This window comes from Falco punctatus, assembly GCF_963210335.1.
Source record: "Falco punctatus genome assembly, contig: scaffold_52, whole genome shotgun sequence".
In the NCBI taxonomy this organism is placed as follows: domain Eukaryota; kingdom Metazoa; phylum Chordata; class Aves; order Falconiformes; family Falconidae; genus Falco; species Falco punctatus.
In genome coordinates this window covers 352,136-853,000 of record NW_027660219.1, presented here as the reverse complement: position 1 = coordinate 853,000, position 500,865 = coordinate 352,136, and the positions used below count along the sequence as shown (strand labels likewise).

The window sequence follows — 500,865 nt, the reverse complement described above, 5'->3', positions numbered from 1 at the left end:
GAAGGTGCGGCTGAGTCACGCTGGATGCATGGCAGGGTGTTTGCTGTTTGCCTGCGAAGGCTGATATGTAATAACACAGACTTAAAGCAACAAGGAGCAGATGTGCATTCAGGGTAAGAAAGAGTTAAAACAGAAGTGCTGTAGCAGAGGCAGGCTTGTGTAACCTGCAGAGCAGGAAGAGCATCTCCTGCCCCGAACCCTTCTGCTGGTGGGGAGGAGGGGGTTGCTGTTGCTGACGATTGAGCAGAAGGACCTGACAATGTCACCCCGATTGCTGCAGCATTTGCAGCACAACAGGACCGGTAACGGCCCCTCTAGGGCAGGCAGCGGGTCTGAGGAGAGTAAAGGTGAATCTCTGATGGGGAAATTTAGATGTTTGAAAGTCAGTTGTGAATAGGACTGGATAAAGGTTCGAGTTGATTTTTACTAAGGTAATCGTGATGTAGAAAAGTTGGTGAATACAAAACCAACTTATTTGGTGTTAAACTTCAGTGAAAAGAATTTGTTACAGTTGTGGGAGCTGCTGGCCACCAGGAAAACATCCTGAAACCTTTAAAGTACAAACTAAGAAAACAAGTAAGAATGCCAAATTCACCAAAATCTTTAAGTGGAAAAGAAATCTTTAACCAGGCATATCTGGAAATAAATTCCAGGTAAGGAAAAAATGCTTTACCTGTTACAGTAGAAATGATAAGGGGAAGGTCTGCCTAGTTCAGGTAAAACAATATCCCTTGCTCAGCAAGGCTATGGGGAATATTGGCAGAAAAACTGAAATAAAATACACTCTGTAGCAGTTCTACTAATGTAAATCTGTGTGTTTTACCATGACGGTGACTTGTTATGGGATGTGCAGATGACACTCTGCAGCAGCAGAGGAGGTAGGAAAGGAGGAATTATCCTTAATACCAGATGGTAAAATCCAAACTGTAAGTACAGATCAGGAGCCAAACTATTCTAATGATTCTCGATTACCTGCTAGCCAAAGAAGGAAGTGTTTGTGGTAAATGAAATGTTTCCAATTGTTATTTGAAAATTGATGGCAATGGTGAGGGAGTTAAACAAATCACATCAGAGACAGGGAAGTTAGCCCATGTTCCGTCCGAACTCGGAAAGACTGGAATATTGACTTGTTTTCCTGGCTTCTCGGGAGCCCCTGGGTAAAACGAATCCTATTTTGTTATGTGGTTTAGCCACCTTATTGTTTTTGCCATGTGCTGTTCCATGTTTTATAAGATTAATTCAACACGTTGTAACTAACATGCAATTTGCTACTATGATTTCACCCAATGGCATTAAACAAATTCGAGTAGTACGCCGAAATGTACAGTCGACAATACAGATTATATAGTTAACACAATAACAATTTAACAGCAAACAGGAATCTGGGAATAATTAACTATTAACAATTCATACAACAATGTAGGCTGATGAAGGAACGCACAGACGGGGATGTGGTAACATCTTTTATACTTTTCCACCTCCGCCATAAGTTCTTGACGTGTGACAGCAGAAAAACGCACCCTCTGCCTAAACAACAAGGAAAAAAAAAAAAAGGGGGGGGTTTGATTCCCCTTTATAATGAACCATACAGGTTAGACGTTTAAAAAACACTCACCTTACGGGATGTTCAGAGGGGGAAATGCGCACTCCAGACCCTTCCTCCCTGGCAGGTGACGTGGCGGTCTGATGGTGAGAAAACATTGCATTGAAAGCAAGGACCTGTCATTTGGCCATAGTGCCATAAATGTTACCATTAACAAACTTACCGGAGTGGTAAGCTCGGGAAATGGGTCCAAGACTTCATCTGGACACTCAGCAGCCATCTTTTATCGTGTATGCCTTTGAACATGCGCATGCGCAATTTTAAACCCCACAGAATGTACTGGAACAATCTGGAAAGACCGCGCATGCGAAATCCCTATAGTCTAGCCATGGTAGTGACACATAGATAGATAGATAGATAGATAGATAAAAAAAAAATGTTTAAAGAAACTATAGTATTTATAGTTCATTTATTACTTAAGTGGAATGTATAGTTATAAGTGTTGTTTTTAGGTTTTGTTTTTGTAGGTTATTATTATATGTATTACCCAACCCTTTTGATTTATTTTGAAAACCGTGTGTTAGATGTAAAGTAAATTCAATGAATCATTTGACAACCAGTAAACAACAAATAACAATTTCTTAACAAACATGAACTAGAAGTTGAATAACAGAATAACAGTCCAGCAAAGTCTCATGTGAGGTGGAAAACAGGCTTCTTCACTCGTGAGTCCAGCACGGTCCTGAATAATGTCGGGGTGGTAACTCCATCTGTTCCCTCCACGATAGTCTGTCTCTGGTCCTTGGTATTTTTCTTCACGAGGTAACGAAAATGAACAGAAACAAATAACAAATCACATGGTAACTGCTGGAGGTCAACAGTTTTCTTTTGTTTATATAACAGTCTCTCGCACTCTGCTTTGGTATCCCACGGGTTCCACTTCTCGGGGCGGATTGCGAGGAAGAGATCGCACTCTTCTGTACCGGCGTGACCAAAAACACTCACAAAAGCACATACTGATGGTTACTGTAGTCACGATGGGACAAAGGCTGAACAGCAAAACCGTACAGAGTGTGTCGTCTCCTGCTCCCATCTTTTCCAAAATGATAAGGACTGTTTGTGGCGAGACAAACAAATTGGTCCGTGACCCTCCTGGTCAAGATTCAGGCTAATGCCCTGACCAAAACTGCACAATGAAAATGCATGCGCAGCCTAACCTTAAAGGGGCATGAAAATTTACCCCTTTAAATGCCCACCTCTTGGCTCTTGATTCTTAACCCCCACAAACAAACCTTATATATGCTAAGAAATGTTTTATTGTGTTTTGTTATGTCATCCTGTTATGATAATGTTTTGAAATTAGCTTATGACATGTTTGAGTTTTGAGTTGTTAGCTAACGTTTGTTAGGGATTTATAGTTCTTGTTAGTCATTTGTAGTTATTGCCTGTTATTGTTTATTGATAATGGTAAATGGGTTTAATGCTTAGATAAAGATTGTTAACCTCCTTTGTATAGTTGGCAGAATCTTTTCTCTCTCTCTATCTATGCCACCCACGGAGCAGCAATGTTGAGCCACGGGACGGTGTGAAGGACGTTATTGGGACATCGCTATCTGTCTCAACATTGCTGGCTGACAGCAAAACAACACAGAGACGGAGATACCCGAATCACCCAGAATAGGAGATCTCCGGGGAATACGCTGCTTAAAACACCCCACTTCCAGACATGTATGTTGGGTTGTTTGCCAATGTCTAAATTGTAATAGAGATTGGTCCTGTGTTTCATTTAAGAGACAACCTTACTGTATGAAATGTCACAATGATTCGATACGTACCAGGGGACCAGAGGATCAAGTGGAAATTTGTAAATTATTTTGTGGATGGGAACTGTTAGTACCTGAACTTTGGGAAGTACATGAAACAGACTGGTACAGAGTTTTAAGACAGCGTACTATAAGATTCGCCTGGAAATGGACAGAACAACCAAATAGGTGGAAATATATTTAAGAGATAACTAACTCTTTAGACCTTGGAAATTATTGACAGGATAACAGCAAAATTCCCCTGAAGACTACCTGCTGCTGCTGAGAAGATATTGATATCCCGTTGCTCTCTGCAAAAGAGTAGACGAGGAAGGCAGAGAGGTACTGAACAGTGGGGAAATGAAAGCTGGTATCCTATTAATGGTATTGATTACCATGACTTTAAAAAAAAAAGAAAATGAGCATTACCCTTCAATTGGACCTTAGGTTGATGGGAAGATTCAATAGAAGTTCGGTATAACGTGACAGCCGGATCCCCAAAATTCCAAGTTAAATTGGAAGATTTAGTCTTTTATGAACTAGACCCACCCAGTTGACGAGAAAGAACAATAAAACCTTTTTATCTCTGCCCCAGTTCGAATCCAGGGAAAAGCTACTGCAATTTCCCTAATCACTATTACTGTGCATATTGGGGATGTGAAACCATAGCTTCAAACTGGGACGTAGCCATTAAAAATAGATTCTTAACTATAACATGGGGACCCGGAGGATGCAATCCGCCAGCTCCTAGCTGGGATAGACACGTAGAGGACCCCCATCTTGGCAACTGTAAGCTTGTTATGTACTAGAAATCCTGCAGCCTAATGACCACGGGTGGCTATTAGGACGAACCTGGGGAATAAGATATTGGGAACCTGGAGCTGATAGAGGGGTCTTAGTATTTATTCAGAAACATGAACTAAAAACGCCACAAGCAGTGGGACCCAACAGAGTTATTAAAGAACAAAAAAGGTAACAAGAAAAAGCAAAAGGTAAAGAATTTTACAGCCACAGTCACCCTGGCTGACTACTTTAATTTCTACTTTGGTGGGACCCCTCATAATGTTGTTATTGGTTCTGACTTTCGGACCCTGTATCATTAATAAATTTGTAACTTTTGTGAAAAACAGGTTGGAAAAAGTGCAGCTAATGGTGATGAAGCAATCGGAACTAGAGATGAAAATCATACCAAATGAAAATCCTGAATTAGATGCAGCTTGTGAGGTATTGTCTAGGTTTGATCAGCAAATTACTTATAAATAAAAGAAGGGGGGAATTGTAATAAGTAACTAAAGGTCATTTGCCGATCGACCAAGGTAAGCAAGAGGAACAAACCCATTGTCGTTGTCTTAAGAACTTCCTATTTAACAAGAAGAGACATGTCCACAATGTGATCTTGCTACACCAAACATGGGAACGTCCTGTCTGGCAAGAAACCACCACAACAGAAGCAGCAGAGGGGCTACTGAAGGTGTCAGAAGCGACCTCGGGGAAGACAAAAAGAGCTGCTCAGCTTGCTTGAATTTGCGCGCCGTTGGTGGAGCAGGAGACTCCCCGGCCGCCCAGCGCTGTTTTGCTTACTTGTCGCTTGCTTTAATAAATCACATTTTCTGACTGGCCAGTCTCTGTCATTTCATTGGACAGCTAAACTATAACAATACCTCTGGCACGACAGATTTCCCTCCAACAACGAACACTAAAGGTAATGCTGGGGAGAGGCAAAACGGTTCACCGACTTACACCCAAGCTGGTATTTCTCCTGCAGATGCCTGCTCTGTTTCAATCATGATTTCATGCCATCATACCTCAAAAGCATTATTCTCCGGAAGCCAAATCACGACCAAACACACGCAAAAACTACGCTGGCCTTAACGCCGAGCGGCTCTGCCTGCCGGTAGGCAAGCTGTAGCGCTCAGGGCTGTGCCCCCCCGACCCCAGACAGCGCGGTGCCCCCCGAAAGCCGGGCTGCAGGCAGGAGCCGCCCCGGGGCCAGCAGCCACCGGCAGGCGGGCAGGAGCCTCCCTGCCTGCAGAGAGGGGCTGGGGCTCGCCCGCTCAGCGCCTCGGGGGGCAGCCAGGGCAGGGGGAGCTGAGCCCCACCGGCCTCTGAATACGGAGCCTGTGGCAGGGGCCTGCGAGCTGCTGGAAGAAAACGGGCTGCTGAAGGGGTAAGGCTCAAGGACACCGGGGTACAATCACTGTGGTGGGGGAGATCCCGACCTCCTACTCAAATGGCCCCCCGAAGAGAGTGAACCCCCCCGCCCAGGGAGCATGGGGAGGAAATTTAAAATGAACTCTACCTTTAAACTGCAGCGAGAAGGCAACTAACCGATAAGTAGCTCGTAGGTGTAGGCTTTGGGCAGAACTAACCAACTTCACTGTGTAAGTATGTATCGTGAGTAAAACTACGTGTGCAAGTTAGGAGGAGCGACCCCCCTTGCACCCGGCACCGCAATAACCACCCCGCTTTATAACTTACCCCGAGTTACCACACGTCAGACGGAATAAGCAGCCTTTTCACTAAGCAATTAGTTCTTCACCTCCCATTTCCCCAGCTGTTCCCTCACCTGAATACGCTCAAGCATCGACCTGCAGTAAAACTCTCCTGCAGAGCCTCTGTGCCTGCTCTGCAGCCTCAGGATTTCAGGCAGGGAGAGCAGTTCGCTGCCGCTCCTCTCCTGCCCCTCCAGATGCCTTTGCTCCTGCTGCTCACTGCCTGCTGCCCGGGGGGGATGGGGGCGGGGGCGGGGGGGTGGTGATGGCTCACTCCCACCCATTGCCCTGCAGGACAGAGACATCCACCGCATCACAGACAGGGTCGGCCCGGAGAGTCTCTGCCTCCTCTTTCATGAGGGCAAGGGTGTCACACAGTAAGTTTTCACTAGTCTTAACTTGTGAAAACAATATATGAGAAAGACACCAAACCGGAAGATAGCCTTCACATAAAATCACTTTAGGAAATGCTTATTCCGCCTACTCAGATACCAAGACGTGGAGACTGCAGCACTTGCTTGCTTGACTTTGAAATTGCTTCTGAGGTAAAGATGGTTTTCACGTGGTCCCCTTCTCCCCCCTCAAAAAAATCCCACATCTTATAGCCATGCTCGCTGTCAAGGAACCTTATGGGCATTTCACCCAATATGAACTTTCTGTCAAACCATGGATGCTCTTCAGGCCAGATTATAATGGCACTGACAAAGGATCTTCCTGAACCAACAAATCCTTAGCCGTCTTCTAGCTTCTAATGCAAGATCCTATAACATGCTGACGTACATACCATGGGAACATAATTTGCTTGACTGAAAGAATTCCAAAATAGTTTTCATCAAACTCAGATTATTGGGGCTTGAAAATTTGAAAATTAAAAGGTCAACTTTTTTGATTAGGCTTCTGTATGTGATATTTATGTCTCCCCCATTTCTGGGGGAAGAATTCCCCCCCCAAAATCCCTTTTGTTTATTACCTGTAGTTTTTTACCTCAGTGAGCTACCAGAGATCTTCATAAAACAAATTTTCTGAAACATATTATATCAGAGTCACTTCTGCTTATTAGAGGACAACAGTCCCCGTAACAAGGGCCTCTCTAATCTTCATCTGCCTCCAGTTACTACCTCTGTAGGCAAGAGCTCCGTGTGCTATATATAAGCAGGGAAACAGTAAGGTCACTACCGAAACCAGAATCCAGGTACTCCGGTTCTCTCAGTTATTAGAATTAAAGTAGAAGCTTTACTGGCTGGCAAAGAAAGCCTTTCAACTTTCGTGGCAGACACACACACAATATTGGACTACTGTCAATTTGTATTATTTTTTCCCAATGCTTTTAGTGAGTTTGTAAGCTTCCTATCAGGACTTTCAGCTTTAATACCATGTCACACAGAATTACAGCCTGACATACAAATGTTAATATAACAGCAAGTAACCCTGTAAGCATCTACAAATTCTGATCTACTAATGGCTGTCAACATGAGTCAGTACTAATAGCAAAGTTGGCACAAGAAATATTTTAAATTTTTTCCACAGGTTGCAAAAAATTCCTTTTTCCATCCCTTTTTGGTTTTACGGCTCTAGGTTCCCTCATGCTATTTAAACGTAATTTTGGAAAGTTTCTGTAGGGATTTCCTCTAGAGTTTCTGAGCCTCCTCATTCCCATGGATTAGTTACATCCAATTTTGCACTGTTATAAATCTATAGGATTTGTTGTACATTGAGATCTTATGCAGCTATCCATCTTTACAGCAATATTTGCAAACAGAAAGCAAGATTCTTCTCAACAGATACAGGTGATAGTTTTAGCAAATGACTCAAATATTTGTCAAGCTAAAGTATCAATCCTGCTGGGCGAGACCCAGACAAATCAAGAGTAATGAAGGTGCCAGGCAGAGTTTAGATGGTCTTGCCTATCAGTACATCAATGTCTGTAAGATTTCTGCAGGTCTAATGCAATTTTTTCAACAGCCTATTATCCCCCCATCCCAAAAAGACAATAGGAATTCCTTATCAGGTTGAAAAATGGGCCTGAGGCCTTCCTCAATGAAGAAAAAAACAGTTTTGAAAATGACCAAAGAGTGCTTCAATCACATTACATTCTTCAAAAACCAGGCTAGTAGATATGGTAGATATACCCCCTATATTTCAACAGAAGAAAAACTCTTATGAATATTTTTGACAAAAATGTGGAATCATTCTTGGAGATGGTTTTCTGTAAGTTTTAGATTTAAGAAAAAAATAATTATAAGGATTGTAAGCATTAGAACATCAGAACTTTCACATGCACAGTTCTTATAGGACAATGAATTTCTACTACACTTTACACAATCGTACTTTCTGTATGTATAGAAAAACTTATATTTTTTTTCTTTAAATACATTCTCTTGATGAAAAAATGCTAGGAACAGAGAATTATTTTTTCATGAGAAAACATGGCTAAGGCCATGACAGGGTCAAACTCTTCCCCTCGAGACCTGCCAGTGTGCCATGATTATTTCCTTGAAGAGCTACCATTTGGAGTCAAATTGTGGAGAAATATTCAATCTCTTTTCCTTGAATGTTCTTCCCTAATGAATACTGAGAAAGTTCTAGTTATCTGTGCAGGAACAGAACCAAACATCTTTAAACACTTTAAAAAATAATTAAACAATCATTTTTCTTGTTATTTTTTCAGTGGCAGATATGTTCTGAAAGCCTCAAAACAAGTTCCACTACTCCAACAAGTACTTCATTTTCTTAAAAGCATCTGAAGGAAAAAAATCATAAACCTTTTATCAAAATTGGCAGGGTTTTTTTTCAGTGCCAAAGATCCACAGCAGATATTTAGATATGTCAGAAGAAAAGAGATAAAGGTGTCTTGCTTCAGGCTGTAGGATAGCTTACATTTTCTTCTAATATATATTTTTGAAATAGATTTAAAGTCAAGCCTGCCTTCTAGAAGGACCTATTCAAGATTTATCATAGTTATTAAAGATACTGCAATTAGTAAAAACTATCTGATGACTTCTGAACAGTGAATGCTGTACCACTTATCTAAAGGGTGACGCACCTACGTTTAGTTAAAAGTCGGGAGATGTCCGAGGACCCTTATTGCCACATGACGGATGCACAGACTGCTAAGTCCTTGGGTTGGTTATCTTCAGAAGGGACATTTTGTCTTAGATTCCTGTTGCACACGCAACGTGGCGAAGACAAAGACTTTAAACATGGCCGTTGATGAATAGAGTCTGGGCAGAGACAACTCCTCAAGGACAATTGCGCAGGCACGAGATATGTAAATGAATTCCCAGAATTGTAATGAATATGTAAACGATTTCCTGGAAAACTAATGAATAGGTCTGAGTAGCTTGTATAAAGGGGGGACCGAAAAGTCCCCTCGGGGTGCATGACTTTGGCGGAGCGATCCCCCATGCACCCAGCGCTGCCGAATAAAGATAACCTCCGCTCGCCTGCGTATTGCTGACTGATTCTTCAATTCACCAGGACAATTTAAAGTTGCTCTGCAGCTTTAACTAAGAGGGCTGGGTTGTCCAACCCGGACAATGGTAACATTTGTCCTCGGTCCTTTAAAAATCCCTCTACACAGGAGGGGATATTTTGAGTATTGCAACCGTAGGGAAGCATGTAGGGGTCTCTCTGGGGCAACAGGGCATCCCCCAGGTGGGAAAGGGGGACACCGGTCTGGTTGTCCGATCAGCATCAGGGATGGGAGCAGCGCAAGCAAGAAATTAGGTCTTGCACCTGCAAAAGCGGCCCAAACCTTGTTTTCATCACGTGGCTGGTAAAAACAGATTATTTTGCCCCCCTAAAAGCTGCAGGCTCGGGAGTCATATGTTTGCGGGTGGGCAGGAGGGGGAATTCCCACTTACCAAGTTATCCCTCCTTGTTGCTGCAGGAGATGACCATGAAAGCCAAGGAAAACACAACTCTACAAACACAAAGAAATGCAGCAGGGGAATGAGAGAGGAGCCTGGACTTTTGCCTCCAACAAGCCCGTAAGATTTGAAACCACGTGGATGCTTTTCTCTAAGCTGGGTGCAGGGGGGTTGGTGGTGGTTTAATCCCTCCTCCTTGGCTGGGAAAACCCGGGAGCTGAGAGGAAACAAAAATCTTAATTTGGTTTTGAGAGTGCAAGGGTGGGGAATTATCTCTAAATCCTGCCCTCCCCAACGCGTGGGGATTTAACCCCTGCCTCTCCGCTGAAGGAGGGAGCAGAGCTGATTTCTGCAGCCTCCTTGCTCCATCACTCCCCAGCTGGTGGCAGTGGGTGGAAGTTCCCGAGGGAGGCCATGGGACCAAGCCTTGGTGCTGGGGGACACCAAGCAGCCTTGCGTTGGCTCTGGGAGCGTTGCAGCTCGGCTGCATATGGGAGGACACAGGAAGGGGCTGGATCAGCTGGATGCTGAAGGCAAAGGGGAGAAGGGGTTGCTCCAGGAATCCTGGATGCGTTCCGAGCACGGGCTGGGCAAGGGGGTGCTGGTGTGGGGCAGGCAGAGCCCCGCTGCATTGCCAGGTCCATCGAGGCACGCAACAGCCCCCTGCCCCGGGGCTCTGTCCGCACCAAATCCTGAGCCAGAGACTCCAGGTGATGGGCACAGGGAGGGAGGGAGAGACTGACACGGGGTGCCCTGCCTCCCAGCGCAGCGCCAGTCCCTTTACTGGGACCAGTGCAAGGAGCAGAGAGAGGGAGCACCAGTGCCTGCCCTTGCCCTATCCCCATGCATGGGGTTGTGCCACATAGGGGCATGGGGAGACCAGAGCTGCTCCCAGTTCCTGGCTCTTCCCTGGATCAGCACATCTGTCCCAAGAAGGTGGAAAAGGTCTGGAAAGGCTGAGCTCTGTCGGGCAAGAGCTAGCTGACCCCTTTTCCCAAGGGGAAAACCCTGCAGGAATGAAGGAGGCTACTTTTTCCCTTGCACAGATGCCCATAAAAAGAGCACTGGACAGGATTGCCCAGGATTTATCCCAGGGAAACAGCTCAGCACCTTCTTCTTCCCACGTAGGCTCCAGCAGAGCATCCCCATTGCTGCTGAGAGGGATGGAAAAGCATGGCCACGGCAGAGCAAGCACAGGTGAGGGAGAGTCTCTCCTTTGGGGTGGGCAAGTACATTCTGGCTGACCTTAAACATCAGTACCAGGTACCTTTTGCTCAGTCCAGTGGGGCTGTACAAGCTCCTCTGTGAGCGTAGCTGTGAGTTACCACCTTCCTGCAACTTTTGGATCAAGAAGTCCCCATATAGCGGCAGTGGATGGTCAGGATGCAGGAGAGGCGGTGAGGACCAGAGCCTGGCACCCATGGTGGGCATGCTACAGGACAGAGCCTTGGGTGCAGGATGCCCATCTCAGAAACACAAGGAAGGTGGAAAGTCACAGCAGGGCGTGGGGTTTTGTGTCTCCAAGAGACAGGAAAAGGCACAGAGGACAGGCTGGAGAGGTTGAGCCCAGCCTGACTGAGCTCCTTCAGCTCCATCATCCCTGCCAGGCATTTCTGAGCATTTAACAACCCTCAGTATTTTGCAGGGTCTTTGGTTTCCCTCCCCATAAGCTTAGCCAGCTGCTCGCCGAACCTTTACCATCTATGACGTCCCGTGCGTGTGTGTGTGCACGCCCATGGGGAGCCCAGGCACACAAGGAGAGATACCCATGGTGAGAGGACAGGCCCGTGTTGCCCAGTTCTGCAAGATCTGCTGGGGATGAAGGATGCAAAACACAGTCCATTTTCACCTTTCCTAACCTGATCCACAACAGCTTGCAACTCCAGGGTACCAATGAAGAATCCCAAAGTGGCGGGGAGACATCCAAGAGGCAAATAAGGAAAAGCGGTTAATTTGGCTAGGGAATACAAATAGAAAGTAAAACCGAGTTGGTGTTAAATTAACTCGGGGGTTTTACTAGCACCACGAGCATGTAAACATGCATCTTATTTTTTCATCTTTCTCCTAATTTTTCCTTTTAGAGGCGATGACAAAATTGCAGCCAGGGTGGCAGCATGTTGCAGTGTAAATCGGGCTGGTCTGGCTCTTCCCCCCAAATAAATCCTTGCGTTATCCTGAGTGGGCAACAGAGGCTGTGCAGCCGGGGATGGAGCGATGGAGTCAGAGGAGCAGCAAACAGCCAGAAGAGGGTTTTACTGCTGCAAAAAATAAAGTGGTAAATCTGGGGGGCATTCTAAAGGAGGCAGGAAAGGTCAAGTGGAAGGGTTAATTCTTGAGGATGACAAGGGTGAAGAAAACTTCCAACAGTGTCAGGATGGCCGAGTGGTCCAAGGCGCCAGACTCAAGGCTCTGCTGTCCCTGCCTGGGGGTATCTGGCCCCCGAATGGAGGCGTGGGTTCAAATCCCACTTCTGACCCACCTTTTCTCCTGAAAGCTGAGGTTTTAAATCATTTTTTAAAAAAATAATCCTTCCGTTATGCCCGCACCTGAGTCTGGCAAAACGCCGATTCTCCATTTCCTCTCCCCACCCCACCCCACCTCCCCCGCCCCCAAAGCCACGGTGCGGTACCAATCTCCACTGTTCACCCATCGCCAGCTGCACCCACACGTGGAAGAAAACCACACGGAGGGACAGGCGGTGGCAGCGGGGTGCACGCGGCCCCACAGGTGGTGGTCGGCACCAACACCCACCTGCCGCTTCCCTGGTGGTCTAGTGGTTAGGATTCACCACTCCTGCTGCCATGGCCCAGACTCAATTCCCGGGCCAGGCTGATCTTGCTTCTTTTTAAGAACCACTGCTTTAATTGTCATGGGTAACAAGTTGATGAGGGATGGGTTTAGCGGAACTCAGGTATCACTGTCCTGGGGTAACTTAGACCGGTGGGACTTCTTCCCCAGCTTGCAGCCATTCCCATCACCTGCTGGTAGTTAAAGTATGCATATTCAAGAATCTATAACCGCCTACTTGCAGCATGGGGGCGGTGAAAGCCTGTATTTCTCTAAGGTCAACAAACACTGACAGATTCTCAGTAACAAAACACTGAGCCACAGCCCAGACCCTCACCACCCTTTCCTTCAAGAGAACCCACCACCACCACCACAGGCTTCTGTATATTCGGACTTTATTGCAATGCTACGCTGACTCTTTCATCTGGCAGACTCCCCACTCCACCTGGCGCATTGCTCCGATCTTCCCAAAGTGGTGGTTGCACAGCTCTTGTCAGCAATGGGGAGCCTCGGGGCCTTCATTCCTCTCCCTTGAGCTTTAGAACTTGTTTGCCAGCCAGCCAGAGCTCAAGGGAGGGACGGTGTTGTCTCTAGCGCCTGTTTCTAGAGAGCACGGAGGTGCTGTCTAGGTCCCAGCACATGGCCTTGGCCTGCATGCGCTGCAAGGCAGCTTTGGCTTGCTTGAGGCTGCTGGCAAGGATGTCCCTTGGCCGCTTGCTCTTGGTCAGCCCCTGTCCGTAGGCCATGACAACAAGCCCTTTCTGGTGGAAAAGAAGCCACGTGGCCTTGGCGCTGGTGCGGCGGGCACGTTTCAGAGTGCTTTTCCTCTGCTTCTTTGCAGGCCGACGCTTCACCTGGCTCAAGGGCTTCCCCGCCTTGGACAGGGATCTCTTGTGCTGGAGGCCTCTTCCGCGCTGGGTCTTTCCTCCGTGCTGGGTCCTCCTTCCCCGCTGGGTCCTCCTCTTTCTTTGCGTCGCAGATGCCATAGCTCAGCCTTGCCACCGCGCTGGCCAGACGCCTCAGTGCTGCGGGACACCCCAGCGCCCCAATTGATACCCGCGGGCATGCAAATGAGGGGGGGGTCCGAGCCCTGCCATTGGCCAAGTGACCAGTGGTGACACCCCCCCAAGTCACAATGTAGAGAATCCTGGCCCGCGTCACTGGGGTCCCTCGTGCCCATGGCAACCAGGCAACCGCAAGGGCTGAGGACTGCCACGACCCCTCACTCCTCTGTGACACTCACCCTCCCAACGGAAATCTTCCACCCATCCTAAAAGAACAGCACTTATTTCTTGGAGTTTCACCCCAGTCTCAAAAGTTTTGGCTCACAGTTGCACGACCTTGCCAAGTACACGCCGACACGTGTCCTGGGAGTCTTCTGGGCAAGCAGGTAAAGCATGACAAGAAAACCCTTGGAGAGAGCATCCTTCCTCAACAGAACCTGCCTGCACGTCTTAGACCCGTGTCTGCCAGCTTGAAGACTCATTATAGCTAATTGCTTTGTCAACAAACCCACCCAGGTAACACCCCCGGTTTTTCCCTCCTGGTGCTTTACATACATAGCTCATGTCCACATCCACATGTCGACACTCACGCAACCTCGCACCTCCCATGCTTCTTTCGAGCTCCTCCGTGCACTGTCAACACCACAGTTGATGTCCCACACCAACATCTACCAGCTGTCCTTCTGGAGGACCAAACCCTGACTTTTTTCCTCTCCTCCCTTTGTAAAGAAAAAACAACATTAAAGCTAGAAGACAACTACTTAGAAGCAAAAAACGGTCCCTCCTTGCCCCGTCCCATGTGTGCTGATTCGATCTGGTTTTCATCCCTCCCACTGTCCTTCTCCGAGCCTCATGTCACAGCTGCTTTCAGGTGGAAGGAAACTCCATTTCCAGTAATCTTCAGGGAAGCAGCAGATCGGAGCAGGAACGTGGGAGGAACTTCTTTTGAATCCTCCAGTTTCCCTTCTACCTTCAGATATTTGATGACTAAATTCATAAACCCCCACAATATTGTTGAGATTTGCGTGGCGTAGAGCATGGTGTTGAGGTTGTCTCTGCACAGGTGACTGCAGCTGTTGCAATAGAAGAATTAAAGGCACTGGTACTGAAAGAAGATATAATAATAATAATAACAATAATAATACCACCAAAGCTGCACTGTGCTCTCAGCCTTTCTGTCTGGATGGCCGAGGAAGACATCCAGACATCTAAAGACCAAACTTTTATAGCACAAGGAAATGAGTTTGCTTCTGCTTTGGTGCACGTAGCTCTGGGCTGCAAGGCAAGAACCGAAAGCACTGCAGGAAAAAAAACCCAAACCAACAAACCCCAACTCTCTGTGAGCGTAGCTGTGAGTTACCACCTTCCTGCAACTCCTTTTGGATCAAGTCCCCATATAGCGGCAGTGGATGGTCAGGATGCAGGAGAGGCGGTGAGGACCAGAGCCTGGCACCCATGGTGGGCATGCTACAGGACAGAGCCTTGGGTGCAGGATGCCCATCTCAGAAACACAAGGAAGGTGGAAAGTCACAGCAGGGCGTGGGGTTTTGTGTCTCCAAGAGACAGGAAAAGGCACAGAGGACAGGCTGGAGAGGTTGAGCCCAGCCTGACTGAGCTCCTTCAGCTCCATCATCCCTGCCAGGCATTTCTGAGCATTTAACAACCCTCAGTATTTTGCAGGGTCTTTGGTTTCCCTCCCCATAAGCTTAGCCAGCTGCTCTCTGAACCTTTACCATCTATGATGTCCTGTGGCTTTCCACAGCTTAACTACACCCCGTGGGGAATGATACATTGATACCTCTGATCCTTGCTGGCATCTTTTGGGTCTCTCTGGCAGCTCTGTTGAATATCACCTTGGCTCCTTTCCCTGCTGCCTTCAGCAGACCCACAGTGGCAGGTGCTGAGGTGGGAATTACTTGTTGTTTTAATGTCCAGTGACCTTCAAGGAGGTGGCTTGGTAGTTCACTGGTCCTAGACGACGGGCCTAACAGAATTTGGGGCAACAGTTTGGGAAATGCACTTTCTCATGACTATATTAATATATTTCCCCTCCAGACCTTCAAGATGTTCCAGACTACAGACTGCAAAAAATATCTGAATAAACATGACTCCTTCTCCAGCAAGGTAAAGGGCTGGGGCCTGAGGGTAAATATGCTGCCCTCCTACTGATTTTTATTGCCGCACTCACTGCAAGTCTAGCTTTTTAGGGCAGCATGACCCTGCTGATGGGCGAGGAAGAGGGAAGCCTCGCCAAAAAGCTTCCTGCAGTCACCGCAGCGCGGGGCTTTCTTGCCGAGATGCGTGTGGCGGGGACGGGCCACGTCAGAGCTCTGGCAGAAGGTCTTGCCATAAGCCAGGCAGCAGTGGGGCTGCTCACCAGTGTGGCTGTGGTGGTGCTTGGCGAGTTGCGAGCCTTGGCTGAAAACTTCACCGTACTCAGTGCAGCGGTAGGGCTTCTCGACAGTGTGCACCCGCCGATGCCGGGCAAGGTGGAACCCCCAAACGAAGCCCTTGCCGCAGTTGCTGCACTTGTGGGAATTCTCGGTGGCATGGCCCTGGCCGTGTGCTGCCAGCTCAGTGGCACCAGCAAAGCGCTTGCCACAGTCACTGCACTTGTGTGGCCGGTCGCTGGCATGGGTACGGCAATGCTGGAGGAGGTGGGAGCTCTGGCTGTAGATCTCGCTGCTCTCTGGGTAGCTGAATGGCTGCTTGCCTGTGTGCACCTGCCGGTGCCGCTCCAAATGTGATGCCCACGGGAAGCTCTTGCCGCAGTCAGTGCAGCTAAACGGCCATTCCCTTGCCGGCCCCGCTATGTAGAGGTTTAGCACAGTCCAGTTTGGGGACCACCGCGGCTTTGGGCATCCTGGCAGCACTGTGTGACATGGCTTTATCCAGGCGCTTCGTCTTCCTCCTGTTCGAGCCAAGGGTCTTCTCCCTTTCTGGGCTACGGGATGAACACGTTTTGAGCTCCTCACAGCTCTCCTCTGCTGCTCCTTCCTCTGCTGCTTTTTCACTCACCAGCCCCTGTGCTGCTGGGGAAATGTGAAAAGGAGAAAAAGGGGTGAGCGTGGCCTTGACCGGAGCAGGGAGCGGCTTTTAAATGGATGCAGCAGGAACAGGATTCCCCTAAAAAACTTGGGTCTTTCGGAGAGGAGGAGGAAGAGAGATGCGATGGGAGACCTGATCCCAGTTTGAACTGGGAACGTGGAACCAAAAGTGGAGAGATCAAGAACATTTTTCTGCAGAAAAAAAACCTAAGGAGATGGCTGGGGTTTGCAGAAATCCCACTTGAAACCTGCCTGGATTCCTCCTCCTCTCTTCCCATCCTGCTTGCAAGCTCCAAGCTCTTTGCTTCCCTGTCAGAGACTTGGGGGGGGAGGGCGGCAGCGGGGAAGGACGAGCAGGGAAAAAAGGAGGGAGATGTTCACAGAAAGAGGATATTTTTTGTTTGCTTACCAAGAGACATCAGCGTTTCGTAGCTCTCGTGCATCATGTCCTGGTACAGGGCCTTCTGCCACGGGTCCAGCATCACCCATGGCTCTCCATAGTGGGGAGAAGTGCAGGCAGCCAGGAAAATGAGGGTTTCTCCCTCTGTTCCTCACTCAGGGCTCGTCAAAATCTCCTGTAGGGAAGAGAAATCCCTTTAAATGGAGGAATTCCCTTATGTGGTGCTTCTTGTGTGGGTTTTGATGCTTTTTCTGGGGGTGCCTCGAGAAACGTGGTGAGGAACATCCCCAAGAGCCAGCCCCTGCATGTTCCAGCCCCGATGCAGCTGAGGACCCGCTGCTGAGCGGGAAGACATCCCTGCTCAAGGTTTTTCCCTGCCAAGCCTGGAGCTGGCTCGGTAGGGCTTTCCCTGGGTGAAATGTCTGAAATACTCCTCCTTCCCAGGCTAAGACTGCCAGAGGGGGGGATGGCAAGCCCCCACCTTGCACCTGCTGCCCGTCGAGCTCCCACAGCGGGCACAATGGAGGCAGTGCCGGGCATGACTCTGCTCCAGAAGCCCCGGCCGCTATCCAGAGAGAGGAGGCGCCATGAAGCAGCCAAGAACCAGCTCCCTGACACGATGTTTACCCAGAGCCCTCTAGAGGTAACCCAGCCCCAGCTCCCCCCGACCCTCCGGCTCCCCAGCACCTGTGGGGCGCACGCAGGACCCCCTCATGGCTCTGCCCCATCATCCACATTGCCCCCACGCCCTTCCCTTTCACCCAGCATTTTTAGAGCCCCAGCCTCGCTAGAAACTCTGCCAGGGGATCACAACAGCAGAGGAGTGAGGGTGTAAGGGAATCGTAAAGAAACAGTCTTTCAAGTCTATCACAACAATTTTGTCACTTCTGAGGATCATCATAAAAGTTGGAAGACCAGGTTGCAAAACTCCCATCGCTAAAATCTGATCATTAACCTTCCATAAATCACGTCCCAGTTATGTGCATCAAGATCATTAACCACTACAAGACAAGCTAACGAGCTGGTCATCTGCCCATCACCCTCCAAAACAGCATCACGAACAACACCAGACCAACGCTGTAGCATTGGATCTTTTCTCCAGTTCAGCGTCGGAGGGGTACTTGGGCTAACCGGAGGAATTACAGGTACCGAAGTAGTAGGCAGGTTCATTTCAACTCGCTTTTCCAGGTTTCTTAGTTTACCAATTACCTCCTGTAAGGATTTCTCTGTACTCTTATCACAAGGCTTCTCCCCGCCTTCCTCCTCAGACCCGTCCGATGACGTTTCAGGACGAGGGGGGTACGTCACCGCACGGTGCTTCTGCCCCCCTGACGTGACCTACGCGCTGTCACCACCCGCCGTTTCGGCCTTGCTCCACCCACAGCTCCGATTGGTGCAGCAGGACGCGCTGCCCCGCCCTCCTGAAACGGCCTTGCTCCACCCACAGCTCCGATTGGTGCAGCAGGACGCGCTGCCCCGCCCTCCTGAAGAGGCCTTGCTCCACCCACAGCTCCGATTGGTGCAGCAGGACGCGCTGCCCCGCCCTCCTGAAACGGCCTTGCTCCACCCACAGCTCCGATTGGTGCAGCAGGACGCGCTGCCCCGCCCTCCTGAAACGGCCTTGCTCCACCCACAGCTCCGATTGGTGCAGCAGGACACGCTGCCCCGCCCTCCTGAAACGGCCTTGCTCCACCCACAGCCCCGATTGGTGCAGCAGGACGCGCTGCCCCGCCCTCCTGAAACGGCCTTGCTCCACCCACAGCTCCGATTGGTGCAGCAGGACGCGCTGCCCCGCCCTCCTGGGGAGGCCCGGCAGCCTTTTTCGGGTTCGGCTCAGTTACCGCAGGCTCCCGAGGAGGAACTCCCGGTCTGTCCGCTGTCTTATCTAAAAGCTCCGGCACTGTTGAACACGCAGGGGCGGACATACCCTTCATGGGACGAGTATGCCCAACTCCGAAAAGTGTAGCCGAGAGAGAAGGCTTAGGTGAATCACCCTTCTGCTCCACCGGCTTTTCTACCACATCTCCCACCAATGTTTCTATGGCTGCCGCCGCTACTTTTTTTTCCGCCTTCATAGTTTCCAGAGTGTTAACTGTCGACTGCCACGTAGCTCCTAACGATTTAGCTTCTTTTCCTTCTTTGCCTCCCTCGATCATAGTATCCCAGAGGCAATTTCCCACTTCTCTCCATTCCGCAATACTAAACAATAACGAGGGCTTGGGGATCTTATTTTTTTTTTTTCGTGCCCAGCGAACTAAGGTCTCCACTTCTGTGTCTTTAACGCCCTCCCCTCTCCTAAGGAGGATGCCAGTTAACAGTTTCATTGCCGCGTCTACTTCCATCGCGGTCTTCTCAGAGCTCCCCCCTCTCACAGAAAGGGTATCAGCCCCGGCGCTCGCGTCGCGGTCTTCCGTAGCGCCCCCCCTCACAGAGAGGAAATCAGTGCGGAGCCCCGCCGCGATTTACTCGTCGCAATCTTACCACCAGCGGGGGTGCGATCTGCAGCTCTACGCCGAACGCTGGACTCCGCTTTTCGCCTTCCAGGTTCCGCCGCTCCGACCTCCAGCTCCCTAATCGGACAGCGTCCCTTCGGGGCCGATGCACGGAGACTGCTGCATTTCAGCGAACAGCGTTTAAGCTAAAACGCATTTAAGCGAATAAATGGGGCCCTGTTCGGGCACCAGACGAAGAGGGTCCCCCGTGGAGAGTCGGCCAACTCACAACACCCACACCAATACGGCTACATGCCGCGCTCACTTCGTTAAACACACAGCTCATATATATAACTTAAACCGACCGCCCACCCGACTTTACACACAGGTGATTGGATAAGAGTCTCTGGCCACGTGGGGTCCGTGTCGCTGACTGGTGGGCACGCTGCAGGCGCCCGATCAGAGTGTGCCGATGCGAGGGTGCTGATTCCGCGGTTCCCGGGGCTTGCTCTGTACCTGGCTTCTGGTTCGTGCATAGCTTGCTTTGTTTCTCACCCTGCTTGTTCCCAGTGAACAGTGAATGCTGTACCACTTATCTAAAGGGTGACGCACCTACGTTTAGTTAAAAGTCGGGAGCTGTCCCAGGACCCTTATTGCCACATGACGGATGCACAGACTGCTAAGTCCCTGGGTTGGTTATCTTCAGAAGGGACATTTTGTCTTAGATTCCTGTTGCACACGCAATGTGACGAAGACAAAGACTTTAAACATGGCCACCGAGGAATAGACTCTGCAGGCACGAGATATGTAAATGAATTCCCAGAATTGTAATGAATATGTAAACCATTTCTTGGAAAACTAATGAATAGGTCTGAGTAGCTTGTATAAAGGGGGGACTGAGAAGTCCCCTCGGGGTGCATGACTTTGGCGGAGCGATCCCCCATGCACCCAGCGCTGCCGAATAAAGATAACCTCTGCTCACTCGAATTTTGGTGACTGATTCTTTAAATCAATTTGGTGACCCAGATGGGACCTCCTCTGCTCGGCTGCGGGACCCATTGAGAGCGGGGACTCCCTAGGGTACCCCCGGGGATTTTCCCGGAGGGGCTCCTCATCTCATCTGGATCACCGCAGGAGCAGACAAGGACTCCATCTTGCGGAGCAAAGGTACTATCTTTATTCAAGTATTATATTCTGGTATATTTTAAACAGTACTGTTTCGGATTCTGTTCTGGGACCGGTCTATCTGTAAAGCTGTCCGTAAGGCATAAGATCATTGTATACTTAGGCAGGATGGCGTATGCCGGGTAGCTAGCACCCCAGGTATACATCTGATTCTGTTTTGGTACCTGTTCTGATATTAGAAAATATCGGAACTCTGATTCTGTTGGGTTTGGTACCTGTTCTGATATTGAAGAACTCTGAATCTGTTTTGGTCAGAAGACTTAAAAAAAAAAAAAAGTTACTAATAATTGTTATACTCACTTATGCTGGAAATGTGAGAACATCTCTGTATTAAATATATTGTAAATGTTGGTATATGGTTATTGTCTTGAATATCCGAGGGGTGAATGTGAACCTCTTTATGTTTTAAAGTGTATACGGTGTAAAGAATTATTGTATGTATGGTGGGAAGAGAAATTGAATGCCCTAACTGTAAGGTTTGGACGCCTTGGGGTAAGAGAGAGAGCTGTAAGTGAAATTAGAGTGGTCTGTGGCTGGGATAGTGATTGTGGTAATATGGGGGGAAAACAAAGTGGTGGAATAGTAAGGAAGAGTCTGTTGGGATGTGTTCTGAGTCACTGGAAGGAAATAGGAGGGCAACCTGGAGGAAGTGTGAACAGTTAATGTTAATCTTGAGGCGAGAGGAAAAATGGGATGAAGTAATGTGTGCAGATATGTTTGTGTGACAGGAGTGTGGGATTAACACCACCTGATCTTTGATTATGGCTCTAGAAAAGGATAAGGGAAAAACTGAGACCTAAACTAGAAAGATGTTCTTGTTGAAAATTTTTTTCTTTTTTTGGGGGGGGGGCGGGAAATGAGAGAGAGAGAGAGCTCAGGTTGTGGTTCCTTCTGTGGAGCAAAGAGAACGAAACACGTTGTAAGATAAAAACTTGTACTAATGTATGTAAGATCTGAAGTCGGGGGGGGGGGGGTGATGGAGAATCAAAGACCCTGTGAAAGTGTTAAAGTATTGGGGTGAGTTTGTACAAAGCCCCGTAGCCCCTCGAAGGTGCGGCTGAGTCCTGCGGGACGCATGGCAGGGTGTTTGCTGTTTGCCTGCGAAGGCTGATATGTAATAACACAGACTTAAAGCAACAAGTAGCAGATTTGCATTCAGGGTAAGAAAGAGTTAAAACAGAAGTGCTGTAGCAGAGGCAGGCTTGTGTAACCTGCAGAGCAGGAAGAGCATCTCCTGCCCCGAACCCTTCTGCTGGTGGGGAGGAGGGGGTTGCTGTTGCTGACGATTGAGCAGAAGGACCTGACAATGTCACCCCGATTGCTGCAGCATTTGCAGCACAACAGGACCGGTAACGGCCCCTCTAGGGCAGGCAGCGGGTCTGAGGAGAGTAAAGGTGAATCTCTGATGGGGAAATCTAGATGTTGGAAAGTTGGTTGTGAATAGGACTGGATAAAGGTTCGAGTTGATTGTTATTAGGTAATCGTGATGTAGAAAAGTTGATAGAAGGAACAGGGAACACGTATAGAAGGTAAGAAGAGCTGGGCAGAAGTGAAAGAGTGAATCCCTCTCCTATGGGATCGGATCACTGTGCACATTGTAGGGCAAGTGGACACTGGAAGCGAGATTGCCCTGAGCTAAAGAACCAGCAAGGGGTTCTGGAGAACTAGGGACTAGGAAAACTGAGGTGGAATTTTTAGTGAATACAAACCCAACTTATTTGGTGTTAAACTTCAGTGAAAAGTATTTGTTACAGTTGTGGGGGAGCTGCTGGCCACCAGGAAAACATCCTGAAACCTTTAAAGTACAAACTAAGAAAACAGTAAGAATGCTAAATTCACCAAAATCTTTGTTGGGATGAGATTTATTAGAACATCTGGACTTTTAAAGAAGGAGAAATGAAACTAAAGGCTAAAAATAATCAATTAATTGAAATCTTGAGCTTATCTTTAATTCAACAGAAAAGTGGAAGAGAAGACCTCCCTGAAGTAAAAGAAATCTATAACCAGGTCTATCTGGAAATAAATTCCAGGTAAGGCAAAAAAAATTCTTTACCTGTTACAGTAAAAATGATAAGGGGAAGGCCTGTCTAGTTCAGGTAAAACAATATCCCTTGGTCAGCAAGGCTATGGGGGATATTGGCAGAAAAACTGAAATAAAATACACTCTGTAGTAGTTCTACTAATGTAAATCTGTGTGTTTTGCCATGACAGTGACTTGTTATGGGATGTGCAGATGAAACTCTGCATTGACAACGAAGTACAAGGAATAAGGTTGGTCAGGTGCCTCCTACCATAGTCGAGGGCAAGACTTGGTTGGCCTCTGTGTTTGCCACCAAGAAGGATCTTGAGCTCTGCTGTTGGCTGCAACCCAGTAGGCGTTGAGCGGTGGGGACATATGCCATGCCAGACCTTGATGTGAGGAATGGCCCACTCTGTTATAAGAGGGTCATCCAGGAAAGAAGAACATAAGATGGCCCATTAAGGCACTGATTTGGAGATTGGAAACCGCCTGGCTGACCACGAGGCCAGACGAGCAGCAGAGAAAGTAGGAAAAGAGGAATTATCCTTAACGCCAGACGATAAAATCCAAACTGTAAGTGCAGATCAGGAACCAAACTATTCTAAAGAAGACCTAAAGCTAATTCAGGACATGAATGGTAAAATAAAATTAAATAAGTGGGCTTATTTGGCAGATGGCCGTATAGTGGTACCATCCAATTTAATATGGACCACAGCCCTAACAGAATATAATAAGACTCATTGGGGAGCTGATACTTTATAAAAAAGGCTAAATCAAAAATTGATAGGGCAAAACTTATACAGTACAATAAAGCAGGTGACACAGCAATGCGAAGTGTGTTTACATAATAATCCCAATGTAACAAATAGAATAAAACTAGTGAACATTAGTAGACAAAATTATCCAGGATAACAGTGGCAAGTTGATTTTTCTGAACTCCCAAGAAAAAGGGGGTACCGGTATTTATTAGTTATGACTGATACATTTTCAGGTTGGCCAGAAGCTTTTCCTTGTCAAACAAAGCAAGAGAGGTAACGAAGGGATTGTTGAATGAGATTATTCCCCGTTTTGGGGTACTGGCAACAATCTCTTCTGACAGAGGCTCACAGTTTTGTGACAAAACAATACAACAAGTGAGTACAGTGTTAGGAATAGATTGGCAATTACACACTCCTTATAGGCCTCAAGCAAGTGGACGAGTGGAAAAAATGAACCGTTTAATTAAAAACAAATAGCAAAAATAAGGCAAGAAACAACTCTAACTTGGCTACAATCTCTCCCTTTAGCGTTATTAAGAATCCGAACTAAGCCAAGAACAAAGGAAAATTTAAGCCCTTTCGAAATATTATACAGGAGACCATACCAGTTACAATTTGCTGAACAAGATCTGAGACAGCTGGGAGAGGGATATTTGTGTGAATATGTGAAGGCCCTCCAGGGACAATTAAAGGTTATAAATAAACAAATATTGGGAGCAAGGGCCAGGGGGTTAGATCAACCAACCCACTCCTTTAAAACTGGTGACTATGTGTATATAAAGACTTTTTCAGGGAAACCTTTAGAAGAAAAGTGGGAATCAGGTGCTGCTGACAACCTTCGCCGCTGTCAAGATAAGAGAACAACCAGCCTGGATTCACTACTCTTGGATAGAGAAGGCTCCTGAGAAATCATGGGCTGTCACCTCAGCAGGACCCGTGAAACTACGATTTATTAGATCATAATTGTAATAGTAATAATTTTTTTAATTTTAATAACTTCTTGAAACACAATGGACTGTCAAAAGGACCAGGGGTATTTGTGTAGAGTTATTCTGATCTTAATTGTAATAACTGTAGAGATGTTAGAAACTGAAACATGGGTAAACAATACCCGTCTTCAACACTCCAAAGAATTGTTAATGCCACGGAAGCTAAGGAATGCTGGATATGTACCTCTCTTCCTAAGGGAGGCCTGATAACACCCCTGTATGGGGTGGCCTCCCAAAACTGGAATTATCTAGATGGCAAATGGCCTACATGGCCAGACTTTCGGAATAAAACAAACTATGGTGGGGGATATTACCTATTTGATAATAAAACTTATAAGTTGGGTGGCAGATTTGATTTACAAATATTAAACCTAACCACCACAGTAGTTATGAAAAGTGATAATAACTGTCATTAGAAAGCTAAAACAAGACAGGAGGAACATGTCCTGGAAACCCAGGACAAAATACTTGTTCCCAATCTGATGGATGGAATGATTAAACAGACATCCATAAGATATGGAACACGGTGCAGATCCTGCATGAAATTACTAAAGACAATTTCTCATGGAGTTTTGAAACTATATGGAACAAACTGACTTCGTGGTTACCTAACTTGGAATGGTTAAAGCATGCTTTTGTTATAATACTTATTGTAATAGTTTTAGGAATAATATGTATATTACTTCAATGTTTTGTTTGGTGCTGTCAAAGAATGATCATAAGGCATAATGATTTTTGTAGTTGCAAAAGAATTTGCAGAAGTTATTAGAAAAGGGGGGAATGAATAGTGAATGCTGTACCACTTATCTAAAGGGTGACGCACCTACGTTTAGTTAAAAGTCGGGAGCTGTCCCAGGACCCTTATTGCCACATGACGGATGCACAGACTGCTAAGTCCCTGGGTTGGTTATCTTCAGAAGGGACATTTTGTCTCAGATTCCTGTTGCACACGCAACGTGACGAAGACAAAGACTTTAAACATGGCCACCGAGGAATAGAGTCTGGGCAGAGACAACTCCTCAAGGACACTCTGCAGGCACGAGATATGTAAATGAATTCCCAGAATTGTAATGAATATGTAAACAATTTCTTGGAAAACTAATGAATAGGTCTGAGTAGCTTGTATAAAGGGGGGACCGAAAAGTCCCCTCGGGGTGCATGACTTTGGCGGAGCGATCCCCCATGCACCCAGCGCTGCCGAATAAAGATAACCTCCGCTCGCCTGCGTATTGCTGACTGATTCTTCAAATCGGTAGCAAGTCTGGTACTGCCTCTGTCTAAATAGAGGACACCATGGTCAACTCAATGTCTTTAATCAGCATTATGTAAAACAAATCAGGGAAAATATAAATTATTTACTAAATTTTTCCTTTTCCTGTGTTTTCTGTTTTTTTAATGATGAAAGCTAGATTTATATACACCATTTACTTTCCTTTATAAAGGTTGCTTCCAGTTTGTTAGGCTAAACCACAAGCAGCCAGAATATGAGAGAATGGGGACTTCCCGATGATGACAGCTAAAAATTTAGTTAACAGAAAATTAGTTAAGTGAACTGTCACTCAGTCTGTCTCTTAATTCGTTAAGCTAAGACAGAACATACTGATAAGCAGCTTTTTTTCCTCTTATTAACTCATAGGATAGTGGTACATTATTTAACTTTTCATTAGCCCAATACTGTACTTTTGTGATAGAGTCTACAGTATAACCCAAATTTTCCACTCTACATGTTTAAGGGGTTAAATTCTATGGTGGAAAGATTCTAGACAGCAACCTTAATCCTAGAAAAAAAAAATCTAAGCTTAAATTAAGCTCTGAAATTCACAGTTAAGGTACCTAAACAACATTTGAGCTTCGTAATAATGAGTATTAAGTCTACTATAGTAGCAGCTACTAAGAAGTTTCAAATGCTAGGCCAGGTACTTACCTGTCCAAAAAAGGTTGTTAGACAATTATTTTTAAAAATCTTTGTTTACATTGAATGCCATTAATTACCACCTTCTTCTGCAGATATACTTCATGAAACTAAAAAATGGATTAACCATTCCTGCTCAGCATTAGTCACTTGTCCAAAGGAAGATGAATACAAATTCCATGTTATAATCTTAATGAAGAAAAAAATTATATGGATTTATGGTCAACTGTCAATTCCCATCTTTATTAAAAGATATGAGAAGGAACAAACAGATAACATTTAAGATGTTATCAGTTGTAATCCCGTACACTCCATACAGCCCCTTGGGGTGGGGGATGGATGTGGGGGAACAAATGTTTTCCTCTAAGGTGCAATTTCAAAGAGGGAACAGCCCTTATTAACCATTAATCAGATGGCGTAAAACCAGCCTAGATAAAACAAACATTACTCACATCACCAGCCTAAAAATCAAGTTATAGAATCATAATATCTAAGGGGTATTAATTTTTATTAATGAGAATGTTCTGATAACAGGCCAGACTGACAGAAACCAACGCCTAGGCTGGCAGACACACGGTAATTCAGACATGCGCCCAGGCACCAAGCTACTCAAGGGGCTGTTCTTTTGTCTCAGTATTTTGACATGCTGTTGGAACTGAAAGTAGTCTTAAGTGGTGGTAATGGCCAATTTCTTAAGAATTTTTCTTTCATTATTACATCTCAGCATTTCCACCCTACCAGAATTAAAATGTACGATACGAGGCTGTTTCTGCAGGTACATACTTCTTCCATATCAAAAAAGTACTGCACAGATCATGTTTTTAAGGCATTACGATTATTGGAATGAAACTATCTTAAAGCCTTGTCCTCTCCCATATTTACTTTTCAATCCAGGCCTAACTCTTCTTTCCTTATCTCCAAGACACCATCGATATGCATTTCTATGCGTTTGGCATATTCCAAGCACAACACTCTCCAAGCTGCTTGTACCTCTCTACTGCACCGCCAGCAAGGGGATATATTATTACATGAGCTCCTATCCTCACCACTGCCAGGTGAAGCCGAACCACCCCATAATTCTGCCATAAACACCAACACCCCTGTTACTTTCCTGAAAATGCAAAATATTTATATCTTGTCACCCGTAACTTGCAAGGTACTTCTAAATGCTGCACTGCGTATTTACTTATATATTGTACCTATGAACATGTCTACCTTTACATGTAGCACTTCCAATTTATATTCACAAGGTTTTGTATTTCTTTCGTGTTAGGTCATTTCTCCCTGTAAATACCAAGAAAATGTTACATTCCAATACTACCTTCCTAAGTCTCCAATATTTCTCCCAAGATAATACCATGTACATCATTATTTCTTCACACACATTATTAATGAAATTACAAAATCAAAAGAAGGTGAAACTTTTCTGCTTCTTTAATTACCAATAACATATTTTTCATCACCATGTTGACTAGGCACAAAGAACGTGCCTCACCATGCTAAACACTATGCAACAAACAGGTAATCCCTGGAATAAAGCAATCAGTATACACCAAGATAACAAATGGATACAGACCAACACATACACACACACACACAAATCTTTGAAAAGTGTACTTTATATTTTTTTGTATATCAGCACATCACTAGTCTGAGATACCAAAATTCACACATACAGAAACAGAGACCCAAGAGCAACTATTATGTGAACTTGCAGCTTATCTGTTGCCACACTGCATTGGCCTACCTACATACACTCACTTTTTTTTGAAGAACAACTAAGGAAATCTGCCTCATATTTGTAAATGAAGAATTCAGCAATCAGACACCTTTGTTATGGCACTTGCCGACTATACAGGTGAAATAACTTCCCATCCACCTTCACACAAACTGTTTAACATTGACTTTCGTCTGATGTTAAAACCCAAAAGAAGCGAACAACCCTTACAGGCACTTACTGTGTTTACAGATGGATCAGGCAAATCACATAAATCTGTTCTCCTATGGTGGGATGATCAACGGAGACAATGGGACTCGGACATAGAGACAGTCTCCGGTTCACCTCAAATAGTAGAACTGAATGCAGTTGTTCGTGTTTTCCGAAAATGGAACGTACCACTCAACCTTGTTACTGATTCCACTTATATTGCAGTTGTTGTTACACAAGCCGAAGCTTCTGTGCTGCGGAATGTTTCACATTCACAACTCTTTACCCTGTTACAGGAACTTATTTCCCTTTTGGACTCTCGATCTGCGCCTTATTTTGTTATGCATATTAGGTCTCACACCTCACTACCTGGTTTTCTTGCAGAAGGCAATTGACGAGCTGATCTATTGACGTTACCAGTTCAAGTACTGCCAGACTGGATTGCACAAGCTAAACTAAGTCACTCTTTTTTCCATCAAAATGCTGGAGCTCTTAAACAACAGTTTGACCTTACTTCTCAACAAGCGTCAAATATTATTGCTGTCTGTCCTGATTGTCAAAAACATTCTTTCCCATCAATTGCTGCAGGAGTTAACCCTAGAGGATTACAAAGCCTACAGTTATGGCAAACAGACGTCACACATTATTCTGAATTTGGTAACCTTAAATATATCCACTCTTCCATTGATACATTTTCAGGTGCCTTGTTTGCCTCTTGTCACGCAGGAGAAAAGGCACGAGATGTTCGTAGACATTTAATGCGTGCTTTTGCTACTTTGGGTATTCCCTCAAAGATAAAGACAGATAATGGTCCAGCTTATGTTTCAACAACTATAAAAACCTTCTTTGCCCTATGGGGTATAACTCATATTACTGGCATTCCTCATTCCCCCACCGGTCAATCTCTCATTGAACGGTCTCATCAGTCTCTAAAACGTCTATTGCAACAACAAAAAGGGGGAATGGGAATGGCTATTCCGGAGGAACGGTTACAGAAAGCATTGTATGTTTTCAATTTTTTTAATTGTTCTTTAATAGATAACAACCCACCGACAGTTCGACATTTTACTGCAAATACCTCCTTCGAGGCACGGGTTAAAGCCCCAGTATTGGTCCGAGATCCAGAAACAGGTACAATTATGGGACCATATCCTCTTGTTACATGGGGAAAAGGTTATGCTTGTGTCTCCACAGAAAAAGGACCCAGATGGATCCCAGCAAAGAATGTACGACCTTTCCGTGAACCTTTACCGCAGACAACTGATAGCGACACTGACCCTACAGAATGAAATAAAAACTGCGTGAGGATTTCTGTTTTGCATTAATGTCAGATACCCAAATTCAGGATATAGAATTTAGATTTCACTTTTTACAGCGCTTAGAACGAACACTATCACCCTGGATTAAACCACTTAACAAAGGTAACACATTTGGACCAGACCAGATCCCCAACGCACTGACGGCACCGCTAGCAGATATTATCTTCCATTACATCGACTTTCAACGACACTGTCATGAGCCAGATTGGACAGCATCTCGATTTCTACAGTTATGTTGCTATGAACATGGACCATCTTGTCGACCTTGGATCAAGATTCATTGTGAACTCTGTGATCACGATCACTGGCAAGTTGTAAGACTAAGGCACAGATGGGGTCATTGGATGTGTTCTGAGTGTAATAATCAAATATTAAGGTTTAATCATATACAGTGGGCTGAACGTTTTATGGGAAAACCTCTTTTGGAAATAGAGGGAGTTATAGGGTTAGGTTCTGAGATTTTGCCAAACTTAGTTTTTGCAGATTTTTTATCATTGATTGAAAGCCTAGAAGTACGGGCTATTGCACGGTTGTTGTTTCAATATATTGTATTAGCAAGCAGAATTTATATTATTAACAAGAACATTACTGTAGGATTAGAGTGTGGACAATCAATTGCAGTGCCTCGGTCATGGACAGTACGACCAGAAGAATGGCTGGTTGTAAAAAGACGATGGAAAAAGAAAAGGAGAAACAAGCGTTGTCAGTAATATGGATAAAGATGTTCACATCTGGACCTTGGCCTATTGAAGGTAGCTCTTATCCCCCTTTTCTACCAAAGGTAAATGTTTGGGTCACGTTGGCGAACTTGACTGGACAGCATACTCTGTGTCTTGCTATGGCCACTCCGGATCAGCCTTTTTCCACATCTTGTGGGCTTACCATTAGATGAATGGCCTATACCTAGGGACCTTCAAAGTCTTTTTCCACCCAAAAATGTATCAAAAAATGTGACAGACAATTGGGATGTATGGACACCCCATCTCCCACTGGCCACTTTGGAACCACAAAAAATTGAACTCCTTGGTTCAGTAAAAATGGATTTTTGCATAAAATTTAACTACATGGGAAAGGATCAATCTAGGGCATGGGACGTTTCCCCTATTCATCCTGTTTTTAGAAATGCAAGTATCTGGTGTAATTACACTGCTAACGACTTGTCTAAATCTAGCAATGCTCCACTCTCACTACCTGCTGGAGTATTTTTTATTTGTGGGGATCGAGCATGGCCTGTCATTCCTTCTCATATAAAAGGAGGTCCGTGTAGCTTAGGGCGACTTTCCGTCCTGACTCCTAACACATCTATGATTTTACAACATTGCTACTCTCGAAGGACAAAGCGTGGCATTCATACATTTGCCTCTGATTGTGATGATAACATGCAATTTTGGTCCTTTGGCCAATGCTTTACTGCATCTCTTTTGTTGCCTGGAGCTGCTGCAGGAAAGGCTCTGGCAACATTAGATAAGCTTGGCTGTTGGCTTGCCAAACAAACTAATGCCACAAACAGTGCATCGTCTGGTCTTTTATTAGATGTTGATAGTGTTCGCCACGCGACATTACAAAATAGAGCTGCAATAGATTTTTTGCTTCTGGCACAAGGTCACGGTTGTGAAGAGTTTGAAGGGATGTGTTGCATGAACCTTTCAGATCATTCGGAATCAATTCATGCTAGCATCCAAAGATTGAAGGATGGAGTTTGTCATCTTCAACAAAGTGATACTGGGGATTGGTTAGATAAACTGTTTAGTGGTTGGGGCATTTCAGGATGGTTAAGAAGTTTAGTGAAGATGATTATATATGCTTTAGTTGCTTTTTTGTTTGTTTTATTACTTATACCTTGTCTTTTACAATGCTTATGAAAATTAATAACTCGTTCAATTTCAAGAGTTCTTTTTGTGCAACAGGAAGGGGGAGATGCAGGACAAGGCCTCAAGGACAAGAGTCCAAGTACTGATAGCCTGATGAATAGAGACTTGTTAGAACTTGTAGGGCACAAGCCCTGGGAACCAAGGAGCAAGCTAACTGCAGACTCTTGAGCCGTTGCAGTTGAGATGGCAACCAGATGGACAAAGAGGAAGAAGTAGCCAGATAAGGGAACGGATAGTGCTGATAAGGAACTTTGTTAATTAAGAAAGTCACGTAGGAAGAAACCCCCTAATCTTTGAATAGAAATTGTTGCTATGACAAGGTAAACTAATCAGTTCCTATTGTTTAAACGGTGTGCCTTAAATGTCAACCAATCAGTGTTTTTTACGCTTAAGATTTAAGCAATCAGTGTGTAATATGTAGAAGGTAGAAACGTATATAACTGTAAGAAAATCACTAATAAACCGACAACTTGCTTGCATCAAGCTGTGTCCCGTCTCTTCATTCGCCGCAGTTTGGATTTTTTTTTATTTTCTTTTTTCAGTTCAATAACTGAAGAATCGACGACTAATTCTACCTTCTGAGGACTAGACTAATCTATAACCTGGTATTATACAACTGGAAAAATGAAATGTGTGCGTCTGCCTTAAAGTGTCTTTCAGTTCATTTTATCGTATCATGGCAGCATATGAACTTAAACCAAAACAGTTAGTGCCTGACTTTTTTTCTTTTACAAAACGACATAGCACAATTCTTTAGCTATGATTCTAAACAGCGCTTCCTAGAATCACTGAAAAAAGGTACCACAGTTTAAAAAAAAATATTTGAAAGGCTATCTTGAAGTAAAGGGGTCTTCAAAGCTTTCACTGCATTAGCTTGAACCTTAAGAAACCGTTTCCTGAACTATCTTGACTAAAAAATTAGATCAGTTTTAATTTCTATTCTCCTGAAGAGGCAGAAAGAAGACTAATGCAGGTCTCAGCTGTTACCACCAGACAAACTTCACCTTTTTTTTCTTTCATCAGCTTTTGAGTGCTTGAATCCTCGACATAGTCTTCACTGATCCAACTTAATTCTCTCAAGAACAATGTCCTCCACTCTCACATCTTGCTAACTCCTCTCCTTGGAGAGACAGGAAAAGGAATATAGTGCACTGAGGTAGCCTTTCAAATTATTTCATAATAAAAAAAATAATATTGGTGTGAGGCACTAAAAAAAACACGTTTTCATTAAGTACCCTGCTTCATTTACAAGAACGTAGCTTCCTTTTGATACTGGCTTTTTGGCCATTTGCAACTGAACACTTGGAAAGAGAAATCTGGACAATTGCATTCCTAAACAATATTCTTTTTCATTTTGCTTTCAAAAGGTGTCTCCGGATTGGAGAAGTTAGAGTTCAAAGTTATAATGAACGCTCCTGATAGTTTGTAAAAATTTCATTATTATCCCAAATCACATCAGCCACACTTACATTTAGGAATCCCATTTGAAGACCGCCACGTAAACTTAAGCATGTTTTCCTGAGGCATTGCCTAACTACATAACAAACACCGCTATCATATGCAGTTCAGTGTAATACCGTGTTTCTTGTGGTTTTGGCATTTCAGCACTTGTTCATTAGGAAATTCAAACCCCACTGCCATTAGATGCTACAAGATAGAAGAATGCAGTTTAGTTACACTGTGAGTGACAGACAATTTTTGATGTCTTGATTCTCTGTTACTAATCTGTCAAATGAAGCATAATGTAGAACTCCACAGTACATCACGGTACTTCAGTGATTTCGTTTATCATAAAACCCCCATTCATTGCTTTAAAACACATTCTATACATAGCTTTTTAGAAAACCCGTGGTTTGAAACATGACATTATGAGAAAAGAAAAAGCTAATTAGACTTCATGTTAAAGTAAGCATCTTTAATGAAGCCAGTTTAAAAGTTTTCCCTTGTGTGGATGTTGTGATCTGGTTCTATCTCAGTCAGCTCGTAAGGTAGAAGAGAGAAATCATAATTTATGATGCCAAATTACAGAAAAAGGCATAGCTTGGTCCTAAGACAAAAGTCCCACATATGAATAGTAAAGGTCACAAGTTTAATTCTTTTAATGAAAAAAATTAAAATTACGATAAAAGGAATAAAGATCATGCTAGACTGACAAGAAACTTTCAACCTCCAGAGATTCTTGAATGTTTTAAAATTTTCACTTCCACATAACCAAACCATGTGACCTCTTTCCCTCTCATCTCAGGAGCTACACAACCATCATTAAACACACCCTAACTCATTGCAGGGGACACTACTTCCACCTGAAGGGACAGAGTGCTTTTATACAAGTGGTTCTGTTAAGGACACACAAATCAGCATTCTCAGAAACTCCAACTACCCTTGCAGTCTGCATCCTGTGAAAGTAGTACCTGGAGTGTCATGTACCTCCAACAGTGCTGTGCAGAAACAACACTCCAGGAAACCTCAGTGTTGTACCAGCTGCCTCGTGGCTTCCTGCTAGCAGATATCCAACAGATTCTTTCTAGCATCAGCAGGCATAGGATTCATGGGAAGAAAAGCAGAGAAAGGTGTATTTCCATAAACCTGTTTCTCCTGCATACTCTTTTTATGCATTCATAAAGAAGTCAGATCATGCACAGGAACGACCACAGAATTCGGAGAAGAGGGTGGAATACATGAAAATAAAGATGCTTTACTATGTCTAATATTGCTTTCCTTTTCATTGAAGGCTTATAAATACTGTCCCATCTACTCCAATAATACTCAGAACTAAAACACTACCTTTTAATATATTCAACATACATTTCATTATGCAGACATGATATATTCTAAATTAGTATTTCTGAGAAGCCAAAACAATTGTGACTGTGCATAGTTGGACTTCGTAGCTTGGCTCCATGAGAACTGAATGGCTAAGTGGTTTTGTTCCATCCGTATCAGGGAAAAGATTCATTACACCATCTCTGCTCCTACTGAGGTTTCAAGTACATACAGAAGCCATCCATGACAACAGCTAACTGCTTTCCAGAGCAACGAGAAATTTTATTTGCAATGAAACACCTCAATTCACAAGAGATAGCCAGATATTTAGGGATCATAGAGAATACTATGCTGGATCAGGCAAGGTCCCACATGTGATCAAGTGGATTACTGCAAAAGCTTCCCCAAATGCTCCAGCATATTTGGTCTGGGCCTGCACTTTGGCCTCCCTCCATGACTCTTCTTTACACATACATCATCTTTTCTCTAGGCAAGTACACTTGCATTTCATGCAGCTTTGCTGGACGTTTAGCTGTTTGACTACATTTTACATAGCGCTTTAAAGGATTTCTCCATCATAATATAAAAAGATGACATCTGGAATAAAATATATAAGTCTCAAGTGGAAGTACTGACTGTAACAGAAACCGTCTAAATATTAGCAAGTTTCCTATTTATTTTATTAGCTTTCCCCATATTTAACAAATAGAAAGTTGACTTCCTTGAGCAAGAGAAACAAATGATACCATCTTTTGTAATCAGGCAACCTTCTGATTTCTAGAGTTCTCTGTAAACACAAGAACATTAAATTATCTATGGATCAAATTAAACTAATGACATCCAAGAGGTCTCTGAAGTTTTTCTTGCCCAACAGACATGTATTTATTTACACTTCAACATTCAGTTTTAGAATTTCCTACACTATGACAAATTATCCTCATTGTTTAACTTCAAATATTACCCACTACAGAAGAAGAAATCCATTAACCAAACACTGAAACTTTATGAAGACTACTGACTTCATTGCATACTGTGTAGCTACAGAAATCCATTGGCTTGCAGACTTCCAAATGCAGCTCTGAAACTTGCACGACAACGTATATTTATTTCTTCTATACTATCGAAACAATTCCAAACATGCACACATAAAAATTACGTGCAGAAAGAAACCAGTGAACACACAAAAAATTCCCCAATTAATTCAATGGGCCAAAGGTTTCATTGTACTTCTTCAATAGACTTGTCCACTAATTAAGAAGCACAATAAAAAGACAGAAGACAAGGAAAGGGAATGGAGGGAGGAGAGGAGGAGGAGGAGAAGAAGGAAAAGAAAAAAGGAAAAAGAAAGAGAAAAAAAGGCACGAAACCCCTCAACAACAAGGTACACAGTGCATGGGGTGAAAGGCTGGATGAATGGCTCAAGGAGTTAGTAGTGCACGGGGCAATACCTGACTGGTGACCAGTCCCCAGCGGTGTTTCTCGGGGCTCAGTTCTGGGGCCAGTTCTCTTCAATATTTCTATCAGTGACGTGGATGCAGGATTTGCAGAGGGCTCTGGATAGACCGGGGCAATGGGCAATCATCAGTGGCATGACATATAACCAGACCAAATGCTGGATCCTGCACCTGGGAGGGAGCAAAGCCGGCCACAAGTACAGCTTGGGAGAGGAGTGGTGGGAGAGCAGCCCTGCAGGAAGGGCTCTGGGGGTGCTGGCTGACAGGAGGCTCAGCAGCAGTCAGCAGTGTGCCCTGGCAGCCACGGGGGCAAACCCCACCTGGGGTGCACCAAGCACAGCATCACCGGCCCGTCCAAAGGGTGATCATCCCGCTGCGTTTAGTGCTGGGGCGGCCTCACCTTGAGCACTGTGTGCAGGGCCTCCCCATTTAGGAAGGCTGTTAAGGTCCTTGATTGTGCCCAAAGTAGGGCTGGAAGGCATGTCCCATGTCCTTTGTGGAGTGGCTGAGGACTCTGCGTTTGTCTAGTTTGGAGAGAAGGCAGCTGTGGGGTGACCTCGGTGATCTCTACGGCTGCCTGAGGAAGGGACATGGAGAAGGAGGTGCTGAGCTGTTCCCCCCGGTGCCCAGTGCCAGGATGCCTGGGAATGTCTCAAAGCTACACTGAGAACACAAAGAGGGTGGTTAAACCCTTGAACAGGCTTCCTGGCCAAGTGGACATTACCCCATTCCTTTCAGTGATTAGGAGATATTTGGATAACGCCCATTAATATATACTACCATTATATAACACCATGCTTTGCTTTTACTCATCCCTGAAGTCATCAGGCAGTTCAGTGAGATGGCTGTTGTAGGTACCTTGCAACACAACTAGTGCACTCCCATGCCACTCCATTCCTTGTTCTCACCACGAGTTCAATCACAACGAGACTGTTAGTTCCCTAAAATGCCAGGGGTTTCTTGGCTCCGTAAACACTTTCAAGGACACAAATCAGAAAGGTGACAAGTAGAAACAGGACTTTTTTCTTTTGAAGCTGCTTTGAAGCACGTGTTCACAAGCATTAAGACAATGCACATGTGTAGCCAGGAGCAGGCTGGTGCATCCCTCGGTTCAGCTGGAAAAGCCATCCCTTGCAGCCTGGCACAGGAAAGGCACAGAGCCACAGAGAGGAGCAGCAGGGACACAGGCCAGGAGGGATGCCAAAGATGGAATCCAGTTTTAGAAGCTCTTCTAATACGCACCCAGTACTTCTTCTATGCTCTAATTGTGTATGATAGCATTTGATGTTATATAAATCCTTACTGGTACTGAACAAAGACTGGGTTATAAGTGGAAACACAGAACACATTTTCATGGATGTGAAATGAGTTCATTGTGATGGGAGCAATTAAAATGCATTTCAGATGAAACTAATGGCTGGATGCTTACAGTCTTATATTTTAAACTGCTTTCCCTCATGAATTTATTTTGGTATATTTTCTTATGGTGCTATAGATAAGGATTCATTTGGCTTGCATGTGCATCTTATCCCTATTTCCATAAGCATTCCATTAGTTAATAGATACTGTAATGCTTGTTACTCCTCTCCCTCCTCCCTGCTGTTTGTGGACTATTTCTAACGCATGGTTTGTCTCTGTTGCTATTATTTTGCTTAATTTAGCGTAGCACAGAGACTCTGCAAGTGGAAAATGATTTCTTCTTCCTTGGGCCTTAGCATATAGGATCCTGAATCATGTTAATAAACTAGAAGTATTGTGATTAGATTCTGCTGATGGATACAAGCTCCCCTCCTGCATATGTTTCAAAAAAGTAGTCATTGGATGTATCTTTGGCAGGTATTTAGAAGTTGAATTCACCTGGGGACAGAGCTGGAGATGATTTTCACAGAAAGCTCGTTGTTTGCACGGAGTACAGGGTTAGATTCTAGATTCTCCTCTAAATGTATAAGACTATTATTTCAGGAACAAATTGTACTTGTTAGTATGTATTTATATTATAATAAAAGAAATATATACTGTAATTGCAGGTGTTTGCCCTAGCTTCTAGATTTAAAAGACCAATTAAGCAGCACACAAAATAATAACTTACTGAAGATTTCTTTAAGGAATAGTCAGTTCCAGATATTTGCATTTTTAAGCTTCTTAGAAATGGTTGGGTGTATTTTGCAGATACCTTTCCACATTTTCACCTTTTATATGGAAAGATAAATTGGCTTAGAAACTCCTTCTAAGCCAGCTTTTTGGGCTGGAAAGTAGGTTTCTTGAGACATTCTGAGATGGGTTGTTTGTGGGGTTTTTTTTGTTTTTTCTTTTTTTTTTTTTTTTCTTTAAGTGAGAGAAAGAAACAACAAAGCATTTTAAGCTAGACAGTAACAAAAAATTGCACCGCAGTGTATGCGTAACACCTGTAATAGTTTGTACATATAGTACAGCAATGACTTGTGTGTTCATAGGGAAGAGGCCAATACATTTTCTTTCTAAGCTACGTATTCTTGGTTTCAGTCTATAGCTTCTAAGCTAAGGAACTAATTTTTCATACCTGTTTTTTTTTTTTTATTTTTTTTCCCCACCCCGGAGGATTGCCTTATTTGCTAAATATGACACCTTATTCAACTCACAGCACCGCTCCAAGTGCTCATATGGCTTCTTCCACCACAGAGCTTTCGATATAAATTTTCCATTATGGTGCCCACACAAGCAAATGAAAAAAATAAAAATAATCTACATTTTTGTATTCCTCAGGAAGCAGAATCCTGGTTGTATTGAAGCCAGTGGTAAAACCTCTATAGATTTCCTGGGGTCAGGATAGCATTTGTGGCCTTGACCACCGGTGCTTTTCTAGGTTGAAACATTTCTGTTACAACTTTCAGATGTTCAACCAACCACTTAGAATAGACTAGCCCTTTTGTATAAAATTGCATCAGAGAGAACAGAAAATTCAGAAAATAGTGCAGCAACTCAACTTTTTGCACCTTTTTGTCTCTTGGGGATCATGGCATTTTGCAAAATCATTCCTGCTCAGGGATAAATTGATCAATTAACATATTCAAACAAATCAGAATCAAAGCTGTTTATGGATCTATTCATAGCAAGTAATTAAGTAGCCATCTGAACTATAGCTTTTGCTGCTTTTAGTTATGCATTTCCTGATAAGGTAAAGTCATATACAATTGCACTAATATATGTTCTGCTGCTAATTATAGCTTAAATAACTTTTTTGTATACAGTGTAAACTGCATCAAAATGCAGTGCTTGAGGGAAGTCTGCACATTAATAAACCTGTTTTGTTGTGGGGTTTTTTTGGCTTTGGGCACAGTGGTTAAAGAATTCTCATTGCCATATCCTTTGAGAACCACACTTGAAGATTAGTCTGTACAGGCTAAGAATTCTCATTCTTCTATTATGAGTTTTAGACTTTGAGTCTTTATTCCTCCAGGTCCATGTCTTTTTTTTTTTTTTTCCTAATCATGGGCTTTCATCCAAGAAAAATAAGATGTACATCCCAGAGAACTGATTAAAATCATTTCCAACAATACATTGAGAGTGATTTTACAGGTCACAAAGCCATTGACTTTCCACTCAGTCTGAAGGAAGCCAGTAATAAGATATTCCCTGTAAATTAAATCATAAGGGACTTCTGAAAACATACCCAAAACCAAGAATCTTGTAAGACTATAGGGTAATTCAGGTTTGAAGGAACTGCAGTAGGCCATCTACTCCACTGTTCTGCTCAAAGCTGGATGAACAGTCCTTGTCTAGTAGTAAGTAAAGACTATCTGAAATTCAATTTTCCTTCCTTGCAGTTTTGGGTTTTTTTGGGGTTTTGGTTGTTTGGGTTTTTTTTTTTTATTATGATTATTTTGAACTTGCAGCCCAATATATTTAAATTATGTTTGGAGCTAGGGATCTGTTTACAAGCCGTAACAAAGGATGATTAGAAAAACAAAATTAGTCAAAATAGTTTGGAGACTTTCTTAAGAAAGTGCAAAACCAGACACCTCTGTGAAAATACACAATGTTATCACAATAAACAATAAAGATCAGATCCCAGCCCCTATATGATACCTTTTTTTCATAGTGAGTTCATCAGATAAACCTCCAAAACACAGCAGAATGCATATGAACTTGAGAATGCATATGTAATTACTAACGTATGTGTGGCTGTTTGAGGTATGAAAGTCCAAAATGCATCTTCTTCCAGGAGTATGTTTGAGTATGTTTTTTTAGTGTGCTTTTTATGTGTGTATGCTTGATGTTATTTATCAAATCAGACTGTTAAAATATTTCTCTGAATTGTCTCTGAAACAGAGTGCCTGAAATAGCTTCCCCTTTTCACCTTGTGAATAATTCTGCATGTTTCCCCTACTTCTCCACATTTTCTGCATAGTATAGCCCATTCTTTCCTTGAATCCCCTTCAATATTTTCATACTCTGCCTGCATACGTTTGCTAATGTTAAACTATGTCGCTTAGAGCAGCCAACATTGCCTAAGCGCGTACGAGGATGGAGTTCTACAAAAAGTTAGAGTATGCAGGAAGTATAACATATTTAGAATCAGGTTCACTACCATCATTGCTATTATAATCTGGGGGAGTGCCTTGTCCCCTTGAACTTTTGTGCCTATATGTGCTTGTGATATAAGCCGTATGTACCTGTAGATTTCTTTGTGGAAATATATATGTGTGTGTGTGTAATAGATATGTATATATTCCACATATATATATGTGGAAATCTATATAGGTATTTCTATAAAGGGGGTGGCCTCCAGGTAATGATCACTTCCTCCTGGAAGGGATTACTTCAACAAGATCCTTTTCCAATGTACCTCTTTAAATATTTTGTTATGTGAGAAGATGAAAAAGATTAATTTCCTGTTTTCTGTAAGGTAGACATATTTTACTGCAAAGGCATATGGACAGTAACTTCTGTTGTCAAGGAATGTGTGTTGCCAGCATAAATTATTCATGATCACTTCCTTAAATTGTTGGAATAAGGAGTGGGAAAAATATTTCACTTGATTGATAGGATTAGGAATAAAAAATCAAGAACCGTATTTTCTGGAAAAATGGATCTGCAGATTTAAAAAAGAAAAAGAAAGGATGCTTCCCGTATCTACTAGTGGAAATTTAACTTTGTATCTGGGCATTTGTTGGCCTGTACCACGATGAAGATGGAGCTGCTAACAAGGTGCAAAAGATTGAAATGCAGTTCAGCATTTCAGAAGCAGCAGCTAAAGATCTGGAATCAGTTACCAACGTAGCTGTTAAACTATAATGAGTTTCAGAAAGTGGCAGCTGATTAGTACACGCCGCTCTCTCTGTTACCCTAGAAAATACCCATTACGCTGGTTTCTGTTGGAAGTGTACCCCAACACTGCTTTGCAGAAATAGCCGGGATGTTTGGGTAGTCAGCATGGACTCTGTAAAGCAAACACAAACTCCACAACTCATCCTGGGGTTTCACCTGCAGCTTGTTAAGGTCCTGTGCATTGCCCCAACAGCAATGATGAGGCTTGGTTTAAACTACAGGTATGCAATTAGGTACACGTGACTTATAGGATAGATCTTACTAACTCATAGGTTCAAGATATATTTGATATCTATCAAGCTTTTTTTAAAATTACGTGGCTCACAAAGCACTTACATAGATGAACAAATAGCTCTAATGAATCTATTTTACCGAGTTTAAATTGTAGCCACAAAAATATTTCTATTTTGGAACATGCTATACTACTAAACAGAATCTTTTCTCCCACCACCTTAAGAACTACTAATCTGCTTTGTGCTAACATTAGTCTATCTCAAAAGTTCTTTTTACATTTATCTCTTTCCCTTTTTCTCATTGCTCTTTGATGCTTTATTGTGTCTCTACCTCTGATATTTGTAGCATATTCTGATTTCATATACACTTTTGTAACATCTTAGTAGTATTTACAGTGGTATTACTCTTGAATGACACAGAAGTAACAGATCAAAGCTTCTTTTCTTTTTAATCATCTGCCCCCTATGGCACAGATTGTGTTTTCATCATTCTTTGCAAAGCACTGTGTCAAGTAGCAAGAATGTTTGGAAGAGATACTGAACCAATTTCTTTATTTCTTTTCTGGAAAATCCGAAATTGCAAGCAGACCAAAAAAAAAAAAAAAAAAAAAAAAAAAACATCAGACATATAAGATAATTCATCTGTGATGACGCTCTGCGCCACTGTGCCAATTTTTCACCCACAGATCTAAAAATATCTTAACATAATCTCCAAACGTTAGGGAGTTGGAACTGATGAAAGTTTTGTTTTGTTTGGATTGGAGGTTTTGGGTTTGTTTATTTGAAGATTTCTGCACAAAGTCTGTTTGAATGTAGCGGTCCTCAGGAATTGAGAGGATTGCTGAACACAACTTGATGATCGATGCAGATCAACATTTACCATGCTAAGCAAAGAGCAAGCTTAATCTGACTGAACCAACATCAACTTGACTCTTGCTCTCATTAGTACTGCCTATTGATCTGTGGCCTGATGGCCAACTCTTGTTCACAATCATGTTCAAGTACAAAAAATCTGTAACATCAGCAAGGCTTTGGGAACACAGAAAAAAACCAAGGATAAGGAGTGGTACCTAAAAGTCTGCCAAATTAGGTCCCTCCTCTGGTAAATTTAAGGTTTTATCCGGAGAAATTCTTCCTGACATCCACTTAGCTCATTATTGAAGTGGAACAACTGAATATGCAGCATCCCAACATCAACGTCTGCTGTTCTTTGGACTCACGTGCAAATTTTGTATTGTACAGTAACACCTGGACAAAGACAGATAAAGCAGTTACTCATTATGTCAAATCACTTGGCATCCTCTGTGGTCTGACTGTTAGTGTTTTGTATTATATACGGATTCCAGTGAGCACAAGAAAAATAATAAGCATTTCCAGTGTTTATAGTATGACTATTGTCAAGATTCATTTTTATTCAAAGTAGTGCAACTATATGAACTAATGCTTAGAGAAAGAGAAAAGAGTTTGATTGTTTTTTGAATGTCATGCTAACTTTAGTAATCCTTTTATTGTATGCCTTTTCATCAGGCCTTCACTGTATATCTATAGTTTAAGACACAAAAAAATCCTGTCAATTCAGTCTATTAAAGGATATTTTCTCTCCCGAACTTTGTAATCCTTGCTTGGAGTTCTGACAGAGGAATGGTAATAGGAGAGCTCCGCTTTGGAAAAGACTGAAAAACAGCAATGCTTGCTTGCTGACAAAATCTTGAATAAATAAGTCGAGCACAATCAAAACAAATTGTAAAATAATTTCTCTCCTACTGCGGGATATTATTTGAGATTTCTCTCAAATTAATTGCAGTGCAACACTGCTGGCAGTAGCATGGAACTTACTGCAGTCCTATCTCCTGTGTTAAGAGAAATGCTAAGACAGTGAAAACTTACTGTGTGACACCCTTGCCCTCATGAAAGAGGAGGCAGAGACTCGCCGGGCCGACCCTGTCTGTGATGCGGTGGATGTCTCTGTCCTGCAGGGCAATGGGTGGGAGTGAGCCATCACCACCCCCCCGCCCCCGCCCCCATCCCCCCCGGGCAGCAGGCAGTGAGCAGCAGGAGCAAAGGCATCTGGAGGGGCAGGAGAGGAGCGGCAGCGAACTGCTCTCCCTGCCTGAAATCCTGAGGCTGCAGAGCAGGCACAGAGGCTCTGCAGGAGAGTTTTACTGCAGGTCGATGCTTGAGCGTATTCAGGTGAGGGAACAGCTGGGGAAATGGGAGGTGAAGAACTAATTGCTTAGTGAAAAGGCTGCTTATTCCGTCTGACGTGTGGTAACTCGGGGTAAGTTATAAAGCGGGGTGGTTATTGCGGTGCCGGGTGCAAGGGGGGTCGCTCCTCCTAACTTGCACACGTAGTTTTACTCACGATACATACTTACACAGTGAAGTTGGTTAGTTCTGCCCAAAGCCTACACCTACGAGCTACTTATCGGTTAGTTGCCTTCTCGCTGCAGTTTAAAGGTAGAGTTCATTTTAAATTTCCTCCCCATGCTCCCCGGGCGGGGGGGTTCACTCTCTTCGGGGGGCCATTTGAGTAGGAGGTCGGGATCTCCCCCACCACAGTGATTGTACCCCGGTGTCCTTGAGCCTTACCCCTTCAGCAGCCCGTTTTCTTCCAGCAGCTCGCAGGCCCCTGCCACAGGCTCCGTATTCACAGGCCAGTGGGGCTCAGCTCCCCCTGCCCTGGCTGCCCCCCGAGGCGCTGAGCGGGCGAGCCCCAGCCCCTCTCTGCAGGCAGGGAGGCTCCTGCCCGCCTGCCGGTGGCTGCTGACCCCGGGGCGGCTCCTGCCTGCAGCCCGGCTTTCGGGGGGCACCGCGCTGTCTGGGGTCGGGGGGGCACAGCCCTGAGCGCTACAGCTTGCCTACCGGCAGGCAGAGCCGCTCGGCGTTAAGGCCAGCGTAGTTTTTGCGTGTGTTTGGTCGTGATTTGGCTTCCGGAGAATAATGCTTTTGAGGTATGATGGCATGAAATCATGATTGAAACAGAGCAGGCATCTGCAGGAGAAATACCAGCTTGGGTGTAAGTCGGTGAACCGTTTTGCCTCTCCCCAGCATTACCTTTAGTGTTCGTTGTTGGAGGGAAATCTGTCGTGCCAGAGGTATTGTTATAGTTTAGCTGTCCAATGAAATGACAGAGACTGGCCAGTCAGAAAATGTGATTTATTAAAGCAAGCGACAAGTAAGCAAAACAGCGCTGGGCGGCCGGGGAGTCTCCTGCTCCACCAACGGCGCGCAAATTCAAGCAAGCTGAGCAGCTCTTTTTGTCTTCCCCGAGGTCGCTTCTGACACCCTCAGTAGCCCCTCTGCTGCTTCTGTTGTGGTGGTTTCTTGTCAGACAGGACGTTCCCATGTTTGGTGTAGCAAGATCACATTGTGGACATGTCTCTTCTTGTTAAACAGGAAGTTCTTAAGACCACCACAATGGGTTTGTTCCTCTTGCTTACCTTGGTCGATCGGCAAATGACCTTTAGTTACTTATTACAATTCCCCCCTTCTTTTATTTATAAGTAATTTGCTGATCAAACCTAGACAATACCTCACAAGCTGCATCTAATTCAGGATTTTCATTTGGTATGATTTTCATCTCTAGTTCCGATTGCTTCATCACCATTAGCTGCACTTTTTCCAACCTGTTTTTCACAAAAGTTACAAATTTATTAATGATACAGGGTCCGAAAGTCAGAACCAATAACAACATTATGAGGGGTCCCACCAAAGTAGAAATTAAAGTAGTCAGCCAGGGTGACTGTGGCTGTAAAATTCTTTACCTTTTGCTTTTTCTTGTTACCTTTTTTGTTCTTTAATAACTCTGTTGGGTCCCACTGCTTGTGGCGCTTTTAGTTCATGTTTCTGAATAAATACTAAGACCCCTCTATCAGCTCCAGGTTCCCAATATCTTATTCCCCAGGTTCGTCCTAATAGCCATCCGTGGTCATTAGGCTGCAGGATTTCTAGTATATAACATGCTTACAGTTGCCAAGATGGGGGTCCTCTACGTGTCTATCCCAGCTAGGAGCTGGCGGATTGCATCCTCTGGGTCCCCATGTTATAGTTAAGAATCTATTTTTAATGGCTACGTCCCAGTTTGAAGCTATGGTTTCACATCCCCAATATGCACAGTAATAGTGATTAGGGAAATTGCAGTAGCTTTTCCCTGGATTCGAACTGGGGCAGAGATAAAAAGGTTTTATTGTTCTTTCTCATCAACTGGGTGGGTCTAGTTCATAAAAGACTAAATCTTCCAATTTAACTTGGAATTTTGGGGATCTGGCTGTCACGTTATACCGAACTTCTATTGAATCTTCCCATCAACCTAAGGTCCAATTGAAGGGTAATGCTCATTTTCTTTTTTTTTTAAAGTCATGGTAATCAATACCATTAATAGGATACCAGCTTTCATTTCCCCACTGTTCAGTACATCTCTGCCTTCCTCGTCTACTCTTTTGCAGAGAGCAACGGGATATCAATATCTTCTCAGCAGCAGCAGGTAGTCTTCAGGGGAATTTTGCTGTTATCCTGTCAATAATTTCCAAGGTCTAAAGAGTTAGTTATCTCTTAAATATATTTCCACCTGTTTGGTTGTTGTGTCCATTTCCAGGCGAATCTTATAGTACGCTGTCTTAAAACTCTGTACCAGTCTGTTTCATGTACTTCCCAAAGTTCAGGTACTGACAGTTCCCATCCACAAAATAATTTACAAATTTCCACTTGATCCTCTGGTCCCCTGGTACGTATCGAATCATTGTGACATTTCATACAGTAAGGTTGTCTCTTAAATGAAACACAGGACCAATCTCTATTACAATTTAGACATCGGCAAACAACCCAACATACATGTCTGGAAGTGGGGTGTTTTAAGCAGGGTATTCCCCGGAGATCTCCTATTCTGGGTGATTCGGGTATCTCCGTCTCTGTGTTGTTTTGCGGTCAGCCAGCAATGGTGAGACAGATAGCGATGTCCCAATAACGTCCTTCACACCGTCCCGTGGCTCAACATTGCTGCTCCGTGGGTGGCATAGATAGAGAGAGAGAAAAGATTCTGCCAACTATACAAAGGAGGTTAACAATCTTTATCTAAGCATTAAACCCATTTACCATTATCAATAAACAATAACAGGCAATAACTACAAATGACTAACAAGAACTATAAATCCCTAACAAACGTTAGCTAACAACTCAAAACTCAAACATGTCATAAGCTAATTTCAAAACATTATCATAACAGGATGACATAACAAAACACAATAAAACATTTCTTAGCATATATAAGGTTTGTTTGTGGGGGTTAAGAATCAAGAGCCAAGAGGTGGGCATTTAAAGGGGTAAATTTTCATGCCCCTTTAAGGTTAGGCTGCGCATGCATTTTCATTGTGCAGTTTTGGTCAGGGCATTAGCCTGGATCTTGACCAGGAGGGTCACGGACCAATTTGTTTGTCTCGCCACAAACAATCCTTATCATTTTGGAAAAGATGGGAGCAGGAGACGACACACTCTGTACGGTTTTGCTGTTCAGCCTTTGTCCCATCGTGACTACAGTACCCATCAGTATGTGCTTTTGTGAGTGTTTTTGGTCACGCCGGTACAGAAGAGTGCGATCTCTTCCTCGCAATCCGCCCTGAGAAGTGGAACCCATGGGATACCAAAGCAGAGTGCGAGAGACTGTTATATAAACAAAAGAAAACTGTTGATCTCCAGCAGTTACCACGTGACTTGTTATTTGTTTCTGTTCATCTTCGTTACCTCATGAAGAAAAATACCAAGGACCAGACACAGACTATCGTGGAGGGAACAAATGGAGTTACCACCCCGACATTATTCAGGACTGTGCTGGACTCACGAGTGAAGAAGCCTGTTTTCCACCTCACATGAGACTTTGCTGGACTGTTACTCTGTTATTCAACTTCTAGTTCATGTTTGTTAAGAAATTGTTATTTGTTGTTTACTGGCTGTCAAATGATTCATTGAATTTACTTTACATCTAACACACGGTTTTCAAAATAAATCAAAAGGGTTGGGTAATACATATAATAATAACCTACAAAACCAAAACCTAAAACCAACACTTAAAAATATACATTCCACTTAAGTAATAAATGAACTATAAATACTATAGTTTCTATAAACATTCTTTTTTTGTTGTTTTTATATATATCTATGCGTCACTATCATGGCTAGACTATAGGGATTTCACATGTGCGGTCTTTCCAGATTGTTCCAGTACATTCTGTGGGGTTTAAAATTGCGCATGCGCATGTTCAAAGGCATACACGATAAAAGATGGCTGCTGAGTGTCCAGATGAAGTCCTGGACCCATTTCCCGAGCTTACCACTCCGGTAAGTTTGTTAATGGTAACATTTATGGCACTATGGCCAAATGACAGGTCCTTGCTTTCAATGCAATGTTTTCTCACCATCAGACCGCCACGTCACCTGCCAGGGAGGAAGGGTCTGGAGTGCGCATTTCCCCCTCGGAACATCCCGTAAGGTGAGTGTTTTTTAAACGTCTAACCTGTATGGTTCATTATAAAGGGGAATCAAACCCCTTTTTTTTTTCTCGTTGTTTAGGCACAGGGTGCGTTTTTCTACTGTCACACGTCAAGAACTTATGGTGGAGGTGGAAAAGTATAAAAGACGTTACCACATCCCCGTCTGTGCGTTCCTGATGGTTGTTTTCTTTGCTATTCTATGTGTATTCTTAATCGGCCTACATTGTTGTATGAATTGTTAATAGTTACTTATTCCCAGATTCCTGTTTGCTATTAAATTGTTATTGTGTTAACTATATAATCTGTATTGTTGACTGTACATTTTGGCGTACTACTCGAATTTGTTTAACGCCATTGGGTGAAATCATAGTAGCAAATTGCTTGTTAGTTATAACGCGTTGAATTAATCTTATAAAACATGGAACAGCACATGGCAAAAACAATAAGGTGGCTAATCCACATAACAAATAAAATAGGATTTGTTTTACCCAGGGGCTCCCAAGAAGCCAGGAAAACAAGTCAATATTCCAGTCTTTCCAAGTTCGGATGTGAACATGGGCTAACTTCCCTATCTCTGATGTGATTTGTTTAACTCCCTCACCATTGCCATCAATTTTCAAGTAACAATTGGAAACATTTCATTTACCACAAACACTTCCTTCTTCGGCTAGCAGGTAATCGAGAATCATTAGAATAGTTTGGCTCCTGATCTGTACTTACAGTTTGGATTTTACCATCTGGTATTAAGGATGATTCCTCCTTTCCTACCTCCTCTGCTGCTGCAGAGTGTCATCTGCACATCCCCTAACAAGTCACTGTGATGGTAAAACACACAGATTTACATTAGCAGAACTGCTACAGAGTGTATTTTATTTCAGTTTTTCTGCCAATATCCCCCATAGCCCTGCTGACCAAGGGATATTGTTTTACCTGAACTAGGCAGGCCTTCCCCTATCATTTTTACTGGAACAGGTAAAGCATTTTTTCCTTACCTGGAATTTATTTCCAGATATACCTGGTTAAAGATTTCTTTTACTTCAGGGAGGTCCTCTTTTCCACTTAAAGATTTTGGTGAATTTGGCATTCTTACTTGTTTTCTTAGTTTGTACTTTAAAGGTTTCAGGATGTTTTCCTGGTGGCCAGCAGCTCCCACAACTGTAACAAATTATTTTCACTGAAGTTTAACACCAAATAAGTTGGTTTTGTATTCACTAAAAATTCCACCTCATTTTTCCTAGTCCCTAGTTCACCAGAACCCCTTGCTGGTTCTTTAGCTCAGGGCAATCTCGCTTCCAGTGTCCACTTGCCCTACAATATGCTCATTCACGTCTGCCTGATATTCCTCCTCGGTCTCTGCTTCATCTCCTCTACCAGTTCAGCACGACCCAGCTCTTCTTCTCTTACCTTCTGTACACGTCCTCTGTTCCTTCTATCAACTTTTCTACATCACGATTACCTTGGTAAAAATCAACTCGAACCTTTATCCAGTCCTATTCACAACCAACTTTCCAACATCTAGATTTCCCCATCAGAGATTCACCTTTACTCTCCTCAGACCCGCTGCCTGCCCTAGAGGGGCCGTTACCGGTCCTGTTGTGCTGCAAATGCTGCAGCAATCGGGGTGACATTGTCAGGTCCTTCTGCTCAATCGTCAGCAACAGCAACCCCCTCCTCCTCACCATCGGAAGGGTTCGGGGCAGGAGATGCTCTTCCTGCTCTGCAGGTTACACAAGCCTGCCTCTGCTACAGCACTTCTGTTTTAACTCTTTCTTACCCTGAATGCAAATCTGCTCCTTGTTGCTTTAAGTCTGTGTTATTACATATCAGCCTTCGCAGGCAAACAGCAAACACCCTGCCATGCGTCCCGCAGGACTCAGCCGCACCTTCGAGGGGCTACGGGGCTTTGTACAAACTCACCCCAATACTTTAACACTTTCACAGGGTCTAGATAGCAGCCGGAGGGGAGTGAAGGAGGTGGTAAGGGCTGGGGGGGGGGGGGGGGGGGGGGAGGGCGGTGGAGGTGTATACGGAGGGGGAGAGGTAGGGATCTCATCCTCACTTCTATTCTTCTTCTTCTTTTCCCCCCTTTGTTTTCTTTTAACGGGAACAAAAGGGCCCTAGTTTCAGACCCTACCCATAAGGAAGCATACTCACTTTCCTCCAGGCAAACGGGTCTTTTGAATTCACATATATATTCAAAGCCTGGCATATCCAGTCTTCAGATGCCCCGAAGACCGGTCAGTAGAGGTGGTCGCCCCTAATTTGTTTCCCACCCCAAACTTCCATACAGTAGTGTATCAATCTTACTTTACTCTTACCCTGCCTAGAAGGGTACGCATCCCAAAATTTTATCATTAGTCCTAGCAGACTCTCCGGTGGTATCTGTGGGAGCCTAATCTGGACCCCAGAACCACCCATGGGATCACAGGGCTTTGCTTTTCCTCTGTCCCGTCTTCCGAGGCGCCTTCTTTCACTCACGCACTCGCTTCCCCTGGTTCGTGGCGCAGCCCCTCGCGGGGTCTGGAAACCGCACTACTGAGGGTCCGCACTCACTTCGCCCTCCCTGGGCGTCTCACACAAGCACGCTTCAGGATACCCAACCCCAACCGAACGGTTCACCGGCCTATACTCACGCGTCCTGCGTCTTCATTCGGGCTTCGTGCACAAAGATTACGGGGTAACCGGTTTTATTTGCTCACTGTCACATTTGAGGTTCGTCGGTAAAGGATTTGGCGTAGAAGCACCCCGACAAGGGCCGCTTATCCAGCGGGGCGCCTCCCCTGCCACGGACCTCAGGCCAGATTGCCCTTATCCGAGTCACGGCACCAAAATTGTTATAGTTTAGCTGTCCAATGAAATGCCAGAGACTGGCCAATTAGAAAATGTGATTTATTAAAGCAAGCGACAAGTAAGCAAAACAGCGCTGGGCGGCCGGGGAGTCTCCTGCTCCACCAACGGCGCGCAAATTCAAGCAAGCTGAGCAGCTCTTTTTGTCTTCCCCGAGGTCGCTTCTGACACCCTCAGTAGCCCCTCTGCTGCTTCTGTTGTGGTGGTTTCTTGTCAGACAGGACGTTCCCATGTTTGGTGTAGCAAGATCACATTGTGGACATGTCTCTTCTTGTTAAACAGGAAGTTCTTAAGACCACCACAACGGGTTCGTTCCTCTTGCTTACCTTGGTTGATCAGCAAATTACCTTTAGTTACTTATTACAGTACCAGCCCAGGAGAGAGGGGAGGCTGCTGCAGCCCCCGCCCCGGCTGCGGCCAAGGAAGTGTGTTCCAGTGGGCACACGCGTGCCGAGCGGGCATGCCCACCGCACACACGTGTGCATGCAGTTCGGGTCAGCGCTAGGTTATGCGGTGTGCATACCCGCACAGGCAGGCAGAGGCAGCCCCCAGCCCCCGGTGCCTGTAAGCACGCTGCAGGGGGCTGCGCTTTTCCAGCCCCGGGTGGGCAGCGGGGCCCGGGGGGCAGCGATCTCCCTCGGGCTCTCGGCAGAGGAGCTCGGCAGCAGCCCGGGCTGCGAGAGGGGGGCGGCTCGGGGGGCGGGGGGCCACCCGGGGCGGGGGGCCACCCCTCCCGGCCGGCGGGCGGTCCGGCAGGCGGTGCCGCGGGCTGGAGCGACCCCGCCCGCCCCTCCCTCGGGGACAGCCGGCGGCTGGAACCCGGTGGCCGCCCCCCGCCCCCCCGCGCCGCGGTGCGCTCGCTGCGGGGTGCGCCGGCGGGGCCGCTGTGCCCGGGCCGCAGACCCCGCACGGCAGCCGGGAAGGGCTCCGCCGTCCCCCCCCGCCCTGCCCGGGGGCGGCTGCGGGAGCGGCGCGGGCGAGCCGGGGGAGCTGCGGGTGACGGGCGCCCCCCGAGCGGTTGCGGAGGACGGGAACGGCCGCGGCAGAGGCCGCGAGTGCGGCGTGAAGGTGCCGGTCAGCCGGAGCCGCCTCCCGCGGGGGGCCGGGCTCGCTGCCGGGTCTCCGCGCGGTCGGGGCTGTCGCTGCCGAGGTTCGAGACGTTTCGCCGCCGCCCCTCGCCCCGGCACGCTCCTGCGACGGCGGCGCTGGCCGTGCCCGGCTCGGGGCAGGCGTTTGCCAGCCGGAGACCGGACCCCTTTTCCGGGAGAGGCCGGAGCGAGGCGGCGAGCACCGGGGAGCGCGCAGGGAAGGGAGCGGGCAGCCCTCCGCAGGGGGCGAGCCCGGGGGCTGCGCTGCGGCTCCGCACTCGCGGCTCCGCCTCAGCCGCAGGCAGCCCCCGCAGAGCCGCCCCCGGCCCCGCGCCGCGCCGCGCCGCGCCGCAGGCAGCCCCCGGCGCCCCGGGAGGCGCTGCGGACCGACGGCTTGCACATCGGTGGTCAGCAGAAGGCAGCTCTGCGCCTTAAGTGGCGACGTAGAGAAAAGATGTGTCTGCAGCGAAGCACAGGAGAGGGTCCGGAGGACAGAGCGTGTTGCAGGCGCTTGGCAGCACACGGCCTCGGGAGGGGGAACAGACGCCATGGGTCAAGCTGGGGCATAAGGTAAGGTCAAGGAGAACCAGTTGGTTAATGGGACCAAACAGAAATGACTTGAACTGTGCATGAACACTTGAGTGAAAGTTAAGACCGCTGTGCCTTTAAATGGGGACGAGGCTCGTAAGACCCAGTGAGGATTAAGTGTGACTAAAGGTCATCGTAAACGGTTTTTCCAGGTGTATAAAGTATTTTCCTGTCGCGACGAGCTGTGCTAGCTTTGTGGGTTTGCCCCCCAGCTCCCGTCCCCGCAGAGACGCGTGCCTGGTCCCTCGGCCGTGCGGGTGCTCGATCCGTTGCACGGCGGGCGATGGGATCCGGCCGTTCGACGGGAGCCTCGGGTCCCGAGGAGACGGTCGCTGCCAGCCCCGGCCGGGCTCGGCGCTCGGCGGGGCTGCGCGACGTCCCGGTGCGACATGTCCCTTCCCGGGGCTCGCCCCCCGTCTGGGTGCGAGGGGGGTGGCGGCGCGGCGGGTGGCGGGCCTGCCGGGGTGGGAGATGCGGCTCCAGGTGCTTTGCCCGCCGGCCCGGACGGTGCTTTCGCCTCTCGTTACGCGTTCGGGGGAGGCAGGAGGGTCGCCGTTACCGTCAGCGAGCCCGTGCTGCCGCCGCTGCCCGGCGTCGGGGCTGTGTGGCATCCCGGGGTGGCGGGGAGCGGAGCGATGTGCCTCGTCCTTGCAGGGTGCTGAGCTGCCCTTCCCCGGGGCCAGGGCTCGCTGCCGCTTCCAGCTGCACAGGATTTGGTCCCGCAGCCTCAGTGTGAGGGCTGGATTTTCGCGAAACGAGGAGGAGCTGCTGGCACCTTCTGTACTGACGGGCGGCTTGATTTCTTGCTGTGCTTTTCGTACATCTTTAATAGCCCGGTGGAGTACAAATTGTAAAGGGAACTTCATACGCAGAGTTTTAGAGTTTGAAGAGAGATTATTCACCCTCTAGCTGTCGTGAGGTTTCACCTCTCCTTCCTGGCAGGACTGATCTTCCAGTTAGAAGTGAAAGAAGGTCAAATGGTTAAAAAAAAAGGCTTCCTTCTGTCAGGGCGAATCTAAATCAATCACATCCCCGGGCACCAAAGTGTGTTGTGTAACAAATGGGAGTGCAAAGGTAAGCACGTAGCTTTGCGTGTGCGAGAGCAGTTGTGGGACTTCTCTGTAAGTTCTAACACCTTGCTCTTTGCGCTGTTCTTCTGCAAATTTGCCTGGATTTTAAGTATGGACAGAAGAGGGAGAGAACGAACATATGCATTTGATTTGCTTAATAGAAAATATCTTGGCAGAAACACATGCTTGTGCTGTGTATTCTGTTAGAGCTTGGCTTTTTAAAATATTCATATGTTCTGTCTAATGAAAAGCTGGTAGTATCTCCCATTCACCTAAGAATATGTTCAAACATAGCTTGAGATATGCTGCTAATCACGTTAAGAAAAATGTATAGCTTAATATCAAACTAGCTAAAGTGCAGTCACTGGGGAATATCTCGGTGCTTGTAAACTTTAATTTAAAGAGTGCTGTGAGGCTGGATTACCCGATAACCAGTACAATTGAAACAGCAGTATACCCCCTCTTTTTTGGAGGAAGACTGTAGGTCGTTTTGAACAGCATAGAATCATAGAATCATTTAGGTTGGAAAAGTCCTTTAAGATCATTGAGTCCAGCCATTAACCTGACACTGCCAAGTCCATCACTAAACTGTGTCCCTGAGCACCACATCTACACATCTTTGAAATGCCTCCAGGGATGGTGAGGCCACCCTGAAACTTCCCTGGGCAGCTGGTTCCAGTCCTTGACAACCCTTTCAGTGAAGAATTTTTTCCTAATGTCCAATCAAAACCTCCCCTGGGGCAACCTGAGGCCATTCCCTCTTGTCCTATCCCTTGTATCCTTGTTGGATCTGGTAGAAATGATCCCCAGATGGCAGTGTGTAAAGGATTAATTTAAATTCCAGATTCTGGTTGCCTGGCATTAGCAAAAATAAAGCTTTTGTGTTATTTCTCTTAACAGTTAAAAATTAGATGCAGGAAAAATAAAGAGAAACACTAAGTACTGAATTCCCCCCCCCCCCCATTTACATTTTGGTAAGAGGGAACTAATTTGCTCTCCTGTCTGCTGTGCATCCTGGTGCTGAGCTAATCTTTTCTATGCCCTAGATTGTTATTAGCCTTGCTTGCTTATTACTGAAAGATTTACTTTCTAGGACTCCTTTTAATTCCGTTTGCTGCTACACTGCCTTTTGTCTTAAATGTTATTTTTTTGTAGTGTCCTTTGAAAGATTCTTGGCCTTTTCTAACCCAGGACAAATTTATAGTAGCCTGGTCGAGTTTTCCTAATCATTAACGATCTTCTCAGCAGGATATGTTCTTTGTCTTCTTCCTAACGTGATTCAGGACACATTCTGTTTTAAAGTGCCTTACCCTTGAACCATTGTGCTCGGATTTAGTGTATTAACCCAAACTCTAGTAGATTTTTCTTGAGGCTTTTCTATGTCACTTTGCACAGCACTCATAAGATACCTGCTGTCAAAGTGCTTGCATTTTAGTAATAACACCTTGGCATTGTTAAAGTAAGTATGTTTAAATTTTCCTTTGGCCGACTCATCTGTTTTAATTCCTTAAGTATTCAGATTTGTTCTGAGACAGGTCGAGGAAAGGAGCACTTGTTCTTTACAGAGGATGAAGTAGCAGAAATAAATGTGTAAATAGGCATGACCATTAGGCCATTAGGGGTGTTTCTGTGGGTATGTCTGCTATGCCCAGAATGGTGTAAGAACAGTAATCCGCTTTGCAAATTTGGCTGTATGACCATATCACTATGTTTAGAGGTGCAGGCATCAATAGATGCAAGTGTTTTCACAGAATTAAGAAAACCATCTTGTCCATGCAGTCCAGCCATAAATGATGCACAGAACAAGAAATGATAGAAAAAAAAATATGTCTTTTCAGATGCATATGAGCAAATACGAGTATTCTGTGCTGTCCTGCACACGCATGTGTGTACATGTATTCGTCGCCAGTTGTTGCAGAATGGCTGTGTGATCACGGCCATGACTCCCTTAAAGATCTTTGTGAAACAAAGTTAGTGTAAGTTAGCTGAAGCAGGCCTTGCAGCTGTGCTGAGGCATGCTGATAAGGAAGCTGAGAAAAACACTGACCTTGTGCCTAATGTTGTAAATAACTTTGAGGAATTTGCGTAGACAAGAGAGAAAAAAATATATGTAGCTAGCTATCCGCAGAAACCGCAAGTAGGAGGACGTATGAAAATGTAACCCTTTAGAGCTTAGCCAATTAGCAGATGATTTGTAGGCATAAAATTAACTGGAACTGTATATAAGACATAATCGCGCCGTAATAAATTGAAGCTTGCTCTATCACTCACACTGAGTCGGCCGCTTGCTTCCCCTCGCTCGTCGCAGCCAGTGAGTCGTGGCTCCTAAGCCTGATTTAAAAACTGAATGAGTTCATTATAATCCCCTCCCCCCCCCCCCCAAAAAAAAAAAATATCTGAGGAATCAAACTAATCTGCTTTACTAAATATACATGTGAAAATGCTTACCAGGGATAAACCTGGGGACTCTACATATTTCTCTCTTTCCTCCAACAGAATGAAAACACCTTTGAGACAATAAAGGAGTTGGAAGAGGAGCCAGTGTGTCCCATTCAGTGTTCTCTGTGTATCTGCGTGCACCGCTTCCCCTGTTTGGTTCCTGATCTAGACGGGAAGGACAGGGAGGGTGTAAGGACACTGCAACTCTCAGGGAGAAGATCGGCTTTTGTGCTGGCTTCAGCCAGTTCTGAGCTCTTTGGGGCTTAAATCTCCCAGAATGGGTGTGATGTTGAGTTGTCTACTCCAGGGCAAATGGAGAGGAGGAGGGGCGCCTGGAGGGAGGACCACTGGCTCAGGGGACACCCTGAGCATCAGAAGTTGTTGGAACCACTGATGACTAGAGCTGTGACCAGGGGGGACCTCTCAGATTTCTCTGCATGTGGTACCCCAGTTGCTGGGACGTACATTAAGCAGAGGTTGTGCGGTGTGGTGGGAGGGTGACTTGGTTTGCAAAGGGGGAGCTCAGGCCAAACCCCTGCCAGGCAGGTAGAACTGCAGATCCTCCCTGTGCTTCGTGTTCACCTTGCCTATGACAACGTGCCACAGAAAAGCTGAGCACAGCCCTTTGCTGACGCCCAGCAGCTTGTGCTCCCTGCTGTGCCCCTCTGAAATGTTTTGGTTGATCGTCATTTCATGGAGAGCTCTATTGTCCCCGCAGCCAGGGCTACTGCAGCAGTAGCAAACCAGGGCTTCTAGTTACTCCCCGACGCCTGCATTCCTCCCCCTCTGCATCTCCCCAGCTCTCACAGAGGAGGGGTTGCCAGTGGTGCCTTCTTCAGGCAGGGCACATCTGCAGCTTCCATTGAATACCCTCCTTTCCTTTGAAAGCCCTGCCTCTTTCTGGCGGGTGGGGTTTGCTCATTTCCATGGGCGCTTTTGCAGGTGGTGGTGACATGGGAAGGAAAGGGACATACAGTGCTGGAGGTAAAGAGCCGCTGCGCGTCTGTTTACACCGTGTTTGTACAGCTGAGGTGGATACAAATCGGGGGTGGCTTTGCTGGAGAACTTTGCCAGGGATATAACTGACCGCCTGTTTGGGAGTCCCAGAGCAGCACGTTCGGTACCAGGAGATCGCTGCACTGCCTGCCCTTGCCGTTGCTCTTGCGCATGCGGCAGTAAATACCTCCTCTGCACAAAACTGAGTCCGGGTAGAGTCCACGGAGACAGTTTTGGTAAGAGTCCCAGGTGCTGCAGAAAAGCAGTCTGAGGTCTCAGCTGAGCTGTACTGCTTCAGAAGGGAGATTAGCCATAGATAGGTACGTGCTTTCTTTCTCAAAGAGGGGAAGGATGGTGTGGGATAGTCCTTTGCTCGGTGGTCCTGTGGGCATGTGTACTGGAGAGGAGCCATCACAGGCCACCTCTTCCTGAGCAAGCCACCACTGTGGGAGGCACTGAGATGCTCAGCAGAGGCAGTTTAGGAGCGACAGGGGTGGCTGGTGATCTGTCCCGCTGCTTGGAGGTAATCCCCTCCATACAACCCTGAGATGCAACGTACCCAGCTAGAAGGAATCCCAGAAGAGATGGACAAAAAGATGAACACGTGCAGGTATTGCTCCCCAGCAACATGCGAAAAAATTCATCAGCAGTACATACCCTGGCATGTATCCGTTCATATGGAAAGTGAATATTTATGGGTTTTAGTGTAAGTCAAAAGTTGTTGGACAGTCTGGTTTGCCTTGGAACGAAACCATACAACTAAATTTCGCGAAGCAACCCGTGTTTCAAATCCGTGGACAAGGTGAAATGCCATGTGCATGAGAGTGTTTCTCATCAGCGCGGATCTTTGCTGTCTCTAAAGCAGTGCAGGCTGGGGCTGTGGGTGCTACTGGAGATACGCAGCCCGCCTGCACTGCAGGAAGGTCATTCTGGTCTGACTGTCAGATGGAGCTGTATGTTGTACAATATTGTACGTGTTGTGCCAAGCTTTCTGCAGGTAAAGAAAGAAGCAGTCATGTGTTTGACAACAGCAATCATAGGTGATGCTGTGAAGAAATTCAGGGAAAATCTGCGGCGCATGGGATTTTGACTACAACCAAGCTGTAGTTCTGACTTGTCTTGGTCACTTTAATTAGTAACATGTCATTAATTTAAAAATAACCGGTGCAGTTAAAGAGCATGGGTGTTGGTCAGAAATGCCTGGTTTCTCATGTGTAAATTCAGCAAGTCAGACGCACTGATGCAAGTGCCTGGATGAATGGGTAAAACAGGGCTGGGCTAGCCAGGGTTGGCACGGGCAGAGTGTGCAACATGTAGTTGTTTAGGCAATAGCTCTAATTCAGAGTTATGATGGAGGTGCTGAATGTGCTTGGTTTTGAAAGCACGCAGTGTTCGTTAGCTTCAATGGAAACTGCAGGATCCTGCTGTCCAAATCAATGAAACTGTGAGATACAATCCACTGTTCAGGAAAGTCAGAATATGTTTTTAGGTAAAACCGCTGCTGAAGCGATAGCAGCGATGGAGCGTGTGTAAAAGAGCCTAGGGAGACCTGCAGCCTTCTGGAGCCAGGCAGAGTATTTCCTGTTCACTTTAGCTATTGGTCACGAAGGGAAGATGCTTCCTACAAACTGGGGTTTGTTCTAATGGAAATAGGTGACTTGTGAATAAAGAGGGCAGTGCAGAGTTGTCTTTTTTCCCCATTTTTGGAAAACAGAATGCATTATTGTTCCAGTTTAACAGTAGGTGGCACTTGGTTCCAGTGCAAGTAGTTATCTCTTCATTGCCATAAAAAGAAATCCATACAATTTTATCAGTTTTGATTCTGAATCAAAGACTGAAAATAGCTTCTAAACAGGGTCTTGACTAATAATTCATGTGCTGTGGTATCTGCATGGTGTGTCTTCGTTGCCTTTCACTAAAATTCCTCTTTCCTTTGAAACCAGTTGTGTTTGTGGGTTTGGGATCTTTTTTTCTTTCCTCCCCTTGTTCGCAGTTCCACTTGATTTTTTTCTGGTGGTGTTACAACGAACATTGTGCAGTCCTCCTAACGCTTTGTCCATCAGTAATGTTTTCACTTTTTTCTTGTTCATGTTTTAAGAGACACTATTGTTTTCTTTCTAAGGGCTGTATTCTTGTTATCTTTAATCATGAGTGAATTCAAAGTACTTTCAATGGCATAATACACTTTGTAGTGTAATTTTGTGAAAATGCTTCTCTATGAATTAAAAAAAAGATCATTTTATATTATTTCATGGGTAAACCCTGAATTAATCAATCTTGGATGTGGTGTTTCTGTCTTCTAGAAATACGTGAAGCTTAACTTTATTTTTATAGGTTAAGAAGGAAAAAAGCAAACAAAGATGTTCAAAAGTGCAGGCCGTGGCAAAACAGGAATGTGTGGATAAATTAAATAACATCACTAATCGGCAAATAAAACAAAAGATTACTGTAAGGAAGAATGACTGTTTGAAAATGGAGAATGAAAACACGATAGAAGAAAAAGACAAAAAGAGTTTTTCATCTGGGGAGAGCTCAAAATTGATTAAAATGCCAATGAAAGGGTAAGCTGAGGAAATGATCTCTAATTCTTGTTTGTAGTACTATGTAAGTGTCTTAGGTTTTCTAATACTGTGGTAGTTGAAGTAGTTTCCTTAGTGGTGAAAGCCATAGTGAGTAGTCCACTGCTTCTCAAAAAATGAAGAAAAATTCTTTTTAGACAAAATGAAGCGCACGATGGAGGTTCAAATTTATTGCCTGCTCTAAAAAAAGAAAAGGGGAAAACAAAAGAAAACGCCCACCTAAATTCCTGTGATTTCCATGTCAACACTGAGGTAAAATGCATCTTCAAAACCAGAACTGAAGACTGGAAAAAGCAGTTATTTTTGTAGGAAATGGCCACCTAGAAAAGAAAAGTAGGAACTTGGGGTTTGCTACTACTCCCTTTTCTAGGTGATTTTAGTGATCTCCGTGCAGTTGGTGTTTTCCTTTTCATTAAGTTAATGTGCCCTTCGTCAGGAGAGGGGAAAAGATGATATTACCAAACCAATCTCAAAAGTCTAAAGAAGGCACACGTATTTTTATGCAGACCTAAGCAGGAGCTTTTTCTGTCTGTCCTTCAAAGGAATCTCTGCTCTAGATGCTTTCTGTAACGTGGCTGTTGGATATAGTCCAGCTTAACCTGGATCCAGCTCAGATTCCACGTGTCCCCCTCACTCTAGGGGAAGGGTTTTAAATACTTGGGCATATTCCACGATCTTTACAGTCAAGTCTGTGATTTTATCATAGCTATTTTTTGTCTCGGTTGTTTCTGGACATCATCTTAAGTATGTCTGTTTCACAGAAATATTTTTTTATAAACCTACTCACTTGGTGGTTTTTTTTCTTTCTTTCTGTGTAATGCAGTAAAATTGCCCTGAATGCCAAAGGTGCAAAGGAAAGTAAAAGACAGCCTTCAAAGCAGAAGGCTCATCAGCAGATGAGCTCTTCCAGTGGCAATCATGGTCAAGTACCGGATGATAGCACTTCCAGTGAAACATCTGAGGATGAAGGAAGGTATGCATATAAGGAATGTTGAAAATAAAACTCACTTAATGATAAAAATTGGCCTGAGAGCTAGAGGCAAGTTTGGGTTTTTGTTGTGTGTTTAAGGTTTTTTGTAAACCTGATGCATATGAAGATTCTTGTTCTTTCGTGTGACCACCTGATGTTCTTTCTTGTTCTTTCTTGTTCTTTCCTGTGACTACCTGATGCGCTTTGTGTTGACAAACACTTCACTTTTGTTTAGAGTGCTTTTGAACATGCTGGCCAAGTCAACAATAAGGTCACGTGCACAAATTCTGATTAATTACATGAGTGTGTGCACAGGCATAGAAGTATTTCATGTGTTTAAAAAGGGCGAGGTATCTCAGTTTTTTCACTGCAGGTATCTCAGGATTTTTTGCCCTGCTCCCCGCTCCACCTTTTCTCTTGCAGCTGTGTACCCTCCTGACTTCTTGCCCACCCTGAACTTACTTGTGTGGGTTGTGGCAAAGTGAGAAAGAGAAGTTGTTGACACTGTTCAGCCCTAGCTAAAAATCTGGTGTGTTATCAATGCCGTTTTGGTCAGAAATCTAACACACAGCCCTGTGTGGGCTGCTGTGAAGAAAATAAACTGCATCCCAGCCAGACCCAGGACACCAGAGAATCCAAAATTACAGTTCTTTGACCTGTAGGAGAAGGATTCTCGGTACTGAAGGGAGCTAAACCCCTGGTATTAAACAGGGAATGCACGTAAGCGTATAGCTACATGTCTGTAGCTGTAAGATTTCTGTCACTTTGCGTGAAGTTTAGGGAACAGTTATTTCAACTATTTGCTTAATATCTTGCGGAAAAATTAGCCTTCCAGTAGACATTAATAGCACACAATAATTGTTTCAGTCTTGAACTATATCTAGCAAAGTTACTATACCAGATTTTAGTTTAATTCAGTTCTGCAATTAAGTTTTCAAAGCAACTGTAGGTATTATTCATAATGCAAAGTAAGCATTTCAGTACTGAAATATATTTCTTGTTTTCTAGACCTGCAGCAACAACCAGGAGTGAAAGGAACGAGGTACTGTAAAACTAGTTTCTTGATAAGCAGTCTCTATCAGCTTTTAATCACTTAGGTGGGAGCAGTGTTTATGTAGTGATCAACCAGATGTACAAATTGCTGCTGGTATGCAGCTTGATTGTATTTGAGACAAATCTGTGGGCTGTGAAGGAGAGAATGAATCATTCCTGCATTTGTAATGGTCTGTAATACTAGACAGTGGAATTACAGAAAGTACTGTATTTTTTGTAGGTCAGCATACCAGTGGAAGTAACTGATGACCCTGGTTTAAGTCACTCATCTGACCCACCTTCAGAGGATGTCCGGTTACAAGCTTCAACCTACAAGGAGACTATGCTGCTGTTGGAAGAGCTTAGTGTGGTTCATATGGGTATGTTTTCAAGTCTCTGTCTTCAGCTGTTACAAGTTCCCCTTAAAACATGATTTCTTTGTATGCACTCCAAAGTATTTTAATTTCATATTTTGAGATAGTATCTCTTTGTGACTAGAGATCCCCCTCAAAAGCTGTGAAACTGTCACCTAACCTGAGATGTTGCCTGCATTGCCAGCCGACGTGCCTTACGTTATCATTGGTTCTCTGTCTAGTCAGAGCTGGAGAAGCAGTTTCTTGCAAAGTACAGTTCAGCTCCTTCTAATGCGGTCATCAAAAGTCAGCAAGAGCTTTTTCTTCTTTATATCCCCCTGATGTGGTTTAAGCCCAGCCACACCTAAACACCTAAGCACCACACAGCCACTCACTTGTTCCACCCCAGTGGGGTGGGGGAGAGCATCGGAAAGGGAAAAATGAGAAAACTCATGGGTCGGCATGAAAACAGTTTAATAGCAAAAGCAAAAGCCACGCACGCAAGCAAAGCAAAGCAAGGAATTCATCCAGCACGTCCCATGGGCAGGCGGGTGTTCAGCCATCTCCAGGACAGCAGGGCTCCGTCACGCATAACAAATACTTGGGAAGACAAAGTGCCATCACTCTGGATGTCCCTCCCTTCCTTCGTCCTCCCCCAGCTTTATATGCTGAGCATGATGCCGCGTGGCATGGCACATCCCTTGGGTCAGCTGGGGTCAGCTGTCCCAGCTGTGTCCCGGCCCGGCTCCTTGCGTACCCCCAGCCTGCTGGCTGGTGGGGTGGGGTGAGGAGCAGAAAAGGCCTTGGCTCTGTGTGAGCGCTGCTGGGCCATAAGGAACACATCCCCGTGCTACCAACCCTGTTTGCGGCACAGCTGTAAAACATGGCCCCGTACCAGCGACTGTGAAGAAAATTAACACTATCCCAGCCACAGCCAGCACACCCCTCAACAGCTAATGACAAAGAGTACAGCAAAATAATGGCTTTGCTTAAAAATAATAAGTACATATATATAACAAATTTCAACTGTCATAAGATGCTTGCATATATGCACAAGGCATTATATAAACATAAGCATCACTTACTAGGGCTCTTAAACTATGCTAAAATTTTATTAGGCAAGTGTTAACGTTGGCCGAAGGCCAAACTCCCCGCCCAGTGCTGCCACTGCCCCTCCTTGACGAAACGGGGTGAAAAAGCTTGTGGGTCAGTGTGAAGGCAGGGCTGTCACTTCCCAGTGACTGTCACTGGCCAAACAGACTCCACCGATTAAAATACATTTGGATAGTGAGAAACAAAGACCCAAAACCTGAGAAGGACACGTCGGCACCCCCCCTGCTCAAGCTCTGCTGCGCTCCTTCCCTGCCACCTCCCCAGGCAGCACGGGGAGGCTGCGGTCTGCAGTCGGGACGTAGCAGTTTCTCTCTGCTGCTCCTTCCTCGTCCCTTGTCCCTGCTCCAGTGTGAGTCCTCCCCCAGGCTGCAGTCCTTTGGGGAAAATCTCCTCCAGCCTGGGCCCTCCATGGGTCGCAGGTCCTTCGGGAAGGATCCGCCTGCTCTGGCACGGGGTCCTGCGCAGCACTGCGCTGTGGGTATCTGCTCCAGCATGGTTCTCTCAGGGGCTGCAGGGGAATCTCTGCTCTGGCACCTGGAGCAGCACCTCTCCCTCCTCCTTCGCTGACCTGGGTGTTCGTTTGCGGGGCTGGTTTTCACATGCTTTTCCCCTTCCCTGCCCGTGTGGTGGTTTCGCCCTTTCCTACGTTTGTTTTTCCTGAGGAGCTGCCAGCACGGCTGAGAGGCTCAGCTGTGCCCTGCGGTGGGTCCATCGAAACCGTCCATGTCCAGCACGGGACGACCCCTGGCTCCTTCTCACAGGGACCTTCCCGCTACCGAGACCTGCCACCTGCACCTAATGCAGCAAAGCATTGAACAGCTTATACATTGGGCAGTATTTGTGCAGCTTTGTGTCTTTTCTGTCTCAAACCAGGTTCTGCTACTTTGTTGAAAATGCAAAACATACTTCTTGAATATGAACAGAGAATAGAACGTCAGAAAAATCAGTATAAAGCGCTCTCAAGAGAAGTAAGGAAATTGGAAGATGAAAGGGAGGAGTCACAGTTCAGAGCGGAGAAGACTCAAGATTTGAAATCCGTATTGGCTCACCAAGAAGCAGAATGGAAAAGTGATATCCAAAGCCTTAAGTATGTAAATTGTGGTCTGATAATGTATTATCTTGTCAGTGGTTTTGTTCCGAAAGACACTGATGGTGCAGGCAACAGGATGAGAAGTTTCCAGTCTTTGGGTTTGGGCTTTTTGAATCCCGTGGGCCAGTTATGCTATGAAGTAGATAATGGGAGAGGGGAAAAACGTCCGGATACCAGCTCCATGTACAGTCTTCTGGATGTTGTTCTAACTTTGTTTTCTAGCAAGAAAAGAGAACAAGAGAGTGTGTGTGGGGAAATTAGATTTATAAGAGAGATTTGAGAGATGGTTGGGTGGTGGTTTTTTTTTTTCATTTTGTCCTTGCGGCTTCTGTTGGCCTATAATACTAGGATTTCTGGTAACTCCACCCAGTGCAAGTCAAACCAGAGCTTAGAGCATTTGTTTGCTTACCTGTTTGTTTGTTGGAAAGGTCAAGTTTGGGATTGCCCCTTTCCCCACACTCCTGAGCTAGACCCGGAGGCGTGAGGTTTCTCGTCGCTGTTGACATCACGTCAGACAGGGGTGGCCAGCAGGCCGTAGGCAGTTCAGCAAGGACAACTGCAGAGCCCTGGCCTGGGAGGGGAGATCTCCTTGTGGTGATCCCCGGTGGGACGGCGTGGCTGGGGAGCGGCCCAGGCAGAGAGCGAGCTCAGCAGGAGCCACCGTGAGCTGGCAGCTGGGGCGGCCCGCAGCGGCCTGGGCTGTATGGAGGGCAGCAGTGCCAGGGCACTGGGGGCAGTGAGTGCCCACCCCTCCGCAGGGCTTGCTGAGCTGTGTCTCGAGCCCGGGGCCCGGTGTTTGCCCGCCCAGCCCAGGAGATCTTGCCCAGTCCGTGTGAGGTCGGCAGGGAGATGCCGGGCTGGCCCGGGGGCAGGAGCACCAGCCCTGTGAGGGGAGGCTGCGGGAGCTGGGCCTGGGGGAGTTGGGCCTCCCAGCGCGGGGGAGGGGGGTACGAGGAAGACGAGGCCGGTCCCAGCTTGGCCTGGGTTTGACTTCAGCAGGTGTTCAAAATCCTCAAACATCTGTCAAGTATAAAGAAGTAGTATTTTCATTCTAAGTGAATTCTCCAAGCAGCGTTAAATTTATACTTTCAAAAGTTACACTTTTTGCGAAATTACACTAGAAATTACATGTAAAGCTTTCTCCTTGCAATATACGCCATTCAAATACAAATGTTTCTGTCAGTCTTTCAAGTAATTTTAGTGGTGGTTGATTCTTGTTTTGCGGAATTTCTAAAGCAGGCTTTCAATTGGCAGTTCTTCCCTTAGGTTGACACTTGATTTTTTTTAATTTTTTTTTTTTGTCCACTATTGTGAGTATATGGGAAAAAATAGTCAAAATAATGATCAAACACAAAGCTGCTTTCTTGTTTGGGTACCGTGGGCACACCATGGACCGTTTTTTACCATGTCAGTGCTCATTGCTGATTGTTTCAGTTGGTAAAGAAGCTGACCTTCCATAAGGCTTTCCTTGTAAGTCAGCTTCAAAATGAAATTGCTGTAGTTTCTCCCAGAGGTAGATCCAACTGAGGTTTAAAACTGTTTTTAATCGTATTCAGCTTAAACCCCATGCATTTCTGAATCTGGTTTTGAACACTGACATCCTTCTTGAGTAAACAGAAGCTGCTTGTTCTGCCTGTGGGCAGCAGTTGTTTTAGACTTACAGAAGGCTGCTGAAAAATTGTCGGGTCTGCCATAGGTAAGTGGCGTGCTGATTCACCAGTATTACTTCTGGTCACTGAATCCGTAATATGTAGGCAATGCTCAGTATACTAAGAAAATGTATACTAACCATAGTAAAAGTTTACGATGCTTTGATCTGATGAGACAACAAACTCCTTTTTCAACAAAATGGCTGTAATATGAAGATGGGTTTTTTTAATTTTATTTTTCTAGTGTGCACACTGGTGTGTGTTTCCCTATACAAACTTACAAATAACGGATAAATCACTCAAAGTTTTTTTTCTCTATCTTGTACAACTGATACCATGCACAACGGAATGAAGTTAGAATTCTTTAAAAAGTTGAAAAGTACAGTAAAAATATGAACTCTGAAAACATTTAACATTTTTTATGGTTTGAGTTGTCTCTGCAAGTTCATCATGTTGGAATATCTACTTTTATATCAGTGCTTTTGTTTCTCAAATCCTCCGTTAAATCCCAGATGTTCTTTGAAACAACAAGAAGAAAAGAGGCTCAGAGTAGAAGTGCTGTGTGAGAAAATGAGAGAAGACCTCCGAAGGAAAGAAGATCAATATTGTAAAGAGATGGAGGAGAAACAGAAACTTGAGTTACACTCTAGGAATTTAGAAATGGAGTTAAGAACACTGAGAAAGCTCTTGAAACAGGTATATTAAATAATGAATTAAACTCTTTGTCTTATTTTCTGCTTCTTTTCAATTGTATTCCAGTATGCCTAGAGAAGGAGGCGCTTTGTTCACGGAAGAGGCGTTGGATAACAATTGTCAGGTTTTGAGAACAGTAGGGTACAGTTGGTTCACAATTGGGCTGGTTTTTTTTTTTTTTTGCTTTTCAGTTTATTATTCCTTTTTTCCTTTTTCAAAATTGAGGTTTCATTTGTATTTCAGGCAAAGCCTTACTTTTTTTTGAATTACTACAAAACATCCTGTATTTCGCCTTCTTAAATTTTCATAAGAAAATTTAAATTTATTTATTTATAGGTGGATTATCATAACGGTGGGGAATCAAAAATGTTTTCAAGTATGCAAGGGAGAATGGGAAGATGTATTGCTAGCTCTGTTTTTTCTTCAGATGCAAGCAGTTTTATTGTATTACTGTAGGTTGAAGAGGAACGTGATGAAACACAGAGACAGCTCTCTCAGGAAAAGAGGGCCAGAGCCCTTCAAGAAGGAATTTTGAACAACCACCTTGGGAGACAAATGGAACTAGAAGAAGAGACAAGAAGATCTATAGGAAAAAAATCAGAGGTAAGCAGATTTTTTTTCTAATAAATTAAATTTCACCATGTTTGTTTTAAAGTCATAATAAATCTTACATAACTTTTTCTGTTTCTTGATGGTTTATTTACTGTTTACCAGTGTAACTTATCTGGGTAAATACCTTTCTTGTTTTCTCTTATGTCTAAAAGTTCTGGAAAGCAGCATCACTCCTGTATGTACCTGAATTACTTGTGCAAGTAGGAAACTAATAGAAGACACTGTTTACACCGTTTCTTAACCTATCTGTTATTTTCCATTTCATAGACATTTTGTCATCACTTTTTAGGCTTTCTAGCAGTGAAACACCTAGCTACCTATGTCAAGGTTGACCAGGAAGAAAGTTGTTTGACAGTGTTTGTGTTTCCATTGCTTTTTTTTTTTTTTAGTTATTCCCTTATTGAACTTACTTACTTCAAGTATGCCTTTCTTTTCCACCTCCACATAACTAAAATTTTATGATCGAATATCAGCAATGAATTCAACTCTCTGTAAGAGTTAGAGTAACTGGAGGAGAAAAAGCAATCATAAGCACTGTATTAAAAAAGATCTTGGAAAGAATTTACTGAATTTCCTAAAGAATGTGCAGTGCCTGGAAGCCTTTTTGTTCTTGGCTGTGCTGCCCAATAAATGTAGGGTGAATGTGTTTAAGTGGAAAAAAGTTATACATACAATAAAGAGGAAATATACAGGACTATTGCATTCCGGGGGTGATTGAGTTTTATAGCTAACTTCCAGTAACACAAAAGGATAAGTGTTCAGAAGACATTTGAGAAGGAAAATACCCTTTCTAGCCTTGTTTTTACCAGATCTGTAGCACACCTAATTCAACCTTAAAGGCAGTATTATAAAGGCATGCACATACAAGAAAGCGCTGTCATTTTAAAAGCTTTGGTTGCTGGTTTAAGGGGGGAAAAAAACGTAACTGTATATTTGGGATGTTCATTTAGGTTTTAAGGATATGTTGCACTTCCGTTGTGTACGTACATTGTACATGTGCATGGGTTCACAGAGTAGCTTATTGCCTGAAACTTCATCTTTGAAGTCATGCTTTAGTACTAGAAATGTTAAAATGCAGTTTATTGCTGCAGGTTTTTTGTAGATTCATTTCCCAATTGGCTCTTTATTCATGTTCCCTGTCCTTCAGGAATCCAGCACTGACAGAGAACAGGATCTGTTGTACAAGAATCAGTTACTGCAAGATGAGATTGCTATGCTAAGGCTAGAACTCACTCAAGTAAGACTTAGGCACCAGGAGGAAGAAGGAAAATATTTAAAGGAAAATGAGACCTTGAAAGAAAAAAATGAAGCTCTCAAAAAGGAACGTAAACTGAACAAGGAAGCATTAAGACAAATGTTTTTTCAGTTCAACACGGAGCTGGACTTACTAAAGACAGAATCTGCAGTGCTGACTTCCAAACTTGAGCAGACAAACAAAAGCAAAGACAGACTAGAGACAGAAATTGAATCATTTCGTTCCTCCCTGAATGCTGCAGTTCAAGAACTTGAACTTCATTTGTCATCAGAAAGCAATGCTGAACTGCGGCGAATGAAGAGACGGGACGCAGCTTGATGCAAGCAAATGTCAATTTATTGTACAGAAGCACGAGGTTTTATACACTTTCAGAAGCTGCGCGTTTTAAACTAATTGGTTCTTGAAGCTAAGCCTTGCATACTAGGCAATCTCTGATTGGTGGTTAACTACCATCAATTAACAGCAAGGTGTTATCTTTCCTTGGCGCCATCCTTGGCGCCATCCGTCTCCCACCCCCCTGTGCTCTGCAAACATGCCTCATCATGTTAATTGTTGTCTAGACAAGCTCGAGCACATTCCCCTCAGCTAACTGATTGCCGCCCATGGTCCTAGTTCGCAGACTGCTCCTGCATCTCCCCCTTCCTGTTGCACAAAAAGAACCTTTGAAACCGAACGAGTAAAAACAAGGTACAAGTAATAGAACAAATAAAAAAGCAACTAAGACATATTATCAATGTCAAAATAACCCATTGTCTCTGTTCCGTGCAATTTTACAATTTCCCCTTTTTGTTTTTGAACAGCTAGTACCAGGTTTGCCATGTTCTGCAGGGCCCTTGCAAACATGACAGCAACCAAGGTAATAGCAAACAATACTGCCAATTGAGTGAATGGATGCCAAAAAGGCTGAAATTTTCTCAGATTTTGATAACATGTTGCTGCAATGGGGCGCCTAAAATCCACGCAGCACATACCATCCAAATCCTCACAGCCATGTCCTTGAACCAACAACAAAAAGCAGTGGCAATTTTGACTCACATTCTGAACTGCCTACCAAACAAGGTGATTTAACTCTTTAATGCTTTCCCTGCTGTTACTCCGGATAAGAGAAGAACCGCTGCAATACGTTCCCATCATAGCCTCCTACTACATTAGCATCTACAGAAAGACAATGATCGACATTCAAAGTGTAAACAATATCATCTTTTGGATTAACATTATACATAGGTGGAAGGGCACACCAAACAAGAACTGGTTCAGTCAAAAAGTTCGAAACATAGCATGCCTTCTCTGAACATACCTCTGGGGTCATTCCCTTCATTCCCTCTCTTTTTTATGCAAAGAGAAACACTTCCACCAAAACAGAGAAGCCCCTATTTACATCTCTGAGCCTGGACACAAACCCGCAGCTGTATGCTCCACCAGGCTCAGGGCAGGAATCATTCATGCAGTTACATAGCTATATATCTCTACAAGCATGCAGACACCTATTAAACACTAGATAACCATGTTTATCTTTCCTATTCTCCTTCACAATACCTAGCTGTTCTCTCATCTCTTGTTAGGTCAAATATTCTCCAGTTTCCTCTCCTATCTCTCTCTTCAGACATTCTCTATCCTCTTTTTTGCTTAATTGCGAGGAGGCAAAGGGGGTGTGTAGCTGGGTGACCATGACCTGATTTATGTTACAATCAACTAAACACTGAATACAGAAAAAAAAAGCATGGGAGACCTAAGGCAAACATCAATAAGGTGGTTAAAGGTAATTATAATAAATCCTGTAATACTTTTGAGTCATGGCCCAAAGTTTCCCAGCCGTGAGAAGAGACCAAAGGCATCCCGCCCCTGGCTCTGTTGCAGATCTTTGTTTTAAGGCTTTTGAGTTTTGTATACTTTTGTAAATTAATTCACAGTGGTCACTCAGATTCACGTAACACATCCTATCAAAGTCTTCACACTTGTGTCCCTGTGCTAATAATAAAAATCAATAGCACCTCGGTTCTGTAGCAACATATGATGGACAGGATCAACATCTGTTAATAAGCCAGAAAAAAAAGAACAGTATTTGTAGTATTACTTTGTTTAGCAAGCTAGCAGCCTAATTTACTAAGCAAGTTAAGAGCGTGTACTATTCTTACAGAAGAGATTAGAGAAGCAAAAATCTGTTATGCTGCATTCCAGAACTCGGCCTCAGAATTACAGTCTGCTGTGAGTTCCGCGTTACAATCATTTGACACATGTTGGGGTTGCGATTGTGAAAGTTGCCCATTTACAATTTTCATTGGCATTATCACAGCTAGTTGTTTTAAAAGCAACCCTTGAGCTTCCTGATGTTCGACTTGTTGCAAAATATTCTGAAGCCAAAAGTTAGTATTACAGTTAGTGACTCTCTAGGACCCCGCAACACTGTGGCAAGACTCCCGCATCCGGACTGCCTTAATAGCCGTCTCATTCATTTGCAAACAGTTGTCCCTGGGATGCCTTGCCTGAGTCACAGAATCGGCACAACTAATTGCTCCAGCCAACTGCTCATAGTTAACAGCAATTCCCCGATTAAGGTTTTCAATCAAGGCCACTACACATAGCTCACAAAAATCAAATAACCACATCATATACTGTATCAGTTAGTACCATACAAAGCAATAACTTCCAATCATGCAGTGTGAGTGTATAAGGTTCTGCCATCACTTCAAGAAGGAACATAGCAAATGTATTATGAATCCTCCCTTCCCGCACTGCTTTGCTTAACTCTTTAACAGCCTTGTATTGCACAGGCTGCCACTCTGCAGGTTGATTTGTCTGACAAAATACTAAACATGCCATAGCGACTCCCAAATCCCATCACTTAAGTGTTTCCCACTTGCATTCCTGCCACCAGTCCCTCAGACTCCCTTTCACCCTCCCCAAAAATACAATCAATGCATCAGGAGAGACAAGGGGGTGGGGGAAAGGTCTAGCTCCTTTTCCAGATCTATAGGACCTGGATCAAAAGGTTTATCAGTGTCAATGGAATCATTGTCCGAGTTGCCCTGTTCCCGTGCTTGGTCCTGTGTTGTAAGGGTCGCTGCAATCAGTGACAGAAGCTTTGGGGGCAGAGGAGGTGTGGACGGAATCGCCATCGCTGACTGTGTCTTGAGAAGAGTCGTGCTGTCGGTGGAATTTACAGCTTCCTCTGGTTTAGCACCGTTAGTAGAATTAGTCCACACTTGGCAAAGAGTAGTCAGAATTTGCCACCAAGATGCTAAATGCATTCCCGACACGGAGTTCCCCTCCGCGGCAGCATCATACAATTGGCTGCTGTATGTGCACACTTTCATTCTTTCAAAGTCTCTAAAGTTTCTTGGCTGCTCACCTGTCTCGATGAGTACAGGTGTTATCCTCGGGGTTTAGGTTGTCCGCCTGGTCCAGACAGCAAGACGATCGTTCAGCCAAGCCGTCTCCTCCGGAACGCAGCCCTCTTCCACGAGCTGTCTTTTTTCCGTCCGTATTCTTCCAAGGCTTCGGAACACCACCATAGGGGTCACCATTTGAGGAGACTGAGGCACGGACTCACGGATCTGACTAGAAGACCCTTCATGACTCCATATACGTCTCTTTCTGGGGACGAAGCCTGATTCCCCATTACGGATTTCCCACAGCTCACCTCTCAACTCCGGAGGGATTTCAGGCCGGCTCCTGCTTCCTTTCAGCAGATCAGTCAAAGTTCTGCGGGATTCGCTGCATGTCGCTCAGATAGGCGATTCGAGAGCCCTTCACGTCAGATCCTTAAACGCATCACGTCGGGGTCACCAATTTGCGGCGAATGAAGAGACGGGACGCAGCTTGATGCAAGCAAATGTCAATTTATTGTACAGAAGCACGAGGTTTTATAGACTTTCAGAAGCTGCGCGTTTTAAACAGATTGGTTCTTGAAGCTAAGCCTTGCATACTAGGCAATCCCCGATTGGTGGTTAACTACCATCAATTAACTGCAAGGTGTTACCTTTCCTTGGCGCCATCCTTGGCGCCATCCGTCTCCCACCCCCCTGTGCTCTGTAAACATGCCTCATCATGTTAATTGTTGTCTAGACAAGCTCGAGCTCATCCCCCTCAGCTAACTGATTGCCGCGCATGGTCCTAGTTTGCAGCCCGCTCCTGCACTGAACGAAGATTTCACAGAGAACGTGATGAATGCCTTTGCTTGCAAGTCGAGCTCCATCGTGACCTCTCTGACGTGCAAGAAACCAACAAGAGCTTGTCTCTGCAGCTGTGTAAAGCTAAAAGCAAAGCTAATAGGCTAGAAAATGAGCTTCACCAGTTGAAGCAAATGCTCAGAGAAAAAGCTTTGCTTTTAGAAATGGCAAAAAAGAATTAAGTCAAGGCCAGGGTCGGGCAAAGGAATGTGATCATGCTCGACAACTTGAGAAAGATCCAGTAAGCAAACTTGTAATAAAACAAGAGTCCTTGCAGGAGCGATTGGCCCAGCTCCAGGGTGAAAACCTTTTTACTCCATCAGCAATGGGAAGAGATGCAGAACAAGAGGATCATGAAAGAAAAAATGGTGGATTATGTGCAGCACTGTTTTAATGACATTTTCAGCAAACTTAGAGCTGATACAGAAAAGCAAGTTTATCTAATAGAAGAGCGAAACAAGGATTTAAATGCCAAGTGTACTGATTTAAGGGAACAAGTCTTTAAATATGAGACTGACGTAGTAGAAAGACAGGTAAAGTATATGCGTAGAAAGAACAATTTAAAGTTTGTCCATTCTTGAAATTAGTTTGTTCCTACAATATATCCGGTGTAAGTTATATGCATGGGACCAAAGAATACTGATTTGTTCTGGTTTGTTATGTTTCTCTCGGAATTGCGGAAAGTTTTGGCAACGGGGATATTAGTCCTCAGATCTAAGCAGAGAACAGAAAAAAGGTATCCAAGTCTAAGCTTTGATCAAGAAAGGTGATTCTTCTCTAGAACTTTTTTTCATCTATTTTCCTTAGTCCATGTTATGCCCTATAGAATAGTCTTAAGTATTTGATGGTTTTGATGTAAGTATTGCACTGATGACATGAATGAGAGTGGTATAAAAGGAGGAACCATCCAATACACGAGGGCTGAGAAATGAAGGTACAGAGAAGTGAAGTGGTTGGGGATAGATTTATATGAAGCTTCTATAGAGGGGAAAAAATAGGTTCTCTGTAAGCTGCTATCAAGATTGAAGAGTATTAGTAATGTCCAGCTGTTGATTTCTGTGTGTGTTTTGAGGGTTCTGAGGGGCCTGCCTGTTCCTCAAAGTTCATGTCAGACGGTGACCTTAAGCTTTCTCTTTTATGATGTGTAGCCACACTCCAGCAGTACTGTCAATCATTGTAAACTGTGACTTGCTTTGTATTCTTACTACCAAAATAATGGGTTCCTTTTGAAGATCATGTGAGAGAGTGTGTGTGTGTATATGTATATAGCTATACATATATATGAGCTGTGCAGATTTTTGTAAACCTAATCTATCAGTACTTCTAAAACGAGCTGAGTAAGAAGACTACAAGAGGATGTGATTCAGCATACCCTTAAAGTGTATCTCAAAGGAGCTTTCAGATATTTGTATTCATTTAATTGTATTTGTATAGTGAAGAAACAGAAGAAAGAACAATCTAACACAAAGTCCTGCCTTCAGTCACCAGAGTAATATTTGCAGTCAGACTGTGGCTCTTAGATCACAACAGATTTCTTTGGGTTTTGTTAGGAAAAAAATACCTGATGGCAGTGTGTTCCTGTGTATTGTTCAAGGAAGAACAATACTTGAGCCTTTTTTATGTGTTAGGAAACAGAAATCCTCATGAACAGCTGCTGATAGTCAAAGGTTCTCAGCTGAGAAAGATGACGAGAGGTCATCATCTGCGCAGATGCCTGCTGCTGGCAGGCAAAATTTCATACTTTTGGGTTCAATCTAGACAGGTCTAATTGTATAATAAAATAAGTTAAAGGCGTATTTCATGTTCTTAGAACTTTCTTCATGCTCATTTTACTGTTTCGTTAGGGCATGCTTGGACAACTGCAGCAGGAGCTTGCTGATGCACCTAAAAAGCAATCTATGCCAGAAGCTTCACTTGAAGTTACTACACGCTACCACAGTGACCTGGAGAGAGACAAGCTGCGCTTGCAAAAGGAGTTGGAAAGAAAGTTGAAAACTAAGGTACTTAATGTCTGTAACTATATGAATAAATCTGAGTGTAGCTGTTGAAAGTAGGAGCGAATGTTGTCCTTTTGCACCACCTTTTGCAGTGTTCTTACGAAAACTGAAGTATAGAGGGAACCAGAGGAGCTTTGCAGGAAAGCTGTAGGGTGATTTTGTGTGTGTGTGCATGTCATCTTATCCCCCAAAGTTGTAACCTCATCCTGTCGCTTCTAGAGTATTCCTTCTTCCCACCAGCTCCAGCTGCTGTTCTTGGTTATGGTTCCTAAGGTGTGTTTTACACTCCACATCAACCTTGGCCATAGGTCTTGGATGGGTGGAGGAGAGCTTAGGCCTGTTTCTGTGTAAGTTACTGCATTGTCCTGCGCTCTTGTCTTTTCCGGCCACCTTACTTTTTCTTCTGCCACTGTTGCTTTCACAGACGCAGAAGCAGAACATGCTGGCTCTGACATCCAAGGACTTGCACAGCACGTGGGAGGAGCACTTGAAGTCAAGATCCCACCTTGAAGAGCGCGTTGCTCAGCTGGACGAGGAGAAGGCTGAACTGTTGCAACAGGTGAGCCCAGAAAATTCTCCAGGCACCGGGCCAATACCCAGGAGAACCACATGCACCTTCTGGTCAGGTTCTTACATATCATTGCTTTCTGTTATCCTTGCCATTCAGGCTGCGAGTACCTTATCGTTTGGGGGTCACGGAGGAAGCAAATAAAAGCTAGATGGGTATCTTTGTGTAAGTTCTGGAGTGGCTCTGTTGGGAAGAGTTCCCAGTGTGGTTTGCTATCAGTTGAGCACATCGAGCAAGGCCACAGTTCCCAGTTCTTCCTTGGATTTTGTGTGGTCATCTTCTGACCCCTTGGTTTCTAGGCGGGTTTATGTTTCCAGTGCGTGTATGGAGGAGCTGCTGTATGTTTTCAGCGTAGCGGGAGCTTAAAAGCCTTGCAGAAAAACATACTGAAGGAATGCTGGGTAAATGAACGAGTGCTTGGGAAACAAGCAGCGCCTGCCAGTTGCCAAGGGGCAGCCTTCCCCTTTTCTCCTTTTCTGTAGAGGGAAAATGGAAGAACAAAGTCAAAACAGCTGCCAGCTCTCCTCTGGTGTGGCTGAGAAAACACCAAGAGGAGGAAAACCAGCATGTGGCTAAGTAAATGCCCACACAGAAGAGGTGGAGGTAATGGCCGAGGGGAATAAAATGTTGAAGAACTCCAAAAGATCAGGTTCCTCCACAAGCCCCTGCCTGCTGGTTGGTGGAAGATCCCATGAAAGCTTTGGATGGATCGATGTTCTCCCATGAAGTGCATACCTACGTAATCCCTACTATGAGCAGAGGCACTGCCAAAAGTGTTCTCCAGCATCTTTTCCACCTGTTATGTCTAGAAGAGGATGGCCTTTGCTTCAGGCGAGGGCATCTGTTTCTGTAGTTACATATTGGTCTGTTTGCTGTGAAACCTGAAGGGATGGATGGAATAGCCTCAGGAATTCCGTCCCATGGCATTCTGTGGAACGTGGCTAACGGATAGAGATGTCCAGCAGCTTCTCTGTGGAGAGCGCTAGATGCACAGACTGTACGTAGGTATTTTTCCTGTGCTCTGTGTGCGTGATACATCTTTCTTTTCTCTTTTGAAAGTGCGAGAGTGAAAGAAAGGAAGTGAAGAAGCTGGTAGAGTTGAAACGCCCAGTTGAACTACGTCTGGCCCAAGAAATGAAAAGAAACCTCGATCTGCAGAAAGACTGTAAGAGGTACGGCTTTTTAGCGTGGTGAAGAGGTATCCCTGCGTAGGAGTCATGTTTTATTAAACTTTAGTGTAAAAATAGGTGTACCTAACTGTGAGCAGATGCCAGCCTCGTGTTAGTTCTTGCAAGGTACTTCTGTACACCAGCCCCTGGTTTTCAATAGCTGCCAAAACAACTGCAGATGCAGGTTGCCCTGCAGTTCTCCTGGGAAAAAGGGAGTCTTTCATTCCTCTTTTCAGGTGAAATCTGGACTCTCCAAGTGTATGTGGCACAGGAATACTGTTTTTTCCTGGTAATTCCTGGTGTGTCAAGTACATTAAAGATGAAGCAAGCTGCGTCTGTGCTGTTTACATGAGAGTATGTGAAAAAGTCCAGTTCTGTTCCTTTGCTTCATTGTTTTCATGACTAGTTTGCTGTGCAGGTTGAAGAGGCTGCTGAGCAGAGCTACGAAGGAGCTAAGGGTGTATGAGGCGAGAGGGGGACTGTCCCAGCTGAATTTGCAGGGAGAAGCGAAGAACAGGTATTCTGAAATGGTCAATGAAATTGGCAGATTAAGAACAAAGGTGAGCTTTATTTTGTTTGGGTTATTGTGGTGGTTTTTCTTTTGTAACCTTTGTTCTTTCTTTATACTTCTTTTCATGTTGTTGATTTTGACTACTTTTTTCTTGGCTGTATTTCTGAAATTATTTGGCTGGTTTTTGATGTTCCTTCTATGGTCACAGTAGTAGGCGACTGTAATACTGATGTAGCTCTTAGGGGTAAAGATGGAAGTGTTACGTACACAGCAGTATCTGCGAGGGCGCATCAGGGGTAGGCTGTCCTGCAGAGGAAGGGCAAAGCAAGAGCCACAGCAAGGCTGGCAGGGTCTGTGACCACACAGGCCAGGGATCAGCCCCACAGGCCCTCACCAAGAAGAGCAGAAGAGTTCTGGGGACAGTTCTGGGGACAGTGAGCAGAGTCCTCCAAGAGTGCAGATCACCAGGCCGGTCCATAGGGATGGGCAGGTCTGCAGTCCTACTGGGACGTCACGTCCATGGGTGAGGGCCAGGGCTGAGAGCAGTGAAGGCCCAGCACAGGCCTGGCTGCAGCTTGAGGCCGTGGCAGCATCGTCGGGCTCCGACGGATGCATTCCCTCTCGGAAGAGAGGGGAGTAACGCCACCATCACTCGGAACAACTCTGTGCAGTTGGCCTTGCCCAAGGTCACCCCCTGAAGCCTGTCTCAGGCATGAGTTGAGCAGGAGGCAGGTGGGGGTTTGCTTTTCGGAATGGTGTCTTTGCTTCCCAGGGCACGATGCAGTGTGAGGTGATGCGGAAAAAACCCTGTAACTTGTTGCTTACTAGTAGCTGACTCAGTCCGTCTTTCCCTTGTCATGGAGACCCACAAATGCTTTTGAGGTTGCTCTGGCTGTTCGGTAGCGTGGAACCTTTTAGCTGCTTCTCCGCTCATTACTGAGATAGCTGTGTTTCAAAGTTATGCTCCTTTTTAGAAGATATTATTGTAGAACGAGTCAACTGCCTTGAGAGTGGCTCATTTGTAGTTCACAGGTTAGCAGCATATTTGTGTTCCTGTTGGAAGAGTTATTTTGAATGACAGGGAATGGAATTACGTTTGGGCAATTTTAAATAAGTGTAAAGTTTCTACGTATTTTAGAGACTTTCAAGTGTTGACTCTGGTGGTTTCCCCCTCTTTTTTAAAAATAAAAGATGGTGGGATATCATGTTTTATGGTTAATAGGTATAGACGATGGATGTTTCTGGAGGGGGAAAGAAGGGGATAGAGCTGTAGTTGACCATTGGGACCTATGGGAACTCTGATATTTCCTGGAAATCTTTTGAAAACAAACTGTAGCTTTGACCTAAAGAGACTGTCTTCTGCCACCAGTGCTGTAAAAGCGGTGTTCTGAACTACTACTTCCAGATCTGTTAGCGTAATGGAAGGAAAGGGTATCCGTTTCTTGTCTTGTCAGTTCTGTGACGAAGCTTTGACCGTGTGACAGCATGTGACAGTTCCTCTGAAGCATGATACATGGGTTTTTTTCTGATGAAACCAGAATGTGGCTGTGATGTAACTGGGTATGGGTGTGTTTGATTTCCTATGATCGTATGAACATCTCGCAGAAGAATAGCCCTAGTGCTTTTCAGCCTAGCCCTGCGGGTGTAATGCCGCTGGTTTGGTACCTCTTGGTCTGTGACCCACTGCAGAACTGAGGAAGGATGGGAACCTGAGGAATGCTGTCAGAAATGATGTGAAAGCTGTTCTTGTTTTAAAAGAAGAGCCTGGTTTCGCTTTTGTTTTAACACTGAATCAGCAGATGGTAAATAAATAGTCTTGATGGCCAACTCCTGTACCAATTTTCACAGATTTGACTAATTTTAGATCTCTGTGAGTTCCCTGTTTTTTTCCCCTTTCCTGTCTACAGGTTGATGAACTTTCCCAGCAGCTGGAGATAGTCTAAAAAAGGCATGCAGCTAGAAGCACAAAATCATGATTTGCGAGAGTTGTCCACCATGCGTGGGAGCCATGAAAAACTGGAAAAGAGCAAAAGCCAGCTGAAAGAAGAGGTGGCTAACCTCAAACACCATATGGAGACTAACACGGTGGATCGCAGCCAAATAGAACAATACAAAAGAGGTGGAAGAGTGAGCTGAACAAGAAATAAGACAAAAACTGCAAGAAGTCAATCTGATTTTGCAGGTAAGTTAATTTCTTATGTGTGTCTGTTACAGACTTCTGTTTTGGTTGTCATTTTTAGGGGTGGTGGTGGTGCCTGATTGCATGTGTTACGCTGTACTTCTGTTTTTCCTGAAGGGCAGTGGGAGAAGGGAATATGGTTGGGCAAGATGCTTTCATGTGCGTGCAGTGTGCCTGCAGGCCCTGAATCAAAAACTTGCCAAGGTAGATTTTCATTTTGCAGTTCTTGGAGGGGTATCACTGTCCACTGGTCTGTTCTCATTGTTTATCCTTGAATGGGTATTGCAACTTAGAGTTGTCACAGCCAGGCATACACATCTTCCTTAGTCATTGCACAAGGGGCAACGCTCAGAAAAGAAGTCACCAAAGCTGCAGGGTGGGGGCTGGGGGTGCCGCATCTCCATAATTTCTTTGAGGAATGCTATGCCCTGTCCTACAGAGATAGCGTTCTTCCATCAGTAGCTTTGATGAGTAATAGTGCTAAGATGGGGGTTCTTTCTGAATGAAAAGAATCATTTGGTGTGGTAGTTCCAGGGTTCTGCCCTGGTCGCTGATGGCAGTGAGGAGGCACAGTTGCCTCGCTGAATAGAGCTGGGCCCTTGAAATTGGGTGCACGCAATTGACTGGCGAGGAGAGTTCTCTTTTTCTTTGCGGTGGTTGAAAGTGTGTATCTACTTCAGATGCAGGCAGCCTCCCAGGACAGATTAGAACAAATCAGAGCCAGTCGTCATGCTTTGCTGACAAACCAGCTAGAACACAGAATTGGAGACCTCGAACGTGAATTGGACAGGATAAAAAATACCCAACGAGACAGTATTTTTCAAAAAGAATCCGCACAGGCAGAAGCGGAAAAGTACAAAGACCTGTACCTGGAGGAAGTTAAAAATGGAAGATGCCTAGGAAATAAACTAGAAGGGTAAGTCCATGCATTTTTGGGATGATAATAAGATACTACTTCTTCCTCAAGCAGTTTTCTTCGTTAAATACCTTTTCTACATCTGGTCAGCATTATGCGTAAGATAGCATATTTGTGATGAAAGTACCTTAAGGCTCCCCCCTGTTCATTGGAACTATCTTCATTTCTCTTCAGTGTTCCAGCAGTAACACCACCGATCATGGGCGTTAATAGGATATTTTTGAAGTGGAGTTTGTTTTAACCGGCAGCCTTTTTGCCAGTCTCTAATCTCCTCTTCTTACTCTAAGTATGGCAGAAAAGATAATGTCGTGTCCTTTACTGCTTGAATAAGGATAGGCCCTTCAGAGAGTGGCATTTGATGCTGCGAAGCAGCAACAAAAATCTTTTGGCTTCCATTTTAGCCGCATGTCATAGGTTTCAGCTTTCTTTGGGAAAGGAAGGGTAGCCCAGAGTTCTTATGCAGGTGATGTACCTTTCAGGAAGAGCTATGTAAACACACGGTGTGCACAGACTGCTTTGAGGCCTTAATGCTGAGAAGTCCAAAGTATTGGTTAACTCTTGCTGCTTCTTGCAGGTAGTGTGGCTACCTAGAACTAGGCTCTTCAAAAAACCTCAGATCAAATTATGGACGGTTTTTTTGGACTCTCTTAATCCCTTCCACTTTCAGAAGTCAAATAATAGTCAAAGACCTGGAGGGTAGCTTTGCGGAAGTGTTATTACCAAAGATAATTCTTTGTATGCTTCTGAATGTTTCAGAGCTAATGAGAGACTAGCAGAAGCCAACGCTAAGCTCCTTCGGGAGTGCCATAGAAGCAAACCTTTAATTGCAAGCAGCGCTGTCAGTGGTCCAGTTCTGTATTCAACTGAACTGGGACATATTAGCAACAATCTGGCACTGAATAGAAGTCTAAATCTAGGAGGAAGCTTCCTAACCCCACCCGTGAATACGTTACCATCAAGAAACAGAGTTGAAGCCTATGTGGCTAAGGTAAGCGTTTTTAAATACTGTTCTCAACTAGTGTTGAAGAGTATCTGTAAGCAAGGTTGTGCTTTTCAGTCTAAAGTTAGAATCCATTTCTAGTTCCAAACCATATGCTCTAATATGCTAAACCAATTTGCTCATCAAAACAGTACACAACTAGGTAGTAGAAACGAAGACTTTTGGTCATCAGGGTTATACAAATTTCCAGAAGTGCTCAAAGACCAAAAAATACTGAGTTCTAAATGATGAATTGCGTAACAGGTTTTTTTTTGCAAGTTCTCTTTTGCAAGAGAAACTGTGATGAAGAATACTGTGGCATAGGAAGCTCCCAAATAAGCTCTTCAGTAAAATTTAATGCGGATGCCCCATCCCTGGCAGTGCTCAAGGCCAGGCTGGGTGGGGCTTGGAGCAACCCGGTCTAGTGGAAGGTGTCCTTGCCCATGGCAGGGGGGGTGGAACTGGATGATCTTTAAGGTCCCTTCCAACCCAAGCCATTCTGTGGATGACCTTTTTTAAAACAGCTAACTTTATGATGAGTGCAAAATCCCATCAGACATCTTTCTTTGAGACACCTTTTCCTCCTTCACTGATGTTCATGCTAGCAGTTTCTTCACCGGAACTTGTTTTAGTACAATACCAACAAAGGGATGCTTCAAAAATAGGATGGTATTGATGTGTGGAAAGCAGACTCCACAATCAGTAAGATTGTAAAGTAGGTATGTTTATTCAGCGCTGCGCAGCACGGGGGGTAGTCCCGCCAAAACCGTGCGCGCCTGACATGAAAACTTGCTCTGTTTTTATAAGGCATCTCATTACATATTCATAATGTGTTGCAATACGCCTATACATATGCATTACCTATCCCCGCTTCGTATTAAAATTAGTTCTGCGAGCCATTTCCGTATTTTTTTCTCGACTGAGTTTGCGCAGTGTCCCCTGGTGGTGGTCGTCAGGGGTCCTGAGGATGAAGGCAGGTGAGTCTTGCTAGTTACCCCCACATCTGGCGCAGGCTCAGTAGCGTCCTGGTTTTTGTCCAAACCGCAGAACCAGCTTTGGCTTGTTCTTGCAAGGTTGTAATTGTTCTTTTGACTTATATGGTCATAAAGCTGGACTTACATGGTCATAAGGCTCTTTACTCCCGTATACCTTATCACAACACCCAAGCAAACCATGTAAGATCTGGCAAACAGCTAAGCAGACTATTATTACCCTAAACAGCTAAGCAGACTATCGTAATCGTTAAACTTTACCCTATCTCTCAACCCCCCTCTCTCTCAGTAGTGAATGTTAGTTATTTTTTTCATAGTATTTGTGTTTGTGTCACTTTTCTAATTATTCAGATTTTCTCTGGAAAGGAGGAGACCAGCATTTCAGACATAGAGCCCAGGGAAAAGAAAAGAACAAACCAAAATCCAAGGTCCATTCTCAACTGCCCCCTCAGGTTTTCTTTTTATGTTAGTGAAAAGTTGTAATCATTAATAATTTTGTAAAGTGTCTAGTTCCAGTGAAAGCTTGACTTGCATGTGCTTCTCATAACAAAATAATGGTTTACCTTTTTTGCATAGTTGAGAAGCATGTAACCTTCCAAAACCTTTCTTAAAAGTACTTCCTTGCCTGGCTTTGAGTCTTGTTTTCAGAGTTGTAAGTAAAAAAATGCAGTGTTTAATTTTGGTGTGAAATACCACTACTTTACATTTAGATACTGCAAAAAAAAAAAAAAAAAAAAAGTTAGGGCATGAACATTATTCTTATCAGGGAGACTGCTTTATGAAGTGCGGCAAACCAAAACGAATGCATATGAGCCAGTGGGTGGTGTATTTGTGTGGATGCCCAGTGCTATGCTTGCTTGATTTTATGTCTGAATCGCTACTGAAATAAATATGTTGTAGCATAAAATGTTGAATGAATGCCGAGGTAATGTTTTGAAAACAAGGGAATCCATTGTTTTGAAATAAAACTGGAATAACATATTTAAAAGTTCATTTCTACTCTGACTGCTATACAGACTCAATCAGCAAAGTGTGGCTGGTGACTTTAAGCATAGCATGCTTTTCTTTTCAGATGCAAAACAGGACTGCTAAAGCCTCTCTCATATTTAAAACTCCTCAAACCAAACTATCATTTTAATGACTTCATTTAATTATTTTGTTCAAAAAGTATGTTACACTATTCCGAAGAACTGTTGTCAGGAAAGCATATTGTATTCTCTTGCTGTCTTGCATACTCAAAGTTAATGTCATTCTTTTGTACTTTAGTTGTTTGACATTTCAGTTGTTTTAGTAACTTATTTACCAGTAAACTTTCTGTCTTTATTTTGAAGTTTACAAGGAGTGTGTTTTCTTTTGAGACTGCCAAAGCCAAATGCAGGAAACACAGACATTTCCATATATTTGAAAAGAATGTTCTGAGGTGCAGATTTCGTAAGCCACCCCTGCCTCTTCCCACCCCAAAAAAGTCCTGGAAAAAGTTTGTACTGACAAGTGTTCTGCGAAGAAAAAGGGTGCTTTCCATCCTAGGTGAATGTTGTTTCAGGGCTTGCCTTTGCTCACAAGAGACTGCAAAGCTACAGTCGTGGCAAGCAAGAACGCCTTTGGCTCACTGTGACCTGCAATGATGTTTTAAAGCGTGGGATGGTCAGGATAAGCGAAGTGGAAGGCTGTGACAATCCCTGCAGTGCTACTGTACATACCGCATACTGTATGTGCTTGCACACGTGTGTGTTGTTTTGCAGAACAGGGATAGGGAAACGGTAGGATTTTGTTGCCATCCCTGTTTGAAAGTAAAGCCCCCAACACAAAAGAAGCAAGCTGCCTTTAGACTGCATTTACAGCTCTTGGTGACTGCAGGTGTGTGTAAATATTAGAGAACAGCAGGGTCTTGCATTCCCAGAGCCACTTGAGCAGTGCCGTGAAGACAAGTGTCCTTACTGGTATTGCAGTCATACTCCCAAGCTCTCCTGCTGTTTCCAACCTGTGCGCACAGCCGTGAAAAAACCGGACTGACATTTACAGCACAGCAGGGAGACTCTTGAGTAGGGAATGTTAAAGACTCCGCTACCTATGTTTCAAAGTGGCCACTATACATGATAAATCTTCACAGGAGAACTAGTCGGCACTTCAGCTGATGGTGTCATGAGGCTATTGATAACGAAGCACAGAATGCTTCTTTTAGTGCTTGAACGCTTTGCAGACATTGTTTCTATTTTTTTTTCCTTAATCTAAAATATCTGGCGAGAGAATCAAATTCAGGATGGGTATAAGATATTTTTTAGATGGTGCTGCTTTGCTAATTTTTACAGGAATAAGTTAATACAAAATATTAACGTAATTCCCGATGTCTGTTACAGCTAGCATTAAGAAGGGTCAGTTGCTTTCCTGAGTAGTTTGACAGACTTTACTCACTGTTTTATCCTAGTGAGCTGCCAGATTTGGGATGCCATAATAAGAGTAATGCAATTAGGTTTTCTGCACGTTGTCTGGTTGACTTCTTAGTTAAGAGTTTCTTTCCCTTTGGGAATAAGACTAGACAGCCTGTCATTTGCTATTACTAATTCTGCTTAAGATTATCACTGGAGCTTTTTTTGTAATTAGCTATCTTAGTTGGCTCTTAAATTTTAATAGCCAATTGAAGCTACATTTTAGCCAAGTTCCATACCTAAATTGCATTCAGTCCATTAACAAAGTTGGTTAAAAGGCTCTTAAAAGAAAAGCCAATAGATGGTGGTTAGCACTTCCATGTTTGCAGCAGTAGCAGTACCAGCCTCCAATGAACATTCTCAAGAAATGGCACTTCCTTCTAGCAAAGGAAGAGAACAAAGAATGACCGAAATTTGTTTTGGGAACAAAGGCTGATTATGCAGAATACTTGTAGAAAAAAAGTAAAATTGAAGTGCGTCTTTTCTGGAAGAAGGTGGGGGAGATGCAGAAGGGAGAAATGAATGGTTGTGCTCAGACTTGACAGGTTCTGGAAAAGCCAAATAAATGAAGTTATGTTTTTCTCCATTTCAGCTGATCAAAATTATTAGCAAAACCATCTGAAGCACCTTGTGGTGGAATCGTCACCTTGCTGAGTTTAGTTTGTAAAACATCCTGCCAGACATTAAAAAAACTGTAAGCATGCCAGCACATAGGCTCAGAGCACCGCTTCTCTAGTTGATAGACCCTATAATTTTCTTTTATACTGAAGACCATGGCTGGATACCTCAGCCTCCCAAATAATTTAATGTAACATCAGTCTGAATTTTTATCCCTAATAACACTTGTTTAAATTAGATTTTTCTCCTTTTTTCTTTCTTTAAGGTGTAGACAGGAGATTAACAGCCTTTGGATCATCCCGTGACAAATAATGGCTTTCTCAGACTTTTCTGCTTTTTAAAAAATAAATAAATCTTTACTGCTGTGAAGACATCAAATATTAATACTGCTACAGTTTTAATACAGAGTCTACTAGTTGCTGATGAGTTGTTTCAAGGATGGTTTGCAATGCCCTGTATGTGTGACGATAGGTAAGTATCAGTGGCTTCATTGCAGGAGGTGTGAGGCAAACCCCAGATTATGTCTGAATAATCAGTGTGTGTGTGTATCTATCTATCTATCTATCTATCTATCTATCTATCTATCTATCTATCTATCTATCTATCTGCTTTTACCAGCATATATAGTGGGACATCTAAATTAGAGTTTCCAGAGTGCACCACTTCTATTGTTCAATAAGACTTAGAGCTGGAGCTCTTTGAACATGAGTTGGATCCTGTTGCTTGTAGCTGACCTGCAGAATCAAACCGACTGGAAATGCTCTGTGGCAGTAAGTGCCGGTTCCTTCATCTCTCTTGCTGTTCTGGGGGTGCTGGGCTCTCTGTGACGATGCAGTACTCAAAGGGGGAAGGAATCTTATCTGTCTGAAGGTTGATTTTCACGATGTCCTTTCTCACAGGTAGGGAGAAAGCAGATGTGGTGGGATCAACTTCTTTGGAAATTCCTAGAGTCCTAGTTGATCTCATGGATAGCTTTATGCAACCGCATGCTAACTCACATGCATTTCAGTTTTCTTCCCCCATATTTTCAAGACTGAGCAGCTGAAGATTTAGAAAGGTGATTCTATGAATTCTTGCTTCATTTTAGGCCTTCTTTATCTCTATAGATGATACCTCTATAGCAACAGTTTTGGGGTTTTGCGTGTTTTGTTGTTTGGGTTTTTTTTTCCTTTTCTCCTGAAGTGATGCATAAAAAAAAGGGAATATACTATTTCTGTGAACAGTTTTGCCTGGATGCAGAGTAAGCCGGACAGCTTAGAAAAATGCAGCAGCTCTAATTGGATGCTACAGACTAGTTTTTCTCTGCACTGATGGGCCATGTTTTTAAACATGAAGTCAACCAGCAGTATTGCACTTGTACTTCTTTCTAGTTGTCTGTGTTTCATTTTATCTCAATCCAAACCTGTCTTCTTTCAGACTAGAGCATATCCTGCTCATATAGGCTTTCATGCCAGATTTTAATGCCCTTGCATCTAGGTCTACTGCATACAAATAACTGAAGCATTTTCAAATGGACCTCAAGTTCCACAACTGCCTAAGCTGCTGACAAGTGAATCCTGACAGCTTTTTCTCCATCATTGTGAATGCTGCAACAAGCCAAAATTGAGGTTTTGCATTTTCTCAGGGATATCCCAAACAGTAAAAGAGTTGTGGAGGAACTGTTATTTGATGGGAGAAAGATTGCCTCCCGTATTTCTGCCCCTTGTGTTGGAAGGTCAGCTTTCCAACCCTGCAGACCTTAGCTGCTGTGATGGGTTTTCATAAGTATACTCAAAAGAAAAGTGACAAGAGCACAGTGAGACAGCTGTGAAGTGTAGTAGAAGTGAAAAGAAAATAGACGTTTATGAACTTTCCTGAACTAATTCCTTTTGCCAAACCACTCCAGACAGGAAGAAGCTGGCACAGTGGTAATCTGCATCTGCAGCTCCTGAGAGAAGGAAAATGCTGCTTTGGCAAATGGAGCAAGAAACCTAGAAAATTAAGGATTAATATGTCCATTTATAGAGAAGCAGTGAGAACACAGTAAGATGAAATACAACCAAGGAGGATGCATTTAGAAGACAAAAGAGCCCTGGAAGGGAAGGTACTTAGCTTTGTTCAGAATGCAAACTATAACATGCAGTTCTTGGAACTGGTGAGTTGCGCAGCTGAATGTTAAAAGAAATTAGTTCATACCACAAGAAATACACAATCTGTGCCTTGAAAACCTGAAGGTACTTTTCTTTTCTGCCAGGAGGGGAGTGGAACACTGGATCTACTTGAAAGTAAGTAACCCTCCAGCTAATTTTATCAATCTGCTGCTAAACTTCAACAAAAATAGTTTTATTAATAAACTGAATTCCTTTCTGAAAACAGATATATCTATACAAAATAAAAATGCCTTTATTCCTGCTTTCTCACTAATCTGTCATTATGGAATTGTTTCCTTTGGAATGGTGAAGGTGGATCTGCACTAGCACATGTGCAGTCCCTGACTCACTTCTAATAACGCTTGGTGATAGCCATAGTGACAGGTATAGAGCAAACGGCACCACATTCAGAAGACAATATGGTGCTGAAAATATCTGGACATGGTCTAACAACTAGTTCCTTTTGTCACCGCTGGAGCTGATGATCAGTAATTTGTAGGATTTGGGGGGGTTTAATCAGTGTTGTCAAACCTGGGATGAGGTGGAATTTAAAACTCTCTCTTATCCAGACCAAATGTTATCCAGACTTGATATACCACTTGAGAGACTGACAACATCTTTTGCCTCTGTTATCTTCATACATTAGCTGGTTCCATGTGCGGCAGTGAGTTACCTCACTGATTGCTTATTTCCTTTCCTCAGGTCAAAGCCCTCCTAAAAACAGCTTTGAAACTTGTCATCCATTTCTGGTGTAAGTGCAACACAAGGTTTTCTTTAAATCTGACCAGAATACTTTTTTCTCTGTGTGGAAACTAGTTTTGGGGGTGAATTCCATTGTTTATATGGAAAGCTTGAGTTTTCTGAGGTGGTAGTGCCCAAAATACCATTTGAAGCCGGTAAGAGCTGCAGTTATCCAGTATCACTGAAAATCAGGTTTATGTTCCTCTAAAAATATACCCCTTGCCTATTTTATTTTACTGCAAAGACAACTGCTGTTGCTGTGGCGTTGCCAGATGGAGCTGTACATAGACTTGGGGCAAGTGGGAATGTTGAGGGGGGCGTTTGGGAGGGCAGGGAGTCCCTGCTGGTAGCAGCACTTGCCCTGCCAGGGGACAGAGCAGGCTTTGGGAGGGGGTGCTGGGGAGTCCCTTGTATCGCTTCTCTGCAGGAGCAGCTGTGGCAGGGTTACCTGGATGATGACCTTAATGAGAGGAGGTTTCTTGTGGGGCCTGCATCCCCATGAGAGGCTGCACTTGAGATCTGACCTTTGTTTTCCTTTCACGCCGGGTGTTTCTGGGCCTTGAAATGCTGCTGTGGGCTCAGATGGACAGTTAAGGCAAGGAGGGATTAGCTCCCAGGGACAGGGATGTGTAGTAAGAGTTGGGCTCTCTCAAAACACAAACCAGCTTTGTGGGCCGAGACTAGCAGGACTAATGATGGGCATTTCTGGAGGGGTTTGCACCTTCAGAGCTCTTGGCAAATGTCAGCCAGTTTGCCTGCTGCCCTGCAACTGCTGCTCACTGGGAAGGAGAAATCCTGCTCTCCCAAGTGAATGCTCCTCCCCAGCTGCTTTTCAGCTGACTTTGCCAGCAAGGCTAGAACAAGGGCTGCCCTTCTGTGCAGGGACTGTGGGTAGCACAGAGATGCAGCCCAGCAAGCTTGACAGTGTGGAGGTGCTGGTCTGACCTCCCCAGGGCCCCCTCTCGAGTTCAGGGCAGGGAGGGACCAGTGCACCCACCGAGGCAGAAAAGCTTCTGAGCTGTGGAGAGGAGCAAAGCTGAGCCCAGGGACCGAAGCTGCTGTTACAGACTCCAGTGTCCTGCCTGAAGGGAAGGTTGCTGTCTGAGCTGCTGCCTGTGCTCGGGCAGGGAGGGCTTGCAAAGCAGCGAAGCAGGGAGCTGCGTTCTGTCAGCAGCTGGAGCCTTTCAGAGTCCGCCTGCAAAGCTGCCACTGCCCTTGCTGATGCAGAAGTGTTGCTCACGAGGTGGCTGCCTGACCAGTCTCGTTGCTGGGCTGGTTACCCAGACCTGCCCCTTGTGGAGATGCATCAGTTCTCCTTGCTGCCCAGCCGTTCCTTGTGAAGGCTCGGTGTAGCTAGCTTGGTTAATCCCAGATGTATCTTTCATGAGCTATCATTTGTAAAAGGAGTTCTCAGTGCTGGGGAGAGCAGCCAGGAAAGAAAAAGTTTCCAAAGAGGGCTGGAAATCTCTGTCTTCTAGTCCTAGGGAAATGAAACTGAAGCCATCTTCTGGTGTGCAGCCCAGCAAGTTCCTGTGAGCCTGTCTGGGAGAAATTAGCACCTAGTTAAAAAGGTGGGAGCGGCAGCCAGGGAGGAGGGTTACAAGAAGGCATCTGCCTTGAGGCTGTGCTAAAGGGAAACTGTAGGTACTTGTTTCTCAGCAGTTCAGCTGAGGGCTGCCTCTAGGAAGAAGGTCCTGGTGCCAGGGCATAATTGTCCTTGGCCTGTTCTTTTTTTTCTTTAGTGACAGAGGGTGCCGAGGGCTGAAGGTACCGGCTGGATGCTCAGTGCCCTTCCATTTCCCTCTGCAAGGGTTTTGGGTGGGTGAGAGAGGCAGGCAGCTGTGACCCGGCTGCAGATGTGCTGGGCACGTCAGCCCGCAGCAAATGTGGAGTCTGACACCTTGTGCCTCCTATGGGACAAGACCCTGCTTGTAAGCAGTTGCTGGAGAAAAGCTGGTGCATAATCAACTTCTACCTTAATTGTCCTGTGCAATGTCATCTGCATCTGGGTTCTATCCGCAGAGCTGAGATGCTGTTTTCGCTGCCTTTCAGGGCTGCTACAGGTGCGTGTTTTCAAGATCTGTTGGTCTAGCCAGCATGCTGTAAGGGTGCGGGTAACAAGGTTTGTCAGTAATGCTTCTTGTTCCTATCTTTGACCAGACTAACTTGGTATCATTTTCTACTAAGAAAGCTTATTCTGTGTGCTGCTCAAAATACTGGGCTGCTCAGGCATTAGAGAGAGGAGGGAGAAGCCTCTCCATAGTATTCGCAGCACTGTTGAATGGGAGCTGTTTGCTGGCCCTTGTGACTTTGTCTTTTCCCAAGGAAGTGTTGCTGGACTTGCCTGGTGGGTAGAAAAGCTGAGTCCCTGTGAGATCAAACAGCTTGCCTGGACCCTGGTAGAGCTGTAATTAGGTGAGTGCAAATTTGTCACCTTCAGTGTCATCCTTGGTCTGTCTTATGTGCTGCTTCTGGCATGGGGGGGGTGGGTGGGGCAGGGGGGGAATTATTTTTTTCTGTCTATAGGACAGAGGAAGGGGTGGTGGCTTGGTTAAGGCAGCTGGGAAGGTTTCTTCTTTGTGGCCTGGTTGCCCTGGGAGTCCACATGCTGCTTTGTAAGGGAAGGTTGCAAGGATGTCTTCCACCTTGAAAGGCAGGATGGTGGATACACACACCTTCTCTTCCGCTCCTGGTTATAGAACGTCACCTGGGTGTGCTGAAGCTTCCTAGAACACTTGAATACCTGAACTGCAGGCTGTGAGATTCCTGCAGGCTGTGCTGGGGCCCCCAGCTTGTGTGCTGGGACCTTGCTCCTGCGTTGGCTGGTGCCTGGAGGCAGAGACGTGCTGGAAAGGCTTTGGGCATCGTGGCTGTTTCAGCCAGCACCCACTCCTCGCTGCTTGCAGGAACTGGAGGGTTCCCAGGCACGGCACAGTCCTTGTGTGTTGTATTTCCCGATTGCAGGTTAATTCCTTCCTGACCGAAGGAGCCCTTATTTACCAAAATTTCATCTGCTCCTGCTGTTTATTGCCCCCTGAAATCCTCCTCCTCTCCTGCTGTCCTTGCTGTCCTTCCAAGAGCAGCCAGTTGTGTTCCTGCTGCGGTGAGGAGAGGGATGGAGTCAGGATGGGGTCAGCGGGGCTTCTTTTTGCATTTCCATCTGTTCTTTCTCTTCCCTTTTAATGAGATCAGGTGCCAGAGTGCACTGGGAAGACTTTCCAGTGTGAGAGGAAGGCACACAGGGCGTACTGGGGTCTTTGCTTTTGTCCTTGGCAGAGAGGCTGCTCGCATCCAGCCTGCACCATCTCGAGCTGCTCCTATAACGCACGTGGTGACGGGGAACACGCTCTGCAGTGAGCCTGACAGCTCCGGCTTGAGGGGGTCTGTCCTGCAACTCTGAGCCTCGATTGAAACTTGGAGCTGCTTGTGCTGATGGCTGCAGAGGTGCAAACCTGCCTGTTCCTGGACCCACTGGGGCGCCTGTCTCTTGATTGTGTTGTCCTTCTCTTTTTTTGTGATGTGGCTACTGCCTTGTCTTCTGAAATGCCAGCTGTTTCAGATGATAGCAGTGGCTTGACAGGTGCATTTTTTCAGGCCCCCGGTGCTCCCTACACAGACCTGTCAGCTTTTCTGATCGCCCCCTCTAATGAGTGGCTCCACTCCTTTGTGTTTTGGAGGGGCTTCCCCTCTGCTTTTGGGGCCATATGTTTATTACAGAGCTGGTCTCTGAGTAGGAAGGCTCTTCTCGAGGAGGATCTGCAGGGGCTGCTTTTGCTGCTGGCTCTTTGATTCATGAGAGCTCTTGGGACGTGTGAAGGGTGGGAAGAGGTTCAAAGGAAGAACCCGGGGAGCTCATTTCAGCAGTTCAGCTTCAACAGTCTCTATGTGGAAAATGAAAACCTGCCCTTGTGCTGCCACTGCCAAAATGTGGTGTGCTGGGAGTCAGCACGGAGACCTTGATCCCCTGAAAGCTGTAGAGTCTGACAGCGCCTCCGTGGCAGAGACCAGAGGCTCTTTTAAGGGATGCACTAGGTGCCCTGTTTAAAAATCAGAAAGCCCTGGCCCGGGTTCCAGCGCAGGGCAGCCTCTGCGTGGCTGCTCGTTAACAAAACTCTGTGTCTTTTTGGCAAAAGACTTTCTGCTACAAATGCAGTCAGATGTTTGTCTAAGCAAAAGGTAACCCAGCAGTCCCTTCCTGAGCAAACCGGCAATTGCTTTGGGATTTTGCTTGAGTTCAAAGTGTGCCTTTGTGGTTGTGTTGGGCCTGTGAAGGCAACTGCCCAGAGCAGGTGAGGCCACATCCAGCTTTGCTGTTATTTCCTTGGTGCCTGCTTCAGGTTAACTTCCTTGCACAGCAGCGGTGGCGCCTGCCGAGTGCCCCAGCACCTCTTAGCGCAGCCCTGTGTGCGGCAGGGAGCTGCGCCAGCTGGCCCGGCAGCAGCCAGGAGATGAGCTTGTCCCTTCAGCGCTTCACAAGTGACAAATAAAAGAAGCTACTCCTTTCACAGCACCGCTTCTGAGCACCCGATGGTGCTTTGTAGCCGCTGTGATGGCGCCAGGTGCTCCTGTGGGCTCGGGCTGAAACATGTGTCATGGGCTGGGATTGTCCCTTCCCTGTGTCCCACTGTGTTGTCTGGCTTTTCCCTCTCGCTTGCTTCAGATCACAGAAGCAGATGCTGGTGTTTGAAAGCGCCTTGCAGGAGAGGTTAGGATCGGCTGGGGCTGTGGATGACCAGCTTGCTGTGAAGCCGAGGAGAGCAGTCCTACTGCAAATGGAACTGCCAAGTGGTGCCAGGAGCTGCAGATGCCAACCCAGCTGTTGTGGACTGGGTTAAGGCTGTGTGGGTTTTTTCTTGGCCTGGAGAAGTTGGAGGAAGGACAGTATGTGGTGTTTAACGTGGTCTCTGGAGCCGACCATGGGAGGATCTTGCTGGGCCGTGGGTGCTTGGGTATTGCCATGGTTTTAAATGCACGTGATGCCAAGCAGTAGAGAGCTGCCATGTGCTTAGGCTCTGAAGGAGGTCGGGTATGTCGGGTGGAGGAGAGGAGGGGCTGGTGGTCCCCAGCCTGTGGTGCCCCGCAGTATGGGGCGGGATGGGAGATGCCCTGGCAGGACCCTGCTAGCTGAGGAGAAGAGCTGGGTGTGAGGGAGGAGGGACTTGCCCCTGCTCTGCATCTGTGACAGACCACTAAACCCTGCCTCTACAGCGTGGTGGTACTGCAGCATGGTTCTGTCCTCGGTGTCGTGGGGGCTTAGATGGCTCTTAGCTGCCAGAGGCAACAGGAGGCCAAGAGAGCTGGGGTTAAGGCAGCGTCAGCCCCAGGAACAACTACTTGACCGATCCTGTAACTGCATAGATATGGGTGTCCTTGACAGCTGTACCCTTTCTTGTCTAGGTTGAGATGTTGTGCCGATACCTTGCAGAGTCAGGTCTGAACCTCTATCTGGAATCTATCCGTCCTTCTGTGGCACTGTCTTCTGGCAGTCGCAGCCTTGGATACTGCCTTGTTGACTTCCACGTCAGAGATTCCCCTTGAACTGTGATTAACTTCTCGAGGCTTGTAGATTTTCTTCTGCATGTACACAAAGACAGCTGTCTGAATTAAAGGGTGTCATAGTATTAAGGAAAAAGAAAAGCTAGGAGGCATCACACTTGTTAGGGCCAAAGATTTTGTTTTGTTTTAAAAAGCAATGGGAGGAGAACAACTTACTCTTCAAGTAACTGCACAGTTAATGTCTCAAAACCGCAGGCATTTGAAATGCTGTCTTGATTCAGAGAAGAAGTAGAGAAGCAGTTCAGAGTTTGGAAGTGAGATGTAAACTCAACAAAGTGAGAAAACGAAATGGGTTCCCAGCATGGGTATAAAAAGGGGGACAGCAAACCCAGGGTTGTGCGTTCAGGTCTGTGCTACCAAAACCAAAATGAAATCGTTGTTCTCCCCTACAGTGTGGGACTGCATTGCTCAGAAGGTGGCAGGGGAAACACGGACAAAAGGAGCCACCTTGATTTTCCTTCTTTCTCATCAGGAAACAAATACGAAGCCTGTTCTGGCTCAAGAAGACTGAGCTGCCTATTTGGGACTTCATCAGGTGTCAGTGGGTAAGTGATCTGACTGCAGTTATTTGTTAGAGGATGTTTTGATAGCATCTAAAATGATTGAGTGTTGCAGTCAGTCCTTTCTTGAACCGAGCGCTGGAGTTCTTCCTCCATGGGTTAAAATGGGGGTAGTGAAGGCTCCTTCTGCACCCCCTCGTATAAGCTGCCTGTGGCAGCACTTCCCCCCTCTCCCTGGATCCTCACTGCAGCTCTTTGCCTTTGCTGCAGCTCTGTGTTCTCTGCAAGACACCAGGCGTGTCCAGTTATTCTGTGGGTTTGATGGCGTGGGTGCAGCAATGATGACGGGAAAGGTGCTTCTGATGTGCCTGTTTCAGACCCTGCGCAGGGGTTTTGGTTTTGGTGTTCAGAAGCTGGAGAGTGCCTGTGCTGTCAGGGTTGACCTCGGAGCCCGCAGCAGGGCTTCTGGGGGGTGCTGGCTGACGGTGCTCTGTGTCCTTCTAACGCTGCAGCAAAGGAGAGGTTAATAATGCAAGGTGCCTGCTCTTGCCCCTGGCTGTAGGCTCCTTTGTTTCTGCAGGAGGAGAAGAGCTATGTAAACAGTGTTTCCCCGGGGCTGGGGGGAAGGATTTTCAGCCTGGGTGGAGCAGCTCCCTGCATGAACGAAGTTCTCTGTGCCTCTAAAAGAGAGCAGGGCCACCAGCCTGGTTTGGTCAGACCCTGCTAGGAGGGAGCAGGGTGGCTCGCTTGTGTGCTGCGCTGTGCACGAGTGTGATCCCCTGTCTGCTTCCTTGGGACCAGCTGCAGCCTGTGCTGCTGGGCATGTGTCTGAGTCAGGAGCGCAGGCAGCCAGCTGGGAGCCAAGTGTGAATCGGGAGGGATGGCTCCCAGCTGAACTGAGTGGTGGCAGCTGGATGCTGTGAAGGAGAGCAGAGGTGAGCTGCTGGGGCAGGGGGGGTGTTGGCAGGGGAGGAGGGGCATGGTCCCTGAGGGAGCAGAGCTGGCTGCGTAGGACCCCAGGAACAGAACGGAGAGGGGGCAGTGATACAAACCCTGTACCCCCAAGTCCATGGTCGAGAGCATGGATGGTGCTGTGATTTTCAGCCTCTGGGCTCTTTCTGAAAGTGTGCGTCTCCCCCAGGGGAGGTGGCTAAGCCCTGTCCCGGGGAAGAAGCCTGGAAGAGACTTGGTTGTCCTTCCCCTTCCCTGTCTCAGCTCCGCCTGTGTGTCTGGGCGTCCAGCTCTGTGACAGGGGTGGTCTGCCTTACATTTCCATCTCCAGCATGGCGAAGCCCAGAACTGGGTCAGAAAGCGGTGGCTGCAGTCTGCTACATCCTGCAGGGCATCCTGAACCATGTGTGTAGGCTTGCCAAGTGTGGGCACCCATATCGACTGTAACTTCAGGTCTGTGGCTGCTTGAAAATGGCAGCTTGGCAGGGCTGTCGGCTGTCTGTAGCCATCAGGAGCCATGGCTCTGGTGAAAAAGCTGCAAGACAAGCTGGCTGTGGCCTCCCTCTTGTCGTCTGCCAGCAGGCTGGCTGACAGCACATACCAGCCGTGCCATCTCCCCAGCCTGCTCTCTGGGAATGCAGTGTATTCCTATCCCTCAAAGTCCCTGTGAGCTAGAAAAAAAGAACAGTCTGCACTGTTCACCTTCCCTGCCATCAGAAATGAAGCAGCTTTGGCAGAACGTGCGTGTTTTGCAAAATGCTGGAGCACCCCAAGGGCTTTGCGTGCAAAACGCGAGCGAATCAAATCAAGCTGCTTTTTGCAGAGAGCATGGGTCCCCTTCTGCTGGATCACCAGGGTCTCTGCAGCTCCCCTTGCACAGGGCTGCATCAGCTCTTCCCTGCTGCCTGCCAGGGTTTTTGTCTGGGTGTTTAAAGGCCCTGGCAGAGGGAGTTTGCCTCCCGTGGGGTGGGAGAGGGTTGTGCAAGGGGGACCCACGCTCCCCCTCCAGTGATAGGCACTGCAGGGAGGCTGAAGAGCCCGTCTGAGCTGGGGCCCTCTGGGTGCTGTGCTTCTCTAGCCTGGGTGGCTGAAAGTAGCTCCTGCAGACCATCTTGGCGTGCTCTTGCCGAGCGATGACCTCTTCAGTGCTGTAATTTGGGATTTCCACAGCGACAAGCTGTGCTGCTGTGTGTGCGCTGGTGTAGTTGCCCTCCAGTTGATGGGCGTGGGTATGTCCAGCCCAGGGTCTGGCAACAGCAGATAGAGATTTGCCTCCATTACATGTGAGAGTTGGGATGTGGGAAGAGGAGCGAAGGAGAAAAAGGCTTTGAAGTCAAGGTGTATGCATTAAAAAAACAAACAAACAAAAAGCCCCCCAAAACTGAGCATGTTTCTCTCTGTCCAGCATGCTTGAACTCCCCTGTCCCAGGCTTCTCTTGTACTGTGAACTCTGTTTTACTTCAGGTTGAACCTGTCTAAGATAAAAAATAAACTGGCTAAACTTTGTGCAGAAATCTCTAAGATCCCGATGGGTCTTAACCTATATGAGAAAACAGAGTGAAGTAACCCTATTGCAATGTCCATGTGGTAAAATGGGGGTGAGCAAGCTGACCTGTGATCAGAGGCTGACGAAGGCAGGCGCTGGCTGGGAAGAATGGTGGGTCCTGCCTTCCCTGCTTCCCTGCCCTGCGTTTGCCTCTGCCAAGTAATGACTGGCTCATCTCGGTGGCAGTGTAGGGAGCACAGGCTAAAAGTGAAGTGGCCCACGGGTAGCATGTAACTCTGAGATCAAAGTCCAGAGGGAGGAGGGTGAGCCCTGGCTGTGCTCGTGCTGAAGGCACCGGAGGGTGATGTGCTGCACATCGGGGTGCCTTTTTATTGCATGCCTTTGTGTTTTGTTGCTCAGTCCTTGGAAAAGACTGTGCTGAGGATCAGACGTGGCCCCGTGTCCCTTTCCTGTACCAGGCTGAGCCTTGCCCGAAGGGCTGCAGTTACCCAGGATTGCAATGCTCGTGTTCCCAGGTGCAGTGCGATAATGGCTGTGGGCCTTCTGAGGTCCAGTTATTTGGGCAGAAGCCTTTTTGAGAAGGAAGTATGGGGAAGATTAATATACAACACAAATTCTTTTTGGATGATTATTTCACACTCTGCGATCCCATGGCATATGCCCAAGGCTCAGGCTTTGAGGTGTCCTGCTTGGCTTCTTGATGAAATACCAGCGATGCTTCCTATGAAGTGGGAATAAGTCTCCAGCTGTCTGATTTGGAAGTGCTCTCGTTTGCCATCTTATGCAGCTTCATGTTTCCACTGTGGTCTCACCAGCCAAAGAAGCAGTCCTGTCCTCCTAGCTGGAGGAGCCTCTGCGTCCTTGAAAGGAACGTGAGGGATTCAAACAACACTCAGCAAGCACTGACCTCCCTCGAGCCCTGTGTCAGGCCCTGCACAAGGGCAGGGCAGAGGCGCCCAGGTGAAGTGCGTCTGTCTGAACGGACCACCGGTGTGCCTGGTGCCCGAGCTCCTCAGCGAGGGCGTAAGGGCACCTGTGGGCTCTGTCAAGAGTTGAGAGCTGTGTGTGATGCTGTGTTTAGCAGGGTTTGCTGGCTGCGGTGCTTCCCCGAGAAGGACGGGTCAGTTGTGCTGGTTTGTGCCCGGGTGTGAGCCTGCGCTGAGAGCCCTGCCGCAGGCAGGCTGCGAGGGGCGCGGTGGCAGCGCAGCGGGTGAGCTGCTTGAGCTGGGGTCCAAGTTATCCCAAAGTGAGCAGGCCAGAAGAGCAGCTGGTCCCTTCTGAGGGCAGTGCTGGCACCTCTGTGGGTTGTGTGGCTTGATTTTTAGGCTCTGTTGTCATAGTGGGTGTTTCCAGGTGGCATGTGGCTCTTTGAGTCTGGAGTGCTGGCTTGCTTTCTTAGCCCCGGGGGAAACCCTGTGGGTCCTGCCATGAATTTCTCTAAGGGCTGCCGTGTTTTGGGCTGAGACGGGCAGGGCTGTGGCTGTGCTGAAGCTGGGAGGGTGTGTTGGAGGCAGTGTGGCTGCATGCTTGCTGTGGGCGTTGCACGCGTTCCCTGAGCTGCTGTTGGTGCTTGGAGAGCAGGCTGTGCTAGCCAGGCACCTGCAGCGCCTGTGCCCAGCAAGTGCAGGGAAGCGCGGCTGGTTCCAGGTGCCCTGGGGCAGGGGTAAGTGGGAGCTCCCTGCTGAAGCCGTGAGCTTGTGTGGTAGCTGGGCACAGCTGGGCTCCTGTTTGTGGGTCCCCCTGGGCTGGCAGAGGCTGGGTGGGAGCCGGCTGGGTGCTGAGCATCCCTGCAGCCCTCTGCTGCGCCTCTCCGCGTCCCGGCCGTTGCCATGGTGGCATCGGCCACTGTCCTGGCCGTTGCCGCGGTGGCATCGGCCACTGTCCCTGCATTAGCCACTGTCCCCGTTGAAGTGGCAGCCGGGACAAGGGGCTGGCTGTCAGCACCGACGGGCAGTGCGCGGAGCGTGCGGAGTGCGCGGGTGTCCCTGCGGCCCCGCCGGGTGTCCCTGCGGCCCCGCCGGTGAGGTGGCGGGTGGCTTTCGGTGCCGGGGCCACCTGCGGGTGGGAGGGCTTGGGAGCGGGGCTGGGGGCAGCTCGGAGCGGGGGACGCAGAGGCAGGGCTGTGCCTGGGCCGGGGTGACACGGCTCCTGCCAAACGCCTCCCGGCAGGAGGTTGTGCCCATCTTCCGGCGGGGTCTGTGTCCCTGCAAGGAAGCTGCTTGTGGGGGGGAGGGTTTGGGGGATGTGGCTGCCTGTGTGTGTGTGTGGGGGGGCTCCTGAGGCACCTGGAGGATGCAGACATCCCTTGCCAGGCACCTGCAGTTGGAGCCCCTTCTCCTCCCCTCCCGAGCCGGACGGGGAGCGAGCTTTGCTCCCCGAAAGAAAACTCGGTTCTTCCTTGCTTCCCGTTCCCACGGGGTGTCGATGTGCCTGCATCCGGACTGGGTTAACCGTGGAGGGGATGGAAGCTGCCTGCTTAGCTGCTGCTGCTCTCGCCCTCCTCATCTTGCTTTCTCCCTGTGTTGCCCCGTCTGTAAATGAGGGGTGAGATGAGTCTTGCTCTGTCTACAAAATGCTGTGAAGGCTCGCGATGAAAAATCGGACAGATGGCCCAGGTAGAAGTGACTGCAAAGCTCACTGCTTTCCTTGCATTTTGAATCCATAGGTGACTTTCTGAGAAAAAGCAATTTGTGTATACATCTAGAGAAAATGCAGAGGCTAGAGTGCTCCAGGAGGGAGCAGATGATTCTTAACAGGCTGTCCAGCCTCACCCCTTCACTGAAGGATGAGCAGTAACTTGGTGGTGAAGCCAAAGCTTCCTCTGTAACACCTTGGGGTTGCAGCCAGTGCTGTAGTATTACAGCAGCAACCCAGGAAATGCAGAATATTTACTCTTCTGGCAGCCAGTAATGTGTGTGTGTGTGCTGGAGAAGCAGGCAGAAGGCTGGAGCCAGCCCAGGCCGGCTTGGGGGGTTGTGTTTCTGCTTTTGGTTGTTTCCCTGCCTCCACTCTGGTGTCTTCAAACTGGGTTAACGTTTATGCTCTGCCAGAGGTAGAAGCTCCTGTGTGACAACTGGGCATGAATATACGTAACTTTTCACTGAGGAAGTTTTGAAGACTGAGATTCTAACACTTTGGGTTGGATTAAGGCTCGCAGGAGCATTTTGGACAAGTCGGCTGATGCTCGAGCTCTGAGGGCCCTGGCAGGTGAAGGCAGCTGGTGGGTACGTGAACACCGTGCAGCCTGTGCTGTGCGCTGCGAGTCGATGGTGCAGAAACTAAGAGATGGTGCAGAAACAAGGGGAGTGAGTGGTGTTTAGGGCTGCTGGCAGTGTCGCTTGTTCCATCTTGGTGTGCACTTAAAGGGTGGATTAACAAATTCTTGCAGATCAGCAGAATGGAGGTTACTGGTCTTATGCTTTTTCACGCTGCCCAGGGAAGAGTCCCTGTTCCTGGAAGTATTGAAAAGGCACATAGACGTGGTGCTTAGGGACATGGTTTAGTGGTGGACTTGGCAATGTTAGGTTTATGGTTGGGCTCAATCCGAAGGGTCTTTTCCAACCTAAATGATTCTATGAAATGCGGTCGGGGTGCCAGAAAAAGAGTAAATAAAGAGGGAGTTGCAAATCTGCAAAGCTAGGGTAGCGGAGATCAAATGCTGGGTGAGGCAGCCTGGAAAGGGACAATAGTACTGTAAATACTTCAGGCAGGAACCAGAGTTACTGTAAATGATAGTACGTGAGGCTAGGGATCTCCAGCAGACCCTTGGAAGTGAGCTTGGTTGCTCTCACTGTCAGCTGGCAGCTGAAGTTTATTGAAAGAAATAACAGGAAGGTATAACATGAGGCTCCTATTAATTATCTCGGCTATGGCAGAGCTTTTGTAATAAATTGCAGGATGGCAGAATCAAAGTGATAAATTAGAGGTGGACTGGAATATAAAGGTGACAGGTGAGGCTTCCTGCATAGCAAGACTTGATTTAGAAAGCACTCAACCACTTAGCAGCGGGCTGGAGGGGCAAAAGAGTAGTCTTGGAAAATCTGCTTCTCCTTTCCTGGCTTCCTTGAGATGCTGTTGATATGGTAATTATAGGTAAGCAGGTGATTTCTAAGCAAGAAATGTGATGATGCTACTGAAGCCTGACCAGGGCAAGATGGTTTAACTGAACAAAATTGTTCAATAGCATCCTGATTCTCACTTTTAACGGATCTCCTTGTCTTGCTCTTCCAGCAAAGTGTAATAGAAAAGCAAATTAAGCAGTTGCTCCAGAGAGAGATGGTTTATCTTTGCGGAAGGAAGAAGAGGATTTATTGTGTATGCCAAAGCAAGACTGAGCCACCAGTCTGTGCTCCTACCAGAAAAGCTGGGCGTAGTGTGTTGTAGCGCAGTGTGCGGGTCCATCCCCAGCCTCTGCCTGGAGAGCAATCGGCTGGTGTCAGACCGGCTCAGAGGCTGGTGCTGCTGCTGCAGCACGAGTGACGTGGGGTCCTTCGGAACAGGAGCACTGACACATGGCATGGTGACAGCTGCAGGATCTGTATGGACAGAGCTGTGCCTTTCCGTCAAACTGCCCTTTTTCTCCTAGTGGGCATTAAGGATTTTGCTGTTTGTTCTTAATTTCCTGTCTTGTTTGAGCACAGTATCATCAGAGAGCGGTTCAGTTTCATTTATAGAGGGAAGCTGTTGGACATGCACACAAAGGGATTTGGATGCTTTAGGGCCGTATCAAAGTGTTCCTCAGCACAGCTTTTGCCAAGCTCACGGGTGCTGAAGGGCCACTCTGTGCCTGCATTGGTTGAGCTTTCTGACTTTTCAAGACATGAAGCCCTGCCTTGTGCCTGCAGATACTTTGGCTGTACGGCCCTAGCCCGTATCGTGAGCCAGGCAGTGTTCAGAGGTTAATACTGCTGCCCTAAGGAGAAGAGGTGCTTTTATTTATCCTTAATGTAGCTCATGGCCAAAACACTCACCTGGGAGCAGGATGATCCTGTGCAGACCCTTCTTTTCTGCCTAACCTGACTCAAGGAGTCTCTGTAGTAGCTGTGAGCCCACATCATGAAACAGATCCTTTTCTGTCACCTTGAAGATTGTCCTGATCTTTTTAATTTTTTTCTCCAGAGGCTCCTTATGTGCCGCACATGAGTCATTAGCTAAAAGACTTTGTAACCCAGGGAGCAGAGCCCCCCCAGCCAAGGGTTTTCCTTAGCTCTCAAGCATCCTAGCTGCTAGCCTGCAGATCAAGCTTTTTCTCACTTGCTTTCTGGAGGCAGCATTGCTAGGAGACGTGGAAGTGATCTTGTTACCGAAATCTCGGGATGAAGAACTTATCGACACCAATGTGATGTAGATAAGCAGACACTTTTTTATTAACGGCCGGGTGCGTGAGCGAGTCCTCTCACGATCAACGCACACCAGGTCCCAAACTCAGATTCGATATATAGAACTTATTCATACATATTCATTAAATATTCATGCATAATCATAACGTTTCCCGTAGATCATTAACATACTCTCCTCCTATATCCGATTCTGCGCAGTAAAGCTTAGAAAGGTCTAGAAATGGGTCTGGGGTACCATTTGGGTAGGTGGTATGTGAGTCGGTGGTCGCGATCTCCCCCTGCCGGAATTACCTTTTACTAAAGTTCACGGTTTCTTGGCAGGCACCTACAAGCTGTTCCAGTCGACTCTCCCCAGTTCCCATTCATCTCATATTCTGACGTTTCAATACACCTCTGCGTACAGAAGACTGGTTAAGTACAAAGGAACCTTTCAACCCTAGAGTTATTACCTAAGTTTTAACAATGGTTCCAGCCCCTTCTTCTAGCCTTGGTACAGGACGTACAGAAGAACTCATAACAACTTTTACTGTGCAGCTATAAGTTTCTTATAAGATTTTTTCTTATCCTTCTATATTTTAATTTTATGAAATGATTTTATAAAATCAATTAATCAATCAAATAAAATCAATCAATCTTAACTTATTAACAAATCGATAACATTTCCCCCCTTTGAAAGTGTTGAAAATCATTATTTCAATACTTTCACATTATTCATATATCTTTTGTTTCAACATATTTTGGTAATGGATCATGTCTTGGTGAAATAGTTGGTACTTCTCTCATAATCATACGATTCACTGCAATTCTATTGGTAAACTCTTTCTTGAAACATGCATATACTAGCATGCTCATCAAAAAGACAACTAGTAACAGAAACAAAGTCTTAATTATAGATTGTATCCAAGAGCTCAAATTCCATCCCAGTTTGTTAAAAATTTTCCCAAGCCAATCTTCTGACATATCCTTTTGAATTGTTTCAGTTTCTTTTTCAATTTTTCCCAATAGGTCTAGATCATGTTCCACATCGTGAGTGACATTTGGAATGTGGATACAACAGTGGTCCAATTTATCCTTGAGATACCCACACACTCCATGTTCTTTAAGTAGGAGCATATCTAGTGCCATTCTATTTGTAAAGTCATTCTGGAAGTTGCCTGTAATTGTATATTCAATTCCTTAAACCCTTTTTTGGTAACGTTTGCTAATTTTTCCACTTGACCAGTTAAATGATAGAGCCATACTCTGTTTCTATATGAAGCTGTAGGATTTAAAAGTGATTCCAGTGCCCAGCCAATTTTCAGTCCTGTAGATGGTTCATTCCAAATATCATCATTTATCCCAGATCTCTTTATTGGTTTCAATTCTAAATTCTCTAGAGATCCTTTAAATGGTGATTTCTTCCAAATTGGACACAATGTTGGCATGCCTAAAGTGATTTGTTTCACCTTACCATCTAATGGTAAGTGTGTTGTCCAGGTTCCATCACTTAATGCCCAAACTAAATGTCCTGGACTTCGAATAGTAGATTTTCTACAACTAAACAAAGTTCCTCTTCTGACTGTAAGAGTGCTGGTTAAATTGAGAGTATTCTTAAGACCTCGACAAAAACAACCATATTTCAAAGCAGCGGCCAACGGAGGAATTCTTTGGATTACTAAGTCTGCATTACTACAATCATACACTTTTTCACATTTCCACCATGGCACTATTTTATTTTCCTTCTCTCCCAATGTAGTTGACCTATCATCAACCCAGGGTAATACTGAAAAAACCTTTCCATCCCAGGTAAAACACCAAGAAGTTCTTGCCATATACTGAAAATGGGAAAATATGGACATAGACCATATAGAGTCCCACTGGTCTACTAATTGGGTGCTTTGGCCAGTTTTGTTACACTTCCATTCCATGACACTTTTGCTCACATTGATTTTAAATTGTTCATCATGAGAACACCATCCCACAGTCTTAAATCTCCCTATTTTGGTAAAAACATGATTTAACAATTTTTCACAATCCGCCAGACTACCTGGAGTTTTCCACTGTTTTCTAATGACTTTCACTTGCTCGTACCATTGAGTCACTGGCCTTTGTTCACAATAGTTGGTTTCATTTTTATGTTCCAGGTTAGTCAAATTCATAGTTAAAATTCCCCATGGAATAGATTCACCTACTGCCCTTGGTATTGGCAAACAAGCAGTGATCTGCGTGACATTTTGTAAATTGGCAAATTCTTTAATCAATCCTACCATCAAATTTTCCTCAGCCATTTGTTTGGGAATTTCAATCACTTGTTCTGTTTCTACTTGTCTTTTGTTCCTGTCCACCAAGCTGGCCCATGATCCTACCAACACTACCGACCAAAATAAAATCCAATATAAAAATTAGACATGTTTCAGTGTCAATTTTAAAGTCTCTGGGTCACGATTGACAATCTTCCATGGAGTAGGTGCTTTCTTCACTCGAGTATAATGTATCCAAGCATCTGATTCAGCTATCTTGATAGCCATAAAAGTGGTTAACAGTATCTGGAAAGGTCCTCTCCAGCGCTCCTGCAAAGGTTCGGAGGCCCAGGTCTTCACATAGACATAGTCTCCTGGTTGGAAATAATGCACGGAATTTTCCACGGGTAAAGGTCTATTCCAAATTACTACACTCCAAATCACAGCCAAAGTTTTCCTTAGAAAAAGCAAATAGTTATACACATCTTGTTTTCCTTTTACATGTATGTTTAGATTTGGTTCTGGAGACTCATATGGTTTTCCATATAATAATTCATAAGGACTGACTGAGGTTCCACTCTTTGGCTGTACCCTGATTCATAATAATGCCAATGAAAGTGCCTGAGGCCACTTTAGACTGGTTTCTTGACAAATCTTGCTTATTTGTCGTTTCAAAGTTTGATTCATCCTCTCCACTTTCCCACTAGATTGTGGTCTCCAAGACGCATGCAAATCCCAATTAATACCCAATACTTTGCTAACACTTTGGACTACTTCAGCCACAAAGTGTGGACCTCTGTCAGAGGAAATTCCAATAGGAACTCCAAATCTCGGAATTATTTCTTGTAATAACCACTTCACAACCTCTTTTTGCTTGTGTGGTGCGACAGGGAAGGGCTTCTGGCCATCCTGTAAAAGTATCAACCCTTACCAGGATGTACCGGTACCCATTTTGTCTAGGTAACTCTGAAAAATCTACTTGCCAATAATCTCCAGGTTCTGTACCAGACTTCAGTCTACCCATTTGAACCTTTTTCTTAATCACTGGATTATTTTTCAAACATACTTCACACTTTGCAGTTACCATTTTAGCTATTCCCAACATCTTAACTGATATTACTTGCTTTCGTAAAGATGTTACTAAGGCTTCTGCCCCCCAGTGACATTCTTGATGTCTCGTTTGAATTATCTCTCTCATCACAAGAGGTGGAATTACTACCTGTCCATTAGGAGTTATCCACCATCCAGCTACGTTTTTCTTAGCATTTAATAACCGACCCAATTTGTCATCTTCCTCTGAATATCTCGGTTTTTCCCTAGGAAGGGTTACTGTTTTAGAAGGAATTATTGCCATTTGCAATGCTTGTTTCTTTGCTCCCTTTTTTTTTTTTTTTTTTTTTTTTTGCGCTGTTCTATCAGCTAAATTATTCCCAGCTATTATTTTTGTATTCCCAATGTGATGTGCCTTACAGTGCATGATTGCTACTTGATCTGGCTTTTGAACTGCTTGCAATCATCGTAAAATTTCTGTTTGATGCTTAATGTTTGATCCTTGAGAGGACAATAACCCCCTCTCTTTCCACAAAGCTCCATGGACATGCACTACCCCAAAGGCATATTTTGAGTCAGTCCAGATATTTACTCTCTTGTCTTTGCTTATCTCTAAGGTTCGAATTAAAGCGATGAGTTCTGCCTTTTGGGCTGATGTGGTACTCGCCGATGCTCCTGCTTCTATAACTGTAGTCTCTGTTGTTACCGCATATCCGGCGTATCGGACTCCTTGTTCCATAAAGCTGCTTCCATCAGTACACAGTTCCCAGTCTGGTCTCTCCAACGGCACATCCTTCAGATCTTCACAACTAGAATAAACATACTTGATGGTAGCCAAGCAATCATGTTCCAGTCGTCCTTCTTCCTGTATGGAACTTAAAAACACTGCAGGATTTACCAGGTTAGTTGTCTTTAGAATCACATCATCCTGTTCAGTCAATACCACCTGGTATTTCATCATTCGGCTGGGGGTCAGCCAACGTCCCCCCTTCTGTTCTAGGACAGTTGTCACCATGTGTGGAACATAGACTGTTATTGTTCTTCCCAAAGTCAATTTCCGAGCTTCTTGTATGAGCATCACTGTTGCGGCCACTGCTCGAAGGCAGTTTGGCCACCCTTTACTCACTGTGTCCAGTTGTTTAGAGAAATATCTGACTGGTCGTTTCCAGCTTCCTATCCTCTGGGTTAACACGCCCAGTGCCAGGTGTTGTCTTTCATGTACAAACAGCTGGAAATCTTTGGTTAGATCCGGCAGTTCCAAGGCAGGTGCAGACATTAAGGCACATTTCAACTCTACAAAAGCCTTTTGCTGTTGTGGGCCCCAGACAAAGGGAGAGTTCTTTTGGGCCTCGTACAGAGGTTTAGCTATTAGCCCATAGTTCATGATCCAAAGGTGACACCACCCAGTCATTCCCCAAAATGCTCTGAGTTCATGAATATTTCTCGGCTCAGGTATACCACAAATAGCTTCTGTGCGATTTTTTCCTAATTGTCGTTGTCCTTTTGAAATCTCAAAGCCCAGATATATCACAGTCTGGCAGGCTATCTGGGCTTTCTTCCTGGATACCTTATACCCATTTAGTCCCAGGAAATTCAAGAGGTCAATAGTCACCTGTATACAAGTAAATCTTTCTTCTGTAGCAATCAATATGTCATCCACATATTGTAATAGTAAATGCCCAGGTCTTGGTTTGTCCTGTTTCCAGATTTCAAATTCCTTTGCTAAATGATTTCCAAAAATAGTTGGACTGTTTTTAAATCCTTGGGGTAATCTAGTCCATGTCAGCTGCATCTTTCGCCCGGTTTGAGGATTTTCCCATTCAAAAGCAAACAGTTTTCTGGTTTCCTTTTCCAAAAGTATACAAAAGAAAGCATCTTTTAAATCAAGCACTGTAAACCACTGATAATTCTCCCTCAATGCTGTTAATAGTGTATAAGGGTTTGCTACTACAGGATAAATATCCTTAACCATTTGATTTACTGCTCTCAAGTCTTGCACCAGCCTATATTCACCCGAAGGTTTTCTGACTGGTAAATTAGGAGTATTATACTCAGATTCACATTCTTCCAAAATTTTATACTCCAAAAATTTATCACTCCATTTCTTCAATTCCTGTCTCACTTCCGGTTTGATTGGATATTGTTTAATTCTCACTGTTCCTGCACCTTCCTTCAAATCTATTTTAACAGGTTCTGCTAGTTTCAATTTACCAGGAGTATTTGTTTCCCATACAGTAGGGATCACTGCCAAATCCACCTCCGGTGGAATTTCTTGTTCCTTTACCTTTTCTTGTATCATCAGGATTTCTCCCGTTTTTGACTCAGGTATTTTCAAGAAAAGTTCTCCTTCGTCAAAAACAATCTGTGCATTTAATTTGGATAGCAAATCTCTTCCTAAGAAGGGTATCGGACATTCTGGTACATACAAAAATTCATGTGTAATTGTCTTATTTCCAAATTTCAAATCCAGGGGTTGCAGGAATGGCCTGTTTTTGTTCCAATTTTTCCTTTACAGGTATTTAATAGAAAAATGTCGCTCCTGTATCCACTCCCAACCTCACAACTTAAACAACATTTTTTTCCACTTTCTTATTATCAGAAGTTATAGCCATTACCAAATTATCTCTAATAGTTAGCTTACATTCATCCTGCCAATCCTTTCTTTGTCTTAAGTCAAAAAACAAATCCACACCTGGCATTTTATTCCATTTCCCTTCTCTTTTACAATACAGCATTAACTGCAAAATAGTGTTATAATTCAGTGTCCCATTCGTGGGCCACTTTTCCTGATCATCCAATATATACAAAGGCCACCAATTATTACAATACTCAAATTATTACAATACTCAATCATCTGGCTCTTTTGCAGATCATCCTGTAAATTTCCCCAACGTGCCAATAAACATCCCAACAAAGAATTTTTCGGGATTTTGTCATTTACAGCAAGATTACCCATGCTTTTACTTTTAAACAACCGAGTTAACTTAGTTGCCATGGCGTAATTACTCACAATACAATACACAATTATTCAACTCTGTCACTCCGATCCGCGGATCCACACTCCACACTCGCTTTCGTGCTCAATTATACGTCTCACACTTACAGCCACACTCACACTTTCCCACAGTTACTTTAAACAAACATACAACACAATATTATACCTCTTAATTTTCTTCTTAATACACAAACTCACAAAACAACAAAAAACCCCAAAAACTTCTTCTAACTTCTTGTTAGAGGCACTACCTTAGAGAACACTATAGCATATAGTTTCTCTTGTCTACACTTTTGTCCAACCCTGCAATAGCTTTCGTTATGTCTTACAGGCAGACTCCTAGTCCTACCCTGCGCAGCTCTTTTACCGCGTCTGACAGGCAGACTTACTCAGTGGCACTCCAACCCACTGGTGGGACTCCATCCCACTCTTTCCCATACACTTATTATAGTGGGACTCCTGCCCACTTCCTCTAGTGCACTTACTTACTACAATTAAAAAAAGAAGTGTCTTACCCAAAAATCCAGGGAACGTCGTGAAGAGCCTTACGGATCGGGGATCGATGGGTATCCCCGAGAAATCCTCGGTGCCGGCTGGAACCGATCAGGTCCCCGACTCCTCCGGTCTCCTTCAGGGAGGTCCCATCTGGGTCGCCAAAACTGTTACCGAAATCTCGGAATGAAGAACTTATCGACACCAATGTGATGTAGATAAGCAGACACTTCTTTATTGACGGCCGGGTGCGTGAGCGAGTCCTCTCACGATCAACGCACACCAGGTCCCAAAATCAGATTCCATATAGAGAACTTATTCATACATATTCATTAAATATTCATGCATAATCCTAACATTTCCCGTAGATCATTAACATACTCTCCTCCTATATCCGATTCTGCGCAGTAAAGCTTAGAAAGGTCTAGAAATGGGTCTGGGGTACGATTTGGGTCGGTGGTATATGAGTCGGTGGTCGCGATCTCCCCCTGCCGGAATTACCTTTTACTAAAGTTCACGGTTTCTTGGCAGGCACCTACAAGCTGTTCCAGTCGACTCTCCCCAGTTCCCATTCATCTCATATTCTGACGTTTCAATACACCTCTGCGTACAGAAGACTGGTTAAATACAAAGGAACCTTTCAACCCTAGAGTTATTACCTAAGTTTTAACAATGGTTCCAGCCCCTTCTTCTAGCCTTGGTACAGGACGTACAGAAGATCTCATAACAACTTTTACTGTGCAGCTATAAGTTTCTTATAAGATTTTTTTTCTTACCCTTCTATATTTTAATTTTATGAAATGATTTTATAAAAAATTAATCAATCAAATAAAATCAATCAATCTTAACTTATTAACAAATCGATAAAAATCTTGTCTGGGCTGACGAGCAGGGCTGAGGAATGGATTTGGCCCTCTCCATCTCCCTGGGAGGGCGGAAAGGTTTGGGCTGGAAAACCAGAGGAGTTCAATGGCAGGGACGCAGCTGAGTGTGGGAGCAGGGTGGTTGGGTTTGAGAGCAGGCTGAGATGCCAGCATTGGATGCTGAGGTGCTTGCAGGCTTTGCACAGGTTCCATGTGGCTTCTGCCATGCAGCTCCATGAAGGCACTTTGCAGCTAGCGGTTTCCCTTGCTAAGCACCTGCGGCTGCTTTGTCAAGTCCTCTTGTTATCAATTTGTTAATAAGTTAAGATTGATTGACTTTATTTGATTGATTAATTGATTTTATAAAATCATTTTATAAAATTGAAAAATAGAAGGATAAGAAATATTTTTAATGAAACTTATAGCTGCACAGTAAAAGTTGTTATGAGATCTTCTGTACGTCCTGTACCAAGGCTAGAAGAAGGGGCTGGAACCATTGTTAAAACTTAGGTAATAACTCTAGGGTTGAAAGGTTCCTTTGTATTTAACCAGTCTTCTGTACGCAGAGGTGTATTGAAACGTCAGAATATGAGATGAATGGGAACTGGGGAGAGTCGACTGGAACAGCTTGTAGGTGCCTGCCAAGAAACCGTGAACTTTAGTAAAAGGTAATTCCGGCAGGGGGAGATCGCGACCACCGACTCACATACCACCTACCCAAATGGTACCCCAGACCCATTTCTAGACCTTTCTAAGCTTTACTGCGCAGAATCGGATATAGGAGGAGAGTATGTTAATGATCTACGGGAAATGTTATGATTATGCATGAATATTTAATGAATATGTATGAATAAGTTCTCTATATGGAATCTGATTTTGGGACCTGGTGTGCGTTGATCGTGAGAGGACTCGCTCACGCACCCGGCCGTCAATAAAGAAGTGTCTGCTTATCTACATCACATTGGTGTCGATAAGTTCTTCATTCCGGGATTTCGGTAACACTCTGAGTGTGAAGCCTGGCTCCAGCTGTGCTGCTTGCCTGCAGCAGGCAGGAGTCACTTCTGTGCCGAGCCGGGGAGGCTCTGGCATTGCTTCTGAGGTGGGGGAGCGGTGGGCAGGAGCACGTGGTGGCAGCCCTGTGAGTGCATCTGAGGCCAAGCATGAGAGCCCTGATGGGTCTCACCTTGACGTCTGTCTTGGAGTTCTGCCTTCTGAGGCAGGAAGCATCACCCAGCGTCCGGTTCCCTTTCTTTAGAGCGCGTCTGTCTTGGAGCCTGGAGCGCACCGGGGTGTCATATCTGAGCTCTGCAGGTCCTGCTCAGGTTTGTGTCTGGACAACATGTGGGACACGTGTTGCAGTGAGCTGCCACAAGCTAGCTGGCTGGAGAGCCAGCTTTTATCTTCCCTGACCGGACTGTAAAGCTCCAGATAATGTATGCTGGTTTTCCAGCGGAGGGTTCCTGGTTCCCTGCCGAGCAGATGTGCTGATTTGGTTTGCTTGTGGCCGTGAGTCTCATGGGAAGCGTTTGTTTATGCCGTATGCTGCGCTGAAAATGCGTGAAGCTCCCTGGCAGCCGAGATGGCCTTGTAAGTTGGATGTCCTCGGCTGGCGTGTGTGTAGATGTGTGCACGGTTAATTGGAACAAGCTCATTAGGTGGCTGCTCACCAGGTGCAACAACAGAGGACACCCCAAAGGCATTGTTGGAGCTGTGGCAACACGGTGATTTGCCTGTTCTCTTTTGCGTTGATGTGCTTGGGGTCCTCCCCAGGCAAGCAAAATAGGAATTAAGTTCTTGCTTTGTAAGTCAGCGTGGAGGTTTTTCTGTACTCCTTAAAGAAATGAGTAGCTTGTCTGCAGTGTCTGGATGAATTTACCTGAAGCTGGGATCTGTGAGTTTTTGCTTAATTTCGGGATGTCAAAAAGTGTTAGGGTAGTGCCGGGTCTTTCAAGTCCCATAAAATAAGAAGTGGGCAAATCCATCCGTCCCTTGGTCCAGTTAGCCAGGAAGGGAGGGGAAATGATTTCTAGTCCAAAGTAGTGCTTAGTAAGTGCTGTACAGACCTCTCTTTGATTTTTGTCGGTGCTTGAGACCCGCTTTCTGGGGGTGTTTTCTCCTCTTTCCCTTTCTTGCACCCGCACTTTTTGAGATGCAGATGGAGAGGTCGTCAGCAGGCTGGTGGTAGAAAAAGAACGGCCCATGGACCTGTTGACCCATGCAGCCTGCAGGATGAGGATGCTGGAGAAGAGCTGCCATGAGGATAGCCTATAAGTGGCCCTGCTTTCACATACGTTGCGTTTCTATTTGAGCTAATTGCTCATGCAGCTTGAATGGTTTCATGCTTTTCTTTCTGCTGTTACAGCTTCAAACGCCTGTAGGGAGCCTTGAGTTTGGGTGTTAATAAGTGAAAAAAGGGGCCCTCGTTCTCCATGGAGAAAGGTTCTTGGTCACTGTGGCAATTTCATGCCTGGAGGGAGTCCTATTTGCTGGATCATTTTTGCAACTTAACCAAATTAGCTTTGAGAAACCATAGTTGATAATCAGAGTACTGAGCTCTGTGCTCCATTAGTTAAAACCATCACCAACCTCCTTGCACAAAGGGTGGGCATTTGGTTTGCAAAGTAGGAGAGCCGTCTGATTTTCATGCTCGGGGCAGCAGCGATCCCCGGCTTTAAGGTTGTTCCTAATAATCTGAGCGCTTAGTAGGGTCAGGCGCAGAGTCGCATTGGGTCAGCTGCTTTTGCAAAATGAAGCAGTGAAGTGACATTTCCCTTTTGTTCCCACCGAAAAACTTTTGAAGAGTAATAAAGGACAGTTTGGGTATTAATCGAGATTTGGATAAAAATTCCAGTAAATAGTTCCAAAACAGGTGGAAGTTGGGGGGAGAAGGTGAGAAATGCCAGCAGGCTCTGATGTGTGCGTGTGGCTTGTGAAAGGCTGTTTTGGCTCAGGGAATGTTTGTTGTGGGGTTTTACTTCTATCAATCTTCACTCTTCTGCTTCAACATGGTCTAATGATGAGACAGGGTGGGGAGGCCGCCTGCTCTCCAGTTATGAAGGATGCTACAGCCTGGAGACACAGCTGTCTCCTTTGGGTCTGCCATGAAGGGGATTCTGGATTTTCAAAGTCCTGTTGTTGTTCCTTGCAGGTCAACTGAGGCATGGCCACTGGAAAGCCCTGCTCGTTCACAGGGTCCTCCAGGATGGCTGGTGGATTCCCGAGGCAAGTGGTAGTGCCTCGTAATCTGAAGCTAGCCAGAGGGACAGAGAAGCCTGCAACTGTAAGTACCTGCTGCGGCCAGGTAGGAGCTGTGTAAGGCTGGAAACTGCCCCCGCGTCCTTCCTCTACCTGCCCCTCCTGTTGTCTGGCCGCACTGTGAAGCTGGACACCACCTCCCCGTCTCTCTGCTGCCATGCTTCTGTCGGAGGTGGTGACCATGGTGCAGTAGGGGATGGACTGTGTGCTGCTTCAGGGCAAGCCCAGAGTCTGTCTGGATGTGCCACCGGAGCCAATTTAAATGGACGTACCGGGCATTGCACCGGAATAGCTGAAGCGTGAGCGTGTGCTTCGTTCTGTCCCCTTTGTGTGGGCAGCAATGTTTTGTCACGTCGGGATGCTTGCCAGCGCTGCTCTGACCATACCTGCCCTCCAGGCAGCTGGGCATGTGGTGGGCTGCTCGAACTCTGCCCAAAGGCTTTGAGAGGCATGGCTGGTCCCAGATGGAACAGGTTCCAGAACAGTTGTTCTGTCCTGTATCCCGTGTGGAGCACAGATCCAGCGCTGCAGACAGCAGCGGAGCCAGGGCAATTCCTCCTCCCCATCCTCAGACGTCCTTTGCTGACCAGAGCTCACCTGACTGAAGGCGACCTGGCGCTGAGGCTCTGTCGAGGAGATCTCTCTGCATACTTCTGTGGAGGGGTCTCGGAGGCCAGAACAGAGAAAACAAGTGCTAATTCAAAAGAGATAACTAAAACTTGGAGCCATTCCTCTCCACCTCGGTCTTGGCACAACACTGCTTCTCTGCTTTCCTCTGACTCACCCAGCAGTGACGTCTCCACGCGTGTGGTGGTTGTAAGCGTTGTGCAAGGATGGAGTTAGGGGGTTGCTGGTAACTCCTCCCGACCTTCTTCAAAGGTCACTGGCTCAATCCAGCAAATCTGAAGAGGAAACAAATGCCCGAAGAGCCAAATCCCCCAACATGTCACATCAAATCACAAAGGAGAAGCTAATGGGACAGAGCCACTTGGTTGGAGCATGTGTATTCCGCTCTCTATCATTACTTTACTGATGTTAAATATTTCAGCGGGTAATTATGGGGCTTCCAGGACTATCCTAGTGGCTGTGATCACAAATTATTCATCAGTGGCTCTTGAACAAGAAAAGCCTTTCTGAATGAAGGCAGTTCTGTAGCTCTTGCTGGTGTTTTGCATTTCAGCTGACTCCCTCTGCCTTCCTGAAGGAGACGTCTCTTACCACCAGGCAGAGGCTGGCCAGCACTCGGGAGATGCGGCGACCCCAGATTATCCAGATTCTAGACATGAGCGAAGCGTCCCATCATAAGGTAGCCTTTTCTTGCCCTTTTCCTTGCTGTTTGACGTGACATTTGAAGTGGGCCTATGCTTGTGACAGGCTTGCCTCCAGCTTATCTAAATACTTTGGTGACTAAGTCCTGTTGTCGTTTCAAACTGCTGCTGGTGGTGGTGGAGTTCCTTCTGCTGGGGGAAAGGTGAAACGTTTTCCCCCAGTGAGCTGTTGAAGTCCTGGCCTGCACTAAGCCCATATAAAGCACCTCTGCTGAAGTTGGTGGCTTTTGCTGGAGACGAGCTTCTGTGGCTAAAGCATGATACTGGAGGAAGGCTGGGGCGGGACACAAGGATGCAAGCTTGCAATTTCCCACCCTCCTGCTGAAATAGGCAGCCCTTGGTTTGGTGTAGTCTCTGTCAAACGCTTGGGGTCATCGGATGCCCTCAGTGGTGGCTGCGTTGGCCTTTGGGGGCTGAGGGCCTACGGTAACTACTCAAGGTGTAGCTCAAGCAATTGCATGAATGCTTTGGGTTGGAACGACGAGTGGGACCCTTACGGGGTGTTAGATTTTGCAGGCTGCCAGGTACACAGGGGAATGGCGCTGGGCAGAGGGGAGCGGGTGTGCTTTATCTGGATCAGTGTTTGTTTACACGTATGTTGAAAGCTGCTCTTCTTACACATCTGCTTAGTGTAACGCACGTTCCAAAGGGGTAGATGACTGAGGTAGGCTGTTGAGTGGAAAAGTGCCAGCAAGAGACCTGTAACAAATTGGTTGGGGATTGCCCTAGACAGCGTGTGAGGTTGGGAACGCCTCGGACGAGCACGCACAGAACTGGCCGGGTGCTGTGGCCGCTGGCTTCAGCACGACCCTGACTGCTGTGCAGAAGCAGGAGATGTGCCTGTGTCTTGTGAGTGCGAAGAGTTCAGCTGGAAGGGGGGAGACAAAGCAGGGAGGGATTTTCTCCAAGTAATGCCTCTGCGCTGTAAGCGTTTGCTGTTTCTGTGTGTCGTCAGGCACGCTTCTGTGGTGGTACTAACTGACATGGCAATAATGGACTGCAATGAAGCATCCGTTGAAAGCTCATGGGAAAAGGAGATGCCAAGTCCAGCCTTACTCAAGTTGAGCAGTAGTGCTGGGGAAGGAGCTGAACCTTATCACCTCATCTGTTGCTTTCTTAACGGCGGTGTTCCTTTTTGGCCTGTCTTCTCTTCCTCATGGTTTCTAGGCTGTGTATCAAAAAAGAGATTTGAGGATGGGTTGGACTTGGTCACTGTCTCAGGGTAAAGATAATCCCCAGACTGTTTCCCATGGAGTCTCCTGTAAATTCTTGCTTTCACTTGCTGCACGAGTGCTTACGGCTCTCGCAGTAAGTGCTCTGGAGCTGTGTGACTGTTAGCCCAGCGCTCTGCCGGAGGTAAGCGCTGCCTTGCCTTTTGGAGCAGGAAACCTGGAGAAACGGCCAGCAAAAGAGCTGCTCGCTTGAGCCTGCTCGGTGTGGCCCAGAAACTTTTGATCTGCTCAGAGCACAGGTGGGTGAGCTGCCGTTCCCCTGGCGTGAGCTGGGCAGGCGTACTCACCGGGAGACTGTACTTCACTGGGGACCGATGTAGTATTCTCTGATTGATGAATCTTTCTCCCAGCGGCTGAAACTCTGTTTTGCATCTGCAGTTCTCGGCACCTTCCCCGAAACAGCACTCGTTCCAGCCTTTCCCGTCAGAGGTGGTATTCCAGAGCTACGTCCCCTACGAGGTCTATGAAGTGCCACTGATTCTGAGGAACGAGGACAAGGTAGGTGCTGGGATGTGGAAGTTTAACCCTGTGCTGGAACTGGAGAGCAGTGTTGTCCGCGCGGTGCACAGCACAGCCAGTCACCTGCTGCAGCACAGCGCATCCGGAGTAAAAGGTCTCGTCACCTTTATTTTGCGAGATGGTGGAAATCTTGCCATGCTGAGGTTTCTTGCCCTGGTTTTGGCTGTGTGTTGGTAGTACCTCGCTGACAGGAGCTTTTCTAGTCAGCACCTTTCCCCGTGGAAGCCCTGCACGGCTGGGAATGTTGGGGGCTGTACAGTTCTTCCCTGCCCTCGTGCTTTCCCTCGAGTGTGCACCGCGTCCTGGTGGCTCCGTGGTTAATCTCAGTTTCCACAGGGCACCTCTGCCTCTGGGTGAGCTGCACAGAGAGCTGAACGGGCTGTCAGAGCTCGGGGTGGGGTCTTCTCCACTTTATGCTGGAGTAAGTTATAATTAGTGGTAACAGCGCTTCAGGAAAGGCGTTTTGAAACAGCAGTGGAAACAGACTGATGTAGCAGAAGCAGTGGGAGGCCTTTAGGTGCCGCTTCAGGCTCCTGCTAAGCTTAATTGGGTTCTGCTCAGGTTTTTCTGAGGCAACGTGATGCTCTGTTTTCCCTTTGGAGAGCCACAGCACGTTCAGAGTCAAGTGCCCTCGGAGGTCTCCACCTTTGCTTGAAAAACCTGATCATTTTGAGATTTCCCAAGAAAGTTGCAAATGGAAAAGTTGGAAAATGTCAGCAGTTTTGTTCCACTGTAAAGAGGGAAGTTGAGACCTTTTGAATTTCAGTTGGGGAAATATTTGCTGGAATGAGGCATGTGCCAAGAGCAAGCTGGTGGGAAAAGGCAGAGGGAGGAAAGGAGCTGAGCTCGGTGTTCTCTCCCTGCGCGCTTTCCTACACGCAAGGGTTTCTCTTGATCTGTAGCAGTAAGTGCACTGGCAGCAGAGAAAGGTCAGGAAGAGAGGTGTAATTAAGGGTACTCTTCTGTAATGAAGAATAAGAGGTATGCGTGAGGGGAGGGTGGGATGGGAAGATGGAAGTGTGCGCAAGAGCCGGTGAATTCCCCCCAGATTTCCAGATTTACCTGCTGGGGGGGACAAACAGGTGGACAACAAAAAAAAGCTGCCAAGGTGTATTGCGGGTGGAAGGACAGCGGGAGAAGTCCAAGAATCTCCTGAGAGAACAGGTTTTGACAGGGATGTGGGCGAAAAGGGAAGACCCTTTGGCTAGGAAGGATGCGTGTGTGGTCCCTCAGTTATTCCTGGAGAGTACTGCACCATTCCTGGTCTGGCATTTAACTTGGGAACGTGGATAAGATGTGGCATGGGTGCCTGCACCCAGGGAATGCCACTGGTGTGGTCTGCACTGGGTTTTGGGCACCCCTTGCTGTAGGTATCTTCTTCCCCAATTAAAATGTGCCTCAGTTTCTCTCTTCCTACTCTCTGCTTCGTTCCCACTGAGTCTTTTGGCTTCAGCTGCTCCATTATCCATGCAGCACTTCAAAATGGTTATCTTTGCCAAGTACCAGCCAACAGGCAAACAGTTGATTTGCTCTGTTCATGCTTCCTCGGGTGGAAAAGAACATCTGCATAACATTTCTGCCCTTCCCAGTAAGGAATAATAAACTTGTCCAGCTGCGCCTTGGGATTTACGTGCCCTGTAAAGGGGGAGGCAATGTGTGAATGTGGGTTTTTTTCCAAACCGAACTAGTTTTGAAGCCGGTAAGACCTCAACCATTGGAGAGCGTGGGTGTAAAAGTAAGATCAGCTCTAAGGAAAATCCTTGGTATGTTCTAAATACAGAAAGGTAGAGATGATAATCCTGAGAGAGTGTTCTATTCTAATTTTGTTGGCTTTTGGCGATGTCCTGGAGAAGAGCAGAGCAGTGTTGTGCTCTGTCTCAGAGTTTTCGCGCTGGTTTCCCAGATTCTTCTGAATCTTATACTGCACGGCAGCCTGAAGTTGTTTGCCCCCTAAAAATCCAGCTGACAGCAAAATATATTCCAAATAGAGGCTCTGTAATCGTGCAACTACAGAAGTGCTTCGCTATATACTTACTGCTCTTACCTGTGTTGTACAATTGCTTTTCTGTCTTCAGGCTGTTCCTCAGCACCCTCAGGTGTTCCGGGTGGCTTTTGCTGAAGGTCTTAGCCACACGTGCTCCTCTCCTAAGGGACTTGGTGACCAAACTGCTTGTGTGCACTGTGAAACTGGCTCCTGGAACCCGCTGCCCCAGGACCCTGCTGGGTTCCAAGGGCGTTTGGAGAGTTCAGGACTGCCTTGGCCACGGGTTACCAGGCTCGGGTGGGTGGTGCAGAACGAGCCTCCATTTTTTCCAAGCCTCCTGTGGGTTTGTTGTTTGTCAGTGAAGCTGCCCGTCAGTCCAAATCACCTGCTTTAGACTTTGAGATTTGGTGCTCAGGCGTCGCTCTCAATGTGCTTGAGAAATGCCTGTGTGCTGTCTGTGTGCTGGTGGTGTCCCAGAGGGCAGAACCGTGCAGCAGGGTGCCTGCAGGGACTGCTGGGGGTGGGCAGGGGTCCCCAGGGATCTGGCTTGCCTGCGCTGGCAGCTGCCTGGCTACGGTCACAGGCAGCAGGAGCCTCCAGAGAGCAGAGGTTGGCTTTTAAAACCGAGACTCCAGCGCCAGTCAGTGCCGGTCATGTATCTCGAGGCAGAAGATGCCTTTGGAGCCCATAGTTGATAGGCACAGCCTGGGGGGTCGCCTGGCTTTCCATCACTTTGTCAAGTTGCTGGCTCTCATCCTCTGCATCAGCCTTTCCTTGTAGCGTATTGTGCTTCTCCCTTGCTTCTTTACAGCTCCCTGTGAATTTTCCTAGCCATCCTCAGTTTGTGGGGTTGTCTCTTTGTCTTCCCATGGTCCTCCTTTTGCTCTTCAGGCCTGCTTTTATTCCCAGTGAGGCCACAGTATGTGTGGTCTCCTCCTCTTGCTGGTCTGCCCGCATGACTGTAGCACCGCAGCTAGACTGCCCCGCTCAAACCCAGCACGTTAAAGTGCATTTCTTCCTTCCCCCAGGATTAACACGTACTGTTTGGCCTTCAGATAACACAGTCCCCTTCTAGGGGCATGACTGCGTGGATGTGTACGGGCAGAAGCCGGCAGGTTCTTTGGGCTTGTTGAATACACGGGTGGCTTGATTCAGATATTATATCTCGGTGCTGCTGGTGTCTTCCCTGCTTGGCCCTTCCTTCATTGCCCTGCTGCCTCTGGCCGTGAGCTGTTTTGCCCAGGCAGAAGGGATTAATGTTGACTCTTGTGTATTATGTGCACGTACCTCCAGAGCTAAAAGTGCTTTGGAAAGGTGGTTAAGGAAGGCTGTCGGCAGGTCTCTTCTCCTGTTTCCACGAGCTGCAAAATCATACTTTCTTACCTTTTCTGCAGGTTCCTCAGCTGCTGAAGGTCACCTTGGAGAGGTCACCTTATTTCAAGTTGATCAGCCACCATGCCGTGTGCCGCAAAGTACCGCCTGGCATGCTTGTGACTTTCCACATCGTTTTCACCCCCAATGAGAACAAGGTGAGACTGGAGGTCCCAAGAGACAGGTGCCTTCAGCGGGAGGCGAAGCTGCGGGGCTGGGTTCAGAACGGGGCGTCTGCTGTGGGTTTTGCGGCACTGCTAATATCTGTCCGTTGCTGTATGGTTATGGGTTTGTTCTGATAATTATAAATAACAAAAGCCTATTTAAAATTGACCTGTTGTTTGGAGGACACGAAGTTGAGCCTGATCAGAGTGAGGACCACCACCTTTGAAAACTGGAGTCACTGGAATGTGTATCACGTTGGACACAGCAGTGAGACAGCGGAACGTTCTGTCTGAAGCCGGCACTTCCCTTGCGCACTGGTTATAACCCGTGCCGTGCTGCAAGGTTTGCTCTAGGCTGTGGTCAGGCAGCCTGGCTGGCAGCACCATGCGATGCCACCGCAGCAGGGACTGACGGGCTGTGCGTTCCCTCCCTGTGCTTTCCTGGGCATTTGCAGGGGAAGGTGCACGTGTGACAGTAGGAAAATGGCCAGGAGGAGTGTTGATGTTTAGCCATCCCACCTCTCTACTCAGTGTTAGGGGCTTAATTATGACGGAAAAGACTAGAGGAGTGAATAGATGCAGAGAGCTTTCCTCTTTCCCATCTGGCAACCAGTTCCCTTCCTCACCCTGGGCTGGAGCGAAGGTGATGCTTTTTCATAGCCTCTGTGTTCCAGCCTTGCCGCTGTGCTGCCCCTGAGGATACTTGCCTGCCTGTGCTCCAGCTGTGATTCTAGGGGAGAAGATGCGCTGTGCTCGTGGCGGGGAGCCAGCCTGGCAGAGCCGCACTGAGCTCTAGATGTCTTTAATCAGCAGGGGGTCGGTGTGCTGCAGATGACAGAGACATCTGGAGCACACCCAGGCATTGAAGGGGCAGGTAGAATCTGCAGGCAGACACTTACCCCGGAGCCTTTGGGCAGTCACGCTGGTGTGGCTGTGCCTGCGTGCATGTGGCTGTGGCTGCTGTGTCAGCTGGCACCTATTCCCTGCCCCGTGTGCCATGCTTTTGCTCGGAGGTTGGAGCATCGGTGCTGTGGCTCTGGCAAGCCTTGCACTGTGCCGTGATGTGAAGGGGTGACAGTGTCGTCTGGAGGCTTGTTAATGCAGAAGGGTTTAGCACATGGCATGGAAGGGAGGAAGCATCGCAGGGGAACACAGACAGGCTGATTCTTTGCACCAGCACTCTGCTGCCTCTTGGCAGGGTTCTTTGTGTGACTTTGTGGGTGATGCAAGGTGAGGGGGTCGCTCTGAGCCAGCTGGCGTTTCCGCACCAGGCCAGAGGCGCAGGATCCCTTTGGGCACAGCTGTTCTCTCATCTTGCGTTCGCTGCTTAGATTTAGTTTAATGCCCTGTCCTATCCTCAAACAGCGTGGCTGTAGCAAACTAGAGAGGAAATGCCCTGCGGTCCCTGGCTCCCTGAGCTTGTGAAATGATCTGTTGCTTTGGGGAGGGACTGAGAAATGGTTTTACGTCATTCGTATGGAAGGTAAAAATGATGTTGGCCTAGGGCAGTTCTCCATACTGCCCAAGTGACATAAGAGCTTAACCTCACTGAGGCATGCTTTGCAGAGGACGCTGTTTCCTTTAAAATGTGATTTATTAGTATGAATTAGCATTCATTTTGGGTGTGGAAGTAAATTGGTTCCCATGAAGGGCAAATTGCTGCTCTTCAACTAGAGAGAAGCAGCAGAGCAACAGATGAACATCACCCCAAATAGAAGTAGGGTGAGAGAACCCCCAGGAGCACTCATGTCCAGTACTTTGTCCCTTGTCTTGCCCTTGAACTGGTGAGTGTGTGGCATTAGGGAGCTGTGCCAGCAAGGTCCTCTGCACAGCTGCAGCGACACCACGGTGGTTTCTGCCAAACTGGGTTTTGTGCTCCTTGCAGGGCATTGGGAGAGGGATGCGTGCTGCTCAGTGAGGAGCACATGGGGATTGTACAGCAGAACACGAATTTTGTACAAACGGAATGTTTTGGCTCATACGTGATGGAGTGTGAATCAGCGAAGTGCCAGAGTGCTGTAGCTGAGCTAGAAATGCATCCACAGCGTGGTCAGGAGGCGCAGAGCACCTTGCAAAGCCCTTGGCCAAGAGGCAGGCTTTGGGAAATGGTTCTGTAAAGCCACCTGCGCTGGGCTTGCAGTTGCTTGCCTGCAGAGTATCTGTGTTAGTTGTGGAAGGCTCAGGAGTGCTGCCTTTGAACAACCCCTACATCCCTGATGCTGCACGATCCACAGGGACTGTGGGTAACCCAGTGAACTGGGATGCGGGTCTTCCTGATGGGGAGTTGGTTTGTATAATTCTCTTGCTTTGAATCTGTTCTTCCCTGGGGTAAGCCTGACTTCAATGAAGTCACTCCTGATTCAGAGGAGTAAAATTGTGGCTAAGCCCTAAGTAATCGGGCCATGTGAGTTGTTAGTGGCTGAAATGCCACGTAGCCCTTTCTTGGAAAATGAGCAGTTTCCTACTGTCTCGCAGTCATTTGGGAATGTGCCACGTGCTCGGACTGTCAGAAAAGAAATAAACAGCTGACGTGTCTGTTGGTTTATTGGCACTTGTGTTATAAATGAACTGCTAATTTTTCTGCTGGGCAGCGTTTCCACTTAGTTACTCTTGCTGCTTCTGATTTGCACGTTTCTGTTTTGTGGCTCCAGTTGTACAGCGTGGGTGTTCTTGTGCCAGCCCACATTCCTGCGTGTCCTTGCATTATGGTCTGACAGTCTCTGCTGAACTGGGAACCATTGTGGCACTGACTGGCAGATTAACAACAGAGAGAAACACTTCCATTTGTGTGTCCTTCAGGCTTATTAATAGTTTATTGTAAAGGAAGAAGGAAGGAAGAAGCATATAAAACCAGCACAGCTTATTCTGTTTTGCCCTCTTGCTCTTTTCACTGTAGCCATACATTATTTTCCGGCAATGCCAGCTCAGTCTGTGAGGTTTGTGAAATTCATTACTGGTGCTCGGTGGAGACTGAATTAATGCACATTGATTAATATGAAATACGACAGGACAGTGAGTTACTGCATCGGTGAAATGAAGTCCTTTACAATTCAGCGCAGCCCTGTTAGATGCTTTGTAGCGCCCAGAAGCTATTCCAAGTATACTTTCCAGATGGCTCGTGTGGGGAGGAAAGGGGCAGAAGACCAAGGCAAATGGCCCGGTGCCAAACGAACCTGGAGCTAAGCGACTCATTTCAGAGTGCTGCGAACCGGCAGCTGAGGGGGGCAGGCGCAGGGGCACCCCCTTCTCCTGCGACTGGATCTTCATCCTCCGGTCCCTCCTCTCTTGTCATGGCCCTTATTTTCCAGCCTTTGATATCAGGGTTTCAGCGGGAGCTTTCCCTGCTTGGCTTGCCGTGTGACCTCATGCTACAAGGATCTTTTCTGTGCAAGTCGTCTGCTGCAAGGAATTCAGTGCAGGATTTAGGATGGGTTATGCAGGAAATCTGACATCCGAGTGTGGTGTTGTGGGCAGCTAAGGTTGATATCGCTGTGGCAGTATTACCGTTAGCCCCTGAGTTTGCAGAGAGCCTGAAACAACATCAGAGATGAGCAGCTGCTTCAGTTCCGGCGGGTGCCAGTTCAGATGCCAGTGGTGATACCTGGAAGGCCAGAGCTTGTAACTTCCTGCTTGTCACAGGGGTGTGAGAGAAGGGGAACCATCGTACAACTGTCTGTCATCCTTGCAATGGAGAGGGGAGTTGTATGAAGGATGAAGTCATGTTTTCATGAAAATCTGTAGCCTGAAGCTGTGTCTAAACACAACAAACTTTAGAGCATAGATGGGTTGCAGCCCCTCTGTCATCCAGGCATGTCTATTTAGAAACCTGGTCTTAAACAGTCTGCTAAGGGTTTGCAGTTGCGAAGCAGAACGAGATTTTGAACTGGTCTCAACAGTTGCCCAGGCTGTAAGCAAGCGTGTAGCAGAGGTAGTGTCCCGGTAGCACGAGGCAGTGCTGCAGGGGAGACTGCAACCCGTTCCCCCCCCAGGGGGGCAATTCAGCTTTCAAAAGCTTAAGGGACCATGGGTCCACAGCGACACAAGCAGCCAGCTTCTGCCTAGCACCCCTCTGCCTTGGCTTTCCCCCTGTTTGGGCTGACGCTGCATTCAGCCTGGTGCAAGGTCCCACTTTGGTGGGGTGGTAGAGCGTGGCTGAAGGGTCAGCCCGCTCTGAAGTGCTGAGTCAAGCCTTGCACGGGATGCCATGTCCCACGGTGTCCCTGGAGAGGGGGCTTGGAGCATAATGTGCATCTGCAGGAATGGCGAGAGGCAGCTTTCTCTCCCAAGCTCGTGGTTGTCTCTGTGAAACCAAACCCTTGCTGCTTTAGCCTTGCCCTCAGGTCCCTGGAGAAAGAATTCCCTTTCCTTGTTCGTTGCTGTGCAGGTGGTCCCAGTGCCCCTCACCAGCAAGGGAGCTGGGAAGGCTGCCAGTGCTTGCTTTTGGGGGGTATTTATTTCTTGGGCTCTTAATTGCATTGCTGTTGATCCATTTGCTCCTTAGCAATGACAATGACTTGACAATTACTTCCTTTTACTTCCCTCAAATACCTCCAATTGTTGAAGTTCCTTTTTTTTTTTAATCTCCCTGCTGATCTGTACTTGCATCCTCCTCTGTCTACCTGGCATCTGGAAGAGAGAGGTAAGTAAATATGGCATGCCAAGACTGACTAAGGCAGGTAGCTTTCAATTGGACTTGCCTTTGTTACAGTAGTGTGGCCGAAATAACAACAACAGCAAAAGCAAATGGCACTCTCCATTTGCTAATGCAGTTTCTGAGCATCTGAACAGTCTGGGAGGTGAAGTACCCGGGAGATAATGGGTGCTTTAAAGTCATATGGGCTGCCCATAGCTTTTATTTTAGAGGGCTTGGGCTGCAAGATTGAGTACAAATTTGCTAATTCACAAAGACTTGCTGAAGATGAAACCCTTGCCTGCAATATGATGTTAAATCCTGCAGGTTGCTTGCTGCAGTTCCCTTGCTAGTATTTTACCTTCCAAATAGGAGAAGCAAAAGCCCTTGTGCAGTTTGTAGGGTGACTGTTTGAGATGTCTAGAAAAAGAGATCCTTCTTTATTCTTTGTGCCTTGGAGGGGGCAGCATCTGTTTTGGCAACCTTAGCAGTGGGCGAGGCGCTGGGTGGTGGGTGAGGCGCTGGGTGTCAGCTGTTGTGTTGGAGCACTGGGTACGTGTCTGTGCCTGGGCTGGCTGCCTTAGGGCCCTTCCAGGAGGGGATGGGAGCAGGAAATCCCAGCCGTGGAGGAATCCGGATCAGTTCTGCTGAAGGGAGTTTGCCGCTGTGTGCGGTTCCTAAATCAAAGCGCTTCCTGCTTCAACAATTACAAGAATATCAAATGAGTTAAAAGCACCGGGGCAAAAATCAGGGCAGCCAGTGAGTGATGAGAAGCAGAGCTTTGATCAGCTCATCGATAAGAGCCTGCTGGGGGCAATGGCTCCTGGCCCTGGGGCAACAGTTTCCTCACTGATTTCAATGGGGGCAAGGTGGTACTTGCAGCGCAGCCAGCGGTGCCTGCCATCCATCTGGGGTCTGATCTGCTCATCCCTACAGTAAAATGCTTTTGGTAATTTGATTTGCCTTCCTGCTGCTAAACGCCAGGCAGCCGGGGTGGGGGGGGATTGCCTGGCTCTGTTCTGCAGAAGGCAGTGGCTGGGACTGCACAGCCGGCTTTGCTCTGGCGGGGTGTCTGAGTGTCCCCCGTGTGCAGCTCCCGATGCCGCCTGCCTGGGGTGGGTGTGCTAACCAGGCACCCCGTCACTTACTCCTCTAGAACAGACCTTACAGAGGGGTGTGATTAAGGCATCAGCCAGAGCTGTCTCTGTGTCCCCTGGGGCTGGGGTGAGATGTAAAGGGAAACTGAGATTAGGCAGAGAAGAACTCTCTTGAATTGCAGTGCAGAGCTGGCGTAGGCTGCTGAGGGCAGGGGTGGAGTTGTTAGTGCTTTGAAGTACCTGTGAAACATCTGGAGGGACACTTTGGGTGCAGAGCTGAGCCGGTTCTGGTGTGGGGAGATGGGTCAGATGGCTTTTGAAGGGTGCGTGTCCCCAGCCTTGGCCCTGTAAGGCTGTGGGAGGGGGTGAGAAATACAGCTGTACCCTACACTCACCTGGCATCGCAGCAATTACCGTGTCCAGCTTGTGAAGTATTTCACCAAAGACTGACCGTTGCTCACGTATGTGGTGAAGTCCTTTTGAAAACGTACCTGAGCATCGCCTGCCGAGCTTCAACGAGGTCGCCGCGTTGCTGGCATTGGAGTTAGTGCTGTGGCACAGCTGGGTTCTCAGTGGTGCTTCCAATAGTCTGCGGTGGCGATCGAAGCAGGTTGCGTTAGTGCTGTGATCCCTTGCGTGAAGCGACTCTGTTTTGGTGCCTCGGAATCAAAGCATCAGGTAATTGTGGTGCTGCCAGCTTGCTGCGAAAGCGGGTGAATCAGTGGGCTTGTTTCTTCTTTGCAAGTTAACGACCCTGTGCAAGTCATGCTACTGGAATGAAAGGTCATGAAGGTAAAAGGTACTATTATTACGTTATTGAATGCTACTGCAACAGTCCTAGAAAACAGCAGTTTTCCTTCTGCCGTGGGAATGGTGCTAAAAGCATTGTGCTGAGATTGTTTCTTTCCCTGCAGGATTATTTCCACGAGCTCATCTGCATCACAGAAAGGGAGAAGTTTGTTGTGCCTATCCGAGCTATAGGTGCCCGAGCTATCCTGGACTTCCCCGACCAGGTGAACTTCTCAGCCTGTCCCGTCAAGTACAGCACCCAGAAAACGCTGCTGGTTCGCAACGTTGGTAACCGGGTGGCCCGCTACTGCATCAGCACTCAGAGGTAGGGAGCTCATCTCTTTTTGCGCAAAACACTGTGGTGTGATAATATAGTTGGGAAACAGCGACAAAAAGGAACCAGAGCATGTGAGCTGCCGTGCTGCTGCCGTGGCTGGAGATGGGCAGGGCACGTGGGGTTTGCTGTTGATTATAGTGTTTGAAGCATGGCGCAACCTCTGCTTAAACTCTGCAAGCTGCAGAGTGGAGTTTTATAGTGCAACGGTGTCTTCAGAGCACAGTTGTGCAAGGCTGATTCTGTTAGACTGAAAGAGCAATTGTAAGAAGGCAGCTGGACTGCCCTTGGGCTGTGGAAGATCCTGCGGGGCAGACGACAGCTCTAGGAGCTCAGTTCCTGCAGACCAAGGGCAGTGTTAAGAAATGGGCAAGCTCTGAGCTGGTGGAAGAGGCATTTAAGAATTTATCAGCAGCTTTATCAGCAGTTTGTCTAGAGTAGCGAGTGCAATCAGAGATGATAGATCAAAGCAATTGGTATTGAGACCCTGACAAAAACCCTGTGGGGTCCAGAACCTGGTTTTCCAGTAGGTTTGATCCGGTCCCTGGGATCCAATATTCTTCATTAGAATGAGCTCTTAAGCGGAGATGAGCTGGCAGTGGCTTCAAAGCTGCACTACAGCCCCAAAGAGGAATGCCTTACAGCGGGGGCACAGGCCAAAGATGCAGCAAATACCTGGTGCGTGGGTTGGGAGCCTCTTGTAGAGCTTTGTCTCTCTCAGATCTCCTGGAAAGTGCTCTAGCACTTTGTAGTAGCTACCGGCAAGCTCCTTGATCTTCAGTACCTTCTGAAATGGGTATGTGGCCCTGTTGGCCAAATATACACGTTCCTTGGGAGGCCACAAGCACGTGGTATTTGGGCAGTCTCCTGGTCAGGTGCCTGACATGTGCGGTGTTGTGGACAGCCTGTACTGTTCCTGTTGGTCTCAGAAGACAGTCACTGTTTTTCCAGTTTGCTGAACTGGAGAGGGTAGTGCCTTTTTGACACTGCACCTGCAAGGAAACCAGTTCAGCTGGCTGGTAGTTAGCTCCGAGTTGCTTGGTCCCAGAGGTCTTGGTGCAGGAGCTGAGGTCCAGAACGCAGCAAAGACGTGCCGTCTGCCTTAGTGCACTTGAGTTGCTTCAGTTTCTTCCCCAGGAAAACAGGGGTCAAGAGAAGGCTCTTTGCTCTTTCTCCTGGGAAGCGTGAGGGTCCAAGAGGCTCCTACCAAAGCCTGGCAAGGCTGTTGAAGCAGGCTTCCAGGATGCTATTCAAGCAGGCTGCTGCTTGTCACTGTGGAAATACGTAGGCAGGACCTTGTAAATCCCTGTGCAGCTTCCCTCTGGGATTTCCAGATCTAGTCGTCACCACCAAAACAGATACCCAGTCGTGTCTGGCATCTCTTGGCAACGTCCTTGCCAACTGTTCGTTGAGTGATCCAGCGTATGTTGAATCCTGCTTGATACGGATTTTATGCTGAACTTCAACAATTAAATTTTTCAGTCCTGATTTGCAACAGAGAGATGGGAAGCGTTACAAAAGTTTCATACGACACACAAAAAAGTAGAATTCTGAATAACTGGATTGTGTGTGTCTGCAGAGATCAAAAGCTGGTAAGATTTCCCATGTCAGCTGAAGGCATCAGTCATCTCTTCCATTTCATTACAAATTTTTGAAAGCCAGTTTGAAATTTCAAACTGATGATTTAAATCTTTGAGTATAAGCAGTGTTTTATTCTAATTAGGTCACCCCCACTTTCCTTCAGATTTCTTTTTAAATACTCTGAAGTTCCTGTGTTTCTGCTCTTTTTATTTTTTTTGCTTTAAGTGTTCAGCAAAATGTCATAATGAATTCTTCATTGGGAACTTTCTTAGAGGTTGAGTTCCTCCAGTGCCTGTCTGTCTACCATCTGTTTGCATATATGCACAGATGTATAGGAAATATGAGAAATTTGGGGGCTATGTGAAATGGAATCGGGCTGATGGAGAAGAGAAACTCAGAATAACTTTGGAAGGGACCTCTGGAGATCATCTGAGCAAACACGGCGCTCAAAGCAAGACCAGTGTCAGAGTTCGATCGGGTGTGCACACAACACGAGAAGTAAGATCGGGTAATACCAGCCTTGCTCTGTCCTCCTCCAGGCTGTGCAAAGCCCTTTATCCCAGCATCTCCCTGTATGTCCTGTGCCGCAGCCCCTAAGCTCCCTTTCCGTAGAAAGGCTTTTGTGCCCACCAGCCTGTACTGCCAGGGATTCTTCCACCCCAAATACAGGTGTTTGCATTTCCCATCCCTCGGCTGCATGCAGTTCTGCTGTGTCCCAGTGAATGGCAGCCCAGCCCTCCAGTATCTGGACTGTAGTGCCCCAAGCTTGTATCCCCCACTCAGAATCCAAGTGTTCCCCCCTCTTGACCAGGTCAGCACGTTCCCTTGCAGCCCGAGAGCAGAACTCCCACGTTCTTTCTCGCTGTGTGATGAGGCCATGGTGTGCCAGGAGCGGTTCTTCCAGCCAGTGCTGGGGACTGCACTGTGTGACAGTGGGTTCCCTGCTGCTTGTGCTGTGAGCAGTTGCCCAGGTACCTGCCCCGAGGTCCCAGGTGAGCTCAGTGGCTCCAGCAACCCCAGCAGGAAAGAAGTGGCCTCCCAGCCAGCGTGACAAGTAGGCTGGAGAGTCAGAGCAGTACTAGTGTAAATATAGAAAGTCTCTTCCTGTCGTTCTCATTGTTAAGGCTGGATAACGAGTTTCTTCTCCATGGCATTCAGGGAGATAAATGTCACTCCAGTACGTTTCAGTTGAAAATGGCGTCTGGAAGCAGATCTCAGCGCAGCACTGCCTTTTCCTGATGTTACAGACCTTGTGCTACGCTGTGCTTTGGGGTCAGAGAGGATCCGTCTGAGAAGATACATTAAGGAATGTCCCACCAGGCTCTGAAAGCTCAGGAAATGATGCTACAAGGTGCAGTGCTAGGAGCCCCCTGTAGGACCCATATACGACATCGAGGTGTGGGATTGGAGAGTTACCACAGGATGTACAAAGACAGGACAACAGATGCCAGAACAGATCCCTATGAAATTGCTTACTAGTCTGGAGTTGCTCCCTTTCTGCAGGGCAGTAACGGGCAAGATCTCAGCAGGTTCTGCTGGGAAGGTCTCCCTCGGGCTGGTGCGGCTAGATGAGTTTATACAAGCTGGGGATTGCAAGGCACCGCTGGGAGATCTGGACCTGTGACAGTTTAGATGTTGTACAACAAAGCAAACGTACAAATGGGCATAGTTAAAAAGGATGTCAGAAGAGAACCTGTTAATAAACCTCCAAACCTTATCTTTCCTGTCGTTTCAGGAGCAGTAGTGATTCACTAACAGGGTAGGTCTAACAGGACAAGAATTATCCTAAAGAACAGCTCACAATTAATGGCTAAAAGGCCAGAGTTTAGCCTGCCAGCTTCATCTCTTGGCAGTGGCTTTCATGTGGCTATTAGTGTGTCAGGGACGTTTCCTTAGCATCTCTTATCTGTAGGCTGCAGGGAACAGCTTAGTGACGTGCACTGAAGTTCAGAGTTGAGGTTAAGCATGGACCTTGCATCCCTCTGGGTCTTGGAGAACCAGGTCTACGTGAGGGATACCAAGCTGCGACAGCAGTAACAAAGTTGTCCCGTGGGTACAGCATGGGGTGGGAGGCAGGAGGTGCGGTGTCTGACTTGTGCTCTGTTTCTCAGTCCTGAGAATGAGTCCTGACCTCGGTGGGATCCTCTTCTTCTGATAATTTGAAGATGGGAAGATACCTTCTTTCTCGGGCACCCCCTGAAGTCATCCTCAGGAGTGTTATTCCCATCCCAGCTATCTGAGGGCAGGGGTATGCAGACAAGGGGACGGGATAGGAGGTGGTGCTGAATTGTGGCCCTTAAACAGCAGCTTTTCTGTTCTGGCCATGTTTGGGGCGGGAGGGGTGGGAGAAAAAAAAAAAAAGGTGGGGGGGAATTTTTCTGTGCCTTTCCCCCAGCAGGCAGTGATGCCAGCTGAGCACCAGCAGAGCCCTGCCCAGTATAACCAGGCACAACCCCCAGTGCAGGTGCAGGGCCATGGAGAGCAGTCCGGTTCTGAGGCTGGTGGCACCTTGGCTTTCCTCCTCCCTCTCAAAAGTCTCAGGTCCAGCACGTGAACATTGCAGGCCCAGTGCTTCCCCATTAGTCACTACCAAAGTTCTTGCTGTTGTCATGGGAGCAGGTCAGGCCCCTAATTGCAGCAATATCTCCTTAACGAGCAGGAACTCCAGCAATTTCATCAGCTGTCACTGCTTACATGAACGAAGCTCAGCTTGCACATGGCTCCAGTTTTTCACATTATTTTTGTGTGCTGCATTCCCTAATCACTGGGAAACTCTCTGGAAGGTGTTTTTGAGGTGACAAATTGACCACCAGCAAAGCACTAAAGCCAGTACCTTTTGCTTTCTAAGTGAGGCTGTACAGGAGCTGCAAAGCCCAGCTGCTGTTGTGCAGGAGCATGTTGCATCTGACTTTTCCCTGAGCGTTAAAGGACTGAATTATGTGTCTGTCAGCCAAGAGCTGTTTACCTGGCCACAAATCATAATTGCTCGTGTTAAATCCGAAGTACACCAACACCTTTTCATCATTATTTCCAACGCATTGCACAGAATTCCTCCAGCGGGCCAAGCAAACAGTTACCAAGCCTGGATCACAACCCAGAGCCCCAGACTGCATTGCTTGTGAATACACCGAAAACCTCCTGTTAAACTTGCCTCGATATGCTCCTGGTAATGGTGCTTCATTTAGCTAGAGATTTAATTGTTCAGGCTGTAAATGGGTACTCCTTTTGTGTCTTGTTTTCTTGTTTCTGTATCACTCTAATGTGTCTTTGCACTCCTACAGATTTTTCTTTGCTTAGAGCAGCTTTCACTGAAACACTGATAAAATGTGCCCTTTCTTAGGCAAAACCAGGATGCTTTCAAGGTAAAAAAAAAAAAAAAAAAAAAAGAGTTGAATTCTGCAACTTAAACTCCAGTTATTCTCTGGTCTTCAAGAAGAAATTCTCTTCTCCCTGTCTGATTTCCAGGCTGCAATCTCACTGGGACAGGCATTGCCTTGACATTTGTATCTCTTGAGGTGTATAGGTGGCAGGACAAGACGGATTCCTGAGGAAGTCCGTGTCAGGCTGTGCATGCAAATAACCCTCACCATCTCTGTGCCCTTCAAAAACCCTCCTCCGATCGTACCGCTAGCAGTCAGACTCTTGAGCCTTGCTGCAGAGAACTGGATGCAGGGTATGGGGGAGACGAGGTCGTTTTATAGCATAGGATGTTCTGAGGGCTGGAGCTCTTCAGGAGTCGAGTTGGTGGCTCAGTTTCTGATACTGTCTGTTCTCTTTTTCTTCTGCTAACTGTGGTTTGTTTGCTTCTTGCTTGCGCAGGTGAGCTGAAGTGAGCGAGACAGCCACATAGTGTCCAAATGTCCCACAGTAATCCTGATGTGCCTGTCTGTGTTGCAGCCCTTTCTCTGTTGATCGCTCTGCTGGGACTCTTGGGATTGGCGATGCCGTGCAAGTAACAGTGGACTTCCACCCACAGAAGACGGGTGATTATTCCGGGTCCCTGACAGTACACTACGACACAGGTAAGTGCTGGACACTGCATGGTGCCCACGCTTTGCGTCCTTCAAAGCAGAAGACTGTTAAACTTGCTTTGCAGGCTCCTTCTAAACTCTTTTCTTTCTAAACCCTTTTCTTTCAAAACCTCTGCATGTTTTGGTGCTTCAAGTGAGCAGGTAAGGGGCAAAGGCTGAGTGTGCCCTTGTTCTGTGTGGCTGCGTGCTGGTCTCTCCCTGGGGGATGCTGGTGTCAGCCAGGAGCGTAAGTGTAAGTGTGTCTGTGTCCCCGGTTCCTCTCCAGGAGAGCAGCAGTAGGGGATGCTCAGCAAAGCGTGTAGAAGCAGGCAGTGTATGTGCTTTCTGCCTCGTGGGCCCTGGAGTTAGTATTTTTCTGTGCTGGAGGCTTTATTCCCATCTTTGTTTAATCACTTCTGATGGTTTTACCTTCCAAGCCTTTGTCCAGTTGCTTTGCGGGTTTGTAGCTATGAGCTTCTGTAGGCTCCCATGGCAGTACGTTCCAAAGGAAGGAATATTCCTTGGGAAAGTGCTGGTACTAAACTTCTGTAATTTCTGACTAATACTATTTCAGGCCCTTGGGTTCCTGTTTTACGACAAATGGTGACAAATTTTTCCTCCTTTGGATTTTCCCAGGCCGTTTGTGCTTTTACACTATCTCTTGTGTGATTTCTAGGTTGAGGAATCCTGTTCAGTCTTCATATAGAAGCTGCTCTGTACTTTGGAGAAGGGCAGAAAGAACAATTAAATTTCAAAGGCTTCAGCTTGGCTTTTTAAGATCAGAACTATACCCATTATTTCAAGACCCACGTGGCCATGGGTTTAGAAGTGAGACCATGATAGTTTTCGTGGAGTTTATTTTGCCGTAGTTAGTTGTCCCGTAGAGCATTAGGTCATGTTTCCATGAACCGGAGTTGTGCATGCTCGAAGCACTGTGCATGTCTCCCATTTCTTGGGTCCTGCTTCCTCTGCTTGCCAACGTATGCCGAGGATTCAGCGGAGGGGGAAGGCAAGGCTTATAAAGCACGCCTGCCTCTGTAACGCTTCTGAACCTCGGTTATTTTTGTACGCTGAGTTGTCTGTTATAGAAAGCAGGCTGTCCAGTCATGGGGACGTTGCTGTTTCTCTCGCAACACAACTCATGTCTGGCCACGAATCCCTCCCACTCCTCCTGGGCTCCCTTAAGAGCAGAGAAGTTGAGGTTATACAGGCACGAAGGCTGAACTCTCCATGTGTGGAGATGAAGGAATGGCTGCAGAGATCTGTTTGAAGGGTGATTCATTCCCCAACCTCCCTCCAAGAGAGGGGCTCTCTTTCTTCTGGCACGACTGTGATTCGCCGCATTGTGTCTGGCTTAGGGTTTAAGGAGTCCACCCAGAAGGCAGCCAGCTCTCCCCCGTGCTGTTGCGTGGCAGCCTTGGAAAGGCAGGTCCATCGCCTGGCTGCCTTGCTGTAACCCGTGCAGCGAGGGGAAGGCTCTGCCTCGGCAGGGGGATGCTCTCCAGGGATGGCCGGGTCGCTGCCCTTCTCAGCTGGGGCTGCCTCTGAGGCTTTAAACACGCTCCACAGAAGTGCCATTTCAATTGAGAATGTCTCGTGTTTGGAGTTTGCTTCTCACCTGGGAGACCCTCACCTGCAACAGGCAGAGTAGGCTCGGTGCTCAAGTTTGAGCTTAGTTGACTCCCGGGAGTTGCTTGGTTGGGAAGAATGAAGGTTTGGAAGCTCTGGCAGTGAGGGCGCTTTGGTGGGGGTCTCTTCTGGAGGGTGAAGGGCTGGCAGGTGCTCCAGCAAGACTCCAGGCGTTAATCGGCTGCTGTGCACAGCCAGGGGCTCTCTCCTCTTCGGTCTGAGGTGGAAAGCGAAGGTGTGCTCGCTCGGGTTGTGGGACAGCTTGGGAACACTCGGTGTAGACTTGCACGCTCGGGCATAGGCACCGACAGGCTCCAGGCAGAAGAAATGGACTTGCAGGGCTGTGATGGGCAGGTGGGTGTGGGCCGTGCCCCACCGGTCTCGTTCCGACCTATCTTCACAGACCCACAGCAAGTGAGGGCCCTGCTGCTCCAACACGGTGAAGTTCTCATCTGCGTCCCATCCTGCCGTGGGCTGTCACTTTGCCTGTTTCGTTTTATCTCCCTCTTCTGCCTGCATGCCCCAGGCAACTTCACTTGTTGGCAACAAGGGATCAGGAGAGACACAACCCTGGTGGCGTGCTTGCAGGAGACTCTGGGCGAGCCGTGACCGAGGTGGGGCCTCCTCAGAGTCACCTGAACGACTCAGATGCAGAATTCCCTGTGACCCGCATGGGATGGTGACCCAAAGGCCACCTGGGCACACTGAAAACGTCTCCCTGTAGATAGTGTCACCTTGGGGATAAATCTTTACAAGCCCACCCAGAAATAAGGTGCTTAAGGTGGTGCCCAGGACATCCTCATGCTGTACACATGCAGCTCTCGGGATGCAATAAATATATTGATCTGTGGAACTGCTCACACAGCTAAAAGCTGTGACACTTCTGTTCCCTGTGGCTTCCTCCGTTCCTTGTACTCCCATCAGCAAGGGCGATGAGCAATGTCTGCCTTTTGCTTTGTTCTAGGTGAAGATATGCACACAAGCCTTCATGGAGCCGCTGAAGATGTCAACATTAGGCTGGACAGAAACTCCTTGGCAGTTGGGAAGACCTACATCACGCTGTCAAATCACAGATGTGTGGTCATCCACAACCGGAGTAAAATCATAGCCCACTTCCAGTGGAAGGCTTTTCTTACTCAAGAGGAGGAGGATCAGGAGAAGCTGAGGTTCGTTGGAAAGATTCCTTTCAGTAAGACACACTGCCCAGGGGTGAAACTACCATACGGCCTGAGAGGGATGTTGGTGCTTTTTTGGATGGTGTAGGAGAAATAAAGCATCCACCGCATCCGGGTCTGTGTCCCTGGGCTTCAGGGTAATGGAGCTCGGTGCTTCCCATTCTGGTTCCATCCATGTTCCAGCTGATGTTTTGGGGAGGAAAGGCTGATTGCAATGACTGCATTTCCTCGGAGAGCAAATTCCCATCTGTGGGAGCCCTAAATCAGTGAGGCCTGGTCCCTGGGCTGGCAGGGGGTCTGTGAGGCTGAGGAAAGTGTCGGCACTCCTTACCTGGGACGGCGTTGAGCAGTAGCACCTAACAGCTGCAGGCAGCGTACCTGCTGTGATATTCACTGCAGTTTCTTCCCCTCCAGCTCTGGTAGGACAGCAACCTCCTTCAGCCTGCTTTTGCAGTAGTGCGCAGGGCAGGGTGCTTTGCTGGCCCCGAACGTTGAGGCCATCCGGCTGTAGGATGCTGAATTGCCTCGCGCTGTCCCGGCTTCCAGCACAACGAGGTATCCCTGCCCCTTCTCCGGGGCTGGGGAGAGTTTGGAGATGGAGGGTTCTGCGGGGAAGTCAGGGACAGGACTTGGAAGTGCCTTTGGGTGTCAGCACCTGTGTCTTCACGGTGCTGAGAGGTGGGGCAGGCTCTCCAAAGGGTGTCTCTGAAGCTTTGAAATTCCGTTTGGGGCAGCAAGGAAACGCTTCTGGCCCAGGGGGAGGCACTGGAAACGACACTTCAAAGCTGGGGTGATTTAGGGAGTCCTTGTGTGACTTTTCAGAGTTGGACGGCTGTAGGTGTATAGGAGTTAGTCTGAACCCAGAGCTGATCAGGAAACTGCCTTCAACTGGAGCACTTTTTAAGGGCTTCTGAGCAAATAAAGTTCAATGTAATTAGGTCAGAAATGCCTTGAAGGCCAAACCTAGTTTCCCACTGTTCTCTGTTTTTAATTGCACAGTGTGTGACTTTGGTGCAAGCGCAGTGTGCTAAAGGAAAAAATCTCATGACCTTCTCTTAGTACTTCCCTGTGCCATTCTTTTCGCATCTCTCCCCAGCTGCCCATCTCAGACAGGACCCGGAGTGATCCTGTCTCCCCTCAGAAGCAACCAGCTTTCGCCAGAGTTAACGTGTTTCCCCAATTTTTTTGCAGTGACGCTTGATCTCATGCCAGCCTGTGTTCTTTACTGTGACCAGGGCGCTTTGTTTTTCCTTACTTGCAGTCTTAGGGGTGGTCATGGCTCTGAGGCCACTGTGCTGCTGTCGGAGCAGCTTTTGAGATCTTTTGAGAGCAGAGAGGACTTTGACAATGGGAGGAGGCAGTGCAGCAGCCTGTGCTTTGCTGTCACCCAGAAAGACCTGGCTCGTCACAAGGTCTACCCAGAGGCTTGCTCTGTCTCCCTCCTGCAGGACTTTCTGGGATGTAGTGGTGGAATTCTTGTCCGTTGCTGAAGGCTGAGTTGAGGGTTGCTCATGTCGGTGGCTGGAAGCCCTCCTCATGCACAGCGCTGTAGGTCAGCCATGGAGAAACATTTCCCACGACACTCCACTGGGAGCGAGCCAAAGAAAGTATTTTTGGCACCGGTGACAGCATCTGCCCGAGGCTCTGTCTGTGTGCCGCTAGGAACGTCCGTGACTGTGTTTCCTTGCTGATTGTATTGGAATTCAGCTGGGTGGTGACTGCTGTCCTGTTTATAGCGTGTTGCCTCGATTTTCTGTGTACGGAGCCTTCCCCTCACCCCCCTCGAGTAGTCACCTGCTGGTTCTTGGTGGCCAGGGGACTGGAGCGTGAAGGGGGCACAGCAACGTGCCAGCTGGGAAGCAAGTGCTCTGCAGCAGTGCTCCCTCCTCACCTCTCGGTTGTGAGCTTTCAACGCTGCAGTGATCGCTGCTACAACTACCAAGTAAGGCAGAGGTGACCTGTGTCAAAGCTCTGTGGAGAAGGCCCAAAAGAGGAAAAAGGTGAAGTGGTTCAAGGCTGGATGTAGGGGTTTGGATTCAGAGGTGCTGGTGCTGACTTCTTTATTGGCTAATGCTGATGCCAAAACGGCACAGAGTAACAGCTCGGAGACTAATTTTGTCTTTAAGCAGCAAAGGTATTTATTTCGTGCAACACTGGGGAGCTACCGATTCGCACCGGACAAACCAGCTCCGAAGTTTTCAGTGAAAAGTCGGGTAATTTATACAGTTTTTGTGAGAGGTTACAACATCTTTACATACATATTCATTTGATTTCGACATCTAATCATTCTATTCATAATAGGTGGGATCTAGGTGGAGTAAACCTTTCAGCTTTCTTTGTTCAATGATCTTCTGACTCATGGTTTTCCTTTAACATCCTCAGTGGAACCTTTCCTAATTATTCAGAGTACAGGCCTTTACCTTTTCTAATCATTCAGAGCACATTCCTCTACTTGAACGTGGTCAGTGGGAGGGAATAGGCCCTGCCATCTCTCTCTTACCTCAACACAAAGAGAGCATCACCCAGAGCACAGTACCAAACACATCCTGACTAATCTTTTTAAGACCTTGCTCTGTTTCAATGCCAGGCAAGGCTCTCAGGGCCTCTGGCTTCATGCACCTAAACCCGTTAATTTCACTCAAGTGATGCGATGCCCGAATGCATTAGTTTGCTTTGCAAGTGCTCTGGGATCCTCTGCTGGATGGCAGTGTAGGCAACGGAGCAGCCAGTTCGCTTATCCCTGCCGGTGCAAAAGGGAAGATAAACAAGCGATGCTGGTAACCTGCAGCTGAAGCCCGGCTGCTTCTCCGCTTCCCAGTGAAGCACTGCAGTGGGTGCTCCTTCATCTCCATCCGTCTCCCCCGAGCACCTCTATGGGCGGCAAAGCCATCTGAGGGTGTTGGTGGGGTTGTGCATTAGTCGTGGCAGTAGCTTTGAGCCAGGAGGCTCTCCTGAGGGCTGCTAGCTTTCAAACCCCTCTTCTTAGCTTGTGAGTGTGGCGTAAAAGTGCCTGCCGTGCCAGTGCAGGAGTGATAACCTGATCTGCTTGGGACCCCGTGGCCTGGGGTCAGCCCCTCGCTGAGCTGCTGCTGCTGTTCCTCCCCCAGTGCGTTGCTGCTCCTGCGCTTACATGACAGTCTCTGCAAATATGTTGTTTATTAAATGATCTGCTTGGTTTGTCTCTCCCCACGGCTGCAGGCGCTGTCGCAGGCTGCAGAAGCAGGAGGAGAATGAGAGGAATTCTTTTCTCAAGCAGCGCGCGGTGGACCCCACGCTCCAAGAGCGCCTTGCCCTTCTCTCCCGTGCCTTCCAGAACCAGAGGGCAAAGGTGCAGGAAGACTCTATGCTTTTCTCTGATGATATTTTTGCCATTGAGCCAGTGGTAAGTGATAGCTGAGAACCTCCCTTCCTCCTCCTCCTCTTCCTCCTCTTCCTTCTCCCTGAATGAGGTCGCTTGGCAGATCCCCGCATCAGTGTCTTGATGTGCCTAGAGGGAGACGTGAGGTTTCTAGTGAGGCTGGGAGAGATTGTTGCAAAAAGCATTTCTAAACTGCGAGCTCCGGGCAGGCGTTGAGAGCCTGCCTAAAGCTGAGCTCTGCTGCAAGGGCTGTAAATTAAGGGCACTTCCTAAGTGTCCTGACAGTGTTCCGAGGTATCGATGGTTATATATAAGGGCACTCCTTACACGTAGTGTGTGGGGATTAACCATGAGTATTAGTTCACATACTGAAGAATGAAAAGGTCCTCTATGGAAAGGAGGGCAAGTTCAGCCCAAGTTTAATTGCGGCAAGACCAATCCCTTCATATAATCTGGACTTAGACCGTGCCTGAATCTCCCTCCCAGTGTCGTCTGTGAGCCTGCACGCAAGGCTGGCGGGTTTAAACGGACTTTTTTGAGTTCTATTGCACGCTTAGAGAAAAGTTTTTGCTTTTGTATTTATGCAAACAAAACCTCATGTCCTTCAATTAACTAGAGCCCTGATTCTCAATATTTGCATGGTCTGAGATGATGAATGCCTGCTGCCTGAGCAGTGTAAAATCCCTTCTCATCTTGGAGCAAACCCTAGAATAATCTTAGCCTCTTCTTTCTTGTAAAATAGGGGAAACTATTGTTTTGTTATTTATTTTTAAGGAAGGGGATCATGTTCTCTTCTTGGTTGCTCCTATAGCCCGTACAAGGCTGAGAGCCCCCCATGTCAGCACAGCTGCAGTTTCACACCGCCGCAGCTGAGAGCAGTGTGATGTGACCAAGAGCCTGTGTCGGAGCAGCAGGGCTGTAGCAGGGAGTGGGAGCTGATCAGCTGAACATGAAGAGCATCCTGCAGTGTGTCAGCCGGTTTTGGAGCGTGTCCCAGGGCTCCTGCTCCAGTACAGCCGACTATACCTCCATAACGAGCTTAACCTGCTCTTGGGCTCCTGAAGTGCATTAGGGTGAGGTCCAGCAGCCTGGCTGCCCACTGAGTCCTGGTGCTCCGTGTAGCGCTGTACGGAGCCAGAGTGTAGCCTGGCCTCAAGTCTTGAGTGGAAACCTTTCCTAAATGGCTGTGTTGATGTTATAGTTTGCTCTAGGACTGAGCGTAAGTGGGCTACTGCAGGAGCCTCTCCCCTTCTGTCCTGTCCAGCATTATCAATCTTCTGATTCCCATTAATTCCATGATCTGTGGAACAATGAGTTTCACATTCAGAGTTTCGCTGGTGTCTGTCTTCCCCCCCGGCATATGGGTGTCTTCACATCAAATGTTAGTATTTTTTCCTCTTTATCAAGTGTAAAATCTAAGAATGCACTGCCGCCGACTTCCACAACCTTCTCCCCGGTGACAGCCCCGTAACTTTTAGCTTGGGCAGGCCCCTTCTGGCAGCGCCGTGTAAATCTGCTGGAGGGGCCCCGCCAGAGCCTGGACATTGCTGCCTCAGACCTTCTGGCCAAAAGCGGCTGCTGCTCTTCCCACCTATCACCCTGGGAGCACCCTATAGAAAGAATCAAACCCTTGGAAGAAGTGGCTGGAGGTTCCCAGAGGTTAGGAGGCCGCTGGAGGGACGATAGCCTTGGAAAGGCTCTCTGGGCAGGGTGGCTTTGCAGGGTTTGTGCAGCAGCTTTGCTGTGTAAGCGGGCCGGTAGCTGCCAGGTGTTGCTCTCTGTGGAAGCTGCAGCGGGTTATTTCAGCCTGTATGGGGTTAACTTGTGGATGAAAATAGTAACAAAAAAGGAGGCAGTGATTTTGGAATTAGCATGTGACCATGAACATTCTGAGCAGCCATCCAAGCCTGTGGGAGACAAGCTGTTGTGTAAGTCTGGCTTTCTGAGCGTGTCTCCGATTTGATTTATCGGAGATGTCGGCTGTATTTCTGTCACAGGTGTGCTGGCCTTGGAGTTCATCGAATCCCAAAGTCAGCTAAACTCACTCAGCTGGAAAAGCGCGCTGTTGTTAGCAGATACATATTCACCAGGCCAACGGTTCTTTTTAATTTTCTTCCTTTCCTGCTTAGCTTCGTTTTTGCTTATGAATTGTGTTACGCTTGCTTCCGTTAACGGGAGATGTATTGCCTCTGTCAGCCTCTGAGTAATAACCAAACTGCCCCGAAGCGTCCACAAGGCCAATATATCTGATGGCGGCACATAAAATAGACCAGTGAGTACCACTGACTTGTGATCCAGCAGAAACGAGCAGCAAAAGAGTACTTTGTTAGATAGTTGACCTGAAAGACTGATACTGCTGCCTTAGGCTGCCAGAAGCTTGTTTTCTGGCCCCAGTGGAAGGAGAGATTTGGTTTGAAGGCTCAGGATGTGCTCTCCTTCCCCGCTTGGTGCCCCTCTAAGATGAAGACCTCAAGCATCGTCACTACTCTCAGCATTTCATTAACGTCCTTCCTCAGCACAGCAGCAGCGATGGTTTGTGTGGCGGGTGGTGCTGGTAAGCCTGGCAAGGCACAGTTTGTCACGCAGGAGCCGAGCGAGGGCTGTCAGCAGCTCTCTGGGCAGAGGACCCCAGCAGCTGGAGGATCTAAGGGCACCACCGGGCAGCTCAGCCCACGCAGCGCCCTTTAAGGAGGAGCGCAGAACGCCGGTGAGCCGGGGTGTGTGTTCAGCTACAGCTGTCAGGCTGGAAGCAAATGCAAGCAGCTGCCTAATGCACACCCCACCCCCCGCCCCCCCAGGGACTGCCTGCCCAGGGTGAGACCACTGAATTCAGTCTGTTAAACATACAGCGAGCAGCTGGGTGAGGAGCGCTGGTGAGTTATTAGACTCTAATTAGCCAAGCCAGGGAAATCCGTCATCTGAGTGTTTCTTCTCAGTGGCTCGGCTTAGGCAAGCTCCAGGTGTCGTAGCAGAGCTTATGTTGTTTGGAGCAGCACCCCAAAGGCTTTTATTCCTATAAATTCAAGATTACTCTCTGGACGCTTTTGAGTCCGTGCAGCATCCCAGCAGGACCCGAGGGATCTGCTGTCTCGTACGCTGACTGTGGGTTGCAGGCTGGTGTCCCCAGTTTGCTTCCTCAAGCGAGTGTGTTATCGTATAGTAATGCTTCATCTTCCTCCAGTTGCTCGCTGGGTAGAAACACAAAGTCCATTTGATCTGGCAAAGTGTTTTCTCTAGGTTTTGAGAAAAATCCAGGTGACTTTATTGTTTCTTCTGTGTTCTTACGCTTGGTTTGTTGGAGTTGGAAACAGTTCTTTCTACCTGTTCTTCCCTCTGAGCAGGCTGTGCATTAGGGAATCATTGTAGGTGCAGCCCAGTAACTCAGCATGTCATAGCTCTTTAATTTTTGTGGGGGCTGGCCTCTGAGCTCTATGTGCTAAGTTGATGGGAAGTATTATAGTTGTTTAATATTTATGCTGCGGCAGTGCTGGAGGCTCCAGTCAGTTCAAGATTCTTCTGGACAAAGTACGGAGAATACCCAGCAGCAAGCAGAATCAAGCTTTGTGCATAGAAAAATAACTGTTCTTTTTGTGGTCTTCCTTATTTTTTTCATTGCTTTAAAATATTATTACGGTTGTCAGAGACGCATATATTTATGCCAACAAATGGATGAGGAAGCATTTGTAGTGCTGGGGACGGAGGGGAATGTCAGTGGTGCCTTTGTTGAAACCGGTCGCAAGAAGCAAGAGCCTTTAGAAGCCAGGGATGTCTCTGAAAACACATGACGAGGCTCCCTGGGACTGAGCACCAGTGCCAGGACTCTGAGAGAGGGGGAGAGAATGAAGACCCTGAGGAAGCAGCGGTTGCGCACACACTGGTACCATGGGCCGGACTTAAATCCCGGAGCAAGAGCCTGGCAAGGAAAAGAGCTTGCTGGTTGCAGTAGGTGTGGAGCTGTAAGCAAATGCCATCTCTTCTTGTTTGAGCCTGTGTTCAGGGAAACAGGGATGTACGCACCTTGCAGAGAGAACCGGGCTGCATGTGACTCTCAGCTCCCTTCTCAGGTCATCCATCAGCTGGAGGAGCCTGCAAGCTGGCTCAGTGCTGGCGGCACAGGGCAGGAGGAACCTGGTCTTCACTGCTCCCCAGGCAGGAGGGCTTGTTCTACTTGGTGCCGAGTGCCCTGACTCACCAGAATCCATTAAAGAGTTACATGCACGTACAGGTTGAGGGTATAAGAGGCAGCACGTTTGTAACGAAGAGTGGAAAAATCCCTTTGACTTGCTGACTCTCTTCTGATCTGGGTAAAACATTCCCATGGCCATAGGGAGACAGGGATGCAAGGGAAGGGTTGGAGGAAAAAGGTGCCTTGTGCTTAGATCAGCTGGTACTTCTGAAGAAATGCTTGATTTGCTGAAGCCAGCCAGTTGGGTTCCTTTATTAGAACCCTAATTAAGGAAAAAAAAAAGCCTTTACCAGGTGCTAGTAAAGGTAAGGGACTGACATTTTTTGCAGCTGCTTCCAAAGTCTTACAAACCTGGATAAGTGCTGTTTGCTTCTTGCTCTTCATTGATGCTCTAAATAAAGGCTTACAGGGCTGTGGTTGCAAACAAGAAATGTAGCGTTTGAGGATAAATGGTTTGTTGTCTGCTTCTGTTTTAGGAGGGAGATGTCTGGCCAAATTCTTCAATTGAAGTTAAGGTGATCTTCAAACCCCGAGAAGCCCGAGTCTATCAACAAACAGTCTACTGCGACATCTCAGGTACGGCTCCTTTCTCCTCCTCCTGCCACCCACCGCAAAGGCAGGGCACAAATACTCTTCCAGCCCACTTGGTCCCCGTGGACTTGCTAGGAAGGGCAGCGCCAGCACCTTCCTGCTGTCCCTGTGGCTTCCAGCTGGTCTGTGCAGAGCCAGGGCTTGGGATGCCTGGCTCTGACCACTGGTGGCTCTAGAGCAGCCAAAGCAGCGAGGGGATAAGCTTTCCTACCAGGCATTTGCTCTGCTGCAAGGTGTTTGTAAAGGCCAGAGAGCTGCGCCGCAGAAGAGCTTTGGTGGAGGAGCACTAAGCCCCTGTAGACCTGCAAGATGAGCCTTGGATCCATGGATGCACTGCCAGGCTCCTGAGGCGGTAGGAGCTGAGTGAATTGTGCTCCCTGCCCCTGGGTCACCTCCCGCTCTCCAGGCGCTGCCAGACCGTAGGTGGCTGAGCCCCGCTGAGCGCAGGGTGTCTGTGAAAGTACCAGGCGTGTGCCGCTCTCCCTGCGTGGGACCGGTCACCTCGTGGCTCGAAGTCCGTGCTGCATCTGCGTAGTGTTGTACAGGGCTCGCTGCCCTCAGCAGGGTGAGCTCCCTGCCCAGGAAGCACGGGGCGAGCAGTCTGCTAGACAAGCTTTATGCTCCTCCTGGCTGACAGAAGTGCTGTCACGTCTTTTGCTGGCAGCGGTTATCACTGACCCACCCAGTTACGCTGCCTTTGCCCTTACAGAGGTGATGGCCTTGCTGTGCTGGCACGGGGCAGGGAATGCTTGCAGCAAGCTCCGTGGTTCAGGTTACCTTGTCCTTCCTCTCCGTCCGTGTGGTGCTGCTTGAGGTGGTTTTCAAGAGCGGGAGGTCCCTGTCAGGTTTCCATCCAGAGAAATGATTTTCCCCATCTAAGAGGAAGGAGGTGCGAGGCCCGTGGTCCCCAGCAGCCAGGCTCCCATTCTGGAGGGTGCTGAGATCACTAACCCAGCTGCTTTGATCCCTTCCTTACTGCTCCAAGCTGGCGGATGCAAAGGCCAGGAAACAGCTTTTTATTGATACGGTAACTGGGCAGGGTTCCGCAGGCTGCTGGGGTGCGGCTGTCAGCCGGCTGCTGGGCCGTGCTTGGGCTCTTCCTTCTCAGCTCCTGTGCGGTCGTCTCTGATGGCAGCGATACAGACAGCAGGTTTTTATCTTTGGTTCTGTTTTGTGAGCTTTGTGCCTTCACTGAATGGCTTTCAAAGGTTGTCTAAGTGCATGGGAAGGAATTCCGAAATCGTCTTTTATGCGCAGCATATCTTCTTCAGGGTGCAAAGTGATTGCTAAGTTATAAAGCAGCCCAAGGACTCGGTTAGAAATGAGAAACCAGCCCCAAAGTATATCTCCTGAGGGAAGAGAGGGGTCCTGTATCTTCTCGCGGAGCATCTAGTGCTGGTGCCACCCAGCCCGGAGTCAGGGACTGGCTCCGAGGCTGCCTGGAAAATCCAGGCGAACAGAAGGAATTCCGTACTGACATGGTGATCTCTCCCCAGGCCGTGAGACCAGGCTGCCCCTGCGCATCGAAGGGAGCGGCATAGGGCCCCAGCTGCGCTTCAGCTTTGACCAGCTGGACATCGGGAAGGTTTCTGTTGGATCAGCCCAGAGCTATGAGGTGAGCAGTGGGGTTTTCCGGGGTTGGGGTGGATCCTGATGGCTCCTGGGGCAGCGGTGAGCTTTGTGGGCCTGTGGGATTTCTGGCAACGCCGGCAGTTGTGAGCACGGAATATTTGACGTGAGTGAAATGTGGGAGGTTTTGTGGAACCTGGATAGTTTTGATGGGGTCTGAAGGGTGTGTCTGTTGTTCCCAAAGCCCCAGTCGCTGCTTTTTGGCAACCTCCCTTTGAGACCAGCTGGGAGGCTTCGTGCGGAAAAACCAGCCCTTGACACATGAAAGCAACACCGGGTCAAAAAGGTCGGGATCCAGAGGCTTTTGTTTCAGCCCTAGAGTCACTGCACCTTTGTACCCTGGCGGTTAAAAAGCAGCTGGAACAAACGTGTTGTGTTCCAACTCGAGTCCGTTGCAAACACCTTTCAGTGAAGTGCATCCTGCTGGTTCCTGGCGCCGGAGGGAAGCCGGCCAGGCTCCCCGCGCAGAGCTGCCCGCGCAGGCACCGGGAGCGCTGTCCCTGCTGAGCAGCCTCCTGCCACCCTTCAGACCTGGTGCCCCTCTGGCTCTATGAACAGAGCAGAGCAGTTCTGGAAATGAAGCAGAGGAGCTTTCCCTCCCCCCACCCATGGTGGCAAGTTTTCTGTCAAAAAAAAAAAAAAAAAACCCACAAAAAAACCCCCACCCAAACCCCCCCCAAAAAAACCCAAAAAACAAACCCCCCAAACCCCAAAAATCTAACCCCCCCAAAAAAATACAGCAACTGAAAGAGGTAGAAAATGAGGCAATACGTCGTGCCAGACACTTTCAAAAGCTTGACTGTGGCAGGGAAGGACATGTTAAGGGGTTTTCTTTCCAAAATATTGTGCGCTCTATGCTAATGCTGATACTTTATGGAGGAGTCTATTTATATAAATTATTTTTTTTTCATTACTTGAGAAAATGTAAATAAGTAGATGATACTGTAGGTGCTGTATGGAGCAGCCAGACTGGAGGTAAACCTCAGCATAGGATCCCTAAGTGCAATTTGTAACTAAGGTGTAAAACACATGAGCAGTTTTCCAGTTACCAGTGCAGAGTTGGAATAGGTGAATGTTTTCAACAGCAGCTGCAAAACTGGAAAATAAGGGCTGTATGTCTGCTTCTGTCTCAGTTTTTCTGACAGGTTTTGTGGGGACAGAAATTAGGGAAAAAACCTCCAGATCAGGTAGTTGGGAGCGCAGAAATGGCAGGATGTCACCTGCAGCCATCGGAAACTGTAGAGCTTTGCTTTTGGGTAGGTCTGGTGACCAGCAGCGTGCTGGTACTCACAGGCAGGTGTGGGCGCTCCTTGCTGAACGTGAAGAGAGCTGAATCTCACCAAGCGCCGCAGGATTGCGTCGCTTGTTGGAACAGCAAATAATGGTAAATTAGCAGATGATGGCTGCGAATATTTGTGAAAGAGAAATTCTTTAGACTAGGTGGAGCTGCCATGCACCTCACTCTCGCCCTTTCTTGATGTGTCTGGTTGAGCAAAGACAGAGAGACTCTCAGATGAAAGAAAAGAATAAAATGAGCCTCACTGACGTACCCTAGCAGAGCCGGGGAGTGCTGCTGAAGCTGGTTATAGGGCTGTCCCGAGGTATTTTCCACATCAGATGAGCTTGTTGGCGGCAATGGGAGCTGAATGTGTTTTGCCCTTGGCGGGACTGGGCTCGTCTGGAGCAGAAGCAGTGAGGTGGCGATGCGCTAGTAATGCTGCGACCGCCCTTTGCTGCTCTTTGGGGCAGGTCTGCATCGCCTTGGTGATGCTGAGCACGTCCTCTGCACTGCAAGGCCCAGTGGACTGCTCTGTGTCAGTGGAATAAGCCCAGGGTGACTCCGTTTCTGTGAAGTTATCGCTGTTCTGCATGCAAAAGCCCAAAGGAAGAACCTGTCCCGTTGCGTGTTCTTTAGCTTCAGCCAAGCAGCAACACACAGTATCTTCTGCCTTTTATAGATGTCTAATTAGAGAAGAAATCAGCCTTCTGTAAGGAAGGAAGATTCCTCATGTATTTCCATTTTGATTTCTTGCTGCTGCAGGCGATCCTGTTTAACAAAGGAGTCATCGATGCCCCCTTCAGCTTGGTTCCTCCAGCAACGGCTCTGGGCTCCTGCTTCTCCTTCCACCCCCAGGAGGGCATCATTTCACCAGATGGCCTCCAAATCCTCCGGATCTCCTTCAGTTCCACCGTCCTGGGGCCATTCACAGAAGAATTCCGGTTCAGTGTGGGTGGATCCCCTGAGCCTGTGACCTTGACTGTCAGGTGAGGAGGGTTCTAGGAGCCTGGTGGGCACATCTGTAGCCATCTCTGGGTAATCATCTCCCACCTACCTCATTTGGTGATGGAGCAGAGCAAAAAGTGTTGTCTAATGTCTTAGTCGAGCACGAGGGTGACGGGTTGGTTTGAAACCCACTGTGGTGCTGAGACCAGCTTTTATCTGTCCCGGTGGTAGCAAAAGCTGAATGCTTTGCAGTTCTTTTTAACCAAGCCAGTTCCTCCTCTGCCTTTGTCCTTACAGGGGCTGTGTCATTGGACCGACTCTCCATTTCAATGTACCTTCCCTCCACTTCGGTGATGTCTCCTTTGGTGAGTGTGCCCTGGGCTTGGACCGCAGGTCGGGAGGTCTGTGCCTTACTGAAATGAAGCACTTGAAGAGCGTCTGTCGCTTGTGTTCCTCCACAGCAGCCTTCAGGGTGTTAAAAGCAGGGCTGGTGCTTGCTCAGGTGGTGTTTTGCTGTTGTGAGAGCAAACAGGGCCAAAGGAATAGCAAGCCAGTATTTTTCTGGTGCCCTCAGAGCCTGCTCAGCCCCAGCCTGCCAATCCTTGGCAGCAGAATGATGGTGAAAGCCCTTGTCCCAGAAGGGCCCGGGGGTTGGGGCTGAAGGAGAAGGGCGTTTGAGCCACACGCTAGCCTGTGGCTGCTCGGGGCGAATGCTTACCCCACTTGACCTTTAGTGTGAGATGTTGATTTGTGCCGTGAGGGCTCCTCGTTATCACCTGCCCAGTAATAAGCCCAGGCAGTAGCTCTGCGTTGGGCACTGATGTCCCCAGAGATGTGGGCTCCTTCTCCTTCCCCAGCTGAAGCGCTGACGGAGCGGGTGGCTGAGCCCCAGTGTCTCCATTGAAATGCAGATTCTGATTCTCCATCTCGAGTCTCACAAAAGGCTTTTTACTGAGACGATCTAAAGCTTAAATGTGAAATCAATTGTGGATTGATTGAAGGGCCGTTATCATTCTGTGCCCTGGATGCCTCTGTGTTTTCATGATGTTTGTGGGCTTTTTAAGTAAGCTCATTACCTTCCCCGAGCCACTTCCCCCTCTCCCTGCGTCACCACTCTGCCACTGCTGTGTTTCCTTTTGAATAAATAAACCCACAAGAAACGCACCGGGCAGGAATACGGTTGTGTAATAGGAGGTTCATCCTACTTAATCTGATTTCGTTAACAAGGCCTTTTCAGCTGAAGGCAGCTATTGTATTTTTGCTTCTTGGAACTGTGCTGCTGACTGTTGTCTGCATCTGGCGACTTCGGTCCCATTTGGGGCTGTGCAGTCTGTGCGTGTCCTTTCTGTGCCCCCCCTGCCCCCCGGCCAGAGTAATTGCTGGCGGTGGGCAATGCTCACTGCTGATGGGCACGGGAGAAACCTCTGCTGTGCCTGCAGGTGGTTTTCCTCCCTGTCTGTATGCAAATAGCGCTTGGTAAGCAGGGCATGGGAGGTGTCTCCTTCTGGCAGAGCTGGTGTCCGCTCCAGAGCAAGCTGCGGGCTGGTGTCCTGCCTCTGCAGCACATCCCCTGCCACCCAGTGTGGTTGTATCACTGGTTTTCCATTAGGGAAAGCAAGTGTCAGAGCTAAAGTGATGTCAGGCGTTGCGGGCAGTAATCAAAGGCAGCGAGGATGTGATGTCCCCGTGTGTTAGGTAAGGCGAGACACATTCCTGCTCGTTTCTAAGGAAGCGTCAGGTTTGCCTGCAGTGGGGTGGGCTGAGTTGTCCTGTGCTCAGTCGTGCTGTGCTCAGTCTGGCTGCCCCGAAACAGGAGCTGCCTTAAGGATCCTGCCTAGGGAAGCTGCATCAGAGTGCTGTGCATCATGTTGTAGTGCCCAATTTCGTCCTTCCTTGTTATTGAAGAGAAGCTACAGTAAGGAAAATCTGCTACTTTCATATATTGAAAACCGGGGGAATGTTCATGGAGTTAATGGGGAATTTTACAGGCTGAATTTTCAGGATAAATGGTCTGTCTGGATGCACGCTCGTCAGTGAGAAAGAGTTGGGGCTGGTTTGGGGGCAGGTGAGAGGGTTCCTCACAGTTAAAGAGAGACTTGTGCTCTTCAGCACCAGCACCGCTGCCCATTGCCCAAGGAAGCAAGCTCGGCCGTCGAGAGAAAAGGCAACTTCAGCCACAACTCGCTCCTCCCTGAGCTTCTCAGTTACCTGCCGTGCACATTGACAAGAGCTCAACTCCAAGCAGGGTTTTATCCTAACAGGAGAGTTGCAGCAGGAATCACAGCGTAACTGGGGACTTAACTGATATTTGTCTCACCTTCCCAGGCTTTCCTCACACCCTGTCGTGTCGCCTCACTAACACCTCCTTGGTGCCTGTGACTTTCAACCTTCGCATTCCTGGCGATGGCTCGGGACAGCGCAGCGTCACCAGTTTTGCTCAGATTTCAGACAACGCTTGCCTGTCCTGGAGGAAGGGAGCCCAACATCACGTCAAGCCAATGGAATTTACCATAATGCCTTGCAAAGGCATCATCCGCTCCCAAGGAGCCCTGGATATCCAGGTATGGGATGAGCCCGGCCATACGTGCTTCAACAGGTGGAGCTGCAGCGTCAGTGACGCGCGCGAGGGCTGCAGCGCTGCTGGCTTTGGGCATAACCAAGTAAGAGATGAGCTTTTGTTAGCTGAGGGACTCTGGGATGGAGCAGCGTTTTGTTTCCAGAGTCGTAAGCCAAGGATCACGTATCGTGTGGTCAAGCACAGAAGCCGTGCGTGTGTTTCTGAGCTGCTTAGAGCGATTTGTTTGATTTGAAGGGGGCCGAGGAAGGGTGAGGACGGAAGGTGGCTGTTGAAAAGAGAGATGCCATTGCATAAAGCAGTTTGCTTTTCTTCCCGGTCTTATTTTTCCTCTCCTGTTGAGCAGGATGAGTTGCATTCACTGCAGCGGGGGCTGAGAAAGCTCCAGCAGCCATGAACAAACTGCACAGCTTTTGCTGGGCCACGTTTTGCCCTCAGCTTCCCACTGTAAAGCTGAACTCATTCTGGGAAAGTCAACAGATCTCCCCTGGGTTCCCGCTATTGTAGTTGGGATGAAAAATTGGTCCCTTAATACAGTGGTGAGTAGACCATGAGTTGTGCTTTGATTTAGCTTACACGTGCCCTGGTGTGCAAGGTGTATTTCACAGGTGGGGTTTGTCAGCAGAGTTTTGTTCCTGGGAAAGGCAGTGGTCCACACGTGGAGCAGCAGCAGAACCAAGGCAAAACGCTCCCTTTCCTTAGCGTGGAAGGAGAAGTGCAGGACACCACGCGTGCGTGGCTGATGGCTTCTGGGAGTGCTGAAGTATTTGACACTGCTCTTCTCCTCTACCAGGTCACCCTGTGTTCCAACACGGTGAGGCAATACGAGCTGGCGCTGGTGCTGGACGTGGATGGTGTTGGCCAGGAGGTGTTGGCGCTGCCTCTCACAGCCAGGTACCGGTGCTTTCCTTGCAGCTGGCCACCTTTCCCCGCGTAGCCAGGCCCAGCACGCTGCCTGGCGTGTGGTGTGCTGGCTGCCGCCCCAAAGGAGAAATGGTGCTTCATGAGCTGGTTCTGCCCAGCTCGCTGTGAGCACAGCCGTGCTTTGCCAGCGGCCGTGTTGAGAAGCACCTGTGCTCAGTGCTCAGGGCCGTGCCTTTCTTGTTCTGTTTTGAAGGCAACAGTGCTTATATTCCTTGTTGGCCTGTCGTCTGGGACTTGAGGAGTAACGAATCTGCAAAGGGCTGCCCCTGCTTCTCCCTGCAAGCGGTGGGCTTGTGCTGGGTTGGCCCAAAATGCAGCATTTGTTTGGAAGGCAGCGAGCAGCCTGCTGAAAGCTGGGGTCTGGCTCAGTTAATGAAGGCGTGTGCAAATGGGAAAGGGGCTTATGGCAGGACTGGTGGGGGGAAACTAAAGGGGAAACTCGTCCTTGGTGTGGCAGGTGAGCTCAGCTTTCTCTGGTTCTCTTGAGCATGAACATTCCCAGACTTAACCCAAAAACTGCTCTTGCTGCAGCCACGCTCAATGGCGTTGCGCCGCAGCGGGTGCCAGTTTAATGACAAGAGGGACGCAGTTCGCTGGTGCTGTTCCCTCTCCCAGGCAGTCAGCCAGGCGGTGCCTGGGCTGCAATTTTGTAAAACGAGTGGGAATGGGAAGAGTCAGTGTGTGGGCTGGTGGGTGGAGGACCCAGGCAGCTGCAGGAGCTGGGAGAAGCTGGTCACCCAGTGCGAGAGGCAGGCGGTGCTGGTGCCCTCCATCACGGGGGCAAGCGGCTGAGGTTTCAGGCAGGGCGAGAGTGGTACGGGAGAGGAGGGAGTTGCTTTTACTGAGATGCTGGAGTCTTGTTTTCCTTGAGCTTTGGGGAGCGCTGATCCTCAGCAGGAAGGCTCCCGCAGAGCTCGTGCCTTGCTGGGACTGTGGGAGGGTCCTTGCCGGCCTCCCGGGGCAAAGGAGGGGCAAAGCTTGATGAGAGAGCACTGGGGCAGGGCACTGGGCAGCCTCTGCCACGGGAGTCTCGGGGTCTGCCCCTCCTTTACAAGAGGCTGTTGAGAAAAAAGAAGTTAGAGGTGAGTGATTGCTGTAGAGGTAGGAAATGTCTATCTGGCAGAGACAAATGCTTTGTGTCTATTTCACGCTGTTTGGGGAGTGAACAACTTCTACAGTCTCTCAGTGTCTCTAATTCCCTTTTCTTTCTAATTCTAATTAGAGATTCTAATCTCTTCACCCAGGTGTGTGGTTCCTCCGCTGCACGTGCTCAGCCCTGTTCTGAGGTTCGGACGGTGCTTTCTGAAATTCCCTTACGAGCGGACACTGACCCTTGTGAACAACAGCGATCTTCCAGGCTGCTATGCAGTCCTTCCTCAGGTTTGGCATTGCGTTCGCCTCCTGCCCTCCAACGTCGTTATCGAGGGGTTTATTAGGAAAAAAAGGGGGTTTGGAGAAGACCTTGCTGTTTAGTGTTCAAACCTCAAGTTTTGCAGAGAACGGGAGGCTACCTGAATATGAACTTCAGGAACGGTTTGAACTCTTTAGGAAGCAGTTTTGGTTCTAGTCTTTGGGGTGCTTTCATGCAGAAGAACTTTGAAGGTTGTGAAAAGCGGCTGCAAGGAGGCCACCAGCACCGGAGTGGGTGTTTGTGGGTGCAGCAGCTTTTGGACCCTGTGAGGATGCTACTTAGCCCCATATAAATCTTGCACCTTGTGTTGCGCTTTTCTGCTTTCTCCTAGGGATTTTTAAAAATGTGGGTGAATTGCTGCTGTGGTAGATGTTAAGGAGCTTGAAGTTTCCTCAGACTCTGAGGTTCTGTCACATTCTGACAATTGTTGTCTTTGATTCTGTCCCTTACAGGAGCACAAGGAGGATGCTGCTGTGTGGTACTCCAGCCCTGTGCCGTGTGGGATTATCCAGCCTCACAGCTCGGTGGAGATCCCGTTTACGCTGGAAGCCCAGGCGATAGGAAGGCAGGACACTATTGCTAGTGTCTCAGTGTTTGGGAATGAAAGTTTCCCGCTGGTGAGTGCTAGGCGAGATGCGTGCCTTTGTGTGACTCATCTTGGTGGGGCATAAAGTGTACAGGGGTTCTGCCAGGGAAAGGGAGAAGGTCATAATATGTGGCTGGTGTGGACAAGGAAAGAAGGGGTTCGTGGCATAAGTAACAGCTAATACCTAGAGAAGGGTGGTGTCCTCTTAGGTGTCTGAGATGTGTTTAATTATGGGCGTGTGAGGCGGGATAACAAGCCCAGCCTGAAACCCAGAACAATTCCTGGGTCTCTCGCTCTCCTGCATTATTAGATGAGCAGCAACTGCTGCTTCATTAGAACTTTTGTTCAGGAGCACACGGGGACATTGCTGCATGCCGCTAAAGCAAGGGCGGTGTAGGAGGCCGTGCTGAAATGATGAATTCTGTAAAGCTGGATTTAAGCTTTCATGAAAGTCAGGTCCATCCCGCCTGAGAAATATCCATCGTATCTCTTTGCCAAAAGCCCCAGCCAAAGATGCATGAGACTCCACGCTGCTTGCATCTGGAGCACAGACTGTTTTTGTTGGTTTTTTTTCCCTACCAAACTTGGAAAGGGGTGAGGTGAAGCATTCCTGGACTAAAGCCTCCTACAAGACATTGGCATTCAGGCATGTACAGCAGCAACAAAGTGTAGGCAAGAGAATGTTGTATGTGGTGTCCTGGCTTCCACTGGCTGAAACAGAGAACAAATTTAGTTAATAATTTAATTTAAAAACCTTTTGAATTTAAAAGGAGATTAACTTTTGAAGCAGCTGTTTTAAAATGTCTTGTCCTCTCTCTGAGCATGGAAGGGGATATCAGAGGGTTCCTGAGAACCTGAAGCTTTCTGTAATGGAAAGGAAGGCTGGCATTTTGAAAGCAAATGCAGGGATATAAACTTTTTATAAAATGAATTGAAACGATGATGCCAAATCCCCTGGATGCTACTGATCATCTCACCCCAGGCTGCTGGGGATGTGCATGTAAACCAGTCAACAGCAAGGCCAGGCAATGCAGGCTTTGCAGGGAAGTCTCACGTTTGACAAAACAGTTGCTCGCAGATAGAAGGCATGCTTCCCTGGAAGAGGAGGGTTTCTCCCCACTGGAATAGCCAGTTGTTTAACTGTCACCTGGTTTTTGAGCTGCAGGACCCTTGAAAAGCTTTTACCCTTGGGCTAACAATTTATAAATTGGAAGTTGACCTTACCGTAATCTTTTCTATTTGGACATGAACGTGTCGATGTTTTGCCCAAAGGGCGAGCATTTCAGCTGGAGAATCATAGCTGTCCCTAAAGAAAGGACTAGATGTGCTGCATTTTCTATAGGTCTGTCTTCTGGTTGCAGTGCAGTTCCAGCAGTTCCCTGGTAGCTGACACACCCAAAGCTTTCTGGGCTGGCAGAAGAGCTGGCTGTCTTGTTACATGTCCTGCGCTGGTGGCAGATCCTACCCGTACGGCTGCAAGTCTGACCTTGGGAATGGCTGCGTGTTCCAATAGAACTTCAAAGCTCGTTCTTGCCTTAGGCTGGGGTGCCCAGTGTCGATGCCTGGTCTTTACCACCGTTTCAGGCGGAACGTGGTACAGATCTTTCATCCAGGTTGTGCAGAGTCCCTCCACAGCTCTGTTGTCAGGTATTTTGTTTGCAGGTGACCACGTGCCAGCTCCAGTCTGGTGTGTATCATCTGCATGAAGGAGCTGGTAAATCCCAGCCCTGGCGTTACTGGTGGCAAGGCAGCCTCGTGTGCCGCGGGCAGGGGGTTTGGCAGCTGGCCGCTGTCAGAATAAGCGGGCACTCGAGCACAGCTGTCCGCCAGGGTCAGATGCTCTTCGTTCCTAAGTGATCAAATGTGACATGACCTACCTGTTGACAAAGCCAGCGGTGCTGGGGGGGGCGTGGGGGGGTGGCTGGTGGCTGTGTCTGTAGCTGTGGCAATACTGCCGATGGCAGAGCTGCCATCTCTTCTTGCTGCCTTCCTTTCCCTGTGCCATGTTGCCTGTAACGCTGTTGCATGGCATTTTTCTTGTCCCTTTTAAGAACCCTGTAGACAAAGGGGTTGGGGTTTTTGAAGTCCTCTCCTTGGTGGTGAGGGTGCGTGGTGTTAGTACACAGTCTGACAGAAGCCAGCTCACCTGGGCATCCTCCAGATGTTGTTCTGCTCATCCCCAAAGGGCTCTGCCCTACCTTTGCTGCTGCTGTCCCGCTGTCACCAGGAAGCTGAGCTGGCTGGCGAGGCGCAGCTCTTCCCTGCAGCTCCTCCTTCCTGGGAGCTTTGGGCAGCATCACCCAGACATGCATCGTCGTGCATGGCTTCAGTTCCTTATTTTTGAGGCCCCAGCCTTGGTAGGTGATTTTTTTTGGTGCTTAGTTGCACGCAGCAGTGCCCTGTCAAGGGATGAGCATTTCTGGATGCTGCTGCTGCTTCTGGCTGAGTTGGGCTGGTGATTCTGACAGCTGTCAATACCACTTCCTTGAGCCAGACATCATTAAAGGTTGTACACGGTGGAGGCTGGTTTCTTTTTCGGTTAAATCGTACTCTGTGCCCTCCAGTGAATCATACAGCGTCTGGTCAGCATTGGGAGTTTTATGCATTCAGATCCTGTTGAAGTGTTGAGGTGTTTGGAACCAGTGAAATCCACAGCAAGACTGGACAAATTCTCATTGTTTTTAATGATGTGGGAAGGTGGTTTAGCAAAGGGATCTGTGTTCCTCCTCCAGTAGTCTGTGCCAGTTCTGCAAGGAGAAAGCTTTTTGGGTCTGACTGTCAAGAGAAAAAACACCGCTTGAATGATGTAATGAATAATTAATGCCTGTTATTCATGTCATACCGGCAATACACCTAGGCACACATCAGAGGCCATAACTTGCACGATCTCTGCTCTGAAGAGCCTGCTTCGCTTCTGGCTTGTGCTGGTTTTCAGAGGTGCATTTTTGGGAATGTCAGAGAAGTAACTGTCCAAGTGTCGCTGTGCAGCAGCAGCGATCAGGGAGGTTTGGGGCAAGGCTGAGCGGCAGAAGGAGCGGGAGCAGGCACAAGGCAGAGAAAGGAGAGCTAACTGTGGAGGAGGTCTGGAAAGGAAAGCGTGGGACCCAGGGTTTCTCTGTCCCCTGAGAACGGGAGCTTGTGGCTTTCAGATGGGATCGCTCCCGAGCCTGCACTTGCCCCGGGCCTTCTGTTTCAGCCTTGCAACGCTGAAAACTTCCAACAGCCGTACTTATCGCCTCGTTGAGGAGGACCCTTAGAGCTGTCTCGTATTTTTTAACTTCCCCTGCTTTTTTTTTTCTTTCCTACCTGCTTCCTGGAGCAGAATGTCTCTTTAGTGAGCGTTGGAGAAGGACCAGTTGTCTACGTGCATCCGAGGGAGATAAATTTTGGCAGTATTGAAGTTCTGCAAGATGCGTCCAAAAGTCTCCACCTCTCCAATCAGGCTGTCATCCCTGCATCCTTCTGTGTAGAGATGGTAAGTATCTGTGGGGCTGTTTCCCAATGAAAATTGACTGGTCTGTAGCAGCCTGTGGCTTGATTTTTACATGCAATGTTTCCATATTGCTGTCTCGGAGAGAAAGCAAGATATTCCGTCCCAACGCAGCGAGAGGAGCCTGGCTCTGGGGGCAGTTTTAGCTGGGGCACCCCCTCAGTAAAGTAGACAGCTTGCATAGACGTTTGTGCAGAAATGAGTCTGGATCATCTTTACAGGTTTTCCCTTTGTTTTCTGGAGGGTATTTAACGGAGAGTCGTGTCTTTGGAGCTCAGAGATCAAGAGGCCCCTGTGGCCCTTTGCTCCTGGAAGGGCATGGATTTCCCGACGCTTTCCCCATTAGGTCTGCGTTTGCTTTGTGTCAGACTGCTGTTTGTGACAGAGTCTGGGGTGTGAAGTTTGTCCTCGGCCTGCTTGTGGTGAGGTGAGTTTCACACCTGCTGGGGGCCCAACCAGCTGTGGCGTTGCACAAACACAGAACGGTAAGGGTTGTGTAGCTACAGAGTCTGTGGGCTCCGTCGCGTTGCAGAGCATCTCCGGGGGCCAGCCGCAGGGAAAGGCCGTTGAACTGATGGATGCTGCAGCTGACAAGCTGCGTGGCAGGTGGCAGGAGGAGGTTGGGTCGCTGCCCTGGCAGGGGGGGCAGGGCTGGTGCAGCCAGGGAGGGCTCCTGTGCAGAGGCTGGGTGGGATGTGCCGCTCACTGGAGGTGGGATCTGTGAGGGGCTTAAAAACAGGGTTGGGGGGAGGTTTGTTCTGCTCCACGCTGGGTGTGTTGGGTTTGTGGAGCTGGTTCACCCAGGCCTGGCTCTGTGGGCTTGGCTGGGTCTGCGGGTAAAGCATCAGGCAGCGTGCGAGAGGCCAGGCTCAGCCCCCTGGGCCAAGGAGGAGGGGGGCGAATTTCCTCCTTGCGGCTTTTCCAGCTGTTTGGGGGACAAAGGTAACCTCCAAGTGGGGGAGGGATTCCCAGGGCAGCTTTCTTTGAATCCACCATGAAAACCCGCTTGCCATCTGTGGCGAGAGCAAGCCACCAGGGATGGCTGGTACTGGTGTTGAAATGATGGGTTTGCATGCCTGTCGCAGGCAGTGACCCGCAGAGCTGTTCGGGTCCTGCTGCCCCGGTGCAATGCCTTCCCTCCTCCCCGGGCAGCTCGCGGTGTCGCCGGGGGGCTTGCAGGGTACATCTGCCCCTCCGTTGCCTCAGGGCCCTAACCCATGGGACTGGGCAATAAAGCCTGTCGTGCTTCACCGCCATCCCTGCCAATCCTGGGGCTGATCGATCACTAGGGCAGTAATACACGGCGGCTCAGGGACGGTTTCTTTCCCTGCAATAAAGACGGGCTCTGCTTGAGCAGTGGCTTGGACCAGATGATCTCCAGAGGTCTCGCCAGCCCCAGCCGCCCTGTGACTGTGTGTGTGTGATGCTCCCCCCTGCTGACTCCACGGGGCTGAGTTCCCCCATGGTGAGCATCTCTGCTTTTCAGGGCAGCTGCTGCTCTCATGGAGACGTGCCAGGAGGCAGGTCCTGGGGACCTGCTCCGTCAGCCGCTTCACCAAGGGCTCTTCAGCCAGACTCCGGGCACGGTGCTGCTGAGGCTGCCTGATGGGAGCAGCGCGGGCGTGGGCGAGATGTGCCCGAGCTGCGCCCTGGCCCTCAGCAGCTGCCTGCTCTGCTGCTCTTTTGCTGCCCCAGTTGAAGTTTTGCCCTTGGCTGCCTTACGCTGCCTGGCAGCTTCTTGACGGGAAGCAGAGGGGACTGAATAATTGTGGAGATAAAGCCCGAGATGCAGTCGGGTGTCAGGGTGATGCACACGTGTCCATCTGAGAGCGGAGCAGGCTGGGCTGTGCCTTAGCCCAGCCGATGGGTGACACAGGCATCCTTCATTCCCCCGTGTCCCTGAACCCAAGCCTTGTGTCCTGTAAAGCGCCAAAGCCGCTGCTCTGATTCCTGCTTGGAGGTTGCTGCAGGGTGGTGAGCCGTCATTTCCCTGTCTCCCATTTGTTGGCCAATCTGCAAACGGTGGCTGTGAGGCTCAGAGGTCATGGTCTCCACTCGAAGGAGCGAGTTATTGACTGAAATTTTCACAGGAGCGTTGCATCGGGAATGTTATGCAGACTGACGGGCAGCTTGACAAACTGAATGAGGTTAACTGAAGAGGCAGCCACAGGGCAAACAAAAGGCTGGTGTCTTGTTTGAAACAGAAAAGGAAAATGCTGTAATGCAGATGGCCGTGCTGCCACCTCAATGGTACTCTTAACCGTCGAGTGAAAATTGCTCTTCCTGTTAAGGCAAGCTTGCTGCTCGCTTTGGGGGAGACAAGATCATTACCTGAGCAAGCCAGGATGATTTGTGGTGAACTTCACTTTGGGATAGTGACTTCAGGAATTACTTGCAGTTCCCCTCAGGCACCAGCTTCCCTGTACCCCTCTCCTCTCTGCTGGGTGAGTTGTGTCTGTTCTGTTCTCAGTTGCAGGGAGCAGCAGGGAGCATCTCTGCCACCAGAAGAAAATAAATAAAAACCCGCCAAATCTGTGTGTTGAGATGGGGCTTTTTGGGTGGGAAGAGGGGTGTAGGGACTGCATACCTGCGTCCTCGGTTGGCTTATCCCTGCTTGCCAGGGTGTCTGCAGATCTGCGACCCTTGGGACCAGTGTGTCGTCCTGTGCTCACCCAGCGAATCCTGTGTCTGTCGGGTGTGCTTTTCCCTGTCAGATTGCTTTCCCAGCTGCCAGGCAGCCCAGCCTGCTAGGGAATCCTCTGGATCCAGCGAGTGGGGGGATTTGTGTCTGTCTTGGGTAAAAATGACTGGAGCAATGGGTCAACATGAAGGAGCTGTTGCAGCTTAGCTGGGGGTTGAGGTAACCTGCTGACAAAAGCGGCTGTTTCTCCTCCTTGCTCCGCTGTCATTTTCTTTTCCTGCCTTCTGAAGTGTCTGATTTTTGCCGTATTGACAAGTGCCAAAGGCTTGTTATGGCCTGATGGAAGTGTTTGCTCTCCCTGCAGAAAGGAAAAAGCATCGTTCTTAGATCATTTCCTACTTGTTCTTTGTCATGCTGTCTTCTCAGGTATCTTTTGTGTGATTGCTAAGGTTGTCATCTCTTGGCATCACAGAAGGCAGCTGCGTATCACGTCTCTGTGATCAGGAAAGAAAAGACAGGCCTAGGGTGTAATTTTTCTTAATCAGTGGCAGCTTTCTTCTGCCTGCGTAACCCCCGTGCTGGGTCTGTTATGTGCTACCGCAGGGTGGCAAATGGTTTCCCAGTGCCTTGTAACAAGGAGGAGAGAGAAAACCTTCCTTGGGGTTTCCTCGTCTCATGACAGTCGTAATGCGGGGTCCTGTCTCCTTCAGCCTGAGCCCTGAGCTCCCTGATCCAGAGCCCTGTGCTCCAGGTGAAGCTCCCTGCTGCCTGGTTTCCAGCAGCGGTCGTACAGCCAGCTGGGTTGTCTTCAGGAGGGTGCCTGGTGGCTCAGTGCAGATCCCCTTCTGCGTTCCCAGGGATGAGCTGCTGCCACATTCAACTTAGACCAAGATTTGGTTGGTTGGTTTTGTTTTTTTTAAAAAAAGCTGTACCTGGTTATCTTGTCACTGGTATTCGCTGTGGATAACTCCATGGATTTTTCAGGCAGCGTATAAAGGCTGTTGGTCAGGTGCGGTGTAAGCAAGGGCAGAACACACAGTTCCCATACTCTCTGCTCCCCTGTAGTGCAGGATTTGTTTCATTTACTAATTTCATTGCTTATTCCCTCAAGCTTTTGATGACATTGCTTTTATTAATGCAATGGCCATATGGAAAGACCACAAAACACGGAGATAAACTTCCAAACGGTGCCGATGCTGCTTTAGTGACTCTGTTTCTGGGTCTGGCTGACGGGCGATTCTGTTGCTCTCTGAGTAAATCGTGCAGGTTGCGGGCAGTGAAGGCTTTGAAGAGCACATCAGCATTGTCTGCAGTTCTCCCCTGCTACTCTCGCTGAAGTCGGAGCAGACTTCAATCAGCAAGAGGGTGGTTTTCAAATCTACTGTAAATCACTCCCCCCGCCCCCAAAGCAGCTGAATAATTAGCCAGCCTGTCAGTGTTTGCTCATAGTGAGACAGAGGCAGACAGTGCTGCGCCCTTCTCATGATATCTGCAGTGCTGTTTAGAAATTAGGGTTAAATTAACTTTCCAGGGTACGGGCAGCACTAGCCCTGCATATGTGGCCTCTTCCAAGGTGAGCAGAAGTTTTGAAGATGGATAGGCTTAACTCTTTCCTGAGCTGTCCCACCAGAGCCTCATGGTGCTCCAAAAGCTCACCTTTAGAATGAAACCCTTGGTTTGGGTTTAAAGGCTGTGTTTTGCTTATACAGCAGTACCAGTTTGTGCATTTCCACCCAGTTTGGTTTTGCCGGAGCCCTTTGTTGTAGCTGACAGGGCCTGGAAACACACAGCATCAGTCGTGAACATGGCTCGTGGCCAGGAGCGTCCAATCTCATGCTGGTGAGGGGTTGTACCAAAAGCCAAGGAAGGTAGAAGGCTGTGTCCCTCCCAGTGTCACTCAGGCTTAGGTCCAGGGCACGTGGGCCTTAAAAGGGGGAGCAAAGGTTTGGAGGAGACCTTGGAAAAGGTGCCTGAAACCTGGCCTTAGGGAAGAGTTTGGATTTTATGGCATCCGGTATCTTCTATGGGTTCATGGTCTTTCAAAATTGCTGTGTTTCAGTAATGGAAGAAATTGTTACTCTGCTCATCTAGGAAAAGGGAACTTGTCACGTTGTGCTGCACCCGCTGGCCAACAGGGTTCAAGAAGGGTAGAAGTCTTCAAAGCAGTTACGCTGCTACAGGCCAGAGTGACTCAGCTGAGCTCTCTTCCCGAGGGAAAAGCAGGAGGATTTTGGTTGTTCAATCCTGTGCTTGGCAGCAGCTGGCCAAGCCGTGTCCGTGTCCTGGCTGGAGAGCCCCAATGTGCAGAGTGGTGGCACTGGTCTCCCCAGCCCAGCGGGGAGGGCAGATGGGACCTGGAGGGCTGAGCAATGGCCAGGGGACACAAATGGAGACAAGCTTCGTTGGCTCACTCAGCAGCTGCTGTTAGCTGAAGCAAGTGTGACAAATTGGGCTCCGTTGTTGGTGGCAGTGAGTGCCACACTTTAATTCTTTTTTTTTTCTTCTTTTTTTTTTTTTTTTTACTGGCTTTAGAGGCTCTGCCTCGATTTCACAAAACATCTCCTTGCTGGTGCTCTGGGGCAGAGGCTCAACCAAAGCGGTCCCCCTGATTTTGCTGAGGAGATGCTGGTGCCGAGGTGCCAGGAGGAGGCTGGTGGCTGGTGGGAGCATCCGGCCAGCCTTGTGCTCTGATCCCCACCCTGTGGGCCTTAGGGTGCTTCTGGGCTCTTTCTGCCACTGGCCGTTTGTGCGGGTGAGGAGTCACTCTGCTATGAAGAGCACAGGCTCCCGCCCCTTAGGACAGCTAAAGCCCCTGGGACAAGGCTCCGTGCGCAGCTGATGTGGCGGGGGGTTATTTCCCTTTCGTGCGTGACCCCCACCGGGGTCGGTGGATCCGCCTGACAAGGTGTGAGCACTCTCTCGCCAGAGCTATGGCTTGGTAAAGTACAGCCGCATTTTTCATGTTGAGTTCTGCTGCTTCTTTCACTCGTGCAAGGCCGGAATGACCAGATGACTTCACTTAACGGGCTCAAAGTAACTTGCAGAGGGCAGCGTGGTGGCTCCTCAGCCATCCCTTGGGGCAGCCATCCAGCCGTCCATCTCTGATGCGCGCTGATGCCCGCTAGAAGCAAACGTTGGCAGCTCTTATTCCCAATGAAATCTGTCCCAGGAGAAGCTAACGATCTCAGTGCTGAGCTTCTCAAAGCGGTTGATGCCAGCCCTTGCCTGGCGCTCTGACTCTGGCGTCCAGTGGTACAAGCTCCTGCAGGGACAGAAATAGCCGCTGTCTTTGTCTGCCCAGCACGTGCAGCTATTGCATCGTGTTCTGGAGCATTCAAGCCTAAGCGAGGAGCAGGGATCTTGTCAGAAGTTAGATTTTGGCCTTCAGAGCAGGGGGATGGATGCTTTTAGCGTGTTCCCAAGGGATTTCTTGTCTCTGGGACACAGCCTGGACCGGTGTAGGCAGAAGCTGACCTAAAAACCTGAGCGGAGCTGGTCCGGCAGAGCCTTTTGGTCCTGGCAGGTCTCCTGTTCAGTGGTGCACTGTGCTGCCCCTGGGACCCACACCAGATGCTAACGGAAAGGATGAGGACGCGATGCAAATCGTGCTCCTCCGGAGTGGGCTGTTGGCCTGGCAGGGCACGGTGGGTCTGCGCTGGGTCACCCCGGGACACTGCGAGTCTGGCTCCATCGAGACAGCCTGTCATTATTCCTCAGTAATAGTTCCTTGGGTACAATTTCCTGCCCGGCTTGTTGCCAAGCTGTGATAAATGAGCTTTGTCAGATAGCAGACTTGCAGATTCACCTCTGGAGCAGCGCTATCGGGTCTCCTTTTCAAGCAAGCTACCCTGTGTCAGCGTGAATCGGAGGAGAAGTTGTACATTAACGTCAGTGAAAACCTGACGCCCACTGGCTCGGTGTGAATGAGCTGGCTGGGTAGCCCTTGGCTGGCGGCAGCGCAGCCGATGCCTCCGAGGCCAGCGACCAGCTGCAGGGACCACAGGGGAGGGTTGGTGGGAATCCTCCGTGGTCAGTGAGGCCCCAGTGTTTACCCCGTGGCAGCCACCTGCCTCCATCCCAGTCTCATCTTGCTTTTTTAGAAATTTTTTTCAAGACTCTTTTTTTGAAGCCCTAGAGGACAAATGAAATGGAGCTGAGTGTATAAATGTTGCTGGTGCCCGGAATCGTTTTGATGCCTTTGGCACACTCTGTTACGGGATGCAGGCATGCAGCCCTGACCTGCTCTACATGGAGGGCACAGCCAGCCTAAGGAGTTAGCGTAGCTGGAGCACCTACGCTTGCTGCTGGGACCCTGAATGCTCAGCAAGTTATCGCTTCCCTGGCCTCCAGCTAGCCTTCACCTTGTCAGCAGAGGTCATTTTGGGGTGTTATTTTAAATGTTTCTGTGACTTCAAAGTGCTGCTTGGTTTTCTGCTGCTCTTCTCCCTTGGGCTGGCTGGTGTCCTGTTAGAGCTCAGAGCTGCCAGCCTGACGGACGGAAGCTCGAGCTAACTTCACCTGGATCGAGCACTTGCTTTTATCATGTCAGGCCTCTGAGCACACCGTTGTTTTCTATTTAAAGGGAAAAAAAAAAGAAAAAGAAAAGGAAAGTAACCCTCTTCTCGACAGTACTGTAGAGTTTTGGATGAGTGGTGCCTGCCATCCCAAACACAGCGCTGAACTGTGATGCATGTAGCACCGATGCTGTGACGGACACTTGAAAGCCACGTGTCTGCATCCCAGTGCATTTCCTGCTGGCCCGGGAGCACTGCGTGCATTTCTCTTCTGCGAGCTTGCTCCTTGTGAATGTGGCTTTAGGTGGGCTGGAGGGGTCCAGCACCTCTGTTGCCCCATCCGTAGAGGGAGGCCCGTGAGGAACCAGAGGAAAAGAGTGCTTGGGAAGCCCAGGCCGTGCCCACAGGGCACATGTCTTGTGGTTTTCTTTCTGCTTCTTGTTTCGCTGCCCTGCTATAAACACTTAGAGCTGACTTTGCCAAAGCAGAGGGCCTTGGGGCACCTCACTGCAGGTGATGATCCGTGGGAACAGAGGGCTGCAGCCCTTGAGGGGCTGTTGAGAAGCCTGACTCTTGGGAAAGAAGACTTTGGGGTTTTATCAACCGCTTTTGCAAAGTTATTCTTTGGGGTCTCAGCAGTATCCCCCAGCCGTGTGGCTGCTGCGGGGGGACTGGAGCAGTCCTGGCTTCCTCTGGCCTGGAGCCTTTACGGCAGAGCCGGCCGCCGTTGTCGGGAAGCCAGGAGATATCAAGTGGCTTCCCTGGGTGTGCCCTCCAAGAGGGAGGCTGGAGGGACAATAGCATTCTCCTGAGGGTGAGCATCCCTTGGGTCAGACAGAGCTGGGTTAACAAAGTGAGTCTGTTAAGGGAGGGTAAAATAGAGGTTGTATGAGCTCCTGCACGGGTGCTGTTTCCAGGCACTGTAGCTCCGAGTTGGGGAAAGGAAGCCTTCATGGTTTTTACCCTCATGTCTTTAATCCTTTTTCTGCATCCCGCAGGAGACCAGGGTCCATGGTTTCCATCCTGAGTTACTGTTTGGCTCATCTTACAGGCTGGCAAACGCTCGCGCTGGAGGATTGAACCCAGTAAAGGAGTGATCCCCCCCGAGAGCGAGGTGTCTGTGGCCATCATAGCAAACTTGGACGACACCGAGAGATTTGAGGATGAGGTGAAGGTGTCCATAGAGAACAGCCACACCTACGTCATCCCTGTCCAGGCTGTTGGCACAGGCACAACGATTGTCACCGACAAACCCATTGCTCCAGAGCTCAACTTGGGCCTCCACTTCAGGTAGGGATCTCTCGGCTCCCGCTTCCCACATGGGCTCGGCAAGGAGTTTTGCTGTAGTCCTTCAGGCTAGTTGTTCTTCAGTGCTCAAGGTCCTGGCTCTGCTTCACCGAAGCCACAGGAACTCCTTTAGGAGTGTTCTATGGCCGTTTGAAAGTTGTTAGATACCCTCAGAAACGACCAAAATGGAAACCAGTTGCTAGATTGTCCCCGATTTGTTTTTAGTTGGAATATATTTATTTCTGTACTTTATCAAAGAATGAGCTGGAGGAAAACAGCAGGTCCCAGAAGCCTCCTGCTGGAAAATGCTACATTACAAGTATAAACATATTTCTGTTTGCAATAACGTTGCTTACCTTTCCACTCGCTATGGACTATTCTCTCGCAAGAGTGGAAAACCTTGGTGGTAGCTTGTTAGCAACTCCTCGACTGAATTAATGGTGCTGGTTTATTTCCCTTCTGCCTGGGAGTCCTGGAGGAGCTGCAGAGTTTCTTTGCCCTGTATCATCCATCAGTCTGCTCGTCTTCCCCGGTTCCCCTGCTGGGCCGCTCTTTATTAGAGGCGCTCGCTCTTCCCTCGTTTCCCCTGCCCGCGTTCCTTGCGGTCTGCCAGCACTGCGGCGGCGGCAGCCCGAGGCAGAAGCGAGCAAGGGTGCCTGCAGGAGCAGCTCTGAGCGGGAGAAGAGGAGAAGTTGGCTGAGGTTGGGTGGGATAAATTGCATGTGCTACCTGAAAGAGCTTAGCTCGGAAGGGGGCATTCACGGATCCTAGTGCGTGTGTCTGAAACTGGCTACATTCTTACAAATGGGAGAAAAAATAAGCCTTTTCAAAGCGCTGTTGCTGTCGGAGTCCTCTTGGGACGAGAATAATACTCTTCTCCAAGTGCCTGTTCCTTTTGCTGGCTGCAAAGAGGCTCCACAGTGCTCCGATACCTAAATTTTGGGCTAGAAAGAGGAGGTTGATGCTGCCTTAAGCGTTTAGGCTAGACTAGTGGGGTGGGGTGGGGTGTTGGGGTGTGTTAAATATGCACCCACAAGCCCCCCAGGTAAGCAGGGACATTACAGGGAGATTGGCACTTGGCCAGCGTGCCCTGTGCTCTGTGCAGCCACAGATGGGCTGCACAGTGGAGGGGAGAGCGTGGGTGGGAATGGTGTCATTGTCCTCTGCCCCCCTTCGTGTCTTTGCCCGCAAGCTAGTTGGGAGCCGCCGTTGGCAGTGGGTGCAGAGCTGCCACCAGGTGAGCTGGGGGGACCCAGGTGACATCCCAGATGAGGTGGGCTTTCCCAGAGCCACAAATCAGGCACCTACCCAGAGCTTCCCCCAGCCTTCATCTGCCGCTGTCCACAACAGAAAACCGGTTCATACTAAGCCTTGTACACATCATTTGTAAAGTGTGTTTCAAAGACTCGTTTGTTCTAATCTGTCACTTCTGTGTTGGTGTTTAGCTGCTTGTGGCAGACGTGCATTTTGCAAGACACGTGTTCCGTACCTTTCAAAAACCCAATAATTGTTGTAGGAACAATTCTGTTCCTGGTGGCGCTCAGATTTATAGAGGGTAGAATAATTATTCCACGCTGGCCTGCAGTTAGTGTTTCTTTACATAATGGAACCAATTTCCATTGAATATTCGTTTCGGTTTATATCTAGCTGTAGTGATCAATCTCTTGTTGTCACTCCATTCCCTCAGCTGGTAGACCGGGTCTTGTTGCTGTGTTTGTCTTGGGGGAAGCTTATGCTGATCCTGCGTTCTCACAGTGCATTTACCTTCCTAAGACACAAAACCAGCTGCCCTGTTCAGCTGATGCGTTGGGGGCAGGGAGAGCTGGATGCTCCCTAAGAGATGGGGGAGTGAGGAGGGGGGGTAAGATGGGCCCCGGCGGTGGGATAACTGGTGCCCAGATCTCCAGATGAGTCTCTGCACCCTGCCAGCTCCCCAGTAGCATCTTCAGAGGAAGCCACCTGAGGCAGCAGCTCCCCAGGAGCAGGTGAAATGGCAGCAGAGCTGCTCGTCCACCCACCTGCAGCCAGGTCAGACCAGCTTCGTGCCTGGTGCAGGGAGACCTGCAGGACGCACCTTGGGAAAACCCTCTGAGTGCTGAGCACCAAAGGGTGATGCTCTGCTCACGAGTACCTGAGGTGACGGATCTTTGCGAAGCTTTTCCTTGCTGTACACAAACTGACCAGCTGCTGGCTGCTGAACTTAGGGCCAGCCGGGGTCTGGCTTTGGCTGAAGCTTCGAGCTAGGTCAGCCTTTTCAGAGGTGGTTTTATTGCTGAGCGTGCGGTCAGATAACGCCATTGGGGTGCTGAAGCTGGGTGACCGCTGGGAAATAGCAGCCCCCATAACGTTTTCCATCTCTTCTTCTAGCTTTGATCGCTGCTGTTACCATTTCAAGGTGACAAACAGAGGACGACGCACCCACCAGCTGTGTTGGTCAACAGAAGGCTTCCCCATGTTCAGCCATCGTGACCGTCTCCATGCCATCAGTAACACCAAGGGCACAGATTCCCTCCAGAGCCCCAAACCTGCCTGCCCTGTGTTTAAGCTTCAACCACTGAGGACAGAGCTGATGCCGGGCAAGACTGTGGAGATGGTGCTGGAAGGCTCCTCCAGCACTCCCCAGGTGAGTTGCCCCACGAGGGCTGCGCCCTCCCCACCAGGTCACCTCCGCTGGGGCTTCTTCCGACCCCTTGACATTTGCCTTGGGAAAAGGAGCAAGCGCTTTCCAGAAACTGTTTTAATGCCACAAGTTACCATGGCAGCACCGGCTGCTTTCCTTGCTGGCCACCATCAGTGTTTCCATAGTCACCATAAACCCAGCTCGCTGGTACCAAAATGCTGGCTGAAGGGAATGTTGCTGCTTCAGAAGCAGAGGGCAGGTTACAGGGTGTCATGTGCTGAGGCAGAAAGGAAGGGCGGAGAAAATAAGTTACACTTAGGCTAGGAGCAGAGGCTGTAAATAAATGAAAACATGTGAGGTCATAGATGTGGTGAAAAGAGTGAGTTAAAAAAACCCAAGCACTAAACCTGTGAAGAGAGGGAGAGTCCGAGAGCAGCATCATTTTTCCTCTGCAGACAAACATGGGCAGAGGCTTGTCTAGCGCTGAGTCCTGGAGGAGAAAAACAGTGCGTGCCAGCCCTGATGGTCAGAGTGACGTTCATCCACGTGGGAAAGTGTTCCCAGGGACCGTTATAATTGACAGCTTGACTTGTTGTCGGTATTTCCATACCAGCTCACCCCAGACTCTCAGCCAGCCTTGGTGTCCCAAGGGCAGCCGGGTCTGGCAGCACCCTTGGGTGGCAGCTCAGCAGGGTCACGGGGTGTTCTCCCCCCCGGGCCCTTCTTTCCAGGCCAGGGGAAATCCCACTCTGCAGAGGAGCTGCCAGCTAACCCTGGTGTACGTTCCTTGGCTCTGGGACCGCTGGGCCCAGGTGTTTAAGCAAATGTGGAATGAATCTTCAGGAAGCTCCTGCTGTTCCTAATGATCTGAAAGGTGCTTGCAAGGGTTGCCTCAGTGGCAGCTTGCAGAAGGCTTGATCGCTCACCTAGCTGAGTGCCCTCATAAACAGGATGCAGCATAACAAGAGGAGGGGGCTATTGAGGAGGGCAGTGGCTGTAAATTGCGGCAGGAATAGGGTCCGTGGTTGGGTGGCTAGCAACTGCAGCGTGTTTTGTGGATGCCCTGCCAGCACCTGCTTGGGTGACGCGTGACTCTTGCATGCAGGTGGTGAAGGAGCGGCTGCTGTGTCACGCCGTGGTGGGGAGCAAGGCGGGGAAGGCACAGATAATGCAGGTGGACATCACGTGTGAGTTCGTTGATCCCGTTCTGCAAGTGTCTACCAGAGAAATCGCATTCCGGGTGGAGAAGGTAAGTCTCAGGATTGCATCCTGGCATTGAAGAGCGTGGCTGATGGCCGAAAGCCTGCAGGGTGTGCGTGCCTGTTAAACACGGGGGGGATGGGGACGGTTAAACCGCTTCCCCAAGTCCACGGGGCTTCAGCTATCGATTCGAGCCAGAGCAAGCTTTGGCCGTTACCACGAGATGGTTCTACCGCCGAGATGGTGATTTTGCTGCCCTGGGGTCGGGGACAGTCACAGCTCTGCCCTTCTCGAGGTGGAGGCAGGATGGAGCTGCTGCGCCAAGGGCACAGGTGAGGCAGTGGGACCCGCGAGCGCAGCGTGGCCGTTGCACAGCCACCTTGTGCGCTGGGGCTGCCGGGGGGAGAGCCGATCGCTGCAGCTGAGCGATGCTAAACCCCTCCTCGCCCTTCCTGAGGTGCTTTGTGAAGTAAGTGAGGATGTTCTTAGCGATGAGATGGTTTTCTGACTTCAGCGAAGTAACGCTGAGATTGCAGCTGCTGCGCTGAGGGGGGATCGTAGCCACTTGCAGAGAGACACGCATTTGTGTAGTCAAGATGAAGGGAGGTTTTTGAGGCTCCTCCAAGGCATGGGGATGTCTGAACACCGATCCTGCAGGGAAGCTGAGAAGAATGGAGCTTCCTGCCAATTCCTCAGGCTGGTGAAGGAAAACTGTCATCTTTTGTCTCTCTGCCTTCCCTGCTCTTGGCATGGATGCTGGCTCTTTGCGTTTCCCTCAGCCTCACCTCCTTCAAAGGACCTGCAGTCATCCCTCAGCTGCAGTGATGACAACACCGATGCAAAACAGGAGCCCTTTAGTCTCTGGGTCCTGACTCCTCCATCATCTTTGCCTCTCCCACGCGGTGTCTGAAACAGAGAAGATGGTTCATTATTTAGTTTCTGTATTTTCAGGCCTCTCCTCTGGTTCCCAGGCTTCCAGAGAAGCACAAAATCCTGTGAGCGGGTGGTTCACACTTAATGAGAAGCTTTTCAGCTGTTCCTGATGTCTGCCTGTGTTCTGCTTGATGCCCTGTGCTCTAGTTTATCGAGTGCTATGACGCTGCAGCTGTTGGATATCGATACAGCCAGAACTAGTTTCCCAACCGCTGCCTAGTTGATGTGAACCCTGCAGGAAGGCCAGAGCGATGCATAAACAGAAAGAAATAGCTTAGGCTGAGCTTAACTGTGAGGCTACAGACACTTTGTCACTGGAGCAGGGACAGCAGGACACACGTTGCAACCAGACCGTTGAGGTTTCTAGCTGGCTGTTTGTGCGTGTAAATGTTCCAAGCTAACCTTAGGCTACTGCAGGCTCTCTGCTCCAGGCCAAATCCTGCTTGCTTTTCTCTTCTGACTAGCATCCCTGCTTTTGTGAGGCTCCTGGAGCCACTAAGGCTGTAGGAAATGACTGGGGGTGAAAATCGTCTTGTGCCATTCTGCCCAAGAGAGGGTAAACTGGAGACAAGCGCTCTGGGTTCGCTTTCTGCTTTTGACCTTGGTCAAGCAGCTGCCTCCTCTCAAGGTGCTGTTCCCTCGTCTGTATGTGAGACTGTTTCCCTGCCCCCTGGGGGATGCTGTGGTTTCTAAACGTGAAAAGCACCTGACGTTCTGAAAGAAAAACCTTGTAGAAGGGTAGAAACTAATACAGACAGTGACTAAGAGATGTGTGCAATTTTGGGGTTGAAAACTCTGAAATGCGTCGGAAGGGAAGGGAGGTGCGTGGCCACTTCAGGTTGTTTTCTTCTTGTCTCCTCTTTCTGTAGCTACCCAGTGACGTCCTCAGCCTACAGCATAAGCCTCTTTCTTTAAAAAACATGTCCTCCCTGCCGCTGAGTGTCGTCCTGGCCTTAGATCAACCCTTCAGAGTCTGTGATGCGGCCCAGCAGCCCCTCCCTGCAGATGTCCAGGTGAGCAGGACCTTCCCGTGGTGGGCTTTGAGGAGGAGGGATGTGGCGGTGCGTTCCTGTTGGGAAGTCCTCTGGCAGTGTCTTCTGCAGAGTCAGCAGTAGCCTGGCCCCAACTCAATCAGATCTGAAGTGAGCTGCTGGAAGAAACAAAAATACCCGAGTTGGGAAGATACTTCGTGGCTCAAAGCCATGAGGAGAAGGGAGCAGGCACCTAGGGCTGGGCAAGCCATGGAGTAAAGGTATCTCCTGGGACTTGCAGCAGCCGTCCTCAGCCAACCTCAAGAGCAGCTTGCTCTCTGTGAGGGCAGCTCTGCCTTCGGGAAGGCTGAGGATGCTCCTCCCGCTGTCGCCTGGCACCTGCCCTGTCGGTGGTGGAAGGTGCTGGACGTGGGCTGTGCTGGACACGTGCTGGTGGAGGTGCGGGCACCGTTCCTGTGCCGTGCCGGTGACTGGCCCCTGCGAGGCTGAGGCTGCCGTGCCGGTGCACTTGTGCTGTGAGGATAAAGGAGTTTCTCTGGAGTCAGGGCAGCAGCCCTGGCTTGCCGGAGTGCTGGTTCGGCTGTGTGTTTAGCACAGAGCCTCTGTGGGTCCAGAATTCAGTAGGACAATATTTATTTCCCCCTGGTATCGATGCAAAGCACAGAAACGTGAGCCTGCAATAGTCTGAGGAGAGCGTGGTGCTTGCAGTCAGGCACTCGCTGTAAAGAACGTGCAGGGTGGGCTGAGAAGCCCACGCTGAGGTCATGCTTTAAGACATTGACATGTTCCATGCTATCCAGCCTTGGACTTCATTACGCTGGTGTTTGATCTTTTTAATCTCCTTGCAGCCAATGAAGCTGGAGGTAGGGGAGGAACGTCATTTCTCCATCGGATTTAACCCTGCTCACGAGGAGCATCTGAATAGCTGGGTGGCAGAGAAGGCTCTGAAGATACAGCTGCTCGAGCATCCTCGCGAGGAGCAGGTCACTGTTCGGGGAGAAGTCTTCTTCCCCAATCTCCAGTTCCAGACTATGGCCGTGGACTTTGGGTGCATCTTGAATGACACTGAGGTGGAGCGTTACATTGAGATGACCAACTGCAGCCCGCTTCTCGTCCGGTACCACTGGTCGTTCCTGACGGGCGGCCATGCGAGCCAGCTGAGGTATGTGCACCGTTGCCCTCTCCTTGAAGCTCCTCTTCCTAGTGTCCTGTCTGTACCTGGCGAAGACCCAGGCCGTTTGCCTGGGATCTGGCAAGCAGCTGTCAGCTCTCCCTGGTGGGAATAACACCTGCCAGCCGTGGTCAGGCTAGATGCTCAGGGAAAAGGTGATCTCCGCCAGCTGGACGCTGGGGGGGAGACCCTGTTCTCCAGCCGAGCTGGGGCTGTATGACACTACTAACGCTTTTTGCTTAGCCCATACCCTGGAGTCCTGCTGTGCCTCTGGAGCTACAAAGCCACGCTTAGGCAGGTGGACGGTAACATCACCGGTTTTCCATCCCTGCCGACCCTGTACGTTGTCATTTCATCCTAAGAACCTACATAGGCGCTGCCACCAGAAGGACCTGCTGCTGCCCCGGTCCCTTGCTGCTGCTTTGCTGTAGCTCCCGTACTGGTTCCCCGGGAAGGAAAGCTGCTGTGGAGAGCTGTGCTCGCAGACCCTGGTGGCCTGAGGCAAACACCACCCTGGAGAAGGGAGTTTTTGTCTGTTAGCTGTTTTGTGAATGCGATGTGCAGTTGATTCAGCATTTTTCGCCAAAACGGCAGGTTCTGCTGGGGCTGTAGGTCCAGCTGCAGGTGTCGGTGGGAGCGCTTGTCTGAGCATCCTTGGGAGGCAGGGCATCCAGCCCTGGTCAGTGGTTTCCAAGCCCAAGAGCACTCTTGCAGTGGTGCTGCAGCACATCTATAAACACATTTCTAGCAGTTCCTCCCGCTGTGGCCTCTCTGCGTAGTACAGAAGCCTAGTCTGGGCGGTTTTAATGACAGTAGCAACTGGTTTTTCCATAATGCCCTGGGAAACCGAGCAAAGTTAACCACTGCGCGTTGAAGTGCTGCTATTGCAAATAACAGAGATCATAAATAAACAGTTTTGTTTAGGGAGTTGGAATTTGGCTTAGAGGAGACTGGGCACTGGCATTAGCCATGGCGGTGAGGAGGGCTTGGGGGAGAAGCTGTGGACACTGGGGTAGCCCGTTCACAGCGGGGTCTTACCAGGTAACGGCCAGTCTGGTGTGGCCCTTCATGCGCGGCGCCTTCAAGAACAGACCCTAAAATGCAGGGGAAAGTCTGCAAAAGCAGGTGCAAGGAGGTGGACAGGGAAAGAGTAACAGGGCTGTAAGCTTTGCTCGGAAGCCCCTGTCATCTCCTGGTAAATTAGATTAGGGTTTAATTACAAGCTAAGGGAAAAATCTAACGTTGATGATAGAACAATGCATATATTTTATGATAACAGAGAAACACACACATTGGAGCAAAGCCTGTGTGGAATGAATTTCCTCTGGGGTCACTTATTGGCCAGTTGCCTGTTTGTATCGACTCTTTTTTTTTTTTTTTTTTTTTTTTTAGGGTTTTGGAAATGTGACTGCTGAATCAGTTTTCAGCTTTTAATTCCCCCATCTCCACTTAAGTTGGCTTTGCTGGACCTGAGCCTGCAGGTTCTTCTGGCAGACGCTGAGTCACCCAGCTCTGAGTTGGTAGCAGCTGAGGGTCCTGAGCATCTGGCAGGATAGCAGCCCCTGCTCCAGAGGGTTTGGCATAGCCCCTTTGCTGGCTCGTTAGTGCTGTGGACGTTAGGACAGCTCCCTTTTCTGCTCTGCATGTTAATTAAGCAGTAATGTGCTCGCTCTGGGTCCCTCGGCAGACACCATGTGATTCTCCATGTCAGGGCTGGAAATGAAGATGGTCTCCAGGCTATTAACACCTCAGATTGCTCATTAAGAGCCCAGCAGAAGGGCAGCATGTCAGATATTATTTCTGGTCTACATTAAGCACTGTTGCTATTCTAAATTATCAGATCAAACTAACTCGGTCTGACATCGAGGGAATCAAACATCAGGTCTCGTGAAGGCGAGATCGATAGAATTGAAGCGTCCACACTTCTAACCTTGCTGGAGCTGATTGCCAGAGACTCCCAGCATCAATCAGACACACACATTTATTTTGGCCAGGAGAGAAAAATGTTGTTTCTCTGCCTGGACAAGACTATTTGTGCTTAAAGTGGGTTTGTTTTTTTTGTTTCTTCTAATTGGTCAACCCATTTTTTCCTCCTTACTCTTTAGTCACTGCTGCTACTTTGAGCAATCGTATCAGCAACACAGTCCAGCCATTGCTGTGCGGTTAGTCATTTCCAGGGCGCGCACAGTGACAGTTGGAGGTGTCGGATCTCACTGCAATGATGTTGCTTCTCTGTCTCCGCGCTGCCTGGTCTGAATGTCAACAGGTGGTTCAGTAAATGCACAAATCGTAGCTCAGCAGAGGAATTTATCCTAGCAAAGAAATAGGCATCAGGGCATTGGGACAAAATGCAGTTTCGAGTTTGCTCTTGGCGAGGGCAGACCATCACCACCACCTTCCCCAGCTGCTGGCCAGGTGGCCCAGCTCAAGCCACGTGTTCCCACAGGGTGCACTGGGCAGGTTTTGAGTTTACTTCTGTATCACATTGTTTTGTTTTCAGTTTCAAACACCCTTGAGCTGTCTTGCTTGTTCCAAAGTCCCTTTTCAATCTAAGTCTGTTGGCCTGCAGGACAAATCAAAGTGCATCGTCGGGGTCCATAAGCCTGTTTAGATGCCTCAGGGGTGCATGGTCTCTGGTGCTTTGCCCTGTGACAGAGCTGGGGCTTTGTTGGGGGGCTTGTTTTCCCCCGGTACTTCGGCTGTGCCTAAGGGATGCACCAGCGTGTGGTTCCTGGGGGCCTGGGCAAGGATGCTGGGCGTGTGGGTGCCACGCACCAGGGCAGCAGCCTCAGCGCTGTTAAAACTCCTGCATTTAATGCAAAGGGGTGGTGGCTCCTGGCACGTGTCCTTGGTGCTGGCAGGACCTGCAGGGACCTCGGGCCTTCCGATCACCGTTCTGGGGTGTCTGTCCTGCTGGTGGTGGCTCTCGCACAGCCTGAGCTGGCAAGGTCACGTCATCCTGCCTGAATCTTCACGTGCGGTTTGCAGAAGCGGTGTGATTTCTGGCTCCTCTATTTTGGGAGGTGGGTGTGGGGAGTGGTGTGAAGCTGTGTCCTTAGGAGGCTCAGAAACCAAGAGACAGGCTGAGATGATTTTTTTTCCTAATGTCTCAGCGGTTTGGATGGTGGGTGGCACAAGGCTGTCCTGGCCCTAGCAGGAAGGACTCTTCTCTCCCTGCTGTCAGTGTGCCTGTGCTGCCATTGAATCCCCCCTGTTAATACCTGGATCCATTTTGTCTCATCTGACGGGTGGTCAGGTTGGGTGAGATGGACGCAGGGGGGTTAACACCTTGCTGTCAGCCCCTCCAGCCCCAGGCTGACCTGCTTATGTCAGGAGGCTCCTCATCTCCACTCCAGCGTGCTGGTGGAGGCACTTCCGCAGCCCTTTGGCCCCTCTGCTTTGGGGCTGGTGCCTTCTGCAGGTGGAGGAGCCGCTCTCTGCTCCTTGCCTTCATCCCTGCGTTCACAGCCTTGCTCTGAAAGTGCTGGAGGCTGCCCAGAAGGTCCCGATTCTGAGAAAGGGTTACCTCAAGCCTGGGCTGATGCCGAACATCTCATCATCTTGCCCTTCTTTCCCAGGACCAACCCCCTTTCCTTCAGTGCCAGGAAGATGTCGTGTCCTTGGGGTCAGCTTTCTGTTGACATCTCGGGTTCCTCACTCCCTTCCTTTTCATGTGATGCTCATTGTTGTTCTTTTTGACTTTCCCCCACTGGAAAGAGTCCCTGGCTGTGCTGCTTCACGCTTCTCTGCAGCAGGACTTGCTAATCACATCATCTCCCAGCACTGGGTCCCGGAGGGCTTCTACTTTAGAGGGAAAAATACTGTTGTTGTCTAGGCACCACGGTCTGGTGAAGTTGCCTCAAACCATTCTGTAGAACTAGAGGTACCTTAATAAATGATTATGGCTTTTCCATCTTGGGGGTTTCCCTCTCCTCGGGAGCTGTTACTAAGCCGCATTATTTATCACGAGCCACTCTAAGAGCTGCGGTTTCATTTCCTCACCATGTGCATCGTAGCGAGCGGTTCTGGGACAGCTGCCGCGATGACAGCCGGACCCAGGCACCCAACGGGTGCGTGGGCTGGTGCGTGGCTGGAGGGTGTTGAGGTGCTCCTCTTGGTGGCCCGACACTGTGGGCATCTCCCCTGCCGCCAGGGAAAGGTAGCGTGCAGCTGCAGGCTGCCCAAAAGCACCACTGTCCCAGCTGAGCTGGATTTATCTCATCCTTACGGAGCTGCCCAAGTCAGCGGCCGCTGGAGGTGTTGGGCAGTTTGGTCGCCCGTCAGGGCCCCCCAACATGCACCCGGGTGCCTGGGCTGAGAGGAGCAGAGGTTGCGTGGGTGGGACCGTAGGTGGGCGATGCGCTGCAGGGCTGAGCGAGCGCCTTCATCCCCTCCAGCCCTGGTTTGTTCTTCCCCACGGATGGTGCCGAGCTGTTGCTCGGGGTCCCGGTGGCGTCCCAGCAGCAGGCGGAGGGAGGGCTGTCAGGGGCTCACCTGGGCGAAGCCGTGTTCTTGCATGTCGCTGTAGGGAGGGCAAGTCAGGCGGGATCTCTTCCAGGTTGTGAAGAGCAGAGCCTGTAATCCAGAAACGAAAACCAGCCTTAGATACTAAAGACAAATCTTTGTTTGGAGCCCGTGGTTCAAGGCACTGAATTCCCAGCTGTAAAAAATGTGCCGTGTTTGACTGCGGGGGGAACGTTTACGAATAGGAACAGCGGCAGGTAGGCATGGCCCGAGCGCGTCCCTCCACGTGGCGTTGGAAATCCAAGCAGAGCTACTGTGAGCACCTGCTGCAATTTCATACAGGGACCATAGTTGGAGTCATTTGGGAATTCTGAAAACGTTAACCCATACGCTTTTTACTGGCTGCTGTTGCTCAAAGGATAAACTCGGCTCTGTTTGCAAAACGAGCGGTTGAACTGCTTTGCTGAACCATTTGTCAAATTTGTCCTCCAACAGTTTGTGTTTAGAAAATGCTGGGGAGGTAATGATGGCATCAGGACGTGCCACACCGGTTAGAAGCTCGTTTCAGCAGAGCTGCAGCCTTTTTGGCGCGAGGTGCGGTTCGAGCTGCTGTTTTGCAGCCAGGGAGTACCTGCGGCACGGCAGGGAGCTGAATCTCAGTGTCGCGATTGGAATAGATTGATTAAAAATGACCAGCGTTTCCTTCCCCAAAGCACTAATTGCGGCTGCTTTGGTGCTCATCGGGGATCAATGGGCTGTTTAATTGTGAGTCTCTGCCTGGAGCCGCTTGACGTGTCTTCCCGTGTTCCTTGCGTGTGCGAAGGTGTCCCGTGCTGGGCTCGTGCCGGCTCCGTCGGGGTTCAGGCACAGCAGGCGGCGGGCTCCGTCCCTGCTCCTGCCATCGCCACTGCTGGTCCTGACCCGCAGCTGTGCGTAACCGCCCAGGGGAAAATTCAGGGTGAATACCTAGAAGAGCTGAAAACCTCCTTGCGGCACTGGGTCTGTGCTGGCTCATCACCATCCAGATCTGCCCCTTTGTGTCTCAGTCCCACCTTTTTGTGCAGTTTGTCCTTTTGTCTCCCTGCAAGGTGTTCACCTCTGATATCTGCAGTTCCTTATTGCAAGCAGTTGCCACTGCTGGACCGGCGTTGTCCCTGGGCAGCCCCCAGCATTGACCTGCTGCATCCTGGTTCTGGAGCTGCCAGGTCGGATCCATTCCTGGGCTGGCGGCACCAGTGCCCACCCAGGGGCCACGTCCTGCCAAGGAACTGCTTCTCCAGGTCTTCCTCCCTCCTGCTGCAGCTTCATGATTGAAGTTACGGTTTCTTCCAGGTTCAGCCCTCCAGCACCTAAACCTTTCATCAAACCCCAGCCACCAAAGGAGGAAGGAGCCTGCTCGGAGCACTCGGCATCTGCAGAGAGCAGTGTCACTGATGGATGCGTAGAGGAGCCAGCTGAAGCCCTGGGAGCAGTGGGGGATCCTGCCCAAGAGCCAGCAGATGCAGAGGACTCCCTGGAAGCAAAGGTAGATTTTCTTGTACACTCACTGTTTTGCATTGCCTCCCCCAGCTTGCCACCAAAAAGCCGTGCTGGTGCCAGCGTCCCTTTTTTGCTGCCCTGCTGCCATGTGCCTTGAGAGTGGGCTGGGCAGCAGGGCCAGCAGCTGGACACGGGGCTTATGGGGAGGGACAAGTAGGGTAGTGTTGTTTGGAGAAGCCCATTCAGGTCCTCCTGACCTATGGTGAGGTTGGGGTTTTTTGGTTGGGTTTTTTTTGCACTGTGAAAGGAGGGGTTTTACCTGCACCGTGATGTGGAGGCTTCCAGTTCCCTTCCTCTGTCAAGCCCTGCCCAGTACTGGTCTCCATGTGCCATCTTCTCAGCCCCAGCTAGAGCCACCCGTTGTCACGTCTCTGCCTTCGCCCGAGCCCTGGTATTGCAGCGATGGCCACAGAGCTGCCTTTTTATAAATGGAGACTTGACAAAGTTGCTGTCTTTTCCTCTTAGTATGGAAAACAGCCTTTGGTCTGCTGACCTTCCTGGTGAGCCTCGGTGCTTTGGAGCTTGGCCTCGGTGCTAGTGGGAGCTGATGGCGCCTTTTGCATCACGTGGGACAGAGGCTGCTCCTGGGGCAATAAAAAAGGATATAGGAGAGCACAGGAGGTTCTGAAAGTGCCGGAGTTGGTGTTAAGTTCAAGGAGGGGGGTCGCACCTGCTGACATCTAAATATCAGTGGTTTTAATGTTGTAGCTCTGCACGTGTTTTCTGAATCAGGAAAAAGGATACCCGGTAGGCATAAAGAATAGCGCGGCTGAATGTTTTCAGATAGAAGCATGAAATCATTTTTGTGCCCTGCTTTGTTGCCATGTATGCACAGATAAAGCAGGGAAATTCAAGGGGATATGGCTAGGTAGGATCCAAAATTGCTTCAAAGGATACATCTGGGTTGCAGCGTTGTCTTCTGCTTGTGTCACTGTATCAAGGCAATGCCCATGTAGCCTTCCTGGGGAGGTGGGAGACCATAAGCCTGGGAAAGATGTGGGTTAGCGTCTTTGGGAATATGCCCTTGGCAAAGCTTTGCAGGCTGGAAGATGTGGAGACAACAGAAAGAGCACTGAGATGTGAGAAGGCTCAGCCCTCCCCAGTGCTTTATCTCCTTGGAGAGATGTAGCCTCTGGTTAGGTCTGAGGATGTGCTGTACATACCCTGCCCATGTCAGAGCCCCAGCGCAAAGCCCTCCTTCATGTTACCGAAGCAGCAGGTATTCTTAAACTTCAAGAGCAATCACAAAGCCCTTGCTTATAAATAGGGGTCAGAAGCCCAGGGACGAGGTTCCGTTTAAAGGATGGCACCTCTGAGGTTAAACACCAGCCCTCAGCTGCTGCAAGACAGAAAAACATCTCAGCTGCCTTTTTCAGGATGGTGTTATTCGAGAGAAATGGCGATCCTCAGCCCTCCAGCACTGATGAGTGCACAAGGGGAAAGCTAAGCACCACCTGAAATGGGACAGCTGTGCCAAGGACTTCTGAAGTCCTTATTTCCCATTTTTGACACTTCTCGCTTGCAGCTGCATTCCTATTATTGTCATGGAGAACCTGAGCTGTCCAGGGGTGGGGTGTTTGGTGCGTTTCTTGGGCAGGAGTGAGCAAAGCTGGGGTGGCATGAGGGTGCAACGTGCCCTCGAGGTCCCTGCCAGGACAGGGTGCTGGGAGCACCCCGCTTCCTCGTGCAAGCCGGTGGGTCCGAGCCCGCCTGCCGGTGTGACACGGGCTCCACCTGCACCTCGTGTCTCATCCGCACGGGTCTTGGACCCACACTCGGCTAATGGCACAGGCGTCCCCGTACTTGGTGTGTGCCTGTGTCCCATCTTAGCTGCTCTTGGCTCGATGAGGCGGTGGAGCCTGCAGCACAGTGATCCCCCTCAGCCCAGCCAGCTGCCTCCTGTAGCCCATGGTGCTTGTTTTCCAGCTGCTGCCGTCCGCTGCTGTGGAGCTGGAAAGTCGGAGGCCAGTGAGGACCCAGGAAAGGATGCGGTTTGTGGAGGTGGAGCCCCTCCCCTCGGGACCGGAGGAGGTAAGTGGGCATCTGTCTCACTTCCCCGCTGGGCTCCCAGCGTGGCAAGCAGTTACGTAGCCCCCGCTGCCACTGGTGGCCCTCGGTGCTGCTCACGGAGTGGCCTCGCATCCCTCCCAGCACGTTGCGCAGCGCCGCTGAAGCAACCGGCCATGTAGGGCTGACCGAGGGTCCTGCCTGTGCAGCGCCTGTGGAGGGTGTTATTCGTCTTGTTACTCATCAGGTGCTCGGTAGGAAATTTTTGCAGTAGCTTTTGCGAGAGCAGTGTGCGGGTCGGAGAGAGAGTGAAAAGTGTCAGGAGTTAGACGAGCTGGGCTGGAGTCCACCCCCAGCTCCAAGGGCTCTCATCTCCAAGTCTTGTGTTTTTCTGAAGGCAGTAAAAAGTGTTTTTAAAGGCAAGTTCTTCAGCTGAGAGAATGTCTTGCTGCCAGGAGACATCCCAAATTAATTTAGTGTATTAATACATTAATTAGTATGGGAGAAGATTTTTCCCAGGGTCTCTCCCACCGGTAAGTGGAATGGATGCAGAATGAGATTAGGGTGATCTCGCCTGTGATGAAGAGGCCCCTCCAGCCACATCTGTACTTTGCTCCAAGCCACGGCTGCTCTTCTGCATCAATTTCCACGCTCGACATCTCCATCTCTCCTCCCCTGCCTCCAGGTTTTTGATGTCCTGCCACTGTACGGCGTGCTGCCGCCGGGCAAGAGCCAGCGCGTCACCTTCACCTTCGTTGGCCGCACAAACATTGCTGCCCGTGTCACGGCGCTGTGCAGTGTGGAGGGAGGCCCGACCTACGAGATTGCGCTGAGTGGGGAGGCTTCGCTCATCAACTACTTCCTTGACGTGACGGAGATCGACTGCGGGCTGCAGGTACCGCACGCTTCTCTTGGCAGAGGTCCTTGTCTTGGAACTGTCGCCGGCGCGTTGCTGCCCACCTAGGTCTAGGGCGCTCTTCCCTTCCCAGCTACTCTGTTGGCTCTGTCGCTTGGAAGTACTGCCTTTGGGTGATACGTTCTGCATCAGAGTTGTTTTTTAATGGCCATCTCTACCCCCCAATAGTTGGGATTTCCTCCTCTTCAAGGTCACGAGCGCTGCCTCCCGGGACAGGCAAGGACCCTGTGGTGATCTCCAAAGGGACATGTCCCCAGGACCCTCATCCGCCCATCCGTTCCTAAAGCCTGAGGTCCAAGGAGATGCTTTCTTTTAATGCTCTTGATTAATCAACAAAATAAACTGGGGAGGAAGTTAACTTGGGCTTCCAGTCACTGCAGCTGGAGAGAATGTCCCAGAACAATTGGCACTTCTTTTCAGTTAAAATCCCCACAGACCCTTCCAGCTGTTGGCCCTGTTTGGCTGTTGCCCTGTCTGTCTCTACTTTTGCTTCTGTTTTGCTTGCAAATACTTGTATGCAGGTGCCTCTTATTCTGAAATGCCTCGATGCCTCCTCTTTTGTTTCAGCTGGCTGTTAGGTGACACCTTAAAGAGCAGAGGGCTTGTATCCCCTGGTTTATTTATTACTGCACCTCTACGTGCTGCCGTCAATAGTGTTCCTGCGTAGGGCTAAGGGGTACCCTGTGGCTGGGGGTCGCCCAGGTTAACCCAGGACACCGCAGTGCCTGTACCTCCCCTGCGCTCCCTGCTTCTGCGCTGTGTTCATGTGCTTTCAAGCCAGGGAAAAGGGAAGGAGACTCCCAGCAGCAGACCTGCGTCTGTAACTTCCCGCTCCTCTGTCTTCTCTCCAGCTGTTTAACAAAGTCAAGGAAGCGGAGGTCACCCTGCAGAACAGAGGGAAGGTGGGATTCACCTACGTGGTGCTCGGCTCCAGCGCAGCCGCTGCGGACAGCCCTCCGCTCGGCGTGCCCCTGGCCGTGCCCAGCACGGTGAGTAGCACAAGTGATTCACCCTGGCCAGGCTGCCCAGGAGAGGGTTATAGGGAAAAAAGGTGGTGGGGCAGGTGGAAAAAAAGAAAAGGAAGACAGAGCCACAAAACCGGCACGGAGAGCCAGGGCTGTAAGCAACTGCTGCTGGGTGGCAGAGAAGGTCGAGCAAGCGCGGTCCTACTAGAGCCCCTTCATGGCCTTTGCTGGTGGGTGGCTCTGGCATCCTGCAGCAGCCGCCGGCGGGAGGCACGAGGGCTTCGGTAGCTCTTTGGACCCCGAGTGCTGAGCTCTGTGGTTGTGCCGACACTGGAGCCAGACGGTGCAGGCTCTTGTGAGGGTCATCTTCCCCAGGTTGTGTGGTCAAGCAGGACGTACTCCCTGTCCCTGCCTGTAAGAAACCCCACCTGCCCCCTGCCAGCACTAAGCAGGGCTGAAATACTGTCTTGCCTGGGCATGAAGCTGCTTTGCCAGAAATTTTAGCAGCCCTTGTATTGGTCCCTCCTCCAGCTTTGCTGCTTTGCAGCAGTTTTGTGGGGCAGCGAGGGGGTCAGGGAGGATCGGGGCTGGAACAGCCAGGAGAGGAGTTTGCAGCATCCCGGCGCCCCAGCTTCTTAGTCCCGCGTGGCTGTCTTTGAGCTGAAGCAGCGTTCCTATCTTTGTCCCTTTTGCAAGGGGAAGAGGAAGCCAAATGGCTTTCACATTGTTTTCATGCCCGTCTCCTACAAGGGATGACACACTGATGCCCTCTTCCCGCGGGCTTCCGAAGACGCAGCTCTGCTTGGACCCGTGCAGCCAGCTGCTGCAGCAGCAGCGTGGGTGCTGGCAGCTTGGCAGGGCTCACCTTTGCTGCAGCTGCGCTGTGCGCTGGAGTACGGGCTCAGGGGACCAAGTGGCAGGAGCTGTCCCGCTCAGCGGCTTCCCCTGCAGCGTGCAGGGGAGCGGGGAGCCGAGGGTCCAGCCCAGCGTGCAGACGGCGAGCCAAAGGCGTCTGCGTCTGTGCCCGGTCACCCAGAGCCATGCTGCTGTCTGCTTCCATGTGCTCTCAGTGTGGCTGGTGTGAGCCCAGCCTGAGGCTTGGAGAGCCTTTCTGGAAGCCCAGGGAGGAGATGTCCTTCCCAGCAACACCTTCTTCCCTAGAATTTGTCCTGGTCTGCTCCTGCATTTCCAGAGATGTATGTTTGCAGGTCGCTGTGAGTCTGGATGGGCTCACGCACCCCTGGTGTAACCACGCAGGCAGGAGATGTTTGGTTGGGATGATGAATGAGTCAGGCCCTTCAGCAGCAGCCTGGCAACCGCTGACGTGCAGTGTGAGGAGCTGCTGGCCCTGCTGAGGGCATGGGCCTTAGCTCGTCTTCCGCAGCGGCTGGTAAAAGAGCTTTTCTTTATTCAGTCTGGCTCTTGCTAGCAGAGGGTAAGCACTGTGAGCAGCAGAGCTGCGCTCCCGCTGAGCAAAGGGCGGTCTGTGCTGTGGGAATGCAGCCTTACGAGCCCTCTGAAGGACATACTGCACCCTGGTGTAGGAGGCTCGAGCTTTTAGGATACGAGAAAGCTAGAAGGCCGTGTTGTCTGACGTTTTCTTCCATAGGAGAAGCTGTTTTCTCTTCTCAGTGTGCCTATCGCCTGAGCCGTCCCCCCACCAAACGCTCTTTGGTGCATTCCCTCTCTTGTCTCCCATGCCCTGCAGGGTTACATTGGACCTGGCAAGGAGCAAGTGCTCAAAGTCTGTTACCTGCCAGGAGTGCCTGGAGTCTTCTGCAGGGCTTTGCAGATTCAAGTGGGTCACCTGGAACCAGCAAGCATCACCCTGAGAGGAGAAGGGACCCTTCCCAGGATCTGCTTGGACCTGCCCAGGAACATCAGCGGTGAGCACTGCCTCTCTGCTCCACGGGAAGGTCCCCTGGCTTTTTCCCCATGCCATATGCCCACAGGGCAGCTCACCCCCACCCCCACCGAGCCTGGAGGTTTCAGGGCTGTCAGAGCAACACTCAACCCTCGGGTTGCTTCCTGGGTCTCTAGCAGGTGAGCCCATGTGGGCTTTGCCCCAGGAACCACCCTGCAGAGCTTGCCAGCATATCTGTCGGAGGCCTGGGAAGGTGGCGGCTGGGCAGAAAAGCTTGGGGAAGCTGTAACGCGGGCTGGCAGGGATGTTGGCAGGGTTGGATTTGCCATCGCGTTGCAGGGGATGGGATGCTCCTCTGTAGGGGGGAAGGTGGGTGGTAGTGAACGTCAGGATTCAGAGAGGAGCAGCAGCATCTACTTCCCATAGATTGCTCAAGGAGTTTGTTTCTGGGAGAGGCCAGCATCAGGGGAGTGGGGCTTCCCAGCTTAAGTGGGATTGGCACGGCGTCCACGCTTCTATTTGTGGATCGCTTCTTCCTCCAGGAAATGCAAAATACGAGAAGGTCCTCAAAGAGGCCAAAGAGAAGATGGCAAAGGACAGCCAGAGAGCTGAAGCAGTTACTCTGGGGGAGGCTGCAGCCGCGGAGCCACCCAGGGACGACGCGGACACCGCGGTGAGAAGCCCCATTTGGCATGTGCCACCCTGCCCCTGTGTCACTCGAGCCCTGGGCACCCCGCAGCAGGCTTCCTGGGGCCCTGCTGGCACTTGGGACCTCCCTGCCCGCACCTGGCCACGAGCATGTGTCAGCTCAGCGCTGCCCCAGGGGCTGCCCAGCTCTGGCTGTTGTCCCTCCAGCAGATGCACCAGCTCCCCGACTGCCTCAGGGAGAGCTCCTGAAGGCCGTGCTCAAGTGACTGAGTTCCCGGCACTTTGAAGGAGCTGCGGGTCGTGTCTGAGGGGTTTGTTGCTCACGACCCAGCTTACCAGCAGCAGCCTGACTGCGCCCTGGGGCTGTGCTGTCAGCGGTCATCTCCAAGAGGCATCAGCTTTCTCGTGGCTCCCTTTCCAAGAGAGCTGCTGTCCAAGCTGCTCTGGCACTGGTTGGGGGCAGGCAAATACTCGGAGCTCTGGAAGGTTCCTGGCCTGCCTGTCTGTTTGTCTGGCCAGATCAGCTTTTATGACAGTGACTGGGCAGGCGAAGGTGCTGGAGTCTGTTTCCCTTGAGATCAGGTCTTGACTAAGGGAGCAGGAGGTGTCACAGACGCTGAGCAGCGAGGCAGAGGGACTCCATCGCCCCTCTCAACAAGATCAGGGTGGGATCCTCTCTCAGAGACAAGCCTGTGCCTTGGGCAGGACCTTTGCTAACCAGCCGCTCTCTTTCCTTGCCTCAGTGGGACACGCAGCTGCAGCTGCAGGTGGAGCAGTTGCTGATAGAGGAACATGCCCTGGAGCAGCAGAAAGCTCTCAGCTCCGGCCCCCCAGAGGAAGCGGCCTTTGACCAGCGTGCTCGTCGGAGGCTTCTCAAGTTAGTAGAGACTCCAGGTGCCCCGAGGGTGACACCCAGCAGTGCACCCCTGCTCCCGAGAGCTCCTGGTGTCTGCAGAGCTGGCAGTAGCTGGGCACTGCAGAAAGGGTCTGACCCTGGTAGCTTTGACGTGCTCCCTGTGAGCAGCCGAGTGTCCTCACTTCATAGTGCCACCCTGGGGTGCTCAGCTCCCCACAGATGCTGGGTTCTGCTCTTAGTGCTGAGGGGGTCCAGTGCAGACCATCCAGCCCCTCCAGACAGCACAGACACCGTCCCTGCTGACCAGCTCTGAAAGAGGCAACTCAAAGCTGGCATCTTTGTTCCAACTAACAGGCCACGCTAAGCAAAGCCAGCAGGGAATCGCACGGGCTGAGAAACCCTAAAGCAGGGGGTGTAGATGCTGGTGGGACCGTAGGGCTTGCCTGGGTGACTTGGTCCTTCCCTCTGCTCCTTCCTGATGAGGCAGGGGCACGGTAGGCTCCAGTTCAGGAAGAAAATGCTCTGCAAAACAGACCACTTATGCGCTTTCCCGAGTGGATTGCTCTGGAGAAGGAGCTGCCCTTGAACGCTGTCGGTGCCGATTCCTGCCTTTCCCGGGGCTGCTCTGGGGACAGACCTGGCTGCAGAGCGGGGAAGATTGCCTGTGCAGGCAAATCTCATTGCAAGGTCCTGAAGCGATTTCAGGCTTGGGCTGTACACCAGGTTAGCAGTTCCACTGAGGCCGGTGGAGGTCTGGTGGACTTAGCCACAGTGGCTCTTTGTAGCCGAGGAGCTGTGACCAGTTAAACACAATTTTGTGTTGAGGTCCCAATGGTAGCTGATAAAACCTAGGACCTGCACCCTCCATGACTTAACTGAAGTGTTACTACCAGGTGGTCAGGCCTTGGCTTTCACAGGCTTGAGCTGGGTTTTTACAGCAGCAAATACCCACTTTATTTGTGTCTTCTGTCCACCTGGAGATGTAGCCGGGCTGTGGTTTAAGGAATGTCTCTCTTCCTTTCAGAGTTCAGCTGCCTGAGTACATCCTGGACTTTGGCTGTGTCATTCCTGGTACCGTCCGCACGCAGCTTGTGAAGATCACCAACCCCGGGCGGTTGCCTGTGTCCTTCCTCGCTGATAGACGTGCCTTGTGTGGCACAGGTAACCAGTGCTGGAGGGACTTCCCGTGGGCTTGACAGATGAGCTTAAGTCACTGGGTGTGTGGGGGCGTGTTGCGTGCCTGTTTGTACAGCTTTTTTCTTCCTGACTGCCCCCTGCTCGGTGCTTTAGAGCCTGAATTCTCCTGGCCAGCAGTGCCCAGAGACCTGGTCTGCCTGGGACTGCCCTGACACCTCATTTCAGGGACTAGGTGGGCTGATCACCTTGGTCACCTCTCATCATCTTCTGCTCTTGGCTACCATGAGTGACAGCCGAGGTTTTGTGCTCTCTGTGGGCTCGTGTTGCAAACGGACGGGACCCTTTGTGGTTTGGAAGTGCTTTGTTTAGACTTCATGATGTCATAGCCCTTCAGTTGAGCCTTTATTGAGAAAAGAGCCTGTGAGATCCTCTGGTGTATCAAAACAGGCTTCCACGACAGGCCCTGAGGCAAGGCTGTGTCCCATCAAACGGTGACTTGCTGTGTCTGAGGGGTGGTCAGGTGTCTTCTCTAAGTTGTTGTCCAGGGAACACCGCAGCATGGGGGAATCTTCGTTGGAAATTCTCCTTCGGGGAGGTCTGTGCATCCTTCCCTGAGATGCCCAAGGAAGGAATTGCTGAAGCTCAGCCTGATGGGTTTCATTTTTACCATGTGGACCTTGGATTCTGGCTGCGAAAACGCTTTCTCCTTGGGCGGTGACAAGGGAGAAAGAGCAGCAGGCTTCTCCGGGGATACAAGGGGGTCTTTCGCAGAGCTGCCAGCCAGGACGCCCGCGTGGCCTTAACGTGCTTGTGACACACAAGCGACATGAGATGTATCTCAGCTGCTTTATTTTCATCTGTTCAAGGTTTCAGTGTGGATCTGGACCATGTGAAGTGCCTGCCCTGCTGCAAGACTAAGACCTTCAGAGTGCGCTTTGACCCACAAAGCGCCAACCTGCCACTGGGAGAGGTGGACGTGCTCCTGCCCATCAAGGTACCACCTTTTGGGGCAGGCAGCAGGCTGGACACAGCAGCAGATGTCACCTGGTCTCTCAGCTGGATGTTCTGTCCTTCACTAGGTAGCAGGTGGCCCCACGTTCCATGTCCGCCTCCGTGCCGACGTGACTGTGCCGTCCCTCTGCCTCTCCAGGGACAGGCTGGAGTTCTCCGCTGTCCAGTGTGGGCAGTGTCGGGAAGAAACTGTCCAGCTCCACAATCAGCTCCAGGTCCCCTGTCAATGGTTCGTCACCGTGCACGAGCCTGTTAAGGTAAAGCACAGACAAGGTGTGACACGTAACTTCTTGGTTGGGTTTTCTTTGCCTCTCTTGCCCTTTCTGCCCCCGTGGCTGCCTGGGCGCTTGGGCTACAGCTCGGCTGAGGAAGCTTCTGAGGGTACGGGGCAAGGCTGCTTCGCCTGGACCTGTTCGTTAGCTGATGCTTCACTTCTCTGCCATCTTCACCCATTCCTCCTCCTCTGAGGACAGCGCCTCCCCATCTGCCTGCCCTGCCTACACATCTTTGCTCCCGTTTATGGTGCCACCAGGTTATGGTGGCCACGTCTGGTTTGGACGTGGGTGCTCTTCGCACCGTGGCAGTATCTCAGAGCACGGCAGGAACCAAGAGTCTGTCCCCACAAAGGCCACCTCACACGCCTGGTTTCTGTGCCCAGGTGGACAAATGCTTGTCAGCGAGCATGCGTCGGAAGCTGCTGCAGGAGTTGGAAGCCAAGCCCCGTGTCTTTGAGGCACTGCCCTCGGCCGGAACCCTCGCTCCCGGACAGCGATGCAACATGCGAGTCAGGTTTTCACCCGTGGAAGAGGTGAGATTGGCAGGTGTCACCCCGCGGAGGTCTGGCAGGGCAGTGTGGAAATGAGAGCCCAGCGCAGGGGATGAGGTCTGGCCTCCGCATGGAGCTTTCTGCCAGCCCCGTACCCGCTGTGCCCCAGTTTCCCCTGTAGCGCGCACTTCTGAGAAGCGCTTTGGAATCCCCACGGGGAGTTGCACAGGGAGCATCCAGGCTCGGCGGTGTGGCTCCCTCTCGGCACATGGAGGAGATCCACCTGTCTCCCCTCACCTTCCACCTCGTGTGGGCATATCTGCAGGCTGCAACGCCCCGGCGCAGAGCAGCTGGCATGCTCGCGGGGGACAACCCTGGAAGGGCCAACCTGGGCTAATCCTGCTGCCGGTACCAGCAGACAAAACAGCCGCCAGACACCTTCCTGGGCACGGCGGGACTGTCACCTGTAGCGGTACACTGCCAGCAGTCCCTGTGGCTCTGGCCCAACCTGCCTGCGTGTTCCCACGCGGTCTGGGAGTCAGCTTAAGCGATGGAGCATTCCCAAAGGCAGTTTGCATGTGGCCACAGTGACTTGGAAGCTGGCAGTGTGTGACAGCATGGACACAAGTGCTTCCATGCCTGGGAACAGTCCCAGGGACGGTATAATTGCTAGTAGGGATGCCACCAGCTTGTGTTGGGCTTTGGCCAGAGCCAAACGCTGAGCAGAGAAGATGACCCTTATTTCTAGCCAGCGAGAGCTCATCTGCCTCTTGCGTGGCTGGTGTTTGCCTGATGCAGCAGTGCCACAGCTGTGTCTGGGCAGCGTAACCCCGAGGACCTTTCTCATGAGCGCTGCGCTCCCTCGTGACTGGGTGAAAACATGTGACAGACTGTTTCAGATCTGACACCAAACAGCCAGTTACACCTCACCCAGGATCCATCCCAGTTACCTGGAGCCAGCATGCAGGTGCTGCAGCCTCTGCTATAATTAAATACCTGTTTTCCATTCACCTTAGAGGTACCGATGACACCGCTGACCTTGGGGCAAGGGTTGAATTCCAGGCCCTTGTCACCTGGGACTTAGCGCAGGACCTTTCTGTGCTTCTCTCTTTTCAGAAGTCCTACAGAAGGAGGCTGAAGATTAACATTTGCCAGAGCAGCCAGCACCTCCAGCTGCAGGTCTCGGGACAAGGTCTGGAGCCGCAGCTGGAGTTCAGCCCCCCAGTGCTTGAGCTGGGACCGGTGCTGCCATACAGCCATGGGGTGGAGGGGACAGTGGTGGTGAAGAACCCGTGCGAGTTTCCCATCGAGTTTTACTCGCTGGAGTTTGACCAGCAGTACCTTGAGGAGGAGCAGGTGAGCGGGAAGGTCTGGTCCCCGTGTGCGTGCTGCCGTAGCTTCACAGTGCTGTGGTGGCATTCCCGGGCTTGCGCCAGGGAGATGGAGGCAGTCCCCAGGGCACAGCCTGGTGGCACTTGAGGGGCAGCCAGCCCTGCTGCCAGGCCGAGGGGGGTGCTTGGGTAGTCCGTGCTGGGAGGAAGGCATGAGGGAGAAGACTGGTTGGCTGGGCAGTGTGTTCGTGTGGTCAAGAAACCCCTCCTGTATGTGGTTTCTCGTCCCTCCGCGCACAGGTCCTGCGCATGCTGAAAGACTACGACAGCCGCAACACCTTGTTGCTGCCTCTGCGTGGCCCGGGTGAGAAGCTGCCCCCAGAGGTGCTGGAGTACTCTCAGGACCAGAAGGGGCTGCAGGATGATCAAGCAAAGCCCAAGACTGGGGACCCAGCGGACCAGGACAAGGGTGAGGGTTTGGCATGGTCTGTCCTGAGTGTGGACACAGCAGGGAGTCCAGGCTGCGTACCCCGAGTTCTCCATGACCTCATTCTCCACGGAAAGCCCGTGCTTTTAGCAGCCGCCTGTTCCCCAGCTTGGTGGAGGAATTGCTAGGTGAAAACCTGTGGCTTGTAAGACGCATCCTCTCGCAGCTCTGAGTGCAGCTAAAGCAAGCTCATATCTTACTGCCACACACTGGGGAAATCATCAGGGTGTCCCCTTGTGTCCCTCAGCCACAAAGAGCAAGCTCAGATGAGTTCTTCAGCCTGTAGGACCAAGTCTAATATAACGAGCTGGTTTAGATTTGTTCCTTCGCGGCAACACAAGCACAAGCTCAGAATACCCCTGGACAGGCTCCTCGGTGCCTTGGGAGTCTCCCTCCTTAGGAGAGTTTTGCTTTTGCTTGTGGCCCTGCAAAGTGGGAATGGCCAAGAGCAGGTTGCCATTCCTTCCCCACGTCCTTCCTCCTCGGCCAGCTCTGAAGGTGCCTGGCACCTGTCAGATGGGGGCAGAAAGCACTCCGCTGGGGTTGTTGGCAGCACCTCACCCCGTAGCTCGGTCGTTCCCCCCTCCCTTTTCGATGAAAGCCAGTCCAACAGGGTGAATTCAGAATCTGAATGTGGGGAAGAGGAGGAGGAAGGTGTTAAGGAAAGACGCGGGACGGGTGGTAACCCGAAGCTCTTCACCTATTTTGTCCGTTGTGGCAAAAGGGCCCCAGCGGTGGACTTCAGTGCCACCTCCATTGCTTCACTGCAGCCTGGTGCCATCTCCCTCGGGACTGTTCCCAATGCCCAGTTGCACCTGTCACCCCCCTTAGGCACCAGGACCCGGGACCAAACTCCCATGAGGACCGTGGGGAGGGTTCATGGAAGATGTGGCCCAGGCCTCCTGGGTGTTGCCAGATGCTCTTTCCTCCTCCTGCCACCCCACTTACTGTGCTCTGAACAGGCCCCTTCGCCAGCAGCTGGATCTGCGCGAGCCTCGAGGACGGGCACGATGAGATCTGGGCTGTGACATTGCTTGCAGCAGTCTCCTCTCCCAGGGTCTGAGGGGATGGGGAGGGCGATCAGGGTCCCAGGGAGGCAGGAGGCTGACTTTTCTACCTGGTTCTACACAGCAGAGCACCAGCAGAGCACCAGCAGCAGCAAGGAGGCTGCAGGAGAGCTGGCCGACAGCCCTGTCCGTAGGGCCATCGCCCGCCACCTGGGCATCGATATCTCTGCCGAACGGCGCACAGGCGGAAGCCGCAGAGGGATCGTCATCATCGTCCATGGGGCACCTCGGACAGGTGCGTGAGCTGTTGGCTGCAAGGAGAGCGGGAAGCAGGAGAGACTTATCCTGGTGGGCCGTGGTGCTTGGTCGGCCAGTTGAAGCGAAGCGAGGCAAGCCACAGCTCTGCTGGTCCGTGAAACGGTCCCAGGCCTCTGCCTAGCTGGTGCCAGTGGTGTGGCTCATCTTGTGTCCCTATAGCTAGGCTCTTGTCCCCCCAGATGGGGTGGCCATGTCCCTCTTGCTGCATGGGACCACATTGCCTGGTGCCCGTGTTTCCTCATGGGAGCAGCCCCTAGCCCATGCTGACCCCCAGACTGCGCCCAGCTGGCACCCACCAGCACAGGGTAGCGAACGGTGGTGGTGGGCCAGGGCTCGAAACAATGTCCTGGCCCAGGGCTGAGGTCACACCACAAGGGACAAAGTCCTGGGCTGAACCGGAGGTGGAGGCGATCCACCTGGCTCTGGAGTTCAGCGCTTCTGACCGTGCTGAAGCTGCCTCCCTCGTGGTGTCCCCTAAAGGGACATGTGCTTTCTGAACGTCCTTGAAACCTGCAAAGCCTCTGGGGGGGCTTTCCAGAGCCTGTCGCTGAGAATGCTTCACCTGCAAATGTCACCAAGCCGCCTTCCTCTCTCTCTCAAGGAAAGACAGCGGCAGCGGTCGCCCTGTCCAAATATTACGGCGCTGCCTGCTTGTCCATCGACGCCGTGGTGACAGAAGCCATCTCTGACGGGAGCAGCGCGGCAGGGCTCCGTGCCCGGGAGCTGTGCATCAGGGCTGCCGCTGAGCAGAGCCACAAGGAGACAGAGGATGAGGGTAAGGAGGAACACTGGGCGCAGAGCGGCGCTTTGGAAACCCACCATGGCCACCTGCTTCTGCTTGCTCCAGAGGAGTTTGGCAGCCCTTGGGTCTCTTGGGGAGCACGGGTGCAAGCGTGTAGAAATGCAGAGCCATTTCATAACACAGCTCGGGTGAATAAGAAGCTCTGTTTTGAGGGGTCAGACAAAGGCATTTTTACTGCCTCTGGGCTTCTTGACACACGTTCCTTTTTCTGGGAGTGGTGAAGTACACCCATACCTTTCTCAGAGCTTTATAAACACATTTTCTCCGAGCTGAATCCAGCTTGCTCCCTGTGGCCATCAGGCAGAACTGCTGCCCGCTTGAACAAGGAATAACCCTCCGAAGTGGCTCATTAAGCTCTAGGTGACTGACTGTGAGTGTGGCTTCACAGACATGAGAGGAAGGGAAGAATAACCTCTTGGAGGAGTTTTGGATGAGACGCACTGCAGATGAGCTCTTTTTCTCTGGAAATGTATTTTTTTTTCCCCCTATACTGACACTGTCAGGTTGCGGAGCTGGCACGTGCTGTGCTGTGCTCCATGTGAGACTGGAGACTTTGGGGAAACTTTCTTGGGCAGTTGTTGCCCTGAGCTCTGCAGGGTGAGGCCAGACGCTGGCCTTGGCAGGGGACGTTTTACATTGCTCAGCTTTGAACCTGGGTGGTTGGGAGCTGGTGGAAGGGAAAAGGCTCTGGGTGCCAGGTGGGGTTGTCCCAGGCAGAGGGTTTAGCTTCCATGGAGATGGGTGATGCTGCTGGGGCAGGGCTGCCCGTTACAGTCTCCACGGGAGAAGGCAGGATGGGTGCAAGGTAGGAAAATGATGGTGCTGGGGGACGAATCTTTGGCTTGATCCATAGGGGAGCTGCTGTGCGAAGTGTCACCTGTGTGCATGTTTATTAAGGAGGGACACGGGGCTGTGCACGACAAACTCTCTGGCCTTTCCGTCCTCTCTCAGCTTTATCGTGCTAGTAAGGGAAGCAGGGCAGGAGCTGCTTCTGGAGAGCAGCGCTGCTAGTGCCCAGCAGGCTGGGGGACAAGTGCTGTGTCCCTGCCAGGGGTGGAAGGTGCCTGCTTGCTCCCCGCAGCACCCATCGCCAGCCCCGCTGAGCTGTCTGTCCCCTCTGCAGGTCACAATGCAGATGTGTCTCTCAGCGTGCAGTGCCGCGCCAAGGCCGGGCACAGCTCAGCGCTGCGCCAGTCCAGCTCTGAGGAGGACGGCAGCCTGCAGTCCCCGAGTTCCCAAAGGCCGGTGAGCACTGCAGCAAGCAAGAGGAAGCCGCATGGCCGTGCATCCCAATCCCGGGAACAGCATCGAAGGGATTCGACAAGCTGCCAGGTGAAGCGTGATCTGCGCTGGGTAATGCCTGGGTCCTTTCTGTTGCATCTGAGAAGCGAAGGGGCTGCTTAGAGTGGGGGCTGGTGTGTGGGTGTGTGGTGCAGAGCGCCAGCTGGGCATGCTTGGGGTGGGAACAAACCCCTGTGCTCTGGCAGAAATCTCGACTGGGCCTCAACAGTTTGTTGGCAAAGTGCAGTCCTGGCTAATGTGGCCGCAGGCAGTGGGCAAAGCTGCGGGATGCTGTGCCGGGGGCTTGCAAGCCACGGGATGTGTCCTCCAGGGTTGTCCCCTGGAGCTGCTGGCCTGCAGGGTTGGTTCGAGCCTCCCGCTAGTGGGAAACCCTGGCTGCAAGCCCAGCAGTTGGAACTGTTCAGGGGTTACCCAAGTGGTTTGGTTTACTTGTGGCGTTCAACATTGCAGGGCTCCTCCATTTCTCATCTCCACCCTCCCCTTCCCTGCGTCCCTGCGCAGCGATGGCTGAGCATCGGTGGCAGCACAGAGGGAGGGCTGGGCTGTCTGAGCTGCGTGCTGCCCGAGGACTTGCTGGTGGCCATCCTCTCCGAAAGGCTCCAGGTACGTGGGGTGGGGTGGGGTGGGGGCAGATGCTGCGTTCCTGCTCCGCAGAGACAGGCAGCGAGGCAGTTTGGAGAGGAGGTCTGTATCTGCTCTCGGAGGAGCCCCGAGCTGCACGCAGGGATCCTTGGGGGAAGCTGCAGATGCCCCAAGGTGGCAGAACGTGGGGAAAGATCAGAGCTTGTCTGGGCCGATGCGCTGGACACAACGATGGCTGGTGTCCTTTGACATCTGCTGACAGTGGACATTTACTGACTGGCTGAGAGCCCCGTGTGTGCCACAGCTGGCTAGAAAAGCTGTTCCTTTTCAACTTTATTCGCAGCTGAGTGACTGCTACCAGGGCGTGGTGTTTGATGGCCTGGAAACCCTCTTTGCGCACAACATGGCATCTGCTCTCCTCTGCCTGCTCAAAGCTGTTGGAAATCGGCCTCACATCTATGTCGTGAACCTGTTCCAGGATTATGTGTCCTTTAAAGCCAGGGAGACAGCTGCAAAAGAGCAGGAAGGTGAGACTTTTCATCTCCGCACCTCTCAAATCTTCCCTGTCAAGCACTCAGCCTTATCTGTGTGTATCTGGGTTACCAGCAGAGCTTGTAAGAAGTGGTCTTATTAATCCTTCCACCTTCTGCCTGGGTGTAGCCAGCGCTCAGCTCACAGTTGCTTAAAATGCAGCAGAGCAGAGCTGAGGCTGTGAAGACTTCCCTTGGTCTCTACCGTGAAAGCCTGGGCACAAGTGCCAGCTGTTGTGGCTCAGGACCGAAGCAGCAGCAGCAGCTGCCCGCCACGCTGGTGCGCAGGAGCCAGGCAAGGCGCGGGAACTCGCCGTGAACTGTTGATAGTTCAGGGGCTGATCTGAATTTTGGAGCAGGGCTGTGAGCTCTCCAGCACCTCCTGGCAGGATGATCGGCTGGCTCGGGACACAGCTGTGAATCCTGGCAGCTCACCCCCAACAGCAAGCTCTGCTAATGGTTTCTCCTCTGGCCTTGGCTGAAGGACGGGAGCAGGAAGAAGCTGCCCGCAGGGAGAGAGAACGTCTCTGGGAGATGGACGAGGATGAGTATGATGCCCTCACTGCGGAGCAGAAAATTCAGCTTCATAACCAGATACGCCAAGTCCAGCGCGAGAGGAGGCAGAGGTCTGTGCACCTGTAACTCCCCAGGAGGGTGCCCCTGCAGGGTTTTCCTGCTCCGGAGACCTCGGTTGAGCTCAGAGGGGTCACGGAGCGAAGGCCCGAAAGGGTCTGCTCCAAGTGGGCAGTTCCACCCCCAGGTTCCCAGCAGAGGAAGGCCCTTCCTCCCGGGAGAGAACATCTTCTCTCCAGCTGAGCGGGGAGCCCGCGGGTTTAGACGGTGGCTGCCGGCACCTGGGCTCTGGGCTTGCCTGGCCGCTGCTCCTTAGAAGTGTCTCTAAGTTAATTACGTTGATTCTCATCTTCACCCCCTTCTTCCCCACACCAGAGGGGTTGTGGTGTGGCTTGGTGTGAGGCACAGCCGTGCTGGCTTGGTTTAGATCCCAGTCCTGCCGTAGGGGAAGTCCTTGCTGATCTCCCAGGTTTTTCCTTCCTGAGCGACACCGGCCATAGAAGCCGGTGGCTCTTGGGCTCACCCTCAGCTGCAGCAGCAGGTCAGCCTGGGAGAAGCTCTGATCCAGCAAAGCAGCCCAGGAGGGGAGGCCGCAGGGGTTGAGGAGGATGCGCAGGCTAAGTCCGAAACTGGGAGGGGGACCCGCTTAAAGCGAGCGTGTGTTTCCGCACTTCGTTCAGCCCAGGCTGCCCTTATGAAGCAAGGCTGAGGTTTGGCTGGCCCTGGAGGTCCCCTCCCACCTCTCCTCACTTGGGATATTCCCAGCCTCCCCAGGCTGAGGGAGGTCCACAGAGATGGCCTAACGGTTCTGCCTGGCCTCAGGGTCAGGGAATGAAGTGCAGGACCAGCTGGGATGGCGGCAAGCCCAGACTTCTGGTGGTGACTCTCGGGCGTGTTTTCTGTTTGGCTTGCTGAAGGGAGATGGAGCAGCTAGCTCGAGAGCTTCAGGAAAAGCGTCAGCAGGAGCTGGAACGCTTGAAGGAGGAAGAGCTGAAGAATTCTGAGCAGGGGAAGAGAAAGACTGGAAAAGACCAAGAGAATGCTTTGAGGAGGGAAAGCCGGCCTGATGTCAGGCAGGTGCGTGGTTGTTTACAGAGATGACTGAAAGCCCTGGGGACCTTCCTACGGAGCTGTGCCGTGCCTCAGGGAGCCCCACGCAGTGCTGGGGACGAGCACCTGGCAGGAGCAACATGTGGGGCTGCGCTGGGAAACAACCACCGGGGTCTGATCGTGCTGCTGCTGCACCGGGGTGTCTTCCCATGGGTTTGCTGCTAGAGCTGCTCTACTAAGATCATGCTGCCTTTGAGTCCTGGCTTCATGTAACTCCACATATTGACTACTGAAGCCCTAGGTAGTTTTAGTCCAGCGTTTCTTCCCACTCTGCCTGTGACTTACACCTGTGAGCCATGATCTGTCTGGGATGTGGGGTCTTTTCCTACATGTCTGGCAGGAGATGCCCCCAGGCCTTAGGTATTCATTAGCAGGCAGACTTTGCAAAGAAGCAGGCAGACTTTGCAAAGAATCAGCCAGCCACAGGGATGCTCAGCGCACCAGAAATGAACCCAGAGGACTGCACGGGAGTAAGGAGGTGTCTTAAGTTCTCTGCTTGGTTTGGGAACCTGTTCTGTTCCTCAGCTGGTTTGCAGGACCCCTCATCAGTCTGACACTGAAGAGTTTGGTTTGTTGAGCTAAACTGGGTACCAGCTATGTTCTGAACTGGGATTTGTAGGGTGCCTAGCACAGGTCTCGAGCGAGGTTTGGGGTGCTATTGTAAAGATCATTGCTGCCCTACAGCACCTGAGTCAGTGCTTTGAAATGCTCCCTGCTTTTTTTGCTCTTCCTGCCCAGGGCATGAACAGTCCCACCAGCAACACCAACACATCCAACAGCCAGAGGTCGGAGGTCACCAAGGGGGTGGTCAAGACACGATCTGTAAGGAAGCGCCTGGGCTCTGTTGCACGCTGCACAAAGGAAGATGAGCAAAAGCAGAGCAAGGTCACCCTGATGGATGCCCACCTGGCAGCGGCTGCACACCCCACAGACCTGGAAGAGGGGGAAACAAAAAATGAGGCCCAGAGTGACAGCGAGAACTTGGCCCTGAGGTTTAATATCTACGAGACGTCGCAGAGGGATGTTGCGCGTATTTTGGCATCCTGGGACAGGGTTCAGGGTATCCTGCTGTTCCCCCTGAACCACGAGGACGCACGGCACCCAGCAGAAGAGCAGCCCCAGCACGCATCCAGCCCCAGGAGCTGGAGGGACAGAGAGAAGGAGCATCAGGAGAGGCTGGAGAAAGAGCATCTGGCAAAACTGAAGGCTCTTGAGGATGCCAGAATACCTCAGCTGGAAGGGGAAGGTGCAAAAGGGTCAGCCAGAGGCCAGGGTGTCGGGGTGCCCTGCTTGGACATCCAGGTGCTGGGCTCAGAAGATATGACTAGGAAGATCCTGGAGAGCAGCGAGCTGCCAGCGGCAGAGCAGGTAGAGCCCTGTGAGGCTCGGAGGCTGAGCCTGCCGTGCTCCTGGGCCCCGGTCCAGGCCACCGATGATGTTCCACAATGGCTCCGCAGCAGCCCCATGGCTGGGGAGGTTCTCACCATCCCTCAGGTGGGTGGGAAGCAGGAGTGCTCTCTGTACAAGCATCCCGTCTGTTGAGAGAATTTCCCAGCCTGGAAATCATTGCAAATGGTCCCAGGGCAGGGCAGCTCAGGTTTCCTTCAGCTGAGTCACTCCAGGGAGAGGTTTCTCTCGAGGTCCCACTTGTAGGTCCTGGCACTGCTCTGGACCCACTCCACTGGGCATGAAGAAGCGCTGTGCCCCATATAAATAAAGCCCCACCACATTGCCGAAAGCTCCGTGCCTTTAAGGAGTGAGTGTGAGGATGAAGGTGACAGGGGTACAAACAGGGTTTTCTCTTACGCTTTAGGTCCTGGATAGCCTTGGACTGGGTCCCTCCGGGCTTCCCATTCCCCCTACTGCTTTCTACTCCGTGATCCACTACCCGGCAGAGCGGATGGCCCCTGCAGCAGGAGAAGCCCTCAAGCACTTTGTCTTTGTTGTGCCAGAAGGCGCCACTGCAGAAGAAGACAAGAATGCTGCCGTAAGTCTCGTGGATGCCCCCGTTGTGCCCGAAGTGAAGGTGCCAGGGCAGGGGGGTGGGTGGGGAAGGATCACTGTGATGTCTGTAAGATGAGAATAACGGTTTAAAAAAACCCCTCAAGCCCTCGCCTTGCCTTGAGGTCCTGGGCAAGGAGAGTGTTGTAGGCAAAACTAAACCTGATGAGGAAGACCAAGTCCCTGGGCAGATGTGGTTGTTTATTTAGTGCTTCCCCTAATTGTTAACAAACCCACAGCTTGCTTTCCCGGAGGGGGATGTCTCGGGGCAGGTCTCACCTCTCTGTTTTCTCCCTCCCCTTGTGGCTCAGACCGCAGAGGAGCAGGTCGCCCCTGTGAGGAGCCAGTCGAGCGAGGAGAAAGCTGCGGGCAGCTGGGAGGCTGCGAGAGAGAAGCAGAGCTCCAGTCAGGGCAGGAGATGTCTCCAGGGGCTGGACAGGGAAGGACCCGTATCTTCTCCTGGGGCGCACCAAAGCGGCGAGGACACGGTCCCATCCCCGCCGAGACATGTCAGGTGAGCTGAGGGCTGAGGAGATCCTTCTGCTTCGCGGCCACCCTGTCAAGTGAGGTCTGTCATCCCCAGCTCCTCAGGGCCCCTCTGTTGGTGCCTCCGTGGGATGGCGAGTCCACAACCCTCCTCCTCGTCTTGTTTGCTCATTAGCCGTGTCTGAAGCCCTCTCTTTAACTGCCAGGCTGAGCAGCTGCCGGTGGATAGTGCCTGCCCGCGGCGAGGTGGAACTGAAGGTCCACTTCAGCTCCACGGTGCTGGGCCAGTTTGAGCAGACGCTGCGTTTCGAGATCCTGGGGACAAAGCGACTGTACCAGCTGCCCTGCAGGGGCACCTGCCTGTACCCCACCATCAGCCAAGACCCACGGTAAGGCTTGCCCCTGGCAGCCTCCCACGCTGCTCCCCCCTGGGCTCAGAGCCAGGGCTGCCCCTTGTACCCCGGTGACCTTCTGGCTCGGGCAGAGCATGCTGCCTGAGCCGCCCAGCATCTTGTCCCATGCCTGGAGCTGGGCGTACTGGTACCGCGGCCACCAGTAAGGGTTACGGCTTTCTGACCAGGTTTTCTACTTGGAGCATCTCACAGCTCTTCATTCCCTGTTTTCTCTGCCCAGGCTGGTGTTTCCCCACCGAAGGAAGAGCAAGGGAGACGATGACATTGTCTTCAAGCAGTATGTCATGGAGACGGGTGTCTTCCACTTTGGACCGCTGCTGTGTGGGAAGTCAAGAGACTGGTACGTGCTCCCCGCCCTGAGCGAGCATCCTGATGTGCTGCCTGCACAGCATGGGACGTTGGGATGGCACCTCCAGGGCCTCGTGCTGTCACGGACACGTCTGGGGACGAGCCGTCCCAGAGGCACAATTCAGGGCAGGCCCAGGTGGAGACCTGCCTGGGAGATGCAGGGGGCTGAAGGGCCACAGATGTGTGAACTTGAGCAGATGATGGGCAAGTGAGTCCTGGAGGAGCAGGGGAGAGACGGAGCTGATCTTCCTCCCTGGTGGGTGCCTTGGTGGCCAGAGCCATGTGCTGCTTCCAGCCTGAAGGTCACTTGGAGCAGCTTGTGTCCCCCCGCCACATCTCAGCTTCGCCACCTACGAAATGAACTTTATGGTGTTTTTTAAAAGTGCTTTGAGCTCTACAGGTGGACTGAACAAGCAATTACTCTGCTGATGGTTTTGTAAAACATTCATCCGTTTGTAATATTAGTAAGGCCTTATGATTCGACCTGCCGATATGGGGGCGTGGGGGATCTGCAGAGGAATGAAAATGGAAATTCTGTTTCCCCGTCCTCAATGCTGGACAAAGTCTGCCTGAAAAAGTTGCCATTGTAGCTGCTGGCGCATTTCTATTTTTAACATAGCTTTTTTTTTCAATAGTAGAAATTAAGTTGTCCTCTTCATGGGAGCTCTGGAGAGCTAGTGGTATTTTGACAACCCAAGCAAATGAAATCAAAACAGTTCAAAAACCAAAAGAGGATCTTTAGTCAGGCTGCTGCATGGCCTTGGGTTTCTGTTTGTGCTTTTTAACCCTTTAACTCCCAAATCTGCTCCATACCCGAGGGAAGGGACGTTTTTTTTAAATTCAGCATTCCTCTTGGGAATGAATCCTCTCTATTTCCTTCCCTCAGGCTTTGAGCTAACCTGTGAAATACAAGGCAATCTCGTGACTGTTTTGGAAGACAAAAGCTAAACTATTTTTAAAAGCTCTTTCCAAGAGCATTTCTTTCTACCCTGCAGGGAAGGAAACCCAACAAAGAAAGGGGGAGAACCCACGTGCCTGCAGTACCTCTGTTTTTCCAGGCATCTTTGAATTTCTAATTTGTAAAATGCTCTTTAAGTGGCCTGTGCATCATCACGTGTCTGGGCTGGAGGCACCAAGTACAGGGGTGGACATCAAAGTAACGCAAGGATGGACACACATAGCATCCAGTGTGCCCCTGAAAATGATCCTTTTTCTTGGCCTGCTTGTTGGAACATGGTCTTGCAGTGCAGCCTCCCGCTGCCAGGACATGGCGCTTTCCTTGGTGTGGGATGAAGGCGACGGTCTCCTCTGCAGCCTTCTCCCCTTTTGCGGACAGGTACAAGGCACTGGACTGTCCCAGCAACTGTGAGACGATAACCATCCTCAACGTCACCCCCTTGGAAGTAGAGGCGCATTTCTCCTTTGAGCGCGATCTCAAGGTGGACACGTTCCTTGTAGAACCTCCCAGCATGAGGCTGAAACCGAACGAGAAGCAGGTAGGGGACAGCAGGTAGGGCAGGCACTGGTGTAAGTGCCCAGGAGCCATTCCTCCTGCTCACTGAGTGCTCTTCTGTATTTCTTGTTTCGGGGACGGGGCTAGAAGCTGAGCATTTGGGCGTACCCCACTTCAGCTGGTCTGGTGGAAGACAAGCTCGTCTGCCGCATTAAGGAGAACCCAGAGCCGGTGGTCTTCCCCCTGTGCTGCCAGGGGGTGAAGGTGGAGCTGAGGGTCAGCCCCAAGCGCGTGCATTTCAACAGGCTGCTTCTGCACAGGTCAGTCATCCCACGGCCCCTCTGCTGGGGACGGGTGCTGTCGGTGAGCTCCCCTTCAGCCTCTCTGGCTGGCTGCATGGCCCTTCAGGCTGGATGTTGGGCTGGCGTCCCTCTTTCTGCCAGCAGTTCCCGGTCTCTTGCTCACCGTTGCTTGCTGGCTTGGTTCTCTCAGGACAGCCGCAAGCTCTGTAGCCCCCCAGCAACGTGGTGCAATGGGCATCTTGATTCATTTGTATCTCGTCTGCTGGTTCGGAGAGCAGTGCAGTTGCTCCTCCTTATGTCCCTTCTGTTGGATACACCGTTAGCACCCAGCCCTTCCCCAGGACCTCACCTCTGAGACTTGTGACACAGAGAAAACACTTAACTAATGTTATGGATACTATAAATACTGGATGTGTATAGATAAAGATATATATATAAACTAATGCATAGGGCTGCTCCAAGATGCATTCAGTTGCAAGGCCTATCCTGACCATCGAGCAGCTGGTGCAGGGTGTCTTTCTGCCTCTGCAGGGAGGACAGCAAGACCCTGGTCCTGCGAAACAGCACCCTGCTGCCTGTGGCCTGGCGGCTCTGTGGGCTGGAAAACCTGGGCGAGGACTTCTCCGTGTCACAACGTGAGGGCATCGTTGGTCCGCGCACGGAGTTTGACGTGCATCTGTATTTCAAGCCCACAAAGGCTCTCAACATTGAGAAGAAGATCCGACTGGAGGTGAGGGGGACTGTGCCCTCCCTGGCAGGGCAACGAGATCTTTGGGGTGGAGGCTGTGCTTGAAGGGTTCCCTGCAAAGAGGGGGACAAAGGATGAGCCTTCCCGAGGTTCCTTTCTACCCGCATCGCCGGGGGGGCAGGCCCTTAGCGGCAAGGAACTTGCTCTTATAGCTGAGCTTCAGGGGGCATGTGTGCTGCCGGGCCAGGAAGAGCTGCACCTGAGGGACACAAGGCTGCTGTGACCCCAACTTCTGCTGCCTCAGCCTGGGTTCACCAGAGCACATGGTGCATCCCTGAGCATCTGCGTCAGCCCAGACAACCAGGCGCTGTGTCCTGAGCCCGCGTTACAGCCACCTTGCCGCTGTGTGTGGTTGAATGCTGTTGTTTGGTTGTCCAGACCTCGGCGTGCTCCCTGCGCCCATGCTGGAGCCTGTCCGGGGCTCTTAACGGAGAGCAACAAGCTGTCACCCTGGGCTTTTGTTCCCTGTGTTTGGGGGCTGCACTTCAGTGAGGATGCTGGGTGATTGAAGGGGAGAGGGTTGACGGTCAATGCCACCTGCTCTGGGACACCTCACAATTCTTGAGATTGTTTTTCCATCGCTGTGTCTCCCCGGGTGCTTCCGCGGCAGCACTGCCTGCTGAAGGAGTGCCGAGCTGGGCTGGTAGGGCTTCTTACTGCAGCAGCATCTCGCTGGGTCAGCCCGTGAGATGAGCAGGTTGGGAGAGTTTGGGAATCTACAAGTGCTTGTCAAGCAGGGGAGGCCATGGTGGAAGCAGCCAGCAGAGACAAGGACTCGTATGTTGTCTACCAAAAGAATTTAAGAGAACGGTCTAAGCACTGTTCGTTTCTCGCTGCCTCAGGTTTCAGATGCAGAAAACATCCTGGGGATTGTCCAGACCGAAAATATCCTCATTTCTGCAGAGGGCTATGATGTTGCTCCAATCATCAACATTCCTAAAGGTCAGTGGATGCCCCAAAACAAAGCAGTCTGGGTGCGTTGCCTTGCCTTGGCAGGTGAGCAACCAAAGCGCTTGGGATGGGGTAGCATGCAAGCGTGGCCCGGTCACATAAAGCGCGTATCCTGCAAGTTGAGTGGAGTGAAGGGCTGCCAGGGCACAGCCAGCCTCGAGTCTCTCGCCCCTGAGCTTTGCAGTGTGCAGGTTGGTCTGGGGGCTTAGAAACCACAGCGATGTGAGCGAGCAATTGGCAGCTCCTGAGGGCTCAGCAGGGCACATAAAGTTGTTGGATCAGTGCTTGGAAGCAAGAAGACAGAAACCCAGCTCCTCACCTGCTAAACCCTGCAGATATTCTCCGAGTAAGAAGAGCAAGGGCAGCAAAGTAGCTAAAGAAAATTTCCAAGAACGGAAACTTCCTGAGAAGGGTTTTGGGCTGCCTGAGAACTCCAAGTGTCATAGAACAGTTTGGGTTGGAAAGGACCTCAAAGATTGTCTTGTCCCAACCCCCCTGCCATGGGCAGGAACACCTTCCACTAGTCCAGGTTGCCCCAAGCCCCGTCCAACCTGGCCTTGAGTGGGGCAGCCACAGCTGCTCCGGGCAGCCTCTGCCAGTGCCTCGCCACCCTCACAGTGAAGAATTTCTTCCCAACAGCTCATGTAAATCTCCCCTCCTCCAGTTCAAAGCCATTGCCCCCTGTCCTGTCACTACAGCCCCCCAGGAAACACCTGTCCCCACCTTTCTTATAAGCCCCATTTCAGTATTGAGAGGCCAATTGAAATGGGCCTGGAAGTGTTGAAATATCTGTCTTGTCACTTGGTGTGGTCTGTAGCAGCTCACTAATACTCCCCGTTTCTTGCCTGGCTCTGAGGGTTTTCTGCAGGTGCAGGTGGCACCGTGGATTTTGGAGTCCTGAAAGTCCTGGATGATGCGAAGCAAGTGCTGACTCTGAGGAACAAGGGGAAGTACGAGATTGCGTACAGGTGGGTCCAGCTGCCTGCTCTGTGAACGCGTGGTGCCACCATCTGCCCAGGCCTGCCTTCTCCTCCTGCCCATGGCTAGAACCGCTTCCCGTGCTGGCTGCCTCGTGGTCTGGTTAAATAAAAAGCCCGGGCTCCCTAATCTCAAAGACTTTAAGGGAGAATGCAGCCCCACACCAGAAGTCCTTCACAGCTGAGCAGGAACCAGAAGGAGAGGCCCTGAAATTGAAGCCACTCACTGCTGAGATCCATTGCCTTCCTCTGAGGGGCAGCTCCTTTCTCTTTATGACTCTTTAAAGGAGGGGATGAGAAAATTGGCTGTCGAGGTTAGTTTGCAACACTCATGATGGTCTGCACTCTCTCAAGATCTGAGATTCCCCAAGCAGAGCTGGACTCTTTCCCTTTTAATTTTTTTATGGTCTTATGTCAAGTCCTGGCTGTGCTGGTGGCACTTGTACTTTTAACTGCAGAGGTCTTTGTTCCTTCCCTTTCTCCCCAGTTTCCAGCTGAAAGCTGCAGGCACCACCATACCAGACCTGGCAAGCCACTTCACTATCCAGCCGCAGAAGGGCCTGCTGGCTGCCTCCGGGCGCCCTGTGCAGGTCCAGGTGTTCTTCCACCCCAAGACGGAAGTGAATATCGAGGACAAACCCGTCCTGCACTACCAGGTGAGCTGCCCCAGCCAGGCAGTGGTGGCACAGCACGTCTTGGGAGCGTGAGCAGGACAGGTGCCTTCTGGAAGGAGGGCTTTAGCTGGGTAATTCTCGTAGGTGACAGCAATGTCTCAGAAAACATTTGTGATGCTTCCTAAGCAGAGCTGAAAGTCTGGCTCCGGAGGAGGCGTTGAAACAGGGAGGATGAGCTGATGGGGACCTGGGATGGGATCAGGGAACAGAGTCAGAGGCTGGCCTTTTTGCTGGTTTTACCAAGCCCTCCTCTGGCTGCAGGTGATGGAGCCCAGCATCTGCGGAGGAGGCGAGACCGTCGCCGTCATCCCAGTGAGGGTGTCGGCGAAAGCTGTGTTCAGCAAGTACAGCATTCACCCCGCCTCGCTCATCAACTTCGGTGCCATGGTGAAGGGCAGCAGGAAAACCTGCACCTTCATGCTGGAGAACAAAGGCAGCCTTGACTTTAAATTCCTCATCTACCGAGCAGACCAGGACGCATCCCGATTGCAAGAGAAAAGGTGAGAGAAGACCTGCATCACCTGTCCTGCCTGAGGAGGCACGACAGCGTGGCTGGTGTGTGACAGGCAGCCCAGACACCTGGGTTATTGTCCAGTTCACGTCACCTGCTTGTGAACAGGGAGTGGAGAAGTGCCTCAGTGTCCCCGTGTGTCGGGCAAAGCTGGTGATACAGCTGAGCTGTCTGTAAGCTGCAGGAGGTGCCGCCGGGGCTGCGAGGGGCAGGGAGGCTTTCGTCTGTGGGGAGGGGAAGGTCAGCTTTGGCTTCAGAGGAAGGCAGGGTGGGGGCTCAGCATGATGGGTGTTTCTGCTTTCTGCTCTTAGTGGATGTCAAATGAAATCTGCCCACTCTGGCAAGAGTGAGAACTTACACCAAAGGACTTCCTCAGCCAAGAAAAGCAAGCGCTCGCTGCAGAAGGTTGCCAGCCCCTCCATGCAGGTGGGTGGCTCCCGCTCCCCAAGACACACTGCTGCGGGTGCTGGGGGAGGACGCTGATGGGGGCTCATCACCGTGGGGTGGGACATGGTCTGCACGATGGAGGTCCGTCATCTCCCAGCCACAAGCAGAAGCAGGAGCTGCTCAGTTGCACTGACAGTCCCGTGCTCTGGCTCAGACTTGGAGTTGTGGGGTCAAGAGAGAGGAGCAGGTCCCGTGTTTTGGTGGCTGCTAGCCAAAATAGGACTGTGAATACCACAGATGTGGGCACGTTCCTGTTTGAAGTCCCACTCCATAGATACCAGATGACCTTGTGTTTTCGTCTTCCCAGTCCCCTCCCTTCCCTCCCATCACTTCTCACAGTTATTTCTGCTCTCCTGTTTTACCCCTGAGGCTGGAGGATCCCAGCTAGCACCTTCACCTTTTACACCCAAACTCCGTCCTCTGTGCCAGCCAGGATAGGCCTGCAGCTCCTCCTGGCTTGTCCCTCTCGTCCTGGGGCTGCCTCTGGGCCGTGGAGTCATCCCTCCCTGCCCTGGGACTGGGGGCTCGGCCTGGCTGGAGGTTGAGGAGCGGCGTACTCCTTGCTGGGGATGCTCAAGGCTGGGCTGCTGGACGTCAGCCTCTCCTGGGACTCTTTCTGCAGGCTCGCCTCACTCTAGGCATGTTCACGGTGTACCCTGGCTTTGGTTCCATCCCTCCTGGGGGCCAGCAGATGATCACGGTGGATTGCTCTGCAGAATCACTGGGGACGTGCGAGGAGCACCTGCGCATCGATATCAGCGACAGAGACCCCCAGGACAATCCCCTCGGCATCCCCTATACCCTGCTGGCTGAGTCCTGCCTCCCAGGTACGCCCCGTCCACAGGTTCCCACAGCCAGACCTGCTGCTGGTCAGCACCTGAACTTATTGCTTGGTTAGAGAGGCGCCCTGACCTTGAAGCTAAACCCTAAAATCCTCAGAGGTTCCAGTTCTTTTCAAGTCAGCCAGCGGGGAGAGGCTGGGAGGGATGCATGGAAGGATAAAAGGAAAGCAATACTCCTTGACTGGGACTGAGCTCCATCCTCGCAGCCGACTCCCCGCCCAAGGCTGGGTTTTGCAGTGACCTGGGCAGAAAGGGTTTATCAAGCCTTCCGAGAGGCCAGCAGGGTCCCGAAAAATTCATCAGGAATTCAGCATTCAGCCCTCCCTCTGCTCTGCTCCGCAGCATTTGTGGTTGATGACATCGAGTCCATCTTTGAGGAGCATCGAATCTGCAGCAACGTCAACCTCTGCCAGACCCCGCAGACGGTGCGAGACAAGGGTGTGTATGTCAGAGATGAGAACAAGTTTATCTTCACCGACGTTCGGGTTGGGCACCGGGCCACAGCTCGCTTCAAGATCCACAATGTCAACAAAGTCCCCTGCAATGTGGTCCTTTCCATCAAACCCATCGCCGGTGAGGTAAGAACAAGAGGCCAAGGTGACCGTTGCTCTTTACAGGCTGCGCTGCCTTGTTCTCCAGACTCGTTGCTTCCTCTTGCCCGCCCTAGTCCAGCTCCGTGCAGGTCAGGCTACAGGGGGGAGCAGCAGTGCCAGGGTGGCAGTTCTGAATTTGGCACGTCTCGAGCAAGGCTTTGGCTCACCGCTCTGGCTGGGTCTTTGGTGGGAGACCCAAACCCTTCTGCACATCTCTTGGAAGCCCGCTCAGAGGGGGCCTTTACTGGCCTGACGTGCCTGGGCTCAAAGCAGACCATTCCCTCAGGCTCCCTGGCCTTTTCCTTCTCTTTAAAGGCCAGTTTGAGGTTAGTTGCGGGGTTTCCGTGCAGTGCCCCCCTCCCTTGTGTGCTGGGGTGGCTGCCCAGTGCTCAAAGCCAGCTTTTGCGCTCCTGGGCTCCCTGTGCAAGGTCAGCACCGCTTTGGAGTCACCCCTGCGATGGAAGGAGCCTGCCCAGGGCAAGCAGGAAGGGAGACACGCTGTCTGGGGCTGTTCCCGGTGACGCATATAAGAATAAGACTGCGTACGAAACACTGAAGGATGTTTCCTCCTAACACGGCTCTGTGGGTTCCCCCAAGTTTCACAGCCCCATCAGTGACATTTTCAAGGTGGATCCCGTTCGGATGTGCGTGCCCAGCTGCTCCCACGCCTTTGCTACGGTGACCTTCACTCCACAGATGATGCAGAGCTACCAGTGCACTTTTGAGGCTTCCCTCGATGTCCTGGCGAGGTAACTCCCCCTGTGAAATCTGGGCGGGGGGACCTGCCTGATGGCTGCCCCTCCTCTGGGAGGACCCCGACCTCTTGTTAACCCTGATGCTCTCGGTAGCCTTAGGCAGAGTGCTTAGCATTAGAGAATAGAGGAGGCGGTAACTACTAGACAGAGTAGAAAGAGAAGGGGTTATAGCTTAGCCTCTGCGAGTGACTGTGAAGACAGTGCAGCATTTGGTAGCCAGCTGGGAGTTAGTGAATCAGCAAGAAATGGAGATGTGCAACAGTTGAGCTGGGGCTTTCCAAGGACAAAGGTTTAGATGAAGCCGTTTCTGTGCCAGCCAGCCAGCGTGCATTATTTCCTCCTTGTTTCTGTTAAAATGAGATGATTGTATGTGATTACCTGGGGTATGTTAAGCTATTCTCTGTCAAAGGAGCAACTGGAGCCCTTCTAAAAGAGGAGCCCAATTCCCCTGTCCTGGGACGTGTGTACCAGGGCTCTGACCGGCTCTTCCCCAGCCGTTTAGTGGCTGAGTCAGGACAAGTCAGCTTTCTGCTCTAGTACGCAATTCCTTTTTTAGCGTCCTTGGAAATAATCATTACTGATGGTGCCATTTATTTTTCCCTTCTTGCTTTTATACTATTTCCATGCTGCGCTCGTGCTTTTTGCATGTGTCTCATATCATCGCAGCCAGTGAATTTGCCATGTCTCACCTGTCGCCTCATTATTTACCTGCTGTGCTGCATGATTCGATTCAGTGACATGTTCTTTAACTGCTACTCTGGAAGGCTCTGGCTCTTCAGAGCTCTTGTGAATGGCCCTGATTGGATTGGGAGGAGGGGGGTGGAGGAGACCTGTGTCGTGGGGTACAGGAGCACCAGCCAGGGAAAATGCAGTGGGTGGCCCCTCTTTGTTGCTTGCCAGGTGGGAAATTGGTTAGTGCCGGCCGTCACGATCTCTCCTCTGCCTTTCCTGCAGCCCTGCAGCAATTAAAGCGCAAAGCCTGACCTTCCGTGTCAGTGGAGATGGGACTCTGCCTCGGGTGACAGTCCTGCGCCCGGTACTTCACAGTAAGAGAGGGAACCCTCTGCTGGTCTTTAAGAAGCTGTTGCTGGGTGATTCACAAAAACTCCCTCTGGTCCTTCATAATGGTGGCACCCTACCTGTCCAGGTGAGGACCTGCTCAGGGAACGCTCTGGTCTGGGAACAAGTGCTTGTCTCGTGGAGAAAAGGTCCCAGGAAGCATGGCAGACCTGGAAACAGCTCTCAGAAATTCTTTTTAAGCAAATGACTGACTTGTAATTTCCAGGAAGAGAGTTCCTCTTGGAAATGCGATTTTTCTGACTAGCCTATCCTTTTCAGTTAAATACAACGCAAGAAAGTTGGTGGGGTGTTTTCCCCCCATCTCTCTTCTCACGCTTTGATTCTCGGGTGGGCACGTGTGATGTCCTAGTTGCATTAGATTGTATTTGATCCCATTTTACTACACTTTAATGAAAAATTCTGTTCATTACTTTTGTATCCCAGCGCCTCTGAACGCTTCTTTTTTCTGTCTAGTTTTACTTGAACTTTGTAAGTTTAGCTAAGAGCTGTGTTTGAAGCGGGGAAGCATGCTGGATGCCCCATGCTGGACCAGCACCAGTACGGTGCCAACCCACGTGTCACCCTGTACCCACAGCAGTGTGGTTGTGCTCTGTGTTCCTTTTTCTCAGTTGACGATAGACCTGTTGGATGAAGCGGGAGTTTTCTTCTTGAAAGCCAGGCCCACCACACAATGCGTCTACCAAGCTGGGGGCGTGAAGGAGGACTCTCCTGCAGGAGGTAAATCCAGTAAGCGTGAAGCGCGGTCATCCACACAGGGGAGAAATGTGTGCCCTGCTCTTGGCTTGGCCAAGCAGCCGCCAAATGTTAGATGTTGTTTCTTCGCTGGGGCTCTCCGTACCCCCAGCTTTTCATGTGGACTCTGCGCACGGCTTCCTCCTAGAAAGTGGTTGGAAGTTTTTTCTGTTCCTCTGGACATGGTGGGTTGAGTTGCGGGGGGCTGTCACCACTTCAGCGGACCATCTGAGGTCTTTGCTGCGTGTGGGAGTAGCAGCCTGAATGGAGGCAGCCCCTGAGCCCACAGCCAGCCAACAGAAGCCAAACCCATTCTTTGGCTCAGCTTTACGTGTGGCAGGAGCTGACTGACTGCAGTTTGAGTGAGCGCTGGGTGTTAACCTGTGTTTAAGGCACTTCAGCAGTGATACGCGTGGTGCTGTCGTAGCCTTGTGAACATAGGAGGAGGGTCTGGCACCATTGGTGGGAGAATCTGTGCTTAGAGGTAGCTGGGTTTCAACCCCTTACGCCCCACAGAAATATTTCAGCGGTACAGCTGTATCACTTGTCGCTGATTTCATTGCTGTGCAGAGAGGAAGCCTCACACCCCTCTCCTGGTCCTGCTCCGTGGGGAATTAGCAGAGTTTGACGTGCTTTTCAAACCCACCCTGGCCCAGCGTGTGGAAGGCAGGATCCACTTGTCGGTGGTGAACAACCCGTATGAGGAGACCGACATTCAGCTGGTGGGCGAAGGCTACGAGGATGACTTCACGCTAGATAACATCCACGGACTGGTGGCAGACAGTGAGGAGGAGAAGAATGCTGAGGGCAATCTAGAGGAAGACGTAATTGAGGGTAAGAGAGGAAAGGCTGCCCAGGTGGATCAAGGAACAGGAAAACAGACGTTTCTGCTCACCCTGTGCCGTGCACCTGCGGTCCAGCTTTAGCAGCCAGATCCTGCTGCCTTCTGTAGCCTGCAGAGGCTTAAGAGGCAGCTTGAGAGCAGAAGAGAAGATCGTCTGTCAAGGGAGAAGCTTGCAGGCTAGCAGGGAAGGGTCAGAGATACCCGCGTTCAGCTGAGTATCTCCAAAAGGAGGGCTGCCAGCCCATGGTATGCTATGGAGATGAAGCCCGTGTCTAATGATTTGTGCCCTCGATATACGCAGCCTGTGCTGTCACCCCCTGGCCTGGCGGTCTGGGAGCGTGCTGGCTCTGTGCAGAGGGGCAGTGCATGCTGTGCTGCGTGGCTCTGCACAGCCACAGCCACGGGTTTAGGGATGTGGCAGGGCGCTTCCATGGAAGCGGTAGGATGGGGAACTGCGTCTCCCCAGGGAGGAAGGCTTGGAGCAAGGAAGAGTTGGCCACGCCTGTCTCTGTGGATGTGAGGAGGGTGGATGGACCTCAGGCACACTGAGACCTCCTGCTCTCATTCCTAGCAGCTGCCAGAGTGAATCACATCCCGTTCGGGGACTGTCACATCGGGAAACCCTACAGCGTGACCTTCACCATCACCAACCGCAGCAGGACGGAGGCGATGCGGTTTGAGTGGCTGGCAGACACCCCATTTCACTTCTCCCCCAAGGTGAGTTTGGATGGCTCTGCCTTTTCCCATTGCTCCAGCCCTGCCCGGCGGGTTCCCAGGAGCTGGCAGGGAGTCACCACGTACCGGTGAGAGCCTGTTTCAGTGCCACAAAGGAGCTGCAATCCCTGGCTTAGCTGGCACGGGGCTGTCAACCCCACAGAAAAGGCTCAGTGTTACGGGAGGTGGCATCTTTTGTATTTTCCTCTGTCAAACCCCAGATGAATACACGGTAAGAGGCAGATTCCTGGCACAGCTGCTCACCACATCGATCGATCTCTTTGCTGTCAGTCCTGCCCTTGCTAGTGATTCCAGTTAGGTCTTGGCTCTCTGGTTCTCCCTAGGTGGGACACCTCCATGCTGGCTGTGCTAAGGCCATCACAGTGACCTTGAAATCAGATGTCGCGGTCACCTTCAAAATGCACCCTGTGAAGTGCAAGGTGGCTAGGATCACCTTCCCGCTGCCGCCGGAGCAGATTAAAGACTGGGATGACTGCCTGCGCACCATCAAGTGGGTGGATACCACCATGAGGGGCCCAGGAGCCACGTGGCCTGTGAAGAAGAAGGTAAGAAACGCAAACAGGAAAAGCTAACGGAGCTGCTACAAAAAACCCCTGGCAGGCCACCATCTCTGCTGGCTGAGCAGCTCCTGCGTCCTCCTGACATTTAATCCACCCGTGAGGTTCACCCGCAGTGCGTTTTGGGGGAGAGGCAGATGCAGTGACCTGTGACACCAACACAAAATGGGGCGGTCTTTTGACAAGACACGTTTAGCCACATGCAAACTACCGGTCTCTGCCAAAAGCTGAAGTGTTGCAACCTGTGTTGAACGGGAGGGCACATTTTACGATTTTATCACGTTTTGTGGTGTTAAAATTTCTTCGTCGAATTCAGTGCCTTTTCACCAACAAGGAGTTTAAGGCGCTGCACTCTGACTCTTGTTTTGGAGTGGAGAGCCACACTAGTGCTCTTGTGTGTGCGCTGGCCAGCCCACCGGCACATGGTGGGTGAGCTGTCAGCTCTGCCTACACCGATAGCAGAGATTTTGGTGGTGGTGCCCATGTTGTGTGGGATATCTCATTGTGGAGCAGCCCAGGTGCTGCGTGGCAGTCGTGCAGCAGTCTGGAGAAGCATCGCTCCAGAAAGTGCCACACACACGTACCTGGCACGTGTTCCTCCCTAGTTTCTGAGCCTTTTTAAGAGCTGTAAACCCCTTCTTCTTCCCCATCAGCAGCAGCAGTCGGAGGCTTTCCTAGTGAGTTCGTCCCCATTCCAAAACGCCCGTCCCCAGCCCTCACCAGCGTGGCTGTTGCCCCACACATGGTGTCTGGAAAGCACCTCCCGCTAAGACAAGAGGGAAAAGGTGCTTTCTGGTTTTGTTCAGTCTTGGGGTTCTCCATCCACAGAACTCCCACAGGGGAACTTAATCCTAATTTAGAGGCCTGCTGAATCTGTAGCGGGCCATGAAAAAGGTCTGACACTCTACAGGGTTGAAACACAGGGACAGGTACCTATGACCCAGTCATTGTCCCCATGGGTGTATTCTCAGTCATGGTGGTGATTATGGTGTTCAGTCGGTAGAAACAAACACTGTAATGGAAGGGTTAAATTTTGTCACCTTCCCGGGGAAATAAATGGGAATGGTCCTTTCTAGCCCCTGTACGAGGCTGATCTTGGAGGCCAAAAGCCTCCTCTTGCTCAGCCGGGCTTTCTAGGCTCTGCTCAGTGATTCTTCCCTTTCCTGTTTGGAGGTGATTGAGACAGACCCAGAACCAGCTCACACTGTCCTGGAGGAGAGCAGCCGTGAGGTGGAGCTTTGCCTCAGTGCTGTTGTCGACTACGCTGAGCTCAAGCTGGATACGGACACAATTCAGTGCAAGGAGACCTTGCCCTTCCAGACGAGGACATTCCCGTGAGAGCCAGAGGCCAGGCAGGGACCCGTGCGTGGGAGCTGCCTTTGCCCAGGGCTGACCTGGTGCCTGCTTCGCCGTAGCTGTGCCGTGCTCTCTGGTGGCCTCTGCTTCTCCTTCTACTCGTGGTCTGGTGAAAATAAAGGCAATAAAGTGCCAATAAAGGCAAAAAATAAAACACTGACATGTTTATTGTTTGGCCACTTAATAAACCTCTTCTAATTTCTAACTGGGTGATTAGGCCTGGCGGGGGGTGGGGGCAGGGGTGTGTGTGCTGCTGCCTGCTGGTTCTGAGGTTTCAGCTTCCACACATCCTGGGCTCCTGGAGATGCCTCACATGTGGACTCGAGTCCCTTCTAGGGCTTTGTGTTCAGTCTCACCTGCTGTTCTTCTCTTTAAACAAATCATGTATTGTTTCATCCTGTCCAAGTCCTGGCAGGGTGCTGGGGCCTGCGTATCTGCACGTAAAGCCAAGCAGGAGATGGTGGCCACCGTCCTGCCAAGGCGTGCCAGGAAAGGTTCAATTCTGCCATGCCTTTCTGCTGACAACAACCATGGATTTGCTTCCACTGCGTGTTGCCTGTCCTCATCTGCTCGAGGACAGGTTTGCAGTCAAAATAATGTCAAACTGAGATGTAAAGACCAGAATAAGACCCTTGGATTAAGTCTCCTGGGCACCATGCCTGCCCTTTCCTCTTTAACCTCCAAACTTTGAAACACTTTGTCTCCGGGTAGCCCAGGGCAGTGGTCTAGACGTGGCAGAGTTGCCTGGGGACAAAGATACTCCTGAGCATCAAGGAAGGGGTACCAGAAGCTCACCATACAGTGTTACTTTTCTACCTGCTTTGTATTTATTGGTCATTGTCTTTTCACTCCTCCTTCTTGCTTTTCAGTTCCATGCTGTCCAACACGGGGAATGTGGCCCTGGAATACAACCGGATGGCGGCTGTGGAGGACGAAAGGGCATTGAGCCACACTGGGGAGCTGCTTCCACCCAGTCTGGATGGTAAGGTGCTGCAGCGAATGAAGAGACGGGACACAGCTTGATGCAAGCAAGTTGTCCATTTATTAGTGATTTTCTTACAATTACATATGTTTCTACCTTCTACATATTACACACTGATTGGTCAAATCTTAAGCGTAAAAAACACTGATTGGTTGATATTTAAGGCACACCGTTAGAACAATAGGAACTTATTAGTTTATCTTGACATAGCAATAATTTCTATTCCAAGGTTAGGGAGTTTCTTTCTACGCGGCTTTCTTGATTACATATCGGCGCCATCCGTTCCCTTATCTGGCTACTTGTTTCTCTGTCCGCCTGGCTGCCTCCTCAGCTGTAGCGGCTCAGGGGTCTGCAGTTGGCTTGTTCCTTGGTTCCCAGGGCTTGTGCCCTGCAAGTTCTAACAAGTCTCTATTCATCAGGCTATCAGTACTTGGACTCCTGTCCTTGAGGCCTTGTCCTACATCTCCCCCTTCCTGTTGCACAAAAAGAACCCCTGAAATCAAATGAGTTATTAATTTTTGTAAGCATTGTAAAAGACAAGGTATAAGTAATAAAACAAACAAAAAAGCAACTAAAGCATATATAATCATCTTCACTAAACTTCTTAACCATCCTGAAATGCCCCAACCACTGAACAGTTTATCTAACCAATCCCAAGTATCACTTTGTTGAAGATGAGAAACTCCATCCCTCAATCTTTGGATGCTAGCATGAATTGATTCCGAATGATCTGAAAGGTTCATGCAACACATCCCTTCAAACTCTTCACAACCATGACCTTGTGCCAGAAGCAAAAAATCTATTGCAGCTCTATTTTGTAATGTCGCGTGGCGAACACTATCAACATCTAATAAAAGACCAGACAGGGCACTGCTTGTGGCATTAGTTTGTTTGGCAAGCCAACAGCCAAGCTTATCTAATGCTGCCAGAGCCTTTCCTGCAGCAGCTCCAGGCAACAGAAGAGATGCAATAAAGCGTTGGCCAAAGGACCAAAATTGCATGTTATCATCACAATCGGAGGCAAATGCATGAACGCCACGCTTTGTCCTTCGAGAGTAGCAATGTTGTAAAATCATAGATGTGTTAGGAGTCAGGACGGAAAGTCGCCCTAAGCTACACGGACCTCCTTTTATATGAGAAGGAATGACAGGCCATGCTCTATCACCACAAATAAAAAATACTCCAGCAGGTAGTGAGAGCGGAGCATTGCTAGATTTAGACAAGTCGTTAGCAGTGTAATTACACCAGATACTTGCATTTCTAAAAACAGGATGAGTAGGGGAAACGTCCCATGCCCTAGATTGATTCTTTCCCATGTAGTTAAATTTTATGCAAAAATCCATTTTTACAGAACCAAGGAGTTCAATTTCTTGTGGTTCCAAAGTGGCCAGTGGGAGATGGGGTATCCATACATCCCAATTGTCTGTCACATTTTTTGATACGTTTTTGGGTGGAAAAAGACTTTGAAGGTCCCTAGGTATAGGCCATTCATCTAATGGTAAGCCCACAAGACATGTGGAAAAAGGCTGATCCGGAGTGGCCATAGCAAGACACAGAGTATGCTGTCCAGTCAAGTTCGCCAACGTGACCCAAACATTTACCTTTGGTAGAAAAGGGGGATAAGAGCCACCTTCAATAGGCCAAGGTCCAGGTATGAACATCATTATCCATATTACTGACAACACTTGTTTCTCTTTTTCCATTGTCGTTTTACAACCAGCCATTCTTCTGGTCGTACTGTCCATGACCGAGGCACTGCAATTGATTGTCCACACTCTAATCCTACAGTAATGTTCTTGTTAATAATATAAATTCTGCTTGCTAATACAATATATTGAAACAACAACCGTGCAATAGCCCGTACTTCTAGGCTTTCAATCAATGATAAAAAATTTGCAAAAACTAAGTCTGGCAAAATCTCAGAACCTAACCCTATAACTCCCTCTAATTCCAAAAGAGGTTTTCCCATAAAACGTTCAGCCCACTGTATATGATTAAACCTTAATATTTGATTATTACACTCAGAACACATCCAATGACCCCATCTGTCCCTTAGTCTTACAACTCACCAGCGATCGTGATCACAGAGTTCACGATGAACCTTGATCCACGGTCGACAAGATGGTCCATGTTCATAGCAACATAACTGTAGAAATCGAGACGCTGTCCAATCTGGTTCATGACAGTGTCGTTGAAAGTCGATGTAATGGAAGATAATATCTGCTAGCGGTGCCGTCAGTGCGTTGGGGATCTGGTCTGGTCCAAACGTATTACCTTTGTTAAGTGGTTTAATCCAGGGCGATATTGTCCGTTCCAAGCGCTGTAAAAAGTGAAATCTAGATGCTATATCCTGAATTTGGTTACCTGACATTAATGCAAAACAGAAATCCTCACACAGTTTTTATTTCATTCTGTAGGGTCGGTGTCGGTATCAGTTGTCTGCGGTAAAGGTTCACGGAAAGGTCTTACATTCTTTGCTGGGATCCATCTGGGTCCTTTTTCTGTGGAGACACAAGCATAACCTTTTCCCCATGTAACAAGAGGATATGGTCCCATAATTTTACCTGTTTCTGGATCTCGAACCAATACTGGGGCTTTAACCCGTGCCTTGAAGAAGGTATTTGCAGTAAAATGTCGAACTGTCGGTGGGTTGTTATCTATTAAAGAACAATTTAAAAAATTGAAAACATACAATGCTTTCTGTAACCGTTCCTCCGGAATAGCCATTCCCATTCCCCCTTTTTGTTGTTGTAATAGATGTTTTAGCGACTGATGAGACCGTTCAATGAGAGATTGACCGGTGGGGGAATGAGGAATGCCAGTAATATGAGTTATACCCCATAGGGCAAAAAAGGTTTTTATAGTTGTTGAAACATAAGCTGGACCATTATCTGTCTTTATCTTTGAGGGAATACCCAAAGTAGCAAAAGCACGCATTAAATGTCTACGAACATCTCGTGCCTTTTCCCCTGCGTGACAAGAGGCAAACAAGGCACCTGAAAATGTATCAATGGAAGAGTGGATATATTTAAGGTTACCAAATTCAGAATAATGTGTGACGTCTGTTTGCCATAATTGTAGGCTTTGTCATCCTCTAGGGTTAACTCCTGCAGCAATTGATGGGAAAGAATGTTTTTGACAATCAGGACAGACAGCAATAATATTTGGCGCTTGTTGAGAAGGAAGGTCAAGCTGTCGTTTAAGAGCTCCAGCATTTTGATGGAAAAAAGAGTGACTTAGTTTAGCTTGTGCAATGTGGTCTGGCAATACTTGAACTGGTAACGTCAATAGATCAGCTCGTCAATTGCCTTCTGCAGGAAAACCAGGTAGTGAGGTGTGAGACCTAATATGCATAACAAAATAAGGCGCAGATCGAGAGTCCAAAAGGAAAATAAGTTCCTGTAACAGGGTAAAAAGTTGTGAATGTGAAACATTCCGCAGCACAGAAGCTTCGGCTCGTTTAACAACAACTGCAACATAAGTGGAATCAGTAACAAGGTTGAGTGGTACGTTCCATTTTCGGAAAACACGAACAACTGCATTCAGTTGTACTATTTGAGGTGAACCGGAGACTGTCTCTATGTCCGAGTCCCATTGTCTCTGTTGATCATCCCACCATAGGAGAACAGATTGATGTGATTTGCCTGATCCATCTGTAAAGACAGTAAGTGCCTGTAAGGGTTGTTTGCTTCTTTTGGGTTTTAACATCAGACGAAAGTCAATGTTAAACAGTTTGTGTGAAGGTGGATGAGAAGTTATTTGACCTGTATAGTCGGCAAGTGCCATAACAAAGGTGTCTGATTGCTGATAAAGCCATTGTAAGTATACTGTTGTTATTGGCAGACAAATAGAGACAAAATCCTTCCCTGATAAGGTTAACAGGCGTGATCTAGCTTGAACAATCAGAGAGGCAAACACTTCGTGTTGTGTCAAAATAGTTTTTGTAGACTGGTTAGGTAAAAAGATCCATTCAATAATCGACAGGGGGTCTGAGTTCTGAAGGTCCCATTGAAATATCAGGGCATGAGGCTGTCGAGCAGGGTTTAAAATAATCAAGTAAAAAGGTAGTTCAGGGGCCCATCGGTGGGCCTGTCGAGAAGCGATAGCTGAGGCAACCTTTTGTAAAGATGTATCTGCTTCAGAGTTAAGACTACGTGGCGAACAAAGATTAGTGTCCCCTTTTAGTAGGTCAAACAGAGGACCCAAGTCTGTATTAGAAATTCCCAATAGTGGTCAAACCCAATTTATTGTTCCCAGTAATTTTTGTGCATCATGCTGGTTTCTTACATTGGTATCGATCTGCAATGGTTGAGGAACAATAGTGTGTGCTCTTATTCGCCAGCCCAGATATTTCCAAGGGGGAAACTTCTGGACCTTTTCTGGTGCTATACAGAGACCTGCCGAATTCACGGCATCTGTGACAAGGGCTACAGCTTTCTCCATGACTTCGTGATGTTGTGCTGCCACTAAAAGGTCATCCATATAATGATACAATAACACAGTAGGCATAGCATTTCGGACAGGACTGAGTATTTTTGCAACGTACCATTGACACATTGTAGGGCTATTTTTCATACCTTGTGGCAGTCCAACCCACTGATATCCCTGCAACGGAGCTTGCATGGTGATGCTTGGAATTGACAAGGTAAATTTCGGGGCATCATCTGGATGTAACGGGATACTGAAAAAACAATCTTTAAGATCTATGACAGTTAGATGCCAATGTCAGGGGATCATAGTTGGGGACGGGAGCCCGGGTTGGAGGGCTCCCATATCTTCCATAGCATCATTAATTTTTCTAAGATCATGGAGCAAGCGCCACTTGCCAGTTTGTTTTTCAATAACAAAAACAGGTGAATTCCATGGGCTAGTAGAAGGTACAATGTGTCCTTGGGACAGTTGTTCTGAGACTAAGTTTTGAAGTGCGCGAAGTTTTTCCAAAGGAAGGGGCCATTGATCCACCCAAATAGGAACATCAGTTTTCCAGGTTATTTTTAGGGTATTGCGCACTTCAGTGGCCCCATCTAAAAATGTGTACGGATGGACATTCCCGATTGTGACAATACATCACATCCCCACAAAACCATAGGGACAGGCAGCACAAAAGGTTTAACAGAAGCCACACGTCCCTCTGGTCTTTGAATTCGAATTAGTTCCAAACTCTGACGACTGTTACCAGTCCCCCCTATCCCAGCCAGTGTCTGAGAGACATTAGTCAGTGGCCATTGCGGAGGCCATTTGGCTTGAGAAATTACTGTGGCATCAGCTCCAGTGTCAATGATCCCATTTAGTGCTATTTGTTGGTCATTGTAAATAAGGGTACACTGATACATAGGCCGCTGTGGAGAAATGGATTGTACCCACAAAATGTGAGGTAACCCTGTAGATGCAAAACCTCCTCTCCTCTGCGGAGGATGATCAGTGATAAGAGAGTTTACCCTTGCTGGAATCAGAATCAATTGCACTATTTGACTACCCTGAGGTATCGTACAAGGTGGAAATGGAGTCCGTGCCATGATTTTGATTTCGTCCACACTGTCAGAGTCAATAACACCTGGTAAAACAAAGAGACCAGACAATGTTGTGGAAGATCTACCAATTAACAGAGCTTGTGTATCGGGGGGTAATGGTCCTTTGACATTTGTTGATAATAAATGAACCAAGGAATCGAGCAGTGTTACTGTGTGTGAGGTTGCCAGGTCCAATCCAGCGCTGCCTGAGGTTGCTGGACAGAGACTTGAGGTGTCGGTGCTTCTCTCCGAGGATGTTGAAATGTCAGCTGTGGCACTTGTGTCTGCGTGCGTCGCTGCCCCGCGCTCCGTGGTTGGTTTCCCTGTATCGGTTGTCCCTGGAAGTCGTACTTAGGTCAACATCGATTAGCATAATCACGCCCTTTCTGACATTTCGGACAAAATCCAGGACCAGGAGGTTGTTGTTTATTCCCCGCAGCCCGAGCAAGACAATTTCTCTTTAGATGACCAGGCTTACCACAACCATAGCAATTCCCCACACCACACATCGCTGCAAAAGCAGCAGCCATAGCTTCAAACTTGTGGTCAACCGTACCGATTCGGTTACATGCTTCCACCATTTCCACCAGAGTGGGGTTCGGGTTGGGAAGAGACTTCAGTAGCCTTTTACAATCAACATTAGCATTTTCAACACCTAGTTTTGTTATCAATATATCCCGAGCTTCCGCATTATCTACTTGACGTTCCAAAGCCTGTTTTAGTCTACCAATAAACTGCATATAAGGTTCTCGAGACTCCTGAGTGATGTTAGTAAAAGCTTTTTGTGGCTTTTGTACGTCAGGGACCTGGAAAAAAGCCTTTTTCGCCTCTTCTCTAATTGCCTCGAGAGCCGCACGGGGGCAGTGTTGAGCCTGCGCTACCGGATCAGCACGTGCACCGGTGCCCGTAAGATGCTCTATTGCCAGCGCAGCTGATGCAGCATCATTATGGTTAACGTACGTGAGCAGGAGTGCTTGCAGTCCCCATCTCCAGTGCGACTCCCATAACGTGTACTGAGTCGGGGTTAGCAGCAATCGTGCTAAAGATTTCAAATCATGAGGAGTCATGACATAAGCATCAAACACAGAAGATAACAGACTTATAAAACAGGGAGAAGAAATACCACGTTCCATAACCGTGCGGCGCAGTTCTTTAACAACCAAAAAAGAAAGCGCCTCCCATCGTGCTCCCCCTGCCCGACCCTGAGAATACAAGACCGGAGCAACTATAGTTTTAGCCATTTCTAGATCCCCCTCCTCTAAGGCTTCTTTCTTTATTTTTGCCCACACATCACGTAGATCAGGAGGGTATAAATCAGGTTCTTGTTCAGGCTCTACCAGTCCTGGGTCAAAGGGATCTTCTTCTGGCAGATACTCCACTGCATTGACACCCAGGGGTTTAGAGCACTGTGATTTAGAGGCTGATAAGGACAGGGCTATAGGAGCTTGCGACTCCTCCTCCTCCTCTCCTTCCTCTGCCTTTTCTTTTTGTGCTTTCAGAGTCTCAAAAATAACTCTCCACGAAGAGAGCAGACGGTGGGACTCAGTATTGCCTTTTGTCGCAGAATCCCACAATTTCACCCCTGTGTCGTCCCAAAGTTCCCGCGTGAAAATTGTAGTTGCGGTCACTGCAGGCATATTTACTTGCACCCACTTAAGCATTGCTTTAAGGTCATGCTCAGAAATACTTTTCTCATGTTTGTTAGGGAGACCTTTCATAAGCTCATAAACGTCTCTTTCTGGGGACGAAACCTGATTCCCCATTACGGATTTCCCACAGCTCACCTCTCAACTCCGGAGGGATTTCAGGCCGGCTCCTGCTTCCTTTCAGCAGATCATTCAAAGTTCTGTGGGATTTGCTGCATGTCGCTCAGTCAGGCGATTCGAGAGTCCCTCCACATCAGATCCTTCACCAAATCACGTAGGGGTCACCAATTTGCAGCGAATGAAGAGACGGGACACAGCTTGATGCAAGCAAGTTGTCGGTTTATTAGTGATTTTCTTACACTTGTATGCGTTTCTACTTTCTACATATTACACACTGATTGGTTAAATCTTAAGCGTAAAAAACACTGATTGGTTGATATTTAAGGCACACCGTTAGAACAATAGGAACTTATTAGTTTATCTTGACATAGCAATAATTTCTATTCCAAAGTTAAGGAGTTTCTTTCTAGGCGGCTTTCTTGATTAACAAAGTTACATATCGGTGCCATCCGTTCCCTTATCTGGCTACTTGTTTCTCTGTCCGCCTGGCTGCCTCCTCAGCTGTAGCGGCTCAGGGGTCTGCAGTTAGCTTGTTCCTTGGCTCCCAGGGCTTGTGCCCTACAAGTTCTAACAAGTCTCTGTTCATCAGGCTATCAGTACTTGGACTCCTGTCCTTGAGGCCTTGTCCTACAGTGAAGTCTTAGGGTTAAGTTTTAGGGTTAAGTCCTAGGGTTAAGTCTTTGGGTTAAAGTTTTAAGATTAAATCTCAGGGTTAAGTCTTAAGTTAAAGTCTTAAGTTTAAGACTTAGTGTTAAAGTCTTACGGTTTAATCTCAGGTTTAAGTCTCAAGGTTAATCTCAGGGTTAAGACTTAAGGTTGAATCTTTAGGTTGAGTCAGGGTTAGGTCTTAAAGGTTAAGTCCGTAGTTTAAGTCTTGGGGATTGTGGATAACTGGCTAGCTGAAAAAGTTCACATAGACATAGTCCAGCTGGCTGGACAAAAATGCACATCGCTCTCAGCTTATCTGAAGTAAAGCAAAAGTTACACAATAACAGGAAGACTGCAGTGGGAAAAGAATGTTGCAGGTGGGAACAGATAACTACAGAAGAGAAACTAGGGGCGGGCTTGGTAATATGTATGAGCTAATTATAAGAAGGCATAAAAGGTGACTGTAAGGGACAATAAATGAAGTCTGCTGATCACTCATATTGAGTGACTGTGTCTTCCCTCCGTCGCAACAAATGGCGCCCGAACAGGGACCCTAGAGAGGTCTGAACCTGCGAGCCACGGTTCGATGGAGATTCGGGTACCAGTCCTGAAAGCAGCGCAGGAGGCGGAAGGGCACAGTCCCCACGCCCGGGAGCACCTACAGAGGGTCCCGCCGGCCACGCGTCGCCGAAGTCTCGCAAAGGCTGCAACAGCGCTGACGAAGGTGTGGAGAGACAAGCGACGTACGATTCGCTCATTTGCTTTTTAGAAAAGCGGAGCGTGCAGGACATAGATTGTAAAAAGGAATTACCCGGGTTATTAGCGTATGGGATAGCATCCGGGACCCCCGCGGCAGCGGCGAGCGGCGGCGCGCAGCCCGGCAGGCCCCTTCCCGGCCGCGGTTTCTCTCCAAGGCGGCACCCCCCCCCCCCACACCCCCCTCCGATCGTCGCCATGGCGATGCAAGCGGCCAAGCGAGCTAACATCTGGCTGCCCCCAGAGGTCAATCGGATCCTCTATATTTGGAACCTGCCGTATAAAATCACAGCGGAGGAAATGTATGATATATTTGGGAAATACGGACCTATTCGACAAATCAGAGTTGAAAACACTCCTGAAACAAGAGGAACAGCTTAAGCTTCTCAAGGAAAAATACAGAATTGATTACAAACCCACAAAAAAAAAAAAAAAAAAAAAAAAGTGCTTCAGATGTCCTCTACAAGAAATGGGTTTCTGCCTTGAACTAGCAAACATCTCTGTGTTTAAAATGAAGCCTTTTTGCCTTGATGGAGATAATTTATTCTGTATTCTGTATTTATGCTGTATTCTGAATGTGGAAACTGGTTAGGACTAGGAGGCTGGCTTAAAGGCATTTTGCAAACGGGATTATTATTTTTGATCATTATTGTAATAATAGTTTTTTGATCAAAACCAGCCAAAATTATTTGTAAACATTAGGCATATCTGAAGAGAATGCCTTTATTTGAATCAGCAGTTAAGGTGTAGTTTGGTCTCATGCTGTGGTTTTATCTGCTCCTGGTGAATTTTTGAAGTGATGAAATCAGAGATACAAGGTATACTAAGAGTTATGAGGTAATAAGATAATAATCTAAGTAAGGGTGCTGTCTTTTATATCTACAAGTGCAATATGCATTTATGTAGCAAAGAGAAACTTTAACAATAATGTTGCTTGAGCGAGATGTGCATGTGACAACTTGGGAAAAGGGATATCACAACTGGAGTGCAACAGTGTTTCTATGTCTGGCAGAGTGAAATCTTTCAAGACCTCAGTTTAGACAGTCTAAAATAAATTGTTAGTATTCAGAAAACCCATCTTAAGCCTCTTTTGCTTCCATAGTGTTATGGAAGTCAACTGCTATTGTAGAGAATTAATGATTTTTCAATACATATTAACAAATACTACTATTTTAACTTGAGGCAGTTGAGTGAGAAATACTCACGTGTAGCATTTGAGGGAATGTCAGCATAAATCGCACTTACAGTAAGACTGCATTTTTAATTACTGTACTCGTTAAGATTTGATGATGCCATAAGGCTAAGGCCTTTTATCACGGATTGGTTCTGAACTAAAAGGTGTGTGCACACGTAGATATGCACATTTGTGTTATTTTCCTTAATTGGCTACAAAATAATATAATTAGGTTGGGGACTAGATCTTGGGAATTTGTCTATTATACTTCTGTTTGTTAAGGAACGTGCATAACACACAGCACCCATGTAGGCTTGGCTTGTGGCATAGTTGTCAAATTTAGCATAGACATTCAGACAGATAAGCAAGGTACTCTTCTTGTGTGTATCACCTACAAGCCATTATGGCTTAGTGTGTAAATCTGTATGTAACTGTTGAAAAATCCACTTATGAATGTATATAGCTTAGAACTAATTTTTTCCCTTTGTTAATTCTTTGATATCAATGAGGTATTCTTCAGAAAATGTATGGACTGGTTGGTTGCATAAGGGCAGTTGTTATTTGGACAGAAAATTGTTAATGGTCAGGGATTTTCCACTAAAATATTTGCAAATATTCCTAGTCAAACATCAGTTTGGTTTCTTTTTGGGTTTTGAGCTTGCATTAGTCCATGTTCAGAACTTTAAAATTACCTTTGAATTTTTTAAACTTTTTATATCACTGGAACAGAAAGAGCATCTAAATTAAAGCTTCAAGCTAACTTTATTTTTCAAGTATTTCTGGAATTATCCTTCTGAACTGAGATTTTATAAGTTGGCTGTGTATTTTCCTGTGTTAAAACACTGTTATTGAAAATGGTCAACCAAGCCCATGTCGCCCAAAATAAAAACGGGGGAATTGTGGATAACTGGCTAGCTGAAAAAGGTCTCATAGACATAGTCCAGCTGGCTGGACAAAAATGCACATCGCGCTCAGCTTATCTGAAGTAAAGCAAAAGTTACACAATAACAGGAAGATTGCGGTGGGAAAAGTATGTTGCAGGTGGGAACAGATAACTACAGAAGAGAAACTAGGGGCGGGCTTGGTATTTAGGCAACTAACCAATAATGAGCTTAACTTTTGTAATATGTATGAGCTAATTATAAGAAGGCATAAAAGGTGACTGTAAGGGACAATAAATGAAGTCTGCTGATCACTCATATTGAGTGACTGTGTCTTCCCTCCGTCGCAACAGGGGATAATTCTTAGGGTTAAGTCTCAGGGTTAAGTTTCAAGGCTAAGTTTCAATGTTAAGTCTCAGGGTTATGTCTTAGGGTTAAGTCTTAAGGTTAAATCTTAAGGTTAAGTCTTAAGGTGAAGTCTTATGGTTAAGTCTTAGGGTTAAGTCTTAGGGTTAAGTTTTAGGGTTAAGACTTAAGATTAAGTCTTAGAGTTATGTCTTAGGGTTAAGTCTTAAGGATAAGACTTATAGTTACATCTTTAAGTTTACGTCTTAGGTTTATGTCTTAGGGTTAAGTCTTAGGGTTTTGTCTTAAGGTTAAGTATTACTATTAAGTCTTAGGGTTAAAGACTTAAGATTTAATCTCAGGGTTAGGTCTTATGGTTAAGTCATAATTTTAAGTCATAAGTTTAAGTCTTAATTTTAAGTCTTGGGGATAAGTCTCAAGGTTAATCTCAGGGTTAAGATTTAGGGTTAAGTCTTAAGGTTAAGTCTTAGGGTTCAGTCTTAGGGTTAAGTCTCAGGGTTATGTCTTAGGGTTAAGTCTTATGTTTAAGTCTTAGGGTTAAGTCTTAAATTTAAGACCTAGGGTTAATTCTTAGGGTTAAAATCTTTAAGATTAAGTCTCAGGGTTAAGTCTTAGGGGTAAGTTTTAAGGTGAAGTCTTAACATTAAGTATCAGTGTTGTGTCTTTGGGTTAAGTCTTAAGGTTAACTTTTAGGGTTAAGTCTTAGGGTGAAGTCTAAAATTTAAGTCCTAGGGTTAAGTCGTACAAGGTTAAATCTCAGGGTTAAGTCTTAAGGTTAAGTCTTAAATTTTAGTGTTAAAGTTTTAAGGTTAAGTTTCAGGGTTAAGTCCTAGGGTTACTTCTTAAGGCTAAGTCTCAGGGTTAAGTGTTAGTGTTAAGTCCTAGGCTTAAGTCTTAATGTTGAGTCTTAAGGTTGAGTCTTAGGGTTGATTTTTAAGGTTAAATCTTTTGGTTAAGTCTTAAGGTTAAGTCTTAATGTTAAGTCTTAGGGTTAGGTCTCAGGGTTAAGTTTTAAGGTTAAGTCTTAGGGTTAAGTCTTAATGTTATGTCTTAAATTTAAGACCTAGGGTCAATTCTTAGTGTTAAAATCTTTAAGTCTCAGGGTTAAGTCTTAAGTTTAAGTCTCAGGGGTAAGTCTTAAGTTAAGATAGGATGAAGTCTTAGGGTTAAGCCTTAGAGTAAAGACTTAAGATAAAGTCTTAAGTTTAAGTGTAAGGCTTAAGGCTTAGAGTTCAGTCTTAGGGTTAAGTTTTAAGGGTAAGAATTAAGGTTAATCTTAAGAGTTAAGTCTTACAGTTAAGTCTTAAGGTTATGTCTTAATGTTAAGTCTTAGGGTTAAGTCTCAGGTTCAGTTTTTAAGGTTGAGTCACAAGGTTAAGTCTTAAGCTCAAGTCTTAATTATAAGTGTTAGTGTTAAGTCTTAAGGTTAAGTCTAAGGGTTAAGTCTCTAAGATTAAGTATTAGGTTTAAGTCTCAGGGTTATGTCTTAGGGTTAACTGTTAAGGTTAAGACCTAAATTTAAGTCTTAGGGTTAAGTCTTAAGGATAAGTCTTAAATTTAAGTCTTAGGGTTAAATCTTAAGGTTAAGTCGTACGGTTAAGTGTTAAGGTTAAGTCTTAAATTTAAGTGTTCTGGTTATGTCTTAAGGTTAAGTCTTAGTGTTAAGTCTTAAGGTTAACTCATAAATTTAAGTTTTAGGGTTAAGTCTTTGTGTTCAGTCTTAAGGTTAAATCTTAAGTCCTAGGCTTTGAGTCTTAGGGTTAAGTCTTAAGTTTAAGTCTTTGGGATACGTCTTAGGGTTAAGTGTCAGCGTTAAGATTTATGTTTAATTCTTAAGTTTAAGTCTTAAGGTTAATTTTTAAGTTTAATCTTATGGATTGAGTCTTAGGTTTAAGTCTTAGAGTTGTCTTGGGGATATGTTTTAGAATTAAGTCTCAGGGTTAAGTTTAAGCTTAAGCCTCAGGGTTAAGTCGTACGGATTGAGTCTTAGGTTTAAGTATTAAGTATAAGTCTTAAGTTTAAGTCTTAGGCTTAAGTCGTAGGATTAAGATTCAAGGCTAAGTCTTACGTTTAGGTCTTAGGGTTAAGTCTTAGCGTTAAGTCTTATGGTTAAGTCTCAATGTTAAGTCTTAGGGTTCAGTCTTCTGGTTAGGTCATTATTTTAGGTCTTAGGGTTAGGTCTTAATGTTGAGTCTTAGGGTCAAGTTTTAGGGTTAAGTCTTAAGGTTATATGTAGGGTTAAGTTTTAGGGCTAAGTCTTACAATTTAGTCTTAGGGTTAAGTCTTAAGGTTAAGTTTTATGGTTAAGTCTTTAGGTTAAGTCGTAGGGTTCAGTCTTACGGTTAAGTCATTAGGCTAGGTATTAGGGTTAGGTCTTAGGGATAGATTCAAAGGGTTAAGTCTTAAGGTTGAGTCTTAGGGTTAAGACTTAGAGTTCAGTCTCTAGGGTTAGGTCTTTAGGTTAGCTCTTAGGGTTAGGTATTAGGATTAAGTCTTAGGGTTAAGTCTTAGCTTAAGTCTTAAGTTTAGGTGTTAGGGTTAAGTCTTAAGATTTAGTCTTAGGGTTAAGTCTTTGGGATAAGTTTATAGAGTTCAGTCTTAGAGTTAAGTCTTAGGCTTAAGTCTTAGAGTTAGGCCTTATGGTTAGGTATTAGGATTATGTCTTCTGGCTGTTTTAAGATTAAATCTTAAGGTTAAGTCCTAGCATTAAGTCTTAAGGATAAATCTTAGAGTTAATTCTTATGGTGAGCTCTTAGGGTTAGTTCTTAGGTTTAAGTCTTAGGGATAGGCCTAATGGTTAAGTTTTAGGTTAATTCTTAAGGTTAATTCTTATGGTTAAGTCTTAGAACTGAGTCAGGATAAAGTCTTAGGGTTAAGTCTTAGATTTAAGGCTTAAGGTTAAGTCTGAGGGCTAAGTCTTAGGGTTAGTTCTTAGGGTTAAGTCTATAGGGTTAAGTCTTAGGGTTACGTCTTAAGGTTGAGTCTTTAGGGTTCAGTCTTATGGTTAATTCTTAAGGCTATGTATTAAGGTTATGTCTTCAGGTTAAGTCTTTAGGTTCGGTCTTAGGGTTAAGTCTTAGGTTTAAGTGTTAAGGTTTAGTGTTAAGGTTAAGTCTTAGGGTTAAGTCTTAGAGTTCAGTCTCTAGGGTTAGGTCTTTAGGTTAGGTGTTAGGGTTAGGTATTAGGATTATGTCTTAGGGTTAAGTCTTAGCTTAAGTCTTAAATTTAGGTCTCAGGGTTAGGTCTTAAGGTTGAGTTTTAATATTGAGTCTTAAGGTCGAGTCTTAGGGCTAAGTATTATTACCAAGAACAGAGGTATATTACTGTAGGGTCTTGCAACTGGGTCTTCTGCAAGATCGATCGATCGATCGATCGATATATAGTCAGACAGACATAAAAATTATGCAATAGCTGCCCTAAATGTTTCAGAGATTTATTTCCATCAGTTTAGGTCATTGAACTTCCTACAGTAGTTATCTATTTCCTCATGCTGCCAAGAACTCCATCGTGTTTGCCATCACTAGTACCAATTGCTCTTTTCCTTGTTTCTTTGGGTAACTTTGGAGTCTTTGCTGTGGAAAACAGGCTAGTGTGATGAAATTTAGCACATAGGAATACTTCATGGTTTGCTGACTCTTCAGCAGGGGTTTCCTTCCTCCACTCCCTGCCCAGATCCACCCCTGTTCTCTTCATTCCTCTGTCCCTCTCCTGTCCCTCTCCTGTCACCACACCACCCCATCTCACCCCCCTCTGCTGCTCAAAATATTAAGGGAACTAGATCTGTATTGAAAAAATTGGGGTTTCTCTTTCCTCTCCTGAGGATTTACCACCCAGAGCAGGCTCAGGTTCTGATCCTGCAAACTGCTCCCCAGTGCTTGGATGCTTGCTCTGGGAAACAAGGACAGCTGCTCAAATTCTTTTGCAGGCACAATCTTTGTTTAAATTCTAGTTGAAATGAAATGAAAAGCTGTCATCAGTCCCACCTGTGGCACAGAGAGACACCTGTGTTTCACGCACATGTCTGCACAGAAACACACGCAGAGGGAAAAAAGCCCGGTACTGCTTTGTGCAAGGAAGTACGTAAACTCTCCCTATCAGCATTGCTGCTTTGAGCAATTGAATCGTTCTACAGTTATCTGACAAGCCGACACGCTGCCCATCAAATCAGAACCAGAATGTATGCCATTTGCAAGATGGGGCAGCAATAAGCTTTCAACCACTTTCCAGCAAGATCAATTCAAGCAAGGCTGTGTATTCATGGATTTTCTCCTCTGCAAAGCCATGAAGAAAACATGAAACGCACTCCCCAAAGGCAAAGGAGCAAACTGAGGGAGAGCAGCTCATTGGCGCCTTTCAGAGCTTCAACAGTCTGGAGAAAAGGGAAAAACACCCATACAAAGATAAAGAGCAGCCAAGATGCACTTTTATAAAATGTATATTGGGACCTGTTCCACATCTCAGAATGACTTTCAATATTGCTTTGCATGGCTTTTAGACCAAGGCCTAAAGTGGAGTGATAGCTTCTGCTTGCCGGGGCATGGTAAGATCACTCAAATGAGCGACAAGGTAACAAGTAAACACCAAAGGCAATAGTGGAGCTTACCGTTTCCCTCCACTGGCGACCAGCTGTGCAGTAAACCAGCTTAACCAGCCTCCCTAAGAATGGCTCTAAAGTCGCTGAAAAGGAAAAAAAGAAGGTAAGTCCTTAGCCTGGAATGTAAAGGCACCATCTTGGCTCCCAGGCAGGTGGCACTGATGGCCCAGCAGGGTCATGTCCCCACGTTCCAGGAAAGATAAAAGAAACACAGGACGTCTTTGTCGGGTGGGTTTGATGCATCCTTTCCATTTGGTGAAAGCCTGAGGAAGGATGTATTCCACGGTAGGACCAGTGGCACTTTAGACCTGAGGTTAAAAAAGTGCTGCACTTCAGTGACGCTCCCCAAGCTGCTTTCACCACCAAAGAGAAAAAGATTTGCTCTCTCCAGTATGGTGGGAATGATACCATAAAGTCGGTCAGGGAGAAAAACCCTCTAAGACTTGCTTGCAAGTTTCAGAAGGCCGGCATTCTTTATGGCAGTGCTGGGAGCACAGGGGAATGTTTCCTCTGAGCGTGCTCACCCAGTTCCTCGAGGGTACGCACTACGGACAGCAGAGCACTTGCACACTCATAGCGCATTACACACGCATTTTCAGTCAGGCACGGGATGGGTTACAAGTTGCTTGCTTTAATGCAAACGAGCACACACCCTCAGACAGCACTGCTGAGGTTTTTTACTATCTCCCCGTGCTCCCCAGGCGGGGCCTTGCCCTCTCTCGGGGGGCTATCTGAGTCAGAGGTCACGATCTCCCCCACAACAATTACCTTTGTCCGAATTCCAACCAACATTCTGCGGATCGCAGCGCTCTATCAGCTTGTCTCCTCCTGCGACCATAACGTCCTCACCCGGAGGCTCTTTCTGCATCACCGAAGAGAACGCAGATCTTTTCCCCACCCATTCTTTCTTCCCCATCCTTCCCAAGGCTGACTCCCTGGATGAGAGGTCCCTTAATTCGTCACTTCTAACAGCTTTAGAGAGTCAGCTTGGCCTAACCTTTGTGCGCAGGTGTGTTTAACGTAGAGCTACACACCAAATCAGAGCGTGGCAACTGGGGAGCTCAGACATCTTGTCCCTTTGCCGAGCCAGCAGCTTCCCCTTAGCAGAATCCCTGGACATAAATGTATATACGGTGGAATCTATACGGTGGCATCAAACGTCCCGTCAGACACCACATCCGTCCCTAAAATCCTTCCCCCCAAACAACCCTGAAAGACTTCCCTTGACACCCTCCTCCACCCCAGGCTGTTCCTGAAATCATCCCCCACCTCCACCTCCCTGCCCTGGCCCTAAAACTTCTCCCCCAGACCCTGGTCCGGCCCTAAAGTCCCTCCCCCACCCTCGGTCCGTCCCTAAAGTCCTTCCCCCAACCCCAACACCTCCCCTCCCGTCCTTCCCTAAAGGCCTTCATCAACCTCGCCCATCCGTCCCTAAAACCCTTCCCCCAGACTCCCCACTCTGTTCTCTAAATAACACACACAGCCTCAACACCTCCCCCCCCGTGTATCAATACGCACCCCCCCACATACCCCCACCTCCCCCACTCCCCCACCCCACCTCCCCCCACCCCCCACCCCCCATACACCCACTCCCACAAACACACATCCTTGCCCCACCCCCCACCCCCACACACCCCGCTCCACCCCTAAACACCTTCATCCATTCCCACCCGTCCGTCCCTAAACCCCTTCCCCCCGCCCCCTCCCCTGCCCCCGTCCCTCTGTCCCTGGCATGGCCCAACTGCCCAGCACCACCAGACCACTCTGGCCCAAACACCATAAGGCAATGGTTCCCACCTGACAACAGCAAGTCAAGGAACATTTTTTTTTTTCCTAAATAGAGAGATTTTTACTTCGTACGCTGCCGACTACAGCAAATTATGTTTTGCTGACCGGCTGGATACCCAGCAAAGCTGAACTCCACATCAAATATAATAAAATCTACCAATTATATCAAATAATGGAATATATCAAATGCAGTTTCTTATATTGCAATAAAAGCAAATAGCATGCAATATGATAAAAGGAACCAGTGGCAGTTACTGTGAGCGATATGATAAAAGAGCAATAGGAGTGAAGCACCAAATTGTCACTGCAAAGCCTTAACGAGACTAAGGAAAGGAGACATCACCAATTCCAACCCCAGCATCACACAGGACCACCCTTTGTCTGGCAGCACCCTTGCAGCCGGCACCAGCAGTCTCTCGGGAACTGGGAAATTCCCCTGGAGAAGGTGCCAGAAAGGAATCCTCTTGCTGCTTCTCAACCTGCCCTGGCAGACATATGACGCACATCATAAAAGTTCTGCTCCCTGCTTTCTGTGGTGAAAAATTGACCAAAACCTTTTGCACTCATGCAGAGCCCAAAAAATACATTTTGGGAAAGGGCAGCATGGCTCCCCTGGAGAAGGTTCCAGGAAGGAATTCTCTTGCTGCTTCTCACCCTGCCCTGGTAGCCCTGTCAGGCACTGAGCAAAAGTTCTTCTCCCTGCTTTGTGTGGTGAGAAAATTGACCTCTTTTCATTGGCAATCATGTACAGCCCAAAGAAACTCACCTTGACAAAGTGCAGCAGTGCTCCCCTGGAGAAGGTGATAGGGAGGAATTCTCTGGCTGTTTCTCACCCTGACCTGGAAGCCATGTGATGAGGCACAGAGCAAAAGTTCTGCTCCCTGCTTCCTGTGGTGAGAAAATTGACCAAAAACTTGTGCACTCATGCAGAACCAGAGCTCACCTTGTGAAAGTGCAGCACTGTTCCCCTGGAGAAGGTGACAGGAAGGAATCCTCTTGCTGGTTCTCACTCTGTCCTTACAGCCATGTGAGGCACAGCACAAAAGTGCAGCTCCCTGCTCTCTAAAGTCAGCAAAATTGACCGTTCACAGTTGCGCTCATGTAGAGACAAGACTTTCTTACTCAAAAGCAAACCCCAAAAAGCCACGTAGCCTTGGGAAACCCCTTGTCCTTCCGTGTGGCTGGTGACTTCCCATGGCTCTTCCGCAAGGCAGGAGAAACAACCATGAATTTGGAAGCCCACGTAAATTCAAGTACACTTAGTCCTCTGACAGTCACTGCTTATGGGCCAGCGGTCCTCTCACCCCTCCACAGATCTGCCTCTTAGTCCTCTAGCAGTCATCCTCCATGGAGGGACCACAAGTCCTCCATACCTACCTACCAACTCACCAGAAATGAGTCAGACCACACCAGAAGTGACACTGCCTGACCTGCAGGAGATATATTAGACCAGTAACGATGGTTTCAAGACAGAAAAAACACCACCATCCACCAGCACAGCAGAAAAACAACCAGAAGAAACTTCGTACACAAACCAATGGCCCCCATCCAAACCCTGCAAAGGCCAAAAAGCTGAGAAAAGGCACTCTCCACAAAAAAAAACCCACACACAGAGAACACAAGATCACACGACCATTACCCCAGGAACCCAGGTCAGCAAACCCACATTCTGTCCATAACAATAACATGCTTTAACACTTTACTCGCTTAACCAGTGGCATACCATAACCTTGTAATCCTGAGAGACATCCCTGCGCTGCTCCACACGTCACCAAAAGCTGGGGCTGAGGAAGGCTGCTTTGGGGCCTGTCGAGGGAACCAGCTCCCCTGGGCTGCTCTGCAGCCACCGGCTGCTGTTGCTGTCGCGCGGGTCTCAGTGCTGCTCTGCAGTCGGCCGTCACCTCCCCGGGGACACTCCCCAGCGCAGCACACGTCTGCACTGGCTCTCCCTGGGGACAAAGATCACAAGCGAGGGATGGGCTTGGCTTTGGCCCCAGCCCCAGGCTGCCACCAGAGAGACCTGCCACCCCCGCCCCAGCTGTGCGATGTGGGCACCACGTACAGCTGCAGATGTGGGTCAGGGCAGCTGTGGGCAGGGGGCAAGCCCCGTGGCGGTGCCCCCGGCGCTGGCAGCAGGCAGAGCTGGGGAGAGCGAGGGGCAGCCCAGGGCAGCCGGCAGCCGGCGGCGGGGCCCGTCAGGGTGCAGCACCCTCAGCAATGCCCGGCTCCGTGCGCCTCGGCCCCAGGGCTGCAGCGCAGGGCTGGCCCCAGCTGGGGCTGGGCTGGGAACAGGCAGGCAGGGCCCCTGGCAGCCCCGGCACGCACCTGCTCCCTGCATGGGGCAGCCTGGTCCTTTGCAACCGACCCCGTGGCATCCAGAGAAGAGCCCTGCCCTGGGCCTGAGCCATCGCTGCAGGGATGAGGCCTTCCTCGGTGTCCGTCCCTCAAACCCCTCCCTCCGGCCCCCACGGTCCGTCCCTAAAACACTTCCCCTCTGGCCCCCAGCCCCTGCAAGCGGGGAATCCGCCTCCCCAGCTGTGAGCCCGGGCGGCGCAAGCCCCCCCAGGGCTCACCCTGCCACCCATGTGGTTCCTGGAAGAAACACCATCCCACCATGCCCGCAGGCAAACCGCTATCCCTATGGACACAATGGGGGCAGCCGGCACGGGGGTTGGGGGTGAGGGGGTGGGGGTGGGGGTGGGGGGGTGTCACTCTCGGGGCTATCCTAGTGAGCAACACTCAGAGAGGCCAAAAACTGGAGTGCAGGGTTGATGCCGGCATTAGAGCCGGCTGCAAGCGAAAGGCACTCAATGGGCATGGGCGCTGCTGGGAGGGAAAGCGCCACGTCAGGACGGTCGGGAATCTCGGCTGGCTGGGAGGGAGCTCCATCGAGCGCTCAGAGTCGAGGCTTGAGATCCTTGCAGCCACGGAGGTTTTTGCACGGAGAGCTGCGCTAAGCAGGGCCCGTTTATCACTTTGGCTGCAACACGAGGGTGCTGCACCCCTGCATGGTGCTTCCCCTGAGCCGACAGAGAACTTTCTCTCCTGGGCTTTGTTCCCTCTGGGACAGCGGCTGTGAGCGAGGCAGGGCTGTCAGATATGCGCAGCTGGGGTCGAGGGGCTCAGAACGGATAAACCCCCCGGCCTGCGCCCGGCCCTGCCCCTCTCTTACAGCCGCCATGGCAGTTCCCCTGCAGCTGAATAGAACCATCAACGCTCTGTCTTCAGTGGGGTTTCTTGTACATAGAAAAAAGGGACAGCACAAAGCGTGAAGCAAAGCCAAGAAGGTGGCACCTGCTTTTAAAAAAGAATACATTCAGTACATCACAAAAAAATGCGGTGGAACTCACTCTTCCAATTGGGTTAGGCAGGAGGAAAATGGATTTGGAAAGCAAATAAGAATCGCTCACTTCAAGCTATAAGGTGGCTACTAAACACAGACTCTCCCGTGCATGTCCTGCTCATTAGTTCCACGCTTTGGAAGTGCCTGCGGTTTCCCTGAAGCACCCTCTCTGGGTTACTCTTCCAAAGGGGTTCCGGGGACATCTGCATAGGGAAGCTGCCTGAAGCAATCACCGTTTGTTATCCTGTCAGGTTTCAGCCAGGGCAGATAGCCTGTGCATGCAGGGACTACAAACTTTTTCTGTAACTACAGACTTTTTCTATTAACACACTGATCTTGCAGAGAAGTCATGCACTGTGCAATTAAAAACAGAGAACAGTGGGAAACTAGGTTTGGCCTTCAAGGCATTTCTGACCTAATTACATTGAACTTTATTTGCTCAGAAGCCCTTAAAAAGTGCTCCAGTTGAAGGCAGCTTCCTGATCAGCTCTGGGTTCAGACTAACTCCTATACACCTACAGCCGTCCAACTCTGAAAAGTCACACAAGGACTCCCTAAATCACCCCAGCTTTGAAGTGTCGTTTCCAGTGCCTCCCCCTGGGCCAGAAGCGTTTCCTTGCTGCCCCAAACGGAATTTCAAAGCTTCAGAGACACCCTTTGGAGAGCCTGCCCCACCTCTCAGCACCGTGAGGGATACCTCGTTGTGCTGGAAGCCGGGACAGCGCGAGGCAATTCAGCATCCTACAGCCGGATGGCCTCAACGTTCGGGGCCAGCAAAGCACCCTGCCCTGCGCACTACTGCAAAAGCAGGCTGAAGGAGGTTGCTGTCCAACCAGAGCTGGAGGGGAAGAAACTGCAGTGAATATCACAGCAGGTACGCTGCCTGCAGCTGTTAGGTGCTACTGCTCAACGCCGTCCCAGGTAAGGAGTGCCGACACTTTCCTCAGCCTCACAGACCCCCTGCCAGCCCAGGGACCAGGCCTCACTGATTTAGGGCTCCCACAGACGGGAATTTGCTCTCCGAGGAAATGCAGTCATTGCAATCAACCTTTCCTCCCCAAAACATCAGCTGGAACATGGATGGAACCAGAATGGGAAGCACCGAGCTCCATTACCCTGAAGCCCAGGGACACAGACCCGGATGCGGTGGATGCTTTATTTCTCCTACACCATCCAAAAAAGCACCAACATCCCTCTGAGGCCGTATGGTAGTTTCACCCCTGGGCAGTGTGTCTTACTGAAAGGAATCTTTCCAACGAACCTCAGCTTCTCCTGATCCTCCTCCTCTTGAGTAAGAAAAGCCTTCCACTGGAAGTGGGCTATGATTTTACTCCGGTTGTGGATGACCACACATCTGTGATTTGACAGCGTGATGTAGGTCTTCCCAACTGCCAAGGAGTTTCTGTCCAGCCTAATGTTGACATCTTCAGCGGCTCCATGAAGGCTTGTGTGCGTATCTTCACCTAGAACAAAGCAAAAGGCAGACATTGCTCATCGCCCTTGCTGATGGGAGTACAAGGAACGGAGGAAGCCACAGGGAACAGAAGTGTCACAGCTTTTAGCTGTGTGAGCAGTTCCACAGATCAATATATTTATTGCATCCCGAGAGCTGCATGTGTACAGCATGAGGATGTCCTGGGCACCACCTTAAGCACCTTATTTCTGGGTGGGCTTGTAAAGATTTATCCCCAAGGCGACACTATCTACAGGGAGATGTTTTCAGTGTGCCCAGGTGGCCTTTGGGTCACCATCCCACGTGGGTCACAGGGAATTCTGCATCTGAGTCGTTCAGGTGACTCTGAGGAGGCCCCACCTCGGTCACAGCTCGCCCAGAGTCTCCTGCAAGCACGCCACCAGGGTTGTGTCTCTCCTGATCCCTTGTTGCCAACAAGTGAAGGTGCCTGGGGCACGTAGGCAGAAGAGGGAGATAAAAAGAAACAGGCAAAGTGACAGCCCACGGCAGGATGGGACGCAGATGAGAACTTCACCGTGTTGGAGCAGCAGGGCCCTCACTTGCTGTGTGTCTGTGCAGACAGGTCGGAACGAGACCGGTGGGGCACGGCCCACACCCACCTGCCCATTCCAGCCCTGCAAGCCCATTTCTTCTGCCTGGAGCCTGTCGGTGCCTATGCCCGAGCGTGCAAGTCTACACCGAGCATTCCCAAGCTGTCCCACAACCCGAGCGAGCACACCTTCGCTTTCCACCTCAGACCGAAGAGGAGAGAGCCCCTGGCTGCGCACAGCAGCCGATTAACGCCTGGAGTCTTGCTGGAGCACCTGCCAGCCCTTCACCCTCCAGAAGAGACCCCCACCAAAGCGCCCTCACTGCCAGAGCTTCCAAACCTTCATTCTTCCCAACCAAGCAACTCCCGGGAGTCAACTAAGCTCAAACTTGAGCACCGAGCCTACTCTGCCTGTTGCAGGTGAGGGTCTCCCAGGTGAGAAGCAAACCCCAAACACGAGACATTCTCAATTGAAATGGCACTTCTGTGGAGCGTGTTTAAAGCCTCAGAGCCAGCCCCAGCTGAGAAGGGCAGCGACCCGGCCATCCCTGGAGAGCATCCCCCTGCCGAGGCAGAGCCTTCTCCTCGCTGCACGGGTTACAGCAAGGCAGCCAGGGGATGGACCTCCCTTTCCAAGGCTGCCACGCAACAGCACGGGGGAGAGCTGGCTGCCTTCTGGGTGGACTCCTTAAACCCTAAGCCAGACACAATGCGGCGAATCACAGTCGTGCCAGAAGAAAGAGAGCCCCTCTCTTGGAGGGAGGTTGGGGAATGAATCACCCTTCAAACAGATCTCTGCAGCCATTCCTTCATCTCCACACATGGAGAGTTCAGCCTTCGTGCCTGTATAACCTCAACTTCTCTGCTCTTAAGGGAGCCCAGGAGGAGTGGGAGGGATTCGTGGCCAGACATGAGTTGTGTTGCGAGAGAAACAGCAACGTCCCCATGACTGGACAGCCTGCTTTCTATAACAGACAACTCAGCGTACAAAAATAACCGAGGTTCAGAAGCGTTACAGAGGCAGGCGTGCTTTATAAGCCTTGCCTTCCCCCTCCGCTGAATCCTCGGCATACGTTGGCAAGCAGAGGAAGCAGGACCCAAGAAATGGGAGACGTGCACAGTGCTTCGAGCATGCACAACTCAGGTTCATGGAAACATGACCTAATGCTCTACGAGACAACTAACTACTGCAAAATAAACTCCACGAAAACTATCATGATCTCCCTGTCTAGGCCCATGGACAGGTGGGTCTTGAAACAATGGGTATAGTTCTGATCTTAAAAACCAAGCTGAAGCCTTTGAAATGTAATCATTCTTTCTGCCCTTCTCCGAAGTACAGAGCAGCTTCTATACAAAGACTGAACAGGATTCCTCAACCTAGAAATGATATAGGAGACAGGTAGGTTTGTAAAAGTATGAATGGCCTGGGAGAAAGTGAACGAGGAAAAAATTGTCAGCATTTGTCATAAAACAGGAACCTGAGGGCCTGAAATAGTATTAGTCAAAATTAGAGAAAAGTAGTACTAGTACTTTTCCAAGGAATATTCCTTCCTTTGGAACATGCTGCCATAGCTGCCTGCAGACGCTCACCGCTATAAATCCACAAAGCAACTGGACAAAGGCTTGGAAGGTAAAACCATCAGAAGTGATTAAACAAAGACGTGAATAAAGCCTCCAGCACAGAAAAATGCTACCTCCAAGGCCCACGAGGGAGAAAGCACATGCACTGCCTGCTTCTACACGCTTTGCTGAGCATCCCCTACTGCTGCTCTCCTGGAGAGCACTTACACTCCTGGCTGCAGGCACCGAGGATGCTTCCGAAGGCTGGAGGGCTTTGCCGGAGCACCTTCTACCACAGAGAGAAGGATCTGGCATCGTGCTGACTGTGTAAACCCACAAACCTCCCGGTACAGACGAGAGCGTGCGGATGCCAGCGAGTCAGGAGGGAGCAGCAGGTCTTTCTGCCAGGCAGATAAACTGACACAGAGCAGAGCTGTCAGGGTTGGCCCAGGGCAGCTGCAGGCTTCATGTCCTGGGTGCCAAATTAGATGTGACATTTATTTAAGACTCTTGGTTGTTTAATATATAAGTCTGGAGGAAAAAAAAAACAAACCACAACAAAACAATCTCTGTACTGTAACAGCAATGTAGCCCTAGGTATTTCACTTGACGGGGTAATGTCCATGGGTCTGTGGTTTGGGATGCTTTGCTGCCATGAAAGCATGTTTACTGAAGCCAGACGTACCTGCCCTATCGTTACTTACACAACACGATCTTATTACAGGCTGTCAGTTCTCTCATTCTTACATTCTTACATGAGCAGGACACAGCTCACTGCAACCTGAACAAAGTGACACCTGAACTTGAAATTAAAAGAGAGGCTTCTTATACAGCAGTAGAGCAGATGCTTTCGGCTGTGCACTCCTGAACGATGCTTTTTGAGACAGCAGGAACACCACCGTGTTTTATTCCAGCATCCATCTGCATGGCTATGGACACCGGTATCTTAGCACATCATGGTAACTTTTAACTATCTGAAAGTAAGAAATCCAGCACTGGGCCATCCTCTGTGGGGCCTGTTGTGCAGGAGGAGAGGGAATTTACAGAAGAGCTAAAATATCTTTCCCTTGATCAAAGCAAACCCTTGAACACGATTTCAAAACAAATTTCAGGTTTTATGAAGAATGTGTTCCTAGCATTCAACAGCCAGTACCTTCCTCCATCGATTACTGCTCTAAATATTAGGAATCTGGTAGCCAGATGGATACGGCTGAAGAGAAACAAAACAGCACTCTGCTGCCTTTCGTCCTCACCATAATATTCTTCTTCTATCCCTGTAACTCTCTCCTTGCTGAATTTGGATTTTAAACCTTTTTAGGAGTGCATGACAATCAGGTTCAGAATATTTGGGTAACAGGGAAAGCAAGTTTAAGTTAATTTGCCCAGTTTGTCAGAAAACTATGCCTGGCTCTCACCTCTTCTAAAAGAGGCAGGTCCTGCTGCTTTTTCACTGAAAATACAAGCAAGCAACGAAAGCCAAGCTCTTCACTCAGAAGAGTGTCATTGTACCTCCACATCGACCCTCTGAGCAGCTCTTTTGCTCCTGCTACTATCACGATACCCAACTGCCTCACCACCACCAGCATATTCTGGTTTTTCAAACAGCATGCAAAGGTCTACTGGTACCACTTCACCACTGGAGACGGGAGTCATTTCACCAGGCTAGCAATCTCTGGAAAGCGAGAGGAGTCCCCTGCAGCTGGATCCAGCCCTCCCCACCATATGCTTTTTGCTGCACCTCCCATAGAGCTGCCTCGATCAGAGTCAGGAGCGCTGCTCTGAGCTGTTTTGGTGTCAGGAAGCTAATGGCATCACCTTCAAAGTGTGCTGGATCTCTGACAAAGGCCACCTGTCAGTCCCCACGTTTGTATTTCCAGCACTAGAGCAAAACACAGGGCAGTGACAATCATTTTTAAGTGTTCCTCTGAGGCAGTGTTCATGAGCTACCTTCAGACATCATTAAAACCATCGTGCTGGTTACTCCAGCCCTAGGAGCAGGTTGTTTATAAACCTCACCATTAAATAACTGCTGCCAACACAGGGGTTTCTGCAGGACCATTGCCCAGGCTACAACAAAGCTCAGGGCACCCTAATCATCACTGCTGCCACAGCTGATGCTGTCAACAGCTAAAGTCCCCAGCAAAGCCCCCTCTGAGCCCATGCAGCCCATTGCAAGGAAAGGATCTGCTACCCCAGGGCATGCAAGCCACCGTGAGACAACAGATGGGCAGGAAAAGGGAGATGGAGAGCAATGACCAGCCACAGCGTCTACGGGACAGGTCGCAGGCTCTTCAGACGGCTCTCCTGCACTTAGGAGTCACTTTGCTTTCCACCAGGCTCCTTGTTGTGCATCCTCCTGTAATGGATCACCCAAAGTATTACCCATTACCTCCTCCGCACCGTGCTTAGGAAGGGCTGTTGGCTTTGTTACAGGATGAAATACTCCAGCGCAGGAATATCTGGGAGCCAGCACAGAGGCTTTGTGCTGCCCAGCATGAAGGAGACTCGCAGAATGGATTGAAAGGACAATGAAACTGTTGGATAACGCAAGACAGCGCTGCCGCGTATCCAGGATGCCGTGGGCTATTTTTAATCATTATTGGTACTACAGCCATGGTACGCTGGGGTCCCTGATCAACTGAAACATTGCTTTTGGCCCACGGGGAAAAACAGAGCAGGAATCTTCATTCTGATTGCCTGGCAAAGGCATGTTTAATACGCCACTTCATAAATCAATCACCCTTCAAGCTACTCCTCTGCTTCTCAGCAAACGCTGATTGATCCACGAGGAAAGGAGACTAATGAATGGTCAGTTCTGCCCTGAAATGCATCCAGGGTTCATGGCACCTAAGAACGTACTAGTGATTTCCATTGATGATAGAAGAGACAAGCTGCAGTCCAGGATGCCCTGCAAAGAGATGAGAACTACATTCTTCCAGAAATCCTTCACAGGCTAAGAACGGGATAGGCGGCGTCACCTGGAAGTCTGCTTCTGGGGATGAAGAAAACAGCCAAAAGGGGACTTTTAACCTCCAAATAGCCCTCTTAGCACCCACCCCCCAGCCGTGCTCCTGCAGTCAACTCCACAGGTTGCTTTAGCAGCATTTTTGTCAGAAGGGGTGTTACGTAGCTTTGAAGATATAAAGCCATGGGAAAAAAAAAAAAAAAAAAAAATCAAGCAAATGAAGCACAAACCTAATTTCTCTTCTTCTACCCTCAAAGCGACAGACCATCGGCTTTGAAACACAAGGCCCTAGAGAGGGGCGAAGGCCATACTCTGTTTGCAAGAAATGTAACAACCTTATCTAAAACAGTATATATAAAGAAAAATCATTGTTACAAGCAGTTGTGGAAAAGGGGAACAAAGACAGGAAACTGTTGTTAACTGTTAGCTGATCTGACGTTAAGGAACACTTTGGAGACCAATTATACTCGCCCATCATTCTAATTGATTTGAACTATAAAAGCCTATATAACCAATTATTTGTATAAAGTATTAGTTACCAATCCTCAGTCCATTGCAGTGCTGCTGTGATTAAGATGCAAAGTCAACATATAATTGCACGAACTCCTATTTACACCTTTTTTTGCCTACAGTATATGCCACCCTGCACTTGCTTTGAAGCAGACATACAAGAACATAAAAGTCCGACAGAAACTAGCCAATCCTGCTGGGAATTCTCACAAGTGAAGGAAGAAAAGCACAACATGCACTCACAACCCGAGACAAGCAGAAAGGAAAATCCCTTTGCAAAGTTCTTAAATGCCTGGCAGTCCAAGGGAAAGCTAGAGCAGCCTCTTGTAATAACCACGGTGTCAGAGCCTGGCTTACACCTTTGGATAACACAGGAAACAAGATCTTTAAAAACTCACCAAACAAAACAAGTTTGTCTGCGTCTGCTAGCACTAAACACAAACGGAAATAATAACATCAGTTCATGCACTACAGTGAAGCTTTAGAGCCAAGAGAGGATGCTGCTTAGGGAAGCAGAAGGTTTCCTCACCTCTCAGCACTGGTAAGAAGCCACTACAAGCCTGCCTGGTGTTGAAGGATCAGAGAATTGCATGGCGATGAAGAGCTACAGACCTGACCAGCAGTGGCACACAGCGGTGGCCACCAGAAGCTATGGGGCTGTTGCCGTGAATATAGCTCGATAGCAACCGAACACACTGCGACATCAGAGCCCCTGTAAACGCTCACACCAGACCAAGGTTAAAACCAGAAATGGTTTTGGCATTCCCACCCTGGTATCCTGCACAACACAGGCACAGCTCAGGTCAAGATGCAGCGAGGCAGAGGGTTTGCTCAGGCAAGTCCTGAGCCTACTCCACTCCGGCTGGAGTCGGTACAAACCGCGAGGGCTCAGCAACCTGAGTGATCTCAGGAACGTGAAACACAACAGAGCGAGGGCTGAACCTCAGTTAAACCCTGCTGCCTATCCACATCCATCAGTGGGTTTGCAGAGAAAAAAGACAAAGGAAAAGGCTTGATCTAAAGGCTAAGTCAATAGGATTTACATTTTGTTTTCAAACAAGTTCCCAGAAGCTACTGATGGCAGTGCCAGCCTGGCAAGATGACAGGACCTTTGGTAGAAAGGGGGTTCTTAAAGGAAAGAGAAGAGAGGCATGCAGAGATGGTTGTCTTCTCCAAAGTCTGCACAAAACCACAGACTAATATCACAGCGAGGTAATGTTTTACTCTTGTGAGTAGCTGAGATGCCCAGAGGTGATGGCACATCCGTGCTGCCGTTACTTGTTCAGCCTCAAACATCAATAAACACGTAGGGCTGGGATTTAATGAGCTTCCTGCGTGTGTACAGTGGCCACTAACACACCGCCAAGCCCTTGCAGAGGTGGCCTCATTTACCAAAGTAAGCCGATTCAGCTAAGTCCAGCATCAATTTCAGCTGAAGAAAGGGATTCAGCATCCCAACACATCGACATTTCCGGCTGGGAACCCCATGCTGATCTGTGCAGGAGCTGAGCAGTCGGTAACTCCCCTGACAATTCCCCTCGGCCCATTTGCAACGCGATGCAGCCCCTACTGCAGTTTCCCACCGCGGCCGAGATGCACAGGCTGTGCTTGCCCTCCTGCCAGCCGAGCACACCTGGTTCTGTAGTTACCGTCATCTTCACCAAACCCAAATGGCTCTAACACACCACATCAAACTCTCTGTCATGCCACAGGTGACTGAAGAGCTCCACATCAGCTCCCTAATTAATCGTGTTTCATATGCCTTGATTTTTCCTGTGATCTCATGCCTCATTTCCCCCCATTTGTGATGAAACCTCGGTGTTTTCTCAAGCTGGCGGTTATCACTCACAGCTCCAGAGGCTGCCGCAGCACAGAGAAGCTGCCTGTGGTTGGACCAAGAAGGGCTGAGGCACCTCAGGGCAGTGGCTCAGGCCGTCCTGTGTAGGGCAGAAGACCCAGATCCTCTTCTGACATCCCCTGCCACCCTGAGCACTGCTGCCACACTAAATACAGTGATCCCCAGCCAGTTCTTCCAGATCTACTGTTGGGAGAGGGGTCTGCCGGAGTCAAGAAATTACTCAATACGAGTTATGCATCTTGCTCATCTTTATTGGCTTCTAATACTTCTTATACAGCCTCAATACACAAGCATGTTCCCAAAGCAAACATATAATTGGTTATTAGCCCCTAAGCACGCGCTGCTCTCACACCACTAATTATCATGATTAGAACAAGCATTCTATCCATGCAGCTACTTGCGTTAGCCATGTTTTAGCCTTGCGGTTTGCTACTCCCTTTATTCCCATCCCGCTCCCTATCTCCCTTGGCCTTGCGCCTGTCTTCCCTGACAGCTGCAGCTTGTTACAGCCACGGCCTGTTAGTACAACAAAGTTACTTGGTCTCAGGATTCAGGAATAGATCAAGGCCACTTTCTTGTTAACTTCAGCACAACAACTTCAGCACAATTCTAATTCCAGGCCTGGATTGTGCAGATCTTTAGGGATTCTATGGCCACGCTTCTGCAGCCATTCTGCCCTAAGGAGATCTTGTCTATCGTGCAAGTGTTGGTGCTGGCTTAGAGGAAGGGGAAGATCTGAGGCCAGCTCGTCACGCTTACTGACCAACCCAAACCACACATCCCAGTAGCTCTCCAGTGCTCAGTACCAAACCCCCCTGCAGCAGCGCCCCGTGTGCGGGCAGCCTAAGCAGCAGCTGCTGGCCAGCCTTCGGGACTGGGGGGCTGGCGGGACCCTGCCAGGGAGGAGACGGCTCCGGCAGGGCTTGCTTCTCCACGCTGCAGGCTGGAATCACCACCCCTGACGTGTTCGACAAACACACAGATGTGGTGCTTTGGGACACAGTTTAGCGGTGGGCTTGGCAATCCGGGTTAAGTTGGACTTGGTCATCTTCAAGGTCTTTTCCAGCCTCAATCATTCTATGATTCTACGAGGCTGATGGCATTTGCCCCACGCCTAGCAAGCAGCAATGGGGAGGAAACGATGCTGGGGACCCCCTGCTGTCAGGGCCAGGCAGCAAAGCTCAGGGGCAGGGGAACAAGGCAGCCAGAGCCCTCCCTGACCCAGGGCAAGGCAAGCTCTGCTCCACATCATCTCCAGCTCCCAGCGTGCTGCACTGAAGAAGCCTATTTAGCTGCTCTCTCCTGCCATACAGGAATAACCTGAATCTGGCACAGAGCAAGTCTTGCCGCCCAGGGCTCAGGAGGGGAGACATGACTTCACCCACTTCCTATGGGGACAGGAACTGAGCCAGCGCAGGAAAACTCACTCTGATTAACAACCACGGAGCCAGAATCAGACCCTGCTCACACCTTCTACCTGCCCTTGAAGCAAGTAATTAAGGAGCCGAGGCTGAACTCCCCCAACTGTGCCCTGGGCGTGCAGAACCACAAAGGATGCTCTGAGCCTGGGTCTGCCATCCACAGCAAACAAGCCAAGATTTGCTTTAGCACAGCTCCTGCTCAGCAGCTGTCAGCCCTCCTGCAAGCTGTGTGGGAAGTTGAGGGAAAACAGGGTATTCATCTGCCAAACACCTAGATGTTTCCTCAGCAGGCTTTTAGCACAAGGCTGGAGGCTTCCAGCAGGACTAAAACCACCGAGAACTACTCCTGAGCCACACACGTTACCTCTCTTCTGGGGAAACCGCTTTTTGGGGCTCTGAACCAAGGGGAGACAGAAGAGTAATGGAATAGACAGTCCTGCTTGAGGGCTGCCTCCTCTTGGGTATGCTGTCTTCTAAAATACTCCTATGGGTATGGGTTCTGATCTCCCTCCTCAAAGAGGGTGAGATCCTGCCCCCAGGCTTTTGCTTCTGCATTAGACTCACAGAGCTACTGAAAGAGAGCCATCTGCATCATTACTTTTATTACTGACAGCAATAAAAGCATCTCAGTATATAGCGCCTCTCAGCCATGCACAAGCTCAGTGGTGCTTTGCTAATTACTGAAGTTTTCTGTGCTGACAAAGAGATGCCAAGGGATGCAGCAACCAATGGGGCAAAACTGCACAGAGGAATTTCAGTGCCGCACCACAGATCCCCTGGGCTAGAAGCGTGTTGTAGCGCCTTGCCACAAGGGCCAGTGGGCACTGCAGGCACCCACATACAGGCACAGGATCTGGTCCTACACCTTGAAGACCACCCATCATACTATACTAGGTACTCTTTGGAGACAGGAGTCTAATGTGAGTCAGCATTTAGGGAGCTCTGAGTAGAGAAGCAATTCTCCTTTCACAACTCCAAGCATCTCTCCGGCACCTCCTGTCTCTGGCAGCCTTCTGCACCTGCATGGAGCACCTGCCGTAGACGTTATTGTTTCTGGATGGCACTGGACTGGTGGATTTGCTTTGCACCTCTGGCACACCTCTGGAAACCCGTCATGCATCTCCTCAGCCACGTGTCCCTGAGCAAAGCTCACCTTCCCACACCAAGCTGGTGCTACGCTGCCAGGTTGCAATAAATGTTGTTACTGCAGCAAACTGGGTTTGGTGTACAATCAGCAGCACTCAGGGCAAGCAGCTTGGGCATCATCTCACTTGAGCAGGACTTGACAGCTGAAAGAATATTGAAACTTTATGAATACTGACTTGGTTGAGACCAGGACTTACCTCCATAAACTTATTTTCCCACATCCACACGGTCCACACAGGGTGGGCTGAACGTCATCTGGGAAAGGCCAAGTGACCAACAGGACTTTCAGTGGAATTGAAACCTTTTCCAAACCTGTACGAGTGCTTCACACGCAGGTTTCAGAAACCCTTTCAAGTACCATAATCTGATGTTAAGGTGCTGGGCAGGGATATGCTGGAGCCCAGAACATCCCAAGTCACCCTCATTTCAGTACGAGCTGGGATTTTTCACACCCAGACACATGTACACAGGTGAAAAGAAGGAGTTTAGGCATGTAAAGCACTGAAGGACAAGTTTTCATTGTAAATCATTACGCTCGTAGCAGCAAACATTTTCTCCACACTCATCCATAAATTTGTAGCAACAGAACCGCCACCACACACACAGTCTATCCAGGGGACAGTACCTGTGCTCCTAAGCAGCCCAAAGGACACACAATTTAAAGCAACCAAATCATACGCTAAGGGAAAAATTGTGACTTGTTCACATGGAAGAGCTCCATGCTTGCTTAAGCAATGCTAGGGACAGATCTGACCCAGCTTCGGCAGAAATTTAAGCAATGTTCACCTGATTCTGCGTAAGTCACCCTAAGAAGGGTGTGATCCATTGAGAACTACTGCTGCCTGCGAGCAAGTCAGTACTGATACACAGCCAAGCGAGGGAAACGCTTCCCAACACCTTAAACTGCTGTTTTGCTCTTAGCACTTCTGTTTCTTAATAAACACTCTGTTGGTGGCTCCGAAAGAGCAACCCGGCTGCTTTCTGTACGCGCGTCACAGGGAGCCTGCCGTGGTGCCGGACACATTAGCCAGGGCTCGCCGCGCGAGGTCAGGGAACGCTGTCTGGTGCTCTGCACTACTCCTGCAATAAGCTCTGCACCACACCTCGAAAGACTGATTGATTAAACGTTTCTGCTTCACTTTAGCAATTAATCTCAGCAGCCTTTCACTTACCTGTGTGCTTCAAAGCTAGAGAGATAATCCCTTCATTATCCCCTTGCTCTCCTTCGCAATTCGTAGTTTATTTCAAAATAACTGCCACATTGTACTGGCAGGCAGGAATGAAATCCTGGGTTCTTCTCCCAGGGAGCTGCACATGTTCCTGGGAAATCACCCATCTCAGAGCCAGCAGAGAGTTTATCTCCGTGGCCTACCCACACAAATCACTTTTGCAAAGATTGACTACGGAGGAACCAGCTGTTTCAGTAAGAACAAGACTCTCAGGTTTTTCAAAGCAAGCCACAAAGATCCTGGCCCTAATTATTTACTCACTCTGTTCCGTCACAAAGTATAAACCCCACGGCCCTAGTCTCCACTGTCACTGCTCATCTGCCCCAGAGAAATTCTATCCCTCTCAATTTCATCCTATAGATTCTGTATAGGCATACAAATAAGGCACTTTTTTGTGCTTCCCTAGCTGATATTTCATTTATTCTTCCTAGAAACTGTTACCCAAAACAATAAGCTCCTCTGAGTGAGCATAAACCATTCTCCGTGAATATGTCAATAACTGGAAAACATTAGACAAAGCTGAAATAAGTCGTAAGGCTACATAAGCGTTTGGAAGATACAGGAGCATTTGTAACTTCCACAAACCCAAGACAACTAAAATGCTCTTTGCCGGGCTAAAGCAGCACACAGTATCACCTCGGTTAGGACACCACGCTTCCAAGGACCAACGCTGAGGAACAGGGACAAACCAAACCTCCCTCTCAGGCGAGAGGAAACACACGCCAAGTGCCTTCATGCAACTGAGGAAGCGTCTCGTTTGGCACCACAACGTACCCCTGCTGAGCGAAGGCCGACAGAAGCATTTTAACATGACGCCTTTTCCTAAAGATATTCCCCACTTACTCTTGAGTGAAGCTTAAAGCTGATGGTGTTTCTGTGGCCTGATCTTGGCTTCTCCTAGCCTAATATAAATTTTACACCTATCTCAGGAGGCAGCGAGCTCTTCCTCCCATATCCCAAGAGCCCTCAAGTCCTGGCTGCATTAGTCATGATGTCGTGAGCTGTGGGATGCAGGTGGGTAGAGGGCAAAAAGAAAGAACAAGGGTCTGCGGCAAAACAATGTAGAAGCAGTGCAGGGGACAGATGTGTAAGAGACAGTGGCATTGGAGCGAGTCTGACAGAGGCACGCATTCCCACGTTGTGCTTCAAACATAGCACCGCCAAGGAATGAAGCTTCACACGTGCATATGCACACTGTAACGGAGAATCAAGGTTCCTCCCGCCTCCGACTCAGCAACTCCCAGCAAAACCGGATTCCAAAAAACCTCATTCCTGCTTGAGGGGATGCACTTTAAAAGCCCCCCTAAACACCAACTATTTGTCACTTTTCTTTGAGGCAAAGCCAGGACAGGGGAGATACACCTGGAGAGGGAGTTAAGGTGACCAGGACAACAGGGAATGATGGTAGATGACAGTCATGGGGGGGCTGGGTGGAGAGCACCCAGCCAACACAAGCATCCCCCAGGGAGAGGCCGGCACACAGCCACACAGAACAAGGGCACACTCAGCCTTTGTCCCTTACCTGCTCACTTGAAGCACCAAAACATGCAGAGGTTCTGAAATACAAGGTTTTAGAAGTAGTCTGCAAAGCAAGCTTCACATTTTTCTGCTTTGAAAGGTCTCTGTTTTGAAGGACGCAGAGACTGGGCACCATGCAGTGCCCAGACCTTACCTGTGTCATAGTGTACTGTCAGGGACCCGGAATAATCACCCGTCTTCTGTGGGTGGAAGTCCACTGTTACTTGCATGGCATCGCCAATCCCAAGAGTCCCAGCAGAGCGATCAACAGAGAAAGGGCTGCAACACGGAGAGGCACATCAGGATTACTGTGGGACATTTGGGGACTACGCTCCTTCTGCCGTCTAGCTCACTCCAGCTCACCTGTATTAGCAAGGGGCCAAGAAACCACAGTCAGCAGCAGAAAAAGAGAACATACAGGGCCAGGAACTGAGCCACCGACCCAACTCCTGAAGAGCTCCAGCCTAAGCTATAAAGATCCTAAGCTATAAAATGACCTCATCTCCCCCATACCCTGCATCCAGTTCTCTGCAGCAAGGCTCAAGAGTCTGACTGCTAGCGGTACGATCGGAGGAGGGTTTTTGAAGGGCACAGAGATGGCAAGAGTTATTTGCATGCACAACTTGACACTGAGTTCCTCAGGAATCCGTCTTTTCCTGCCACCTATACACCTCAAGAGATACAAATGTCAAGGCAATGCCTGTCCCAGTGAGATTGCAGCCTGGAAATCAGACAGGGAGAAGAGAATTTCTTCTTGAAGACCAGAGAATAACTGGAGTTTAAGTTGCAGAATTCAACTCTTTTTTTTTTTTTTTTTTTTTTTTTTACCTTGAAAGCATCCTGGTTTTGCCTAAGAAAGGGCACATTTTATCAGTGTTTCAATGAAAGCTGCCCTAAGCCAAGAAAAATCTGTAGGAGTGCAAAGGCACATTAGAGTGATACAGAAACAAGAAAACAAGACACAAAAGGAGTATCCCATTTACAGCCTGAACAATTAAATCTCTAGCTAAATGAAGCACCATTACCAGGAGCATTTCAAGGCACCTTTAACAGGAGGTTTTCGGTGTATTCACAAGCAATGCAATCTGGGGCTCTGGGTTGTGATCCAGGCTTGGTAACTGTTTGCTTGGCCCGCTGGAGAAATTCTGTGCAATGCGTTGGAAATAATGATGAAAAGGTTTTGGTGTACTTTGGATTTAACAAGAGCAATCATGATTTGTGGCCAGGTAAACAGCTCTTGGCTGACAGACACATAATTCAGTCCTTTAATGCTCAGGGAAAAGTCAGATGCAACATGTTTCTGCACAACAGCAGCTGGGCTTTGTGGCTCTTGTACAGCCTCACTTAGAAAGCAAAAGTTATTTGGTTTAGCGCTTTGCTGGTGGTCAATTAACCTTAAAAATATGTTCTGCAGAGTTTCCCAGTGATTGGGGAATGCAGCCCACAAAAATAATGTGAAAAACTGGAGCCATGTGCAAGCTGAGCTTCGTTCATGTAAGCAGTGACAGCTGATGAAATTGCTGGAGTTCCTGCTCGTTAAGGAGATATTGCTGCAATTAGGGGCCTGACCTGCTCCCATTACAACTAGCAAGAACATCACCAGTGACTAATGGGGAAGCACTGGGCCTGCAATGTTCACGTGCTGGACCTGAGACTTTTGAGAGGGAGGAGGAAAGCCAAGGTGCCACCAGCCTCAGAACCGGACTGCTCTACATGGCCCTGCACCTGCACTGGGGGTTGTGCCTGGTTATACTGGGCAGGGCTCTGCTGGTGCTTGGCTGGCATCACTGCCTGCTGGGGGAAAGGCACAGAAAAATTCCCCCCCACCTCTTTTATTTTGTTGTTTTTACCAGAAACATTGCCGGAACAGAAAAGTTGCTGGTTAAGGGCCACACTTCAGCACTACCTCCCACCCCATCCCCTTCCTACTCCATCCCCTTGTCTGCATACCCCTGCCCTCAGATAGCTGGGATGGGAATGACACTCCCGAGGATGACTTCAGGGGATGCCCGAGAAAGTAGATACCTTCACATCTTCAAATTACCAGAGAAGAGGATCCCACCGAGGTCAGGACTCATTCTCAGGACTGAGAAACAGAGCGCAAGTCAGACGCTGCACCTCCTGCCTCCCACCCCACGCTGTACCCACAGGACAACTTGGTTCCTGCTGTAGCAGGAGCTTGTTATCCCTCACGTAGACCTGGTTCTCCAAGACCCAGAGGGATGCAAGGTCCATGCTTAACCTGAACTCTGAACTTCAGTGCACGTCACTAAGCTGTTCCCTGCAGCCTACAGATAAGAGATGCTAAGGAAACGTCCCTGGCACACTAATAGCCACATGAAAGCCACTGCCAAGAGATGAAGCTGGCAGGCTAAACTCTGGCCTTTTAGCCATTAATTGTGAGCTGCTCTTTAGGATAATTCTTGTCCTGTTAGATCTACCCTGTTAGTGAATCACTACTGCTCCTGAAACGACAGGAAAGATAAGGTTTGGAGGTTTATTAATAGCTCTTCTTCTGACATCCTTTTTAACTATGCCCATTTGTATGTTTGCTTTGTTGTACAACATCTAAACTGTCACAGGTCCAGATCTCCCAGCGGTGCCTTGCAATCCCCGGCTTGTATAAACTCATCTAGCTGCAGCAATCTGAGGGAGACCTTCCCAGCACAACCTGCTGAGATCTTGCCTGTAATTGCCCTTCAGAAAGGGAACAACACCAGGTTAGTAAGCAATTTCGTTGTGATCTATCTTGGTGTTTACATCTTGCTTGCTTTCACCAGGCATCAGCTCCCCATCTTGACAAAGCCGGGCAAAAGTTAAATCCCATGAGGATACCACAGGCAAAATACTCCTGACAAGTCAGAAACACAACTGACAAGTGAACAAAGCTGACAATTCTGTGGCTCAGGATTTCCCGACTACCGCGCTGCCTTTTCTCCTGCAACCATACGTTTAGTCAGTGCAGTGTGCAAGGAGGCTGCAACATACTTCGTCCCATGGTATGTTTCTCTTCTACAACCACAACCCCTTTAGTCCACTGGTGCCTTAATTTGCATTATAAATCATCTGAGTTTGTGAGAATTGATTTCATTAAAAGCTGCCTCCAACCCCAAGACTGACAGTAAAATTACTGGTTTGAATTGCCTCATCTGTCAACTAAGACCTATTGCAGGAAAAAAACCCAAAGATCATTTAATCTTGGCATACAGAATGTTTTGGTAATGGTATAAAAGCCAAAGTTGAGCACTGTAACCATTCCAGTAAACACAGTCTGTTAGGTCAAAGCATCCAAGACTCCATCTCCATACTGAAAAAATCCTGCACAGAGCCAGCATCTGACAAGCTCTCTCTTTCCCTCTTTCCCTGCACATAGGCTCTGTTGTCACATCCCTGTACATCCCATGGTAACTCTCCAATCCCACGCCTCCATGTAGTATAATGGGCACTGCAGGGAGGGATGCAAGGCGGCTCCTAGCACTGTGCCATGTAGGATCATTTCCTGAGCTTCCAGAGCTTAATGGGACATTCCTAAATGGACCTTCTCAGACAGATCCTCTCTAACCCCGTAGCACAGCATAGCACAATGTAACATCAGGAAAAGGCAGTGCTGCACTGAGATCTGCTTCCAGGCAAGCTTGGGGGAGTACAGTCGAGATACCGGACTGCTGGGCTGCTATTCAGGGGACACAGCAGAACTGCATGCAGCCGAGGGATGGGAAATGCAAACACCTGTATTTGGGGTGGAAGAATCCCTGGCAGTACAGGCTGGTGGGCACGAAAACCTTTCTACGGAAAGGGAGCTTAGGGGCTGCAGCACAGGACGTACAGGGAGATGCTGGGATAAATGGCTTTGCACAGCCTTGAGAAGGAAAGACGAAGGTTGGTATCACTTGGTCTTACTTTTCGTGTTGTGTGCACACCTGATCAAACTTTGACACTTGCTTTGAGCAGTGTGTTTGCTCAGATGATCTCCAGAGGTCTCTTCCAAAGTTATTCTATGATTTTATCTTCTCCATCAGCCCAATTCCATTTCACATGTTCCCCAAATTTCCAATATTTCCTATACACCTGTGCATATATATAGGCAGATGGTAGACAGACAGGCATTAGAGGAACTCAACCTTTAAGAAAGTTCCCAATGAGGAATTCATTATGACATTTTGCTGAACACTTAAAGCCAAAAAAAAAAAAAAAAAAAAAAACCAAACCAAAAAAAACTGAGCAAAAAGACAGGAACCTCAGAGTATTTAAAAAGAAATCTGAAGGAAAGTGGGGGTGACCTAATTAGAATAAAAAAGTAAAACGCTGCTTATATTCAAAGATCATCAGTTTGAAATTTCAAACTGGCTTTCAAAAGTTCATAACGAAATGGAAGAGATGACCGATGCCTTTGGCTGACATGCGAAATCTTACCAGCTTTTGATCTCTGCGCACATGCAATCCAGTTATTCAGAATTGTACTTACTTGTGTAGTTTGAAATAAAGCTTTCGTAACGCTTCCCATCCCTTTGTTGCAAATCAGGACTGAAACATTCAATTGCTGAAGTTCAGCATAAAAATCGTATCAAGCAGGATTCAACATACGCTGGATCACTCAATAGAAGAGTTGGCAAGGACGTTGCCAAGAGATGCTACACACGACTGGGTACTTGTTTTGGTGGTGACGACTAGATCTGGAAATCTCAGAGGGAAGCTGTACAGGGATTTACAAGGTCCTGCCTACGTATTTCCACAGTGACAAGCAGCAGCCTGCTTGAATAGCATCCTGGAAGCCTGCTTCAACAGCCTTGCCAGGCTTTGGTAGGAGCCTCTTGGACCCTCACGCTTCCCAGGAGAAAGAGCAAAGAGCCTTCTCTTGACCCCTGTTTTCCTGGGGAAGAAACTGAAGCAACTCAGGTGCACTAAGGCAGATGGCACGTCTTTGCTGCATTCTGGATGTCAGCTCCTGCACCAAGACCTCTGGGACCAAGCAACTCGGAGCTAACTACCAGCCAGCTGAACTGGTTTCCTTGCAGGTGCAGTGTCAAAAATGCATTACCTTCTCCAGTCCAGCAAACTGGAAAAACAGTGACTGTCTTCTGAGACCAACAGGAACAGTACAGGCTGTCCACAACACCGCACATGTCAGGCACCTGACCAGGAGACTGCCCAAATACCACGTGCTTGTGGCCTCCCAAGGAACGTGTATATTTGGCCAACAGGGCCACATACCCATTTCAGAAGGCACTGAAGATCAAGGAGCTTGCCAGTAGCTACTACAAAGTGCTAGAGCACTTTCCAGGAGATCTGAGAGAGACAAAGCTCTACAAGAGGCTCCCAACCCACGCACCAGGTATTTGCTGCATCTTTGGCCTGTGCCCCCGCTGTAAGGCATTCCTCTTTGGGGCTGTAGTGCAGCTTTGAAGCCACTGCCAGCTCATCTCCGCTTAAGAGCTCATTCTAATGAAGAATATTGGATCCCAGGGACCAGATCAAACCTACTGGAAAACCAGGTTCTGGACCCCACAGGGTTTTTGTCAGGGTCTCAATACCAATTGCTTTGATCTATCATCTCTGATTGCACTTGCTACTCTAGACAAACTGCTGATAAATTCTTAAATGTCTCTTCCACCAGCTCAGAGCTTGCCCATTTCTTAACACTGCCCTTGGTCTGCAGGAACTGAGCTCCTAGAGCTGTCGTCTGCCCTGCAGGATCTTCCACAGCCCAAGGGCAGTCCAGCTGCTTTCTTACAATTGCTCTTTCAGTCTAACAGAATCAGCCTTGCACGACTGTGCACTGAAGACACCGTTGCACTATAAAACTCCACTCTGCAGCTTGCAGAGTTTAAGCAGAGGTTGCGCCATGCTTCAAACACTATAATCAACAGCAAACCCCACGTGCCCTGCCCATCTCCAGCCACGGCAGCAGCACAGCAGCTCACATGCTCTGGTTCCTTTTTGTCGCTGTTTCCCAACTATATTATCACACCACAGTGTTTTGCGCAAAAAGAGATGAGCTCCCTACCTCTGCGTGCTGATGCAGTAGCGGGCCACCCGGTTACCAACGTTGCGAACCAGCAGTGTTTTCTGGGTGCTGTACTTGACGGGACAGGCTGAGAAGTTCACCTGGTCGGGGAAGTCCAGGATAGCTCGGGCACCTATAGCTCGGATAGGCACAACAAACTTCTCCCTTTCTGTGATGCAGATGAGCTTGTGGAAATAATCCTGCAGGGAAAGAAACAATCTCAGCACAATGCATTTAGCACCATTCCCATGGCAGAAGAAAAACTGCTGTTTTCTAGGACTGTAGCAGTATCATTCAGTAACGCAACAGTAGCTTTTACCTTCATGACCTTTCATTCCAGTAGCATGACTTGCACAGGGTCGTTAACTTGCAAAGAAACAAGCTCACTGATTCACCCGCTTTCGCAGCAAGCTGACAGCACCACAATTATCTGATGCTTTGATTCTGAGACACCAGAACAGTCTCTTCGTGCAAGGGATCACAGCACTAATGGAACCTGCTTCAATCGCCACCGCAGACTATTGGAAGCACCACTGAGAACCCAGCTGTGCCACAGCACTAACTCCAATGCCAGCAATGCGGCGACCTCGTTGAAGCTCGGCAGGGGATGCTCAGGTACGTTTTCAAAAGGACTTCACCACATACGTGAGCAACGGTCAGTCGCTGGGGAAATGCTTCACAAGCTGGTGACGTACGGAATTAGACAATTGCGGCAGTGTCAGGGCAGTGTAGGGTACGGGTGTATTTCCTGCCCCTTCTCACAGCGTTATAGGGCCAAGGCTGGGGACACGCACCCTTCAAAAGCCACCTGGTCCATCTCCCCACACCAGAGCTGGCTCAGCTCCAGACCCAAACTGTTTTTGCAAGAGGTTTCACAAGTACTTAAAAGCACTAACAGTTCCACCCCTGCCCTCAGCAGCCTACGCCAGCTCTGCGCTAGAGTTAAAGGGTGTTAGTTCTTCCTGTGTCTGAACTCCGTTTCCCTTTACATCTCACCCCAGCCCCAGGGGACACAGAGACAGCTCTGGCTGATGCCTTAATCACACCCCTCTGTAAGGTCTGTTCTAGAGGAGTAAGTGACGGGGTGCCTGGTTAGCACACCCACCCCAGGCAGGCGGCATCGGGAGCTGCACACGGGGGACACTCAGACACCCCACCAGAGCAAAGCCGGCTGTGCAGTCCCAGCCACTGCCTTCTGCAGAACAGAGCCAGGCAATCCCCCCCCCATCCCGGCTGTCTGGCGTTTAGCAGCAGGAAGGCAAATCAAATTACCAAAATCATGTTACTGTAGAGATGAGCAGAGCAGTCTCCAGATGTATGGCGTGGCGTCGCTGCGCTGGAACTATCACCTTGCCCCCACTGAAATCAGTGGTAAAACTGCTGCCATAGGGCCAGGAGCCATTACCCCCAGCAGCGCTCTTGTTGATGAGCTGATAAAAGCTCTGCTTCTCATCACTCACTGGCTGCCCTGATGTTTTCCTCAGTGCTTTTAATTAATTTGATATTTTTATCATTGTTGAAGCAGCAAGCACTTTGATTTAGGAATTGCATACAGCAGCAAACTCCCTTCAGCAGAACTGATCCAGACTCCCCCACAGCTGGGATTTCTGCTCCCATCCCCACCCCCTCCTGGAAGGGCCCTAAGGCAGCCAGCCCAGGCACAGACACGTACCTATTGCTCTAACACAGGCGCTGACAGCCAGCGCCTCACCCACCACCCAGCACCTCGCCTACCACCTGCTCAGCTGGGGTTTAAGGTTGTCAACACAGATGCTGCCCCATCCAAGACAAAAAGAATAATCTCTTTTTCTAGACATCTCAAATATTAACCCTAGAATCTGCAGAAGGGCTTTTGCTTTTCCTATTTGGAAGGTAAAATACTAGGAAGGGAACTGCAGCAAGCAACCTGCATGATTTAATAGCGCATTTCAGGAAAGCGTTTCACCTTCAGCAAGCCATTCTGAATTGGCAATTTTGTACTCAATCTTGCAGCTAAGCCCTCTAAAATAAAAGCTATGGGCAGCCCATATGAATTTAAAGCACCTGTTATCTGGGTACTTCACGTCCTGCACTGTTTCGATCCTCAGAAACTCATTAGCAAATGAAGAATGTTATTTGCTTTTGTTGTTGTTGTTCTTTTGGCCACACTACTGTAACAAAGGCATTGCAAAGCCAATTGAAAGCTACCTGCCTTATTAAGTCTTGGCATGCCATATTTACTTAGCTCCCTCTTTCAGGTGCCGGGTAGGCAGGGGAGGATGCAAGTTCAGATCAGCAGGAGGATAAAGAAAAAAGGAACTTCAACAACTGGAGCTACTTGAAGGAAGTAAAAGGAAGTAATTGTCAAGTCGTTGTCATTGCTAAGGAGCAAATGGATCAACAGCAATGCAATTAAGAGCCCAAGAAATAAATCCCCCCCAAAAGCAAGCACTGGCAGCCTTCCCAGCTCCCTTGCTGGTGAGGGGCACTGGGACCACCTGCACAGCAATGCACAAGGGATTTCTCCATGGACCTGAGGGCAAGGCTAAAGCAGCAAGGATTTGGTTTCACAGAGACAACCACGAGCTTGGGAGAGAAAGCTGCCTCTCGCCATTCACGCAGATGCACATTATGCTCCAAGCCCCCTCTCCAGGGACACCGTGGGACATGGCATCCCGTGCAAGGCTTGACTCAGCACTTCAGAGCGGGCTGACCCTTCAGCCACGCTCTACCACCCCACCAAAGTGGGACCTTGCACCAGGCTGAATGCAGCATCAGCCCAAACAGGGGGAAAGCCAAGGCAGACGGGTGCTAGGCAGAAGCTGGCTGCTTGTGTCGCTGTGGACCCATGGTCCCTTAAGCTTTTGAAAGCTGAATTGCCCTCCCTTGGGGGTAAGAGGTTGCAAAGTCTCTACTGCAGCACTGCCTCGTGTTACCAGGGCGCTAACTCTGCTACGCACTTGCTTGTAGCCTAGGGGCACAGTTGAGACCAGTGCAAAATCTCGTTCTGCTTTGCAACTGCAAACCCTTAGCAGACTGTTTAAGACCAGGTTTCTAAATAAACGTGCCCGGATGACAGAGGGGTTGCATCCCATCTATGCTTTAAAGTTTGTTGTGTTTAGACACAGCTTCAGGCTATAGGTTTTCATGCAAATACGACTTCATCCTTCATACAACTCCCCTCTCAATTTCAAGGAAGATACAGACAGTTGTACAATGGTTCCCCTTCTCGTGCTCCCCTGTGACAAGCAGTAAATTACAAGCTCTGGCCTTCCCGGTATCACCACTGGCACCTGAACTGGCACCCACTGAGACTGAAGCAGCTGCTCGTCTTTGGTGCTGTTTCAGGCTCTTTGTAAACTCAGGCTAACAGTAATTACTGTCACACCAATATCAACCCTAACTGCCCAGAACCCCAAACTCAGATGTCAGTTTCCCTGCATAACCTATCCCAAACGCTTCACTGAACTCCTTGCAGCAGCCAACTTGCACAGAAAAGATCCTTGTAGCATGAGGTAACACGGCAAGCCAAGCAGGGAAAGCTCCCGCTGAAACCCTGATATCAGAAAGGCTGGAAAATAAGGGCCATCACAAGAGAGGAGAGACCGGAGGATGAAGATCTGTTCGCAGCAGAGGGGGTGCCCCTGCGCCTGCCCCCCTCACCTGCCGGTTCGCAGGAGTCTTTGAAATGAGTCACTTGGCTTCACGTTCATGTGGCGCCGCGCCATTTGCCTTGGTCTTCTGCCCCTTTCCTCCTCACAAGAGTCATCTTAAAAGTATTTGTGGAATAGCTTCTGTGCACAACAAAACATCTAACAGGGCTGGGCTGAATTTTAAAGGACTTCATTTCAGTAATGCAATAACTCGCTGTCCTGTCGTATTCCATAGTAATCAATGTGCATTAATTCAGTCTCCACCGAGCATTAGCAATGAATTTCACAAACCTCACAGAATGAACTTGCATTGCCTGAAAACAGTGCGCTGCTACAGTGGAAAGAGCAAGAGGACAACACAGAATAAGCTCTGCTATGTTTTTATGTGCTTCTTACTTCCTTCTTCCTTTACAATAAACTATTAATAAGCCTGTAGGACGCACAAATGGAAGTATTTCTGTCTGTTGTTTATCTGCCGGTCAGTGCCACAATGGTTTCCAATTCAGCAGAGGCTGTCAGACCATAACGCAAGAACACACGGGAACAGGGGCTGGCACGAGAACACCCACGCTGTACAACTGGAGCCACAAAACAGAAACGTGCAAATCAGAAGCAGCAAGAGTAACAAGTTGGAAATGTTGCCCAGCAGAAAAATTAGCAGTTCATTTATAACACAAGTGCCAATAAACCAAGAGGCACACCAGCTATTTCTTTACTGACAGTCCAACCACGTGGCACGTTCCCAAATGACTGCGAGACAGTAGGAAACTGCTCATTTTCCAAGAAAGGGCTACGTGGCATTTCAGCCACTAACAACTCACATGGCCCTATTACTTAGGGCTTAGCCACAATTTTACTCCTTTCAATCAGGAGTGACTTCGCTGAAGTCAGACTTACCCCAGGGAAGAACAGATTCAAAGCAAGAGAATTATACAAACCAACTCCCAATCAGGAAGACCCGCATCCCAGTTCACTGGGTTACCCACAGTCCCTGTGGATCGTGCAACATCAGGGATGTAGGGGTTGTTCAAAGGCAGCACTCCTGAGCCTTCCACAACTAACACAGATACTCTGCAGGCAAGCAACTGCAAGCCCAGCGCAGGTGGCTTTACAGAACCATTTCCAAAAGCCTGCCTCTTGGCCAAGGGCTTTGCAAGGTGCTCTGCACATCCTGACCATGCTACTGATGCATTTCTAGCTGAGCGACAGCACTGCGGGACTTTGCTGACTCACACTCCATCAAGTATGAGACAAAATTCTAATTTGTACAACATTCTGGTTCTGCTGTATAATCCCCATGTGCTCCTCACCAAGCAGCCCACATCCCTCTGCCAGTGCCCTGCAAGGAGCACAAAACCCAGTTCGGCAGAAACCGCCGTGGTGTCTCTGAAGCTGTGCAGAGGACCTTGCTGGCACAGCTCCCTAATGCCACACACTCACCAGTTCAAGGGCAAGACAAGGGACAAAGTACTGGACATGAGTGCTCCTGGGGGTTCTCTCACCCTACTTCTATTTGGGGTGATGTTCATCTGTTGCTCTGCTGCTTCTCTCTAGTTGAAGAGCAGCAATTTGCCCTTCATGGGAACCAATTTACTTCCACACCCAAAATGAATGCTAATTCATACTAATAAATCGCATTTTAAAGGAAACAGAGTCCTCTGCAAAGCCTACCTCGGTGAGATTAAGGTCTTGTGTCACTTGGGCAGTATGGAGAACTGCCCTAGGCCAACATCATTTTTACCTTCCATACGAATGACGTAAAACCATTTCTCAGTCCCTCCCCAAAGCAACAGATCATTTCACAAGCTCAGGGAGCCAGGGACCGCAGGGCATTTCCTCTCTAGTTTGCTACAGCCACGCTGTTTGAGGATAGGACAGGGCATTAAACTAAATCTAAGCAGCGAACGCAAGATGAGAGAACAGCTGTGCCCAAAGGGATCCTGCGCCTCTGGCCTGGTGCGGAAACGCCAGCTGGCTCAGAGCGACCCCCTCACCTTGCATCACCCACAAAGTCACACAAAGAACCCTGCCAAGAGGCAGCAGAGTGCTGGTGCAAAGAATCAGCCTGTCTGTCTGTGTTCCCCTGTAGGACAAGGCCTCAAGGACAAGAGTCCAAGTACTGATAGCCTGATGAATAGAGACTTGTTAGAACTTGCAGGGCACAAGCCCTGGGAACCAAGGAACAAGCTAACTGCAGACCCCTGAGCCGTTACAGCTGAGGAGGCAGCCAGGCGGACAGAGAAACAAGTAGCCAGATAAGGGAACGGATGGCGCCGATATGTAACTTTGTTAATCAAGAAAGCCGCCTAGAAAGAAACCCCCTAATTTTGGAATAGAAACTGTTGCTATGTCAAGGTAAACTAATAAGTTCCTATTGTTTTAACGGTGTGCCTTAAATGTCAACCAATCAGTGTTTTTTACGCTTAAGATTTAACCAATCAGTGTGTAATATGTAGAAGGTAGAAACATATATAATTGTAAGAAAATCACTAATAAACCGACAACTTGCTTGCATCAAGCTGCATCCCGTCTCTTCATTCACCGCAAATTGGTGACCCCGACATGATCCGGTGAAGGATCTGACGTGGACGGACTCTCGAATCGCCTAACTGAGCGACATGCAACGGATCCCACAGAACTTTGAATGATCCACTGAAAGGAAGCAGGAGCCGGCCTGAAATCCCTCCGGAGTTGAGAGGTGAGCTGTGGGAAATCCGTAATGGGGAATCAGGTTTCATCCCCGGAAAGAGACGTATATGAGCTTATGAAAGGTCTCCCTAACAAACATGAGAAAAGTATTTCTGGGCATGACCTTAAAGCAATGCTTAAGTGGGTGCAAGTAAATATGCCTGCAGTGACCGCAACTACAATTTTCACGCGGGAACTTTGGGACGACACAGGGGTGAAATTGTGGGATTCTGCGACAAAAGGCAATACTGAGTCCCACCGTCTGCTCTCTTCGTGGAGAGTTATTTTTGAGACTCTGAAAGCACAAAAAGAAAAGGCAGAGGAAGGAGAGGAGGAGGAGGAGTCGCAAGCTCCTATAGCCCTGTCCTTATCAGCCTCTAAATCACAGTGCTCTAAACCCCTGGGTGTCAATGCAGTGGAGTATCTGCCAGAAGAAGATCCCTTTGACCCAGGACTGGTAGAGCCTGAACAAGAACCTGATTTATACCCTCCTGATCTACGTGATGTGTGGGCAAAAATAAAGAAACAAGCCTTAAAGGAGGGGGATCTAGAAATGGCTAAAACTATAGTTGCTCCGGTCTTGTATTCTCAGGGTCGGGCAGGGGGAGCACGATGGGAGGCTCTTTCTTTTTCGGTTGTTAAAGAACTGCGCCGCACGGTTACGGAACGTGGTATTTCTTCTCCCTGTTTTATAAGTCTGTTATCTTCTGTGTTTGATGCTTATGTCATGACTCCTCATGATTTGAAATCTTTAGCACTATTGCTGCTAACCCCGACTCAGTACACGTTATGGGAGTCGCACTGGAGAGGGGGACTGCAAGCACTCCTGCTCACGTACGTTAACCATAATGATGCTGCATCAGCTGCGCTGGCAATAGAGCATCTTACGGGCACCGGTGCACGTGCTGATCCGGTAGCGCAGGCTCAACACTGCCCCCGTGCGGCTCTCGAGGCAATTAGAGAAGAGGCGAAAAAGGCTTTTTTCCAGGTCCCTGACGTACAAACGCCACAAAAAGCCTTTACTAACATCACTCAGGAGTCTCGAGAACCTTATATGCAGTTTATTGGTAGACTAAAACAGACTTTGGAACGTCAAGTAGATAATGCGGAAGCTCGGGATATATTGTTAACAAAACTAGCTGTTGAAAATGCTAATGTTGATTGTAAAAGGCTACTGAAGTCTCTTCCCAACCTGAACCCCGCTCTGGTGGAAATGGTGGAAGCATGTAACCGAATCGGTACGGTTGACCACAAGTTTGAAGCTATGGCTGCTGCTTTTGCGTGGTGTGGGGAATTGCTATGGTTGTGGTAAGCCTGGTCATCTAAAGAGAAATTGTCTTGCTCGGGCTGCGGGGAATAAACAACAACCTCCTGGTCCTGGAGTTTGTCCGAAATGTCAGAAAGGGTGTGATTATGCTAATCGATGTTGACCTAAGTATGACTTCCAGGGACAACCGATACAGGGAAACCGACCGCGGAGCGCGGGGCAGCGATGCGCACAGACACAAGTGCCACAGCTGACATTTCAACAAGCTCGGAGAGAAGCACCGACACCTCAAGTCTCTGTCCAGCAACCTCAGGCAGCGCTGGATTGGACCTGGCAACCTCACACACAGTAACACTGCATGATTCCTCGGTTCATTTATTATCAACAAATGTCAAAGGACCATTACCCCCCGATACACAAGCTCTGTTAATTGGTAGGTCTTCCACAACATTGTCTGGTCTCTTTGTTTTACCGGGTGTTGTTGACTCTGACAGTGTGGACGAAATCAAAATCATGGCATGGACTCCATTTCCACCTTGTACGATACCTCAAGGTAGTAGAATAGCGCAATTGATTTTGATCCCGGCAGGGGTAAGCTCTCTTACCACTGATCACCCTCTGCAGAGGAGAGGAGGTTTTGGTTCTACAGGGTTGCCTCACATTTTGTGGGCACAATCTATTTTTCCACAGCGACCTATGTATCAGTGTACCCTTATTTACAATGACCAACAAATAGCACTAAATGGGATCACTGACACTGGAGCTGATGTAACAGTAATTTCTCAAGCCAAATGGCCTCCACAATGGCCACTGACTAATGTCTCTCAGACACTGGCTGGGATAGGGGGCACCGGTAACAGTCGTCAGAGTTTGGAACTAATTCGAATTCAAGGACCAGAGGGACATGTGGCTTCTGTTAAACCTTTTGTGCTGCCTGTCCCTATGGTTTTGTGGGGAAGTGATGTATTGTCACAATGGGGAATGTCCATCCGTACACATTTTTAGATGGGGCCATTGAAGTGCGCGACACCCTGAAAATAACTTGGAAGACTGATGTTCCTATTTGGGTGGATCAATGGCCCCTTCCTTTGGAAAAACTTCACGCACTTCAAAACTTAGTCTCAGAACAACTGTCCCAAGGACACATTGTACCTTCTACTAGCCCATGGAATTCACCTGTTTTCGTTATTAAAAAACAAACTGGCAAGTGGTTCTTGCTCCATGATCTTAGAAAAATTAATGATGCTATGGAAGATATGGGAGCCCTCCAACCCGGGCTCCCGTCCCCGACTATGATCCCTTGACATTGGCATCTAACTGTCATAGATCTTAAAGATTGTTTTTTCAGTATCCCGTTACATCCAGATGATGCCCCGAAATTTGCCTTTTCATTTCCAAGCATCACCATGCAAGCTCCATTGCAGAGATATCAGTGGGTTGGACTGCCACAAGGTATGAAAAATAGCCCTACAATGTGTCAATGGTACGTTGCAAAAATACTCAGTCCTGTCCGAAATGCTATGCCTACTGTGTTATTGTATCATTATATGGATGACCTTTTAGTGGCAGCACAACATCACGAAGTCATGGAGAAAGCTGTAGCCCTTGTCACAGATGCCGTGAATTCGGCAGGTCTCTCTATAGCACCAGAAAAGGTCCAGAAGTTTCCCCCTTGGAAATATCTGGGTTGGCGAATAAGGAAAAGGTGACAAAAGGAACTAGTTGTTAGGCCATGTCCAGATATTTTCAGCACCATATTGTCTTCTGAATGTGGTGCCGTTTGCTCTATACCTGTCACTATGGCTATCACCAAGTGTTATTAGAAGCGAGTCAGGGACTGCACATGTGCTAGTGCAGATCCACCTTCACCGTTCCAAAGGAAACAACTCCATAACGACAGATTAGTGAGAAAGCAGGAATAAAGGCATTTTTATTTTGTATAGATATATCTGTTTTCAGAAAGGAATTCAGTTTATTAATAAAACTATTTTTGTTGAAGTTTAGCAGCAGATAGATAAAATTAGCTGGAGGGTTACTTACTTTCAAGTAGATCCAGTGTTCCACTCCTCTCCTGGCAGAAAAGAAAAGTACCTTCAGGTTTTCAAGGCACAGATTGTGTATTTCGTGTGGTATGAACTAATTTCTTTTAACATTCAGCTGTGCAACTCACCAGTTCCAAGAACTGCGTGTTATAGTTTGCATTCTGAACAAAGCTAAGTACCTTCCCTTCCAGGGCTCTTTTGTCTTCTAAATGCATCCTCCTTGGTTGTATTTCATCTTACTGTGTTCTCACTGCTTCTCTATAAATGGACATATTAATCCTTAATTTTCTAGGTTTCTTGCTCCATTTGCCAAAGAAGCATTTTCCTTCTCTCAGGAGCTGCAGATGCAGATTACCACTGTGCCAGCTTCTTCCTGTCTGGAGTGGTTTGGCAAAAGGAATTAGTTCAGGAAAGTTCATAAACGCCTATTTTTTTTTCACTTCTACTACACTTCACAGCTGTCTCACTGTGCTCTTGTCACTTTTCTTTCGAGTATACTTATGAAAACCCATCACAGCAGCTGAGGTCTGCAGGGTTGGAAAGCTGACCTTCCAACACAAGGGGCAGAAATACGGGAGGCAATCTTTCTCCCATCAAATAACAGTTCCTCCACAACTCTTTCACTGTTTGGGATATCCCTGAGAAAATGCAAAACCTCAATTTTGGCTTGTTGCAGCATTCACAACGATGGAGAAAAAGCTGTCAGGATTCACTTGTCAGCAGCTTAGGAGCTGTGGAACTTGAGGTCCATTTGAAAATGCTTCAGTTATTTGTATGCAGTAGACCTAGATGCAAGGGCATTAAAATCTGGCATGAAAGCCTATATGAGCAGGATATGCTCTAGTCTGAAAGAAGACAGGTTTGGATTGAGATAAAATGAAACACAGACAACTAGAAAGAAGTACAAGTGCAATACTGCTGGTTGACTTCATGTTTAAAAACATGGCCCATCAGTGCAGAGAAAAACTAGTCTGTAGCATCCAATTAGAGCTGCTGCATTTTTCTAAGCTGTCCGGCTTATTCTGCATCCAGGCAAAACTGTTCACAGAAATAGTATATTCCCTTTTTTATGTATCACTTCAGGAGAAAAGGAAAAAAAAAAACCAAACAACAAAACACGCAAAACCCCAAAACTGTTGCTATAGAGGTATCATCTATAGAGATAAAGAAGGCCTAAAATGAAGCAAGAATTCATAGAATCACCTTTCTAAATCTTCAGCTGCTCAGTCTTGAAAATATGGGGGAAGAAAGCTGAAATGCATGTGAGTTAGCATGCGGTTGCATAAAGCTATCCATGAGATCAACTAGGACTCTAGGAATTTCCAAAGAAGTTGATCCCACCACATCTGCTTTCTCCCTACCTGTGAGAAAGGACATTGTGAAAATCAACCTTCAGACAGATAAGATTCCTTCCCCCTTTGAGTACTGCATCGCCACAGAGAGCCCAGCACCCCCAGAACAGCAAGAGAGATGAAGGAACCGGCACTTACTGCCACAGAGCATTTCCAGTCGGTTTGATTCTGCAGGTCAGCTACAAGCAACAGGATCCAACTCATGTTCAAAGAGCTCCAGCTCTAAGTCTTATTGAACAATGGAAGTGGTGCACTCTGGAAACTCTAATTTAGATGTCCCACTATATATGCTGGTAAAAGCATATAGATAGATAGATAGATAGATAGATAGATAGATAGATAGATAGATAGATACACACACACACTGATTATTCAGACATAATCTGGGGTTTGCCTCACACCTCCTGCAATGAAGCCACTGATACTTACCTATCGTCACACATACAGGGCATTGCAAACCATCCTTGAAACAACTCATCAGCAACTAGTAGACTCTGTATTAAAACTGTAGCAGTATTAATATTTGATGTCTTCACAGCAGTAAAGATTTATTTATTTTTTAAAAAGCAGAAAAGTCTGAGAAAGCCATTATTTGTCACGGGATGATCCAAAGGCTGTTAATCTCCTGTCTACACCTTAAAGAAAGAAAAAAGGAGAAAAATCTAATTTAAACAAGTGTTATTAGGGATAAAAATTCAGACTGATGTTACATTAAATTATTTGGGAGGCTGAGGTATCCAGCCATGGTCTTCAGTATAAAAGAAAATTATAGGGTCTATCAACTAGAGAAGCGGTGCTCTGAGCCTATGTGCTGGCATGCTTACAGTTTTTTTAATGTCTGGCAGGATGTTTTACAAACTAAACTCAGCAAGGTGACGATTCCACCACAAGGTGCTTCAGATGGTTTTGCTAATAATTTCGATCAGCTGAAATGGAGAAAAACGTAACTTCATTTATTTGGCTTTTCCAGAACCTGTCAAGTCTGAGCAGAACCATTAATTTCTCCCTTCTGCATCTCTCCCACCTTCTTCCAGAAAAGACGCACTTCAATTTTATTTTTTTTCTACAAGTATTCTGCATAATCAGCCTTTGTTCCCAAAACAAATTTCGGTCATTCTTTGTTCTTTTCCTTTGCTAGAAGGAAGTGCCATTTCTTGAGAATGTTCATTGGAGGCTGGTACTGCTACTGCTGCAAACATGGTTTGCTAACCACCATCTATTGGCTTTTCTTTTAAGAGCCTTTTAACCAACTTTGTTAATGGACTGAATGCAATTTAGGTATGGAACTTGGCTAAAATGTAGCTTCAATTGGCTATTAAAATTTAAGAGCCAACTAAGACAGCTAATTACAAAAAAAGCTCCAGTGATAATCTTAAGCAGAATTAGTAATAGCAAATGACAGGCTGTCTAGTCTTATTCCCAAAGGGAAAGAAACTCTTAACTAAGAAGTCAACCAGACAACGTGCAGAAAACCTAATTGCATTACTCTTATTATGGCATCCCAAATCTGGCAGCTCACTAGGATAAAACAGTGAGTAAAGTCTGTCAAACTACTCAGGAAAGCAACTGACCCTTCTTAATGCTAGCTGTAACAGACATCGGGAATTACGTTAATATTTTGTATTAACTTATTCCTGTAAAAATTAGCAAAGCAGCACCATCTAAAAAATATCTTATACCCATCCTGAATTTGATTCAAAACATATGTTTTCAAAACATAACCTTGGCGTTCATTCAACATTTTATGCTATAACATATTTATTTCAGTAGCGATTCAGCCATAAAATCAAGCAAGCATAGCACTGGGCATCCACACAAATACACCACCCACTGGCTCATATGCATTCGTTTTGGTTTGCCGAACTTCATAAAGCAGTCTCCCTGATAAGAATAATGTTCATGCCCTAACAATTTTTGGTTGGTTTTTTTTTTTTTTTTTTTTTTTTTTCAGTATCTAAATGTAAAGTAGTGGTATTTCACACCAAAATTAAACACTGCATTTTTTTACTTACAACTCTGAAAACAAGACTCAAAGCCAGGCAAGGAAGTACTTTTAAGAAAGGTTTTGGAAGGTTACATGCTTCTCAACTATGAAAAAAAGGTAAACCATTATTTTGTTATGAGAAGCACATGCAAGTCAAGCTTTCACTGGAACTAGACACTTTACAAAATTATTAATGATTACAACTTTTCACTAACATAAAAAGAAAACCTGAGGGGGCAGTTGAGAATGGACCTTGGATTTTGGTTTGTTCTTTTCTTTGCCCTGGGCTCTATGTCTGAAATGCTGGTCTCCTCCTTTCCAGAGAAAATCTGAATAATTAGAAAAGTGACACAAACACAAATACTATGAAAAAAATAACTAACATTCACTACCTGTTCTCCAAATAATTGTTTAAACTTATTTTGTAACAAACTGGAATGCAAGGACGTGATTTTTGTCTTACGTTCTCTTTTTTCAATTCAAACACTCGAAAAATATTTAAAAGGTGTCTCTACCATTTCAGACTTCCTCTTGGTGTACATCTAAGTGTCCCTCAATAGGACTTACTCAAAATTAGAAGAAATCAGATGCAACACCACTGTTCTTTGTAAAGTACCCACAACAAAAGTAAATAAAGCTTTATTTCTACATTATAAAGCAGAAAAAAACACTTTAGTTTGCCTTTAAGATATGGATTTGTGTGTATAAAGAAAACACATCCTCACTTCAAAGTTGGCAAAACTTTGCATTCGTATTGAAGTATTCGTAAATTATGCAAATATTTTAATAAAAAATCTAATTAATAAACATCTATTTTAATAAAACATCTATTCTTCAAAACAGGTACAAACAACATTAATGTTTTCAGGATTCATCACTTTAAAAGGAAAGAAATAGATTCCAGTGCTACGGTAACCAAAAAAAAAGACAACCCAGAGGTAAGCCAAAGAGCAGCTTAATTTGTTGTTCCATCTATAATTTACTTCTGGACTCCCCTTCTGGATGCTGTGCCTTTCTTGGCTTTGGTGAGGTCATCTTCCGCCTTCTGGTAGCTACTGCATCAGCAATTCAAACAACAACAACTAAAAAAGACAAGCCTTTCTAAAAAATAACAGAAACAGATCAGAAGAAAATACGTATAGTCTTAAAGAGGACAGATCGACTCAAATCATGCATTTAGTTTTGACGGGGGGGGCAGGTGGACACATGATAGGGACTCAGAAGAATTTACCACAACTTCTGGGCACAACATTTTTTCCTGAAAAACATGTTGTACAATTCAGCTTCTCAAAGGGTAGCATTGCATACCTTGGAGCCAACTCAATAGCTCAGGTCCACTAAAGGATGAAGAATCAGATCCTCTTCAAAACCTGAACCCCTCCTTCCTCCCCATGCACCAACTTCTAGTTCCGCATTAAGCCATTTTTGGTGCTCTTTAGCCCTTGTGCTAAGCTGATCCAGCTCCACAATCTGGCAAAGAACTGTTCTTTTGTCTAATAGTTTAGCGAGCTGCAGCATCTTAGAGCATTCGGAATGAAGCTTATACAAGGGGAGGTGGAAGGCACACCGGCAGAAAAGAGGAAGATTTTTGTTTGGCACTGTTGAGCTGTTAAATCAGCTCAGCTATCAGTGCAACTTCACCCACACATTTCAAGCTACTATTTATTAACAATTTAATATATATATATAACTATTATAACAATTTATTAACAAGTGTAACAAACAGTGCCATCTAAGTAAGATTCCTAACAAACTCGGCAGGCAGGTTGTTCAAAAAGACCATACTCAAATGCAGCAATAAAAAACTCCCTGCACTTTGATTCTTTCCTGCCCACTAACAGGGAAAAGGGGGAAAAACCCAACAAAACACCACAGCTCATTTCTGTAAATCACATTCAACTGTAGTACTTTGAGAAAAAAAATATTACTTACCATAAAAATTGCTGCCATTTTCACAAATGCAGTAACAGTAATATGTTTTTCATCTCTTAGCCACAGTATTATTTGGTTTACATTTTTTTTTATCCTGACTTCCCCCTTGAAGTCAGTATGCCTAACTATTTAAGTTCTTGCTTGTAAAGCTATATGTAACTCTACAGTTCCTGTTAACCTTTTAATCTGGATTACTGACAAAGAAAAAAAGATAAAATTGAGTTTCACGGAAGTCTGTAAGAAAGAAGCTGCTTGCGTAAGACAACAGCCTTTGAGCCCCCTCCCCACAAACGTTTCGTGTGGGAGAAACGCCAGCTCTATTCCTGAAAACAGGAGAAGTCTTGTGTGGGCAGCACCGAATGAGGACACAAAGCTATTACAAGGAAAGGAGAGAGTTTGTATAAAGCAGCTTAAACTGAATTAGGTTGAAACAGCAATTTAAATGCGGAAGAACTCTATAGGCAAAACCAAACCAGATGGTGTCACTGCACAGCTTGCTTTGAGACTGGAACAAAGTTCAGCAGAGGCATAGAGTCTCACAGGCTCTAGAGGAATTACTAGGCAAGTTGACCATGATATCTGTGTAAACATTATTGTAAAGCAACTTTAGAAAAGAAGCCCAGCAGTACCATGTATAGTTTTGGGCTCTATCCTTCAAGAAAGTTCTGAGAAAAATGGAGGTAGGGGAAATACCAGGAGTGGTGATCATGGTTTCTAGCTTTAGGAAAAGATAGATAAATTGAATTTAACCATTTATCTGAAGAAAGGAAAAAATTGGAGAGAGATGTGATGTGCAAATGTGTACCACACGTGCAAAAGGTTGCTGCATAAAGCGAGAGCAATTTTCATGTCCACAGTGGATAGGACAACTAATAAGCTTAAGGGAAATTTGTATTAGCTACTAAAGATATCAAAAGAAGATACTCAGCCTTATGAAATCCTTTTTAGTAGTAAGGACAGTAAAGTATTACAAGTGGTGTTGACCGGGGCTGTTTTAAAACCTTAATCATAGAGGTTTTAACAGAAAATATTGGCACCCGTGTAGAGAGATAAGCCTGTCCTTAGGCTGGTGTATAGAGCAGGTGACCTCTTGTCGTCCCTTCTCCTCCTGTTCTCCAAATCTACATACACTGTTCTAGAAACACACATAAGTGTTATAAGTAAAAGAAATAAAACTGTACCTGAATCAAAAAATGAGAGTTTTTATGAAATGACAGAAGTTCCTTTGGTAAAAATAAGCAGACACAGGAGTCCCCAAGTTTCCCACTCAGCTGCCTGTTTTGGTGGAAATGAAGACAGTGAGAGATTCTGAGCAAGAAAACGCAGCTAATGAGCAGATGAAATCAGGTATGATTTAGGTGATAATGGTGACTTCTAGGTTACATCATAGGCTAGCATATTTGAAAACATACATTTTTAGTCATACAGATTTTTAGACTCTAGGCAAACATCAGCAAGTGAAAAATCTCTATTGCAGGCGTGCTGGAGGTTAGCAGCTGCATCACTTGCATAGGCTGAATTTACACCTGACAGAGACTGAGTACATGCCAGTCTCTGTGTAATGGCTGAAGAGTTCCAGGAATTCTAGTTAATACAAGCTCTTGAACTGATCATCATTAAAAAGCACACCTAATACCTTTCACCCTCAAAAGAAGCATATGCATCCAAGTGCATTGATCACACACCACCAGGTTTCCTTTCTTTAAAAAAAATAACCTAATGTGTGTTTACACATGTGTATAATCTCACACATACACTCTGCTGTATGTTTATCTCTTTAAGAAATAAAGGTCAACAGATTGGGAGTGTTGGACCAGGCGCTGAAGAATTCTCAAGTGGTTTCTGGAAGAGATGTTCTCTAGACTCCACATAGATGGAGATAGATCATCATTTCTGTATAGATACCCAGTGTGCTACAGCAGGACACCTACGACAGAACCGATGTTTCTTTAATGCTGGTAACTTCATGCCACGTACACTGAACTGCCACAGTTAAGCTGAGAAGCGATGAAGTAGGAATGAGAGGATCGCTATGACCTAACACAACTCTCCCCAGTCAACTAGATATGATCTTACATATGTCACTAGATCAGATAAATTAATCCAAGAATATGTTTTGTTCATAGTGTAAGTAACTAGTTGTGGACTTGTAACCTCCAGAGGAGACAAATTTAGGACACTGTTCTTCAAAATTCCTCCATTGACCACAGCGTCACTTTTTACTTGCAAAATGTGTTTCAGTCATATTTCAGTTGTCTCTGATGGTACCAAATAACCAAGTCATGTTGCTGGATGGCTCCATAAGAGACTCTTTTCCTTCAACAGCCCCTTAAAAGGGTTCTACAATCATCAAACTGAAAAGGGAAAGCAAGAGAATAGAACCCATACAACTGCTATTTACATACGGAAGGAGTAAGGAAATGAGTAGCATTGGAAGCTGAAAGACTACACTCAGCGTCCAGCTGCAGACATCAAATGGGAACAGAAGCCAGGCTGTGCAGCATTTGAGGAGAGTTAAGCATCACACTAGTCTACCATTCCCAAACCAGTTTGGGCAGTTTGAATACGGTACCAAGGAAGAGCTACTTTTCTTTTAAGATAAAATAAGGCAGAGTATGTAGTCCTCTGACAAACCCTTTCCCAACTTGGCCAGGGAACACTGCACAGCTGATAAACCTTGTCGTGTAACACTTCTTAACCAAGAAATCTTCAGTACTTTGAAGGCTGTTGAAGGAACTGCAAGGGCAACAAACAGTAGTTGTGCTTATTTGGCATTCTCTCAGCAGTTCTTTTCCTCTACAAAAACCCCCAGAAGTATGATTCAGAAAAAAAGAACAGAGAGACCAGAAGAATGCAAATATGGATGGGAACTCCAGGAAATATGATTGCGGGGTGGGGATGAGAGAGGGAAAAGTAAGTTTGAAGAGTTATGGGATGGGATTTGGCTTTCGGTGCTCTGTTCCTTCAAGCCCTCTGTTTCCTGCAACAAATGAAGCTGACATGTTTCAGTATTATCATATGGAAAAACATCAGGACACAAGAACATACTGTTTGATGACTTTATGCCTGTGTATTTCCTAAAGATAACATCGAATCTATGAGTGCTGTTTTAAAAATTTTAATATAGAATTGTTCCAGATAAAACTGACTTACTTCCATTTGTAAAAATTGCTTTACTGAAGACATTCCAAAACACAATTGTACATACACATATAAATCAGCAGTCCCACACAGCATGCGTTTAAAATATCCCTCTTCACCTCCACAAAGCAATCTGAAGGAGGAACAAAATTTTAATTCAAATATATTGCTTGCAATCTTGAAAAAGGTTAGTACCCTGTAAAAATCTGAGTCACTGCAGTACAATTTTTCTTTCTTTACTGTAGAAAAATTTCACTTGCAAATTTTATATCCGAGTCTGAATTGCAACACTTGTTCAACATACTGCAACACATCTTCAGGTTACATACAAACAACAAAAAAGCAGACATCACATTCATGCTTAAATGATTTAGTTCTACATGTAAAGTCATTATACAAAACCTTAATCCATGAAAAAATTTCCTCAGAAGGTTTTTTGTTTTGTTTCTTTTGTTTTAACACTTTTTTATTAGCAGCAAACACAAGACAATCCTGTGAAGTGTAACAAGGAACTTAAATGTATTTACATTTTAAATGTGTTTAAATGCTAGAAGCATTCTGAAGACATTGTATAGAAAGAAACTTAAAATACAAAGGAAGACTAAGTACAAAACTGTTCTAAGCAGAGACAGGAGTAAACAGGAACACTCTCATACTTTACACCTTGGACATTAATGTTGCCCCTTTATTATGAGTGGCACACGTTCAAGGTGCTTTTCAGCGAATGTGCCACTTGCAAATTGTCATGGAAAACCATTATTCAGGAAGAACCACAAAGATACATTTGTTCTGTACCTAATTTACTTTAACCTTCCTACCCACAATACTTCAGGAGCTTTATACTTTAAAAGCACTTTCTACCACCCCTCTTCTACTTTAAATAGCTTTTGAAGATCCTCAAACAATTTTGGGGCGGGCCATAAAAAGACAGATCACTTCATATCACGTTTGAATATACTTAATGAAAAATACAGAAGCAAGTTTGTCGATATTTCTGAGAACTAAGCACAGTATTTCTCTGCTTTAAAACCTAAATCTTGCTGTTAATTTCTAGATACAACATAGCAGCACATGCTTTTAATTTTAACTTCTAAAACCAGATCAGGTAACTCTCATACTAGAACATTTAACCTGCAGCGTTCCTGAGGCAGGGAAGGGCAGGCTAAGAATGGCACAGAAAGGGACAGAACTTTAGGTGACTAGTCAGAGAAACAGATACGCTGTTGTAAAACTGCTATCCACTTACTCCTGGAGCCTGTTACTGATAATAGTCAGTATCAACTCCTTCACAAGAAGGAAAAGATGAATAACAGACAATTAGAACTACTGTACAGCTACAGGTTTTGTTGGAAATGTCTGTATTAGGGTATAAAATTAAGAGGTAAAAAAAATCTACCTATAACGTGAGCATTGGTGTGGAGTAGAAAGACAAGTAACAAGCGGCGCCATAAACAAGCTCAGAAAACCCGTATGATTTGCCTTCTCCTAAAGCTTGATGATAAGGCCAATAATTCTTTAAATATAAAAATGAGCCTAAGTGTAGATTTAATCCAACCTTAAGGAATAAATCTTGCTTGAATAAAGAAGCCATGCAATGTAAATAAACAAAGCTAAGTGCCTGTTAGTTGAGTAATACTAATAAACCTCCCTTTTGGAATGCCTTCTAACCAACCCATCAGTATAACCGTTTTGACATTGGAGCTTTTTACATAGTTTTTATTTAGACTGCAAGAGTAACCACAGACCCCAGTTAAGGCCTTACCATGCTACATGCTATTCAGCAATGCAGACATGCACAATTCCTACCCTGAGAAGCACTGACTATTAAAAAAAAGTCGTTTAAAGAAATACGGTACTTTCGTTGTCATGATTACTTTAGTATTTCTCTATACTGCAAAATTGCTTTAAAAAAATGCACAACAGAAAATAAAACAGGCTGGTATTAAAAAAATCCTATTCTAAAAAAATTCTGTATTTCTATAACCCAATCTCCATCAACCCCGAGACTGAAAAAAAAAAAAAAAAAAAGACTAGGCTTTGGACCTAGGATTATTTAAAAATTCCCATTAAACTCTTCCAGCATTTATGCCATTTTCACCAAAGCTCCCTACACTAGCTTCCTATTCCATGCAAACTGATTAAAAATAAGCATATGAGTCTCATTAATATTACACAGTACAACCCTGCAGAAGTGTTGCTGGGTATGTACAGTGTATATCAAAATCTGGTATTCTGCTTTAACAGTATCATCACTTATAAGCCTGTATTATTTTTACTATTATACATGAAGGCAGCTGATACAGAAAATAGAGCTGTGACAGCATGAAAAAAACTTCATTTAAATAAGAATAATTTCTTCTGATAGCATTTTTCCTGGTGGACAAACAGTGACTAATATAATACTTCAACATCATCCATATTACCTTAAAAAGATACCTCTTAAAATTCCACCTTCAGGAAAGAATATGGGTTCCAGTTATCACGGGGGGGGGGGGGGGGAAGAGGAAACTGATAACATGCTAATTTAAACAAAAACCAGTATCAGAATTCCACAAAATGTTGTGCATCTTAGTTTGGAAGCACAATAGAGCTTGTTTCTTGAGAGCTTTCTAGAATTCTGTGTCTAGAGAGTCTAACACTCTTGCTCGACAGCTCCAGAAACACTGATGGCCAACAGGACTGAAGAAGGTGGCCTTCAGGGGACGCATCTGTGCGGCCACCATTAGGCTGAGAGCAACCGGGGGAGCAGAAGGAAGAAGCAAGAATTCCCAGCTGCCTGTCCTTTCTTTTCTCAGTGCCATTCTTCCTCGCTCCTCCACCAAGCCTGGGGGCTCCCCCGCCTCAGCAGTAGCAGGTTTCATCGCTGGCAGAGTCCCTGGAGCCACTGAGCACCCTGGTGTACTCCAAGTGCTGCACAGCTGAGTAGGGTCTGTTTGGGGCAATTGACCTTTTGACTGGGTTAGACAAACTGCACGGTCAGATGCGGTTCGTACTGAGCAGCTGAGCAGCAAGAGGCTGCGTGGCCGGCTCTTCTCGCCAGCGCTGGCAAGTCCAATAACTAAATAACTACCCTTCAAGTTCTGCAATTAATAGGTATCCAGAACTTATCCGTTTCACTGGACAGTAAATTTCAGGCTATTTTTTTAGTCACAGAACTAATTACATAACAGAGGAACAAGTCGATGGTAACAGAAACTAGCCAGATTTGGAAACGGAGTTTTAAATATTTCTATAATAGTCATTTTCAAATTATCAAAAGCATCAGAATCATAAGAGTATGAAACAGTTGCATTTCCCTTCAACAAAGATTTATGGATCATGTAATAAGTGGTAAAGTTTTTAATTCCAAATCTGGAGAGAACCAAATGAGTAAGTGCATGTATCACTTTTCACCTGAAATAATTTGATATACTTCCCCCACCTTGGTATTCATTCAATTGGATAGTATAAAAAGGTGAAATTAGAACCATTTCACCTGTAATTCTATTGAACTGGCAAGAGGAGGTTTAAATTTAAGGTTATGTCCCCCACTCCCTTTAAGCACTGGATGCTGAAAATAGATATATAACCTCCCAAATACCTTTGCTTAGTCTGAAAAAACCTTAGCATTTACAAAAAGCTGACACCACCACTTGGATTGCAATTCCTCAAGTTCTTCTTCATCTCTATCCATGACAATTTCAATCTACCATCCCAGGAAAAGAGAAGTCTAATATATAATACATAATATAAAATGAAAGTACATTCTGCTCATGTGTATCAAATCACAACCCGAATATAGTCAGCCATATCTAGTAATTTGTTATAAAGTCTTAAATAAAATCAAAAATGCTAAAACTATGAAAAAGCATCGGCCTCTTCTCAAATAATTCATTTTTCCTTGAAAGAAAGCATAATCTAATTAACACTTTTTCAGTCACTGGTAGACTAGAAAATTCATAATAAATGGAAGTCAACAATACAAAAGGCATTCAAGTAAAAGAAATAATCACTGATTATAATGATCAGAATTCTATAATGTGAACAGCTGAAAATGACCAGAGCAGTGTCACCTCCTGGAACATTAGCTTAATTACTTGTACTTTGTACTATACTGTTTGAATAAATACATTAGCGTAAATCCATAACTCACCGATATTATTACTGTCTTTGAAATGCTACATCTTCCTGTATAATGCCATACTCCTTCATCAAACCTTTTTTAAACAAGTGGGTTTGTTTTGGGGTAGACTCCAGTGCTACTGCTTTACTATTTTTAGACTACTTGATCATGGACAACACCTGGTCTTGTACTTAATAGTCTGAATCAAAAACCTAACGCTAACCCCGGGTGGAGGGGGTGGGGGGTGCAGGGTGCAGTTCCTGCTAACACAGGTTTAATTACCTTAAAAGGTCCCCTTAAAATTAGAGGCTGTTGGTGTATGGTTCGCTCCGCTTCTCTGAGAGCAACACTCACTACAAACAACCCTTTTTCCCAATTAGAGTACCGTTTCTCAGCATCCCTAAAGCTCCTGGAGTAAAATCTGATCGGGCGGGCAGGACCTTCTGGTCCTTTTTGCCAAAGATGAACGGACAATCCTGAGTGTGCAAACCCCCACTCAATCTGGACAGGTCAGTGGGGTGAACAGGACCCAAAGCCCGGTGGGTGTTTGCTTCAGACACCAAAAGCTGTAACGCTTCATCGTGGGCCGGAGCCCATTCCCAAGCTGCTCCTTTTCGCAGCAGGTCATATAAGAGTCGTGCAATTATTGCAAAGTCTGGGATGTGTCTTCTCCAGAAGAACAATAAGCGTGAGGCATGCTGCAGCTCCTTTTTATTTTCTGGAATTTTTACCTGCTCTAGTGTTGAGAGGGTGTCCTGAGGAATACAGGCTGAACCTCCTCTCCACCATATCCCTCAAAATTTCACTTCATTTGCAGCAGTTTGTGTCTTTCCCTCTGGTACCTGGAGTCCCAGAGACTCTAAGTGCTGTATAATCTTTCCTTGTGTCACCTGTACTGGAATAATTTCATCCCCTCCTATCAAAACATCATCGATGTATTGATAAACTCTAACTCCCAGGTCTGGGAGAATTTGGGCTCATTCTCGTGCCGAAGCATGACGTGCTAAGGTGGGAGAATGTTTATATCCCTGAGGGAGGCGAGTGAAGCTGTACTGCTGTCCCTCCCATGTGAAAGCAAAACGATCACGGTCCTCCTCTTGCTGGGGACCCATGACAAACATCTCTTTCGCATCAGCTGTGGCCATCACCGCATGAGCCTGCTCCTGAACGAGTGAGATGCGCTCAGCTCCGTTAGGCACCGCTGCTGCCAAGGGAACAGTGTCTGCATTAAGTCGACGATCATCTACAGCCAGTCTCCACCTCCCATTTGATTTACCAACTGGCCACACTGGGGAATTGTATGGGGAGCGGGTGAATGTTAAAATGCCCTGGTGTTTAAGATCCTCAGTCACAGGAGCTATCCCCTCCGGGCCCCTAATGGCAAGGGACAGGCTGTCACATCAGTCATCCTGGAAGGGGGGAGCGTAGGTGCTGCTTGCAACAGGCGCACTTCTGCCCAGGACGTTTCAGCTAATTCTCTGATCTGAGGAGTGCCAAAGGACCATGCATTCCCCTGGGTATCATACCACTGCCTGCCCTTCAGCACATCTATGCCCAAAAGATTTGTTGGGAAAGGGCCTTTTGCAGCCTGGGTGTTACCTGGGTCTGCCTCCCCAGGCATCCATAATGTTACCAAGGCCACAGGGACCGACTGAGTTTTCCCTAAAGCATTTAGGACAATTGGGGTTTTAGGCAAAGTCAGAATTCCACATTGCTCTGCCTCACTCTGCGTCAGTGCAGTGATTTGTGCTCCTGTGTCAGTACTGTTTTTTTCTGTGTTCCAACGGCCACTGTAATCATTAAATCTCCTCTCAAATTTAAGGTGAGTTGCCTAATAAACATTCACCCTCCCTTCCCCCCCCACCTTTGGGGGATGGAGGATAGTTTCTTTACTTCATCAGCTTTTTCCCCGATGCCTATTGATGGTGGGGCACTAGGGGGTGGCTTGAAACTAACTTTGTGCCCTGACCATGTCTGTACAGATTTCTCCAGTCTCTGGGTCGGGAGCCCATCCATTAGATCCCAGTGAATACCTCTCTGGAGCCCCAGCTGCCACCATTCCTGCCGACTTAGGGGTCTCCCTCCCCCAGGATCAGTACATCGGACCGATTTAGAATTCTGACTTCCCTGAGCCTGTGCTAAGCGTCCCTCAGCTTTTCCCGCAGTTCTGCGGCTCTCGTTTCAGGTCTTTGCCAGGACCTACCAACGGGACCGTATTTTGTCCCAGAGTTAATTAGCTGTTGAGTGCAGGAGCGGTCTGGAAACTAGGACCATGCATGGCAATCAGTTAGCTGAGGGGAATGTGCTCGAGCTTGTCTAGACAACAATTAACATGATGAGGCATGTTTGCAGAGCACAGGGGAGTGGGAGACGGATTCGAATTCGTGTAAGAGCTAATGGCAAAGACTGGGGCCAAGTTAGATTTGTTTCTTGGCCTAGCTTGACGATCTGTTGTTTGATTAGATGATTCATCTTTTCCACCTGGCCCCTCGATTGTGGTCGGTATGGGGTATGTAATTGCCAATCTATTCCTAGATGGTGGCTGATCTGTTGCATTATTCTGGACACAAAATGTGGTCCTCTATCCGAGGACATTACCGCTGGGACTCCAAACCTAGGTATTATCTCTTGGAGTAGTATTTTGGTCACTTCCCGGGCTTTAGCAGTTCTGCACGGGAAGGCTTCTGGCCAACCTGAAAAGGTATCTGTTAGTACCAATAAATATCGATACCCCCCTTTTTTAGGAAGTTCCGAGAAATCAATCTGCCAATGTTGCCCTGGAACATTTCCTTTCCCAATTTTTCCCAACTTTGGCCCCTTGGTAATCTTAGGATTAGTCTGGAGACAAAGATCACATTGTTGGGTTACTTGTCTAATAGTAGTATACGAGTTTCGTGCTATTATGTTTTTAGTGAGAGCTTCTGCCCCCCAGTGCCTTTTTCTATGTTCTTCCCGAACTACTGACCATACCACGTAGGAAGGAATCACTATTCTCCCATGTGAGATTACAGCCCACCCTTCCTCATTATATGATCCCTCTAGGTCAGAAATCAGTTTGCGATCTTCTTTAGTATAGTCTGGTTTACCTTCTAGAGATATTTGTCCATCGGGTATTAGCGCACCCTCTACCTTGATTGCTTTTCTGGCTGCCTGTTTTGCTTCCCTGTCCGCCAGTTCATTTCCTCTTTCTAATTCTGTGCTCACTTTCTGGTGTGCCTTGATGTGCATAATTGCCACCCTTTCAGGAAGCTGGACCGCATTTAGGAGTTTCAAAATTTCTTCCGCATGTTTGATGATTTTTCCTTGGGAGTTTAACAGTCCCCTTTCTTTCCATATTGCTCCATGAGCATGTACCACTCCAAAGGCATATTTAGAATCAGTCCAAATATTTATAGGTTTTCCCTGAGCTCTCTCCAGAGCTCGAGTAAGGGTTATGATTTCAGCCTTCTGTGCCAAAGTGTCCGCTGGTAGCGGTCCCGATTCTATCACTTCTTCAGAGGTTGTAACAGCATATCCGGAATGTCGCTTTCCATTCAGCATATAGCTGCTCCCATCCGTGAACTAATGTTCAGCTCCATTAATAGGAACATCCTTGAGATCTGTCCTACTAGAATAAGTGGCTTCGATTGTTTCTAGACAGTCATGATCGACTGATTCGCCAACATTCCCATTAAGAAACGAGGCCGGATTGTCGATGTTTGTAGTCACGATCTCAACATCATCTTGTTCCACCATTATGGCCTGGTATTTTAGGAATCTCTGTGGGGAGAGCCAATGCCCCCCTTTTGTTTCAAGGACTGCAGACCCTGTGTGGGATACTAAGACAGTCATTTTCTGGCCCAAGGTAAACTTCCGGGCCTCCTGGATGTTTAGGACGACAGCTGCTACTGCTCTCAGGCAACCAGGCCACCCTTTTGCAGTGGCATCCAGCTGTTTAGATAAGTATGCCACTGCCCGTCTGTATGGTCCCAAATCTTGTGCCAGTATTCCTAATGCCATTCCCTGTTTCTCACGGGAAAATAGGAAAAATGGCTTACTCACATCAGGAAGTTCTAGTGCTGGTGCCGACATCAAGGCTTTCTTCAGTTCATGGAAAGCTCTGTCTGATTCAGCATCCCACTGAAGATCCTTCTGATTAGCTGCTATCAGGGAATATAATGGTTTAACAAGCAAGCCATAATTACATATCCAAAGCCTGCACCATCCTGTCATTCCCAGAAATGTCTGCAGTTCCTTTACAGTTCGTGGTCGGGGGGCTTGGCATATGGCTTCTTTTCGGGCCTTCCCTAGGACCCGTTGTCCGGCACTGATCTCGTACCTTAGGTATGTGACTTGTTGTAACACCACCTGTGCCTTCTTCTTAGAAACCCGATATCCTTGTAGTCCCAGAAAGTTCAGCAGGCTCACAGTCCAAATAATACAAGATTCTTCGGTTCTGGTTGCAATAAGAAGATCGTCTACATATTGTAACACTTTCCCTTCTCCTGACGGTGGTTCCCATAACTCCAAATCCTTTGCTAATTGGTTTCCAAAAATTGTGGGGCTATTTTAAACCCCTGTGGCAACACCGTCCATGTGAGCTGGGTCTTTTGACCGCTTCTGGGATTTTCCCATTCAAAAGCAAAAATTCTTTGGCTGGCTTCGTGGAGAGGGAGGCAAAAGAAGGCATCTTTTAAGTCTAAAACTGTGAACCAAGCTAGGTCAGGTGTCAGGGTGGTTAGTAAGGTATAGGGGTTAGCTACTACAGGATACAGATCCTCTGTTATTTTGTTAATGGCCCTTAAATCTTGAACTATCCTATAAGACCCATCAGGTTTTTTAACTGGGAGGATAGGTGTGTTAAATTCTGACTCACATTCTTTTAGTAGTTTTAATTCTATGAATCGCTCTATATTTGGACGAATTCCTTCCCTATCTTCCCTTTTCAGTGGGTATTGTTTAATTCTTATCGCACTCTGTCCTTCCTTTAATTTTACTATAACAGGTGATGCATTCTTGGCACGTCCCGGCATGTCAATTGCCCATACTCCGGGATATACCTGATCAATAATTCTGGTATCAATTTCCCTTTTTATAGGAGTACTGGCCAAAGATAGGCTCATAACCTGTATGTATTGGTGATCATTTACTTCCAGAGTAACTTCCCCTTTTTTTAAATTTGATTGTTGCCTCCAATTGTTCTAATAAGTCCCTGCCAAGAAGGGCCTTTGGGGAATTTGGCATTCTTGTTTGTTTTCTTAGTTTGTACTTTAAAGGTTTCAGGATGTTTTCCTGGTGGCCAGCAGCTCCCACAACTGTAACAAATAATTATTTTTTTTTTACTGAAGTTCAACAAATAAGTTGGTTTCGTATTCACTAAAATTCCACCTCATACCCATTCCCTGCCCTAAAGGGCAGTTAGGGGTCCTGTTGTACTGCAAATGCTGCAGCAATCGGGGTGACATTGTCAGGTCCTTCTGCTCAATCGTCAGCAACAGCAACCCCCTCCTCCCCACCAGCAGAAGGGTTCGGGGCAGGAGATGCTCTTCCTGCTCTGCAGGTTACACAAGCCTGCCTCTGCAGCAGCATTTCTGTTTTAACCCTTTCTTACCCTGAATGCAAATCTGCTCCTTGTTGCTTTAAGTCTGTGTTATTACATATCAGCCTTCGCAGGCAAATAGCAAACACCCTGCCATGCGTCCCGCAGGACTCAGCCGCACCTTCGAGGGGGTACGGGGGTTTGTACAAACTCACCCCAATACTTTAACACTTTCACAAGGTCTTTGATTCTCCACCACCCCCCACCCCCCTCAGGTTTTACATACATTAGTACAAATTTTTATCTTACAACGTGTTTCATTCTGGTTGCTCCACAGAAGGAACCGCAACCTGAGCTTTTAAACACAAAAATTTCAACAAGAACATCTTTCTAGTTTAGGTCTCAGTTGTTGGTTTTTTGGTTTTTTGTTTTTTTTTTTTTTTATCCTTTTCTAGAGCCATAATCAAAGATCAGGTGATGTTAATCCCGCACTCTTTCTAGTGTTAGTACCATAGGATCCCGAGGGGGTACTAATCCACAGTCCTTTTGCCACTCAGGTTTGTCCTGGAGGACAAAGAACATGTCTGCATATGATACTTTGTCCCATTTTCCCTCTCTCCTCAGAAACAATATTAATTGCAGGAGAGTGTTATAATCTAACGTTCCTCCCTCCTGAGGCCATTTCGCATCACTCCAATTTATACAAAAGCCACCACTGATTACAATATTTAATCAATTTCCTTCTATTTTCGGTACCACCATGTCCTACGATATCACTCCAATGTTTTAATATACAACCCAAGGGCGATTTTTCACAGGGCTTACTCTTTCCATTTCCCATTTTACAATTTTAATTACTTTGTTTTTCTCCGGCTGCCTTAGCCACCCAAGGTCGGAAACGCGGATAGAGCTCCTTACTCGTATTGCACTCAAACGCGTGTCTCAAGCACTCTTGTACTCACACTCAGTCAAAATAATTAAGCTATACACGGAAAATCAAAATGCGCATCTCAATCACACCATTCACACTCTCTGGGCAGCCCGCAGTCACACAAGCAGTATGTTATACGGTACCGTGCACTTATGTACAACTTTTAGGAACACTGACAGTTCACAAAGTATGCATTTCAATGAACAATTGCCAAAAAACAAACCACAAACAAAAAACCACATTTTTCCTGGTCTTAAGCAGAGTGTTAAGTTTTCCGCTATTTGCCACGAATTACCAGAATATTTTCAACATACATTTCATAACTCCAAGTTTTGAACATGTAACAAGACAACACATAGAACAAACAAGACACAGAGCGCTATTTCAGTTGTTATATTCTAGGAATTCCCCAATTCTTAAGACAACCCAATGGAAGTTTTTAGCTTCCCCCTTTTTCTTTTTTTTTTTTTTTTTTTTTTTTCCTACGCAAAAGTTTCCCTTTTACTTTTGCTATGAGGTCCCTCTTGTTCCTGTGAGATTCCGCCTTATTCCGTCCCGCCCCCCGCTTTCCATCACGAGGCCTCCGGGCTTTTAGGAATGGCAGTAACCTCGGGTTTGCTCGATCTGCCCTCAAGATCGCTAGCGGCCACCCCTTGGTCAGCAAACCCCCTCCCAAGGTACCTTTCCTCCTGGGGACTGCGCTGCGCGCCGGACGTCTCCGTGCGTCTCACCAGCCGCCCCGTTTCTAAACATACCATTTTATCCGCGGATCCAGGGGTTCTCTTCTGCTCCCGGGTGAACAGCTGAGAAGAGGAGGCTCCTCCGAGGAAATCTCCCGGGGCGCGCCTAGGAGTGTCCGCTCCGCAGCTGGCCCCTCAGCCGAGCAGAAATCCTCCTGCCTGGCTCGCCAAACTGACGTGCGGAATTTGACTCTATAACTCGAAAGTTATAAAGTAGGTATGTTTATTGCGCGCAGATGCACGGGGGATCGCTCCTCCACAAGCGTGCATACCCGAAGTGACAAACCATCCCACATTTATACAATGAAACAAATGAATATTCAATTAACGCCTATACATATTCGTTACCTAAACCCCGCTTCGTATGTTAATTAGCTTATCAGTCCATTTCCTGGAATGTGGTGGTCTTGCAGGTTTGTAGGTGATTCATGTTCTTGTGACCATCCAATCTTCTCCAGCAAGGAGACTTAGCACTCCCTCCCTCTAGATAGCATTTGAATGTCATCTTCTCTCATTCTCTTTTAAATAGCCCCTTTTGTTAGAGAAAGAAGGGCAGGCGTCTCCCCGTCTCCCCTTTGTTAGAGGAAGAAGGGCAGGCGTCTCCCCGTCTCCCCTTTGTTAGAGGAAGAGGGGCAGGCGTCTCCTCAAAAACTGTAGTTGTCTCCTCAGAGCTGTGTGCCTATGTGACCAGACACGCACCCATGACCAGTCACCATACCCACATTCCTGGGCAGACATATACAATCACAGTCGGTGTTAAGCGTCCCCATTTCACACTATTTCTCCATATCAATAGAGTCTAATTCCGCACATCACAAGGACATGGCTGTGAGGATTTTGATGGTATGCGCTGCATGGATTTTAGGCGCCCCATTGCAGCAACATGTTATCAAAATCTGAGAAGATGTCAGCCTTTTGGGCATCCATTCACTCAACTGGCAGTATTGTTTGTTTGCTGTTACCTTGGTTGCTGTCATGTTTGCAAGGGCCCTGCAGAACATGCCAAACCTGGTACCAGCTGTTCAAAAACAAAAAGGGGAAATTGTCAAATTGTATGGAACAGAGACAGTGGGTTATTTTGACACTGATAATATGTCTCAGTTAGTTTTTTATTTGTTCTATTACTTATACATTGTTTTTACTCGTTCGGTTTCAAAGGTTCTTTTTGTGCAACAGGAAGGGGGAGATGCAGGAGCGGGCTGGAAACTAGGACCATGCGTGGCAATCCGTTTGCTGAGGGGAATGTGCTCGAGCTTGTCTGGACAAGGATTAACATGATGAGATGTTTACAGAGCACAGGGGAGGGGGGGCGGATGGCGCCAAGGAAAGGTAACACCTTGCTGTTAATTGATGGCAGCTAACCACCAATCAGGGATTGCCTAGTATGCAAGGCTTAGCTTCAAGAACCAATCTGTTTAAAACGCGCAGCTTCTGAAAGTGTCTAAAACCTCGTGCTTCTGTACAATAAATTGACATTTGCTTGCATCAAGCTGCGTCCCGTCTCTTCATTCGCCGCAGTTGAGCAATTTCCCCTCACATAACTCTGCCTGATATGGGGGTATTTTGTATTTTCCCCTGTAGCTGGATCCCAGCGGGTTTTAAAGAATCAGGAAGTCCTGGAATTAGAGGAGTCATCCCTTCTGGGTCCACAGGCACCATCATGGGGGAGCCCTGGCGAGATTCAAGCCTCCTGTCATACATCATCTGCAGACAAGCTGCCTTTTGTACACTTCCTACCAGCTGATCCACCGCACCTGTTACGGCTAGGGGGTCTCCCCTTCCAGAGGGTTCACTCCCCCGGCCCAATACGCTGCCCTCTGCGTTAATGACCATGGGGCCTGATGGTTGCCAGCAGTTAAAAACACACCTGGGCCCCAGGATCCTTCTGCTTCCTTCTCTGACAACAAAATCCCATCCCCTCCTGACAAGGACACTTTCCAAACATATTCTGTTTCAGATTCTTTTGGAGTCTTTGCAAAATCCTTCCTTAATTTTACTAACTCAGTTGCTGTAAACGGAGCCTCTTTAATAACCATTTGGGCACAATTTGGGCACAAGTGTCATTGTCTGTCTCATACAAACACTCAGTCTTAACCAGGGGATACATGTGAGGAGGGTTTTCTGCTGCCTCTTTTTCCCCCTGGGCGTGTATTTGTCTAATCCCTTTCTCTGTTAACTTCAACTCCACCTCCCCAAACGAGTCACTTTGTTTCCACAATTCTTCTCTTAATGTGTCTTTTAACAAAGCATTCTGGTTTCTCTCCTGCTCTAATAGCTGTTTGGACTTTTCTAACTGCTCTGGCAGTGTTTTAACTGCCATTTTCAAGGAATCTACCATGGCATCATCTTGACACAATGTTTGGCTCCTATCTTCTATGGCTGCTGCAGGAGCGGTCTGCAAACTAGGACCATGCGCGGCAATCAGTTAGCTGAGGGGAATGTGCTCGAGCTTGTAGGTCACGAACCCTGGGAGAACGAGGAGTGTGAATAGACACAACAATTAACATGATGAGGCATGTTTGCAGAGCACAGGGGAGTGGGAGACGGATGGCGCCAAGGAAAGGTAACACCTTGCTGTTGATTGCTGGTAGTTAACCACCAATCAGGGATTGCCTGGTATGCAGTGCTTAGCTTCAAGAACCAATTAGTTTGAAATGCGCAGCTTTTGAAAGTGTTTATAAACTCGTGTTTCTGTACAATAAACTGACATTTGCTTGCATCAAGCTGCGTCCCGTCTCTTCATTCGCCGCAGGCTGCTGCAAACTTGCCCCTAAAACTGGACAAATTACGGATTTTTCCCTTGCCAGGCCTAACTTTAGCTTCCTTCTGCAATATCGTGATCCTATCCACTATACTCTGCGGTTGGAACCACTGATTTTTTGCCCATTCTCGCCCTCAGGCAGCTGGGCGAGCATGATAGCTTCCCAAAAGTCATCCAGTTTATAGAAATCTTCGCCCCATACTTCAGTGGGGGAAACATCATGAACATCTGTAGAAGTGTGGGCACACGCTTCACCAAAGAGGGGTTATTTCATCCTGAGAGGGCCTCACTGTAAATTCTCTTACCACTTCCCACCCCTGCCGCCGCCCTTCACTCTCAGGAGGTCACACTTGTAAACTTCTGTAGAGACTCATCTCTTGTTCAATTGGATCGCTTTGTCCTTCGGCTGTTTTCCTCACGGGCAAACAGAACCGCGGATCCAGACTCCGCACTCACTTCGCACCAAGGCACATCTCAGGCGCACACACACAGACACGCACACACACAGACACATACACATGCAGACACACACACACACAGATACACACAGACACACAGACACAGACACACATGCGTGCGCACGCACACAGAGACACACACACAGAGATACACAGACACAGACACACACGGATACACACACACAGACACACACACACACAGATACACACAGACACACAGAGACACAGACACACACACGTGTGCGCACGCGCGCACACACACACACACACACACACACACACAGAGTCAAGAGCCAAGGAACTTTATTTGCCTAACAATAAATCTGCAAATGCAAAGGGAGAGAGCGCGAGAGCTAAAGTGAGAGAAAGGAAGGAAAGAAATAAGGGAAGAAAAAGAAAGAGTTCAAGGCAATAGCCACCACCCCGGAGTGCAGCGTCCCAACGGTCTGATTCGTTCCCCAGTCCGGTGGGGGAACGTTCCGTCCCATGTTACTTGGTTCTGGTTTTTTTATGGAGTTGCTACAAGCTGTTCTGCTACACCACACCTTCCACCCGGCAATGGTGTACGTGCCCAACACTCCTCAGGGGCCTCTGGGCACCCTGACCCCCTGACCCCAAGTCTGGGCACGTGCACAGGGGTTTGGTTGGGTTGTGCAGGATCAGCCTCCCCCGTTGCTCCATGGCGTCCGTCGGTTTACTCCTTTAACAATGTATAGACCGATCTCTGCGGTGGCAGCGGTGTTACCCTCCTGCCTTAAATCCCTTCTGTGCCGGTGGTGTTATCTTCCTGCCTTAACAATGTACAGATCGTTCCCCGTGGGGATGGCATGAGTCTCCTGCCATAGCAATGCTGAGACAACACATCTGCTGTGGTGATGGCGGGTCTCAGCAGCACAGTCTCTTACACCCAGTCAGAAGGGGTATCTTGAAATTTAATCTACGGCCCAATATGCTTTTAAAAATTATGACATTAAATTATAGTCTTGTGAATTTACAGTAACTTTTAATCTATAGTGGATAGCTAGATCCCTGTATGTATGTGGTGGAAAGAAAGCACTCAGGAAAAGTAGCTGATGCATTATTGAATTATAACCACCCTGAAACTATTTTCATTGAATCAAACCTGTAGTGCAGTCCAGCTAAAAAATAGGTCATCCCTGAAAGTCAATATTTTTTATGTCATTAATTTACTTTGATTCATTTCAATAAAGCAGGAAAAATAAATGGGATTGAAACCAGAATGTGGACATAGAGTGATGGCCTTGTATTAGTGATACTAAAACAGAAAGCTAGAGGATGTCAGTCCCCGGAGGAGGAAGAGCCTAGGGTGGAAGCTCAGCAGGTGTGAAGGCTGCGGATGTATCTTGACTCCAGGTGAACCCACACTGCAGCCAGCGTAGCAAAAGTGTTGAAAGTGGTGAAAAGGTAAAACAGAGAGGAAATGAAGTAGAGCTGAATTTGGGGGAGGAAAAGTTATTTCTGATGCTGAGGAGGTACGAAAGAGGACTGGAATGGAAAAAGAGCACCACAGATTACCGTTGTGTGCTGAGCGGGGGAATGCCAGTCAGTGGGTGTCAGCTGGCTGGGGCAAAGGATCTCTGCTGATTCCCACTGGTTGTAGAGACGTAGCAAAGCAAATGTCTCCTGGGAGATGAGGAGTAGTATTGTCTACAAAAAGCCTGTGCTTTACTCTTTCTGACGGAAAAGTACCCTCAACAAAAAAAAAAGTAACTCCCTTTTCAGACTTGAAGGCATTTACAGTGGTTCTGCCCACTGTGGCTGGATGGCTGAGCTGGTTCCTTGCGGCACGTGAAGAGCCCTGCTGAGATAGGAAAAGGGTCATCATAGTCCATAGTGCTCTTGGAAACTGTCTTTTCTGTGACGAGCGAGGGGAAGCAAGCGGCCGACTCAGTGTGAGTGATAAAGCAAGCTTCAATTTATTACGGCGCGATTATGTCTTATATACAGTTCCAGTTAATTTTATGCCTACAAATCATCTGCTAATTGGCTAAGCTCTAAAGGGTTACATTTTCATACGTCCTCCTATTTGCGGTTACAGCGGATAGCTAGCTACATATATTTTTTTCTCTCTTGTCTACGCGAATTCCTCAAAGTTATTTACAACATTAGGCACAAGGTCAGTGTTCTTCTCAGCTTCCTTATCAGCATGCCTCAGCACAGCTGCAAGGCCTGCTTCAGCTAACTTACGCTAACTTTGTTTCACAAAGATCTTTAAGGGAGTCATGGCCGTGATCACACAGCCATTCTGCAACACTTTTCCTGCAAAAAGCCTAGATTAAAGATTCAATAAATAACAGGCGATGTTCCCTAAAATCCAGTGAGTCCTTGCAGAGTCATAAACCAATTTTCCCAAAATGAGTAGGGCAGAGAAAGGTGATGCTAAGGACAAGAAGAAGTAATGCTGAATTGGAGGTAATTGTCATATTCCATTAAGTTTCCTGCATTGCCCTAGGCTGATCACTTCTTCCTTTTGTTTGTTTAATAGAGATCATGGAGTGAAAGGACAAGTCTTGATGAGTACTGGAAAAGGATGCCTCCAGTGAAATGACTGACTTGTCTTATAAAAAGATGAGTTACATTCATTTGTTGTGCATGAAGCAATGCAGGAGCCATCTTCTGTGGTCCAAGGGCAATGTCCCTAGTTGCAGTCCATGTGAAGTGCCTCCATGTCCACGTATTTGCAACCAAAGTTCTTCAAATACTGCATGGCCTATTCATTGAAAGAACATGGATTCTGTTTTGAGGACTTACTCCAACAGTGGAGAATTTCTGTATGACTCAGCCTTTGCTATCAACTATAGCCTGTCATCCTTAGTTCCTGGAGCATTTATTCTTCAATCCGTTTTATAAGTAAAGCAGCTGAGAGACACATTAAACACACTGTGCTAGAGCTGAAGGTACAGTACAGGTGGTTCGTATGATTTCTCATGGCCACTGCTGTACTACTTTCATAGCAAATGTGGTAACATAATTCCACCTCTCAGTCTCTCCTGCAGGAATCTGCGCTCTGCTAAGAATTTTATTCTGCAGATTCACACAGAAATGATCCTAAATGCCAGGGTTGAGTTCTCTGTGCATTGTTAAGAAAGAATTTAATTAATTCCACAGTTAATATGACAAATACCAAGCCATGAGCTGTTGTTCCTTTAGGAATTAAATGACAACAACGATGAAGGCACTTCTGAAGAAGGTAGAAGCCTTGATTGAAGAGACTTGGAAACTACGAATGTGAGTCACGCCAGTGAAACGTCAGGATGGTTTGTGCTTGCCAGTTATATTTGGTCTGTGGTGCATTTTGGCACCTGTGCATGCAACTCCACTAATTTTTACTAATTGTGTCCTTATTTCTGCTTTCTAGCTGGGGAAACAGCAGTTCCTTGATTAGAATCACAAAAGTAAATCTGTGGATTGTTCTTATTTTAAGTGGAAGAGAGTTCTTCAGTCACGGTAAAGATCCAGTAAAGCTGTGTCACGTAAATCAGTCTTTGCTTCCCTGTTGCTTAAATAATAAGACATACTTCATATATCGGGTGTGCACAGACAAACCGCAAAACCTAGATGTGCCAGAAGGTGCTATCTGTGTGGGCCAAGCCTTGAGGGAGGGAGGGAAGACTTGTACCAGGCTTAGGTTAAAAACATATGACAGAAGAGAGCAAAGAGCCGGGCATTTGTCCTGGAAGTCCTGTTCTAACAGCCTCTTCCAGTGTGCTATATTCTGTCTTGGGGACCTTTTCTGGGGCCTTTTTTTTTATAGTAGTGTTTAGTTATGGCAGAAATGCTGACATTTCTTCCAGTAGCAATGTTGTCCCTGAAGAAAATAAAAGCTTCACTGACAAAGGTGGAAATCAAAGCTGAAAACACAATAGCATTCAGACTTTTGCCAAGAATTACTTGCTAGCACTAAGGGCCTGACCTCACCCAGGCGGTAATACCTTCCTTCCTGGAGCCTTGCAGAACGTTCCAGAAACTCTGGAACTTGAGTGGAACAACGTGCTGCTGCCGTTCAGCTTTACATCAGGCACGGTGCTGCTGAACGCCGAGAAATTTCACTCAGTGCTGAACTCCTTGTCTGCTACTTGCACTTTTTGATAAAAGGTGTTCATTACTCAAGGGAGCACAAGGGCATGTGCATACGCTGGTTTTGTCCACCAAAACAGATTTACTGGCTGTCCCACCATCATCTTTTTGTTTTGTACTTCAGTTTTATCTTTAGTGCCAATTTTCTCAGCAGTGATTACAGTGCTCTGCATAGAAACAAGCGGAGATTATACAGGCGGAGAAATGAAAGAAGCTGGATTTGAAGTAGTGAAATCCACAAAAAGCAGAAGCAAGCAGAACACAAACCTGTTGAATGTGGACAAAGTCAGGTTTTAGAGCAGTGCCCATTATAGGGAAGTTTTCTCTAACACAGATACAATTCTTGTGCATGTCATTCATATTACAAGAAATACTAAGTAATTGTGAGAAAACATTCCCTACCAAGAAATATTTGAGGGCACTAGAATTTCATATGGAAGCTTTCTATCATAAAATGTTATTTTAAAATGTTGGTTCTTGCTTTGGATTTTTGCGCTTAAGTCTTTCGGAACTCTCACTTGTATAATTTCAGACTTCAGCTCTGCTTATGATGCAGATGGAAAACTACCTGTGTGCAGATGAATGCTGTGACGTTTCTGTGAAGTGGCCAGAGTTGCAGGTGGCATATGGCAAGAATCTGCAGTATTTGCACTGACGGAACATGCAGGTGACGTAGTGCCCTCAGATACAGGGGACAGATTGTCAAAATTGCATTTAAAGCAACGTGCATGCAGAAGACCAGGAAAAAACATGCAACAGTGAAAACCTATTTACAACCATTTCAAACCCATTCACAGCATTTCCAATGAATATAACCGGTTCTTGCCAAGTGCCACTTAAATACCACTTCATCTATACCATTTCATGCACACAGACCAGGTTTGGGGGGGTTCTGTTCTGCAGCAAGTTGCAGTGCCGAGCAGAAGCCAGGGCAGGAAGCGATTATGGCTAAAGAGCCGATGCTGATTGGAAGTGTGTGATGCTGCAGAGGAAATGTAACACCGTAGAACCTCAGCTAGTCTGGACATAGATTTCAAAACCAGGGCACATTAAGATGTAAACAGTCAATAGGACCGGGGCCCACCTTTCTCCTAACAATCAGGTCATTAGCAGTAGGAGTGTGCAGAATGATTTCCATGATTAAACTGCAAGTGCAAAATGCATGGAAGTGCGTGCTCATCAACGCTGAGCGGAAACAGCCTTGCTTTTTGCCATGTTTCTTCTCCTGCTTGTTCTAATTCATCCTGGATACAAGAGTCAGGCGTAAGGGCAGCTTATGTCTAGCAAGTGCAAAGAGGCCTTTGAAAAGGCTTAAGATTCTTCTGTGTAACTATACTGGGGAAGCATTGTGAAGAATTGTGCTTCTGATTTTCAAGGTTGCTTCCCCGAAAAGTCATCAGCTCATATTCAATTAAAATTGCCAGGATCTGAGTGGAAAGTGTCTCTGATGAGAAATGGAAGAGAATTCAAATATTTGGTAGAGTTAGCTATTGTTATAATGTAAGTGATGATTGTTATATGGGTGAAGGGGACAGCTTCCTTTTTATCTAGAGGTTAACATCTGGCGTAGTTTATAGTATCCATTCAGTAATTTTGAGTGTTATCTAACTTCTGATTCCACCATTTTTTAGAAGTCTGGTCAGTGTAGAAAGCAGTAAGAAAGACAAACTTTAACCTGGGACCCCTTTTTTTTTTTTTTTTTTTTTTTTTGGTAAGATGTGTATGATGCTCTACAATCACATTGTGTATGTCAGCAGTTTTGCTTTTCTGCAAAGTGCACGTGCCAGCAGAATTACTCATAGCTGAAAGGGAATTGCCAGGCTACCCTACTGCTAATGCCATGCTTCAACACACAGATGTACCCAGGGCAATGCCCTTCATCACCCTGGGCCTTTGAGCAGCTGAGCGTTATTTATGAAAGCACTGAAGTTTCCCTGCACTCTTCCATGTACCATCTGAGCCATAGTAACTTATTAAAGTGAAAAACTTCTAGAATGACAAAGGTTCTACTACAGCACCAAGAAAGGCTTAATCAGTGAAGACAATCTAGACATAAGGACGTTTAGGTAAATTGCAAAAGCCAGTGATCCATCGTTTTACCCCTGCACTTCTGGTGCATACTTTTCTCTTGTTTGCTCCTGTCTGTATGCCCGTAACATCGACACATCTTGTCTTCCATGTGCAAAATGAAAGCTGGTCTTTCTCACAGTGGCTCGGGCCCCTCATAGGACAGATGGCAAAATACAGGTGCAGGATTTTGTTGCAGGGATGAAGCTGGAATGCAATACAGCCAGTCATTTATAAGGCGAAGATTAAATTCAGCCCATGTTCAAAGTAATTTCTTCCTTGCCCCAAAATAGATGAGTCAAAAAATCCCCAAAGTATGTCCTTTTCTTGATGGGAGAAAGCTCAGCGCCATTGTGGATGCCAAGAAACAAGCCAGGTTTTAAATCCCAGCTTCTCTGAGATATTGATGTATTTCTGGGAAGCAGCCCTGCAACTCCTGAAAATTAGAGGGCAGCACAAAACAGAGTTTATGAACAGTAAATACAAAGACACATTGTTGATGAGATTGCTCTGAAGAATTATGTGGAAAAGGGAGCTGGAATGGGCCTGTGTGATTTAGGATTCCTTGGTAAATAATTTCTACTGTGGCTACCTAGTTGCTGTGAAAGGACTGTTAGCTTTGTACAGGGTTATTTTTGCCTTGATGCTCCAGAAATAGGTAAGCATGATGCTGTTTCATGAAGAGCCATTAAAGAGGAGCATTTGAGCTGGGTAATAACTGTCTATTCATTCCTGCAACAGGGAACGCAGGTTTATGCACAGGATTTTGATAATACAGCCGGAGGTTAAAAGGGAACTTTCTCTAAGGCTATGGCCAATTGGCACTTCACCAGCAAGAAGGTGACTGGCAGTAGTATTCGTGTAGATGCCACGGGTGTTTATAGATGTGAAGGAAGCTTGCTTGTTTGTTTGTTTGTAAAGGTGCCTGGAACTCCATTCTACAAGAAGGTATTGCCGTAGACATCTGGGGGTGGGCCTGTGAGGTGGGAGCAGAACTTGTACTCAGTTTCTACAAATAGAACAGAATTTGCAAGGAAGATAAAAAGTGAATATTGTCCTTGTTGTTTGTGATACACAGCTGTGCTCAAAAGGCCCAACTAGTGTGTGGTCCAGATTATCCTGAATAAAACATGGACTGTGCTGCTTGTCTTCCTAACAGTCACTGTCCTTGTTGTGCTTATAGCAGTGATTAATAGTAATAACTGATCATTAATAATTCATCATAGTTAATAGGTAGTACAATGATCAGCTATCACAGTAACCTCAGTTAAAGTAGCGCTTATGCTTAGGGAGAGGCGGTACTATCAATGAAAAGCAATTTGCAAATTCAAGGTTGACTGTGTCAAGAAAGACAATTATAAAATCAACTTCATTTGCAGGTGCAAAGAGCCAACACCATCTGCTACTGGCAATATGTAACCAGCGGGCGAGAGGAGGGATAAATCAAACCGATGGTACAGTAAAAGCTGAACAACTGGTTGCCCACCCCTTGTCCTAGGGGCCTTCTCTAGGTACCCTGATACCTCCCAGCACCTGCACCTTGTGCTGCCATGCTGCTGGCTGTCACGTAGAGGAGCTCTGTTTGATGGTGGTTTCCATAGTCTTCTCAAACTAGCTGTGCTAGGAAAAGGCATGCAAAGACGTTATAATTATAAGCAGATCAAGAAGTTGTCTTTCACACTGCTATTTCTTTAAGCATTCTGTGATGTTAACCTGCTTTAGAAGTGAAAAGAAATCAGTTAGCCAACAGCAATGTTAAGTTAACAGACACTGGTATGAGGAGAGATTGGGACAGCCAAAGGTTGTCTTGCCAATTTCTTGGGGGTTTATGGGTAAATAACGGGTACAAGTGACACAGTGTGAGAAATCTGACCCACATGCATGCTGGAAGGTGTTGAGGCACTGAGGAGTTAAGTCTTGGGTTACGTGAGAAAAGCCGTTCTGCTTGCCTTCACAAAAGAGACAGGGAGACCGTGGTGCAGGTGGGGTGGGACACGGAATAATACCCTGCTCCAGCTGACCCAGGCCCATCAGAGGAGCTGCCAGCTCTTCACAGGCCCATCTGCACCAGCTCAGGGGAGCAGAGAGGCCCAAGGGTGGGCGGGAACCCAAACTAAGGACTCAGAGGAAGGGGCTTGCCAAATCCAGTAGGCTGCTAGAGAGATCCACGCTGTGTGTGCCTGTATCTAGCTAGGTATCTCCGTCTGCAGACACATCTGCATGCACGTATCTTTGTATACAGAGCTATACGTGTTTCTGCACTGTCACATCCTCAACAGCCTGCTGGATTTAGCAGTAGAATGCCTGACACTGTGGTCTGGAGCTGAAGGTGTGATGGATAGGAAAGAAACCAAAGCTCACGTTAGAGAAAAAGCTCCACTAATAGGCATAGTTGAAGAGATGTGGTTTGGTAGTGGGAAACATCTCTTGGCATGCTGGTTGTTCAAAGTCTCATACATTTCTGCCTTGCTTAAGAAAGGCATCCTTTGTCTGAACTCCTTGCTCTGGAGTGCAAGGAACACTGGCAGTGGGGTGGAGGAAGAAGCTGAAATTCCCTTGGTCACATGCAATTTGCCTGCACTGTTTGCGTTGTACAGACAAAATGAAAAAAAACCCAAAACAACCAACCCTCAGCATGCCCTCGCTGTGTGCGAATAGCGCGTGGTCAGGTACTACGACGCTAGGTAACTGGTCCAGACGCTTAGACAGAAATTATGCAAGATAGACACCTGCACAGAAGATCAGTTTCCTGTTTTATGGAACAGGATACAGCTCTGCTTCAGCATAGTGAGCTCGGGTATTGCCAGATGTGTTAGCAGCACGTCCTGGTTTCAGCTGGGATGGCGTTAATTACCTTCTTAGGGGCTAGCGCAGTGCTGTCTTTTGGCTTTGGTGTGAGGCACTGCAGTTCCTCAGGCCTCGCTAGCAAAAAGGCTGGAGGGGCGCAAGGGCTGGGGAGGGGAGACTGCCAGGTCCGCTGACCCGAACCAACCGCAGAGGTGTTCCATGCCATGGGACGGCACGCCTGCTCTCTGTGTACCTGGGGGCTGGCTGGGCAGGGGGCTTGTTGCCTGGGGACTGGCTGGGCATCAGCCGGTGGGCGGCCAGCAGCTGCGTTGTGCACCACGTGCTCCTTTCTTCCTTTCCCTCTCCCTTTTCATTATAACTATTATTGTCACTGTTGTTGCTATTCTTCCATTTTTATTCTGTTTCAATTATTAAATTGTTCTTACCTCAGCCTTTGAGTTTTGCGTTCCTTTCCAGCTCTCCCCATCCCTCTGGCTGAGGGGGGAGCGAGCGAGCGGCTGCGTGGCACTGGGTTACCAGCCGGGGTTAAACCACGACACCGCACCACTTGCAGGGTAGCGGGGGCTGTTTCCAACAAGCAGCAAGGAGCAGCCACCCACATTTGAGAGCAGGTTTCTCACTGGCAACCAGAAAACAGACACGTCATCGCTGCAGTGAATGACTGGACCGGGCTTTCCCTCGCTGCTGTGCTCGATGTTAACGCTGCTTTGCCCAGCAGCCAGTAACCTCCGCTTCTCGCTGGGAGCCAGCAGTAAAGCAGCATTTACCACTGGCTTTTCTAGGCACACAGAACGTGCAGCTGCTTTGTTTTTAGTCACAAGTGCTTTATCTCTATACCCAGGGAAGTGTGGTAGTTTACTCTGAGGTAAAGGCAGGATGAAAACAGGACACAGGCGGTCAGCATGCTTATAGGGTACCAGAGTTATGTTCCCTCTGCAGAGCATCAGTGGAGCGGAGTGGCAGCGATCAGCAATGAATTATAAGCAAAAGCCTGGATGTTTCAGAGGTCAGGACTCACTGGGAAGACATACTAGTGCTGCAGCAGCACTACTCAACCACTACTCTGCCAATGAGTAACTGAAAAACTAATGTTTTGTAGCAACAATTCAACATGGTATTTGGAAGACAGCAAAACCTGGGAAACTCCTGACACATTTGCTCATGAGGAAAAAGCAACTGGCATAATAAGATTTTCTGAAACAGAGTTGTTTATTCCATACAACTGATTGCAAAGATCTGCAACCTGCTTGTAGCTACTGACCCCAAAGGGTTTCTAATGTACCTGAGCAAAGAAATCAAGAAACACGCTTGCTTTCTTCTTTGGAAAGAGATCAGGAAGTTCCTGAACCTGAACTTGACTGTTCGGGCACAAGCCAGAGAAAGCCTTGCTAAAGTCAAGGTAAGCAACACGCACTGCTCTTCCTCTGTCCACTCAGTTACTCACACATCGCTAGAAAGGTACCAGGTCAGTGCGGCATGATTTCACCCTTTGCAAACCCATGCTGACTCCTCCCTACCAACTTCTTGTCCCCAGCATCTTTGGAAACAGCTCCCAGAGTACGTGCTCCGCCACCTTCCCAGGCAGCACGGTGAGGCTGCAGTTCCCAGCTCCTCGGTCTTGCCCTTCTTGAAGATGGGACAGACATTCCCTGTCTTCCAGGCCTCAGAGCCTCCCCTAAGTGCCATGCCCTCTCCTGCTTCATCAGGAGTGTCCCCACAGTGACACTGGGGATGGACTTTCGGGTGCAGGAATTGCCTGGACTTCTCTGTACCCCCTCACGCCTCATCATAACTGCTATCAATGCCGGTTATGGCAGATGCCAACACCGAATTTCTGTTCTGCTGCTCCACCAGCCAAGAGCTCTCCCCTCTCACTAAGAGCTGGCGGCAGAGAGCGGTGAGGAAACTTGAGCACAGGTCACGTCTGAGTTTATCACAGTGACTGACAACACAACGTGAATGTCAAGATGTTCTGTCCCTGTTTCCTCTGTGGAGAGACACTAGAAAGTGGCAAAAGCTGAACTTCTTTTTGACCACTCCGGTGCAGGCTGGAGAAATTTCGTTACACCTTTTTCCTTTGCAGGGGATCAAAACCTGTGGGATTTCCCAGCGTTTCACGGCCACCAGAAGCTCACCTGCTACCTTCTGCCCAAACCACAAGGAGGATTGCTCTAAAATACAGGGAAAGTCTGGGAACTGATCATGAGTACCGTAACACCAGCCTGTGGTCTTAACACAATTGTGGAAAAGGACATACACACATGCTGGCCTTTTGCCTGGCCTCCAGGACAGGCTGAAGGTGCAGCGGTGAACAGAGCTGAAAGGAGCAGAGCGCTCTGGAGAGCTGTACGGTTAGGGAAAGGGGTAGAAAGCGATGTCAAGAAGGGAAACGATAAAACAAAGACATATATTAGATGACAAAGTTTATTAAATTTCAAGCTGAAACAGAATATCTGGAATTAAATACAGTATTTTAACTTCACAAATATGTATTCATATAAAAAGGAACAGCGTCACAGCAACATTCATTGCTTTCCTCACTGCCTGTTAACTCAAGTCCTTGAATTAGTGGGTAAAACCCCCAGATTTTTCCAGTCTTAATTGATCTCGGGACAACCATTCTTCCTTTCCCAGAACTGGGACTTTGTTCTGTCATCTTCTGATCACTACTGACTTCTGTGGACAGGAAATGACAATGTAGATCTTCAGTAACAGGTAACTCCCTGAAATAAGTAAAACTGCTTCTTTTATTGACACAAATGTCCCAGAACACTGGCTACCATCTGGGCTACAGCCACCACATCATCAGCAGCTAGCAGCAACAAAAAGATTGGCTGTCCTATCATACAAGGTTTGGAAAGTACTGAGGAGACTGGAAGTTAATATTTTAATATTCATTTTTCCCGCACATGAAGTGTTTCAGGTACAGCACAGCTGCTGATGTAGTAACTGGGAATGTCTACAGCTGCAGCGACCTTTAATACAAACCCCAAGATGAATACCGTGAGGGGCCATGGGCACAAACTGAAACACAGAGGGTTGGGGCTGAACATCAGGAAATGCTTCTTTCCGATCAGGGTGACTGGGCACTGGCACAGGCTGCCCATGGAGGCTCCATCCTGGGAGATACTCAAAAGCCAGCATGGTCCTGGGCAACCAGCTCTGGGTGGTCTTCCCTGAGCAGGGGAGCTAGAACGGATGACCTCCAGAGGTCCCTTCCAACCTCACCCATTCTGTGGTTCTGTGATCCAAAACAAACATACCAAACCCACCACATAACTCTCTTGGCACTGCTACACACTCACAGTAATGTTAAACCTAAGGCGCATAAGGTGACAGCAACATAAAGTGCCCTGTCCTCCAGCATGACCACTGGTAAAGATTTCACTTTATCGGCAGAAACAGTCACGGCATCTGGACTGAAGCAGCAGACTCAAGTCACATCAAACGATGTCCTAAGCATTAAAGTAACACTGGAAACATTAAAAACACATAGGGTGAAAGGATTAAGCAGAACAAAGGGAATGCTTTTGTTAAAACACAGAACATCAGTGGAGAAAAAATAATGCATCTACCTTAATAAGAAACATTCTGACAATTCTGTCACGCTCAAGAATCAAGGTGAGTCATTCTGCTAGTCAGAAAAAAACAGGTGTGCTTCTTATGGTGAGTGCAAAATAAAACACCTATGCATCAATAAACCAACAGGCAAGTGCAATGTGCTTGACATCCATTTAATAGAATTCACATTCGGACTGCAATAAACACATTTTCACATCTGAACTGTGGGATGAGAAACTATAGACGCGCTATGTAAACAAAATCCTTTCCAGAGCTTTTTTCCCAGCATTTTGTTCAAATCAGGTAATTTTTGGTTAAAACATCGCGGTACTCCTGTACTGCCCTGCAAAGGGGATCCTGGTCCAACGTGGATACTTTTTGAAGATCTATCAGAAAATACCATGGGAGAAGCTCCAGCAGATCCAGCTTCAAGTTCAGCAGTGGCTAGGGAGAAGAGAAACAAGATTCCGGTGTTGCTTTTACACTAGACAGGGCCAAATCAGTCACTATGAAAACATCATGGATAACTGGAGAGACTATAATCCAGAAAGAGATTTAAAAACTTCCAAGGGATCGTAACAATCAAAGGGCTACGCACAAAGGAAGAAACAATCTTTTTCCACATTTGCTTACCAGTCAACAGTATTTCTAAAGCCAGTGAAAGAAATTCTATAGGCTACACAGCGAACATCTTCAGGGAATCCACAAATGACTCCGGCTTACACCAGTGCTAAACTGAGCCCCCCTGCAGATCTCTTGAACCTCCAGTATCTGTTTTCCTTGAATGTTCAAAGCAGTGATTTATTGGAACTCTACTCCTAAAAACCAGCTTCTGCCTTCTCTGTGACAAACTTAAAAAGAATCCGCCGGTGAAAACGCAAACACCTTTGCAATGCAGTCAGGCCAGGACAAGTCTCCTAGCCTGGCACTTTCTTTGAGGGGCGTCTTTGTAACTCACCCTGGCAAAACCCTCTTTCCTCCACAAAAACACATACTCAATGACAGCAAGCCCACCTTTACTATTCTTCTCCAGCCACATTTTTCAGACAAGGTCCTGAAACCAAACACACTCTATGACACCTAGCAGATGCACAGTCAGGTTCAAAATGCACACGGATGAAATGCAACGGCTTTGTGTCCATTCAGACACACGGAACGAGCTGTGAAGCTACAGCTGAACACTCTCTGTATTACCAAAAGCATGCAGGAACAGAAGGAAATTCTCGCAGGGGCCACCTGCTTTGAAATAGCACCAGTCACTGCAAAGCAAAGCAGTGACTCTGGAGGAACGACTACCCTGAAACAGGTGGAATTCTGCTTTCGACACCTGGCCTCATATTATAGAGCATGTTTCATGCTATGTGTTAAAAGCATTCAACTCATCTTATGTTTGCCTAAGTGCTACTAAATCATTTTTTCCTAAAGAAAGGGTATCTTTCATCACTGATTATATTTTTCTTGCTTATTCAAAAAAGACTGCAACATAAGCTACAAATACAAGCAATGAATAAGAAATAGCAAAAAACCAAGGTCCAACAGCAGAGAATGTGCACGGTATGATTTAGTGCGGAATGCAACTGATGCACATGGAAGAAGCAGTGACGGCTGAAGTCTATAAACATCTTCTCTCAGGGCTTCTTTTATGTTTGATGTTTGTGCTCAAGGATTCACTCTAGAAAAACGTGACTTCAGCTTAAGCCAAGTGCACCCGTGTAGAGGAAGTGGGTTAGTTTTCTCTGCACTTGTCTTTTTCAGGCAACTGCATAACATTCTACACAATCTTTTGGTAAGCTGGAAGTTTTCACATTCAAGTCTAAACTGGAAAGCTAGCAGAAAAACCTCCCTGTGCTTAGCACAGGAACTTCACAGCTTTCAAGCCATTATGTTCAAGAGTTAGGAACACTCCTCTTTTTCCTTAAAAATGCCCCTAACATAGTGACACATTACCTTGTTTAAGTTCTTTAGCGATTTTTTCATCTAGTTCCTGCCATACCTAGAATTATACAGAAAATACAGTTAATATTTTAAGTTACGTTTTTCTAATATTAAACTTCTAAAACATTCTTAAAATCCACACATAATGAGAGAAAACCTAAAAATATAATTCCAAGTAGACACATCTTGGTTTGGGGTTTGATTTCTACTGAAGAGAAACTTTTGGTCCGTCGGGCTGCAGCTGCCTCATTGCTCAGCAACGTTAACAAAACAATTTGTAACTCACCAGCTGGATTATTACTGGGCATTTAACAAAATACACAGGAAGAAAGCAAGAAAGCCTAGCGCAGTTATTGCAGTGAAGGTATGGCTGAAGTTTATCATCAAACACACGAACAGAATGTCAGCTACATGCCGAGATAGGTACAAATGCCACCCACAGGGACAAATCAGCCAGTTGAGGCTGGCTTCTGCAACTTCACAGAGAGAAGAGCTGCACCAGCAGCTGCTGCAGGATTGACATACACCATTTGTATAGAAAAAAGCGTGTGCCAATATTCTTCTTTTCTCCACCTTAAGATGGGAAATTGAAAGAGCTCCTACAGATGATGCCAAAACTTCTTTATTGTTATTGCAAATACCACGACACGCATTTATAAAAACATAAAATCACACACAATTTTTTCTTGCAAACTGTGTACTAAGAAAAGATAACCACAGCTACAGCTTCTACGCAGCGAGTGCTGTGGGGTTTATTATGTAGCTGGAATCAGCCTGGATCACTACAAAGGAGCACTTACGCCTCTTCTCCCCTAGAATGTGGGTATTGTTACCAATTAAGTTATTCTCACTTATGATTCTGCCTTCAGAAGCCTTCACAAGAAGGAATCACATCTCTTAATTTAAGAGTCACAGTCCAAGCGCTATATGCTGCTGTTTACATTTGATGATACCTGCTACTCCTACATTTTTTCCATCAAATTTGTGACACACAGAAGTGAATTTCCAAACAGATATCATACAGCTTCCAGGGCTACGATGGCCATGAAGATGCTGCAGGGCTTGGACCTCGTGAGCTATATGGAGAGGCTGAGAGCTGCAACTGTTTCTTTACTGGAGAACAGGAAAACTCAGAGGGACCTTATCTATGTGTATAAATACCTGGTGGGGGGAGTACAGAAGATGGAGCCAGACTCTTCTCAGCCGTGCCACGCAAAAGAACAAGAGGAATAGGCACAAATCCAGATAGAGGAAATTTTAACACAAGGATTTTTACAATTATTATTTTTAAAAAAATTGTAAGCATGGACAGACACTGGAACAAGTTGCCAGAAAAGGTTGTGGAGTGTCCATCCTTGGAGATGTATAACACTTGGCTGACAGAACAGTGACAAAACCTGCTGTGGCTGACCCTGCTTTGAGCAGGGGTGACGTTGGACTAGATCATCTCTAGAGGCCCCTTCCCCTCACTCATTCTGCGACTCTCTTGATTTTAGTACTGAATTCCTGGGGGAAGGAGCATTTATTTTATGAAATGAGCAGACCCACCTAGCAGCATAACAACAACAAGAAGAACGGAAACACTGCACAGGGTACTCAACAGGACACAGAGAGCAAGAGCCTCAGGAAGGAAACCACTCTGCTTACCCTCACAAAAGGAGCAGTAACAGGCAGTAACTGCAAGGGTCAAAGGAGCAGGGCTGTAAACCAGCGAAGCGGAGGGAAGGGCTCTCTCTCCAGGAACACAGGGAAAGCTGGGACCAAAATCACCAGATCCTGCAGGAGAAGCACCACTCCATGATACTTCATTGAAATACTCTGTGCCAACAGAGCTGCATGAACAATGGAAAAGGACCCCCCAAATCTCTAATTGTTTTCCAGCAGGTACAAGCAGAAGCAAAATTCCGGGGAGAAAGGACCCCCTAACTCCTGAGACGAGACACAGGTAACAGAAAGAAGCAGGAAAACTAATGCCTAGACCAAAATACGGCCCAAACCCAGGACCAATCCCAAGCAAAGTCGTAGTAGTTAGTGGTGTTAGAAGAAACCACTTTCCCTGGTTTCCTGAGTCTTCACAATGACTAGAAGGTCCACAGGACCCTCCGCAACATGTACAAATCAATCAAGAGAAGAAAAAGGTCTTGTTTTCCTCTTATTCATTCCATCAATGTCTTTGTGATTCTCATCCATGTCTGAGGGAAGAGAAATAGGTGGAAATAAAGCCAACACACTGATTTCTGAAAAGGGAATGAATGAAGAGCCAGGCAAAATACACCTTCGAGGACCTTAACTTGCCTCCACTTTTCTCCTTCCCCCCAAACCCCTGGGAAAGGCATCACAGCTGAGTGTCCCAAACCTCCTGAGCAGGTACTTCTCACCTCACTGCACATCTCTTCAGGCGGTAACACACCAGGTGTTCATTTGCAGCAGGCACCTTCTCAACAGTTCTTTTTCAGAAAGTGGTGTTGACTTACTACTTATCCACACAGGCTGCTTTAGCACAGAGTAAGCTGGATCCTGTAAGACTCCGTGAAATGATGCTCCGAGTCTGGAGTACCGTACTGTTCTGAAGTTGAGTTCCTAGACACAACTGCTGCGACCACCAAGAACTTTTTGTATATCAGAAGTGGCAAGGAGGGTAAACCAGCCTACTCCTAGAGCTCAAAGTTCCATTATAACAGATTAAATCCATAGACTATCATCTCACAGATGGTTAACTACCACAGAAGCCATTGCATTACATCTCACAGATGGTTAACTACCACAGAAGCCATTGCATTACAAATACATAAAGCAGAGAAGTCCCCTGCAGCAGTCATTCTTTCACTTGGACAAACTAAAGTTCAAAATATGTGCAGTGTTAGGAAAATGTGAATACATCAGTAAGTTTTAATCAAAACCTAACAGCATAAACAACATTTCCAGTATAAAATACCATCCCAACATTAAACAATGCTGGCTGCAAACCTTGCCATGTATCTGGCTGCAGAGAAGAGAGACGGACAGATTTTTGATGAAGGAGCTGAAGAAGAAAGAAAAACGGCCTGAAGTTCACAGGTCTTCAGTGAGAAACAAGAACGTTGGCCTACATGTAAATGAAGCAAGTAAAAAAGCTAACAACAAAGACTGCTACAAGAGTGCAGAAAGCCAAATCAGAAATGGAACAGAAATTGGAAGATGAAGTAGGAAGCAGACATTTCCCTTCCCACATTAAACTGGTTTCATTTATCCACTGATTCACCCTGGTTGCAGAGTTCACTGTTCTTGTCTGTCAAGACACCCATGTTCATTTTCACCAGCCTTTGGCACAGCTCTGAGGATTTAAGCTTGACATTTGTTAAACCTAACAACAGGACTCCAGTCCCAAAACCTCCTTGCAGCACTTGCAGGAGACATTCCTTGCCTTAGTCTATGGACTAAGGGAGCAGGTCTGAAATACTGAATTGCTAGTTGCTACAGTCACTGTCTAATTACATGCACAGAATTTGTCAAGTACTTGTAATTTATTCCACATTACTGAAGCTCTAATACAAATAAAAACCACCAAAAAACCCCAAAGACATTGCATGTGATTGGGATTCTACTGGTTAATAAGCTTGTGCCAATATGAACTTTTTTTGTATTTTTAAAGATCCTTTTGCACTTCAAGGTTATTCATTTCTGTAGCGTATATATTTGATAAAGGGGAAGGGGCTATACTGTAATGGAACACATTTCTTTATGCTTTTTTAAGAATAACACGCTCATTTTTTTGCTGAACTTGTGATATGACCATCTTCAACATGTACGGCTCTATGTGTAATCACTGATAGTCATGCCTCATGTTTAGGAAAACGGTGCAATCTTTCAAGCCTTTAAACACCAAATTCCTTAGTTAAGTCTAAAGGAGAAACTGTGTCCACTTGCTACTGGAGCACTTCTTCCTCTTGTCAGCATCATTTACCAGGTTTTCTTCCAACAGCTGCAGGACCAATGATTACCATCATTTTGAATAATAGCAGTGTGAACTATTTTCACCTCTTTGCCCCTGAAGCTATTTCAAAGCTTCTGCACAAACAAAATTTACACAAACATCTTCCTCTTCAGAATGGCTGGCATGTTCCCTACTTCCAATAGCCTTTCTCACCTTGAGGAAGCTACTACAAGGAACACCAAATCTGCAGAGAGCTTTGACTAAAAAAAGAAGCCTCAAAGGACTGCCTGAGGCACACTGCAATTTCAGCTTCTTAACTCCCCATCATTTAGAGCTTCAGTGGCAGAAGCATTTGTCATCTCCAGCCAAGGCAGCACTGCGCATCCTGAATTTAAAGGCAAGGCAAATTCTGTAGAAAGGAACCAGGTTAGTGGGAAAACAAAACTGAGGCATAACTGAAGTAAACAGTGAAGTGAAGAAAAGGCTTAGAGTCAGAGAAATTCTTCTGTTTTGAAACAGTCTGGTGAACAGACAGAATACCAGGCAGCACAACCAGCAAAGCATTTCAAAATAGACTAAAACTATAATCTCTGATTTCTTCCCTCATGCTCCAACTTGCCTCCTGAATGGCACGGGACTCCTGCGGAAATGACAGCACAGACTGTGCATCTGGTGATTTTGCACTTGGAAACTGATTGAGATTTGCCACCCGTTATTGTATGCAGAGGGATACATGCAGTTTTTCCCTTTTGTTACTTCCTGACTTCAAAGTCTTACGTTCCAATTCAGTCCTCTTTTCTCAGATGCATGTTATGCACATGACATACTGCACCCGACTGAGAACAATTAAACCCGCAGTTCTAAGTGAAATACTCACCTAGTCCTCCAGCAACTACTGCACCTCTGAGAACTCAGTTCCTTTCTTCTGAAGGACTCCAGAGAAGATCAGGTTTTAAGACTTCCCTGAATACACTGAACGTCAGGTGACTTGAGGCTACAAGCAGTGCCACTACAACTAGTCTCAGTTGTTCCCTAACTGGTGATTACAGGAAGAAATATCATAAAGAGATGTGCAGCTGGATTTAGTAACAGGGAGGTTATTCTTTTTTTCCTGTTTCTTCTTCAAAAAAAGAAACCACAACTGTTAAACCCTTTTCTTTTAAACTAGGACAGCTTTTTTCCTAGAAGTGGGATGGTTTCCTCCTTTGCCTTTTTCTTCTTGTAACATCTCGCTCCCATCTCTCTCTCTTTTCCCCCTGCCCTCACGTGCTCCCTGCTCCCTGTCCCTCTTGTTCCCTTGTCCTGGCTTTCTCCTTACTTCAGTTTTGCAGTGGATCCCTGAATTTCGCCTCCTTTCTGCTGCTTGCGTGCAGAATAATCCCTGCAGGTGGTACAGTACTAATTGCCTCCCACGTTCTTTAGGTAGTGTTTTGTCCGCCCCTCTGACACAAAAAACACATTCACAATGATACAGAAAAGTTCATCTCTTAACTGCCGCTGCTACGCATTACCTACACACTGCTTTGTCTATTTTTGTTTTGTTGTTTGGTTTGGTTTTTTTCTTTTTCTTAAACCAGGTGCAGTATGTAGACACGTTATTTTAAATGGATTCTTTCCAGTGTAGGTGGGACCACTGAACCAGGGTAAGACTTAAAAGTGAGCGAATGCTTCTCACATTCATTCAACAACAGAATATGCGAGGGACAGACACTGACTGAACAGGCAAGCTTGCCCATGCCTCAGTCCTATGCTAGGTGGGAAACGGATAACAACGACTGACATCTGTTTCCAACTCTCATGATATCACGTTTACCATTCTGTAAGGGATGTGCTATCATGCTGACTGCTAATTACAGGGCATATTTTGACCAGAGGTACGCAGAGGTTGCAGCTTTTTACCAAATTAGAAAGCTCTGTAGACTTCCTGAGGAGCAGTTACATATAACACCACATAGCAGGACCCACAAAATCAAATGCCTCCTAGGCATAGCATACGTCCCGCACTCAAGTGAGAAGTTACATGTCCTGTTCATACCATCCTTTTGTTGAAGCATCCCTTTGTTGGTATTGTACTAAAACAAGTTCTGGTGAAGAAACTGCTAGCATGAACATCAGTGAAGGAGGAAAAGGTGTCTCAAACAAAGATGTCTGATGGGATTTTGCACTCATCATAAAGTTAGGTGTTTTAAAAAAGGTCATCCACAGAATGGCTTGGGTTGGAAGGGACCTTAAAGATCATCCAGTTCCAAGCCCCCTGCCATGGGCAGGGACACCTTCCACTAGACCGGGTTGCTCCAAGCCCCACCCAGCCTGGCCTTGAGCACTGCCAGGGATGGGGCATCCGCATTAAATTTTACTGAAGAGCTTATTTGGGAGCTTCCTATGCCACAGTATTCTTCATCACAGTTTCTCTTGCAAAAGAGAACTTGCAAAAAAAACCAAAACTGTTACGCAGTTCATCATTTAGAACTCAGTATTTTTTGGTCTTTGAGCACTTCTGGAGATTTGTATAACCCTGATGACCAGAAGTCTTCGTTTCTACCACCTAGCTGTGTACTGTTTTGATGAGCAATTTGGTTTAGCATATTAGAGCATATGGTTTGGAACTAGAAATGGATTCTAACTTTAGACTGAAAAGCACAACCTTGCTTACAGATACTCTTCAACACTAGTTGAGAACAGTATTTAAAAACGCTTACCTTAGCCACATAGGCTTCAACTCTGTTTCTTGATGGTAACGTATTCACGGTTGGGGTTAGGAAGCTTCCTCCTAGATTTAGACTTCTATTCAGTGCCAGATCGTTGCTAGTATGTCCCAGTTCAGTTGAATACAGAACTGGACCACTGACAGCGCTGCTTGCAATTAAAGGTTTGCTTCTATGGCACTCCTGAAGGAGCTTAGCGTTGGCTTCTGCTCGTCTCTCATTAGCTCTGAAACATTCAGAAGCATACAAAGAATTATCTTTGGTAATAACACCTCCGCAAAGTTACCCTCCAGGTCTTTGACTATTATTTGACTTCTGAAAGTGGAAGGGATTAAGAGAGTCCAAAAAAACCGTCCATAATTTGATCTGAGGTTTTTTGAAGAGCCTATTTCTAGGTAGCCACACTACCTGCAAGAAGCAGCAAGAGTTAACCAATACTTTGGACTTCTCAGCATTAAGGCCTCAAAGCAGTCTGTGCACACCGTGTGTTTACATAGCTCTTCCTGAAAGGTACATCACCTGCATAAGAACTCTGGGCTACCCTTCCTTTCCCAAAGAAAGCTGAAACCTATGACATGCGGCTAAAATGGAAGCCAAAAGATTTTTGTTGTTCTTCTTCACAGCACCAAATGCCGTTCTCTGAAGGGCCTATCCTTATTCAAGCAGTAAAGGACATGACATTATCTTTTCTGCCATACTTAGAGTAAGAAGAGGAGATTAGAGACTGGCAAAAAGGCTGCCTGTTAAAACAAACTCAACTTCAAAAATATCCTATTAACACCCATGATCGGTGGTGTTACTGCTGGAACACTGAAGAGAAATGAAGATAGTTCCAATGAACAGGGGGGAGCCTTAAGGTACTTTCATCACAAATATGCTATCTTACGCATAATGCTGACCAGATGTAGAAAAGGTATTTAACGAAGAAAACTGCTTGAGGAAGAAGTAGTATCTTATTATCACCCCAAAAATGCATGGACTTACCCTTCCAGTTTATTTCCTAGGCATCTTCCATTTTTAACTTCCTCCAGGTACAGGTCTTTGTACTTTTCCGCTTCTGCCTGTGCGGATTCTTTTTGAAAAATACTGTCTCGTTGGGTATTTTTTATCCTGTCCAATTCACGTTCGAGGTCTCCAATTCTGTGTTCTAGCTGGTTTGTCAGCAAAGCATGACGACTGGCTCTGATTTGTTCTAATCTGTCCTGGGAGGCTGCCTGCATCTGAAGTAGACACACACTTTCAACCACCGCAAAGAAAAAGAGAACTCTCCTCGCCAGTCAATTGCGTGCACCCAATTTCAAGGGCCCAGCTCTATTCAGCGAGGCAACTGTGCCTCCTCACTGCCATCAGCGACCAGGGCAGAACCCTGGAACTACCACACCAAATGATTCTTTTCATTCAGAAAGAACTCCCATCTTAGCACTATTACTCATCAAAGCTACTGATGGAAGAACACTATCTCTGTAGGACAGGGCATAGCATTCCTCAAAGAAATTATGGAGATGCGGCACCCCCAGCCCCCACCCTGCAGCTTTGGTGACTTCTTTTCTGAGCGTTGCCCCTTGTGCAATGACTAAGGAAGATGTGTATGCCTGGCTGTGACAACTCTAAGTTGCAATACCCATTCAAGGATAAACAATGAGAACAGACCAGTGGACAGTGATACCCCTCCAAGAACTGCAAAATGAAAATCTACCTTGGCAAGTTTTTGATTCAGGGCCTGCAGGCACACTGCACGCACATGAAAGCATCTTGCCCAACCATATTCCCTTCTCCCACTGCCCTTCAGGAAAAACAGAAGTACAGCGTAACACATGGAATCAGGCACCACCCCCCGCCCCTATAAAATGACAACCAAAACAGAAGTCTATAACAGACACACATAAGAAATTAACTTACCTGCAAAATCAGATTGACTTCTTGCAGTTTTTGTCTTATTTCTTGTTCAGCTCACTCTTCCACCTCTCTTTTGTATTGTTCTATTTGGCTGCGATCCACCATGTTAGTCTCCATATGGTGTTTGAGGTTAGCCACCTCTTCTTTCAGCTGGCTTTTGCTCTTTTCCAGTTTTTCATGGCTCCCACATGGTGGACAACTCTCGCAAATCATGATTTTGTGCTTCTAGCTGCATGCCTTTTTTAGACTATCTCCAGCTGCTGGGAAAGTTCATCGACCTGTAGACAGGAAAGGGGAAAAAACAGGGAACTCAGAGGGATCTAAAAAGTCAAATCTGTGAAAATTGGTAAAGGAGGTAAAGTCTTGGCCATCAAGACTATTTATCATCTGCTGATTCACTTTTGTTTTAACACTGAAACCAGGCTCTTCTTTTAAAACAAGAACAGCTTTCACATCATTTCTGACAGCATTCCTCAGGTTCCCATCCTTCCTCAGTTCTGCAGTGGGTCACAGACCAAGAGGTACCAAACCAGCGGCATTACACCCGCAGGGCTAGGCTGAAAAGCACTAGGGCTATTCTTCTGCGAGATGTTCATACGATCATAGGAAATCAAACACACCCATACCCAGTTACATCGCAGCCACATTCTGGTTTCATCAGAAAAAAACCCATGTATCATGCTTCAGAGGAACTGTCACATGCTGTCACACGGTCAAAGCTTCGTCACAGAACTGACAAGGCAAGAAACAGATACCCTTTCCTTCCATTACGCTAATAGATCTGGAAGTAGTAGTTCAGAACACCACTTTTGCAGCAGTGGTGGCAGAAGACAGTCTCTTTAGGTCAAAGCTACGGTTTGTTTTCAAAAGATTTCCAGGAAATAATCAGAGTTCCCATAGGTCCCAATGGTCAACTACAGCTTCTATCCCTTTCTTTCCCCCTCCAGAAACATCCATCGTCTATACCTATTAACCATAAAACATGATATCCCATCATCTTTTATTTTTTAAAAAGAGGGGGAAACCACCAGAGTCAACACTTGAAAGTCTCTAAAATACGTAGAAACTTTACACTTATTTAAAATTGCCCAAACGTAATTCCATTCCCTGTCATTCAAAATAACTCTTCCAACAGGAAAAAAAATATGCTGCTAACCTGTGAACTACAAATGAGCCACTCTCAAGGCAGTTGACTCATTCTACAATAATATCTTCTAAAAAGGAGCATAACTTTGAAACACAGCTATCTCAGTAATGAGCGGAGAAGCAGCTAAAAGGTTCCACGCTACCGAACAGCCAGAGCAACCTCAAAAGCATTTGTGGGTCTCCATGACAAGGGAAAGACGGACCGAGTCAGCTACTAGTAAGCAACAAGTTACAGGGTTTTTTCCGCATCACCTCACACTGCATTGTGCCCTGCGAAGCAAAGACACCATTCCGAAAAGCAAACCCCCACCTGCCTCCTGCTCAACTCGTGCCCGAGACAGGCTTCAGGGGGTGACCTTGGGCAAGGCCAACTGCACAGAGTTGTTCCGAGTGATGGCTGCGTTACTCCCCTCTCTTCCGAGAGGGAATGCATCCATCGGAGCCCGACGATGCTGCCACGGCCTCAAGCTGCAGCCAGGCCTGTGCTGGGCCTTCACTGCTCTCAGCCCTGGCCCTCACCCATGGACGTGACGTCCCAGTAGGACTGCAGACCTGCCCATCCCTATGGACCGGCCTGGTGATCTGCACTCTTGGAGGACTCTGCTTACTGTCCCCAGAACTGTCCCCAGAACTCTTCTGCTCTTCTTGGTGAGGGCCTGTGGGGCTGATCCCTGGCCTGTGTGGTCACAGACCCTGCCAGCCTTGCTGTGGCTCTTGCTTTGCCCTTCCTCTGCAGGACAGCCTACCCCTGATGCGCCCTCGCAGATACTGCTGTGTACGTAACACTTCCATCTTTACCCCTAAGAGCTACATCAGTATTACAGTCGCCTACTACTGTGACCATAGAAGGAACATCAAAAACCAGCCAAATAATTTCAGAAATACAGCCAAGAAAAAAGTAGTCAAAATCAACAACATGAAAAGAAGTATAAAGAAAGAACAAAGGTTACAAAAGAAAAACCACCACAATAACCCAAACAAAATAAAGCTCACCTTTGTTCTTAATCTGCCAATTTCATTGACCATTTCAGAATACCTGTTCTTCGCTTCTCCCTGCAAATTCAGCTGGGACAGTCCCCCTCTCGCCTCATACACCCTTAGCTCCTTCGTAGCTCTGCTCAGCAGCCTCTTCAACCTGCACAGCAAACTAGTCATGAAAACAATGAAGCAAAGGAACAGAACTGGACTTTTTCACATACTCTCATGTAAACAGCACAGACGCAGCTTGCTTCATCTTTAATGTACTTGACACACCAGGAATTACCAGGAAAAAACAGTATTCCTGTGCCACATACACTTGGAGAGTCCAGATTTCACCTGAAAAGAGGAATGAAAGACTCCCTTTTTCCCAGGAGAACTGCAGGGCAACCTGCATCTGCAGTTGTTTTGGCAGCTATTGAAAACCAGGGGCTGGTGTACAGAAGTACCTTGCAAGAACTAACACGAGGCTGGCATCTGCTCACAGTTAGGTACACCTATTTTTACACTAAAGTTTAATAAAACATGACTCCTACGCAGGGATACCTCTTCACCACGCTAAAAAGCCGTACCTCTTACAGTCTTTCTGCAGATCGAGGTTTCTTTTCATTTCTTGGGCCAGACGTAGTTCAACTGGGCGTTTCAACTCTACCAGCTTCTTCACTTCCTTTCTTTCACTCTCGCACTTTCAAAAGAGAAAAGAAAGATGTATCACGCACACAGAGCACAGGAAAAATACCTACGTACAGTCTGTGCATCTAGCGCTCTCCACAGAGAAGCTGCTGGACGTCTCTATCCGTTAGCCACGTTCCACAGAATGCCATGGGACGGAATTCCTGAGGCTATTCCATCCATCCCTTCAGGTTTCACAGCAAACAGACCAATATGTAACTACAGAAACAGATGCCCTCGCCTGAAGCAAAGGCCATCCTCTTCTAGACATAACAGGTGGAAAAGATGCTGGAGAACACTTTTGGCAGTGCCTCTGCTCATAGTAGGGATTACGTAGGTATGCACTTCATGGGAGAACATCGATCCATCCAAAGCTTTCATGGGATCTTCCACCAACCAGCAGGCAGGGGCTTGTGGAGGAACCTGATCTTTTGGAGTTCTTCAACATTTTATTCCCCTCGGCCATTACCTCCACCTCTTCTGTGTGGGCATTTACTTAGCCACATGCTGGTTTTCCTCCTCTTGGTGTTTTCTCAGCCACACCAGAGGAGAGCTGGCAGCTGTTTTGACTTTGTTCTTCCATTTTCCCTCTACAGAAAAGGAGAAAAGGGGAAGGCCGCCCCTTGGCAACTGGCAGGCGCTGCTTGTTTCCCAAGCACTCGTTCATTTACCCAGCATTCCTTCAGTATGTTTTTCTGCAAGGCTTTTAAGCTCCCGCTACGCTGAAAACATACAGCAGCTCCTCCATACACGCACTGGAAACATCAAGCATTTTAAACCTGCCTAGAAACCAAGGGGTCAGAAGATGACCACACAAAATCCAAGGAAGAACTGGGAACTGTGGCCTTGCTCAATGTGCTCAACTGATAGCAAACCACACTGGGAACTCTTCCCAACAGAGCCACTCCAGAACTTACACAAAGATACCCATCTAGCTTTTATTTGCTTCCTCCGTGACCCCCAAATGATAAGGTACTCGCAGCCTGAATGGCAGGGATAACAGAAAGCAATGATATGTAAGAACCTGACCAGAAGGTGCATGTGGTTCTCCTGGTGGTTCTCCTGGGTATTGGCTCAGTGCCTGGAGAATTTTCTGGGCTCACCTGTTGCAACAGTTCAGCCTTCTCCTCGTCCAGCTGAGCAACGCGCTCTTCAAGGTGGGATCTTGACTTCAAGTGCTCCTCCCACGTGCTGTGCAAGTCCTTGGATGTCAGAGCCAGCATGTTCTGCTTCTGTGTCTGTGAAGGCAACAGTGGCAGAAGAAAAAGTAAGGTGGCCGGAAAAGACAAGAGCGCAGGAGAATGCAGTAACTTACACAGAAACAGGCCTAAGCTCTCCTCCACCCATCCAAGACCTATGGCCAAGGTTGATGTGGAGTGTAAAACACACCTTAGGAACCATAACCAAGAACAGCAGCTGGAGCTGGTAGGAAGAAGGTAGAAGCGACAGGATGAGGTTACAACTTTGGGGCATAAGATGACATGCACACACACACACAAAATCACCCTACAGCTTTCCTGCAAAGCTCCTCTGGTTCCCTCTATACTTCAGTATTTGTAAGAACACTGCAAAAGGTTGTGCAAAAGGACAACATTCGCTCCTACTTTCAACAGCTACACTCAGATTTATTCATATAGTTACGGACATTAAGTACCTTAGTTTTCAACTTTCTTTCCAACTCCTTTTGCAAGCGCAGCTTGTCTCTCTCCAGGTCACTGTGGTAGCGTGTAGTAACTTCAAGTGAAGCTGCTGGCATAGATTGCTTTTTAGGTGCATCAGCAAGCTCCTGCTGCAGTTGTCCAAACATGCCCTAACAAAACAGTTAAATTAGCATGAAGAAAGTTCTAAGAACATGAAATACGCCTTTAACTTATTTTATTATACAATTAGACCTGTCTAGATTGAACCCAAAAGTATGAAATTTTGCCTGCCAGCAGCAGGCATCTGCATGGATGATGACCTCTCGTCATCTTTCTCAGCTGAGAACCTTTGACTATCAGCAGCTGTTCACGAGGATTTCTGTTTCCTAACACATAAAATAGGCTCAGGTATTGTTCTTCCTTGAACAATACACAGGAACACACTGCCATCAGGTATTTTTTTCCTAACAAAACCCAAAGAAATCTGTTGTGATCTAAGAGCCACAGTTTGACTGCAAATATTACTCTGGTGACTGAAGGCAGGACTTTGTGTTAGATTGTTCTTTCTTCTGTTTCTTCACTATACAAATACAATTAAATGAATACAAATATCTGAAAGCTCCTTTGAGATACACTTTAAGGGTATGTTGAATCACATCCTCTTGTAGTCTTCTTACTCAGCTCGTTTTAGAAGTACTGATAGATTAGGTTTACAAAAATCTGCATAGCTCATATATATATATATATATAGCTATATACATATACACACACACACTCTCTCACATGATCTTCAAAAGGAACCCATTATTTTGGTAGTAAGAATACAAAGCAAGTCACAGTTTACAATGATTGACAGTACTGCTGGAGTGTGGCTACACATCATAAAAGAGAGAGCTTAAGGTCACCGTCTGACATGAACTTTGAGGAACAGGCAGGCCCCTCAGAACCCTCAAAACACAGACAGAAATCAACAGCTGGACATTACTAATACTCTTCAATCTTGATAGCAGCTTACAGAGAACCTATTTTTTCCCCTCTATAGAAGCTTCATATAAATCTATCCCCAACCACTTCACTTCTCTGTACCTTCATTTCTCAGCCCTCGTGTATTGGATGGTTCCTCCTTTTCTACCACTCTCATTCATGTCATCAGTGCAATACTTACATCAAAACCATCAAATACTTAAGACTATTCTATAGGGCATAACATGGACTAAGGAAAAGAGATGAAAAAAAGTTCTAGAGAAGAATCACCTTTCTTGATCAAAGCTTAGACTTGGATACCTTTTTTCTGTTCTCTGCTTAGATCTGAGGACTAATATCCCCGTTGCCAAAACTTTCCGCAATTCCGAGAGAAACATTACAAACCAGAACAAATTAGTATTCTTTGGTCCCATGCATATAACTTACACCGGATACATTAGGAACAAACTAATTTCAAGAATGGACAAACTTTAAATTGTTCTTTCTACGCATATACTTTACCTGTCTTTCTACTACGTCAGTCTCATATTTAAAGACTTGTTCCCTTAAATCAGTGCACTTGGCATTTAAATCCTTGTTTCGCTCTTCTATTAGATAAACTTGCTTTTCCCTATCAGCTCTAAGTTTGCTGAAAATGTCATTAAAACAGTGCTGCACATAATCCACCATTTTTTCTTTCATGATCCTCTTGTTCTGCATCTCTTCCCATTGCTGATGGAGTAAAAAGGTTTTTCACTCTGGAGCTGGGCCAATCGCTCCTGCAAGGACTCCTGTTTTATTACAAGTTTGCTTACTGGATCTTTCTCAAGTTGTCGAGCATGATCACATTCCTTTGCCCGACACTGGCCTTGACTTAATTCTTTTTTGCCATTTCTAAAAGCAAAGCTTTTTCTCTGAGCATTTGCTTCAACTGGTGAAGCTCATTTTCTAGCCTATTAGCTTTGCTTTTAGCTTTACACAGCTGCAGAGACAAGCTCTTGTTGGTTTCTTGCACGTCAGAGAGGTCACGATGGAGCTCGACTTGCAAGCAAAGGCATTCATCACGTTCTCTGTGAAATCTTCGTTCAGCATTGCTTTTTGATGACAAATGAAGTTCAAGTTCTTGAACTGCAGCGTTCAGGGAGGAACGAAATGATTCAATTTCTGTCTCTAGTCTGTCTTTGCTTTTGTTTGTCTGCTCAAGTTTGGAAGTCAGCGCTGCAGATTCTGTCTTTAGTAAGTCCAGCTCCGTGTTGAACTGAAAAAACATTTGTCTTAACGCTTCCTTGTTCAGTTTAAGTTCCTTTTTGAGAGCTTCATTTTTTTCTTTCAAGGTCTCATTTTCCTTTAAATATTTTCCTTCTTCCTCCTGGTGCCTAAGTCTTACTTGAGTGACTTCTAGCCTTAGCATAGCAATCTCATCTTGTGGTAACTGATTCTTGTACAACAGATCCTGTTCTCTGTCAGTGCTGGATTCCTGAAGGACAGGGAACATGAATAAAGAGCCAATTGGGAAATGAATCTACAAAAAACCTGCAGCAATAAACTGCATTTTAACATTTCTAGTACTAAAGCATGACTTCAAAGATGAAGTTTCAGGCAATAAGCTACTCTGTGAACCCATGCACATGTACAACGTACGTACACAACGGAAGTGCAACATATCCTTAAAACCTAAATGAACATCCCAAATATACAGTTACGTTTTTTTCCCCCCTTAAACCAGCAACCAAAGCTTTTAAAATGACAGCGCTTTCTTGTATGTGCATGCCTTTATAATACTGCCTTTAAGGTTGAATTAGTTGTGCTACAGATCTGGTAAAAACAAGGCTAGAAAGGGTATTTTCCTTCTCAAATGTCTTCTGAACACTTATCCTTTTGTGTTACTGGAAGTTAGCTATAAAACTCAATCACCCCCGGAATGCAATAGTCCTGTATATTGCCTCTTTATTGTATGTATAACTTTTTTCCACTTAAACACATTCACTCTACATTTATTGGGCAGCACAGCCAAGAACAAAAAGGCTTCCAGGCACTGCACATTCTTTAGGAAATTCAGTAAACTCTTTTCAAGATCTTCCAGGCACTGCACATTCTTTAGGAAATTCTGTAAACTCTTTTCAAGATCTTTTTTAATACAGTGCTTATGATTGCTTTTTCTCCTCCAGTTACTCTAACTCTTACAGAGAGTTGAATTCATTGCTGATATTCGATCATAAAATTTTAGTTATGTGGAGGTGGAAAAGAAAGGCATACTTGAAGTAAGTTCAATAAGGGAATAACTAATTTAAAAAAAAAAAAAAAAAGCAATGGAAACACAAACACTGTCAAACAACTTTCTTCCTGGTCAACCTTGCCATAGGTAGCTAGGTGTTTCACTGCTAGAAAGCCTAAAAAGTGATGACAAAATGTCTATGAAATGGAAAATAACAGATAGGTTAAGAAACGGTGTAAACAGTGTCTTCTATTAGTTTCCTACTTGCACAAGTAATTCAGGTACATACAGGAGTGATGCTGCTTTCCAGAACTTTTAGACATAAGAGAAAACAAGAAAGGTATTTACCCAGATAAGTTACACTGGTAAACAGTAAATAAACCATCAAGAAACAGAAAAAGTTATGTAAGATTTATTATGACTTTAAAACAAACATGGTGAAATTTAATTTATTATTAGAAAAAAAAATCTGCTTACCTCTGATTTTTTTCCTATAGATCTTCTTGTCTCTTCTTCTAGTTCCATTTGTCTCCCAAGGTGGTTGTTCAAAATTCCTTCTTGAAGGGCTCTGGCCCTCTTTTCCTGAGAGAGCTGTCTCTGTGTTTCATCACGTTCCTCTTCAACCTACAGTAATACAATAAAACTGCTTGCATCTGAAGAAAAAACAGAGCTAGCAATACATCTTCCCATTCTCCCTTGCATACTTGAAAACATTTTTGATTCCCCACCGTTATGATAATCCACCTATAAATAAATAAATTTAAATTTTCTTATGAAAATTTAAGAAGGCGAAATACAGGATGTTTTGTAGTAATTCAAAAAAAGGTAAGGCTTTGCCTGAAATACAAATGAAACCTTAATTTTGAAAAAGGAAAAAAGGAATAATAAACTGCAAAGCAAAAAAAAAAAAAAAAAACAGCCCAATTGTGAACCAACTGTACCCTACTGTTCTCAAAACCTGACAATTGTTATCCAACGCCTCTTCCGTGAACAAAGCGCCTCCTTCTCTAGGCATACTGGAATACAATTGAAAAGAAGCAGAAAATAAGACAAAGAGTTTAATTCATTATTTAATATACCTGTTTCAAGAGCTTTCTCAGTGTTCTTAACTCCATTTCTAAATTCCTAGAGTGTAACTCAAGTTTCTGTTTCTCCTCCATCTCTTTACAATATTGATCTTCTTTCCTTCGGAGGTCTTCTCTCATTTTCTCACACAGCACTTCTACTCTGAGCCTCTTTTCTTCTTGTTGTTTCAAAGAACATCTGGGATTTAACGGAGGATTTGAGAAACAAAAGCACTGATATAAAAGTAGATATTCCAACATGATGAACTTGCAGAGACAACTCAAACCATAAAAAATGTTAAATGTTTTCAGAGTTCATATTTTTACTGTACTTTTCAACTTTTTAAAGAATTCTAACTTCATTCCGTACTTTTCAACTTTTTAAAGAATTCTAACTTCATTCCGTTGTGCATGGTATCAGTTGTACAAGATAGAGAAAAAAAACTTTGAGTGATTTATCCGTTATTTGTAAGTTTGTATAGGGAAACACACACCAGTGTGCACACTAGAAAAATAAAATTAAAAAAACCCATCTTCATATTACAGCCATTTTGTTGAAAAAGGAGTTTGTTGTCTCATCAGATCAAAGCATCGTAAACTTACTATGGTTAGTATACATTTTCTTAGTATACTGAGCATTGCCTACATATTACGGATTCAGTGACCAGAAGTAATACTGGTGAATCAGCACGCCACTTACCTATGGCAGACCCGACAATTTTTCAGCAGCCTTCTGTAAGTCTAAAACAACTGCTGCCCACAGGCAGAACAAGCAGCTTCTGTTTACTCAAGAAGGATGTCAGTGTTCAAAACCAGATTCAGAAATGCATGGGGTTTAAGCTGAATACGATTAAAAACAGTTTTAAACCTCAGCTGGATCTACCTCTGGGAGAAACTACAGCAATTTCATTTTGAAGCTGACTTACAAGGAAAGCCTTATGGAAGGTCAGCTTCTTTACCAACTGAAACAATCAGCAATGAGCACTGACATGGTAAAAAACGGTCCATGGTGTGCCCACGGTACCCAAACAAGAAAGCAGCTTTGTGTTTGATCATTATTTTGACTACTTTTTCCCATATATTCACAACAGTGAACAAGAAAAAAAAAAAAATCAAGTGTCAATGTAAGGAAAGAACTGCCAATTGAAAGCCTGCTTTAGAAATTCTGCAAGACAAGAATCAACCACCACTAAAATTACTTGAAAGACTGACAGAAACATTTGTATTTGAATGGCGTATATTGCAAGGAGAAAGCTTTACATGTAGTTTCTAGTGTAATTTCGCAAAAAGTGTAACTTTTGAAAGTATAAATTTAACGCTGCTTGGAGAATTCACTTAGAATGAAAATACTACTTCTTTATACTTGACAGATGTTTGAGGATTTTGAACACCTGCTGAAGTCAAACCCAGGCCAAGCTGGGACCGGCCTCTCTTCCTCGCACCCCCCTCCCCCGCGCTGGGAGGCCCAACTCCCCCAGGCCCAGCTCCCGCAGCCTCCCCTCACAGGGCTGGTGCTCCTGCCCCCGGGCCAGCCCGGCATCTCCCTGCCGACCTCACACGGACTGGGCAAGATCTCCTGGGCTGGGCGGCCAAACACCGGGCCCCGGGCTCGAGACACAGCTCAGCAAGCCCTGCGGAGGGGTGGGCACTCACTGCCCCCAGTGCCCTGGCACTGCTGCCCTCCATACAGCCCAGGCCGCTGCGGGCCGCCCCAGCTGCCAGCTCACGGTGGCTCCTGCTGAGCTCGCTCTCTGCCTGGGCCGCTCCCCAGCCACGCCGTCCCACCGGGGATCACCACAAGGAGATCTCCCCTCCCAGGCCAGGGCTCTGCAGTTGTCCTTGCTGAACTGCCTACGGCCTGCTGGCCACCCCTGTCTGACGTGATGTCAGCAGCGATGAGAAACCTCACGCCTCCGGGTCTAGCTCAGGAGTGTGGGGAAAGGGGCAATCCCAAACTTGACCTTTCCAACAAACAAACAGGTAAGCAAACAAATGCTCTAAGCTCTGGTCTGACTTGCACTGGGTGGAGTTAACAGAAACCCTAGTATTATAGGCCCACTGAAGCTGCAAGGACAAAATGAAAAAAAAAAACCACCACCCAACCATCTCTCAAATCTCTCTTATAAATCTGATTTCCCCATACACACTCTCTTGTTCTCTTTTCTTGCTAGAAAACAAAGTTAGAACAACATCCAGAAGACTGTACATGGAGCTGGTATCCGGACGTTTTTCCCCTCTCCTTCATAGCATAACTGGCCCACGGGATTCAAAAAACCCAAACCCAAAAGACTGGAAACTTCTCATCCTGTTGCCTGCACCATCAGTGTCTTTCGGAACAAAACCACTGACAAGATAATACATTATCAGACCACAATTTACATACTTAAGGCTTTGGATATCCCTTTTCCATTCTGCTTCTTGGTGAGCCAATACGGATTTCAAATCTTGAGTCTTCTCCGCTCTGAACCGTGACTCCCTCTTTTCATCTCCCAATTCCCTTACTTCGAGTGAGAGAGCTGTATACCGATTTGTCCCACGTTCTAGTCTCTGTTCATATTCAAGAAGTATGTTTTGCATTTTCAACAAAGTAGCAGAACCTGGTTTGAGACAGAAAAGACACAAAGCTGCACAAATACTGCCCAATGTACAAGCTGTTCAATGCTTTGCTGCATTAGGTGAAGGTGGCAGGTCTCGGTAGCGGGAAGGTCCCTGTGAGAAGGAGCCAGGGGTCGTCCCGTGCTGGACATGGACGGTTTCGATGGACCCAGCGCAGGGCACAGCTGAGCCTCTCAGCCGTGCTGGCAGCTCCTCAGGAAAAACAAACGTAGGAAAGGGCAAAACCACCACACGGGCAGAGAAGGGGAAAAGCATGTGAAAACCAGCCCCGCAAATGAACACCCAGGTCAGCGAAGGAGGAGGGAGAGGTGCTGCTCCAGGTGCCAGAGCAGAGATTCCCCTGCAGCCCCTGAGAGAACCATGCTGGAGCAGATACCCACAGCGCAGTGCTGCGCAGGACCCCGTGCCAGAGCAGGCGGATCCTTCCCGAAGGACCTGCGACCCATGGAGGGCCCAGGCTGGAGGAGATTCTCCCCAAAGGACTGCAGCCTGGGGGAGGACTCACACTGGAGCAGGGAAAAGGGACGAGGAAGGAGCAGCAGAGAGAAACTGCTACGTCCCGACTGCAGACCGCAGCCTCCCCGTGCTGCCTGGGGAGGTGGCAGGGAAGGAGCGCAGCAGAGCTTGAGCGGGGGGGGTGCCGACGTGTCCTTCTCAGGTTTTGGGTCTTTGTTTCTCACTATCCAAATGTATTTTAATCGGTGGAGTCTGTTTGGCCAGTGACAGTCACTGGGAAGTGACAGCCCTGCCTTCACACTGACCCACAAGCTTTTTCACCCCGTTTCGTCAAGGAGGGGCAGTGGCAGCACTGGGCGGGGAGTTTGGCCTTCGGCCAAGGTTAACACTTGCCTGATGAAATTTTAGCATAGTTTAAGAGCCCTAGTAAGTGATGCTTATGTTTATATAATGCCTTGTGCATATATGCAAGCATCTCATGACAGTTGAAATTTGTTATATATATGTACTTACTATTTTTAAGCAAAGCCATTATTTTGCTGTACTCTTTGTCATTAGCTGTTGAGGGGTGTGCTGGTTGTGGCTGGGATAGTGTTAATTTTCTTCACAGTCGCTGGTACGGGGCCATGTTTTACAGTTGTGCCGCAAACAGGGTTGGTAGCACGGGGATGTGTTCCTTATGGCCCAGCAGCGCTCACACAGAGCCAAGGCCTTTTCTGCTCCTCACCCCACCCCACCAGCGAGCAGGCTGGGGGTACGCAAAGAGCCGGGCTGGGACACAGCTGGGACAGCTGACCCCAGCTGACCCAAGGGACGAGCCATGCCACGCGGCATCATGCTCAGCATATAAAGCTGGGGGAGGACGAAGGAAGGGAGGGACATCCAGAGTGATGGCACTTTGTCTTCCCAAGTATTTGTTATGCGTGACGGAGCCCTGCTGTCCTGGAGATGGCTGAACACCCGCCTGCCCATGGGACGTGCTGGATGAATTCCTTGCTTTGCTTTGCTTGCGTGCGTGGCTTTTGCTATTAAACTGTTTTCATGCCGACCCGTGAGTTTTCTCACTTTTCCCTTTCCGATGCTCTCCCCCACCCCACTGGGGTGGAACAAGTGAGTGGCTGGAGTGGCTGTGTGGTGCTTAGGTGTTTAGGTGTGGCTGGGCTTAAACCACATCAGGGGGATATAAAGAAGAAAAAGCTCTTGCTGACTTTTGATGACCGCATTAGAAGGAGCTGAACTGTACTTTGCAAGAAACTGCTTCTCCAGCTCTGACTAGACAGAGAACCAATGATAACGTAAGGCACGTCGGCTGGCAATGCAGGCAACATCTCAGGTCAGGTGACAGTTTCACAGCTTTTGAGGGGGATCTCTAGTCACAAAGAGATACTATATCAAAATATGAAATTAACATACTTAGGAGTGCATACAAAGAAATCATGTTTTAAGGGGAACTTGTAACAGCTGAAGACAGAGACTTGAAAACATACCCATATGAACCACACTAAGCTCTTCCAACAGCAGCATAGTCTCCTTGTAGGTTGAAGCTTGTAACCGGACATCCTCTGAAGGTGGGTCAGATGAGTGACTTAAACCAGGGTCATCAGTTACTTCCACTGGTATGCTGACCTACAAAAAATACAGTACTTTCTGTAATTCCACTGTCTAGTATTACAGACCATTACAAATGCAGGAATGATTCATTCTCTCCTTCACAGCCCACAGATTTGTCTCAAATACAATAAAGCTGCATACCAGCAGCAATTTGTACATCTGGTTGATCACTACATAAACACTGCTCCCACCTAAGTGATTAAAAGCTGATAGAGACTGTTTATCAAGAAACTAGTTTTACAGTACCTCGTTCCTTTCACTCCTGGTTGTTGCTGCAGGTCTAGAAAACAAGAAATATATTTCAGTACTGAAATGCTTACTTTGCATTATGAATAATACCTACAGTTGCTTTGAAAACTTAATTGCAGAACTGAATTAAACTAAAATCTGGTATAGTAACTTTGCTAGATATAGTTCAAGACTGAAACAATTATTGTGTGCTATTAATGTCTACTGGAAGGCTAATTTTTCCGCAAGATATTAAGCAAATAGTTGAAATAACTGTTCCCTAAACTTCACGCAAAGTGACAGAAATCTTACAGCTACAGACATGTAGCTATACGCTTACGTGCATTCCCTGTTTAATACCAGGGGTTTAGCTCCCTTCAGTACCGAGAATCCTTCTCCTACAGGTCAAAGAACTGTAATTTTGGATTCTCTGGTGTCCTGGGTCTGACTGGGACGCAGTTTATTTTCTTCACAGCAGCCCACACAGGGCTGTGTGTTAGATTTCTGACCAAAACGGCATTGATAACACACCAGATTTTTAGCTAGGGCTGAACAGTGTCAACAACTTCTCTTTCTCACTTTGCCACAACCCACACAAGTAAGTTCAGGGTGGGCAAGAAGTCAGGAGGGTACACAGCTGCAAGAGAAAAGGTGGAGCGGGGAGCAGGGCAAAAAATCCTGAGATACCTGCAGTGAAAAAACTGAGATACCTCGCCCTTTTTAAACACATGAAATACTTCTATGCCTGTGCACACACAGTCATGTAATTAATCAGAATTTGTGCACGTGACCTTATTGTTGACTTGGCCAGCATGTTCAAAAGCACTCTAAACAGAAGTGAAGTGTTTGTCAACACAAAGCGCATCAGGTAGTCACAGGAAAGAACAAGAAAGAACAAGAAAGAACATCAGGTGGTCACACGAAAGAACAAGAATCTTCATATGCATCAGGTTTACAAAAAACCTTAAACACACAACAAAACCCCAAACTTGCCTCTAGCTCTCAGGCCAATTTTTATCATTAAGTGAGTTTTATTTTCAACATACCTTATATGCATACCTTCCTTCATCCTCAGATGTTTCACTGGAAGTGCTATCATCCGGTACTTGACCATGATTGCCACTGGAAGAGCTCATCTGCTGATGAGCCTTCTGCTTTGAAGGCTGTCTTTTACTTTCCTTTGCACCTTTGGCATTCAGGGCAATTTTACTGCATTACACAGAAAGAAAGAAAAAAAAAAAAACCACCAAGTGAGTAGGTTTATAAAAAAATATTTCTGTGAAACAGACATACTTAAGATGATGTCCAGAAACAACCGAGACAAAAAATAGCTATGATAAAATCACAGACTTGACTGTAAAGATCGTGGAATATGCCCAAGTATTTAAAACCCTTCCCCTAGAGTGAGGGGGACACGTGGAATCTGAGCTAGATCCAGGTTAAGCTGGACTATATCCAACAGCCACGTTACAGAAAGCATCTAGAGCAGAGATTCCTTTGAAGGACAGACAGAAAAAGCTCCTGCTTAGGTCTGCATAAAAATACGTGTGCCTTCTTTAGACTTTTGAGATTGGTTTGGTAATATCATCTTTTCCCCTCTCCCGACAAAGGGCATATTAACTTAATGAAAAGGAAAACACCAACTGCACGGAGATCACTAAAATCACCTAGAAAAGGGAGTAGTAGCAAACCCCAAGTTCCTACTTTTCTTTTCTAGGTGGCCATTTCCTACAAAAATAACTGCTTTTTCCAGTCTTCAGTTCTGGTTTTGAAGATGCATTTTACCTCAGTGTTGACATGGAAATCACAGGAATTTAGGTGGGCGTTTTCTTTTGTTTTCCCCTTTTCTTTTTTTAGAGCAGGCAATAAATTTGAACCTCCATCGTGCGCTTCATTTTGTCTAAAAAGAATTTTTCTTCATTTTTTGAGAAGCAGTGGACTACTCACTATGGCTTTCACCACTGAGGAAACTACTTCAACTACCACAGTATCAGAAAACCTAAAACACTTACATAGTACTACAAATAAGAGCTAGAGATTATTTCCTTAGCTTACCCTTTCATTGGCATTTTAATCAATTTTGAGCTCTCCCCAGATGAAAAACTCTTTTTGTCTTTTTCTTCTATCGTGTTTTCATTCACCATTTTCAAACAGTCATTCTTCCTTACAGTAATCTTTTGTTTCATTTGCCGATTAGTGATGTTATTTAATTTATCCACACATTCCTGTTTTGCCACGGCCTGCACTTTTGAACATCTTTGTTTGCTTTTTTCCTTCTTAACCTATAAAAATAAAGTTAAGCTTCACGTATTTCTAGAAGACAGAAACACCACATCCAAGATTGATTAATTCAGGGTTTACCCATGAAATAATATAAAATGATCTTTTTTTTAATTCATAGAGAAGCATTTTCACAAAACTACACTACAAAGTGTATTATGCCATTGAAAGTACTTTGAATTCACTCATGATGCAAGACATAACAAAAATACAGCCCTTAGAAAGAAAACAATAGTGTCTCTTAAAACATGAACAAGAAAAAAGTGAAAACAGTACTGATGGACAAAGCGTTAGGAGGACTGCACAATGTTCGTTGTAACACCACCAGAAAAAAATCAAGCAGTTCGCGAACAAGGGGAGGAAAGAAAAAAAGATCCCAAACCCACAAACACAACTGGTTTCACAGGAAAGAGGAATTTTAGTGAAAGGCAATGAAGAAACACCATGCAGATATCACAGCACATGAATTATTAGTCAGGACCCTGTTCAGAAGCTATTTTCATTCTTTGATTCAGAATCAGAACCGATAGAGTTCTATGGATTTCTTTTTATGGCAATGAAGAGATAACTACTTGCACTGGAACCAAGTGCCACCTACTGTTAAACTGGAACAATAATGCATTCTGTTTTCCAAAAATGGGGAAAAAAGACAACTCTGCACTGCCCTCTTTATTCACAAGTCACCTATTTCCATTAGAACAAACCCCAATTTGTAGGAAGCATCTTCCCTTCGTGACCAATAGCTAAAGTGAACAGGAAATACTCTGCCTGGCTCCAGAAGGCTGCAGGTCTCCCTAGGCTCTTTTACACACGCTCCATCGCTGCTATCGCTTCAGCAGCGGTTTTACCTACCAACAAGAGACTTCCTTAAAAACATATTCTGACTTTCCTGAACAGTGGATTGTATCTCACAGTTTCATTGATTTGGACAGCAGGATCCTGCAGTTTCCATTGAAGCTAACGAACACTGCGTGCTTTCAAAACCAAGCACATTCAGCACCTCCATCATAACTCTGAATTAGAGCTATTGCCTAAACAACTACATGTTGCACACGCTGCCCGTGCCAACCCTGGCTAGCCCAGCCCTGTTTTACCCATTCATCCAGGCACTTGCATCAGTGCATCTGACTTGGTGAATTTACACATGAGAAACCAGGCATTTCTGACCAACACCCATGCTCTTTAACTGCACCGGTTATTTTTAAATTAATGACACATTACTAATTAAAGTGACCAAGACAAGTCAGAACTACAGCTTGGTTGTAGTCAAAATCCCATGCGCCGCAGATTTTCCCTGAATTTCTTCACAGCATCACCTATGATTGCTGTTGTCAAACACATGACTGCTTCTTTCTTTACCTGCAGAAAGCTTGGCACAACACGTACAATATTGTACAACATACAGCTCCATCTGACAGTCAGACCAGAATGACCTTCCTGCAGTGCAGGCGGGCTGTGTATCTCCAGTAGCACCCACAGCCCCAGCCTGCACTGCTTTAGAGACAGCAAAGATCCGCGCTGATGAGAAACGCTCTCATGCACATGGCATTTCACCTTGTCCACGGATTTGAAACACGGGTTGCTTCGCGAAATTTAGTTGTATGGTTTCGTTCCAAGGCAAACCAGACTGTCCAACAACTTTTGACTTACACTAAAAACCATAAATATTCACCTTCCATATGAACGGATACATGCCAGGATATGTACTGCTGATGAATTTTTTCGCATGTTGCTGGGGAGCAATACCTGCACGTGTTCATCTTTTTGTCCACCTCTACTGGGATTCCTTCTAGCTGGGTACGTTGCATCTCAGGGTTGTATGGAGCGGATTACCTCCAAGCAGCAGGACAGACCACCCCTGTCGCTCCTAAACTGCCTCTGCTGAGCATCTCAGTGCCTCCCACAGTGGTGGCTTGCTCAGGAAGAGGTGGCCTGTGATGGCTCCTCTCCAGTGCACACGCCCACAGGACCACCGAGCAAAGGACTATCCCACACCATCCTTCCCCTCTTTGAGAAAGAAAGCACGTACCTATCTATGGCTAATCTCCCTTCTGAAGCAGTACAGCTCAGCTGAGACCTCAGACTGCTTTTCTGCAGCACCTGGGACTCTTACCAAAACTGTCTCCGTGGACTCTACCCGGACTCAGTTTTGTGCAGAGGAGGTATTTACTGCCGCATGCGCAAGAGCAATGGCAAGGGCAGGCAGTGCAGCGATCTCCTGGTACCGAACGTGCTGCTCTGGGACTCCCAAACAGGCGGTCAGTTATAGTTCTCCAGCAAAGCCACCCCCGATTTGTATCCACCTCAGCTGTACAAACACGGTGTAAACAGACGCGCAGCGGCTCTTTACCTCCAGCACTGTATGTCCCTTTCCTTCCCATGTCACCACCACCTGCAAAAGCGCCCATGGAAACGAGCAAACCCCACCCGCCAGAAAGAGGCAGGGCTTTCAAAGGAAAGGAGGGTATTCAATGGAAGCTGCAGATTGCCCTGCCTGAAGAAGGCACCACTGGCAACCCCTCCTCTGTGAGAGCTGGGGAGATGCAGAGGGGGAGGAATGCAGGCGTCGGGGAGTAACTAGAAGCCCTGGTTTGCTACTGCTGCAGTAGCCCTGGCTGCGGGGACAATAGAGCTCTCCATGAAATGACGATCAACCAAAACATTTCAGAGGGGCACAGCAGGGAGCACAAGCTGCTGGGCGTCAGCAAAGGGCTGTGCTCAGCTTTTCTGTGGCACGTTGTCATAGGCAAGGTGAACACGAAGCACAGGGAGGATCTGCAGTTCTACCTGCCTGGCAGGGGTTTGGCCTGAGCTCCCCCTTTGCAAACCAAGTCACCCTCCCACCACACCGCACAACCTCTGCTTAATGTATGTCCCAGCAACTGGGGTACCACATGCAGAGAAATCTGAGAGGTCCCCCCTGGTCACAGCTCTAGTCATCAGTGGTTCCAACAACTTCTGATGCTCAGGGTGTCCCCTGAGCCAGTGGTCCTCCCTCCAGGCGCCCCTCCTCCTCTCCATTTGCCCTGGAGTAGACAACTCAACATCACACCCATTCTGGGAGATTTAAGCCCCAAAGAGCTCAGAACTGCCTGAAGCCAGCACAAAAGCCAATCTTCTGGAGAGAGAGTTGCAGTGTCCTTACACCCTCCCTGTCCTTCCCGTCTAGATCAGAAACCAAACAGGGGAAGCGGTGCACGCAGATACACAGAGAACACTGAATGGGACACACTGGCTCCTCTTCCAACTCCTTTATTGTCTCAAAGGTGATTTCATTCTGTTGGAGGAAAAAGAGAGAAATATGTAGAGTCCCCAGGTTTATCCCTGGTAAGCATTTTCATACGTTTATTTAGTAAAGCAGATTAGATTGATTCCTCAGATTTTTTTTTTATTTTTTTTTTGGGGGGGGGAGGGGATTATAATGAACTCATTCAGTTTTTAAATCAGGCTTAGGAGCCACGACTCACTGGCTACGAATACATGTACACACATGCGTGTGCAGGACAGCACAGAATACTCTATTTACTCATATGCATCTGAAAATACATTTTTTTTCTATCATTTGTTGTTCTGTGCATCATTTATGGCTGGACTGCATGGACAAGATGGTTTTCTTAATTCTGTGAAAACACTTGCATCTATTGATGCCTGCACCTCTAAACATAGTGATATGGTCATACAGCCAAATTTGCAAAGCGGATTACTGTTCTTACACCATTCTGGGCATAGCAGACATACCCATAGAAACACCCCTAATGGCCTAATGGTCATGCCTATTTACACATTTATTTCTGCTACTTCATCCTCTGTAAAGAACAAGTGCTCCTTTCCTCGACCTGTCAGAGAGAAGGGGGTTAAGAGATAGAGTAAAGTTTAACGATTATTATGATAGTCTGCTTAGCTGTTTAGGGTAATGATAGTCTGCTTGGCCGTTTAGGGTAAAGTTTTAACGATTATAATAGTCTGCTTAGCTGTTTGCCAGATCTTACATGGTTTGTTTGGGTGTTGTGATAAGGTATACGGGAGTAAAGAGCCTTATGACCTTATAAGTCCAGCTTTATGACCATATAAGTCAAAAGAACAATTACAACCTTGCAAGAACAAGCTAAAGCCAGTTCTGCGGTTTGGACAAAAACCAGGACGCTACTGAGCCTGCGCCAGATGTGGGGGTAACTAGCAAGACTCGCCTGCCTTCATCCTCAGGACCCCTGACGACCACCACCAGGGGACACTGCGCAAACTCAGTCGAGAAAAAAATACGGAAATGGCTCGCAGAACTAATTTTAATACGAAGCGGGGATAGGTAATGCATATGTATAGGCGCATTACAACACATTATGAATATGTAATGAGATGCCTTATAAAAACAGAGCAAGTTTTCATGTCAGGCGCACACGGTTTTGGCGGGACTACCCCCCCCCCCCCCCTCCCCGTGCTGCCCAGCGCTGAATAAACATACCTACTTTACAATCTTACTGATTGTGGAGTCTGCTTTCCGCATGTCAGTTCTGGCGAGCCAGCCAGGAGGATCTCCACTCGGCTGCGGGACCGACTGCGGAGCGGACGCTCCTAGGCGCGCCCCGAGCATTTTACTCGGAGGAGTCTCCGCTGCCGGCCGATCACCGCGGGAGTGGACAACAGCCTCTTGAAGCTGCAGATTTAACGGTATGTTTAACGAAGGGACTTGAGCGTACGCACATTCGGGGCTGCTGATAAATTGCGCAGAGACGTCTGGCGTGCAGCATAGTGCCCGTGGGTTGGGTACCTATAGGGTTTGGGACTGCAATTGGGAAACTCGCTGGCCGGTAGAGCGGCCGGTAGCGATCTCGGGGATAGATCGACTGAGTTCGAGGTAACCAGGAGAAGCAGGAGAGGGGTAAGCGGACCTCTGGTAATTCACAAAATATTTACAGCTGCTAAAAGGTTGTTAACTGGAGCGATGCTATGTTAGATTTCTTTTGGTATTGATTTTGGTTATGGCAATAAAGGCATTTGGAATAGACTACCAATTTGAATTTGTCGAACCATAGTGTTTGTGTGAAGTGATGTGTGTGTGATTTTCTCTGAGTGCATGGACGTCCGTGAGAGTGGAATTGAGTGAGAATAAGTGAGACTGTGGCTGACAGGCGTGAAAAGAGAATTTAAAAGTCAGTTTAAATTCCTTAAGAGTATATTGAAAATGGGTAACACCCAAGGAGGGATACTAAAAAAGAGTCCTCTGGGTTGTATACTCGCCCATTGGAAGGATATTGTTGGGAAGGGAAGCACAGAAAGTAAAAAGACCCTCATTAAATATTGTAATCAGTGGTGGCCATTGTATAAGTTAGAGGGCGAAGTTAAGTGGCCATTTAATGGAACATTGGATTATAATACTTTGTTACATGCAGGAGCGGTCTGGAAACTAGGACCATGCGTGGCAATCGGTTAGCTGAGGGGAATGTGCTCGAGCTTGTCTAGACAACAATTAACATGATGAGGCACGTTTGCAGAGCACAGGGGGGTGGGAGATGGATGGCGCCAAGGAAAGATAACACCTTGCTGTTAATTGATGGCAGCTAACCACCAATCAGGGATTGCCTAGTCTGCAAGGCTTAGCTTCAAGAACCAATCTGTTTAAAACGCGCAGCTTCTGAAAGTGTATAAAACCTCGTGCTTCTGTACAATAAATTGACATTTGCTTGCATCAAGCTGCATCCCGTCTCTTCATTCGCCGCAAATTGGTGACCCCGACGTGATGCGTTTAAGGATCTGACGTGAAGGGCTCTCGAATCGCCTATCTGAGCGACATGCAGCAAATCCCACAGAACTTTGAATGATCCGCTGAAAGGAAGCGGGAGCCGGCCTGAAATCCCTCCGGAGTTGAGAGGTGAGCTGTGGGAAATCCGTAACGGGGAATCAGGCTTCGTCCCCAGAAAGAGACGTATATGGACTCATGAAGGGTCTTCTAGTCAGATCCGGGAGTCCGTGCCTCAGTCTCCTCAAATGGTGACCCCTATGGTGGTGTTCCGAAGCCTTGGAAGAATACGGACGGAAAAAAGACAGCTCGTGGAAGAGGGCTGCGTTCCGGAGGAGACGGCTTGGCTGAACGATCGTCTGGCTGGCTGGACCAGGCGGACAACCTAAACCCCGAGGATAACACCTGTACTCATCGAGACAGGTGAGCAGCCAAGAAACTTTAGAGACTTTGAAAGAATGAAAGTGTGTACATACAGCAGCCAATTGTATGATGCTGCCGCGGAGGGGAGCTCCGTGTCGGGAATGCATTTAGCATCTTGGTGGCAAATTCTGACTACTCTTTGCCAAGTGTGGACTAATTCTACTAACGGTGCTAAACCAGAGGAAGCTGTAAATTCCACCGACAGCACGACTCTTCTCAAGACACCGTCAGTGATGGCGATTCCGTCCACACCTCCTCTGCCCCCAAAGCTTCTGTCACTGATTGCAGCGACCCTCACAACACAGGAGCAAGCACGGGAACAGGACAACTTGGACAATGATTCCATTGACACTGATAAACCTTTTGATCCAGGTCCTATAGATCTGGAAAAGGAGCTAGACCTTTCCCCCACCCCCTTGTCTCTCCTGATGCATTGATTGTATTTTTGGGGAGGGTGAAAGGGAGTCTGAGGGATTGGTGACAGGAATGCAAGCGGGAAACACTTCAGTGATGGGTTTTGGGAGTCGCTATGGCATGTTCAGTATTTTGTCAGACAAATCAACCTGCAGAGTGGCAGCCTGTGCAATACGAGGCTGTTAAAGAGTTAAGCAAAGCAGTGCGGGAAGGGAGGATTCATAATACATTTGCTATGTCCCTTCTTGAAGTGATGGCAGAGCCTTATACGCTCACACTGCATGATTGGAAGTCATTGCTTTGTATGGTACTAACTGATACAGTATATGATGTGGTTATTTGATTTTTGTGAGCTACGTGTAGTGGCCTTGACTGAAAACCTTAATCGGGGAATTGCTGTTAACTATGAGCAGTTGGCTGGAGAAATTAATTGTGCCGATTCTGTGACTCAGGCAAGGTATCCCAGGGACAACTGTTTGCAAATGAAGGAATGGCTATTAAGGCAGTCCGGATGCGGGAGTCTTGCCACAGTCTTGCAGGGTCCTAGAGAGTCACTAACTTTAATACTAACTTGATTGATTGGCTTCAGAATATTTTGCAACAAGTCGAACATCAGGAAGCTCAAGGGTTGCTTTTAAAACAACTAGCTGTGATAATGCCAATGAAAATTGTAAATGGGCAACTTTCACAATCGCAACCCCAACATGTGTCAAATGATTGTAACGCAGAACTCACAGCAGACTGCAATTCTCAGGCTGAGTTCTGGAATGCAGCATAACAGATTTTTGCTTCTCTAATCTCTTCTGTAAGAATAGTACACGCTTTTAACTTGCTTAGCAAATTAGGCTGCTAGCTTGCTAAACAAAGTAATACTACAAATACTATTTTTTTTCTGGCTTATTAACAGATGTTGATTCTGTCCATCATATGTTGCTTCAGAACCGAGTTGCTATTGATTTTTATTATTAGCACAGGGACACAAGTGTGAAGACTTTGATAGGATGTATTACGTGAATCTGAGTGACCACTGTGAATTAATTTACAAAAGTATACAAAACTCAAAAGCCTTAAAACAAAGATCTGCAACAGAGCCAGGGGTGGGATGCCTTTGGTCTCTTCTCACGGCTGGGAAACTTTGGGCCATGACTCAAAAGTATTACAGGATTTATTATAATTATCTTTAACCACCTTATTGATGTTTGCCTTATGTCTCCCATGCCTTTTTTTTCCTGTATTCAGTGTTTAGTTGATTGTAACATAAAGCAGGTCATGGTCACCCAGCTACACACCCCCTTTGCCTCCTCGCAATTAAGCAAAAAAGAGGATAGAGAATGTCTGAAGAGAGAGATAGGAGAGGAAGCTGGAGAATATGTGACCTAACAAGAGATGAGAGAACAGCTAGGTATTATGAAGGAGAAGAGGAAAGATAAACATGATTATCTAGTGTTTAATAGGTGTCTGCATGCTTGTAGAGATATATAGCTATGTAACTACATGAATGATTTCTGCCCTGAGCCTGGTGGATCATACAGCTGCGGTCTGTGTCCGGGCTCAGAGATGTAAATAGGGGCTTCTCTGTTACGGTAAAAGTGTTTCTCTTTGCATAAAAAAAGAGGGAACGAAGGGAATGACCCCAGAGGTATGTTCAGAGAAGGCACACTATGTTTCGAATTTTTTGACTGAACCAGTTCTTGTTTGGTGTGCCCTTCCACCTATGTATAATGTTAATCCAAAAGAAGATGATACTGTTTACACTTTGAATGTCGATCATTGTCTTTCTGTAGATGCTAATGTAGTAGGAGGCTATGATGGGAACGTGTCGCAGCGGTTCTTCTCTTATCCAGAGTAACAGCAGGGAAAGCATTAAAGAGTTAAATCACCTTGTTTGGTAGGCAGTTAAGAATGTGAGTCAAAATTGCCACTGCTTTTTGTTGTTGGTTCAAGGACATGGCTGTGAGGATTTGGATGGTATGTGCTGCGTGGATTTTAGGTGCCCCACTGCATTAACATGTTATGAAAATCTTTGAAAATGTCAGCCTTTTTGGCATCCATTCACTCAATTGGCAGTATTGTTTGTTTGCTATTACCTTGGTTGCTGTCATGTTTGCAAGGGCCCTGCAGAACATGGCAAACCTGGTCCTAGCTGTTCAAAAACAAAAAGGGGAAATTGTAAAATTGTACGGAACAGAGACAGCAGGTTATTTTGACATTGATAATATGTCTTAGTTGCTTTTTTATTTGTTCTATTACTTATACCTTGTTTTTACTCATTCGGTTTCAAAGGTTCTTTTTATGCAACAGGAAGGGGGAGATGCAGGAGCGGTCTCGAAACCAGGACCACGCGTGGCAATCAGTTAGCTGAGGGGAATGTGCTCGAGCTTGTCTAGACAACAATTAACATGATGAGGCATGTTTGCAGAGCACAGGGGAGTGGGAGATGGATGGCGCCAAGGAAAGATAACACCTTGCTGTTAATTGCTGGCAGCTAACCACCAATCAGGGATTGCCTAGTATGCAAGGCTTAGCTTCAAAACCAATTAGTTTAAAAGCGCAGCTTCTGAAAGTCTATAAAACCTCGTGCTTCTGTACAATAAATTGACATTTGCTTGCATCAAGCTGCGTCCCGTCTCTTCATTCGCCGCAGTTACAGCTTATGCTGTTCTTGAGAAGAGAAGGGAAATGGGATGAAGTGTCATATGCAGATATGTTTTTCACGCTGCGAAACCATCCGGAGTGGCAAAGGGACTGTGGGATAACACCCCCACAGGACCCTATGGTACTCGCATTGGAGCGAGAAAATAAAGGGGGTAGAAGTAAACTAAAAAGATGCTGTTCTTCCTGCAGCATTGGGCAGAGGTGTACAAAGGCAGACAAAGTTCACCAAGCCCCAGAACAAGACTTAAATGACTTGTTTAAACCTCCCCCCCGGGCACGGGACCAGGATGCGGACTCGGAAGGAGCTTCAAATCCTCCTGATAGCCCTGTATCTTCCCACACTCGGCAGAAGTCTGCCCTGACTATTTTACAAGCACCCCTCCGAGAGGCGGTGGGGCCAGATGGTGGAACAATGCTAATTAAAGTGCCTTTCTCCACTGCTGATTTGGGAGAGTGGAGAAAGATTGCAAAGGATTATAGAAGTGACCTGATAAGTGTAGCCAGGCATTTCCAATTTATCGTAAAACAACACAATCCCGATTGGAATGATATACAATTAGTATTGGAATATTTGACTGAAACTGAAAAACAGCTAGTTTTGAAAACAGCAGGAAATTTGGCCGAAGACCATTATAAAATTACAGGAGGGGATGTTAAGGAACATTTCCCCCTCCAAGACCCAAAGTGGGATGCTAATAGATCGGCACATATGCAAAGATTACAGGAATATCAGGAATGGATTTCGAAGGGAATGGAGAGAGCAATTCCCAAAACTATAAACTGGTCAGCTTTATATGCAGTTAAGCAAACTCCTTCTGAGTCCCCGTCTGAGTTCCTGGATCGGCTGAGGGATGTGATGCGCCGTAACACGCCGCTGGACCCTGGGTCTGAGGTAGGGATCCAGCAATTAGTTTCTTTATTCCTGGGTCAATCTGCAGGGGACATAAGGCGAAAACTTCAAAAGCTGCGTTCTACAGAAGGTAGAAATTTGGAAATATTGTTGGATGAAGCATGGAGGGTGTTTAGTAATAGAGAAGAAGAATATCGGCGGGGACAAAGGAAATTGATAGCTGCCATTCAAGAAAAAGGGGAACGGAGAGGTGGTAGGCGAGATTCGTCTTGATTAGAAAAGGATCAGTGCGCTATATGCAGGGGCTTTGGTCATTGGAAAAGGGAATGTCCTAGAAACAGGGAAGGGGGTCGGAAAACCTCGGCAAACGTGAAGATAGCCAATGTAATAGAAGACTGACGGGAACCTGGGGAATCTACTCTAGCGGATCCACTGGTTATAATTAAGCTAGGGGAAAAGCAGCAACAAGTGGAGTTTTTGATAGATACAGGAGCAACATATTCGGTTTTGAATCAAGCCTTAATGCCTTTAGGAGATGATTACGTTGTAGTACAGGGAGCAACTGGTCAAAGTGAAAAGGCGTATTTTTGCGAACCTTTAAAGTATAAATTGGGAAAACAATGGGGTATCCACAAGTTCTTATACATGCCCAACTCCCCAAAGGCACTTTTGGGGAGAGATTTGTTGGAACAATTAGGAGCAAAGATCACGTTTGAAAAAGGGGAAATTACTCTGGAGGTAAAGGATCGACAATATACACAGGCATTAAGTCTAGTCCTAACTAGTCTCCCCTCGGAAGGGAAAATTGATGAGGAAATTCTGAACCAAGTGTATCCAGGAGTCTGGGCTACTGATGTGCCTGGAAGAGCGAAAAATGCTCCACCTGTTGAAGTTAAGATAAAGGAAGGTCAACGACCGGTAAGGATTAAACAATATCCTCTAAAGAAAGAGGACAGGGAGGGAATCCGGCCGGTGATAGAAAAATTTTTGCAGCTAGGACTATTAAAGGAATGTGAGTCTGAATTCAATACCCCTATATTACCTATTCGGAAGTCCGATGGGTCATATAGGGTGGTTCAAGACTTGCGCGCAGTGAACAGGATTACTGAGGATCTCTACCCAGTCGTGGCAAACCCGTATACCCTACTGACTGTATTGGCACCTGAATTAATCTGGTTTACTGTTCTAGATTTAAGGGATGCTTTCTTTTGCCTCCCTCTCCACGAAGCCAGTCAAAAGTTGTTTGCATTCGAGTGGGAAAATCCTAAAAGTGGTCGAAAGACCCAGCTCACTTGGACGGTGTTGCCGCAAGGATTTAAGAATAGTCCTACCATCTTCGGCAATCAGCTTGCGAGAGACCTGGAATCCTGGGAAGCCCCGTCCGAGAAAGGAAAATCGTTACAGTATGTGGATGACATTCTGATCGCTACCAACACAGAGGAAGATTGTATGGTGTGGACGGTGAGTCTGTTGAATTTCTTAGGGCTTCAAGGATACAGGGTGTCCAAGAAGAAGGCCCAGGTAATGCAGCGTAAAGTGAATTATTTGGGCTATGAGATCAGTGCGGGACAGAGAACTTTGGGGCAGGCCCGCAAAGAGGTGATATGCCAAACTAAAAAACCCCAGACGGTAAAGGAATTGCGAACCTTTCTGGGAATGACAGGGTGGTGTCGATTGTGGATCTACAATTATGGACTGCTTGTTAAACCATTATATGCGCTGACAGCGACTGAGCAGAAACACCTCGAATGGAATAAAGAGGCTGAACAAGCTTTTGAACAACTAAAGAAGGCTCTGATGTCAGCCCCGGCTTTAGGACTCCCGGATGTGGGTAAGCCGTTCCTCCTTTTTTCTCACGAGAAACAGGGCATTGCCCTAGGAATATTGGCACAGGAGCTAGGTCCGTATCGTTGGGCAGTTGGCTACCTCTCTAAACAGTTAGACGCGACTGCAAAGGGCTGGCCTGGATGCCTAAGGGCAGTTGCGGCTGTGATACTAAATATACAGGAAGCCCGAAAATTCACCCTGGGCCAGAAAATGACTGTTTTTGTGTCCCATGCAGTGTCGGCAGTATTGGAAGCAAAGGGTGGACACTGGCTATCTCCACAAAGATTCCTGCGATATCAAGCTGTAATAGTGGAACAGGATGATGTGGAAATCGTGGTTACTAACATTGTCAACCCAGCTTCTTTTCTCAGCGGAAACACAGGAGAACCAGTGCATCATGACTGCTTGGAAACTATTGAAGCGACATACGCAAGTCGCCCAGACTTAAAGGATAGCCCCATAGAAAACGGAGAAAACTGGTTCACAGACGGGAGCAGCTATGTCCTGAATGGCAATCGACACGCAGGATACGCCATCACCACCAGTCAAGAGGTAATAGAGTCAGGACCTTTGCCCATGAACACCTCCGCACAAAAGGCAGAAATAATTGCCCTAACTCGAGCCCTGGAGTTGGCTCAGAGCAAAACTGTAAACATTTACACAGACACAAAATATGCCTTTGGAGTTGTACACGCACATGGAGCAATTTGAAAAGAAAGACGTTTATTGAACTCCCAAGGAAAGAATATCAAACATGCAGAAGAAATTCTGAAGTTACTAGAAGCTGTCCAACTCCCTGAGAAAGTGGCAATTATGCATATTAAGGCACACCAGAAAGTGAGCTCAGATTTGGAAAAAGGGAATGAACTGGCGGACAGAGAGGCAAAACAAGTAGCCAAAACAAAAATAAAAGTAGCAGGGGCTTTAATCCCCGATAGGCATATTTCCCTACAAGATAAACCAAAATACACTAGGGAAGATCAGAAACTTATTTCAGACTTAGAAGGATCATATAATAAAGAGGGATGGGCTTATACCCCACAGGGAAAGTTAATTGTCCCCTCATATTTACTGTGGCACTTAATACGGGAAGAACATAGGAAGAGACATTGGGGAATGGAGGCTCTGTATAAACATCTGATAAAAGATATTGTAGCTAGAAACTTATATACCACAGTGAGACAGGTGACTCAACAGTGTGACCTTTGCCTCCAGACTAATCCAAAGAATACTCCCAAATTAGAAATGGGCCAGATTGGAAAGGGTAATGGGCCTGGACAACAATGGCAGGTTGATTTCACAGAACTTCCAAGAAAAGGGGGGTACCGATATTTGCTGGTATTAACTGATACCTTTTCAGGTTGGCCAGAAGCGTTCCCAACCAGAACTGCCAAGGCTCGGGAGGTAACTAAAATACTAATACAAGAAATAATACCGTGTTTTGGGGTTCCAGCAACCATATCCTCTGACAGAGGACCACACTTTGTTTCAAAAATAGTGCAACAAACCAGCCACCATTTAGTTATAGATTGGCAACTTCACACCCCATATCACCCTCAGTCGAGTGGCCAAGTGGAGAAAATGAACCACTTAATCAAACAGCAAATTGTAAAGTTGGGACAAGAAGCAAACTTGCCATGGCCTCAGTCTCTCCCTTTAGCCCTTTTGCGTATACGGACAAGACCGAGGGCGAGGGAAGGACTGAGCCCTTTTGAAATTCTGTATGGACGCCCCTATGGAATACAAAAGGGGACATCAATGCAAATTGGGGATGAAATTATGACTTCCTATATGGTGGCATTGAGCAAGCAGCTCAATACAACTGGAAAACATGTAACTGGGACCCGAGGAAGGGGTCTGGATGGGCCTGTACATGATATCCAACCTGGAGATTATGTATATGTAAAGTCTCTTGCAGAAAAAACCTTGAAACCACAGTGGGAAGGACCATACCAAGTACTCCTCACCTCCTTCACAGCAGTCAAAATTAAAGAACAGAATGCCTGGATTCATCATACCCGTGTGAAGAAGTCACCACAAAAGCTTTGGACATCAGAAATTCAAGGGCCGTTAAAGCTCAAGCTAAAAAGATAGGATGTGGGTTAAATTTAATATGATTCTGATAATTTCACAGGTGATAGACACAGCGGCCTGGCGAGAGAACTGGTATGTTCAGGCGATTCAAAACATCACCAAAATTTTAAATAAGACAGATTGTTGGATCTGTACCCAAATGCCAAGACATTCTGGTTATGAGATACCGTTAATAGGCATCCCACTGCCAGTTCCCCTGACGAACCGCCAAGACGGCTCCTTTTGGGGAAATACAATCTGGAGCACAGACCCTCAGGTTAAGTGGGGACGAGAATTAAAAATCACTGTCGAAGAGACCAGCACACTGGGGGATAACTGCCTGGTAAGTTCGGGAAAAGGACTGTTCGTGGGAGAACACCCAAATTGTAACCGAAGTCATACATTAAATATGACAGGTAGAGATTTGGGATTTTTGAAATTGAACTATACCGGTCTCCCGACCCCACGAGGGACAGGGTGGTATTGGTTGTGCGGCACAATGGCTCGTAAAGTCTTGCCCATAGGATGGCGAGGAGCATGCACTCTGGGAGGTCTGGTCCCCAATATTACTATCATTGACGGGTCAACACGACCCCCCATAAGGAAAAAACAGAACATCGTAAATAACCCCCTCATAAACAGACCAACGAGTTTCCACAGTTTTGCGCAATGGTTCATTCCGTTTTTAGGGGTTAGTGAGTTGGAAAAGGCAATAATAAACATCTCAGCTATAATAGAAACAGTGGAAAATAGGACAGTTGATGCTCTCCTGGCACTTCAGAAGGAAGTTACTGACTTATCAAAAATAGTGTCACAGAATCGTATGGCTTTAGATTTGCTATTAGCCTTCCAAGGGGGGGTATGCACTGTGATCAATGTAGATTGTTGCATGTATGCAGATCAAAGCGGGCGAATTACAGAGGACCTCCAAGAAATTAGGAAACAAGTAAATATTCTACATAAAGTGACACAAGATAACACTTCTTGGGGCTTTTCTGAATTATGGGAGAAATTGACATCCTGGTTGCCCAATCTAACATGGTTAAAACAATTATTTGTAATGATCATTGTGATTGTCTTTCTACTTTTAATTATTGGTATAGCTATCCGTTGTGGATTTTGGTGGCTTAAGGGAACTGGAAATTCCTATAGTGAATGGAAGAGAAATCAACTGCGACAAAAATTAGAATCTAATCAATACTTCGAGTCTGAGTAAAAGAATTTACTAATTTCTTTGAAAAGGGGGGACTGAGAGAGAAGGGGTTAAGAGACAGAGTAAAGTTTAACGATTATTATGATAGTCTGCTTAGCTGTTTAGGGTAATGATAGTCTGCTTGGCCGTTTAGGGTAAAGTTTTAATGATTATAATAGTCTGCTTAGCTGTTTGCCAGATCTTACATGGTTTGTTTGGGTGCTGTGATAAGGTATACGGGAGTAAAGAGCCTTATGACCATATAAGTCCAGCTTTATGACCATATAAGTCAAAAGAACAATTACAACCTCGCAAGAACAAGCCAAAGCCGGTTCTGCGGTTTGGACAAAAACCAGGACGCTACTGAGCCTGCGCCAGATGTGGGGGTAACTAGCAAGACTCGCCTGCCTTCATCCTCAGGACCCCTGACGACCACCACCAGGGGACACTGCGCAAACTCAGTCGAGAAAAAAATATGGAAATAGCTCGCAGAACTAATTTTAATACGAAGCGGGGATAGGTAATGCATATGTATAGGTGCATTACAACACATTATGAATATGTAATGAGATGCCTTATAAAAACACAGCAAGTTTTCGTGTCAGGCGCACACGGTTTTGGCAGGACTAACCCACCCACCCCCACCCCACCCCCCCGTGCTGCCCAGCGCTGAATAAACATACCTACTTTACAATCTTACAGATTGTGGAGTCTGCTTTCCGCGCGTCAGTCTCAGAACAAATCTGAATACTTAAGGAATTAAAACAGATGAGTCGGCCAAAGGAAAATTTAAACATACTTACTTTAACAATGCCAAGGTGTTATTACTAAAGTGCAAGCACTTTGACAGCGGGTATCTTATGAGTGCTGTGCAAAGTGACACAGAAGAGCCTCAAGAAAAATCTACTAGAGTTTGGGTCAATACACTAAATCCCAGCACAATGGTTCAAGGGTAAGGGCACTTTAAAACAGAATGTGTCCTGAATCACGTTAGGAAGAAGACAAAGAACATATCCTGCTGGGAAGATCATTCATGATTAGGAAAACTCGATCAGGCTACTATAAATTTGTCCTGGGTTAGAAAAGGCCAAGAATCTTTCAAAGGACACTACAAAAAAATAACATTTAAGACAAAAGGCAGTGTAGGAGCAAATGGAATTAAAAGGAGTCCTAGAAAGTAAATCTTTCAGTAATAAGCAAGCAAGGCTAATAACAATCTAGGGCATAGAAAAGATTAGCTCAGCACCAGGATGCACAGCAGACAGGAGAGCAAATTAGTTCCCTCTTACCAAAATGTAAAGGGGGGGGGGGGGGGGGGGAGGAATTCAGTACTTAGTGTTTCTCTTTATTTTTCCTGCATCTAATTTTTAACTGTTAAGAGAAATAACACAAAAGCTTTATTTTTGCTAATGCCAGGCAACCAGAATCTGGAATTTAAATTAATCCTTTACACACTGCCATCTGGGGATCATTTCTACCAGATCCAACAAGGATACAAGGGATAGGACAAGAGGAAATGGCCTCAGGTTGCCCCAGGGGAGGTTTAGATTGGACATTAGGAAAAAATTCTTCACTGAAAGGGTTGTCAAGGACTGGAACCAGCTGCCCAGGGAAGTTTCAGGGTGGCCTCACCATCCCTGGAGGCATTTCAAAGATGTGTAGATGTGGTGCTCAAGGACACAGTTTAGTGATGGACTTGGCAGTGTCAGGTTAATGGCTGGACTCAATGATCTTAAAGGACTTTTCCAACCTAAATGATTCTATGCTGTTCAAAACGACCTACAGTCTTCCTTCAAAAAAGAGGGGGTATACTGCTGTTTCAATTGTACTGGTTATCGGGTAATCCAGCCTCACAGCACTCTTTAAATTAAAGTTTACAAGCACCGAGATATTCCCCAGTGACTGCACTTTAGCTAGTTTGATATTAAGCTATACATTTTTCTTAACGTGATTAGAGCATATCTCAAGCTATGTTTGAACATATTCTTAGGTGAACGGGAGATACTACCAGCTTTTCATTAGACAGAACATATGAATATTTTAAAAAGCCAAGCTCTAACAGAATACACAGCACAAGCATGTGTTTCTGCCAAGATATTTTCTATTAAGCAAATCAAATGCATATGTTCGTTCTCTCCCTCTTCTGTCCATACTTAAAATCCAGGCAAATTTGCAGAACAGCGCAAAGAGCAAGGTGTTAGAACTTACAGAGAAGTCCCACAACCGCTCTCGCACACACAAAGCTACGTGCTTACCTTTGCACTCCCATTTGTTACACAACACACTTTGGTGCCTGGGAATTTGATTGATTTAGATTCGCCCTGACAGAAGGAAACCTTTTTTTTTAACCGTTTGACCTTGTTTCACTTCTAACTGGAAGATCAGTCCGGCCAGGAAGGAGAGGTGAAACCTCACGACAGCTAGAGGGTGAATAATCGCTCTTCAAACTCTCAAACTCTGCGTATGAAGTTTCCTTTACGATTTGTACTCCACCGGGCTATTAAAGATGTACGAAAAGCACAGCAAGAAATCAAGCCACCCGTCAGTACAGAAGGTGCCAGCAGCTCCTCCTCGTTTCGCGAAAATCCAGCCCTCACACTGAGGCTGCGGGACCAAATCCTGTGCAGCTGGAAGCGGCAGCGAGCCCTGGCCCCGGGGAAGGGCAGCTCAGCACCCTGCAAGGACGAGGCGCATCGCTCCGCTCCCCACCACCCCGGGATGCCACACAGCCCCGACACCGGGCAGCGGCGGCAGCACGGGCTCGCTGACGGTAACGGCGACCCTCCTGCCTCCCCCGAACGCGTAACGAGAGGCGAAAGCACCGTCCGGGCCGGCGGGCAAAGCACCTGGAGCCGCATCTCCCACCCCGGCAGGCCCGCCACCCGCCGCGCCGCCACCCCCCTCGCACCCAGACGGGGGGCGAGCCCCGGGAAGGGACATGTCGCACCGGGACGTCGCGCAGCCCCGCCGAGCGCCGAGGCCGGCCGGGGCTGGCAGCGACCGTCTCCTCGGGACCTGATGCTGCCGTCGAACGGCCGGATCCCATCGCCCGCCGTGCAACCGATCGAGCACCCGCACGGCCGAGGGACCAGGCACGCGTCTCTGCGGGGATGGGAGCTGGGGGGCAAACCCACAAAGCTAGCACAGCTCGTCGCGACAGGAAAATACTTTATACACCTGGAAAAACCGTTTACGATGACCTTTAGTCCCACTTAATCCTCACTGGGTCTTACGAGCCTCGTCCCCATTTAAAGGCACAGCGGTCTTAACTTTCACTCAAGTGTTCATGCACAGTTCAAGTCATTTCTGTTTGGTCCCATTAACCAACTGGTTCTCCTTGACCTTACCTTATGCCCCAGCTTGACCCATGGCGTCTGTTCCCCCTCCCGAGGCCGTGTGCTGCCAAGCGCCTGCAACACGCTCTGTCCTCCGGACCCTCTCCTGTGCTTCGCTGCAGACACATCTTTTCTCTACGTCGCCACTTAAGGCGCAGAGCTGCCTTCTGCTGACCACCGATGTGCAAGCCGTCGGTCCGCAGCGCCTCCCGGGGCGCCGGGGGCTGCCTGCGGCGCGGCGCGGCGCGGCGCGGGGCCGGGGGCGGCTCTGCGGGGGCTGCCTGCGGCTGAGGCGGAGCCGCGAGTGCGGAGCCGCAGCGCAGCCCCCGGGCTCGCCCCCTGCGGAGGGCTGCCCGCTCCCTTCCCTGCGCGCTCCCCGGCGCTCGCCGCCTCGCTCCGGCCTCTCCCGGAAAAGGGGTCCGGTCTCCGGCTGGCAAACGCCTGCCCCGAGCCGGGCACGGCCAGCGCCGCCGTCGCAGGAGCGTGCCGGGGCGAGGGGCGGCGGCGAAACGTCTCGAACCTCGGCAGCGACAGCCCCGACCGCACGGAGACCCGGCAGCGAGCCCGGGCCCCCCGCGGGAGGCGGCTCCGGCTGACCGGCACCTTCACGCCGCACTCGCGGCCTCTGCCGCGGCCGTTCCCGTCCTCCGCAACCGCTCGGGGGGCGCCCGTCACCCGCAGCTCCCCCGGCTCGCCCGCGCCGCTCCCGCAGCCGCCCCCGGGCAGGGCGGGGGGGGACGGCGGAGCCCTTCCCGGCTGCCGTGCGGGGTCTGCGGCCCGGGCACAGCGGCCCCGCCGGCGCACCCCGCAGCGAGCACACCGCGGCGCGGGGGGGCGGGGGGCGGCCACCGGGTTCCAGCCGCCGGCTGTCCCCGAGGGAGGGGCGGGCGGGGTCGCTCCAGCCCGCGGCACCGCCTGCCGGACCGCCCGCCGGCCGGGAGGGGTGTCCCCCCGCCCCGGGTGGCCCCCCGCCCCCCGAGCCGCCCCCCTCTCGCAGCCCGGGCTGCTGCCGAGCTCCTCTGCCGAGAGCCCGAGGGAGATCGCCGCCCCCCGGGCCCCGGTGCCCACCCGGGGCTGGAAAAGCGCAGCCCCCTGCAGCGTGCTTACAGGCACCGGGGGCTGGGGGCTGCCTCTGCCTGCCTGTGCGGGTATGCACACCGCATAACCTAGCGCTGACCCGAACTGCATGCACACGTGTGTGCGGTGGGCATGCCCGCTCGGCACGCGTGTGCCCACTGGAACACACTTCCTTGGCCGCAGCCGGGGTGGGGGCTGCAGCAGCCTCCCCTCTCTCCTGGGCTGGTACTGTAATAAGTAACTAAAGGTAATTTGCTGATCAACCAAGGTAAGCAAGAGGAACGAACCCGTTGTGGTGGTCTTAAGAACTTCCTGTTTAACAAGAAGAGACATGTCCACAATGTGATCTTGCTACACCAAACATGGGAACGTCCTGTCTGGCAAGAAACCACCACAACAGAAGCAGCAGAGGGGCTACTGAGGGTGTCAGAAGCGACCTCGGGGAAGAGAAAAAGAGCTGCTCAGCTTGCTTGAATTTGCGCGCCGTTGGTGGAGCAGGAGACTCCCCGGCCGCCCAGCGCTGTTTTGCTTACTTGTCGCTTGCTTTAATAAATCACATTTTCTAATTGGCCAGTCTCTGGCATTCCATTGGACAGCTAAACTATAACAATTTTGGTGCCGTGACTCGGATAAGGGCAATCTGGCCTGAGGTCCGTGGCAGGGGAGGCGCCCCGCTGGATAAGCGGCCCTTGTCGGGGTGCTTCTACGCCAAATCCTTTACCGACGAACCTCAAATGTGACAGTGAGCAAATAAAAGCGGTTACCCCGTAATCTTTGTGCACGAAGCCCGAATGAAGACGCAGGACGCGTGAGTATAGGCCGGTGAACCGTTCGGTTGGGGTTGGGTATCCTGAAGCGGGCTTGTGTGAGACGCCCAGGGAGGGCGAAGTGAGTGCGGACCCTCAGTAGTGCGGTTTCCAGACCCCGCGAGGGGCTGCGCCACGAACCAGGGGAAGCGAGTGCGTGAGTGAAAGAAGGCGCCTCGGAAGACGGGACAGAGGAAAAGCAAAGCCCTGTGATCCCATGGGTGGTTCTGGGGTCCAGATTAGGCTCCCACAGATACCACCGGAGAGTCCGCTAGGACTAACGATAAAATTTTGGGATGCGTACCCTTCTAGGCAGGGTAAGAGTAAAGTAAGATTGATACACTACTGTATGGAAGTTTGGGGTGGGAAACAAATTAGGGGCGACCACCTCTACTGACCGGTCTTCGGGGCATCTGAAGACTGGATATGCCAGGCTTTGAATATATATGTGAATTCAAAAGACCCGTTTGCCTGGAGGAAAGTGAGTATGCTTCCTTATGGGTAGGGTCTGAAACTAGGGCCCTCGTGTTCCCGTTAAAAGAAAACAAGGGGGGAAAAAGAAGAAGAATAGAAGTGAGGATGAGATCCCTGCCTCTCCCCCTCCGTATACACCTCCACCGCCCTCCTCCCCCCCAGCTCTTACCACCTCCCTCACTCCCCTCCCGCTGCTATCTAGACCCTGTGAAAGTGTTAAAGTATTGGGGTGAGTTTGTACAAAGCCCCGTATCCCCTCGAAGGTGCGGCTGAGTCACGCTGGACGCATGGCAGGGTGTTTGCTGTTTGCCTGCGAAGGCTGATATGTAATAACACAGACTTAAAGCAACAAGGAGCAGATGTGCATTCAGGGTAAGAAAGAGTTAAAACAGAAGTGCTGCTGCAGAGGCAGGCTTGTGTAACCTGCAGAGCAGGAAGAGCATCTCCTGCCCCGAACCCTTCTGCTGGTGGGGAGGAGGGGGTTGCTGTTGCTGACGATTGAGCAGAAGGACCTGACAATGTCACCCCGATTGCTGCAGCATTTGCAGCACAACAGGACCGGTAACGGCCCCTCTAGGGCAGGCAGCGGGTCTGAGGAGAGTAAAGGTGAATCTCTGATGGGGAAATTTAGATGTTTGAAAGTCAGTTGTGAATAGGACTGGATAAAGGTTCGAGTTGATTTTTACTAAGGTAATCGTGATGTAGAAAAGTTGGTGAATACAAAACCAACTTATTTGGTGTTAAACTTCAGTGAAAAGAATTTGTTACAGTTGTGAGAGCTGCTGGCCACCAGGAAAATATCCTGAAACCTTTAAAGTACAAACTAAGAAAACAAATAAGAATGCCAAATTCACCAAAATCTTTGTTGGGAAGAGATTTATTAGAACATCTAGACGTTTAAAGAAGGGGAAATGAAACCAAAAGTTAAAAATGATCAATTAACTAAGATGTTGAGCTTATCTTTAATTCAACAGAAAAGTGGAAGAGAGGACCTCCCTGAAGTAAAAGAAATCTTTAACCAGGTATATCTGAAAGTAAATTCCAAGTAAAGGGAAAAATGCTTTCCCTGTTACAGTAAAAATGATAAACAGGAGGCCTGCCTAGTTCAGGTAAAACAATATCCCTTGGTCAGCAAGGCTGTGGGGAATATTGCATAAAAACTAAAATAAAATACACTCTGTAGTAGTTCTACTAATGTAAATCTGTGTTTTACCATGACTGTGACTTGTTATGGGATGCGCAGATGAAACTCTGCATTGACAACGAAGTACAAGGAATAAGGTTGGTCAAGTGCCTCCTACCACAATCAAGGGCAAGACTGGGTTGGCCTCTGTGTTTGCCACCAAGAAGGATCTTGAGCTCTGCTGCTGGCTGCAACCCAGTAGGCGTTGAGCGGTGGGGACATATGCCATGCCAGACCTTGATGTGAGGAATGGCCCCCTCTGTTATAAGAGGGTCGTCCAGGAAGGAAGAACATAAGATGGCCCATTAAGGCACTGATTTGGAAATTGGAAACCGCCTGGCCGACCATGAAGCCATACAAGTAGCAGAAGAGGTAGGAAAGAAGGAATTATCCTTAATACCAGATGGTAAAATCCAAACTGTAAGTACAGATCAGGAGCCAAATTATTCTAAAGAAAACTTAAAGGTCATTCAGGACATGAATGATAAAATAAATAAGTGGACTTATTTGAGGGATGGTCGTATAGTGGTACCATCCAATTTAATATGGACCACAGCCGTAATAGAACATAATAGGATGCATTGGGGAGCTGATAATTTATATAAAAGTCTAAATCAGAAATTGATAGGGCAGAACTTGTATACTGTAATAAAACAGGTGACTCAGCGATGTGAAATGTGTTTGAAAATTAGCCAGGGCAACAATGGCAAGTTGATTTTTCCAGACTCCCAAGAATTGAGGGGGTACCAATATTTATTAAATGAATGGACACCCCAACGTATCATACAGTATTATAAACCTGCAACTTGGAATCCTAATGAACTTATTAACGGTGCTTGAGAACCTATCTACAACCTGAATCATATCATTCGACTACAGGCTGTCTTGGAAATTATTACTAATCAAACAGCTAAAGCTTTTGACGTGAAATGCAACTTATCAACACAGGATGGTTCTCGATTACCTGCTAGCCGAAGAAAGAGGTGTTTGTGATAAAGTAAATGTTTCCAATTGTTGTTTGAAAATTGATGACAATGGTGAGGTAGTTAAACAAATCACATCAGAGATAGGGAAGTTAGCCCATGTTCCCGTCGGAGTTTTCCTGGCTTCTCGGGAGCCCCTGGGTAAAACGAATCCTATTTTATTTGTTATGTGGATTAGCCACCTTATTGTTTTTGCCATGTGCTGTTCCATGTTTTATAAGATTAATTCAACACGTTATAACTAACATGCAATTTGCTATTATGGTTTCACCCGATGGCGTTAAACAAATGCGAGTAGTATGACAAAATGTACACACAAAATAACATTTTAATAGCCAACAAGAATTTGGAAACAATTGACTCTTAACAATTCAGATAACAATGTAAGCTGAGTAAAAAAAAAAAATAGAATAGCAACAAAAACAAGCGCCAGGAACGCAAAGACGAGGATATGGAAACGCCTTTTATACTTTTTCACCTCCGCCATAAGTTCTTGACGTGAGACAACAGAAAAACGCACCCTCTGCCTAAACAGCAACAGGAAAAAAAAAAAAAAAATATATATAAAATTTTGATCTTCTTTCTAATGAACCATATAGGTTAAACGTTTTGAGAACACTCACCTTACAGAATGTTCAGAGGGCGAAATGTCCACTCTAGACCCTTCTTCTCTGGCAGGTGACGTGGTGGTCTGGTGGTAAGAAAACCTTACATTGAAAACAGGGACCTGTCATTTGGCCATAGTGCCATAAATGTTACCATTAACAGACTTACCGGAGTGGTAAGCTCGGGAAATGGGTTTGGGACTTCATCTGGGCACGCAGTAGCCATTGTTGATCACGCGAATGGTCCGTGTATACCTTTGAACATGCGCATGCGCGATTTTAAAGCCCCACAGAATGTGTTGGAAAAATCTGGAAAGACCGCGCATGCGAAATCCCTATAGTTTTTAAGTTTTGGTTTTGTATGTTATTATTATATGTATTACCCAACTATGCCTATTGTAATTGTGACGTATTACCTTGTGAGTGTTATGATAAATGTTGGGATTGTGGAAAAAGGTTTACTTGCAGTGCCGAGAATGAAAGTAGCGTCTAATAAACAATAGGATAAAAAGAAAAAGGGGGGATTGTGAGAAACTATGGACTAGGGTATTGTTTATTAAGATTTATGTTAAGCTCAATGTAAAGTTTAGGCAACAAAATATATGAAAACGCTTATGCAAACAGCTACCAGACACTGCTTGTGAAAGATAAGATAACCGCCAGATGTCCAGGAACCGACAGAAACAAGACAGACAACCCCACATAAGGATATATGAGTGAAGGGTCAATACCTCCACTACTTCATGAACACGGGTAAAGATGTATAAAAAGGGACTGTTTGAACTGCTCAGGGCGGCAGTTGGTGGAGCGCAGACTCCCCTGCCGTCCAGCGCTGTTTTGCTCATATTCTACTTGCTATAATTAATAAAATTTTAATTGGATTATGATCCGTTGTGGTCTGAATTTATAACAACGGGGGGGCTGCCGGCGTCTCCTGCGCCCAGCCTGCTGTGCTCCACAGGGGGCTGGGCGCTGGGTGCCCCATGGCGGGGCTGGGGGCTGTAATCCCCCGGTGCCTGGCCTGGGGCTGGCTCCTTGTGCTCCCGCTGGTGCCCGGGGGTCTCGAAAGGAGGGCTGGCGTTGCTCCTTGTTGGCGCCAATTAACAACAATTAAACACCAGGCCAGGGCGTTAAAGCCCCGCTTTGTGCCAGGGCACGTGCTGGGGGTGGCCGGGGGCACCGCAGCCGCTCTCAGCCCCTCGTGCGGGGGGTGCAGCGCTGGGGGCACCCCCAGCTCCGGGGGCCCGGCGGGGACTACACATCCCATCGTCCCGCGGGGGGGAGGGGCCGGGCCGGGCCGGGCCGTGCCGGGCCGTGCCGGGCCGTGCCGGGTGAGCCGCGGCCTTCCGGGGGCGGGTGTCCGGCGTGCTACCGGTGCGGGCTGGGGGGCTGCGGGCTCGGGGGGCTGGGGGTGAGGGGGCTGCGGGTTCGGGGGGCTGCGGGCTCGGCCCTGGGGGGCTGCGGGCTCGGGGTCTGGCGGGCGCTGGCGCGGGGCGCCGGGGTCAGGGGGCAGCGGGCGCCATGGCAACGGGATGCGCAGAGGCGGAGCCGGGGGGCGGTTGAGCGGTAAGTGGGGGGCTCCGCGCCTCCGGGCCGCGCACCCCTCGCCTCCAGCAGCGCTTTGCTTGTCCCAGGTCCCCGCGGGTGCCCCGGACCCAAGGGGGGGTGGGTGGGGGGGTTTCCCTCCCTCTGCCCCTGGCTGCTCCGCAGGCTCTGGGCTAAGCGGGACCCCCCGGGCTGTGCTGGGGTCGGGGGCGGCCGGAACCTTCACCCTCCCTGGTTCCCTGGGGGGGGTGTGATGTCCCCCCCGGGCTGCAGGAGCACGAAGCCGGTTTGGGGAGCGGGGGGGGGGTGTTTTTCAGACTCAAATGGAGCCTTGTTGAGAGGGGCTCGGGGGGTGGGCGCGGCGCGGAGCCAGCCTGGCAGGCTGCAGCCCCCCGAGCCGGAGAGGGACATCTCTGTGGGAGAGGTGCCTCCGGCCGTGGTGGCACATCGGGGAACCCTCCTCTCCCTTCAGGCAGTAGGTTGGTGTGGATGTGACCAGTGGTGCCGGGTCCCCCTGCAACGTGGAAGAAGAATCCGTAAACGGACGCTGATGGTGAGCGTGGCCCTGCGGTGCGGGGCTGAGGCGGGGCTGGGAAATCCGGATCTGATGCTCTGGCAGCTCTGCCTGGAGGCAGAAGTGGTCCCAAGGGCTGGAGGGTCCTGCCCAGCTGGCAGTCGGGAGGGGCTGTGCTCACCCGTGTCTCTGAAGTTGGAAATACCTTTGTAGTTCTGCATTTCACGTGTCATTTCCCAAACAGCACGGGCAGGAGGAGGGCCTCGCTGCTGTTTATGGGATGCTCTGGAGAAACCTGCCTCTGGCTTTAGTGTGTTTTGAGAAAGTCCAGGACAGACTTGCTTCATTTTCTAATGAGGGAATTTTTCTTTCTCCCCAGGCTACAAAACCCAAGAAAAGTTTAAGAGGTACGTACATATGCTGCAGGCTTTCCTTTTGCTGTCCGTAGGTGCTTCGATCTGCTGGGAATGCCTGGGGCAGGGGGGGGACGACACACTCTCAGGTGGCAGTCCTGGCTACTGAAATGTTTCATGATCCTTGTCTGAAAGCTGCAGATGGTTGAGTGCATCATCATGTCGTTCCTGAACCAGAAATTTTCACCTGCCTCTCACATCAAGCGGATTTGTTTATTGAGGTCCCACATTCCTTTCTTGTGGGCTTTCCCAAATTCAGGGGAGAATATAAGCATTTGTTTCAGTTCTTCCCATCACCTTATCCCTGTTTGGAGGGATACTGTTTGGAGGCCTCTTGCAGCCCCTGATACTGAAGCAGTGCTTTTGGGGTTGCCCAGGGACTCGAGATCCTGCGGGGTGAGAGCTCACAGGTTAAGTGCTGCTTGTGGCCAGTGACTAACTGAATACAAAGCAGCTGGTTCATTTGATAAAGATACCCCATTTCTGGCTAAGTGAAGCTAAATTTTTTATCCACAAAATACTGATCAGGTCCTGGCAGTTCTCTCTAGACTGACAAGGAAGGCCTGACGCTGATGATGCTTAAGACCAAAACTTTATTCTAGCAGATTTCCAAAGAGCAAGCCATACTGAAACTGGGAGCTTTCCTATGCCTGCTTGGTGAGCTCACCTGCCTCAACAGCTTAATTTGTCTCATTTCAGGCTCCATCGATGATGTGCTTGGTGACCTCCTGGGCTATGATGGTAAAACGAACCTTCTTCTCAGCTGAAAGGGCAGCGTCCTTCTATTCTTACTCCCCTCCTGGGAGCAGGAGGTGCTGGTGCAACAGCCATTGATCTGCAAGGGGGCTCCAGCTGTGAGGAGGGGATGGAGCAGGGAGCAGGGCTTCTCGGAGTCAGAGGCCATTGAATAGGCTGGACATCAGCTTTTGGGGAGGCAAAGTGAAGTTCACCTCTGATTAAAAGCCTCTGTGGCCCCGGGGTAGACAGCAGATCCCCCTTTGGAGTGCCTAGGTCAGGAATATGCCCGTGTCCATCATCCCCATCTCTCCCTGTCTTGTTTCCAGATGAAACCTCTGTTAAATCTGCCAAAGCTTCCCAGCCGGCTGTGGGCAGCAGTAGGAGAGCCCAGGACACTGGCTTGCAGGCCAGAAAGAAGTGAGTGCCTTTCAGACACAGCCTCTCCTGTGAGAGATCTCACTTGAAGATCTCTTTGTCCTCCCCAAATCCTTCTGATCTGCCCCATCCTTGGCTTTTCCACCTCCCTCCCTGCCCCAACAGTGATTGCCTGGGAAGGCGAGTTATCTTCTGCGATGCCTTTGGGAACTGGGAGCCCAGAGCCCGAAGCTTTCCAGCAAGAGTTGGGTGTCCCCCAGCCTTGTACATCTTCTGTAAATCTGCTTTGTAACAGTTGCTTAAATAGAGCAGTCCCAGCACTGCCGTCCTTTATCCCAGTGCTATTTTAGCCTCATTTTCTGCGTTGTACGATGCGGCTGGTGTGGCAGCCCTGTGTGGTCTCCTCTGCCTCCCGCTGCCTGGCCTGGCTTGGCTGTCCCTGGACACACTGGCCGAGCTCACGTGTGGTGCTGCTAACCCCCGGGCTTGTGTCATAGGTCCATTTTAGAAGATGATTTCTTCGACAGACTCCCTGCGAAGGACATAAATTCTGCAGAGGTGAGTCCAAGGTTCAGGAAAGAGCCTGGGAGTCCCGAGGGCTGGGGCTGAGCCGGGCCAAGGTTGCGGCGGTATCACCCCGGCCAGGTCAGCAGTGGCGTGCCAGCGATGAGCTGTGATGTCTGGCTGAAGAGGTAACCCCTCTCCAGCATCCCAGTGGGGTGGGGAAGACAGGACAGGGCGGGGGTGGTGGTGGAAGAAGGGCTTCCTGGTGCCTTGGGTGAGATGGAGCAAAGCTGGGGGGCACGTGCTGCTGCAGCCCAGCCTTCCTGCGTGCACTTTGGGTAAAGTGTTGTAGGAAGGACCTTCACCCAGAGCAACGGCCTTGGGTTTTCCTGATGCTTCTCCTAGAGGCAGCAGGATCTCGGCAAAGGAATTGGGGCACAGGGGGTTTCCAGAGAGGAGGACACCAGGAGGAGTTGGGCATGTATTCTTCTATCTCATAAAACGGATATCAAGGGATATGGGGTAAGGGGTGAGGAGTTTCCAAAAATCTCTTCCCCTCTGATGTCTCCCCTCCCTGGCATGCAGGGATCCAGTGTCTCCGACACAGACCCACAAGCTGTGCTGCAGACCCTGAAGGCAAGTCCTTAAATCCCCTCCATCTCCATCCATCCCCTCCATCTCCATCCATCCCCTCCATCTCCATCCATCCCCTCCATCTCCGCCCCAGCGCGCTGCCATGGCCTCCAGCACCAGCCTCCGAAGGGAGAAGCAGCTCTCACCCTGCTCCCCATCCTTGTCCTCTTGCTTTCCAGGATATGGACGACATGGAAGCTGATCTCCTGGGAATCCCGAAACCCAGTTCTGGGCCAGGGAAGGCAACTGTGAAAGGTCCTGGGAAATGTGACTTCTTGGGAGGAGGAGTAAAAAACACAGGGAAGCTGGTAGCTCCTGAGGAAGGTAAAAAGGAGATTCTGCTATTCTTTTCACACCCTGATTGTAAACGAGCAGGGATATTTTCCTATCCTTATCTGGGATACGGAGCAAAAAGTGGATTTGTTCCCTAAAATGCTTTTCCTGGTTGCTTTTTGCAGGAGTGTTATTCTGGCCATGTGTTATCCCTTAGGAGATCCCTGGACGTCACTCACACCAGCAGCCGCTGCCACCTCCCACCAAACACCACTCGGCTGTTCCCTGGGGCGGTGCAAAGTGTTTCTGGTGGGGAGCCCCCTGCTCTGGGGGCAAGGAGAGCCAGAGGAGCTGCATTTCAGATCTGCCAGCCCCTAAAGTGCCCTGATCTTCCCCTGGCCCTTTTCTCCTCTGCTTGCAAGGAGACCCCTCCGGAGAGATGTGCACCTGGCAGGGCTGTGGGGGGGTCTGTCCATCACAGCGGGTGCTTTTAGGGGGCTGCCACCCAAAAAGCGACCCTTAGCTAGGGTGGGACTGGGGCATTTCTGCAGTACCTTGTCTCTGAGAGCCGTGGCCTCTCTTTCTAGGAGAGAAAGTGCCTGCGATGGAAAAGAAGGCGCTCTCATCCCCTGCCGCTCCCCGACACAACAAGAAATTTAACTTTGAAGGTGGGATCTCACTTCACGCGGCTGCGGGGGGGCGCTGGGGGCTCTGCCCGTGCTCTTTGCCTCCTCGGTTAGCTGGAGGCTTGACTGGTTAATAAGATACGGAGTCCTTCACCCCTATGATGCTAGTGCAAATGTAATCCTTCAGAGGTGACCAAAGGGAAAAAAACCTCTGCATTCGAGGCCCTCCCCAGGACAGGACTGGGGGGTGATTCCTGGGGGCATTTGCATTTTTATATGTGCTTTGGTTTTTAATGATTGTAACACTTGGGAGCCCCTGTGTCAGGGGGGGTTCTGTCCAGCTTCTGAACAGGGGAGTGGTTTCCTGGCACAGCTGAAATCTGGTTCTCAAAGCCTGTGCTTTAACAAAGATCAGGATCTGTTAAAATCTGTTAAAAAAAAAACAAAACCAAAAACCCTAATGGGCTTTAGGTGATTTAGGTGGCCTTTCTCCCCTTTTTCTTTGCCTAAGCTGTGTTCAGGCATTAAAGCACCCAAATTTTTGAGTTATTTTCTTCCGGGAGGATGAAAACGTGGAAAAACTGAACGGAAATCTAAGTCTTTGAGTGTTTGAAGTTCAGGGAGACTCAAGGGTATCCCAGGTCCCTGCAGGACCCGCGCTCATGGCTTTGGGCAGATACACTCTGCTGTCCCCACGTGCACGTTGTGGGGAACAGTGGCTGGCGTAGTGCAGAGCTCTTCTTCTAAATAACGTTGCGTTTGTTTGTTTGTTTTGTTATTCTCTTTTCCTGTACCTGCTGGGTAATTCCCAGATTTAGATGATCCTTTGGCAGGACTTTTGTCTGATGAGGAGCAGGATGCTCCCAAGAAACCAGCTCCAACAGGCGCTAAAAGCAGCTCTGAGGAAAAACCAGAACAGAGCAAAGAGAAAGGTAAGTGGGGTTGCTCAGTGCATCCTCTTTGTATTACATAAATCAGCAGCATGGATTAGTCTGTGTGAGATCCAAAATGATTACATTGAAAGCCACCTAGTCCTACCTCTTATTAGCCAGTAACGTAATTTATAGAGCAGCTTGGTAACGGGGTTAATTGTGCCACAGCTCACCAAGTGCTTGATACTTGCAGTGCGCCGCAGATTATGGAGCTGAGCTTTCCTTTCCAGGAATGGAGGCTCTGATCTTACCTTTGACCTCATCCAGCCCGTTCTGCACGCATTGCCAAATGAGAACAAATTTTCTGGGTCAGGATTTGCGTGTCTGAGAGCAGCACCAGTCCGTGCCACACCACAACTGGGGCACCTCTGGGTGGGATCCAGCTGTGGCTGTGTTACAGGCACTTGTCCCTCTTGTTCCTGCAGCAGGGATGCTAATGGGTCTGAGGGTCCCCTAAAATCACCTTTCACCCTGATAAATCTACTCTGGATGCAAGTAGCAGCTGGTGGGTTAGGGCAAGGTCTAAGGTGTGTTGGTAGAGAGGGACTTTAGGCAAAAGGGGACAGGAATTATCTGACTGGAAACTTTCAAAGCTAAAGAAGCTCCTGGCGTTATCCAGAGCTGGAAACCCCAGTGTCAGTGGCACCCAGCAGTGTCCCAGCAGTGGATGCATGGCTGCAGACCAGGCAGTAGTGCATTGCCGCTGTGTTACTTGCTGTGAGATCTGTTCGCTGATCTTAAAAATTACTTTTTAAATGGTCCTGAGAGATAAGAGCAGGCAGGGATGCTTTGATCTCCTGTTTAAAAAAAAAAAAAGCCCTGATCAAACCTTTACCATGTGTGATCCCATCCACAGAGCCACCTCCACCCCAGACGCCCCTGCACACCGTGGCCCCGGTCCAGAGGAGGGCTGAGCTCACTTTTGAAGATACTGATGACGACCTGATGCATGCGCTGGGACTTGGCAGTGGCTCAAAAGGAGCTGAGAAGCAGGGAAAGAAGGCAGAAAAGTAAGGGCAATGAAGAGGCAGTGAGAGTAAAGCAGGGGATGGCTTGTGCGTTGGGATGGTGCCAGCATGCTGTGGGCGGGGGGATGCTGGAGCTTCTGCCTGTGGGTCCCAGAAAGGGGCAAGAGCAGCCTCGTTTCACAGAGAAGAGCCAGAGCACCCTGGCAAGGCTGTGTGACAAGAAACAGCCCTGCCTCCCAGGGAAACCTATCTGCCACTGTGTCACCAACAGAGAGGTGCTCCGGCCAGCCCGCTCCAAGCTGGATGAGTTGCTGGGACAAAATTCCGTGGCCAAAATCCTGGAACAGCCAGGCACAGGAGAGCGCAGAGAGTTCAAACTGGATAAGAAGTACCAAAAGCAGCCAGGTGAGCGTGGCCAGGGATGCTGGGAAGGTCTGCAGAGGTGATGGCGTTGGCTTGGGAGGGCGAGATTGATTTCTAATGTCCTTGAAGGGGAAATACCCTTTCTGTAGTGGTCAGCAGGGTGGCTAATGGGCTCCCAGTCAGCTCTGGGGCAAAGGTGACTGATGCAAAAGTGTTGTACCCTGCCTTCGAGGCAGCCTGGGGGCATTTGCACAGCAGCTGTAACTCAGTTGCCTTTGGACATGGACTGATTCTCAGCAAAGCAACTTTTCCCAGCCACGTGGAGGAGACACGTTGCTTGCAGGTTTCCAGGGAAGATGTTTCCAGCTGTGTCTTCCCAGAGGCAGCAATCGCAGTGGGAATTGCAGGGGAGGAGGAGGAGGGCTGGTGTCTTTGCAAACAGCCGCTCCTCTAGGCGCTGACTCAAGGCTGCTTGTCTGAACAGAGAAGGAAGACGGCTGGGACAAGGAGGATTTTGTCTTTGGAGCGTACCAGCCGACGGTGGCCTCCATGCCCAAGGGCCAGCCGGCGAGGAGGCAGCCTGTGAGGTATTGTGCTCTGCGTGTGGAGCTCCAGCCAGCAGCCACGCTGCCCCCGCGGCAGAGCGGGCAGGGTCCCCGGGCAGGGTCCCCGGGCAGGGTCCCCGGGCAGGGTCCCCGGGGTCCTCTCACAGGCACGTATGTGACTGCTTCTCCTTGCAGCAGGTTTCCAGCCGAGAACAGCAGCGAACCAAAACCAGAACCCCGCTCCAAATCTCCTCCTTCAGCCAGGCACAGCCCTGTGCGGAGCAGCCGGACTCGAGGTGACTGGCTGGGCTTGAAAGATGAGGATTTTATGGATGCGAAGCCAACATCTGCAGCAAAAGCCAATCCTGCAGTGAGCTACCCCAGCCCTGGCACAGCCCAGCAGCCCGGCCCCACCAGCCAGCTCCCGGCTGCAGAGGCAGCGCTGGCTAAACCTGACCCGCTGGAGGAAGACAACTGGCTGAGCGCTGCCTTGTCTCGCAAGAAAGCCCAAGCACAGGCGAAGGCTCAGGAGCAAAGTGCCAAGCCCTTGGAGTCCCCAGAAGGAGGGCTGGATCCCCACGCTCCTGTGAGGTAAAAGCACAGCTGGTGGCCACAGGGCTCCCATCATGCAGCTGCTCCAACAGGACGTCTCAGAAATCCTCTGCTCGGATTTAAGAAATCCATTTTAAGTGCTCGCTTGCCTCGGGTTGGGTTAATAACGCAGAGGTTTCTCCCACTGGTGCAGCCTGCAGGGCCATCGCACCTCTGGGCTCTCCTTCTAGTCATGGCTGAGATTGCATGTGCTGCCCCAGGTCCTGTGGGATTGTCCTGGATCAGCATACCCCCACGAGCTCCACGCATGCTCCTCATTCCTGCCTTCTTTCCCCTTCGTTCCTCCTAGTTCCAGGAAAACCACCTCCTCCAGCTGAGTTGGCACAGACAGGTTCAGGCTTGTGCCATTGGGATGGGACTCAGAAGTGAATTGCAGAGAAGCAGCCGCGTGTGTCGTGGGCAGGGGCATGTTGCCCAGGGGAAGGGGGTGGATGCAGCAAGGAGGAACTGGTGTTCCTCCAGAGATGGAGGTTCTGAGGTGTCTTTGCTCCCTCTGAAGCCAACAGGTTGAATCCTGCCGCAGCTGAGTGGGATAGGTTTTCACCTGCAAGGCAGGAACTGGTGTTGAGGGAAAGGATCTTGTCTTTCCTTGCCTCCTGGGCTCTCCCCCATGGGATGTTTTTTGCTTGCAGCCAGCCAGCCAGCCCCACAGGAGCACCGCAGCAGGCAGCTGTCCCGCAGGACCAGGCAGCGAGTGCAGATGGCTCCAGGTGAGGCCTCCTTCACCTTTCAGACACCTCCACAAGGGAGAATTCCTGTGGGAAGCAGCTGCATGTGTAGGTGGGGGAGCGGGGAGGGCTGGTAGCCAGCCGTGACCACTTTGGTCTGGGACCTGTGTAACCGGGAAGGAAGGCAGCGCTGAAGGATCGTCGGGCCCTTGCCTGTTCGATCGCAGTGCGACAGCCAAGCTTTAAACTTGCAAAAATGCCAAGCGGGATAATGTCTGCGTGCCTCTCCCTGCGCTGTGACACTGCTGTGCGTCACTTGTGTCTCTGTGCCCACGCAGGCAGCCGGTCCCCTGGCTCAGCACCACGAAACAAGCCTCGGTTCAACCATCGGATCCTGCGAAGGGGCATCCCTCCAGAAATGCCGGTGCCTTGGGTGCGTTTCCTGTGGTTGTACGGTTCGGGCAGCAGAGATTTGTACAGTTTGGTATGCGGAGAAGGGTCTCCCTGCCCTGAAAAAAAACCAAAACCAACCCCCCAAAAAAAGGCAGGAACCACAGCACTTCCCTTGGCCACATGAATGCTGCCCAGGCTTTGACCAGCCATTGTCAGAGCAGGTTGCTGAGCTGCAGGATCCCACCATCCCCATGTCAGCTGGTGTGCTGGGGCACACTGAGCTCCGCAGTGCTGCCTTTGGGGTTTCGGAAGGCTGTGAGGGACTCGCTTTGCCAGAGCAATGGGTGTGCATAAGTTCACGCTGCCCCATCTGTCTTCCCTTTGCTGCCCCCACACTTGTCCCACCAGTGCTATGTGCTGGAAAGACCCCCTTCTGCTCTGGGCTGTGGCTGTGCGCCGGTTCAGAGGCCGCTGAAAGTGGCTTAGGGGACCCAGTCTCTTCCCTAGGTGATGGAGATGGAGGAGGAGCTGTGCTTTGTCCCTTGATTTACTCTGCAGAGCAGAGTCCCACCGTTGTGTGTGGAGTGGGGATGCAGACACGGACAAGCCTGTCTGACCCTCTGCCCTCATTGCCAGCTCCCAGAGCGGAGCGCGACCCTCATCGCTGTGCCCAGGAGACCCAGGCCCTCATCCTGCTGGGAGGGGATGGTTCCCATTGCTATATTCAAATCATGGACTTGTCCAATTTTCAGCCTCTACAGGCTCATTCCCAGGAAAGCAGGAGGCACCAGGACCTGCCCCGCTCACTCAGGTAGGTGTGCTGGGTCCGTGCCCCGAGCGGTGCAGGATCAGGGCAGCGATCGCGAGCCCTCCGCTGCCGACTCACCGCCATCCCGCTCTGTCCGTGCTCCCTCGGCCTGAGGAAGGATGTGCCCCACTTTGCATCTCTGGGAAGCCGTGTCCATGGAGGCAAAGAGTTTGGAGCTCCCCGAGGTGCCACAAGTTGCGTTTATCAGGCCAAAGCATGGGTGCTATGGATGCTTTGTAAATCATGTGTGTTTATAGCCCTGCATGGCCTGAGCAGCATTTACACAGTTCCCCAGGCATATATACATATTATATTAACTAGACAACAGAGGCTCCAGGTGATAAAGGACTTTTTCTTCAGTTGATTTTCCCCAGTATAGTGTTGAAGATGCTCTGAGATTATTTCTAGACAACTGAAGGAGAATTGAAGCCTTTCACAGAGAAGGCAGCTCTTGCTTGGTCTTTGAAGCCTCTCCTTCTCATCCAGCTGGGCTCCTCGCCCTGCCCTGGTGGTGGGACACATGTTGTCTCCCAGAGGGCTTGTGGTCTCAGCCTTGATTCTGCCCCCAGAGAAGGAAGAGCGCAGCATGCTTGTGTCTGGGGTGGGGGCTGCCGAGTGTCACCTGGGGAGAAGGGACCCACGCCAGCACGGGGATTGGGCTGGGGAGGGGGTGGGGGTGGTACTGCAGTAGGCTGGAGATGGATCGCCGTTTCCAGGCTAGGAGGAGATGTTCTCCCCAGGGCTTTACCTCCCTGAGAGCATCCCTGTGTCTCCGCAGGTTCCTGCACCCAGGGCACATGTCCAGGCTGCCCCGCAGCTGCAGGTAAGGCAGGTGCCTTCTTTTGGAGGCTGATGGCCGCACCACAAAGCCACTGATCCTGAAGGGCCTCGATCTTCTCTCTCCATCCTTGTAGGCAGAGTTCTCAGCCCCGGGCTTGCAGCATGAGACGAGGCAGGGGGCTCCCGCAGCCCAGCTCCATGAGGATGCATCAGGCTGCCAGGCAGCGCTGCTGAGCGCCCAGGCCCGTGTGGCAGAGCTGGAGAGCCAGGTGAGCCCCATTGCCTGCTGAATGGGGGACCACGGGTGACCCAGAGGGAGGAGAAGGAGCCATATCCTGTCCCAATAGCATCAGGGTGACAGGGGAGAGAGGTGAAACCTCCCTGTCCAGAGATGCCTATGGCCACCAAGTGCTGCTGTGGGAGTTCTGTCCCCAGGGCAGCACAAGGACTTTCTCTCCGGGTGCCTGGCAGGTCCGAATGCTGGAGCTGGAGTGGACACAGCACAAACTGTTGCTGGAAAATCTCCAGCAGTGGCACCAGGAGGAACTGAATCTCCTTGAGAGCACCCACAGGTACCAGCCTCTCACCTGTGCTTCCCTCCTCGCCTACAGCTCTGTCTCTCCTGGGGTGGGAGTGCTGGGATGCTTCCCAAATCCGCCCCTGGGGCAGGTGGGCGCAGAGCCATGTCGATGTAGACGTGGTGGGGGCAGAGAGCAGCCCCACAGGTGAGCCAACATGGGAGTCCACTCTCACCACCACTGTCCCCTGGGTGACAAGGAGGAGGGGCTGGTCCCATTGCCAGCGCACCCCCAACCAGGCAGCACAGTGGGCAGTAGCAGGAGGGTTCAAGGCTCAGGTCTGCGTGTTTCGCCATGCACACAGCAACACTGATCTGCTCGCAAACCCCTGTGTGCGCTCTGCGGGGGCGGGGGGAGTGCTGGGTATTGCTGTGGAAGCAACACTTCTTCCTGGCTGTGACCTCTCGGGGCAGGAACCAGGTGAAGGTGGTGGAGGACACCTACGGGCAGCGGGAGGAGAGGCTGCGGCTGGAGAAGGAGCAGCTGATGGCTCAGCTCCTGCTGCAGAGCCAGGATGCGGAGCGGGCACGGGCAGAGCTGCTGGCGCAGCACCAGCAGCGCCTGGCCACGCTGGAGCAGCAGAACAAGCTGGAGATGGAGCGTCTGCAAGAGCTGCAGAGGTGAGAGTGGCACGAGTGGCACACACGTGTGGCTGGTACCCACAGTCTCAGCGAAGGAACCAGGGAGTGGTTTGGGGACATGGTGAAAGGAGAAACCAGACTCCAGAAGCACTGGGTTGTGGGCAGCTTGGTGCCTTTTGGAACGGGGATTTGCTTTGTAGGTGGACACAGGGAGATCTGACTGGAGACGTGGTTTCAGAGTGAATGCATTGTATTTTGAAAGATGCTGAACCCAATGTTTTATCTTCCCCCAAATCTCTTTTATTCAGGTCAGTGAGTTCAGTGAGTCACTGATGTCCACATAGTTTGGGTCAATGACAAATCAGTTTTTGGTAGAGGAGCTCATAACCCCAAAATTGGGCCCATCCCAAATGTGGATGCCTGTCGGTGGAATGCCCCAGGACAGACCCCCATGCCAGCTCAGCTCCTGGCACCTGATTCTCAGCCCCACAACCAAGCCTCTCCCACAATGCCTATCATGGGGAGCACTGGTTTGTGCCAGCCTGTGGCAGGCTCCTTCCCCGTGTCCCGCAGGGTGTCTGTCCAGGAGATGCGCAAAGACCACGAAGAGCAGCTCCAGCGGCTGAAGCGGCTGAAAGACCAGGAGATCGATGCAGTGACCAGCGCCACATCGTACACCAGGTACTGACAGTTGTGTTCCCACATTGGTCCCTGGCCACAGCATTCCCTGTCCTACACGAACCAGGCTTGGACCATGGCAACAGGGGCCATCCCCTCTCCCACCCACTGCCTGCGGGGATGCTGAGCTGTGTAATACCCGTCAGTGCCCCCCGGAAGCAGGAGCTGCATCTTCCTACTGCTCTGCTGTGACCCAGAGAGGTTCAGGGCAGGGCTGCCCGGCCTTTGGGCCACCAAATATCCCCCTCTCCATTGCGGTGAGATGAAGTGTGTCCCACAGGGGTGACCCTCCCCTCACTTCTCTCTGCAGGTCTCTGAATGGCATCATCGAGCGGATGGAGAAGTTCTCCAGCAACTTGCATGACCTCTCGCGAAAGGTGGAGGCCACACACCACACCACCTCCCAGGAGCTGGCCATGGGGGTACGGCAGCGGGACGAGCAGCTCAAGGGTATGTCTGCTGTTCCTCTGTGCCGGAACGGCTGCGGGGTCTCCACCGGAGCTGGGGGTACCCAGAAAACAAGGAGAAGTTGCTCTGAGTCAGCCAGAGGCTGGGAGCTGAGGCTGGCAAAGCCTTGCCTGCCTTGGTCACTGGACATCTCGGGGTCTTCCCTTTACAAAGCAGTGTCCTGGGGATGTGCCAGGGGTGATGAGCACAAACACACACAGTTTTTCTGTGAACATGGTGTGGATAGAAGGGAAGAACTTCCCGCCTCATGCTGCTCGTGCCTCTCCCCAAGTGCTCCAGGACAGGCTATCGCAGCAGCAGAGGGACATGGAGGAGGAGCGGAGCCGACTCCAGGAGGTGATCGCTAAAATGGAGGCCAGGCTGAGTGAGCAGACTCGGCTGCTGGAGCAGGTGAGCCCACACTGTGTCCTCTGCCCGGGTCGGCCCTCCTGTCTGGGTATGGGGTATGTGTCTCACCAACTGGAGGTTCCTGGCCTGGAGGTTGTGAATAGCATCTGTCACCTCTGTGTCTGAACGCAGGAGCGATGGAGGGCAACGGCAGAGCAATCCAAAGTGGAATTACTGCAGCACTCACTGGAGGAGCAGCGGCGAGTCATGACCCAGCAGCTGTCCATGGAGCGAGCAGAGCTGGAGAGGGCGAAGGTGAGGTGGGGCAGACATCTCCAGGGCTGCACTGCATTGTGTGGTGGAGGCAAGAGCTGGGTGCTGGGCTGCAGCATCCTTCTGCAGCTCTCTGCCTCCTCAGCCTCACACAGGGGGAATCGCAGTCAGGCCAGCCCTCTGGCTCACGGATGCAGGAGGCCGCGGTGTGTGCGCATGGCACGTGCTGGTTCTTGAGGAACACGGGACCAGAGCTCACGGTGACAGGGTTCACACCAGGCACCGTGGGCTTGAACCAGCCCCTAGGTGTTGCACGGCAGAGATGGGTTAAAGGAGAAAAATCCTGTGGCGAATGGGACTTAGTGCTTCTTCTCTCCCTCTCTGGCAACGCTCCCCAGAGTGCTCTGCTGGAAGAGCAGAAGTCCGTGATGCAGAAGTGCTCGCAGGAGCAACGGAAGCTGGCAGCCGAGTGGGCTGAATTTCACACCCAGCAGCAGCTGAGGAAGGAGCAGATGGAGCGCAACATGGACCGAGCCCTGAAGATGGACTCACAGAGAGAGGGCACCATCATGAGCCTGGCCAAGGTACCACAGTAGAGCCCCTCTCCATGGCCTCCAGCACCACCTGGCAGCTCACGGATGGGTCCTGCCCACCGGGGAGATGTTCAGCCCTGCCTTCAGGTGTTTAAAACAAGTTTTAAGAGACATCACTGCGGTGGTGAGAATCGGGCTGTTCCAGGAGCAGCCTCCACCAGCCTGTTTTAGATGTTGACTGAAGCATCAGTCACCTCTGTCTCTCCCCTTTGCCTGTGAGGAGTTTGGGCAGCCAGACCAGGCACAGCCGCCTCCATTGTAAGTCTGGTGAGAGGAAACCCCCATGGTGGGTTAAACAGAACCTCCCCATGCCATGGGGACATGTTTGGAGCCAGTTCTCCCCCCTGGAGCTGTCCAGAGGAGATGTGTGGCACAGACTGTGGCAGGGCTGCATTTCTGAGGGCTACCAGGGTGGAAAATAACCATTCAGGCTGGGTGTTTCCACTGCTGACAAACTGCCAAGCCTTGAGCATGTTTTAGAGTGTGTAGCGTGGGTGAGGGGCTCCGTCCTTTCTGGGGAAGGAGTGTGTGTGTGTGTGTGTGCCTGTACAATCCCAGCTCTGCCAACCCTGGTGCCCAAGGGTGGGTGGATGAGAGCATTGGTTGGGTACCTGGTGGTGTTGCTCTGCACCCCAAACTGGCAAACACAAGAAGGAAAACAGGGGCAGATCTCTCCCATCACTTGGGGGGACATGAGATAGTGTCCAGGATAGGGCAGGTAGTGCATTGATTTTCCCCATGCCCATCCTAGGAGCAGGCAGAGCTGAAGATCTGGAGCCATGAGCTGAAAACCAGGGAGGAGCAGCTGGTGAGGGACAGGGAGCTGCTGGACAAGTCCTGGCAGGAGCTGAGGCTGGAGAAGGAGAAGGTGGGCAGGGCCACACTGCGCATCCAGCAGCAGGAGGAGCAGATTAAAAGCACGACCAAGGTAAGTGAAGCATCTGCGCTGCAATTCACAGCTGGGGTTTCACATCCCTCCTTGAGTGCTGAATCGCAGCGCTGTCCTGGGAGGGGAACAGGGGGTGCACAAAGGAGCCCTGCCCCAGGGCAGCGAGGGTCCCTGTCCCCAGCCTCCTCAGCTGCTCTGCCTTGCAGCTCTCATCCCAGAAGTACAAGGAAGGGGAGCAAGCCCTGCAAGAGGCGTGCAGGATAGAGTCCGAGCACCAGAGGAGGCTGCAGGTCATGGAGCAGCAGCTGGAGCAGCTGAAGCAGCAGGAACAGCGTCTTCACGAGGCAAAGACTCCCTTGCCTTTCCTTCTTGGCCTGGGGCCGCTGTGCCAAGGGCCTGAACCTTTGCCAACAGTTTCTCTCTCTTTCTCCCGGGGATGGGGCAGGAGCGGCTGAGCATGGCTCGCCAGAGGAGACAGCTCGAACAGATACGTGAGGAACTGCCCACCAACTCTGCGATGCTGCTGAACACAAACCAGGGCCTCAGTGCCCCTAGGAGAGGCCTCTCCAGCACACCGTGTAAGGCTTCCTGCACGCTGCTGGGGGAGGGGGGGACGGGACATGCTGGGGGCCAGTTGCACTTGTATTCCACTTCTCAGGAGGCTTGGGATGTTCCTGGGGGCTCATCACACACTCAGATGTGAGTTGGCCTCCTCACATCCTCTGAAGGAGCTCAGCAGAGACCTCTGAGCCAGGGCAGTGCCAGGAGGGGGCAGAGGGGGCAGGAAGGGAGAGGCAGGTGGATTAAAGGCCGTTTGCAGTGGGAGGTTGGGGAGGACCCTGCTGCAGGGACATGCAGGCAGCAAAAAAAGGGACACTTGTCCGTCTGCTGTTCCTCTAACGGCAGCGGTACCACACGGTTGGGCTCTTGTTCCAGGTTTTCCACTTCCCACCAGCGCGCTCCCTTGGCATAGCCCAGGCGGTAGCAGGGACACTGGGGCTGGCCCCACCGAGCTCTACGCCACATTGTTGCTGCTGAAGCACAGGGCCCAGCAGGTGAGGTGGTGGGAAACCAGGGCTGGAAAGGGCTTCAGACCAGCTGGGTGGGAGCAGGGCTGGGTGAAGCCTGGGTTGAGCCTGACGGCCACAGGGTGGGTGTGAGATCGTTGCTGGGCTGGGTGGGCTCGCAGAAGCCGTGGGCACCTAGAAGAGTGATACCAGCAGCAAGGGTTGGTGCGTCCTCACGGCTTGTTTCAGGCTGGTTGATAACATCCTTGGCTTGATGGCGTTGCCCCATCCCTGGGTGGCAGAAGCCAGCTCTGCTGGGCTCTGGCTTCATGATGTCCCCATCCTCAGCCCCCTCCTTCCCTGCTGGGTCCTTCCCCAGGCAGGGATGCTCTTTGAGCCTTCCTCTGTGGGCCTCACTCGGTGTGAGGTTATGGGCTCTGTGGGGAGCCCATACACCCCGGGGGCTACCACAGATGGGTACCTGCCCGCTGCTCGCCGCACGGAGGAGGGTTTGGGATACTCCCATCACTCGTGAGCAGCACCCTGGCCTGTGACCCCATTTCTGTGGCACTCTGATATCCGTGCCATCTATCCCTCTCTTAGGACCATGATTTCTTAGAGAAGGAGCAGTTCTTCCTGGACACCCTGAAGAAAGCAACCTACAACACTTCATCTCTGTCAGGCTGAGGAGGTGGCATCCCCACGCACCCCAAGGGATGGCTGTGCCTGTCCCCGCAGGAGGCTGCTGTGGAGGAAAACAAACAATAAATAATCCCAGTTCTCTGCTGAGGAAGTGTCCTCTTTAAAAGCAACCTCGGAGTGTTCAGAGCGTGAAATCCATCCCTGGGCTGGGAAGTCTGGCCTCCATCCCTCAGGGCCAGTGTCCCTGGCCACCTGGCAGGCACTGCTAGGAGGCAGTGGCCACCGTGGGTGTGAGAAACTATGGACTAGGGTATTGTTTATTAAGATTTATGTTAAGCTCAATGTAAAGTTTAGGCAACAAAATATATGAAAACGCTTATGCAAACAGCTACCAGACACTGCTTGTGAAAGATAAGATAACCGCCAGATGTTCAGGAACCGACAGAAACAAGACAGACAACCCCACATAAGGATATATGGGTGAAGGGTCAATACCTCCACTACTTCATGAACACGGGTAAAGATGTATAAAAAGGGACTGTTTGAACTGCTCAGGGCGGCAGTTGGTGGAGCGCAGACTCCCCTGCTGTCCAGCGCTGTCTTTGCTCATATTCTACTTGCTATAATTAATAAAATTTTAATTGGATTATGATCCGTTGTGGTCTCAATTTATAACAATTTCTGGTGCTGTGACTCGGATAAGGAACAGTGGGCTTTGGTCCTCCGGGGAGGCGCCCCGCGACATTTCGCGGCCCCGCGACCAACAGCTTACTCCAACCTTACCGACGAACCTAAATTCTAGAATAATGAGCAAAGGAGAAACCGGTAAAATCCCATAAAAATTCTGTGCACGGGAGTCCGGACGAAGACGCAGGACGCGTAAGTATATTGCGAAGTTGTTCGCAAGGTTTGCCGTTCGGGCGGGATTGGGTTTCCTGGAATATAACGAGTGAGAGGTTCGATATACTGAACCAAGCGAGTGTGGACTCTTAAGTACTGCGTCTCCCATCTCCCGCGAGGGACTGGGCCAGGAACAAGGGGAGCGAGTGAGTGTATGTTTGTGGATATTCCAGAAGATGGGGGCGAAGGGCAGCAAGCCTTCGACTCCCATGGGAAGGGTACCCACTGTACCTAAGAATACCCCTCTGGCATATATCTTGGACAATTGGAGATATTTCCCTGGAACCCTAGGGAAAGATAAGCAGAAAGTGATAGAATATTGTACTAAGATATGGGGAGGGAAGAAGATTTCTAAAAATGTCTTTTGGCCAGTCTATGGGTCAGAAGAAGATTGGGTAAGACAGCAATTAAACCTCTGGGTTAATAATAAAAAAAACCCCTTAACCCGGAGGAGAGTCAATATGCGGAGGTGTGGCTAAAAAACCGGGAGCTAGACTTTACCCGCTGAATGAAATAAAAAAACTAAACAAAAGAAAAAGAAGGGAGAGTTAGACGAAACCCTTCTAACCCCCCCTCCTTACATTCCTCCTCCTGCTCCTGCAGAGGTCCCCAGAGCGCCCACTCCCCCACCAGAGTCGGAACAAGGGTCTCCCCCTCTTCCTAAACGCGTAACTAGAAGTCAAAAAGGGGCAGCTCAAATATACCCCCTAAGAGAAAAGCCCATGGGGGGACCTCAACCTGTGATCGGATATATTTCTGTGCCTCTAAATTCGGCTGACCTACGAGATTTTAAAAGGACCGAGATGGGACACTTAATTGAGGACCCACTCGGAGTGGCAGAAAGATTAGATCAATTTCTGGGACCAAATCTTTATACTTGGGATAAGATGCAATCTATCCTTTGTCAATTATTTACTACCGAGGAAACCCAGGGACCTCAAGCAGATATTAAATGGCCACTCCAAAGACCTAACTGGGATAATCAGGATCCGGCGCATAGAACTCATATGCAGGACCTGAGAACTATAGTAATTCAGGGGATTAGAGAAGCAGTACCCCGTGGCCAGAATATCAATAAAGCATTTAATGAAATGCAAAAGAAAGATGAGAGCCCCACTGAGTGGCTGGAACGACTGAGGAAAGCCCTTCAGCTGTACTCTGGGGTAAATCCAGACAACCCTTTAGGGCAAGCGCTCCTCAAAACTCAGTTTGTGGCAAAATCATGGGAAAAACTTTAGCGGAACACTTCAGCAGGAGAGGACAGATAAGGGTAAAAGAAATAATTAAGCAAGAAAAGCAGATGGCCAGCAAGGGCATAAATTACCTTAGACTGATAAGAACACTGCAAATGAGCAAAAGGTGAAAAGTACACCATGAGGAAGACCTACAGCCTTCCTCCCATAGACCACTGCCCACATTCTAAAGACCCCGGCCCACAATTTTTGGAAGAATCTGCGCAAGCGTGAAAGACTGATAAGCTAATTAGCATACGAAGCGAGGGTAGGCGGGTTCAGGTAATGAATATGTATAGGCGTTAATGGAATATTCATTGTTTCAAGCTTATTTGCTGCAGTGTTGCTTATTTTGGTTACCGGATTTATGGAATGTGGAATTTGACTTTGATAATTGTTACTGTGATTTTGGCTATATTTTTGATAATAATAGTGAGCTCTTGGTGTTGCTGTAGAAAGATACCTGTGTGTTGCATTTTGTAAGTAGTAATTCTGTAAGTGATAAGTGTGTTCTGTGAGTGTAAGCTGGGAAAAATGGGAGGAAAGCAGAGTGGTGGGATTTTAAAGAAAAATCCGCTAGGGTGTGTTTTGAGTCATTGGAAGGATATTGGAGGATCCGCTGGTGGAAATGTGAATAGGAAAACATTGATAAAATATTGTAATCAATGGTGGCCGCTTTATAAGCTGGAATGTGGAGAAAAGTGGCCTTTTAATTAATAATTACAAGGTTATTAATAATTGTTATACTCATTTATGCTGGAAATGTGAGAACATTTCTGTATTCAGTATATTACAAATGTTGGTATGTGGTTATTGTCTTGAACATCCGAGGGGTGAATGTGAACCTCTGTATGTTTTAAAGTGTATATGGTGTAAAGAATTATTATATGTATGGTGGCGACAAGAAATTGAATGCCCTGACTGTAAGGTTTGGACGCCTTGGGATAAGAGAGAGAGCTGTAAGTGAAATTAGAGTCTCTGTGGCTGGGATAGCGATTGAGATAATAGTAAGAAAGGTCACTGGAAGGAAATGGGGGGGGCAGCTGGGGGAAGCGTGAATAAGAGAACTTTGGCTAAGTACTGCAATCAGTGGTGGCCCCTGTATAAGTTAGGGGACAGAGAAAATGGCCCTTAAACGGCACACTGAATTATAATGTTTTGCTAAAATTAATGTTATTTTTAAGGCGAGAGGAAAAATGGGATGAAGTAATGTATGCTGGTATGTTTTTCACTCTGAGGAATCACCCAGAGTGGCAAAAGAGTGTGGTATTAACCTAGCTCCACAAGATCCCTTAATATTAGCAATGGAAAAGGATCAGAGGGGAGGTTGTGGTTCCTTCTATGGAGCAACCAGAATGAAACACGTTGTAAGATAAAAAACTTGTGCTAATGTATGTAAGATCTGAAGCCGGGGGGGTGGAGAGTCAAAAAACCCTGTGAAAGTGTTAAAGTATTGGGGTGAGTTTGTACAAAGCCCCGTATCCCCTCGAAGGTGCGGCTGAGTCACGCTGGATGCATGGCAGGGTGTTTGCTGTTTGCCTGCGAAGGCTGATATGTAATAACACAGACTTAAAGCAACAAGGAGCAGATGTGCATTCAGGGTAAGAAAGAGTTAAAACAGAAGTGCTGTAGCAGAGGCAGGCTTGTGTAACCTGCAGAGCAGGAAGAGCATCTCCTGCCCCGAACCCTTCTGCTGGTGGGGAGGAGGGGGTTGCTGTTGCTGACGATTGAGCAGAAGGACCTGACAATGTCACCCCGATTGCTGCAGCATTTGCAGCACAACAGGACCGGTAACGGCCCCTCTAGGGCAGGCAGCGGGTCTGAGGAGAGTAAAGGTGAATCTCTGATGGGGAAATTTAGATGTTTGAAAGTCAGTTGTGAATAGGACTGGATAAAGGTTCGAGTTGATTTTTACTAAGGTAATCGTGATGTAGAAAAGTTGGTGAATACAAAACCAACTTATTTGGTGTTAAACTTCAGTGAAAAGAATTTGTTACAGTTGTGGGAGCTGCTGGCCACCAGGAAAACATCCTGAAACCTTTAAAGTACAAACTAAGAAAACAAATAAGAATGCCAAATTCACCAAAATCTTTAAGTGGAAAAGAAATCTTTAACCAGGCATATCTGGAAATAAATTCCAGGTAAGGAAAAAATGCTTTACCTGTTACAGTAGAAATGATAAGGGGAAGGTCTGCCTAGTTCAGGTAAAACAATATCCCTTGCTCAGCAAGGCTATGGGGAATATTGGCAGAAAAACTGAAATAAAATACACTCTGTAGCAGTTCTACTAATGTAAATCTGTGTGTTTTACCATGACGGTGACTTGTTATGGGATGTGCAGATGACACTCTGCAGCAGCAGAGGAGGTAGGAAAGGAGGAATTATCCTTAATACCAGATGGTAAAATCCAAACTGTAAGTACAGATCAGGAGCCAAACTATTCTAATGATTCTCGATTACCTGCTAGCCGAAGAAGGAAGTGTTTGTGGTAAATTAAATGTTTCCAATTGTTATTTGAAAATTGATGGCAATGGTGAGGGAGTTAAACAAATCACATCAGAGACAGGGAAGTTAGCCCATGTTCCGTCCGAACTCGGAAAGACTGGAATATTGACTTGTTTTCCTGGCTTCTCGGGAGCCCCTGGGTAAAACGAATCCTATTTTGTTATGTGGTTTAGCCACCTTATTGTTTTTGCCATGTGCTGTTCCATGTTTTATAAGATTAATTCAACACGTTGTAACTAACATGCAATTTGCTATTATGATTTCACCCAATGGCATTAAACAAATTCGAGTAGTACGCCGAAATGTACAGTCGACAATACAGATTATATAGTTAACACAATAACAATTTAACAGCAAACAGGAATCTGGGAATAATTAACTATTAACAATTCATACAACAATGTAGGCTGATGAAGAATACAAGTAGAATAGCAGAGAAAACAACCATCAGGAACGCACAGACGGGGATGTGGTAACATCTTTTATACTTTTCCACCTCCGCCATAAGTTCTTGACGTGTGACAGCAGAAAAACGCACCCTCTGCCTAAACAACAAGGAAAAAAAAAAGGGGGGGGGTTTGATTCCCCTTTATAATGAACCATACAGGTTAGACGTTTAAAAAACACTCACCTTACGGGATGTTCAGAGGGGGAAATGCGCACTCCAGACCCTTCCTCCCTGGCAGGTGACGTGGCGGTCTGATGGTGAGAAAACATTGCATTGAAAGCAAGGACCTGTCATTTGGCCATAGTGCCATAAATGTTACCATTAACAAACTTACCGGAGTGGTAAGCTCGGGAAATGGGTCCAGGACTTCATCTGGACACTCAGCAGCCATCTTTTATCGTGTATGCCTTTGAACATGCGCATGCGCAATTTTAAACCCCACAGAATGTACTGGAACAATCTGGAAAGACCGCGCATGCGAAATCCCTGTAGTCTAGCCATGGTAGTGACGCATATATGTATATATATATATATATATATATATAAAAAATGCTTAAAGAAACTATAGTATTTATAGTTCATTTATTACTTAAGTGGAATGTATAGTTATAAGTGTTGTTTTTAGGTTTTGTTTTTGTAGGTTATTATTATATGTATTACCCAACCCTTTTGATTTATTTTGAAAACCGTGTGTTAGATGTAAAGTAAATTCAATGAATCATTTGACAACCAGCAAACAACAAATAACAATTTCTTAACAAACATGAACTAGAAGTTGAATAACAGAATAACAGTCCAGCAAAGTCTCATGTGAGGTGGAAAACAGGCTTCTTCACTCGTGAGTCCAGCACGGTCCTGAATAATGTCGGGGTGGTAACTCCATCTGTTCCCTCCACGATAGTCTGTGTCTGGTCCTTGGTATTTTTCTTCACGAGGTAACGAAAATGAACAGAAACAAATAACAAGTCACATGGTAACTGCTGGAGGTCAACAGTTTTCTTTTGTTTATATAACAGTCTCTCGCACTCTGCTTTGGTATCCCACGGGTTCCACTTCTCGGGGCGGATTGCGAGGAAGAGATCGCACTCTTCTGTACCGGCGTGACCAAAAACACTCACAAAAGCACATACTGATGGGTACTGTAGTCACGATGGGACAAAGGCTGAACAGCAAAACCGTACAGACTGTGTCATCTCCTGCTCCCATCTTTTCCAAAATGATAAGGATTGTTTGTGGCAAGACAAACGAATTGGTCCGTGACCCTCCTGGTCAAGATTCAGGCTAACGCCCTGACCAAAACTGCACAATGAAAATGCACGCGCAGCCTAACCTTAAAGGGGCATGAAAATTTACCCCTTTAAATGCCCACCTCTTGGCTCTTGATTCTTAACCCCCACAAACAAACCTTATATATGCTAAGAAATGTTTTATTGTGCTTTGTTATGTCATCCTGTTATGATAATGTTTTGAAATTAGCTTATGACATGTTTGAGTTTTGAGTTGTTAGCTAACGTTTGTTAGGGATTTATAGTTCTTGTTAGTCATTTGTAGTTATTGCCTGTTATTGTTTATTGATAATGGTAAATGGGTTTAATGCTTAGATAAAGATTGTTAACCTCCTTTGTATAGTTGGCAGAATCTTTTCTCTCTCTCTATCTATGCCACCCACGGAGCAGCAATGTTGAGCCACGGGACGGTGTGAAGGACGTTATTGGGACATCGCTATCTGTCTCACCATTGCTGGCTGACCGCAAAACAACACAGAGACAGAGATACCCAAATCACCCAGAATAGGAGATGTCCGGGGAATACCCTGCTTAAAACACCCCACTTCCAGACATTTATGTTGGGTTGTTTGCCGATGTCTAAATTGTAATAGAGATTGGTCCTGTGTTTCATTTAAGAGACAACCTTACTGTATGAAATGTCACAATGATTCGATACGTACCAGGGGACCAGAGGATCAAGTGGAAATTCGTAAATTATTTTGTGGATGGGAACTGTCAGTACCTGAACTTTGGGAAGTACATGAAACAGACTGGTACAGAGTTTTAAGAAGTGTACTATAAGATTCGCCTGGAAACGGACACAACAACCAAACAGGTGGAAATATATTTAAGAGATAACTAACTCTTTAGACCTTGGAAATTATTGACAGGATAACAGCAAAATTCCCCTCAAGACTACCTGCTGCTGCCGAGAAGATATTGATGTCCTGTTGCTCTCTGCAAAAGAGTAGACGAGGAAGGCAGAGATGTACTGAACAGTGGGGAAATGAAAGCTAGTATCCTATTAATGGTATTGATTACCATGACTTTAAAAAAAAACAAAAAAAATGAGCATTACTCTTCAATTGGACCTTAGGTTGATGGGAAGATTCAATAGAAGTTCGGTACAACGTGACAGCCGGATCCCCAAAATTCCAAGTTAAATTGGAAGATTTAGTCTTTTATGAACTAGACCCACCCGGTCGATGAGAAAGAACAATAAAACCTTTTTATCTCTGCCCCAGTTCGAATCCAGGGAAAAGCTATTGCAATTTCCCTAATCACTATTACTGTGCATACTGGGGATGTGAAACCATAGCTTCAAACTGGGACGTAGCCATTAAAAATAGATTCTTAACTATAACATGGGGACCCGGAGGATGCAATCCGCCAGCTCCTAGCTGGGATAGACACGTAGAGGACCCCCATCTTGGCAACTGTAAGCGTGTTATATACTAGAAATCCTGCAGCCTAATGACCACGGATGGCTATTAGGACGAACCTGGGGAATAAGATATTGGGAACCTGGAGCTGCTAGAGGGGTCTCTTCTATCTAGTTCCCCCAGTCTCTCCCCAAAAGGCAAGTAGTCCTGCTCCTGGCAAAGTTTGATGGCCCTCCACTGAACTCGCTCACGGATGAAAGACCACTCTCTCTTGCACTGGGGCCTCAAAATTATACCCAGGGAGCTGGACACAACCCAGGGACTGCCAGGTAGCAGCGTACAATCCCCTTCCTCAGTCCCCTGGCTATGCTGCTCTTCATACAGCCCAGGACACCGTTAACCTTCTCAGCCGGCAGGGCACCCTGCTGGCTCATTCTCAGCTCACTTTCTGCCAAGACCCTCTGGCTATTCCCAGCAAAGCAGCTCTCCAGCCAGGCAGCTCCAGCACGTGCTGTAGCAAACGGTTGTTCCTCCTACTCTCCTTCCATGAAGGTACGCTTACCAGACTTCTTCTGTCACTTCACCAATGTTCACTCAGGTGACAAACAGAAAAATGCAGGCAGCTTCCTACCATGCAATTTGATATGCGCCATCACTCCCATCATGTAACATGGACACCACAATTTTGCTTAGAAGATAAGACTTAGATGTGGATGCAGGAGAGCTGTGACACCTCCCCTGTGCACAGCACAGGCTGAATGACCAGCTTTTCTGGTCAACTGTATCTGCCTGAAAACTGGATATTTACTGCAGGTCGATACTTGAGCGTATTCAGGCGAGGGAACAGCTGGGGAAATGGTAGGTGAAGAACTAATTGCTTAGTGAAAAGGCTGCTTATTCCGTCTGACGTGCGGAATTAAACTCTGTAACTCGGGGTAAGTTATAAAGCGGGGTGTTTATTGCGGTGCCGGGTGCAAGGGGGGTCGCTCCTCCTAACTTGCACACGTAGTTTTACTCACGATACTTATTTACACAGTGAAGTTGGTTAGTTCTGCCCAAAGCCTACACCTACGAGCTACTTATCGGTTAGTTGCCTTCTCGCTGCAGTTTAAAGGTAGAGTTCATTTTAAATTTCCTCCCCATGCTCCCCGGGTGGGGGGGTTCACTCTCTTCGGGGGGCCATTTGAGTAGGAGGTCGGGATCTCCCCCACCACAGTGATTGTACCCCGGTGTCCTTGAGCCTTACCCCTTCAGCAGCCCGTTTTCTTCCAGCAGCTCGCAGGCCCCTGCCAGAGGCTCCGTATTCAGAGGCCGGTGGGGCTCAGCTCCCCCTGCCCTGGCTGCCCCCCGAGGCGCTGAGCGGGCGAGCCCCAGCCCCTCTCTGCAGGCAGGGAGGCTCCTGCCCGCCTGCCGGTGGCTGCTGGCCCCGGGGCGGCTCCTGCCTGCAGCCCGGCTTTCGGGGGGCACCGCGCTGTCTGGGGTCGGGGGGGCACAGCCCTGAGCGCTACAGCTTGCCTACCGGCAGGCAGAGCCGCTCGGCGTTAAGGCCAGCGTAGTTTTTGCGTGTGTTTGGTCGTGATTTGGCTTCCGGAGAATAATGCTTTTGAGGTATGATGGCATGAAATCATGATTGAAACAGAGCAGGCATCTGCAGGAGAAATACCAGCTTGGGTGTAAGTCGGTGAACTGTATTGCCTCTCCCCAGCATTACCGTTGTTCGTTGTTGGAGGGAAATCGGTCGTGCCAGAGGTATTGTTAGAGTTTACCTGTCCAATGAAATGCCAGAGACTGGCCAATTAGAAAATGTGATTTATTAAAGCAAGCGACAAGTAAGCAAAACAGCGCTGGGCGGCCGGGGAGTCTCCTGCTCCACCAACGGCGCGCAAATTCAAGCAAGCTGAGCAAATTCAAGCAAGCTCTTTGACTCACTCTTTGTTGCGGATGTCTTCAGTGAGCTGAAGGCTCTCCCTGTCATGGGCACTGTTGTTATGCTCCAAGGACACCGTGATTGTGGTGTTGATTGGTTCCGGCCCAAGCTCAACTATAAAGTGCCAACTCGAGGGAGGAAACTAGCTGTTAACTTGTCCTGCGATGGAGACATCAACAGAAGTGCCTCGGCTCCTCAGCATGTGACCTCTACTTGGGAGGACTATGTCTGGTTTCAAGCACCAGCGGCGCTCAAAGGCTTTCACGAATGACCCACACTCTGTAGAACTTCAATGGAATATCGAATAACCTTTGGTGCCGCTTTAAGCGATAACTTTATCAAATACAACTGTGTATTCTTGTCTGTCTGGATCCTTTATTCAGGGCGTCTACTACCTTCCTGTAGTTGAACCGTGTCCATCTGTTTTCATCTCCTGAATGGCTGTTGAAAGCAATTACCCTTTAAGGCACAGCTGCACAAAGATACAGTGATTCTTTGGGGACCTGAGTTATGGTACAGGAGACTAATTGGCGCGTTGGGAGTAAAACTTTCCTGCTGTGTACTTGCTGAACTGGCAAATACTGGATAAACCTTTTCCCTCCTGAGTTTTAATGCGGCCATTACTAAATTAGCTGATTGCTTGGGACTCTCTCTGGGTAATGTACATGACTATTAATACACTTGGCCTTTACTAAAAAGGCTATAGCCATTCTTACCCGTAAAAGGAGACCTTTGTAGTCTGATCAGGCTTGAGTGAGTACTCGAGTGTTTGCCTATCTATTTGATAAAATTAGACTTCTCTATAACTCAATTTCAGTTACTTAATAATCCAAACAAAGAGTGGGACTTCTGAGTAATTGGGAGGTCTTGTACTGGTGACAAAAAGAGATTGATTGGCCCTGTGGAAGTGGGGAAGCACGTCTTCCTATTTTTTTACTAACCTTTAGCCCAACAGCCTTGACGGTCAGTTAGATATACAGTTAGAACTAAAAGCAAGCGGTTTCTGCTCTAACCCTCTTCAGAGGAAGTAGGACTGCGGCGAATGAAGAGACGGGACGCAGCTTGATGCAAGCAAATGTCAATTTATTGTACAGAAGCACGAGGTTTTATACACTTTCAGAAGCTGCGCGTTTGAAACAGATTGGTTCTTGAAGCTAAGCCTTGCATACTAGGCAATCCCCGATTGGTGGTTAACTACCATCAATTAACAAGGTGTTATCTTTCCTTGGCGCCATCCGTCTCCCACTCCCCTGTGCTCTGCAAACATGCCTCATCATGTTAATCCTTGTCCAGACAAACTCGAGCACATTCCCCTCAGCAAACGGATTGCCACGCATGGTCCTAGTTTCCAGCCCGCTCCTGCATCTCCCCCTTCCTGTTGCACAAAAAGAACCTTTTAAACCGAACGAGTAAAAACAAGGTATAAGTAATAGAACAAATAAAAAACCAACTGAGACATATTATCAGTGTCAAAATAACCCGCTGTCTCTGTTCCGTACAATTTGACAATTGCCCCTTTTTGTTTTTGAACAGCTAGGACCAGGTTTGCCATGTTCTGCAGGGCCCTTGCAAACATGACAGCAACCAAGGTAATAGCAAACAAACAATACTGCCAGTTGAGTGAATGGATGCCAAAAAAGACTGAAATTTTCTCAGATTTTGATACCATGTTGCTGCAATGGGGCGCCTAAAATCCCCGCAGCACATACCATCCAAATCCTCACAGCCATGTCCTTGAACCAACAACAAAAAGCAGTGGCAATTTTGACTCACATGCTTAACTGCCTACCAAACAAGGTGATTTAACTCTTTAATGCTTTCCCTGCTGTTACTCCGGATAAGAGAAGAACCGCTGCGACACGTTCCCATCACAGCCTCCTACTACATTAGCATCTACAGAAAGACAATGATCGACATTCAAAGTGTAAACAGTATCATCTCCTTTTGGATTAACATTATACATAGGTGGAAGGGCACACCAAAAAAGAACTGGTTCAGTCAAAAAGTTCGAAACATAGTGTGCCTTCTCTGAACATACCTCTGGGGTCATTCCCTTCAGTTCCCTCTTTTTTTATGCAAAGAGAAACACTTTTACCATAACAGAGAAGCCCCTATTTACATCTCTGAGCCCGGACACAAACCGCAGCTGTATGCGCCACCAGGCTCAGGGCAGGAATCATTCATGCCGTTACACAGCTATATATCTCTACAAGCATGCAGACACCTATTAAACACTAGATAACCATGTTTATCTTTCCTATTCTCCTTCACAATACCTAGCTGTTTCTCCCATTAGTTTCCAGCCCGCTCCTGCATAGGACTCCTGTCCCAATATGCTAGCTTGTTCTCACTTAAGACAACAACAATAAAAGTTAGTTTCTTGCTTGCTTTTACTTCTAAGTCTTAGACTCTTCAATGTTTATGAAATGTGAAGAGGCGGTGAGGCGAGTGTGATCAAGTTCAGCACTATCTTTACTTGTCAAACTCCTGTTCAAAGTCAGAAGGTATTACTTGGGAGCAGAACTTGAGCCCTTTCTTCTGGCCTGGTGTCTAGTGCAGAATGGGAGAAGGAGGGAGGGTGAGAAACACTTGAGAGCTTTGAACAGTGTGTCAAAACTAGGTGTCTGCTGGACTTAACCTTCAGTCAGCTACTTAGAAGTGTCTGTAATGTAGTGAGCTTAACAGCTCCAAACAGCTCTATCCCATTTGAAGAGAAACTCGAGCCTACTGGTAGCAAGGTTGCTTGCAGCTTCTTGCTAGCAAAAATTGCACGATGGTGTGATAAGAATCGTTTGAAATGAGGGTAAAGGTTGAAGTAACCTGCTACACTTGGTGCATATTTTAACTTTACCATTTGGAATGGAATGATAAAGAACGAAGAGGAAATTAAGTTGGTATTTTTGAGCTTGGAGCACACTAGGAACGCTGTCTCTGCCTTGTTATCCATTGAACATCTGTTTACATAGTGTAGTAGCTGCTAAAGCTAGCCGTAGGGGGAAAACCTGTTAGAATGAAGAAAGCTGCCTTGTGTGCAGCTGCCCACTTGAATATGTAATTCCTGGTCTCTTGAATGAAACATAACTTGAACGTAGGAGTGTTTGTGCTCAGGAGATCAAAACCCTTTACACTTCCACCAAAGCTGCTTGTGATGCATATTTCAGACGCTAGCACTCAAGTGTTTAAAGAAGCTTTTAAACAGAAGCCTTCGTTCTAAGGATCAAGGGGCTGGTTTCTTTCTACTCTCTTCCCCAGATGAGTGCAGTGTTACTGCAGTAAACCGTTCATGTATTCTGTTACACTTGAACTATGAGTGCAGCAATGATACGGTGCCGGGAGTGAAAGAAGACAAGTTGCTTACTTTGGGGTTTTTTCTTTTATTCTTTAGAAAAGCTTTAGAGCTTCATTAACAATTTTAGTACTGTAATGATTATCAAAATGAAATGTTGTTTTCTCTATGTGATTACATTGGATTTATTTGATCCCTCAAAGTAAAGGTTCTGCTGGTGGCAGAACAACTTGCTTCTGTTCTATATATGTATCTAAAGTGCATGTTCACAGCTGTTCCACCTTTCTGACAAAGTGCATGATGTCTTGTGCCAGAAGCTTTGGTTCCTCAAAGGCAGCAAAATGCCCTCCACGTGGCATGTAAGAGTAAGTGATGATGTTCTTGAAGACCTCCTTTGCCCAGACCCGTGGTGTATGTACTAGCTCCTGAGGAAAAAGCTGCAGTCCCTGTGGGAACATACACTGCAAACCTAGAGGACATTAACTAAGTGCCTTTTTGAAAAAAGTCCTGGGGAAATTCTATAAAAACCTCCTGACTCTAGTAATTGCCACAGTCAGCTGGCAGAGCTTCACCGCAGCGACACATTTTGTGGTTTGTACTCTGCTGAAAAGCTTTGCTTGTATTTGAGTCTCCTTGAGTATGAGAATATTATACCCAAAACCGTAAAGTAGAGCCAACTTCGCACACGGTTCAATCTTGAAACGTTTCCTATTTTTAAACTTACCTTGTTTTACAGTTTTGCGATAAATGGCAAGACGCATCACCTCTTTGTGACAGTCAGAAATGAGCCTGCTCAAGTTTACTTTAGAATTTATAGTACCAGCGTAACGAATGAGTTGAGGAAAGGTAAGCTGGCTCGGTCTACAAAGGAAAAGACTCTTCTATTTGTTTGTGTGATCAATCACATGGAATTCCGTTCTGCAGCATTTTCTGGTCAGCCTCTCTTATAGTCATCTTAAAGTCAGTGGCTGTTAGAAGGTGCTTGGTTTGTTAGAAGGTACTGCTCTCCAGATTGCTTCCCCAAGTTTGTGCTTAACACTTGTAGTCGTTAGTTTTATCCACCACTAAGCCGTATGCTTCCTAATTCAGTTTAAACGTCTCTCTTGGAAATGCTCCTGATTTTCTGTTTTGTTTTAACTGAACTGAGCCAGAGATCACATTTGTTTGGTGACTAAGTATATAGACCTGTAGTTTGAACACAAGACTGAATATAGTTTGATATGTCCGCTGCATTGTCTTGGCTACAAGCTACTTTGTGTGAATTACAGGTTCAAAAGAAAAATGACTCAACTATTTTTATCAAAAGAAAATAAGAACTTAGATTATTTTTTTTAACAACTTAAGTTTGCTGTTTTAAAGTAATCTAAATGTTTATACAGGCAAACGTGGTTCAATCTCATTTGCAAATCTTTCTTACACCTACCACTTCATTACCTGGCATCACCTGTTAGACCAGGGTCCTTGGAGATGTTCTCCTTGTAGAATCGCATTGAGGACACAATGGAGGATGTCACCCAATAAATCATCACATTGGCCAAAAGCTCATCAAGAGTGTATTTGCTATTGATAGAAAAAGATGAAGATGTTTCATTGGAAGCTGTTTCTCAATACACTATATTGGGCTCATGCCCTGAAGAACAGTTGTTCTTGTTCTCCACTTGTTTTCAAGCAGCAAATTAATTGGCACCCATGTGCCCAGAGCAAAACTGCCCGGTGCTGAAGCAGTAGTTTGCAGGCAGTCTGCTGTGAGTTTACACTACTACTTGTCATGTGTAACCTTTCATGCTCAAAATTCAGCTTTGGCCAGTCTTTTACCTATCTCCTCATTAGTTACCATTGCTCATTCTTTTAATGAGTCCTCTCATGGAAGAGCACCTGTTTTCTTACCTTTCCAAGCCTCCATCATCTTTATGCAGAAATGATTTATCTCTCCAGGTAGAGAATTTTTCCAATATATATGCAGCAAGCCCCACAGGGGAGTCATTCAGTCCACAACCTAATTCAAGAGAAGAAGAGAACCATTGCAGTTGCCTGGCATTGCAAATACTTCAGTGGGAGTTAAACTGGACTTACATCAATTCTTCAGAGTTTTCTATGAGAATTCAGTAAAGAGTGCGTTTTACTAGCCCTGGAGTACTTTATTCTTGAAAAGTTCACCCCGATGGAATTTTGGCTATAACTGACAGCACTATAAAGTTGAGCAATTCCTATACAAAAGAAAATAGGAGTTAAGAAAATCCTCTGGGCTTCTTGGTAATGTGTGGCAGAAAGAGCAAATTCAGATGTAAAGGGATTACACTCTGAAAAGAAATTTCAGATAAACTGTTTGGGAGCACTGTCCTGCTTAGGATGGCTAACTGGGACCCTGAGTGCTGTTCACTTTCTATGTAATTTAAACAACAGTGGAGTGGTGTGTATCTGCTATCTGCTCCTGCCTTTGGGGAATGCTAACAAACATTATAAACACAGCATATTATATCTGTGTTTTAACCTGTAAAACGGGTGGGGATCACTTCAGCAGTGGTAGAGCTTGCCTTGGGAAAATTCCTGTACCACACTCTAGGCTGTAGTTTTACAGTATCCTTAGAATTGCCTACTCTCAAGTGTATTTTAGTGTGACTTTAGCACTGAATGACTGCGTAGAAGATGATGCACAATGTGATTTCAATTTAATAGTGGACATAGTTAATGCAAAGTAAGTTTGTGCATTGGCACAACAGTTTCCCTGTGCTGTCAGGCCTAAAGTGATTTGCTACACATCAAAGTCATGTAAATGCTTTGACCAGCAAAGGTAGGGCAGGCTAAAATGTGCCAGCTAACATGTGACCCGTCTGGAGGTGAGCATTTTCTGAGCTGAAAGCTGTCTCCGAATCACTGTATTCAACTTTCATGGACTGGATGCTCAGAAATACCAGTCTTGTTTGCAGCTTACTAATGATTCAACCTGTACACATCTTAGGTACCACAGCTTCTGGTGAGTGAAAATACTGTAGCGTTGCTTTAAACCTGCCTAATGAGAACTAAACTGATAATATAGATATTTTTTGAGACTAAGCAGGGAATATGCATTTTTTCCCCCTATTTATTTTCTACCTTTCACAATTTTAGTGTGCTACAAAATCCCTGCTCTTCTTTTTTTCCAGGTTAAAGAGTCCTAGACTATGTACAGTGCTTGTAGGGAAGCTGCTTGGTCACTTTAGGGTTCTTTTTCTCCCCTTCTTGTATTCTTTTGATTATAAAATATATTAATGAAACAGGGGTGGAACAGATTCTAAATATCATGGATTTAGTGTTTTGTCTTACTCTCTTTTTGCTTTCTTTAAGAGTTTGTAAGATTCTCTTAAAGTCTGAGCTGGCTGACGTTTCAAAGCACTGTCCTTGACTCTTGGATTCTCTCACATAGCAGCAACCAAACTAGAGCCCATTGTGATTTTCTTCCTCTGCTTAAATTGCTTTGGACTTTGTTGACATCAGTTTTTATTGGCCAGTTTAATCAACCAGTCACTTAACTGCAGAGAGTTACAAAACCATTTATCTTTAGATTAAACCAAACCCTGGATAGGTGTCAGATTTTCACTTAACCATTAACTTTTATCTGTAGAGAAATTAAGATCATATTGAAAGGTACGGGTGCCAGCACAGATTTTTGTGATACTCTCTCTCCCCTGGAACTTGCTTACTTATTTATATTCATGAATTCTCATGTTAACTAGTTATTAACCCATGAACTTAATCTTTTTCTTAAGGCAGTTTAATGTCTTTAAGAACACTGGGAGAAGGAACCTCAACAAAACTTTTCTTGGAAAATAAATATGTTCCATTACTAGGTCCACAGCTTCTTGATCCTGCCAGAGCTCTGATATTTGAAGCATGATTTCCCTGTGATATTATCACCTGTAAATGAATTCTCCTTTTAAAAACATTTCTGCTAGTTTTCTGATCAGACACTAGACATACTGGTCTTTGTTTTTCTGGGGGCTGTCTTCATTGTTTGGCTTTTGAAAAGAAAACCCGTAAAACCCCAACCTGGTATCTGGTTTGTCTCCTTTTATTTCTCTGATATTGCAATCAGTTCAAGCAACAGACTAGGCATTAGCTGACGTTTCACTTTGAGTTTCCTCTTTTCCAGTTAAATGCCAGGATGGGGTGCTATTCCTTCTATAGTCTCCGTACCTGATGCCAGTCTGAGACAGCTCTGCTGTCTTTCCTGATGAGGGTTTATTTCAATAAAGGAATACCCCATAATCTTTGATAATATTATACAAATAAATCATGTAACTTTTCTGAGATGGCCATACCTTTCTTCAGACTCCTTATCTACTGGTCCCACTACATCATGCTTCTGGATTCAGGTATTATGGCTGTGTCTACCTTTCTGCAAGTTTCACATTGCACTTGCTTATGGTATTTTTCTTGTTTTCACCCACATTTATTTCTAGAAGCTTCAATGTCAGGGTCCTGTGCTTTACTTTAAGAGGCTTTTTGCAAAGGGTTTCTTTGCCATAGAGAAGTGGTATGCCATTTAACAGACCTTGAAAAGTGATATTTGTAGTCTCCGTCTTTTTTTAAGCGGTTCCTTTTCACTTCCTTTTACACAGCTCTTGTCCCCATGTCTTGCGTTCAGTCACCAGAATTCATTGCTTCTCAAACACGGTTGGCTTTTGTTCAACTATGTGTTTATACGCCTTAAGCAGTCAGTATACAAAGTTCATAGTGATATAGAGAAGGTTCATTACCTGCAGTGTCTGGTTTGGTGGCTTGGATGTGTAAGTATCCAGACTCTCGCAATAGTTCATGTATATTCTTCTGGATGAAAGGATACATACGTCGAACATCTTCCCTAGTAAAGCCTATGAGCCATGGTATATAAGCCCCAAGCATCACGGAAATCATCCTTCTCAAACCTTCTCTGCCAGCAAAGATAAGATTCACAGATCTGAAATCAAGTTAATGAATAGAAGGTTAAATCAAGCAATTTTCTGTTTCCAAATTTTCTAGAAAATAAGTCTGACGGGAGCTGTAATAGAAGCATTTCACTAAGCCAAATACATAAGCCCTTCACATTTATCGTGATTTCCAAAAAAATTTGGGAGAGTTAAAAATGGTACAGCTGGTGCCATCTCCATCCAGGAAAGTCCTATGCTTCGTGGTACTGATCAGCTGCTGAAAGGTAATATAAGTCTCACAGGTAAAATAAGTCTCACAGGTAAAAAAAGTCTCAGAGGTAAAAAAAGATTCGGGTAAAAAGTCTAGCAGGTAGAAAAGTCTCACAGGTATAAAAAGTCTCATGGGTAAAAAATTCCCGCAGGTAAAAAGTCTCAGGGGTAAAATAAGTCTCACAGGTAAAATAAGTCTCAGGGGTAAAAAGAGTCTCAGGGGTGAAAAAAGTCTCCTTCCTTTTCTCCCTGCCAATTTTAAATTTATCTCCTTCCTGATTTAGAATGATGATCCTTGAGGTCTCAAATCAAAATGCAGCAGAGCTTACTTCCATGCCTAGTGAAAGAGAAGCCAAACAGCACTCCATTTTTCTCTGTACAACTCTTCCCTAGATAAGGGAGGCCAACAGCATCCTGGCTTGTGTCAGAAATTGCGTGGCCAGCAGGACAAGGGCAGTGATGCTGTACCCAGCACTGGTGTGGCTGCACCTCGAATACTGTGTTCGGTTTTGGGCCTCTCACTACAAGGAAGGTGTGTCCAAAGAAGAGCAACGGAGCTGGTGAAGGGTCTAGAGAACAAGTCCTATGAGAAACAGCTGAGGCAACTGGGCTTGTTTAGTCTGGAGGAAAGGGGGCTTGGGGGAGACCTTCTTGCTCTCTAAAACTACAGGAAAGGAGGTTGTAACAAGGTGGGTGTTGGTCACTTTTTCCCAGGTAACAAGTGATAGGATGAGAGGAAATGGCCTCAAGTCGTGCCAGGGGAGGTTCAGATGGGATATCAGGAAAAATTTCTTCACTAAAAGGTTTGTCAAGCATTGGAACAGGCTGCCCAGGGAAGTGGTAGAGGTATTTAAAAGGTGTGCAGATGTGGCACTTAGGGACCTGGTTTAGCAGTGGACTTGGCAGTGTTAGGTTTATGGTTGGACTCAATGATCTTCAAGGTCTTTTCCAACCTAAATGCTTCTATGATTCTATGAAATTTAGAAAGCGTGAGAATGCAAATACCACTGTCAATGCAAAGCACGTGAATATGACTGAATGCACAGGGGTGGGGATACCCCTGGAGAAAACAAAGCAGAAGGCGATGAGAGGCAGGGCAAACAGAAGGCAGGACCCGGACCGTGGAGCCAGAAGGTAGGGTAAGAACTGGAGAAACCTTCTCTGCACTGATTCCCTTTGCTACTCACTGTGGCAGCATCTGGGCCATGTTTGTGGTAATAAGAGATCCCCAGTCTTCTCCCTGTAGGTAGTATTCTTTGGAGCCCAATCTATTCATCAGCTTATGAAATTTCCGAGCAGTTGCTTTGCTGACCTTTCTGTGCTCTAGGATATGGGTACTGCTGCGCTGCGTGCTAGGAGTGTTAATCCTGGAACGTAATGTGAAGGACAGCCCTTTTGGGCTTGGACACACTGTGGAGTTTTGGTAGGTGAGTGTGGTGGAGGCTTGCAGGCTTGGCTTAGCTAACCCAGGTGCCCAGCAGACGTGAGGAATTTCTTATACAGAAGGGAACTTCATACAGTCAGTACAGATATAACTTTCAACTCTGCTCAGTTATCCCATTTTTGTTGTTTTACAATCTTAGGATTGCATTGCATATCTCCTGCAACCATTGCTCCAAGCCATGTAAAATTATCATCTTGCAAAGAAAGCAAGAATCATTTTTTTAAAAAAAGGATGCAGCTGACCAAAGGTACTTGAGAGAGGGACTAGTCTTAAGATTTGTAGGACAATATAGATATAAATGTCTTATGGAAAAGAATATGCTGGGTGATTTGTCATTAATGTAGTGAAGAAGCATTGGTGGCAGAAACAAAGGCCTTATCTTCAACAAAGGGCTGCATATAAATTAGTATGTGTAGAGGGTCTATACTCAATGATTTATTTAGTTTAACAAAAAATCTCTAAAAAAGCAGTTAACAGCAAGTATTTGGCTGAGGCAGAAAGAAATGCTAGAGAACGATCTCCATCCTTCTCAATAACAACGATTGCTGCTGAGGATCCTGTAACAGCAGCTATTACGACAGGCCAGATCCCAAGCTGCTTTTCTCCATCCTTACCCTGGAAAACTCCTGTTCTTGCTTTCGGTGGGCATGAGTGCTCAGTGGCTGCGAGGGGTAGCTGTGTTGCAGAGTGGGGCGGGTTGTCTCTGTCCCACCGCTCTGCTGGAGCTCTGCACAGCCACCTTCCTGAAACTAGCTCTTACAACGAAGGGCTTCGGAGGGAAAGGGCGAAGCCCAAATCTAAGCATGGGTTTTGCAGTGCCATCAGCTGAGCATTAGGCGCTCACGGAGCTCCCACAGTCGGTATGGCAGGCAGCTGAAGGGCTGCTGGAGTGTGTGAGCTCCCCTTTGCAGGCCTGAAGAAACATGCAAGAAGAGATCTGTTTTTGAGACGTTGGTCTCATGATGTATTCAGTTCACTGGAAATTTTGGAGAGTTTTCTGCAATGATCCTGTGCGTTATTACCTCCCTTTTGGGGAACTGTGTTAGCTGTTTGGAAGTATTTGTGGCCTTCTTCCCAAATTATTTATTTCTCTATGGTTTTTCCTACTGTCCATTATTAGTTGTTATGCCTACATTGTATAACAACAACAACAACAGTAATATGAGGAGACTCATCAGGTCCAGAGGCATTAAGAGAATGAAGACTGAATCAGCTGAACTTCTGACATAAGGATATGATTTTCATTTTTCATTAAAAACATCTAGTCTGGAAAACGAGGGACGTTTGAGTATAATGTAATAACAGCACTGCAGATATCTCACCTAAAGAAAGCAGCACTATGGACCTTGAGCATTATATCAGGACCCACAAATACAATTGGGAAAATAATTAGGTATTGTATTTTAAGATATTGGTCTGAATATGGTAAACAAGATTCTATCAACAAATCTGTAAGTGTAATTTTTTTTTCTCCTCCAGCTTTTCAGCAGTCTTGGAAAGACTTCTCTAAGCAAAATCCCAGATACGTAACTGACTGGCCCTTCCCAAAGGTACAAGGATAAAGCCCTTTGCAAGTGGCTGTTAAGAAAACTGGGCAGCAACAGCTGCAGGATTAATCCTTGCCTAAGATTAATAAGCAGTTCCACAAGCAGTGTAACTAATGAAGCCTTGTTTCCTACATGTATTTGCAAAATACAGCTACTATTTGCAAATACAAAGAATTTGTATTTTGCAAGTACAAACACAAAAACTTTCTAACAATTGAATTGTTCTAAGATTTTGTTTCCTTTAGGTATGTTTATAAAATCACCCCTGCACTTCCAAAGAAATCACTTTTCATGAAATGTGTAGAAACACCTTTCAGAACTAATTTTGAAATGTCTGCTTGCCGAAGTTGGTGAAATCAGCAAACAGATCAAAAAGTTACTGAGAGGACACATCTATAGACATACCCAGTGATTGCACCAGCACTGGTTCTGCAGGAAGCAAGGAACAAAAATGAAGTTGTGAAAGAAAACATAGGAGAAAGCACCTATTTTTTAGCAGTGTTGCAGTGAGAGGAGTTGCAAGGCTCACAGAAGGAACATCCCCCATGATCAGTGCTGAGACATATGGTAGCCAAGAATGATCGAGTCCAGCTCATTTGGTTTTAATGGTGAAATCTTCAGTGCCATTGACGAGACCACCGCTTGCTTTTGCACCGCATCCAGAGGATGAAGTGTTTAGTGAGGCAGCCAAATCTATGTAAGATAGAGAACAACTGGGAAAAACTTCAAAAGCCCCTAGTAAAGGCTGCTGCTCTGAAATCTAATTCATGTTTTGGCATTTGCCTTCAGTGGGAGCAGGAATGAACCAAAAGTTGGGTAAGTGGCACAAAGTGATTGCAGATGGAACTCTCTGTATGCCAATATAAGTTAAGGGAAGCTGGAAAAAATATTTCACTGACCTAATATTTAAATGAAATATTCTGAGTTAGAGCTGATTTCAGGGAAAAACTCCAGGCACCTCTGTGGACAGCACAGTGCTGAGAGAGAAAACTCAGTGCAGAGCAAAGCAAAGCCAAAATAAGATGTCGTGTATTAAATAGGTCAGGAATGTATATATCACCGTAACAATTCCAAAATAAATCAGCTATGCATCCCCACTTTGAAATCAGTGTTAAGTAGGGTCACTTCCATAACAAAAGGGCAGAGAGGAATAGAAAAGGCAGAAAAAAACCTGGCACCATAATCACTGGGACAGTGGAGGCTGTAACAGGAGAAAGGAATGAGTGAGCAGGACAGTTTAGCTTTATGAAGAGTTGAGTCAGGGGAGAGACTAACATAATGAATAACTAATTTGACCTTTAATAAAGTCTCTTGTCACCTGCTGAACGCCCTTCATGACTTGACATGGATTATAATCTGGGAGTTACACAACACCTGATGTAATAAGGAAAGGAAATGTAATTTTATGATGCATAGAATTCTAAGATAAAAAGAATTGCTGAAAAATGTCACCAAGGCAAGTAGCTGTAATCATAAAATTAGTATTAATAAAGTTGGTGATGGTGAAAATCCGTCAGTTCTTGTGCCTCTTGTTTTAGGATTTCCATTCAGGTTTGTGTGGCTCACTGAAGCTGAGATTATTCCTGCTGCTCTTTAAGCACAGCAGCATCCACATGGTGAAATACACTTTAAACACGGAGAGTTAGAGCTCAGGATGGAGAGCCAGAAAAAGCCAGTGTAATCCTGGTTTCTGGCACAAAGGCATCACTTAAAAGAGTGCAGAGTTATCCATTCCACAGCTCTCATGCGGTTGCAAATCTCTGTCCTGAAGACACTGGATGGTTTCTTTAAAGCTGCATCTTCTCTCTGGAGTAACCACCTGAGGGCAACATCACAGACGCAACAGGACACACAGGGTTCCTGTGCCTGGAATATTGCGCTCACTTTGAGTGACCCCATTACCAGAAAAATTGTGATGACTGGGAAACAGCTCAAAGAACAGCAACAAAGATGATTAGGAGGCTGGAGCTACTATGCAGAAAAAAACGTTACAAAAGCAAAATCTAGTTTGCCAAAGGGATGACTGACTAGGAGCAGGATCCTGGCCTTCAAATGTTTGAGGAGTGAAGAGAAATTATGTAGCGTAATAAAGGGAGATAGAACTACCAGTAACTGGTGGAAATGAGGCAAGGAAAATGTGCCTGCTCTTCCTCTTACATTTTTCCTACCTGTGAGATACTGGGTTGTGAATTGGAAGTATTCATATTCTGACTCTCTAATGAAAGATCAGGGTGAGGACAGTGCGGGCCAGGAGCACAGACCCTTGCTCATGGAGATCAGCTCACAGTCTACGTGACAGTCAGGAGATGACTAGTGAGTAAAGCAGACCACTGTTGGGTGGGCAGGAAGATAGGGATACCACGAAGTAAGAAATGATTTACAAAAGAGAAGTCATTCCTTCAAGAAAGTCCCAAGAAATCCAAGCTGTTCTCCCCCATCCACAACTTTCAAAATACATATGGCCCCAAGAAGGATCTTTCTTCTTTGCCAGCCTGCGACGTATTTGTGGGGGTGCTCTAGAGCAATACTGATTTCAGGACAGGGATACTTCACCTTCTCATGCCTTTCCAAGGAGGCAGGTGTTGGGGCCCTTGATCAGGCATGACAGTGGTTGGAGGCAGCCAGTGGGACACATCACCATACGCTCTGATTCTGGACAATTATTTTTCTGGTGGAGAGGGTAGTGGAGGCATCCTGCCCTGTGCAAACACTGAGCTGGTGCTTAGAAGACGGAGTGGAAGGGAGCGCTGAATTTATAGTATCGATGTGAAATGCCACCTACGTGTGCAGAGAGGTCTAGAGAGGAGACAGAGAAGTCCTGCCTGCCCTGCAGTCCAGGTTTGGCTTCTTCACTGCATGGGTTTGTGTACCATGGCACAGCACTGGCAGAGCCTCATGGCAGTGGCTGATGAGGTGTCCAGGTGAACCAGGAGCAAGCTGTGGGCTGGAAGGGCTTTGCTGGAGGGACCCAAGGGGACTGGGAACTGGGCACTGTGCAGCGTGCACACAGCTGAGCACCTCCAATGGTCCACAGGATGGCCATGATGGAAGTCGTCCAGCCTGGTCCCTCCTCGGGGCAAGCAGCCCTCCCCAGCTGCCTGACCAGGTGGGAGGGAGGCACAAGGAGTCACAGCAAGGGGCTGAGAGGGATAAGGCAGGGTGAGCTGGATGCACTGGGCAAGCTAGCAGAGCTGTGACACTGCAAGCCCTGGTGCTGCCTGAGCCTCTTCAAAGAGCGGCTTTAGCAACCTGAGAACATACATAGTCGGCAGGATCATGCTGTGCCAGGGCTGAAGGCAGAGCTAAGCTGCAGAGCTAAAGCTGTGGCACTTGGGCATAGGTTAGTATCCGTTCTTTGCTCGGGAAGGGAAAAGCTTAACGCGGTGTTCAGGGGGAGGGGAGGCTCTGGGTGTTGCTGTAAGCACAACGCGAGGAAATGGTGCTAAGACAGAGGCATGACCCATCATTTGGTAGGAGGTGCCAGCCTGCCCAGGTTAGCAGTGCTCAGTAAAGCAAGTGTGACAAACCAGGGCAGTACAGGGGTGGCACCTCCTGTCTGCTCGTCCAAGCCCAGCCCGTACTTCTGCCATATCCTTCTCCCTTGTGGCACCAAGTGGGTGTTTTTGTGCAGGTTTTGCAGTTACTAACTCTTACCGCACCAGCTTTCCTGCTCTGTTCCCCTCTCAGTATCCCTTGCTGGTGAGGTCTGAGGGACACTGGTATAGCTGAGAGACATCTTTTCCCCTACTTTTCCCTCTGCCAGCTGTCAATCACCCACCTGGCACTCAAATTCAAACCTCCCCATATCAGGCTCTCCTTTTCTTCCCTTTCTGTCCCTCCATCTACCTCCTTTAGCCAGTGATGGGACCACACCACCCCCTGGAACGTGCCAGCATGAAAATGAGCTTTTTGTGCAGAGCTCCCTGCGTGGGTTTGGGTTTCATTTGCTTAAAAAGCACAGAGCCAAAAACTTCAGGGTGATCTGGGGCCACTGGAGAGCCCTGGAAAAGGAGCAGTTCTGGACCTGTCCAGCATGTGGAGTGCCCTGTTATACATCAGGACTTTGCAGAAGGATCCACAAGATGTTTCTTATTTAAAATGCAATTGGAGAAGGGAATGCTACACCAGCAGACTCATCTAGCTCCAAGTCATTGGGATGCCAGCTGCAGTGTGGTCTAACAAGCTTGCTCAAGCCCCTGACTAGACTTGACTGGCCTTCCTGAAGTCTGTCTTGCTGTTACTTCATCCTTGTTAAGAGTTTAAATACAGTTGCTACGCTGCAGTTAAACACTGATGCTGTGGTAGGCATGCCCTAAGTGTGATGGAGCCTGAAAATTTGGGAAGCAAACCAAGCTCAAGTAACTACTCCAAACGGAAAGCAATAAAAGACAGCAACTCCTCCTTCCCTTCACAGATCCCCTACTTAAGAAAGAAAATCCTAATTCTTCTAACAGTCCCATTATAGGACTGAACTGCACCAATGATGACAGGCCTTTAAAAAAAAAAAAAAAAAAAAAAGATTGGCAAATCTATTGTCTCCTCTTAGAAGGCTTATTTGTAAATATGGCTAGCCAGATCCTTTTCCTACAGTCTGCAGCAATATTTTTCCCTGAGATCGAGGAGTTAACACTCAAATACATCAGCCTATCTCAGACCCTGGAGGCAGAATAATGCACCATCTCTGCTAGAGCATTATCCCTACCATCCACTGTTTTCAGGTTCCTGTTAAAGATTAATGATCAAAGAGCAAACAGCTTTTGCTTTGACTAATTCTGATTCAAGCCTGGATCTCTGTTTAAGCAAAAGCAAACCAAGCGAGTGTTCATTTGTTTTGAGAACCACTGGTTCCCAGGAAAGAGGACAAATTTCTCTTTCTGTCTTCTGGGTAGTTGGTGCGGGCAGCTCTGTGCCTCAAAGGCTTTCCTGCCTCCGTGGCACAGCAGCTGGGAGCCGGCGGAGCACATAAACCCGTAAGACAGGTCCCTATCCTGCAAAGTGAGAAGATGTTAGGAAAAAAAAAAAAGTGATTTTCCAATAGAGGGCACTAACTCATGGCTTTTGTGGCAACATAAAGCCCTATCTGTTCTTTACCAGCACCCTCTGCAGGCTCCCAAACGGGGTATGTCTGAGTTGGGGATGAGAAGGGGAAAGGAGACCAGTACTGAAGTGCTTATGGCGCCGTGTTGGTTTCTAGTATCTTCTACTCATAGGTTCCTGTTGCAAAGCAACATACAAAGGGTATCTGGCAATGCATTCAAGTACCTGACCTGTGCAGTGACATGAAGAGGGAGATACAAACTATTTTGTTATGGAAGGCATGGCAGAGGCTTCCCTAGCTGGAGGGGAAGTCACTGCTAGGAGACTCTTGTTTTTTCCTGGCAGTTCCTTCCTGGCTTTGTAGGGTCCTTGCCCATAGGCTGTTTTCCTGGGAGAAGCAGTCAGTGAGGTTCGTTTGATTTCATCACATCCTGTTTTCAGGGCTTCTGGAAAATAAAGCTGTTGTGAGGCTGAAAGAAAAAAAAGGATCGCGTCCTTGAACAATGACCTGTGGAACAGCAATAGCTTCCACACCTGTATGTGCTCCCCAGCCATAACAACCCCCCCCGCTGCACAGACCCTGAGGGAGGAGGTGTGAGAAAGTCCAGAATCCTCCCTCTAGCACAGAGATGGGGACAGGAAAAGGTGTCCAAATATCCACTGGTGCATCACCAACAGGTCACGGCCATTGCTGGCTCCTGCCTCTTGGACGCATGAGCAGGTGCCGTGGTTTAACCTCTGCTGGCAGCTCAGCCCCACACAGCTGCTCGCTCACTCTCCCGGCATCAGGATGGGAGAGAGAACTGGAAGAGTAAAAGTGAGAAAACTCGTGGCCTGATATAAAGACAGCTTAACAGGTGAAGCAAAAGCCACACACGCAGGCAAAGCAAGCCAAGGAATTCATTCACCAGTTCCCACCGCAGGCAGGTGTTCGGCCATCCCCAGGAAAGCTGGGCTCCATCACCCGTAACGGCTACTTGGGAAGATAAATGCCATAACTCCAAACATCCCCCCTTCCTTCTTCTTCCCCCAGCTTTACATGCTGAGCATGATGTCACACGGTAGGGAGTATCCCTTTGGCCAGTTGGGGTCAACCGTCCTGCCTGCGTCCCCCCCCAGCTTCTTGTGCACTCCCAGCCTGCTCGCTGGTGGAGCAGTGTGAGGAGCGGAACAGCCCCCGACGCTGTGTACGCCCTGCTCAGCAGTAACGAACACACCTCTGTATTGTCAACACCGTTTCAGCACAAATACAAAACATAGCCCATGCTAGCTACTATGAAGAAAATTAACCCTATCCCGGCCAGAATCAGCACAGGAGGGCAGCAGCACAGCTTTCCAGGTGTTTTTTCACTCTTTTACTTTAGCTGCAGAGTGCTGTTGTCCCACACTACCCCTTTTTGACTTCAAGAGGAGGAGAATGCGTCCACCAAAGCAAAGACACTTGCCAGTGTGAAATTATGTTGGTCTAAGAAATCTGAAAGAGCAGATTTCCTCTTAGGCTTGGAGGCCTCATGCTTCATTCATCCTCCCTTGCTCTGAGTTTTGGGAATATAGATCCAGCCAGTTTGTCTTACAGCTGGACATGGAAAAGGGTCATTTCACAATCCTTTGGAGCTGCTCTGGGGTTGCTAGCCTCCATTATCTGTCCCATTGTGTATTCCTGACATCCCTTTTCCATCTGAACTGCTCTTCCATGCGCAATATTGCCATCATTACTGCTTCTGAGTGCGGCACGCTGTCGTGCAGAAGCTGGTGCCTCACTGCTTCAGCTAAGTTCAGTTCTGTGTACGTTCCTCTGGCTGGTGATTTCCTGGATGACAGGCATTTGCATGGATCCTGGCCCTCATGTTTTGAAAGGCCCAGAGGTGGAAGACAGTTAATACTATCCTCCTATGCTTCCTGACCTGCAGGAGTTGCAGGACACCATCAACCACCAAGGCAGAAGGAAGTTATCTAGAGTTTCATGCATTCTTTGCAGAGAAAAGCACCTCCCCTCCTGAAGTCTGTCTAAATCCTTTGTATCACAAGCCTTCACACTCCAGGCTGCTGCCCTGGATGCTGCTTTGTGAGTTCCTTCAGCGGGGGGTTAAATGGAGAAAGATGCCACAGAGTATCTGTGACTGCTTTTCTCAGCGGGAGAATGTCTTTGGCTCCCTTCCCAGGGTCACAGTGAACTTCTGGAGGCAGTAGTGGAAGCAAGACCTTTGTGGAAGACTGTTAGTATATTATTCCCCTCTTTCCATTTCTCCTAACACAACTGAGTATGTTCAGTTCAATGCATAAGCCTGAGGTTAAAAGTGTCAGTAGCTCCAGGCGAGCAGACCCTGCAGGCGCAGACACTAACTGCATAATGGGGTGTGAGTGAAAGGAAGCCCTGGAGGTTGTCCTGACACAAACCCCTTGTAATCAAAACAGCTGGAAGCCGTGACATGAAGGGGAGCTGACTTACACAGTTCAGCCTCTTCCTCATGGGGTCTGGTAAGCCCTGGGACTCCTGCTGGATCTGGTGGGGCAGGAGGAGCTGGGCCATCAGGAACACACTTGAGTCTGTAGCCTGCGCTGTCTCCTGACGCATCCCAGCCTCCGAGAGCTCTTCACTCCCAGCAGCACTGCGTGCCGGAGGAACCACTGTCCAGGAGAGTGGCTGGGGATGTGCCAGAGCATGCAATTCATTTCATTACACACAAAAGTGCTACAGCAAAACGTAAAGGAACAAGAGATTAAAGGGGAACCCATGTTGGCTGATCTTGCCCACCCTACTGCTGGGAGGCAGCCCTGGGCAGCTGCTGTCTGACTCAGGCTCTGCTAGCTCAGGGTAGCAAGGCTGGGATCTTTGCAGTCTTGCATTGCTCTTCAGAGGACAGTACCAAGTATGGCACTGCGGGTACCCTTTTCTGCTGTGGCAGCTTGTTTCATGGGGTGCCCTTTCTGTAAAAATTCATTTAAATGAATCCTTGTCATCATAAGGCATGAGCATTTAACTGTGGAATGCTGGGCCCCGCTGAGGTGAACCATCCAATCCATAATGAGAAAGGAGATCTGAACCACTGGATCATTAGTCCCAAACCAGGTTAAACCTCCCGTGGTGCAAAGCTTGCCCATCAGAAAAGCCAGAATGGGTTACTGACACTGCCTGATTCTATACACAGTTCAGCTGCCAAAACTCATTTTTTTCACTTAGTGCATAAGCCACATTATTCCCCATTTTTGTATCTTTTTCCTGCCTTCCTTTCATTGTCCGTAGCCTTCCTTTCAATACTCTCTCTATCCCTGCCTCCCTTACTCTGCACTCTGCTGTATCAAGCCACCACTTACTCATATAATGGCTGGACTCCCTCTCCTCATATTCTCCTTGCCCAGCCTCTCTTTTTTTCTGAATCTGCACAGAAATGCTGCCACTCACACTGACATCTCTAATAGATGTTTAAAGGTACGTCAGCCAACTTCTGAGGAACTTGTGCTCCTGTGTCACTTAGTACAAAAAGGCCCAGTCTTCAGTCATTTAAATTTCTTTCTCTAGAGGGATGAAAAAAACCACTAACCAAGAAGAAACAGCCCAAATTGAACAGTTTATTATCTTTTTAAATATTCTCCCTCAATATTTCTAAGCCCTTTTCACTGTTTAGTGATCCCTTACTTCTGCCAGTACCCACCACTGGGAGCTATTGTCCGCCTAATGCAGAGCAGAACATGCCAGCAAGCTCCAGCCAAATTCAAACAATTAATTGTAATGTGCCCACCACTACAGTATCTGCAAATAGCTGTGAAATCCCAGAGAATTAAGCTTGAAGACTTAATGGGTGAAACTGGCCTCTTGATTTTTGTTTGCATGTAATGGCTCACTCATACATGTTTGGTAACTGAGGAACTGTAGCTGTAACCGTGCAGTGGAGCTCATTGCCTTCCAGCATTATTTTTTTTTTCCTTAAATTGCCTTGCAGCTTTTCCTGCAAGTGTGTCCTGTGTCCTGCCTTCCCCATCTCCTATATAGTCAGAAACAGGAGAGGGGGTCAACCTTGCCGGTGCACCTCTTGGACTGTCTGTCCCCTCTCCTTGCTGCACGCTCCAGGCTTCTGCGCTCACAGGGCTATGCTGAAAGCCCAGCGACACGGCTACAGCTCTGAGAGTGCACCGTGCCTTCCCTGCAGGGCCACCTTAATAGCTCACTGCGTACCCCTGCTCACAGATGGGACTTCCCCAGCACCCAACACCACCAACAGCACCTTTCTGTGTCTCCCCTGATACAACATCATATGCTACCTGATCCTTGCAAAAAAGAACATCTTTCTCAGCAGGTGTCCTGAGCCCCCCAGGAAGTGTTTGCTCTTCTCTGTTTGCAGATCTCTTCTCATTTGTCAGGCCAGCCTGGTCACTCATCACCTCCTGATGTTAATGCTGGGAGATAGGGCCACTGAGTGCAAGAGTGGCAAAGCTGTCATGCTCCAGCTGGGCAAAAGTGGAGCCTCACTCAGTAAATATTGACACGTCTGCAAGCAAACAGAAGGCAGCTTTCAGCAAGCAGCTCTCTGGCTCCCTGAGCTGATGCTGGACCAGAGACACTTGGTGCTCTGTGGTTATGAGCTGCTGTTTACAGAGGGCAGGATACAGGAATGGATCTCCAGCAGCTGTGATGACAGTGGCAAATTGATGGGCTCACAGGAGCCACCAGCTGCATGCCCGCTGCCCACCTGCAACACAAGAAGTGGCTGCAACCACTTCAGCCCGTGGAAAAACAAGCTGTCTTTTTCATTCCCCAGCAGCTTCCAGATGGGATTTCTTCAAGAGGATATTCAGGACAATCTCCATTGAAAATAGATAGGATAGCACAAACCAGATTTTTGTTCCAAGTCTTTAGTTCTCTGGTTTTCCTGTTCCAAAACAATGTCCTTAGCATTTAGGTGGTTATTGCACCTCCTGTAAGTTGTTAGATTTAGGCAAGTCACAAATGCAAGTGAGTATAAACATAGAGATAATCTGATTGAGTCCTTCTTATGGGTCCATGGAATTGAGTAGCCAGTCATTAGCAGCATCAGTTCTTACAGAAATCCCAAAGTTTAGTTCTTATACCTTATTAAAACTAACTTGCATCCTAAAATGGGAGATCTATGCCCCTTTCAGACTATTGCCTGTTAGCTAAGTGACCACATTCCCTACACAGGTGGAGCAGAGTTCTTATGCAAAGAGATGGGATTGCAAGCGAGGGCTCATGACGGATTGGGTTCACTTCCTGGCTCACCCTTCCTATGACTTTGGGCAGGTTATTTGATCTCTTAATGCTCTAGTTCCTATCCATGAAAACGAGGTGATAATGCTTTCCAGCTCTTTCTTTCATCTACTTAGACTGAAAGGGACTTTGCTTTTTCTGTGCTTCAGTGTTTTCTGTTTGTATTATTCCTAGAACAGTTAGATTCTGATCCGCTGCAGAAGTTCCCCGGTACTGCAGTAAATGCAAGTAATTATCTGTTCTCATTTAGAGCCTGTGGGCACCATCAACAGCCAATAAACAAGAGGATGACTCAGGTCCTTAACTGACACTGTGTGGGTCTTAGATAGAGAACTAAGGAGTGGGACAGTAATTTCAGCAGTAGATCCCAGGAGTCACCATGCCGTTAGTCCCTAGTCCCTTTCGCTTCCTTTTCTGAATGTCCAAGCTGTTTCTTTACATTTGTTTTCCACTCTCTGGTTTGTTTCTACTACCTGCCTCTCACTTGCAGAGTGAAGACAACAGTTAATCTCCATTTCCTTTCCCCTGCATGAAATAAACACTAAGTAATGTGCGTGCTTTGGAGACAGGGCAGATCCCTGCCATGAAGGACATCTCTCTTCTTCCTTACTCTCTATTGCCATTTTTCATTTCTAAATCAGACTGACAGTTTCTTAGAGCAGGGACATTGTCTGTGTCAGGGAGTAAGCACAGCATGCCTAACGCACTGCAGTATGCTTGACAGGCCGTTGGTGTAGACCGTGCTAGGAAGGGTTTCTTATGTATTAATTTCCTAGAGTAAATCAGTCACTGGGAGTTTTCTGTCAGACAGCTCCTTTGCTGAACCAGGTGTTGGGTGATGACAGGTACCAGAAGTGTGAAAGAGGATGGCGGAACTGCAGCCTAGGGACAGTGGAAGAGCGACCAAGGATTTGGTTGGTGCAAGACCAAATGTCTCTGCTACAACTACAGCCCAAGCGCCATGCAGGGCCAGAAAGCACCTAGGCACTGCTTCAACAGCACTGGTCATCTGATCCAAACCTCAGCTTGTACAAAGCAACTGTTTGATAGTAAATCGTTTCAGCTGTTCCTCCCCTTCGGCCATCCCTGCTCTGTGGGGCCTCTGCAAAGCCCCATAAGGAAACCCACAGCTCCGGGATGGGGTCAGCTCTTTTGTCAAGATCACTGGAGATCATGCCAAAGCCAGTGCCAAAACTGCTGTGGGCCTCCAGCACTGGCAAGTCTACCAGTACAAATGAATTACAGGGAATGAACGTAACAAGACACGTCGATGGAGATCCAGGGGAGGGACAGAGAGAGGGGAGGGAAACATGGCAAAGGATGAAAAGAAAAAGAAGGGACATAGCAGACACAAAATGGACCTAAGGGTAAATGAGAAAGGCAAACTAGTGATACCTTTTGTTAAATATTCATTGAATAATAGTTTGCACAATTACAGCCAGAAGCAACATTAAGAGCAGGCAGCGAAACTTCACTGTGCTGGCAAGCTGCATTCCTCTTCCAGAAGTCACTCATTCCGACCACTGCAACACTATCAGTGTAGGGCTGTCAGTACATGCGATGCCGGAAATTTTCTCAGGCAAGTTTTTCCTACAAACTCCTTCCAGTATAAGAACATACAGGTGGAGAAACTACACTGTATGTCACCTATGCATGGAAGACAAAATGAAGAATCCTGTTATTTGTGGCTGGTCTCCCCACTCAATGCTGGGAAAAGCTGGATTGGACTGCACCTCTGCCTTCCATGCTTAGAAGAGCATGAGCAGTAAATAATTTATCTGGAAGCTTTTTCTGGCACGGACAGATGTGTATAGACACAGAAAGGAAACACTGCTTGTTAGAAGGTCGGCATATATTGGTTATGAGCACGGGAATGTTCTCACAGGAAACACTGAAGGCTGTGCAGAAGTAAACGTACCTCCAGTGTGGAGTGGCACGGTGACCCAGCTGAGACCCTCTCTGGGGACTAGATTCCCAGGGATGATGCACAAGGCCCTTGGGGTATTTACACAGCCTGTTCTCTAAAAACCAGCTGCCACTCAGAACAGTTTATCTTCTTTTCCTGATTATTCAGTCTGTGTTCTCTTTGCTCCTCCTGGCTGCTTTTCCTCCAGTTCCTGGAACTGTGAGGAGCACAGAGGAGCCTCTATAGCACCTGTGTGTGCATGCCAGGCACAGCAGCTGCCGCATCCCCCGATGCTCAGTGCTGCCTGTCCACCACACACATTTCCACACCACTGGGCAACAGGCTACTTCCAGATCCTTCCCATGCAGGTTTGTTCCTAAGACCAGAAACTTTGTATTTTCCTTGAGCATGAAAACTCTGTTCTTAGCCCTAGGCACCTCTGCATTTTGTGTTTCATTAGATCAAGAGGGCTACCCAAAAAGATCCACCTTCTTGCTGCCAAAATTAGGAGAGACAGTTCCAGCTTGTGACAAGCCTGGACGAACTCCAGTAGAGGCAGAGGGAATAAAAAGAGCGAGGGCCTCACTGGATTCCTGCATTTAGGTCCTGCAAAAGGCTCCAAATTCCAAGAGCCTTTCAGCAGAAACAGCATTTAAAGTGGACACAGTTCTAGTGCTTCTACAGAGGGTCAAAGCCCTTCTTTGTCTCTGCTGGCAAAGGCTTGTGTGTCCATATCTGCTAGATCTCCCTGCAGGGACACAAAAGATGCTCAGATACTTGTTGTGGTCTCCACTTGGGCTGGAGGAGCCCTGACTTCCACAGGATTTCCAAACACACAAAGATTAAGCAGGCCAGGCTAAACGGCTGGCATCTCTTCAAATTTTGCTTACTTCTTGCAACAGCAAGGCTCAGAGGGGTGCATTATTCTTTGTGGAACAAAGAGGGTACTATCTACCAAGCTTCTGCTGTATAAAATCAGTTCAGTTCAGTGAAATTCACGTTTGCTGCTTGCATGCTCCCTACTTCCACAGGCTTGCTGTCTCAACTGCCTTCATTAGTCCCATTATTTTTTGACCCAACTGCTGTAACAATAAAAAAATCAACATGAATTGGCCACAGAACACAATTCACATCTGTTTCTGGAACCCAGCACCTAAAAGGGAGATAGATTTCTTTATCCACCCAGGCCTTCTCTAGAGTCATAAGAAAAATGCACAGAAAGAATCCTTATAAAATATGATCTTCAAAAAGAGAAGTACTTATTAAATGTGCAAACAAAAGCTTCCCTTGCTACCTTCAAGTTCTATTAGCATCGAATATCTCCATTTAAGAACAGTGGAGGAGAGGAGAAATGATAATGTTACGATTCACGAGTTGTTCATAGCACCCAAGGATGTGCTGTTTAAACAGAAAAAAGATTTCTTGCGTGCTGCCTTCTCCCGAACCAGTTCTTACAGGGTAGGAATGTGTGCCTTGATGTTCTTACTACTGAGGGACCAGGGGGGCTGCCTTGGTGGGTACGAAGTCTACGGATGTTTACAAGGTAGGATTTCTACAGCATACAAGGGAGCTAGTCATCAGCCAAGGTTACTTCTGGCTTAAGCAATCAGTTCAATGGACTTTAGCACTGTTATAGAACTGTAACCTGAAGTCCTCTGGGAGTTTGAACCATGCTGTTGTGCTCTCACAACAAGTAATTTGTGAGGCATCTCTCCCCTTAGGAGTCCGTATTAGTCAGTAACGTGAAGCAGCTGTGAGCTCTCTGTGGGAGAGAGGTACTCCCAATGGCCAGAACCTAGGTCATACTCTCATCAACTCCCATGATGTTATCTCACAGCTTTTCAACAAAGCATGTAGCCACCTCTTGACCACTTTAACTTTCTCATCAAGTTCATATTGTAGATTTATAATTTTGTTTCTCCACACAAAACATCCAGCATCATACCCAACTTTACCACAACTCTTTTACTGCCATTTCTGCTACTGCCGTCCCATTGGCTCCTCATTTGCACTCCACAGATGAAATCCCGTTCCAGCAAAATCAATGAAAGCTTTGCTACTGACTTCTGCCAGACCTAGCTTTCAACTGGTAGCCTCTGGCTGTCACAAAACCTGTATCTTAACCCAGATACTGTTTCTGGTTTCAGATATTTTCACAGCACAATTCTTCTAACCATTCAGCAATACACACATCTAACAGCCCACTTGAGCTCCTATTTCTGCTTACATCAAGTAGATAATGTTTTGAAATAGGCTGCAGCTTTCACCTGCCCTCAGCCAAGTTCATACAGCTGTGGCCCATCAGTTCAAAGATAAATGAACTCAAGCTGCCAAGATCTGATTCTGGGTTAACAGGGACAAAAATAAAGCTATGGCCAAATGAGAAGGAAACATTAAGTTGTTTCGTATTTTGAAACTGATTAGGCATTTGTACAGAGAGACCCACTTAAGTCCTAGAACCAGGCATCCAGATCAGTCAGTACTGGCCCAAACAGCTCTCTCTCTGTCCCAAAATAATTACACCTTAACTCATCCCTACTGGTAGTGTAAAAGTAGCTGTAAAACAAATGGTGCTTGAAGTTGCCTCGTGGTGGTTCTCTGGGAAAGGAAATTTGGTTCACAAGCACCACCGTAGTCCAAGTCTGCATGTCCCAGGTGCTCAGAATTTGGCAACAGCCCATCCCACAGCGATTCTACTGTGCCAGGCCAAGCTTTGCAATGTGTTGTTATTAGTCTGAGGTGAACTGTAAGACACACTATGGCTGTCTAAACCAGTAGTCCACCACAACACCCACTCCCCTGCCCTCAGTCCCAGTTTTCTTTTGAATGGAAAGCTGGAAGCATGGCAGGGAAGAGAAGGCAGACCATTACACATCCAGGCTGCATCCTGTCAAGCAACCAGGATGTGACTGCAGTGCGCATCTGGGCCTCTGAGCTGGAAAACGGTCCCACGACTCACAGTTCCGGTGTGCCTCTATGCCTCAAAGGTTGCTGTGAGCATGGAATTGCCCTGTGGCTGGCTATAAAGCCCGAACAACTGACTGTGTGAGACCCACCCCATTTTCCATTGGCATAGTGCTGTGCTGCTGCATTGACAAACTCACGGTGGGGGCTTGGCCATGTGATTTCTCCTATTGTTGTTGAGGAAACTTCCCTAGTTCAGACCTACAATGACCTCCAGCCCTTGCTGGCCAAGCTCAAGGTTACTGTGTTGCAGGAAATCCAGAGGTAGAGGCCAGCAGAACTAAAGGCACATCTAACAGCAGGAAAGCAAACTGGTAGTCATTATGATGTGTGACACCACTTGTATTCTCATACAGACTAAAGGCCACAAGTGAGACTGGGGGGAGGATTAATTCTCCTAGGTGCTGAACAAACCCAGAGTGACCCTCCACCCTTGCAGTTTACAGGTGTAAACCAGGCTTATGTAAAGGAAAATTTCTAAGTTGCAGCATTTACTTGCTCGCTTTTTTTGCTCTGAATACTTTCACTTACTTAAAGACCAGAAAACTTGAAAAGAGATCAAACCAAGAAAGGCTGGAGTCTGCAAGGAGCTGTGTGGCTCAAGCCTAGAAATTATGATTTTATAGAGTTAATCTGGTTTTGGGAGCGATGCAGACAATTATAAACAAATCAAGGCAAGAAGGAGAGAGGTAGGAAATAAATGTCAAAAGATCGTAACTTATTAAGAGAAGTCTTCATGCATGCCCATGAAACCACAGACTGCATTCTCTCTTTAGATCAAGTAGGAGTCTCTAAGCAGACAAGAAAGAAAAATTTCTCCTACCGGAGCTCTGTCAATAAAGAAATGTCAATAAAGGTTCAGCTGATTAAAACAATTGCCCAACACAGAGGATAAAATAAATTTGACAGGGTGGTCTATTACTTCTTTCAGTGACAACCCTTCTCCTCTCAGTTACAAATAATTACTTAGCTTTTCATTAGCTATGTTGGAGGCACGCATCCATTTAGTATTTGGAATTTTTCACATATAATTCCCTTCTGAATGATCAGTGTGTGTTTAAGATTTTACTAAAGGAATATGGACAAATTCTGCTCTTTGAAAATTTGATGTAAATCTGAAGTATCTGCCCTAATATAGACGTACACTTGTCGTTAAATCAGAGTAAATGAGAGGACACTTTGGCCTCGTGATACCTAGCACAGGGCCAGGAATATAATACAAGAAAGGGTTACTTTCTAACTGCTTGTAAGATTTAAGTCAGACAAATACATGATAATAGTAAGTCTTTGTTTCTGAAAGGAGATATTCAGTCTACCCAAAGCACCATCCGAGTCATTAAAGGATTCCCAGGTGCCAGTATTTGGAAAGGGTATTAGCTATTCAAACAGTTTAGGCAGAGGTCTCTGCTGTTCTCTCTCCTGGGTCATCTCAGATGTCCTCAATCTCTGCCCAGAACTGAGTACAGGCAGCAAAGAAAGGCTGGAAATTTCAGAGGAGTAACATTTTCTCCAGAACTAGACAGAACATATTTTTCAGTCTTGCGGTAAAAAGGAGGAAACCCCTCCTTTATTAGCGCTAAGCAACTCCAAGGCTGGCAGGGTGAGGGCCATACAGTGCATGTGGAGGGACAGACTCTGCAGCAGATGCTGTGCAGGGAGCCCTCTTTTCCTCCCCTTTTCAGATATAATTTACCTGGTTCCACTCCATTACTGGGAAAAGAAACCAGATGAAAGTATCAGCATGATGCAGCTGGGTTGCTCAAACAAAGCAATTCAGCAGCAGATTGGAGGAGTGAATCCACACAAAGGCAAAAGGCTTGCTGAGGAGATGCCTGAGCTCCACTGACAAAAGTCAGTGCCTCAGAGACAGGGATGCAAACACAGCAGAGGTCTCTGCGTGTTTGATGCTTGGAGGGTGCAGACAGACATCTGAAGCCACCCACCCCACCTCAGCTGGTGTCTGGCTCCTGCACATTTTTAAAGATTAATAGTTCTAAGCAGGTGCCTGAGACTGAGCAGAGATTTCAGACTGGGAACTATTTTCCTGAGGAGGAAAAAAAAAAAAAGGTGTTGGAAATGGCAATTGCTATAGAAAGTGACATGAAAAAAGGCCAGTGGTCTCTGACTATCTGGCAAAGGGAGGGATGCAGATATCTCCAACGGGAATAACCTCTGTCTAGATAAAAGCAAAGCTAACTAGAAGGAGCATGTTTTCTGAAAACGTCATCTTTAATTAATGAGATCTGCCTTGTTGATTACTCTGATCCCAGAGCTCCCCTGGATTCGCTTCCTTACTTCTGCTCTGGGCTCTCAGGCAGTAGGCCAGAAACGCTTATCCCATCATCAGCTTGCTGCATGCTTTTCTCACGCATCACCCAGGTCTTCGTTGCCCCTGTGCTTAAATGGTTTACAGAGGTTCTGCCTGGAGCCATCTGCAAGCTGCAAACTTGTTGGGCTTTCTTCCAAGGACAAGTTGACGCAACCTTGTTATACCAAGACTGTGCTTACTGATGGCTGCCGATTCATTCCTCTCTGACATATGTAATCTTGGTCATGGCTCTGAAAAACCTAAATCGTTCAGGTCCCTGCCACTATAAGACATGCTCTTCCACCACTTTGCTGTAGCAACTGCAGCTTGTAGAGACAAAATGAGTGTCAGTCATAAAAACTGAACTTGCAAAGACCAGGGATCATTGTCAGCAAGCTGCTTCCAGGGAATCACTAAAACAATTTGGCAGTATTTCATGCAGTGCCTGTCCTTGCTTAGGATGTCTAAAACCCCCTTTATTATATTGGAGTATATATTTGTGTATATATTAACTGCTAGTGCCAAGACACTAGGATGATGGGCAGCCTGAAATGCGGCTAATACCTATACCAATGCATTAAATCCTCCTGAAGCCTAATTACAGCCAGGACTACACTTACATAGCAGTTTCTCACCGTCCTGTTTTGTCTTTCCCAGGGTTCCTCAACAGCATCCTCCTACTCAGACTGCTGGCAGTTTGACTGGCAGTATGGTGGCTGCAAGGTCAGAGGGCTGCATCTCACCCCTCTGGGTACCTGAAAAACACAAAGACAGACGTGTGTGTTCAGCTGCCAGCTAGAAGAATCACAGCTGCTCATGTGATGCCTGGGCAAGATGATATAATCAGCACATTAGTACTTCTTACCCCAGTAAACTCTACCTGTCCCCTGTGCCAAGAGCAGTCAGGAAGACAGAGGCTATTAGGGGAGTGATGAAAAATACAAAATGAACCTTAAAGACATAGAAAACTTCATGTCACAAAATGACAAAGCTCTTTGGCTCTTGTGCCTTCTTCCTGAGTAGGGCAGTATAACACATAATGTCTGCCCCGGATTACGCCAAAGAGAATCTCCAGGGAAGACTTGTCACAGTCATCCCACAGATTCCTCTTTTATCTCAGCACAGCTGTTCCCATCCTGACCTACTAGCCTGATTTCTTGCTGCCTTCTTACTGAGAATGCTACTGCAGGGATTCGATTCCAGATGTGGAGGAACCCAGCCCACAGCACACGTTGTACCTTCACCCCTTCCTTTCCGAGTCTCCCAGTGACTGCACACAGCTAGCTCCGGTCTCAGTAATGGAGACAATGGCACTGGTCCCAGACAAGCCAAAAGACCCACATTCTTTGGACAGCTTGCAGTCAAAGTATTCCCAGAGTTTTTCTGTATTCAGTACGATCTCCAAACCAGAGGAAAGCGTCTATATTATACCAGGTAGGGACACCCCTGGTCCCTTCCATTCCTGTTAAACTGTTACTTGGCTGCAGTTCCTTACTTCATGCTCAGCACAGCTCAAGGCTTCATTTTGCAGCTCTTGAAGTTTGTCCAACTGTTCGTCACCCACAACCTCCTCCCCTTCTGTCAAGCAGCCACCTATCATGCCTTCCTTATTGAGAAAAACTGTACTTTTCTTTCTTGTTTCCTATCTTTTACTATCCTTACACAGTAATGACTTACACGCAGGAAAATGATTCAAAACCACACTGTTTCTGAAGCCAGACAGTCCGAACTTTTGAGATAACTGGAAGGAAAACGAGACCTTATATTCAACACACCTGGGAGGAATAACCCCAATCTATTTCTTGGTGCATCAGAACCAACTGCAGCCTGCCCCCACCACACTGAAGTGACCTGGATGGTGGATACCAGTATAACTCGTGAGCAGTGTCAGTCTAATGGGTGCCCAGGACAGTGAAACAGTTTGTCCTGCAAGAGTATTTTGAGGGTAGCCTTCTTAATCTGTACCAGCAGAAATGCTGACATGGATTAATAACTATTTTTCTTTCTCTTGAGATCAGTATACTACAGAATGCAAAGGAAGGTGAGCTAGCTTCCTCCTAAATCACTGAAAGTTTTTTCAAATGTTTTATAAAGCTGTGCAAGCATACAGGAGTCACTGTGCACTCAGCATTAACTTACAGGTACTTCAGGATTTTTAACTCTGATGCTGTAAACAGTTCTGTGAGCTTCATTCAGTACCTGGCTCAAGACGAGCGGAAGGGAACCTGAGTTTGATTTCTCACCCAAAATGATGCCAGCTCTAAATGAGTGGAGCTGGGAGGAGCTAAAGCTGTTTGGCACACAGGTACACACACGTTCTGTGCAAAGGCAGGAGAGCTCAGTCCTCTGACTGGAGCTGCTGGGCATTGCTGGAGCATGGCACCTTCCCTCCCTGAAGCAGGTGTCCACGCAAAGCCGCCTAGCCAGCAGCCGGCTGAATGATGCCTGGTGCCTCTCTCCCCTCCTGGCTGCCCGAGTGCTGCTCCAGCCTGGGATGGCAACGGATGGGAGAAACTGCTTTCAAACTGTTTAATAACAGTGATGGTAACCTCTGACCTTAGTGAATAGCAGCGCTTCTGACCTTTCATTTGTTAAATAATGCAACCACTTACTTCCCAATCCTTATCAGTGTTCAGTAATTGGGGTCAAGACAAAGCAAAGCAGAGTACAGTTACCCACCAGACTTCACTGAACCAGGAAGAATTTCCTTAAGCTATAGATTTCCTTTTTGATAATCTTCAATCAGGACTGGCAAAAACTAGACACTGGGTGGCTTAGAAGATCCATAACAGGCTAAAGAGCCTCTCAGCTGTTAGCATCTGGTTTGAATCCAGCTGTGGTTGACAGTGGCAGAAATTCACTTCAGATCTCAGGTTGACTCTGACTGGTTTGCGGTTCTGTTTACTAGCCAGAGAGCCATAGCATATTAACATGTGATTCTAGAGACATCAGTGATTGAATGAGCTCACAAAGCCTGAAAATGCCTATTCCCATAGAGAGAATCAGACTATGGCACAGTGGTAGGTGACAGCATGGACAGAAAGTTTGCAGTCACTCCTACATGTTCTGCCTGATTCGTGTCTAGGAGAGGTGGTTCATCTTCAGGAATCTGAGTCGCTTTTTGTGTGGCGTACATAAAACTAATGGGTCAGATTGTGTGCTGCACAGCTCCTTAAAGATTTCACGTGACAGATCAGCAGGTGATGATTGTTACAGGCAGCAGTTCCAGGATCACTGTTTTCCTTAGAAATGAACAGGAAACATATGAAAAAGAAACCCAAGAATTTATGATGTGACAATGGATTTAAATGTAAGTGCATACACATATATTTATTTATATAATGCACACATATAAAAGCTTCAACTTCCTGAAGATGTCAAACAAATTCTGTTTGTTTAAACAGCCACACAATCTCATTATTTATTGCATTTTGTACTAAGTCAGGTTGCAAGGGCAGGGACTGTTTCATGGCTGTCTGTATGGGATTCAGCAAAATGAGCTCCCAAAGAGTGACTTGCACAAAGAGTGAAAGCACAAAGAGTGCTGTCGTTTATAAACGAGCCAATTGATTATAGATGTACACGAGCTAGGTAAGAACTGTAAAAAAGACACTGCAAGTAATGAGATTCAGAGGTTTGGATTTTTTTAAATTTTTTTTTTTTTTGCTGCCGTTCATGTAACAAATGAGGAAGGTGGAGCCCTTTGTGGTATCCTTTGTGGTGTAATCGTATGCCCTCCTGCTTTTGGACGTACATTTGGATTTGGGCCTCTTGAAATGGAGGCCATTGACCTAGGCAGGGCAGCCACCCCTAACCGCATTCCGAGCGGGCTGCTGCCCCTCAGGGCCGGGGCTGGCTCCCCACAGGCCCGGCACAGCCTGCCCTGCCTGCCCAGGCTCTCCAGGGCCCTGCTTTCTCCGCCGTTGCCCCGAAGCCCGCGGTGCCCCAGGCCTGCGCACGGCCTCCGGGCCGCGGCCACCCCGCTCCCCTCAGCCCCGCACCGCGTGGGAACGGCCGCCGCCTCGCGCCAGGCACTGAGGTACACCGGCCCCGTGCGGCTCCCGGCGCGCCCGGGCCCTCAGCCCCGGCACACCGGCCGCCTGCGCCCGCCGGCGCCACCGGGAAGGTGGGACCCGCCATTGCCGTGCATAGTTTATGTCAGCGGTTAGCACTTATAGCTGCAGCGAGTTCTCTAGATATAGGGTGTAACCAAATGGGCACAGAGGGTTGGTCTCAACTCAGCGCCCATTGCTCATCTAGGACTGCAGTTAGCATGGCGTGCAATGCACATCATTGATGACTGATGTCACCCATTTCCGGCAAGTCTTTGGTCTTCTGTGGAGTCCACTGAAGAAAGATTGTGATTCTTTCCTATGTTGTGGGCATTAGAGAAACGATATGATACTCTATGGTGTGACGAACATTAGCCTAGCTCACTCTGTTAATGGTCATCAGTGGCTGTTTGCAGGTCTTTCTTTGATGGAGGCAAAAAAGTTAAGTTCCTATTTCCATTTCACTGAGCCTGTTAAGCTGAAGAATAAAACCCTGCTGGAAAAGGCTGACCTCGACCCATCCACTGACTTTCTAGACTCTCTGGAGCATGATATCCCACAAGGTAAAGGTAGAAGAATCGACAGATGCAATGAAAGGGAAGGCAGCCTTGAGTAGTCTGGGAAATGCTGAGGTGACAGGATGCAGGTTACTATGGAGTTTGGTATGCTTGTGAGGAGCTCCTGCAAATCTGTAAAGGAATTGTATCCTTTACTAACTGTTGTACTTAATTCCCTTCTTAAGCAAGTCTAAATGCTTACAGTGGTAGATGTAAGTGTACCAGAGCTGTTACATCCTCACAACAGATCTGACCACATCAGCAGTTAATAACCCCTCTGCCTGAGTGGCATATTGTCTCTTGGCTTCCGTAAAGCCTGTGACAGCTGGTGTCCCTGTGGGGAGACATAACTCCGCCAGTGACAGAGGGAATTTATGTGGTTTGAAGTATTGAAGAGACCTCTTGTCTCACCCGGTATTGCTGCTCTTTATCTAAATGGGCTCTCATTAACACTAAGCTGGTATCTCTGAGAGGCTGGATTCAAATGTTCCTTTGATAAACTGTGTTAGATGCTGCAGTGTGGAACAATCTGTATTCTAGTGGGATTACACTGGAAGCAGAAAGGAAGATGTGCCTACTGGAATGTATTTTCAGTTCACATCTCTATTGTTCTGCTGGACAACTGTTAAGTATATTTAAAGCTTCTTCCCCTGGCAGGCTATTTCTCTAAAGAGATGGGCATGATTTTTATTTGCTTCTAACTACCTTTTGCTGATTTGTTGCATTTTTTTGGATTGGGCCAAGTGTTTTCATGGCCTGCTGTCTAGAAAGAACAGAAAGAAAGATTCTTGGGTCATAGTCAGAACTTAAGTTTGCTATTTTATTCCTACCCTGGAGTAGCAGGATAGGATAGTAGGTGACCTGTGCCTGATGGATTTGGCTGGAAGGACAGTGAATTACCAGTGCTCTGACTTTCAGACTTTACGTGTGTGTGATTAGACAAGATATATATATATATCTTGTCCAATCTTTCCTTTGACTGAGAAGGAACCTAGTGAGCTCCTGCCTGAATTCTGAACATTTCTGACTGTTCAGAGCATAAACAGTGCTAAAATGTAAACCATTGTTCAACTTACTGGGAGTGTCCTTGCTGCAGTCGTTTTACAAAGGTGTAGTCTGGAGGGACTGCACATTTTTATGTATGCTGGCCCATTGAGCTGGCCCTTTTGACTCAAAAAGGAGTATTGCAAGGGAGATTAGGTCCTAGATACCTCCTAAGAAAATTTTAGCTGCAGTTTTGTATGGTAGTTCAGGCATTGCTACTGTTTGCATTCCCTGCCCACCCTTTTTTTCCTAGGGTTTGTGGTAGGGAGACTTTTTAATTTTGTGAGGCCTGAAACCATAGAGCCACTGCAACAGGCGATAAATCTGGGGTGCTTTCTATGTTTCCACTAGAAAACAGGCACCAAGGGCTAAGAGCCTGGAGACTAATTTGCATCACAGAGCTGGTTTTAGCCCCCTTAGGCTGTGGTGAAGAATGGCACCTTTGAAAGATTACAGATACAATTCTGCAGTGTTTCACATCTAGTTCAAGGGACCAGGCAACTGGCAGGTCATGCTGTGTGTTAGACATGAAGATGGCGGTTTTATTGAAGTCTTTAAATCAAATTTGACTTGTAGTCAAATTTTACACAGTGGCAGATAGAAAGCGAGGCTCAGCTGTGCCACTGTCGTGTTTGTCTTCCTGTCGCAACCTGCGGTCTGAGTAAGTGTGAACCTTTGCCCCGTTCCTGGGAGGTTGTTGCTGTTAGTGCAGATCTCTGTCTCCTCAAAAAAGTTAATTCTCAAAGACTACCTGAGCTCAAGTGCAGCTGAGCGCTTCTTAATGGAAGAAAAGAAGATTCATCATGGTGCCTGTGCAGCTCTGGCTGCTCTGTTCTGCTCCTTTTTGGACTGAACCTGAGGATTGATGGAATGAGCTTGTCAGGCGAAGGAAGTAAGACAGGAACTGGTTACAGGATCAACAAGGCATGTAGCCTCTCTAATTGCACTCTATCACATGCAGATAGGAGCTCTGACATTAAAGAAAGATCAATCCACCCCCCTTTAACAAGCATACAGGTTGCCTGAAGTACTGGTTGCTTGTGAAAATGTAGGGGGGAAAAAAAGAACAGGAGGTAGACAGAGGCTTTCTGCTGACTTTATCTGCACGGCTCTGCCGAAGTCCCTCACTCCAGGTTGCAAGGTACTCAAACTCTGGGTCTTGAATTACCCTCTTTCAATTCTGCCAGTTCATGTTGGTCCTGACCCAGCGCAGACAGTGCTTTTTCTATTTCCTGACATGTTGTTCATAGCTCTGGCAAATCCCCTCATTTTGACCCGAAGCTTTTCTTGTCTTTCTTGGCTAGATCCACTCTTGAACAGTTATTGTCAGAGCAGAAGTAGGAATTCCCAAATCTATTGACTCTAGAATTGTGACCGAAGCCAAAATCATCTCTGCCCTCAATAAATACACAAAAAGTTGACCGGGTTGAGTAACATGTGAGTGACCCTCCCAGCGTGCATTAGGATTCTCCCTTAAAAGACCTAAAGAACAGGACTGAGAGATTAAGGGCTGATTTTAACCTGTCTAAAAGTAACAACTCTTTTGGAATAGTTTTCTTGATAAATTGGAAACTGAACATCTGTGGTGGCTGTCAAGGGTGCAACTGTCATCAAATGTATGGGGTGTCATAATAGGAGAGCAGAGGTGTCTTACAGAATGGAAAATTGGAGGCAGAGACAATATTTTATATGACAGCTGAGAGGTGGGAAGAAAGGAAGTTAAACCAGATTGAATAAAGGAAACAACAGTAAAAGAGAGTTTAGTGCAAGATTTGGGGAACCTGGAGTTTTGTAACAAAACTGTCTGCCACCCTCATCTTTATCAGTGATATCTGTGGTGATTGCAGGTTCCAGATTCTGTCCGCGTGTCTGTCTATTGGGTTATCTGTGCACTTCAGGAGTTCAGACTATGTTGCTGCTCCTCCCCTAATCATACTGTGAGTCTGTCTGGTTTTTCTTGGTGTCTCAGCTCCCAGAGACAAGTGACTGTGTAACTTAGATTTTACTTTAAAAATACATTTTTGTAAATGATTGTAGAGAAAAGTGGGAGAATGCAAACCCTGTCTCAAAAGCAAATTCAATTGGCTTATCCCCTCTAAAGTCGCCAGCTCTCTGAGCCAAACTCATGAATTTGAGTGGCCCGACTCATGATTTTTGAACATGGAGGGGTTGTGATACTGATCTTCTGTCACCACAGTATCAGATCATGTAATGCTTCTTTCTGATCCAAGTGGCCAGCTGGCCATCATGTTGCATGCTGGGATCTGTAGGTTTTGCTGGCCGTATGTCTGCATTAAAGGTAAGCTTGTTTGCTCTAGTCTAAGCAGACAATCTGCTCAACTTTATGCACAATTAGATATAGCCTTTCAGCTGCTGGCAGATTGCCACACTCTGTTGCATGGAGTTTGGCACCCTGGGTGATAGCATCTCGGGATCTAGAGTTGTGGCAGTTTTACATGTGCTTGTAGGTAATGGAATGGTGAAAAAAATAGCAGAAATTCCTAGCATGCCTACAGCATTTTCACTTGATGACCTAATGTGGCATAGGTATGAAATAACGGTCACCTGTCAAGCATTGACATGATGGGAAAAGTGAAAATGGAGGGGGAAGGATGATTTTACTGTCACCATAGTATCAGATCAGGCTATGCTACATTCTGCAAGGACGAATGAAAGGGAATGGGAGAAAGCCTAAGGTACTAGCATGGACTGGAAAGCTTGGGAGGAAGTAAAACAGGGGATGCAGAATTCAGGTCTTTGGTGCTTTCAAAGTACAGTTCAGAAAAGCAATAAATTGACTCTGAGTTTTGTTACAGATTGCTGACTCAGATCACTTTGATATGGAGATAAGGGACACCAACAGGTTAAAAAACTGATGCAGTTAAAAACTGATGCGGGAGGGGAGGTATGTTGGAGGCAAAGGAAAAGAAAAATGTGGATAGGAAAAGATATGAGTGGGAAAAGGATTTATAAAAGAAGACTTTATTCACAAGTCATGACTCCCAGTCAATGAAGAGCTGCTTCTGGCTGAAAGCCTACCACAGTTCACTGGTGGAATAAGGGTAGGAATTAGAATTTAAAAAGCAATATAAAAGAAATACAGAAAGTTGGGAACAATTAATGATTATTATAATTTGGAATTTATATTGAGTAGAAAATGACAAGGAAGCCAGGATAACCTGCAGTAGTCCCTGACAACTATAGGGAGGACTTTTTCAACTATATTGATAGGAGAAGAAAGCATAGTAATGGTACTGGAAACTGTCACTAAATGGTGAAGGTAAAAAGGCTGATAAGAAATGTGGAAGAGCAGAAATGCTCGAATTTTTTTTCTGGTTTGTTTTGGGGAAGAATAAGGACTCACATGAAATGAAGAAATAAAATACTCTTTCAGACAGTTTTCAGACTGTTTGCTATGGGAGGGTAGTTAGACAACCTTTACTGTGTGTCAAAAAATGAAAATGGCTGAGCCAGATAAGTTACTGCTGAAATCATTATCTCAGGAGACTTGTGGCATACTTACGATGTTAACCTTTAATAAATTCCAGCATTGCAGAAATATTCCCCTAAACTTATCTTAATTGGTAGTTGTGATTTAGAAATCACTGAATGGGTGTATTTCTGGAGAGGGTCAGAAGGGGATTCAGCTGGGACTAGTGCCAGTACTGGTATTCTTCAACTTATTTATAAATGATCTAGGAGTAAAGAATTGGTGGAGAGGCAAATAATGACAAGGGCAGGACAGCTACAGAGATCTGGTGAACCGGGCTTGCTTAAAGAAAGTACATTTTGATGTAGCTACTTGCAAAGTCACAGACCTAAGAGCAGGGACTGGAAGCCAGACTGTGAGCTGTATTCTGGAAGCTGTGGCTCTGAAAGGAAATCCAGGCACAACCCACTGAACATCAGCTCCCAGTCGGATCCTGAAACTTAAAAGGCTAATTTGATCTGTAGATTTATAAACAAGGGTGTAACAAATAGGAACAGGGAGGTGATTTTTTTTCTGTGCATGCTGTTAGTGGAATCAGGACTGGATTACTGCACATTGCAAAACTGGAGAGTTACAGAAAAGAGCCACAAAAGGATTCAAGGGCTGGTGAGAGACATAAACAGTTCAATCTGTTTATCTTGCAGGAAAGAACATGAGAATGACTGTATCACACTGTGTAAATACTCCATGGAGTTTAAGTATTGATTATCGAAGATCTATTTAGTATAGCAGAGACAGGCGTAACAGGAATCAGCAGCTGAATATTATAGCCAGAAAAATGAAAATGAGAAACTAGGTACAAATTTTAACAGTAAAATTACTACCGTCTAACAAGGATAATGGAGGAATTTGTGTCTCTTGGTATCTTAGCATCATTCTGGATGTCTTCCTGGGAATTGTGTTTTAGCCAAAGGCAAATCTAAGTTGCTAGTCCCAGACATGAGTAACTGAGTTAAGTTTAATGTAGGAGTACAGAACAGGTGATTTCCTGATATGCCTGGCTGTAAACTTGATGACAGCCATGGAGGGTGATTTTTAGTTTGGGCTTCTTCATTGTCAGTGACATTAACGCAAAGGTGGCAATGTGCTCCTGAGACAGCGACTCTAAGCACAGGACTCTCCGTACAGCTGGCTTTACGCTCTGAACTATGACGCATGAGGGCTCAAAAGAGGACTGAGGAGATTCCTGACTTATTGCCATGCATTGTGTAGGGTAGACCGGGGAGCTGAGACCTCTCAGATGTGATTGCTCTGGCTCTGTAATGCTGGGATTTCGTAGCGTCATTCTAAACGGGTATACAGTGGCAGGGTGGATCATAGTGAGTCTTGTCTAGTTGCTGTTTCATGATTCAGCCAGAGAAGTGCCTAGAGAGAAGATTGTTTCAGCTCCTTTACCATTTTGACTGTGGAAGAAGTGACAGCCACTCAGTCTGTAGCTCCGTTTCTTCACCTGAAAGTGCAGTGATTTTGAGGCATTCCTTACACAGCATTGCAGACAATGGGATTTGTGGCTGTTTCCTTGGCTGAATACTTTGGGCACCAGCCTTTCTGCAAATTTGCTGAATAGTAGCCTGGGTTAGAACACTCATAACCTCCTGTTCTCTGAGCTTCATTGGCACGCTTTTTACCGGTTTAGCAACAGCTGGTGCTTAATGGGCCCTTGAAGATAGAGAGGCTGCGTTTCTAAGTGGGAGATAATTTCCTTTGGCCACTCTCAAGGCCCATTTTGGTAGCTCCATCTTGGTTGCCCCAAAAGTCCAGGTGCTGGAAGTAAGGCGGCCAGGAGGCATGAACCTGCTTTATCTCCATGCATTAACACAGCTAATTAACTCCCTTTCGACCCACCCTCCAGGCGATTAATCCTCTATCAGCCTAGTCTCCAGCCATTTGAAGAGTCTGTGTCTGCAGAGGTATTTACAACCCCCAGCTAGCGAGCAGAGAGCAAGCCTGCCCGTTATCAGGGCTCTAAGACAAATGGCTATCTCCCCAGTGGCCTTGCAAAATCCAGCAGTGCTATGCTGTGCTGGCCACCTACTTTCACCCAGCCTCCCTTCTCCGCTAACATTTCACTGATGTGACCTGAGCCCTCCCCTTTCATTGCTTAACAAGAAGCAGCACCTCCCCAGCTCTGTGAAAACTGAGAGCAAAAGCACTTTACCTCTTAGCCTGCCAAGAGCCACACGGGGACAAGGCTTTTCAAGCTGTCTTGCTGAAATTCAAACTAAAAGACCCATAATGAATGAGAGGGCAGTGCTTCATATTAGCAAGGATAAAAAGAGGTAGCCAAAACATAGAACAAAACTCCTAGTGTGGCTCACAGCTATCCTCATTCCTGGTTCGGAGAGGTGATCTGTAGGTCTGGCAAATGTGTGAAACTGAGCTACAGCATCCCATGGAGTTACCTGACATTTATAGAAGTGTTTTTGACAAACTTCATAACACAGTAGTGCAGAAGGAGTAAAACAGATTAGCGTGCATCAGAACAGTCGGCTTTCGGATGTAAGAATCGAACCAAACAGTTAGCTCAGTGGGCTATTACTTAAAGCGTTGGTACCTGAAGTTCTCTGTTAAAACTGAAGTCATCCATCCCTAGAAATAGTTCCAGGCTGGCCGTAGCTGCTGCTTTCCAGCAGGGCGCACTGTGGTCCAGGCGTTGTCAGTGCTGCGCACAGAAAAGGAGACTATAGAAAAGCAAAACGAGAAAGAAAAGCACCGAGAGCAGCATCAAATTGAGGAGAAGGTATGGCCTGAGTTTCCAGGCTGTGTGTGGTATATTGACCTTCTGAACTGTAGGTATGGAGAAGCTACTCTGTCCCTTCCAAGCTTAGGCAATTTCTGGAATGGTCCTGGGGCTTTTCAATAGCTCTCTTCGCACCCTTAGTGATTACAGGCATGCAATGGATGTACGCAAATACATAAGCATGTCTCCTACATCCTTCAAAAGTAGAGACACTCTTCATGTTTTTGGACTGAGGAGCCTTTAAAGGCTGTTAAGGCTACGCCTGCAGCGACCCAAGAGCATTGCCTGGGAGCAATACAAGATGTTGTCCTCTTACAAGCTGGGGTGCTGCCAGCTCAGGAGTTCAAGATCAGACTGGAACCTCTCCTGCTATGTTGCCACGTGAGGACTCCAGAGCCAGCTAGTATTAGAGCTTTTGACTGGCCGTCTGTGGTCTGCTTTGATTTCTGGAAAGGAGTCTGCTTTCCTTGGGCTTTGTGTCTATGGGTAATAAAGCAGTGCATTCACTGCTTTTGGGTCCTCGGTCTGTATCACCTCAGGGGTCTTGTTTAGTCAGAGACCTTGGATGAGTTTATACTGGAGCAGGGCTGCCCATCAACCGAGAGCCGTGGTGGAATCCTTCACTCTCCTGACTGCTGCAGTGAAAGGAGGAGGACAGAAGCAGAGTCTTCCGTAGCAACTTTCCAGGGATTATATTTGAAGTTTTTTCCTTCTCAGTAAAAGAAATCATGGTCCACCCTGTCTCCGTTTCAGCTCCTGGTTCATTGGACATGAAAAGGAGATGAACTTCTTAATGAACTGATGGGAAATGCGGGTGAAGCCTCTTAGGACCAGAAGTTGTAGTTTTATCACCACATCGGTCAGCCTTGGCCTAGCCCTTTCTCTAGGGCATGATGAAAAATCACTTGCAGGGGAAAGCCCAGGGCAGTCTGTATGTCACTGAAGTCACAACAAGGTCAGCTTTTGCTAGGAGTGATCTATTTCTGAGTGGCAGCTCCTGCCTGTGCAGCAGCTGGCATTGGTGCCAGCCCTCTTTATAGCTTTGCTTTGCTGTTTGCTGCCCCTTTGGCCATAGAACATTTGCAGGGAGGAAGTAATGGGCGTTGTCTTGCTTTACTGTATGCAAATGTCATATAGATTGAAATTCTGCAGGCTGAATGGGTGCGTGGCTGTGTGTAGAGGGAAAAGCATGAGACAGTTCATCTATGGGTATATTTGTATGGCAGTTGTGCTGTGCAGGTTGTGCTGTGCAGAGACAGCTAAGATATCCCAGGCATTAGAAGATGCTTAGCCATCTTTAGTGTTCAGAATCAGCTTGAATATCAACACAACTGCACCGTGCTGTGTGGATACGCTCAGTGTGACAGTCTTCTCAGAAACTGGTAAGCTCTTCAGGTAATTCGGGCTAGATTTCAGTATCTAGTTTAGTATGAGAACATCAACAGTTAATAATCCATGCCATCTGTTCCTCACCCTAAGCCCTTTTAACTAGCCCTGCTAATTTGATGATGAGGTAAGAAGTACAACTGGGGGACTGACAGGGCTTGTAGCCTTGACCCTCCTGCAGGAGAGCGAATTGGATGTCCTCTAAGCATTCGATGGGTTTTGAATCCCAGCATCGACTGCTTTGTGTTCTCTCAGAATTCGGAGATCGATGTGAGGTTCTTTGCCCCTAATCCAGCCCCTGTTCATCATTATCACCTCCTCAAAGTGGCCAGTGCTTTGTTATCAGGAGAGGCAAAATCTTACAGGGTGGCCATAATCTCCTCTGAGAGTCAGACAGATATTCTCCGTGGGTAAGAAAGTGACAGTGACCGAAAGCTCTAGGGGGAAGCAGGCTAGAACAAAGCTGTCCATTGCATCCTTTCATCAAACTGTTAATCTTTCTTTCAAAGACATCACATTTGTTTGGTGACAAAAGCCCCAAAGAAGCTGAATTGAGCCTGAAATCCTGTAGCAAGATTTAGAGGAAGCGTCTTTCATTCAGAGCAGGGAGGGGCGAGAGACTCCTTCTTTTTCTTCCTACCAACCAATGGGCTCTCAGAAGCCCACGAAGGTGACGGATTAATGCAGGGGCTCCCCAGGTAGATGCTACGTGACTCCTGGCACGCTCCACACAGCGACCAGCTGAACAAGAAATATGGAGTGTGACAAGATCCAGCATAAACTTGTGCTTTGGAAGGAGGGTGCTTTGCCTCTCTGAGAGATTTGTAAATTTACTACAGAAGACCCAAGATACAATGATCAGTATTACAGTTGTCAGAATCCAAATAGCACAGATTTTAACCAGTTTTTCTACTCCTAAATTTTGATTGTATATTGTCTTGCTGTTTCCTCTAGTGCACAGCCCTGTTCCAAATCTCTGTTCTGGATGCTTTCTGTGCAAAGTCTGCATCTTTTTCTCAAGAACAACAACAAAAGTTAAAAGGATCCTAGCTCTATTCTAATTATCAGGCGGATTTAGGACTTAAGGGCAAACTAACTGGGCTATAAGGAGGCTGCAATTTGATGTGTGTTACTTCTGTGCTAGCTTTTTCAGTCTTTCCCATCCTTTGCTGCTCATTTATGTCTGTGTATTGTCCCTTCTTTTGTGTTGGCATTACTGGCTGTGCAGCCAGATTTCAGCTGGAAAAATAATTTTATTTTTGGCTAAACTATTTTTCAGCCAGATCGTTTCCCTGACCTGGTTCACTGAGCAGTAAATAAACACTTTTGTGGTCTCTGTGATGGAAGAGTGATGAGGAGGGGAATAAGGGTTTGGGGGCAGAGCCTGCTTCAACTGGATTAAGCCGCACTGTTGTCAGATGTCTAAGTACGGCCTCATTTCAGCCAGTACTTGGAGGCTTCTGAATACTGTGCTCCTGGGACAACATTGCAATGCCTGGGTCTTCCTTGTCAGCAGGAAACAGGTACTTTGTGCGTAAATGGAAGGCCCAGGGCTGTCTTAATCATTTGTGCTGCAGAGGCATCCCCAGTGGGAGAGGATAATGGAGAGAAAAACCCTCTGAAGCAAGACCATTTTACTTTGAGGTTTGGGCATGGTTGTATTTGTGTGTCAAAGATGTGGCAGGCATTAGGACCACGCAAGAGCCACTTGGAAGCATCTGACTGTTTGTAAACTGTGCTTTCCTGGCTCTGGAGGCTTTTAAAAATAGTACCGAACCTGCAACCAGTCTGTGTTTTTATTTAATTATTATTAAATAGTTATATGGGCAATTGGAAATATTGACAGCAGTGTTAACGTATGGGGTGCAAGTGGTGTGTCAAGCAAATGAAAGAGATTTAGTTTGTAGCCAGTAAATGGCATGAAGGAGTCTGAGCCCCACATATAAGAGCGTTCGGATGTGTGTCCTTATGGCTGGTAGGCTGTGCCTCAAATGTGCCTCAAATGCAAAATTTCCTTACAGCTGCTCTGCTGTGCAATTTGTCTTTGTTTCCGATCGACAGCAAATTAGAAGTAGGAAGCTCTTTGCAGTGCTAGATTTTCTGTTGGAGGGAAATGGAAGCTAAATCCCATGGGTGCAGTGTAGCTTTGTCAGAACTAAGTGCCTGGGGTCGCGCAGCCAAGTGGTGGCTGCTTCTGCAAAGGGAAGCGGTTATGTTACCCCTCTGTGGGTTAATATTTGTGCTATAACTCCATACTTCACCCTCACTCAGAACTGAACTGCAGCAAGGTAGGTTACAACCTGCTCATGTGGCAGCGTATTGTGTTAATGGTAAGAGCAACCATGCTGACGCTGCTTTTCCCTTGAGACATTTCCTCCTTTGAAAAGGAATTGATAATGTCACTTTTATGACCCTCTGTGAGCTTTTGCGACATGGAGCCTCTCTATCAGCCTGTCTAGCTCTTAAAGCTGTTCCTTCTCAAGCTTGTACTGAAACGAGGCATTGCTGAATCACCTCCGAAGCAGCAATGTTATGAGAGGTCATACTGAAAGTGGACCAGTTCCCACAGGAAAGTTCTGCAAACAGCCTTCTTAAAAGGCTCTTGTTTAAAAGCTAATGTCTCACGCACCCTGTTGCCTCTGTGAATTAGAAGATTCAGCCCATAGCTGAGACAGACATGGGGGATGAGACAGGGATTTCTATTGGCAACTGGAAAGGAAGAAGAAGCTGAGAAGTAGGTTGACTTTTGAAATTCAGCTCTGGTGTCCTGGCAGCTGTTGAAGTGCCATAAAAAAGGCAGTGGTTTAACACTGGGTGAGCATCAGAATCTTCAAAGCACTTTCCTGTTTGGGAAAGATGTAAGGAACTCCTCAGAATTCCTGTCTGCGTTTGGAGGGGTGGAGGCTGCAGCCTGCTCTAAAGAGGGAATAGGAAGCTCCAGATCTTCATCCAGCGGATATTTTTCCCATGCTCTTTCCTCCCACACAGCAGCTCCCTCCCTTCCCTTCTGGAGCAGCAACAGGCAATAGTTTCAACACAGACAGTGCTTGGCTTCCTTAGGTTTGCTGGGTGCAGCTTCAGAACTAATTTGCTCTTTTAAAAAAATGGATTTTGAAGAATGGAAATCTTACCAGAGCGGTGTTACTGTTAGAAATCTCTGGCGTGAGAGCAATGACCTCTGGTTCCCTGTACCTCAGCAAGCATGATGAGTGAAGTTAACTCTGCTGCCTGATTTAGGGATAACATAGGCTACAGCTCACACGTAGATGCAAGTAAAAATCAGTATTTAACTCTAGGAAAGCCAGCTTTTACTTGCTGTCTCTTAGTTCTATTTGTATTCCCTCCAATGCAAATAATAGTTCGTAAATTTTTTTTCCTGACAACTTTTATCTAGGAGTCTTGGTGTACCTTACAGACTGATGCTCTGAGTTTCTCAGCCTCCCAGCAAGAGACATGTTGTCTGACACAGGGGCAATGAACAGTACGGGGACTGCCCTGGGATATTCTGAGCCAATATTAGAAAGGATTTGAACCCAGCATCCCACTCCTGCATTTTTATAGTAATAGAGACCTACAGCTACCTATGCAATGATTTTACTCCAAGAACCATTTGTAATAGCAGGGAGGTTTAAAAGAAAAGAAAAAGGATAAAAGAAAAAAAAAAAAGGATAAAAGCAGCATTTCATTTTTGCAGTTCTCAGCCCTTTTTATATTTTATTATGAAATGCATTTCTAAGGCATTTTCTTGAAGGAGGAAAGAAGGCATATTCATTTTAAGCTATTATTTCATGCTGTTCATTAGCTTCTGATTAAAGTACATTTAGAGTGGTTTATGACATCGTTATTTCAAACTCCTACAAGAAAGGTGGGCCTGAAAAAGCATTTTTTATTAATATAGTGAGGTTTGAGCTGTGATGGAAGAGAACACAATTGTCTTGAAGCTTTCAAGGAGAATAACTTGCTCCGTGTCTCATGAGTTCAAATAATTTTGTCTTCTGGACCATCTCCTCAAATGCTGCTAATGTGGTGAGGTATGGGAAAAAACAGACTGAGATAATGGGCTCTAAAAGGACCAAAATAAGTGGTTAGGTTTCACACCTTTAATGTGCTGCCTCCTTAGAAGGCAAACACCAGCACCGTGTATCAGTGCGGTTTCTGAATTGATTTTGTGTGTTGCAAAGGTCCAGCCTGGAAAAGTATACTGAATAGATCACCTTTGATTGCTGTGTTAGAAATATGTCCCCGGTGATCTGGTTAGTAAAAGGTAGAAGGTGGCACGGCTGCTGCTGTTTTGGCTCTGCAGAATAAAGAGCAGCTCTATGACTAATTCTTGCTGAAAACAGGATCTGAGTGAAAATGACATTACAGTTTCAGACAGTTTCATGTAATTTTTTTCCTGTCTTCAACGAGTGTTGTGTCAGTCCAGGTGGGATTGCCCTGAAGTAACCTGCTTGTTTTGTTCAGGTCCTTATTTCACAGGAAGACTTATGCAGCATCAGCAAAACTTTATTGTCCCTATTTGCATAGAATTAGATGCAGAGCCAAGCATCAGAGAAGAGCTAGAAAGCTGCAACAATGTAATATTCCCCAAAGGTCTCACATTTGTGAAATGACAAATCTGAGCCCTTTGGGAGTTTGCAGCTTGGACAGACAGTAGGGAAATGAAACAGCTGCACATCACAGCCTTCAGAGATCAAGCATAAAAGTGAATGGAGCTGTCTTCAATTACATCTGTCCATTTCTGCCAGGTGTGAAGGTACATGGGAAGTTCCTTTGATCAGCAGAGTTAACTGCTGATGAATCCTCTGCAGAGATAGATAAGCACACTGGGTAAATGTTGTGAGGAGATCATGGATCCATGTACTGTATTGCCCCAGGGCATAGATAAGGGGATTAAATCAAGTTGAACTCTATTTACTCTACCTTCTCTGTGAATTTGTCCAGCAAAAAGAAGTCTGAATCCAGATATAGTTCATGAGAGCATTAATATACCTGTTTTCCTTCTCAACTTTCCCATTTGTCATGCTCCAGGCATTTCTTTTCGTTCTTTGTAAATAGTTTTGGGCAGAGGATTCATCTGTGTACATGAACATATATACACACACACAAGCTATCACATGTACCCAGGCTGCTGGATGCTTCCAGTATGTTGGGAGACATTTAGCAAACCAGATAATCCCTAGAGGCTCTCACCACCCAGCAAGGCAAGGCACAGTCCTATTCTTGACAGACTTGCTTCTCAGAGGACTGGTCCTAAATCAAAGACAATGAGAGGTCCTCATTCCATTAGCTTTTTGTCAGAGAAACTCTTTCAAAAGTTTACAGTCACCCCCCTGCAAACCAATGTGTAAAGCCACAGCAAGAACCACCAGTATGTGATAAAGGGCTTGCAGATCATTTCTGCAAGCGCAAGCTGCAAGAACCCTGCACTGAAAGCAGAGTCGGTGTTCAAAGGAGAAATGGAAAAAGTTATTTGTCACATATTCAGACCTATTTGCTTGCCACTTGTTGCTCAACTCTCCTATGCATAGTCTAGCTACCGCCACGAGCAAATGGTGAAAATTTTTAGAGGCAAAGTTCAATAAACTGTTTGAAAGCTTGTCCTTTGACAGCAGATGGCTGTAGTGCTTCAGCCACTGGGTGATCTGCCTCATCATGAAATGTTCTTCACCTGGGATTCCACGCTATCCAAGTAGTGAAGTTTCTTAAGAACATGCAGATTTTGTCAGAGACCCAGTCAGTTAGAATTTGTAATCCCAGTGGCTGAACCATTAATATGTGGTTTTACTCCAGCTATGACCAAGGTCCAGTCCAGTTTGTGTCCATATGAGTAGCACTGGAGAGACTGCATGGGAGACTGGGGTTGCCTGGTCTGTGAAACCACTGTGTGTGAAGACACTAGCTCATGCTTTAACTAGGATGTGTGCAAGGAATGTTACAGTGCAAGGAAGATGGCACACACCTGTACTGATCCTGCTCTGTATTAAGTAGCGCTTTGCTTTACTGAGATTCCAGCTGTTTCTCTTTAGTGGCAACATGGAGCTGAGTGAGTCAGAAGTAAGCTCTCCGGTATGGAAATCTCCCGAGTCCTTAAAAGATTGTGAATGTCTCTTTTGTACTTCTATCCTGCAGCCAGAGTCACTTTGTTAGAAAGTTCAGTGACTGCCATGGAAGGCAGGTGTTGCTGTCCATTTAGTTCCATGTTTGCGTGTAACTGAAGAGGGTGCTTTGGAAGGTAACAGATCAAAGACGACACGGTGCATATTATGATATAACCAACCTGTGGAACTTGCTACTGAAGGAGACAGGGGAAACAGTGGTGCCCAAGAAACTTCTGAAAAGTACAGAAATACAAAGAGAAGAGGGAGGTAACAGGTGAGCAGCAGAACTCACGACACCTGGTTTTACAGGGCTTTGAATTGTGGTGTTCCTTTCTGATTCTGCAGCCACCATATATACTGTTTCCTCTCAACTTCCCCCCCCCCCCCCCCCCCCCCGCCATCGAGCCCTCAACTACTGCAGTTTGCCATGAACTGCTTCAGAGACTACACGTACTGCAAGTGAGTGTGCAAGAGCCCAAAGCTACAAGCACTGATTGCCCAGATAGCTGCTGCCGGGCAAGCCAAACAGCCTGTGCTGCCCCACAGCTGCTGGCAGATAAACAAATAGCTTCAGGAGCTGCAGTCAACCCTTGGGCCGTGTCCTGTGGAGACCTGTTGTAGGAACCTGTGGTGTTAAAACACTTCAACCCTTTGTCGGATGCCACTAAAATTGGCCAAGAGTCAGAAGTGAGTGGGAAGGGGAGGACTGGCAGCTGACAGCAATCACAGAAGCCCTTCCCCAGGCTAACCGTGACGTAAGTAAGCATGAGTCACAGCATAAACTGATGAGCCTAAAATTATCTACAAGGATGAATACTGTCTAACTGTCCCAACGCATTATGGGCTTTCTGCTTACTCTGGAATTGGCACATTTTGACTTTGGGTGCAGACAGCCTGACCGCTTGACTCCAGGCCCGTAGTAGTATGACAGCTCCAACTGCACTTTTTTATTTGGGCCTGCTGCTTTTGCTTTTAGATGAAGATTCAGCAGGAACCTTCTTCCTTACATTGTAGCCTCTAGGCATTACTGATTTGGTGCTGAAGCTGGTATTTTCTTCTTTTGGCAGCTCCTTGCCCTCTGGCATTGAATCCAGGCTGATGCTCCAGCCCCCTCCCCTCCTGTGTTGTTCCCAGGCTGTCAGATGCAAAACAAACACTCAGTGGCTCAGAGCTCCTTGCATCCAGGAGAAATTGCATTTTCACACTGGCTCTGAACCTCCTCCGCAGAGCCAAAGCAAAATTAATGTGGAAACTAATCCCTTTGCCCCTACCACGCACATCCTCTTCAATGATGGAGCCAGGAAAGACTGAAGAGAATTAACCTTTTCTGCAAAATTCTTTGAGCTAAGAAATACCCTGCTTTTCATGCTCTCTTCCTCTTTCCCAGTTGCTGCATCAGGGAAACCAGTCTTCTCTGGAGCTGAAGTGTCTTCTTCCTCTTCTCACTACTAAAGCTACAAGTTTATTTTAAAAATAAATTCCATACTATGCAGGATTGCCATAGCTAGTCTTGGCTCTCTATAGCTAGTAGCTAGACCAAGTAGGTGGCAGCTTGGTAGAGTAACTGCTGCCCGCTCAGAAGCATCCAAGAATAGCTCTAGCCTCTCCTAGGGATCAAGTATACAAGTCTGGAGCTCCAGGGGTCCCTTCCTGTGACACATACGGCGTTACTATCATAGCCATGGAATATGCTACCGTGTGAAGCTAGACACAGACATCTGGAATTGAGGGCAGCCTGTAACACTGAACTGACAAAAGAAAAAAAGGTATCAAGGTTTCTGGTCTCCCTCACTTCCCTTTTCTCAGGTGTCACAAACTCCAGTGCAGCCTTGTGCACTGTTAACTGGCCAGGCAGAACGCACTGCAGTCCCCCTCTCAGCTTAGGGACAGCTTGCTCCAGGAACGCTGCCTCTTTCTCCTTTCCAGGGACTGCACTTGTGACATACTGACAAATGGCATTTTCTTGCACAGGCTCCTGGACTGTCCAGCTAGAGAAGGGAGGCACTGTGGTGGTGCTGCGGAGCCTGCTGCGGCTGGGACTGATGTTCTACCATGTCCCAATGACCGAGCGATACGGCTATGTCTGCTTCGGCACTGGCGAGAAGAACTTGGATCTGCCCTTCATGCTGTGACTCGCCTGTCTGGGATGAGGGCTCGAGAACATTTAGATTTTATACTTAGGAGACTTTTGTTTACTGCTTGTTCTAATAAATGTGTGAAACCTCTGCACTTTGAGCAAGATTCTTTTGTGCCTGGATTCTGGCCCCAGTTCTTTTCTTAGGACTTTGCTGTGTGCGATCCTCCTTCAGCTCCAGGTTGAATTCCCTGTTATGTGTCACTGAAGATCCTTTAGATACTGACAGATGGCATTTTCTTCCACGATGGGTGAAGCCCCAGGTTAGAAATCAAACCTAGGCCATCTAGTTACACATGCTTACACAACCATGACACTTCCTTGACACCATGCTTACACAAAAACTAATTTGGAGACAGCATGAATGAATGCCTACTATCACCCATGAACGACAAACAGAACAGGGCTGCACTCAAGAGTAGAAAGCTCATGCATACTGTAAGGGATCTGTACTAAACCCTGAACTCGAGAAAGGCATATTGAAGAAAGTATTTTGTTTTTCAAATGTTAGGTTTCATGAAAATTAGAGAGGTCCTTCCAGCTCATGGCATTAAACTGTAGAAAACATTAACTGTGGGCATCACCTGGTCTTTTGCAAAATGTGCTCATTCAGGTTCATCTCAAGGCAGTGGTTTAATCCAGTGACTTTTCCATTAGTAAAGCTCATTGAGCAGAGCTACCTAGGCTAGAAGACGTAGTAACTTCTGTACGCAGGAGAAGAAAGAAAAATCTTTTCCCTTCTGAAGGGCTGTAGGTTTCAAAGCTTCATAAAATAGACGGTCAGCCAGAGATTTTATCTCAGTATAGTTAATGAAGTCTTAGCTCTGCCTCCCAAAGCAAAAAGATCTTGGCCAGCTCAAGGGGCTGAATGTAGGGCTTCCATTTCACAAAGTAAGGCTAAGAAGAACGATTATAACTTGGTTTCCTGGGTAAAACGTGTTTATCCTTACACTCTGTTCCTGTCCATGCTGATAGGTATTAGCAGATGATTCTGATGAAAGCAGTACAAGGTTAAGTGGCATAGTAGTATATAAATAAGCTGTGTTGATCTGTAGCCCCCAGACAAATATCAAAGAAACGGAGCCAAAGCCATAATGACCCTGATAAATGTAATGACCTTTTCATACCAGGCCCATAAGTAGCACGTCTCAAGTAGCAGTGGTCAGTAGGTGCAAGGTACACGCACGTACTACTATACAAGGAGAGAAATGGTGCCACCTTTTAGTTAGAGCATGGAAAATTATGCGCATCCATCAGGCCCAAACTATCCCAGGAAGCAGCCGTACCACCAATACGGACAACTTAAGGCAAATGTATTTCCATGGGGAAAAAATCACAGGCCAAGTCATCAAGGATGTCAACATTCTGTATTTCCTAGATCCAGGAGTGAAGCACAAGCCAGAAATCCTTAAGGGGACGTGTAAGATACACACGTCTGTTTACCACTGCCATAGGTGTTCTGCTGCAAATTATGGATAGTACAGATAATTAAAAAAATTAATTTTGGTAGTCATAACAATTTCTGTTACTGCCAAGGAAATACAGTTCTGCAGGAGACTTTTTCTTCCATTAGTGTCACAGGTATAAAAGCCCAAATGAGGCAGATCTGAGCTGAAACACAGGTTAATGGGGAATCACCATTCATTGTTGGAAAAAGCGGGAAACATGCTTTTCCAAACCCAGTCGTGAACCACGATGAAACAAAAGCCTTCAGATCCTTTCCAGCTTTGAGGTAAAAGTCTTTGCCCCTCCTTTCTCCAAATCATTCTGCACACTGGACTTTGCTTTGCTAAATCTTGTATTCTGCTAGAGGAGCAGGTTGCAGCTCATTCACTGGAGACAGTATAGAGTACTAATGACAGTTTTGGCATAAGAAAATCGGGGATACTGACAACCTTGCAAAAAAAGCAGAGCAGTGGGAAACAGCTGTGCTTACTGACTATGCCAGTTCTGTCCATTAGTGGTTTAAACAGAGAGGCTCGTGTGTATGTTTGACATTATCCTTCAGCAAAGGGTGTCCCACTGGCAGAGGTTTTTTGCACCACTTAGGGCCCCTCTTCCAGATAAGCTTTGCAGATCTGACGGACCAGCGGGTCAGATACCTGTCAAAAAAACACAAATGCATTTCAGCTTGAGAGTGATCACAGAGAAGAGGTTCCAACTGAAGCAGGAGCAGGCACTGTAGCCTTTGCCTCCACACATGCCTCTTTATAAAAGGAATAACCATGAGCAGAGCCCCCTCAATTCAGAAGGGGCCACTGGAAAGGAATCTTTCTTTGTTTTGGAACTTCTGAGCTGCACCTCTGCACTGAACCCCCTGGCACCTGCTTGACTTCCAGTCTTACAAATCAGGCGTAGTCTCCAGGCTGCTGGCAAGTTGTCCACCTGTAGTGAAACTGGAGTGCCAAACCCCGTCATTGCAACCAAGTCCAAGACTGAATGCATCCAGCCTCTATGGGAGGTGTTATTTCAACAGCTGGCCTCAATAAGGTAAACGAATTACAAAGGCTAAACTCTGTGAGAAATAAAGTCTCTAAAAAGGGGTTAGTTTACTTCTGGTGGATAATCGGTTATTTCTTCTGCATGTGATGGGTTTCTGGCCTAGTCTTGTATTTTCATACATTCAGCTTTGCTTTAGTGTTCTCTGTACAATACTACTGCAGCTTGGTGGTGCGGGAAGTCAGAACCTACAGTGTAAGAGGTACTAGAATGGAATTATCATCACAAAACTACAAATCTCTGTGAGGAGCAATGTCTGGCAAATATCCTCTGTTTTTTACCATTTGAAGTTTTAGGCTTGGCTTTGCAAACAGGCAGGGGATTTCAGATCCAGAATCAGTTACTGGAAATCTTACCCTGCGGCTGGGTGGCCTAGAGTTTTGTTAGACTTTAAATCTTTTGCTACCAGTAGAGAGGGGAATAGAGGTCCTCAGAGAAAGAGGAGTCTTTTCGGACAATAAAGATCCAAAGTAAAACCCTAGCATAATCTGCAAAAATAATGTTCTAACAAATTAGAATTTGGAACAGACTGATAAACTTTGTCCAGCGATGTTTGCATGCCTCTGGTTGAGTAATCCCATGGTCTTAATGTAACCTCAATCAGTTATCCTCTCCCCAGACAGCTTTGTTACCTTCTATTTTGCATCGTGCAAATTTGAGATATTAGGAACTTTGGACAGAGACCATGTAGTGCATTTGTTTGAAGGCATTTGGCACATTCCTGAGAACTACAAAGCAAGCTTGCTATGCCAGGCAGCCACAGACTATGTAACAGCAAGCCCATTTTCCAAGCACTTTTCTTCCTCAGCAATCCTGAACAGCACAAATTGAAAAAAGAATCATATTTGGAAGTACCTGCTACTGAAACGAAGCCACTTCAAAAGGCTTTGCTTTTGCTTTGAGAAGTTTATGTTAGTTAACTAAACACCTAGAAGCAACAGCAGGAGGGATCTGGGAAAAGGTATCAAGCAAGATACAGCCACTTCTTCTCCTATGCATGCATTATATTAGTCTCTTTTGACCTTCAGAGTTATGCTAGTGCATTAGTGGAATCCTTTACATAACAACATCAGGACAGGACTCTTAATTTCTCTTGCCTTTAATTTCCCATGCAAGGGGAGTCCAGCGAGACCAAACACAGGTCCCCAGTTTGGAATCTGGCAAAGAACCATGGCAAGGCAGCTCCTTCGGGAGAAGCTGCAGGGGTATTAGATGGGCATGTGGGGCTTGGCCCTTCTTTTCATATTCCCCTTGCTGCAGGGGGAGGTCTGTAGCACAAGTTTTGGTATCGCAAGACGGCACTTACAGTGAAAGTGGAAAAAAAATCCCCAATTGTTTTAATGCATCAGCGTGCCAAGTGCACTTCTGGTCACGTGTCCACATGCTTATGGGAAAGTGCTCCCGTGATAATAAATGATCTCAGTGGGAGAGAAGTGAATGTGTGAATGTGAGATAGATACACATCAATGCTGTGTGCAGGTTTAGACAGACAGTGGCTTTTTAAGAAACCCCTCTGTTTCTGTGTGGGGGCTGGAAGTGCACACCCCAATTCTGCATAGGAAGGAGGATTTAGTAGTGGCCTGATTTTAAAGCTTTTGTTATTTCTCTTTTGAGCAGGTCTAATGATTCAAGATTTGGCACTTTCTCTTGCTGAACCCAATGTCACGTCCTAGTGCCAGGAGAAATTGTAGGCTGTAGGAAGTGCTATCTTCCGGCAGAGATAACAGACCTGTCATCTTCCTCTTCATCAATGAAGAGTCCAGTGGTATTTTTCGTGAGAAAGTAAACCCCTGTTTATAGTATCCTGACCAAGACTGTGTGTGGAAGTCGTGTGTGTGTGTGTGTGTGTGTGTAAGAAACCATCTCAGTTTCCAAACTGCAGTGGAATCTCTCCTCATTTCAGACACATCTTGCTTTGTGCACATACATTGATTTGTTAGTGTATCTGAGGAGCTAGTTCTCTTGCTCACTAGGACAAGATATGTTTATTCTTTTTGTTATAATTCTTATAGCCTTTTTTTTTCCTCTCTTTGAAGTGCTGAGGTGCAGTCACTCTTATTGGCTGTTTGTGGACAGCGCCGTGGTTTGGTTTGTGCATTTTGCTCCAGATGAAGTCAATTTCCTTTTGGAGAAAAATATTACTAGGAGGAAGCTTCTTGTGACACTTTATGGATGCTGTGGACCTCAACTGTTGGGATGTAATGATGTTAAATAATAACAGCAACCATTATTCTTCCTCTGCTGATCAGTTTTGGAGCAGTGCTCTGCTATTGTGCTTCTCCAGCTGTCCCTCCTCCTCTCCCGTTCCCCTCTGCCCATCCCTTGGCTTGCACCTGTACGTCCCACTTGCCCACTGTCCAGGTACCTTTGGGGAAGCACAGATATGTCTGTAGTCCAAAATCCTACTGTGACTTGTTGGAAGTGTTCCAGCAGTGGTAAAAATGCTACATTTCATAGCCAACTCAACAAAAAGAAAGGGCTTTGCATGGATGACTCAGTTAATTTCCCTTTGCCTACCGCAGAAGCAGCTGAAGGATTTCCAGTTGGTTGCGCCATTAGCCAGGGTGTCTCACTGCGGGTCTATTGAAATTGCATACACAGCAGCAGCCATGGCTGTTGCACCGGTGAGCTAAAGAGGGCACTTGAGGCTTTCGAGCAGCAAAGACAGAGTCCTGAGAATAACATATGGAAACCATGCAAACCATCCCTGGCCTGCTGGTCTTAAGTCTTAAGGTTGAGTCTTAGGGTTAAGTCTTAAGGATGAGTCTTAGAGTTAAGTCTCTAGGCTCATCCTTAGGGTTAAGTCTTAAGGTTAAGTCCTAGGGTTAAGTCTTAAGGCTGAGTCTTAAGGTTGAGTCTTAGGGTTGAGTCTTAGGATTAGGTTATTTGGTTAAGACTTAGGGTTACGTCTCAAGGTTAAGACTTAGGGTTAAATCTCCCCCAGCCCGGAGAGCCTCCCCCAGCCCTCAGCAGCACAGGGGTGTGGGGGCAGGAGAGGAGAGGAGGGTCTCCCTGAAACCCCCATCTCAGCTGCTTGCCTCGCCCTGGCCTTCAGGACAGCAGGCACTGGCCCCTTTGGGGATCTGCTGGCAAGAGTCCCAGGGCACTCCCCCTTCCCCTTCTGGGGATGCATCCCATCCCCGCAGCAATGAGCAAAGCAGCAGAGAAGAAGCCAGTAGTGGCCCCTCTCCCCCAGTTCCGACACACACATTCCTCCCTCCCTCCCAGTTCTTGAGCCATATGCCAGCCTCTTCCCCAGTTCCCAGGGCCATACCCCTCTCACTCCCCGACTTGTGCAGCAATGAGCAACCAGACACAGAAGAAACCAGGTGTGGCCCCTCTCAGCATCCCCAGTGTTTTTATTTCAGGGGGGCCCTGGGGGGCCCGGCCGCCTCACTCGGTAGCGGGGCAAGGGGAGGCGGCGCGCATGGTCCCCTGAGCCCGGCTCATCCTCCAACAACCTGCGCAGCCATTGCAGATCTTCGCTGATGTCCGGCAAGCGGCGGAGGGGGCTGCGGTCTCTGTCCTGCGGGCTGGACATGCTGCGGACGCGCTGGCGGGGCATGGGGACTCTGCGCTCCCCAGCGTTGTCAGAGAGCCGCCGGCGCCGGGGACCTCTGGGGCCCCGCTGCTGCTGCCACTGCCGCCACCCCTGCCACCGCCACAGCTCTACTTGAGGATGGAGCCGGCCGTGATGATGGCGGGCTGCCCCATTGTGGTCCACCTGTCCCTGCAGGTGGCAGATGGCCACGATGCGCCCCCGGCAGATGGGGCAGGTGGCAGCGACGGTGGTGTCAGCCCAGTGCTGGATGCAAGCGTGGCAGAATGCATGCCAGCACGGATCCACAGCAGCGGGGCCCTCAAGGGGACCCAAGCAGATGGGGCAGGTGTCCTCCCGCTGGGAGATCCTGGCGGCTCCCAGTGCTGCTGGCTCATGCCTGGACGCCTCCATCGCTGGTGCTGGAAGTTGGTGCCCTGTCAGCTGCTGCTGGCACTTGCTATCTCACCTGCCACTGGCAGGGCTGGATGGGTGCCGCCAGCAGGACTCGAAGGCTCGGGTGCTGCTGGTGGGTCGTGGGACTTGAAGGCTCGGGTTCCACGGGCAGGACTCTGGCTCCTCAGCTGCTGGCAGCTCTCAACGTCCGGCGTGCTGTGGCAGGACTCGATGGTTTGGGTGCTGCCCACAGGACACTCTGACGCTGGCAGTACCTGATGCTGGCAGTGTTGCTGTGCAGCCCAAGTGAAGTCAAGGGGTGACTGTGACCCTCTGGTGACATCACAGTGGTCTCAGGGGTGCACCTGCAGGCGCACCCAGGCGCTCGCCCAGCCTCAGAGACAGACCCTGCGATGCAAAGCCCCTCCGGCAGCGTTGCTTCACACCTCCGTGTCTGCTCAGGCCCCTTTCAGGCGGTCCCTGCTGCCGCTGGTAGTTGTGCCAGCATCACACGCTGTTGGAGCGGTTGGGGCTGGCAGAGCCCTCTGGGGGCCACCTGGTGCCAGCCCCTGTTGAAGGAGGGCCACCCTGAGCCGCATGGATGCTGGGCACCACTGGAAAGAGCCAGGCTCCAGCTTCTTTGCACCCTGCCTTCAGATAGTGACCTACATGGAGAAGGTGCCCTGGGCCTTCTCTTCTGCAGGCTGAAGAGTCCCATCTCTCTCAGCCCCTTCTCACCGGAGAGATGTGTTGTCCAGATGGTTGGCATCAGAAAGTTTGTGAAAAAGAAATATCACGGCCCAGGCCTTCCCTAGAGCCACACACCCACCACAGAAAGCCTTTGGAGACAATTGATGGAGAGACACGTCCAGAACTCTCTCCTACCTCTGCCGTGGGCCAAAGGCAGTGCTAGACCTTTGCCTCCCTCACTGGGGAGGGACTCCAGGACACATTTCACAAAGGTCAGAGGCTGCATCATCACTCCCATGCTAGAAAAAGAGCTGCCGAGATCAATCCCACTGTTGGCAGTTTCTCTTCTGTCTGTTGGCTCGCAGTTCTCACCCAAACTCTCGTGTTGCTCTGCACTGAAGCTAGGCAAGGTCTGGTCCTGACTTTCAGGACTGCCCCAAGTCCTCTCAAGTCAGCTGGACGGCACCATCAGAACTGGGTCCTGTGACAGGTCTCCCGGTCCCACAGCAAGATGTAGGTGCTCCCTCCAAACATTTGAGCCGAGTTTCATTAGGCAGGAGCTGCAGTTTTCAGGGTATGTCCCTGCCACGCAAATCCATTCCTGACCCTGCTGCTTCTTGCAGCGTTATTCAGGTGGCGGAGAAGGGTCCGGGAGCTTGGATTGCAACCCAATGCCTACTAATGAACAGGCACCAAACCGCCCCTCTCTAACCCCTGCCAGAGCAGAGGGATGCACAGACCACTCTGCAATCACACCCAAGGACACAGCCAGAAAAAGTAAAGTTTTTTATTTCCTTTTTTTGGGTTGGGTTTTTTTTTCTGTAAATATACAATTACAGAAACCTTTGCGTAACATTCTCAACAGGACAGGCAGCTCCGCGGCCCTGGGGGCGAGCACAGGCTGCCAGTTCCTGGCTCTGCCGTGCTGTGCTCCGGAGCTGCCCCTGCTCTCGGTGCACGATGCCCCGCTCCTCGCCCTCCGCAGGGAAAACTGGCCCTCCTGGTGTCAGGGTGTTGCCTTTTTGTAGGTGATGTGGAGGTGCTGAGCCACGGGCTGCATACCATTACAGAAACAGCAGGGAATAACTGCTGCATCCGTCATCGCATCTTTACAAATGGGACGTAACAACTCCTCTGGAGTGGGATCGTCTGAGGAGGAGGAGGAAGGCTCCTCTGGTAAAAAGGGAGGCTTTCCTTCTTCCCTCTAGCATAAGCTTCCCTGGAGGAGGGGGGGGGGAGGAAAAAGACAAAATTGAAAGATGGGTAAAGGAAAACTGTTACAAGCTTTGGATTTTATCAAACGAAGGTGATAGATGGAAGCCTTCTCACGCCACTTTGGCCTTCTACAATGTAGGCATTTAGGTTAAATGACTTTCCTAGAGCCACAATATCAAAAGAAGGAGGGAGGAACAGTTTTCCTTCTGCAGAGCTCTCCTATCCATTGGATCAACTACAAAGCAATCTCAGACTGGAAAAATGATTGCTCTGCAGCTAGAGAGCAGGGGAAAGGAATCCACCCGCTCCTTTGCCAGAGGGTAAATGTAAATTGCTGGATCAGGGTAAAGTTCGTCCCCAGGTAATTTCATTTTGTAAATTAAAGAAGTCTGTGCTACAGCTTCTACAACAGGAGATCCACGATAGAAAAAGGGAAGTGCTACCGAGTGCACTTTCCAACAGCCACTCTTGAGAGCACACAGTAGGCATTTCTTAGTTTATAGCTACAGGAAAACTTCACTAAAAGTTAGAGGGGGAGGAAATCTCAGTCCAACGGCTATTTATTAAATTTTGCAAGAAGCCTTTGAAACATAAACCAGAAGCAAAACGAGTTTTCAAAGAGAATGATGCCAACTGTAAATGCTACTGAAATGCCTTGCCTAAATACAGGTTCTTAGCATATCCCAAGGTCAGCCAGCTTCCAGGGGCATGAACATTAAGACCACCCTATTTTAATATTGTAAAGTATTGCAGGTCTTAATGTTAAGATACGATTATAATGTTTCCTCCCTCGTAATGGCAGAGGCTGGCCACCTTGGCTACGTTGCCACTCAGACATTTTTACATGGTTTATCTCATTCACTTTTTGGTCAGGCCAATGAATTCCACACTTACACATTAATAGTTGGTATTGCATTTTTCCTAGCCTTTGTCAGCATGGCACCCTTTGTGTTGGGATCTTCCACCTCCATCATGAAACTTGTTGGAATTCCTGTGCTTCTTTTAATCCTGGGAAGAGACTCAACATTTTTGCCCTGTTAAGAATGGAAATGCAGACATCTCTCATCTTAAGACCCACACTTAATATGACATTGCAGTGATTATTTTAAGCACTGAAAGCCTTTAATCCTCCCCTTTTACCTAGCATAAGGGCTGTTCGACTGAAATATCTACTTTCCTCAGTGAATATAGCCAGGACCTACCAGAGCTTTGAGCAGTGTTTTGGACTCAGTCAACATTCTTTGGCTTAACTTCAGGACCCTTCAGGGTGAAACAGCCCTTTGCTCACCATCTGTTCGGAGCAGAGACACAAACCCGCTGCCCCTCCAAAATGCTTTGCAGAGTGAGAGCTTCATTCAGGGCTCTGAATCAGTCCCTGTGGCTTATTGATGCACGGACTCTGAGAGCAGATTGAAGACTCGAAGACAATCAAAGACACTTTACTAAAATCAAGCAAGCCTTTTTACCTTTACAGCAGGCTGACGTATCAGCCTGTGATTGTGCTCAGTAATTTTCCACTGTAGCTCTTTTTTCTGTTGCAGACACAGCAACTTAGCAACTGCCTTTACCTACAAGGCCACGAGCTCTGCAGACAACTCCGTATCTTAAAGTTTCTCTTCTTGCTCCCATGACTTCCTTCCAACAAGCATAACTGTGTCTCTCTCCCAAGGTCAGTTTTTGCTCACTGATGCTGTCGAGCTAGCTCGAGAAATATCCACAAGTCCCTGGGGAAACTTATATTCACCATCTATGTTCAAGGTTAATCGTAGATTAATAGCAGTATTGTCTAGGTTAAACTAGCAAGATTAGTTGTTAGCAGCAGTGAAAACACAGGTGCAGCAATAACAATATAACCACGTCCGTTGTACAATTCTTTCTGTGATTGATTTAGCCTTCAACTGAGTTAATCAGTAGATAAAAATAAATGGGTATGTTAAACAGTAAGTAATAATCAAATAAGCCTGTCAGATGATTATGATTAGATATAAATGACTTTTATGATTTTGAGTCAAGAAGACAACAGCATGACCTACACCATCAACAACTGGATTGAATGACGAGGATCAGTTGATGGATGAGAATTCAAAGTACTTTCCGGCTGACCAAGAAGAACAGAACAATCGAAAAGATGATGAAACTTTAAGTGGACTGGACTTCAGGGATTATGTAATTGCTTTAAGAAATCTATGTAAGATGCAAAATGAAAAATTTCAAGTTGCCACTCACTGAGGTGATGCCCAACTCTGTATTGTGATTAAAAGCAAACCTAGAGAAACCCATTCAGCTTGTGGAAATTCTTTAATAATCCATCTATGAAAGCTGAATTCATACCTCTTGCATATACATTCAGTGGCTGATGTTAAACGGCATGAATACTCAGCCAGAGGCTTCTGGTAGTTAAAACTCACAGATATTCAATAGAGGGGGTCAACAGAAACATCTTGTTTTTATAGGAAATACTAAAAACTTTGAATGGTCATTGAACAGAGTTAGAAGCAGAAAAATTTCCAGTCCTACTGAAACAGACAAAAATAGGTGTGAAATTTCACTGAGAAAGATCTATGGACATCTTTAATGTCTGTGACCTAGAGAAAAGAAAATTTCACATTCAGAATTCCAGGCTTCCCTTGGATATGGAAGGGCTTTGCAACATTGCCATGTAACCTCTGTATTTCACCCCGAGAGAAACAATTCTTACTAGGAGCGTTCATGTCTTTGTCACATAAATGCCAAGGTAAAAACCCTAAAAGGTTCAGTAACACCAGAAGCACCCCACAACCTTACCCATTTTGTTGGGCAGTTCTTTCTATCGTGGCCAGGTTTTCCACAACGCAAGCAAATGTTCGATGGTGGAGGTGAATCCCAGGGGTCTTTCATGTAACTAGAAGTTTTTTGAAAAAGAAAAAAAAAAAGGAAAACGTATGCATGTATCTTTCCTCTTAAAACAAACATCTCTACAATGTTCCCATAACCTTCAAAGAACATACCTGACACTCACTTGACTGGGTTGTATTCACAGCAAGACTGTATCATCATAGCCTGTACCTTATCCTCTTTGGTAGCATTGTCTTCAGCCAGGTTGTCAGTCTGTTTAACAGGTAATGATTATTTGACACGCACGTTAGGCTACAAATAGGCTCTCTTTGTACCTTACATAAAGACTTGTGTAACCAATCCAATTTTCTTCCAAGTGGACTGAAGCTATGTTTAGAAAAAAGCCCACCAGCCAGCATTTTGAAGCTGGCCTTTAAGCTCCAGACTGGTTGAAGAAGCTAGCCACGGTACATTTAACTGAGATGCATGCAAGTAGCATTATTTATGTTTTGCAGCATTAAAAGGACGCACAACTTAAGAGTTGTTGCAGATGCTTTTGCTTGCTGAAATTCAGCTTCAGACCCAGAAGCACTAAAAGGAAATCAGCTTTTGATAATCCCTTAGCAAGGGATTTAAGAATTTTCTGTTGGTACTGGATTTTCTGTTGGTTTTTGTCTGCCCACAAGCTCTGCTTCTGGCCAGGAAAAGGACTCCTTAACAGCGGCTATTGCCAAGTGCAATGGAACTGCAGGTCCAACACGTACTCAGAAGCTGCTCTTTGTTGATCTTCAATGATTCCAAAACCATCCTCAGCACTCCTTTTCAAAACAATCGCCCTTTGACACCCAAAAGGAAACCTTTGGGATCAATGTGTCCCCGGGGAGGGCTCGAAACAAAACCTCTGTGCAGACCTGCTGCCCTGTGATGCCTGCCAGCAGAGCTGGTGACGCGAGTGCTCCTTCCCTGTCTCTGCTGAGGATACTAAGGTTAGCAAAGCCCTCCTGTTTGTCTTGTTGACAGGTGTGCTCAGCCTGAAACGCAGTGAGGGAGCACTAACAGGCGGCCCTGCCAGCCGGCCTGAAGGGCAGGGGGGATGTGAAAAGCAGCTTGGGGCTGCCTGAGAACTAGCACAGGCATCGAGGGAGGGAACGCGCGGGAGCAGGGTGTTCTCTCGCTTTCACTCGCTGGGAATGTGCAATCCATTCCTTCCCTCGGAATCTCTCATCTCTAAGTGAGAGACAGTCAACGTTTTAACTAATGTTTTACAAAATGCCTCTTTGTAAATACCTACACATACCTACACATACACGTTCTGTTAAAGTAGCAAAGAGTATGTTTCCCAGAAAAGAAGTACCTGAATTTTGAGAAATTTTGAAGACTCTTTGATGGCCATCTGAATTGTGGACCGCATCATCTGATTTGTGGACCCCATCTTAAACTCTATTTAAGGAAAAGGAGGATTGGGAATGATACCACTATGGAAATAGACAGTTAGGCATTTCACAGGAGTCAGAAAATGGTGCGTCAGCCACAGCTGGTGACTACCAGCTCCAATATTTTGAAGATTAGGAAACTATTTCAAAAACTTGTTGACAAGTCTTTCCTAGAAGTGTAATGCTCTTTCTAAGAAATCATTCGCGCAGTGCATTGCAAGAGTTGAAAAGCCCCTCGTTCTTCTTCCTTGCAAAAAAAAAGAAAAAAACTGTTTACAGTTCTCTTCCTCTTCATTGTACTCCTCATTGTCATCTTCACCACTGTAGATGACAGTGGTGAAGACGTTAATCAGTGCAGAGCGTGTTGGTCTTAAAATATTCTCTTGAATTCTGCGTGATTATTTATGATGGGCTGGATGCAGAATCCCTTCCTGGAGACCCCGTTGCAATGGGGCATCTACAGCAAAGAACATTCTATTTATTTTGTTAGGAGGGAACTAGAACATGAAATCCAGGTTCAGACCAGCAGGCACAGTTTTTAAATCATTTTCAGGCTGAAGGAACACTTAAATGGACAGATTATGCCTTTTAGGAAAACTTGTCTGTGGTGGCTGGCAAAAACACTTCTTCCAGCTACAGAAAATCTGAAAAAAGATGGACATGACCTCCTCTGAACGGACAGGGGAGGCACTGCTGATTAAAGCCTTTAGATAGCATACAAAGCATGATAACCCCTGATTTCTCATTTTTATAAAAAAAGGAGTAATCTAAGGAGGTCTATAAAAAAGAAAGAAATGTTGTGGTTTATCTGTTTTTAAGCTTTTTGTGAGCTTTCCCAATCTTAATGGCTGTCCATTGCACGTTTAGTTAGAGCTCACAAAACAGAAGCCACTCTGTGCAGCTGTACCCTCAGCCCTCTGCACTACTGGCTTCTGCAGAAGCAGCAAAGGTACAAAGAAAAAAACCAAAACTCCACTGGTGAGGGGTGTATGTATTTACTTGACACAATGTTATTATTGCCCAAGGAATTGCATTTTAAAGACTGATCTTCAGTTTCTGAAAATCACAGGCCATCTTTACACTGCAGAACAGTGAAAATGTCACAGAGGTACCTTGGTGCCAAGAACCCAGCTCAGCAGAGTGGTGGGCTTCTCCTCTGCCTCATTTAACCTGCTACCTAATAGACCTTGTGCTGGCCAAGTTCCGTGGTTCCCAGTGATGATCCCAGATTGACCAAAGCCAGATCAGGAGCTTCTACCCTTTAGGTCTTAGGGCTGAATCTTAGGGTTAGATCTTAAGGGTAGGTCTTTAGGTTAAGACTTATGGTTATCTCTCAAGGATAAGTCTTAGAGATAAATCTTAGAGACACACTGAAACTCGCCGGTATACTTTATTTATTGAGAACTAACATTAGAAAGACACGGCAAAACCACAGGTCAATAATATCTACTAATGGTGGAGGAGAGGTCTGTCTTGAAGAAGCCTTGAAAACATGACCATTCAAACCATGCTGATGCAGCTGATACAGAACTGGACTGTACGAATACATTGATGACAGCGATAATGCTGTAGTCAGGCTTACATTTGAGTATCTGCAATTGTAATCAGATTCTCTGTCCTCCATAAATCTGAGGAATACAGCAGTAATACCTGGAGCACAGAGAGCAGCTTAGGGTGAAATCAGACTTAGAAAGGTAACTACTAACATTTGGGAAAGTGCTCAACTGCTTTCTGAGCTTCAGGTTTGGAAAAGATCAACTGTTCCTTCACCGTCCTGGCACAAAAGGCAATACGCTTTAGGATGTTGTTCTTTTTCTCTTGCCCGACATAGACATTGTCTTTAGGAATCTAATAGGAAGCACTTAAGAATGAAACTTCTTGTTTGCACGGTTTGCCAGCTGGCCACTCTCAGTCTTTCCTCTGGAGACAGTATGCAGCCCACACACGCACCCCCCTTTGGGGTGTAAGAATACCCTGCCCCCCTCCCCCAAACAAAGGAAGCAGTCAAACACGGAGACTCGGACTGCTGGCAGATGGGAACAAATCACCAGTTCACACTGCAATGTGTCTCTCCGTTTACTCTAAAAGCAATACAAGCAAAAGCATACAATAAGGGATCTCTCTGCATAGAGGAAACAGGATGGAGAACTTGACTCTCAGAAAAAACAAGCCCAAGAACAAACTCAATTCAAACATCTCAACAGTTACCACTGTTGGAGCTTGAATGCCACGTCCCAGCGGGCTGAAAAATCTAAGTCTGCTTTGGGACAGATACCTTCAAATCTGCCCTGTCACAACAAAAGTTAACAGCAGCTTTAACAAGAAAGATACAACCTGAATGCCTCCGTAAACCAACAGCCACAAAGAAGGTGAACACACTGAAACCCCTCCCACAGGACACAACGCGTTACGGCTACTTACCCAAGGTCTGTTTTGCCGGTAGCTTTAACTCCTCTAACAGGGACTCCCCTAACAGTTACCGATGAGTGCCTTGGAATCAGGGCATTGTCATCTGTGTATTCTGGAAACAACATCAATACAGAGAAAGCATCAGTCAGTTTGTAAGAGTGATATTAACATGTCGTGACGTAGTACTTCAGGGAATCCCTTTACAGATAGAAAAGCAACATTTTACACACAGCGTCATGCTTTCATCATCTCACGGTACCATTCCAGAAATCTTCAGGTCTGATAGTCAAACACAAGCAGCAAAATCTTTTCCATTTGTTTTGAATCGTTTCAATGCCAACAGCAAAATGGTCTCTAAAGTCACTAAAGCAGAGTCTGCTACAACATGAGGCTCTTTCCTGATCTAACTTCCATTGCTTTTGCTCCTGTTAGCTTACAAAACCCTAGAACATGTCTCTAGAATAGCGAGCACGGAAGAGGACACCCCCACCCTGCCTCCCACCTTTTCAAACACATCCCAACCATCCATTTTGCCTTCCCACCATCTTCAAAAAGAGTCCACCATCTCTTTTTTTTTCCCCCCAGTGATGTTTAAAATCCTGTTTACTTTTAGCTTCTATTAGCATTGCTTCTATTACGAGATTTCCGTGATCACGGGGCTCGGAAAAATCTGAACAAGTTGGCCATCTTCACTCAGGGTTCACTGAAGGGTCTTTCCAAGATCATGTCACCATTTAGTCAGGACTCCTGCACCAAGTTATAAAACCCACGACCATATCTCCACAGGGAAGATCTCCAAGAACCCCCTTTAGGCAGGACATCCAGGCCTAGTTCTTTCCTTCATCTTCTGAAGGTGACTTTAGGCACGCAGATGCTGTTCAATAAAAACGGAAATTCACGGTTATGTATAAAGCCCCAAAATCTGGCATACATGTGTATGACACTGAATTGTATTCCTTAGCTTTGCTCTGACAACCGCTGGGGGATTTTTGCATTTCCACAGGGAAGACACCCTTACAGAAGTTCCAGTAAGCATCTGTGTCACAACCTGTACGTCTGCCTCTACCTGCATGTCTGTCTCTACTGCTGTATATGACACGCGACCCCGTAACACCCCCAAGACCCCTAACACCGTGCTGTTAAGTCTCCTCACAGATACTCTCCTGAACATACTTTACCTATCTGTAGGTAAACAGCGTGTTTAGGTCCAACCACTGGAAAGGCTGGGGCCAAAGTTACAGTTACCGGAGCAGGCATGTCATTCTGTTTCAGTTTTAATACATCAAACAGGGAGAGGGAAAACACCTATGAGTACACATTGTAAAGACAAGACTGTTGTGAGAATGTCACAGAACCACAGGAAAAAAAGAAAAAAAACAAAACAAAAACCCGGTAAAATTTGAATGTTTAAGGAATGGAGACGGTTTCCAAGTCTTTGTATTTCTGTCATATTCCAAAGTCTTTAATCACATGCAAGCTTTGCCAGACGGTAGATTACCAAACTGAAACAGCACGCTAAGTAATACGAAACCATTACCGTCTCTGAGAATCAAGCACCATTTCTGAGATTCAAAAGAACTTAGGGCTTCTCGAAGAACATTTTTAGGTATATTCACCATAACTGATCTGCCATAAAACTTCAGTACTGCCCTGACACCGTCTAACACGCAGTACCACGACAAAAATGCACCGTTTGAAAGAAATGAAGAAATGATGCTCAATAGCATCTGAATGAACATGTCTTTGGTGCAGCAAAGAAGCTGTATTGGCAAGAAATGCCAAGTATACTTTAGACAGAACGCTCGTCTACAAGATGGCTTTCCAGGGTCTGCATACATTCTCACTCACAGATACACTCTTGATCCCAAATGTTGCTACTGAGCAGTTTCTGCAGCAGCCAAGCACCACTTTTCCAATGCGGTGGAGTAAAAGTAGCTGAAGACAAATTTCAGTCACCAAACCCACTTTTTTTTCCCCTTCAAATTAGCCACCCACTCCTTTTCTATCACGTTCAGCCTTCTCTGCCGGCTTTCAAAGAAATCTGGCAGGTTTGTGATGACAAGGCATTGTCCCACATTCCCTTCTCGTTTTACCTAGAAGGGTTCCCAGAAACCAAACCTCTTCCACGCGCGGTGTCGCACATCGACCCCGTACGCTGCTGTGCCTGGCTGCACACACAGCCCTGACGCCAGCTGCCAGCGCACAACCACGGAAGAGCAGCTCTGAGGCCCCAGCACAAGTCACCGCTGCCGGCCGCGGCCCAACCGCCTCACTGGGCGCCTGCGCCGCCGCCAGCCGGCCGGTCCCCGGTCCCCGGTCCCGCCGCCCCCACGCACCTTCCATGGTCTGGGCACTGGTGACCTGCAGGTCGCAGCGGGTCGCCTTCAGCCTCTCGCGGCCCATGATCTGGCGCCTGAGGTCCTGTCACCGCCAGGCTGCCACTGCCTGCTGTCCCCTCCTGTCACCCCCAGGCTTTCCCCAGCCATTGACCCTTCCCACCACCCCCAGGCTGTCCCCAACAGTTATCCCCTCCTGTCACCCATCAGGCTGTCCCCACCAGCTGTCTCTCCTGTCACCCCCCAGGCCTGTTACTACCAGCTGTCCCCTCTTGTCACCCCCGGGCTGTCCCCACCTGCTGTCCCCTCCTGTCCCAAGGCAGCCTGGGGGAGATGCTGGGGCTCTGCCGGGTGGCACTTGGCTGCCCGCACCGCAGGGACAGCGCGGGGAGGGGACATCTCAGGGTGTCGCAGTGTTGTCCTTGTTGTACTCCTCCATGGTATTAACGATGGTTCCTTTTGTAACTGGCTTTTATTCACTGTCTGACGGGGCTTTCTCTGGTAGAACCAGTGCCAAGAGGAAAAAAGGGCGCAGTCCAGTCGTAATGGGTGAGGTGCACACTGTCATCTTTTGTAATGTTTCATAAAACAGATTTTATTTAAATTCTGTATCAGCAGTATTTTTTCCAAAAATGTTCAGTTAAGGGAAGACGAGAGAAAGGGTGAGTCCACTAGCACGAGCGGGGAGAGCCATGTGACCTTGACCTCGAGCGGGGATAACCACGTGACCTTGACCTAGAATGACAGCCTCGACTCTTCTCTCTGCCTCTTCTTGGATACGGTGGTGATCGTGGGTAGGAATGAGAGGGGTCACGGCTAGATGATTGAGAGCAGCAGCGAGGGTGGGAAGGACCTGATCTTGACTTGGAGTAGGTATGCGCACTTCTAGAGCGAGAGGAAGTGGCACAGGGAGACCTGGACCTTAAAAAACAAAACACAACACAAAGGAAATTAATGAAGTTAATTCAAAACAGTCACTCACACCATTTTTTTTTCTCGCAAATTTGTTTGGGTTTGGGTTTTTTACCTCTCCATACGCTTATGTCAAAGTTCCTTTCAGCTGCTGATATACTGCTCCTGCAAACCGAAGAGCATGACGGCATGTAAAGGTTTCTGCTTACGAGCCAGAACAGCTGCTGCTGTGGTAGTGTAAAAACACGCAGGAAGGGTAAGTCTGCTCCTACTCACTTCTATCGCATGGACTACCCTAGCTATGGATGGATTTCAGGGGTGTCTACTGGTCTCTGCTGGTACATGGACATGCAGATGTCTCACTACCCAGCATCCACCTGCAGCGCAAATCACTCTTGTGCTTTGTAAGATGCAAAACAAGTGAGTCTTAATGGCCACAGCGCAGTATCAACTGTCAGGAAAGCAGGGTTTAGCCTGGAGGCAGTAAAGCTCCATTTGAAAATGCCAGCTTAGTCTATTTAACTTCACTACGTATTTGGCAATTTGTACAGGATGCAAAATGCCCCACTTCTAGCCAGTGGTAGCCAAATTCTGCACATACCTCTAGCTCCAACCAAGGCCAGTGACTGCATTTCAAGAAAAATCCTAGCTAAAAGCTTCTAAACTCAGTCTCCAGTAAGCTGACGGAATGCCACTACTCTGGGAAAGATACTGACAGCATTACTACAGAGAGCTCTTCAGATTCCTGCCCAAGGGCTTTTTAAGGACAGAAGACAGCAGCTATCTTTAGATTTTTCTTCACAAGTTATTCCACGTATGTTCATTCCTCCTCCAACTGAAGATTTCCTTACGCAAGTCTGATCTTTTAATTTGTAAGAAAAATTTAAGGATGTCAGCAGAATCTGAGCAAAAGGCACCAGTTTGCAGTCCAGGTTGCAATCCGTCTGTGCGAGATTAGATGACAGAGGCAACAAAGGCAATTCCTCTCACGTATCTCCTCCAAAGTGCTTTGAGGTAACAGTTACAGTCAGAGCACGGAGGCGCAGGAATCCACACCTGTCCAGTTTCTAGCCTCCTCAGGGCTGTCAGGAGGCGAAGGATGTCACTGCAGAGAAGCTTTGGCAAAAGAGACACCCGTTCCTTCTCAACTGCTGCCCAGTTATAACTATCAGTCGCCTGTAATCCCTGCCATCTTTGAGCTAGGGACCTACATGTGGAGCTCCCATCACTGCTCGTCCCTTGAACCATCCAATCCACCTAAGGATAGAGAGGTGGACTGGAACTCCTCCTGATTCTTCTAGACAATCTGCTTCTCCGTCAGGGACATGCAACGCAATTCCCTGGGAAATGAATGCCTGCACTCCTCCTGAAACTCCTCACGTGCCACCAATTCCATAGACGAAGTGTTTGTGAACACTTTGGGTCTGGACTTTTTCTTTTCCCTGTTAAAATCAGTTTGACCATTATTATAATTATAGTTGGATATTTATTCCAAACAGACACCAAAATACAAAACACGGCCAAGATGAGAAAATGTCTACTGCATGTAATGCCAAACATGAACATCCTAGTCAAGCAAAACGAGTTTAGAATTCCCCCAGGATTTAGGGAAAGTTCTACAATTCCATTTGTCTTGCTTGAGTTTTGCACATTTACCATCTGCAATGAAAAGGTCTGTTGGATAAAACACGATGCCATTTTTGCTTCTGCCAGATGCGCTTTAGTGTAACTGCAGTCCAAGGTGCTAACGAAATACCAAAGCGCAAACCCGTGCAACTTCCTGGAGCCAAACACTTACTCCTTTTGAAGTCTCCGTTGTTCCCGTAAAACTCCTCCCTAGACAAGGGAGGCCAACAGCATCCTGGCTTCTGCCTGAAAGACGGTGGCCAGCAGGACCAGGGGAGGGATTGTCCCTCTGCACTCAGCCCTGGTGAGGCTGCACCTCCAACACTGGGTTCGGTTTTGGGCCCCTCACTACAAGAAAGACACCGAGGTGCTGCAGCGTGTCCAGAGAAGAGCAACAAAGCTGCTGAAGGCTCTGGAGCACAAGTCCTGTGAGGAGCAGCTGCGGGAACTGGGGTTGGTTAACCTGGGGAAAAGGAGGCTGAGGGGAGACCTCACTGCTCCCTGCAACTACCTGAGAGGCAGCTGTGGTGAGGTGGGGGTCGGTCTCTTTTTTTCCCAGGTAACAACTGATAGGAGGAAAGGAAGTGGCCTCAAGTTGCGCCACAGGAGCTTGAGATGGGATATTTGGGAAAATTCCTTCACCAAAAGGTTTGTCAAGCGTTGGAACAGGCTGCCCAAGGAAGCGGTTGGGTCACCATCCCTGGGTGTATTAAAAGAATTGTAGAGGTGGCGCTTAGGGACCTGCTGTAATGGCGGAATGTGTAGGTTTAGGTTAACTGCTGGACTCAACGATCTTTAAGGTCTTTTCCAACTAAACCTAAATGACCCTGTGATCCTATAAAGAAAGTGCTGGTGTCGCTGGGAGGGTATTTGAATGAGTCGCTGGCCGTGCTGTTGGCTGATGACATGTTTGCAGGAGCTGGGGGATATTCTGGAGCGGGGCGGGGGTATACCCAGCAGATGGAGGCTGACCAGGTGGAAACTGAGGAGGTAGTGGTGGTGGTGGTACCGCCAGCGGGAAAGGAAGCGCCTGGGGTGGGGGAGGATGCAAGGGAGGTGGAGGCACAGGTACAGAGGCTGCTGTTGATGATGGCAGTGTCGGGGCCCGAGTCCTCTGGGTACGTGTGCTACGTGGATGTCCTCCATTTGAACTTCCAGAGAAACCCAAACCCGCGTGTCACTGTCACACTCTGCCCTGATTTTAAAGAGGAATGTGAATGAAGCGGGAGCACGGTGGCGAGCCCTTCTGGTTCTCAACCTGAGCATTTTTCTGGCAGCTTCCTGTCCATTTGAGCCTACCCTCATTTCTGGACCCTCACACTTGCCTTCCACATCCTCACCCCAAGCAGTTGCCTCAGGCTTCTCCCCCTCCATTCAGCTTTGTGACTGTGGGCAGAGGCTGCCCACGCTTAAAGGAGACTCCCATCTCCCAGGTGCCAGGTGCCCACGGCTCCTCTGCCACTCCTCCATACACTTCCTACTTCACACTTCCGAGCTTCAAAGTACTGCACAGATATTAACCAAGCTTCTCTCAAACTTCCTTTCAATTCTTCCCCATAAACTTCCTAGGTTGTTGCCTCGTGATGATCTGTTTGGCCTGGTCTTGCCCCTGAACTGTTCTTTCCTTGCTTACTGAACCTGAGAATTTTAGGTATCTCTGGGACGGATGCTGTGTTTTCTTTTGATTTATCTTTAAGATTTTATAAACACGACGCACACTTATAATCTATCCATAACAAATACATACCAAAAGGAAGAACTAACTGATATGGCAATAACAGCAAAACCAGATTCCTCTCTCTCCAACAGAGAGAAAGCAGCTTGGCTATTTGAGATGACTAGACTAAAGAAATTCAAAATGGTCACAAAAAACCAGCACTGACTCTTCCAACAATTTGCTCCATCACTAAGTCATTAAAAATCAAATGTTGGAGGCTGACTTCAATTGGGAAATCAATTTCTTCAGCCCTATCCAGCCAGTAATTCGAAAGGGTGGCTTTGCACCTCATCCTGTCATTATGTTTAATTTTGATATATACTTACGGTTTCCTCCAAAAGCGTTTGTTTTTCAGAGTCTACTTTTGGGTCACATACTGGAGTTTGATTTGTAATCGTTTTACTGCAAGCACAGATCCCCTTTGTTAGAGCCAACTCAAGCTGAGCCACTTAAAAATGAATTGCCACTTGTATTCTCCACAGCTATCTGTGCACAGGCATTTCATTATAAATCAGCTACTGTAGAAGTAATGTAGGTGTTACAGCCTGGTTTAACAGGTTACAAGTCGTCATAGACTGAATTTCTGTGAAATACTTACAGTCCCCAGCCTGGTCTGCCACCTGCTGAGCGAACTGCACTGGCTCTCATCGGATGACCTTTTGGAGTGGGGAGAGGAAAAAGAAATAAATCCCATTCAGTTCATCTGAAGATAATTTTTTTAGAAGAAATTCTAAAGTTACGGTCACTCACCAGGTGTGGGTATTTTTTGCTCTTGGGGGCCCAGAAGACATGGTACTGCCGGTTGTCTTGCTACAGGGACCGGAAAGCCCTTGTGAATAAATGCAAACAGTTGGAAAATAAGCTCTAATAAATACTGTATTTCAAAAGCATATGTTGAAATAAAACTTAACAGACCGCTGACTGACAGAGAGGAAGATTTAGAAAGTTTGGTGGCAGTCACCTGAGCAGCAGGTGTCACAGTCACAAGTGGTCGTGCAGGCGGTGACGGCGGCTGTCGCTGCTGCTGCTGAGTCTCCTTATGGAGCCCTGTTGTGTAGCCGGTTCCACTGTGGAAGTTGTTCACAGCCTAGAGGCAGAAGAACATTGACAAAAAGATCAAAGTGTCAGATTATGATGACAATAGATGAAGAAAAGCCTCCACAGGGTAAAATGACTTGTATAATCCCATACATGCTATCAAGCCTAGAGTAAAGCAGCACACAGAGATAGGAACACATCACAGGAAACACTGCTGTTAAGGACTGGTAGCTCAGAGTATCTGTAGTTAAAGGACTTCGGTGTTAACAGCGAATCTGAGAGGCAGGCAAGCATGTTTAGACAAAAGTTTGACCTGAGTTTGCCTGATTATCTCTAAAGAGTTGTCAGCTTCTGTAACAACAGACAACGCATTTGAAAAGTACATGCAGCCTTATTCAGTTTATCCTTCTTTAAGGAGATGTCAACAATTTCCTCCCTTTCAGCTTTTTACAAACAGACTTTCCTTACAAACAGTTGATGAAAAAGTCACCACGTTACCTGGCGCAGGAAGTTGTTGGCAACTAAAGCGTCAGGAGAAACACCTGTCTGATGACACGCCGGGCAAGTATGTTCCTCTGACTCCAGTAAAGCTGTTCTAATACCTGTGTGTAATTAGAAGCGTCAAAATAGGTTTCAGCCAAAGTAGGGAAATCTTTGGGGTTCTCATCAATTATAAGAACACACAGACGATTAATGGGTGGATACGGTCTCGAATGGAGAGCATGAAGCTATAAATGGTCAGTAGTGTAAAAAATGCCCAGTACGCAGCAAATCGCTCTACAGTTTTGACATTCCCCCGCTGTAACAGCTGAAGACATAGAGTGGGCTGTGTCCTGATGTTTGGACTAGTCTTTTTTCCACTACCGAGTACAGCAAGAAGCCACCAATATCAAGGCTAATGAACAAAGCACATCTCAAAAAGCCGTGAGTCGGTTCGAGTTTTGAAGGTTTAACCAACTCCTGTGGCAAAGAATGTAGATTAAATGCCCGACTGCCTGTTTGTGGCGGACCAGAGTCAGTCACCAGAGCTGGCTCTATAGTTGTGTATGAGAGAAAGAGCTGTGGACAAACTACGTGCATTCCACATCTAATACTGTAATCACCTGCACAATTATGCACTCTTCTCATACTCGACCTTCCGCATGTGAAGAAGATTTGACTAGATACACAGAAAGGGAAAAAAGCTCTTTGGCCTTTGGGTTTGTTTTTTTTTTTCCCCCCGTTACGGAGAAGAGGCCTTTCCTACTCCGGGCATACTGAAGTATGAAATAGACCGCGTAGCACAGGTGATCTCCTATTCCTGCTTTCAGAAGATCCGATGTGGTGTTTTGGATTAAAAAACACGGGAGGGGAGTTTACTCCTTACATGACATTACTCACTTACATTCGTCACAGTAACTTGCTCCACAGCAGGGAATAAGCGCTGCATCCGTCGCTGGATCTTTACAAATGGGACATAACAACTCGTTTGGAACAGGCCTGTCTGCAGAGGAGGAGGAGGGCTCCTCTGGTAAAAAGGGTGGCTTTTCCTTTTTCTCTCTAGCATAAGCTTCCCTGGAGGGCAGGTGGGGAAGGAAAAAGAAAAAAGTGAAAGATGGGAAAGGAAAAATTTTCCAAGCTTTGGATTTTATCAAACGAAGGTAATAGGTGGAAGTCTTCTCACTCCACATTGGCTTTCTACAACGTAGGCATTTACGCTAAATGACTTCTCTAGGGCCACACTATCAGAAGAAGAAGGAGGGGGGAACATTTTTCCTTCTGCAGAACTCTCCCATCCGTTGGATCAACTACAAAATTAGCTCAGACTAGAAAAATAATTGCTTGACAGCTAGAGAGCAGGGGAAAGGAACCCCACCTCTCCTTTGCCAGAGGGTAAATGCAAATTGCTGGATCAGGGTAAAGTTCGTCCCCCAAGTAATTTCATTTTGTAAATGAAAGAAGTCTGTGCTACAGCTTCTACAACAGGAGACCCATGACAGAAAAAGAGAAGTGCTACCGAGTGCACTTTCCAACAGCCACTCTTGTCAGCACACAGCAGTAATTTCTTAGTTTATAGCAACAGGAACACTTCAGCCCGTTTCACACATGAGATTTGCTAAAAGTCAGAGGAGGAGGAAATCTCAGTCCAAGGGCTATTTGTTAAATTTTGCAAGAAGCCTTTGAAACGTAAACCAGAAGCAAAACGAGCATTCAGAGAGAATGATGCCAGCTGGAAACACTACTGAAATGCCTTGCAGAAATACAGGTTCTTAGCATACCCCAAGGTCAGCCAGCTTCCCGAGGCATGAACAGTAGGACTACTCTATTTCAATATGGGAAAGTATTGCAGATTTTAAGGTTAAGATACGACGGTAGTGCTTCCTCCCTCGTAATTAGAGGCTGGCCACCTCGGCTGCATTGCCACTCAGACATTTACGCATGGTTGCTCTCATTCGCATTTTGGTCGGTCCGATTAATTCCGTACTTACGCATTAATAGTTGGTATCGCGTATTTCCCAGCCTTTGTCAGCATGGCACCTTTTGTGTTGGGATCCTTCACCTCCATCAGGAAACTCCTTGGAATTCCGGTGCTCCTTTTAATTCTGCGAACAGGCTCCACATTTTTGTCCTGTTGAGAACAGAAATGCAGACATCTCTCCTCTTCAGACGCACACTTAAAATGACGTTTCAGAGATAATTTTAAGCAGCGAAAGCCTTTAATCCCCTCCTTTTACCTAACATAATGGCTGCTCGACTCATACTCCTGCTTTCCCCAACGAGCATAGCCAGGACGTACCACAGGCTTGAGCAGAGTTTTGAACCCAGTCGTCATTCTTTGGCTTAACTTCAGGACCCTTCAGGGTGAAATAGCCCTTTGCTCACCATCCGCTCAGAGCAGAGACACAAACCTGTTCCCCCTCCAAAGCCCTTGGGCAACGTGTGAGAGCTTAATTCAGGGCTCCAAATCAGCCCCCATGGAAACTTACATTCACTTCTATATAGGAAGGCTGAATTCATCCCTCCTGCATGTACATTCAGGGACTGATGTTAAACGGCATGAATATTCAGCCAGAGGCTTCTGTAGTTAAAACTGACAGATACTCAATAGACGGGGTCAACAGAAACCTCTTGTTTTTAGAGGAAATACCAACAACTTTGAACTGTCATTAGAAAGAGTTAGAACCAGGAAAATTTCCAGTACTATTGAAATAGATACAAATATGTATGAAAGTTCACTGAGAAAGATCTATGGACATCTTTAATGTCTGTGAGCTAGAGAAAAAAAAAGTTTCACATGTAGAATTCCGGGTTTCCCTTGAATTTGGAACATGGCTTTGCAACATTGCCATGTAACATTTCGCCCCCAGAGAAACAATTCTTACTGGGAGTGTTCATGTCTTTGTCACATAAATGCCAAGGTAAAAAACCCTAAAAGCTCGGTAACACCAGAGGCCTGCCCCAATCTTACCCTATTTACCGGGCAGTTCTTGGCAAAGTGGCCAGGTTTTCCACAGCAAAAGCAACTGGATGATGGTGGAGGCAGATCCAAGGGTTCCCTCAAGTAACTAGAAGGTTTGGGGAAAAAAAGGAAAAGGTATGCATGTGTCTCTCTTCTTAAAAGAAACATCTCCATACTTTTTCCATAACCTTTGAAGACCACATTTGATACTTACTTGGATGGATCGTATTCATGGCAGGACTGTATCATCATCGCCTTTATCTTATCCTCTTTGGAAGCATTGGCTTCAGCCAGGTTGGCAGTCTGTTTAACAGGTAATGGTTATTTGACACACACATTAGGCTACAAATAGGCTCTCTTTGTACCTTACATAAAGACTTGTGAAGCCAATCCAAGTTTTGTCCAAGCGGACTGAAGCTATGTGTAGAAAAAAGCACACCAGCCAGCATTTTGAAGCTGGTCTTTAAGCTCCAGACTAGTCAAAGAAGCGAGCCACGGTACATTTAACCAAGAAAGATGTGTGCAAGTAGCATTATTTACATTCTGCAGCGTCAAAAGGACACACAACTTCAGAGTCGTGGCAGTTGGTTTTGCTTGCTGAAATTCAGCTTCAGACCCAGAAGCATTAAAAGGAATCAAGCTTTCTGGAATCCCTCAGCAAGACAAAAGATTCTTTTCAGCAGACATCTGACCATCATGTGCTGTAGGCAGTCCAAACCGCACGGTTCCGCCCCCTCCCCCGCTGCCACTCGCTTCTTCATAGGAAGTGACTGAACTACAATTTTTTTCCAGTTGGCACTGTCCTTTTAACACGCAAATTGTAATATAAACCTTACGCAGAACTAGATCTTCGAACTATGGAAGCCAGATGGTTTTTTTTTACACAGTACTTCTTCAAATGTTTCTATTCCACACTAGTCCAGATACAAGCAGGGTCAAAGGGGGTGACTGTAAATTATTTGGAACTTCAAGCACCTATCCTACAGACCAACTGCTCATGTTTTTCTTTTTACATGCATTCACTCACAAAAGCAACCAACTAGTTTCCACATGTGATTTCATCTAGCTGTTCCATATACGCAGGAACATAATCCAGATCGCCATCTATGAAATCATTTCCAGTAACATTTGCAGAGAACTTTTATAGACACTTGACTGATTTGTCTGAACCCAAATGGTTTACAAAACACACCCAAAACCCACAACACATTCCTAGGAACAGGCCGACATTCAACTATGGCATTCAATACATAGTCATAGCAAAGCAGAAAAGTTCTTACTACACATTGCCTCCTGTGCCAGCCTGCACTAAAGAGGTTAGGGTAACAGTTCGGAGCTGCTTTGTTACCTATCTCCGTATTTCTGAAATCTTTGAATTTCTCAAAAGCTTGGACAGTTTTCCACATTTTAGAGTAAATTTCACATGCCTTTAGAGAACCAAGGGACAGCCCTGAGGGAGGCCAATGTCTTTTGGTGGCTGCTTCCCAAACTAATTCTGCACACACCACCACCACCACCACCACCCTGCCGCAAAATGTTAATTAACACAATTAAATTTATTAAAAAAATAAATTAAATAAATGCAGTGAGTGAGGGAAGATGTTCCCAGTGGGAAGAGATTTCTTTCTCGTGGAAATGAGCTCTGGCCTTCATTTTCAGAGGAAAGAACTAGCTCCTCTGCGTTAGGCCCTGCCTTCTCTACTCTTTGTAACTTTAAAGACTATGTTTTTAATCACTTCTGTGGCTAGCACTACGCCTCTTCACCAAGTGCAATCACTAGTGTTTCCCCAGACAACGTTACACGTTGCTGAGCACAAAATACCAGCAGTTCCATTACAAAACATGCTTTCAGGCGGTCACGTCTGCTGATGTGCCTCGCATAAACACTGGCACAGTCCTATCAACAATTAGGTGCACTTGCACAGTTTGCACAGTCTGCATGTAAACAAATTAGGTTGCGTCGTCCTCTGCCTGTATGCCACAATTCAGGCAGTCCCGCACCATTCAAAGAATGGACCTGTAACTGTAATGACTAGAAATTCAAAAACAGCCATGCAATTGTCCATGTTCCAGAAACACGTCTGTTCTGGCTGTTGCAAAGGCCCTAGAAATGTCCATAACTTACAGCCAATTAAATCCTGCTGTAAAAATTGTGTTAGTTTCCAATGAACAATGAGCGGGACGTATGAAAAATGGTAAACAGCTTCTGAAGTGCTGCTTCTTTGTGTCTTGCAGATGAGTAACACTGCAGCATTACACTGAGGCCAGTAAGGTGCTCCCCTTCCCTCTTCCCAAGCTGGGAACTACTCTCTACAGGATAGTATCAAAGTAACATTTCAAAGTTAGGAGAAACACTCTGAATTATTAACAATTAATGTTTTGCTCATATTACAGCAGTTATCCAGCTAGAGAGCACAGTGTAAGGTTTACAAACACTATTTCACAAGCAAGTACATCTAAGCATACCTTAATAAGCTGGGCCAGAGAAAGAGGTGCAGAAGGGTCGCCAACCTATTCAGAAAAATTAAACACATGTTCAAGTTCTACAATCAAAACAGAGCAATAGTTCACCCCTACTGCTGTATGAAAGCCTGCGCTATATCCTCTGAGCGTCACCGGAAGAGCCATCTCCAAGCCAGTGGAATTTATACTTGTTCAAAACAAAGTCCAAACCTTAAACAGCTTAAGTATGCCTACGTTGTTAATGAGAAGAAACTAAAGCAACCAACCCCTCCTGAGATCAACCGATTGCTCAGAATACCTCAGAGGGGGACCCTTGTCAAATGCTCACAACTGCTTAAAAGACGGAGGGTCAAGGAAGCTGTCCATTTGCAGCTCGAAAGGATCTAAAAAAATTATTTCCGTTTATTTGAGAAGGAAGTGTCACTACAGGAAACATTGTCAGCGCAGTTTATAAATTAATCAGTTAATAGCTCATCATTTACTAAATGCACACAGGTGTGATACATGAACGCAGTATAGTTTTTGCGCTGTCTTTCGTTTACTTTAATTAGACTCCAAGTTCACAAATTTCTAGATGAAGTTATCCTAAGAGCTTACAAAGTGATCAGATCCAGTGACCTAGAGCTCGTGTAATGCCTCACTCCATTCTAGTGAAGAACAAGCAGTTATACTTACAGATGAAAACCAAACACCACCTCAAAGTAAGGTTTGTACTATGAGGGCTATTTTGAAATGCATCGTTGCACGTAGCATTCCCCCCAAGGGCCAAATGGAGATCTAGGCCATTACGAGTCAAGTATCTCCTCGAGTTACTTATTCATGTCTTAGCAGAAGAACAACAGTGTTTTCTGACCAGAAGAAAAATGCTGCCCCTTTTCCAAATGTAAATTCAAAGTGGTGGTGTACCAAGTTCAGTGGTGCAAACCTTGAACCTACAAGCTCTACAAATGAGCCTACATTATCTGTACAACACACAGTCATACAAGAAATATTCTAGCCTAGTCAGTACGAAATGCAATGCGTTACTAGGCACAAATACCATTATTCACATTAGAACCGCGCAAATGTTGGCATTGCTCAGTTTTCACTATGCTGAATCAAATACATTGGATTTACAGCATACATTATGTTTCACTGGAAAATATGTTTGATATATATATATTATAAATGTTATATATAAAACATATATATTTTATATATTTTTATATATATAAAAAGAATTAGTACAAGGCTACATTTCTTAGACTTAGGTGCAGCATGTAGAAAAAAGTTTCAGCTTGTGTTTTTACATACCTCTTTTGATGTTCTACTCGCTGGCTCAGTTCGACTTCTAGAAGAAGAAAGAAAGATGATCAGAACTTAAAATAAAGCACTTGAAACCAACATAAAGCCGTGAAAACAGTTTATAAAACCTGAACATCAAAACATTGTGTTCTGGTAGTCTTATGAATACGGAAATTTATTTCTATACATAAAGTGCGCTCTCCTGGTACATTCAGTGCAACTGAAATAAAGCCCAAAATCCCATTCCTTCTTTGTCCCCAATGACTCTAAGATACAGAATACAGCAGTGCAAGAAGAAGTCCTCACATATTTTCTTTCTGCCCTCTAAGTACCAAAACTGTGAAGACTGTGCTACAGTTTTCTGTTCTTGAATAGTCAGCCATCCAAATACGAAGGCACCTTCAGGCAATCTGTATAGCCCCACTATCACAAATAGGTACCAGATAGAGCACTTTGGTTTCTACACTCCTCTGACAAAACAAGAACAGTTGTCTGTAGAAAAGTGTTTCTTGGTGGAAGCCCCAGCACTGTGTTCAGGTACCTACCATCCTCTAGCCTAAAGTGACTACAAATAGCAGTAGAAACATCACCTGAAAGCAGTTCCTAGGATTTTCTGTGATCGAGGAGGCCTGTGTTAAAAAAATAAGAAAAAAAGTCTTGATTACCAGAACTTGCTTTAAGATCATCTTGAACATGCTACAATATTTTAGGAAACGCTTATGACACACAAGCCCTTGCCGAGATCCCACATACTCATTGGTCTGTACCTGCATGCTACTCATGAATCAAACATGCAACCGTCCATCAGTTAACAAACAATTCATACATCATCCAAAGCGTCCCACGAGCAGAGGCAACCCAAAGGCTGCTGTGCAGGTCCTGCACAAATAGAAAGGCTCATACTTCCTGCCACTGCTACACCACCACCAGGCTCGCAAGTACAGCCACGTACCTCCTGAACATGAGGAAGTGCTTTAGATTACCACACCATGGTTTCTCCATCCATTTGCCTTGAGGAAGATACTACAAGGTGACTAACGCATTCCTGAAGGCCTCTCCACCGTGACAGCATGCATTCACCATTCCCAAACACTAACGACTCTACCAGTTGTTTCCACAATGGTTCCAGCTGAAGGAATAGAAAGCTGACCTGCCTGATCCATTTGCAACTTTAGGAGAGCAGCGGCGTTCATCCCTTATCCCCACGTGCAGGTATTTCTTGGATCTTTGATGCTAGTGGCACCTAGCCTCTCATTTTAGGGCAGCATGCCAACACCAGGAGAGGGTGCCATCCAACCAGAAACGGAGGATATATTGACAAGACAGCACTAAGCATCCCCATCTAAATTAACCCCCCAAACAAGGCCATGCTTAGCAGCACAGTGCTGTGGCATCCAGAAACTCTTGGTAGTGCTGGGAAGCACTAATATGCCCAAAGCTTACAGGAGAGCCACATAAATTCAGGGGGGTTTGCTTGCAGATGCTTCATGGGTACTAGGATGCTGCTGTACTGTTTGTTTGAGACACGCTGTAACTCGCCGGTATACTTTATTTATTGAGAACTAACATTAGAAAGACACGGCAAAACCACAAGTCAGTAATATCTACTCATGGTGGAGGAGAGGTCTATCTTGAAGAAGGCTGGAAAACATGACCATTCAAACCATGCTGATGCAGCTGATACAGAACTGGACTGTACGAATACATCGATGACAGCGACAATGCTGTAGTCAGGCTTACATTCGAATATCTGCAATTGTAATCAGATTCTCTGTCCTCCATAAATCTGAGGAATGCAGCAGTAATACCTGGAGCACAGAGAGCAGCTTAGGCTGAAATCAAACTTAGAAAGGTAACTACCAACATTTGGGAATGTGCTCAACTGCTTTCTGAGCTTCAGGTTTGGAAAAGATCAACTGTTCCTTCACCGTCCTGGCACAAAAGGCAATATGCTTTAGGATGTTGCTCTTTTTCTCTTGCCCGACACAGGCATTGTCTTTAGGAAACTAATAGGAATCACTTAAGAATGAAACTTCTTGTTCGCACGGTTTGCCAGCTGGCCACTCAGTCTTTCCTCTGGAGATAGCATGCAGCCCACACACACACACCCCTTTGGGGTGTAAGAATACCCTGCCCCCCTCCCCCAAACAAAGGAAGCAGGCAAACACGGAGACTCGGACTGCTGGCAGATGGGAACAAATCACCAGTTCACACTGCAATGTGTCTCTCCGTTTACTCTAAAAGCACTACAAGCAAAAGCATAAAATAAGGAATCTCTCTGCTTAGAGGAAACAGGATGGAGAACTTGACTCTCAGAAAAAACAACCCCAAGAACAAACTCAATTCAAACATCAGAACAGTTACCACTGTTGGACTTTGAATGCCACGTCCCAGCGGGCTGAAAAATCTAAGTCTGCTTTGGGACAGATACCTTCAAATCTGCCCTGTCACAACAAAAGTTAACAGCAGCTTTAACAAGAAAGATACAACCTGAATGCCTCCGTAAACCAACAGCCACAAAGAAGGTGAACACACTGAAACCCCTCCCACAGGACACAACGCGTTACGGCTACTTACCCAAGGTCTGTTTTGCCGGTAGCTTTAACTCCTCTAACAGGGACTCTCCTAACAGTTACCGATGAGTTCCTTGGAATCAGGGCATTGTCATCTGTGTATTCTGGAAACAACATCAATACAGAGAAAGCATCAGTCAGTTTGTAAGAGTGATATTAACATGTGACGCAGCACTTCAGGGAATCCCTTTACAGATAGAAAAGCAACATTTTACACACAGCGTCATGCTTTCATCATCTCACGGTACCATTCCAGAAATCTTCAGGTCTGATAGTCAAACACAAGCAGCAAAATCTTTTCCATTTGTTTTGAATCGTTTCAATGCCAACAGCAAAATGGTCTCTAAAGTCACTAAAGCAGAGTCTGCTACAACATGAGGCTCTTTCCTGATCTAACTTCCATTGCTTTTGCTTCTGTTAGCTTACAAAACCCTAGAACATGTCTCTAGAATAGCGAGCACGGAAGAGGACACCCCCACCCTGCCTCCCACCTTTTCAAACACATCCCAACCATCCATTTTGCCTTCCCACCATCTTCAAAAAGAGTCCACCATCTCTTTTTCCCCCCCCCCAGTGATGTTTAAAATCCTGTTTACTTTTAGCTTCTATTAGCATTGCTTCTATTACGAGATTTCCGTGATCACGGGGCTCGGAAAAATCTGAACAAGTTGGCCATCTTCACTCAGGGTTCACTGAAGGGTCTTTCCAAGATCATGTCACCATTTAGTCAGGACTCCTGCACCAAGTTATAAAACCCACGACCATATCTCCACAGGGAAGATCTCCAAGAACCCCCTTTAGGCAGGACATCCAGGCCTAGTTCTTTCCTTCATCTTCTGAAGGTGACTTTAGGCACGCAGATGCTGTTCAATAAAAACGGAAATTCACGGTTATGTATAAAACCCCAAAATCTGGCATACATGTGTATGACACTGAAATGTATTCCTTAGCTTTGCTCTGACAACCACTGGGGGATTTTTGCATTTCCACAGGGAAGACACTCTTACAGAAGTTCCAGTAAGCATCTGTGTCACAACCTGTACGTCTGCCTCTACCTGCATGTCTGTCTCTACTGCTGTATATGACACGCGACCCCGTAACACCCCCAAGACCCCTAACACCGTGCTGTTAAGTCTGCTCACAGATACTCTCCTGAACATACTTTACCTATCTGTAGGTAAACAGCGTGTTTAGGCCCAACCACTGGAAAGGCTGGGGCCAAAGTTACAGTTACCACAGCAGGCATGTCATTCTGTTTCAGTTTTAATACATCAAACAGGGAGAGGAAAAAATCCTATGAGTACACATTGTAAAGACAAGACTGTTGAGAGAATGTCACAGAACCACAGGAAAAAAGAAAAAAAACCCCAACCGATAAAATTTGAATGTTTAAGGAATGGAGACAGTTTCCAAGTCTTTGTATTTCTGACAAGTCATATTCCAAAGTCTTTAATCACATGCAAGCTTTGCCAGACGGTAGATTACCAAACTGAAACAGCACGCTAAGTAATACGAAACCATTACCGTCTCTGAGAATCAAGCACCATTTCTGAGATTCAAAAGAACTTAGGGCTTCTCGAAGAACATTTTTAGGTATATTCACCATAACTGATCTGCCATAAAACTTCAGTACTGCCCTGACACCGTCTAACACGCAGTACCACGACAAAAATGCACCGTTTGAAAGAAATGAAGAAATGATGCTCAATAGCATCTGAATGAACATGTCTTTGGTGCAGCAAAGAAGCTGTATTGGCAAGAAATGCCAAGTATACTTTAGACAGAACGCTCGTCTACAAGATGGCTTTCCAGGGTCTGCATACATTCTCACTCACAGATACACTCTTGATCCCAAATGTTGCTACTGAGCAGTTTCTGCAGCAGCCAAGCACCACTTTTCCAATGCGGTGGAGTAAAAGTAGCTGAAGACAAATTTCAGTCACCAAACCCACTTTTTTTTCCCCTTCAAATTAGCCACCCACTCCTTTTCTATCACGTTCAGCCTTCTCTGCCGGCTTTCAAAGAAATCTGGCAGGATTGTGATGACAAGGCATTGTCCCACATTCCCTTCTCGTTTTACCTAGAAGGGTTCCCAGAAACCAAACCTCTTCCACGCGCGGTGTCGCACATCGACCCCGTACGCTGCTGTGCCTGGCTGCACACACAGCCCTGACGCCAGCTGCCAGCGCACAACCACGGAAGAGCAGCTCTGAGGCCCCAGCACAAGTCACCACTGCCGGCCACGGCCCAACCGCCTCACTGGGCGCCTGCGCCGCCGCCAGCCGGCCGGTCCCCGGTCCCCGGTCCCGCCGCCCCCACGCACCTTCCATGGTCTGGGCACTGGTGACCTGCAGGTCGCAGCGGGTCGCCTTCAGCCTCTCGCGGCCCATGATCTGGCGCCTGAGGTCGCGCAGGGAGATGTGGGGGCCGTGAAAGGTGACCACATCAGAGCTCAGCCTGGAGGAGAACTTGTAGTGGACACACGACATGGCCGGGGCCAGGCGGTGCCCGCTCCGCGATGGCACCTCACGCAGCAGCTGGCCTCGCGGCCCCCACAGCAGGTCAGGGCCCACCGAGGGGCTGGGGCCAGCAGCGCGGGCTGAGCCCACCGGCTCCTCCTTGCAGCCCCGGTGGGAGGACGATGGCGACAGGCCCTGGCTCGGCCTCCGCTCCCTCCTCGCACCAGCACTGCCAGGCCAAGCTGCTCGCTATGGCAACCCGGGCGGCTCCGCATTGTGACAGAGGGGCTCAGGGGGCCACTCAGCGCCCCTGGGGGAGGGGCCTTCATCAGCCCCGCCTGGGCCGCCGGTGTCCCTGCTGTCCCCCAGCCTGTCACCGCCCCGTGCCCTGCCACCCCCCAGGGCTGCGGTGTCCCTCCTGTCACCCCCTGGGGCCTTCACCACCCAGCGTCACCTGTCAGCCCCTGCGCCTCTGGTGGCTCTCCCAACGGCCCTGGGCACATCACCGCCCCGTGCCCTGTCACCTCCCAGGCTGTCACGGCCTGCTGTCCCCTCCTGTCACCCCCCAGGCTGTCACGGCCTGCTGTCCCCTCCTGTCACCCCCCAGGCTGTCACAGCCTGCTGTCCCCTCCTGTCACCCCCAGGCTGTCACAGCCTGCTGTCCCCTCCTGTCACCCCCCAGGCTGTCACAGCCTGCTTCCCCTCCTGTCACCCCCCAGGCTGTCACGGCCTGCTGTCCCCTCCTGTCACCCCCATGCTGTCCCAATCTGCTGTCCCCTCCTGTCATCCCCAGGTTGTCACGGCCTGCTGTCCCCTCCTGTCACCCCCAGGCTGTCATGGCCTGCTGTCCCCTCCTGTCACCCCTAGGCTGCCACTGCCTGCTGTCCCCTCCCGTCACCCCCCAGGCTGCCACTGCCTGCTGTCCCCTCCTGTCACCCCCATGCTGTCCCAATCTGCTGTCCCCTCCTGTCACCTCCCAGGCTGTCATGGCCTGCTGTCCCCTCCTTTCACCCCTAGGCTGCCACTGCCTGCTGTCCCCTCCTGTCACCACGCAGGCTGTCACTGCTTGCTGTCCCCTCCTGTCACCCCCCAGGCTGTCCCAATCTGCTGTCCCTTCCTGTCACCCCTAGGCTGCCACTGCCTGCTGTCCCCTCCCGTCACCACCCAGGCTGTCACTGCCTACTGTTCCCTCCTGTCACCACCCAGGCTGTCACTGCCTGCTGTCCCCTCCTGTCACCCCCCAGGCTGTCACGGCCTGCTGTCCCCTCCTGTCACCACCCAGGCTGCCACTGCCTGCTGTCCCCTCCTGTCACCCCCCAGGCTGTCACGGCCTGCTGTCCCCTCCTGTCACCACGCAGGCTGTCACCGCTTGCTGTCCCCTCCTGTCACCCCCCAGGCTGTCCCAATCTTCTGTCCCTTCCTGTCACCCTTAGGCTGCCACTGCTTGCTGTCCCCTCCTGTCACCACCCAGGCCTGTCCCCGCCTACTGTCCCCTCTGGTCACCCTCCACACTGCCACTGCCTGCTGTCCCCTCCTGTCATCCCCAGGCTGTCACTACCTGGTGACATAAGCTACATAAGAGAAAAAAGAAAAAAGAAAAAAAACAAAATGAAAACCTGCTTTGGTGAACACCAAAACACCCGTGACTTTCTCAGACTCTTCACTACCCCACATGTGAGTCAAGGGACAGGGTCTCCTAAAGGCTCTTTTGCGGGCACTTCCTGAAGACACCCCCAGCCCCCACCCCCCACCCCACCCTGCTTTTCTACAAGTGCACAAAGAGGTGAAGAAGAATTTCATGTTTAAGTTAAAGGAGGCAGTTTCTGAAATTAGCTTAGGTGAATAAACCAAGGTGGTGTACTCATGGATTTTCTCCTCTGCAGAGCCATGAAGAAAACATGAAACGCACTCCCCAAAGGCAAAGGAGCAAACTGAGGGAGAGCAGCTCATCGGCACCTTTCAGAGCTTCAACAGTCTGGAGAAACGGGGGAAAACCCATACAAAGATAAAGAGCAGCCAAGATGCACTTTTATAAAATGCACATTGGGGCCTGTTCCAGATCTCAGAATGACTTTCAATGTTGCTTTGCATGACTATTAGACCAAGGCCTAAAGTGGAGTGATAGCTTCTGCTTGCCGGGGCACGGTAAGATCACTCAAACGAGCGACAAGGTAACAAGTAAACACCAAAGGCAATAGCGGAGCTTACCGCTTCCCTCCACTGGCGACCAGCTGTGCAGTAAACCAGCTTAACCAGCCTCCCTAAGGATGGCTCTAAAGTCGCTGAAAAGGAAAAAAAGAAGGTAAGTCCTTAGCCTGGAATGTAAAGGCACCATCTTGGCTCCCAGGCAGGTGGCACTGATGGCCCAGCAGGGTCATGTCCCCACGTTCCAGGAAAGATAAAAAAAGTGCAGGACATGTTTGTGGGGTGGGTTTGATGCATCTTTTCCGTTTGCTGAAAGCCTGAGGAAGGATGTATTCCACGGTAGGACCGGTGGCACTTTAGACCTGAGGTTAAAAAAGTGCTGCACTTCAGTGACGCTCCCCAAGCTGCTTTCACCACCAAAGAGAAAAAGATTTGCTCTCTCCAGTATGGTGGGAATGATACCATAAAGTCGGTCAGGGAGAAAAACCCTCTAAGACTTGCTTGCAAGTTTCAGAAGGCCGGCATTCTTTATGGCAGTGCTGGGAGCACAGGGGAATGTTTCCTCTGAGCGTGCTCACCCAGTTCCTCGAGGGTACGCACTACGGACAGCAGAGCACTTGCACACTCATAGCGCATTACACATGCATTTTCAGTCAGGCACGGGATGGGTTACAAGTTGCTTGCTTTAATGCAAACAAGCACACACCCTCAGACAGCACTGCTGAGGTTTTTTACTAGCTCCCCGTGCTCCCCAAGCGGGGCCTTGCCCTCTCTCGGGGGGCTATCTGAGTCAGAGGTCACGATCTCCCCCCACAACAATTACCTTTGTCCGAATTCCAACCAACATTCTGCGGATCGCAGCACTCTATCGGCTTGTCTCCTCCTGCGACCACAACGTCCTCACCCGCAGGCTCTTTCTGCATCACTGAAGAGAACGCAGTTCTTTTCCCCATCCTTCCCAAGGCTGACTCCCTGGATGAGAGGTCCCTTAATTCGTCACTTCTAACAGCTTTAGAGAGTCAGCTTGGCCTAACCTTTGTGCGCAGGTGTGTTTAACGTAGAGCTACACACCAAATCAGTATGGTAACTGGGGAGCTCAGACATCTTGTCCCTTTGCCGAGCCAGCAGCCTTCCCTTAACAGAATCCCTGGACACAAACGTATATACAGTGGAATCTATACGGTGGCATCAAAGGTCCCCCCAGACACCACATCCGTCCCTAAAATCCTTCCCCCCAAACAACCCTGAAAGATTTCCCTTGACCCCCTCCTCCACCCTGGCTGTTCCTAAAATCGTCCCCCACCTCCACCTCCCCGCCCTGGCCCTAAAACCTTTCCCTCAGACCCTGGTCCAGCCCTCAAGTCCCTCCCCCACCCTTGGTCCATCCCTAAAGGCCTTCCCCCAACTACCCAGTCCTTCCCTAAAGGTCTCCATTAACTCCCTGTCCGTCCCTAAAACCCTTCCCCCAGGCTTCCCAATCTGTTCTCTAAATAACACACACACCCTCAACGCCCCCCCCCCACCCCGCCCCCCCCCCCCCCCGGTTTAGCAATACACACACCTCCACCTCCCCCCACCCCCCCCACACCCACTCCCACAAACACACATCCTTGCCCCACCCCCCACCCCCACACACCCCGCTCCATCCCTAAACACCTTCATCCATTCCCACCCGTCCCTCCCTAAACCCCTTCCCCCCGCCCCCTCCCCTGCCCCCGTCCCTCTGTCCCTGGCATGGCCCAACTGCCCAGCACCACCAGACCACTCTGGCCCAAACACCATAAGGCAATGGTTCCCACCTGACAATAGCAAGTCGAGGAACTTTTTCGTTTTCCTAAATAGAGAGAGTTTTACTTCGCACGATGCCGACTACGCCGAATTATGTTTTGCTCACTGACTGGATACACAGCAAAGCTGAACTCCAGATCAAATATAGTCAAATCTATCAAATATATCAAATAATGGAATATATCACATGCAGTTTCTTATATTACAATAAAAGAAAATAGCATGCAATATGATAAAAGGAACCAGTAGCAGTTACTGTGAGCAATATGATAAAAGAGCAATAGGAGCGAAGCATCCAATTGTTATTCCAAAGTGTTAACATGACCAAGGAAGGGAGACATCACCAATTCCCACCCCAATTCCCTTCGGCTGGGAGCCCCCTTGCAGCTGCTGCCAGGAGTCTCTCGGGAACTGGGAAATTCCCCTGGAGAAGGTACCAGGAAGGAATTCTCTTGCTGCTTCCCACTGTGCATGGCAGCCATGTGAGGCACAGCGCAAGGGTTCTGCTCCCTGCTTTCTGTGGTGAGAATATTGACACAGCACTTTAGAACTCATACAGAAGCAAAAAACATGGCCTGGGAAAGTGCAGCACGGCTCCCCTGGAGAGAGTTCCAGGCAGGAATTCTCTTGCTGCTTCTCACCCTGCCCGGGCAGCCATGTGAGGCACAGCACAAAAGTTCTGCTCCCTGCTTTCTGTGGTGAGAACATTGACCAAAACCTTCTGCACTCATGCAGAACCAGAGCTCACCTTGTGAAAGTGCAGCAGTGCTCCCTGGAGAAGGTGACAAGAAGGAATTCTCTTGCTGTTTCTCACTCTGTCCTTGCAGCCATGTGAGGCACAGCACAAATGTTCTGCTCCCTAATATCTGTGTTTTGAAAATTAACCCCTAACATTTGCAAACTTATAGAGCCAAAAAACCCCTCACCTTGACAAGTGCAGCACGGCTCCCCTGGAGAAGGTTCCAGGAAGGAATTCTCTTGCTCTTTCTCTCCCTGCCCTGGCATCCATGTGAGGCACAGCAGAAAAGTGCTGCTCCCTGCTTCCTGTGGTGAGCAAAATTAACCCTTCAGAGTTGCAGTTGTTAAGAGCCCAAAAAAGTCACCTTGGGAAAGTACAGCACTCCTCCCATAAAGAAGGTACCAGGAAAAATTTCTCTGGCTGTTCTCACCCTGCACTGGCAGCCATGTGAGGAACAGCACAAAAGTTCTTCTCCCTGCTTTCTGTGCTGAGAACATTGATCCAAAACTTTTGCACTAATGCAGAGCTAAAAGAAAAAAGAAAGTCTTGGGAAAGTGCAGCACTGCTTCCCTGGAGAAGGTGCCAGGAAGGAATTCTCTTGCTGCTTCTCACCCTGCCCAGGCAGCCATGTGAGGCACAGCACAAAAGTGCTACTCCCTGCTTTCTAAAGTTAGCAAAATTGACTGTCCACAGTTGCACTCATGTAGAGATAAGACTTTCTTACTCAAAAGCAAAACCCAAGAAGCCACGTAGCCTTGGGAACTCCCTTGTCCTTCCGTGTGGCTGGTGACTTCCCATGGCTCTTCCACAAGGCAGGACAAACAACCATGAATTTGGAAGCCCACGTAAATTCAAGTACACTTAGTCCTCTGACAGTCACTGCTTATGGGCCAGCGGTCCTCTCACCCCTCCACAGATCTGCCTGTTAGTCCTCTAGCAGTCATTCTCCATGGAGGGACCACAAGTCCTCCATACCTACCCACCAGCTCACCAGAAATGAGTCAGACCACGCCAGAAGTGACACTGCCTGACCTGCAGGAGATATATTAGACCAGTAACGATGGTTTCAAGACAGAAAAAACACCACCATCCACCAGCACAGCAGAAAAACAACCAGAAGAAACTTCGTACACAAACCAAAGGCACCCATCCATACTTTACAAAGGAAAAAAAAGCTGAAAAAGGCACTCTCCACAAAAAAACCCACCACACAGATCACAAGATAAGATAAAAATGCCATAACCCCAGGAACGCAGGGCCAACAAACACAGATTCTGTCCATAACAATAACACACTTTGACACTGACTCGCTTGACCTCTGGCATGCTTGACCTTGTTGCCCCCAAACCACAGCACATTGTAGCCCTAAGGCAACACAAAATGGAGCACAAAGTCCCTGGAGATCTCTGCCAGGGCAAAAGCAAAGCACAGAGCCACACGGGAGGGGGGGTTGGAAGGGACCCGTGGAGGTCCTCTGGGCAAAGCCCTCTGCTCCAGCACGCTCACCTCGAGCAGGTCGCAGAGAACTGTGTGCCCTTGGCCTTTGAAGATCTCCAAGGACAGAGAATCCACAACCTCCTTGGACAACCTCTGCCAGCATTTGACCGCTCCGAGGGGGAAAATTTGCCATTTCTCTCTCTCCTTTCACTGTACCACATTCCAGAACAGCCATGACATGACAAGCTCAGGCTTGAAAGCCAGTGCTGTGGCTGGCCTGAAATTCTGTCCCCCTATTTTTCATCCACTGGTAGCTAAAGGAGGACAAAGAAGGATTTCTTTCAAAGGAGAACTTCTCTTTTCCTCTGTCCTTCTTCTCTACCAGTGATCTGGATTCTGAGTGCTGTGCCACTGTCCTAATGGCTGGGAGAGGGATACTTCTTGTAGGACAGGGAGGAGGTGACAGTGGAGATGATCAGGCTGGGGAAGCTGAAGGAAAACGCAAGCGACTGGAGTTGCCTGGAGCAAGAGTGGCCAGCTTCCAAGCTAGGTCACCTCGTGTCCTCAGCTCCTATACAGGAGCTGAACCACACACATGGACTGCAAAGCAGTGTGACCCATAGAAAAAAGTTTGCTTGGCTCGGGATCGCCCAGGGGCATTTAACTGCAATTCTGCCCTTGTCAGCAGGAAGGAAACATGCCCTGCAAGCACACACTGAGGCACGACACCTTGCCCGGGGCTAAAGGGTACCTCAGGAGACCTACATGGGACCCCCCAGCACCTGGATTGCTGGCTGGAGGACGGGTAGGTCAAAGGACCCTGACGGGAGCCCTGCAGGCTCCATACATTGGACCAACGGGCACCTTCCCTTGTCACACAGAGCATCCTCTCGGATGCTCTGCACAGTTTCTGGTAGATCTCTGGAGAAGAGCTTCTCCCCAGCCCTCTCCCGTGGGCTTGCTCACCCCCGGAGCCCTTCCCAAGCACAGCCCCAGCAGGTGGATGCAGCCGGCGATGCAGGGAAGAACAAGCAGCAGGCACCACAGTCAGCACTGCGGGAAAGCTGGGACCCCAGACACCCACCCAGGCTCTCCAATCCCAGCCTGGCCCACAAGAGTGCCTTTCTCTCCCTTTCCCAGAAGTGCTGAATTCCCCTTCCAGCATTAGCCACTGGACCCACGCCACTTCTTGCTGCAGTGTACAACAGCCAACAGAGAACTTGCTACATGTCTCTGATTTCCTGCATTTTTCCTGAAAAGGGCGGGTGTGTAACTCTCTGAATGGCTTCTATTTGAAGCAAGGCATTGCTTAGGGTCAACAGTGAAACGAGACACGGGCCATCAAAAGCCGACTACGGGTCCCTTCTTTGCCATGGTCATGGCCTACCCCACAGACTCGCCCCTGGCCGTGTTGGCCACCGGCTGGGTGAAGGTCATGGCTAACAGGGCAGGGGCTCCTGGGTGCTGCTCATCCAGCCCTGATTGCCAAGGGGGAAGCCTTAGCACCCAGGTGGGATAAGGCCTTCCCAAGCAAGGGTGGTGCTCCAGGGGCACCACAATCCCTGCCGAAGCTCACCACACATTTCATTTCCCTGTGGCGCCTGGCAGGACACGAGCGGCTCTTGACTGCTGCTAGACCCCCCGCCTTTTGGTAAAAATGGAAGTTTTTCCTCCCGGTGGGCCTGCTCCAATTCCAGCGCCTTGGGGCCTGAGGCCTAGCACGGCCTGGTTGCCAGAGGCCTTCTGACCGCTAGGCCGGCCTCCACCAAGAGGAGTCTGCCTCAGGCCACAACGGCCATCTCTAGGAAAAACAGCTTCTTTTATCGACCAGGACCCTGTCAAAACCCCAGGTCAAAGCGTTGGCCGCAGGCGCAGGGAGGTGGCCCTCGCCCCCTGCCCTGTCCTGCTCGGGGCTCCCCCGGGCGGGGCAGGCCCGGCCATACTGGAGAGGGCCCCAGCCCCGCCCCCCCAGGCTCCGCCCACTTTCCGTTGGGCTCAGACTGTTGGTCACAGGGAGCCCACGGCCACCACAGGCAGCAGGGCAGAGCTGTGCTGGCACACAGCGGCGCTGGCAGGAGGCAGCCTCTGGCCCAGGAGCGCTGCCACAGCACCAGCACCCCGCTTCCCAGCCTCCCCGTCGCCGGCTGGGCCCCCTCCTCGGTGCACGGCCAGGGCCCTCCTCTCCCGGGCAGGATGGGCCAGGCCTGCTGCTGCTGCGGCTCCAGGTGGGCTCCCCCCGGGCTCGGGGACACGCGGGCACAGCTGGGCCACGCAGCACTGACGTTGCTCATGCCCGCCGCGCTCTGCTCTGCAGGGAGGCTCTCAGCGACGCCAAGCCGGTGCTGAGCACGGACGTGCGGCTGACCCGGGGCCGCAAGAGGAGCGAGAGGCGCCTGCTCCTCCTCCACGAGGAACTGGTGGTCGCCAAGTTGCGGTAAGACCCTCAGAGCCCAGATCCTTGCCCCCAGCCCCGGCCCAGGGACACCCTGGCACCAGCCCCAGGCCCCGGCCCCTCGGTGCTGGAGGCACCAATGTCCGTCCCAAGGGCAGGTGGGGGACAGGGCTCTGCGCGTGGGGACCCAGCCCAAGGAGCCCCCCTCCAGCTCAGTGCCCGCCTCTGCTCTCTGCAGACATGGCACCAGCCTGCGCCCACAGCTCTGCCTGGCCCTGGACCAGCTGTGGGTGCTCAGCAGCGGGAAGGAGGCTGCGGGGCAGGATGGACAGGAGGAGGAGGAGCAAGGCACCGATGAGGACAGCATCTCTGTCATCCTCGCCTGGCCCACCGGCTCCTGCATCGCCACTTTTGGGTGAGTCGTGGTCGGGCAGCAGAGGTTCCCAGCCATGCCCGCGCCATCCCATGAACACAGGCCTCTGCCTTGCGTGCAGAGCTGGGCAGGGAGCAGGCAGCTCGGTGGCAGGGAGGGAGGGATGGGGGATGTTTCCCCATCCTGCATCCCCTGGTCACCTTTTGGTCCCCAGAAGGGAAGGGCAAACGCAGCCGCTCAGGCAGGACAGAGTGACCCAGGGCTTGGACAGCGCCTCTGTCCTGCCCCACGGGGCAGGGCTGTGCAGGCACCCACCTTTGCCCAGGGCTGGGGGCAGCAGGGCCTGACGCTCTCTCTCCTCTCTACCTGCAGATCCCAGGCACTGAAGGAGCTGTGGGTGGCCACACTGCTGGGGTAAGCCGGGGGGATGCTCCAGGAGAAGCTGGACGGACGGGGGAACACAGCCCCCAGCTGGGGAAGGTGCCCCCGTGGCTGCGAGCAGCTCTCGGGCACAGCTGCCTGACAAGAGACAAGAGACGGCTTGGGGCTCACCCAGCTCTCTCCCTCTCCCTTCCCGGTGCACAGGACACCAGAAGGACGCAAGGGAGCCCGCGTCACCCGTCTGACATCCATCAAGCTCCTGGAGAAGGAGCTGAGCCGCCGCCACGCCGTGAGTGTCTCTCTGCTCTGGGCCCTGTCCCCGAGCACTGCTCCTGCAGCCGAGCAGCAGACCCATGGCTGCTCACCTTCTTCCCCTCCTTCTCTCCTGCCCAGTGGAGGACACTGCGCGCCAGGAGCCTGGAGAGGCTGATGGAGGCACAGGCAGAGGTGAGAATGGCTGCCTTGCACCTGCCTCTGGCTGCGCCGGGATGCACAGGGACTGGGGTGACCTTGTGTGGGAGGGACAGAGGGTCTGACGGTGCCACTCAGGGAGCAGAGAGTTTTGGGGAGCCAACAGCACGCCAGCACGTTCTGACTGGTGACACTGGGAGGAACCCTGCCACATGGGGAAGAGAGCCTGGGAGGGCAGAGTGTCCCAGCTCTGCCGCGCTCAGGCTGCTGGTGGCCCTTTCTGCTGCGGGGCTGCTCTGCAAGCACAGCCTGATTCTTGGTTCTTGCAGGCTCATCCCAAGCAAGGGCCTGCGACGGCCCCATCTGCAAACGCAGGGGGACTTTGCCCCACACCAGGTGAGTTTGGGAAAGCAAGGCAACCTCCTGCAATGCTGTGCTCACTTGTCCCGAGTGTCGCCATGCAGGTTGGGCAGCCCACGGAAGGATGTCACCTGGACGGACAAGGACAACTGCTGGGCCGCGGCTGCTGGACGTGCTTCTGCGGGGACACGGAGCCTCTGCTGCAGCCCGCAGCTTGCAGGAGGGCAGGGTGAAGGCTGGCACAGGCTGACCCCGTGGCACAATGGCTCTCAAGAGCTTCTAAGTCAACACCTCCGAGCCACAGCCGTGGTTCCAGCTGCTGCCTCCCTGCCCATCCTGCCGCACCACACAGCACCGTGCTGCAGGCGGGGCAGCGCAGGGCAGGGCAGGCGCTGGGACCGCTGGCCTGGGGTCTCCATTGGTGGTGTCTTACTCTGTTTTCCTTTGCAGCAGGAGGGAGCAGCAGCGGGAGCAGCACCAGCAGCAGGAGGATGGGGCTGCCCTGGCCCTTCACCCTGCGGCGCACCCCGGCCGCTGCCCAGGCGCCAGGGCAGGCGGCCTCCAGCTGCAGCAGGGCGCTCTTTGGGCAGCCCCTGGCAGCCCTCTGTGGGGAGGACAACACGCTGCCCCGGCCCATCCAGGTAAGCCAGCCTGCACACGGGGTCCCCAGCCCTCCCTCCGGCTGCTCTGGAGAGGGCCTGCGTGTCCCCAGCAGCTGCGGGGACAGGGTACTGGACTCTGCACCCCCAGAACCTGCTTCTGGTCCCAGAGCCTTTGTGGCGCTTAGGCAACCACGTCTGGGGCAGAGCTCTGGTCCTTGCCACCGCTTGGTTCTTCAGCCAAGCAAGTGGCCTCCTGCCTCTCCTGCAGGAGCTGCTGGCTGTCCTGCGCCAGCGAGGACCGACGACGGAGGGGATATTCCGCAGAGCTGCCGGCGGCACAGAACTTCGGCAGCTACGCGAGGCCCTGGACCGCGGCAAGGACATTGACATGGGAAGCCAGCCTGCGCTGCTGCTGGCCGTCATCTTGAAGGTGAGCGCTTCTGACCTGCAGCTGGAGGAGCTCCTGGCTGGCCTGCAGCGTTCAAAGGCTCACCTGCAGCCCTTGGCATTGCAGGACTTCCTGCGAAGCATCCCCACCAAGCTCCTCCTCATCGACCTCTACGAGGACTGGATGGCAGCCATGGAGAGGGCCAGCAAGCAGGCCAAGGTGGAGGAGCTGAAAGCGTAAGTGTGGGCAGCAGCCTGCCTGGTGAGCAGGGACCGGGAGAGTTCTGGGACCTGCCTGCCAAGGCACAGGCTCCTCAGAAAGCTGTCTTTTCGGGCAGCTGCAAAGCTGTGCAACACGGCTGCTGGCTCCCACCCGCCTGGGGCCAGCTGCGGGGACGGCTGTGGGCACCCTCTGCTTCATCAGCCTTGTCTTCCTCTTCCCTCAGGGTGGCCGACAAGTTGCCTGCGGCCAACCTCCTCCTCCTGAAGCGGCTGATGGCCCTGCTGCAGCACATTGGCCACAACGCAGCCACCAGCAGAATGAGCTGCAGCAACCTGGCCATCTGCGTCGGGCCCAACCTGCTGAGCCCACCCAATGAGGACCTGCTCCCGCTGCAGGCCATGCTGGCGGTGACCGAGAAGGTACGCCCTACCCAGCAGCCAGTGCTGCCTTCCCGGCCCATCGGAGCTTGGCTGTTGAGAGGTCCCTGGCTGCCTCCTCCCTTGAGCCAGGGCTGGTGGGCTGGGTGCCTGGAAGAGCAACCCCCAGCCGCAGCCACCTGCGCAGACGAAGGGTCAGCAGTGGGAAAGGCTGCTTGACACGTCTGCAGGCACCTGGCTTGAGACCAAGGCTTTCATGTCTGCAGGTGAACGTGCTGGTGGAGTTCCTGATTGAAAACTGCGGGGACATCTTTGGGGAGGAGATGGCCAGCCTCTCCCCTCCATCAGCCGAGGAGGTGCCAGCACCCATGGACAGGCGCACAGGTAGGAGGCGGGACTGAGGCTTGTCACAGACACTGGGGCTTGGGATGCCAGAAACCTCAACGTTGAGGAGACAAGTGGTGTAGGGCTCGGCTGGGCTTTGCTTAGGTGTTCTTGACTTCCAAGAAGTCACGCTGCTGCACGTGCTTTTGCTTTCCAGAGCTGCAGTGCGAAGAGCAAAGTGGCCCTGCAGGCACAGCAGAGACCCAGCGTCCAGCAAAAGCCTTTTTGGATGCAGCCGCCTCTCTGCTGGACATCGAAAGAGGAGCTGGGGGAGACACAGGGGCAGGGCCCAAAGCGGCAGAGGTACGGCAGCTCCACAGACACTGGGGCAACATGTCTCAAGTGGGACAGAAATTTCCCAGGAGGCCAAGCAGCTGCTGGGGCTCCTCCTGGCAGCCGCTCTCTTGTGCCTTTGGGGTTCCTCCTCTCCCCCCAGAGTGGTGCGTGTTAAGGAAAACTGGAAAGGCTGTTTCTGGAATGCACTTCATTAAGTATGATCTGCTTCATCAAACAAAACATACCTACAAAATACCCACAGAAGGACAGAAAGGAGTAGCTGCCACCTTGAGAGGGCTTTTGCTCAAATCCTACTCCGTCGCAGCTTCATCAAGTCTAGGCTGCGTTGGCTGGACTGTGCAAAATGTGCACGATGCAAACCAGCATCTCCTCTGTAGAGCTCATACAGCAATTTGGCAGTCAGGCCCTCACTACCCCAGGCTGTCACTTGCCACCCCTTACCTCCCAAATTTCTGGTTTAGGCACCTCCAGATTTGCCTCCAGGCACCCCCGAGGGCACGGCAGAGTCCCTGGCACGCCTGCCACAACTGACCAGCCTGCCCCAGGAAACCAGGTAGGAAGAGCTCCCCTTGCCTGACCTGAGAGCTCACTGCAGGGGCTTGGGGCTTTCCCCATCTCATCACGCTGTGGGATGGAAAGGTTTGCAGGCTCCCACCAGGAGAAGGAAACGTCAAGGAAAAGGAAGAGAAAAGAAGCCTGGGCAGAGGAGAGGGACAGCCAAGCACAAATAAAAAGGAGAAGAGGGGAAATGATTTCGTGGACCCAAACCTGAGAAAATGCAGGAAGCTGCAGCACGTCAGGAAGGCCAGGTGCGTACCAGGCGCTGCTGCCCATCTTTCCCAGCTCTGAACACGGCCCTAAGTCAGCCCAGCTGGCTGGCAAGGGCCGGCGAGGGCTGGTGCTGAGCAGGGTTTGGGATGAGCCCCACGGCTGCTCCCCAGGGGCTCCCCGTCGAGCCCTGCTGTGTGGCACAGGGGCACTGTCAGCATCCCTGCGCACGCACAGCTCCCTAGGGACATCACCCCTGGGGAGAAGGCCCCTAGTGGAGGCCAGCAAGAGCTCTCCCTTCTGGGTCATGAGGAATTCCTCAGAAACAGCGTCCCCCAAAGAGGGGGGAACCAAATCCTGCCTCTTCCTGCCTCTGGGGGTTTAGCAGAGCTTTCTGACTCTGTCCTTGCAGGTGCTGACTGATTTTCACCGGCTGAACAGCTGTGACTTCTGGGCCCCCGCAGCTGCTGTTGACAATAAAAGAATCTTTTCCCTCTCCTGACTGTGTCTGCCATAGGGTCTCGTGGAGTGGGGAGCGCTTGTGCTGGGGTGGACCCTCGGGGAGGAGATTGGGATCGTCCCTTCCCCAGCACCCTTTCCAGCAGGCATCGGGGCTGAGCTGAGGGGCTTTAGGAGGAAAAGCAAAGCACAGAGCCACACGGGAGGGTGGGGTTGGAAGGGACCCGTGGAGGTCCTCTGGGCCAAGCCCTCTGCTCCAGCACGCTCACCTCGAGCAGGTCGCAGAGAACTGTGTGCCCTTGGCCTTTGAAGATCTCCAAGGACAGAGACTCCACAACCTCCTTGGACAACCTCTGCCAGCATTTGACCGCCCCGAGGGGGAAAATTTGCCATTTCTATCTCTCCTTTCACTGTACCGCATTCCAGAACAGCCATGACATGACCAGCTCCCTACAGCTCTGGCAAAACCAAACTGGGTGGAAATCAGAAACCGGTACTGCTGTGTAAGCAGCACAGCCTTTAAACCCAAACCAAGGGTTTCATTCTAAAGGTCAGCTGTTGGAGCACCATGAGGCTCTGGTGGGACAGCTCTGGAAAGAGTTAAGCCTACGCATCTTCAGAAGTTCTGCTCACCTTGGAAGAGGCCACATATGCAGGGCTAGCGCTGCCCGTACCCTGGAAGGTTAATTTAACCCTAATTTCTATATAGCACTGCAGATACCATTTGAAGGGCACATCACTGTCTGCCTCTGTCTCACTATGAGCAAACACTGACCTGCTGGCTAATTATTCAGCTGCTTTGGGGGGGCGGGGTGGTGGTGGTGGTAGTGGTGGTAATTTGCAGTAGATTTAAAAACCACCCTCTTGCCAATTCAAGTCTGCTCCGACTTCAGTGAGAGCAGCTGGGGAGAACTGCAGCCAATGCTGACATGCTCTTCAAAGCCTTCACTGCCTGCAGCCTGCATGGTTTGCTCAGAGAGCAGCAGAATCGCCCGTCAGCCAGAACAAGGAACAGAATCACTAAAGCAGCATCCCCTCATCAGAACTGTTTTTAAGTTTATCTCCTCCGTGTTTTGCTGTCTCTCCATATGGCCGTTTTGTTAATAAAGGCAGTGTCGCCAAAGGATTGAGGTAATAAACAATTAAATTAGTAAATGAAAAAAATTGTGTGCTAGAGGGGAGAAGCCAGTATGGGAATGGGAACTGCGTGTTCTGCCCTTGCTTACACCACACCTGACCAAGAGCCTTTATACATTGCCTGAAAAATCAGTTATCTGCAGTGAATCCCAGTGACAAGACAAATAGTTACGGCTTTTTTTCTTTTCTAAAAAAACACACAAAACTTGGTCTCTTCTGCAAGGTCAGCTCCAGTTGAATGTGACAGCAGCGCATCCCTGGGAACGCCGAAGGGGATCTGCATTGAGCCACCAGGCACCCTCCTGAAGACGACGCAGCTGGCTGTACGACCGCTGCTGGAAACCAGGCAGCAGCGAGCTTCACCTGGAGCACAGGGCTCTGGATCAGGGAGCTCAGGGACCAGGCTGAAGGAGACAGCACCCCGCATTACGACTGTCATGAGAAGAGGAAATCCCAAGGAAGGTCTTCTGCCTCCTCCCTCATTACAAGGCGCTGGGAAACCGTTTGCGCCCTGTGGCAGCACATAACAGACCCAGCACGGGGGTTATGCAGGCAGAAAAAAGCTGCCACTGACTAAGAAACCTTACACCCTAGGCCTATCTTTTCTTTCCTGATCACAGAGACGTGACATGCAGCTGCCTTCTGTGATGCCAAGAGATGTCAGCCTTAGCAGCCACACAAAAGATCCCCGAGAAGACAGCATGACAAAGAACAAGTAGGAAATGATCTAAGAATGATGCTTTTTCCTTTCTGCAGGGAGAGCAAACACTTCCATCAGTCCATAACAAGCCTTTGGCACTTGTCAATATGGCAAAAATCAGGCACTTAGGGAGGCAGGAAAAGAAGATGACAGTGGAGCAAGGAGGAGAAACAGCCACTTTTGTCAGCAGGTTACATCAGCCCCCCGCTAAGCTGCAACAGCTCCATCATGTTGACCCATTCCTCCAGTCTTTTTTTACCCAAGACAGACACAAATCCTCCCCTTGCTGGATCCAGAGGATTCCCTAGCAGGCTGGGCTGCCTGGCAGCTGGGAAAGCAATCTGACAGGGAAAAGCACACCCGACAGACACAGGATTCGCTGGGTGAGCACAGGACGACACACTGGTCCCAAGGGTCGCAGATCTGCAGACACCCTGGCAAGCAGGGATAAGCCAACCGAGGACGCAGGTATGCAGTCCCTACACCCCTCTTCCCACCCAAAAAGCCCCATCTCAACGCACAGATTTGGCGGGGTTTTATTTATCTTCATTGGGTGGCAGAGATGCTCCCTGCTGCTCCCTGCAACTGAGAACAGAACAGACACAACTCACCCAGCAGAGAGGAGAGGGGTACAGGGAAGCTGGTGCCTGAGGGGTACTGCAAGTGATTCCTGAAGTCACTATCCCAAAGTGAAGCTCACCACAAATCATCCTGGCTTGCTCAGGTAATGCTCTTGTCTCCCCCAAAGCAAGCAGCAAGCTTGCCTTAACAGGAAGAGCAATGTACGCTCGACGGTTAAGAGTACCATTGAGGTGGCAGTACGGCCACCATCATTACAGCATTTTCCTTTTCTGTTTCCAACAAGACACCAGCCTTTCATTTGCCCTGTGGCTGCCTCTTCAGTTAGCCTCATTCAGTTTGTCAAGCTGCCCGTCAGTCTGCATAACATTCCCGATGCAACGCTCCTGTGAAAATTTCAGTCAATAACTCGCTCCTTCGAGTGGAGACCATGACCTCTGAGCCTCACAGCCACCGTTTGCAGATTGGCCAACAAATGGGAGACAGGGAAATGACGGCTCACCACCCTGCAGCAACCTCCAAGCAGGAATCAGAGCAGCGGCTTTGGCGCTTTAGAGGACACAAGGCTTGGGTTCAGGGACACGGGGGAATGAAGGATGCCTGTGTCACCCATCAGCTGGGCTAAGGCACAGCCCAGCCTGCTCCGCTCTCAGATGGACACGTGCACGTCACCCTGACACCCGACTGCATCCCAGGCTTTATCTCCACAATTATTCAGTCCCCTCTGCTTCCCGTCAAGGAGCTGCCAGGCAGCGTAAGGCAGCCAAGGGCAAAACTTCAACTGGGGCAGCAAAAGAGCAGCAGAGCAGGCAGCTGCTGAGGGCCAGGGCGCAGCTCGGGCACATCTCGCCCACGCCCGCGCTGCTCCCATCAGGCAGCCTCAGCAGCACCGTGCCCGGAGTCTGGCTGAAGAGCCCTTGGTGAAGCGGCTGACGGAGCAGGTTCCCAGGACCTGCCTCCTGGCACGTCTCCATGAGAGCAGCAGCTGCCCTGAAAAGCAGAGATGCTCACCATGGGGGAACTCGGCCCCGTGGAGTCAGCAGGGGGGAGCATCACACACACACAGTCACAGGGCGGCTGGGGCTGGCGAGACCTCTGGAGATCATCTGGCCCCAGCCACTGCTCAAGTTTCTTTATTGCAGGGAAAGAAACCGTCCCTGAGCCGCCGCGTATTACTGCTCTAGTGATCGATCAGCCCCAGGATTGGCAGGGATGGCGGTGAAGCACGACAGGCTTTATTGCCCAGTCCCATGGGTTAGGGCCCTGAGGCAACGGAGGGGCAGATGTACCCTGCAAGCCCCCCGGCGACACCGCGAGCTGCCCGGGGAGGAGGGAAGGCATTGCACCGGGGCAGCAGGACCCCAACAGCTCTGCGGGTCAGTGCCTGCGACAGGCATGCAAACCCATCATTTCAACACCAGTACCAGCCATCCCTGGTGGCTTGCTCTCGCCACAGATGGCAAGCGGGTTTTCATGGTGGATTCAAAGAAAGCTGCCCTGGGAATCCCTCCCCCACTTGGAGGTTACCGTTGTCCCCCAAACAGCTGGAAAAGCAGCAAGGAGGAAATTCGCCCCCTCCTCCTTGGCCCAGGAGGCTGAGCCTGGCCTCTCGCACGCTGCCTGATGCTTTACCCGCAGACCCAGCCAAGCCCACAGAGCCAGGCCTGGGTGAACCAGCTCCACAAATCCCACCCACCTAGCGTGGAGCAGAACAAACCTCCTCCCAACCCTGTTTTTAAGCCCCTCACAGATCCCACCTCCAGTGAGCGGCACATCCCACCCAGCCTCTGCACAGAGCCCTCCCTGGCTGCACCAGCCCTGCCCCCCCTGCCAGGGCAGCGACCCAACCTCCTCCTGCCACCTGCCACGCAGCTTGTCAGCTGCAGCCTCCATCAGTTCAACGGCCTTTCCCTGCGGCTGGCCCCCGGAGATGCTCTGCAACGCGACGGAGCCCACAGACTCTGTAGCTACACAACCCTTACCGTTCTGTGTTTGTGCAATGCCACAGCTGGTCGGGCCCCCAGCAGGTGTGAAACTCACCTCACCACAGGCAGGTTGAGGACAAACTTCACACCCCAGACTCTGTCACAAACAGCAGCCTGACACAAAGCAAACGCAGACCTAATGGGGAAAGCGTCGGGAAATCCATGCCCTTCCAGGAGCAAAGGGCCACAGGGGCCTCTTGATCTCAGAGCTCCAAAGACATGACTCTCCGTTAAATACCGTCCAGAAAACAAAGGGAAAACTTGTAAAGATGATCCAGACTCATTTCTGTGCAAACGACTATGCAAGCTGTCTATTTTACTGAGGGGTGCCCCAGCTAAAACTGCCCCCAGAGCCAGGCTCCTCTCGCTGCGTTGGGACGGAATATCTTGCTTTCTCTCCGAGACAGCAATACGGAAACGTTGCATGTAAAAATCAGGCCACGGGCTGCTACAGACCAGTCAATTTTCATTGGGAAATAGCCCCACAGATACTTACCATCTCTACACAGAAGGATGCAGGGATGACAGCCTGATTGGAGAGGTGGAGAGTTTTGGACGCATCTTGTAGAACTTCAATACTGTCGGAATTGATCTCACTTAGATGCACGTAGACAACCCGTCCTTCTCCAACACTCACTAAACAGATATTCTGCTCCAGGAAGCAGGTAGGAAAGAAAAAAGAAAAGCAGGGGAAGTTAAAAAATATGTGACAGCTCTAAGGGTCCTCCTCGACGGGGTGATAAGTACGGCTGTTGGAAGTTTTCAGTGTTCAAGGCTGAAACTGAAGGCCTGGGGCAAGTGCAGGCTCGGGAGCGATCCCATCCAAAAGCCTCAAGCTCCCGTTCTCAGGGGACAGAGAAACCCTGGGTCCCACGCTTTCCTTTCCAGACCTCCTCCACAGTTAGCTCTCCTTTCTCTGCCTTGTGCCTGCTCCTGCTCCTTCTGCCGCTCAGCCTTGTCCCAAACCTCCCTGACCGCTGCTGCTGCACAGCGACACTTGGACAGTTACTTCTCTGACATTCCCAAAAATGCACCTCTGCAAACCAGCAGAAGCCAGAAGCGAAGCAGGCTCTTCAGAGCAGAGATCGTGCAAGTTATGGCCTCTGATGTGTGCTTATGTGTATTCCTGGTATGACATGAATAACAGGCATTAATTATTCATTACATCATTCAAGCGGTGTTTTTTCTCTTGACAGTCAGACCCAAAAGCTTTCTCCTTGCAGAACTGGCACAGACTACTGGAGGAGGAACACAGACCCCTTTGCTAAACCACCTTCCCACATCATTAAAAACAACGAGAATTTGTCCACTCTTGCGGTAGATTTCGCTGGTTCCAAACACCTCAACACTTCAACTGGATCTGAATGCATAGAACTCCCAACACTGACCAGACGCCGTATGATTCACTGGAGGGCACAGAGTACGATTTAACTGAAAAAGAAACCAGCTTCCACAATGTAAAACCTTTAATGATGCCTGGCTCAAGGAAGTGGTATTGACAGCTGTCAGAATCACCAGCCCAACTCAGCCAGAAGCAGCAGCATCCAGAAATGCTCATCCCTTGACAGGGCACTGCTGCGTGCAACTAAGAGCCAAAAAACTCACCTACCAAGGCTGGGGCCTCAAAAATAAGGAACTGAAGCCATGCACGACGATGCATGTCTGGGCGATGCTGCCCAAAGCTCCCGGGAAGGAGGAGCTGCAGGGAAGAGCTGCGCCTCGCCAGCCAGCTCAGCTTCCCGGTGACAGCGGGACAGCAGCAGCAAAGGCAGGGCAGAGCCCTTTGGAGATGAGCGCAACAACATCTGGAGGATGCCCAGGAGAGCTGCCTTCTGTCAGCCTGTGTACTAACACCACGCATCCTCACCACCAAGGAGAGGGCTTCAAAAACCCCAACCCCTTCATCTACAGGGTTCTAAAAGGGACAAGGAAAATGCCATTCAACAGCCTTACAGGCAACATGGCACAGGGAAAGGCAGCAAGAAGTGATGGCAGCTCTGCCACCAGTAACGCCAGCGCTGGGATTTACCAGCTCCTTCATGCAGATGACACATGCCAGACTGGAGCTGGCACGCGGTCACCTGCAAACAAAATACCCGACAACAGAGCTGTGGAGGGACTCTGCACAACCTGGATGAAAGATCTGTACCACGTTCCGCCTGAAACGGTGGTAAAGACCAGGCATCGACACTGGGCACCGCAGCCTAAGGCAAGAACGAGCTTTGAAGTTCTATTGGAACACGCAGCCATTCCCAAGGTCAGACTTGCAGCCGTACGGGTAGGATCTGCCACCAGTGCAGGACACGTAACAAGACAGCCAGCTCTTCTGCCAGCCCAGAAAGCTTTGGGTGCGTCAGCTAGCAGGGAACTGCTGGAACTGCACTGCAACCAGAAGACAGACCTATAGAAAATGCAACGCATCTAGTCCTTTCTTTAGGGACAGCTACGCTTCTCCAGCTGAAACGCTCGCCCTTTGGGCAAAACATTGACACGCTCACGTCCAAATAGAAAACATTAAGGTAAGGTCAACTTTCAATTTATAAATTGTTAGCCCAAGGGTAAAAGCTTTTCAAGGTACCTGTAGTTCAAAATCCAGCTGACACATAAACAACTGGTTATTCCAGTGGGGAGAAACCCTCCTCTTTCGGGGAAGCATGCCTTCTGTTTGCAAGCAACTGTTTTGTCAGACTTGAGACTTCCCTGCAAAGCCTGCATTGCCTGGCCTTGCTGTTGACAGGTTTACATGCACATCCCCAGCAGCCAGGGTTGAGATGATCAGTGGCATCCAGGGGATTTGGCATCATCGTTTCAATTCGGTTTATAAAAAGTTTATATCCCTGCAATTGTTTTCAAAATGTCAGCCTTCCGTTCTGTTACAGAAAGCTTCAGGTTCTCGGGAATCCTCTGATATCCCCTTCCGTGCTCAGAGAGAGGACAAGACATTTTAAAACAGCTGCTTCAAAAGTTAGTATCCTTTTAAATTAAAGTTTAATTAACTATATTTGTTCTTGATTTCAGCCAGTGGAAGCCAGGACACCACATACAACATTCTCTTGCCTACACTTTGTTGTTGCTGCTGTATATGCCTGAATGCAAATGTCTTGTAGGAGCCTTTAGTCCAGGAATGCTTTGCCTCACCCCTTTTCAAGCTTGGTAGGGAAAAAAAAAAAAAAAAAAAAGAGAGAAAAAAGCCTTTGCCCCAGATGCAAGCAGTGTGGAGTCTCATGCGTCTTTGGCTGGGGCTTTTGGCAAAGAGATACGATGGTTATTTCTCAGGCGGGATGGACCTGACTTTCAGGAAAGCTTAAATCCAGCTTTAACAGAAACCATCATTTCAGCACGGTCTCTTACACCGCTCCTGCTTTTAGCGGCATTCAGCGATGTCCCCGTGAGCTCCTGAACAAGAGTTCTAATGAAGCAGCAGTTGCTGCTCATCTCGTAACGCACGAGAGTGAGAGACCCAGGAATTGCTCTGGGTTTCAGACTGGGCTTGTTATCCCGCCTCACACGTCCGTAATTAAACACCATCTCAGACACTTAGATTTCCACCTAAGAGGACACCACCCTTCTCTAGGCATTAGCTGCTACTTATGCCATGAATCCCTTCTTTCTGTGTCCGCACCAGCCACATATTATGACATTCTCCTTTTCCCTGGCAGAACCCCTGTACACTTTATGCCCACCAAGATGAGTCACACAAAGGCACGCATCTCGCCTGGCACTCACCAGCAGGGATCTTTCATTCCCAAACACTGAGACACTAGCCATAGTGTCCTGCCTTCCTATCGCCTGGGCTTCCAGCGTAAACGGGATCTCCACCGAGCTGTGAGGCTGGATAATCCCACACGGCACAGGGCTGGAGTACCACACAGCAGCATCTTCCTTGTGCTCTATAAGGGACAGAATCAAAGACAACTTCAGAGTGACCTCTGAGGAAACTTCAAGCTCCTTAACATCTACCACAACGGCAATTCACCCACATTTTTAAAAATCCCTAAGAGAAAGCAGAAAGGCGCAACACAAGGTGCAAGATTTATATAGGCCTAATTAGCATCCTCGCAGGGTCCAAAAGCTGCTGCACCCACAAACACCCACTCCGGTGCTGGTGGCCTCCTTGCAGCAGCTTTTCACAACCCTCAAAGTTCTCCTGCATGAAAGCACCCCAAAGACTAGAACCGAAACTGCTTCCTGAAGAGTTCAAACCGCTCCTGAAGTTCATATTCAGGTGGCTTCCCGTTCTCTCCAAAACTTTAGGTTTGAATATGAAACAGCAAGGTCTTATCCAAACCCCATTTTTTTCCTAATAAACTCCTCAATAACGACGTTTGAGGGCAGGAGGCGAACACGACGCCAAGCCTGAGGAAGGACTCCACAGCAGCCTGGAAGATCGCTGTCGTTCACAAGGGTCAGCATCCACTCGTAAGGGAACTTCAGACAGCACCATCCAAATGTCAGAACAGGGCTGAGCACGTGCAGCAGAGGAACGACACATCCGGGTGAAGAGATGACCAAAGGGAATTAGAGACACTGAGAGAATGTAGAAGTTGTTTACTCCCCAAACAGCATGAAACAGACACAACGCATTTGTCTCTGCCAGATAGACATTTCCTACCTCTACGGCAATCGATCACCTCTAACTTCTTCTTACTCAACAGCCTCTTGTAAAGGAGGGGCAGCCCCAGACTCCCGTGGCAGAGGCTGCCCAGTGCCCTGCCCCAGTGCTCTCTCATCAAGCTCTGCCCCTCCTTTGCCCCGGGAGGCCGGCAAGGACCCTCCCACAGTCCCAGCAAGGCACGAGCTCTGCGGGAGCCTTCCCGCTGGGGACCAGCGCTCCCCAAAGCTCAAGGAAAACAAGACTCCAGCATCTCAGTAAAAGCAACTCCCTCCTCTCCCGTACCGCTCTCGCCCTGCCTGAAACCTCAGCCGCTTGCCCCCGCGATGGAGGGCACCAGCACCGCCTGCCTCTCGCACTGGGTGACCAGCCTCTCCCAGCTCCTGCAGCTGCCTGGGTCCTCCACCCACCAGCCCACACGCTGACTCTTCCCATTCCCACTCGTTTTACAAAATTGCAGCCCAGGCACCCAGTGGGTGACTCTGCCGGGGAGAGGGAACAGCGCCAGCGAACTGCGTCCCTCTCGTCATTAAACTGGCACCCGCTGCGGCGCAACGGCATTGAACGTGGCTGCAGCAAGAGCAGCTTTTGGCTTAAGTCTGGGAACGTTCATGCTCAAGAGAACCAGAGAAACCTGAGCTCACCTGCCACACCAAGAACTAGTTTCCCCTCACCACTCCTGCCGTAAGCCCCTTTCCCATTTGCACACGCCTTCACTAACTGAGCCAGACCCCAGCTTTCAGCAGGCTGCTCGCCGCCTTCCAAACAAATGCTGCATTTTGGGCCAACCCAGCACAAGCCCACCGCTTGCAGGGAGAAGCAGGGGCAGCCCTTTGGAGATTCGTTTCTCCTCAAGTCCCAGACAACAGGCCAATAGTGAATATAATCACTGCTCCCTTAAAAAAATATAAAATAAAAATAAGACAGAGACATGGCCCTGAGCACTGAGCACATCATCATGGGCTGCTTTCAAAGCACGGCTGTGCTCACAGCGAGCTGGGCAGAACTAGCTCGTTAAGCAACATTTCTCATTTGGAGCTGAAGCCAGGACACCCCACGCCGGGCAGCGCGCTGGGCATGGGTACGCGGGGAAAGGTGGCCAGCTGCAAGGAAAGCGCCGGTACCTGGCTGTGAGAGGCAGCGCCAACACCTCCTGGCCAACACCACCCACGTCCACCACCAGCACCAGCTCGTATTGCCTCACCGTGTTGGAACACAGGGTGACCTGGTAGAGGAGAAGAGCGTCAAATACTTAATCACTGCCAGAAGCCATCAGCCACGCGTGGTGTCCTCTGGCTCTCACCCACGGTCAGGAAAGGGAGCGATATTTTGCCTTACTTCTTCTGCTGGTCCACGTGTAGACCACTGTCTTTCCGAGTAACAAAACTCTTCTGGCGATATCCGATTTATTAAGTACGCCTTGCGTACCAGGGCATATGTAAGCTAAATTAAAGCACAATTAATGTTCTACTTGCCACTGGGACCAATTTTTACTCTCGACTACAACAGCATAAATCCAGAGGAAATCTGTTGACTTTCACAGAATGAGTCCAGTTTTACAGTGGGAAGCTGAGGGCAAAACGTGGCCCAGCAGCAGCTGTGCAGCTCACGGCTGCTGGAGCTTTTCCAGTCCTCGCTGCAGTGGATGCAACCATTCTGCTCAACACGAGAGGAAAGATAAGAGCGGGAAGAATAGCAAACTGCTTTATGCAATGACATCTTCCTTTCAACAGTCACCTTCTGCCCTCATCCTTCCTCGGCCCGCTTTAAATCAAATCGCTCTAAGCAGCTCAGACACACACGCATGGCTTCTGTGCTTGACCGTAGGGTACATGATCCTTGGCTTACAACTTTGGAAACAAAACGGTGCTCTGCCCCAGAGTACCCCAGCTCACAAAAACCTAACACGAACACCGATCTCTTACTTGCGTTATGCCCAAAGCCAGCAGCACTACAGCCCTCCTGCGCACCAGTGAAGCTTCAGCTCCACTGTTGAAGCACGTATGGCCGGGCTCGTGCCATACCTGGATATGCAGGGCTCCTTGGGAGCGGATGGTCCCCTTGCAGGGCATTATGGTGAATTCAGTTGGCTTGATGTGATGTTGGGCTCCCTTTCTCCAGGACGGGCAAGTGTTGTCTGATATCTGAGCAAAACTGGTGACGCTGCGCTGTCCTGAGCCATCGCCAGGGATGCGAAGATTGAAAGTCATGGGAACCAAGGAGGTGTTAGTGAGGCGACACGGCAGGGTGCGAGGAAAGCCTGGGAAGGTGAGACAAATATCAGTTAAGTCCCCAGTTATCCCGTGATTCCTGGTGTGACTCTCCTGTTAGGACAGACCGGTGCTTGTTGTTTATCTCTTTTCAGTGTGAATGAGAGGTAATGGAGAAGCTCAGGGAGGAGTGAGTTGTGACTGGAGTTGCTTTTTCCATGGATGGCACAGCTTGCTTCCTTGGCAATGGGCAGTGCCGTTGGTGCTGAAGAGCTGTCTCTACCTGTGAGGAGCTCTCTCACCTGCCCCCAAACCAGCCCCAACTCTTTCTCACTGATCAGTGTGCATCCAGACAGAGCATTTATTCTGAAAATTCAGCCTGTAAAATCTCCCATTAACTCCATGAACATTCCCCCAGTTTTCAATATATGAAAGTAGGGCATTGTCATGTAAGGAAAAGAAAGGATGAAACTGGGCACTACAACATGATGCATTGCACTCTAATGCAGTTTCTCTAGGCAGGACCCTTAAGGCATCTCCTGTTTTGGGGCAACCAGACTGAGCACATGACAACTCAGCCCACCTCACTGCAGGCAAACCTGATGCTTCCTTAGAAATGAGCAGGAACTGTGTCTCACCTTACCTAACACACGGGGACATCACATCCACACTGCCTTTGATTACTGCCCACAAAGCCTGACATCACTTCAGCTCTGACACTTGCTTTCCACAACGGAAAACCAGTGGTACAACCACACTGGGTGAGGGGGTGGCTGTTCTGCAGAGGCAGGACACCAGCCCGCAGCTTGGTCTGGAGCGGACACCAGCTCTGCCAGAAGACACCTCCCATGCCCTGCTTACCGAGTGCTATTTGAATAAAGACAGGGAGGAAAACCACCTGCAGACACAGCAGATAGTTTCTCTGTGCCCAGCAGCAGTGACCATTGCCCACCGCCAGCAATTACTCCGGCAGGGAGGCGGGGGTGGGGCACAGAAAGGACATGCACCGACTGACCCACTGCACAGCCCCAAATGGGACCGAAGTCACCAGATGCAGACAACAGCCAGCAGCACAGTGACAAGAAGCAAAAATACAATAGCTGCCTTCAGCTGAAAAGGCCTTGTTAATGAAATCAGATTAAGTAGGATGAATCTCCTATTACACAACCGCATTTCTGCCGGTGCGTTTCTTGTGGGTTTATTTATTCCAAAGGAAGCAGAGAAGTGGCCGAGTGGTGATGCAGGGAGAGGGGGCAGTGGCTCAGGGAAAGTATCGAGTTTTCCTAGAAAGTCCATGAACAGCATGAAACCACAGAGGCATCCTGGGCACAGAATGATCATGGCCCTTCAATCAATCCACAATTGATTCCACATGTAAACTTTAGATCATCTCAGTACAAAGCCTTTTCTCTGAGACTCGAGATGGAGAATCAGAATCTGCGTTTCAGTGGAGATGCTCTGGGTGCTCAGCCACCGGCTCCGTCAGTGGAGCAGTGCTTCAGCTGGGCAAGGAGGAGGAGCCCACATCTCTGGAGACATCACTGCCCAATCCAATGCCGAGCTACTGCCTGGGCTTATTACCGGGCAGGTGATAACGAGGAGCCCTCACAGCACAAATTAACAGCTCACACTAAAGGTCAAGTGGGTAAGTGGTGTCCTCGCCTTGCAACAGGAACGTTCGCCCTGAGCAGCCACAGGCTAGCGTGTGGCTCCAACTCCCTTCTCCTGCAGCCCCATCCCCTGGGCCCTTCTGGGACAAGGGCTTTCACCATCATTCTGCCGCCAAGGATTGGGAGGTTGGGGCTGAGCAGGCTCTGAGGGCACCAGAAAAATACTGACTTTCTATTCCTTTGGTCCTGTTGGATCTCACGGCAGCAAAATACCACCTGAGCAAGCGGCAGCCCTGGTTCTAACACCCTGAAGGCTGCTGTGGAGGAACACAAGCGACAGACGCTCCCAAAGCGCTTCATTTCAGTAAGGCACAGACCTCCCCACCGGCGGTCCAAGCCCAGGGCACACTCACCAAAGGAGACGTCGCCGAATGGAGGGAAGGTACATTTGAAGGGAAAGTCGGTCCGATGACACAGCCCCCGTAAGGACAAAGGCAGAGGAGGAACTGGCTTGGTCAAAAAGAACTGCAAAGCGTTCAGCTTTCGTTACCACCGGGACGGATAGAAGCTGGTCTCAGCAGCACAGTGGGCTTCAAATCAAGCCGTCACCCCTGCGCTCGGCACAGCATCCCTGTGCACAGGAGGCAGCCAAAGAAACGTGGTCAGCAGGTGGCAGCTGCTGAGGTGGCTCAGGGCACCAGGGCAGGCAGGGTACACCCCCAGGTTGCTGCTGGCCCAGTGAAGGACCCTGAACAAGTGATGGCTCTGTGCCTCAGTTTCCCCATCTGTCATGTGACGGGCAGAGCTGTCCATGCAGAAGCAGGTTCATTGTAACTAGCCCTCTCAGCCACAGGTTCCCTGCTTTGGTATCTCTTTGCTGGAACTGGCCTTTCCATGGGCTACATGGACATCTTCCTCAGACCTTATTCAACACTATCATTACACGTGCAGGAATTTGAGGCACGAATCCACAGGAGCCCCAGACATCTACTGAGAAACGCAGCACAAGTTCTACACAGTGGATGGTTGAATCTTGGAGGAAAGTATCAGCTTGTCACCAGTGCACCGGCTGACACATCCAAGAGCAAGACTGTTTGCACCACCCAACACGAGTGTCCTGAAGCCACCACACCAGCTCGCCCATCCCTAAATTCAGAGAGGTTCCAAACTCCAAAACTCACCAACATCCACTGAAATCAGCACTTGAAGCTGCACAACATTCATTAATTTCATGGTTGATGCCAATCAATGCCAGCTCTGCCTCTTGGTGAAAAAAACAAATACAAATCAAGGAGCACAGTGACCCGTGCCTCCTAGTTTATTCACAGGACTGCCACCGGGTCTCTCGTACACATGAACAGACCCCAGCCTCCCGCAGGAGGGACCTGCACTCACCCGTGGTGTCCCAGTTCCAGCATCCCTTTCTAAACAGCAAAAGAACAAGTGTTCAGGACCTCGTCAGGTCTGTTTCCAAGTAAAAAGAGTAATCACCTATGGCTTGGGCATCTTCTGACTGCACAATCAAAAAGCACTCAAAATCTGACTTTCAGGAGTTTCAGTCCCATGCTAATTCTTGATTCCTGGAGCTGAATTAGTTCCTGAGAACAAGTTAGGTAGCAAATCCCTTCTGACAATGAGGTTCCCTCTCCAAGGACCTCACGTAATCAGACTTAACCTGCCAAGCCCCAGCATCCTACTCTGGATGGAGCAAAGGGAGCAGACATGCTTTCCGTAATAGCACTTGCCAAAAGATGATAGAAAACTGCCTCCAAACCAGCCACACCTGGGTCTCACACTGGGAAACTGCCAAGGGTGAGCCTTGCAGCGAGGGGGGAAATAACTGCCGTTTCTGCTGAGCACACAGGAGCTGTGCTCAAGGAAGTCAGACCTGAAGGACTGCCCAGAGGGCTCGGCCAAGCAGCCAGCCCAGAGCCCTGTGCGCTACAGCCGGTAACAGCACAGCTTGCAAGAGAACGGGGGAAGAGGGCAGTCTTTATGGCAACAGCCACATCTTCCAATAGTGCTTCTGAAGGGAGATCGGGGTCCTCGCAGAGCAGGAAGGAGCACAAGGTAGGAGAGGAACCACCTGCGCTCCCACCGCTGTTCCTTCCTCTGCAGCCCCGTGTCCCACCAGCCAGCTCACCTCCACTCAAAAGATCTGGGAGTTTTTCCTCTCTGGAGAACTAAATCCAGTGCACAACCCCCCCTGAAGAGGGAGGCTCGGCTTGCCCCGGTGGGTGGGCATCTCAAAAGCATTTGAAACAAACAGCTTGAGTTGTGGGGCTGGAGAATGAGAGATAAGGGCTGGACAGGGATCCTTGAAACAAAGGCAAGACAGAAAGCAAGGAGACAGATGCCATCTCGAGGAGAGGAGTCTGCAGTGGGAATTACTGTGGAGGCACCCCCCAGGCTCCTGTAACCCTCCTCACCTGACGGTCAAGGTCACAGGTGCAGGGGACCCATCCACACTGAACCGGAATTCTTCTGTGAACTGCCCCAGGGCGGTGGAACTGAAGGAGATCTGGATGACTTGGAGGCCATCTGGTAAAACGATGCCCTCCTGGGGGAGAAAGGAGAAGCAGGAGCCCTGAGCGGTCGCTGGAGGGACCAACTTGAAGGGGGCATCGATGACTCCTTTGTTAAACAGGACCACCTGCAGCAGCAAGAAATCAAAATGGAAATACATGAGGAATTTTCTTTCCTTACAGAAGGCTGATTTGTTTTCTAATTAAACTTCCACAAAAGGCAGAAGATGCTGTGTGCTGCTGCTTGGCTGAAGCCGAAGAAAACACAACAGGACAGTTTCTGCCTTTGGGGGTTTGCATGCAAAAAAACCCAGTGATGACTTCACATAAAGAGAGTCACTCTGGGTTTATTCCACTGGCACAGAGCAGTCCGCTTGGACTTGCAGGGCTGAGGATGTGCTCAGCATCACCAAGGCGATGCAGACCTGCCCCAAAGAGCAGCAAAGGGCGGTCGCAGCATTACTAGCGAATCGTCACCTAACTGCTCCCACTCCAGATGAGGCCAGTCCTGCCAAGGGCAAAACACATTCAGCTCCCATTACAGCCAGCAAGTTTACTGGATGTAGAAAATACCTCGGGACAGCCCCATAACCAGCTTCAGCAGCACTCCCCGACTCTGCTAGGGTACGTCAGTGAGGCGCATTTTATTCTTTTCTTTAATCTGAGAGTCTCTTTGTCTCTGCTCAACCAGACATGTCAAGAAAGGATGAGAGTGAGGGGCATAGCAGCTCCACCCGCTCTAAAGAATCTCTTTCATAAATATTCACAGCCATCATCTACTAATTTACCGTTATTTACTGTTCCAACAAGCTACACAATCCTGCAGCATTTGCTGAGATTCAGCAAGAAATGCCCACGCCTGCCTGTGAGTATCAGCACACTGGTGGTCACCAAACCTACCCAAAGCAAAGCTCTACAGTTTCCGAAGGCTGCAGGTGAAATCCTGCCATTTCTGTGGACTTATCTACCTGCTTGGCAGTTATTTTCCCTAAGTTTTGTCCTCACAAAACCTGTCAGAAAAACCGAGACAGAAGCAGAGGTACAGCCCTTTTTTTTTTTAATTTTGTAGCCGCTGTTGAAAACATTCATGTATTCAAATTCTGCACTGGTAACTTGGAAACTACTCATATGTTTTACACCTTCATTACAAATTGCACTTAGGGATCCTACACTGAGGTTTACCTCCAGTCTGGCTACTAATACAGCACTTACAGTATCATCTACTTATGCACATTTTCTCCAGTAATGAAACCAATAAATGGATATATATAGAATCAATAAAGAATCAGCATTCAAAAATGCATACAGCGCACAGTATTTTGGTAAGAAAACACCTTAACGTGTCCTTCCCTGTAAAAGTCAAGCTTTTGAAAGTGTCTGGCATGATGTATTGCCTCATTTTCTACCTCTTTCAGTCGCTGTATCTTTTTGTTTGCGGTTTTTATTTTGAGAAAACTTGCCACAATCGGCGGGGGGAGGCAAATACGCAGAAAGCTCCTTTGCTTCATTTCCAGAACTGCCCTGCTCTGTTCATAGAGCCAGAGGGGCACCAGGTCTGAAGGGTGGCAGGAGGCTGCTCAGCAGGGACAGCGCTCCCGGTGCCTGCGCGGGCAGCTCTGCGCGGGGAGGCTGCCCGGCTTCCCTCCGGCGCCAGGAACCAGCTGGATGCGCTTCACTGAAAGGTGTTTGCAACGGACTCAAGTCGGAACACAACACGTTTGTTCCAGCTGCTTTTTAACCGCCAGGGTACCAGGGTGCTGAAACCTGGGTGCATCATCTAGGGCTGAAACAAAAGCCCCTGACCTTTTTGACCCGGTGTTGCTTTCATGTGTCAAGGGCTGGATTTTCTGCACGAAGCCTCCCAGCTGATCTCAAGGGGAGGTTGCCAAAACGCAGGGATCGGGGCTTTGTGGACAACATACGCACCTTTCAGACCCCATCAAAACTATCCAGATTCTGCAAAAACTCCCACATTTAACTTACATCAAATAATCCATGCACATAACTGCCTGTGTTGCCAGAAATCCAGCAGGTCCACAAAGCTCACTGCTGCCAGGGGCCATCAGGATCCACCCCAACCCCAGCAAGCCCCGCTGCTCACCTCATAGCTGTGGGCTGATCCAACAGAAACCTTCCCGATGTCCAGCTGGTCAAAGCTGAAGCGGAGCTGGGGCCCTATGCCGCTCCCTTCGATGTGCAGGGGCAGCCTGGTCTCACGGCCTGGGGAGAGGTTGCCATGTCAGTACAGAATTCCTTCGGTTCGCCTGGATTTTCCAGGCAGCCTCAGTGCTAGTCCCTGACTCCGGGCTGGGTGGCACCAGCACTAGGTGCTCTGTGAGAAGATAAACTTTGCGGCTGGTTTCTAACTTCTGACGGAGCCCTTGGGCTGGTTTGTAACTTAGCAATCAGTTTGCACCCTCAGAAAGTGATGCTGCATATAAAACATGATTTCTGAATTCCTTCCCATGCACTTAAACGAGCTTTGAAATCCATTCAGAGAAGGCACAAAGCTCACAAAACAGAGCCGGAGAGAAAAACCTGCTGTCTGTATCGCTGCAATCGGAGACGACCGCACAGGAGCTGAGAAGTATGAGCCCAAGCAAGGCAAAGCAGCCTGCTGACAGCGATACCCCAGCAGCCTGCTGACAGCGACGCGCGCACCCGAGCGCTGCCTCAAGCAGGCAGAGCATCTCAGCCACCACCTGCGCCTAACGCAGGGCTCCGTACCGGGGCGCTCCAGGGCTCACCGCCTGCAGCAGCGCCTTGTTAAGACAGGGCTTTACGGTCTCCAGCGAGCAGCACTCACCTGTTCCCACCATCAAACCAAGAGCTCAGCTTTGTAAAGACGCCCCACCTGAAGCATGCCGAGCAGTTACGGAAAACCAGCCTCCTCGCTACTGAAACCAGATAAGCTCTAAGTGTACTGCTAACACACATACCCCTTGCTGCAAAGGCAACTGAGACCACAAGGCTTACAGCTGAACTCCAAGATGCTCATTTTCTTCCTTAAGTCTGCTAAGATGGCATAGTGCAGGATCTTTCAGTCTGAAGGCTTTCCTGAACCACTGGAGCAGCCTAAAGTGCCTGAATTCTAGCTCAGATTTTGGCTTAGGTCACCCTGCCATCCCATTCTACTCTTGTACGGAAAGCGAGTAGCACAAGGAGCAGAAGAAAGCCCCAGAAGTTGTACACAACCGTCACTGTGGCTTTTGCGCAAAACTATGCCTCTACCCTTTGAGATCCTTTTGTGTGACACCCACCATTAACTAAAGCTTAGGGACTGAAAGTTGGTTTCTTTTTTTATAAAAGTCTGCTGCTTAGTCATTCCAGAATGTCCAAACCAGCCTCTTATTGCAAAGAGCAGCCCACGTGTGACTAGATCACGACTCGGAAAAAACCCTCCTGGAACAGCCTTTTCAGTGATCCCTGACTTTGGGCTTGCAACCGTGGCACGGGGATGTTTGATCACGTCCAAAGCCAGAAAGGAAGAGCTAGGGAGCTTTTGCTGAATTCAGTGGGTTTTAAGTGGATCCAGCCGAAGCCCAGCTGACAGCAGAGATGAGTTACACTTCACAGCTCAGGCACGCATCAGAGGGCTGTGTACTTCTATTGCACAGACACCCGAAAAGAGGCAGTACTGGGTGCTTGCTGTTCAGAAGATTTTTCCATCTTGCATCATATGTGGCTTAATTTTCATTAAAAACTTGACATTCTAAACCATCAGAGCTCTTAGAAAATGACAAAGATTTCCAAGGGACAAGTTTTGTCCATAATCATGGGTGAGGCATGTCCCATGGCCACTATCATCAAAAAAAATCAGGGGCCATTCTTTCCCTTCTGCAGCAGGCCCTCAGCCTCTCCTGGAAGGTCTGCGGAAGCTATCCTTTCTTCTGCCCCTACACTGACGCTGGAACTTTAGGAAACCCTGGGAGTTTTACGCTCTCTCCTTCCAGGTGAACCTCAGAGAGTGCTCTCCTGAAAGGAGGAGGAGCAGAGTAAAATACAGACCATTCAGGACAGCCGAGAGAAAAAGAAAGAAAAAAGAGAGTATGTCCTGCTCCTCGCTAGCAGCTGGGGCTTCCAGGAGCACCCAGCCGCTGCCCAAGGCCTGGGTACCCCGGGCTGGGACCGTGTGATGCTCCCACCGCAGCATGTCCCAGAGCACATGGACCAGGGCATGGAGGGGCCGCAGCCTCCTTGTCCTCAGTCCCAAAGCCACACCTGGTTCTGTGGAGTGAGAATTCGGATCTCAGTCGGGTTAACACCTTGGCACGTCATGGAGGGATTACAACTTGGCATTCAAAGAAATAGGGGTGTGGGTGGCCCAACAGCACAGAACTGTTTCCCAGGTCCCTAACTTCTGCTGCTTTCTGGCACTCATTTTTTTGCCCACAGAACGTCCCCAGGTTTTGAGATTGGTTTTGAATGTGATTCTCATCCAACCACATCAACACAGAGATCCAGTTTTACACGATGTAGGACACGGCAAGGTGAAGGAGTGATCAGCTTTTAGGATTTTGATTCTCCCTGCAAAAGTGGCTTAGAAATGGGTTTTGGAAGAAATCAGACGAATTCCATATCCAGAAAAAAACAACAAAAAAAAGAATTTTAGGTGACTGAGCCCCCCCACCATGTGCTTCCTTCCAGCACTCAAGAGCCATGGCTTTATTTGCATGAATAACTAAGAAAGTTCATTTTGAGCTTAAACAAAACAGATTTCAAACCACTTCTTAACTGCTGGCTTTGCAAGTTGCACAGTGCTGATGAGTTCTGTAAATCACCTGATCCAGAAGTGTTTGGCTAAGCAATTTATGGAGGCAACTGCAAAAAAACGTGGAGGCCAGCCACTTCCCCGTGGGGCTTGAGATCCAGCTGCACATTTCACAGTGCTGCACTAGGGCAAAGCTTCTAAATATTCCCTGCAAGGGGCACACACTGTCTGCAAATCGTCCTCCAAAGGGATCTGTGACTGGCATGCAAATGCACGAGGAAGGCAGTCACACTGCTCAGAGTCGTCAAGAAGCAAAATTAATGACTCCCTAGTTAAAGATCACTGGTTTCTTCTTTAAACTCTTTTTGCACCCTGGGACAGTTTCCACCCTGACGATACAGCGGCTCAGCTCTGTTTTGTGAGGGATGGGGGGTAGGTGACCTCCTTGAGGTCCTCTCCCAAGGGGCCCATGGAAGAGTTCAGATCTCCTGAGGGACCACGAGGGTTTTTCCAGAGCAGGCTCCTCTTTCTAAACACCGATCGCTTGCCCAGCTCTGTTTCCTGTAACTCCCAGGTTGCATGTAAGTAATTTTCCTATTTCTCTGCCACAACAACAACAACAGCTCTCCAGGCACAACCCTTGGAGATCCCTACAGCAAAGTGATGGACAGCCCCACCACCAGAGCAAAAATCCCAGGGCCAGGAGCACAGCGCTGAGCCAGGATTCCCTTGGGAGCAACTTTTTAAATCAATCCTTTCCTTCCACAGCTCTAACAACTGCAGCTGGCGGCCAGGAAGGCGGTTTGTTAACACGAGCCCTGGTTAATTACTGTAGGTGGTATTTGCCAAGTAAACCCTGCGCAATTACCGTATAAATAAAAAGCTGTTTCATGGCCTTTGTATCTGTCAGCTTGGAGCAGTAAGGAATGGCTCGAAGCAGCTGGGTTAGTGATCTCAGCACCCTCCAGAACGGGAGCCTGGCTGCTGGGGACCACGGGCCTCGCACCTCCTTCCTCTTAGATGGGGAAACCCAGAGTGTTCCCTGGATGGAAATCTGACAGGGACCTCCCACTCTTGAAAAACACCTCAAGCAGCACCACACGGACGGAGAGGAAGGACAAGGTAACCTGAACCACGGAGCTTGCTGCAAGCATTCCCTGCCCCGTGCCAGCACAGCAAAGCCATCACCTCTGTAAGGGCAAAGGCGGCGTAACTCGGTGGGTCAGTGATAACCGCTCCCAGAAAAAGACCTGACAGCACTCCTGTAAGTCGGGAGGAGCATAAAGCTTGTCTAGCAGACTGCTCGCACTCTGACTTCTGGGGAGGGTGCTCACCCTGCTGAGGACAGCGAGCCCTGTAACACGCGACCCAGATGAAGCATAGACTTGAGCCACGAGGTGACGATTCCCACGCAGGGACAGCAGCACACGTGTGGCACTTTCACAGACACCCTGCGCTCAGCAGGGCTCAGCCACCTACGGTCTGGCAGTGCCTGGAGAGCGGGAGGTGACCCAGGGGCAGGGAGCACGATTCACTCAGCTCCTACCGCCTCAGGAGCCCAGTGGTGCATCCACGTAATAAAGGCTCCTCCTGGAGGTCTGTAGGGGCTTAGTGCCCATCCACCAAAGCTCTTCTGCTGTGTACCTCTCTGCCTTTACAAACACCTTGCAGCACAACGAATGCATGGTATGAAAGCTCGCTGCTTTGGCTGCTCTGGGATCAGCGGTCGGAGCCAGGCGCGCTAAGCCCTGGCTCTGCACAGACCAGCTGGGAGCCACAGGGACAGCAGGAAGGTGCCGGCACTGCCCTGCTGACCACCGGCCCTGACTAGAAATTCCGTGGGAACCAACTGGGCTGGAAGAGTATTTGTGCCTCGCCTTTGCTGTGGGTAGCAGGAGGAGGAGAAAGGAGCTGTACCTGAGATGTCGCAGTAGACTGTTGATACACTCTGGCTTCTCGGGGTTTGAAGATCACGTAAATTTCAACTGAAGAATTTGGCCAGACATCTCCCTCCTAAGACAGGAGACAACAAACCATTTATCTTCAAACGTTACATTTCTTGTTTTCAACCACAGCCCTGTAAGCCTTTATTTAGAGCATCAATGACGAGCAAGGAGCAAACAACACTTACAAAATGTGTAAGACTTTGGAAGCAGCTGTGAAAAAAATTAAGTCCCTTACCTTTACTAGCACCTGATAAAGGCTTGGTTTTTGTTTTTTTTTTTTTGTTTTTTTTTTTTTTTTTAATTAGGGCTATAATAAAGGACCTAAACTGGCTGGCTTCAGCATATCAAGGCTCTCTTCAGAAGTGCCAGCTGACCTAAAGAAAAGATACGGTTTCCCTCCAAACCTTCCCTTATACCCCTGTGTCACTACAGCCATGTGAACACCTTTTCTCAGGTCAGAAGAGATTTAGCAAGTCAAATGGATTTCTCCATTCTTAGTTACAAAGATAGAAAGAAAGAAAACCAAGCCTGCCTTCATCATCGCAGAAGAGATCTGTAAACCAGCTCACAAACAAAGGCAAGGTCCCGTCAGAGCTGGCTACCCCGGCCAGGGCTCACTGTCCAAGCCTCCCTCTGCTTGCAGGCAACAACTGGCAGAAGAGGAATATCAGGGCTTTGCAATCTGCTCCGGCTGCCTGCGGGTCTCCACAGGGGGTATGAGACATCGCCCATGACACAAAGCCCTAGTTGCCCTGGCCTCCTCCCGTTCCTGCATCACCGCTGCTGTCGGAAGCAGAACTGGAGCTGGGTCAGTGCCCACGTGGCATTTCTCTGACACTAGAATGTGATCCTGGCTCAAAATAACCCAAACCGAACACCAAAATGGTGAACTTCCACTACACAAAAAAAATCCAGCTTCAGCAAGAACCTGGGAGAACCCTGCAAGCGTAAATCTTCAAACAGCGAGGGAGTGGCGATGGGTCCCGGCAGGTGTTATTCCCAGCGGCCGAGGCCCCAGCGGGATGATTTGCCCAACACCACCGAGACCACGGTGATTGCTGCAGTGTTGCTGGGATCTCTCTGTACGCTGTATAATTCACCAGATGTCCTGCCATGCTCCAGGAAGCCAGTCAGTGATGCAATAAGATCCTGGCAAGGGACATATCTCCCTACATCCAGGGTGCTGCTGGATCCCAAGGCACAGTCAGAGGAGACTGCTCTAAGGCATCAGAGGAAACGAGCCTACGGACGAGCAACACAACCCACCCATTCACATGCATCCGCACAGCTCTCTGCAACAATCCTAACGCAGCATTATTGATGGAGCCTTGCACTCATATCCTCGCTCCCAAGAAAACCTGCACCAGCAGTTAATAGACTCAAATCTCTGACATGAAATCACCGTTCTCCAGGATTCAATGTATTTGGACAGAAACTTTGGTCAGTACATCCACAATCAGCTTCCCTGTATTGTCAGTGAAGCTACACGCCAGACTGACTCAAAGGGAGAGGGCAAGAAGAAATCATCAGTTACACATTATTCTACTATTCTGCGGCTAAAAAAAAATTGTTAAGGCCATGACTATTTTGGGAAACCTTTGTCATTTCTCCCTTCATTACTGCTGTATGTCAGACCATAAAACTGGAAAATATTGCGAGTTATTTCTCCTGGGAAATGAAAATAGGCTGTTGGAAAGGTTCCTCACATTCCTGCTACCCCACGGGGAAGAAAGAATTGCTGGTTAAAAGGATACACTTCACTACTCACCCTTGGGGCTACTGCTACATAGGCGTACCAGCCCTGGGACACGGCAGGAGCCAGCGGTCTGCCGCGGCTGGCATATTCTCCATAAGATGGCAGTTGAGTCAGATCATGGAAAACTACCGTGGATGCTTGCCAGGACAGAAATGCAACTATGCAGTGCTGTGAACACGATATTGCAACACTTCTGGCTTAATGTCAGCCTCAGGCAGGCTGCAGCTGGCAGGTGGCATAAAATACAGACGGTGGATGTATGATGATCCAGCACAAAAACTCCTGCTGTTGCGCCCTGGCTTTGCTACAGCATACGGCAACGTGATACCCGAGGGGATGGCACACCATGACTCACCACTACAGAAGTGATCTCAATAAGGAGACCAACCGTAAACAGATGCAGATCCTATTTCCCCTCCCTCAGCCCCTAGAATAATGAGAATCTCCTCCATCTCCACCAGCCTGAAAAGGAAAAAGCTGGTCTTGGAAAGTGGGGCACCACCAACTGTCGGCCTGCTTTGTTTGGTGGAGGGAGAAGGTGATCCATGGAAAGGAAATCACTGCTCAAAGCACACCAGACCCCCAAAGACAGAGCTGGCAACACAAGTGCTGAAGTGACTCCCCAAAGTGCATCCTGTTAGTTCAGGGCACTCAGGGAAAAGGCAACGCCAAAGCCAGTATCTGCCCCTTCCCATAAATAACCGAACCCACAGCGAGCGGTGGGATGGACCATTGCTCCCACTGGAGATGGCGCCTTCTGCCAAAAACCAAAGTGCTCTGCAGTCCCCTCTCATTTGGATGGGGACCAGCTGGGCACCTCAGCTGAGGTGGAGGTTTGCAGGAACAAATATCGCTGTTATCTCCTGGCCCAACCTCTGCACCACCAGCAGCAGCACTTGCGTAACCTGCACATCTTGAAGACCACCTCCATCGGCTCAGAGCTGACACGTGGCACTGAGGAGTCGCTACCAGGCAATGACAAGACAGTGATGACTTGTCAAGGTAAGAGCAATGATTACAAATCCTTTTCCTCCCTTTCCTCTGGTTTCCATTTCCAAGGAGTCAGCTCCCATGTGTCTGTACTGTGACTTACAGCTAAGCTGTGGTGGGGAAGGTGCAGCAAAGGACTTTGTCCTTTGAGAGCCACCTGGGCTTCTACCACAGATGCTTCTGCTGACATACCATGCGTCTTTGCAAAAATAAATCAAATTTGAGACGCACTCAGAAAGTCAGAGAAACAGCTTGTTTCCCACAGGCTTGGACGGCTGCTCAAAATGTTCATGGTCACAGGCTGACTGCAAAACCACTCCTCCTCTTTTTTCTTATTATTTTCATCAGCAAGTTAACCTTATACAGGCTGAAACAGCCTGCTGCAGCTTCCACTGAGAGCAACACCTGGCAGCTAACAGCCCGCTTACACAGCAAAGCTGCTGCACAAACCCTGCAAAACCACCCTGCCCAGAGAGCCTTTCCAAGGCTATCGTCCCTCCAGCAGCCTCCTAACCTCTGAAAACCTCCAGCCACTTGTTCCAAGGGTTTGATTCTTTCTGTAGGGTGCTCCCAGGCACCACAGGTGATAGGTGGGAAGAGCAGCCGCCGCTTTTGGCCAGGAGGTCCGAGGCAGCAAGGTCCCAGCTCTGGTGGGGCCCCTCCAGCAGATTTACACGGCGCTGCAAGAAGGGTCTCTGTCCATGCTAGAAGTTACGGGACTCTCACCGGGGAGAAGGTTGTGGAAGTCAGCAGCAGTGGATTTTTAGATTTTACATTTGATAGGAAAAAAGACTAACATTTGATGTGAAGACACCCGTACGCCAGGGGGGAAGACAGACATCAGCAAAACTATGAATGTGAAACCCATTGTTCCATAAATCATGGATTTAATGGAAATCTAAAGACTGATAATGCTGAACAGGACAGGAGGGGAACGACTCCTGTAGTATCCCACTTACACCCAGTCCTAAGCAAACTGTAACATCAACACAGCCATTCAGGAAAGGTTTCCACTCAAGACTTGAGGCCAGGCTACACTCTGGGTCCGTACAGCTCCACACGGAGCACCAGGACTCAGCGGGCAGCCAGGCTGCTGGACCTCACCCTAATGCACTTCAGGAGCCCAAGAGCAGGTTAAGCTCGTTATGGAGACCTAGCCCAGTTGTAATGAAGCAGGAGCCCTGGGACATGCTCCAAAACCAGCTGGCACAGCTCAGGTGATCTCTCTGCAATACCCCTGCTGCTCTGACACAGGCTCTTGGTCCCATCATGCTGCTCTCAGCTGCAGTGGTGTGAAACTGCAGCTGTGCTGACACGGGGGGCTCTCAGCCTCATTCCGGCTATAGAAGAGAACAAGATCCCCTTCCTTAAAAAAAAAAAAAAATTGTTTCACCTACTATAAAAGAAAGAAGAGGCTCGGATTATTCTAGGGTTTGCTCCAAGATGAGAAGGGATTTTGCATTGCTCAGGCAGCAGGCATTCTTCATCTCAGACCACGCAAATACTCAGAGTCAGGGCTCTGTTTCATTGAAGGACATGAGGTTTTGATTGCGCAAACACAAAAGCAAAAAGTTTTCTCCAAGTCTGCAATGAAACTCAAAAAGCCCGTTTAAACCTGCCAGCCTTGTGTGCAGGCT

General features: G+C 48.0%; 4 protein-coding genes and 5 long non-coding RNA genes across 10 annotated transcripts; 6 read left to right on the top strand and 3 right to left on the bottom strand.

Moving 5' to 3' along the window:
* Nucleotides 1–59,222: 59,222 nt before the first annotated feature.
* Nucleotides 59,223–68,250, top strand: LOC308057576. The gene is made up of 4 exons (XR_013925336.1): nucleotides 59,223–61,215; nucleotides 61,447–61,585; nucleotides 63,545–63,758; nucleotides 65,923–68,250. It is a non-coding gene; the product is annotated as an uncharacterized lncRNA (long non-coding RNA).
* A 504-nt stretch (nucleotides 68,251–68,754) lies between these two features.
* On the bottom strand, nucleotides 68,755–378,547 carry LOC308057581. Its single transcript, XR_013925341.1, has 2 exons — nucleotides 377,762–378,547; nucleotides 68,755–69,358 (listed from the first exon to the last, which is right to left on the bottom strand). It is a non-coding gene; the product is annotated as an uncharacterized lncRNA (long non-coding RNA).
* Nucleotides 73,696–77,282, top strand: LOC308057573 (ankyrin repeat domain-containing protein 26-like). 2 transcript variants are annotated; one of them, XM_080411652.1, is made up of 3 exons: nucleotides 73,696–74,139; nucleotides 74,561–74,695; nucleotides 76,280–77,282. In XM_080411652.1, exons 1-3 carry the CDS (start codon nucleotides 73,987–73,989, stop codon nucleotides 76,337–76,339), a joined length of 348 nt encoding a protein of 115 aa, XP_080267778.1. In that variant the 5' UTR covers nucleotides 73,696–73,986; the 3' UTR covers nucleotides 76,340–77,282. The 2 variants fall into 2 exon arrangements, with proteins under 2 accessions (XP_080267778.1, XP_080267777.1); XM_080411651.1 differs by lacking the exon at nucleotides 76,280–77,282 and adding an exon at nucleotides 75,764–76,241.
* On the top strand, nucleotides 113,341–211,268 carry LOC308057572 (hydrocephalus-inducing protein homolog; the record flags this gene model as incomplete). Its single annotated transcript, XM_080411650.1, has 63 exons — nucleotides 113,341–113,397; nucleotides 114,149–114,268; nucleotides 115,012–115,149; nucleotides 118,549–118,683; nucleotides 125,331–125,530; nucleotides 131,018–131,142; nucleotides 133,724–133,925; nucleotides 137,133–137,316; nucleotides 141,955–142,054; nucleotides 143,566–143,684; nucleotides 145,740–145,963; nucleotides 146,220–146,287; nucleotides 148,248–148,483; nucleotides 149,291–149,391; nucleotides 150,666–150,801; nucleotides 151,285–151,449; nucleotides 154,741–154,893; nucleotides 163,115–163,353; nucleotides 165,718–165,973; nucleotides 167,076–167,219; nucleotides 168,973–169,116; nucleotides 169,944–170,377; nucleotides 176,063–176,255; nucleotides 178,196–178,300; nucleotides 178,962–179,171; nucleotides 180,044–180,181; nucleotides 181,866–182,060; nucleotides 184,614–184,686; nucleotides 185,529–185,656; nucleotides 185,742–185,955; nucleotides 186,147–186,481; nucleotides 187,556–187,795; nucleotides 188,071–188,239; nucleotides 189,389–189,559; nucleotides 190,184–190,601; nucleotides 191,336–191,394; nucleotides 191,508–191,629; nucleotides 191,789–192,289; nucleotides 192,612–192,795; nucleotides 193,283–193,424; nucleotides 194,289–194,344; nucleotides 195,062–195,849; nucleotides 196,295–196,468; nucleotides 196,794–196,996; nucleotides 197,175–197,357; nucleotides 197,602–197,721; nucleotides 198,937–199,225; nucleotides 199,330–199,502; nucleotides 200,016–200,214; nucleotides 201,075–201,174; nucleotides 202,052–202,151; nucleotides 202,648–202,816; nucleotides 203,096–203,334; nucleotides 203,657–203,810; nucleotides 204,181–204,619; nucleotides 204,977–205,212; nucleotides 205,825–205,976; nucleotides 206,937–207,129; nucleotides 207,671–207,779; nucleotides 208,365–208,628; nucleotides 209,213–209,355; nucleotides 209,697–209,918; nucleotides 211,104–211,268. The coding sequence occupies 63 exons, from the start codon at nucleotides 113,341–113,343 to the stop codon at nucleotides 211,266–211,268; spliced, it is 12,147 nt and encodes a 4,048-aa protein (XP_080267776.1).
* Nucleotides 316,537–320,111, bottom strand: LOC308057569. Its single transcript, XR_013925334.1, has 2 exons — nucleotides 319,901–320,111; nucleotides 316,537–317,716 (listed from the first exon to the last, which is right to left on the bottom strand). It is a non-coding gene; the product is annotated as an uncharacterized lncRNA (long non-coding RNA).
* LOC308057571 (fas-binding factor 1 homolog) lies at nucleotides 350,369–366,210 on the top strand. The gene is made up of 28 exons (XM_080411649.1): nucleotides 350,369–350,437; nucleotides 350,778–350,805; nucleotides 351,511–351,552; nucleotides 351,876–351,966; nucleotides 352,422–352,482; nucleotides 353,014–353,064; nucleotides 353,241–353,385; nucleotides 353,922–354,002; nucleotides 354,773–354,892; nucleotides 355,749–355,902; nucleotides 356,132–356,265; nucleotides 356,708–356,810; nucleotides 356,964–357,359; nucleotides 359,368–359,443; nucleotides 360,028–360,072; nucleotides 360,164–360,298; nucleotides 360,501–360,601; nucleotides 361,021–361,227; nucleotides 361,762–361,869; nucleotides 362,177–362,316; nucleotides 362,606–362,724; nucleotides 362,854–362,976; nucleotides 363,333–363,518; nucleotides 364,279–364,455; nucleotides 364,623–364,760; nucleotides 364,862–364,994; nucleotides 365,353–365,471; nucleotides 366,027–366,210. Exons 1-28 carry the CDS (start codon nucleotides 350,435–350,437, stop codon nucleotides 366,108–366,110), a joined length of 3,300 nt encoding a protein of 1,099 aa, XP_080267775.1. The 5' UTR covers nucleotides 350,369–350,434; the 3' UTR covers nucleotides 366,111–366,210.
* LOC308057566 lies at nucleotides 357,590–359,233 on the top strand. The gene is made up of 3 exons (XR_013925333.1): nucleotides 357,590–358,090; nucleotides 358,387–358,481; nucleotides 359,194–359,233. It is a non-coding gene; the product is annotated as an uncharacterized lncRNA (long non-coding RNA).
* Nucleotides 378,548–378,660: 113 nt separating the features above from the next.
* Nucleotides 378,661–384,148, bottom strand: LOC308057578. The gene is made up of 4 exons (XR_013925338.1): nucleotides 383,750–384,148; nucleotides 380,901–381,009; nucleotides 380,448–380,573; nucleotides 378,661–379,482 (listed from the first exon to the last, which is right to left on the bottom strand). It is a non-coding gene; the product is annotated as an uncharacterized lncRNA (long non-coding RNA).
* A 22,670-nt stretch (nucleotides 384,149–406,818) lies between these two features.
* LOC308057574 (radial spoke head protein 9 homolog) lies at nucleotides 406,819–426,512 on the top strand. Its single transcript, XM_080411653.1, has 2 exons — nucleotides 406,819–409,214; nucleotides 425,941–426,512. Exons 1-2 carry the CDS (start codon nucleotides 408,998–409,000, stop codon nucleotides 426,099–426,101), a joined length of 378 nt encoding a protein of 125 aa, XP_080267779.1. The 5' UTR covers nucleotides 406,819–408,997; the 3' UTR covers nucleotides 426,102–426,512.
* The last annotated feature ends 74,353 nt before the right edge of the window (nucleotides 426,513–500,865 follow it).

Coding starts and splice junctions, on each gene's coding strand:
- LOC308057573 (XM_080411651.1), top strand. CDS start 73,987: ATGCTTGGACAACTGCAGCAGGAGCTTGCTGATGCACCTAAAAAGCAA. Junction 74,140..74,560: donor AAAGAAAGTTGAAAACTAAG/GTACTTAATGTC, acceptor TTGCTTTCACAG/ACGCAGAAGCAGAACATGCT. Junction 74,696..75,763: donor AGGCTGAACTGTTGCAACAG/GTGAGCCCAGAA, acceptor CTCTTTTGAAAG/TGCGAGAGTGAAAGAAAGGA.
- LOC308057571 (XM_080411649.1), top strand. Junction 353,065..353,240: donor CTGTGCTGCAGACCCTGAAG/GCAAGTCCTTAA, acceptor CTTGCTTTCCAG/GATATGGACGACATGGAAGC. Junction 356,811..356,963: donor GCGAGGAGGCAGCCTGTGAG/GTATTGTGCTCT, acceptor TTCTCCTTGCAG/CAGGTTTCCAGCCGAGAACA.
- LOC308057574 (XM_080411653.1), top strand. CDS start 408,998: ATGATACTCTATGGTGTGACGAACATTAGCCTAGCTCACTCTGTTAAT. Junction 409,215..425,940: donor GGAGCATGATATCCCACAAG/GTAAAGGTAGAA, acceptor TTTCTTGCACAG/GCTCCTGGACTGTCCAGCTA.